This window comes from Balearica regulorum, chromosome 2 (genome assembly GCF_011004875.1).
Source record: "Balearica regulorum gibbericeps isolate bBalReg1 chromosome 2, bBalReg1.pri, whole genome shotgun sequence".
Lineage (NCBI taxonomy): Eukaryota > Metazoa > Chordata > Aves > Gruiformes > Gruidae > Balearica > Balearica regulorum.
The window spans coordinates 160,774,657-161,351,372 of NC_046185.1; the positions used below are offsets into that span (position 1 = coordinate 160,774,657).

Consider the following 576,716-nt stretch of genomic DNA (forward strand, 5'->3'; position numbering starts at 1 on the left):
TGATGCTAAGGGGATGCTACAGTCCTTTCAGCCATTTAACTTTCCACCAGTTATACTGCTTAAATAAACACCTGATGATCTTTGTCTCTAAATTATGGCTCAAGCACATGCCCCCTTCTAAGGTTTGCTGTTAGTCTGTAGGTGGGGAGCTCTCAGGGCTAGCATCAGGACATTTTAAGACTTTAATATTACACTTTACATGCTATTTTGCAAGATTTTTACCAAGAAGCTGCCTTTCTTTCAGTCTGGTTGGCAGCTATCTGTCACATATTCCAGCTGGGAGAGCTTTCTGCATTGATTCTTGGCCAGTTTTCTCCCTAGCACCCATCCCTGTTGCTGGTCCTTGGAAGTGTGACTTCCTTAGTCTGTAGAAGTGGATACGACCTTGACATCTGTTTTTTCCAAGCAGATCTTTTGTATCCCATCCCTTCATGATTCCTGCAGGCAATTGCATTGTATCGATACTTCTATTTTCTTCCACGCTTTCCCAGCACTTTGTGTGAGCTTCTGACCGCATCCTCGTTCACTAAACCAAGAGATACTCCTGCTGGTGCTTCTGTTTGTTTGACTCTGTAAGCCAATTGCCGAACAAGGAGTAAACAGCACAGGTGGGGAAGTAAGTTTAACTTAAAATAACATAAATTCCAGACTGTTGTTCTCTGTGCTCTCCCTGCAGCGCTGAGCACGCAGGAAGCAGGGAAGACTGACTTTATGTTGAAAGCTGGCCCAAAATGGGGGCCTATTAGTTACCAATTACAAAGGTAAGAACCATTATTTTTTTTCATGTTGGTTTTCTTTTCATTTTATGGGGGACATTCATTAGAAAATACTCTGATTACATAGCCAGTATACCTCTGAAGATTCGTGTTAACTCTACCTTCTGCCTTTCATATGTTATTTCATGCCCTACCTAGGAACATTATAACTAGAACCTCTTCATCAGTGACATAAAACAATCAGTTAATGATTTTTTGATTTATTTTGTTTTCTATCTTCAACACCCAGAATTTCTCCATGAGCCATTCCTTTTCTTTAACTTGCTTTTTATCCTACATTTATCTACTGAGCCTATACACGTTAGCTTTTCATTTTTCATTTAAGACTCTGAAGTCCAGGTACTTTGCGAAATAAGACACAATCAAAATTTTAATTGAGGAAAAAATTAATAATCTCAATGAAGCTAAACTGAATCACACTAACTAGCATCTGTTGTGAACTCTTTGGATCCAGGGTGGGGAGCACCTTTATGTTCCACAGTCATCTCTAGACATTTGTTGCTTCTAAAACTTTTCTGATAAGATTTTAGACCATCATCTTAAAAATATCTTTTGAGATATTTCAAAACAAAAGTTCTTCCTGACATGAAATTATATTACCATAAATCTTCCTTTACTGTCATTTTCACCATTTTCTAACACTGTTGGAGAGATTTAAAGCTATTCTCCTGGCTTTAGAATCTCAGACTGAGTTGAAAAATGAAATGTGTTAAGTTTGCACTTGCTACATTATAAATACATACTTCTTTTGGAATTCCGTCGTTGCTATGGTAATGTGCAATCTGCAGTCTTTAACTGGATATATCCATCGCCTTCATGTGTCAGAATGATTTGCTAATAATTATGACCCTTGCTACCTTCCGCATTATACACCTCAGCGCCATGTGAAGAGCATTCCTCCTTGTATCGATTATTTTCTGCTGAAAACAATAGTAGTGTTTGTGTTTGTCTCTTCCTATGGAAGTGGTCTGCTGACAGGCCTTGAAAAGTCTGAGGAGCAACTTCAGTTTTGTTTGCAGAGAGCCCAGGCATGTGACAAAGCCAGGATCTAACATTTCCACCCTCCTGGCACAGGTCCAGGATGCAGACCTCAGATGGCTTTCTTGCCCTGAGGTCAACTGGTACAGCAAGGCCTGTAGTAAAACTCTTATCACTGAGACAGAGCAGCCATGTCCAGTCTTTCTACTGGGAATGATCTCTGAGCGGTGTTAATTCCTGAACCATGCCTTGGCAGTGTCTTGGAGAGTTGTAGTTGGCCTGAGCCAAAACTCTGCAGAGACTCTGTGAACGATTTAACAATATAGACAGTCATGGGACGGCGCTCAGGCCTGTGCCCAGATGCTGCTTGATTTGCTAGTGTAGATGAAAGTCCTGGTTCTGCGCAATGTTTCCAACATGTCACTTTTTGTGCTGGGGAGATGGCATCTTGGATCTGCATCAACGCACACCATGCTTGCCTGTGCTCATCATGCATGGAGAAGCACAAAAACAATTTCTGCAGCACTTCGATTATACAGAATAGCTAGCTGGGGATTAAATAATGTGTTGGCATTGTTGCAAGCAAGACTAGTTTGGTAAGACTGTGCTCTTAGTACAAGCGATAGACAATTTATTTATGAAAACAATGAGAAGTTGTGATTCACCTCTCATGCTTTTCTGATGTTTGAATCTTATTGCACGCATGTTGTGATATCCATAGGTCCAGCTGTGTAGGCAAGCAAAGCCTCAGTGCGTATTCTGATCCTCTGGAAGCCATCGTAGATGTTTCATATTGTGTTGGTTTTGCGTGGCAAGGTTTTGGTAGCGGGAGGGGGCTACAGGGGTGGCTTCTGTGGGAAGCTGCTAGAAGCTTCCCCTGTGTCTGATAAAGCCAATGCCAGCCGGCTCCAAGACGGACCCGCCGCTGGCCAAGGCCAAGCCAATCAGCGCCTCTGTGATAACATATTTAAGAAAGAGAAAAAACAGTTAGAGAGCGCTTTTGCAGGCAGAGAGAGGAATGAGAAGATGTAAGAAACTCTGCAGACACCAAGGTCAGTGCAGAAGGAGGGGCAGGAGGTGCTCTGCAGCCCGTGGTGAAGACCATGGTGAAGCAGGCTGTCCCCCTGCAGCCCACGGAAGAAGGATGAGGGGGTGCAGCGATTCCACCTGCAGCCCGTGGAAGACCCCACGCTGGAGCAGGTGGAGACACCTGAAGGAGGCTGTGGCCCCGTGGGAAGCCTGTGCTGGAGCAAGCTCCTGGCAGGACCTGTGGCCCCGTGGAGAGAGGAGCCCATGCTGGAGCAGGTTTGCTGGCAGGACTTGTGACCCCGTGGGGGACCCACGCTGGAGCAGTTTGCTCCTGAAGGTCTGCACCCCATGGAAGAGACCCATGCTGGAGCAGTTCATGAAGGACTGTAGCCCGTGGGAAGGACTCACGTTGGAGAAGGTTGTGAAGGACTGTCTCCTGTGAGAGGGACTCCATGTTGGAGCAGGGGAACGATGAGAGGAGTCCTCCCCCTGAGGATGAAGAAGCGGCAGAAACACCGTGTGATGAACTGACCGTAACCCCCATTCCCCATCCCCCTGTGCTGCTGGGGGGACAGAGGTTGAAGCCGGGAGTGAAGTTGAGCCCGGGAAGATGGGAGGGGTGGGGGGAGATGTTTTAACATTTGGTTTTATTTCTCATTCCTCTACTCTGTTTTGCTTAGTAATAAATTAGATGAATTTCCTCTCTAAGTTCAGTCTGTTTTGCTCGTGATGATAATTAGTGAATGATCTCTCCCTGTCCTTATCTCGACCCACAAGCTTTTCGTTATACCTTTTCTCCCCTGTCTAGAGAAGGAGGGAGTGATAGAGCGGCTCTGGTGGGCACCTGGCCCTCAGCCAGGCTCAACCCACCACACATATCATTCTGGAGTTTCTTCCTTTTTTATTCACTCCTTCTCATTGGTTCTCCACACATAATGTGATTGGTGCTCTGCTGTTATTAGTTAATACCATGTGAGAAAACATGTTTGAACTGGTTTGTGCAGGAAATACTCTTGGTCAGTGCAATTTTGCTTTCCCTAAACAGAACATAGCCACTGGCCTTGGGCAGAGGTCAAGTGGAGGAACATTGCTACAGGTATGCTCTGGGACACCTTGCCACTAATACTTTGCAGCATAACAAATTCAAAGCTAAATATGCAAAAATTATTTTCTTTGAGATCTTACAGACCATCCTGGAATTGACTGCTTATGATTGCTTTTGGAAACCTCATTTCTTTTTATATCTGCACCACCACGCAGTAACAGGGTGACGTTTTGGGGCAGTCTCACCCACTTTGCTCCAGAAGGAAAGCGTTGTTACTGCCTACTGTAGTGGCCAAGGCCCAACACACTCTATGCCAAGGAATAAATTCTGAGATTATTGCACAGAGAAGGCTCAGAGAAAGTGCATTTGTAATGCTTCAGCTCTCTGAATTCTTCCCAGTTCACTGGGAGAACATGGAAGTATTTTCAGATTTCTACTGCTGAACACACTTTTTGTTCTTATGCCCACACATATCTAGTAGAACTATGCCTCTGCGTCCTTTAAATGCTCTTTTAGCTAATGTAATGTAATGTACTGCATTACGCATACTGTTGGAAAAGGAAATGAAAAGCAGACTCCTCTTGAAGCCTATTTGTACTTCTCTGTTAATTTGCAGGACTGACAAAATCATGCTATATGGGAAACGAGTATCTTTGCGCTGGTTTTGCATATAATCTGCTATATGAAATTTTGATTGAGGTTATCTGTCTTGTAGGCCTATATATGCAAATCAAAAGCACTAAGTATTGTGTCTGGCTAACAGCCAGAAACTCTGAATCACAATCAGTAGAAAATACAAAAGAAATTTTCCTGTGTCAATAAGGAAGATGTTAGATGCTTTACAGGGCCTTGTCCATTTCTTCTGTCATTCTTCAGTACTAAGAAAACTTGAGGCTGAACAGCATCATTCTAGTTGATGGAATTTTTTTTATATAGAAACCAATATAAACAAAAAGATATTATTTCTCTCAGAAGGTACTTTGATCATTGGAAGGCTCTCTTGGCTCTCAGAACCAACAGAAGTTGTGTGAACCTTGAAAAATCAGCTTCAAGGTCTTTTGTCAAGCTGTCATAGTTCAAAAAAGAAAATGTGGTTTTCATGTTTGTACCTAATCAGGGCTCCCAGGCACTTACTTTCTATGCAGAGGTGACACTGAGAGTATTATTCTTATTTTGCTCTTGCACTGTAGCGATGCAAATGAGAATCTGAACTTACCTAGTCAGCACAGTACAGTGCTGGCACTAACATGACCCACACAACAGGGCTCAGGTCACATTATCATGCACCCATCTGATATACTGTGGTTGCATTTGTTCTTGTGGTGTCAGTACTATGGAGTATGTGGGCAACTGGGGGAGGACTATGGCTGTGGAGCTCTGAAGATGGGACACAGTGAGACCAGCATTGCAGCTGGCAAAATGGGGAGCCTTCTGCCAATCCTTATGCTAGTGCCCATGCCAAGCATGCTAGGGCGCTCTACATACCGAGTTAACCCATTGCATGGGCCTACTCATTTCAAATGAAGACTTCTGAAACTTTTTGATGCCCAGGATCAACTGTCAAGCTGCACAAGGTCTGCACCTGAGACACTTTTAGGAAAGAGGACTCAAAAAACTGCCTCTGCCTTTGGCTGTTAGGAGACAAACTAGCAGTCAGATTAAATTTGAGAAACAGCCTAGAAAGTTCCTATGAAACTGCTTCTCTCTCACTTCCTCTCCTCTGCATTACGGTCCGGATGAGAAGACATCTTGCTGACTCAGTGGGTGAATCAGTGCAGCGGCTCTGGAGTGACCAATACACCAGCAGAAATGGTGTGAGCAAGAGGGAGGGAGCTGTAGGGCAGAATGGCTCAACCAGAGCACGCAGCTTTAAAACAGCATTGTGATGCTACTGGGCTTCAGGTGACGAGAGAGAACTCATTTCAGTAACCACTCGTGTACCGGGCGGCATCTAACAGCGTGGAGAGGAAGCACAGCCACCTGACCACACAACCTCTCTCCTTCAGCATAAACATTTGTCAGTCTTTGCTGCTGTTACCTTCCTGGGGACCTTCTGGGGACCAGAAGTTCCTCTCTCATTAACCTTATCATCTCACCTTACTTCAGCCAGTTGGGCTTGCAATTTCCCCTGCAAATTTCCCCATGGAAGACCATTTTAATTGCAGTTTTGATGCAAACAATGCAATTTAACTGTCTACAGACATCTCCTCACGTTGACTATATTCTACTTAACTTGAAAACTGCTCCTTGCACTGTGCTGAGTGTTGGCGTGTAGCAGGCGAGAGTGTGAGTATGGGCAGACAGGTGTAGGGGAGGTTGTTCTCCCTGGCCTCTACAGAAAAGACTTGTGCAGGGGCTACTGCATTGTGTTAATTACATTGTACTGTTGATTAAGGAGCCCTATGCAGCAGGATCAAACTCAATCTAACAGACATGTTGAACAGAAACCGAACAATTGACTTTATGCATACTCAGGAAAGTGAGCGGCAAACTGGAAAACAGAAAGATGGAGAACAAAAATGGAAGGATGAGAACAAGAGGTAGAATATGAAGCAGAACAGAAGGGGACAGTCGGAAGAGGAACTGCAGAGACCAATGTGGAACAAAAGTTAGCATAAGAAGAAAAGAAAGAGAAAATTAGCTGTGATGAAGCATAGTAGGTGCTGGCATACTGGATACCAGTAACACCCAGACACATTCTTGAGCATCCAGATTTCAAGATATATTGACTTTCAAGGATTTGTCTTTAAATCCTGGAAACATTTTAAAAAAGGTTTGAAAGTCCCAAGTCAGAATATATGTATACACATACATTAGAAATAATGTGGTTGATCTGAGAAATTACAAATTTATCCTGGTATAAGATAAGCATTATTTATAGTGGGAAACTTAGTCCCCAAAAATGGGACTTCTGCAGGTTTTAGTCACTGCAAAATACTTATAGATTGCATGTGTGAAAAATCTACGTGAAATGCTCACAATAAGATCAATATATGTAGTCTGATGAGAAAGAACAATAGTTGTTTTCATAGATAGGTTTTTTTCTGTAATAAAATATACGAGTGCTTGGCAGTATTACTAACAACAAACTTTAAAGCATTAGCAAAAAATGCTGGTTTTAATAATGATTTAAAAACCACCGGCAACTCACATAATTCCCCCCGTGCACTACTTTTTTTAGACACGCTTTTTCACTTAAAGTCTTAAAAAAATCTCTATATATCACATGTGAAATTGCAGCACAAAAGTTAGCTGGTGACATATTATTTTACTTACGGCAACTACAATCGATACGACCAAGGCTGAAAGCAAAGTTTTATGGCTATTTTATAAACTGAGGAATGTACTCTGGGAATTTATCATGGAAAAATTGACTCAACCTGTATTTAAGGAATAACTGTAGCTGGTGTGTTTGAGATCCTCCTCTGCTGGCCCCCCAAGGGTGCATGAAACCTCAAAGTACTTGGGGTGATATTCTCAAAGGTATTTTGGTACCTATTTGTCTTTGAAATGAGTATTTTAGATGCTTACCTGCCTCTGAGAACACAGTTGTTAGTAGTCAAATTGACAGGATTTAAGGTAGAAAAAATAATTTTAACTCTCATTAAAAGTATTTACAATGTTGTCTGTTCATATGATGGCTGCATTTGTCCCCAAAAGATAAAAAAAAAAAAAAAAAAGGTTAAAACCATGATATTTTACTGTCTGAAATAATTGATGATTCCTTTATTTTATAGCAGGGTCTTATTAACACTTGATTTTATGGCAAGTCAAGCTCCTGAAGTCTGGCAGCTGTAGGAGGATTTTGGCTTTGGTTTGTTGTGTTGGTTTTTGTTTGGTTTTTTTTTTCAGTGTGTCTCTAATCCTCAGAGCTGCAATGAAAAGTTTAAAAATATAACTGGAGGATCAAAGGTGATATTTGGGATCTTAGAGGATCAACAAAGAGAAATAAGAATAACCCCACATTGTGATATTATTAAAGTTATAAATATGCTTAAGGTGATATCGTGATGGGGGTGGAGAGGCTGATTCATGGGGGTTTTGTAGGTTTGGGAGTTTGGCCATACTGCCTTTATGTTACTTCCTAAAACTTATTTTACATTATCCACCATTATTCATATAAATAATCTACCAGAAGAAAAGGAATGAATTTAAATTTAAAATACTAAATGTGGAAAATAAATGATAATATTGTAGGAAACGATTCTGCATAAATAAGGGAATTGATTATATATATGGTTGATTTTATTCCACCTCAGATGTTTGTTAATTTAATACAGAACAGCCAGGAGAGCTGCTTACTTACAATACCTAGTGCTAAAATCCTTCTAAAGAAATTATTCTTTTTTTTTTCCTTATTTTTTAACTTTGAAGACCATACTAGCAATGAAAAATGTCATGACAGTTTGTTTGATAGACATGTTTATTAGTAATTTGCTCACTTCCTGATTCCAGGGGTCAGTCATTCCCATATCCCCCGGCAGCAGCACTTCGTTGGCAGAAGCGTCTCTATAAATGTTGGGGGAAAGTGAGTGTTAGAGCCCCTCTCTTCTTTTTTTGGGGGGACTCCCAGGCTGCCCCAGGCACCGTTTACTGTCTGGGGGAATTCTGCTTCCTTGGTCTGTGTGCTTGTCCTTCCATGATGTCCTGTAGGAACCTACAGGACAGTTACATCTAACATTAAAGAAGAGAGCTCATATTTTTATTTGATTCTATATGGTTTTAGAGAAGTGGCTAGAGACTTTATACCTGACCTACCTTTGCCTCTGTTAAATCCTGAGACTTCCACAAGGAAGGAAATAAATCTGAATTCTTGCATTTCTTGAAGATAGCTACCACAATCGTATATTTTTTCCAAAGATAGTTTTGTGGAAAACAAAAATATCCCCTTCTCCCCTCAATGCTTATAAATCATTGTTTTATAGAATCCCATAAGATTTGTTAGAGGTAATCATGGTGTAGACTCTGTGAATGCATACATGGACAGCTTTGAACCCAGTGAAAATCCGTGTTTAAGTGATCAAAGGTCTGTGGCTGTAACAGGCTTAGTCTAATTGTCAGATTCAGACACTGTAAAATGGTGCAGAGATTGTCAAGGGAAGAAGAGTCACTTCTAAACCAAGAACTCATATTTTGATCCAGAATGTATGTTTGTTTCTGTGTGTATGAAAACCGCTCGCTGTGTTAAGGCAAAGACATCTCTCTCTCTTTGCTGTCCAGAAGTCTCAGCCCTGAAAGCCTGCCTGGCGGCAGGGCTGGCATTGGCGTGGTTTTGCTCTGTAGCTACGACCCAGAGCGCTCCCAAACGCCAGCAACCGGCGCAGCCACAGGTGAAGTGCGTGTGGAGAGCATTTCATTTTCGGATACTCTGCAACGCCAAAGCCGTTTACCCGCGGGTGTGAGCTGCCTCTTTGGCTCGGCTGAATTCGCATTCAGGCTTTTTGGAGGGACGGAGCGGAAAAACCCACGTCCAAGAGCGGACCGGGGTCCTCCTGGGGTTGGCACAAGTTCCCTGGCAGCAAGAGGCAGGGCAGCCCGGTGGTTTTGCCCAGCGGGAGTGAGTCTGGCAGGGGCTCCGGGCTGGTCCCCGTACCCAGCGCCATCCCTTGGGCCGCGGGGCCAGTGCAGCAGCCGGACGGGGCTCTGCAAAGCCGGGTTGCGTGAGGGTGCTGCTGGCCCGGGAGCGCTGCGGGGACGGAGGGCTGGGAAGGGGCTGCCTCCGGGGGGAAAGAACCCTCCTTTAGGGCACGACCGGGAGAAATCCTGGGGGCAGGGAGGTGAGGAATCAGCCTGTAAAGTCGGGAGGGAAAGGAACCATGCCGCCTTTGTGCGTTTTTGGCAAGGTGAAACCCAGCCTTTTCGCCCACCCCCGTGCGACTGGGGCGGGGGGGCAGCCCCAGCTCCTCTCCCCCTTCCCCACAAGGGGCCGGGCAGGGCGGCCCGGGGCGAGCGGGAGCCGGAGCAAGCGACCGGGCTGCGGAGTTCGCCGCGGGGAAGAGTTGCGTTGCGCTGGCTTTGCACTTCCTGGCGAGCCGGCCGGGGCTCTCGGCAGCGCTCGGACACCTCCTCCCTCCCCGGCCGGGCTCCGCCGGGCACCGCTCGCCCGCCGAGCTCCCCGCGGGGCGCGGAGCCGGCCCTCCGCGGGACATCCGCGCTCGGTCCGCGGCTCGGCCGGGTCCCCCGCGGCCGCCGGTCTGCCAGGAGCCTCGCCCGAGGGCCTTCCCCTTTTCGGGTTTTGTAGCCTTTGGGCGGTTTTTTTGGGTCGTGGTTTTTTTTTTTTTTTTCTTCTCTCTTTCGGGGAGAATACAGCCGGGCTGGGCGAGGGGAAGGAAACTTTCTCACCCCCCCAGGATGCTCCGGATATTTTTGAAAGGGCGGAAGAGTGAGAAAACGAGCAGCGTTTGTAAGGGCATCTCATGCTCTTGAGAAGGTTCCCCCTGACACCTCGCTACTGGGCTTAAAGAGCGGAGCTGGAGAAACTCCTCCCCTTCCCTCTGCTTCTCCTATCCTCCCCCCTCCCTCTGCTTCCCCCCCCCCCCCCATTTCCTAAGGCCATTAAAAAAAAAAAAGAAAATAAAAGGAAAAAAAAAGAAAAGAAAATAAGGAGCCTGGAGTAACTGCGGCCGGTGGGACGGTGGGGAGAGGTGGAAGAGGAGTCTCCCTCTCCAGAGCCATCGCCCAGCACCACGCCTGGGTGAAGGGATGGGAAGCACTGCCATGGACAAGAAGAAAGATGCCTCCAGCAGCAGCAGCAGCAGCAGCAGCAGCAGCAGAAGGAAAAGCTCCAGCCAGAAGAAACTCATGTTGCGAGTGCACATCCCCGTAAGTGGTGCCTTGCGCTTCCTCCCCTTCGGCAGCTGGCGTGACGGGTGCTGGGGCATGTTTTTCTCCGACATGTAGCGCAGCGAAAGGCGGAGAGGTGTTTCCTGCCGCTGAGGTCTGGAGTTTGGGGAATGTCGGGCTGGGGGGGGTGCAGCCCGTGCAACAGGCAAGTCCTCTACATCTGGGGTGGGTTGGAGCACGGGGGGCTCCCCGGGTCTTTGCCCCCCCCCCCCCCCCCCCCCCCGTGCAGCGCTGGGAGCTCAGGGTGCAGCGTCCGTGGCACGGAGGAGCGAGGATAACTCCGGCTGCAACACCGCTCCCCTGCCTGGGCTGTGGGTTTGTTCAGTATGTCTCATCCAGTTCATATGCAGACTCGCAGTACGGTTTAGCGAAAGGTCTGTTCACCCCGAAATGCTGGTTTCAACATCCCCAGGTTTGGCTCTGGGAACTGTCCGTGCCTTGTGGCTGAATCAGAGTGTTTAATCTGACTCTTCCCTCTCTCAGGACTAACCCGTATCTGAATTTCCCAGGGCTGGGGAACCCAGAGCTCGCTCAGATTTGGACACAAGCAGTCTGTTTATTGCCGAAAGAGCAGGGACAGTTGTATTGCCATGGTGGAGCAGACTAGTGAGCCCTGCAGTCTGCTCGCTGACTCTCTTTTGTTTTGTATATTCAAACTATAAAGAAACACACAAGAAATGATAGTATATAGATACAGAATAACCTCAGCCCAGAAGTTTCTCTCTGTTCCCAGTGAGTACTCAAAGGCTGGCTGGCTCTGTCTTCAGAGTTTATGTGCCTTTCAAAACTTTGATTATTGTTTTTCTTTACTATTAGGATGTTCTTGTTATCTATGTAATTATTTAGCTTTTTATTCTTAGGCATGATGTGCTTTTGATTTCAGTGCTTCTGGGAAGAAATGGCAGGGTCCTTGTATCTTTTTCTCTGCAATCTGTTTGTGTTTTTTTAAAAAATCTCATTATATAAAAGTGGGAAACAGTCCTACACGTGTCTCTGCCAGGCCACCAGGGAGCAAAGAGATATTTCTGGTTCTAAGTTTTTCCTTTGTTTTAAGGAAGAATAAGAAGTCAAAGCAAATTTATTAGGTGTCTTGAGTGTGTGGAATAAAATGGAGGAGAAATAAATGGCTCTTCTGCAGATTTCATTTTTTTCTGGGGAGGAATGCAAGCCCAGGAGCCTAAGCCAAACTTCTGGAGTTCTGAGTGCATTCAGTACTAGGAGAAAAGGGTCTGTTTCTGCTAACATGGGTGTTGCCTATGCATTTGTGACTGGAGTTTTTAGGCAATAGTCTTTGCCACGTTACCAGTAGTACTTCACAATAGGGTTGTAAAATACCAGGAAAATAAAATGTAACACACCAAAGCTCCACTCGCCCTGTACACCTTATTCCATTCCACCCTGCCTGCTGCATTGTCTCTGCCATCTCTTTCCATAGCCCCCGCCTCTGACTCAGTCTAGCCAGGAACTTCTGTGCAGCTGGGTCTCCACCTCTGCTCCAAGAAGCTGCATTTTCTGCCTGGTGAAGAGCCATAGGTAGTTTGGGAGATGCTGCGGTTGCTGCAGGATTTTACAGGATCCATCTGGTGCTTTTGAAATACCTTCCCACCACCAGATAACTCTGACCACACTAGTACTTACAGTAATTTTCTCCATTTTATGATTGTGAAGCTAAGGAAGAAAAAGTGCCTAAGTAACTTGTTTGCACTTAAGCATTATTGACAGAGGAAGGCTAATGCTTTTTCCTAATTGCCTCCCTAAGCCCGTAGACAACCCTTCTTCATGAATGTTGCCTTAGTTCTGTCTTGGATGGAACATCATTAGTAGTGGGCCATAATTTTTCATGTTCGTTAATCTCTTGGCTTCATTGCTATGCAGTTTGTCACCTAGGAAGTGGGAGTTATTCAGATATGAGCCTGAAAATGCTTGATATTGCACTGAAGTCAACACAAGTTTTATTGTTCACCCAGTTGGAAGCAATTCAGGATTTGGTCATGAGATAACACCTCCCATCCCTCCTCTCCATCCCCAAAATATGATCCTTCTGTTCCACTCTGCATCATTCTAGCGTTCCTGAAATGGCCTATTAGGCCCAAGATCTTTCAGGTTGTACTCACATTTTTGGTGGTTTTCTGGCAGAGTTTAAATATGACTGTGCTATAAGAAAGAACATTTTTCTCATTCTCCTCATTTGACAGTGGAATCTGCATTTGAAAAGATCCATTTAGACTGTTTTTTTTTCTCTTTCATAACGTTTTCTTGGCTGTTGTTTTGAAGCATCGTTCCTATTATTTCAGTGGCGCCTGTCAGTGTAGATGTAGTTGTCAAGGGAGCTTTCACCAGACAGTAATTTTTATTTTGTCCATCCTCTTCTTTGTTTTACTGTGAGATCATGTTTATTGCTGAGACATGTAATTCTTGCTCATTGAGATCTTCAAATTAGGAACAAGAGAAGGACTAACAAGGCCTGGGTAGGAGGGGAGAGAGGAGTCAATTCTGAAAGAGAAAGCAGCGGGACAGAAAGGTGCTGTTGTGATGCAGGCTATCCTAAAACATATTTATTGGTCACATAGAAATGAAAAAGTAATGACAAATATTGTGCAAAATAAGAGGCGAATAATGCAAAATACACTACAATTAGGTGAGAGGATTATGGAATAATAGACATGTCTGAAAATAAAGTTGTATGCTTTTCTCCCGCTCCCACATATTTTTATTTTTGGGGTTTGCCTGTGACAGCAGGAAAAAATGGATCAATTTAAGAAAGCTGGTTTTGTGTCTTGCAGCACTCCAGGGTATTTCTCAGGTACATCTTTCTCAAACAAGAACAGGACATGATACAGAAAGTCTGGAAACACTATTTTCACCTTCTTTCTGTGCTTAGTCTCCTTCAGCACAAGTGGGTGGTACCCAACCCTTGCTTCTGGGAATAGTGGTAGACCACTAAGTTCCTGCCAGTTGGGTTTCCTAGCTGCTCTCAACTTGTCGTTCAGTAGCCAAGAGTAAAGTGGAGGCCACTGTATTCTGTTAGCACGGCAGGGAAGTATTTCCTAAATTGTTGGACTAGTTGAACAACTTTTTGTTTTGTTTGTTTGTTGTTTTCTTTGCAGACAGACAACTGACTAACAAACTAATAATTTAGATGTACCATAATATAATTGCAGGAGCCTTGATATGACGGAGGTCATATCAACCTCCGTCTTTCCCAGCAGCACGTTCTGAAGTCCTGAAATTAGAGATGTCTAAATGGAAATTTCTGGTCCAAATATCTTTGAAAGCTGCTACAGATTTGAATAGAAACCTTTGCTCTTTAGATGCATCACATCTGTAATATGAAGACATTAGCGTTATAAAATTCCTTTTTAAGCCATCAGAAGTTAATGCTTGCGCATTGCTTTGAACATTTTAAAACCTCTATTCTAAGATGGGACGCAATTGTCTGCTGAGTAGGAGCTTACAGCAGTGAGATCAGTATGTTCTTTTGTCATCTTGCAAAATTGATCTGTTCTAATGTTAACATTACCATTTTAATCCGGTGTTACTGCAAAAGAAAATGAGAGATTCTGCTCTTGCGTACTTTGAATTTCATCTGGGATAGTTCAGTCAGTGCCAGCAAAGTTATGTTGTATTTACACTAGTGCAACCGAGGGCAGAACCTGTCTCAAGAGCGTCACCGTGGCAAGTGCCAAGCACCTGCTGCTCCCAGCAGGTGGAAATTGCAGAACCTTGGCACTTCCTCGGATTTTTCCCAAACGCATCACAAGGTGACTTTTTATTCAAAAGAACAAAGAGGGTGGTTTTTTTTTTCAGTAAGGACAAAAATAACATCTGCAAATGAATATAAAAACATCTTTCAGTTCAGTGAAGTGGCTGTTGTCTCTGGTACTTCAGCCCTGACAGCAGAGTTGATGCACTAGAAGGGTGCTCTTAGAGATCACGATCCTTTATTTTCAATGTCACACAAACAAACATCTCTGCACAATTTCTCCCACTTCTTTGTCAACCACTATGGTTTTGAACAGACTCCTCAATGTGCAAATTTATCACTGTTTCCAGGCCTGTTGTTATGTTGGGATGGCAGGCTGAAACATCAGATGGCTTAAATATTTCTAACCCGATAGATGACAATGATGTTCTGACAGCTAGTGTTGGCTTGGGCTCTGCCCCTCCATCTTGCTTTCCACACTTGTGAAGTCATTAATGGCTGCATGCCTAATAAATTACAGTGAAATGATTTTTTTCTGTCACAGTTTTTGCAGGGTAATTCTTGTCTCCCAGTAATTGCTGGGTGGGCTGATGAGAACAGCACTTCAGTCTAGAGATCATTTTAGGAAGCTGCAGATGAGGAATAAGCTGGTCAATTATTTCAAGGAGATGAGGCAATCAGCTTCCAACGTGATCTAGGAATGAAAAAAATGTTTGTTTTCTTGGGAAAAGGAGGTGGGGTGAGAGGGAGACAGAGGAGAGAGGAATGTTTCCCTAAAATTAACTGTACAACTGTCCTCCCCCTTGCTGTCACAGGGCAGACTCTGAGTTGTCCTGAGCCTGTGTGGGTTTGAAGTTTAAATTTGGATTCCTCCCTGAAGGGCTGATATATTAAGGATCTCAAAGGGCAAGAGGTATTTGCTCAGGAGTGTTGAGATTGCACTTTGAATCTATCTGAAAGAAAAAAGAAAGGATTCATATTTGCAGTCATAATAACTGCCACTGTAATTAAGGAAGCTCTTCGTCTTTTTGGTCTTAAAGCATAACACAAAGTGATCATCAGCATATTGAAAAAGTACTGCTTCTTTAAAACATCACTTTTTCTGGTAGGAGATTCTACTCCTAAGTGGTCTCATCCAACCTCCTTTATTTGTATCTGTGAGCCTGTGAGGGCTGTGGGCTCGGAGGAATGTGAATTTCCTTGGAGGAATAAGTCATAAATGTGGAAGAAACCTCACAGAAATGTGGATGGTGAGACTTTTGGCCTCAGGGAAGGTTACTCAAACAGTGCTTATTGGGAATTACTGAAGCAGAAGAAAATGCTTCTAGAGGGATCAGGAGTGAAGTGGAAAGTAGTGATCTCCACATGGGAGGCTCCAGTGCCTGTTCACAGACCTGCAAGGTTCAGCTTCTGCCCAATTTCACCTGGGCGCCACATTGCATTCAAGGGAGCTACTCAGATGTGTCTGAAAGCAGAATTTGACCCTGAAGACAGGATTCACCAATCATTTTGTTGATGATGTATGGACAGCCATGGAGGTAGGTTGGTGTGCCTGTGTGCTGGCTTGGCAAGGCTAATGGGAGTAGAAAGGAGCCGAAACTGTGTCAGCATGGCTGTTGGTAGAGCAAATTATGGACATATCCATTGAGTGAATTACCACATGTAATTCTCATCCCTTTGAAGAAGAGCTGAATTTATATCGAAAGGCATCCCATATATATGAATACATGGAATAATGAAAGAGCAGAGTTGGTTATGAGCGAAATGAAGCATGAAGGAAGACATCAGTAGGAGACAGGAGATGTCACAGAATATGTCTGTCTGGCATAGAAATAGCCCCTTTGTGGGGCCTTTGTGTTACCCTAGACCGATCATCAGGCTTTGACAATTAGCCTGCTTTCAGGGCCTGATCTGGTTGCAGAGGACTGCTGTCTCGATTTTCTAATATTGTTTGCCCTGTAGACATACTGGAGAAAGTGTTATGGCCTAACAAATAGGAAGAGTTATGCATGTCTTCAAAGACCAAAAAGCAGCTTGAATGTATCATCTTGAACGGAGTATGGTTTTTCTCCTGGAAAGGAGAACTTACGAATATAAGATGTCATCAATAAATATAAAATATTATTGGTGGTTTGGTGATATAGTGCTATGCTACTACTGAACTATTCCTAGTACTAGCAGTGAGTTGAAACAGTGATGTGTATGACAATTTCTGCCGCAGAATGATTTTTTGTGTTTGTTTTTAGGTAGTTGTAGAAATTGGAATATAATGCTTCAGTTTAGTGTTTGCTTCTGTAATACTGTCTCTGTTAAGTTGCTTGCACGTAACTACATATGAAATCTTTAAAGCATGAAAGCATTATTTACATGGTAGAGAACCAAACCATAACATGGTACTTCAGTTTTTGACATTGAGGATTCATAGAATGGTATGTAGTGTCCTTTCAATTTTCATATAATTTAGCATGACAGTAAATTACATTATGTAAGCATGACTTAGTGGGATGCATAGCAAATGCATTGCAGTATGTGTTTCATGGTTGTCATTTATATCACATACCGTGATTGTTCAGACCTTATGGTCATTATTGCAAAGGGTGCCTGTGACCTTCTGCTCCAAAACCAGAACCTATGTCACCAGCTGAAGACTTAATCTGTTTTTGCAATCAGGGTGATAGAGCTATATTCCTTTTTTAAGCCACATTCATAGATCTGGAGTTTCATTAGGAGGAAGCGTGTGCATTATAAGCATTATCTGCCATGTTATGAAGCCTTTTTCATAATTTATTCACAACAGGCATGCAATTTTCAGGCATCCTTTCATGTCAGTAATGCTGCTGGAACAATGAAAATAAGAAAGTATTCTGCTTCTGCAAGCTGAAGAAAGAAAAGCTATCTGAGTGGTTGGAGTGCTAACTTACAGCACTTCAGAACACAGGATTTTCCTGCTCGGTTGTAGGCTGACTAGTGGTCTTTTATGAATGACTGAAGTTCGGGTCTGGTTTGTGGAAGCTACGTGCCTATTGATTCCTTTAGAAAAATTTGGAAATGTTTTCCATGGAATTAGAGAAATCAGTACTTGGTGAGCTAGATTAGGGGTAAAATTTGAATTGCTCTAATTTTGCTGCCTAGCCATAATCTCTGACAAGTTTCCACGGATTCAGGACTGTTCTATGCCTTTAAATAGTTGTGCATTTAATATGTTTGCTAAGCCTGTGTTGTCTTGCTTTTGGTGGTCTTTAAAAGGTGTAACTGCTAACAAGTGTTTTTACAGAATCATGGAGTAGTTGAGGTTGGAAGAGACCTCTGCAGGTTGTCTAGTCCAATCCTCCCGCTGACTGCAGTCAGCTAGAGCAGGTTGCTCAGGACTATGTCCCATCAGATTTTGAGTATCTCCTGGGATGGACACAGCACAACTTCATTGCTCTGAAAGAATGCATTTGGGCAAGTGAAAGCTCCTTGAGACGAAATACTGTTCAGCCACTACACGGGCACATTGAATTTAACCCCACAGTTGTTTGGATCTTGTCCCAAAAGCATATTGTCCATCTGGGGAGTGAAATCGGATATGGCTGTGTAGTGTAGAGACTTCTGGGAAAACCATGTTCTGAGACGGGAGTTGAAACTGGAGGCACAATAGTCCCAACAAGGCTTGTGGAAGAAAGGGCCAGTAAGGAAGAGAGAAAAAAAGGTGCTTAGTCAGTGTTATCACAATATGTATGGGAGTTTGCCAGCTTCTCAGCAGAGCATTGCATCTTCTGGAACATGGTTTTCATCGTGCATTGTCATTCCTTTTGCATAAATTAATTAGAGCGGGATTTGCTGTTACTCAGTATTAATCATGGCTTCTGTGTTGGAAGTGTGATCTAAACCAAGAGGCATGAGGAAAGACAGTTAGGAATCAGAGCACTAAATCATCACCTAGCTGTCTGAATCTCTATCCACTGTATTGCCTGAGGTTGGGCAGAGGGGAGTCCTTGATGTAAGCTTTGCATTGCTGAATGGCTGAAGCTTGAGGTCCACAGAGAATAAACTTTTAAAGTATCAGTGTGCCACACCGAATCACCTTATGGGATGTTCTTTCCATCCATACTGAATACTGTTGAGCTAGATGTCTATGCATGCATAAGGCTACATATGTTAGTAAAGACAAACTTGCTGAAGAATTTAAAGCCTTGATAGATGTTCTAGAGTGGAGGCCAGTGAGAGGAAACGACGTTGCCCCTGCAGTACTGATATTCAAGTAGATGGCTGGAGTTTAAGCAACTTGCCCCATGTTGTACAGGAGTGTGACAGTTGGACTCATGAAGTCTTGAGACCTAGTTCACTTATCTTAACCATAAACCCAACCTTCTTCTTACGGTATTTGTCGCATAAGGATCCATGTACAAACTCGATCTAAGTCAGCAGTGATGGAAAGTATTTTTCCTTTTGCCTTTTGAAAATATGTGTGAAGTGAAAGGATTCCAGTCTAATGTCTACAGACAGTCGTGCTGTGTCCTAAAATAACAGTTAGGACTCTTTTGGCAGTCTGATCAGCAAGACCAAGGATTGAAGATATTAGATAAATTAAAGGAGACTATATTAACTTCCAGCATCAAAAGTGGTACTTCAGTGAGTATACCTAATTATCACACCCTCCACGTGGTTCATGTGGTTGCTGAAAGTTGTGAAACATTAGTCTTTTTTTTTTTTCTGAATAGCTGGTGGCACATCAGTTGTAGAGTTCTTGAAACAAGGCATCTGCAGGCATTTAGAATCATAGAATCATAGAATGGTTTGGGTTGGAAGGGACCTTAAAGATCAGCTAGTTCCAACCCCCCTGCTGCGGGCAGGGACACCCTCCACTAGACCACGTTGCTCAAAGCCCCATCCAACCTGGTCTTAAACACTTCCAGGGATGGGGCCTCCACAACCTCTCTGGGCAACTTGTTCCAGTGCCTCACCACTCTAACAGTAAAGAATTTCTTTCTAACATCTAATCTAAATCGACCCTCCTTCAGCTTAAACCCATTTAGCATGTAGTCATCTATAAACTCAAGCAGATGGGATTTGGGACATCCGAACCAGCACTTTACCAGCCATGTTCAACCTACAGCACCCTCCAAAAAGTTTGTAGGCATCCTGTCTCCATTCCTGCACTCCAGTGACTTGTCCTTCTAGTTGCTGGAGCTGGGCATTCCCCAATACTGATGCCAGCTAGCGCAGGAGACAGAATACCAGCATGGTCTCACCACTATTCTTCTGGGATAATCCTTCCACTAATGCTAGATCAACTCTACATTTTAATGGGAAAATGGAGAGCTTCTGCCATATGAGAAGTTGAGCCAACATTATTTATAAACATAAGATTTATAGCCTGAAATGAATAGGAGGTAGAAGATGTTATTCTGCTGTTCTCTTTGCCCTTTTATTTAGCTAGTTGCTGTTGAAGGTAAATACTAATTTAATAGACTTCTTTTAGTTGGGTGATGATTAATTATACATTTTTCTTATATTTTATATGTTGTTGAGAATGACTGTATGTGCTTTAAGCTATGCAGAGGCAGGAGAGTACATGCTAGCATTTTTCTTTATAAAGTAATACCAGTAATTCAAAAACTGCAATTACTTCAATTCTTTTTTCTGTATTGTGTACTTAGAGTTCTGGCTTCTTTCACTGTGGCAGACCTGTGCAGGCATCATCAGTTGGCATGCAAAAGTTGCTGTTAAATGAACTCTTCTGATTTTCAGCTGTAAAACACTGAAGCCGGTAAAAGAGGAAACATGCCTTACTTAACCATGTGCAGTAGTGGGCTAGTCTCCATTACTTAGTAAGACAAAAATGTTTTTCACCCAGTATTCATCAGCTCTCTGGGCGGACCTCAACCAATAGTTACCAAGGCAAAGCAAGCTGCTGTTCACCAGTTGGCTTTGTTAACAGACTATGTACATGCTCCTATCCCACCGCCATGCTGAATAAAACATGTTGCCTTACAATTCCTTCTTAGGTAGCCAACATGTTTTATTTTCATGGAGTACATTGTCAGATAAAACAAGTGAGTGGTAACTTGGAAAGCCTTGGTAACTTGTTGACTTTTGATATCCATCTGTCTATAATCCGAGATCCAAAAATCTGAGAACAACAGATGACTCAAGTTTACTTGAAATGCCATTCACAAGATTAATCCTTGAGGAAAAAAAAAAAAAAGGTGCTAAGAAGCCTAGTAATTCAGAGAGATGGGATTTTCAAAAGAATTTAGGCACACTAGGTCCCTTTGCAGCATTTGAAGATCCTACTAGTCCACTTGCATCAGGAAGTCCTCAAATGCATTTGAAAATCGAGCTTTATGTCTTCCAGGCTTTCAAGATGCCATTCTTCCCCCTCTGCTATTATTCCTGTATTACAAAACAGAAGCTGATTTTCCTACTTTTCCACTCCCAATAACATTCTCTTGCACCTGATAGCTACAATGGAAAAAAAAAACCAAAACCCCAAGTCAGAAGCTTGTTTTTCATGGAACAGAGATTGAAAGTAATACTAGGAAGTAATTTGGGAAGAGATAAATAGCAGCTGTTCTCTTGATGATAAAGACTGAAACTAATACTGATACTTAGTGCAGTGCAATCCGTTGTGACACATGATAAAGTCTATGTACGACTTTCTGTTTGGTCAAGAGTGACCATATCATAAACACTTCAGAAAGAAATTCCTTTTCTGTTCCCTTCAGTTTTTCAATGTAATTTAAGAAAAAGCTGCAATAATTTAAAATTTGAGAGAATTTTTTATTTGTATATTTTTTATCTGTGTAAACTTTTAAAGCTTTGTGAACTACAGTAGGCATTTAATGTGTTTAGACTCACTGTGGACAGTAATTTCAAATTTACTTTCAAATATAAATGTTTTAAAAGGAAAAATATATTTCACCGCCATCATCTGCATATACTTTTTGTCAGCATGTTTATGAAGCAGAGGTATATATGGGTTTAAAGGTATTTGGAGTTCTGCAAGTCAGTGTCAATATTGCTTTGTGGGCTGCTGCTTGTTGAGGTCACTGGAGAGAGATGGGAGGACAAGGGAGCTCCTCAGGTTGTGAGAAGCTGATGGGGTAACCAGCTTAGTCTTTGAAATTTCTCTATACATATCAGTTATAAAAAAAGCTTTTAGTCTGGACTGTATTTGGGTTGAAGTAACTGAGGAAGAGGCACACACGTAAAAGCAAAGGCTGCTGATACCAATGGCAGTGATCAGTATATGGACTTTCATGGATGAGAGTTGGAACACACAGGCTGAACATCTGGGGACATATGTTTGCGGATCACCTTCTCTTGGAGGAATGGTAAAATCTAATTTCTCTAGACTTTAGCAACAAAATGAGAGGAAATATTAAGTATACAGTCTAAGGAAACATCCATTTTCAGAGAAGATATTTCTAAGAGTTCATTTCCAGAGAGCAATAGGTACTTTTGATTATGTTTTATGGTCTTGAATGTTCTGTGCACTTGACTAGAGTAATTTAAAAAACATGTAAGGACACAAGTGCAGAGCCTGTGTGTGTGTGAAGGGAAGCTGCCCTCTGTGCAGCTGTTTGCTATAAACTGAATACAGTCAGTGTGTATGTACAAGCTGGCAAATTGCTCATGTTGCAGAGAAATGAGCTGTGATGGAAAAGGCAATAGATATTTAATTATTTCAGAAAAAACATTATGAATATGCTTCTGCCTGATGTTAAAACATCTGGATTTAGTTTCTAGTTGTACTAAGATTATTTTCAATTTCACATCCTGTGTTTTAATGTCACAAAACAAATAGAACAACGAGCTGACTTTGTATCTTGACCTTTAGGCTGTTTTTATTTCTGGTGGGCTTTGGGTTTTTTTGGTTTACAAGACTAGGTAATTTAAAGTCCAATCACCTGGGGTATTGTGCTAAGAGATTAAGGCATATTAATTTGAGTCCTACTGTCCCAGATAATTGTAAACCAGGACTAACTTTCTTCTCTCTTGTCTCTGTCTGCTTCCCTGCATACGGCTGTTCCTGTAGAAGGCCTCCAAGTCATGTCATGTCAAATAATGCATGGTCTTCAGAGCTCACTGGGGGAGAGAAAAGTCTGGGAACAATGTGAACAGGCACAGCCAGGCACTTCCACTAATTGTTGGTGTGGACGATGGAATACAAAAGCAGAAGGAGGGAGGGGGGAATGGAAATGTGTCTTGGTGTGGAAATGACGGTGTAAAAACAAATATGCCCAGGCTTGCTCGTGGGGAATGTACATGTTGCACAGGAGAACTCCCACAACAGGAATCCTCTGCTTTAGTCTGCCCCTGCCAGATAATTTAAGAAGGTTTCTTTTTTTATTAATTTACCTCTAGAGGCTTTCTTGGCTATTTAGGGATATGGACCTGAGCAACCATGAATTTTAACAGGTAGTGGGAATTTACTGCTGAGCTAGCTTGAAATTATATGTTAATTTTTGGTTCTAGTTATTTGGTATTGCCTAAATGTTGGGAATGGGAAATTTAAATGAATTAATGATTAATGTAACATGCTAGAGGCATTTCAAAATATATTCTGCTGAAGTGGAATTAAATATCTAAGGGATTCTTCCATAGTGGGTCCTGTAACCCAAAGCAGATCAATTATATAGAATAAATAAATTAGAATAAAATGACATATTTGAGTTTCTTTTATTCATAATATAAACCAGAATTTCCTCTCCAGAACTGCTGGACTGAAATATCTATACTGTATTTCTCTTAAACTCTTAAAAAAACCCAACAGGTAAAGACAGTGATGAAGGGATGACCATTTGGTAGCATGAGCCTGAAAATGGAACATTTATCCTATAGGATGGGAGCTATATGAAATTATGAGCAATTGAAAATGAAGTTAGTAAAGTTAGTGAGATTCATAAAGTAAAATGAGTAGATTTATACTTTATTACACAGTGGAAGTTCTGCTACACAGGGAAGCTACCAGCCCGTGCTGGGATTCATCATCCCCTGGAGATTAAAACACTCTTTACATCAAGGAAACAGAAAACACAAGTGATACACAGGGCACTTGCATGTTCATCTATGGCCAAAAGTTCATCATACTTACGCTGAAAAGGAAATATTTTTGCAGTGAAATGCAACAGCTGCAATTAGTAATCAGCACGATGCAACACAATTGGTAAAAATCCAAATGCTTACTTTATCCATTTACTAAATGAATCACAAACATCTAACTGAACCGAGAACTATTATGGAGGCAAGAAGAAAGGGAACAGCCAACAGAAACACCAATTTGTTGATTATATAATGGACCTATCATTAGTAACTTGATTATGCCAATGCAATTGCTTTTTCTCCAAGATAGATACTTGTTCCTACCAGGGCTGACTGATCTTGAAAAGCAGTCTGATTATGCCAGAGTGTGTTTTAAATGGAAAATAATAATAGAGTTAAGGAAAATGGAAAACTATTTACCGATAGAAATATGATTGCTGATAGCATTGCAGAAAAGTGAGAAAGCAGAAGAATAGGATGGTTTATCCAAGGAGTTAGATTTATCCCTTTTTAGTTAAAATTATGTAAATTCAGTGTTGTGAAAGTTATCAGGACAGCCCTGAAGACTGATTGTGGCTCAGAGCGCAAATCAAGTTCATAATACAAAATTCCCCACAGCGGTCCATTGTGGCGCTTCTATTTTGACAGGCAGGATTGGCCTTCCAGCAATTACTGCTGAAGATATTTATCACTGCAGTGTGGAAATCCGACTTCCTGGCACTGGGCTGGGAACTTCATTTCACAGCGATCTCCTAAACATCTTTGCTGACTAAGACTGATTTTGAGCGTGTTGCCAAAATATTGTAGTTTCTCAGTCTTCTTCCCAGTCTTTCATTATTTCACATCAGATTTCTCTTTATTACGTGTTCCTATTTTTGTAATCCTGTGATTTCTGAAAGCTGCTGTACCCTCCATGCAAGTAATATTCCCTTAGCAGTATCCCCCCAGCCAAAAGCACTAGCTGCTATCTCTAGATACAGTTTCTAAAACCCACCACAATCGCAAAATACAAACACCACAGAAATCAATCTCAGAGTTCCATGTTGGGTCTTTATGGAATGGATTTTCAGTTTTCTTTACATCCCTGAGACATGGGTAAACGTCAGGGATGATTATCAGGTTTTTCATAAATTTTGATGACTTTGGCTGCCCGAGGGTGGGATACTTAGTGCTAATGGGAACCACAAGGCTCCTGCTGTTTCATGGAGGATACCCACAACTAGCATTTTAGGGGATTTAAAGAATATTTTTTTGGCTTAAGTGACCTGTTCAGCACAGAACGGGGAGCGGCTGAACCTGCTGGAAGATTTCCAGTCGTATGAGCTGCTCACCACTAGATATGCTGGGTGTGATTCTGGTGTTACTTGCCTTAGCGGGAATATTTTCCCTGTCATCACTGAAACTGCTGTCATCAGTGGGGTTGGAGCTGGCGGCACTATTTCTGCACAAGATGAAAATGTTAAGATTTTGTTATGACTCTCTGCAGCTTAGAGCGATGGGAGAAGGAACCACCTAAAGTTTGTGAGTGTATAAAGTATAAATGAACAAAGTATGGTGTACTGGTAAATACTCCATCAATGGATACCAAAGTATTGGTTTGGTTTTTTTTCAATTTTGCAATCATTCAATTTGACAAACATCTAAGTTTCTTCTGGATGTTCTGCCGAGAGCTTTCTCTCCTTGCAGACAACTTTTACAGCGCTGCTTACCACAAATCTTACCACATTTAACAGGACTGTGCAAAAAGCCTGATATAAGAGATCTGTGATGGAGATGGGAGAGTGAAACCAGGGTAGGGAGGTATTATATGGCTAATGCTATGATTCACCCTCTCTGCTATTCTGATTGTGTTACAACTGTAATTCTGTAGCTGTGGTTTCTTCCAGTGGTCTAAATTGGGAGGCAGGTAAGAGGTTGAAGTCACTGTGAGCCAGAAAACCTAAAATATCTCTGTGAGTATTGGCAAGGTGCCCAGACCAGAATAAATATCAGCCTTTCTCTTTCACATCCCCCTTGTAGAGACAAAATACAAAAAAGGCCAAACAGAATTCTGACAGACCGTATTTTGTTTAAATAGAGGCCTGGTAACTATATGAGATCAAGAGACAGTTATAAGGCAAAGTCCTGTACTTTATATGGATTTATAACAGTCATTTAAATAAAATATGCCTTTGTGCACAGTCTAAGGATCTGTAAATTCAAACTGTTTTATGTATGTTTGCATAATATATGGGTTTTTATGTGTAGTACATATACTTGGCTAGATTTTTTTTGTTGGAATCATCATGGTGATTTAGTTAACGTTGTTTTTTTCTCTGAGCATCGTGTCAGAATTTATCACGATCTATTTAATAGGAAAAAAACCTTCTTTTATCTGTCCCAATTTGCACACAAGGTCAGTTCCGAGGAAGGCTTGACTTTTCTGAGAAGCTTCCAGAAGTTCCAAGAAAGGTTAATTTCCATCTGGTAATTAATTAAAAATAGGCCTTAAGAAGTTTGTATTTTCCTTTCTAGGATATTCTGTTACTCAGGCTTTTCGGCACTGCTGCCCATAAGTCTGTGTGTCATTTTACAGGACTTCTCAGAAAAGGATCCATGATACCAGTGGAAGGACAGGTCTCACCTCCAACGGCTGGAGCTAGAGTTCTTGGTCTGGCACATTGGTTGGGCTGCACAGAAGGTTTTAACTTTGGGAGGGAAATTTAATGATATGTTCTGACAAGCCTTAACATTTTCTTTCTCTTGACTTTTTATTGTTGGGAAATTACATGTAAAGCAACTGTGACTAGTGCAACATATTTTTCATTCTATGTATAACAACTTCAACGCTAAGTCTTTTCCAAGTATATGTATTCATTAAGCTGACCATAGAAATTCAGTCAAACATAAACTCAGGTATTGCTGGTAATTCATTAACAGATTAATCTAAAACTTTGTCCAAAGCTTTAGTTTCTGAATCAGGTCATGAATGTCTTATTTCCTCACCAGTCCAAAAATATGCAGTCGATTTGGTGGCTAAAGCCAAGTCTAGCCAGACTGTGAGCAACCTCCTAACCACAAGCTTGCTTTATCTTGGATCCAGCTGTACTACTTCTTCCACGTGTCAGGGCTGTAGAGGAAGAGGATATCCTTGAAGTGTGAAACATGACAGTCTTGACCCTACACCTGATGGTTTTGTTCTTGATCTTGAAGGGAGCATGTAGCCCAAACCAAACGCTCGCTCCACTGACCTTCTGGCAGTTAGTTACTTGGCTGGGTACAGAGTATGTGGCGTAATCTCTGGAACTGATACAAACCATCTCATATGAAAAGCTCTGAAGTGCTTTAGAAGTTATGTTTTGCCATATATGACTGACATATAGATAGATCTGGGACAGAGATCACTAGGTGTTTCACTGGTGCTTAGCAGTGCTAGGAAAATTTATGCAGGAATTCAAGAAAATTACTTCATCTGGAATATCTGATAGGGAGGACTTTGCCAAAAAACACAATGTGTTGAACAGAGTTTGGAGTCAAAATTAATTTTCTAAAGGAAAGCATTGTGAGATCTTGAACGGGCGCAAGCAGTTTACTTCTCTGTGTCTAGAGAAAAACATGTTTTTGTTCATTCCACGTAAACTCAAGTGCCTCTGTAACACTTTGCCTGCCTGCATTGGCCCTGGTTTGGAGGGGTTCATAGTGAACCAAGTAATATCAATGCCCTAATTACTCTGAAATGTAAAATATCATCGATCATCGGACTGTCGATTCTTGGGTACATGCAAGATCCGGATGTTCCCCAGTCTCATCTTGTTATCCATATGCTATTCCGTTTATCCTCTGTAGATCATAGCTCTTATCAGACAAGTGTACTCTCTAATATCAACCATCTGTGCACTCAAGTTTTCACTTACACCTTCAACATGGGGAGACCTGCTTTATTTGAACTTGCCAAAGAAGTGGACTCTTGGAGGATATCCAGGTTTTTATTGATGGGGTATTTGATCCAACAAATGTTTTAGAACTCTCCTCAAAAGAAAGCCTGGTGAGAGAGCCAACATAACATAATAACCCTGATGCACTGCCCTCCTCCATCTCCTTCCTTCTGCAAATTTCAAAATGTTCAGGAGAAATGGTTGAGTTAATAATACCCATGTTGCCCTGGAAGTATCATTATTTCTGATTTAAAGCTTGGAAAGCAAAAAATAGAACAAGTAATTCACCCAAGTCTATAGCAAGCCAGAAAGTGGAGCTCAATGGCTCCCTAGTCTTATACATAAGTTAAAAAAAACATAGTGCTTAAAGCCAGACTGTTCCAGGTAATTCAGCACTGGCAGATGTCTTGGCCAGCTCTACTGCTGATTCTGCACTGACTTGATATGGAGCTTGTCATATATAAGATCCACTGTAATGAGGCTCCCTTTGACCTCAGGAGTTTACCTGTGATGAGGTCTGTTGCCAGACTCCTGTGTCAGTAGATTTGCTGTCTTCGGTTGTGGATGAAGTCAATTTGACCCAGTTGAGGAAGAATCAGATAGCACCGTGAGCCTATGGCTCCCCATAAAACATCATTTCTCTGCCATTCATTGTTGTTAGGGCTGAATGGAAATAAGCCGGTGTTAAATACGGGGTGGGAAAGTATAGCCTTGCCTTAAACTGAGTACAGCTGCTCTTTTGTTACTCGAGCTGTAAGCCAGGGCAAGCAGTGTTTTGGCGTGCTCTTGGCTCCATAAAAGCACTGCTGAGGGAGCAACGGAAGTTACTCCCACTATTTTAAAAGACAGGTCACCAGACTCCCAAAGTTACAGCAGCTGATGCCTCTGGAGAGCCGGCTGTTCCCTAAGCCCTGGGGAGAGCTGAGGAAGAGCGTATGCTGTGAAGGACGCCCTCACCGTGGGAACTGTGGTTTGAACCTGGAAAGACGGTGACAAATCAGTTCAGCATTCTCCCAATGAGGGTCTGTTCTTTCTAGATGTGATAAAAGTAGTCTTCCAGGTGGCTGAGACAGGTGAAAGTAGGGACCATGGTGGTGGCTGGTCAAATGCTTGAAATACCAGTGCTGTATAATGCTGTGTTCCCTTTCCCATCCATTTTCAGGAAGTTGGGTTTTTTTCTTCTTTTCTTTCTCTGTCCTGTTTTACTTGTAATTTCACTTTTAAAGCTTTTCCTTCCTCTTTCTGAGCTTCTCTTTTAAATCTATTAAAAAGACATTTCTTTCAGATTCACAGAAATAGTGTTTGCTTGCTTATTTGCTTTTCCAGGCTGTTCAGTAGGTTATGGAGATAATTTCTGCTTGTTGGCTAGCTTGCATAGGTCGGATCATCTCGATTCCCCTTTGGAGTCATTATACAGCTCTTTGTTAAATCTTGGGGCATTTGAGACTCTTGTATAAGCTGATGATCCGTTTTTATGAGTAGCATCCCATGTTTGTCATGTATATATGTATATGGGTGTGCCTGCATACACCCATATTTCCATGCAGCACATTTGATGTGAGGTTTTCAAGAAGGACCAGAAGCATGGCACTAGGGAGCAAGGACTTCTTATGACAAGTTTTGTATGTTTTGATGCAGGTTTAGCAAAAGAATGTGGCTGGTATACTCTGAACACTGAAAGGGTCACTGTCTGACATGCAGCCACGTGTTGTGTACCAGTCTCTTTCCAAAGCTGGAAAACAGTTCAGAATTAACCTTTCTGAATAATCGTATACTTTTATGTTGACCCTCACACTATACATAGAATGACTCCTTTCCAGATGTCCATAGCCCTTCCTGATCTTCCAGTCATTAGACATCTGAACTGTTTCTGTTCTGCAGATCTGTCAGCTGTTGGGTCTCCACAACAGGAGCAGAACTTCTTGAGCCTAGAAAAAAAATGCTGGGAATGATTATTATTCCTTTCCCTTGTTGCTGCAGAAGATGCATAAAGCAAGGAGGAGCCTTCTTTAACCTGCCATTTATTTCCAGTTCCTGTTCCTGTAGGAAAATCCTGCAAGCACCCTCATTATATCTTCCTTGTAATAAACTTCACCAGTCTGAAAAGTAGTGATGTTTCTTGTTCTCATTAGACCTTTCCTCCAGAATTTCACTCTTTTCCCTTCCTAATTTCCAACCTAAATTTATTCACAATCAGTTTCCATTTTCTAATTGTACCCACAAAGCGTCCTTTATCTCTCTTCTCCCTCATTGGTGTTTATCCACCTTATGTAACTTTGGAGAAGGAGTGCAAACGCTCTCAGCTGTCAACTGCGAAACTAAGTGAGCCAAGCTCTTTTAGTCACGTCCCACAAGAGAGACTCTGTGTTCCTCTCATCGTCAAAACAGTCTTTTGGTGCACCTGTTCCCAGCTGAATTAACCTTTCTTGAGCAGATGACCAGAACTGTACACATTATTCCAGATGAGTTTTCACTGTGCTAATATATATATATGGTATTAAAGCTTTTTATCTGCTCTGGAGACTTCCTGGTGCATGCTCTAATCACACATGCTTTATCCATAGCGGCATTACAATGATAGCTCCTAGTTAACCTTTTGAGACAGGTACGCTTTGGTTTGTCTCTATCCAGCTATTGAATGCTCAAGTTTTAGACAAATTTATAGTCCATAAATATGTAATTTAGGGAATTAAACTAAATTCATTAAATTAAATTTATTAAATTAACCTGATTTCTGTTCTTCCACTCATTGATGTTATCCAGTCCTTCCTGTGAGATATTCTGGTGCTTCTGTTAGGGAGTGAGCCCAATAGCTTGGTATCATCACCAAGGTGTCTGGCTTAGCTTAAACATATTGAGGTTGTTTACCTGAATTTCAGTAAAGTGTTTCATGGAAAGATTATTGCTTCTCTTTGCACTAGAGACTTAAAATTCCTTGTTGTCCTCCATGCTGCCCAGGTTGTCCACAAGAGAAAGAACAAGAGACTCCTCCTTACTCTCAGCGTTGATAGCTGGCACTTGAGTGGCCCAATGTGGCAAAGAGAAACAGGAAGAGGATGTACAGGGGGTTTTAGAGAGTTTGCTATGTACAAACTAAATCTTGGAAGAATTTCCTAAGAAATTGAGATCTCTTGCACTGCTCTCTGGCTTATCACTAGGCCAGAGTTGAGCAGAGTCTCACAGAGATGGCACAAGACAGACCTGTGTTGCTCCATGAGACCCTACCAGATTTCATGGTCTTAGTGTCAGTGATAGGTCTTTTTGATTCAATATTGTATTTTTAAAAAAATTTGGCAAACCATTTATTTTTCTGACTTTGCCTTTTTTTATCCTGATTTTAGCTAAAACTTACTTGAAAAAAATGTACATCTGAGGGGAACATCTGTCAAAGTTTGTTGAATTATAGCCCACTAAAACAGCAGTTATGTTTGCTATGTATTTGTGTAGCATTTGCTATAGGTTGTATAGCCTATAGACCTCTTGTTGCAGAAGTATGAGTGAAAATAGATCCATTTCATGCAGGAAGACAACCTAATTACCTGACCAAATTGTAAAGACAGACTTAAAAGTGTTTAGTTAGGGCTACTTTTGTCATCCTTGCAGCAGTAGTAGCTGTCTAGAGCTTTAAATTTACAGTAGAGAGAGTGATTAGGGCAAGCTGATGGGGTAGATGTTTGGTGGTTTGGCTAAACCAACATGACCTTTGGAGCTAAGCCTGCTTCTACTTGGAGGCTGGGCTCCCTCTGTTTGGGGTGACCTGCTTTTCACACTTCTTTTCTTGATGGGTTTATAGTTCTTGAGAGAAGCTGAAGTAGGTTTGAAGTAGAAGTTACTCAGATTCTGCTTCAGGGTATTCTCCAGCTGGCTTGAGAGGCTGATAATGCTTGAAATAATTTTTAAAGCTTTGTTTCCTTTTTCTTTCTGCTACATTTTATAAACTTCTCTTATTCCCTCCTTCCCTTTTTAATGTCCTTTTTTCTTCTTTTTTTCTATCTGTTTTCTCTGGTCTCGTTGCAGGGCATGAGCAGTCCTTTTTCAGTGGTGACATTGAAGGGAAATAAAAGGTTAATACAAGATCTGGGCAAATAATGATTCCTTTCCAGCAGTGCTACCAGCCGAATTGGCTTTCAGCTGCATTGTGTGCTGAAAACTGATGACTTACAATTGGCTAAAGCTGACGGTGGGGCTGGAGCAGCTGTGGTACAGCAGGACGGCAGAAACTTGCAGAAACAACTGGTTTTGTTAAAGCTGAAAATGAATGTTGTTTTCCCCCCTTCTTGTGTAAGTAGGTGCTCTGAAGGTTTTCTTCTGCTGTTAGATACCTGCTGAGAAGCAGCAAGATTTCAAGAACAAAGCTGTTTGCATGTATGTAAACTAATGTAGTGAAATGTTTAAGTAATTTATCTGGTAATGCTTATGCTTTAGTAAGGATTTTTTTTTTTTTCTTTTTCTATAGATTTAGCACTTTTTGAAAAGTTGCTGGATTAACAGCCCTGTAGTAGTCCGTTTATCCAGAGAGCAGGTACTGCGCAGCCTTGGCCTGGCATTGCCTTTTGCTCACCTGCCAATCTAGACCCCCTTGAGAGGATGCTGGGTGTCCATTCCAGTGTCTGTTCACCCCACCACCATCCTGTGGAGGTCTGAGAAGTTATGCTTTGCTGAGAGCTGGGATAGTTTTATGTTGCAGACTGAGGACCGTTTGAAATTCAACCGAGTACAAATGAATCTCGTAGCAGTGAAGTTGATTTATGAGGGCACTCTCTGGGAGGGCTGCATGGCATTTGCCATGCCAAGGGAACTGTTTCTGGAGAGAAACCAGCCACTGCTCTCTCGGCCATTATTCCTACCGGCTCCTCTTTCTGCTGTGCTGCTATTAGGACAAATGTAGTTCTACCAGAGAGGGTTTTCTTCTGGGCAAATGTGGTTTTTATACTGTTACCTAGAGTCTTTTCATCTATGCTAGCAATGTTACTGCTGCTTCCCCTGGGGCTGCACTACGTACCCTGAAATGCGTCAGTGTGGTGCCATAAATGCTGAGCGCTTTGTTGTTTCCTTAATCCATGCTGACTCCATCGTTTCTGGATATTATCAGAAAAGTGCTCACCTCAGTAGCAATAGTGTATGGTCCACTAGGCTTCATGTTCTTGCCTGCGTCATCACATGAAGTGGCATTAGAACTGTCCAGATCTTTCCTCCAAAGAGAGGTGAAAAGAAAGGGGAAGGAAGAGCGTAAGTGGCTCTTCTTATCAGCAAAAAAGAGGATTTGTTTTCTCACAGACTAAGCTGCTAATGCTGAATGACATAAAGAAAGAGATAAGAGAGCTGCTAAGTCTCTGAGGAGGGTTGTGGGGACAAAGTGTGGTCTCCGAGGAGGATACAAAAGACAAAACAAAGGAAAACTGATGAAATTATGGAAAGAAAAAATAAGCCCCTCCAAGAGGAAGCTTAGCAAAGAAAATGGGCAGCAGGCAGCAAAGTTATGATGTCTATATCAAGGAACCCAGGGCCAACTGAGGCTGGTGAAGATCATCCTCCAAGTAACAGAGATAAGATTCATAACAGACAAGATTCATAAGCAACAGAAGAGAAATTTAAAAGGGTAAAAGGGGCCTAATTTTCCTTACCTTCCTCCAAAATAATTTACTATAGCTGCGCTGTTTGGAAGAGTTACTGCATCGGGATGGGTTGTTCCCATATAAACTCCCCTGGCTTCCATTGATTGTTAACAAATAAGCTTCCAAGGCCAAGGGTGAAAAATGTCTTCTACTGATGTTGTAGTTATTTCCCAAAAGAGAAAGAAGTGTATGAAATACCAGAGAAAGATAGCCAAGAAAGACTGCCTTTCTCAAGGAAAGGTACTGAAGGACCACAAATGGGTTTGAGTGTTTAGCTGGGAAGCCTAAATCATCTTCACAAGACATTGAAAGCAAGAAAAAACAATGATGAGATTAGGGGAACAGACTGAAATAGAGATGGCAGAAAATCTGACATTTGCTCTTGGTTACGTACCCAACAGATTACCTGTGGAAAGAGTAAGAGTTGTAATGAGATACGTTAGTGTTCCTGACAAATCTGAGAACTTCATAAGAGTCAAACAGGATGTTCTGGGTATTGTCCAGATCATTGATGTAGTAATGAGTGGGACATGGTGAAAGAAACTGGTGGAAGAAGCAAGACCAGCTTGCTTTCGGCATTCACCAGGCTTTCTGGAGTTGCTGATGTCTATTAATAAGCCATTTACCTGGATTCTTAACTTTTTACCTAGTAATAGTGGAAATAGAGATCTGAAACAGCACAGCCATACACAGGCTTGTGTATTTTGGTATTTCCCCCAAATTAAGCTTATTTTAGTGAACTGAAATGTTAACATTTTAGAGAAATAGAAGTGCCACTGATTCCTGGCATGATCCACCCCTTACTTCTTGCCACGAGTTTTGCTATATTTGCCATCTGAGCTTCTCGTGTGCTGGACAACACAAAGCAGGGTTGCTTCAAAACAGAACAGTTGACTTGTTATTAGTAGCCTGTTTGTTTGTCCTCAGGCCTATTTATAAAAACAGCCCCAGGCAGGGAATTCTGCCAGCAGCCCAACCGCTAAACAATTACAGATCTTTTCTTGGAGCAGTGTGTTCAAATCTATGCAATAATTCAGCAGCAGACCATAGCCCCTGCTCACATGTGTATGAAAGTAGCCATTTTTGTGTGAGGCACTTTTTTTTTTTTTTTTTAAATAAAACCACAGTCTCAAAAAGTATCCATGTTAATGCGTATAAAAATACAAAATTTAACTTACAGGGATCACTGCCAATTTAGTGAAACCAGGCCCAGTAAGATATGCAGGACTCAAAAGGAAGTCAAAATGGTCAAATAAATATTAATCAAAAACTACGTATAGGCTGCAAACTCAGACAAGGAGTTCAAGGGACTGGTACTCACAAGGGGCCAAGCTTTCCAGCTCCCTCTGGTTAGATTTAAGCAAAAAATAATAGAAACCCCCCCTCTGCGAGGGAGAAGATTTATCTTATTTTGGAAGGACATGGTAATACCTGGTTTTATTGGTGGTATGATACTTCACAGATTTCAAATCACGAGCGTGATAGATGGTTGATTGGCTTTGCACGGTTAGTGTTGCAATGCAGATGAGACGTACGCTTTAGTGGATGTAGAGCTATAGGGACTAAATGATAGTCCCTTGGTGGCAAAAATGTGCTAGAAGTAGGTGGAGGCTTAAATGTTTGGATCTGGCTTTTGGTTGTGTTCAGACTGCTGTAACAGCATAGCAAGAGGATTTTGTGAGAATAGCGTGTTAAACAACAGACAGTAAACAAGTCTCGTAAATCTTATGAAAGGTGGGAATGTTCAAGTGAGACTTTGGGGGGAAGTCCTCTCCAATGGAGATTGCAAAATTTGCACAAGGCTGGATCACTTCTCAGTACGAAGTACAGAAGTCATGAACCAGATGATCTCTGCTTGGAGAATGTGCGTTTGTTAACCAGATTGGTTGTATTTCAAGGATTTGAAATGTTCTTTCGGAACTTGAAATATATGTCTGTGTTTGCTAGATGTGACGCAAGATTTTGACAGTTTTGCATTTGATTTATAACTTAAGCCTTAAAGAAGACCTAGAATTTGGGATTTAACCCTAAATCACTATGGCACTTGTTAGACCTTTAGATATTGGGTTTTAAAAACTTGTTATTTTATAGTTATTTTACTGTATTCTTCCTTGGAGGGAAAACAAAGCAAACCTGCCTAGCTACTGCCATGGAGAGGTGTGGCAGGGACAATCTATCCCTCAGATAACTGAGACACGGATTATATAAATACACCCTTGAAACATTTAATCCTTCCATTGATGTCGGAAGATTGAGGCAAATCCTGAAGTAGCTTAAAAATCAACTGCTGTGCATAGGACAAGAGTTGGAAACTCAGAAATCCCTGACTCCTTTTGCTGTGTACACACATTTCTGGAAAACGTGCTCTATTAAAGGTATGACAGAGGCAGAGCCGCTGCATCTCCAGCAAATTGAAGGGATATGGCGCATGGATGGAGGAAGCCCACAGCATCGTCTGCTGCTTCTCCCACGCAGCAGCCTGGTAATGTGAACGAGAAAGATTGTATTTTAGGATGCATACTCTGTCCTTGTTCACTCTTCAGGTTAATGAAAAAAAGACTAAAGATGTTAAATTTTGGATGCCATAGTTCAAAAATGAAGTCATCGAGTATTAAAAGTGTATATACCTCTTGAACTAGGAGATGAGGGAATTGGAAGGAATCCTGTAGAATTCGTGTAAGTTTTTTTCTTATAATTTACTTTGTCATGTGCAAGGTAATATGCAATATTGGACAAAGGAGCAGATGCAGATTTTAACTATAAAGTGTTAAGTTCTGCAAAGTAAGTGACCTATTATTTCTTTTCTCTTTTTAATTTTACCTTTTTCTTTGTCTTCATTACAGTTTAAAAATGGGGAGCTCTCAGAAATGTAGCTCTCAGTTTCAGTTCCTCCTTTTTGCACAGAGCCCTTGTTGGATTGCCCTGATCTCCCTTCCCTACAGATTATTCAGCCACTGTTCTTTATAGAAAGGGTTAAGATCTGATGATGTTGAAACCAGTCTCCTGTTTACAATCATTGCAGAACTGTAGTATGGAAATTTCCATCTGCAGCAAGATTTAAAAAAAAAAAAAAAAATTCCCTGCTGATTTTGTGAACATTTAGATCCAAATAAAGAAATAGTGGCTGAATCAAGCATATTAATTCTGATTAGCACATACAGAGTGTTCAGCCAAAGAGGTCTAAGCTAACAGCCCCTCATCCTCTGAAGAAATTAGCTTGCTCTGCTATTACAGTCGGCAAAAGTGTTTCAGTATCAGCACAAGAACCACAGTTTCACTTGCAGAGGTACCTAAACTGCTCAACTCCGATCATCTTTGTATTGAGGTCTTCTAAAGTGCAGTGCTTCCTTCTTTAGGGAGATATGATCAAGGTAAAAAAATACTGACTTTGTAACTATTGCTAGCAGTGGGTTAATTTTTCTTGTTATGTAGCTCTTTCATCTGTTTGGGCAATGACAAGTACAAGGATGTCGATACTTTTGGAGGGTTCATAGTGCAAGATGTCTGTGGTAGATTTAAGTCTGTGATTTGATTATTTCGGAAAGGAAAAAAGATCTGTGGATCCTACAAGCCTTTTGAAGAAACTAGATAGTTGCTTAACTTCTCTGAAAGCAAGACCAGCGCTGTCTCTGTTTCACATGCTGTTTTATACATTTCCAGGATTACAAGGGGTGTAATTTCACATAGAAGTTGTGTTGAATTTTCCGTATCAGTTCTGAGCATGCACTAATAAAGCACCTATCTCCCTGCCGCCACAGCTGCCTCTCCTGCTCCTGCACAGCCCAGCAGTGTACAGTCATGCAGTGTTTGCGCTGGGCACAGGAGAATGCACTGCTTTTATTTAAAATATTGAACACTTTAAAATTTACATCGAAGACTGATATTTTCTGTTAACCCCAGAATTTAAATTATTGTTGCTATGTTAAGTTCCTGAGAGTAACAGATTACGAAAAGCAAACTTTATGACCAAATGTTCAGTTGTGGTTTTGGGAAGAGGTTCTTTCCCAAGCTGATGCTTTTTCAGTTGTGAACTGTTAAGGCTTGTCACTGGGCCAGCCTGAGAAGCAGCATTTGATATGTCTGTGAAACTATTGCTGGTTTGTGAGCCGCCGAGAGGAGGAATCAACTGATCCCTTTCTTGTGGGCTGTGTGCTTAGTTCTCACTTGAACACTCTTGTACACTGGCTAATGAGCTTGGCCATCTCAGCATCTTCAGGCTGCTCTAGGTGACTGTGTTTTTTCATGAAAGCAAAATTCAGGGTGTTCCACTTCCTCCTATTTTGCTTTTAGGACAAGTTATAATTAATCTTCTCTTGCCTTTGTAAACCCCAACCCAAAGTTCTGCATAAGCAGTAATAATCAAGGTTAGTAATTCAACACTATAGTGATTTATATTTTCAGAGGCTCTTACAAGCATTACATAGTTAATTGTCACAACACTTTTCCTGTAAATGGGTGTTACGCTCATTTTTTAGCTGGGCAAACATCTTGCTGAAGTGCAGAGCTGTGTTGAAAGCACGAATGAAACAAATGGTGGCATTGAGATGGATTTCAGCAATGCCTTTTGCCAGAATAAGGTGGGATGCCTTGGCTTTACCTGGCAGGGGAGGATATATGATGCTGCGTAACTGCTGTACTTGCTGGGAAGAGCAAGCATCCCCAGACAGCATCCGAGGGGGCTGTCCCGCGCGTGCTTTTAACTGTGCGCTGACAGCTGCGGATGATCTCCTGCTGGATAGCACGGAAGGTGGCTGGGTCTCTCTCTGTTGCTGTGTAGATCACGTGTAGAGATGTTGGCCTCGTGCTCCCTACCTTGCTGGTGCAGGGCACGTTGGAACAGTCAAGAGGGATTTGCCCGGGGGAATGAGGAAACAGTGTAAGAATCAGGATCAGATTTATTTTTTTTAATCTGACTGTCAGTCTCCACATGAAACATTATCTGTGGCACAAGGAATACCTCAGTGATTGCTTTTAGACTGTTTTTTTCAGTCATGGAGTTGTTCCCCTGGTAGCATCCTTGTGGTAAAGGCAGGTGGACGTTAAAAAGGAGAGTGTGGATGTGCAGATGAAATGCTGATGTGAACAGTATTCCCACCTCAGCGCTCACCTGGATCTTACAGGAACTGCCCTGGTCTCAGGGTGCTTTACTAAAGGATGCTCTGCAAGCTACTCTGTGTCAGGATAACACCCTTGTGGCATTACTGAAGATGGAGCATGGTCTCTCCAGCTTCACCAGTGGTGGGAAAGGCAGTGAAACAGGAGGAAGGCTTCTGTGCTCCTTGCCATTCCTAAAGCTGTGCTTAAAAGAACAGAAAAATCTGTTTCACAGCCTTTTTTCCAGACAGTTCCATTGTTTTTGTGTGCATACGCAGGCTTCCTAATTTGTATGGAAGGAAATATCTACAGTAGAAGAGAGAATATCTTAAAAATGAGACAAAACCCACAATCAGCTCTGGGGGAGATCACAAAAACTTTTCCAGGCTTTATTGTTGCGGAGAGATGCACTCCTAAGATACATCTGGGTCTTCATGCGTGGGTTTGCACAGTAAAGCTTGGACACCTCAGATTAGAGGTGAAATCCTGGCAGTGGTCAAGCCAGTGGGATTTTTGCCAGGGATTTTAATTAGAGCCAGAATTTCACCCTAGGTCTATAATCTTGAGTAATCTCCCTTTGAAATCACATGGATTTTTAACCAATGTCTTATATAACACCAAAACAATTCACTATCCACCCAATATTGTCTGTTTTCCTGTGTAACCAAAACTGAATGTTCCAAATGTGTCTTCCAAAACCTGAGATGATACTGAATTAAAAATGTGGAGGGTTTTGTCCTTTTTTTTTTTTTTTGAAATATGCGGTGTTTGCAGAGTCACTTTGATGATGTGGGTATATTTTTCTTTTAAACCTCTGGTCTGACCTCATACCTAACCATGCTTTAAGCTTGAGGTTGGGATAAAGATTTGTGTAGATCCCCTCCAACCTGAACTACCCTCTGATCTTATGGTCCTTTTCTGGATCTTAGAGAAATGCCTTTTAGACTCATACGCTGTTTAAGAAACTGATATGCTGCTGAAAATGCAGTTTGTCTCCTTAAAATTAATATAATTATCAACCACAGTTCCAAGTAAGAATTTCTGAGTTTAGGTCCGTATCGCTGCATATTTGGGGCGCTGTAGCCAGGGACTGGCTCTGCTGAAACCTGAGGAAATTCCATCTCCAGCTTAGATGGACCCAGAATTTCACTCTATCGTCAATGCGATGTCTGGGATTTTTAAGACTGTAGATGTGTTTTGAGCTTGCTGGGCTAAAAGAGAGAAGGTGAGATGGAAACACCTTCAGTACAATAGTAAAATCCTTCCATGTCAGAAAGAATTAGAGGAGTATTACACAAAAAAATTATTTTGAGGCCAGAACTCCTGTGTTGTTTTTAAAGGGCTTATTTCTTTCAGATCATCAAAGATTACGAATCTTTGGGGGTGTTCAAGACAAGACTGGTTAAAGCCCTGTGCAACCTGGTTGGAGTTCGCTGTTGACCCTGCTTTCAGCAGGAGGTGGGACTAGACACTTGGAAGTTCCTTCCACTTTGAATTGTTTTATGATCTTGAATCATGCATAAATCTCCTTATGATTCTATGATTCTAGGTAGATCCTTGTCAAACACAGCCTATAAGTTATCAGGTGATAGTACATCAGATAGTCTTTCTAGTGCAGATTGTTTTTAACTTCTCTACTCATGGAGGACTGAAAGCTGGATTTTTGCTTTACATTTAAATTCCTCATCACATGTTCTACCTGTAATTAATATATTTGAGGCTTCGGTGCCAGTTACTTTCAGAATTGCAGGTCACCGGCGGAAGGGGTACAACAGGTCAAACATTGAGTGCTTGGGATTAATGGAGAAATTACTGTATAACAGTCCTTGGCCTCTGCAGAAATCAAACTGTGTGGGAAGAACAGCCTTTGAGTGGTTTATGAATCTCTGTTGCTGCCTGCATTAAGGTAAAATATTGTTTCATCTTGATGCTAGGTCCTATATAGACATACAGCGAAAGAAAAATTTTGCTCTGAGGAGTTTATATTATTTATGGTCAAAACTGAGGAAGGGCTTCAACAGAAACAAACACAGGAGAAATGACATAGAAAGTATGTCAGTGACAGAGATGACTCTTAATTCAGTGTCCTGTTGACTTGATGATGCAATCTTGCAGGATTTAGGAATTGTAATCTACATCTGGGAAGATTTTATACTCCCCAACAACAGCATCTTAATTCAGCAGTAAAATTGCTGTGGACCTGGACAGGTTTATATAAACATTTTAGTTTAGAAACAGTTAAGGAAAATGTTCTGGCTATATTAATTCATCTATATTATCAGTTTAATTAGTTACCTTTTTCAACCTTATAGTTTTACCTTGGTATTTTGGGTTTTGTTAAAAATAATTGGCTGACAGTTCCTGTTTCTTTGTGCCTTCTTCATTTGCATGATTTTTATCTTAATCATTTTTTAACCTTTAATTTCCTTTCAATTCTTCCCATCTTAAAAGAAAAACCTCTGCCTTCACAGATCAGTCAGGTTTGAATGTATCAGATTCAAGCTAAATTTGCTGTAGAGAACATCTTTTTAAAGCTATGAGTTTTCTTTGTTGAGGGTTAACTTTATATTACTTTGAGTTGAATGTTCCAGCCTGGGAATTGTTTCAAGTGGTAGATTAAGAGGTTTATGAAGAGGTTTGTCTAAAGTACTTAGGAATGCAGGATTTGCACTAGCAGGTGAAATAATTTGTCAGTTAAGTGTGGTAACCTGCCTCCAGCAGTTGCCAGTCTCTAACGCCGTGGTGAAAATTTGCTGTCTTTTCTCAGCCTCCCTTGTACAATTGGGCTGGTTACTTGTATAATGTGATATAGGATAACTGTGGGAAAACATAGATTGTGTTTTAAAAGAATAATAAGTATAAGTTCCTTATACTGCAAGTTTGATCCATATTTTAAAAATTTTACTTTGGTACAGAAAGTTTCAGACTGTAAATCTGGGTTTTGTTATTAAAAAAAAATGGGGCAGACAACATTACCCGGGGCCTGTTCTCTAATTTCTCAGAAGTAACATGTATTTTTCTGTAGAGGTCAAGATAGTCAGAGCAAAGGAATGAATTAGCCTTGGTGATGTCCCCAAGGACTACTTTAAGACAACAATTGGTAGACAAGAGATGACCAGAATTAGAAATTAGTGGATCAAAATTTGTTTGGTGGAAATAAGGCCCCATTTCTAAGAAGATGACTCTGCTGCTTACTCCCTGGCATCTGTCATTCGTCAACAGTTAAAATCTACATCTGATATTTGGGGATTTGGAGGCCAAAGGAAGCGTGTCCTGCTTTCCTGTTTCTGCCAACCTGCTATCCACCACCTGCCCGACCTATCACCACACTGAGCCTTCCTTGTCAGCATCCCAAGGAATGTCTTCATCACTCTGGGACAGAAAGATGGACATATGTAACAGTATAATCTCTTTGTCCACCTCCCGAACTCTACCTAAACAGGAAGGTTTGAGGTTTTTTTCCCCCCATCCCTCTTTTATTTTGTGTTTTCAGAGACAGCGCAGCCTGTAATCAGTCACGTGGCTTGTTTTTTGCATCATGATTGTCAGCACTTGAAGGAAAACCTTAAATTGCTAAGCACTGCTGGCAATTGGACAGGTTGCTGCATGGCTGGTTGGGCATTGTACCGTGCCTGTGTTTCTCTGGCTAAAAGCAAAAGGAGTAAAGAACGGTGTTGAAATAGAAAGCTTTACATATTTGGCTGCTTTAAATTCTCTTTCCTCACTTCTGCACTTGTAATAAAACACTTTTAAAGATAGTGTTTACTGCTTTGACACAAATCAGGCCAATGTTTCTCTACCTTGAAATTCCAAAACTTGCTTAATTATTAAATGTCATACCGTGCCAGGGTCATATTTCACTGTTGCACTCTCAGCACCTATTTGTTATATAAATATTATGACAGCAAGCCCACTATGGTGGAGCAGAGCTTTCAGCAGTGTTTATGCTTTCATCAGCGTTACCCAGACAGCGTATGAAGAAAACTCCATAAAGCAGACAAGGACAGTGGTGTGATGTGGTGTTAAAGCACAGCGACAACCGGTTCACCTCTCGCAACTCCACTCTTCATCTTCTCATGGGTTATGGAGCCGTTTGGAGAAGGGTGTGTTGCCTGAGGAACGTTAATGAGTCAGGACACTTTTTTGCTCTTGAATCTGTGATTGACTTTATGGGCAGTCTTTGTACCGCGTTCTCACTATAAGCAAAATGGAAAGTGCTCATGTATTTTGCAAGAATGCTGAGATGTTCACCAAACACTTTAGCTACAGCTTGAGTAGGATTTTAGCCTGGTTGGAGCATTTTGCAATGTAAACATAGAATAAAAAAAAGACTGATCAGAAAATCTACTTGACCTGTTTGTGAGTTAAACTTTGTACTTTTTCTGGGGCTCCTTTTCCCAAAAGCGATCCCTGGGTTTTGCTGAAGGGAAGGTGAAGTTTCTGCCAAAATAATGCCACGTTTCTGGTACCAAAGAATAGGGGATTGTGCAGACAAGAGGACTTGAGAGACAAAAAGATTGGCACCTACAGGACCTTGCCCATTCACTGTAGGAGCAGAGGACTGGCTAAAACCCACTGTCTACCAATCTCAGTTAAAGTTCTGAGTGCACAGGGAAAATGGAGTTGATGTGGTTGAAGGAACAAACAAGAATGGATATCAGTATCTATGTGTTTGTTCATGTGTTTCCCGGGTTATTTTCTATGTTAATCATGTAATTTGTTGAAAACGATAGACTTTGCATAGAATCCTGTTTGTGGAAAGTTGTTCTCTAGCATAATTAATTTGAATACATTAGCACTGAATGAAAGGGAAAAAAATATTACAAATTTTGTGATTGTAAGAATATGTTGAAGACTATAGCATGTGAGAGAGCTATTAGAACCACGTTAGACCAGGACTATTCAAATATATATTTTTCTTTCCATTTTTGATGTGTGGTGAAAGGAGCCAGGTCTAATGTTACGAAAACTATATTTAATTCCTGCTGTGCATCATCAGACAGCTCATAATTATATTGTCTGTTCTGGGAGAAAACAACTGAAACTAGAGTGGATTCAGCCTTTATGAAATCAAAGCCAAGGTCTTAAGCCCCATCTCTCTGACACACCTTCTGGAAGCATTGGCTTCCCATTCTGGACCTTAGGAGATCACTCAGTCCAGGCTCTTGCACTAAAGCAGGATAGGTGTAGTTAGACTGGATTGAGGTCATGGATGGCCGATAGGTCACGCAGAGCAAGCAGGACCAGTGACAAGAGGGAACACCTGCTTACGCAGCACATGGTGTTCCCACAACCCACTCTCTCATCCTGGTCCTGCACACAGACAGATGGACGGGTTAAACAGCTGCCTCTGCTGAATCCACATGGGAGGAGAAGATGATGCTACGGCCTCCCTCATGCACGATCATCCTTTCCATGACAGTGGAGTGTGTGGGATATTACAAAACTCAGATCCAAACAGGATCAGGCCACCTCTAGCTAAGCTGTTTTTGATAGAAGTTCTTACTAGTAGGGTGTGCTGCCTTCCAAAGCAGCAGGTTCTGCAGCATCCCTTGGTAGTCTCTTACACGTTGTCATCATCTGGACAAGAAACTATCCCCCAACCTAAATCTTATTTCCTGCAAATTGTTTGGTTGTTTTTTTTTCTTGGCTCAGTGACCATGGAAACTATTTGACCATTGACATGCTATTTCTTGTTTTCTCTTTCCTAGTCTTGAAACCCCAGTTCTACCAACATATAGACCATATCTGATAATCCTCCTCTTGTTCTCTGGACTGTTCCATTTTGGGGCACTGTGTTTTGAAGAAGCTCTGGACAAAGAAGATGTAGCAGGGGACTCACAAAAGTCTTACAAAGCAGAAAAATGGCCTCTAATGCTGTCTGGTAGCTCTCTTAGCGTACCCATTGTGACATTTGTCCTTTTTTGCAGCAGTTTCGTGTCACTGATTCATCTTCGAGTAGTTATCCCTTTTAGCAGCCCAGCTAATAGCCAGCTGTTCCCTGCTTCATATTTAGGTATGTCCTTCCTCCTTTGTCTAGCACTTTGTAGTTTATCATGTTTCATTTCACGGATTAGGATCATTTCTCAATTTGCAAGATCGTACTGGTTACTCCTGCTGTCCCTAAGAAAGCTTTGAAACGTCATGCAGTCGAAATGAAATTATTTCATAATTACTATGAAATATCTTCTCTAACCTGTTATCCAGGTAATAAATAAAAGCACTGTCTACAACCAGGCCAACAGCAGCGCTATGCAGGAGTCTTCCAACCTTAGTGGCAAGCTATCGCTGGTTACTAGTTCTCCTTTTGAGGGCTTTTTTGACAGGGGGCATTCTCGCAATGATTTTTGTCTATACCTTATTATTTATCTAATTTGGTTATGAGAATGTCCTGTGTGGCAATGTAAGAAGCTTTACAGAATTCGAGGCATACTGTATCAGCTGTTTCTTCTTGACTCAGAGGCTGTTTACTACTTCAGATTAAGTTAGATTAGTTTGCGATTTATTCTTAACCTACCAATGTAAGATACTTATCTTATTTTCATCTGGGTAGCTGCAGTAATTCATTGATCTCTCAAAGGAATCTTAAATTATAGAATAGGGTTGTGCCTCCTGTTCTATAATTCCCTCATTTGGAGGATGAAAAGTACCAGTCAGAGAGAAAAAAACTCCAATGCAGTCATATTTATTTTATATATATTTTGAATACATATTTTTGGATGCTTTTGTTTACTACCTGTATACAAAATGAGAAAAAAAAGAGTTAAAGATTTCCTCTGCAGACCTTGGTGGTCACATAGGTGACAGTATGGCTATTATTTGAGTGAGTAGAAAGTGCTGCTCGTGCTGGTGGAGAGCAGACCATTATTTCCTTGGGCGACAGGAATGTTTGAGAAGCTTCAACACACAATTTTCCTTCTCCGTCTCTGCTTAAAAATGACCGAGCTTTGTATTATTGCCAATCTAAGACTGTTCTATCATGTAACACATCGTACATTTCTGGAAATATTCCCTAATTTATGTGTGCTCTGACATCTTACAGCATCCGTGTGTAAACCATGTTTTCTTACCTAGCTTTATTTTTTAATTCTTGTGCAATATGCACATGCCATTGATAAGCTTTTGCTGGGTCGTGGCAAACAGAGTAAGGGTCTCGAAAAGGCGGCTTTGTCTGTCGATTTGTGATCTGGAGGGTCTGGGATGTGGAAACGAACCTGAAGAGGGGCAGTGAGGAGGAGAACAGCCTTGTGTAAGCAGGTAGGCGAAGTGGGGGTTGTGGAGCCAAAATGCCACTGTGTAGTCCTTCCTTGGGTTGATTCTAGCTATTTTTGGTAAAAACCGAAACACAACCCTTGGCTGTTAGTTTGAACACTAGTTTAACTGTGTATGTTTGTGTGTGTGAGAGACGAACTGCTGAGCTGTCTTGCCTCTGAACATGGAGACCTGCTGCTTGGGAAGAAATTTGCCGTTTCCCAAAATCTCCTGGTGCATTTTTGCCAGGTTGAACAAAGAAATAAGGAGTATGTGTACATCTTCATCCCTCTGGGCAGTTCTCAGCCTTCACTGAATTACAAGCTTTTCTTATAGTTTTGTTTGAAGTCCTTAATTCTGTAACAGTCTCTAATCCTCACCTTCCCAATTATCCAGGTGTGACCATTTTTACTCATAGAGGCAGCCCTGTTAGCAAGGCCGAACACAGAATATTTGCATTTCTCTAAGAAAAAATCACTGCCAAAAAAAGAATGCAAGTACAAATAAACTTCCTTGGGAAAGCAGCATCAGCGTAGGCAGTAAAGAAGTTGTTGAAGTGGAACAATGAAGTAAACCTGACGTTGATTGGATTTAAGGCTCTAATCGCTTTCCCTTGCACATGAGTCTCATATCTGTTGTTAACTTTAATGAGAGTTATGTGCCAAGCTTGCAAGAAGAATCGGTCCTTAATTCATCTCGCTGCCTAACTGTTTCATTAGAAACTATTCCCATGTCTTTCTATTGAAATTTCAGTTGACAGTATTGACAGAAGAGCAGATCTTGCAATGAGGAATTCGCCTCCGATCTGGTAGCTGCGGTGAGAAACAGGGCCCAGGTAGATCCGAGACATGTGCCAACTAGTGCGTGACTGAAGATCAAAAGCTTGTTAGCTCCTGCTTGCTCCCGCAGTGACTCTGGGTGAATGACTTTCTCTGTTTCTCTTTCCTTAATTTCTAAAAAGGAGGATAATTTGCCCTTATCTCCTCAGTAGAGCTGTTGTGAAGATGAACTAGAACGTGTTTGTAGAACTCTCTAGGCGTGAGAAGTTTTATTTGCATGTTATTGTGAACTCTGCTCCTTATTAACCTGAACAGCATTTCTCTGAACTTTGATGTTAAACTTTGGCCTACAAATATCTTACGTGATTCCATAAAAACGAATACCAGGTGAGCAGCTTCAACAAATATTTGCAGTGGCTTACTGAGTATATTTATAGTAACAATCTTATAAACCCAGAATAATTGAAGAACAACCCACAAATCAGTCACAGCCTGGAAAATCCTAATTTGTGACCACTTTCTGCCTTCATCTTCATAACATTTTTAATTTGTTGCACTTCTTTTTCATGCTAATTTGTCCTGTATGTTGCAAAAGCTACTTCAGCCTGTTGGCAGCTCAGGAATGGGAGCAGACCTGTCGCTCCTTGGCAGCAGGTGAATGCCTTGTCCCTTGAAGAGCCGTCCAGATTTACGTTTCCCCGGCAGCCAGCAGTTCAGCCAGGCTTCTTTGCTGCAGAGCTTTTCTGGGGGAAATTCCTAACTTATTTTCACGTCTGATTAGCATTTTGGCTTCAGAATTTCTTTCTGCTCCCAGCAGTCCAGGAGTTTGCCTGCTGGGCTGCCTTGCCTCCAAAATTTAGACTTTTTTGGTTTGAAGGTGGCATTATTTACGAACTGCTCAAAAACCTTACAACCATGTAGGACAGGCAACAAAGAGAACCAAATTACCATTTTAAGGTGTTGAGGTACTTGAGGAAGGTAGGATGTTTTTTCCTGGAGTCATTCTTAGTTGCTATAATTGATGTAAATATTTCTTTAGTTTTATGTAATGTATACTTGTGGGTCAGAATTTTTCACGGCTATCAGTAGAGAAACATGACCTGTAGAGATTGCTGTTGTTGGCAATATATTGCAGGTTCTGGACCGCTATTAGTATTATTATATGATATATTTTAACAAACAGTACTTGAGAGTCATCAGTCATTGGGAAGTCTGCTGTGGGTTGTTCTGGGCTGGTTTGGCTCTTTCATTAGCAAAGCTTAAGATCCTTATCATTGAATATAACACTAAATTGTGTTCTCTAAACTAACCTTGCACTCTTTCAACTGAAACTGCAATTATTGTGAGTTGAGTTGGTGATAGCTCTTTGGCAAAAAAAAAATACTATATTTTTTACTAATTACAGTGCTCTGAGATCTCCAGTGAAACATACGGAATTATATACAGACTGTCAATCATGTTTTCCTTTTCCTGTTCACTTGCTACATTCCTACTTAGAAAAAGAAAGTAAATTATAGATTGTCACTTCCTTTAGTAGATCTTAAAAGAAATGTCTTCAGTCAACAGTACAAATCTCAGTTGCTCAACCTCTGGCTAGTAGTGATGCCTATAAAACATTACATGGGTTCCTGAAGTGTTTCTCTGAGCTTGGGTTGTTTTCGTGGATATGGATGATAAGATTGGGGGGGTTGCCTTGTTTTTCTCACATACAACTTTACTGGGGTGTTTGGCGTAAACAACCATCAAGAAGCAGGGAAATTCTGAGAGCATTTCTGTAATAGTTATTGGCAGGTACATATTGGAGCAAATGATAAATGTGCTCATTTCTGAATGGTTTTGCTCTGTTGGTTTACATCCGAGTAAATGGTGGATGGGGATATGTCTTTGTGAGGACCGATTCAACTGGTTGGGTTTGGTTTTCATCAGAATAAGGAAGGAACCCCTAGAATCACTGGGAAATACCCTAGAACTGTTCTAGCACTCCCTGGAGTCTCTGAGGACTCCAAAGGCAGGAGCACCTGGGATGCCATCAGCAAGGCCTGACACACAACTTGCATGGGAGTCATGTAGGGTTTTGTTGTGCTGTTGGCAGGCACTAACTGCAGGTGAGTTGAGCTTAAGTAGCTGATGACTCCCTGAGCTTTTTTTGGTCCAGTTGGATGTGCAGACTTCCAGTGTCCTTTCAGCTTTTCCATAGGTCAGTCTGAGAGATGGACTGGGACATGTGCTTCTTTGGGAGTGCCTCTGTGTGGGCTCCCACTGGTGTGTTGGGCCAGCTTGCCATTATCTTCAAAGCTTTTCTTTTCATAGACCTGTGTCTGGGTAGCAGCACGCTTCAGTTGATCGTGCTCTCCCCTCACAGTCCTCTAGAAGCAGATGTGTGAGCTTGAGCTTTTAGCAGAGGTGGTGATGAGAAAGACTGAGATTAAGCAGGATAATCCTACCTTTCAGCCCCTGAAGGACTTAACACAGAATTTACTTTATAGGCCTGACCTACACCGGAACAACACTGAGACCGAGAAAAGCTGTAATCGTGTTGGAATATGTGCATTGTATCCTATATGTGAAGCTAGAGTGTGATCCTAAGAGATGTGGAACTGGTATCTAAGGAGAATGAAAGTTAAAGACTTTGTATTTTATATGTATGTTAGTTGGCAGAACAAAATGATGAAAGGACAGAAGAAGGGAGAAAAAGAAGTGATAATGAGAAACGCAGGCCAATGTGTTATTGCCAAAACCAGCCAGCTGAATTGCTAGCAGTGTTTCAACAGATTAGCTAAATAAAATGAAGTACTCCCTAAAGTTACATGATTTAGTAAACTGCTGTGCATCAGAACCAGATGAAGCCAGTTTACGTACCTGCTATTGGTTACAGCAAGGATGGCATCACTGATATAATAACTTCCTTTCATATCCAAAAAAAAAATCCCGTATGATTTTCCTTGGAGACATCTGCTTTTCCACTGTGGGAAAAAAATACGTGCTTGCTAATGGAGTGACCTAGAAGAGAAAGCATGTTCCCAAAGTAACAATACAATTTCTTAAATAATTGAGAAATACTAAAAGACAAAAAAAAAGAAGTTCTGTAACACACCTTTTAAAAGTTTGTAAGAACCGTGAGAGATTTGTAAGGCAATTGAAATATGTGAGAAAAAAGAGAGAGAGAGAAGAGAAATCAGAAAGTTGATTCCTGATTTGGTCTTGGGGTCCCATGCTTTTCTCTGCTGTTGGCTGTTTTTCTGTCTCATCTTGTTCCTTCAGTGAAAGCAACAAATCAAAAAGTTTTGGTCAGAAGAAATGGCAACAGAATATCAAAATCAGTTGAAATATATGAGATGTTAGGACAGTTTTGGGATGATGCCCTGGCATTATCCTAAGGCTATTGAGCCAGGGCAGGTTCCACGGGCATCTGTGCATTCCCCCGTGGGGATCTGGCATGGAGCTGTGAACTTCTTATTGAAATGTTGTGCAGTTACAAAATTGGGCCTAAAAAGCCGAGGTTGCTGAGTTGGCTTTGATTTAACCTTTCTGTATGTATGATACATACAGCAGAAACCTGTAACTCTGTTACTTGTGAAACGACAGACCTGCTTTATTCTGACTCTTCTCTTGTTTTCCATTCCCTAGATCTTGTTTCATATTTTCTCTGCTCCTGTCCATTCCCATGGACATTCTCCTAGCTACCGTGCCATTTTTCTCTGTCTCTGTATTCTCCTGTTCTCTTGCTTCTGTTCATGTGCACTCTTTTTTTATGTCTCTCCACACTGTTCTGTTATTTGCTGATCTGCCCCCTTCCCTTGCCTTTAGTCTTTGACTCTTACACTATCTCTGTGCCTGTTTTCACTCCTATGCTTTCCAGCCAGGCTTCGTCTTCCTCCTCTCTGTCTGAGATCAGCAAGGGAAGCATGGAGAAAAGAGCTTTTTGACCTCAATTTCTGTGTCTGGGACTCCCCAGATCACAGGAGATGCGAAGAACAATTTAGAGGAAGTCCTGGCTGAGTTCTGTGTCCCCAGGTTGGGATATGCAGAGTAAACCAAATGTTATGACATTTTTCTCTTGCAGTTGTCTAATGAGTCTGTGTGAGCTATGGTTCTTTGTCATTGAAGATTTTTAGCTTCTCCTTTTCTGAAATGCATGATTTGTTCTAGCTTTGGATAGATCACCAATATTAAACATCTCAAGTATCTTCCATGGTTAAGGCCAGGGGTGGCAAAAATACAGTTGGATACTGTCTGGCAGAACATTTAATCTGCTGCTTAAGGACTTCTTCAGCCTAAATGTGTGGTGTGTCATATCACCTGAATGTGTAGAAGGCCATTTCAGTACCTGTTGTGTGAGCGTGATAAGTGTGAGCATGTGAAGAAGCGCACGGATACGTGCTGCTTAGTGTGATGGGGCTGCCTGTATGTTGGTCACCTGACAGGGGAGGAATTGGGATGGACTGCTCTTTAGTCATTCTGTGAAGGTCCACATGGCTCATCCCTACTGAAAAAGATAGTGTCCTCTTGAAGGGGAAAAATTCAAACTTCTGTTCCCTTTCATGATTAGTCTCATAGGCTCTTAGGTTTTATTTTTCCGAAGTAGCTGGTAAGCGATAAATCATCTGCATCTTTTTTTCTTTCTTTTTCTTTCAAGCTAGCTGACAGTTGATTTCCTTCCTCTTTCTCTTTGAAGATCTGAAGTCTTCTTTTGTAGTTGTTTGTTGAACTGTTGGCCCAAGGTCTACTGGAGTTCTCAAACCTTTGCAACTCTGTGGTTACAGAACATATTATAAGATCTCAGGAACTGTGAACTCACGCCAGAAAGTAAACAGCTATAACAGCAGTACAAAGAGAAGAGTTTTCTTTATTCTTTTGCACACAGATTGGTGATTGCCAAATATCCGCATCAGGTTTGGGGTCTGAATTGCTTGATCTTATGTTTGAGACTTCAAACAAAAATTGTGGTTAACATAGTGCGAAACATGTATGTGTTTCCAGTTGTTCTCTTCACTAGCCTGTTCGCAGTGCTTCAAGCTTCCTCTTTGGTCTTCATGAGTTACATAAAGAGTTTTCAGTGAGTTTGAATTCCTCAAGCACAGAGAAACAGGAGGCAGAGAAATCAAGCTAGACTGGCCTTGCTCTCAGTGGCAATCTTGCCTTGCTACTGGCTTTCCAAAACCATTTGACCGTATTTGTCTTTAGCAGTTGGGGAAACCAGCTCTGGGGTTGTTTTAGTTGGCAAAGGTACCTATCAGTAGAGAGCATGCTATGTATTATGTATGCATGGCGCTGTTTTATTGACTATTACAAATTAAAGAGGACTTGTATGAATTTCATGAGATGCTTCTGACTGTCTCAGTCCAAATACATAAGGACTTTATATAAGCATACACAAGAGGTGTTGATTCCTGCAATAGGATGCCAGGCCTCCTGTAGAGCATGTCGTGTAGATGCTGTGGCGAATGTCAGCCCTGTGTCTTCTCCTCTGTTAACTCAGATGTCAATAAAGATCTCTGCTTAGGCAACTGGTTGCCACCCTTCATATCCATTTACTATCCTATGACTTTAAACACTAGGTCATATGTTGACACCTGTGGTGAGACACCTGAGTTTAGGTGTCTTAATCTTAGCTGGCTGCTGCCCATAATGTCAGATGACCAATCCTGTATCTTTGCTTTCTTCAGGAGGAGCTGATTCTGTTTGATTTTTTGGAGGTGGGCAATAGTGAACAGAGTCTTCTGCCCATTCCCCACAAAGCTGCCTCACTCCCATCCTATGCCTTCAGCCACCCTGCACTGCCCCTACCTCATGACTGCGATCAAGAAATCTGGGATTAAGAAATCCCAGTTTCCATTCTGTGGATGTCTGAACTCAGCTTCAGTCCTCTTGCCCAACAAGTATTAGATTCTGTCCTCTACCTCTGCGTCCCTTGCTTCTTTTGAGATACTTCCTGACACCGTAGCTGCTTACTAGCTAGTCTGGCCAAATTCTCTCCCATCCTCCTTCTCCTCGTTTCTTATTTTGAGGATGTCAGTTGTTCAGTCTCACTGCTGCCAGTGCTTGTCCAGTGTGTCAAAGTCCCCATATAAAGTACCTGAATTTAGGTGCATTTTTGTAAGGAGAACAGAAATGTTTGCCTGATGCAGTCTGTCCTGCCAAATCAAAACTCTTTGACCCAAACCAAGGAGGACCTAGAAATCTCCCTCTAAAATTCACCACAAAATTGTTTCTTATATAGAAAGGACATATTTTCTGCAACATTTTTTAGAAATGGTTTAAATATTTTGGCTGAAGTTTTCCCAGCCAGTTCCTGTTTGGGGCAGGCGCGGCTTTGGAAAATTTCTGCCCTTTCTCATTGCAGTTTGGCAAGGCTTAAAGGCAACTTAAAACAGGTTGTTAAAATAGGAATTGCCAAATAGTGGATTCAGATGCAATCCCTGTTTCGAGCATGTGGCTATGGCTCAAGCCATGTATCAAGTTTATGACTTTACAACTAGTTTTGTAAGGTATTAGAGCTGCTGACATGCTGTGCAGCTTTCTGAGTTGCTGACACAGGATCTGCCTCTTAGTGATTTTTATAGACTGAAGAAATTTAGTAGTGGGGTAAGATCACTATGGACTGCTCTGTATTGTCCTGTTACCTCATTTCCTTGATGAAAAAAAGAGATTAATTTGGCCTGAGAGCTTAGTTTAAGCAGCTGAATGTTTGCGGTTACATCTGGAGGAACAAGCTGATCTGGTGGTTGCTTAGAACAACAAATTGAGTTTCTTAAAAAGATCTGTGTGCAATGGCACTTGTTGCCAGTGAGCATATTGCTGCGGGTGTGTATATGCGTGTGAGAGATGGAAACTTGAGGATACATCCCCAAAGTGCTGTGTTTGCTTTCTGTTCAGCAGGAATGACTCCAGCTCTTTCTAAGAGGTGCTCATTTGTCAGCATTGGTCCTGGCCGTCTCCAAAGGTTTCATGCTAGAAGGATCTACAGAACTTTTTATTAGACCCTGTACACAGAGACACACAACAGTCCATGGCATGTTTCACAGCTTCCTATAGCAAGGCTTAGACCTGTCATGAAAACCAAAAGCCACCGTCATAATGTGCTACAGAAAAAGGGCTGGAGTAATCAAGAGTGCTACCAGCTTTTTATTTTGATTTACTTTCCCAGCAGGAAGAATTTATTAGATAAATTTCCCAGGTGGCCCTGGAAAAGGGACCACACATAAAAAGATGAAAAACAACCAAACAAAGCACTTTCACATCGGCGCAGGAAGGAAGGAAGAAGAGGAAATCCCTCCTGTCCCAAACCCCTCCATTTGTTTTAACCTTGAGCGTGTGAATCACTACTTCTTCTCCCAGCGATCCAATTCAATTTGCAGCCCATGCAGGAATGTAACGTTTGTCCTTTCAGTACATGAACCTCAAACTGTAGCACTGAGTTAGATAAACCTATTTATTTTTGTAAAATTGAAGTGAGAAATGGATCCAGGAAGAAGATCGGCCATGTAATAAATCAATGGATGTTGCTGGCACTCAGTTTTCCCTGTATGGCTCTGAATCACTTGTCTGGGCAAGCTGTAGCTTGGAAGACCACAACTAAAGTTATCACAGACAGATAAGTAAAGGCTGGGAGATTTGGAGGATACTGGCTGGGCTGGCTTTCAGCTGGGATGTAGTCTAGAGTCTGACACAATACCTGAATCAGCATTGACTGGACTAGATGTTGGACTTGGCCTTGGGGGAGGAAATTCCACCTTGGAAACGCACTGCTAATATCTTGGTGGTGGTAGGAAAAAATAACAGACCTTGACATTCCTGTAGACAGCTATATAGCACTGTCCTGCGCTCCTGTCAATGTTAGAAGTTGCCGTGGATCGCTTTTTGTACGGGATGCCTGTTAGGAACAACTTTGTGCAGAAGAAAGGGGAATAGTTGTTATTCTTGCCTAAAAATAAGCACAGTATTAAGCTCCTTATTACATTTAAATATAGTCCCAGTTGGTGGTCACTTCCTTCTGTGACCTTGAAATCTAGCATTTGGAATGGTGTTTTCCAGGCAGTTATAGTGGTTTAATTTTCTTCTCCCAGTTCTTTTCTGCTTCCCTTCCTCCTGCCCTAGAGAAAATAAACCAAAATAGCTCTGTATGTACTGATGCTTGAGATGTTGTCGCTGTATTACACAGAAATCTCACTTCACAGTCTAGCTTCCAAAAGCAGTGAAAGATTATGTTGCAAAGTTCAAGTTAGAGATATTTCTCTTATTCCTTTCCCAGAAATAGCATCTGCCGATAAAATTTCAGTGGAAATCTGTACTGAGGGTCCTAAGAGACGTAATCAGGCTCTAACACCAAGGAGTGAATTCTGTAGAGAAAAACCTTTCCTAAAAGAGCTTCAGCTGAGGTGGAAGACAGTTTATTACATGTGCCTGTGTGCTGTCAGAGTTTCAGCAGGAGGTCCCCGAGGACCTCCTGCAACTTGTTAAACATGGGGATTTCAGGAGCATTAGAGGGACTGGGAAATTTGTTTTCAAAAGCTGCTTTGCAATCAAGAAGAGAGGCAGTGGTCCTGGAGAAACAAATATCTCAAGCTGTACGTGGATGGAAATGTTTATTCTGGTTTAGGACATTATAACTGGTGTGTTATGCCACACTCATAATGTTTTCCCTTCGAGTGCTAGGAGAGGGCAATCCAGGAGTATTTTGTAGCTGTGATTCCTCCTTTTTTTTTTTTCCTTCTTCCAAAATAGCTGACACCTTGTGCATTCTTGAAAAGAAGTGCTGCTAATAATGCATACATATAGTAATTAACATATCCTTAAGTAAATAAAATTCTGCCTTCAGAATGCGTTAATGAACCGTAGGGGAGAATTATCTTTGGCAGGAGCACTGCAGAGGTATCCAACAGCAAGGGCAAGGTCAAAAGACTTTCTGGAGTGGTTTGCATAGCCCTCAACCACTAGCTGTTTGTTGATCAAGATCCAAAGGGACTGTTTGTCACACTTACTCCTGGTGTCCTGGCCAAATGCTTTCTTAGCTTTTTTGATGCTGCCTATTTAATGCCATATTATTATCCTTATGTCATAATCACACTAAACGATACTTGTTACTGCATAACATTCTGTAAAAAGGCGGTATGTCTGAATAGCATATAGTCTAAAGAAGCAGCAAAGAACAACCAGGAGGGGAGAAATGAGAGAGGTGAGGAAAAAGATCCCATATACAGAAAAGCTGTGAGAACAACCATTAATGATTTTTCCTTTTTCATGATAAGTACAAATAAACAAGAGTTGGGGTCATGCTGCCGTGTTCTAAATTGATACTCCTGCATTTTGCAAAAGTGGCTGCACAGCCTGGTGTGGAAAAGTGATTTTTTATGCTGATAAATCAGTGGAAGCAAGTAAGACCTGCCAGACTGAAGCACATTTTTTCCTGTGGTCATGCAGGGAATCAGCTTAGAGATTGGGACCGGGACCCGTGTCTACCACTAGCTGCCTGCTGTGGTCGGAAAATGTGTATAGACTCGTAGCTACTAGAAAAGGAAGGAAAAGACATTTTATCAAACACATAAGAATGTGCTTTCAGTTACTGAATGTTGCCCAAGAAATAAAATTTCAGTCTCCAACCTACAAAACAGATGATCCTGCTGTTTAGGGGACTTGTTCCTGTTCAGAAGCTAACCTAGTGCTGACAGCTGGAGGGAAGCGGCTGGGCACTTGCAGGGCGATTTCTGTAAGCTCAGCAAGCTTGTAGATCTCTGTTACCCAACACAGCACTGTGATTAAACAGACGTGATATACCAAAGTGGCATTTTGAGGTATGGAAATGGTCTTGTCAGGAGGTTTTCAAGATGCAATTGGACAGGCTGCTAGGTAATCTCACCTAGGGTCCCCTTCCCACAAAAGGTTGGACCGGCTGATCTTTTGAGGTCCCTTCCAACTTGGGCTATTCTATGATTTGGGGAATGTGAGATCAAATTGGTTAATACTTTAAATTGGTATGGCATAATTAAGTATTCTGATTGCAGCCTTCAGTATTTTTGCAGCACATTTATAGGGGTTGTTTTTGTTAGAAGGGATGATAGATATGAAAGTGGGGCATCTCTGCTAACTTCTGGTTTTCTTCAGGGCTGGTTCTTCAGCTTAGTGCTTGATTTCACTGAAGTGAAGTGCAGCTGGAAATTCATCTCAGAAGTCTACAACCTAACAATGCCATTAAATCCCACCCAGAACATTTTCAGTATCGGCACACCTTGTAATCACAAATGCTATCCCGGGAGAATTAAAATAAGTGCCAGGAATCTTCAATCAAGTAGGTTGACTGGATTACGTCTGTAGATAATGAGAAGTAGCTGCTGAGTACTAAATTGAAAATGGCGAAGCCTGAAAGCCAGATGTCCTTGTGAGCAGAAAATGAAAGGGCCAGATGACTCCGTGATGTTAGTAGGTTGTTTGCCAGTTCATGTTAACTGGTAGAGATGTCCCAAATTTGGTGCGGTAAACAATAAATGACAGATAAATAATGAAAGGAAATTTCAAAGGGAAAAGTCTCAACTGGACAGCCAGGCTATGAAACCGGAGGATTGGAAATGCTGCTGGTACCCTGCCAGCCTCTGTGCCCTTGCTAATTTGAGAGGTTTTAACATTGTGTTTTCTTCTTCTTCACACGTAGGATCAGCTCCCCAAGAAAACACTGACAGTACAATTATTAATATCATGGTGTGTCCCTTCCTTAGGTAGGAGGATGGGGTTTCAACTGGGATAGGAATTTAGTATCGTTTGTTGAATTGAGCCATACCAGTGCAATAATGACGGGTTGGCCCAGTTTGCTGAACGCGGCAGGGTTGGAGCTTGCGGTTGCTGCCCCAGTTGAGACTGAGGTGTTTGGGGCATGTCATGGAAGCCTGGGTGTCTGTGGAACAGACTTCGGTGTGAGGAATCAAACCAGTGATGCTTCGTTTGTGGGTTGTAGCTGTTGCTGCTATTTTCTTTGTGGGTTTAGGCCAATATTATGTCAAATGTACACAGTTTAAAAAAAAATAATTCCGTTTTCTTCCAGTTTTATGAAAATGCTCAAAGTATGTTAAAAAAAATAACAACTGAACTCTTCTTAAACAAACCTAGCCAGGATTTGATTGAGAAGAGGGACCCATCAGCCGTTGGGGCTTGCCGGAGTTTATCCAAGCGGTGGCTGGGAACAGAACATGGATACCCTGCCAGCCTCAACCACAAAGCCATCTTTCATCACTTAAAATATAGAAGTACCAGGGACTGTGGACCACGGGAGGTGGGAAGACCTAAAAATATTCGTGTGCAACCCTAACTTTTATATATGTACCTGTGTCTATATATGTGTGTATATTTTCAGATAGGTATCTATATTCACACACATTATTATTCCTGTCGATCAGGATCAGGGTATGGGTAAGATGAATCCAGTGACAGTTTACACCCTTTTCTTTGTAGGGTGTAAAGACTACAGCCTTTACAAGATTTCCCCTTTAAAATTATTTCACTAACCTTTTAAGTGAAAAAAACCTTTTTTTCTATATGCCTTAGTGATTGCTTTGTGTGCAATGCTGTCTTTCCTTAAAAATAAAATTTAAAAAAAAATCAAATAACCAAACCAAAACCTGAATACTAAAGAAACAGACATAAGGTTTTCTTCTGCAACGGTTGTTTGTACTTGTATTTGATTTTTTAAAAATTTGTTGGTTGTTTATTTGTTGAGTTCTTTAAAATCAAATTGCATTCACTTTTCTTTAGGGAAATTTTGTTTCTAGCATGTATTTCAAGTGCTGTTGCCTGTGGTCAGAGACTTCAAGAGCACACTTTCCTTTCTGGTGCGGGTAGATTATTTTAAATTCTTATAGACGCGGCAAAAATTAGCAAGTAAAACCTAAACTCTGTGTGTGCTCTTATTTGGGTTTTTGTTGTTTCATTTTTTGTAAGTAAGTAAGTCCCTGTCGTGAAAATCAAACATTTAATCTTAAAATAACTACACTCTCACCGGGTGCATCCTATATCCAGAATTGCTATTTGCAAGCTGCTGCCCGTTAAATAAACACTGAACCTTTACCGTAAATGGCATCTACTTCAGCACTCATTACCGCATGGCTTCCACCGGGCTAGTGGATGCCACAGTAAAACAGCGGAGCTTTGCCTCCAAGCCTCTTGCATCCTTTTGGGGAGGGACCGTGGCTCTGATGAGAGGTCCCTGAGCTCCAGCAGCAGCGGAGGGGAGCCGCGCACCCTGAGGACATCCTCCCCCCCGCGAGCTGGGCAACGCGCAGGTGGTGCGGCAGCAGATGAGACGGCCTGGCTCTCAGGTAGATGGTCCGTCTGTATTCCAGAAATCCCTGCGATCATCTGTAGTTATAGTCTAAAAGTCTGACTGCTCTTTCTGATAGGAACTAGCGTAATATTGCGGATGTATCTATTCCTAAAGCGTTCGTGCCAGTCTGCAAATGTCCGTGCTGCTCGTACCCATTATGTTCAGCCCCCAACCGCAGCGTGTGTCTGTAAATGCAAATGAGTAGATAAACTGGTTTACTTTATTTTCATTAAGTTGACGAATACATTTACCACATTCTTTAATGGTGAAATTGTGACTCTGACAGGTTTCTGCATCACAATGTATTTATTTTAAAGTATTTCTTTTTTAGCAATGCTGATGTATTTTAAATGCTGCAGGGTGCTGTTACCTCCATTTTTTTTTCAGCAGCCAGTTGATACCAGCAGAGATCTTTGTACTTCAGCTTCTAAACCTTTGATGACATTTTAACTGCTCATTACTGTATGTAGTCAGTCACTTTATACTTTTGTAGGTGGGCTCTTGCTTCAATTCAGAGTTAATGGTTACTATTTATTGCATACTTTAAACCTGCGTGCAGCAAAGTTGCTACGTGCACGCAATACCTTAGAAAACCCAGAATCCCCAACGTGAAGAACATACTGTCCCTAGCCAGGCTGTGCAAAGGTGTGAGTACGTGGGTAATTTACCTGCGCCCTGGAGTCACGGGGACGCCTTAGATGAAATAACTCAATGTCCAGCATGACTGAGTCCTCAGATGGGTGACAAACAGTCATGAGGTTTAAAGAAAATAAAACGTGCTGTGCAACGTGCAAGAGCATCTTAATTCCTGGATAGTTGTGCTGTGATGTTATTGTAGTGGGGTGTTTTCTTTTGGGTAAATAATTAGCGCTCTCCAGAGAGCCGCAGATGTGCTGTAGCATTATATGTACTCAGCCACAAACTCGAAGCCAGGCTTAAGGTATTATAGACTGTTCAGGTGTGGCTGGTTTTATGTGGAGTTAATTACCATCACCTTTTTCTCTTTGCTGCCTTGTTGTTGAACCCCGTTCCCCTGGCTTTTTTGGCACCGACTCCCCCATCCCCGTTGCTGCCGCAGCCCCCAAGAGCAGTGTACATTGCCGAGGGAGGGAGCACGAGGCAGCCCGAAGGCAGAGGGATCAAGGAGGCAGCAGCAGAGCTGAGGCATCTCCGTTCATCCACGCTGCCGTTGCCGTGTCCTCATGGAAGTGCTGGTCTTTGGAGGTCCCACTCTGGGACCAGTGAAGCTGAAAAGTCGTATTGCAGAGTACATGTTTTCATAGATCTGATGAAGAGTCTGGAGTATGCACACAGCCATACAAGGATTTTATGCTGAAGCTCGTGGTTGGAGCTCTTACTGTTAACCCACCAGTTCCTACTCCCATGTGGTTTTCTCCCATTTCTAGATGCTGCTATCATCCTTCTGTTGTCTTGTGGGACTATTTCTGTCCCACAGAGGGTATTCCTCAGCCAAGACCTTAAGGGGTATGCTAGAAGCAGGGTGAGACCCGTCTCCTGTCTTGCAGGATTTTTAAAATTCAGTGCCTGTGTTGGAGAAGGAAAGCGCTGGGCTCTCTGAGCTGGCCCACAGGGTGTAATTCAGGTCATACTGAGTCACCGATCACTACCCTGGAGTTTCGCACAATTCTGATTCAAAACCTCCCAGAGCATCACTGATACCAGTGTCACAGCCCCTCTGAATGCCTCGGGCAAGGCTGAATGAGGAACCACCGTGTCACCACCGAGTCTCCAACGCTGACTGATTTGTCCTTGGGGATCAGGACATCTCTGAGAGACTTCACTCCCATCATGGAGGATTACAGTCCAAAGCGTCAGTCCTTCGCTCTGTGAGTTATCAAACACCGTGCTGTAGCCCAACCCTTGTAATTCTCCCCTGTCACTCAGAGACCTCCGCTGACCCCAGACCCAGCACAGCTCTGCGCTGGCACCTCTCCAGGAGCGTCTCCAGCCCCCTCCTCCCCACCGTGCTACAGGAAAGAGGCTGCATCCCTCCATCGGCGTAGCTCTGGGCAGGGGACGAGGTGGGAAAGGCGATGGGCAAGGTCAGTGCGGAGCAAGGCACAAGGCAGCTATTGTGCAGCCTGCAATACTGTCATTGTATGGCCACCTAATCATTTCAATATCGTTTGCATTTAGGAATATATGTAAATACAGAGGAAAAAACCCCTCTGTTTTAGTCCTGCTGAAGAACTAGGTGTATTAATTCGAGCATGCAGTTCTCCTGCTTTGGTACCCGAGCTGGCCGAGACATCTCTGGCGTGCAATCCACCTTCGTTGCAGAGAGTTGTGGGGTGCTCCCTCCCCCGGGAGGGGGGCACTTACTCACTGGTGTTTGGTGTTTCTCACATGGATGCTCTCCTTCTGGCTTGTCAGTGGTGAGTCAGGAATCCCAGCTATTCAGTTCGTTGCTTGGTAGATCATGCTGAAAAATTGCAAAGAAAAAACTGCGACTGTTTGAGATGAATAAAGGAATAAACTGTGGGGTTTGTTTTTCATGGGATATTTCTCTGTACTCCTCTCTCTTTTCATTTTGTTCTATCTCTGCCACTCTGATTTCCAATTTTGCCTGATTTGGGGAGATGGACTCCACAGTTCATCCCACTTCTTATTTTGGGGGCTTAAAGCTTTTTTTTTCTCTTGTACTCCTTTTTCCAACCCTTGCAGATCACAGCTGTCCTTTGCCAAACATCAACTCTTGAGAGACTACTTTGGATGTCCTGCTAAGAGCTGGTGTAGTTTATGGTGCAGTTCAGGAGTTTTCTCTCCCCGTTTCATCTTTCCGTTGGGCTCTGCTGGTCTTCCAGCCCCTGCTGTCACTTTTCCTGCCCTTCAGGGAGTTGCTTCTCTCACCTGAGCATCCCCCAAGCTTTGGCTTCTTGGCTGCAGGCTGCTGTGGTGCACATCTGTATTGTGCGTCGCTTTTGGTTGCTGGCCCCTGTGCTCAGTAGGAGCAGGGATAGGGCAACCATGAATATGATGATTGTGTTCCTTGTCAAAATACGACAAATCTTTCATAATTGCACCTTGAATAAATGCCGTGTCCTTCCACACAGAGCTCTGGCTCACTGTGTGCTTCCATAATCACTACACGCTGATGTGTTTCTAAGTGGTGTCTTCACAGACAGTAGCTCCATTGATTTCATGACACTGCTTGCTTAGTAAGAACAAGGAAACTATAATGCAAACAGACCCCATGAACTCATCTAATTGATGTAGTACTTACAAAACCACCAGATCTTTGTGGGAAATTATAGAATATAAATAACACCAAAAAATAGCTAGGCATTTTCAGACTCCTCTGGGAAACTGCAGAAGTTTGCTGTACTGCCAGTTTGAAATTTATGATACTTTAGGCTTGTACTTGGACCAAAAAGATGAAATAGCGTTGGTGTTTTGGAACAGCTCGAGGGAACTATGCAGGAATTGTGTGCAACCAAATCTGAAGCTGACTGAGGGTCTGGCTGTGAATTTTTGTAAGCCAGAATTGTTAAACTCTTCAAATGGAAAAACAAGATACAGCTGGTACAACACTGACTCTGTTTCAGTTGGACAAGTAATTCTGTAGCTTTATGCTGGTGAAATGTGATAGTCGTGAATCTGCTTTCCTCCTAGTTTGGTCTTTGGACCGTAAGTGAGTGTGTGATTCACTGCTAAAGGTACAAGTGGGTTTTGGTGATTTTTTTTTTTTCCCTCCAGTGTTACTGCCTGGTGAAGCGTGAAAATCATACGATCAGTCCAAATATGTGAGTGATCGAGAAGTGCTCCAAAATGAAATCTTTTCTAAAGACCTGTATTTATAAAAATGAATAATGACTGCTGAGCTTGAAATGCAAGGACTTAAGAATTTGAAAAAAAAAAAAAATTAAAAAAAATCGACAAATCTATTGGCATGGAAAGTTGATTATATAAAGCATTTTCTGGAGGCTTCTAAATTGTCCTTAATATATAAGGAAACAGCTGGAATTTTGGATCTCTGTTCATACAGACTCCTAGAACTTGTCAATAAGTTACAGTTGAAAACATAATTTAATAACTTTATTGGGGTGATTTCACATGTTGCACCATCTTGTGCAAGATGTTGTATACTAACTCACTGCTGCTTTTTGTCACCGAGGCTGCTGGATTTCAGTCCGGAGCCTCAGCATCTCCAACAGAGCATGTGCACTTGAAATCCCAATTTGAAACAAGGAATTTATTCAGAAATCAGTTTGGTTTTCCTCAGATCTTTGCCTAGTAAGCCACATATGAGCACAGGTATTTGATCTGGGAATATTTCAGTCATAAGAGAGATTTTAATTAATTAATAAAGAATACATAAATATTTACATAAATGTGATTTGGACACCTCGGGCCTGTAGATTCAAGAACAGCTTGGGCAGGACATATCAACATAAATGTGAGTAGTCATTAAATAATGGTAAGAAATGATAACAATAAAACCTCCCTGCCTGTTTTTCATCCCAGAAGGGTGAAAGAAAATGGCAAATTATTCAATGTTTTTCATGAATGTCAGAAACTGGACAGAATCCAAAAACTAGTTCAGCAAATATTTATGAAACGGTATCTAAACCATTAACTGTTCTGCTTATCTGAGATGAAGTTGTGCAATCTGTTTCTCCTGCTTTGTACTCCTTATCCAAAGGTGGGGGAGGAAAAGGCATGTTTTTGAGGTAGAATTTGTGCCAAATCAGACTTTGAGACCAGAACCAGTTTTGAAGATGAATTTTAAAAATCCACCTTAATAGGTCTGGGTGATTCTTTAAATTGGCTACATCAAACTGAGCCCTGTGAGTGATTTCGAAGGCTTGATTTAGGGATAGGAGTCATTTCTCTGGCTGTTAATATGCCTTTTATTTGATATGATCTCTAATCAGAATAATCCTTTTAAGTTAGCTATACAGGGAAGCATTTGAGCTGAACCTTGCTTTGCAGTCTGGCTTGTAGGAGGACCTCTTTTATTCCAAGGCGAATCCAGTCTTCCCTTTGCCCTCTCGAGGTCAGCCACAGACCCTGCCTTTCTCCTACAGCTAAAGCAGGAGAGATGCAAATGTGTTTTGCTTGTTCCAGCTGGGTGGCTGGTTTCCCTAGTACCCCTGAAACAGAATTTAAGAGGAAGCTTGTTTATTTTCCTAAACTATTTGTATATTCTGCATGCAGAAGATATCAATTTAGCTGGGGAAAAACCTTCTAAACGCTAAATATTTGTTCATTTCTGTGTTAAAAGGGCTGCCACTGAGTTTGTCTTGAAAGGGTTCAAGTACCAGCTGCCCTTTGTGAGTGAACGATATGCACCATTTTTGGCTTTTTTGCTCCGAAGGGACGTGTTTTATCGGATGCATTTAGCACGCCGAGGGAAGGGAGAGCAGCGGCAATTTCCTAGGACGTGCTCTCTGGTTGGCACATGAGGGGCATCAGCTGGACCTCACCTCTGTTGCTGCTGAAGAAAATGTAGTGCCCAACTTCAGTGGTATTTATCACTTGATTTAGACAGAATTAATGGCAGTGTTGGTTGCAGCCGGTTGCAAAGGGTGCAGGGTCCTGCAGTGAATAGGATAAATAGACTGAGAGTGATGCGTAAGTCAAGCCCACGTCACTGTAATGATTTAGTGACCTGTAGCCATTAATTAAAGCAAACCCTCCATGTTAGAGAGTATTTCAATACATCATCACAAATGTTATTTTGAAATGGCCAAGAAAGGGCTGGCAATGCTTCATGGCTCAGGATCTGGCCACCTGTTTCTCCAGAGAGGTGTCAGTTCGTTGTACGAGTATTTTGATGCCTTTTGTTAAAATACTGGAAGCTGCGGAGATGATCTTTCTGCCTTCATGTTAGCTTTGTTCTACCAGAGGTGACCTCATCAGTGGCAGTCTTCGATAGCATCTTGGCCAAGGATATGGCCTCACGGTCTGGGGGGTGATTTCTTTGCCAGTAAAGGACACTGCGAGATTGGTTGGTGGAGTAATCAGAGCTGAACGTGATTATAAAGAGGGATTTTTCGAATAATTCTTGATGAAGAAGAAAACTCAAATCCTCACCAGCCCTCAACTCCTATGGGGAGAGTTTGTGTTGCTCTGCTAGCATAAACTCTTGTGCACGTGATACCCTTTCAAAATCTGTGCTATTATCTTTATTTCTAATGGTAATGTTATACTTTGTACTCAAGACACTGTGATCCCAGTGAGATCTTTATAATAAATTACAAAGTCAATTAAGTCTTCCCCTGTTCATGCTGCAGATGGGGAAATTTAAGCCCAGAGAAATAATGTGACTTTTGTACAGCTACAAAGTGGACTTGTGGTTTAGTGGGGAATAGGGCTGTCGCGGTGCAGCAGACACTCCAGCACTTGAAAATGCATCTGCTGCTCTGTGCTGCCTTCCCCCAAGTATTCGATACTGATGCAGACGCAGCCTCAGTTATCTGAAACTTCAGCTATTGAAAACAGGATCTTTTTTTTCTTCTGATCACATTAAAAACGTCTGCGGTCATTTGAACTCTCCGACTTCCCTGGCGTACCCGCAACATGTAGCTAATGCACCCAACACGGCGCTTAATTACCTGCTGGTACCGTCCGTGCGTGTCGCTGGCCCCCGTCAGAGTTAATGTGGCAGGTTGCTGCAGTCGCGTAATCGAATCTTGCGATGCCTAAAGCGGTTTTGGCAGGGAGCCTGCAGCGAGGGAGAAAACCATCGCCTGCCTTCTCCTGCGATACCTACCGCTCCTGCCCTCCTCTCGCCGCGCCGCGATGGGAAGGGGGAACACACCCAGCCCTGGTCCCCATCTGTTGCAGCATCGGCTTCACTAGCAGAGCCTGAGATGTTTCAATGCGCTTGCCTTTAGGGAAAAGCTTTGAATGCAGTTCTTCAATGGACGTTTCCAGCCAGACTGCAGGATTTTTCAGAGCTGTAAGTCAGAACGGGGCTTGATTATCAGTGGGTTTCTTTGGATTTGGTTTTTGGTTTCTTCTTCTTTTTTTTTTTTTTTTTTAATTTATTTATCTTAGCAGGGGGAATAGGTTTTGCATTCATTTAGGTGGATGCCCGAGAGCACTGCAGGACTCTGCCGAGAGGCAGGCATTCTCCAGGCTGTGTAAGAAATGCATGGTTCTTGGGTATTTTGTTTTTTTTCATCGTGTTTTGTCTCTTTTGTATGCATAGCTGGCACAGGGCTGTTGTCCTGTTTTTAGAGCATTTAATTACAATAGATACTCCAAGGCTGAACAAAATGTTCTTTTATCTAGTTAAAGAATGTAGCTTGGAGGGTTTTTTTTCTCTTGCATAACTTTTCCTTAGTGTTTTGGAAAGAGAGATTATCTTTTGGGGGGTGTTTATTTAATTTCAGCCTAAAACCATCTGGTCTCTGCATCCTGCAATGCCCGGTTTCTCATACTGCTCATCTCAGAGCAGCCCAAACTGCTGGGCAACTAATTGCCATGGCTAGTCATTGCAACCCCCAAATGGCGGGTTTTCGGGCACTCCTCTTTTTCTTTTTGATTTTAATTTGATATTTGATGAGATTTGTCAGGATAAAGAGGCATATTATAGGCTTCACGCATTCTTCTTGCATTTTTCCCCTTTCTGCTACCGGACTTAATGCTGAGCACACGCATCTTGCACTGCAATTAATGGACCTGTGAGATAATGAATGTCTGATAACGACGAGGCTGACTCTTTCCTGGGATGAGACCCGAAGCCTGAAGGGTTTAAAGGTGCTCCTTTACTGGGGTGATGGGAGGGGGTTGGTGAATAGCAACTGCAATTTATTCTAGTATAAGATACAGGGGAATTTGCCAGCATTTTGTGTGTTTTGCTTGTTGGTCACCGTGTTTTAGCTGCTGTTATAGGCCACAGGAGAGCTCAGGGCTTCTGCCTTTGGGGAAGAGATGTCACCCCCAGCCATACCCCCCGTATGGGCTGAGCAGTCCTGGAGAGGCTGGAAAGCAGGGGCTGCGCTGACTTTGAGCAGCCCTGGGAGGTGAGGGAAACCTGAAGTTGCTGAAATTGGGAGTCTTGGGGGGGGCAGAAGGATCTGTCAGAAGAGGGAACGACGGGCTGGAGAATGTAATGGATCCTGCTGATGTGGGGCCAACCCTTGATCCAAAGGGAGACAGTGGGAAACCCAGCAAAAGAAGACACTGTTGTGCTTCGGTTTAGTCCATTTTTGTTACTGGGAGTGAAAGAAAAATATATTTATGTTGAAAAAATGCTGCAGTTTAAAATAAATGCCAAAAAACAACCCCCCAAACCCCAACCCTTCAATCTGTACTAGGATGTCTTACAGTCATGAAGAAAAAATTAGGAGAATTAAAAGCAGGGTTGTACCTTTAAAGGCAAACCACAGAGTTGGTGGAAATCACCTGTAGGCAGAGTTTGCTTCAGGCAGCAACCAGCCGCTGGTTTTCCATCGGGAGAAGAAAATCTCTGTGTCATTTCAGCATGTTTGACCACCCAAGTAGGTCCAGTGACGAGCTGATTCGGAGCCAAGAAACATGTAATCATCTTAAATTTAAAAGAAATGACAGTTAAAAATTATGAGAGCTTGTTACCATGTCTGCATACACACAGTATATGATTATATACATTTAGCATACATATTGTCCTATATGAGAGCATGTTTTATATGTGCGTAAAAAAAAAAAATTATGCCCATGAGATGAGCTCTAGCATGTCTACATCTGGGAGGACAGTCACCACTGACAGTCTGTTTCTCACTGTAGGTGCTAATGCTTTTGCTTTTAGAACTTATAGATGCTGTGATGAACTTACCCCCTTGCTCTGATGTAAAAGACACTTTTCTAATAGGTATGTAACGACTTCTAGTGCCTGATTGCAGTTCTAAGTCCAATATCCATTTCCAATAGAGCTCAAAATAAATGTGAAAAAAACCGTTGATTTAAATGCATGCTAATAGTCGTACAGCTATTTAGTACATGTAGGTAGAAATTAACATTCATGATGGGAAAAAAATAGCCAATATTTTTTAGGGCCGTATAACTTGCATGAACATGATTTTTGGTAGTGAGGAAAAATCAGTGTTCTTCTATGAAAACAAAAAGAGAAAGCAAAGCAACAACTAAAAAAATATTATTCTGAATCAAGAATTCCTGCTTGTGGATTTCATTTACCTCGAGATAAAGAATACTGGTTTGGTTGTCTTTTGCTTAGTTTTGTTTCCTGCTTGGGTGCTAGTTTGCTTTGTGGGAGGTTTTCGGTGATGCTCCTTGGCAGGGCGGGTGTCCGTACCGGGGTGAGCCGCAGGCAGAGGCTCTCCCTACGCCTTGTTTTGGTGATTCCAGTGTCAGCTTTTTATTTATTTTTTTTTGGTGACAAATGGGTTTGCACTGTCTGCCACATGGCTTGGAGCAACAGCCAGTTATAAAATGGCCTCTCCCATGCCAGGCTCGTACTCTGCCCATCTGTCGCCGTGTCCTGGGTGTCCTGCTAATTTGGAAATGTTTCTCACACTCTCCAAGCAGGATCAAATTCTTCTCGACATATTTTGATGCACAAAGTGCCGGCCAAATCAAATGTGGATTTGCCTATTTTGGCTCACCAGTGTCTGCTGGGTTTCAGAACCATTGCATAGGGCAGAGATGACTTTTGGCAACATGTATACGTAGATGTCAAGCTGAAGTTTTCACTTGGTTTTATCTGAATGTAAGCGTGTTTGCTTGTCTATTCTCCCCAGTCTGTTCAGATAGGTCCATTGTAATCATGATGCTTATATGGGCACATGAAGAATAAGATGGTTAAAATCAGAAGACTCTTACTAAAAGAACCAGAAGTGAATACAGCTCATTCGTAAGGGGTTTTTTCCTGCACTGGATCGAAACTAGGAACAATTTCTTGGAAAAAAAAGAAAAAAAAAAAAAAAGTAGATACCAATGAAAGGCATAGCCCTTGAAAGAAGCCTGCAGTTTATTTGGGGAACTATCTGCCTTAAAATTTTAGTGTTGCATGTACAGTAATTAGAAAAAAACACAGTGTGTGTTATTTCTGTCCTTCCCTTTTATTTGAGGATTATTTCCTAAGTGGACCCACTGCGAAAACTTATTTTCAGTGATGGCTATTTCAAGTGAGAGTGAGTAATCCCTTTGTTGTGTTCTTCCATTTGTATCATTGTTCACAAGATTTTCCAGATGGGTAAATATTTTATCCATCTCTTTTCCAGAGATGGTCATTGCTGTCTTCTAACACCTTTTTCGGAGCAGAGCCGTAATGCTTTTTGAAGTACATCCCTTGAAAAAGCCTTAATGATTGGCCAGGGCTCGGTCTGAGGAGGCCTGGAAGTGCGAGATACACCATCCCTTGGACTTTTCCTTAGATTGTGCCAATTCTCTTAACAAACGTGCTTTTCTCAAGGATTGTATAGCTGGCCTGTTTTCTTACAATTTAAATTCAGGTGTTTCAACTGGACACAGTGGCTCCTTCGTTTTCACTCCAAAGGGCACTCACCCTGTCAAAGAGTTAACCTCGTTTTCTACACAGCAGCCAAAGCCATGTAAAGAAAACGTACATTTTACTAACACTTAGAAATGCCACCAGAGATTAGGACCTCGTTGTGCTGCCCTTTGTATGGATGCTTATAGTGTGTCTAGACTGCAAGCAAAGACGTGATTGAAGCCGGGCTTAAATTAGCCCAGCTGAGTCCTGACAGCCGTACAACGGCGGGAGCGAGGATGTCGAAGTGAGCTAAATTGCCAGAGTATTTACTCAGCCTCCCGCGGGGATTTTGCAGCCTACGCTAACCCGTGTGTTGTCATGGCTACACTTTTATCGGTGCTGTGTGGAGCTGGGTGAAAGCAAGCTGGTGTAAACCACACTTGCGATTGCCGTGTAGACATCCCCATAGTAAGATGCAATCCGTTGTCTGGACAGCTTACTTTCTAAATAGAGAGGGAAAAAAGGAAAATAAGTGATTTTATTCCCACTTTATAGGCAGTAAACAGGGAGAGGTAAGAGGCAGGGTTCATTTATCCTATCTTGGATCATGCAAAGTTTAAGCAAGTTGTCTAGCCTCTCCCATACCAAGGGAACGGGAGCGCATTGCCCATTGGAGATGCTGGCTTTTCCCTGCTCTCTAGGCTGGACAAAAAGCACGGGGTAGTGTTTTGGATGGCTGAAGTTAGGTGACAGATAGCCCATCCTTGATGCCTTCCCAGAGGTAAACCAGAAAGTCAGAGCAGGCAATGAAAGTCTCATCACTTAAGTCCATCCGTGAAGCTATTCTGGACTGGGTATGCAGTTTGGAAAGCGGTTTGGATTCCCACAGGAGGAAAGATGTAATGTAATTTATTAGTATTGCAGGGCACCGCTAACTGGAAAGAATAATGGTACCAAATCTCAGCATCTGTCAGCTTAAAGCCAAGGGTGGAACCTGAAGGACATACAAACTGGATTTAGGGCAGAGTACTGTACTATGACCGTGATAATGTTTTCTAGATCATCTCTCAGAATTTGAGCTTTCTTCTGTCCTTGAGGGCTTTTTATGTTGCCAGCTTCAGCAAAATGCTCCTTGAAATTAGGAGTTCAGAGGATGAAGAATGAAGACGTCCATTCTTTTGGGGGAAAAAAAAAAAAAAGTTTAGCCTATGAAATAAAGCATGTTGTATATATTGGTGTCTTTTTACATGTGGTGCTAAAACTGTAAGGAACGCTGTAGCAAAGTGACTGTAAACTTTGTAGACATGAAATTGTAGACATGCAGTTCTCTGCAGCTCAGAGTTACATAGGAAAGCAGGAAGGCATCAAGAGGGGAGTCTTACCTCGTCGTGGGCTCCATGACCTCCCGTTCGGGTCTTCAGTACAACAAGCACAGAGCCATCCTGTTCTTCCTTTCCTTGTCTAATTTCCTCTTTGCTTCTACTTTTTTTCTTTCTTTCTTTTTTAATTGAGGGACTACATGATCAGAGCAGGGCCCTCGCTTGCCTGGCTTTCCAGCTATAAGCTTCCCTCTAATTGTTGAGATTATTCACGGTTATTTAACTGACCAGAATGTAAAGAGGAGGCAACAGGCAGCTGCCTTCCTAAATGCAGTGAACTGGAAAAAATAGTTGCAGTTCAAGTATTTATGGCAGAGATTTTCTGCCTGGTGTGAATGTCACCTTTTTTAGTCATATATATGCGAGGGAGAACCCTTCAAGTCCTTCTCAGATAAGGCCATCAGCTGGAGGTTTTCACTTCTGGTTTTGTTTTGTTTTATTCTTCCTTGAGGAACTGGTTTTCAAAAAGTTTTGGCCAATAGAGAATGGGAAAAAAAAATAAAAAATGCCAAAGACAATGACTTTTAGAGTAGCTGAAGTGTAGAGATGATTTAGAAAGCCTTATGATGATCCTTGCTTTGAATCCCCTTCCGACTGCCCCCATGCTGCAGCGTCTCGAGTGTTTTCATTACATTATGGCAAAATCATCTTTTGTTTCCTGCGGTTCTGCTATTTCACTGTGGCTGAAGTTATGTTTTATAGCAAATGCGTGCTTTTCTCTGCAAATACATTGGGATCCTGTGTCTCATTTATGTAAGACAACCGTGTAACTATTGGAAAGCAATTCTGTTGGCACTGAGTACGTGCCATCTGAAGGGTAACATTTCCAGTCTCCCGCAGTCCTTCCCTACAGTCATGTCTCTTTGTTGTTTCTTAATTCCTTCATCACTCATCTGACCACATTTTCCAGGTCTGAGGTATGTTATCTTCTCCTTTCACCTTGTGTCTCTTAACTTTAGGTGCTTCTTGGAGGAAACGTCTCACCAGAGAAAGGTTGCCTTTGGCTGAGCACCCAGGAATAGCATTTAATAATGAGTTTATGTGCGGATTGTGGTGTCACAGAGAATATTGAGAATTTTGTTTTCCTCCCTGACTTGCTTCTGTTCTCTCACTTTCTCTCTCTCTCTTTTTTTTTTTTTTTGACATTTTGTTATTTACACATTTGCTAAGTTGTCCATCTGCTGTTGTCACAAACATGCTGCCAGTCACTGCGCTGTGTGGTTCGTGGTGCGAAGGAGCTGACAAACCAGGCTGTCGTGTGCCTGGCAATCATATTCAGGCTTTGTCAGAGAGCCCATAATTATGGTCTGGGATTTACTGATGAGGCAGAGAGCAGTACCCTTCATCACGGTGTTTCATACAGCCCTGAGCTCTCTGGGCAGTACAAACATTACGGGGCTCCAGGCAGAACCGATTGCATCCCACCCCAGGCTATCTGTGCTCAGCTCATCCGCAAAGGCTGAGGCACCAAGAAGATATGGTGGTCTTTCCTGACAGGAGAGCACGAGGCTTGAAAGAACATTTCTTTTTTTTTTTTGGTGAACAGTGTAGGAATGTGTTCTAGTGATTTAAGTCTGAGTTTGAGAGCAAAACACAAAACAATCCAGAGTCTCTTGGCAGTTTTTGTTGATGAACAGCCTCAGAAGGAAAAAGGTGAATTTGCTGTAGACTGCTGGAGATTAATGCCTGTCAGGATCAGTCAAGAAGTTTAGAAATTAAGAAGGGTGTGCTGGAGGCTGCTGGTATCCCATGATCAGGATAACTCAGGAAGAACAACTTGAAGACAGCTGTTTTCAGGGAAATTTCAAGGACTTATTTGTTTTATGGATCTCTCTATCCCCTTCCCCTTGAAATTTTTAGTTTTAGCAACTCTCTCCGACCAAGTGGTGGCAATCCAAGCCGGGTGACCCATGGGTGAGAACAGGGCAGAAGTGGCTTCAGTAGCTCTTCAGTACTTTGCCTGTTTCTTGTTGCAGCTGAAGGAAACACCTTTAAATTACGTGTAGGATGATTTTCTTAGGTGAACTTTTGTATGTGAGTTTTTTTGATATAGGACATTGAATAACCACCTGATGGATGGGGATTTTCACATACCCAGATCTGGGTTACATTTCAGCCAGCCATTACTCTCTAACTTTTTAGATTATACCTCTTTGGGACTGAATATTTCCCATTTCTTCCAGGCATGTCATTTAGGGTCATTTACCCTCTGTTATTTCAAATCTGATGCTGTATCCACCTTGACATCAAAGTGCGCACAGCTGGTCCTGCGTGGTCACCCGGGTAACTCCTGGACCATGCTGCCTCTGGCATTTTCATGCTGCAGACAAAATCAAGTCTCTGTATCTCATTTCTACCATCTCAAACTCTCCAGACCCACTCAATTGTTCTTTTTTAATATGAATAGTCTTAAAAGTAATAGCAAACAAATAAATTGGAATAGCCTTGTGAAGTACAAAGCTGGCTTGCACAAATCTAACCAGCTTTGTACATCTGTTACTGCCCACTCCCATTGAGTCATACCGAGACTTAGTCACCAGCATCCTCAGTCTCACAGTACGACTTATATATCTGTCTCCAAAACACATGCTGCAGTCTAGATGGCATGGGGGAGGGAGAAAAGCAAAGCAATGAGCAACCTGCTCCTAAAGGAATAAAGCGATGTAGCAAGTGTTATTCTACTATACTCTGACTAGTACATCAAAACAACAAAAAACAAAAGGACAGAAATTCCTGTGTATGTCAGTTTTGAATCTTTCCTTGTGCAGTAATTGAGTGATTTGATATAAATCCCCAAAGGCTTCTAGGATTGTTCTCAAAAAAAGAAATTTTTTCTATTCAATCAGAGCTACCAAGTTATGCCCTCTATTCCACAGGGTTCAAACTTTGGATTCTGCTCACAGGCTATTAGCATACATAGTGTATTTGCTATTCAGAGTTTTACATAGACTTGTAATAGCTACAAATCCAAGGCTGATCTAAAAAAAAATTTGCTGGTGTGCAGACTGAGCTGAAAGAAACTGTTCACAGCTAATGTTAATAAAAATCCGGACTTTCTTTGTCCTTGGTAGGATAGTTGAAGTGCTCATAGCTCAGTAATGTTAGCGGAGGGGGAGACCCTGAGAGCCCTGTGAGGGTGCGATGCTGAGGAGTGCAGCTTTTAGCAATTTTTTGTGAGATCAGGGCTCTTGTCAGCACAGCGTAATTTCTCGGCATCTTGTTTTCTTTGTTTATTTTATTAAAGGAGCTGTCTCCCCATATTGAAAAGCTGTCTTAGTAAAGTGTCACCTCCTGCTTGAGTTATGTTGTAAAAAGAAACTGTAATGTCTGGCAGGCATCTCACATCCTTAAATTTGGTGCAATCCTAGCGCAAATATAGAACTTAGCGAAGCAGAAAAATAATGTCTCATAGATGACACCATCAGCAGTCAGGACTGCGTGATGCTACCTACGCTAGGACTCTGAATTTGCTTATAGCTGAGAAACCCAGCCTCTCAGCAGAGATGGGCCGTGGGGCTGCTGTGATGCCATTCTGACCTGAGTCACCTCTGAAACATTGCCAAAGAGTTGACCATGTTTGCAGGTCATGGACCCACCACCATGGGCACAGGACTTCACCCGACCGTGTTGTTCATGGCCATGTCTTGCGTTTGAAAGGACAGTTGCGAAGGATGGCAGCAGGGAGCTGTTTGTGAAATATTCTTTTGATACGCAGCCCTGAAATTTTGGACCACTGTTGAGCGGGGCCATAAAGAGGTCCTACTTCTACCCAAAATACCCTGGAAACTGGTCTCTGACCTGTCAATCACAGCATGCCCCAGAGTGCCTTGCTGGCTGCATGGCTTCAGCCGTTGCAGAGAAGCTTTATCAGTCTGGCTGCCAAAGTAGCCTTGAAACAAAACAATAATAAAAAAGGAATCCTGTTTATTCTGTGTTATTTACTGGATTCAAGGATTTAGCAGTCTGTTATTTAAGCTTGCAGCCTCCACACCAGAATTGCTGGAAGCCTTCTTCTGACACCAAGGTCTCCAACTGCAGCAGCGTCCAGACCAGCGTGTCTGGGCAAGACTTTTTGGCAGAAATCCTCCCCAGTAAGGAAAGGAACAGTGAAACTGGCTGGAAAAGGTGAAAAATGGCTTGGCTAACCAGATCTTGCTCCTGTTGCTATTTGGCTATGTTGTGCCAGCCAATAGATTTGCTTTCTGTATCCTAAAATGTAGTTTTCCTTCCTAGTCTCCAAAACAGTTCTGAGAAAAGGTTCTTTGTTTTCCCAAGATATCAAAGAACAAAAATTTTATTCTTCCTTCTTTTCACATAATCCCAAGTGTTCTGATATAAGGGCTGTCAAAGGAAAAAGAGCTGGAATTACGAAGGATCACCCTCTAGATGCAGGGGTAACCCAGACAAGAATCACCGTAGAGTTAGTCTCACCTTTGGAGGAGAAATTAGTGTGAGGAATCATTAACCTTCCAGATACCTGTTTTCCTCCCAGAGGAAATAGGGAAAGAAGTGGTAGGAGAAGGTAAGCATGCCTGCAGGCAGAATTATCCTGACTTACACCCTACAAAAACTAAAGCAGGAGACAAGCCTGTTAAAAACAATAAAGTCAATTTAATTGCTTTTTTAGATCTGTTAACCTCCTGTGCTATCAATAAGAAAAGGCCTGGAAAATCACCTGTTGAGTAGGTGATGTGGGAGATTGGTCTCCCCAGGAGGGAGCCTGGCTGGCAGCAGGAGCACTGAGCTGCGGCTCTTGTGTCACAGCTCTGCTGTCCTCCAGAGAAAGCTTTGGTATCCCTGGGGCCATGCTCTTCAGCAAATATAACAGGAGCTGCCATGACAACCTCTTGTAAATAAAAGTGGATTGAAAACAAAATAAATCTGAAACGGATTTGTGGCTGTAAAGTAAATCTAAACTGCTCAAGAGGTCATTTTTTCTGATCAGGGATGGCAGGAGTGATGTCAGGCTGTCTGACAGTACCGAGCGATGTGAAGGACTGACTGAGGAAAGCTAATGAAATTTTACAAACCAGACTTTGCATACTCTTAATTCCAGGTTAGCAGCACTAGGAGCTGCAATCTCTGGTGGCCTTTGTTCCTTACAGCGATGGTCATAGACTGTGGTCTCTGCAGAAGCTGTCTGTCCGAGGATATAGCACAGGACTGATGGACACAGCGAGTGATGCCATTCGTTCTTCAGCCAGGGCTCTGCAGTCTCAAATGAGAAGGACTCTTGCTCGTACCAAGAAGTCACTGTACACCTTTGGCAGAAGTTTTTTAATGTCTCTCCAGAACCATATGGTTTTCCAGGGCACTGATTCCAAGCGCAGTAAAGCAGAGCTGGAGAGCAAGAAAACTCTCGAAGAACAGTTTCAATCCCAGGTTAATGGCAGAGCAAGCCTTCAATGTGTATCTGTTGGCAGGAGATCAGAGCAGTCAGATATGTGGTAAGGCCTAGGGCTGCACCATTGACCTGTCAAGAGTACTGTGGTGTTTTGCAACACTTTTGGAGTGGTTTTATTTATTTTTTTTTAAGAGTTACTGTATCTTCCACTGCGTCCTCACTTGTGCTTCTGGATGAAGAGGAACACAAAGAAATAGGTATCTAGTCTGTATTCTGCAGAGATACATGCAAAGAGAAAATAAACATCTAGTATTTCCTTGCTTAACCCACAGGTTGGAATTAAGAGAGCAGTATTTGCAACCTGGCATTTGATATATGTATTTTCTCCTTCGCTAAATGGATGTCTTCACATACAGAATCCCACGGAGAAGTGAAAGATGAAAAAATTGTTAGGTAGCAGCTACAATTACAGACTTTATCACAGGACTGAGAGTACAATTATTATCCTGTTTGAAATGTTCTCCTGCTCTGTATTAACAAAGAAAGGTCTCATGCTGTCCAGAGAGGTATAGCTCCAGTTATTTCTGCTTACAAGTAAGAGATCTCCTGTTCTGCATGAAAAGACAGATGAAGTAAGCATACCTCCGTGGTAGCTGAGAGTTACAAATTAGAACATCAGCTGGGTTTCATGATAATTTAATATATACATGGTTTTAAGCTTGGAATTGTAACTGAGAACTGAAATTTAGCTCCTAGAAAAATAGTTGTACCTACCTGCCTACCACCTCATGGTTTTGAAGGTTTCTGCTCAAAAAAAGAAGTTATGGTTTCATTCCCAGCTGTTCCAGATTTTCTGAACAGCTTTTTCAACCTTGATTACTAGATATATGTCCCCTTAAACCCAGTTTCTTCCATCAAGTCTCCAGCCTTCCTAAACAGCAGGTTTTCTCCCTATAGATTACAAGTAGTAGTATTATAGGGATGCTAATATGTGGAGCACAGAAGAGGTTATTTCCTTGATTTATTCCATGGAAAATTACTTAGCACACATCAGATTCCAGCTTCTGCACTACCAAAGCAGGGTAGAGGAAAATGTTGGTAAATCCTTTGGCTAAGTTAAAGTAAACACGAGGGGATATGTTTTTGTGTAACTTTCCATTAGGCTCTTAAACTTCTTCACAGAGATTGCTCATTTAAATCCTGCAGTAGGATATGAAGTAGGAATAACAATAACAACAACAACAATAATGATAATCCATTTATTCACAGTGTTTATAAATGCCATTTATAAATGGTGAATAATTTTTAATTTTTATATGGAGTATGTAAGTCATTTTGATCTTAACTAATTATAAGAATAAGCAAATTAATACAGACGCTTTTCTTTAAAGTCTTGCGGTGCCTGGTTCAGCCTCCATCAAATCTTGATAGCAATGAAAATCTAAACCAAGCAAATTGCTGCTTCTTTTGTTTTTGAGATGTTTGCTTACAGTTTCATTTACAAACGAAGGTGATGTGAAACACAGACGTCAAAGCACGGCGACATGCCGTTATATAGTTGGGTTGGTGCTTTGTAGTTTGGGCCTTTGTAGATAGTTGCCATTGCATGTGCATAGACAGAGCCGGGAGCACACTAATTTGTCGTGAATACTTTGGGTTGTGGCCTAATGATTTGGGGCCAGCTTGGCCAAGCCTGGCTGTGGCTGCTTCTTCTTCTTTTTTCTTTTTTTTTTTTTTTCCCCTTTCAAACTTGGCATGAATTACTCCCATGTGCTTCAGTTCCAGTAATTCAATATTTTGTTCCTTATTTTTGTTGTTTGTTATGTAACCAGAATATTTTCAAACACTTGTAAGGATTATGCCTGTTATACACATTTTTGAGCATATTTTGGATTTAGTATGATTACGCAATGTGATGTGATTAGACCTGTGGCTGCTCTGAATTCTGAAGGCAAGCAAGCCTTGCAGACTTCCCGGCCGGTGCTAATTTTTAATTAAGCTCTATTTAATCTCAAATTAGGTTTACGTGAAATTGCTATTTATTTATGTTTTGAACTGTTTTAAATGGGATGCAGATGTGGTGGTAGAGAAGCACTGAATCATTACATGGAAAGTGTGATGCCTTGCATCTGGGAGGTTCTGCGTTGGGGAGGTATTCCTGACATTTAGATCAAGGGTTGGGATCCAAGCCTCAGTTCTTCAGCATTAGTCAGCTCCACACTTCTGGTCATAGAGTTTCTCATTATCTACTTTTCTGATCAAACAGATGCTAAACTTGACACTAACATAATTTCTTTATGCATGTAGAAGGGAGCTCTAAAACCTCCGTGGCTGGAACACAAGGTAGCATAAACAGAACAGACGGCAGGAGGTAGACTATAATTGCAGTTTGGTTTTGTTAGTTAAAGATGAGCATGTGTGCTTTTCTTATGGCTTTGTTGTCTTTAGTCACACAGAATTGGGTGCTCCTCTCCAATCTGTGCAAGTGAATTGGTTATTTCCTCCTCGAGCACCACGTCACAGTTTTCTCCCTCTTTGTCATATATGTTACATATTTTTCAGAGCATCAACATATTCTCATTCAGGTTTTGCTTACTGCAATCTTTAGACTAAAATTATACACCCCACTAAAGACAAGATAGGCCATTTGCTGAGCAAGTGGCTATATTTAAACTGTAATTTCCTATGAATTTTTCTGTGGGATTTGACTACCTCCCCTTGGAAGTTTTAGCACAGGACTTTTGATTTTGGCTGTGCAGGTGCTTTTTCATGGTGATGCAGTGCAAGTGCTGGTAAGGGCTCCTTGTTCACTTGTTACTTAGATCTGCCATTGGTTTCACTGCCAAGGAGAATGATCAGAGTCCGTGTTATTGCTTACCAACAATTGCTATGGGTAAAGCAGTGGGCACTCTGATAATAAAATCATGGGCTACAATGGTGGGATGCTCTGATGGAAGGAAGAAGACATTAATATAGGATATCAATTTTTCTTCTCTGTCCTGGCAGGATCTCAGCTCATTTGCCATGCCATTCTTGGACGGTGATGTGGAGAGCACAGACAAAAATGCTTCTCGCAAGGTAGGATATTTCCAAAGCTTCACCTTCGCTGCAGTGGTTGAGTTCCTTGGTGGTAGACACAATTTATTAGGCTTGAAAAACCTGGGATTTTAATCTTCCCTGCCATACCATTTACCTGTTGAGACTGATACACTAGGGGAAATACAGTGAGTTTGGCAGACCTTACCATGACACTGCTTATGCAGTATCACTTGTAAACAATGCTAATCTCTGGTGATATTGCTTTAAATACCACAGACATTGTTTCTAATACCGTTGTAATTCAATGAAGTGATATTGCATAACTGTATTCTCAGGAATATAGCTAGCTAACAAAATTTGTGGTGTTGCTACAGAAATACAGTGCCCAAATAGGTGTCTGTGGCTGTCAGTATGTTTTCCTGGAATTACCTCCTGATGGTTGCTCTCTGGCTACAGAGGTTTTAATTGTTCACTGTCATTGATCCATCTGTCCCTGGCACTGGCAAAATGAGCTGCCTTCATTTGCTGAAGCCATAGCGGTAGGATCTTCCTGTAAACAAGGTGGAAAGGTTCCTCTCTGATATAGGATTAACTCAAGGTTATCCATCTGGAGGCATCGCTGTGATTTGTTTTTCTGATGGCCTGCTATTAAATTAAACTAATACGTTCACAAAGTTTGCTTGCTTTAAAATGGATGACATACGGGATGGTTGTACAGTGCCTACACAGTCTTCAGAGCAATAAAAATTGTGGGTTGGATCTGTCATCTTCAGGTCCTGGCCACCTTATTTTCACAGAGCGTTGAAATATAAGCTGGTCTGCTAAATGTAAGCCTCCTACCAGCCAAGTTACGGGCTTGGTGAAGAGAGATACGCCTCTGAAAGGTAGACAACCCCAAAAGCTGATCTATAGCTACACAACGGACCAGTTTGACTTGTGACAATATTTACAAGGATGTGGACCTCTGTGAAGATTAAACCTGCTACAGACCGTTTGTCAAAGAGTCTGCAATTATAGTTCAAGGCAGGTGAAGCAATAAATATCTCCTTAGTGAAGCTAATCTGCATCTAGAACAATAATAACTTAGGTCTGTTGACAGCACGAGTCTTTACTCTTTTGCACCTCACAAGAAAGGACAGTTGTTTAAAAAAAATCTGCAATTCATCAGTAGCTGAATATGTTTATAACATTGGCCTTGTTCTTTTCTGTGTTGGACCTTTTAAGACTGACGTAGGAGTCGCTGACGCAGAGGAACTCTTGTAGATGCCAGGGAAGCTAAAATATACAGTGTTGCCAAAAGGCGCTTGTTTGGTGGGTTTGAATAAAGTGAACAATGTGATGTTTTTGGAAAGGGTTGTCATGCTGGAAGAAGACAGGGGTTTCTAGCTAAAACTTGATTTTCCCATTTGTCACCTCCTTCTCCCAAAGAAAGGTGAGAAAGCTGCATGAATCTCAGTCCTGAAGAAAAAAATATACCAAAGCTAATCTCGCTCATGTGTAATATTACGTGACATCATTTAATGACTTCCACTTACCATTTATGAAGCCCTTGTTTTTGCCCTTATTGGTCATGGGACTCTCTTTTGATGAGTGCTTCTCTTGGGGACAACGGGAAGAACATTTCAGTATTTCCCCCTTTTTGCAGATTCAGTAAATGCCAGGTTTTTTCCCCAGACTTGAGTCAAGTTCTGCTTATGGAAGTGCAATTAACTTCGGAATAACCATGCAACTGGGGCTTAACATCTGAAATTGCTCTTCAAACAGACCTTTTTGATTGAGTGTATAAGACCCAGGGTTTTTTCTAACATCATACTTGAAGCTCTGTTCAACACATGCAACAAAGTCGTAAGAAACCAACTGGCAGTGCCCAAATTCTCGTAAAAAAGAGATCAACTAGCAAAATCCATTGCCACACATCTCATCCTAAAAATCATTTTCCTCAATGTGAAGAACGGGATCTTTGCTGTTAGCGAATGATAGCTAGCATCAGACCGCAGTATTTCACTTAATTCTGAATAAACGTTTGCCAGTATGTTCCCAAGCTGCTGTTCACTTTCAAGTTTAAACTAAAAGAGGGTTGGTTTAGATTAGATGTTAGAAAGAAATTCTTTACTGTGAGGGTGTTGAGGCCCTGGCACAGGTTGCCCAGAGAAGCTGTGGATGCCCCATCCCTGGAAGTGTTCAAGGCCAGGTTGGATGGGGCTTTGGGCAACCTGGTCTAGTGGAGGGTGTCCCTGCCCATGGCAGGGGGTTGGAACTAGGTGATCTTTGAGTTGGAACTAGGTGATCTTCTAACCCAAACCATTCTATGATTCTATGAGTGAGATGGTTTTCCTTTGTTCAAGTTTGAACTCACAGCGTGATGTGTAATTTTTGTATATTAAAAGTCAGTATTTCATCAGTAGGATGGCTTTTCCATTCACCCGTCACATTGGAGACTGGCAATTCATCAGGGATGTCTCTCTTCCTGCATTTAACTCTTCTGTTGCCTGGGCTATAAATCAAGATAGAGAAGAGTAGTTCACAACCCAGCTTTCCAATCTGCCATTAATTTAATTCCTCTGTTCTTTGTGAAAGGCTTTTAGAAACGGAATTAACATTTTTCACAGAGATCCTCAGCACCTTACCATGTAAGTGTCTCTCAATCATTATCCTGTGACAACAATCCTCATTACGCAGCTGGGAAACTCAAGTGCAGAATTATTTGTTCAGGTTCACACAGGAATTTTTTGGCAGCTGTGGGAATGTGACATACATTTCCTGAAGTTTAGGCTTAATCGCTTCTCATTGACATGGCTACTATTATAAATGATTTATTCTTCTTTCCTTTATGACTGATGGCAGGAAGGGGATAGGGATAGTTTTCACCTTCCTCTGTTGAAGGTGGAGAATATAATGCTGTGAAGACTCTTGTGTAGCAGTTTTTGGCATGATGTGAAGGCGAAAGGGAGCTCTTGTGCCTCCAGAAATGGCTTCAATCCTTCTTGCAGAGAGACCTTAGATGATCATTAAATACAGCAGTATAGACAAGGATAACCAGGAGCTGAGAAGCTATTGGATACACTAGATTTCCCCAGTCTGGGAAAAGAAAGTGCAAAAGGGGCGGTTCACATGCCTGGAAAATCAGGAATGATGATGTGGAGCATCATTCAGAAAATAATTCTGGTACATTGTGGCAGGGCAGCAGTCAGGGATGAGTGCTCCTCTGCGCCCAAATGGCTCTATCAGTTTTAGAGGTCTTAACACCTTGAATGCTTATAGATCCTTCATCTAAAATATAGGTTAAAGGATAAGCTGTGGAAATTATAGGAAACCGATAGCCATTGCTTTCAGGTGAAAGCCCAGGATTGTGAATGATTAGAGAGAAGAAAATGACACCAGAAGACAATTGGCCATGGGGAGGCAGCTAGCAAATTACAGATAGAGGAGGAAAGAGGAGGAAGAAGAGAAGTTTGAAGAATAATATTGATCCATTCCTTTATGGAAATAATAGAATTTTCATAAAAATGTAGAAGATAGCTTGGAAAAGAGTGCGCATTACAAGTTCTTTTCTCTGCATGAGGAAAAAGCTGGTGAGATATTTATCCTAGATGATAATGGTGACTGTTGTATTAACGACTGAAGTGTATTTAAAGCAGACGATGCTAAAGCTAGACATTTTAAAATTAAATCCAAACAACTCTGATAAAACACCCTTGAATGAACTGGCATAGCTTTCTCTGACTAGTGCTGATTTTGAATAAATCTTGGAGCAGAAATGAAGTTCCAAAAGACTGCAAAAAAAGCAATTACCGTGTTAATATTTAAAATGTTTGCAATTAGGATAATTTACAGGTTTGTCAGTCAAACATTAGTCCTAGGCAAAACAATGAAATATCTAATATTGGATAGTTAATGATGCTATTATAATAGACTTATTTGGATTGGAAATAATGGTAAACAGTTCTTATTGAACAAATGTGGGATTTTAAATGAATTATAAATTTGGTTGGAAAATGTCATAGCATCGATGTCTTGTATATAAAAAAGTAGCACAAGACATTTTGATTTAAGAAACTGGAAAGATACTGAATAAACATGGAGCCTATTAAATGAATAAAAACCTGGCTGATAAAATAAATTGAGGCTCATCCGTGGAAAATTTTGTTTCTAGGCAGACAAAACATTCTGTTGCTATACTATATCATACTTTATCAGTGACTTGAAAGAAATACAGACTCATTACTGATACAATTTGTAATTTGTACAAAAGTAGGGGAAGAGAGCAGTAAATTCTGAGGAGGAATCTCTCCAGTGCAGAAGGACCTGAATCACTTAAAGCTCGTTTTGCAAACAAAAAGCCCGTCTCAATTTGGCCAAATTGTGATCGATTACACCTAGGAGCAAATAATGCAGACTTTATTTTTGGGAAATCTTTCACAAAGCTCTGATTAGATTTTGAGGCTAGCTGTAGATAATCAGCTGTACATGGATTGTGGATCTGACACGGTGGTTTGTGGATTAGTTTGGGTTGTGGATGTACAAACAAAGGAGTAGGGTGAAAAGTGAAGGGTTCGTTACAACTTCATTTGGCACTGACTTGCAGTTCTGCTATCAGTAATGCAGGAAAGCGTTGATGAACCAGGATGAGAAAACATCCGAGGAGTGACTCCAATATTGAAGGACTCTGAGGAGCGCTTTGTGCTACTTCTGGTCCCAGCATTGTTTTTGTTTTGTCCAGTGACTCATGGGAACTGCACAAGCAACCCCTGGAACAACGAAATGAAGTGAAAATATGCCATTTTTAAACCCCTCCTTCACTGGACAATAAATCTCATTTTGATTATTTTTTTCCCAGTCTTTCAATTATCCATTTATTTATGAGCAGTGAACTGACCTCAGCTAGCAGGACGGGGAGCGTGTCCTGGATGGTGCCGCAGCCTCGGCACCGGGAACCTGCAGTAGATGCAGTGAGCCTCAGGGCAAGGGCCCGTGTGCCCACCACTGCGCCGCTGCGTGCGTGGCTCCTTCCCATGTGCTCCTTTGACATAAATGCAGTTAGGAAGTGGACCAAGAGTAAGCCTTGCTTTCACCTTTCCTCAGGCTTGCTTCTGCCTTTGCGCAGCCCTGCTCGCCGCTGGAAACCGAACCCTGACCGTCTGTACGGCAATGCAGGACTGTCAGAGCCTGCCAGAGCAGCCAGCCGCATCCCATTGTATTTTAATTTGGGGAAGTGTCATTGTACTTTGGTTTTGGAAGGTGACATCTCTGATCCCGTAAAATATGTTGTCATCTCAATTGTTACTGCTTATGCAGAACCAAGGGAACTAATGGTGGTGAATGTGACCACATGGTGGCTGGGAGAGTAAGTCCTTCATTACCTTTCAGTCTAATGAAGTCAGCTCTTGTGTTTCTGTGAGCCCTTTGATTCCAGCAGAATGAGAGAATCATCCAATTAACTTTATCAAAGGGCTTTTTTTATTGAGATTCAGTGGAAGGGCAGGAAACAAGTGCAGACGTCTATCTGGTGTACCATCTCTAATTGTGTTTACTGTCCCTGTCAAGGATGGTGGGAGGCGATTCTTTTTCTGTTATTCGCCTTTCAAATATTCTTTTTTAAGTGAAGAGGCAAAATAAAGGTCAAATAACTCACTGTTGTAAAAGCAAACAGAACTCAAATGCTCCATAAATGTCCTAACTATTCGGAGTTGGAGAAAAAAGGAATGGAGCTCAGGAGCCTTTAATAGCTTTCGCTTAAATTCAGAAGCATTTTGAAAGGCTCTTTAGCTTGAGCCCATTTGTATTCCAGACAGATTATTTTTTCAGACTGCTCTGAAAAATGAATCTAAATTCACCAGAAACTGAACCAGAGCCAGAGATTTTTCAGGGAGGGCGTCCTCTGGGGAAAGCTATGGGCCATAGAAAGGACCCGTTGCTGGAGCACCCTGGCAGGGGAGCAGAGGAGATGGCTGTGAAGAGGTGCTGTGGCATGGACACGGGCAGTGCCTCGGTTTCCCCAGTTCCGACACAGCGTCTGCCTGTTCGTGGTCAGGGTCTTCTCAGCAGAGCTCGTTCACTTTTCTGGGCACGTCACTTTGGCAGGACACTTCTCTTCCCTGCAGTTAAGTCATCCTTAAATTCTAGGTTGGGAGCAGAAATGGCTTCTTAGAAGGACTTTATCTGGTAAAACAGAGGGGTCATATTTTCAATACAAAGCATGGGAAAGAAAATGACAAGAATAGGAAAATTCCTGCCTGTGAGTGAGAAGAGGCAGAACTGAGATGGATGGCGTGTGGACGACGAGAGACTACTTTGTGGTGAAGTATGAATAGTTTGGTCTCTTAGCACATTGCATTGGGGATTATCATACGGTAATGATTAAATTTACTACACTTTAATCTTTCATGTAAAATAAGAGGAAGAATTGTGAGTCAGGTAAGAAAATAGTTGAAGGGAAAGATGGCAGGCTGGTATTAAAAGAACAACTGTTAGGTGGGGGACAGAAGTGGTGGGATTTCCCCAAGCTCAGTCCTCAAACTGATCTTTGCTGGTACGACTGAGATGAAAAGTAGAAGCATACTAACCCAATTTGTTGATGATGCAGAGAGAGGTGGTTTTTTCATCACAGGGATGAATCACAGACCTGAATGACCTTCAGGATGGATAATTCTTAACAGCACAAGATACAAAGTTGTTTGCTTGTGATATGTCAACAGGAGCAATGAATAAAAGAGGTCAAGGACCGTTCTCTTGGCTCGGAGATGAAGGGCTTGAGCACAGTCCTGTTGCAGAGCCAAACTCTTTCACACACTAGAGCAGCGTGGCCACATACAACCTGGGACTGTCCCTGGCTTGTGCTGTCCCTGAGCCCAGGCGGCTCCTGGGGAGTGCTCACGGCACAGCCTAAATCCCCATCAGATGGCGAGTGAGCAGGGAAGCCGTACGGACCGCTGCTCCATGGTTTGAGCCTGTGTCCAGCTGTTTCATTCACTGGCATGGATAGAGTGGTAGTGGTTTATGTTGGGATTTTTGTCATCTAGGAGTTTATCTGTTGAAAATGAAGTTGTGGGTCTGTTGGTCCATCACAGGATGGCTCTGAGCCATTAATGTGTGTAGCTGGGAGAAAGGAAGAAGAGATTAAGAGGAAAGATCCCCATGTCCAGGTGAAATGACAAGGGGAGCTTTGAGGATGCTATTTCTTCATTTGAAATCTTCTACAGCTGCCCAGCTCAGGGCAAGTGCCAAGATATAACTTTACATTTCATTCCAAAAATTCAAAGTAAATCTGCTAGATGCCAAGCACTGTCAGACATGTCTGATTTTGTTGCTTTATTTTCAACAGCGGCCAGTTCTGGATGTGTTTTAGGAGCCTGCCTAAGATCATTTGGTGTATACAACACAGCAAAGTCTCTCCCTGGTCCCCAGCTGAGGATCCTTTTGTGCTCTGAAGCATGAAAACTGATAGCGTCTTAGAGCATTTTAGGATATATTTACTCAGTGCTATGTAAGGTAACTGGTTTAGCCTTGAACAAGTGAAGTCAGTTGCTAGAAACAGCACATCTGATGTAGCACAGGGCTCTGCTCGGTTGCTTAACCTCACTGAGAGCACATTGCCATAGGCTGAGGGTAGGGTTGCACTGGCACTGTTAGTGAGCTGCTAGTTTAGTCCTGTTCCTCTGCAGACATACGGTCAGGAGCTGAGCTTTCTCTCCAACATAACCAGTTTTAAGGCTTAGGGAGTCCAAGCTTTGGCATAGAGCTCAAAGATCTCAGATATGCTCTGCACAAAGCCAACCCAGAGAATGTTTTGCTGTTGGTTGGTGGTGATGTTTAGTTTTTTAATTAGGTGAACAGTCTTCATACTTAGAGGAAATTTTTAATTTGTTTGATTAGACTTTGTTTCTGCATTGATTTGTATTGTACTTTCATTGTGTGTTTGGACTTCTTATCTCCAAAAGGCCAATTATCCGGTCAGGGTCAAATGAACCATATCACCATCTGCATTTCTTAGGTGTGTTTCCTATTTCTGCCCATTCTTACTTCACTGCTTTTCCTTGACTAACACAAACTGATGTACAAGGGTTCTTAATGTGAAAAACCAGTGTGCAATGCCTTTTTTTTGCTGCTACAGCTCAGCTGGAGGAGTAGTTATCTTTCCAATGTGGGAGTTTTGTGCCCACCTGCCTGTCATAGCTTCAGGAAATGAGTCCAAAAAGCCTGAAGAACAGGCTGATGATCCCTCTAGCTGTGTAACCTGCCTCTAGCACCACTGCAGGAGTCATCACACCAAGTCTGCATAGGGTGGTTGGGTTTATTGCACAGCAGAGATTCTTCCACGCAATTAACATTGCCTTGTGACTTGTATATATGCTCTGAAAACATTTGTTGCTGCTGATTTTACTCATAGAAGCACCTAATCATCTTTTAAAGCTCGCAATCCATTAGGATCAAATAATATTCTAAGAAAGCAATCCTGTTGCAATTCCCAAAGCGAAATCACAGGTATTTATTCGCTTTGATGGTGGGTGTAGCCTGTGTATAATTAACATCTGTAGTGGCTAGGGAAGAATTTGATGTAGTAATTTCCTTTAATTTAGTAGCATGTACATGTGTATTTAGCAGTGTGCCCCTGGTACTCCAACAATTAGCTAATTCACCTGCCTGGCACGAAGGAAAGAAAGCAACTGGTTGTGACTGCAATAAATAAAAACATCCCGCTGCTTCTGCTCAAAATTTGAGAACAATTTGCTTTCATGTCTGACTTGTGCGTACAAGGGAATACTGATGTTATATGCCAAACTGTTGCTTGACATCTTACATTTCTGGAATTGCTTTAGCACATGAGGATCCCATAGTCTTTTAAAAGTGTCTCCTGTTTGTATGTCATTATAACCAAACAACCATATGGAAAAGATAACAAGAGATATTAACGGTGGCACCAGAATGACGGCGTCCTCTTAGCTTTATAAATGTCATGGCTTGTCACTTTAGGAAAAATTATAGTGAAATTACCATCCTCAAACAGTCCTAAATTATAGTAGTAGTGGCAGATTTGTATTATGATTAAAATGAACTTGAAAATATTCTTACTCCCTACTTGCAGGCAGCAGGTTTGGCAACAGACCTCTTTAAATCACGATTCGAAAGGAGGTGCTGTTGTGCTACTTGGTTGTTTCCTGGACTATGTAGTTGTGAAGAGAACAACATATAAGTAGTCTCTGATGATTTACAGGTGATATTTTAGTAAAGTTAATGACCTTTTATGCAAAGCTAGCACTTTGGTACTATTTTACCCATGACAAATGTGCAATTTGTTTATTAATTTACTTACAGTGTGGTATTATTCCAGATCTCAGTGGAGGGATTGTGTCTTATTATTCTTGATAAATACTCACCAGCCGACGGTCCGCGTGCCAGCTAGGACTTAGAGTGGGAATAAAGGAGATATGGTCCTCATGGCAGAACAGATGTGTAAAATCAAGTGAGTTCTCAAGGTTGCATACAGAATCTGTGACGGAGCTGGGAGGTAAAAGCCTGAGGCTCAGGCCACTGCATTAAGCATGAAACACTACTTTTTTTCTTAGCTTATGGGTACTGCCAAGAATCTGTTGTTGCGTTTGGTACCCATTGCTTCAGTTAGAATTCATAGAATCATAGAATGGTTTGGGTTGGAAGGGACCTTAAAGATCATCTAGTTCCAGCCCCCTGCCATGGGCAGGGACACCCTCCACTAGACCAGGTTGCCCAAAGCCTCATCCAACCTGGCCTTGAACACTTCCAGGGATGGGGCCTCCACAACCTCTCTGGGCGACCTGTTCCAGTGCCTCACCACCCTCACAGTGAAGAATTTCTTCCTAATATCTAATCTAAATCTCCCCTCCTTCCGCTTAAACCCATTCCCCCTTGTTCTGTCACTCCATACCCTTGTAAACAGTCCCTCTCCAGCTTTCCCGTAGGCCCCCTTAGGTACTGGAAGGCTGCTCTAAGGTCTCCCCGGAGCCTTCTCTTCTCCAGGCTGAACAATCCCAACTCTCTCAGCCTGTCCTCATAGCAGAGGTGCTGCAGCCCTTTGATCAGCTTCGTGGCCTCCTCTGGACTCTCTCCAACAGCTCCATGTCTGTCCTGTACTGGGGCCCCCAAATTGATTTATCTTTTCCAAAAAGTCCCCTTGAGGGCAACTGCTCCACTAATTCATCTGCAAAAGGATGTGTATACTTTTGAGATATTTTGTCCATGCTGTCAAAACTAAGTGTGCAGGTATAAAAAGCTGTTGTGTCTCTTGCCAGACATCTCCATGCTGCACAGACGAACACAGAGCAGAACTCATCAGCTGTCCAGGGCTCTGCCGGCGCATCTCTGTGCCCCTCCTAGTGACCAAGCTATTTGTGTCCGTCTACCAGACCAACAGCCACTTGCCTTTTGGGTTAGACACCTTCTGAAACGAGGGACCACACTCTCTGCAGGCCCTTCTGCAATTCCCACAGAGCAGGACGAATTCCGGCTCTGTCCCGTCCCGAGTGGAAAGAGGAGCTAGTCTGAAGTGCGTGTGCAGGAGACAGAAAGGGTTATGAGAAGTGGGATCCTGTGTTACACAGGGAGCAACTATTTGGCCGTTGTGCTGTTCATGTGTATTTCTACAAGTGTTTTGGAGCTGTAGCTAAATATTATTTCACAAAGGGCGTTAATTGCATGTATGTTTTAAACTCAGCTGACAATTTTTAGCTGGATTCATATACACAAGCTTTACTGACCTGAAAGAGGTTGTATGTACCTACAAGGCTTTGTTTTATCTCTTCTTTCATGTAAGTCATTCCAGTAAAAGATACTCTTTTTCTCTGTAATGACTTCCATGACAACAAAACCCGTACCTAACTAGAATGACACATCAGGTGTACCTGGCATCTTCGCAGGTAGAAGTTGCTGTCTGCTCCATACCTCCCCGTCTGTTTTGTGTAATTGGGAAGAGAGGAGGAGGCATGCCAAGGGCTTGAAGCTCAGGAGCACACCATGCCCGTGGGCACATACGCCGTGCCCTTTGCTTATGTGTTCCCTAGAGACCTGAAAACCACCACTGCCTTTTGCCAGGAACAGAGCCCTTCATTCATAAGAAATGCCCCCAGCTAAAATAGAAGCCTCATGCCCACAGAAGTACCTTGTGCATCCAAAAGAAAATAAACTCTATGTATAGCCCTGGCAGAGGCTTTGGGACAGCTTCTGTTAATTGTGTGTGAGGAGAATTTAATCTTTGCTCCTTTTTTTTGTTTGTTTATCTGGATTTTTATCCCTCCTTGCTGGGCGAGCCATCGACGTGCAGTGCTGTGTTGTGCACAGATATCACGCTAGCTGGAAAGCCAGCACAGGTCCCAAAAGAGATGCAGGTGTCAGAAAGGTTGTACCCAAGCTTGAAGCCAGAGCAATGAGCAGAAACGTCGCCGCTCTTAGCTGATCCCTTTATTTTGGGACTGGAGTTGCAATCCCACAGCTGTATCTGTGTCTGGCATTGTAGAGGCTTCTCAGGCACTTGGGAACTTGTGCACTGTCCTGTGTTGCATCGTGCAATGGAGATATAAGTACCGTAGATGCTTAAATTTGGGAGGAAGACTTTGGCGTGCTAAATTCATTCATTGCCCTAAATAAATTAATTGCCAGTCACCTTTCAATTGTCCGGAGAAGGAAGAGGGATGTGTGGCAAATAAAACCAGGAAAGAAAATCCTGTATTATATGTGTAATAATAAAATGTATGCACATAGGTTGAAATTTTTGTGAAATTCATGGTGTCTTTAGAAGCAAGGGGCAGCACGGAGCGCAGAGAGATGGCACATGCATCTGCCTGTCAGTGCGGGCAGCGCTGGGGAAGGTGAGCTCTTGCTAATCCACCACCCAAATAAACAGGAGCTGGCTGTGTTGCGACAAGTTCAGAGATCCTGATGGCCCAAGCTGAACTGAATTAATGGTGATTTTTCTTTTTTCTTCCTTTTTCTCTCCTTCTCAGGTAGAAGAAAGCTACTCTGGTGGCAGCCCTTCAAAAGGCCTTTTCTCAAAAGGACTCCAGAACCGACCTTCCAGTCCCGTTTCTGCCCCTGTGAGATCCAAACATAGCCCTGGCTCACCCAAAACAGTGTTCCCCTTCCCCTACCAGGAGTCTCCCCCACGCTCCCCACGCCGAATGAGCTTCAGTGGGATCTTCAGGTCCTCCTCCAAAGAGTCCTCCCCCAATTCTAACCCGTCTACCTCTCCTGGGGGCATCAAGTTTTTCTCCAGATCAAGAAAAAGTAAGAAATTGCTCATGTTATTTCAGGAAGATACACGGTACCTCTGGGCTTGGCCCATTCTTTACCTGCGGTAGTGAAGTAAGTGCAGATGAGGCATGTGCTAATTGTTCGTTATCTCTTTCACTGACCATGTGTTTTGGGTTTCTGACATGCTGGCCATTAGGGTGTGACCTCTGCAGGGCCACGGACACCTATACAGGGCTGAGGAGGGAAATCACGCTCCAAAGCTTTGCTTAGAAATCCCGTGTCCACGTCAGTGGGAGCTTTCCGGGTGGTTTCACCAAGGTTGGTTGGACGTCGCGGGGTTTGTGGTGGAGGTGGGCACAGAAAGGATGTCATCTCAGGAGCTGAGGGAGACTCGCTTTTGTAGACTCCGTAGAGCATTTCAGCTGGCTTTTTTAATTGATGTTTCTTTGCCCTGTTGTAGGAAGGGAAAGAGACCTTTACTGGATAGAAGTAAATGATATGTGTTCCCAATCAAATGACCATTAAGGGACTGTTTGTGCTCCTCCAAGAGAATATGAAAGGCATCGTAGACCTGAGAGCACTTTTCTGCTTTATGTCTGGCACAAATTTTATCTCTTCAGCAGCCCATGGGCTAACACACAATTAAGACTCAGAAATGAGCAGGATTGAGAAAAGGATTTAGTTTTAAAACTTTCTTGCTGAACAAAGGCTCCCAGTGCTGGTCTACAAACCAAACTTGGGCTACCCAAGGGGTTGGTGGCTATAGGAAGGGGACGGTTACAGGGGAAATGTACAGAGGAATAATATCTTGGAGGTGCTGGATTGTCAGACCACAGCATGTTTTCCTTCTCTGAACAGAAGAACTGACTCAATGATAAATTGTTGTTAAATCTTCTGTGACAATGTAGGTACGGAATTAGTGATGCATATACCTACATTTGCCTATATGTTTCCTGCAATGTATTGATAGCTTTCAATGACTTTTAAATAGCATAGAGGGATCTTCTTGTTTTTTTCTTCTTCAGAATTTCCCTTAAAAAAGTTGATTTTAATCAGAACAAGTAATTTCATAGTGACTTTTGTGCACAAGAACGCAGCTATACAAATCCCTATAGGATTTTTCTTTATCAGAAGTTTTGCTGCAGCTTAATTGAAATGGCATCTTTTCCAGTCCTTGCTTCTCTCTAAAACATCTTCAAGAGACTGAAGGTAGGAGAGTCACTGTTTCTGAAGGACTCCAAGTAGACTCCAAGCATCATTTGTATTCAAGGACATTTCTTCTTCTCTGCTTAAAGTTCAAGTATGCTTTTTATGCTCCCCTCTTTTTCAAGCCTCACAATAAAGTCCATTTAGGTCCACAGGTTTAAATATTGCATAGGCAATACGCAGCTGATTGAGTACGCAGAGAAGGGCTTGCTGCTGCATGAATAACAGCAATATACACTGCATAGCAAAGCCATCTCGTGACTTTTTAAGCAAGTTATCCAAGCAAATAGCACTGTTTAAGTCCTAGGTAGGTACAACAGAATATTAAATAAAGGAATCTTCTAGCAGTCAGCAAAATCCTTTTGATAAGGTCACATCACTGTCGCAGGAACAGGTTTGGAACGGGGCCACGCTATTTTTGAGCTAACAGAAGATACCCATGACCCTGCTGCTCCAGAGGGGGTTGCGGGAATTGTGCTGGGCTTGGGTGTCCGTGGTCAGGTTTTTTTTTCAGGCAGGAGAGACAGCCTCTTGGAAAGGGCATGATGGTTAAAATTAGTGTTTAAATTCATAACTCTTCCCATTCTGCAGCTTTTTGCAAAACAGAACATTTCTTACCAGGTGCTTTCACCTTGTTTAGCTCTCTTACAGAGAAACTAATGCAGATACAAACCCTTCGCTACCATGTTAAAGTAGATTTTATTGAGAATGTGCTAAACAGGGATTGGTAATGAATTACACTCTTAGAGTTTACTATATTTAATTAAATTTTATTGAATTTTATTTAACAACACTTTTTCAGGACTTCAGGAAATGTATGGGTTAGCATTTCTGTTGGCTTACGTAATTTTTCACATGCAAAACTTTTGCATTCTCCTACTTTGCAAATAAAAAATAACCCTATGTATTACCAAACACTAAGTTAATTTGTTACATCCCACTCAAAACAAAGTCTCTGTGGCTTGAACAGCATTTCCTGAGTGACAAGACTTCTCAGAGACTCCTCAGACCAGCCATCTCAGACCTTTGCACAGATGCTGTGCTGAAAAGCTCTGAGAAAAGCTAAACCAGCACGTTTCTGAAGGTACATAAATGCTTCACTGCTCAAAATTGTCACAGGCTACATGATTAAAATGCCATTTTCTCAAGCAGCTTGGGATACCTCCGTTAAAAGTGAATGCGACTTAGGTTGCTTTATGAGTTCTGAAACTGTGAGTGCATTGAAGTCAGATGGACTTGCTGTGCTTGCTTGCCTCTACAGCTGGCACTGGGTTCATACTATTCAAATGAAAATTAACTGTGCTGGGCAGAACTAGGAGGAGCATCACCAGCAGGTCAAGGGAAGTCTTCCTCTCCCTCTGCTCAGCGTTGGTGAGACACATCTGCAGTGCTGGGTCTGGTTCTGGGCTCCCCAGTACAAGAGAGATAGGGACATACTGGTCCAGCGAAGGGCTGCTGTGTCAGGGTCTGGGACATGCGGTGTGGGGGAAGAAGAAGGAGGAGAAGCCCTTTTTGCTCTCTCCAGTTACCTGACGGGGTTATGGAGAAGGCAGTGCTGGGCATCTCAGGGATGCCCAGCAATAGGGCAGGAGGCAGCGAGGGCAACTCCAGGCAGGTGTAAGAAAAACGTTCTTGATGGAGGTGACATAGCATCGGAGCGGGGACCCAGAGGGGCTGTGAAACTGCTGCCCTTGCAGATTTTAATAAGGTGGCTGGGCAAGGCTCTGAGCACCCCAATTTAAAGTTGAAGCCCTACTTTGAGGAGAGGTAGGACCACAGACCTCCAGAGGTCCCCCCAGCCTTGGCTTTTCTGGGAAACTCTGCAGTGGAGCCTTCCCTTTGGGTTTATAGCAAATCTGTATTTTATCCAGGCAATCTGCCATTAAGAAAAAGCACCAGGTAAAAGTTCACAGGGTTTGGGTTTGGTTTTTTTTGTGCCCCAGTTTACCTGAAATGTGTCTGTGCTGCGCTCCTTTCCCTATCAACACAGAGCAGTATGTGGGGGAAGTATATGCAGTCTTTGTTTTAAATAACATACCCCGTCTTCCCTCCACTTCCTCCTCCCACGCGTTGTTCAAAACACAGACGAACCTGTTACTCCGCATATTCCTTGTTTTTCTTGGAAGCAACTTCTTCCTAGCTTGTTTTCATTTTAAAGGCTACGTGTGGTATTTGCAGTGCTTTCTTTCCCATGTAGTTCTCTTTTCCCAGCTAAGTTGTTTTCCCTTTTGAATATATGCAGTTTAGGAAGGGCATTAATGGTTAGGGTAAGACGATATTAAAACAGAAAGTGATTTGCAGACATGAGGCTTAAAACATTTTCCACTTAAGGCTGGGAGTTTGAAGCTCTTGGTCATCTTTAATACTGTATCACTTGTTTTGGCAATAGCCAAAAGCTCATCTTTGTGTCTTTTCCCTTTGGTTACCCCAGTTCAGCATCCGGTCATAACCCCACGTCTCTGATCTGACAAAAGATTTGCCTTGAAAGGAAAAACACCTTCCCACAACGTGTACTTGGCTGCCAGCCACGTCAGGTATTGTGTCAGTACAGCTTTGAAACAGTAAACTGCTAGCTGGGGCTTCATGTCCAGCGTCCCACCTTTGAAAAGGCAACAAATCCACCTTGGACCCCTCCTGGCAGAGGCTCTACAGGGACTTTTTTGGGGTAAGGCGTGTGCTTGGCCACCAGCGCAGCCCCTTTGGTTCAGGAAGTTCACCACAGAAAAGTCCAAGACAACTCTTTGTGTGTTGGGTTTCTGTGCAAGTGCTTTGAAATTTAATTCTCATCTTTTAAATTTCTTTTTGTCTGAAAAATTGAAATTGAAAAGTGAATATAGATTTGGGGTAAATTAAGCTTGGCTTTGAGGTAGTGCAGATGACTTGTTAATGCACATTATGAAGCTTGGTAGAAGCAGTCCCACCCAGCGCTGCCCACCTTACACCTCCTAAAGCCAGGCGCCTTCTGCAAGCGGAGACTTGGCTCTATGAGATGTGGAGCTCAGTACGTGGTTTTACCCATCAGCATGGGCACGTGAACAGCCGTGGAACATTGAGCAATTGCGTTTTAATTATTTGTAGATGATTGGGTATGAAAACCTGAGTAAATTGGAGTGATCTGTAGCTAGCAGGAAGCTTCTGCAGATTCTGATTCCCTAGAAGTTTTTCAGGGACAACAGGAGCAAATGATGAATGAAGAGGTGCAAGTTGAAGTTTGAAGTGCTGTGAAAAGTGACTTCAAAATTGGCAATGTGGAACTGCTTCCTAGTTTGTCTTAGGTTTGCTCTCATGAACTGCTCTCATGAGGAACAACTTGGGACGTGACGCTCTAAGACGTTATTGAGTCTTGGCTGCGATGGGAGTGCATTTCTCTTGCATGCCAGTTTGCGTGAGCAGGTATAATGCTACGAGAAAGAAGTGGCACAAATTTGCTCTCAGTAAAGCAAACTTAGGTGATCCAAAGTAAATGTGGGAGGATGACCTATGCTGAGGGAAAACACAATTCAGATTACACTTTACCATGGTCTTGCATGAGCTCTCCTTTCAGGGCCAATACATACACAAAGAAATGAGGAGAGCTGTATTTTACTGAGTGGAAATTCGGGAGCTACCCCTGCAGACAGGCTAAAATCAATTGCCCTGAATATTTTATTAAAAGTAGATGGTTGTATGAAATTTAAGTCAGTAAAATACATTTTTTTCCATGGAGCTGACTGCCCCATTTGAAGGACAGCAGGGCATGTTCCAGTCCTGCTTCCCCTTCTAAAACCATCAGTTCAAGTAACAGCAATGCTCATGACACAGTGATGGTGCTGCCAGTTTTAACAGCAAAGGAAATCAATTTAAAAGTCTTCATTGACCTAAAGCTTAGAGTTGTGGTGGATGGGATCAAAAGGTAAATTTAGCTCAGAATTAAAGATTGTTTACAGAACTTTGAATCAAAAATTAGGCAGCTTTAAAACACCTTGAAGCTGGTGGTCAGATTTGAATCACAGTGTATTTGCTCTATATTTGAGGAAGGAAATATTTTTCAATGTAAAGTTTTAATTTTCTGCCTTCTCTTAGTAATTTTTCTCCTTCTGAAATTCAATACTATTAACTGTGGTGCCTAAAATAGTCCCTAAGGAGGACTCCTGGTGCTCCAGATAGTATTTTTTCAGAAGAATGTGAGATGCAATACAGAAAGGTTGATATATATATTATTCATTCTAATATTTTATTTTCTTGGAGAACATTTGGTGGTTAGACTATGCTTTCTGTAAGAAGAGCTTATGACTGTACCAGTTTTTACCCATAGATGGAGCAAGTAGCTCTCCTTTCCAATACCTCAGGGAAGAGATGGGGAACCTTGCAGGGTTTCGTGTTGCCATGTTCAGCCCTGCTCCCTTGAAGGCCTCCTCACTGTGGCTGATCAGTGCTAAGGCTTTTCTTCAAGCTTTAAACTGAAATTTATTTCCCCTCAGATTTTAATATGCATTCATGACGTTTAGGTAACAACTTGCAGTGAAGTGGGGTTTAGTCCGAGACAAGCTGCGGTGGAGGGTCGGCAGCCGGTTGCAGGCATTTCCCGTACTGTTGGCTCAAGCTATTTCCTACTGTTACTCTTTAGGAATACCTTCCCGTGACACTCGGCACCATGCAATGGGCTGTCCTCCTTCATGCCAGCTGCTGGAGTCTATATTTGGATTTTTCTTTGCTAAATCAATAAATTTGTCCCATGGTCTTGGACTCTCCCAGCCTTTGGACAACAACTGTAGAGAACCATCAATTATAACCAGCATCAGGATACTGGATAGCTGAGGCCACTTTCATCTGCACTTTTCATCCATGCTCACAGTTCCTCTGCCTTCTGAACGGGCAAGTGAGTAGGATGCTGAAAGGAAAGGCTGTGGGGCACCTTTGATTTGTGGCTGTGACTTACCCTTGCCATGCAGGACAAGGGGAGCAGGTTGTGGAAGGACAGGGCTGCTTGATCCAGTGGCACCTTGGGAGGGTGGTGTAGGTTCTTCCACCGTCATCTCATAAAACCGAGGAAAGGAGCAGAGCCATTTGTCTTGCTTTTTTTTTTCCAGTCCTGCTGCGCAAAACCATCTAATCATAATTTTTCAAGCTTGCTTTGCATGGAGAGGCAGACAGGGGGACTGGCACTGCTCATTTTGGTCTTGTCTACACTAGAAAAATGACTTTTTGCAGAGCATGTGTCAGCGCGGCTGCATCCGACCTGGTGCCGCACACAGCTTTGCATGGTCAAAGACCAGCACCATTTCTTCTGCCAGTTACTGACATCTGCTATCAGCAGCAGATGATTTTTCTGGTTAAAATGTGCCCGTGGTGATTGATCTTAGTTTATTTGGAGATATCTCTCAATGTGCTTCCCATTTCACCTTAGTTTCCCATGGTCAGTGTTATCTGCATAGGTGGAGTACATCCAGTGTGCTTTTATATTCTGTACCACACTTTCTAGCCAAAAAAGATTTTTCAGACTGTCTTCAAATAAATTGCTAATGATTTAGATGCCACGTTGAAAAAAAAAAAAAAGAAAGGAAGTTTTTCAGTCTCTAACTTTCATCTGTAGGGTATGGGACAGACCTGTGACCAGATTCATTCCCATTTTCCATCTCTTTCCTGAGGTTTAAACTATGGAAGGTGCTATAAATGATCAGACTTTTAAATAACAACCGAGTTATTATTTCTTGTGATGTGTAGTCAAGACTTTAGTTTTGTATTTGCTCTTTTAGAAACTGCTGCTGGCATGCAGGGGACATAGAAACTACAGTTTGAACATCTCCAAAGATAGATGAACCCTGGTGGCCTTTCACTGCTCGTCTTCTTTGTGTCCTTTGATAAGAGAGGTCTGCAGGGCAGTGTTCATATGTGCGGGTGACTTTGTTCCCCCACAGGTAGTAATGTAAGCAACAGTGAAGCTACAGAGGGAGTTTTGAAGTCTCAGGCTGTCTAATCACAGGAAATCATTTGGAAATAAGTTGTGGGGGATTTTTATGTGGTTGTGGGTTGGGGTGGGTTTTTTTAACTATCTGTAATTTAAGAATCCAGGAATACATGTAGGAGCATATTTTCAAAGATATTTATGTATCTATCTTCCATTTAGATCAATCATTTCAGAATTTGGTCCCTAAGCAAGTATTTGGTTATAAGTGTTGGAGAAATCCTGTTTATTTTAGTTAGTTTGTTCACACGTTGAATGCTAAGTACATTGCTTTATCTGAATCTTAGTGAATGCTTGTCATGATCCCATTGAAAATGCGTTGTGTGTCCAAGCTCTTTTGATATGTGGTTAGAGTATGAAGTATTATTAATCACTTAAGGTATCAGATCCAAGCTTTACAGATACCATGGGTTCTTGGCCTCTTAGATAAAATTCATGAAAAATGTCTCAAAAATGAGCTGAATAAAAGTGGTAAATGTTGAACCAATCAGTTTTCTGATCTGGAAAAATATGGAATGAAAGAACCTGATCACAAGGCAGAAAAATGCACAGTTTGGGGAATACAGTATGTGTAGTAGAATAAGTAAAGAACAGTTAAATCCCGGGTTTGGTCCAGCAGTCAAGTAGCTCTTATGTAGCCCTGGTTGGGTCAGTGTAGTTTTGACTGAGCTCGGACTGAATGAAAACACTGTTTTTAAAAAGAAAATGAAAACCATTATAATGATGGTAAAGTACTGGGCATTGTGCGAGTCAATAGGGCGAGGTGTTGATCACCCTTGTGTCTCAGTTTATGGGCTTTGTGGAAATGAGCCTTTGCTTTATGCAACCTTTGGGGCAGTGAAAGCATCTTGAAGGAGAGCCCTGGTGAAAACCAGTGATTAGACTGAGAGGGTTTTAAAGACTTCACACGGATTGTGCTACTTGCCTGCATGGATTACTAGATTTGTTCCCTGGTTTCACTTGTGTATTTTGTTTTCCCGTTGACCGTGAAGCCAACTGAAGATAACATTCCCATTTGTATGGGAAGTAAGCACAGGCAGACGCCGCAGTCTCACAGCTGAGCTGGTATGAACCATCACATGAGCTTCCAGCATCTACTTTAGCACCACGTCACTTCCAGCAGTCACTGGCAGAGTCGTCGATTGGGCAAGGAGAGCCTGTAGCATCCATTTGGATTCGGTCGGGGGTTGGAGCACCTTACAGGAACTTGTGTAGTGGTCATCCAACTGTGGAGTCGTTGGCCCATTTGAACTACACAGCAAATTTAAATGCAGGTTGGTTGTTACTGGGACAAGGAGATGTGGAAAAGCAAAGAAAATATCTTCTAGTATAAAGCTCTGCATGATGCCAGGTTTAGGATTTTTTTTCCACATTGCCACACTAAGTCAAATAAATCTCAGTCTGAATTAGGAGATCTAGCAAGAAGCTTTTTTTGTACTTGCAGTTTGACAGAGGTGAAAGGGCTGTGGAAATGACATAATACCAGTGTTATGTTAACGTCACTGATCTGACTAATTCCTATACTTCTGTGTCCGGGTAGTGGAGCTAAGTCTTTCCATGCTGCTCTCTATTTGACTAACATAAGCTCAACGTTTCCTTTGTCAAAGCAAAGCAAAGGAGAACAAAGTTGCCACTTTTTAAAATCAATTGGGTTAGGATTTTCTAGCCTACTGAGTTAATTGATTTGCGTTTTATTGTGCTTAACATAGCGAACACGTCAACTGAGGAGGCTAGAAGTCATGTTCTTAGTTTAAAACAAAAAGAGGACAGGCAATGGCTTCTACTCATGTCCGAAAATGGGTCTTGGGTCTAATTTTTGGAGACTGACCTATGAATGGTTCCCATCTATCAGAATCTTTAAAGAAGTTTGTTTGATTATGTGTATCGAGAGCCACTAACTGGTATTGCAGGTGCTCTGATAATCCAGCAAAACTTCTGACAAGCTTCCCTGGCACAGCATGGGACATACTGAATGAAGGACGACGCCATGCAAAGGACCCAGTTCAGGTTCACAAAAGCATTTTATTGCTCACAGGCACACACAGGCGTGTTAGCTAGAGCTCTCTGCTCCCCAAAGTTTGCACCGGTTTTGGATTTGCAGGATGGGAGTTGTAAAATGCTGGGAAGCCCGGTCTGTGCTGGGCCAGCTGGTGTATGAAATGGTTTGTGCTGGTAAGTGGGCACGTGTGGATGCTCTGCAAAGGAGAGTGCAAAGGATGGGGAGGCAAGGTGAGGGTTCATGGTAGGTACATTATGAAGCTGTGGTAAGCAAAAATGTTGTAGTAAGTGTAATTTTGAGAGTAATGATGTCCTGAATAGAGACCTTTCTGAAGAGAAGATTTCAGTCTGTAGAGTCATCTGTACACTACTAGCAATGACCTGTAACTGATATTCTCCCCAGATTGCTTTCTCTTTGCTCCACTTTCTGGACGTTAGAATTTGTTATCCAGCTAAACAGCTACACCAGCGTATCTACAGAGCATTGCTGGAAAGGTCCAAGTGCCAGGAACTAACTGATTTATGAGAATCCTAAAACCAGCGGTGTTGGTTGGCAAATGACAAACCCGAAGCCAGCAGTGAGCTTACAAAGGTTGCTGGGCCTGGGATCTCAAGGATGGATCAATACACTTAACCGCCCTTCCCACCACACATGGCTGGTTCTAGCACGGAGCACTAAGTGTTTAAGGAAATCTAAATTTTCTTCTTTCAGCTTTAAAACAAAACAATGTGTTGTGGATTGTTTGGGGGTTTGTTTATGGTTTTTTTGTAAAGAAATTGTTTTATTTCTCTATAGGCTTTCTGCTATTCCCTTTTCTATCACAGTTCACCCAGTATTTCAAGACTTTTCTATTTTTAAAAAATTCTTGTGTTAGATTATAGAAAGTATTAATCTGTGTGTACTTTATATGCGAAACAAGTACTCGGAGTCTTTGATGATCAACCATCAAAACACCTCATTTTCTCAGTTAAATGATTTGGAAGCTTGCCTCGGGGTTCCTATAAGCACACTTTATTGGGAGGCAACTGCGGCGGTTTGCAACGAGGTTTTATTGTAGTTTGCTTCTTGCACCATCTCCTGCTGCTTATGGCTCTCAGAGCCCAAAATGTAAGTGCAGCTTTGAAAGCCACACGTAGGTGTGTGACACAGGACTGCGGTGACAAGAGCATGCGGGTAGCTACGCCAGACAGTGCTGCACTGTGCGAGCCCAAACGGCATCTCCCTGCGAGCTCCTGTACGATTGTGAAACATAGGTGCCCTCCTGTGGGCATCCCGCTGCTCCTCCTTGCTGTATGGAGAGGCTGGGATTGCCTTGCCTGCCTGATGGTGCATTGGTTTAGGTTTTGAGCACGACGCTAAAGACCATTTATTATCTTTTCTCTTATTTATTTATTTATTTATTTATTCTTCTAAACCCATTCAAACAGGGGGAGCTAAAAGCATCCCTTGCTCCAACATGTGTTAACAGCAATAATTTCAGCAGTTGTTCAGGAAACTAACTTCTCCTCATCCAGGAGGATTTGCCATTGCCCTCAGGTCAGGATATGGCCCTAAATATTCTGATAGACTTTTAATTGCATTGACAAATATGTGGACCCTCACACAATTAATTTCTGCTGGGGAAGGCACGTGAAAGTAAGCCGTTAATCTTATGTTCTTCAACAAACACCGTTATTTGGGAATCCTGAGCAGTTTGTTTCAGGATCACTGTGAATGTATCTGCTTCATCGCCTGCCTGAACTGGGCAGAAGGTTTGGTGTCAGATTTGTTTGCTTAACCTCAGTATAAGGTTTCCATAGCTCTCCATGTTCACGATCTTTCTTAGAGCTGTTTAATGGTGAGTGAACCGCACTTGGCAACCGGAGCTGTAACTCCAACAGGATGATGCTGTTTGCAGTTATGCGGTAGCTCCAATTCCTCTCGCATGCCGACGTGCCCCCCGTAGCGCTGAGCAGCCAGAGGCCAAAACTGGCTTTAATCCATGCAAAATAAAAATCCACATCTAAATGCTACAAAGGTCAAAACTTTCTGGAGAAGGGGTGAAAGAATTGCACATGAACCAATGTTTAATGCTGAAATGAGAGTAGCTACAGGTGGCAAATAGTGCTCGTGTTGTTTACTCTGTGTTTAGCATCTACGTTAAGTGCCTGCCTCTGTGTTTCATGGAATTATAGAATCATGTAATAGTTTGGGTTGGAAGGCACCTTTAAAGGTCATCTAGTCCAACCCCCCTGCAATGAGCAGAGACATCTTCAACTAGGTCCGGTTGCTCAAAGCCCCGTCCAACCTGACCTTGAATGTTTCCATCTACAACCTCTCTGGGCGACCTGTAAAAAGTAGTTTGCTACAGAAGTGATGAGCTTGACTGTGTTAGGTGCACCTCAAAGGATTTCTGAAAGACAGGAAGCGCGAACAGCAGCTGAAACACAGAGCCAGGTAATAAAAATGGGGTTTTGGCACAGGAGTCCGCAGCAGCAGCAGCAGCAGCACTTGGTTGCAATGCAGCACTGGCCTAAACTCGTTCAGGAGAGCGAACCTCAAAAACAAATCGATGTGAACATTCAGATGAGCGGTTAGCTGAATTTTTTCATCTTTTAGAAGAAAGTATGCCTCCTTCCAGCGAAGATAATTAAAATGTGCCTTCTACCCATGTGAAGATCAAATTCTGCTCTATCATGTGTATTTAAACACATCTGATTTACTACATCTGACTTTCTCAGAGTGACACGGGAAGATTTGACCATTGGGCTCTGAACACAGTGGAATAATTTCCAAACTTCGGTGCCTGAAGTTAATAGAACAAATCCTTGTTGAGACATCTAAGCAAGATTGACTCGGGTAAAAAAGGGACCTTCTTAACTAAAAAAAAAAAAAAAAAGGCAGAAGAAAAAAGGAAATATTTTGGCTAATTTCAGTAATATGTGCTAGTCACCCCTATGAAGGTGGTGAGCAATTAGGAATAGTTTCCTACGTGGGGATCTAAGTTTTACTGTGTTGGGTTTTGTCCTTCAAAGCCAGAGGAAAACCTCTACTTCTGATGCAGTCAAAGGCACTCTCATTGACAAAAGCCCAATTATGACCCTTCCCTCCTTAAAAATGTAAATAGTAAGTAATAAGGATTACAGCTGATCTGACATCTTGTATGTTCGCTGGCATTCGCAGAAAGCATTCAAGCTAATGGTGGGGATTAGCGCAAACCAGTTTGTACAGCTGTCTAGATTTTGTTGAATCAGAAGCCCAGTGTGCAGAAAAATATGTGGATTATCAGCAAATTCTTACTAGTAGTAAGGGAAGACGGGCAGGGATAGATGTTCTGGATTTAGAGAAATGGACAAAGCCATGGCTATGGGGCAACAGATACAGGCTTCATTGCAGTAGTTAGGAACATTTTTATTTTTTCCTGGATTTCTTTGTTGTAGAAACAAAGACTAAGAAAGAAACTGTGATTTAGCATTTTTCTTAATTACATTAGTGTATTTAATTAATAGCCATCGCTTTGGTATTCCTTTGTGAGGGACTATAGTTCCTTCAAATTTGCTTAACAGAAGTGGATTTATGCACTCACATTATCGAGACCATTGGGGTGAAGACTGTGTAAATGAAAATGCAAAAAAAATTTTGCCATTTCTTATTTCTGCGTGTTATATGGAGCATCTCCATATAACATAGTAGCACATATCCATGCAGCCAGACAAACTCTGAAAGAAAAGATCGCCTCAGATTTGGCGTGGTGGTGGTGGGGTGAGGTGGAGCTTCTGTGCAGGGGAGATGTCATCAGGGTGGTTTCTGTCCCTGGGCCCATGGTGGTGGTTTGCTTTTTCCTTTAATCACAGGGTTTAGGGGTGATGAAGGGAGATGAAATCTCAGACAGTAAGCCCTAGTGAGGACTCAAGGATGGTGGCTACTCTGGGATTGTCCCCAGCCTTGGAGTATGGTGCTGGAGGAGCAGGTGGCCATCACAGACAGAGTAAGGCGCCTTGTTACATGTGGCTGTGGCTGGGGGTGGAGGAGATCTGTGTGACTGCAGCCACCTCAGTGACCCAGGAGAGCTTTTGCAGCACTGGGGACACACACGTTAGAGAATGGGGGGAGTGAAAACCCTTGGGAAACTGACCTTACGTCAGCTCTTGCTCCAACTGCAGTTTCTTGGCATGGGTTTTCTTATTAAAGACATGTCACCACAATTAAATCACATTGAAGTCAAACCAGCTGATGATGAGCACTGGTCAGAAGTCACACTGCTGTTAAACTGACCCATCATTTTGGGATGAGCTTTGAGGCAGAGTGTCTGGAGCTTGGTTTGGAGCAGCTGGAAGCCACCGTGGCAATCACAGGAAGCCCCCGCAGCCTCTCTGTTTAGAAAGCTGGGATATGGGTAGAGTGAACGTTGTTGGTGGAGGAGCTCACAAAGCAGACAGCTGTGCTGCAGACTGGGAATCTTAAATCCACTGCATGCAGCTGCTTCCCTGGAGAGCCCAGCTACAAACCAAGAGTTGGAACGGACCTGCACCAGCTGCGCCGCACCTTTAGCCATAGTTTGGCTCTAGTTTAGCTGAGAGAGCCAGGAGAGGGTCCAGCTGTCCTGGGCTGGGGGTCTCGCCTGTGCTTGGAAAAGAGACTTGGAGAGCGTGATCCTCAGGATTCACACCACCATTTTCACTCTTTTATTGCATTTTGTATTTAAGAAGAAGAGGCGTGGAGTTGGAAGGAGGTGAGTTTTCCTCATGCGCTTATGCGTGTTCAGTGTGAGCATCCTGGCACTGCTTCCATGCACCGGCTTTTGCATCTTGAAACCTTCCAAGTGCTCTTACGGTTCCCAGCCGCAAGAGCCTTGGGGAAGGCGACAGAAAAAGGCATCGCCACAAAGGAGCCTGTTTCTGCTGCAAGCTCTGTCTTTTAACAGTGTCCATTGTTTTTCCATGTAAATTTTTTACCAGTGGTTAAATTGCAGGATCGGGAGTGCTATGACAGAAAGGTGTCTTCTCCTCCCCACAGAGCTGTTGAAGCTGGCACAGTGTCCAAAATCTCACGCCTCTACTGCTGTGATGAGAGGGGAAACAGAATGACACTGCGTAGATGAGCCTCCCATGCTTCCTGCTTTGTGGTTGGCGTTGGTCGGGGGGAGTTACGAGGTCATGGTGTACACTCTTGTTGTGTTCAAGCTTTATTTACTTTCTTGAGGTGATGCTGACATGATGTTTAGTGTTACAATATGTGGATTTTTTTGAAGGATTGATTGCAAAGAGCAGGAGAATATGCCTTTTGCTTAAGCGTGGCTAAACCGAGTCATTCCCCAGTGCAAGGGCTCTGAGGGCTCTGAGGGCTCCTCAAGGGCTCTGAGGGAATGAGGCACCGATGTTTGGGATGGGATTGTTGAAAGAGAGAGTAGGCTGCTTGCATATTCAAAGCCTGTGACATTATTAAGTAAATAAAACAAGTGGCACTAAAGAAAGAATTTGAACAGCACATCATTTCCTTTGGAAAATAACCCAACGGGGTGATGAAATCTGCTGCTGCAGCGCACCGGGATAACCGTGCATCATTCCTCGCTTAGGAACCATGTCAGGGACCAGACTGGAAAAATGATATGCAGTGGATTTTTTTTTTACTTCTCTGTCATGTAGCTGCCAGGAAGAGTAGTTTTGTGCTGTATTTTGTATATGCACTTCGGTCTTGTTTCTGTTCTGCCTGAAACTCTCTCTCAAGTCCTTCCAAATTCTTTACCATAAAAGATAATAAAACACTGCAGCACTTCACTAAATGGCATCCAGAACTGTTTCTTCAAACACTAAAGCACAAGTCAGATTGGGAGCAGGATAGCAGTAAGGGGAAAGACTGGGGAAAATCCTCTTCCATTCAGAGTAGCTGGATTTTTGCCATCAGTGAAACCTGGAATCCACCCACTGTAACAAAAAATTAGCAGGTACTTAATAATGCTCTTTTTTTCCCAAGACTCCATGGATACCCACCAGTAATGATTTACTGTAAGCAGTCTATGAAAAGCAATGTTAACTCTTGCTGCCTTCTGCTTTGGAGGTCACAGGGAGACGGCTGAGCGAACCTCGGCAGTGGCACATGGAAAGCATAAAATACTGTCGTTGGGCCACGGTAAAGAAAGAGCCAAGTCTTAATCGCGTAAACAGATTCTCATATACTGTCCCCATGTTATTTTATAAAGTGCTTATATAACTGAAAAGATTAACCTTGGAAAAAGAAGGCTAGAAAAATATTTTTACAGCTTCTTATTTATGGTTTTACTACGGTCGAGGAATTAGTTTGCATTTTACAAAGCCAAAAAGTGGGGGAGGAGAGAGGAAGGGGGATCTCAATAAGGAGAGATATTTGCACGGCTCTCAGAATATTAAAGAAAAACTAAAATCCCAAGGAGTTACCGCTGTCAAATGCAGACACGCAGGCAAATCCTAGACTGGAGCGGGACTCAGTATCCAGGCAACGTCAACATTTTTTGTTAAGCTACTGCCAGCACTGCTGACAGCTTTTGCCACTTTATGGTCACATTAAAAAAAGAAAATGCCTTACATCACTGAAGTTCTTAGAAATTAATTTCTCATCCGTCCAGCAGATGCGAGGCTCAGCAACGCGCAGCACATGCACATCTTGCAAAAATTCAGAGGCAAAAAACCTTTAATGGGAAGGTGTGTGCTTCCTTTTTTCTCTCTAAACCCGGCACTTCGTTCCCCCCAAAGTTTCGTATCCTCTCCCTCGTACACAGATACTTGCTGTGCATTAGGGAATGGATTGCATTTGATTAAGCTGTTCATAAGCAACTTCTGCTGCTGCAGGATAGGTTGCAGGATTAGAGGAGACCTTTGCCGTGCTAAGAAAGCCTCCACCTCTTCTTTCCTAGTTCTTTTTGCGTGGTGCAAAAGCCAAGTGGCTCAATGAAGTTAGAAGCTTCATTAATATGTTAATAATGTTTATATGTAGGGAAAAAGCCTTTGCATTTGCAGTCTTACAGGGGTAAGGCGGGACAGATGGGTGCAGAATACGTACAGCCCAGTGGGCTCAGCACTGCGAGGCTGAAGGGACCGTGCTGCAGGGTAGGTAAAGAAGGGACACCAGTTTGCTGTGTCCACTTACTGAAATGCAAGTATTTTTGCTCTGGAAGTGTTAAGGCAGTGAAGCTGAACCTTTTCTTGGAGGTAAAAAGTTAAAACTGTGTTGTTCTTTGCCGTGGACCACCAGGCACGGCTGCACATTTTGTGCTCTTAGAGCAAGAGCAAAACCGTCTTTCACCTTGGGAAGTGCCCTGTGACAGCGACCAAGGAAAGGTTGGTAAGACATGCGGAGCTTCTTGCTCATTAAGGTCAAGTAACGCAAAAAGCCAGTAAAACTGTAGATGTTTAGCTTGCTGCTCGCTAAGTAGCTAAGCACATTAGGAGGAGATGCAGGGGAGCTGCTAAGCTGCAGAAAGTCCTTTGGACTCTGCTGGTGCCCAACATCTTCCCTCCCACGCCCGATTTGTGTAGGCTGTGATGCAGGTTTCTGCGGGCAAGGAGGGAAGAGCCTGGGGCAGGAGCATCCCTCTCCGCTCCCGGCTCCCCCAGAGCTTCATGCGTGACCCTGGGCAGATCTTCTCCAGGTTTTGGTGAAGTTTCATTCATTACTATAGTTTAAGAGTGTGAATTTTGTGGTTGGTGACTGTACACAGGGAGGGCTGAAGGGTGCAGGGGTGATTTGAAGGGACTGATTGAGGCTGGTGATGCTGACTCAAAGACCAGCAGGACCCTCCTTGTCAGTGCTGGGCTCGATGCAGGAGTTCCTGTTATAACTGTTAATATGTGGTGCAGGGAAAAAAAAAAAAAAGGAAATTAACATAAAGACCTCTTGAGAAGCTCAATTTTGCTGACAATGAGAATGATTTTTGCTACTGAGACTGGCAGGACTTTGATCTTTCGGGCTGGGGGTTGATGGTCTCCACCTTGCCCTTGCATTGCCCCACTCCAGCCAGTTCCTGAAGACACGGGGATTTTGCTGTTTGCCTTTGAACACATAGGCTTGTAATGGATGTAGGCAGCAAATAAACGGGAATGAAAGCCAGAAGCCTGTAGTCATGGTAAATATCTACTTAATCTGCTGTAGGTCTTTGTTTTCTTTAAGATTTTTAATTATCTTTCTGGTTAATAGGGGTAGAAAGGGGGTAGGAGACTCTTGCAGTGCAGTAACACGCACAATCTGAAGATGACTTTTCATCTGAAGCTCTCACAGAGACGATGAGTTATCCCTGGTTGTGCAGTGGCCCAGTAGCAGAACTGAGAATAAAACCAAAGTCTCTAAACTCCTTGTTCAGCCCCATTTCAGTGTTCATTCCTCCCCTCCTCTGCCCTATTGGTATTTTATTATCATTGGAAACAACCTACCTGATTTACAGGAGTATGTAGCTTGGAGCAGTAATTTCTGGTCATGTCTATTAGCACAGAGGTTTAAATATTTTTTGCTCCAGTGACACGCTTGCAAATAAGATGACTGTCAGACTTGCCAGGCCTTATTGCTAGCTGCCAAGGTGATGACAGAGTATTTTTTCCCCACAAATATGTATTAAGTAATAATAACAAAAACATTCCGTCTGTAGTAATAATAACAAATCATTCGGTCTGTAATACTAATAGGTTTTTACAGGCTGTTTTAAGCAACCTCGACTCCACGAGCCAGAATTTCACCAGGCTGCATTTGGGAAAGCTCACAGGACTCTGTTAGAAACGTGCCCCTGAAAACAGGGACACCCGAGTGAAGGACTAAGGGTGCAGGATGCTTTTGGGGCAGAGCAAGAAATTCAAGAGTTGGACTTTGTGCTACTGGATATATCCAGAGCTCTGTAACCATAACACTGAGTTTCTGCTTTGATTCTTGACGTGGAATTTAAACTGATTAATGATGTTAGAGCTACTTGGTAGAATGCTTTCTACTTTAAGCACTGAAGCCACTGCAAGATGCTGACCTTTGATAAGATTTGGGAATCTGATGGCACTGTACAACAAGTTCTAGTCATCTGTGATACTAATTTAGATCATTTTTAAATGACTTTACAAGCTACAAATAGTAGTGTGATTGGCCCAATGCGTTGCTAAGCCAAGTCACCACTAAAAGAGATTTCATGGTTCCAGAAGTCTCTCCTCAATTTGAGGCTTGATGTGTTTTGAGGAAGTGAACAGGGAAAGATGCTGGCTGCAAATTAAGTGTTGGCCTGAGAGCTGTGTCGAGCTGGCATGTGCCTGAGCACTGGTACGTGCCCTCTGATTCACAAGGGCATCCTAAAACCTAAATAACCAAGGAAGTGTTGCGCAAGGAGTTACCGTGATGTTGTCTCTTCCTCACTCTGTCTCTGGCTTTCAGGCAGTCCCCCCAGGGACACAGTTGAGCCTTTTCAGTCTCCTCCTTTATCATTAGCTGTTGTGAAAAGGTTTCAGACTATTTTTTTCTCCTGCCAGGTATTGTGTGTGCAGACTGGCAGGGCTGGCTCTTCCAGGAATATTCTCCTACTGCATTGTAGCTCCCAGGTTTCCAGCCCTTCTGTCTTCTAGGCATAAAGACTTCAAAAGCTTTCTCTAGTTCATGTCTGTGTTGATCCTAGCCAACCCACTGAGATTTTTCACACAATCCTAAATATAACAACTCTGAACTTTACAGTGCTTGGTGTTTTCACTTGCACAGTGAATGAACTGGGAACTTTTTACCACCCAAGCCATCCCACATGGTCCCTTGATTCACTCCCATCATAGGCTTGTGGCTCCTGCAGTTGCAGCAGCTTCCCAGCTGGATGCTGTGGAAGTGTCAGATATTTTTTTCCAAGTTACCTGTCTGCCGGTTACATGAATTGGTAGAATCATCAAGAAATGGGAAATGTTGGGGCTTGGATGATTTCTAGCTCATTGTAGACATTAAAACAATGCCAGTTTTCCCTTACGTGTCCACTGTCTTGGTCTTTGTCCCTTCTGTACCCTGCCAGATTGCTAAGGTACCTCTGTTACCATCTCAGTAAGCTGCAGGGTCTGTCTGTCTTACTGCTCTTTCATCTCACTTAAAAAGTCAGTAAAGTTTCTTTTGCTAGCAGAATTGCTATGTTTCATCCGGGTGCAAAAAATCTCAAAAAAACCACCCCAACCCAAAAAACAACCTGGAAAGTGAAACCAGAAAGATTTTAAGTAATTTCTTTTCCAGACCTCATGTACGTGATAACGAATGTTTCCTCCTCTATACTCCCATCTGCTCTGGCAGATCTTCCGTAATCTGGGCGACTAATTCTAGTAATCTCTTTGGAGCTGGGGCATGTGAGACAGCCACCTCATGCCCACAGTGGCTTAATGCGGTGTGAACAATATGTCATGTTCTTGCAAAGGAAGGAGCAGAGCCGTCAAGTCCAACAGACCTCCGTCTTGTTCTATTCCTCGCTGGCCTCGTGCCAGCCTGCTGCACGGGGATTTGTGGAAAGTCACTTTTTCCTGTGCAAAGAAGCTACAAACCATGGTACTTACCTCCCTTCTGCTGAAGATGAGAAGGTGCTATATGAGATCTAGCTGGTGGTGGTTCCTGAGATGTTTATCTTGAGAAGTTAACAGAGCTGATTTGCTGGTTGTTCAATTATGACATTAAAGTATGCAATGTACTTGGGTTTATTCCTTTGCTTTCAACCACTGATGCCTCAGAATCATTAATTCATAGGAAAAGTAAGGGTAGAAAATGAAACTAGATTCGGGGGGGGGGGGGTGTTTGGGGTTTTTTTAAATCCCTTGTATTGTTTCTTAGCTACCAGATGATGGTCTACTGTGTTTGTTTGGGGTGACTTGACCAAATAGACTGAGGGAGCTGGCTGCAATGCAACAAAGCTGTGCAGGGAGTTGGATTTCAGTGCAGTCCCTGTCGGCGCACGGTGGATTCCTCCCTTTCTATCATAATCCTCTTGCTGGAGCAATCCCACTTGTAATGACAAAGCAGTGTTGGGTGATCCTTTAGGAATTTCCCCTTTTGGCATTGCGCCTGTGTTTAGTTCATCGGATTGAGATCCAGTCCTGTGCGATGTCCTTAGTCATTCATGTAAACATACAGTCAGTGGCTATCTAATTAGTAGTTAAAGCACTTCCTATAGATACCTCGGTTAGTCATCAGGATTTTCTGAAGCTTTAAGTTTGAGTTCAATGAACAATTCAACTCACCACTGGTCTAATTCTACAAGACCCTGCTTGCACTGTCAACAAAACAACGTTTGCAATAGTTCACAGAAAATGCCCGTTCTGTGTAAACACCTGCATTATATACCCCTATAGGTAACCTGAACATAGGCCTCAGGCTCTCCTGCACCATCAGAGCAGCCAAGAGCAGGAGAAGCACATGTATGCAAAGTCCTTTGTCCCTGAGCTTTGGTAGACTCGAGGTTAGGATTTCATGGGGAATGGTTTGTTCCCCTGGAAGTAGCTGCTGTCTTGCGGCTGAACCAAATGAGGTCCCTCTTTCATCACTGAAGAACTTCATCAGTGAAGTTGCTGGAGCCGGGAATGAAAAAGGCTTCTCAAGCATTAGCTAAGCATTTAGCTTTTCAAGGTGTAATTCAATTTTCTCTTCAGTCAGCATTTCTGCATTGTCTCACATGTCTAATAGGATTCTGCTGACCACTGTCTCTAATTTTCTGTGTATAATATACATAGCACATATGGCTTTATTATATCCACTGTGGCATAGGAACGGGTCATGTGTGGGATGACTGCCAACCCCAAAGTTGCACTGTCAGCGTTTTTTTATTGTTAGGGAACACTTAAGATTATAGCAGATAATAATAATACGGAGTAGGATGACGGGTCTCTTTGTCATCTTATTTTGTGCGTAAACAAATTTCTTGGCTTTAGCTGTCTGATGCAAGCGCTCATTGTGGGGAGCAGAGGGATACAGAACTTGAAATTACTTTCTTTCATCATCCCATCTAGATTTCAGGACGAGGGTGTTGCTTCCAACGTGCATGTTGGTCACTAAAGTTGTATTTTGTGATAAGTGTACCAGTGTGAATGTTAAAACTGCAGTAAATGTGTGTGAAACTGGTTTACTGCTAATGCTCTTACTAGCTTCTGAATTGCAAACGTGGTGGCTATGGCTGTGCAACGAAGGGATGCTGGCTGGGTTTGCGTAGGGTTGACATCCAAGGACAGCTGAGGATTGGTGCAAACCATTGCTAATTTAGTGAGTTTTCGTCATCTCTCCAAATAAATCTCCTAAGACAGAATCCATGGCGGACTGTATTTCTGTGGAGTTGTGCTGCTCTGATTCTTAGTCTCTTGTATTTTGGGGTGTTCACAATGCAACAGTGATACGAATTTCACTCTTCAGGTACTGGCCATCTCTAACATATCACTTTATTGGAGTAATTTCTGGCTTTATTCATTTGCCGTCATTCAATTTGCAACCAGTTCAGTGCTGATTGAAAGACTTTTTCTTTAATTTAAACTGAAGGGGATATTTTGTTCAGCCCTACAATGCCCATTACAACTTCAGCATCATTGAATCTGTTCCAATCCTGCATGAGAAATGTGGAAATGGGAAAGAAAGAAGAACAAGAAGAGGACAAAAAAGACATTTGTGATGTTCCAGTGAATCCTACCTCCTTCTCAAGGTTTTGTGGATGGATATAGTTGAGAGACTTGATAGAAGCAAGATGAAAGAGAAGCAAGTAGAGATGAGAAAAGCATAAGTGGAAAAATACTTATAAGGAACTTTATTGCCTCTGCTGTTTGTTGGGTTTTTTTTTAAAAGTTACTGCTGAGATGTTTTCCTTTAGCTGAGAACTTATTAAATTTTAGGAGTTCTGTTGTCACACCAGACATCCTGTACTTGCTGGATCAAATACTGTTTTGCTGTTTTGAGCACAGCCAGATTGCGGCGTATATAAGAACAGCTCCATTTTTCACGTTACAAACTGAAATTGCTAGAGAAGTGAGTGCTGGAAACATATGCGCCACAGTTTATTAGTAGGGATGTGGGGAAATGATAAAATTATCATTTGGATAGGATCATAGTCATCAGTCCCAACTTACCAGTCTTTTGGGGTAGGTGATTTGAGCCTGAAATACAGTGTTTTTCTTACTAGAAATTACTAATATGCCAACACTACCATTGCCATTACTCCTATTCCTGCTGGTTCATATTATAAGCTCTGGAAAGGTAGGATAGAAAAACATCACAAAGACGCCAGGATGTAATTTAGAAGTAATTTACCAAGAGTTCTGGGGAATCTAGTGTGCACCTTTGGGACCGCTAAAAAGAAGTAAAATTAAACTTTCAGATTTTTCAAAACCAATTTAGTGCCAGCCTGACAGCTTCAGATATTTAAATCTTTCTTAATGCACAGTGAAAGCAGCATGAAGTAGTATAAAAAAAGGGGATAAAGACAAAAACTCATTACAGTGAAACACTTGGTTATGATTATGGGAAGTAATTGAGCCCAGCTTGGAGTCATAAACTTGCAATTCTTTTATGGGGTGTGAGCTGGACTTGGACCAGATGGAGAAAGTGGTAGTTTGTATTTCCCTTTGAAAACATGGGCTGCATGCTCTGTTCAACCAGCCTGCAAATGGTGTTCAGGCAAAACGGGCTTTTTGTTATTGTGCATTGCATCACTTGTAGTCTTGAGTGGGTTTGGTGGGGTTTTTTTTTAGAGCAAAGATCTCTTTTACATATTTATTTGTGTGTTATTTTGAAGTATTTTCCAAGTTTGCTATTTATATGAAATATGGTTGCAGTTAAAACCAGTCTAGGTTGTAAGGCTTGTAAGCATGTCCTAGCACCACTGACAATGATAGAAAATGTTTCATTTTGCCAACAGTAGTCTGTAGAATTAAGAAAAGAAATTTAGAAAAATTCCCATTTAGGGAAATTTTTAAGGAGGACAAGGCAGAGAAACGTGATCCATGTAGAAATGGAAACGTGATTCATGCTTTGGCCTTCTAAGGGTGGATCTGAACTTTACTTCTTTGAGTAATGGCAAAACAGGGGGAATTTTGAACAAGGAAATTCTCAGCAACAAGGAAAGGGAAGTACTTGGTTTTGCCGATTTGCAGTCTGAAGCCAGTTGAAGCGTTAATTGTCACTGGGGGGGACACATATTCTTTTTAGCCTTCCTGTTTTATGCTAAATAAGCTCTTAAATTTGAAGGAGGAAAGTATTGTTTTTTCCATTTTCACACTAGAATAAAACCTGATAGGACTAACTGGTCCCTGTTGCCTGCCCCACACTCTGCTGCTGCATTTGTACATCAGGTTAAATCCCCTATGAAAAAGGCAAGTGAGGAAACGGTTCGAAATGGCAGCATTTAAAGTATTTTCACCACGGCACAGAATTTACACTTCCACGAGATGGATGAATCAGTTTGTATTTCAAAACTCTTACAGCTGGATCAAACATCCTGCGATGGTGGCACTCGTTTGATGTGATGGCATTTTCCGTATTTCCTATCTGGAGATCAAATCTGAACACTCAACCACCAATTCTACCTTGTAGAACAAAAGTTCACATTGCATCCAGAGAAAGGAAGATTTTTGTTATGTTTCTGCCTGAAGAATCACGTTAAATCACTGGGGGGAGGTACAAAAGGTGCTTTTATCCTGAGAGATGGAGAACTGTAAAGCAAGTAGCACCGAGAAGAGAGGGAGCCCAGCCATGGATGGGCCTTTTTTGGGTTGGATTGCAGATGACTCTTGCTGTGAGACTTATGTGGCTCTGTGAATTAGTGAGAAAAACAGCAGAAGGAGGTTTATCTTTTCTACTTTGTGTGCTCCAGCTTCACTTTTTAACAAAAGAATGTGTGGTCTCAGGGATGGAGGGCTGGGATGAGCAGGGAAGGACATTGCTGAGTGGGCTGGTCACACAGACAGCTGATGGGATGAAGGTGGGAATTGGTGTAAGGGAGATCTCCAGGAGATGAGGGTCTTTTTTAGCTCTAGAGCCTTTTTTGAGGCTCTGTTTTGGACTAGATATTAGGTCATTGAAGTAAAACTGTCAGAGAAACAGATGATTTGGGGCAAAGATGGTGGGGCTGGAGGCAAGTTCGTGAGCTGTCAGCATAGAGATTGCTCTAAGGCCATGAAATTGCTTGGGTCTGGCCAGCTTAGCAGATACGGCGGGACTGGGGAAACATTTCACACATGCATGAGTGTTTGTTTGTTCCTTCGCCCCCAAATAATCTTATTAAACTGTCCAGTTCTTGGTACCTCTCACAGCAAGCCTGCCTATGGTATTTGGAAGGGGATGGTGTTATCTGGATGCAGCTCAAGAAACATAATATGCTATAACTAATTCGGGAGACTTTAAAGTAGCTTGACAAGAGTCCATTTCATGGTTGTTTGGAAGGGATTTGTGTTTTCAATCTCCAGAACATAGATGGCCCCAAAGGAGCTCTTTGAAGCCCAGCTTTTTATTATTAGTTTTATAAGATCCTTCCACTGGAATCATTAAGAAGATGTAGTATCTAGTGTAAATGCGCTAGTATCTGTTAGACCATTAGCTGTGGGAGACAAAATGATCATACTCAAAGCACTTAGTACTTTTTTTTAACAAATTACTGTGAAAGTCAGTTGTTAAACAGCCTTGTTTCATTTTCTGGTAGCTCTGTGCAGAAACATTAGGGTCTTGCTGTTTTCCTTAATAAGAGGAAATGAGCCCTCCTGGTGCAATGGCCCTGCTTGGAAAGGTCATCAGCTACTATTTATCCTTGGCCTCTGTCAAAAGGGGGCTGTTTCTGTGCTGAAGCAATACCAATTCTTATCTCATTAAAAAGGGATTTAAATTTTTTGCTTTCTGATGACATTAAGTCATTCTCAGCAGTCCTTTAGCCACTGAAGAATGAGGAATGCTTTTCTAAGGAGGGGAAACAATTGGTGTTGTAGGCAGCATTTCTTGTGTCTTTGGCCAAATAAAGATTGGAAAGGGAACTGGATAACTGTCTTCAAATACGTTGAGGGCTGCTCCGGAGCAGAAGGGAACAATCTGTTCTCCACGTGCATGGTGAATAAGACAAGAAGCAGAAGGCTTAAACTGCAGCAAGGAAGATTCAGTTTTGCTTTGGGAAGCTGGTTTTCAAATAGAAAGGACTGTGAAGGTCATTGCTGTCATGGAAGTATGAGAAATAGTGTGGCCAGCAGGACTAGGGCAGTCATTGTCCCCCTGTACTTGGCAGTGGTGAGGCCGCACCTCGAGTGCTGTGTTCAGTTTTGGGCCTCTCACTAGAAGAAAGACATTGAGGTGCTGGAGCGTGTCCGGAGAAGGGCAACGAAGCTGGTGAAGGGAGTGGAGCACAAGTCTGATGAGGAGCGGCTGAAGGAACTGGGGTTGTTTAGCCTGGAGAAGAGGAGGCTGAGGGGAGACCTTATTGCTCTCTACAGCTACCTGAAAGGAGGTTGTAGTGAGGGGGGTGTTGGTCTCTTCTCCCAAGTAACAAGTGATAGGATGAGAGGAAATGGTCTCAAGTTGTGCCAGGGGAGGTTTAGATTGGATATTAGGAAAAATTTCTTCACCAAAAGGGTTATCAATCACTGGAACAGGCTGCCCAGGGAAGTGGTTGAGTCACCGTCCCTGGAGGTATTTAAAAGATGTGTAGATGTGGTGCTTAGGGACATGGTTTAGTGGTGGACTTGGCAGTGCTAGGGTAATGGTTGAACTTGATGATCTTAAAGGTCTTTTCCAACCTAAATGATTCTATGAGTCTATGATTAAATGAAGTAGGTTGAGAGCTGGCCCATGAAACGTGCTTATGGGGACAGCCAGAGCTTGTCCCACTACTGCTACTGTCTCAGTCCTGGTGGCATGAGCATTGCAGAATGAAGCTGAGGATGGCAGAGGAACCCACTGTCATCTCTGCACTCTCTTGGGGTCCCTGAAGTCCTGGGACATCTTTGCATTGATGCCTTGGAGACAGCCATCTTTCTGAAAGACCAGAGCTTGTAAGGAATCTGTGTTGATAAAGGTCTTTTCTGCAGTATTCATGGCTGTTTCTTCTTTTCCTTTTTGATGCTATTAAGTCCCAGGAGCAGTCATGGACACACAGAAGAAGGCATGTTTCTTTGTAGAGGAAAAAGGTGCCATGACCTTTAATTCCTCCTAGGCATTAAAAAGATAAGACTCTCATTACTCATATAGGGTTTGATTTTTGAAAGATCTGAGCCTCAAGTTCCAATAATGTCCAGAGGAAAGGCTGGTACTTTGTGACTTTAAAAAAAAAAGCTTTTGATTTAACAGAATATTTACTGTAATCTTAGGAAGATTGGCTATGATAGTTTGACCATGCCTTGGTTCGTGCTTGCGCCCCTTTCCAGCTGCTCAAGATCTATCCCACGCTGATCAACCCTTTCCTAAAATAAACAGCTCTAAATGTACCGACTCAGAGCCTAACATAATACACCCTGGCTGGCTGGGATGAGCAACAGCCCCGTGAATGTTTGTCTCATTGAAAAGACCACGAGGTGGATTTCAATTGTGCTACAAACAGCTGCCCCGAGTGCCTTTTGCTTTGCAGACAGCAAATTTGAATGGAGCGATCAATGCAGAGCATATAGATATGCATAGCACAGGGAGGGCACGTCGCTAGAGAAAGTCCAGCCCATCGTTCTGGCTTCAGTTTCCAGAAGGTATCAGCCTTCATTTTATGAATTGGCAGAAGCTCGTTCCCATTAATCCATTAGTCATTAGTCACGGAGGGCCGGGCGTTTCGGAGCTCATCGACAGGCAGCTGGACTATGCTGTCGCTGCGAAGACCCAGCGCACATGAATCAAAATAGTTGGGTGATGTCATGTCACGGTGCGAGTATGCCCGGGACGCTCGCTGCCAGGAATTGTCTGTCCAGGGGTGGTTTCCTTTTACAGCCTTTTTAAAGAGTCATCATGCTGAGCTGCACATGACAATTCCCTTCAAGAGGGCTTGTGGCTCCTTTGCATAGTTAGTATTTTTTAAACGAGGGAGCTTATCAGGTGGTTCCTGACCTTTTCTGCATGAGCTGATCCGCTGGGAAATGTTCCTTTGGTCTCCGAGGCTTCTGACGGCTGACGGATAAGAGCTCAGTGGCTGCAAGCTGGGCAGACTTTGAACTTCTCCCCATGTCCACAGATACTTGCAGGCGAGTTACTGTATGCTGGAATTAAGACTGGAAGCGCCTGGTGTGCGAGGTTTGGCAGCCTGCTGCAGAGCGGCTCTCCACGAAGACCGCAACCAAGCACCTCAGAGCTGAACCGCTGGCGAGCTGGACTTTTTTTTTGGAGCCATACGGTCTTTCTGGAGCTTTGTTTTCTCGCACCTGGGCGTTTGGTGTAAGCGACACCTTGCCTTGCCCCTTCTGCTACTTTATTTTTCTTCAGTCCTGGGCATGACCGACAGCTGCTGCCGCACGAGTGCATGTTGCAGCTCATGAAGCGTTTTGGTAGCTTTAGAGGGAGCAAGAAGAGAAAGGAGCAGTGCAAAAGCTCGGAGAGACGCCAGTCCGATCCTCGTTGCCTGTTCGGTAGGGAACCCATCCAAAAAGGAGGGATATTGGTCTTTGGGAGAGGGCAGCAAGTCGGGGATAGCAAATAATTGAGCAACAGTTTTGTGCTTCTCAATTTCATTTACTGAATCTTGCAGTTGTTGCGTGGAGGTTATTTCTATGCTGGTTTGCACCAGAGATGAACATCTGAGCTAAACACCTGTAGCACGCAGGAGATATAACCTTTAGGAAAAGAGTGATGTTATGGGAAGGTTTCCAGTAAACCCTATGAAATACATTCAAAAGGGGCTGTTGACTAATGTTACTTTAATTGAAGAATGGTAACTAAATGCTAAGTTAGGGCTAACACTGTATATTGAAAGATGAATTTTAAGTAGAGAAAAATTGCATGTCAATCAGCTAAGTAATACATTCAAAAACATATCTTTATGGTACTGCAGTTACCGTTATAATTGTGTTTGAGTTGCAATTAAGGACCTTTGTCTGTTACTCAAAAGCTTTTCCTGGTCCCTGAGTGTTAACTCTAGTACCGGTGCTGAGCTGTGTGTGGCTGTGAGTCTCTGTGTATCACGTAAGGATCAGCTGGCCAGCAGACAGGGGGTATTCCACAGGATCTGCCTGTTTTTCTTAAGAATAGTGGAGAAATAGAATGTTCAATGCATTTCCTATATGGACCAATGGTAGCTGTTTTACAACTCGGTGGTTTCCCAAAGACCATGAGTGCTGCTGAGAGATTCTGTACTGTGACTAAGAGGTTTAAAACTGATGTCACACTGAATCAGCCAGATAAGGCACAGTTTAGAGAGGCTGACTCGTACAACAGGTAGGCAAGGCTCTTTTTTACTCTCTATCAGTCAGGAGTCACTGCATTAAATCCAGCAGAAAATTTGCAATTTATTTAGTCGTCGGTTGTGTTGTTTTTAAGGTGTTCTTCTTGCAAATGCTCCTCCTTTTGTTCCTGTTTTGTACAATTAAATGTTTTTAAATCTAAGGTACTATGCATTGTTCTGCATTCCCCTAAACCCATCTGAGGGTTTCTGCTGGAGTGGTGGTAAGGTCAAGGTGATGTGAATGAGATATGACCCAGGTCTTTGGAGTTTCACAGTGTCAGCAAGATGCACAAAGACAGGTAGAAAAGTTTATGCAGAAAGGGGGAAATGTAGACTACAGATTGCCCAGATGTAAAATTTATTCCCAACTTTCTAATTTTTAATTCCCAACCCCTAAATTCTCACTTAGGCAGGAACACGTGCGATTTGTTGATTGAGTGATTAATGGCACTTTGAGCCACTAATTCACCTTCTTCTTGTGTTTTCATCAATGAGATGGGGACAGCCAACATCTACAAAAGGATTTGCTGCTGGAAGCACCATAGTGTTGCAAGTCTTCCTTGGAGTCTAACTCTAAACCCCATCCTTGTCTTCCTCCACAGAGAAAATAATTTGTTCTGCACCATGAGTACTGGCTATATGAACTGTAACGTTTGTGACAGAGTTATAAAAAACAGTTGAAAGTGTAATGCCAGAAATGCCAAAAATGTGCTCCTCATCATCCTCATTCCCAGTAATCCAGCTATATAGCCCACTCTGGTGGTACACAGGGAGCATTAGGCAGAGTTTTCTGCACAGTATTTCCTCTACAGACTTTGTATCCATCATTCTTGTAGAGCATGACCAGGTTGGCTCCCTGGATCACATTTACATCATGAACAGATTGCTACCGAGTCACAAGAGTGGGAAAAAGCAACCAGGATGTGGTTGGGTTACTGCCTTCCTCGGATGCCCTGCCGTGGGGATTGCCTCTGCCATCCCAGCGGAGTCTGGATTCCTTTTGGGAAGCAGATTAACACTTGCAAATCCTTTTTTTTCTTTTCCCGAATGGCCTTAATTATTTGCAGGGAAATATCAGAACAAAAGCTTTGCATTATTTGCTAGATTTAATCTGTATCTTGTAGCTATTATGTCTTACTAAACGCTTCCTGAGCAGTTCTCAAGGGAACTGCTGGTGCTCAGCAGGTTTTATGATCAGTATTAGTGGCGTGCAGGAGTGTTGGTAGCAACCAGACTTGGTGGCTCATCAGGTTTGGTCACGCACTGGTGCATGCCCTTTAGTCACAATCTATCATCAGGGATGAGAAATAAATGACAGCAATCCAACATGAGCGTTCTCACCCCACTCTCCTGGGGGGCCGTGCTGCCACAGCAGCCTCCCTGGTGCCGGATGAGCTTGGATTGTGTTCAGAAAAGGGGTGGAAAAGGAAAGAAGAGGAAAAAATCCGCTGGTGCCCCAGAAAGGAGTGCTCTGTCACCTGGACTAGTCGAATCTGGAATTTCTGATTTTTTCTTGGCCATCTCTGTGAGTGTTCTAAGGAAGAGTCCTCCAGTTGTTGTAGATAGGATTGGCCCATTCTCATCTTCCTAGAGATAGATAACATCAGTCCACTGCAACTAAAGTTATCAAGTAGTACTTTCTTCTGTGTATCAATTGAGCTAAACCCCATTCTGCACTGATGAAGAGGTTCTTATCCTGGTAGAGAAGTAGAAGGTGGCGTTGCCAAGGACGGGCATACCCATAGCTCCCTGTTTTCGGAGCCTTACAGTCCTTTTATGCCAAGTGAACAGCAAGAGGAGATCTTAGTATGGCCAAACAGAAGCAGAGAGGAGGAGGAAAGCGTGGATGAGCACCAGGAGCAAACGAGAGCAGGGAGAGCTGTGGCGCAAAGACAGAGAGCCCACAGCTTTGCTCTGGGAGAGGAGCAGCCAACAGAGAGATCTCAAAGCTCAAGCTAGCCACCAAACAGCAGGGAACCTGATTTATGCAATATGATTTTGGCAGGGCTGAGTACCGGGATTACCCCAAAATTTCTCCTACCTCTGGATCACCACCGCAGAGCTTCCTCCTTCCTACTGCAGTTGCTGCTTGCCTGTGCAGGGTTGAGAGCAGCTCCTCTGCCGGCTGGGTCTTGCTGTGGCCCGGTGTGTTGTAAACAGATAGGCTCTGTGGCATTTCTGAAGGGGACAACTTTTTGGCCCCAGCGAGGCTAATTGCTCTGCCCTTTAAAGGACACCATCTATTCCGTGAAGGATTGAATGACACATGCAAAAGGTATAATGTTAAAAGTGTTTCTTCCCTACCGGAGCCTTGAGTGCCCAGTGAAGGAACCGCTCTGTAGCACGTGTGGCTGCCATGACCCACGGCGCTGCCTTGTGCCCAGGCATTTAGCTTCAAACCGTTCATTTTGGGGGCTTTTAGCTGCATGGAAATGTCCAGGAGCTTCTTTTGCCCCTGCTGTTCTTCTTGGGATTTATTGTTGTGGATTTTAATCAGCAGGGGCCAAAGCTGAGCCCTGACAAGCCGGGTTCGAGGGGCTCCAAGACCTGTCCCACCTCAATAACGCTCTCAAGGACAATTTCCCTGCCAGCTGTTATAATTAGGTGCAAATTGGGATTAAATTAGGAGTGAGCCTGCTGAATGACTCAGACCCCAATACATACACGTGCAAACATGCTTTGGCCCCCTGACGTACATGAATCGGGCAGTCCCAGTGTGAAGGGCAGGGCCTTGTCCCGAGTCACTCCGTAACTTGCTGTAGCCATGCCGGTGGCACTCAGTGCACATGTTTCATCTCGTGTCCCTGCTAACTGCCGTGGGATGGAGGGCTGCTGAGGCTCTAGAGCGGATCTGGGAGGTGCCATATTTTAGAATATCTTTAAATACTGAACCCAAGGGGAAATGTCTTCCCCTCTCAGTCAAAAACTCAAGAGACTCCTTCCATCACTTGCCATGGTCCTTCCCAGACCTGGAGTTGGGGGCAAGTGTGGATCGTGTGTCAAGCGGAGAAATCACACTCTTCCTTCCCAGCAGCGGAGATGTGGTGACTGCATCAGTGATGACCATGTGGAGTTAACGTGCCATAGGATGCGACCAGCTCAGACACCAGTCCATGGGCAAGTTACACCAAACCAAAGAGCAGGCGGTTCACAACCTCTCCAAGTGCAAATGGAAACCCAGGGGATGCTTCAGCCTGGCTCACATCATTGTTCATTGGCACAAGCCAGGTTGTGGATAGTTGCCCTGAGAACAGGGACAGAAAACACATGGGAGAAGGATGGAGAAGCGATTGCAAAAGGAGACAGGACTTGATCTCCTGCTCCTCCAGCCTGGGGAGCTGCAGCTCATCCGGCGCTTTGCCCCAAAGCAGGTAATGCTGCTTGTGGGAGGACCAGAGCCAAGATGTTTATTTTTTTCATTCTGGTGGGATGTTTCTTTTAGGAGGCAGTGGGAGAGAAACTATGGTGAAAAAAGTTCTGGAGAAAAGAATGAGAGTGAGTGTGTCGCTGCATGTTCCAGCATAAACCAACTGAAAGAGCAAAATCCTGTTGCTTCTTTAAAGTGGCTTAAAATCGCCAGCATCGGAGACTGGGCATGAGAAACTGAGACTGCTTTGGTTTGTTAATGATTTTCTCTACTGGTTTTCATGCTCTGTTGAGCTGACAGTGATTTTAGCAAATGTGCAGCCCTGGCTGATCAGTACCGATTAATCTTGTACTACAGAGAGCCCCGAGCCCTGGAAGCTGTGAAATTTCTATGGTTGGTTGTGTGGAAGAAGAAAACCAGTGACGAGTCTGATGAAATGTTTGAGATGTTCTATTTTGCCATTTTCTGCTTCCTTAGAATCACTGTGCTGCTGCTTTCTGGCACATCCCAGCATTGTACACAGCTTTGAAGCATTGTGAATGGGGGGAAAAGAACTGTGACCATCAAGCAATAAAATCAGCAAGGTATTTTCAAGCAGGTACTGGTAAATTCAGCTAGTAATAAACCCCAGAAATCCTCCAGTAATGTGATGGAAGTGGAGATATATTGAGCAGAGTGCTTTGCCTCAGACTCTTCCCTCGCTCCCTCCCTGGTGCAGAGCCCAGCAGCATCCTTCCTCTGCAGCCCTTTGGGGGCTTAAAGAAGATGTAGACTCTTTGTCCTCATGATGACTTGTCCAAGAATGCAATTTCTCCAAGTAATTTATTTTCAAAGAAAGTTATTTTTGTCTGAAGGGCAGGTTATACACGTGAAATACAGTATGTTCTCTTGAGGCACAAATTTACAGTGCTGCAAATGCATCTGCCCACCGACACTTCTTCCCAGTCCTGCTCCAGGCAGCTCTGTGCATCTCATCGCAAAGTTTGATCAAAAATACCTCTAGTACTATAAATGACTGAATTACTCAGCATTGACGTGCTGTTGTCAACATCGTGGTGGGTGAGAGCAGCAGGGCCAGCCTCCCTTTTGGCAGGCTATTTTACAAACTGTACAGGTTTGGGGCAGGTAGAGCTCCCATCTGGGAGGGGTCCATGTGGTTACGGTCCTTGTTGGTCCTTGTGGGTACAGATATTTGTCCCCCTAGACACAGTAGCAGTATAGAGACTTCAGGTTTTTACTGTCTTAAGGATACTGTTCTTTAATTCTGCTACTATTCAAATGGTATTATTTGGAACAGCAGGATGAATGTTATTCCTGAAAGACAGAGAGAAACTAAGAGCAAATCTCGGAATTGAATCTAGGCAAATGCAAGTATAAGGAGGGGTTCATTGAGGTGGAAAAGGAGAAACTGAGACAGAAGGAAGCCGGGCACTGACTGTGAGTGAAAGTGGATGCAGACACTGCCTGTTTCTGAAAGCAGACGATATTTATGTATTTATCAGGATTTCCTTTTTCCATCCTCCCTGTTGCCTTCAGGTACCAGGTCACTTCTGATATGTATATAAGGCTGGAACACTATCTCTGTTATCTTATGATACAATTAATTAATTATTATCTGATTTATTTTTGAGATGAAAAGAAAATAATGTAGAGAAGACTTGTTTATATGACACTTCAGTTTAATGAATGCAGCTTGGAGTGTCTTCATGCTGGATCACAATTTATATTCCAATAATCACTGGAATTACTGATTTCCATGCATGATCAAAATTGCACTCCCATCCTTATTGCACCATTTTTTTTCATTTTTTTCCTCTTTCTTCCTTCACTTGCACTTTTCAAGGGCTCTGACTTTCAGAAGAATATCTGTATGAGAAGCTGTTATCCTAGACTGACTTTCTACTTGATTCCAATATGCTAAGCTAGACCACAATTTATTTATACTTCCATGCATCTATATTACAAATGCTGTTGCCAGGCCTTAAAAGCAAATTTCAAGCCCAGATTTGTTTTCACAGCCTAAAATTCCACTCGACAGTAGCATTTAGGTAGGTGGCTACTTTTCTTTAATTAGAAATCAATGTTTTGGACTATTGACTCCTTGCTCAAAGTTTCAGTGAATCGCCCAAGAGTGCAATTTAAAAGATGTTGTTAAGGCAGTTTGTTTGTCAGGTTTATTGGATCAGCAAATCCCAGGAATTACTAGGATTCAGCTGTTTTCTACTTTCACCTTTATTCTTGTCCAACCTAAAAGCAGTTCAAGGACTCAAAAGGGCTCAGAGCAAGTTGGATTTAACACCTCGAAATTGTTTTAGCCATTTTATTGTCATTAGAGTCGTAGTGAAACGCGAAGGCTGAGGTCTCGAGAGATGAAAGTCTGCTCTGTGTGATTTCATTGTGCGGCTGGCAGGCTTGGCTTAGAGGCTTGAATTCTCCATGCCGGAAAGGTCACACAGCCTGACTTGATTTAAGGACGGAGCCCAGCGCTGCATCGCGCGCTTGCACTGAGGAGTTTCTCTCTCAGCCTGTCCTTTTTCCGCTCCTCCTTTGATAAAGTTAGGGCGATTTAGCTGGAGAAGGGATGATAGGATTAGCTGATATTAATTAAAACCATCCTGTTTTTAATTCAGATTTTTTTCCAGGCATCGGAAAACAGCTGCTTCCCAGTGCTGTATTCTCCATGGGGTAACAAGGACCCTTTTGACACGCTCAGAGCTACAGTCACCGGATTGTTTAACAGATCCTGCCCATCTGGCCCCGCGATTTTATTTCAGTCAGTGCAAGAATTACGATATCGTATGCAGGATTCTTGCAACAATCCTGCCTTTCCTGGCAGGAGATGCTCCTGGAGAGGAGCAGACAATTTGTGACATCTCCGCTGCTTGTATACAGTATAATTAGAGATAATAAACAAGAATAGGGCAAGAAACCAATTTAAGAAATATAGATGAGGGAGAAATGAGATGGAAAGTCAATTGGAGACATGAGGGAGACGAAACGTTCACAATGGAGTGGTTCTTGCTGCAATAGTGGCAAGAAAAGTCAGGTGGGTGTTCAGAGGTGAGGATTGTACCAGCCTCCTTGAGAGAAGGACTGAGTTGAAAGGATGAGAAGCTGGATTAGTGTTGACATTTCCCAAGGGACATACTTGAATTTAGAGATCGTCAACACCCAGGGATCAGTATGGGGACTGACAGTGTTCATGACCTGGATGGTGAGGTGAGCCTATGCAGCAGTACACACTGGGCACTGATGACTGACTCCTAGTGAGAAGGACTTGGGAGTTGTGGTGGATATAATCTAGAAAATGATCAAAAAACCTGCTGTCCATACCAACAGGGTGAACCACATACTGGGCTACGTTGGGAAGAATGGAGCAATCCAGTCAAGGGAGGTTATTATCCCCCTCCACCTGGGGCTGCACCTGGAATTGGGTGTCCTATTGCTGGTTCCCCCATCAGAAAAATGCTGGGAAACTGGAGAGGGTTCCTCTGGAGGGCTACCAAGATGTTTTGGGATCTAGAACAGATGGTTTGGGATCTGTGAGGAGAGGTTGAGGAAACTGGTCTTTTTTATCCAGCAGAGAGAAGGCTAAGGGGCAATCTAATAGCAGCCTGCATCTACCTGAAGGGGAGTTTCAAAGGTGATAAAGCCAAACTCTTCTTAGTAGTGGCAGATGGTAAAAGAAGGAATAAAAGATAAGAGTTTGTGGCAGAGGAGGGCCAGTCTGGATGTTAGCAAGGACTCCCTCAAGAGAAACAGGTAACCTAGAGAGATTGTGGACTCTCCAGTTTTGGAGGTTTTTCAACACTCAGGTAGCCAAAGCCGTGGCTGACCTGGTCTTGGTTGATACCAGGCCTGCTTTGAGTGGGAGATTGGAGAAGAGGCCTCCAGACATCCTTTCCAACCAACATTTCTGTGATACTCAGCTGTTCAGTTGCAAGGAAAGCTGAAGTTGCAAATATACTGATCGTGCATCTTTTCCAACCCAATTCTCAGCTCCGGCACACAACTGCTCTTCTTTTGTTAAATTTTCAAGAACAGAGTGACTTCTCAGGTAGCGGCAGCAAGGGCTGCTTGTACAGCCCGTTTGTATCAGCAGACCAGTAGAAGGAGACCATTGCAGAACCCAAGACCAAAGCATGTGTTGGGCCAACAAAGGCAGCGAGATGTGTGTTTAATACAAAAGGCACCCGGGCTGCCTGCTGGCTATTTCGTATACATTAAGCTTGACCTTGAGAATCCTGGGCAGTTATTAACGCAGCCCTGAGCTGAGCCGTGTCTGGACACTCCCAGCCGCTGCCCCTCTTTGGGTGGTGTTCATTCACCAGCCGGAGGAATTGCAGTGGGACTTGGTTTGTATCAGCTATCTGTCACTATAGCAACTCCTCACTTAACCAGTCCCCGCACTAAAAATAGATCACCTTGATCTCAAGGAAAGAAAACCAAAGGAAATCAAAAGGGGCAGTGATAGCGAGAGCTGTAGAGTCAGCTATTGGCTGAAGGCTGTAGCATTTGAAATCTCTTATAAATAATCTATCACGTAAAACAAATATTTGAGGGGAATCTATTTAATCCAGAAACCCCACTGTGTCAGTGAGTTTGAAGCTTTAGCAAAGGGCATGCCTTACTTTTTATCAGAGGCATGTGTTTGCAGTTAACACCCAGCACACAGGGGATGCTGAAAACCGTGTGGGATGTTGCTTACATTGGTTAAGACATGCAAGGGATCTTATCTTCCAAGTAAACAGATCTGCAGCTCTGTCATTAGACCTGATAGCCCTCTATGCTCTTCTATAGAAGTTCTCAAAATCCCTACTCATTAATTAAATTGTTACTAGTATTTGCAGAAGTCTGTGAGGGACCCAAACCTGAAAAAGGCTGAATGCTGTTATTGAAGTCGCCGCTATCTCACGTTGAAGTTAATGGGAGCTGAGTGTTTTGGCACCTGATAGGGACAGGGTCCTCTGTACTGTAAGGGAAGTGCAAATGATACTTGATATTATTTTTCCTCCAAACCCGGTTAGTATTTACTACATCTGAAGGGAATGGAATAAATCCTTGTGAAGATAGGGAAGAAGATGTGAAGGCAAAACAGCAACAAGATTAAAAGATTGTTAAAGAGCTGCAGTATTAACTGAAAATGCCTTTGATGGGAAAAGAACCGAAGCATGAAGATAGCGTAGAGATAGCTCATATATCACAGGCGGTATGGATGATGCGCAGGAAAGGGGTAAATTAGCTTCCAGAGATGGCTGGAATTAGCATCACATCTTCAGCATTATCAGTCAGCAAGAGTTTGCTCTTAATAAAAGGCCAGATTATTTTAATGACCTTTTTGGGCCGACAATTTGCAGACATAGCTGATATTGAAATGGTACTTAACTGCCCTTGTCCTGTATATTCTGATTCTTATTTTTATTTAGTGTTATGAACTGTATTTTTTATGTTTAGTGCATCTTCCTAGAACTAAGATAAGCAGGTTTTGATGGTGACATGCACCATCTCAGGAGAATACCTGTCCAGAGGGATAGCAGTGAGAGATAGCGCCGACCCCCAACTCCCACCATTCTTTTCAAGCTTAAAGCATATTATTACAAGGCAAAAAAGTAGAATTAGTTCTTATTACATTTTTTGACCTGAGATCCACTGCTTTTACAACATCTGCAGATCTGACTTCTTCACTAGGTGCTCTTTTTAATCGTCTTTGGAGCTATAAAGGAACTGCACTGCAAAGTAATTAGAAATCCTAAGTGCTTTCCCAAAGAGGAGGCATGGAGATATGAAAATAGAAATGTAGGGGTTTTAAACAGAAGAAAATCATTCACTGAAAAGGTCCAGTGATGCAAAGCTTGCCTCAGGCATGAATCTGCCGCACTATCACTGTTTGGGGAGGGAGATTTTCATCAACGTGCATGTTTGGATGAATGTCTCCACTAGAGAGCCGTTAATGAGAAGGAGATGAGAGCAAATGAACCTTGGTCACCGGACATGCTCATGCAAAGACTTGTGCATTCATAGTCATCTGAGTCTCCTGGAGATGTTAGTTGCCATTACTGGAGGTGATAGCATTATATATACCAAAAGGCAAAAATTTCCCCAAATTGCAGGAGTTATTGCCAGCAAATGCCCAAGTCTAGTGCTTTTACTTGCAGCTTCAGCTTGGCAGTAGCTTTGGCACAGATACAAAATTTGCTGTAGGAATGAGCAGAGTTCCTGGTACAGGTATCCTCCCCATACGATATTATCATGCCAGTAAACTGATTTTTACCTCACTTAGCTGGCAAGATGGTTAGAAGTGCTTCTTCTGCCTCTAGTGAGACTGCTGCTTCCACTAAGCTGCAATAAAAACCTCCTCCTTACCCAAGAGTAGGTGACAACTTTCTATTGCTGTCAGATTTTGGTTTATTTCCTTCCTTCCTGAAAGGATACCAGAGTTTTCCTTTCTATCAGCCAGGCCCTTCTTTAAAACTTCATGGAGATCCTTCCTGGCAGTGGTAGTAGGAAAACTAGAGACTATGTGAAGTCTATTTGAACTTAAAACTGCAGGGTTGTGAAACAAGGGTGTTATTGTAAATCATTACAAATTTTTCCCAAAATAAACACCAGTCTGATACAGAGCACAAAGCAAAGCACTAAATTCCGTACAAGAAATCTCAAGAGCGTAAACTAACCTTGAGGCGTAGGAGACTAATACAGAAAAACTGTAATACTGAAGACTGACAAAACTAATCTTAACCAAGGAGATTCGTAGAGAAATGATTATATTCTGGGAGTGAGCTGCCAGCTGAAATGAAAGCCTACTACAAAAACCGTGAGTGAGCAGCACTCTTTAAAATTTAATTACAAAACTGTCTGGAGATGGAGAGATGCTGCTTCTGTGTTGGAGGGAGCTGGTGACTGGTCAGGACCTGGAATGTTACACTTGGTGCTTGCTCTCAGCTGAAAATTAGAGCTATGAGGCTACGTATGTGGAGGGGAAAACCAGCTTAAACTAGAAAAGAAATAGACTGAAGAAATTATAATAGCAGATGGTTTCTTCTCTGTGCAGGGATGGGGAATAGCACACGTTTCATCGCGGCTGAACAGCTGCCCAGGTAGCTTCACGGCACCGTCTCAACCCTGAGTGTCCACATAGACACGAGTGTGCCTCTACTGCAGTTCCTACTGTGCAAAATAACTCTACAGAAGCCAACTTTAAATTAGCTAATAGCTAATTTAGCTAATTTAAAGGAGAATAGTAGCTTCCTAACTGCCCTGTAATGGAGTCTGTAACTTACCTTGCTTCCCAGGCAAGTTTTGCAGCTGTGCAGGCAGGGCTTATCCAAGTGTTGTGTTTAAAGGTGACTTGGATACATCTTCTCTGCATGGCAGGCAGCGCAAATCCAGCTTGCTTTTTCCTCCCCAACGTCTTTCCTGATAGGAGTCAGGAATCCACCAGGTTTGATCCTGTCAGTGGTGTTGCAACATCTTGTAACCATAAACGGGCCACGTAGGTTTGGACTTGACTCTTCATGCTTCTGAAAACAGCAGTCCATGCCCCCCTGTTCTAAATTCCAAAAAGGAGGATTTGACCTCAAAAGGCATTAAATACTCAGCAACAGTCAGTGCTTCTGAAAATCAAATTTAATGCCTGATGTCTTTTTACATCTTTTTTAAGGCCTTGTCACAGACCCTTGACTATTTGGACTTGAGCACCAGCACATATTGACACGTTTAGGTGGCTGAAAGGTTTTGGTTAATAACTTGGGTAACTCCTTGTCGTTGTATTATTTGCTCAGTTGTAGATCTTGGAGTATCTTTAAAAGATGGGCACCGTTAGTATGATTTTTACAAATGGTAAAGTTTAGGCTATAGAAAATTAAGTGTTTTATCATAATGTGGATGGCACTAGAATAAAGGCACCTTCTGCTTAGGTGTGAGGTTACATTACTATTTTTACTGCTTTGAAACTCATTTTCAGTTAGAACACAAGAACAAATGTACCAGGTCAGGCCAATTATCCATCCAGATCAGTCTCTTTTTGTGCCGATTGCCAGTAACATTGGTACAGGAAAGGAAATAAGAACAGGGTAAGAGCGTGAGGATGTTTCCCATTATACTTTCCCAGCCTCCAGTGCTTTGTGGATCACTTCCTGAGCTAAAGCTGGTGTTTGGTAGACCTTGATGAGTTTTTCTTCTGTTATTGTGTCCAATTGCATTTCAACATGAAACTTCTAGCACCTACAACGACACCTGTTCTGCTGTTTAAGAAGCTAATACATCAGAATTATTTCCTTGTATTTGTTTTGAGCCTTCCACCTGCTACTTTCATCTGATGCTCCCTCCCCTGTTTGCCATCTCCATCCCACACCTGATTTTACAGACCTCTGTCAAGTCCTTTCCCTGCAGTCATCTTTCCGGTGAGGTGCTCTGTACCTTCAATCAACCTTACCAGTCTTTTCACCATCTTTTCTAGTTTTACTGAGTCCTCTTTGAAGTCGGTCAGTAGAAACCCATGGTCATCTATTGCAGTGTATAGCCTGCACTCAGTCTGCACCTCAGTGTTATGAAGCTGCCTTTGAGAATAGCCCACAATTGACCAGTTAGACAAGACAGGGCCACCACTGATGCCACCCTGGGGCCTGACCAGTAGAGCTTGGCCCAAATGAAGGATATTTTTATTCTGCAGCCCATCCATTTACCTATGTAGACTATCTACTGTTAGCTAGACCCCTCTGGCATGCAACCAGAAGACATCTCTCGGCCACCCAAGTGCCTGCTTACCTGAAAAGAAGTGTGCTTGGCCTTTGCGATGTAGTTGTCCCCTATACTGATTGCAAGGAATGGGTACATTTGCAAGGTGGGACATAGACAAGGGGAAAAGCATTTCTTGGCCCACTGATAGGACTAGGAAGGTAGTTTTGCAAGAGCTGTAATAAGGATAGTCAAGAATAGTTCACTGTCTAACAGATGGGAGAGTGATAAACCTGAAAAATATTATGATGTGATTTATCTCTCTGGAAGATTTAACTCAATAGCTGGAATTTTTTTTTTTTTTTTTTTTTTGCGAAGAAAGGGCAGAGATCAAACTATGAAGACAAATTCAACTGTGCACACACGAGCCTACATTAAAATAATTCTCTGAAAAGTGGCATTGTGTATTTATTATTTCCTTGGCTGGTTCCTAACTATCTAATCAGTCTTTGTACATGTCAGCAGCACATCCATAATAAGAAAGTGCTGTGTGGATTGTGTGAACTGGAATTAGAGATGTGATAATCAGCCAAACCGTTGGAGACAATGTAAAGGCTGCATGGCATTTGCATTCCTCTAGCTGAGGAGAAAAACCTTATATGTGCAAATGAGTTGTTGGGGTTTGGGTTGTTTTTTTTCCCCTTCTTGATATGTTATAACCATGGGCAAATTGCTCTCAGAGCAGCACTTCCCCGACAGCATGCCAGTTCACACTGGAGTGCCTCCATGCCTAGTTGGACCTGTTCCGGTATGGTGGTGACAGCTATACTATGTTCAGTTAGTATGTGAGCTGATGTGACAGATAGAGGCATACAGATGTATATATGCTGTGGAAAAAAATTGCTGATGTCTAGATAGGCCCACAGTTTTATGATGAAGAGACCACAATTGGGTTTAGAAAACCTATTTTCCCATCTGTACAATTCTGATAATATTGATCCATCCCATCGAGATGTTGTGAAAGTAACTAATAACTACAAAGGGAGCCTCACTTTGTGATCCTCTTATTGCCTCAATGTCCTAAATTGTTATCAGTTCCTTAAGTGAACCATCTGCCTGTCACCGGGTTACTCTCCTGGCCAGCCTCAGGGTTTTCTGTCTAAATCCTCCTCGACTCTTATCTTCCCATATTCTGATTAGCATCGTGGTTATCAAGGTATAAGGAGAGACTGAAATCAAAAGGCTGATGTTGCAGAGGGAAGGTGTGAAGTGCTGAGCAGATAAAAGCAAGGTTAGAAGTGACGAGTAGGGCAAGTTCCTAATTTAATAGCAGGTCTGTATGGCTACCATGCCTTTCCCACCTGTAGGAGGAGAAAAGCATGGGTAAGCCACCGGCGTGTTGCAGTTCATTCCCCATGTTCAGCTCCTCCCATACCCAGTGTCTCTTCTTGCTGTGGCAAGAAAATGGGGCAGAAATAGGTGAGACACGAACTGTAGAGCTTGTTCACTTTAAAGGTTTTTGTGACAAGAGCTGTCACACGTACACCCTATGGCACACGTAGCTTATCAAAACTATTCTTTAATGTATATAGTTTTAAGCTGTTCCTGAAAAATAATTATCTATATTTGTAAAATGATATTGCTCTATACGTTAAGAGCATCTCTTCCCAAAAGCTGTTAATCAGCTAGATTGAGCTGGCAGAAGTTCTGCCTGCTTTAATGTTTCAGATATCTAAAAGTTAGATTAAGTGCCAGCTGACCTGCAACGGAGCAGATTCTGCCCCGTGTTGGGTTACGCAGCCCGACGCACAGACCCTCCTGCCGTGACGCACTGGATGTTCAAGTTCTCAGGACTACAACTTGAGAGACGGAGATGGAAAAAACCTCCTATATGCAGGTCTAAAGGCATATGGGACAGGTCTGTATCCCTGTTTCGGTTTCTGAAATTCAGGCTCATTATCCCAGACCAAACCTACTCAGTGCTTAGACCGTACTAAATGCTGTGTTTAAGTGGCAGGTGTCAGAGTTCACCAAGCTCAACTGGCATCTTGAAGAACAGGAAATGCGAAGGGAGCTTCAACGCCTGCCATTTAGGAGACAGTTTAAAGAGCACATAGTTAAGACACAAGAACGCGCTGTTCACTGATGGATTGGAAACAGGAACTTACATGGAAATCTTGGATTTATTCCATTATCTAGCGGCAAAAGGAACGTTTCAGGACAAGGAGACGCAGGGAAAGCTGGTTATGTTCTTTGCAATAATATTCTTCATCAAAGACACTGTGGAAATGCCTTCTTGTGAAACAGAAATATGACGTGACAAATACAGTAATACACTGAAAAAGGAACAAGTCCCAGCTCTGTGTTGCTTACTCGGGTGTTCTGAGGGATGTAAGAACAAAATAGCTGTATTCAAATGCAATATTTTGCAGGAAAATGATAAGATGATGCAGACCGATTCCCTCCTTGCCCGCAGCCTCCTAGACCTCTTTTGAACCTTGAGAAAAGACTTGACAAAAGAAATCTGACCGATGCCATTTTAAAACCCTTTATGAGAGGCTATTCAGGAAAATGAGTCCTTACAAGAAGAGGAATTACTGTAGCAGATGAAAATCGGAGTTGTCTTCACTGCACTGGTAGCTTGAATTTCACCCCAGCTGACTCCTACTCGCATGCAGGAGTTTCTGACTTAGATTAAGAGATGCTTTAAAGCCGAGCTGCTTTGCTCAGCGGGGAGTGGGTTGCTGCTGACATTCAAGCTGTAGCAGGGAGGGTGCAGTTAAATCACAGGGGTGCTGCTGCTGCTCAAGTCAGTAGGTCTTTTTGGTTTTTTGCTCTCATTCACAGGGAAGAAATCAAATATAGTAAATCCTGGCTAACAGTGGCAGCGAAGACAGTCTCTACGAGAGGACAAGGAGCGCTAATAGTCCTTTTTCAAGAGGGTAAGATGGTAATAAGGGGATGGCGTGAGGGACTGTAGCAGGACTGGTGTTACTAATAGGAGAGGCTGAAAAAAACTAATTGGAGCTACACGTAACATTTTTAGTGTTGCTTATCCAAAACAATTTTTGCCTAAATATTTCAATCGGGAGGTTTTATTGTAGCAGTTCTAAAGAGTCTTTATGATCCATTTTCTCTATCTGCTGTAACGTACCATGGTCTGGGGTAGCAATAGTGTGTTCAGTCTTCATTCTGCCTTTTTACAGAAGATGATGAGTCTGACCACAGAGAGATGAAGGAATTCAGCCGGGATGGATTCAGTATCGAAACCAGAGCTGAGGTTTTATTTCAAAGAGATCACCCTATGACCTGCTATTTCAAATTGCACTTCTCTGCTCAGATGAAGGGGACATATCTGCTGGCTGGCTCGCCTTGGACAGTGTAGTTTATGTGGAACAAATGCTCCCATTTAAGTTAGCGTTGCGGATCTTCCAAATATGATTCATTTGCCCTGCTTGTTGCTTGAGAAGACTTTTGAGGGTAGGCCGGACAAACCGTATCTCCAACTTGGGTTACAAAGCAAGTAACCCAGGGGCTGATTTGCTCTAGGATGCCTTCAGCTGTATCAGCGTCAGTTTTCTGTCTGCGTATCCAAAGACAGTGTTTTGTGCTCAGTTATCTTTATCCATGTAACTGTATCCAGATCTCCTCACGTGGGCAGGTGCATTTGGAGAGGTCTTTGCTCATTTTTTCCAATTTAAATAGTTTTGTGAAGGGTAGAGGGACTAACACTGACTTCAAACACCGCTAAACAGTGGTTTCATTATTAGTGGTAATATTTTGGTAATTGGAAGCACATTTTTAATTTGCTTAGGTGGTCCACTCGGAGGAAATCTGATGGACTGTGCGAGTGTGTCTGTCTCTGACACGGTGTGATTACATACAGCCGCCTTGCAGCTGTACAGAGTAGGCTTTAATTTAGTTAGACCAGGTAACCCTGTGGCAGGGAGCGTTCAGCCAGCCGCCTGCATAAATACCCCAAGGTGCTGGCAGGCTTGGTGGCTGTGTGGTTGCAGTTTCACATCTCTCGGTTGTGGTACGGACATGCTCTTTATTGCAGTCAGCATGTTGTTTGCCCAGATATTTTGTATTATGAGGTTTAAAAGGATGCTCAAGAAAGTATGCTACTGAATTCAGATGGCTAGGATTGCCATATCAGATTGGTTATGTGTATAATGCATAGAAGGGGGGAGAGAGAGAGGAAATGAAGATTTTAGATTTTGTTCCTTGATCAGAACTTGCTGAGTGATCTTGGGTAAATCAGATAACCACATTCCCATCCAGGTGCTGGCAGTTCACTTCCTAAAGCCCTGCGGAGATGTCAGAACAATTTTCAGTGGTGCAAGGTGTCCTCAGCGACCCGTGAATCCTGTGGGCACTCAGTGCCTTAGCTAAGGCACCGGGGCAATTCTTTAAATTAATTCTATGGATTTGAGTGTCAGGTCCAAGTTTAAAATTCTTCCCTTAACCTCTCTGCTTACCCAGCTGGCAAAACCCCTGGCAGTCAGAGCTCCCTACTGCGAGGCTGAGTTTGGTAAGAGCGCTGAATGTGGAGGGAGAATCTCATTCTGCAAGAATCTCACTATATTCACCATTACCACCAATCTTCCCTAATTTAATTTACCTAAGCTATCACCATCTGATGCACATCAGTATAGAATTATGACTTGGAGATTAATTGATCTGAAATGAATATGAAACGCTGGTTCATGCGTCGTAAGGCTTTTGGAAAAGCAGACGGTATTGGCTCTTCCATGTAAACCTTTGCTGCATGCCCACTGAATTTCGAATCATCCTGCAGTTCTGGGAATGAGTCAGAAAATGCAGTGTTGTCTGCTGTAGGTGTCACCTTAGGTGGGGGCAGCTGTGCTGGAGCTCATGGACGTTATTTTGCCAATGCAGTTACTGAGGGAGAGGCAGGACGCACAGCCCAGAGTCCAAAAGTCAAAGGCGTGCTCATGCTTCCAGAAAGGAGGTGCTGGTAGCACGAGTAGTAATGCAATGCGTCACCAAACAGCAACAATAAAAAAACAGAACAGGTTTTCTGTCCTAGAAAACAGGTTTCTGAGAGTTTTCTGAAAAGGAGGAGGAAATGCAAGGATCCTGGAACTGAAAGAAAGGACCAGAAATTTTGAAAGTTGTTGGTGGTTTGGGGTTTTTTTTTCTATTTCCCTGTATTTCATCCTAGTGATTCAATGGGCTGTGGAAGGTACATAGGTGAGTTCTCGCCATCTAATCCACCTATAAAAATCTTAACTGGTCCTGCCAGTTCTCATTAGCTGACATACAGCTTCCATAATTTCAGCCTTTCATCTCCTGATAGAAGAGGTTTCCAGGTGGGGCCTCTGGGTTGGTTTCCTCTCCTGCCTTCTTCAGCATGTGCTGAGCATGACTCTTCCTAAAGCAGACTCGATGTGGATCAAGCTCATGTGATGCTGGAGCACTGGTGGGAACCTGAAATACATGAGCTATGGATCACAAACTTGTAAGCTTCCAGGCTCCTATGGTTTTATTTTGTATATGGAATACATGTGATTAGGCTTTCCTGTTGTCATATGATTTAAACCCAAATAATATGCCAGATTAGGGACAATATCTTAGACATGTTCCAGGAGGTTCCTGGAACGGGTTGCTGATAACTTCCTTCTCCAAGTGATACAGGAGCCAAGGAGAGGTGCTATGCTGGACCTTGTTCTCACCAACAAGGAGGGGTTGGTAGGGAATGTGACGCTCAAGGGCAGCCTTGGCTGCAGTGACCATGAAATTGTGGAGTTCAAGATCCTTAGTGCAGCGAGGAGGGCGCACATCAAGCTCACTACCCTGGACTTCGGGAGAGCAGACTTTGCAGACTTTGGCCTCTTCAGGGATCTGCTTGGTAGAGTACCATGGGACGAAGCCCTGGAGGGAAGCTGGTTAGTATTCAAGGATCACCTCCTCCAAGCTCAGGAGCGATGCGTCCCAACAAAGAGGAAGTCAAGTAAAAACACCCAGAGGCCTGCATAGATGAACATGGAGCTTCTGGACAAACTCAAATGCAAAAAACAAGCCTACAGAGGTTGGAAGCAAGGGCAGGTAGCCTGACAGAGTACAGAGAAATAATCCCAGCAGCCAGGGATTAGGTTAGGAAAGCGAAAGCCCTGATAGAGTTAAATCTGGCCAGGGACCAGATTTTAACCAGATTTTTGCTCTGTCTAGAGCAACAAGAAAAGCTTCTATAGGTACATCAGTGATAAAAGAAAGACTAGGGAAAATGTGGGTCCTCTCCAGAAGGAAATGGGAGATCTGGTTACCCAGGATATGGAGAAGGCTGAGGTACTCAACGACTTCTTTTCCTGCAAGTGCTCCAGCCATACCACTCAAGTCACAAAGGACAAAGGCAGGGCCTGGGAGAATGAAGAACTGCCCACTGTAGGAGAAGATCAGATTCGAGACCATCTAAGGCACCTGAAGGTGCACAAGTCCATGGGACCTGATCAGATGCATCCATGGGTCCTGAGGGAACTGGTGGATGAAGTGGCTAAGCTACTCTCCATCATATTTGAGAAGTCGTGGCAGTCCAGTGAAGTTCCTACTGACTGTAAAAGGGGAAACATAACCCCCATTTTTAAAAAAGGAAAAAAGGAAGACCTGGGGAACTACAGGCCGGTCAGTCTCACCTCCATGCCTGGCAAGATCATGGAGCAGACCCTCCTGGATACTATGCTAAGGAACATGGAAAATAAGGAGGTCATCGGCAACAGCCAACATGGCTTCACTAAGGGGAAATCGTGCCTGACAAATTTGGTGGCCTTCTGTGATGGGGTTACAGCATTGGTGGACAAGGGAAGAGCAACAGACGTCATCTACCTGGACTCTTGCAAAGCGTTTGACACTGTCCCACACAACATCCTTGTCTCTAAACTGGGGAGATGTGGATTTGATGGATGGACCACTCGGTGGATAAGGAATTGGCTGGATGGTCGCACTCAAAGAGTCATGGTCAACGACTCAATGTCCAGGTGGAGACCAGTGATGAGTGCCGTTCCTCAGGGGTCAGTATTGGGACCGGCACTGTTTAACATCTTTGTCAGCGACATGGACAGCGGGATCGAGTGCACCCTCAGCAAGTTTGCTGATGACACCAAGCTGTGTGGTGTGGTTGACATGCTGGAGGGAAGGGATGCCATCCAGAGGGACCTTGACAGTCTGGAGAGGTGAGCCCATGTGAACCGCATGAAGTTCAACAAGGCCAAGTGCAAGGTCCTGCACGTGGGTCGGTGCAATCCCAAGCACAACTACAGGCTGGGTGGAGAATGCATTGAGAGCAGCCCTGAGGAGAAGGACTTGGGAGCGTTGGTGGACGAGAAGCTTAACATGACCCAGCAATGTGCGCTTGCAGCCCAGAAAGCCAACCGTGTCCTGGGCTGCATCAAAAGAAGTGTGACCAGCAGGTTGAGGGAGGTGATGCTGCCCCTCTACTCCGCTCTTGTGAGACCCCACCTGGAGTACTGCATGCAGCTCTGGGGTCCTCAGTATAAGAAGTACATGGAGCTGTTGGAGCAAGTCCAGAGGATGCCATGAAGATGATCCAAGGGCTGGAGCACCTCTGCTATGAGGACAGGCTGAGACAGTTGGGATTGTTCAGCCTGGAGAAGAGAAGGCTCTGGGGAGACCTTATAGCACCTTTCAGTACCTGAAGGGGCCTACAGGAAAGCTGGAGAGGGACTGTTTACAAGGGCATGGAGTGATAGGACAAGGGGTAACAGCTTTAAACTAAAAGAGGGTAGATTTAGACTAGATATAAGGAAGAAATTCTTCCCTGTGAGGGTGGTGAGGCACTGGCACAGGTTGCCCAGAGAGGTTGTGGCTGCCCCCTCCCTGGAAGTGTTCAAGGCCAGGCTGGATGGGGCTTTGGGCAACATGGTCTAGTGGAGGGTGTCCCTGCCCATGGCAGGGGGGTTGGAACTAGATGGTCTTTGAGGTCCCTTCCAACCCAAACCATTCTATGATTCTATGAAATGGTGCTTGACTTGTAACACACACTAATTAAAGCAATGTGGCTTAAGTAACTGGTGATAGAACAGGTCTACACCATCTAAAGACATGACCCATTGTGCTTTTCAATGAGTTATTCTATATCCGTGTGTTGCTAAAGCTGTAAGTAAATGTAGGGTTTCATTGTATTAAAAATCACAGCAGAATTTCTGGGCTTGGCTTTTCAAATGCTGTAAATGTTTCCTCATGTGGGTAACTCACTGAGGGACTATTCATAGCAGTAACTGCTTCTGTCAGCTCTAAGGATGTCTATTTTATTTTGCATAAACCTTGCCATACAGACAGGACAGGGAGCAGAGCATCTGTCCTACTAACATTACAGAATTCAACGTTTTATAGAGAATAATACTGAAATACAAGTGTGAGAGTGCACTAGTTGGAGGTGGCAATCAGCAGAGGGACTTCAGGGCACAAACATACGGCTGTTTCTTACTCCAGAATCACATTTGCTTGGGATTGCTGTTATATGTTTTTTCCCACAGAAGACGTAACGGGAGCTGAATTTACTTCCCTGCTTGCAAAGCATCAACCCATACTTTTCCTCCTACATTTCCACTGTTTAAAACCAGCAGAGTTACTTTACCCTTTTTTTTCAACCCTTGTTAAAAACACAGGGTTTGTCAGTCTAGCAGACTGGGTTTCAGCATTTTGCATGACTAAATGTTAAATTCTTGGTACTGTTTGGAGTATTCGAGCCTGGCAGTTATCTGTAGATGGCTGACAAACACTAACTTGTTTTCAGTTGGTCTCACAAGCAGCTTTGCTTGATTTCTATGAGGGGGTTTTTTGGCAACCACTTACTTAGATCTCAGAACTCATTATCAGTCTCTCTCCGGATCCCCATAAGTTGTAAAGCAGGCTATCCGGAGGGAGCAAAGGGGAGAATCTCCTCTGTGTGCTGTGGAGCAGCAGCAGCAGAGATGATCCGGGGCTGTGGCAAGCGTTTCGGTGCTGTGGTTGTCTTTGCCCCTTTGTGAGAGCACCTGTGGCTGCTCAGGTCACCTAGCCCACCGGCATGGACCCAGCGCATCCGTAAAGTTGATGGAAGGAAAACGAGATTTGCTGAGGCAAAGCTGCTCCTCTGTCCCAGGAGCACAAGCACCAGAGGCTCTGGCTGGGGAAGGGTTGAACTCATCCCTCTGGCCCTCAGCCATGCTTTGGCTGGTTTAGCCCATCTCTGCCACGTCCTCGCTGGGGTAGCGGGCACCGATGTCCCTTGCAGAGTCGCTCTGTGACCTACCCTCCCCAAACTGCTTTTGCCCGGTTTTATGGAGACCTTTTGCCTCCGGGTCTGGTGGATTTGGCCGTGGTAAGAAAGTGTGTGCCAAGTTCTCGGCACAGAAAAAGAAATGTAAAATCAGAGGCTTAACCTCAGGCTGCTTCACCCTTAGAGCCCAGGTACCTCTTTGCTATTGAATGGCATAATATTTATCCCGCTACAACAAGGCTGCCAAGCCATGTGGCTTGGCAATCGGGCATGCACACGGATTATTCTTTGACATATTGAAAGAGGCACACCTCCCAGCCATCGCGTTTCCCCACATTTGAAATAATCTTGATTTAAACAAGAGCAATTACAACATCCGGTTTTATGTCTCAGGCTGCAGGAGTGATTTCAATTCATTAAATGGCATCGGGACAAGTTTGGGAATTGTGTGAGCATGTAAAATCAAATGTAAAGGAATCATGGAAAGGCATCGCAATGCGGCTGTGAAACGAGTGAGGCGCCTTCGCAGCCCCGTTCTGTTGTGCATTTGGTGGTAAGGATTTAGAGCAGTGCCATTATAGGTAGTGGCAATCAACTAGATCAATATTGTATGAATTTAAAAGTATATTTCCACTATTTATAGGATTCCTTTTGCTGGCTTCTTACGGAGCTGAATTCCGTAGTCCTTCCACTAATGCGCACAAATACTCTTTGTACTGCGTGATGGGACTGTAATTGTGTCTTCTCATTTTCCACTTTATTGATGTATAAATGCTTCTATTTCCACTGGTGATGTTTGGGTTTTTTTAAATATCATCGGCATTAGAATCTGCCTTTCTACTTCAGTTTCTCTAATACCCCTTACTGGACATTGGAGAGAATGATTTTGTTTTCTTTTTTTTCCTTGGACTTTATGTTAGAGTCCCCAAAATTAACTCTTCTAAGACGCAGTATAGTTTTACTCCCAGGACATCTGAAAGGTGTCCAGCCTGGCTTGTTACATGCAAGGGTTGCAAATCTGAGCTCTAAAAAAACTAATTTATGATGGGTTTTTTTCCCCTAATTTGCTTATATCTGTGTGTACGCATGGACAAATACACACAGGTACAGGCAGCTGGAAGTTGGCCTGTAAGTCTGGTAATTAATCAAATGGCACAGCCAGATGAAAATACTATCCCTGGCCATAACCTAGGTAACAACACACATATTGCCACAGAAACCTAATGCATGCATGGAAAAGACCAACTATACTGAAGGAGGGGCAACCCCGCCCCCCCCCCCCCCCCCCCCCCCAATCCTGAATACAGTAGTTCAAGTTCTTTTGAATTTGAAAATATTGGGGAGTAAAAGTGGCAAAGACTGTGCAGGTCAGACATGAAGAACTTTCTTTAGAAGTTGCTCTGAGGCAGGAACTGCATGAGCAGATGCACAGAATAAGTGGCTAACTTGTTTGGAGTCTGGGTAAGGTTCACTGGAAGTCTCTGCAGTGATTTTTCTTGGGAATTAGGTCAAGGCCTTTGCTTCTGGGTGAAATGAGAGAAGGAATCAATCACAAACCATTTCCCCTCTGCCGAAGTACAGCTTCACTTACGAACAACAATGATTAAACATATTAGCTTATTGCCACTTGTTCCATCAATTTTGAAGACGTGGAGTACATATTTCAGTGTTGCTAAGATGATGTAATAGTCTATTTTACAGTTCCCCAATATTTTTTGTGTAAAATTCAAGAGGCTTCATATACATTCATAGCGTCACATAGCAAGTCATAAATCACCGCTGTGTTGTAGGTAAGAAATGTCCCTGGCATCCACTGAAAGGGAAGTGGAATCAGAGCAATCAGCTCATTTGCTTGAGGAACTCATATCCTCTTTAATTTCACTCCTTTTTATCACCTATACCATTATTTCAATTAAACATTGTATAGGTATAGGCAATCAGTGATTTTTGTGCTCATACCTCATAAATACTTACTGGGTTTATGATCACGTTACATACAATGTAAGTCTGATTCTTGCTTTGTAAATAGGTACAAATCAGCAGTAAGTTGAGATATTTCTTTTTCATATGCATGTATAAATGAGAAAATAAATCAAAAGCAATTTATGAACCAGAATTGCCAAGTCTAACTTTATTGCAACTTAGTCTCTAATGTCCCTGGCTTCTGAAATCATGTTACTTTCATTTTCTTTTTTTTTAAAAAAAAAGGAAATGAAAAGCTTTTTTTTTTTTCCTTCCTTGGAATTTTGTAGCGCCTTCTGGGTGCAGAGAAATATTGGGAAGACTTAATGTCTCAAAAAGAAAATGCAGATAGGAACCCTGACATTTGTAGGTTTAAATACCATGACAATTTGAGGGTTTAGCTGGTGATTTTTTGTGGCATTTGAAACCAGTATTACTGATGAAGAGAATACGTACAGACAACTGTTGTGTTCGTTACAGTAGGACATTTGCATTAAAATAGCTATATAGTTACAATGTAATTTTGTTTCTTGGGCCATATTGATGGAAAATCAAGCATCTAAACCAGGAGTAGCTTCGTTATCAGAGCTGCATTACATTGACTTCACACGCATAGCTTTGGGCACGGTGCTTTGAAAATACTGGCTCTTGTTCTTGGTTGTGCAAGATTCAAGCAAGGTAACTGAACCTCGTGCGATGCCAAGAAATGAATGAGTTAAAATTGGATCGGCTTGTAAAACATCTGTGTCCAATCTAGTGTTTTGGTAGCTCTGCTGTGGCCATATCAAGGCCACTTATAATAACACAGCTATTGAAATGCTGGGTTATATTTACATTCTAGAGGGGGAATGGTTTGTTGGTGTTGCTACACCGTACTTGGAGTGCGAGACGCAGGGTTTGTGGCAGCGGATCTGAACATACCCTGAGCTAAACAAGGTATTTGGGAGGAAGTTCTCCTTGGCCACTCTACGGTGTTATGGCCAGCGGAAGCTACAGTACTCGGAAACGATGGTCTTCCCTTCTGCATGGAATAGATACACACAGCATAAGAATCAAAGCCCAGATTAGTTGCATTGGCTTATTAATACATAAATGACCCCCTGTGAATCGCAGAGGGAATTTTTTGGGGGAAGTGTTGAACAAGGGGAGCAGCTCAGTTTAGAAATCACAGAAAAACCCACCTTTAACTTCAGCAGAATGGCTGGGGAGATTTTCAGGCCTCCTCACAGAAGTGGAGATGGACCGCAGCATCCTCAGCCAGAAAGGATAAGGGCTACATTAGAGGCAAGGCATAAAAGTCCCCAGGGGGTAGAACTGGAATAGGAGGAAATGAAAATCGTGTACGTGCTTTATTTTTGAAATGTGTCTGTTTTACAGATGCTAATGTAAGGAAGAAGTTTTCATGACACTTCAATAAAATTCAGACCGTCTGTTTCTGTCCGCAGTGCCGACCTGTGCGCTGCAGCTTCGCGCTGGTGTGGGAGGACTGGGAAGCCAGGCTGCCACTTGGAGTAAGGGAGGGATCAATGAGAATCTGTTTCATTATCTATATAGGATGAAATTTATAGAAGATGGAAAGCAGATCGAATTTGAAAGCTCCCTAAAATGAGGAAGGTTGTCTTTAGGGAAAAACCCCAACAAATAAAGCCACGATTCGCCACATTACAGACTAGAAACATCCCGTGTGCTACCATCATGATAAGCATGTGCTTTTCCCATGAATTTCTGTGCTACATTCCATTTTACACGTTATCTGCAAGTTGGCCTCTCATGAAGCCAAATATTTGAGCGGGAGTCATCTCCATGGTGTTAGAGGGGTCCGATTAGCAACCAAAGTGCAGCCGGGGGCAGCTGAGTCAATGGCAGAGGTTGACCCCAGCAGCCTGCCAGGACGGGACAGCTTCGCATTCCAGCTCGGCGCGGTGGGAACTCGGCCAGCCCTGGCTGCCCAGGAAAAGTCATGAATTAATGCATGTCTCTGCCGAGGAACTGACGGCATTGATTGCTGGGGCCTCTCGGAAAAGGAAGGTAATTGTCTAGTTCGTGCTTCTGCCCACTATTTGAAGAGCAACTTTTAACCATTGGGAGCATATAAATCACGGTTTAATGAACCGAGATGTGTAGGTTGTTATTTTGGTCAACATCTGATTGTGGATAATGCTCTACATCTTTGATGTAAATCATACAATGGGTCTGACTCCAAAAGCGTGTGTGTAGCTGAAGGGATAAATTGCATAGGTGTTCTCAGGGGAATGAGAGATGCTGCCCTGATTAAGTCTAATGGAAGCTAATTTCTGCAGAGCCCCATGTACTCTACTGCTGATGTCTTGCCTTTGTTGGGTTTTGTTTTACATTATTAATTAACCATACTGCTGCTTCCAAGCATTTGAGACCCCTTTGAAGTTGCCATTTGATCAATTGATATGCAGTGTGCTACAGGTATAAACACCTTATTGCATTAAATCGGCACTTTAAGTAGTTCTGTGGCCAAAGAACTTACCTGGGAAGAACTTCTCAGTGCTGAATCATGACTCCACGTTGCTGTAGCAAAGCCTCCGCCATCAAGTGTTGGCTTTGGTCCTTAAAAATGCCTGTTGTTCTGAGCAAATGTATTATCACTTTTAAGAGATAAAATATTGTCACATATTTTAAGGCAGTTGTATTGGCAAATAACTTTCTCCCCACAGAAGAAGAAAACTGCATCCCAGAAGGGATCTATATAGTGATTAATAATCTGCTGCAGAAATGCTCTATCGTGAGGACTCTGGCTGTATTTTCTGCAAAGCGCTCAGTAGTTTGGGATGATATAGCTGGTCCCTGGTACTATTGCAGAGCTGGATGGACATATTTGTATTTGATGCTGATTCTCCTGGGATCTGCAGAAATCTGGCTTTCTGCATTGAGCCATCTGACCTTCCTGTGCTTTGGCAAGCGCCTGCTCACGTGTAGGTGATGCTACCGGTCACGGGGAAGGCGACGGTGAGAGCACGCTGTGCTCCTGCTCCTCTTCCCCAGCAAATCATGGGAGCAGAAGCACCTTGAGTGCGGGGATGCTCCCAGGAGAGGAGGGGAAGCAGGAGGTTTGTTAGCAGAGTCCAGTAATCCCCACGGGGTTATAGGAGGACATAGCAAAGTCAGCATTTTCAGCACAAATCAGCACTATAATCTTCACAAGGGAATGAGATCCGCCCCCCCCGAAGGACAGCACCTGGCTCCCAGCAAGGTCCCCGTCTCTGCTACCTGATGTCATCAAAGACACTTGTTCTCTGGCAGTGCAATTGCGTGGTTATTTCCCAACTGAGTCCTGAATTTGGGTCCTGTTCATCGGGTGTTGGAGGAAGGATTGGCAGACGAGGAGGAGGGATGGGGAAGAGAAGAGCTGGGCAGAGCGCTGCTCTGGGGAGAGTGGGAACAGTAAAGAAAAACCTGCAAGCAGCAGGAAAAGGGCCCGTCACCCCCCTCGGCATCAGTGCTCAGTAAAAAGGAAGGAAAGCCTTCTGTGGAGCCAGAGAAAACCCTTGGCTAAAGACTTTAGATCTGCCTGAAAGGTCTCCGGGAGAGCCCAGAGCTGAGTAAAGGAGGGATGAAGTGGCCATGGATGGCTGTAAATAACGAGGCATTTCCTGCGCCCTTCGCTTTGTATATATTGCCGGCAGATAGTTTCCTTGTGTTCAGCCCCCATTTCTCCTGTCTTGGTTTAATTTAATTTAGGTAAATCTCCTGTGTCAGTCAAACCAAATGGCTCCAAGTGCGAGGGAGGAAAGCCGACAGCTCCTTAGGGAAGGGGAGGAGGAGAGGAAGGAGATTGAGGGAAAGGACTGAGCCAGTTTTCTTTGATCACGTTGCGGCACGTGACCGGGAATCACAGGGTCCCCAGTTGCGTGTCCCCCCACCTACAGCAGCCGTCCACATGTCTGTCACACTCTGACACTGGATCTGCAGCAACTGTTGCTTCAGCTGGCTGCTGGCACGTATTTATCTTCAGTGGTGTTGAAAACGGAGCCAGAGCAAAATGTCATTAAAACTTCAGCTCTAGACATCAACAAGAGAAAAATGGAAAAGGATTTATCAATGTGAATGAAAACAATGTGATTGATATATATATGTTTAAGCACAGGTTTGGGATATTTTCTTTTGGATTTGGATTGATTTCAGGTGACAGATCAAAGGAATGTAACAAAATATAGTTAGTAACATGTACTGTTGTTCCTGCATGATTTCTTTCTACCCGTTCCTTGCACGTTGCTGTAGTACGTAGGCGTGCAGTGGCCAGGAACACCTTCAGCACTGGTAGGACACGGAGCACGGGGAAGCAAGGTCATCGATTAGTGCCGTCGTGCCTCAGTAATGACAAAGTTACGTAATTATGTCCGTCAGGAATCCTTTTCCTAATTGCATACTGCTGAGGTACTAGGACAGATTGTGCCTTATTTACCTTGGCCATTTTAGTGGCTAAGCCCGCTCTGGTTGATATCCTTTTTGTTTCCGTAGCACTGACCTCCTCCTGCGGCCAGCTGTGCCCAAGCCCCCTACCCAGGTCTGATTATTTTCCTTCACACTAAATAGTTTTGATTCGCTGTCAGAGCCCTTTAATTTCGTTGCGGCTTTGTTTGGCGACATGAAGCAATGCACTCAGAGCACAGAGTAACACAAATAATCGTAATTTTGGTGAAACTGTCCCCCGGCTCCTGAACTCTCAACCTTCCCGCTCTGCCCGAGCGACTCGGCGGCAGCAGTACCAGCACACCCACCGTCTCTTCTCGCTTTCAACCTACGACCACTCTTGCTGCTACCGCACTTAAACAGTGGTTGGTGCCTTCTCCAAAACCTGTGTGTGCTAGGCTTAACTCTGTGAAGTTTCAAGGCTGTGCTAGGAAGGTGCTTTCACCTCCAGGATTTTGTGGCGTGGCAGAACCTGGCACAATCTGTGCTTTGGAGCAGGGCTGAGCACTCCTTTTGCATCATCAGGATGGAGAGGGCTGTCAGAGATCCCACACTTGGCCCCACATAGTGTGAATACCTTGGACATAAGCTTTGCAAGGCTAGTGGCCAGCCACGTGATGGTCCGGAGGTCTCAGCTGGCCTGGGCTGGTGTTCAGCTTGTACTGACCGTGGTCCAACGCTGATACAACTGAGTTGTTCCAAGCTGGATCCCATTCAAGTTCCACAGAACTTCAGGGTGACGCTTCATGTTCAATTCTGCATGAAGAAAAAATTGTCTGCTAAATACCAGCTATCTTCCACAAAACAGGTGCAAGTGAACTGCTGAAGATCCCTGATGTCACAAGAGCCTGTAAGGATAAATCTTAGGGAAACATTTGGAGAGCCGTGAACGTTATTCAGTAATAAACTGTCCTCTCTTGAAAGGAGTACATTACAGAACTTCCTGATGTTCTTTGCAGTCAATCTGTAAGCTCTTGGTTGGTAGGAGCTAAGGATCATATGTTCATACTGTCTCTGCAGCGTCATCTTCTATTTTTCTGGAGGTGTCAGGAACATAATCAGCTGTCAGAAAAAATAGAGGCTCAGGAAAGCAAAAGATGTGATTTTCTTGGCAAGTAGATTCTCCTCATCTTATGTCCTCTGAATCTGGACTGGAAGGACTAGGCACCAGTCCTCTTTCTCAACTGGTTTTTGCAAGACCTGGCTCAGCTAATGAGCTATCAGCCACAAACCCTTGTCTAGATGGCTCTGTAAAACCAGCTGGTCTTTCACCACCTGACTGATTCTTTTGTGTTGAGCAGCAGCAGGTGACTCTCGGCATCAAATACAGTTTCGCCAACGTTCATTAAACTGCGGTAATATATAGCAATTTTCTACTTGCAGAAGTGCCTGAAAACTTGTCATGGTCTGGCTGTGGAGGCAGATTCAATCTAAATGGCTTTCTGAATGGCAGTCCTGGGTCTCTCGGGGATATGCAGGGCTTGGGGTGGTGATGCTCTTGTCCGAAGCTGCCTGTGCTTCGAAGAACAAGTTGCAGCACTGCCTTGCTTTAACAACTGAAAACAACCAGCTTTCCAGTGCAATAGTTACTTGTTACAGGGAGAAAACAGCTCACAATTTATTTTCAGAAATGAGGTCAAAATAGTGCAGCTGGGGAGGGAAGTGACTGGCGCAGCAGGTTGGTAATGAGATACAAAGCCTTTCCCTGTAGCTTAAATCCAGCTTCAGTCAGCAGTGGCTGAAATCTTTTATCATTTGACAGTTGTTCACCACGGCCTTTGCTGTGTTGGCTTTGCTCTGTGACATCTGAGTCAATACTTGCATAACCAGCACCCTGCTTGGCTGCTTGTGCATCATACGGACCTGCACGGGGGCCAGGGCAGGTTAGCAGCGAAGCTCCCACTCCTCTTGCCGAGATCACACTTGTCCTGTGAAGAGACCTCCTGCTCTTCAGAAGGTTTTAGGTTGTACGTACTTTCTTACTGGTTTGAAGCCCTGAGCCCTTGTCTGTGTTTCCAGCTGTGCTGGTGTACAGGGCAGTGGGGTGGAGATTGTAGTAATCATAGAATCACAGAATGGTTTGGGTTGGAAGGGACCTCAAAGATCATCTAGTTCCAACCCCCCTGCCATGGGCAGGGACACCCTCCACTAGATCACGTTGCCCAAAGCCTCATCCAACCTGGTCTTACACACTTCCAGGGATGGAGCCCTCCATCTGCTACAAGTCGAAGAGCAGCATTAGAGCGGCTCTGCCGGGGCTCTTGCAGCAGCCTCACCAATTGCTCAATCTGGTCCTGGCTGATGGAGTCATCCCTTCCCCAGGAGGTCTGGTCCTGCCCTCAGGTTCCCTCCTCACAGCCTCCTCTGAAGCCCCTCTCCACATCTGCCTCTGTGTGCACAGATTCCTGAGGAGTTACAGCCTTAAATCAAAGGGCATAGGTGTCTTCTGTACCTTTCCTTTCCTTGACCATTGTAGAGTTACAGAAAACAATGGGGCAGATGGCCAGATCACTGCCCACAGGTTGTTCTCTAGTGCAAGTCTTCTTCTAGTAATGGCTGTAGCTTCCTTACTGATCCATCTGGGAAGGAGATACTGAGATCAGGTATTTAAGACCTGTCCGTGCTTTTCTTCTCTGGCATGTTAGCCAGCCAGAGTTGTTTCTGCTTTTTCCCCTTGTGGTATATTAATGTTCATATCATGGACTTTGTCTACATCTCTTATGTCTGAGCTTTGAGATACTGCCATGTCCTAGTCAGAGAGGTAGCAAACTTGGAGGAAGGGCCTGTTCAAATGTAGCTGCTTGGAGATGCACTGAGGCTTTGCCGGATGCAATGGAAGCACCAAGCACTTTGTTCGCCTTATGTGATTTTGATGGCTGATGGATTTGCCTAGTTCTGCAGTTTAAAGTGTCCTCTGGGTTTGTCATTTAGCCGTCTTGCACGTGAACAGACATGGCTCAGCCTTCCTGAGTCTGTGGACTGAAGCGATGGCTGGGAAGGCCCTACCCCACTTCAGAATATTAACTTGCGTATGAAATAAGAATAGTTGAGGGTGTCGGTGTGAGCTGCCTGTCCACAGCTGATGGACCGAAGTCTCTGGGGACGTAGGGAGACACCCGCAAAAGGATGAGAACTGGTGTCATGGGAGGGGAAGGCAGAATGAAAGGGCAAAGGTAGATCTCCTTAAATAGATCAGATTTCCCCACTGAGGGTCGCCTGCTCCAGAGTCTGCTGTTTAGGTACTCGCTCTCAAGAGGCTGATTCCTTTTGGCTTCTACTGTTTTCATACACTTTATAGCAGGATGACAGCTCTGAGGAGTAAAACAAGCCAGGAATGCGACTGCTGTCATGTGCTGGAGACATGTTGTAATAGTGACCTGGGATGGGCCGCAGGGTGAAGCTGGGCTGGGATGACAAGGGAGGGGAAGGATTTCCTGGAGAGGAAAATTGCCTGGCCAGCCCTTTGGAAAATGTAAGCATGCTCTGCTGAAGGGTGCTTGTGGTCCCTCCTGGCAGAAGCTCGCAGCACCACAGAGCTGGGCGTTGAGAGGAGCTATCAGCTGCAACCTGTTGTGCAGCCAAAGCAAAGGAAGCCACCCTGTGGCCTGCTTTTGGGGGTTGGTCTTGCAGGTGCTCTGGTGAGTAGGCAAGGGGATGAGGAAGGTTTAAATCAGCCTGCAAACAGAAGGCAAAATAACAAGAAAAAAGGAAATGTGTGAGGAATTCTAACTTATTCTAATAGCATCACTCTCCAATGGACCTGAGGTGGAGTGTTAGACTTAACATTTTAGCAGGAAGCGTAGAGAGGAGAGGAGATGCTTGGTCTGCAGAAGAAGGAGGCAGATCAAGGGTCAAGAAAGCGCGTGTGGATGGGAAGGCACAGGCCAACCGTGCGTCATGTAGTTGACGCAGAAATATCAGAAATGTGTGTGGTTAATATAAACACTTGGCAATAGAGATAAAATCAGACCAGGTGTTGGTTGATCCGATGCAACAGACATCGCTGAAGTTTAGTCCCCTCTCATGAATTTGAATTTTACTCTTGAGCAGGTAAAAGAAGAACAAGGTGATGGAGTTTAAGGGGACCTCCAAAATGATAGGATCATTAAATATCCCAGGGTGAGTGTTCATTTCCTGTGACTGATATTTATCCAGGGATGTGTTTAAAGTTCCCTTTAGGCTTTTGTTAACAAAGTTGGGATTCATTTCTGGCTGAACTCTTTCTTTAAGTAGGATGGGCCCAAGTGCTCATGGCTTTGTTGAGCATGTAGCTTGCTTGCTAAGCTTGTGGTGGCAACACCAGCACAGTGGTGGCAACACCAACATCTAAAACTTTGTAGACATACCTTTTAGTATACCTCACACAGCCTCTTGGGGTACCTCCTGGCTCCATCCTGAAGCTTTGAGGTACAGATGTGATATCGCCGCTCTTCAGCCTCATTTCATTGCTGGGTATCATGATAGTACTTACTTTATTGGTAAGAATGTGGAGAATCACAGCAAGAGGATAGGGCTTCATTTGATTTTAAGCTTACCCAGCTTCTGTGCTGGGAGAAGAAAATAAGATGGGAACCGATTCATCATGTATGGGAAGCGTGGACTTGCCAGTGGTAGATACGTACATCGCAATTCAGGGCATATTTTAAGTCTTTCGATATAGTTGTGGTTTTGGTATGTGGCTGTGCAGCTGCTTTCTCCCCTTTTTTCTCCCTTGTGCCCTAGATTGTTCACAGCAATTGTTAGAAGAACTTGGGCTGTAGTTTTCTGTACACTTCAAGTGGTATAAACCAGCAATGCCACTGTACAACATGATTCTGCTTTCTTCCTGGCCCCCTTCCCGCTGCCCTCATACTTGTGCCAGGACGAGTGTCGGTACTGCATCGGGAAACCGGTCCAAATTAGAACTAACCAGGACAGAGATCTGAGCTTAGCTGTAACCTGCGTCATTTCGAGATCCAACTGGGAGAGGCAGAAGAAAGCCGGTGGTGTGTGGATCACTTCATGGGAAGGAGAGGGTTAGTCTCCAAGCAGGGTAATGGCTGGAGAAAGCAACCCTTTACTGCACTAATGTTCAGCTAAAAGCATGATCCAGCACCAGCGAAGGAAATGGAAATTACACTCCCGAGTGGCGTAAGGAGCAAGCCCAGGCCCACAGCAATTTATTTTCAATCAAACAAGAGCCATGAAGTCATTAGTTGTTTCTTCAGAAGGCTTTGGTAGGTGTGCTAGAGAGCACCGTGCCGTCTTTGCTGTGCCATATGTGCACGAAAAGATTAATTCCCAGGTTAGCAAGATGGGAATTACGATGAGGCAGAAGTCTGAGTCAGACGCAGTGGGGAGAAGCAAATGCCACAGGCTGAAGCAGTGCTTGGACTCCTGTGGAATTTTGAAAAGAACCAGAACGAGGGAGATGTTTTGTTCTTTTAATAAGAGAAGAACAGAGGGGTTGACAAACATGATTTTAAGCAGCAAATAAATTGTAAATTGCGGCTTCGTTCTCTAGCTACAGCTTTCCTGAGGATCTGGAGTACTTTGCATATATTAATTACTCTCACCTCGGTGCCCTTGTAAGCATTGCGGAAAATAAATGAAAGTAAACTGTGCTGAGAGACTTGCAATCCAGCCATACCTCCGATGCCTTTACTAGCTCCTCTAGAGCTATTTTCTTCATTGTAAAGGTAGGAAAGTGAGGCTAATATAAACTGATGAATTAAACAGAGAGCAGGTCCCAGCACCGGCGTCCTGAAGACTCTGCTCCGACAGCCTCAAAAGCTGCTGTTCCGCACCTCAGGAAGTGGCACAGCCGTCTTGCTGCGCGGCCGCGGCTGCGTGGAGCATTACAGCGCCCGTTCCCCTGGCGCCAGCCCCGGAGCTTTCACGCGTACGCTGTAACTGGGTATCTTAGTGGTCTTTAGGGGCATTAATATTCTGTCTCTCGGTTACACAGAGAGTAGACGTACTATGGAGATGAAATCGCCCACAGTGATTTCAGTGGGGTTCTGCAGGCTCGGATCTAGACTGTTCTTTGCATTAACTTGGACCTCTAATGACATATTTGTAAAATGTTTGGGTTTTTTTTTCAGTTTCCCCAGGGTGTTTCTCTGCTTTAGGGTGTTACAGAAATAAGGTACATGGTTAAGGCACTGATTTAGAGCAAGCAAGCTTAGAAATCTTTGCCTCAATTCCCTCATTTTTTAAATTTACATTGGATGGGCATGTCATAAATAGAGAAGCAACAATTTACCCTGTTCTGCAACTCCCCCAAGCAGCTGCTTTTAAAAAGCTGACATTTAATGCAGTGATTAAGTATGAAATCCATAAGTGTGAAGTTAAGCATCAGATTAATTACTCCCAAACTTGTCTTTATGTGTTGTGCATACAACATTCCCCCTCCCACCCTTCTCCCCTCACTTTTCCTCCTCTTTTCCTTTGCCTGTCAAAATGTAAACGCTTCAGCTCGGGGCCTCTGTTATCTTTCATGTTGGTGAAGCACGTGGCACGCAGCGCGTGCTACCAGAAGCGAAACGCGAACGATGATGATGGTAGCTGCGGTTCGGAAGCTTTGCTGTGCAAAAGCACGGAGAGGGTGCCGGGGCAGAAAGCAGTTATAGCAGCCTCTAGCAGAAGACAAGGTGATGGAAAGACAGACAGTGCTGGCCACTGAAGTGTCACCAAAGACAGGCGGTTTGCAGCCTTCTGTAATGGCAGGGGAGCAGTTAGCTCAGCTTGGCTCAAAACAGCAAAGAAAACCTAGATAGGACAACTGAGGTTAATGTGGAGAGAGCCGTTAAATGTTAGCTTTAGCAGCCAGACGTCTTTGCTAAAATAGAAAACAAAAGTTATTTCATTAAAGCCTCTGAACACAAAGTACTCTGTGAAAGTTTAAATGCCAGGTGGTGTATTAAGTAAATAAAGTAGTCCTGCTGTAGGCATTGTTTCTCACAGCAGCCGGCTGTAACCAGCGCATAGTACAAGTGACCATGTGAATCTCTGCCATGTGATGTAGTGCTGTGCCTGGCTAACGTGCTGATACGGGGCTGGGAAGTCAGAGGAGACTTTTCTTTCAGCAGTTATCAGTACGTTGATAAGGGCCAGCTGTTGCACGTGGCTTATTTGCATGGATCGGCTTACGCTCATTAGTCATCTGGTTTGGAACAGAAAAAGAAACTTGCAGTTTGCACAGATGTCACGTGTCTGTCCAGCGCAGTTTGAATGAAGAGGAGTGATTGATTTTCATCTTAGTGACTTTTTAGATTGGGATCGTAGTACTGCGCAGTTAGCTTTTGTTGTAACCCAGCAGTTACCCCCAGGCAGCGGTTGCAGAATGTCATATCCCGTTACCGGCAGTCCTGGGTTTGTGTACGGCAGGAACCGTTTGGAAGGTGGCACTCTTAAACTCCTCCAGCTCTGCTGTCCGTGGCAGGATTGGAAAGTTAGCCAGGTGATTCAGAAAGCGAAAAGCTGGTATTTGGAAGCTTCTTGGCCCCATGCTCCGTGGGCGATGGATGCGCAGGAGGATAAAGCATTCTTCGCTCACGTGTGCTTCTCATAGAGACACATGCCTGAACCTCCTCCTTCTGCTTCTTGTGGTCCTGCAGGATGTTTCCCATCGTGCTGTTGCCTGCTGAGGATCACTGTTAGGACTTTACTCCTATCATTGGTGCTAGTGCTGGCAAGGTACATGTTGCCTGTGCTTCTGCCAGTCCCTACTGGCCACAGCCATACGGTGTCTGGTAAAGTCTTGGTGCTGAGTCTCTCAATGTAATTACCATGCTGAGCTAATTGCTAGTGCCTGGCACAAGCACTTACTCAGTGGCTACCTCAGCCGTTACCAGGACCTCTTCATTTATCACCTGTCAGGCTGTCAAACAGCAGTGGAATGTGCTCTTGGCTGTCTCAAAAAAACAAAACCAAAAAAAGCCATTCTTTTTGCCATCAAGCTTGTGGCTGATCTTCGTTTCTTTGCTATGAATTATTTGCCCATGGTATTCTCTCCAGTATTTGCAAGACAAAGGAGAAGGGTTGGCAGAAAATTGGGAGTTAGAAGCCAGGCTGGAACTTTCCTGCCAACGAGAACCAGAAAAATCCCATTGGGAGGGATGTGCTACACCAGGATTTCTGGGCTCTGCTTGCTGTATTTGGATCCCATGTATTTGTTGCTTTAAAAGCAACGAATTCATAATTGTGTACATCTCTCGATCCTATATACTGTTTCCTGCACCTTGCCTATAGCCCTAAGAGCCCAAGTTCCCAGCCCTTGACAGCCACCTCTTTCCTGGCGATCAAGCCCCCTGGTCAACTGGTGTACTCTGATAGAAATTTGCTGAATAAAGGAAAAATGCAAATCTATTGAAAACAGGCAATGCAAAACTGAAAGTGATGAAACTCATCTAGTGGTGAGAATAACAGTTAAGAACTAAGTGTGAAAACAGGCTCACTGTGGAGGTTTCAATCTCAAAAACGTGCTAAGCATGGGAGAAGGAGAGGGTAGAAACCAGCTGCAAGGGTGCTTAGGCAGTGGGACTGGGGGGCATCCCCCGTGGCTGGGAGCCTGTCTGACTGGTCCAGCCTGGTAGGGCAGAGGCGATGACCGCTTTGGTGAGGAACATCTCCAGAACCTCACGGTACACTCTGAAAAGGCAAAACAACACAAAGCCGACCTCGCCTCCCGCAAGGTCTGCAGAGCCCCCTTTATCCCAGATGGGAGGTGTAGCCTGCTCGCAGTTCCCAGCCGGTGCATATTTGGAAATACTGAAATAGTATTTCCTGCTCTAAGGAAAGGAAAAACTATTTCAGTTGTGGTCTGTAGCCCGTGCCGACATAACATGTCAAAATCTTTCCAGCTTTGCCAAGTACATGTAACGAATGTAAGATAACCAATGTGCAATTCTGGGCAAGGCGGAAGATCCTCTGTCTAATCATCGGTGCAGCAGAAATCTGCAGTAAACCCTTTAAAGGATACAGTGTTGGGGAAGTGTTTCAGCCTTTTCTCATAAAGGGGCCTCGAGATCTTCAAAAAGAAGAACAGTTCTCAAATTTTACTAATTAAACTCTTCACCTCCCTGATCTTCTCAGTTTTACAACGAACAAGTGTTACATTGCAGATTCCACAGCTACGGGTGTTGTTTAAGCACGTAAATAGACCACAAGCTGAGGAGAATGGGTTTTATAAAGGTTTTACAGAGTGAAATAGCTTCTAAAGCAAAAGTTGGTGCTTTCAGTTTCAGGTATTTCTGTGGCTGAGACCACTTAAGGAGTGGTTTCTTTTACTATGTTTGAACCAATATAAAGAAATTAGATTTTTATTGCAAAAATATAATCTCCCTGTGAAACTTTTCAGACAGCATATGCTATTTTAACGACTTAAAGGGTGTATTTTACTCTTCATTTGACTAATAAAAAAATCTGAAAGTCATTTTTGGACACAAGTAAGCTTCCCATTGAATGGTGTACCAGCTACATGAAAAGCCATGGAGTTGTTTCAGTAAGACTGAAGCAAATGTGCTTACTGATGCAGCTGGGGTCGATGCTGCTGAGCCGGAACCGGGGAGCTGAGATGAAGGCCTAGAAGGCCTGGCCGTCGTACGCGTGCTGCCCCGTTGATCACAGATAGAGCCTATATGGTTCAACAGCAGAAGCTGTTCTCGTAGGGCGGGAGGCATCCTGAATTGGTGTGGAAGTGAAAATGCTAGGTACGGCAGGAAATTTCCTGGGAAGTATCTAGCATAGTTTTTGGTACAAAGATTACTTTTCAGGCTTAATTTTATTTATTTATTTTTAAACTAACAGGTATTTCACAACGTTTAGTATCAATATCACCAGCGCTATTTGAATAGACACAGCCAGTAGCCATTTACCTGCTTATGGATTCGTAGTTTTACAGCCATTAAGTGGCATTAAACTTCATTTCACATAATTTGCATCGATTTGCTTATGTGTCAAAATGAACATAGTATTGTGTCTGAAGAGTGAATCAGCTTAATGAACAGCCGGCTCAACTCAGATTCACTTGTGCTGCTAACTACTTAAAATTCAGCCGCTGCAGCCTGCCGCCTTCTCTGTTTGACTGCCAGCTGAGGAATGGAAAGGAAAGGACAGCGCTGTCCTGGGAAGGAATCAGACAAAAAGTGTCACATGGAGCCACTGCAAATGGAAATTCCGTTTGGGGTTGGTGGTTTTTTTTTTTTTTTGTTCTGGGAAGTTTCGGTCTAAATGGTAAATGATCGCTATCTGTAAGTTTGGAAAGCAATTTTAGCAACAGGTATTACATGTTAGCAATGGCATTATCCACTTGATGATGCAGACAGGAGAATATTGAAGTGGGATTCCTCGGAAGAGGTAAACTGCAAAAGTGATTTAGTTTTCATGGCCGGTAACTCTCACCGGTTTTAACAACTTCATCTTCAGCGCACAAAACCAAAAGTCAAGTTTGAGAGCAGGCTGCTGGCTGTATCCTCTGGGCCCTATTCCGAACGACCCAAAGCCAGCCTGTTGTACTGGAGCACATCCCTGCGATCCCTAGCAGCGTCATTTGTGGGCAGGAGGCTCCCCAGTTTGTGGGGACAGGAGCTGTTTTTCTGTCTGGAAAAGGGTCGCTGTAAAAGGGAGGCTTTGGCAGGAATCACGGGGCTGTGAGCATCCTTCCTCCCAGAAACCTCCAGATGCATCCTGCCAGGTCAGGCGTGAAATGTAGGGGACAGGACTAATTGCGGGTGTCACCCGGGGAACGTAGGAAATTTAGGAGGGCGGCCACCCTTCTTCCCTGGGGAGGACGCGAGTGACAACGTAGCACTTTATCCTTCCTGCGATGTATCCGTGGAAGGCTGGTTTGGATCAGAAAGCCCGAGTGGGTGGAGAACCTAACGCCGTGCAAAATAAGGGCTTTATTTAAAAGAAATAGTTGCAAATACCTAGAGAAACAAGTGAAGGCAGCAACATTAATTTGGTATGTTTGGGACCAAAGAAATGCCCAGTAGCGTTCCATGCTAACTTGGGCCGGAGTTGTGGGCTCTGCCGTTACAGCAGTGAATTCTCGGGGCTCTGGCATCCAACCCGCGATGTGCGGCCACCTCCCAGCTGAGGTGGCTCAAACACAGGCGCAGAACCGAATGCTGGGCCATCACTGCGTGCCATCGGGGACAACGCTGCCACAGGGAGAAGGCCACTGGAGATGGCCCCGTTTTGCTCAGAATTAAGAGTAGTGCTGTTTAGTTCTGTTAGGATCTCACATACTGAGTCAAGAAACACTCTCATACGAAAGTTGCTTCTTTAATGTGATTTTGCACCATGTGTTCATATATTCTTATGAGTATTCTTATTCATATGCATATTCAATTATGCAAATGTTAGGAGTTACGATTCATCAATATGGAGACCACAAAGTTAACCTCTTTTTTCGCTCATTTTGCCCCCAGAAAGGAAACATCAGGATGAACCAGAACGAAACAAAACTCTCGGACTGTTTTAAAACTGGACAGGGACGATCAATAGAAAACACAGGACAAAACCTTGTGTTAGCCACTGACACAGTAACTGAATTTTTTTCTCTCTTTTTTTTTTTTTTTCTCTAAAATTCTTGTTTTACATTATGGAAAAAGGAAGAGCTATTTAGTTTCTTAACAAGAAAACATCACATTTCATTATGCATTTCATTGTCTGATGAAAGAAACACTAGCATAAGAGATAATTACTTGCCATATCAGTTCATCTTGTTATCAGAACCAGTAGAGTTTGCAGCCAATCTCATTGTTTCTTCTCCAAAATCCTGCATACACACTGAATTTTTTTTCAGCTTAATTACAGAAGACTCTAGAATTGTTGGCTAGTTTTCACTGCTTAATTGTTTTATGCATACTTTCTCCAAAATGAACTGTTTTCAGCCATATCTTGTCTCTTCGATGGACTTCTTTTGTAGTAGAACAGGCTAGCTACTGTGCATGTATATATATATATATATATATATATATTTATACCAATGCTGCCTGGTTAGGTGGCAGTCCAATAGGATTAAAGTTAATACAAAGTTCTGTTACTCCTGAACTTCTTTTGGTTTGAGGATATATTACAGATTTTCATTCTTTTATATGGCTGACTTATAAAATCCTTTGTAGCATTTAGGATGTCGAGCTGTATCACAGCAGCCAAAAGTCTTTTGTTTTAATAATCCTAAAAATATTTAACATTTCCTATGGGATTATTCCTTCAACCTCAGTATTGTACAAATGTAAATAACATAGATACCACAATAATGCTATGAGGTAGGCTTTTAAATACCAAAGATTGAAAACCTAATTACATAATTTAATCAAATTCCCTGCAAAATAATTATAATTTTCCCTCCACCTCTGTGCAGAAACTGAGTCACAGAAAAATTGAATCTCAAATGTATTAGGGTGTGCCTGACATTGAGGCCTTTATGTTTTAAGTGCCTGAAACAGACAGTTCTAAGGCTGAGATTGCTCCCAGTAAAGTCGCTGGAGTCAGAGATGCTCCTCATCCATAAAAACTCCTGCCAAGTGTCCAAGGCTGGCATCCCAAAGGAGACCACCAGTGAATGTTCTTGTAAAGCGGAAGCCACGCTCTCCGTCCTGGCTGTGCCGTCCCACAGCTATACTGAGGTGGCAGTAGCTTTCATTGGGGTGTAAGAGGTGTTGCTTCCTTGGTCTCCTTTCATCCACATCTTCCTGTGTCCTTAGATGTCCTCTACACTTGGTAGGCCAGCCTGGTTAGGACCACTTGATACGTGGTTTCCTTACGTCTGGTAATAGCTCTTTTGGCAGAGCTTGCTCATACTGGAAATGGGTTTTGTAGACTTGCCGAACACATTAGCGCACAATGAACACATCCCAGCAGGAAGACTTTTAAGCTCTAATGGTGTTTTTCTCCCTCTTAGTGGTTTTACATTTGCATCAATTACAGCTACCATCCACCTCAACCCCCAGTCTGAGTGCTCAGGAAACATTTGGACAGCCATAAAAACACAGAAGATAAGAGCATCTTCCCCAGAACTATTTGTCTAAATTTGTCTGTAAGCAAAGACTGAACAGGCAAGTTAGGTGTCCTTTTAATCCTTCGGGACGTGGAACGCTCTCCAGTCCCACCGAAACCAGCTGAACTTGGGTTTTGATTCCAGCTGAATTCTTCAGTGAGAGCTAGGATTTTCTTTGAAAGAAAGAAATACATTACACTGCACCACTAAAACCTCTCCAAATAAACCACATCAGAGCCTAATTATTTTGCCGGTTTCTTGATGACTGATTCTATTCTCTTAAAGTTAAGTCTTTTCATATGTGAAAGCCATCAAGAAAGGCTGTTTCAGTGAAGAATGATAGCTAAAGAACAGTTACCTAAATTCCTCGTTAACTCCTTTAATCATAAGATCTGGTAACTCTTCCCAGATATGTCAGTAATAGTTTTTTCAAGTAATAGATCCCTCCCTGAGCTGCTGGATTTCTAGTCTTTTGAGTCTAGCATCGTAGTTATTACTGAGTTTTATTCTTACTTTCCGTCAATACTAAGTTTTCTTTGAAAACGTTGTCTGTGAGGTAAGATGTGATGCTGAGAGGTAACATGTACGAGTTGTACTAATGTGCTTTACCCTGGGCTGAAAGGAAGGAGCAGCGGAGGCTGCGTGTACACCAATGCAAAGCTTTTGGATGGGAAAAAAAATCTCTGGTGCATAAATCTGTTGTGGAGCCTTGCAAGCTCACACCGAGAAGATGAGCTAGACTTACCATGAAGATGGATTATCGTGTTCTCAGACACTTGTTTGAATGGCTTGGGATTGCATGCTTATTAAACGCTAGCTGTCTGCTCCCTTTTGACGGACTTGAGTCCCCCTCTGGACTAACTGATCATCTGCGCAAATCTCTAGAAGTACAAGAAGTGAATCAAATTCAGAGATCATATAGCCCACTTCAAAATATGTACCTCTCTTCAGCCTCACAGGTTTTACGCATTTAAGTCTGTCCTGATAAGACATAAGAAAATAATCCTTTGTTTCACTGACGTACATATATAACAAGAAACACAGATGTTGTAACTGGAATTTTCTAATTGGATGTGGATGTCTGCTGGTTCTTAAATGGATAATAAATATAGCTTGAATGATCTGTTTGATCACAATTCAGAACTGCCCTAAGAACATAACCTAAAGTACAGCTGGGGTAGATACACGTGTCAAATAAAACCAGGGTGCTCACAAGAGAAATGACCTGCTGCTGCTATTTGCAGTAAAAGATAGGAATAAACTTTCTTCTCAAAGGCTGCTGAAAAGTATTCTAGTTTGTATAAAGGCATTGCCAAGAGCCTTACAGAAAGCAGACTGAGGCTCCTGGGAAATATGCCCTGTTGCTTTTCGCCTCTTCTCCTAATTTCACTCTAGCTGTTGGCTGAGATATTGTTAAAATAATGAAAAAGAAGAAAAAGCAGCAATTAAAGCTCTTGAGCCATCTGCCATGAGATAGAAGTAATCCAGAGACTCACAGGAGTATTAAAATTATAACAATAAAGTAATACCAGTGCCGAGGATCATTTTAGAAATAAGAATCAGACAGGAGGTTAATGCAACACGAACCTCCAGCACTCTCGTCTTGCCACTGTGCCTCCCTGTAAATGGATCACAGTTCAAGCAGTCGAATGATTAAAAGAGTTTTAAGGGCCAAGTGGAGCAATTCCCTTTCATAAATGAGGAGGTGAGATATATCCTTCTGGTCTGGGGAAATGTGATGAAAAACTACAGGTTCACTGTAAAGCTGAGAGTTCTGTCTGCTTTTCTTCTGAACTGATCTTGGGTAATTATTCTTGTTTACAGCCTCTGGCCTCTCCTCTTCTCCATCTACCCCAACACAAGTGACCAAGCAGCCCACGTTTCCTCTTGAATCCTATAAGCATGAGCCTGAGAGACTAGAAACACGGATTCACTGTTCTTCACCTCCGGACACCGGGCAGAGATTTTCTTTGCCTCCATCTCAAAGTGCAGCCAAGCCTCCTATCATGACACCAGCTCCCTGTGCTACCTCAAAACCAGTAAGTAAAGCATGTCTCCAGTTTTCCACTGGGAAATGTACGGCGTTGTGTGTAACTGCTCCTTGTATTATGACCGACGGGCTGGAGCGTGTGTGTCCATACTGTGGAACAGAACAAGAACAATTTCATGTGCCTTTTAGTTCAGATATTGTCTCAGCGTCTCCCAGTATTCAGCTGACAAGGCACGAGGAGCCCAAAGGTGGCAGCTCCCCTTCTGGGTTACCCAAATAGCAGCTAATTTTTGCACTAGTCTCAAGCGAGTTTTGCAGTGGCTACAGATCCCAGCATACACTGCTGAGATGTCACTTTAGAGAAGGCTAAAATTTTATTTAGGATTGTCTTTTATGTCCCTTAGGAAGAGCTGATGAGAGAGCTAACAGCCAAGGAGAGCGTATCAAAAAGAAATTCACAGTATGAGCTGCAGGGGTTTGAGTTCCCGCTGCCTCTGGAGTCTGAGATGACTGGGACAGCTGGGGACTGGTGGCACTGGGTGCTGTCAGCCTCCTGCCCCAGCTCAGCGAGTAAAGGAAGACGGGCAGCACTGCCAGGGTGTTTATCCAGCCCCCCACGCAGTGGAGGTGACTTCATAAGAGTGGGTTCTGCAGCTCCTGGGAATGCGTGAATTCAGCGGTCCCTGGGAATTCCCGAATTCCAGCCTCTGATACTCTCCACCACAACAGCCACACTGCATGCCGTTGTGCCTCCTGCCCTCTCCTCGGCCAGCCTGAGCCTCAGAGGCATCACTGCTCTTCTCTTTTCGTCCTCCTCTGCCTTTTGCTCCTTCTCTCTTTTTCATGTTAATTCCTTTGCTATAACTTTATCTTTCCGTTCACCATTCCCCTGCCTCGTGGAACTAGCAGACTGTGCTCTGTCACCAGAGCTAACTACCCTGCATCTGTCTTTCCCAGCTTTTCTTTTTTTTTCCGCTCAGAATAGAAAATCTTAGATATTTTCTGTATCTAGAAACCTAGAAATGTAAAGGACAGAAAGGTTCATGAGGTCTGTTTCCCTGTTGAACGACTACAAATTCGGTTTCATTCCAGTTCTTAGTGATTTATTGAAAAGCAGGAAGTTTCCTCCCACTCACCCATGGGAAAACTGTTCCAGAACCTGAATAGGCTGACACGGCAATCCCCAAAGTTTTGGCGTTTGCGTTAGGTACCGCCACAGCAGCAGCAGCCGTTGTTAAGCAGAAGGTGTTTCGGTACTGGATCAGTGTTCATGTACTGCTTTCGAGTCCTTCACACAGTAAAACACATGCCCTATTTTGGGGACCCCTTCTCTGACAGTTAGGAAGTCTCTGCTTTTCAACCTGATTTTTTTTTTTCACGGACAGGTTACGACCATTTGCTCTTACAATTAATAGCCATTTTCATTCATTGTTTGTTACATCCTGTAGCCAACCTTTGTTTTTGTAGATTGAGTAAGCCAAACTCTCCTGCAAAATACAGACTTTTTGTGCTGCTGCTATGCAAAAGTAAATAATTAAAGTATTACATAAAATAAATCCTACATTTATAGTTAGGGAACTCCAGCATAACTTTTCTCCAGGCAACTCACTGCCTTTCCACGTAAACAGTAGTCTTGGGATACATAAATTATGAAACTCAAAGGTTTGTAGGACACAAAAATATTTTTGGTAGGTTTCAGTCAATCGGTCATATTATTTGCAGATGAACGTGTTTATCTGTGTTGTGCAGCTACAGAGGAGTCTTTTGTACCTGTTAGAATAGAAACGGGGAAACAACAGCATCTTAGCACATTCCACTGACCAAAATACTGAAAAGTTTGTTTTGTTTTGAATTATTTACTGATTCGGACAACATGAAGTCGAGTAGATGCCAGAATAAAGAAACAGAATTCTCTGCAAATATTTATCAACTGTTGTGCTTGTATGTATGCACAAGAGGGTCTGGATGGAAACTCAGTATGTTGGACACAATTATCTCCCATTCAGAAGATACAGAAATATATGTATATTAAAAATATATAGGCTGTATAGCACCTGAGTACCCTCTGTACTCACTTAGATCTGAGCACACCGAGTGTGCAGGGCTGCCAGCGAATCATTAGGGTTTTGTTTTACTTGGGAACAAGTGGCAGCAGCTACAGATGGGTGAGGAACAAAGCCCTGGGTGTTTCATTTTCAGCAGAGACCAGCGAGAGAGATGTGCCATGCTCTCTGGTAGGAGAAGCCGTTAGAGAAGAGAAAGGCTAAGTTTCTGCAGAAAGGCGTGGATCTGAAGCTGACTCACTCAGGACAGTCATGTCTTTTGATCCCTGGTAGTGATCTACCTAGCATTCCTTCACAAATATGACAGCAGTAGACCAACATTCTTGATTTGAGTACTGTATTTCAAACATTTCATTTATTCTGAGCTGTGTGTTAAGAAATAGGTGTTTTCACAATGCACATGCTAGAAACAAATCTGTAAAAGGCAAACTCAGTTTCTTGTTTACCTAGATCACCACTTCTTGGCATAACAATTCCAATTATCTTAAAAACACACTATAAATTGTATGATAAATGGTTTCATAGCAGCCGTGCTGTAGATGATCAGTTTAGTGATAGGGAAGCTTCTATGTTGACATCTGAAATGAGACGTTGACTCTTATCTACGGGGCTCTGTCAACTTAAATCTCGTTTACTTATTTCATTGTTTAACTAGTGATGATAATGTGTGAGATCCCAGAACTACTATAAATGATTCGTGATTCCTATATATATTGCAGTAGCAAAGAGGAACCCTTGGACCCAGACCCAGAATTATTATTAAAAAACCCACAGAACAGCAGGCAACTGTAGGAAGGTGCAGTATCAGGACTTGGAAGTAATCTTAGCCGTTTTTATAATTAACTGCGTTTAAAGCAAGCCGATTGTGTACTTGGTTTTTTTATGTCTGAGACCGTGGCGCAGAATGGTTAAATCTGTTCAGTAAGAGGGAAGGCATGGAGGAAAGAATAAAAACCTTTATTTCCCAGCAGATGTAATCAAAACCTTTCATGTTTTAGAAGCACTTAAGTGTATATTTTGATGTGATTTTTAAGCCTTAGATTCTGGCGAGGGGAAGAAGAAGTGGGAGACAGTTCCTGACAGAGGAAGATCCTCCTTCAGCGAGTGTCATCTCAACTCAGTATACAAACCTAAGCAATTAACCTCACGCTAAATGGATGTCTGTGATAATCACTAGGGTCTGGATTTATCCCACCTAACTTTAGAAACCTATCGGAGCGGCTTAACTTGGGAGTGTAGTAGCTCTAGTTCTCTCTATATCCCGCGGAGAGGCGTTTGCAGGGGATGAGTCAGATCTTCGGTGGGCTGCACAGCCTTTTGCGCTGATTGTAAAGGAGGTGACTCCGGGCGTTGCGTTTCTAAGCGAGGCACTTCTGTTAGGTGCCCAAAGCTAGATGTGATGAGGCGGTGACACACCTTTGCAAGCAGCTCTTGCAGGCTTTCCTCTGGGTGTGGAGCTGTTCTCAGTGGTTGAGTTAGAAGGTTATAATGAGAAATTCAGCTGATAAGAGATCAAAGCTATACCAAAAGATTACTGCACGCTACGTTAAGTGGGGAAGGAGCAATTTGATTTTTCACAGTACAGTTCATGACTCTGTACTTTGGCCTTGTGTTGTTTGGACTGTGTAACCTTCAGGCAATAAGTGGTAAATGATAACTCTTCGCTAATGTGACATTACTAACCATGAAAGGAATGTAGAGAGGTTGCAAATTCAATAACGAACATGTTTGCTGTGTTTCCGCTTTGCCCATATTTTAAAGTGGAATGTAGTGTGTTGAGCTTATTGTGGTTGTAGCCTTTTCATGGCATCCTTTCTTCTTCCGCTGATGCGTAAGATACTGTGAACATAGCAGCACTCCCTGTCTCCTGCAAACACAAACGTTTCTGTGGTACATCATTATCTGGCTTTTCTGGGTTTCCCCTTTCTGGGCATGAGAAGAGTCCAGGCCAGAGAAAGAAGATGCTAGTTCCAAATTGACAGGGTGCCTTTGAGTTCTCTTTTGGTGAAAAACAGAGCTGGGGCTTCCTCTGCTCAGAAGGAGTGACAAAGGCAGAACATGCTTACAAATGGCCCTTTCCGTACGATGGTGTAGTTAACCACTGTACTCCAAATAACTTCTGAGCCAAGTCATTTCCCAGAACGTTGGTAAAAAGAGGGCATCTCAGCCAGAACGGAGTCGGAGACTTTAAGCTCATGTGCAAGTCCTGTTAAACCTGCAGGTATAGCACGCAGGAAGAACTGACAGAGTCCAGCCTGCATCCATCGTACACATCCCTGTTGCTCCAGCGTATGGAAGGGGCGAGACGTGAAGTCTGGGACTCTCTTTTCCAATCTTAGATGCAGAGAGGGAAACAAGATTGTTGCTGCAGCTACCTGCTTGTTAAACAGTAGCACTTCCCTGCAAGGCTATTCATGCTGTTTCTTAGCCAAAATGTAGTAAACTCAAAAACAGGGCTGTTAACTTGTTCAGCATGAAAGACTATTACATCACACCCTGCCGCTGGCAAGGAGCCTGGGAACCAGGATGTGTGCAGCAGGTCCTTCAGTTTGGCTCTCTCCAAAAAGCCATGCCACCTATCACAGCTCCATAATCTAGCTGGCTGATTGAAGAGATTTAAATCTGATCAAGAGAACAGAAATGTGTTCTTTGATTCCGATGATGTCTTTAAAAAAAAAAAACAAACAAACAAAAACAAAACACCAACAGGCTGGGAAAAAAAGGAATGCAGTCTGCAAATGTACAAGAACTCCCTGTTTCAGCGTTCATGTGGTATAAGGCAGTATGTTAGAGTGCCAAGGCATTACTGTGATTCAGCTTTGAGTTACACCACAGTAAACTGATGACAGAGAGTAGAGCCAGAAAGGCTGTCATTGACCAGTGAAGAAAGCTCTTGCAGTGGTCTTGCGTCCAGGCCAGTTTTAAGTGCCTTCATACCAGCACTCCTTTTGGGAGACGATTCTGTTCTCTGACAGATCCTATGGGCTGTAACAAGCCATCACGGTTTGAACATTTCTCCCTACTGGAACTGTTGCTGTCCACGTGAAAGTGTGTTTAATTTAAAAATGGTATATATTTGTCCAACAGTTGACATGTAACTAACTAGTTGCAAACCTAGGAAAGTAGTAGCTTTTTGAAGAACTACGTAAGAATGACATACAATATTAATGGGAAATGTTTTGAGCCCACCTGATTTGAACTCAGTTTCCTTTGACAGAGCATCACAGTAGCTCCATGGAATTCAATATAGGCATACAGGAGAATTATTTCATATGGTTGGAAAGTCCATAGTGAGATTCAGTGGGACATAAAGAATAAATGAACCAGTAAACTCACTTGGAACTGAACATTACAAAAATAGAAAGCTTCAGCTCTACCACACCACTTCATTTTAATTACAGCTCCCGTTTTATTAATATTCTGTTCTCCCACTTGTATTTTGTATCACGTTTGTTATTTTCCTCCCCTTTTAGTATTTAAAATATGCAACAAACATCTTACTAGCCATTTTCTATTGGTTAATTTGCTTTTTTTTAAAGCTACTTCTTTGGTTTAGAAGAAAAAATGTCCAGTCACAACCTCCTCAAACACTGGTTTCCATTTGTATTCTGGCTGCAGTGTTCAGATTCATGGCAACCAATCTTAGGATGCAGAGAAATTGTACTGCATAACAATGATTTTTTTTCTGCCCTGAGGAAATGTGTGTGTCAGCTTGTGGGTTTTTTTCTGCAGCCACAGAGATAATTTAATTGACTATCTATGGATTCGCTCAGTGCAGAATTTATTTTAATGGCATAAAGTCCTACAATTCCTGTTCCTCCTAGTCCTAGATCAAAAGGAGAAAGGCTAGGTGGAACTCAGAATGCTGAGTCCAATCAATTCCCAGCTGCTTTGGCAGCTCTCATAAGGCTATAAGTAGCTAAGGCAGTTAAAACTAGAGCATCTATGAGTCTTTTTTAAGGCACACATTGGTACCAAAATCATGACCCCAGCATCTTGAAGACAGAGTTATTGGCTTAAAGCTAAGTTACTTTTATCACCCCAAGTCCTGCACTGTGTATGGTATAAAAAGGCTAAACCTCGGGATCTGGCCTCATGTGTCTATATAAATAGGTATCTTTTGAATAAGTAACATGACATGAGAGGGTGCTTTAAGATTGACAGCCTGGTTTTACCCATTGAACTGATTTCTCACGGCACAGTATGTTTCTGAATTTTAGACTTGTTAATTTATTGTGTCCTGTTATTTTGCTAGAAGATCAGAACTTCTCGTAAGAGTAAGCTCCATTAACGATTAGAAGCCCGATACATACTCTCCGATTTAATGTAAAGCTGCAGCTTAATGTGGGATTGCTGACAGTTTCTTACCAGCTATACCTGGGCAATTTTGGAACACAAAAGTTATTTACCATCCAGGCTATTTATTCACAAAGCAGTAGGGATTATAGACCAAAGTCTTTCCATGAGAATGGAGGAGAGATGCACAGTTTTGAACCTGTTCTGTTGCACCGTGCCTGCTTATGTATTGGACTAAAGTGAAAATACATCCAAGAATAAGCAAAAAATGCTTATGGGAGCCTTGCTGCCTTCATCTCTTTTAGCCTGCTTTTCTCTATATTGTATTTTTAGATCAACGGCCAACAGAGCTTTAAAGAATGTAAAACGCTGGTTGATAGCAAAAAGACACGGACTACGTAAAGCAGTGATGCTCCCTTCTCACTTCTTCACAACATTCGCCAGTCCCTTCCGCTGACAGGATGAAATAAACTGTTGAAGTTGGGACAAATAAGGGGGACATCACAAGCACCACTCACTTCTGTATGGCTCCTTTCCCCCAGTTTTTGTATTTTATAGTGGCACTATCTGCTTCAGCACGAGGAGAGCAATACAGCTCTTTAAAAATACAGCTTGTGCCTGTGGTTTTTTTACTTTTAAGATTACAATCAAGCATGTTTGGCCATTTGAAAGTCAGCTGCATGGGCTGCTGACTCAGAAGAGGACTAGATACCATCTTGGCAGCAGCTTGGAAAAATGTTTCCATTGTGCTGGTGAAATGAATACAAAATATTGATTCTTTGAGCTTGTTCACAACAGCATTCTCAGCTGGTACTGAGGGTGGGGCCATGTGGAAGACATTTGTAGGAAGACAATAATGATTTGTACAGTGACCAAGGTATGCATAATCTTATTTTATGATTAACAAAGGACAAGGCTCCTACCATATGGGGCTTATAAGCTGAAGTGTAAACCGGTGAAGTAATCAACAGAGAGTAAAAGAGAAAAGGTAATGGAGGCAGAAGGTCAGCAAAAGAAGGGGAGAGGCAGAATTCAAGAGAGGAGGTTTTAGTTTAGTCCTTTTGCATGTTTAGGGTTACAGTAAATTGCCAGTGATAAGGTTAATACCTTAGACTTTTGAAATTTTTACCTATCATACTTTTTCACTTAAAACTGCACAAGCCAGGGCATCTGCAGCATGTAGAAATGTACCTCAGAACAGAAAGTTACTAATTGCTATTTTGTGGTATATGAGCACATACGATCCGAGCAGAAAAATAAACATGATTTTTGCCCTGAGGACCTTATTGTCCAAGAGCCCGATCTAGCAAAACAGGCCAGGCAAATTCTAAAAACTGTAAGAAAGCATTGGCCTAAACAGGATTGTTCCAAGCGCTTCCTCCAGTATGTGCTTGCTGAATAGATTCGAAGCATAGCCATAACCTAGCTAGCAATGACAGAAGGCGTTGAAGAAAGGTAACCTGAAGGTTACAGCACCAAGTTTGGCTGAGGTTGCTATGTATTTATGTTGCTGAATCTCAGGTGCTGTTTTGTTTTGGTTAATGTCAGTGTGATGATGGCCTCGATCCAGGAAAGCACTTAAATATGTGGTTAACTTTAGGTACGGCAGTACTCCTGTTGGAGTCAACAGTACTACAGCATTTAAAGCTACGTGCATGCCTTGTCACTTTGCTGGATCAGGGTCTTTGTACAATTTTTATTTCTACTAAACCACAAATGACTAGCACTAGTACTGAAGATGAGAAAGGAAGCTGATGGACAGACAGTGGATGGAGGAGTTGAGGAAAACATTAAAGGTTCAGAAAAGACTAAGTGAGGAAAAGAGCTTGGGAATCAGAAACGAAGAGAGCTCCTGGTGACAATGGAAAATAGCTGATCACTGAGTGGCAGGGAGAGCAGCAGCTGCAAGATTGCTATCTGCCTGCTGTTGTGTGTTTGGCCTTTCAGGCTTCGGGTATTGGGATTGTATTTACTGGGAAACATTCGTGGTGTGTACTACCTCAGGCTCCAGCTCCTTACATAAATGGAAACAGCTACTGACAAAGAAAAGGCTTATGAAAGAAGATGAGAGATTCCTCTCCAGTCGCCCTGCCTTGAGCACGCTGATACCAACCACACGCAGTACATCCCAACAGACCTGCTGCACACAGGGACAGGATGCTGCCAAAGCTGATTTCTTAGGGAGCACTGTGAGGAAGTTTCCACGGAGAGCGCACAGCTTTCTTTCCTGGAATATGTCTTCAGAAAGAGACAGCAGGATGCCACTGAACACCACTTTGGTACAAAAGGTCATGAAACAAACTGGTCACCAAGTAGTTTCTTCCATCATCCAAGATTTTACAGGTACAGAGGTTGCATGCTGGAGAAAAGGATGCCCTCCTCAACCTTCCTGCTTTTCCCCGTGGCTGCAAGCATTTGGCTGTTGTTGTTTTAGAGAAGAAATCTTGGAATTCAAAGAGCATTTCAGTTGCAGAGTTTTTAAGGAAAACAAGAATTTAGAAAGGAGAAACATATAGTGCCAGTAGCTTGAGAGATCAGAGCGAGCTGGCTGCAACCATCTGCTCTTGCAGAGATCACGTGTGCGACTCTTAAATCACCTGGTCTCCCAGTGCCTCCATTTCCCATTTATTTAAAAAAATGGGGTAATACTTCTTTAAGTCAAAGAGATGTTATGATGACAAATACACAAAAAAGTTCTACAGAACTCAGATATTTCTAGAACAGGAGCTGCAAGTGGCTTAAGATAAGTTAATCATAGATAGCATGTGTTGGATTTAAAGTTTGTAGCAACAGGCTTTTACACTGCAGGCAGTAATTGTGTATAGGAAGCTATCATGTTTTCAGAGCACATCAAGATGTACACAAAAGATCACTGTAAAGTAGGCTGCTCTTCTGAGTTCTATGTTTATTTTAGAGCTTCCTTTAAAACAGTTCAGGCATTCTCAAGAACAGATAACTTTCAAAGAATTATCATAAGACATTCTGTCCTGTACATTATATAAGGATTAGTATATATATATACACATGTCCAAAACTTGATGTTATGCACTGTAGCATAGACTTGCTCATTTTTACTTGCTTTTTACCACAACTAGCCATGAAGTTACTTTAAAACCATGAATCACTGTAATGTCTACCTAAGCCTATTAACGACCTTAAATAAATACTTACTGTTTTTCTAGAGATCCATAGCCAAGCATCTATTCTGAACTCGGTGTGCCTTTCCCAAGAGCTTAAAATGTCATCAAAACAAACTAAAAATGAATATAACAACCCCTGAAATGTCAAAGCTCCCCTTCTTGCAGTAATGTCCCATACTGTCCCTCACAAGGCCTTACTTGGGCATCTCCTGCAAACAACCCAGCTGAAACTCCAATGCTTAACCCACACGGCCAAGGTTAGAGAGTGCTCTTGGGATTGCCTGGCCAGCAGCAGTTTCCCTCCTGCGCTACCATTACTCCTCCACCGGTACTTTCACTGGCTCCCTCTCTGGCAGACAGGACAGGACACATGTACTGTCCCTGATACAAAGGTCCAAAGCTCCAAGAACTCCTCATCTCAAAAGATGATTAACTTTGATATATGACCATTTTGGCAGAAACAACCACTTTAATCTCAAACTGCATTATTTGATTTCATATTCAGCTGCTTTTTTTTTTTTTTTTCCACTTAAGTTAAACTGACGCTGAATTTCCAGTCTGCTACTTAAGTGTGCTTCAGAAGCAAAGAGGCATCTCCATAGGGCTTATACCCAATTTAATGTACAGTAAAGAGAATTTAATCCTGACTCTACTGAAATCAGTGCCATTTTTTTCTATTTACTTCAGAAAGGCTAGATTTTCTTATGACTCAACTATAACCTTACCTAGTAATGACAATTTAAACAGTCCATTTTCATACCACTGTTAACTGGGAGGTACCACTCCATGTTAATACAGAAGTCTACTCAAACAGGCTGTTGAATATTGAATGTAATGCTATTTTGAGAGCCTGTGATAAGCTACAACAAAAAGCCCTAGGGAAGCGTGTCAAGAAATAATTTCAGCTCTTTGTGGATATTTAACTATGGACTGACTCTGTATATAAGCTTATGTGCTTGTGAACTCAGTGTTTGCCGTATCCACACTAGAAGTATCCACTGCCCATGAATACACTTTTGTGTCCGCATCTCCACAGCTTTGCAGTAACACGAGCACGGTGGCAGGTTGCTGGAGGTATATCCCTGGTCCTTAGCGTGGAACTAATTTGAATTTTTTTTCAGTTCTGGGTCCTGGAATACAGGGAAAAGCCTTAGCAGTATTTCCATGTCTCTTTAGGATATTGTTTGTAGTCATAAAACATTTAGCTCAGACACTTGATATGCTTCTTGCTTAGCACAGTCCTTGTTTCAGTCCTTCTAGATGGTGTCAAACCACATAACCAGCACAAAGGACGATCTGGTTTCACCTGTAGTCTACCTGAAATGATGGAAGGATATAGTTAAGAGGCTGTCAGAAGGGAAAGCATGCATGACAGAAGGAAGATATCCATTGCATGTTGCTGTCATTGCACATTTCTTTTGTGCATAACAATAAAAAAGCAGCAGTGCAGAAAAAGTAGACAAAGTAATTCAGGAAGAGGGTTAGGTTCCTCAAGCCATGCAGATTCAGTGCCATCTGAAAACCAGCTTTTTGTCAAAAATGAATTTATTTGGAAATTACAGGTCAACCATAGGCTCTGTGTTGAAGGAAGTTTATTAATATATTGGTTTGTCTATGCATAATAGTAGCTACTCTAAGATAATTGACTTCATAAGCTTTAGTGGGGCCACTGATGACACTCATGCCTAGAGTTTGTCAGCTGTGGGCTGGGCCTGAAATCTAACGCTAACACATAGCCCGAGTGCTACCAGGTAGTCCTTCTTAGGTGTTTAATGTCCTCTTAGAACTGCACTGAAAAATACTTTATCCTTGCCTGCCTCTTTGAGACAGCTTTCAGATACTCGTTCTGGAGCCCTGCTGAGTATTGAGAAGCTCAGTCACGATAAGCTCTGCAGAAAGTGGCCACCTGTAGCACAGCTCATTTGCTCCACGGTTAGCCTGCAGTTACCTGCTGCTTAGTGCAGCTTGTGCCACAGAATGAATTATTTCTTCAGTCCAGGTTTATGGAAATTTCTTGAGGAAGTTTTGTTGAGAGTGTGAGTGATGCAGCTCTGAGCTGAAGGTTGTCTCTATTTTTCAGTAAATCACCCTCGTAACTCTGACCTGCATCATCCTCCTGACATCTAGGCTCGATAGATCTGCTTCCAGCCTTTCATAACTGCTGATAATCATGAAAATTCCATTGTAACAGTAGGCTACAAATAGGTTACTAGAATTTTGCAGAGTTTACTGAGGCCTGAAGTGTGGCATCAGTTAACTTCAGGCTTTGTTAGGGAAAAGGTGTTTCATTTTACATTTAAAAAATATCATCATTGAAAGGTGGTGTAATGTTTGCACAGTGAAATCACTATCCATGACCAAAGCTTTGAAATATAACACTAAGATGAAGAAAGTGAAATGGTGTATAGTAAATGTGTTTGTTTAAATCAGATTTGGCTCTGAGTATTTTTTTTAAAATTTGTTATTCTTAGTGGCCTCTGTTCTGCAGATTACTCATCGGTACTCTGGCCTCAATCCAGCTAAAGTACTTAAGTGCTTAACTTTAACTAACACAAATAATCCTGTATTCAATGCCAGTGAATGAAGATCCATCTAAACGTGGGCTCACACTTACTCTTCCTTTCCATTCACTTTAAATTAGTGGATGCTTACCTGTTTCTTACCATTAGTACTATCTTAATCTGTTCTTTGGGGGTTTAAGTGTATGTTTGTCACAACAAAATATCTACTGTAATCATGCTTATTACCTGATTACTAGAGTTCTCTCCAGCAATAATTTCCTCTTGCCCTCAACCATGCCCCTCAGTGTGATAAGAGGTAGGTCCTATTTCAAAGAGACTAAGGAACACTCAAGCATATGTGTGAAAAGAGCTAAAGTGTATCTTTTCGAGCATATATGATAACAAACATTTAAGACAAGAACACTTAAAAAATCCGGAATAGATTAAAACAGTAAGTGGCATCCCTGTGTTTGCAGAATCAAGTAGCACGCTTGCAACATCGGTATTCTTAACAGACTCAGATTAGTTCCTCACAAGTACTTAACTTTTTCGAACTTTGTGTTCAAAAGGACAGAACTTAAATTGTTAGGTTGTTTGATTAATAATGTGTCGTGCTGATAATATTGCTTTGGACTCCACCTATATTCGACATGAATAATCTGAGGAATGAATGTGGGCCACAAAGGCTTACGTAGAGAATGCTTCTGATATTCTTGACTCAAAACTCTGCCTTATCTGAGTTGCAGAGTGATACAGGATCAGACACACAACTAAAGATTAGAGGTTATGTAAACAAATCCTGCCTCTTCTCCACTTCTGCCTTGACTTCTCTATAAGAATATAGCTGGGGATCTAGACTATTCCTTGGTCTTTTACATCCTTTGAAGTTTATTTCTTTAGAAGTGCTTAACCGTTCTGTTATTGGGGGTTTTTTTGTTGTTGTTTTGTTTTGTTTTTCTCAAAGTCAGGTGCTGCAGGACACTGTTTGAGAATAAGATAGGTTCTTTGTTTCTGGTGTTAGATCAAAGGAAGTTTTGTAAATCTGTCCTGTTTCTCAATTAAGTCAGTGACAGAACTCACTGAGATTAAACAGCAAGTTCATTTCCATACAGAAATATTTAGGAAGGGCTGTCCACTAAAAATGTTAAATCACTCTGCACATTCAGTTCGCATGTCTTCAGGGTAAACAGATTTCAACACTCAGTACTATAATTGCAGTGAAGATTTAGTGGAAATGCAAAGTGTCCATTTCATCATCTTTCCTAGTGGTAAATGCGCTCTTTTTTTTTTTTTTTTTTTTGTTAGGATTTGGCTAAATTTGATTGTTGTTCCATTTGTGTTATACATTTAACCTACTAAAGATCCCCAACTGTGCCTGCTTATCACTAATAATTAACTCTGTAAAGTAATTTATATTATAGCTACTGTTATGTGGGAGGATACCTGTAGTGGGAGGGTAGTTACTAGTTCTAAAATGTAAAAGCAATGTATAGTTGATCTGTATTCCACGTCAAAAGACTCCTGCTTAGGACCACTAGGCAATTCATATTCTGATGATATTGGGATGAAGAAGAAAAATCCTTTCACGGTATATTTCTTATCCAATGGCAAACTCTGTTTGAGCTGCTTTAAAATGAAACCATTAGAGTCACTGTCAACCTCACCGTACAATATTAGAAAGATACATAGAATATACACACTTGCTCCATCACTTTCATGCCTGCTGCAGTACAGTTGTGCCTCTGATTCGTTGAGGGCCTTGCAGACTAGTGACAGAGCACTGAATGACACCAGTAAAGATCCAGTGGAGAACATACAATGCCGATACGGAGTGCATTCTCTATGCCAGGTTTTGTTATGGGATTTGGTTACTGTGTTCTAAACAAATCGTAATCTCTGAGTTGTCCCCACCTTCATTTATACAATGCTACACACTGACATGATTATAGCATCTGATATTTCAAAAGCCTTTTAAGACTAGAGCAAATTTTATTGCGTTCCTTCCAGGTACAGGAAGAAAAAACTTGAATCCAGTATTTTGTATGAGACATCCCCTTCCTTACTAGTTTGGTGCTGGAACAGAGATTCCTTAGAATAAATGGTAGAAACTACAATTCCTGCACAGCTGCTCTGTTCAGTCCGAGCTTTCTGAGGTAAGGAGGACTTTGTATCAGAACCAGGCCCAGAGCTCTTCACTGGGACTGACCATGTTCTCTAACCACCTAACAGACCCTTGGACTGCCATCCCACAGTCAGGCTTTTCAACATGCAGTTAGCATTTTTAAATACAAAAGGGATCCAAGATGAGATCCTAATCTGAGCCTCATTGATTCTAGTGCTCTCAACTGTCGCAAACCACTGGTATCAGTTATCATACTCCAGCAGAAAACAAGTAGGAGTTTAATTTACAGTTTAACCAGCAGATGAAACCTTTTTTCCCTGATAACTTCTGTCTTTTTCCACTTCATGAAGCAGACTAAATGAAACAACAAAAAAAAAGCAGCGAGTGTTTTAAATTAATTTTGCACAAACAGATTGCAACAGAGTAAGCATATCTATGACATACATTTGGAAAAATTCTAAGTTGTTCATTGACAGCTCATCAGGAGAAGAGCTGTTAACTACTTGAGTTGTATAGAACTGTAATTGTAGTAAGGAGCACTAACAAATGGTGGGAAAATTACCATTTGTAGTTTACTCTTGCATTCAAAATGGTTTGCCTTGATTTGCATTTAGATGGGAATTCCTTCTTGTTGCTCTTCAATCCATTAGGTTTTATAAGGTAAGTAGCTTTTTTTTTTTTTTCTTTTGAAGCACTTCGAAGGGCATTCAGTTTTACTGCCCAACTATAAGCTGTGCAGGTGGCACCCCTAGCATATTGGTATTAAGCCTTCATTGATCAGAATGAAAGGAGGAGTAGAAAAGTAAGGGAAAGCTTTGAAAAAGGCAGCCTTGAATTTACCAAGAAATGCCTATTTCTAAATAAAGCACAGGTAACATTTTTGTTTTGATGCTTGAATAAGTCTGTTCCACGCAGACTTGTGACTTGCAGCAGCATTTCTTTTTTTTAGGTTGTTCTTTCTATTCAAAGTCATCAAAGACTAATATGTAATCTTTATTATTACTCAAACAATATTTGCTTTAGAATTTTTCTAATTCAGAATTAAGGCTACTTGGTTGGGGGGGCAGAGCAAAGCAAATTTACATTTGTATTAGATTGTGAGTAAACTGGCTTTTGTACAAAACATACACATAGACTTCTCATTGAATTATCATACTAAGACTAAATGTATTTTTCTAAAGACTGGACAAAAATAGAAACAAAAGAAAATAAGTATGGAAAGGACATTAAAAATTCATTTTCCTCCACAGCAAAATCAACTATATATAAATGATTACCAACATTTTTTTTTTCAACCTGTTGCTAAAAGCCTTCCTTGACAGAGATTTTACAGGTGTTTTTCAGCAAAGCATGCCGGTGCTTCGCTGTTGTTACATTCACAAAGTTCTCCCAAAGTCCAACCTAAGACTTCCTTGCTAAAGGCTAAGTAGATAATTTCTTATCCCATAACCAGTGGACCCGGAACATAGTTTATCACTTTCCTTCTTGCAAAACACATTATATTTGGAGACTGTTAATATATTTTCCTTCAGTGCTCTTTTTTTTTTTTCCTAGACTAAGAAACCGGGAGGTTTTCAAGTCCTTCTTTACAGGTCATGTTTTCTGAACTCCTAGGTCTTTGTTGTTGCTTTTCTTTGGACTGTCTTCATTCATTCTTGAGTTCAATGCCCAAAACTGAATGCAGTATCCCAGCTGGCATCTAACCAGGGAGTATGTAGAACAGATACTCCATGTCTTACCTATAACACATTTGTAGATAGAGTGATTTTTTTTTCCAAGAATCTGACATTGTTGTCTGACATTTAGTTTCATTCTCAGGTCTCTTCCTTGCATAACTGCTGCAAGCCAATCCTTTCCCATTTTATTTTTGCATTTGATTATTGTGTAACATGCTCTACTTACTTACCCATATCAAAGTGCATCCTGTTTTTTCAAAGCATTGCAGCAATTCTCAAGATTATTTTAAGTTCTAAGGCTATCCCTAAACCAGCAGCGTCTCTTACCATTGAGTCATTTGAAATGCAATCAGGTTATTCATTATTCCTTCATCAAGTCATAGTGAAAACACTGAATGATATTAGAACACAGACCTCTGTGGAACCCTCTCTTAAACCTTTCCAGTTAGACAAATGAATTTTAGTACCTTCCTTGTGAATATTGTTGTGACCTTTAGCAGTCGTTTCATCTAGACTATCTGGCTTACTTGCCTGAGTGTCATGCAAGATAGTGTCAAAAGTCCTGTTAACTCGTGCTGCAACTGCTTACCACAAGACGTCTAGCCTGTTATTAAAGTGAGAGAGATTGGCTTGGCATTGTTTATACATGTTGGCTGTTGCTGATGATCTTTCTTTCCTCTAACTACTTAAAATGGGTGTATTTTTTCTCTTATCCATCTTGGAATCAAAGTTACACTGAGTAGTATAGTTTCTTGGCTCCCTCCTCCACCTTCCCTTACAGATAGCTATGCTAAGCAGAATGAACCTGACCAAGTGGCGATGTGGAGATCTAGTCAGTACAGTGACTGCAAATCATTTTTTCCTAAGTAGTTGTCTAAAATAGGCCACGTGAATGATGTCCTAGAAATGTTTGTTTCTCCACTGGTTGCAGAAGCAGCAGCCTAGGGTAGGTTGTTCGATAGGAAAACTACACAGTAGGTGTCATTCAAAGCATTTTGATATAGCTGGTCTGACGACTGCCACTGATAGATCCCTATCCCACTGGATGCATTCCTGCTAATTCAGGGAGGCAAGATGGCAGGAAACTACATCAAAAATAATCTTCTGCTGATGTTAATTGCTGTTCACATCCCTGAACCATCCCTACAATTTAAATAGTTAGCGTGTTCTTATGAAAATAATGAGATTCCTTCAACAGGGCATAGAACTAAAAGGACTCCTAGATTATCAGATAGGTTTTAACATATTCATTATAAGTGTATATATAATTTACAGGACTGATTTTACTTCTACAGAGTGTTAGTCAGTCCCTTTACCCTAGAAAGCTAAAGAAAACAGGCAGAGACAAAGTAAGCAGTTACCTATTAAAATTTACACTTTAGCCTTCCCAGAAGTCCTAAAACCTCTTTTGTTTACATCCACCTTTTTATGACTTTTGCTGTTGTATCAACCTTGAGTTGTTTTACTTTGCCTCTACAAAGATTGCTGGCGCTTTTGTATTAGGGTTATGTTGTAGGTCCATGGTTTTTGGCATAAGTAATGCCCCTGTAAAAACCTAATTGAAACCTGCACAGAAGAAATGTCTTCAGGCAGTTTTGGTTTTGCATATATTTCTTTTCTAAACTTTTATATATAAAAAAATTATTTTGCTTAGCAGTATTCAGTATACGAAGTATATACTGTCTTGTCCCATTGGGTGTCTCAAACAGTTAAAATGGGTTACCTGACGCATTCTGATAGCAAACATTTAAACCATAAGCTAGACAAATCCCTTGGTTATATTTAATAGAAACCTCCTGTGGCGTACAACAAATAGTCACAATAAACAGATATTGAAATGTTACAATGTATAATATGATCTTGGTGAGAATTATAGGTCCTTTGAAAGACAGATCTTTTCCCCTACCTTTAACCAGTAATCCTTTTGTAAAATGGCAGAGTTTGTAGAGAGAAGAAATACCTAAGACTGTTAACAATATCTGCACATTTGTCTAATGCTGTAGTAGTTCACAATGAACAAGACAGTGTTTTCACCATTGATTTAAGCTGACTTAAGTAAGAGTGGGTTTTTTCTAGGTGTGGTCCCACTGTCACTCCTGCCCTTGGCACTCCTTGTGCCAGTGCTAACTGATACAACTGCACAGTGAGTTGGATCAGGAACTGATCTGGATAAAACCCAATCTTTTCTTTTGATCTGTTTGATTTTCAGCTGCATCAGTTTCCTGTTCTGACTCACTGCGTTGCCTACTAGCCAAAAGAAGCCAGAATGCAAAGCAAGGAGCAAAATGAACGCCACAATCAGCAGCTTGTTCCAAAATTGGTTTAAACAAATTGTGAGACTGCAGGCAGAGTAAGGGATGGAGTTTCAGTCTTTAGGTCTCTATTTCCATTGGGGTTTTTTGCGCAGTATGGATGTTACAACATAGCTATAATGTTTCCATTACAAATCTCTGTTAAATATATTAACTTACTGCCTTTATATTATCTTGAGTTTCTCATAATACTCTTGGTCTGGATGTAGATTCTGTCACTGTAAAACCCTGACCTTGTGTTAAGCTCTGAGCACAGTGTAGCTCATTGCATGAAATAGGCTTAACTGACTTATAAACATATCTGTGTTTTGTTGCAATGCAACTTTGAAGATTCAGTGTCACTTCCATCTTCAAGCAACCTCAGAGTTGTATGTCCTCATGGCTGGTGTTTACTAGATAATTATGGAAAGTAAATCTTGTTGGTTTAAAAAAAGAAACAAAATCATGACAGTTCTTTCCAATCAGATACATCATCTTATTATTCTCTTATTTAGATTAGCAAAAGAGGTTAAAAACTCTTATCAATATCAAGGTACATGATAAAGAAGATAAAATATTTAGAGCTTTTAAGGATAGCTCCCAGAGATAATTAAAAGCTTCCAAAGCATTTTAATTAGTAGGCTGAAAATATTCTAAATTAATATGAACTGCTTTTGTATCTTCTGTGGCTGGTCAGTGAGAGTATTTATTGAAATCCTAGAAGACTTTTAAAAATACAGCTAGGAATGAAATATTTTAGGATTTTTCTTTCCAAAGGATATGTACAGTAAAGAAGAACTGGATACTGTTAACTTCCTATCCTTAAAAGTGTCCCTAGAAAGAAGCAGCTTGGGAAAAAGAAGCTGTCACTAGCAGTTAGCTTCCTTGCTTGAAACTTCTTGGATTTGAGAAATGACAAACAGAAAGCTTTCTGTTTTCCCATAATTTTTGGTTCTCTCCTCCCATCATAGCTTTAATTCTAACTATCTTTCATACTTTCCTATGCACATTACTGTACTTTTGAAGCTTGGGCCTCTCCTTAGGGACCAATAGATTTTAAATGTTCTCTAATGGCTCCTGTGACTCCTTTGGAGCACCATCCATGTGTGTCTGCCCACACGATCTGTTGCCATAGCCAAAGAAGTAATCAGTTTATCCACTTCCACAGCATCCGTGTCTGAACTAGTCCTGCTGGGCTTCCGAAACAGTCAGTGGGGACCTATTCATTATAGTTAAGGAAGGCTAGCTATAGCTTAATCTCACTGTCTAAATAAATCTAAATGATGAATGCATTTCAAATACTTCCTTATTTCCATTCATTCTGCTGTGGCCTGGCTTACAAGCTCAGATGTAGACTTGTAAAGCTGGGTGCAATAAATCCCATTCTTGGGAAGCAGAAGCTTCCCATGGTGTAAACTCCATCCCTCAGACATTGGTAACAGCAAGTGGTTCGGGCTGCCAGCATGTGCTGAGGTGCTTGAGGGCAAGCTCAGGGTGTTACACCACCTCACACCCAGCACAGTTGAGAACAGCTCTAAAATACCAGCCTGTGGTGACAGCAATGGTGGGGCAGTCGATTATATTTTTTTGGTTCTTCAAGGGTGATTTTTAAAGTAGGATCATCTAGTCTGATCTGCTGCACAATGTAGACTAGAATGTCAGTCACTAATCCCTGGGTCAAGTCTCTCCCTGACTTCTGGTTATGAGGAGGGCGCTCAGCCGCCAAGGCCGCCTCCCTCCTCCTCCTTAGCGGACTGCCCCGAGGGTTAGCGACCAGCTTTGATAGAAACTTCCATGGAAGATGCCGGCATTCGGGCTAATCTTGAATTGTAACTTCTCGAACGTTTTAAATGGAAACGAGCGCGTCTGGTCCCAGAGCGGGTACCCCGGGATGGCGGCTTGGTCCAGTGCGGGAGCTCCCTGTCACACACGGGGGAAACCCCCTCAACACCCGCCTCCCTCCCTCCCCCCCCCCCCCCCCCCCGGAGGGCAATGGAACTGTCGGCTTCCCCGCCGCTGCCTTGCAGGTGAACGTGCGGGACCATACCAACCCCGTCTCCCGGGGGGAGCGGAGGGTTCGCCTTTCCTCCCCTCCGCCTCCTCATGCATCGCTCTAGTCCAAAGCAGCCAGGCGAACAGCCGAGCCTGCCGAGGGGCTGCGAAAGGCGGTTGGCTTAGCAGAGCTCTTGGGGCAGTAAAACGCTCCCTCCTCCCTCTCCCTTTTGCGCGCGGAAGTGGTAGTTACCTTCCCCTCCCGCTGCCGACCAACGGGCTTGACTGCAGCAAAACGGAACGTACCAATCCCTCCACCGGAGGGGGGGTGCGGGGGAGAGGCGGCGGCGAGGTGTGGCGGGAAGCGCTGTCCTGCGAAAGGGCGTCCGGCCTCCCCGTGCGCCTAACGGCCGGCAACGGCCGCTCCCTCCGTGCAGGGGAGAGGCGGCGCCTCCCGGGCGCTCGGCCGCGGGGAGCCCGGGGGCCGCAGGGTTAATGGGCTGGGCGCAGCCGCCGCGAGGGAGGGAGGAAGGGCGAGTCCCGGTTCCTCCCCCCTCAGTGTGTGCGGGGTGTGTGTGAGAGGCAGCGCACACCGAGCCGTGCGTCTGTGGGAGGCCGAGGGGCAGCCGCCGCCGTCGCCCGGCCTCAGCGCCGTCCCGCCTTCCCTCCCATCAGCGCTCGGCGGGAACCGCGCCAGCCGCCCCTTCAGCACCGCCACTCCCCTCCGCCGCTGCCGGGCTGTTCCGATGCCGCCGCGGGGCCGGTGAGTCCGCGCCTGGATGCTCATCTCCTTCTCCTCTCTTCCCTCCCGCAGGCGGCGGCGGCGGCAGCGGCTCCGGCTCCCTCTCAGCTCCCGGCCGCCTCCGAAGGGATGCTGGAGAAACTAGAGCTCGAAGATGAAGGTAAAAATTCAAGGAAAGGGAGGCGGGGGCGGGTCGGTGGACACCCACACGCCCAGCGGGGTCTGGGCAGAGGGAAGGGAGCGCGGTATCACCGCCGAGGAGCCCGGGCCGGCCGCGGTGCCGCCGCCTGCGCTGGCCGTGTCCTTGCAGGGCGGGTTGCAACCTTCCCCCCCCCCCCCCCCTCCAGCCCGGCCCGATCCTTCTGCGGTGCTTTTGGCCCGGTGACCGCAGCCCGGGCTGTGGCTGCAGCCCGACTCGCACGCCGCCTCGTAGCTGATGGCAGCACATGCCTGCGCCTCCCGGGCCGCGGCCGCTTCCCCGGTGCGTGCTTTTCATCTGCAGTTCCAGTCGGCCAGGGTCCCCGGCACTGAGGGGAAGGCAACCTTCGTGGCACCCCCTCCTCCTCCCTTTAAAACACTCATTCTCCTCGAATACGTCTGCGATACCAAATATAGACTTTGAGAGTGAGGTGTGAGCAATGATGGAAAGCTTTTTTTCCACTCCTTATGGATATGCATACATCTGCTTAAAGCGGACAGCTGTAAACTAAATTTTCCTTTTGTGGCTGCTCTTTTACGTTGTTCTTCACTGTCCTTTTAAGAGCTGCAGAGTGTGCTGTTCTTGATAGGGGAACTCCTGGCAAGTTTTTCTATTTTGCAAGCACGGAACTGTGCAGTGGAGAAGCACGAATGTTGTGGGGGTTTTTTTCTTGAGCTTGTACAAAGCATTCCCTTACCTCTGAAAGATCTGTATTGAGTATCTTGAGCTTTCAGTTTCAGAAAGGATTAGATTAGTGGATGCAAATGCAGACGCATAGCTAATCTCTATGCTCAGTATTCTAAATTGGCTAAGACCCCATGGCATGTGGGGTTTTTTTGTAGTTGGTAACTGCTATTGTAAAATGTAGGACAAATATTTAAGGAAAACTTTGAAAATAGTAAGCTGAGTCATTCTGTGAAAAATATCTAAGCCGGTATGCTAATAAACCAGCTTCTTGGTTACTAGCATGCTTTCTACAGTTGTGGGACTGGTCTGAAAAAGTAACACTTTTTATTTTAAGCTTCTGTGTGTGAGAAAAGGAAGCTCATAACAGTTGGATTCTTTAAGCTTTTCTTTAGGAGTCTGGACAGAGTTTGAATTACAATGAAATACTTGTGCCTTTTGTGAATCCTGGACATGATTAAATATGAATATTTGGTGCAAGGGATTTGTTGCTAACTTGTAGCTTTTTTTTTTTTTGCTCACACTGTTTAACTGTTTTTAGTTAGGCCTTCATTTTATGTTTATAGAGTTAGAAAGTTACCGACTTAAGTATTTCTTTTTACATAAAGCTTGTAAATGCTAGATAGGAGATCCTAAAACCTGCTGAATCACTAATAGTTAAGCCATTTTAAAAGCTACTTTAAACATCTTATAAATTTAGATACTTGAAAAAGCTGTCTAGGTTAAAAAAAAAAAAAAACAAACACCAAAACACCCTCAGTTTGGAGAGCCTTTGCAATTGCAACAGTGTAACATAGTATTATTTGGAGTCACTTGATTAGACTGAATATCTGTATATGTCTTCTAAAACACTGCAATAAGATAACCAGAGTTCTTCAGAAAGTTCAGTAACTTTTAAAATTTTGTTTCCTGGTTTTCAAGCTTTTGTTTTGCTTTGTGTCTCAATTCATTTAGCTTTAAAACTAAGGCTTTGTCTGTGGGAACTCAAGCTGGGTGGGTGAGAGCAGTTCAGGGATCTGTCAAAATATAATGCCTAATAGCAAACCTCTGACCAGTTTAAAGTAATGCCGGAATTTAGAAAGGAAGCAGTCCCCTTACTAGCATTTCAAACTTGATGAAAACCTAGTTTTATGCCTAATTTAAAAGCCAAGTAGAAAGGATGTAGAGTGCTGTATTCAGAAGGTAAGATGTAAGTAAAATTAAGAATGTGACTGTCAGATCAAAACTTACTGTCCAGAATGCTTCTATATGAAGAGCCTGACAGAAGGAGAATCCTAGAAAATTGAGATGCAGATGGAAATGCAGCAGCTTAGTTGCCATACACGTTTTATGACCTAAATTTTTGCACTAGTTGCTGTAGTTGTATTTGTGCTAGTATTGGGGGTGGGGGAGTAAAATGACATCTAATGGTGTTCACTTTTTTGTTGGATGGCAAGTAGTAAGTGTTCAGAAGTTGAGAAACTTCTTTGAAATCTTGGAAAGATTTCATTAAGCGACTGTAGCCACACAGTAACTGATGATCTTTTGTCAAACTTAAAAGTCTCTCCACTGACAGCTAAAACTGTGAGTTAAATGAGAAATTTGAAACTTGTTTTGAAACCACTTTTCTGACTGCCTCTACTTTTGAGTATTTTCTCTTGCTAGCATTCTAGTTTCTGTGTCCATCAACAGTTGCTATCTTGCGTATCGAATTGTGCTGCAGTTCTGTTGAAACAGAGAGCTTAATAAAAAGAGCTGAAAAAGAAGGCTCAATGTGTGCACTGAATGCCATCCAGTATGATGAAATGAATTTTTGTTTGTTGTTCTTCTCAAAGGTTACACAAATGAGAATTTGAAAGCACAGAAGGCATTCATTTAATTTGGATTCTAATGAAGAGGGCTAAATTGAAAAAATGGTACTAAAAAGATTTATAGTCTAAGTAATACTGTAATGAAATAGGCAGAGTCTAGCCTGATGCTGTGATTTCTAAATAAAATAGTATTGTCAACTGCAAGGCAGTTTTTTCCATTATGTACAAAGAATGTATATAAACTATTTTGTACATAATTAGTATGGACGGTATTAGACATGATGTTATTGTCGCAGAGGTTCTGGTCATCTTTTTAGTTTAAAATGCCTTTACTTCAAATATCTGGCTGCATTTTCTAGGATCAGTGCAACTTCTTATTGGTTGATCACTAGTTCTGTCTAGCATTGGCTTAATAATACTACTCTTGTGATGTGTAAGAGAAAATCTTAGTGAGGTGCTGTTAAACAGCATCAGCTGCACTACGGCTGAAATAGGATGGGCTGTAGGCTGATTATGTGCACAGAGGAGAAAGACTGGATAGGCCAGTGGGTGTTTATTTAGGACTCTCTAAAGGACTTTTTTCCTGACAGCGATCACAGCAGGAAAGTAAAAACTCTCACATAAGAAGTCCAGAGTCTCAGTCCTTTTTAACTGAAGGATGCTCTAGAGTAAAATATTCTAAACTCATCCTACTCAGTCAGTATTCCTTGGATGGGAATGACCTACCTACGTCTCCTGAAAAAGTATGAAAGCTACTTGTTGATGGGTGTGGAGTTTCTCATTGTAGCCTGAAATAGATGAGTATGAAAAGATCTCTCATGAATGTGTATAAATGATCAAAACCTGGTTGCTTTTAGACGTATTGTTGGTTTGCTTGTTCAGGTCTAGTGTTTGTGCAATCATGTTTCTATATTAAGGTTGTTCTTACTTCTGATCAATATCAAGAGGAGTTCTGAGTTTTATTTTATGGATGATATGATGAGCTTGGAAAAGAGCAAGGAGAAAGTATTCTGAAGATCTAATATGAAAAAGGGCTTTAGTTAACGATTTACACTTACTGGCTTTAATTTGTTAGGCTGGAATTCCAGACGTGGTTGTGTTCCAACAGCTACCTGTGTTGTGAGAAGAGAAACTGGATTAGAGTAGCAAATAAGCATCATATGCATGCCTGTCAATTGTATTGATTTAACTGATGTAGTTTTAGCATGTTGTTTTGGAAACTAGTTTTGTTGCAATGTTGGCTCTCATCCACGCTAATCTCTTCCATTTGCTCAGCTTTGGTAATAAAGTAGTAGCTACTGAAAGCTGAATGAACTACTTTTCTGTAGCATCTGCTAACTTGTGGAGTCTTCCCGAAGTATTTTCTGCAGACAGAATTAAGTTAGTTGCAGGGTTCTCCTGTATCTATACTCAGTTCCTAGTCTGGAAAAAAGAATTCCGCAAAGCGCGTGCAGCAATTGTAACATCGGCGTCATGGGACTGATGTTCTCGCTCTTGAATGCTCTACTTCTCTGGATTGTTGCACAAAGCAGCATTTAGACAGTTATTTGATAAATAGTTTGCATTAGAGTGGAATCTCTCCTAGTAATGCTCTGGTCTTCATCTCGCTCTTCCTGTATCATCCATCTCTTCTGTCATGTGCTCGTTTCTGGCTGTCTCCTGTAATAGACTTTCACCTTGCATCTCCTCTTAACTAATTGTTGTGTCTGGGGTCATTCCTCCCTTCTCTACAGATTTTCTTATTGTTTCTTACTAAAAGTAGTTTCTTACTGAGCTCTTCCTCTCTGCCAGTCTCCTGCTGTCAACTTAATATCTGAATCAAGGTATGAAAACAGATGTCACTTTGGGGCAAAAAATAGTTAAAAGAAGTTGTAATAAAATGCATGTTAATGGGCTTACTAGATTTTGTTTGATCCTTAAGACTGAAGGATCAAGTGCTCAGGTTAGGAGATAGTAAAGTTAAGGCATTCTTTTGCAACTGTAATTCATTTCTAATAAACATTCATTATGTGATTGTTAAAGCTGATGCTGTCTGGAGTACAGAAACAGCATTCTACCCACAAGATGTGATTTGAGATTTTAGGATACATGGTAATAGTGATAGGGGATGTTTTACATGAACTTTTCCACAGCAGATTAAAGTCCTAAGTGGACATAGCAAGAAATTACTGAGCAGAGATGGTAATTGGTATTAATAGACTTCATATAGTCTTAGCATTTAGGATTATTTTCTCTTCCTGCCATAGGGTCACTTTGTGGTGTACTATAAAAGGCACAATAGCAGATTCTAAAAAAATCTTACTCTTAGCACTTTTTGTCCTGGCTATCTGATCTGACGTGATACTGAACACTTGCATCTGAAACTATAGACAACCACTTACTCCACTGAATTTACTCAGTTTATATTTTCTGTCATTTTACAAGAATGAATATCAAGGGACAATGGGCTTTCCTATGATGTACTGTCCAGAGTTGTTAAAGAATAACATATCCGGAATATTCAAATGTTCAGCTTTATTAGTTTATGCAAGAAATTAGGATCAAGTGCCCTGCTGTCCTAGGCAACTTTATGTCCTTTGTCTGCCAGTTTGCTATATAGTAACATGGATTTTTATTTCTTTTTCCTTCCTGGAAATTTCCATCTTTAAAGTTGAAAGATGAAAATTATATATAAAATTATAGGTAATTGAAAGTATAGAACTTTAATTGAATAGTGCAAAAGAAGCTATTGTGAGTTTTGTTCTCTTAAAGACTGTTCCTGCAATGCACGCGCATCTTTACCATGTGCAAGTATTGCATGTGGTGGTTCTTGTCAGCCCAGTGCTCACTGTCTCCAAGCAGTCCTAACTATTGTCCTGGCCCTACATAGGACACAACTCTCATATTCTTAATGTGATATTTAGTCTTACCATGAGAAAAGCTCTACTCTGTCCTGACTAGGAAATAACAAGTTCATAGCAGCTATCGCGTGCAGCCTTTCTCAGGAGATAAAACTTTTTAAGCCTTAGCAATCTGGGAAGTGATGTTTTAGTACAGCAAAAGATACAGGCCATGCTCTAAAACTCTCTGCTTTGGGTCTTGGGGGATGCAGGACCTTCTCAATGGAAAAACTTTAATAAAATTTTAATGTGGTCAAAACATTTATTTTCCCTAACTTGTTCTTGGAAACAGTAAAATCATTCTGGCTATGGAACATTATGGGAAAATGCTTACCATGGCAATGAGTCCATGTAATTGCTTTGGCAAAGCTGTAAGCAACTGAAAAAAAATTTGCAAAAAGTGTTGGGACTGATTGTGTCAAGGTAGTGCTGCACCAGCATGATTTGCAAACATTATCTTCCAAGTGAAAGCCATTATTGACCAACAGCTATCTGTGAGGAATATTAAGACAACCAGGAATTCTCCTACACTTGAAAGATGTCACTGTTAGTATCTGATAGCCAGTGTGAAGTACTGTTTTACAATAACCTTTACTAGCCACTCTTGCTAGTGCTCTCGCTTTCATCTGCGTCAGATGAGGGACAATGTCAACTCTGCTAATAACTTCCACGCAGAACTTCCTTGATCCAGAAGCTATTAATAATAGTGGCCTATTATGGTTGGTAAACAACTGCGTGATAAAATGTCTAAGGCTTTGGACAATATCATCTCAACTTACAAATGTCCTGAAAACCCCTTGATTTAGAGCTACTGAGTTTACAGCATTGCGTGCTTGAGTAACGATAGACGTGGAAGATGTGACAGTATCGGTGTTGCCTGGTAGATGACTACAAGGTGCTTTTACTTGCCTGTGACTGCTCTGCTGAGCATTACCAGGATTGAGTAGGGTGACTAAAGACTCCTTTCCACAAGAAGCTTCCTAGGTGGTGGTCTGCAGTGTTCTATCTGATAGAACTCTCCAATGCGCTGCATATGCAGTGTGGACAATATAGATAAAACAATACTATTGTCTTTGTAGTTTGATAACGTCGACTGTTAAATTTGACTGTCATGGTCAAGTCAGTGCTCTTGGAAAACTTAACGCCTTGCGGCATGACTGAGTACTAAATGGAGGTGACTTGGTTTAAACTGAAGTAATGCCAATGTGACAAGAATGATAGCGGAGTATTTGCATAAGTTGGCTCAATCTAGCTGTTGCTAAACAATCATAAGACATGTTTCTGCTTACTAATCATCTGCAACAGATGTGACTGTTAAAAAGATAGGACTTTTTGTAGTGTGTACTGTGTTTTTGATAACTTGAGGGTGGATGATCACAGGGCTTTGTCTGTGGAGCCATGCAAGTCAGGTCGCTTACATCAGCACTGCTTTTTTGTTAGGAACTTGCTCTTTGGGTAGGTAGCACTTAAGCTGTCTGCAGTTACTTTATTGATTTGAATATTTTGACTTCCAGAACTTTACAACTATACTAGCATTGCATGGCTTTGGGGGGAAGTAGATAAGTCCAAAATATCTTAAGGAACGTAACGTTTCCAACATAAGTGCAGGAGTTGATGGTACTGTTTTTCATAACAGTTCCTGCATCTTGAAACAAAATGTACCTCTCCATACTGAGACTGTTTGCCTTTGGATGCATGATGTGGTAGGCTTTACTGTGGCACTTCTTTGAGTAGAGAAGGCTGACAGAAGGAAAATCTGAGAGTTTAGGGGAAAATCCTTCTGTGGAAGGGTTGCACCAATGGCTAGGACTAGCCAAAGCAGTTTAACACAAATAGAAGCGTAACTATGTTAGAGTGGAGTTGAATTTGACTATTAGGTGTCCAGCTTGGCATCTAGATGGAGCTTTGGAAAGCTAAAATAACCCTATCACCCTATGAGTGAACTGCATCTAAGAGTTTTTGAATGCAATGTGGATATCTTCAAGGTAGCTTTCAAATACTATTTGAATAAATCCAACTTGGTTTCAGATTCTTTCTTCCTCTACTGAATTTTTACTGTGGCAAAAGTTAAATTGCACTCGTAAATTTTGTCTAAAAGCACTTCTATGCTGTAGAACAATGCTTTTATTTGTGATGTGAATTTTTTTTGCCTCTTTTTAGGGTGTTTTTTCCAAGGTTTGGGGGGGTTTTGTTTTGTTTTTTACAATCTTATTTTATTTTTTTCTGTGTATTATGACTGAGTGTTTAGTTATGACACCGGGCATTTTAAGAAACAGAATCAAACTTTTTTTTTCCCCCCCTATCATTCCCTTACACTGTGGTATTTTTTTCGGCTGCTTAGTTTGTTTCATGAATTTCTACTGACACAAAGACACAGAAGAAGATATCAGGTGCTGGAGAAGGGAGTAAACTCGGATAGGCATAGAAGAGGGCCAGTCAAGAGATCAGGAATATTGAACTTGCATTAAAGGAGGAAACTGAAAGGCTTTGCTCATTTAGCTTGTAAAAGGAAAGCCAAGAAGGGATGTGATAACACTGTATGAAAACGTCCTGTTACGCGTGGGAAGGGGGTAGACACCAAGGAGGAAAATTAACTGAAGACCAACATTGGCAGAAGAACAAATGGATATAAACTCTTCCTGTATAAGCTTTGAAATAGTAACTATGCTGGAAGTTAGAATACTACAGGAGTAAGTTTGTAGGGTAGACTTCTAATGCTTTGGATCACTTCAGGATATAGCGGGATCACTCAGTTAAAGGGATTGTGTGGTTGTCTTTAATGGAAGACTCTGAATGCCATAGTGTAGAACGTGACTGCTTTGGTCTACACAAGCAGTTGCATGTATCTCTCCTGTCATAGTCTTGCTTGTACTCCCTAGTGTTTGAGTTAGTTACTTTTAAAAAATAAAACACAAAAAACCCCAACAGTGCTCTATATGGTCATCGTATGAGTTCAGAGGAAGATTAGCTTTGGATGAAGTTGCAGGTTATCTGTGGTATAGAGAATGGATCAACAGAACTTCTAAATTAGGCTCCAGAAAACCATTTCTGAATATACAATATTGATGTGTGTTGGATCTCACTTACTTTAGTTAGGAAACTGCTAATTCTTTCTGTATAGCTTCAAGCTACACCTGCCATTAGGTGAATCTCTTAAGTGGTATATTGAAACAGAACACTTCATAATCTGTGAACCTGTGCATACAGATTCATAAATTGTAATAAGAAATAGCATTAATAAATATTTAGAAAATGTTGGTGTGCATAAGGAGGGAAGGAGAAGAAATGTATAAGGGGAGACTAGAGAGAAATGTAAATACTGAATTATTAAAAGCGTCAAGTTAAAATATTGTAAGTAGTCATTCAGGATTTGAGACCAACAGTTTATTAGACAAAACTGTTTCTCCAGCAAATATAGTCCAAAGTCCTTAAGACTTAAGCCTAAATGTTTATTTCTTCCTTAAAGCATTATGTAAACGATACTTTGAGTTTAGATTGTTAGCCTTCAGTGGAAGATCTCCTAAAGATTAGATACTTGCTCTGTTCAGTAAGGATACGACTGTGGCTTGTGAAGATATTCTGTAGTCATTTTGAAAATGCTTGTCTTGCGAATAATACTTCGGTTAAGCTGCTTGTTTAGGTTTGATCTTAAACTAATTCCTAAAACACTTAAATGGCTATCTTTTTTCTGAAGTCTGTGCAAACTGTGTATGTAGGAGGACTTATGCTTGCTTTAAAGAAATAGCAAAAGTTCAAATTGTTTACCAATATTCCAGTATAGATACTCAGGATACAGGCTGGTTTATTCTTTTATTAATCACGTAAATTAAACCTTCCTTGAATTCAGCTCTCCAGTGTATGGTTCCTGATATTAATATTCAGAGACTTAATACCATTTTTAGTTTCTTGTGTTTTGTGGCCTGTGTCTCGCAATCTTGAAGAGCATGTCTGCATTCCAGACAGGCGACATCTTAAATTAGATCTTTGCTTGGGGATGCTTAGGGAGAAATCATAGTGCTTGTTGTCAAGGGAAGATCTTGAACATGTTTTAGAAAATTCTTCAGGTCAACTTATGCTTTATTGTGGTGAAAATCTTAGAAGCATTATTGGGTTGCAGGCTGAAGTTGCTACCTTTATTCACAAAACCGCGGTGACGTAGCTTTCCTCAAAGTAAAAATCTTTTAACTTTGATGAAAGTTGATTTAAGTGATATTGGGCTGTTTCACAAGTATTCAGTTGGATTTCTGATACTGATTACCAGTTAGTCCCTAAACAAGGCAGCTCTTGTAAACAAATAAGTTTATCTGCCTGCCTGGACAAGAAACTTCAGAGTTACTATGATTAGTTCTGGAATGTGAAGTCTCTTAAGCTGCTCATCACTTTTTTGTCTGCCTCAGATCTCACGTGATCATTTGCCTATCCGCACTGCCAGTGGAGAGCTACAGTAAAACAGGCATGTTAACTTCTCAGCCCATTTACCAGGACTTACCCAAAAAATGAGAAACAAAATTCAGTGCAGGATTTTGAAGTGTGCTATAAATACAAGGAAGATTGAAAACACAATCTGAATCTTTCATTGTTTCAGGTAGCTATTTGTATTAGTTTTCTTTTACAAGCCTTAGTTACTACTGAAGTTTGAAGAAGTGGAGATATTTAAGCCTCAAAGCCAGAAAAGTGGATCTTTTGAAGTGTTCTCAGGAACTAATAGCCTTTTTTGTTCTTTGCTAAAGCAGGATGTGCTTATGCATTCTCATTCCATGTTAAGGACCTTTAAGGAAGGAGACTGCACAGTGTCATAACATTGCTTTGTTCTGTCTAACCAGCTTTGGGAATGTTTTAATAACTCTGTAACAGCTGGGGTCAGTTTTTGTTTGATTGTTATTTTGTTTAAGCAAGCTATGTCTTTTCTTCCCTACTTCTACTATAGCAAATCAAATGAATAACAGGGTAGTTCTTTCTCAGTGATAGTGTTATTTACTCACTCCCGTTGCATACACTCATCCATTTGAGTGTTCCTTTCCGATTCTGGTATTCTCTGAAAGATCACATTGACTTCAAACCACTTATGAATTCAGTTTGAAGATATGGTGAGGTTTAAAGTCTTGCAACCATTTCTGACTCTTACTGCAAACTCTTTGAAACATGTTCTATATCTGGTTTGAAGATCACCAAGGAGAATGTTGAATAAAATGAAGCCCCGATCCTCTGAGACTCTCTTGCAATGTTTCCCTGTGAAATATCAAGCTACTGGTAAAAACTCTTCCAGAGTAACTTGTAGAAAACTAAAGACATGTGGTCAGGATGTCTTTTGTCACTGAAACCTCTTTTCCTTTCCATGTTCCTTCAGTAGTTCTTGGACATGGTGATCAGTTTCAGCTTAACTTCTCAGAAATGAAGGTTTCAAACCAAACCTTGGTTCCTCACTTCTATGGAAGTGGGAAGAGAGTGTCGTCCTTAAAAGCTCACCTGTACAGAAAAACTGCAGCATGAACTTGCATACCATTCTGCACTGGCTGATTCACCTAAGATGGACCTTGCAAATGTTCCAACTTTGGCAAGAGTTTAAACTGGAGCTCCTATCTTCTTAAAAACACAGTCGTCATCCCATTTTGTAAACCCACTGGAAAAAAAAAGACATCTTACTAGTTTTGCTGCAACTGGGGTTGCTTCATACGCAGTTACTTTGTGATTCTACTGTATCTTTTCCACATGTCGTAGTATCCAAGCTTGCTTTGAAATCAGTGTCTCAAGCGTACTGCGATTTTTAATTTTTTTTTTTAATTTTATTTTGTGTCCACCCTCTTTTCATCCCGTTGATCATTTTATCCTGAGTAAAAACTGATTAGACTGAACTGTTCTTGACACAACCATACTGGCTTTCTGCTTTGCTTTTGATGAGCTTCTTTTGTAGGTGCTTACAAATACACTAGTTTTAATAGCTTGCTTCAATACATACCTAAGAGTTCTGACTGGTTTTGGATTTGTTTGACTCGCTTTTTGACTGAGATTGTATCTTCATGAACTTGCGGAGTTCAGGAGTGGTTGTTTTTAACTACAGTGACTCCTGTTTACACATGTCATAACCTCCTGTCTCTGTATCAAGCAACTCCTTGTGACAAGGGGAGAAAACATCTCCATTAACTTCATGATATAAAGTGACTGAACAGTTGCACATACTCTAGAATTCAAGAGACGTACTAAGACGTGTGCAAAAAAGATGTAGATGCAAGCAAACCTGAATGTTATGTTCAAAAGTATGTTAAGTGATTACAAATATAATTTGTAAACTTAAATGTTTTAAGAAGTGTTATGGTTTCTTTTAGCTTGTCACTATTATTAGAAATTATTAAGCTTTTTCCAAAGACTGAGGCAACACGACAATGTGCACTTACTTCTCTATTCACTTTTATTTACCCGTTAACATACCTATTCTTCCCTCTTATCTTGTGTACCTCTAGACCCTCTTCCTATTTGTAGGATGAATTACAGTTAGCAGGGTAGAGCTTACTTACTCTAATGTTGTCCCAGTGCGCTCACGCTTCTTAAAATTCTGTTCTTCCTTTCACATCATGTATTCATGCTGTAATATGTAATTGAATTAATCTTGGATCACTGAAGAAGCTTCTGATACTGATCTCTAGATACACTTCCTATCACTTCTTTGTATCAGAGTATCTTACATCCGTAAACTTACTAGGATCTTTCTTTAGCTGCCAGCTCATGCATTCCTTTAGATGGGGTGGGAAATGTTCAGTCTGCAACATCCATATCTATAGCCTGTGGCTGAATGAATAATGCTGCTGTGTAACTTTAATGTGTGGTCTGCCAAGATATTTTAAAGCTCTTTGCAGCTTTCAGAAATAGAAAAAAATCTTGTCTCTGTCACTACATCCTCTTTTTTTGGGTTCCTTGCATTTGAAATCCTTGTGGCTTGTGATGGAACAGGCAACTCCTGTCACTGTTGTCATCTTAATTCCTATGCATTAGACTTCAAACCTGTTTGGTTTTTTTTTTTTTTTTTCTTTCCCCCTCTAAATTTAGAAGTAGTCCTTTGCTTGTCTGGGTTGCCATCTTTGCAATAAAGTTGTGCAGAGCACATTCTAAAAACTTAATGATGATTTATCTCCTGCCACTTAGAGTACGCATCCTTGTAACCGTCTCTTCCCACCTTTTCCATCTTTTTTTACCACTCAGTCTTATCCTGTGACTAATTACATGGGTGGTTATTTTGGTGGGGTGTTTCTTTTGCTGAGAAAAGCTTCCTCTTGCATAAACAGGAGCCAAATGATACAGTACATCACTTCTTTTTTTCCTGTTTGCCTTCTTAAGCTACGTTAGTATTCTTCTCCTACCAAGGAGAAGAATACCTTACATTGATTCAGCTTCTGGTGTCTTATTTCTGGTCCACTGGTGTCTTGTTTCTGGTCCACTGTTTTCAGTGTTCTTGGCTCTTCAGCAGACAGCTCAGTAGACTGAAAAATCATGCCCTCTTAACTGCATTATTCTGTGACAAAATTGCAGTTTCTGGTTCTTTTCTTCCAGTCCCTCAGTTTTCATGCTTTTTACAGGATATACCGTGTACATTTTAATTTGCCTGTGTGTCATTCAAACCTATCTAAAAATCTAACAAATTAGTCATACTTCTCTTATAGAAGGTAGGTTGAAATAAAGCTGTTGCTCATGATCACATCAACACACTGTACACAGCGTAGTGCTGGATTTCTTTTCAGAATTTGTTCCTGGCTGTCCCTTAGCTAAGGAATGCTGATAAAGACCTACCTGAACATTTGATTCCTGGAATGTTGTTCTCGAAACCTGACTTTTTCATTCAGATGCCTCCATGTCCCTTAAAAATCATGTTTTGGGGGCTGTTGGTGAGCTTGTAGAGGTCTGTGGTTCTCACTATAAAGTGTCACTGTTGTTTTTGAAGTGGATTAGCTATATCTGTGCTGGGTGGGAGTTTTTTAGACCTATTAGAGGTGTTGTATTAATGATTTACACTAGAAGTACTACCATCTGCTTTGTGAAAGTTGTGGGAAAGGTTATTAAGAAACTCATTCAGTAAGTTCAGACTGGGGGCGGACAGAAACTTTATAGCCAGTTTTGGTGACAACTTTCGGATAAAAATGCAGGCAGAAGAACAATTTACAGGGTTAATGGCGTCTCTTACCTATTGTATACTCTGCCAAGGGTTATCTGTAACAGTAGGGAGAGAAGGTAACTTGCACTGGCTTATTTAAGTAATTAGTCACCCTTGTGTCTTCTGGCACCATTTGGCGTAGCTAAGCTGATCTAATGGCTAGCTGCCACAGCAAGGATAATGTCCTTGTACTGTATAGCTTCTAGTGTAAGGGAAGGGCAGGAATAATCTGCTCGCCACATGGCTAGATATGGGAGCTGAATAGACCTAAAACTGGTACTATCAGGAAGCAGATAACTTGTGACAAATTCAGCTTTTCCAGCCAACTTGTGCAACAGTTCTGTATAAATCCAGATGTAGTGAGAGGGAGGGAATGGAACCACACAGCCAGCAAAGGGATCAGTGGTTGCTGCTACTATGCAGTGCTGCTGCTTATGCTGCTGTGGAGCCACAGCTTTAGACCTGGCCTTTGGAAAGGTAGAGTTATTCTGTATTTGCTGACAAAGGAGTGTTGGCTAGGGATGTGAAAAATTTCTCTTTTAAACTGCAGCTTAAGCCAGATGTATGTGAACAACTTTCCAATTCCTGTTTTCACTGTGATCCTGTGTATTTGTCTAAGTTGTGGGGGGCTTTTTATTTCTGTGTTAACAAAAGACTTAATTATTTTACTTGATTAAGTGAAATGAGAGAATAGTATAGACTGCCTTTGTTGGTATAACACCTCTTTTAGTAAAGCTTGTCAGTATAATTATAGCAATAAACTTCACCTAATGTATTGCTGTTGGATCAGTTCTGTAGCAAACATTGGGATGAAAACCATCTTTTTTAATTTTAACATTTTAATTCTCTAGCATCTGAAATGTGATATTCAGCATATTACTTGACTTTAAAATAGGAGCATGACTTGGAGTAACCTAAAGTACAGATATGTATGTGTGCAGTAACTGAAAAGAAAATGTTTTTTCCAGTAACTAGGTTATTTAGTACACATGCGAATATCACAAAAATACATTTGTATTCCCTTCTCCAATTCCTTTTATCCACCATCTGAGCTGGCTGAGGGGAGATAGTTATGCTAATAGTATCCAAGCTGAAGAATCTAGTGTTGGGTGCTGGGAGTGCAGGGAGCTCCGACTGCTGTAAGAAAACTCCAAGTTTTTAAAATTACAGTTTCCCAGACTAATTCCGATTAAAAATAGGGAGGGTGGGGCATGGAATTATTGTGTGTGTATGTGGTTTCTGTATTCCTCTAAGTTGTTCACCTAGCTAGGCAGTTAGCTGAGTGTATTTTTTACATGCTGTTATCAGCTATTTTCCCCCCTGCTTTTTAAAGGGCTTTTAAAATTTGGCAGTTACTTTCATGGCAAACTTAGCAATATGTCAGCTATACAAACAGTTGTTTGGGCCCATAAGAGGGGTTCTTTGTATTCCTCAAGTGTTTGAGCATTGCTAGAGCCCTCAGCTCGCAATCTAACCATAAGGAGCAAGGGTGCTATAGAGAGCTGCAGCAGCGTGATTGTGGTCTATGGTGGAATTAACTCTTCAAAACAGGTGAGAGAAAACAGTCTCTGTGGAACTCTGCCTTCCTTTCAAACACTCCTGGAACCACCTACAAAACTTGAAATGTGACTGAATACTAGTGCGGAAGTACAAGGAGCATAATACAGCTATAATATGAAATATAATAGGAAAGATTATGATTTTGTATTGTTGAAATTAGGAAGCATGTATGGTCTTGTTGTTGAGCCAGCCCAGTATGAGTATAGCACAGAAATAAAGCCTGTGGTTTGCATTAAATACTTCTGAGGAACTTTCTGTAGGCTTTTACGTCGCAGTATTTGGAAGCTTTTCAATATGTGTAGACCGTATGTGTCACTGCATGTTCCTGTTCTCCATCTGCAGGCACTTCTTTCCTTCCTCCCCCCTCTCCACCTCCCCTTCTTTTTCTTCTTTTGGAGGCCTTGAAATTCTGAAGGGAAAGCTACAGTGGAAAAGCACCCTGTGTGGTGGCAAAGGTGGAACTGAAGGTACCTGTTCAGTAGATCTCTGAAGAATGGCTTCAGTAGTGCACTGGAAGTTTCCCCTTCACTTATGAAGAGCATTCAGATGATAGTTCTACCTTAGAGCTCTCTGAATAGACAATTACACTTAGCGCCAAGTCCCACTGCAATCTCTGAGTCAGTATCGCTGAATAGTTAATCTGTTAAAAAAAAAAAGTTATGATGTTTTTGTAAATGTTTACTGCCTGAAATAAAAAGTTAAAGCATGTATAATGTTACAGTGGAGGGTGAAAGGAAAGGAATAAAAATCATTTGGTCTTAAATGCATAAGATTGAGAGTGGAGTGGCAGAAATACAAATCTTCATGATCTTCCACTCTAAAGGATCTCTATCTGTAGGAATACAGAAAGTGCTGATGCAGAGAGAGACTTTACTCTGTAAAAGACTGTATGACAATGCTCTCAACTTCAGGTGTTAAATTGTCAAAAAATATTTTAATCTTTTAGGTGACTTTTGTTTGTGCTCCATTAAAAATGCAGAAAACAGTACTGGGGATTTGGATTTTTTTGCCTTCACCTATGACTTGGGGAGAAGAGGTGCACGTGGAGAATGTCCACTTGCAAAATAACTGTCAGATGAATCTTCAAGAAATAAACTTTCATAAGTGAACACCCATATGGAAAGACACATTCAACTACTTATTAGTGGACACTTCTCCTCCTCTGATCCTGCTGTAGATTAAGGTGCCTCCTGCTGAGAATCTGCTCTGTTTGTGAGCCAACTATCTTCCAGATCATGAGCTGTAGAAACCTGAGGTTTGGCTGGAGGCACTATCCTAAGTCTTGGTCTAGACCTAAGATAAGGTCCAGCAAATGTATTCCACAAGGCTTATCTGCAACTGCCTTTGCCATGCCAGGACAATCGTAATTGTCTAGTGCCATTCTATCTTCCCACTCCTTGCAAGAGTTGTTGCAGAAGCACTGTGGGAAAGGCACACATCAGGCATCTGACCAAGGGAGAAGGAATACAATTGACAGGAATGTCAAGGACAGGCAGCATTTAGTTCTGTCGTGACTACAGTTCAGTTTCTGAGGAGGAGGAGAACTCACTTAGGAAGTCCCTGATCTAAGGACTTGGGCTGTAACATGTAGTCCTTCTCCCCTGTGGCCCATCAGTGTGACACAGTTTAGGACATCTTAAGCATTAAACTGGTGTAACTAGGGCTTCTGCAAATAAGACCTCTTATGCAAATCTCATTTTGGATACCTCAGTCACTTCCTCAAGCAGGAGCAGAGATGTTAAGTCACCTCTTGTTGATGTAGTATACCATTGTGATATCAACATCTGAGTGTGTTACTGACTTTATGGTGAAAGAATGGCTAGTGTATTCATAGCTCCTGCATGTTGGGTGGATAACCTCCTATGGAGGTCAGAGATGACGTGCAGAGACTGAGGGAGGTTTTAAGTCAGAGGCATCTGTTCTTGTCCATCTGAAGGGAGCACTGCTTTGCAGGTACTGAATAAGACTTCAGAAGCTTATAGTAGCCAGAAAGGATGAGCATGTATTGGAAAAACAAATAAAACTGGAACTAGAAAATAAATAGGTAATAAAGTAGAAATATCCTCATGGAGATTAGGATGTTTATATTTGATTATTTGTATTTGCAGCACAGTGGTGGCTGGATGCAACCAAAAGCAGTAAGTTTGTCCTCTGGAAGGTGAGGGGAACTGTAAAGAAGACAGCCCTGTCCACTTGAGCTGTGCAGGAGAGATGGGTGTGAGTGCACCCCTGACATGTGCTAAGGCCTCAACATGAGAGACCTTTTGTCCCTTGAGCAGCTGTATATGTGTAATGCACATACAATACCTGTACAAAGAATTAGGCTATGGCATCTGTTTAGTAATCCTAAGTAGTTGAAGGTGTTAGAAGATCTTAAATACCCTTTCCAACACACACATAAAGTCACATAGGACCTAAATTAGATCAGTGCTGCTTGTGTTTTGCATGTTTAGTTGGTAATTCATAAAGCAGGACTTTGATACTGCATGGAGGGACTCCATTTATGGTTGTAGAAGCAACCATGACTTCCTAAAGACCAGAGTTCTTGGTATGTCATCTAAATGTTCTTATAATATTGTTGTTAATGCTTAGTGTCTCGTTCCCTCTGTGCTTCTAGCTTGTGTATTTAAAAAGCAAAGTAAAACAAAACCAAAAAAACCAACAAAAGAACGCCAACAACTCATTCTATCACAGGGTTATTGAATTAATTTCATACAGATAGTAGCTGTTTATGATATTGCAGAAGTTAGAGGGTGATAAGATGTTAGTATATTAGGGAGTTATATAAAGGTTTCTCTGTCCCAAACTACCCTTTTTAACCTCTTCTATACATGCCCTTGATGAGTCAGTACCAGTTCCTCTTTGGCATCATCTCATAAAGGTTGCTTCCCACCAGCATTGTCCAAGCCTGTCTGCCTAGTCCTTTCCCTGTCAGTTTGCTCACATGGTTTCCTAATCTCTTACTGGTTTTTTCCTAGCTCCTGTTATCCTGACCTTCATATGAACATAAATCCAACAACTTTTTTTTTTTTTTTTCATCTTCTTCCTCCCAGTTGGACTCTCTCTTCTGTATTCCTATGGAACTTCTATTTCACGTTGCTTGTGTTTCAGTGGGGAAAAGGTGGTTGTTTTTTTTTTAAAGAGTAATGAGAGTTGGAGATGTAGGACTTGCTTAATGCCTAGAAGAGGCTGCCAGTATCCTAGAGTAGCCACTTGCAGGGAAAGTCCAGCTTTGATTCTGTAGAGTTGGACTAAAGAAGCTGTGCTGAGCCACTCTATGGAAGTAACAAATAATTTGTCCAGTACTAGATGACTGATTTTGAGCAAATCTGGCAAACAAGGATTTTGAGGGTTTTTTGCTTCCTCATTTGAATTTCTTCATTGATCAGTCAGTTTTTCAAGGTTTATTTGTTTGTTTTCTTTTTTCTCCACTCTTCAAAAATTTAACGTATCAAGTTTCTGTGCATTATTACAGGGTCTAAAGGGTGCATTTCTGATGGAGGGGTTAACCTTGACCAAGTTCTAGGTACCCGCCGTAAAGAATGGAGGGCCAAACTGCTTTAAAAAAAACCCCAAAACCCGTACTTGAGCAGATCTGAAGATTGTATGCATATGCATCTAAACTCTGATAAATGCAAAGTAAATTTAATTTAATATGGACCGGATTGCATGTCCTTGCTACAGACGTGCCACGCAAAAACTATTCCAGCCAAGTGGATCCTGTTTTTTATAAATAAAGTGTTGGATTTGGATGCTGTATGTGAAGTAACCTGAAGAGCATGGAACTGATTACGTAACTTGCCTGCTGCCTATTTAGAAAATACAAAATTACTGTGTGTGAAAAGTGGACTGGACAGAGATGAAATTGGAGAAATATTAATTTAAGGAGCTTGAGTTAGTCAACCCTGACACTACTTAAGTTTCAAACTGGCTTCCTCTGTACATAACTAGAATTCAGATGCATATTCCAATAGTTTGCTGTTAGAAAAACAAGATTTCTTTAAATATAACTCTTCAGTGTGGAAGTCCTTTCTCATCAAGGAAGAACAATGCATTTTGTCTTTGTTCTGGTTAATTTGAAAGGAAAGATGAGTCTGAAATGCAGAGTGCAAAACTATGACTCTCTGTCTAGATCTGAAAGTGTGAATTTGAGTTTTGCTTTAGGGTTGGCCTGTAATGGTGTTCAGTTGATTTGACATGTTCTTTACTTTTTTTTAATGTTACTTAAATAAAACAACATAATGTTTTTACTTACAGCACTTGAAGAATCGGAAAGTGACATTTATGTGCGATTCATGAGGTCACACAAGTGTTATGACATTGTTCCAACAAGCTCTAAGCTTGTTGTTTTCGACACTACGCTACAAGTGAGTATTCTCCTTTCAATCTGTCTTTGCTTGCAGTTCATTTTTTTTTTTGAATGAGTGTTTCCTGAGTGTTAAATGAATTTTGATCTCTTGAAGAGAGGTTCTCCCTCAAACTTGTATTGTTTCAACTGTATTTTTCATGTTATAGTAGAGAAGGAGCTAGAGGAAGACATCCTAGCAGAACTGAAAAAGAGGATATAATTTGTTTTGCAGTTGGAATCACTATCTAAAAACTTTCAGACGAGCCCAAATTTATATTGGCTTCTTCATGGTTATCGGAATTTACATAAAGACATTTTATGTAAAGATCCCTGTGCAATAGTTAGAGTATCCAGGTGTTTTGAGCCTGTTCCTGCTATATTGGTAACACAATTTAGGACTAAAATGGATGGCTTAATTATGCAAATTATTACATTCTGCAGAAAATTTTTGTTTTCAGTTTCTCATTTTACTTTTAATCAGTAAATCATGTGCTAGACTCTTGGCTCTGTCTGAAGAGTTTGTTTGCCAAAAGACAGCATTAGCTGCCTGCTATAGAAAGAGTAATCTGTTCTGCAGTGTGGTAGAAAGCTGTGGCTTTCTTTTGTTTCCTGGATTTTGCAATTGATGGGTTTTAGCTTGCTTTGGTTTTTGTTTGTTTCAGTGTGTTTTTTTTCTTTTAAAGATGCTCCATTTCTGGCTTAACTAAGCCCATTAAGTAGTTTTGATCTGGAATGTGCTGCTCAGTTAAATTTCAGCTTTCCACAGAGGCAGCCATGTGGTAGATACTTAGTCCCAAAATGTTCACACTTGCATATCAGATAATCATATATATTGCAAGTTTGAGTGCTATAGTCTGAAAGATGGAAAGCTTACATTGCACAGCAGGCAAGGTGTCAGGGTGGATCAAGAGCATTACACACATATTAGTCTATTTGTACATTACTGACAGCGTCCTTCTTGAGTTCTGCAGCACGGCTAAAAGCACTGGAGCTTCAGTTACTGGTCAGTACAAAAAAAAGCTGCTTTGTAACTTCAGCACTGAACTCTTTTGATTATCCAGGCATCTCGCTAGTGAGGGAGTTTCCTTCATCTCTTGACTCTATTTAGACTCTGAGCACACTGAGATGTGTTGCTTCAATGTGTTGCATCTGATACCTTGGCTGAGTCCTCAAAGGTAAGTATCCTACCCAGTACTAGTATTATGTTAAAGCTTGAGGAGGGCTGTGGTTAAGACTCTGCCCATGTGCCAAAGAACCTCCTGCTGCTAATTGGTCTGGTAGCTGAGAAGGCAACGCTGAACCTAACAGTCACCAGTGTCTCATGTCAGATTATTTCCTCCTTTACCCGTACCCAGAAAGCCAGACTTTTCATCCTTAAGCACCTTGGTGTCAATGGAGCAATCACTTTTATTTTCCACATGCTTTACTGGACGTTGGATTTTGTAGTGAAAAGACACCTGAGTTGTGATTAGAGATGGAAAAAGGTAGCCTCGAGTCTTAGAGGAAGAGCTTTCAAGCACACAGACATCAGCCCTACAGAGTTTAAGTGTTCACGTTGTTGATTTTCTTTGTATATTCCACTTGACTGTTTTGATATAGTCTTTCAACTGCATCTGCTCTTACATTTCACCAGTCACACGGACTCTGATTATGCAAGCACTGTAAGCTCTAATGAAGAGTATCTGTTACATTTAGATATAATACTAATGAATACTCCACCTTACTCTGTTTTGCCACATTCCTTTTCAGAAATTTCTTTCTCTGTCTCCAAAGCTTGTTTCTTTGGGAGGTTGATTGTTGTGACTTTTTCACTGTCTCAGAGGGAAAAGTTCTGCAGCTTTTCCTTTCTGCCCAAGAGAGAGAATGACTGTCAACTCTGGACTAAGAATTCAGACTCCTTTGACCTGAAAGGTTAAATTTGGGATGGTAGTATTAACGGACATTTTCAGCTCTTCTCAAAGACTATTAGCTTTCTTTTGATTCCAGAGGGTATTTATTCTCGCACTAGGAGATAATCTGTTGGGAGTTGGTACCTGCAGCTTGTTGGCACAACCCTGTTGAGTTCAAAGCTGTCAGTGGTCACCTGGGTCAAAGGCTTGAGCTTGTGTCACTGTTGCAGTCAGAAAGATGAATTTTCTTTATTCCATGAGCCAGTTAATCTTGGGACCATTGAGGCCGATCACCTCTTGGATTCCTCAGATTTCTTGATGAGTTACATAAAATCATGCCAGCTACCAGCTTTCATAGCATTCTCAACACAGCTCTAGCCATTAACGTAAAGAAGTTAGTTTCACCTCCAGTTGGTGAGCCAGTGTGAGGTAGTACTTGGAGAAGCAGAGTGTGAGTGAATGAACCTTGTGGATTTGCACCATAAAGGAAAACAGGTAACTTGTTGGTAATGGAAAAACTTTCACCAATGCATCACTAAAATCCCGTCTCATTTGGGATCCCTAATGATGGTCATGGACTACAACTGGAGAAGAGCAAGGCATGCCTTGGTCTGCGATCACAAAGTCACATTCTCAGTCTGCTTCTCCAGGTATTTGAAAGCAGTGGTGGTAGAAGGGCAGTCTGTAGTTATTCATTCAGACTCTAGCATATGACAAGGACTCACTTTTTGCCTCTGTTAGTGTAAACTAGTAACACTCAATGGAAGAGGAAGAAAAAATGGAGCTCTGTTATGTTCTAATCTAATGGCATCCTTTGAAAGACTGTCAGATTTTTATTTGACTGCAGTATTCCATCTCCCTCTACTGGTCAGCCATCACAGCACACAGCACGTGTTGCTACCCTGGAAAATTATTCATGAGACACTGCGGAAAGTATTTAAAACTGTTCTTAGCTGTGGGAAAACTGGAGATGTTAACTGTTACAATGTGGCACAATTCACACCGCTGAAGCAACATCTATTCATAAAAGTAAACGTTTAGTCTCAATGTATTTGAGGGATCTAGTGTAAAGCTTTGTAAGGAATCTTGTTTTAACCCTGAACAAGACAGGAGATGGTAAGGTGTCATTACACTGGAAACAGAAAGAAAGCCTTAAATAGCAGCAACAGGAACTAGTAAAGAGCAGGAATGGGCCGACACGCTCTTCAGTCCTGCTTATTTGTCAGTCATAAGGCATGGGGCCTCTCAGTTCCAGCAGCTACCAAATGTCTTGCTGCTTCTAGTGCTAGTACTCTAGTCTGGTCTTGTGTATCGAGAATACACCTGTGCAACTGGCATCTACGTTGGGCTATTGTGAAAGCAGTGGGGTATCTCATGCGCTTCCATTAGGCATCGGATCATAGGGTAAGGGAGAACTGTGCTGTGCCTCAGCTGGAGAATGTGTCACTTGGCACAGACTTGAGCAACATCTATACTAAATAAATAAAATGTTTGGAGCCAAGGTCTGTTTACCTGCCTGAGGCCAACTGGCACAGCTCAGTTTGCCTTAGTATAGCTTAGCTTATATTTCCCCCAGACCAGAGTATCTGCATGTAATCTGCCTACCTGACATGGCCCCTAGCCTGTACTGAACCCTGAGAAGTGGTAGATACTGTCTGGGAGAGTGCTGGCTGGCACAGGTCTCTTGGTTTAGACTGACAGGGGAGTGTTTGTTCACCCTTTTAGTTTACTAATACAGATGTAGCCTATAAGTATTTGCGCCTCATAAATATTAATAAAATCATATTAAGCTCCGCTTCAGTTCTGTGCCTTTCCCCTGCCTGTGACCCACGAATACTCCTTGTTCATGACGAGCTCCAGCCTTTGGCTTTTCCCAGAGAAGATACTGTCTTTGCTTGATGAGCATTAAAGAAACTTTTAAAAGTCTGATCTGACCAGGAAGGGAGTAAAGAAACAATTAGATGTTATAAGCTGTCCTGGGAAGTTTGGAAATTTGCCTCTGTAGATGGTGGGGAAACTAGGCAAGTTGCAACAGTGTGCAGCTCACAATGGATAAACTGTCTTTCTAATCTCTTGCACATCTCTCAAAATGCAAACAATAGGAGAACAAACACTTCACAGCCCCTTTGAGGGGGTTAGAAGGGTTGTCCCCTGAAGGGCTACTCTGTGAATGAGCATTCGCTTGCTGTTCTTCATTCTAATTATTCAGTAAATGGATCTGGATTATCTTTATATTAGACTCCAGGAAAACACTGAGCTAAATGCAGATTTACTGGTTACCAGCTTGTGTCTTCAGCACAGTATTGGAGTAGTCTACAAGTGTTAATGCATTTAACGTGGCAATGATCTGGGGCAATAAGGCTGCCTTTACTTTCTGTTGGTTTTAACTTTTTATCAGGTACATAGACACAGCAATCTGATCTTTTCCTTTGAAACTGGTATTAATGCTTTGAAGAAAAATAGGGATTTTCGTAATTCCTGTATTAAATAAAAATGTCAACAAAATATAGCACTTTTTTGACATTCTATCAGTTGGATTACTTTTCTTAGTAGTACTAACATCGTCTACTAATGTGATTTCACTTTTTTCCTTTTTACTGCATACATTTGACTTTGATGTTTTCTTTAGAGACCAATGCATTTCCTCATCCTGAACTCTATTTGAATTTTTGAAGGATATGGCTCTTACCTAGCTTACAGCAGTCTCTGAAGCTTAACTCTATAACCTTCTTAAGGCCAGATTTTTGTCTGGCCTTTAAACAAATTTATTAATTTGTTTTGACTTTGCCCGGCCTACGTAAAGATGAGAAGGATTAGCTTATTTTGTGGCACAGAGCAATTAACTCTCCAAGAGGAATTTTAAAGGTAAGTGTAAGTCAGAGACTTCCCTGCTCCATATCAAGCAGTAATCTGCAGTCGCAAGAATGGTGTGTTAGCAAATATAGTGGCCGTGTCTTGTGAAGTTTGTATAAGCTCTTGTGGGGTGAAAAGCTCTATCCTACCTTTGACTAAATGATATTCTTACCTGTTAAAAATAAATTTATGTTTTAATACTAAAACATATGTAGCTTTTCCTCATCGTGACCTTGAAGCTGTTTTTGAAGTATTTGTCCAGCACTTCATAAACTAATAAAGATCATGTTTATGTGGAAACAGTCATCAAAATAAGCTTTCAGAATCCTAAAGATTTTTCTATCATGAAGAAATCTTGGGAGAATTGTGTGACTTGAAGGTTAGATTATTTAACCTTTCTGGTTAATGAAGTTATCTAAGTTGGTAATGGACCAGATGTTGTTATCACTAATGTAGGCTTTTGTGAGTAACTGTCAAACACTAGCAAGAGCTCAAATACTTATTTTTCTACCACATAGCTCGAAAAATATCTGGAACAATCTTCTGGAAACTTCTTTAGTGGTTTAACAAGCTGGAAGTAAATATAACTTCTGCAGAGCATGCAATGGATTCCACATAAGAAGAGTGGAAGAGGGCTTGTATTTCTCTTCCTTGTGCTGTCTCTATTCAGTAAATGGATTTATTATTCTTGTTCCCTCCAGGTCATTCTTGACTGGGGTGTTGCCTCTCTCCAAGGTAATGAGAAAGACCAGGCTTCCAAGAAGAATGCTCTAGAATCTTTTGCTTCCAGAAACACACAGCAGACTCTGCTGTTGCAACAGAGTTCTCACAGCTTTACAAAAGAATTGGCTGTCTACTCCTTAATTGGCATTGAGGCTTTTCCCCTTCAAAGTTGCTAAATTTAAACTAATATACTGTCTGCATTTTTGAGGAGTGTGAACACTCCTCCTTGTTTACCCGTCCCACAGAACTGTAAGAGAATAATGTAATTTAGCTTCTAACTGTCATGTGGGCTGAGGCAGTTGAGCAGGCCACATAAAAGCTCCCTTCATTGAGATCAGGCTGGAATCAGTAGCTTAATATGGGAAGACTCCTGCGGTGTTTTTTTCAGAGCCACTCCTGTTGCATGTACACAACAAGCATTGGAGCTTAATTCCTGCAGCTCTCAAAACCAATAGGAAGCATTAATTCCTGGATGTTGGAGGAAGATAATATGAGTTCATTGTACCAATTAAGCAGAAATTTTTTGGCCTACACAGGGTGTAGGTAAGGTGTTTGTGCTTGGCTGGGTGGAAGTCATGCATCGTTTTTCTTGCCTTCCCTGCCCCACCACAACTTTTTCTTAATCTGTGAAAGAATTACTGTACCCGTCCCAATACAGACGGTCCCAGTGGCTCTGCCTGTGAGGCTTACTTACCTAATGTCTTACTCTTAGCTCATTATGGCATAAAATCTAGCAGCAGAAATTCTGGTGTGAAGTGATTTCTTCGTTGGTTTTTTTTTTTGTATTTTATTTTTTTTTCCCAGAAAACAAAGTTGTGCTATTTTTTTGACTAGAATGCTTAGGCTCACCTCAAACAGCAGATGAAAGCAAGTGTTATTGAGATGGAATGACAGAGTTGACTGTAATCATGGACCAACGGCTGTCTAGAAGAGGTCCTGATTAAATCAGCACATATGTGGTGTTAGAGGGAGAAGGAGAGCCCTTAATTGTCGGCTCTAATATGGGCATATTGACATTGAGTATTAGTTAAGGTCTTGGCTTGTTGTCTTCAGTTGGATTGGGACCTTTTCATGTGGATGTGGTGTGGGGAGGATTTCTGCATGTGGACCCGGTACCTGCTCTCTGGGGAGAAATCTAGAGCACATGCCTGCATACTTTAACTTGAGGATAAGACACTATCTATTATTTCTGGGGTTTGGCTTGGGTATCAGCTCTTAAATTTTACTAAGCACTCTATGGCCATTAGTAGTACATCATCTACCAGGAGTGTAGGAGTGTTCCCTTTCCATCTCCTGTGAATGAAGAAGATGGTTGAATTTTTTGATCTGGTTCCATGTAAGCCTTCCAAAATTCAACATGAGCTAGATGAGCTACTTGTGGATGTTTGTTGGTTGGACTTTTTCAGATGTTAAAGCAAATGTAGCCTCTCAGTTAATAACAGGTTTGTCCAATTTTTCTCTACTTTACTTGAGGGTGTAATAAGGTAAAAGAGGAAATTCTTCTCTTCAAGACCTGCTTGGCCCTTGCCCTAGGCAAAAGTCTTTATTGTTAAGTCTTTAAGTAGCCTCTTTTTTTTAAAGGCATAGTCCTTAAGGAGGAAATGCTTCTACAAAATTCATAGACCAAAGAAGAAAATAATGGAAAAATAAATTTGAATGCAACAGTCATCAGGCTGAGATGATTGGTTGCAATCCTGTGTACGGATTTAGTCCCTCCAGACAAGCCAATTTATAAAAACACTGAACTATATATACATACTATAAAAGAGACTTTTAACTTTTCAAAATAGCTCCTTTACAGGACTGTGGCTTTCTGTAACTTAAAAAGATGTCTTGATTGGACATTACAGTTTTATTTGAAGAAAAAAAAAAAAAGAAATTGCAAGTTAATGTTGAATATCCTTCCCAATATTTTGTTGGCCACTTTATGGGAAACAAAGACAAAGCAATTAAGAGAGTAATTCCTGTGAGAAGTTTAACTGTTTTCTGATAGTAGGTGTCATCCCTAGATTACAAGTTAGGAGAAGGATTTTTCAGTTTCCTTTTGACCCCTTGGAAAGCTGATGTGGAGATTATTTGTAAAATTGGTCCACCTCCCTGAAATTTCTTTGCTTCAGATCTTGCATTTGGGAAGAATAACCTTCTCCTCAGCTGAAGGTGTTTAAATATCACTGCTATCTGGGTGTGAATTGCTTCAAAGCAAAAGTGTGGTTTTGGAAAATATTTAGCTTGTACTGCTTTTGTATTATCAAAATGATGATCACAGCATCTGGGGATGAATGCTGGAGTCTTTGATTCCAATTTAGTTCACCAAAATTTTCAGCCATAGAAATAAATCTTTTGGCGATGGTGCTGACTGTGTGGAAGAGGAGGGTTGCCCTAAGAGCTTTCAATGGCAGTTATATTTTCAACTTAGTATTGTGTTCTTTCTGTTTTCCTAAATACTGTATCACAAGTCACTGTTCAAATGAAGATTGAAAATTGGGTGGTTAGCCTTCTCCAGTGGACCATATTGCATTGCCTGGGGTCCAAAGACTTTCAGTAGAAGCTGAGAGTGAATAAGGAGAAAAAGACAGTGTGAGCACTTCCAGTCATTGTTGAAGAGTATTTTTCAGATAAAAAAAAAAATTATGATTTGCTGGACCTGAGAATGGGCTTGCACCCTATTTGACACTGTGTTGTTATGACTCAAGTAGTTAGTACCTTGTTTTGCCTCTTTGCTGGTTGCATTGTCAAACAAGTGCACAAAAGCACTGGTGAACTCCTTGTATGAGACCTGCCTTACAGGCTGTGATACGGTACCAGCACTATCTGAAATCCTAGTGATGGGAGGGAGTAGCAGAGGAGACATGCTATAAACCTGTCTTATTGCAGCTCGATCATCAGGCTTGTTGGGACTTTTTTTTTCCTCTGTCAGATCTGCCGAGATTTGGGCAGCCAGAGAACTTGCCATGCTACTTAAAGAAATATAGTCCTGTTTATGTTGGGCTAAAAACTGATGCCCAATTCCTCACATTTTCACATCAAAAGCATTTGAGAGTCAGTCAGCTCATAAACAGATTTAAACCAGGAGAGAGAAGTGTAGGTTGCCCAGTTTTTATGCAGTACAAAGGTCACAGCAGAGGCCTGATGGTTTTCCTGTTACAACAAAGCCTGGTTGTGCTACTCTTGGTCTTCTTACTTGGTAAGAACTATTGAAATGTAAGTGTTTAGCCTCTAAGAGAGAAGTCTCGAGGTAGCTTTTTCTTGTGCCTTCTTACTCTTAACAGTGAGAACAAAGACTGTATTCTAGAGTGACTTTGTAAGATTTGCTCGTATTATGAAGATATATATGCTCTTTATCCCTTGAAAATAGAAAACTTTTTCCCCTCTACCAGGGACCCATTGAGAAGGCAACACCATGCCTTGCTGTTTCATAGTTAGGGCTTTGTGAGCATATGGGTATATGAGTTTAACCTATAGTGCTACTTCAGCTGCTCTTATCCAGTTTACTAAGACTGAATGCCTTCCTCTTGCAAATTTCTTTCAACTACATATCAAACTTTGTATTTTGTTATGCTAGGAAGGGTTATGGTTTCTCAGTGATTGCCTGACAGATTTGGTTTTGATACTGTGGTGCACGTGTGAATTTTCTGAGGCATGTGTTCCCTGTAAGTTTTGTAGCCCTTAAAAATCGTCATGACACAAGACTAGGAATTATCTGGAGAAATCCAACTTACCCAGAGAAAATGATGATAAATGTTCTAGCTCACCTTTAAGCATCCATCCATCAGGAACGAGGGATGATAAAAGTGTCAAGGATCAACTGGGTCTGATACTGATTTTCTGGGAACTTCTTTCTTTCTATTCTGATCTGATAAAATAAACATTTCTTGGGGTTACATTAGGAGCTTTTCAGGCAAGTAAAACTAATGCCCTGGTGTTGGTTTATACAGTGAAAGATGAGGCAAGAGAGGTACACATTTATGGTCTTGCCCTTGGATAGTGGCCATGCCATAGAAGTTCTGGCAAATCTTTTAACACTGTCCATACTGCTAGTCTTCCACATCATCCTCTTGCTATTACTGGCAGATCTGGAGGTGTTCTGTAACTATATTTCTTACTTCTGTTACCTTCCAGCTTTTCCAGGTTAACTTCGCCATTGAGACAATGGTGCTGAGTTGTGCGTCTTTGAGCACAGTAGCGTTCTCTGCTCCACACTGACCCTTTAGCATGAGGAACTGTGACAGCTCTTCTCTCTCAACGTCTTGTCAAGGACAAGAACCTGTTTGCAAGGCAAATGAAACAAGTGATTGCAACAGCAGCAGTAACTCTCCTTACCTTATGGGACAGTCCTGGAAGACAAGTTTGAAATCCACCAGTCACTCATGCATGTAGTTACAGTTTTCATAACATAGTGTTAGGTAAAACAAGATAAAACTGTGTGTGTATGTGTACGCGCACTAAATTTTTGGAAATGAGCTTGTCCTCAGTTTTCCTTTCAGATGCTTCCCTCATTCACAGATGTTTACTTGAGAGAGTGTTTCCACAAGGGCTCATGAGATTCCTGGTCTGGTGTATCATCTTGAGGAGGGTCTCTTTCAGTATTTCCTGTCAGTGAGGAAGAACTTTTTCTGTAGTCTGGTGAAATTTTCTGTCTGCTACCACTATTTCTGGTGTCACTGCCTGGTAATCGAGACATTTTGGAGCTTACTAACTATAAGGGACAAGGTTTTCCAAGTACTCTACTACCTGAAAAACAGGACTTCCTATGTATGGGTGTAACTCACTCTTTCTTGGTAATGGCTGTTATATTGGAAGAGGCTATGTCCTCCTTAAGACTTAGAGTGGAAATATTTGGATGGTCTGCAGAAGCGATGACCTCTAGAAATCCTGTCGAACTTAAATTAGTCTGTTCTTTTATTCAGCATATTCACAGTCAGTGTAATGAGCTCCTGTAGTAAGAAAGCTTCCTGTTCTGCTCACTGTAATGTAATAGCACCTATTGTTGAGGTGATCTATGATACATGTTGGATTTCACTCGCTGTGTTCCTTTGCTATAATATGACTCTTCTACTTAAGGAGCAGAATGTTGGAAAAGACAAGTAGTCATGTAAAGTGGGATTCCTCATCTAACTGTAAATGTCTAGACATCTTATAGTCAGTGAGGGGAGAAAATGGCATCTGTGGGATACAACTTAATCTGTAAGTCTGGCAAATCACGCCGCAGAAATGACTGTTTCCCAGGGTTGCCTATGAAGAGATGTGATGAATATGCAAGGTCAGCGTATATGTCAGAACAACCTCTAAATTTGGGCAGCTAAATCCCATTCTTGATGGTTCATTGTGTTTGTTAGGTGGTTAATAAGAACAAGGGAGCTTTGTTAAAGAATGTTTGTACATGGTGTCGAACAGCAACAATCTATGGGATCTGGCTGAAGAACAATGGTTTTGTGAAGGTCAGGCCAGTCCAACACTGAAGATCAGAGAAAGAGCAATGCTGGTGGGGTTGAGAATTGAAAACGCTGTTGGAGGTCCAAAGATGGGACATGGTAGAAATCTTCAAAGGCTACAAACTATATACAATTTGAAAGGAAGGTCCTCGTGGGTATTTTCTGCATGAACATCACTGAAACATCTAAATGTGCTGGATGGAAGCCCAGCTCCACACCCCAGTGCATTTGGCTGGCCACCAAGCAGTACTTTGGGCAACTGAAATTGGTAAACCACAGAAGCTAAAGGAAAGTGTGAGTTGATGAGTGTATGCTTGTGCTTGCAAGCAGTTCTAGCAAATAAGAATGAAGTTGGTTTTTTGCTTTGTAATTACCTTACTTAGTTAAGAGACAAGTATTAAGAACTGATGGCATTGTTATTTTATTTAAAAGGCAACTGTCTAACACTTTCCTATTGTTTTCTTCAGTTTTATAGTAGAATGTCACTTAAGCTGTGGTCTAGGAGGACAGTCCAGAGGGATGAGTTTAAGTATTTCTTTACTAAATGTTGGTGATTTATGATGTCAATGTTTAATATCCTAATACCCAAGCTGAACTTGTTGTCTTTTGTGAAAGACTTAAGTCTGGGCTATCTCAGTAGCTGTATCTGTTCAGCAGCTCTCAGTTTTTCCAAAATCTGTCTTTTAAAGATAGGCAAGATGGCATCTAACAGAAGATTCTAGAGATTCTTGGAGACAGATAACTTACAAATAAGTCAAACAGAATCAGGGCAAGAACTGATCCTTTAAGGAAACTTCCTTTTCCTTCTGGATTGTCTACAAGCTCAGTTTCTTGCCTAGTGTATCTCTGGAATTGTCTCTTTTGAAGTATCATTTCTGAATCTAAAATAATACCTCAATTTTACCATCTCACCTATCTTACCGTTGTGCTAGGTGGTGTTCTTTGCTGCTGCTGTGTCTGAGAAAGCAGTAGCAAGAATTTGGAAGTTGACTGAAGCCTTATAATTGGCTCTCCACATCTTTTCTGCTGTGGGCATGCTTTTTTTCCAGGTTATCAATTACAGAGTTTGTAAACTTGCTTGAGAAGTTTTGTTGCGTGATTACCATCTGGAAGAAAGCTGTTTTCCCCCTGGTTTTATAGATTAGCTGTTACCTTATTGCTCTGATACAGCTTGAACATCTTACTATTGTGGAAGACTTGGAACATAAGTTGACAGTGACAGTTAACTCATGCGATAGCTGTTCTTATGGAAAGAGATCAAAGCTGAAGGCTCTCAGTTTGAGGCAGTTTGAGTGTACTTTCCTCATGTTTTGATGAAGAATGGTTAGAACTTACTTTGCCCAAGGTGGAGTTAGCTTGTGTGAACTCACTTCTTCCTCATATCTGTTCCCCAAATAGCTCGCTGCTGTTAGCTTTCGCTTCGTTAACTGTAAGCGTGATGCTGTTATGTCAGAACACTTCACCTTTCTGCCTGGAGGGTTTCTTTGTGGTTTCAGTCTTCCTTATGAGTTAGTATGGATTTGGTAATGTTTGTTTTACCTGACTCCTCCTTGTGTCAGTAAGCTGGTTGAATACTTCTGGGGTCTTTCTATTTAACCATTTTCTAGGTAAATGCTACATGGTGTGTATCTTACGGTCTTATTTGTCATCCTGGGTACTTTTTTCCCCATATGGCTGCTTCAATTTTAATGCAATTTAGGGGTGGTTGTTGTTAAGCAGATCAGTGTTCCTGCTCATTGATGATATGACAGAAGCACCTGTGAAGTCAGGAGGCAGCTTTGAGAACTGTCATCTGCTGAGGTCAGGAAGGTAGATTTGCTTCTCATGGTCAGAGAGAAAGCAGTTGGGCTGTATAGAGGTAGCAAGAAATACGGATTGCTTTCAGAAGTCTAATCATAAAGATTGAGTTCATGTACTGTTGTATAACACCAGGTATTTGAAACAATCACTGCAAATCACTGAAGTGTAGACACGGGTGATGTGTTCTGGTGCAGAGTAGAAGTCTTACTAACTTTTAGAAATTTAAACTGCTACATTATAACACTAAGTAGAATCTAAATGGCGGTTCTGTCAAATATCGCATGGATGGCTTTGCAAACTTTTCCAAGAAAGTTGTAGCTAGCAATGGCAGACTTTTTTTTTCTGTACCTACTTTTTTGGATGCTGATTCCATTGATTGTGAAGTCCTTTATTCCTGACTCCGTTGTGGGGAGGAGCCCCTTGGCACTTAATTTAAAATAGACAGTTAAGATACCACTGTATGATCGTGGCCTGTTCAGATTGCAGTCATTAAGCAATTGCTACTTCTGTGTTATTTGGGCTGAGGAGCAATTTCATGGATGTAGGGATGTCCTAGTTTTGTGCCAAGACAAGACCTGGACAAGAACCATCACTTCTGTATCATGTTTTCCATGTGAAGACTATTTAGGAGTGTGGGCAGGACAGGAATGATAACATGCTCAAGCATGTCATCAAGAGATCAGGACTTTGAGGTGCACTACAGCCTGACTGCTTCGTGCTTCAGAGATCAATGCTCACAGGGAAGTTTTTTTTTGTTTTGAGAATGACACTATAACCATATAACCTCTGATTCACATATTGGGGAGAGTTAATTCATTAAAAAATGAAAGGATTTGGTTATATTTCTTTAACAGCTAAACAGGCTAGCTAGTCCTTTTAACTTGCAGTCTTACTTAAAATAATCAAATGATCCCTTTTAATTTGTATAAATGGTGATATTTTATTTTTTTATATATACAGCTGTTGCTATAGTGAACATTAACCAGAATATAGCACAGTCTTCAAATGTTAAACTATATCCATAAACTGGACACTTGTTATAATTATGTTCATAAATAATTGATTCACTGTCATGATTTGAGGAGGAGGGGTATAATTTTTATGGATATTATCAAACAGGAATAAATTTAAGGTTAGTAAGCATATCTTTTCAGCTGTATCAGCTTACTTCCTCATCAGAGGCTTTCACATAGAACATTCATGTAACAAAACAAAACCACATCTGATGTTGCTGAGCTTTTTTCCTAAGCTTTTTAACTGTTTTAGAAGTAAAAGGCTTGGAGTTTTTTGTTTGGCGTGTGTGGGTTTTGTTCTGTTTTGAATACCAGCTACCTGTTTATACTGCATTTTTTCCTGGTAACTGGGGAAACCCTTCTGTTGGTGTCTGGTATGCTAAATTCAGAGCAATGATTTGTTGAGTTGTTGTTCATTCTTTTTGCAGGTGAAGAAAGCCTTTTTTGCCTTGGTGGCAAATGGTGTGAGAGCAGCTCCACTGTGGGAGAGTAAAAAACAGAGTTTTGTAGGTAAGAAGTTCTAACGTTGTTCAGGATTACTTGAATTTGCAGGGTGCTTTACTGTTTTAGAAGGTGGTCTGGGCCTAGCCATGGTCTAACATCCTAGAGGTATACGGGCAAAGAGGGTTTCTTTTTCCTCCTTGTGAGGAGGCAGATGTTGCCAACTTTCATAGTGTTGCCGTGTTTTGAGAATCATGATTGTTCTTTTAGGTCCTGACCTTCTGAAGCTTGGTCTCTAATATGTGCATTTCACTGTGTATTTAAAAAAGAAAGATAACAGTCACAAAAAATTTTGAAAATAGGAACTATAAAAAAAAAATAATATTACAGTATCCTAATATCCATGCAATATGCCCATGTCTTTTTCTGTACATTCTCAGTAAGGTGCACTTGAGAAATCCTTAAATACCAGAACTGATGTTGAGTGCTACAGATATGTCCCATATTGAGAGAAAAACATTAGATCTATGTACTGCTTTTTTAAAAAGTCATGTCAATAATTGCCATGGCGTAATGTCAATAATCTTCCAAAATTAAATCTCTGTTGCAGTTAGAAAACAGGGTCATAGTGGCAGTTACAAATATTATATGTCCTTCTTGTGACCTGGAATGTAGATTGAGGATTCTTGGAAACGAATGGTAGATACTTTTTATAAAGCATTTGTTAAAATATTTTAAATTCAAGGGGGGAGGAACAGTAGTTTCATGCAGTACATCATAGGAATGCTGTGTGTCTTTTAATTTCATTTTCTGTCTGTAACTAAGCTCTAGTGATTTAAAGCTGACTTCCAGATTAATTTTTTTCCTTCCCCATTTCTTAGTTTCTTCAGTTTAGATGTAAGAGTAGTAAACAGTGGAGCAATTACATCTCAAATTTAGAACTTGAAAGCTCAAAAAAGATTAATGTTTTCAGGTAACTAAACTAATCATCAATATTATATTACATAGTTTGGTGTTAGTCGTTGAAATGTATATACTATGGATGTACTATCTCTTTTTTTAAAAAAAAAAGCCACATTTCAATACAGACATTGAGGATTACTATGGAGATGATTGAATTAAGTTCTTTAAGCAATATTCAAGAAAATGGTTTATTCTGTTCCTTCATTTAAGTTTGAGAGTCTGCCTGACTTGGCAAGTACATAATGAGTATGTGTCTTATTTGAAAACAAAATGAAAGGCAAGGATAGATCTCCAGCCTTTAAAGATGTTCCAACCCCTCTCTTTCCTTTCCATGCTTTTCGGGGTGGATGCAGTCTGGATTCAAGGTTTTCTTTGAGTCAGACTGAAAGAAGAGGAGAAGCACATAGTTTATAATTCTGAATATTAATTCAGATGTGTGGTTTTATTCTGAAGTATCAATGTGAAAATGAATGTACATAGTTTTGGAATTCCGCTGTTGATTAGTCCAATACAAATAGTAACTTACATGGATTTAATGTTTATTAAATCACGTATTGTGAATATAAATGGAGAAAATAGCTGGAAGTCCTATATGTTAAGTATATATCTGAAAAACTTTTTTTTACATATCCCTCGTTACAGGAATGTTAACAATTACAGATTTCATTAACATACTGCATAGATACTATAAATCTCCAATGGTAAGTATGATGTTAAGCTATATTTTTATAATTTGCCATACAGTACAGAAACTGAAATATCAAACTGAAAGATTGATGATGACGATGAGTATTATTTATGTCTTTGGAAGCTTAGATATGTTATGGGTATACTCACTGTGGGGTTGGTTTATTTTGAAAGAGAAGATGGTTTTGTGAGCAAGGTAATAGAATGGTATCTGGGTACCTGGGTTCAGTTCCCAGCTCTAGCCATGAAGGTCCTGTGAGCTTGGGCAAATAACGTGATCTGTCTGCTTCAGTTATACATGTATAAACATGAGGAATTTCCTTAATGAGTACTACCATTTATTATGTTTTGTGTGGTGCTTACCATAATGAGAGCCTTCGGTTTGGATATGAGGCTCCACTTAATGTTGCAACTGATGACTAATGTGTTTGGGATGAAAGACCTGGCTTAAAGTACTTCCTAAAAACTAGATGTGATATAAAGAGGATGAAGGAAAAGACTTGCTTATTGATCACTCTATTTATTTGTGTTCAGGTTGTTTCAAAGCACCTATTTCAATAGTAATCAGAGCTCTATATAAATGGTAAATATCAACTAAGAAGCATTTGGGGGGAGGGGTATTAAAGTTACATGAAAAAGTTCACTGTATTTAAAAATCAAGTATGTAGCTATGTGTGGTTCACATGTATATAATCATCTTTGTCTCATAACTATGATAGAGCTATTCTGAAAGGAGTATGCGGAATTAAACAGAATGCTAGCTTACAAAGGCTCGAATGCATTAAAAAGTTACTCTGTTCTTGGAGTGATGGTGTAGAATAAACAAGTTAAACTAGTTAAATATATGCAAATATTTTAGTTACATGGCTGAGTTGCACAATCAGTTGGACTGTTTGACTTCAATTAACTGTAATTTAAAATTCCCATTGGCAGTCAGTTGATTAAATTCTCTTGCTTGCATGTTCATACACACATTTACATCCCTTTCTTGTTCCTGTCAAATCACAATTCCCCCTCTACCAATTAAAACATACTATGTTTTATTAGCTAAAAAATCAAGAACAGTTGGATGAAGCAGACATCTGATGTATTAGGTTTCTCAAAGCTCATGTTAATTTTTTAAAATTCATAGTGAAACTCTTATCAGATGCCAATAGTATGGTGCACTGTCCTTTCTTCTTGTTAAAGATTCTTATTTCACAAGGGGCGGAGGGAGAATTTTTCCATGTAACTTCACCTAAGGTCTATCTGTTGTCGCTCCTGTTTACATTGTCAAACATCTGATTCCATAGGTTGTGCTTAAAATGGCAGCAGTAAGGAGGAATAGCTGAGAAGTGGCAACATACAACTTAGGTGATTGATGCAGTCTTCTATTAAAAAATATTTTAAATAATGTTCCATCAGGGAATGTTCTAGTCTTAATAGGTAAAATTATGCTGAAAATATAACCCTTGCTTAGTCACTCTTTCTAAATGCGTCACATCACATAAAGTGTGAAGCACGTTGCTGTTCATGTACTCGGTAATATCTTTAAATGATTGATGAGGAACATTCAGGTAGTTTCTCCCTATAGTATGGTCAAAGAACTAGGTTTAGCCTCATCCTGTCAGCATCTAAAGTGATCTCCTATTCTTTTGATCACTTGAGTAGATCTTCTGAACTGCACGCCACTGCCTTAACTGCCTTTTTTTTGTCAAGTGTCCTAAAATAAGATTTATCTCTTATGTCATCAAAAAAAAAGGTGTATTTGAGTAGTCCAATTACAGTATATCGATTTAACATTCCCTTACACTTTTCAAAGGATGCTAATTCCAGAGAGTAACCAAAGTGTAGTCTCCTGTAGCTCAAAGATAAATGTAGTAGGCTTTGTGGAGACTTCTACCCTTCACCTAGAAACTCTTCAGCTTCAGCAGTGTTTGCAGAGGTACCTGACAGAGAAGAGCTGTGTTAGGGACGACAGGCACCTTTGGCCTAGGCTATAGCGAGTGCAATTACTATTACAAGTGTCTGGCTTGTAGCTGGATATCTTTAGAGAAAGGTAGCTTCACATCTGAAACGTTTTTAGAAAACCATCAGCAAGATGGAAGGAGCTACTGTAGGGAGGTTATCTGATCTTTTGGCAAAGAACTTTGAAATAGCTGCTGAACAGCAGGAAGTTGGTGATGTGACTGTGTCTTTTGTTGTTGGTTTTGGGTTTGTTTTGTTCTAAACTTCAAAGACTGGACTTTAGAGGGTAGTTTGATGTTATTGCTGATCTGATTTGATAAGCTGCTATCAAAAGGTGCAGACTTGCTGCATCCTTTGCCGAGTATCATTTGCCTGTCCTTTTTGTGAGCCAGTTAAGGAAGCTAAACCAGCAGAAAACTAACAATGTTTTTGTAACTTTTTTTTGCCTGTTTTGTTCCCGGGACCAGCTGAACACAGGTCAGATGAGCAATACTGCTGGCACAGGAGAAATGCTGAGAGCATGCAGTGTCTGAAAACATTTGAAGAATGTAACATCAGTAAAAGATTAAAACTTGAAGGGGGGATGAATACAATGTTGGCTTTTCTGATTGAACTGAGCACTAAACCTGGCGCTCTTGCTTGTTTGTAATCAAGTAACAGTAAAATTAATCTGTGTTATCATTAAGCCAAGTGGTCAGGGAAAGCTTTTTACTGGTTTGGGTTTGTGAGGAATCATCAGATGGTTTACTCTGACATTGTTTTAAGGTAAGATAAATTACTGAGGAGATGCCTTTGTGTCTGGAAGAGATCTAGACTACAAACCTAGGCAGGTAAAAGATCTTTCCTGTCCCCTGAAATGATAGGTACTCTGCACTGAGCAGGATCACACCCTTCCGTCTTGTTAATGCCAAGAAATGTTATTCTGGACTGTTTTTACTCAGTTAGATTGCCTGCAATGACATGTAAAGAAATTAGTCAGATATTTATAAGATTGTTAATGATTTTTGGTTTAAAATTAATACTTAAGCAAACTTTCCATCTACCCATTCTAGGTTCAGATTTATGAATTGGAGGAGCACAAGATAGAAACCTGGAGGGGTAAGAATATTTACTAATTGGTTAATAATTTAAAATGTTCTAATGTTTTTCAGCATAGTGGATTTTTAATTAAATCATAGACTTAGCTTGTCTCTCTCCACATACTTTTTTAATGAAAGTGGGAATAATAAAAGCTTACCTATTTGCTCCTGCTGCTTATTTTTCTACTTGAAAACAGTATGTGGACTAGAGTGATCTGGGCTATATACTACTTTGCCACTTGTTCATGATTCATACCATCTTACTCTTTAAGAAAGAAGAAAAGAAACTGAGTAAAGTGGCATGTATGGCTATCGAGTTGATGAGTGTATGTGGAATGGAAACGCGTCTGAGCCAGGATGCAGAATGACTAGATGGCCCTACATATTGAGTGAACTGATGGCTGAGCAACAAGCTATGCCCGAGTGAATTGTGTGATGTGACCAGAAATTCACAGAACGTGCTGGGTGTGAACAGAAGGGCTGAATGCAGGGAGGAATCTTCATGTTTAAAAAAAAAACAACAAACAAACAAACCTATATGCCATGAAATAATACCTAGAAGTACTCTGCAGCAGCAGACCCTCTCAGAAAAGGAAGTGGTAAAGCATTATTTGCTGTTGTTGCAGTGACCCCTGGTGGTAATGAGTTTAGTCCTGTTTTTAAACTTTTGTCTTTACTGTCAGTGTAGAGGAATGTGCATAAGTGGTAGAATATCTAAAGTAACTGTATATATTGATCTCTCTCTTCCACTTAATTTTGTATGAATGAATTCATAAAATACTTTCATAAAAAAGGTAATGTTTTCATATAAATTGGTAATGGTCTATTAATTTTCTATACACAGAGCTTTATTTACAAGAGACATTTAAACCTTTAGTGAACATCTCCCCAGATGCAAGGTAGGATTTTGCTTTTCAGTCTGCTTAACTTGAAATAAACTAACTACATCTCAACACCGAATTTAAGACTTCTTCATATAAGAAACAGTTTATATTGTAAACCGAAGTACAATAATGAAGGACTGTCTTCTAATGTAATCAGGAAGGTGTGGGAGCTTTTTATTGCAAGTGAGGACTTTTTTTAATTATCCAAAGAAGAGAATTTCTAGTTTAACTTTTGTCTTTTATCAATATAGTTGTTCTGGTAAATGAACTAGACGTGGATCAAAATTAATTGCCAAAAAATATGCAAAAAAGACAACATGATGACCCTTCAAGCTAGTCTGCAAGTCATGTTTGTTTCATGAAAATCAAAAACTGTACAGAGCCTTTCAGCTGTTGTGTTCTCAGCAATCACAGTAATTGAAAACTTACAGTACTTCTCAACGCAAGTAACTTTACTTAAATAAAGGGAAGACGATATCTGTGTGTGTTGTTCTGCTCTACTGCTAGGTTGTGTTCCTTAAAATATAAATGACTGCCCTTTTGTTCTTGATAGAATTTGAAAGAAATAGTTTTTGAACTGCCATTATACCTTATTTACCAAGGTAACTTGAGAGAGAGCTTTAGCTGATCACTTGAGTACTACGTAATTGCCGAACTGGAGAATGAAGTTCTGATTCTTGCTTTCAGTTTGTGGAATAGGATTGTTTACGTCCAATTGAAGGAAACTGGTGAAGGGAACTCTAGTGATTACCTCAAAATAATGATATGCTGTATCCTCAAATGAATTGCCACTGAGTCATGAATAAGTCATTCAATTAAGCCATAAGGAATGTATTTTGAATGGTAGCTGGTTGCAAAGAATATTGTTAAGGCAACAAAATACTACAATTGCTTTCAGTCAAAGGTGCAGCAAGAGAAGTATTGCAATAAAGAAGATGCAGTAGGACTTATATAAAAGGATACAGCAAGTCACCTTAAGACCTGATCTGGAAATGGATTTGGGTTCTGCGACAGACTGCAGCACTTAGGAGCAGTTAAATGCTACTCCAGGGGTGGAATCTACCGTGCAACGGTGGGAATCTTGGCACCATGTGTATCAAATGGGGATAGTTCATTACTGCAATGGACTCGGAACATATTGTGTGTGAGCTCAGAATGTGAAATGTTATAGAAGTTTGGGACTGAGATGCATTAAAGGCAAGAACACTGTTTTTCGCTGTTTGTCAGTTTCTGAACAGAAATATCCATTCTGAATGCAGGGATACTGTGAGTGCAGCGCTCACTGGAAAAACAATTTACACTTGTGCAGAAATATTTCTGCTATTCTTTCTACCACAAAAAGCCGCTTTCCATCACATTTTCTTACTGATTTTAGACATTCATGAGCATATCGTTGTTTATCTGTTTCACCAGATGCAAAAGTTATTTTGAAATTCCTTAACTTCTGGTTTCTGTAACATTAAAGATAATACAAGTAATTACTCATGATATGTACTTCATGGAAGTTTGTAAATATGTGTATATATCACTTGATGTTACTCATTGACAGCTAGAATTCATTTTAAAAAAATTAATATTTTTCTCCTCAGCCTTTTTGATGCTGTATATTCATTGATCAAAAACAAAATCCACAGATTGCCAGTTATAGATCCTGTCAGTGGAAATGCACTTTATATACTTACCCATAAAAGAATCCTCAAGTTCCTCCAGCTTTTTGTAAGTATTTGACGTGGTTTAGCTTTAAGCTTAAAGTTGTGCTTTGCTTAACTGGTTTTTTTTTCCCTCAGTAGAAATCTTTAAGTAATTTAAGGCTTTGTACAGAAACTTTTTGATAAACTTCCATATTCATTGTGTCTGTGCGTGTCTTCTTTTGATGACAGAGAAATTAAAGCTTGATGTAGGGCCTGTACATTACCTTTACATTGTTTTAGTCATTTAAAGAAATCTAAATACCAAGGTCTTGTCTTGGCTATTTGTTTGCTGTCCTTTCTGGAAGATCTACACAGCAACAAGAGTTCAAAATAAGCGTATAGTATGTTTTGCTGTCTTATCTCCCCAGTTTTAGTGGGAATGACAGCGTAGGATCAAAAGCTTTTAGTGATGGGTTACTACAAAAATAAATAAATGAGCAAAAAAACTTAATTACATAGTCTTAATTTAGAGCTTCTTTCAACAGAATTAATGCTTCTAGATCTCGGCTTGTTTTGGCTTTAACTTAATGTAGTAGCAGATTACTGTAACAAATCTGTAACTATCATTTGGAGTCTGTAGATGGATGCGTGAATACAGATTTCCTAATGTACATACCAATCATACGGAAAGATACATGGTAGGTGCAGAAAACTGCCCTGTAAATACATTCATTCTGACTTCCCTAGATGTCAGAGATGCCAAAGCCTGCCTTTATGAAGAAGAATCTGGATGAACTTGGAATAGGAACTTACCACAACATTGCCTTCATACATCCAGACACTCCTATCATTAAAGCCTTGAATATATTTGTAGAGAGAAGGATATCGGCATTACCTGTTGTGGATGAGTCAGGTGCGTGTTGAGTCTTCTGTATACAAAAGTGTGGGAAGATGAATGGTGCTGGACCCTGGACTGATTGGGGGTGGGGAGAGGAGAAAGAATTTTAAAAAAAAAAAAGCAAGGGCAAAAGGGCATATAAAAAACCTCTTTATGCAAGATGTAGGTTTATAGGCTTGGAAGAACTTCATGGTTTGGTAGGTTGTTTGGGTTTTTCCCCCATCTTTCTTTCTTGACCTGTCTGTTTTCTTTCTGTATGATTATAAGATAACAAACAAAAGCAGGAAGCAAGAGAACTAATTTTGTATTTTAAGTGCTTTATTAACTTTTGGTTTTCTTTTTAGGAAAAGTTGTAGATATTTATTCCAAATTTGATGTAATAGTAAGTATATTTCTTAAATTCTATTAAATATTTTATGTGCAGTAAGCATTTGCAAATTAACTTGTTAATATATGAATTTTGGCTATTTTGTTCCTTAGGCTTTAGTTAACAAACTGAATAAACCAGATTCAATTCACCCTGCACAGCGTTTTTTTAAATTATTGTTTATTTAAGCTATCCTTAGTAATACTGCTTGCACACAGGCATCTACTGCTCTGGATGTTACCCAAAATTAGATCTGGCTGTACTCTTACAAAAAGAGGGCATAGGCTTTTTACGTTTGTTTCTATTTTTGAGACAGGATTTTCTTTTCCCAGCCGCTGCCATTCCACGGTCTATTTTCAAAGAGAATGCAAATTTCTCCATGCAGTCTGCGTACTTTGTACGACTTGACCTTCTCAGTGAATTAAAACTACTTGGCCCATTCTTTTGTGTGAGTCTCTGACTCCGGAGTATTACGTCTGTATTCCTTCTGGTTTAGATCGAATTCAGCATGTTGTTTCTGGTTTTCCCTTAGGCGTGCAACAACATAGTGAGATTCATGCCATGATTTGCCATCCTTGGAGAGCAAGGGCTCTTCTAGTCTTGAGGCTTCTGAAACTTGAAAAATATATTTAGGGTTTTGTGTGGGTTTTTTTATCCCTGTCCCCTCCCAGCTGTATGCATCTTCCTTCTAATTGGAACTTCTGATAGCTACATGATTTTTTAGAGATTTAAGTGCCTAAGTTGCTTATTCCACCAGCCTACTAGTGCTAATGAAGAATCCAGATGTCTGAAACACTGTGTAGAATGCTTTCAGAAACATGGAGAATAGTCCCAAACAGAAATACTTTAAGCTTATAAATATCTCTGGCTGCAAACAGTGCTCTTCATACTGAAAATTTCACGATGTCACTGTTCTTGCCTGTCTTTTCTAGGCCTTTGTCTTTTTGTTCTTTGGGATTCTCTACTGTGTAAGATCCTGTTCTGCCATAAAGGCTGGTCAGGGAATAGGTAGTAGCTGTAACGAGAGTGATCTAACATACCAAAGGCAGTGAAATTTCACAGTTGGTGGGTTTGGCATCTCAATTTACTTTGTAACTGTGTTAGACTTTGAGGCAGGGCATGTTTCGTTTATTACCCATTGTTTTTCAGAAAGACACCAAAAGGAAGAGGGTTCCTTATGTTTTTCACTTGTTTTCTCATTTAAGTGATGGGGCAACAAAAAACATAGGATTTCTAGAGATGCTGGATCATTTATTTGGAAAAATTATGTTTTGAGATCAGAAAAAATAAAATAACCCACCACAAAGGCTTTAGGATATAATTGTTTGTTCCAAGCTAGTAACATGGGAAAGAGTTAGGGCATCTATTGATTAGTTGAGATTTTCCTCAGAAATATTAATTTGCTTATTAAATGGGGGGAAAAAGATACTTTGTTCTTGGTGGTGTGGCATCCTTGAACATCTTCTGGCTTTGGATGTGTATGTACTCTAATAACTTTACAGTGAAGCAGTTTGAAGATATGTAATACTTCGTTTGCTTTGCCTATCTTCTATTCTTAAAAATTAATCACCGCCAAGGCTTCCAGTTTTTCATCAGTCTGCTTCAACCTGATCTTCAAGCTTTAAAATAAGAAAAAAAGTCTGAAATGTATAATCTGATCTTCCAATAAACACAAAATTTGCAAGATGCAACTGATGATTTTTACCTATGAACCACATGGCTAATATGTTTAGCTAAATCAGCAGTTTAAGCTATGCCTGTATATACTGCTGGCTAAGTTGATAGATTTCTTTCATTTTAATAAAGTTCTGCATTAATTTTCAGGGTCTTGATGGGAGAAACCTGGGAATGGTGTGATGGTATAGAAAGAGTTTTATATTACACTAGTTATTGTGGGTAGTGTGACCTCAGTTTGCAGAGGCTTTTTGTGTTCTCCTAATGTCCTTCATTAGGAATTAGCTAAATGAGCTAACTAAAACTGCTCGTATCTTCGTGATCATCTCAAACCTATCTTGTCATGTTCAGTGTAATTTAATCCAAAAACTTGACCAGTCAGAGTATATTCTAGCCAAAAATTATCTCATTTTATTGCTTGGTGCAGTGTTTTCATTGTAAATGTCTTTGTTCTTCCTTCGGTGCTCAGTACACAAAATCAATAGGCCAGGATGTGCCAACACTATCAAAATATGGCTGTGGTCTCACCTACAAAGAAAGCTTTTGCTGGTCTGGACAAAGTCCTCTTGCTACAAGCATGGCCCTGTTGTCAAAATGAAAGTTGAGAATGTCAGCTTTCAATCTCTTTTTAAAAATCTTCTTATTTTTAGTGGTAGTGATGGGGTTTCATTTATATTATTTTTGCAGTACTTATTAAAATATATATACACATTGTTGTCAAATGGCAGTGCCAGCATAGTCCAGGAGAGGGAGTTTGAGCCCACAAATAAGAAAGGCGAAGAAAATCTTTAATTGTTCTCTCCTTAGCTCTCCACTAAGATCTACTTCATGGGTGATGTTCAGAGCAGTTGGTGTCCTCCCGTATCCTCTGAAAAACAAACAACAAAAAATTGTGTATTCTTAAATTATATTCTGTATATTCTAAAATCTGTAGAACTTCATCTTTACATTTTCTACTCACGGCAAAAGCAGGATGAATGACATCAAGCCAAATATCAGATAGCAAAGTAAGGAGATTTTCATTGGCGTAATGCATATCACAAAACAGTTTTACCAATTAACCCAGTCTGTCACGTGGCGTTTAACATAATTGCATGCTCGACTGTTCCCAAAAACTGAAGCTGAAGAGCATCTGCTTTGTTTAATACGTGACTTGGAATAGACTCAATTTACACCAGAACTGTCTATCTACTTGATGCCAAAATATTTACTTTATTGAGTATTTTATTACTAAGTACTGAAATGTGTTACGTGCCTTTTTTTTTTTTTCTTTCAGAATCTTGCTGCTGAAAAAACATATAATAACCTAGATATCACGGTGACGCAAGCCCTACAGCACCGTTCTCAGTATTTTGAAGGTGTTGTAAAGTGTAGTATGCTGGAAACACTGGAGACCATTGTGGATAGAATAGTGAAGGCTGAGGTGAGTTCGCTTTTTATTTTTCTCTTTACTGTAAGTTAAAAGTTGTATTACCAAACTAATAAATAGCAGAAATTTGTCCTTTCTAAGTTATTTTGGTTACTTGGTGAAAGTATTTTTTCATAACACATGTGTTGGGTATCAGTTTCCTTTATAGACTTAGATTATAGATGTTTATAGGGCTGTGCAAGATATGTACAGTACATCTGGAATAATACTTGGTTATTTGCGTCTCTGTTTTATGACATTAACTGAACTGAATGCAGAGCTTTTTATGAAAGAATTGGGTTTCTTCCAAGCCTGCCATAAGTTCTGCAGACAAATAATTCTTAAAACTCCAGCTCATAGCTAGGTTGATTGGCCTATTGTTCAGGAAATTTAATGGGTACAATTAGTTAATGCATGCAGAGTCCTGCACTGCTCTCATACAAATACTGTGAAACAGGGCCAGAAAATCAATTCTTGTGAATAAACCTTCACTCACCCCTGTTGTAAATGATGTATCTGTGTGATTTGTGTTCTTTTGGTGCTGTTTATCTTGTTTGTTGGTACTAGGAACTTTCTTATACACAGAGGCAAATGTGTATGTAGGTCTTCCTACCCTGTTACACCTCTCTGCAGAAGAAAATCCGTTCTTAACCATTTCAGTTGTCTCCAAGGTGTGATCCACTCCATGTAGATGCTTTAACTTCTTCAATTACAAGATTTTTTTTTTTTTTTCATCTTCAGGGCTGTAACTATACATATACTTGATATGAGTAAAACTTCCACTTTGTTAATATCTCCTTAGAACTTCCATTAAGCAATTTTTACTTGTAACTTTCTGCATCTGCTTGAGCTTCTTCCTGAAATTAAATAATTCTAACTGCTGATACACAAATTTTGAATTTGTATAATTTTATTACTATCATCTTGAGAAGCTTTTAGACATTTGGGTTTTAAGAACAACTCCTACCCTTTGGTTCAGTCTAAACATAGTGAGATTATATGTAAAAATGAGTCAGTCAAAACTACATGCTATTTTTAGCTGCCAGACGAGTGCTGGATCTTACTGGAAATGAAACAATTACATTGTCCATTTTTTTTTAATTCATTACACTGAGAGAAGAATAAAATTATTAAATATGTGCATATACAAAAACTAATAACCCCATCTAAAATATCACCAACATAGTTTCATCAAAAAGAAAATGCAACAATCTTTTTCTCTCCCACCCTCTTTTTCTTTCTTCCCCATGTCAGGTGGGTATGACTGTTCAAATAATTCAGAGCTCCTCTTTTCTTGTATGTGACTAGCAACAAAGTGGTTGACCTCAATCATAAATTAACATATCTATTAAATCAAGACTGTCACCTCCGTGAGAAGATGAGAAAAATTCTCTTCACTTTCTTTACCGTTACATCTGATTATTTGATCTTAAAATAGTGGAGAGAGAGAGAATTCACTTGGGTTAAAAGTAAACACGTAGTAGGCTCTCAACTTTTGACAAACACCCTATTTAGTATTGCTTACTTATGAGCTGGTTCAGCTGTGCTGTTTAGGTTATACAACTCTAGCTGCGGTGGATTCTGGTGCCAGAACTGACATTCAGGCAATCCAGGTTCTACAGTCATCTTTCACTGCTGTAGCCTGCTCTGCCCAATGAGCCTCAGGATATTGGAGTATCCACCTGCTTTCCCATAGTTAAGACAAAAGTTTTGCAGTATAGAACATTTCCTAGAATAGATTTGTAATGATAAAATCATTATTTAAAAATATAGTCTTACTGTTGATGTCTTTCTTCCATGTTGTGTCCTTGTGTTTATTAACTCTAGAGTGAGTTTGCACAGATAAGCTGAATCTTTTTTTTTTTCTGTCTTCATGCAAAATGAGGATTTTAAAACCAATCCAGTACTGAGTTTCAATTTTGTAGCCCTGTGAGAAAAATTAGGTTAAAACCAACTTGGACATGTCAAGATGCAAGAAGTTTTAGTGCTGTGCCTCTCTCTGTGCAAGTATTTTTCAGAAGGAAGCCTCATTTTATTACTGTATCTTATTTTTTGAGATCGCAGGCTGAGTTGGGCAGAGCCTGTAAGATGGGGAAAAATGTTTGATGTGAGTGCCACTTCTTGGGAGCAGAATTAATTTAAAGACCTAGATCTTGGCTTAGCTGTCACTTCAAGTCTGATTTTGTTGCCATGACAGATAGCCGTGTGCTTTTTAAGCATGCGCTAGTTTTCATTTATGTAGGGTAAGCATGTTTGTACTGCTGTATGAGACTGGTGTTGCTAACACTTTGAACCATTCTTTTTTTTTTTTTTCTACTTGTGTTCATACTCCATTACTTTAAGATTTTTTTTTTGTTTTTCTTTGCTTTAGCTATTATTTTAAATCAGGCAAATATCTCAAAATAGTTTCCCTGCTTGCAGGTTCATCGTTTGGTGGTAGTGAATGAAGCAGATAGCATTGTGGGTATCATCTCCCTTTCTGACATTCTACAAGCTTTGGTACTCACACCAGCAGGTATGGATGTTGCCATGAGTCATTTGGTACTGTGTACACCCTGCTGGTTTTAATTTATTTGACAATGACAAACTCTTGATTTTCAACTTTTGTAACTGTTTGATCATAGTTCTTAAATACACTTTTCATTTGTCTTCAGGAAAAAGCTGACAATATTAACTGTCAGTCTTTTGTTCTCTGAGGAATGCATGCAGAAGCTTCATGAACGTCATTGCTGTCTTTATATCTTCTTTTTAGGAAAAAAAGGTCTTGATTAATGTTTTAACAGGAGAACCAGGATAAAGTTGAACGTTGCCTGTATAGACAACATCTACAACAGGGCACCTTCCTGAATTTCTGTTCTCTGGCCAAGTGTTCCCAGTGTGGATGCAGCTGTGCTTTCTTTCCACTAGCTCTGCAAAACCACCTCCTCGGAGCCCTGTGGTTGTCCAGCTATGCCGTGGGGTTTGGTTGGCACAACTATGTCAGAGACGTCACCCCAGACCACCAGAACTATTCCAGTAGAAAGCTCTAGCGTATTACTAAACATGATTGGGTTCCTTTTAACAAGAGCATCCAACAATAGGTTTATTTCTGCTACTTTTATGTTGGTTGGTTGGGGGAGGAGAGGTGGTTTGGTGGAGCTTTTTTAACTTTTGCCCAAGTTACTAACCTGCTTTACGTTCTTAGTTGTAACTTCACTTTGATCACATAAGTGACATCAGTGTCACAACTACTAAAGCAAAGCCCTCTTTTTGGCTGTGTGAGAAAGACAAAAAATGTCTTCAGGATTAGAATTTTGCCTCAAAAAAAAAAATCAGACTAAGCAAATGGAGCTTGATATGTCCTTCAAAAAAGAAAGTCTAAACGTGAGCTTAACTGGGATCTCTTACTTGCACTGATAGGTAACATGGTAACATAAAAGCCTTTCTCCTCTGTAGGTTTAAAGAAACTTAACGTAGCTTTTTAAAATAGTAAGATTTCTCCTCTGAAAAGAAGTAACCAGTGGGACTGCTGGAGGTATTATGTCAGTGCATCTAGTGCCTTTTAATGACCTGGAAGAGCAAGTAACTCAGCTTTCTGTGAAAGGTACGGATGAGTATGAGAAATCAGCCCAAAGGCCTGGGCCAGATGGGCTCATTGCCTAGAAAGGAGGGACATATACCCCTTAATTCTCAAAGAGGGAGATGTAAAGACAGGCAGATGGTGCCTCTCCAGGCAGAGGAGGTAGTTTCCCTCGTGACTGGAGGGTAGAAGGATGAGGAAAATAGAACTTACTGTTAATGGTGTTAAGTTGAGACAGAAAAGGTGAATCTGGATACTGGCAAAGAGCTTTGTTACACTGGAATTACATGGACCCTTAAGTTGCAGCTCTGTGAGCTCATATAACAGTGTTCTGTCATTAAAAGGGCAGTTCCTGCTCCCACACTCTGGGCTGTGTTCTTCTGGCATTCAGCGTGTGGCGGCACCTGCACTCACGAGATCCCTCCGTGAGCTACTTTAACTTCTTGTTCTAACAGGAAACCGGGCCAGCAAAAAGGCTGCTGAGTTCTGTCAGTTTGGCACACTAAACTGGCTCCCAGGAGAGTCTGGTACTGAGTACAGGCATTAGAGCCACAGATGGGGCAGGGCTGTGCCACTGGAAGAGATGAGGTGAGGGATGGCATTTTTAGGAGCAGTTAGGCATGAGATGATTGCAGTTCTACAGGCAACTGCCCAATTTTAGATTGGGATTTGTCTCGTGAAGTGAGGATGTCTGCAATGTAGATGTAGTCTGTAGAGTCCAGAGTGTGATTTACCTCTTAAAGTGGATGCCTAAGAACAACCAGATGAATCGTGCTCTAAAAGTGACCATTTCTCTCCACTGACTAGAAAGGAAAGCGTATTGACTGGCAGGAATTAAGAGCAGCCTATGTTAGGGGGAAAAAGTATCAGCTGCAATGTGAAAACTGGATGTATTTTATGACTCTTTCAGTGTTTGATTATACATTACAAGTAGTAACTCCAGGTTGCTGGCAAGAGGTTGTTGCTTTCTAGAGCTGGACGCTGAAGCCAAACCAGCCACATGCTGGGCAACGACTGAACCCATGGCTAGTTTGAGTACTTGGAGAAAAGGCAAGATGCTACACAGTCCTGCTGAGCGGATCTCTCAGATCCCTCCTGTGAGCAAGTCTGCCTCTGAGCCAGGACAAATGGGTCCATCAACACAGCGCAGTTAAACTGAATTCTTATGTAGTTTGTTCTCAAGCAGGACTTCATTTGTGGACGCTGCTATGATGATTAAGCCTGGCTTCTAAGCTGATGGGCAGGTTTGGGGTGTGGCTTTTTTGTTGGTTTGGGGTTTTTTGGTTTGGTTTTTTTTTTTTAAATTTCTGTGCTGGGGAGAATCTTCAGAGCCACTTTTAGTAACTTCCCATAAGAGTTCCTTAGACTGCCTTGCCAATGGAGTTAGAAGCAATAATGCTCTCAAGGCCTTCCTCACTCTGTTCGCGTTAGCATTCCACAGCCCTGCTGTGTGTTCTTTATAAACGGTACCCAGTACTAAGATTCTGATAACGTGGTCAGACAGAGTTGCAGCAGAGTGAGCTGAGCTTTTCCAGAAGCCAAGCGCTATCTGCATAAGGAAATCATGCATCCTTTCCTCTTCTGTCAACAGGTGCCAAACAAAAGGAGACTGAAAGTGAATGACTGCTGTGAATGTATACACGTTGGTAGGAGAACTTGAACAAAGTTTCTGGGTCAAGTTTGTCTCAAGAACAGTGACTGCAATAGAACAGAGCAGGATGGTTGAGAATGTGTATTGGGACTTAGTGGTGGCTGATGAGTCTATTCCCCTCAGTGATGTCGCAAAAAAAAAAGCAGCATGACAAAAGCTTATGTTAAAATGTAGGCTTGTATTTCAAAATGTCTTCAAAACATTTGCTGGAAGACTTCACATGATGTCCTTCATTAAAATGCACTGTATTCTGAAACTTTTTCATTTTGTATTTGACAGAAGTCACTGGTCAGCAATGGATATATGTGACATAAGGCAAGTGTATGGCATATTCATATCATAGTGCCTTATGTCAAAATACAGCAATATGTCATCACTGTTGCCCATCACTGTCAAAGGAAGTATTGTGCTAAACAAGACACTGTATTTGAATGTGAAAGTCTTTAAACCTAAAACCAAATCAGTTTCAGTTCTCATTAGATTTGTCATAAAAGCTGTAATTTGAATATCAGTAGACTTCTTTAAAACTTCAATGACAGTTTTGTGTTAAATGTTGCATTCTGAACTGAGATGTAAAACGAGACTGATTTTAAAAACAGCTTTATTTATTTTTACTTTCATGACAATTTTTTACACATCTTTGGTGGATAGCTAAAATTTCACCATATCCATTAATAAACTGTTGATTGTTATACAAACAAGTGGTAGATTTTCTCATTATTTCAAACTTTGGAGTTGCAGAAGCTGTGACCTGTTGATCAGTCCCTATTGCTGGAGCTGAAGATTCATGGATCAAAACTGTAATACACGGGCACCAGGGAGGAAATGAGGTGCCAGAGAACAGTATTTTCATCTGTATTAAAGTGTAAAACGATGTTTGTACAAAAACCCCAAACCTGTGGGATGTTTGCTAATGTAAATGTACTGTAAAGTTTGAAGATGAGACTTTTATAATTGTAGATTCTTGTAGACGGAAGAAATTAAACCCTACAACATCAGTTTGGTTTTAGCAGTTCTTGCCAAGTTCTTTGGCATGTATAAACGTATGTGCATTTTGATGAGTGTAAGCTAGGTGTAGAAGCATTCTTATTTTCCTTTGACTTTAAAGGTGGTTTATGCTCATGGAATAATGCAGGCAGTACTTCTTACTGTGCTTCCAGCCTGAATACTGGACTGGAATGATGGCAGCAAATCAATCCGTTATTTTTCCATTTATAAACATGGAGGTAAAAGGTTAACAGATTTCAGTTTGCTTATAAAATATGAGCAATGAAAAGTCCTTTCTTCAGAACTTTGCCACTTTCTACAAAAATTGAAATTGTGTTTTAAAAAAAAAAAATTCTTACAGGCATCTTTCATGTATAAAAATATTCCTGTAGTTCATACTGGAAACTGTTCTCTCGGACTTTATCTCACTTTCTTACTCTGTGAAAAACATCATCAGGTCTTGTCCAGCACCTTTTCTGATGAGGTAAATACTGACGCTGTTCCCTGCAATTCCGGATGCATTGAATGGAAATAGCCGGTTTGGCCCAACAGCCAGTGACCTTAGGGTCTGGTGCTGATTGTTGACATCAGCGCAGCTCTGATTATCTTTGTTGGGGAGAGGGAGCGATAGAAACTAAAAAGAGTGGCTCTGTTGAAGGGTAGGCGGCCAGCAGCAGTGCCTGCAAACGCCACCCCGCCTCCATACGTGCAACTTGGTGAAAGCCGAGGTGCGCTTGGGCTGCAGCCTCCTGCGGGAGGTGGGATGCCAGGGACCTGCCTAAATCCATCAGGAGATTGCTCTACCTATCCTAGTCTGCATGAGCTTATTCTTCTGCCCTATATTCTACGTATTTCTGAAGATAATACTTTTTTATATACTTTATTTTTTTTGCACAAAGTCTCTTGGCCTTGTGCCATGCAGACAGCTTTGAGTTTGTCTGCATAAATTAGTATGCAGAAAGCCAGAATGAATTTGCAGTTTGCGAACAAGCATGTCCAGACTTCCTATTTTAACATTATTGCAAGTGCCGTTCACACGTCTGGACGCAGGACTAGCAAAATTATGGAAAGCAGCCTCCTCAGTGATACAAAACTGTATTTAGAGAATTTCCACCCTTACTGGAATTCAGTTCTGAACTTTGAATTTGTGGGAAGTAGAATCACAGTGGAACTCCACAAGCATGAATAAACAGCAGTGCTATCAAAGGCACTCTGCTTGTACTGGCACAAGTACCAGTGCTGATGCAGTAAACAAAACTGAAGTAATCATGTCATTTTTAAATACAGCTCAGTTTACTACAGAGCTAGAAAAATGCTCATTCCAGCATAAGGGAGGGACAGGAATAAGTAAAGGAGAGGTGACGCAGCAGCAGTGCCGCAGGTACCAGATTAAAGTGAAAGCACAACTAAAGCTTTGATCAAGGGGACTCTTCACATGGCTCGTGAGAGGCCTCAGCCGTGGAAGAGAATGAACAAAATGTCATTAAACTCAAGTTCCTGCAATTTTTTCCCTCTGGACAGGCAGCAAGCTGTATCTATAGATCTGAGCCCGCAGCAATGGCTTCACAGAGGGGGCCGTGTTGCAAAGGGAGGTGGCAGGAACCTTCTGGTGTCTGCCAAAAGCCCGTTCAATAGCGTAGGTATCTTCTGTCCTGAGGATGTGGGACGCTGTAGACACGGAGTCTGCTTCAGCTGGCAGGACTGTGAAACACGTGGTTGATTCCTGTGCTTCCCTGTCCGTTCCCTTGCCCAGCCAGGGGTGTCTGTGAAAGATAATTATTCTAAAAGGGTTCTCCTGGTCTTGGAAGGGAGCAGATTAAGTTTGGGTTTTACCTACTCTGGATATTTTTAGCAGTTTAGGTATAACAGAATGTTTCTTAGTAGACTTCAGCCCTCAGTATTTTTCAGTATCTAGAGATGCTGTGAACCAACTTTGGAAAAACACCCTTTGCTGGCATCGATCACTTGACTGACGAGAACATATTCCTGTTTTACTGCTGGAATCCTTTTAGTTAAAAGATCAGAGATCTTGGAGGCCCCCCCCACCCCGACAGTATTTGCTGTTTCCTAGGAACTGAACCACAATCGTTGCCTATCTGAGGCCTATTCATCTTCTTTTACTCAGGAATATGCTTCTGCTGGGAACATTTGGGTAACGCAGAAAGAACCAGCCTCGCGTCCTGAGGTTTGAGCTCTCGTCCTCACAGCAGACAAGGAATCGGAGTGAAGCGGTTCCCAGGTTGCGCGTTGCTTTGAGAACGCTCCTTGCCAGCTAAGGTCGAGTCTTTCGGTTCTGGTCCAACCACACATGCTTAATCCTGTCGCACAGCAGACTCTTAACTGTTTGTGCTGAGCTCTCCAGCCACTTTCAGAAGCCAGCTTCAGAAGTTTCTATGAGCTTTCACCCTTATGCACCCACATTTAATGCTTACTAGAGGTAATTTCCAGAGGAAAATGTCATTCCGAATAATTTAATACCACCCTTGTACCCACATAGGGCATTTATGCAAAAAAAAAAAAAAAAAAAAAAAAATGTTCTGCAGCCACCGCTCTTTAAGTTCAGGTCTAAATTTAAATGTGGTTTTGAAAGTCACTTTCTTAGTCCCCATTTGCCTTCTGATGATTACAGTCAGACCTGCTCCCGCTGAAGCAAATGGGCACAGGAGCTGACCTGTGCTTGTACATCAAACTCATTCCTTTAGGACAAAGCAATAAAAGTGGCCCTGCTAGCTGCTTACCAGGGCCTGTATGGCATTAGCCCGTGCTAATAGCCCTTGTGAACTGAATTAGTTCCTTCATTTGCTTCTACAACCGTTTTGCCAGTGTTTCTGTCTGAATATTGGAAAATACGATCGTTGTGAAACTGCAGGAGGGAGTAGGAACGAGCGTAAGCTGGAACCGAGTGTACTCTGTAACCTCTGTGCGCAGCAAGGCCTGCGCTGTACACGTGGAAGCGTGCCCAACGCAAATGCTGGGCACGCTGCGAGAAACTCCTGGGGAAGGCGCTGGCTTGCCAAGGGACAGAGCAGGTAATTCTGCTGGAAACTGCTTTTACAGGTGGTGAATGTACGCGTCAGAGCTGTTCTGCGTTTGGAATCTGAGTGGCAGCGTGTTGTGTGTTGGTATGTACTGTATTGTCATAAAAATACTTGACTGTTATGTTTACTACATTAAATTCATCGTGGTTTTTTCTTTATCCCGGTTTTTCTTCCATCACAGCAAAACAAATACAGGCAACAAGAGAAAGAGGTTCCATTTCTGCAGCCTCCCTCACCGTCTGTTCCTGCTCTCGCTGCGCACACGTACTCTCCTGGTGCTCACAGTTCTCCTTTTGATATTTTTCTCTTTCAGGGCCTAGGCCGCACCTGACGTGTTGCATTCATTAGCCGTGTCTGTTGTTAACTCACTTTTACAATAAAATGAATGTAATTTATCATCTGAACTGATACCAAGGCTACATTTGATTTGAAGGAGTATCTGGTGAAGCAAGATAAAAGCAGCCTGGGCTACAGCCCATGCATAGGTGTACATCCACTTGTCCCAAAGTTCTCTGAACTCCTTTGTAGTTCCCAGCACAACTTGCAAACACTGTAGAGATGAAGCAGCTGGAGAAGGACCAGGGAACGCACAGGCAAAGCCCTAATCCCTAATGCTGCCACTGCTATGGAACGCTGCACTCTGAAATCACCACCTCTACATCACGCTTAGAGCGTTAGAGGGAGGAGAAATTCAGCCAAGGGCCACTCGGTGAGTGTGTGAAGCTGTCCAGCCCTAAACACCTGCACCTGAGTTCAGATAAGACACGCTGCCCCGATCAGACGCTCACAGCCAAAGGCGTGCTCTCCCTCTGCACCACAGGAAGGGTTTAACATTAACCTGGGCAGGAGCAGCACAGTGACAGTGTTATCGCCACCCAGATCATCTCATCTCTGCTTAAGCTGCTACCGCTTGAGTAGCGGTATCCCAGAGTGCTCTCAAAGGCCACTCCGCAGTATCAGCAAGTCCCAGGGCACGGAGAAATTACAAAGTTCCCTAAAGCTCCATATCTGCTTGTATTTCAAGTGTCCTAGTCAAGACAGAACAAAGTAGTTAACACGATCCTGATGGGATAAGTATTATTAACCAGAACTTCTCACAAATGAAAAAATACTGATGCTTCCCACTCTGAGCGTGTGAAAAGGTGTGAATGTATTTTCTGAAAATGCAGGTGAGGTTTGAGCAGGGTGAAAAGCACAGCGCCTAAATACAACAGGCAAGTAGTAAGAAATGTAAGGATATGGAAGACGAAAGCGTAACTACCACAAACTTAACCTGTGTTTCCAAATCTTTGTTATTGGAAGGTAACTCTTATCTCAGTTCCTTCAGTCCTCTGGCTCAGTAAATTGCCCAAATTTTGGACCACACCATGGGTCCAGAGGGAGCAGGTGCAAAAATGGCACACAGCTGCAGAGCTACTCAAGGGATGGTCCTGCAGGATCATGGCCACTGCAATCCTCATGTCTTTTAAAACACCAGACTCTTAAAGACAAGACTCTTGTTTAAAGTCTTTTAAAACATGCAAGGCAAAAAGGAACGCAGTCATCCACACCAGGCAGGACTGTCCCTCCACACCTCACAGGGAGCTGTGAACAAGACCACACTGGTAACGAAGGCAGGGTTTCTAAATGCTACTCTTTCCTCAGCCCCCCCAAATCCACCCATGTGGTAGGATCTCACCAATCCCTACATCGTGGTACCCAGAGCTGCGACAAAGCAGGAATCTGTACTGTAGTGACTGGAAAAGAGAGAGGCTGGACATGGAGAACAAGCACGAAGAATGGTATCAAGTGCAGCCATCACTGACAAAACACATAACCCACCCCACCCTGTTTTTTCATGAAATAACTCTCCACAGTTACCAGTACTCAGCCTTCAAGATCCTATAATCCAGAAGGGTACAATCAGATGGCAAACAATGCAGCTACCTCCTTAAAGGTTGTCTGCTTCTTCAGAAGCAAATATATATTGTGTATAAAAAGCTTTCTTTTCCTTCAGTTCCCCATGGTCTTACCCTATGAGAATGGTAGTACATGGGAATGAATGGCTGAGATCAGGGAGAAAACCCATCCCTCGTAACAGCATCAAGCTGTTGGGTTGGTTTAGTTCTATCAATTCATTGTACCCTAGCATAAGTCACATTAGATATGTGAGTGTACCCCCCAAAAAAGATGCACACAGGAAACATGATTTTTACCTCTAAATAACGTTCATTTTTCAATAAAACGTAGAATAGGTATTACCAAAAGTGTTTGCAAAATAAATAGCAGTAAACATGGAAAAAGACGACTTTCCTGTTCTTCATGCCCTTCTCCCTTGAACTGCATCCATTAAGTGCTGTAGTCAGCATGAGCACACGCAGCACTGAGTCTGAAACTCCCCACCGCACGGGTGCCACGGTCGTTTCAGCCCTCCCCCGTCCCTTAACGTGCATTTGCAGCACTTCGCCGGTGTCCAGAGCCAACGTTTCCTCAGCACAACCACGTTTATCTGCGTGCAAAGGGAACGCTCTGAAGATCCACCGAGATGATTTAAAATAAACGTCACAGCTCAGCGGAGTGACTCCTTTCCGGACAGGCGGCCCAGAGACGGAGCCCTTCGAGGCTCCGGGGCTGCGAGCACGGCCCGGGACCCGCCGGTTCCTCGCCGTCCTGACAGGAAAGCCGGCCGCCACCAACTGCCTGCACCGCTCCGGGCCATGAAGCGACGCCGCCCTCCTACAGGAGCCGGATCCGATTGACCGGCTGCGTCGTACCGCCGCCGTGGCGGTGAGGAGCCCCGGGGATGGGGGGGTGTGGGGGGGGTATGGGCGGTGGTGGTAGCGCCCGGTGGCTCCGCTCCGGGCGCGTGGCGGCCGTTAAAGCCCGCGGCGCGGAAGGCACCAACCGCCCCTGAGACGGCCGCGCGCCAGCGGCACTGCGCAGGCGCGAGCTCTCAGACTCCCCTCACGCCCAATCCGCGTCCCCGCTCGCCCTTGCTACTCAACCCCGCCCCTTTCTTTGAACGCCGTCTGTTACCGCAGCCGCCTCTCTCGGCCAATCACCGCCCGCATTGCAGCGGCGCCGCCCAATCGGAGGGCGGCGGGGTGGGGCGGCGAAGGGAAGGCATGACGCAGCGAGTTTTTCCCCTCGCGGCGCCTGGCGCCGGCTCTCGGCGGCGGCGAGGTCGCCGCTCCGGCCTGTGACGCGTGACGCACAGGTACGTGAGGGGCTGGTGAGCCCGGCGGTCACGTGGGGCGGGTGCCGCCGCTGCTGCCAGGCGCCGCTGGTCCCGTGCGGTCGGCCCGCCGCTCCGCTGCCCCTCCCCCTGCTGCCCCCGCCGCATGTCGCTGGCGGCGCGCCCCGCTCCCCGTCAGCCGACCGCCGACCGCCGCCGCCGCCGCCTCCTCCTCCTCCTCCTCCACCGCCGCGACCGCAGCTGCTGCCGCCGCCCTTGATGTGGTTCGGGGCCGGGCGGGGAGAAGATGCCGCCGTCCAAGTCCCGCAAGATCGCGATCCTGGGCTACCGGAGCGTGGGTGAGCGCGGGGCGCCGCCGTGAGGTGGGGGGGGAGGGGGGTGGCGGGCCGTTGGGGCGGAGGTGCGGCGCCTTCCCCCGGCGCGGGCGGGCCGGCTCGGGCTCCGCAGCGCCCCCCTGTCCGCGGGGGAGTGCGGCCCCTGTGCCCGGCGGCTCCCGCCGCATCGCCCTCCCCCGCGGCAGCAGGTGCAGCGGCGGGGAGGGGAGGGCCGCCCCGCTTCCCGCCGCCGGGAGCGCGCAGCCGCGGCGGGCGGACGGGCGGGCCCCGCCATGGCGGCGCCGCAGAGCGCTGCGGGCCTGGGGCTGCGGGCGCGGGGCCGCCGTGCCCTTAATAGGAAGTTTCGCCACCCCCCACCCCCCCCCCCCCCCCCCCCGCGCTGCCGCCGCCGCGCTCCCGGCCGGGCTTTCCCTCACGGTCCCGCGGCGCGGACCCTGGAAAACCGGGGCGGGGCGGGGGGTGGTGAGGAGGTCCCTGCCCCGGCGGGGGCTGCCGGTGTGCAGGCAGCTCACCCCTGGGTGCCAGCCTACCAGCCTCCCCGCCTGCTGCCGCTCCCGGGGAAGGGAGGGTCACGCCAGGCGCTCCCGGGGCGGGTGGTTGCCAGCCCGTGGGACCGGTAAGGGATGCGGTGCGGACCGGGAGCGCTCCGGTCCCGCAGGCTCAGGGAAGCTCTGATCTAACTCCCTCCAAACACACCCCTGCGTAGGATTTACCACCCGGTTTTGACATGCCGAGGGGAAACCGGGTTGATCCGTTGCCCATTTCTAGCTTTTCTTTTTTCCCCCCTCCGTAGAGGTGCTCCATCAGCAGTGTGGCCAAGCCGGCTGTGGAGCCGGTTGTACTCATGCAGGCCGTGGGGTTGTATTGACTCTGTGGTGTACCCAGCACGGGATCGTGCTGCTCTTGCACGGTGCTGCTGGTACAATCCAGCACGGGCTGATAATCGATGTGGAGGAACTTCCTGGAAGCGTCCAGCACAAGTTCATGGTAGCTGATAGTGTTTTGTTCTATAACTGCCCACACCTGTAATCATTTCTTTTCCTGCATTCACCATCTTTGATGGAAAACAGTTTCAGACGTTTCAATGTTTGGATTCTTAAAGCAGAGGGGAATAAGTCATAGCACGGCTATCCGAATCGATCAAACTTAAAAGCGTAGATCAGTGTTGAAGATAATGTGTGGTTGGAAGAAAAAAGGATGCTACAGAGAGATACTATGCTGCTATAAAAGGGGGTTTTACATTAAAGTAAAATGTGGCTAAATCAGTTAATTTATCTTTTGTTATGCACTCAGCAGGAAGAACCCTTGAAAAAAAGCTGCTTTTAAAGATTAAAAAAAAAAGTCTAAATAAGCAGAGCTGTTTCTTTGATTTTGTATGTAACTGCAGCCTGACTTTGAGACAAGGTGGTGTAAAAAGGATGAATTTGTCTAGTCCTCAAAAGGAGCAGCAAGTAGTAGATTGATCAGTTTGCATAGTGTATTTGACATCACTTGTTGCAGTCTGTTTAATTGTCTTGTGTGTTATCTTTTCTCTTTTTTCTTTCTTTAAGCTCTGGCAAAACAAGCAATGGCAGTGTAAGTGGGAAGGAAGAATGCTTGAAATTCTGTCCTTTAGAAGTCTGTGATGGGGACTGAGTGTACTGTTGAGCTTTGGTCTTTCATCTGTTGACAATGACAAGCAGCAGTCAAAAAACATCTGATGATGGTGGGGTATATACTCAGTTGAAGAAAAAATAGAAGAAATAGTACAGTATTGTTAATATGGTTGGTCATGTTTTGAGCAATAGTAACTCATATAGAAAGAGATGGGCAGAAAGTTACCTAATGTCTATTAAAGCCTACTGCTGAACTTTTTCAACTGAAGTCTTTGGAGACTAGTGCGGTATTAGGCTTGTGGGACAAGATCAGTTTTATTAGGACAACTACAAGTTGTAGGAATATAGAATTAAGGGGGGGGAAATGTGGTCTACTGTATTTTACCTTTCATTGTCCTTGACAATTCTGTGTTATCTCTTAAGTATAAATGTTACTGGTTTTGAAAATGTTAAGACTGCAAAGTTACTCTTCTTAAATATAGAAGCATTAAATTTTTAGGCAAATATTTATGTAAAAGTTCAAGCAGTAGGAACAGGTCATTGGGGTCTTACTTCCATCTTGTAAGCTGGTAGGTAAACAAGAAAGTTAAACTGTGAGATTTAGGTTGGGTCCTCTGCTTATCCAAGTATGCCGCTTAAAGTCTGGGAGGATAGGGACTTAGTTTGGCTTCAGAGAAGCTTTTAAGTCAGTCTTGCTTTGTATCACGATGGTAAGAATGTTACTTGAACTCTGGGTAAGAAAGGGTCTAATCTCTTCTTAGGACAAACTTTTGGGTGGTAGAAAATGAAGAGCATTGCTTCTGGGGAAAATGCAACATTTGAATAGAACTAATGTTTGTTAAGGTGGGGAATAATTCCAAAATCTGAAGGACTGGAAGGAAATATTTTCTAAATTTCCTTTTATAATTAGGGAGCTACATTCCTTTGCCATTAACATTAATCTTAACCCTGGAATAAGGGAGGCTAACTCTTAGGAGTTGTAAAATGTTTACAGTTTTATAGGTTAGCATGAATGCTTAGGTGACTCGCTCTGTGAAGTTCTGTGCTCTCCTTGTAATTTATATGGTGGTTGAGATGAGGCTAATCAGAAAATGGTGAGCTTTTTTCCTGTGTCTCTTTCAGTTACGTGTTGAACTAACCGGGTTTTGATGACTATTTCGAGGAGTGAGCTGTTCCCTACAGTTGATGATTCAACAGTTTTGTGGCTCTTTCAGGTTACGAGCGTGTATAGTGATGGACCAGCACGTCCTCCACGGGGATTTCTGAAACTTGTCTGAATCTTGTAGTGGCTTTGTGCTAAGCCCTTGTTTCTTTTACTTAGATTAAATTTTATTCTTATCCCAGTGCTGTTGTCAGATAGACTAGAGATTGGGAGTGGTATTCTGATATAATAGTTCTCAGAGTAGAAAATTCAGGAGTCTGCTTGTTGGAATACACTCCCTCTATCTTTCAACACCACCATCAACCCTTTCATATGTGAAACTAGTATGCTTTGCTGATGGGAGAGATCGTGGCAGAAGCCTCGCGAATTCCCAGGCAGACATACTTTCTGAGGTGCAGACAGAGTATTTGCCAGGAACTTCGGGACTTGTTTTTTGGTGAGGAAGGCCAATTATGTGTGGGTATAGCATACAGGTTGTGGCATGACACTAGACAAAAATCGCACAAGAATGTCTCCTTTGGGTTTTGCTCAAGCTTGAATCAGTCTAAGAAAGTTAAATTCTTATATATGAGTGCTTGTCTCAGTGAGGTTTTGAGTAGAAATCAGATGGATTTAATCCCAAAGTCATCTTTCACAATGAGAGGAACTTGACTTTGGTTACTGTTGTTTCAGAAGTGACCAGAGTGAACTAGCTACTTGAGATTCGATTCTGGAAAAAATCTGCCTTGTGCGTGATGAAGCATAAGACTTAAAGCTATTGCCTTTACTAAAAGGAATCTTCATACTTGTATTTTGGTCATAATTTACTATATCCCAAATATAGTTGGAAATAATGGATTTGCATGGAAATAAATCAAACAAGACTAAGATTTTTCTGAATCTTTTCAGATTCAGAGTAACAGCCACTCTGAAAAGCAGCGTATAGTTGTCCAAAATGCTTTGTGCTCAGTTTGGTTCTTTTTTGTTTGTAGAAGAAACACATATGTTCAGACCACAAGTACCTGTATGAAAGAAGAGGTTTCTCAGATCATCTTGTAAAGTAGCTTAATACTGGGATTCTCGGTATTATATTGGACTGATAGATTTAAGATAAGCAGGGAGGTGTTACTTGGATCAGCTGCTTCAGTTGTAGGTCACTATCTCAGCTTGATTTGGTTTTTGCTGTTCATGTAACTCATGCTGCTGGTATTACAGATACACTTGCAGAAACTGGAATTCTGTGTCTGAATTTTACACATTTGGACTGGTGATCTGAAAATGCTTTCCTGGTCATTTTAGAGCTCTGAGGGGGAAATCCAGTTAAGTTAGTGATGACTTACCTATTTTCTTTCCCAGCTAAATAAATCAACTTTTTTGTGTAGATGGAGAACAGTCCGTACTGCAGGCAGATGCTGTCATGGTCTGTGACTGCGGCATGCAGGTAGCAAAGAAACTATGGTGGAACAAAATTATCTGGAAAAGCCTTCCAAGTGGTTGTATTAAGCTAAAACAACTCTTCCCCCCACCCCTCTTACCTGAAAGCAAGAAAGGCAGAAAAAGCGGTACCTTTAATACCTACCTGTAAATAGCGAGAATAATCGTTAGGACAAAACGTAGTTACTGGTTTTGAAAATGTGAGTTATTTGAGTATTAGGAGGTTTGTGTTGTAAAATGGAGTTGAGGTTTTGCTTTTTGCTTCTGAAAGATGGCATCTGTTCGCACAGTAGTATACCGCCCTGAGGAGGTATCCCTTTGATATTGGACGGAGGGAAGTGGTAATTTTAGCAGGCAACAAATTGCCCGGGTAAATGTCAAGAGAGAAGGAATGGAGAAATTACTGCTGTTGTGTGCTGTAATTTGGTTTACAGAATTGGTTGTGTCCGCAACATTGGAAAGTCTGGGATTTAACAGGAAAATCGAGCAGTTCAGGATCCAGCTGATAACCTAATGTTAAAATTTTGCCGAGTACCAAGGTTATTTTCGTAGCGCTTCCCTCGTTAGGACTGCATTCGCTCTGCCGGTATGCAGCAACGCTGCTAAAAGGAAAGGTTGCAGCTACCAGGGGACTGAAATGAGGTTGAAAATGCCAGCTTTAATTGCATTTCGGTGTGTCTGACTGCGCTGTTCTACAGTGAAAGTTGCTACAGCACATTTGATAGCAGTAGCTGGAAGCACTAGAGGCAGCATGTTCAGCTGTAATATCAAGCCAGGGTAGGGTTATTTGAGGACACCGTTTGAGGATTAACTCTTAAATTGCCTACTGGGATCTCTTTCAATGGTAATGCTTACAGGTTTTGCTTGTGTATTTGAGTGTTTTGGTATTTGATTACTCAACTTAGAGTTAACATCAGCGGGAGGAACCAAATGAAATGTAGATCCTGTAATTTATAAGCTATATAAAGTTGAAGCTCTTCATTTAGATATACTACACTGCCTTAAGTGTAGGTTCTGGGTAAACCAGCCACCTCTGTGGTACACACTGCTGTGGAAACTTAGCATAACCACGCGTTTGGGATTATAAGAACAGGCTAAAACATGACGAACTACCGATTATGATTAACTTCCTGTAGCTCTCCTGAAGGTGACATTCAAGGGCGTATTTTAAAAACTGCTCGACTTAATTGTGTATTCAATCCAAAATTGAAACAGCTTTCTCTGTGGGATGTTCATAATGCACTCAAGCTCTGCGAGTCCTGCATGAGTCAAAATTGCTTGATGTCAACTCAAATTATCCTAAATCGGAAGCTGCAGACATGGAGCACGATATTGAAAAACACGAAGCTGCCCTTGTCGGTCACAGATCTGTCTCCCTAAGGACTCGATAGGTCTCCTTTTGTTTTCCAAGGCCTGTATTTGAAGTGGATGGCAAATTTGTTGTGAATTTAATAATGTGAGAAACTAAAATGTGCTTCCTGAGACTGGGGGGAGTGGTGGTGGTGTTGCTTAAAATTCCTCTCTTCCGATCCTCGTCAGGACATTTGCTTTCCTGTATGGTTCTTGCACACTGATGGCAGCTATCCTGCAAATGAGGGTATATAGGATGGGGGGAAAAAGGGAAGAATGTGGAGAAAATCCATGTGTTATGTTGCCCAGCAGACCTCTTAATGAGGTTAAAGATTATTAATTTTAACAAAAACATATGAATGTGGGGATTTCCTTCTTGAGAAATAGGAAGTACAGTGGATGCTGAATTGGTTTTGGAGGAAAAGCTGCTTGTATGGAATTTGTAACAAGGAAGTAAACTGAGGCAGGTTTTGAACGGAGCGCTGAAACAGGCTTTTAAGTGCAGCTTTTCCCGAGAGACATCCTTGCCACTTTCATTTTTTAATTGCCATGTAGTGAAGGCAGATGGAAATGAACTATGTGGGGTGGGGCTTCCCTTGGCACAAACGGAGCTAATCCTGCACTGTGGCTGGAGGTGGCACCTTCCTGCTCCCAGTCAGCTGCTGGCACTGGCATACTGGAAGCCCGGACACCACCTCGGGGAATTATTTTATTTCCAAAGTAAAGCAACCAGAAGGAAAAGTTTTCATATCGCTCGGTTGGTTGGTTCTGCAAGTACAACCCTGTCAGAGGGAGTGGGGTGAGGAGCATGGGCTGTTTGAGGGAGGGTGGAGTAAGCTTTTTGTGGCTGTGCAGACTTTGGTTCAGTCACACCTCTTGAAACCACATCTGTAAGTATTTTCTTCCGCCACTCCAGATAAGCGTGAATGCTTTTTTCGTAAACTTTCGACAGCGGGCCTTTTGAACCCGAGTAGTTCTCTTGACGGAAAAAGATAGCCTTGTAAAGGTGGTGGACTGTGCATTAGGCAACTGTGAAGAAATCAAGTTTTTCAGGATTCTTGTTTAAATAACCTTCCATAGTCAAATCTAATCTTTTCATGCAGAATCAAGGAAAAGTAAGATGTTTGACTTCGGGTAAATCTAAACCTTGTTCTGAAGTCTTCAAATTCAGATGATGTTTCAAGTGATCTGATCTGCTGGAATTTTCTGGAAATGCTTAGTAGTAAAGATGCAGCAACAGAGCAAAGCCAAAGGTCCAGATTACAATGTGCAAGGCATTCAGAACCACTGATTGCCTCCCTACTTTAAAAACCAATGGAAACAAATCTAAAGGCTCTGTTGCTTTTCAGAGTAATCTTCAGTGTTAGCTAAGATATCCTACAAAATACTTGCTGACTCCTCCTTTAGTTGTATTTGTCAACACTGTTGCAGCATAGAGATGATTCACAACTACTTAATCTGTTTATATGCACTGGTTCTTCCTCAGTTTACCATATGCACTTTGATCGTTGTACATGCAAATTTTAAGTATAGTTGTATGAAGGATCCAGGATGAGACAATGGTGAGAAAGGTAGTGGTGTAAACAGATGATACCAGCTCTCAAAGTGCAGATTTTGGATTATCAAGCGTGATGTACCAGTCAAGATGTAGATAAGCAAAGAATGGCTTTTGAGCCTTGGGGACTCCTGCAAGAGGGAAGACTACTTGGAATTTCTTGTGGGACTTCTTACATGAATTGGAGAATTTATGACTAGAACATGAGGAGGAATTTTATAGCCATTTAATTTGGATGAAGTCCTTAAGAGTTTGTGGATAATGGCCAAAGATTAATCTTTTGAGGCATAAGACTCGGTGAATGATTTCTGAAGGCCTTTTAAGGAACAAAAGACCCTAATGTGTGACACTCAGAAGACTTGTTCAGAAAAGTTGTGATGTTTCTATATTAAATAGATACAAACTGAAGAATTTGCAATTCTCTGTTAGATTATGCTTTAAACAGTGACGTTTCCTTTCAGCTCTCTTTTTTTAATGTAATACTGAAGTCTTAAAGAGCAAGGGGTTAGTACTTCTGGAATGGTTATCAGTATTCTTAGGTATTTTAGATTACAGGAACCAGAACAGTATGCATGACAAATCTTCACTAGTTATTTGTATTCTGTGGAGTATTGAGTTAAATGAATTTTAATTTGGAAAAAGAGGGAATACATAAGTGGTCTTCAGTGTGTGGGTGTGAACATGTGCGAGTGTAACATGAAATTGTGATTTGAAAGTGTCTCTTGACAACATTGTCTCCTGAGTTAGTGGGATACATCTGTCTAGCTTCAACAGCTTGTCAGATTGTATTGCCAAAACTTCATTCAATATATACGACCTCCTTTAAAGGTACTCTAGCTATATGCAAAAGAGCTGGGATGCATAATATGTAGGAAAACTCTATTAAATCTGTCCTACAAACTGTCAAAACAATCAAGCCCTTGACATTAATGCAGTAAAGTGTATTTTGCTTTAAGGTTTGTGCCTCCATTAATAACAAATTCTGATGTTCTAAAATGTTTCAGAATTACCATTTTGAATCAGAACTGGAAGTTTCTGCTTTGAAATGTGCATGTAAACAAGCCCTGTTTCTTTGTTTGCCTCAGTACTTTCTGCATTGGTTTCTTGGAAATGTATGTTTCTAATAGATGTTTTGCTTCATCTGCATGGTTTGACAGGGGTGAATAAATTCTAAAGAAAGGTGTTAGTTGTGCTAGTTTAATTTTTTTCATGTTTGGAGAAAAAGGTTGTCAAAATTCTTGATAAACCTGTTGTTGGTTGCTAAATTTAAATCTAAAAAATGTTTAAATGCAAAATAAACCAAGTTTTTTGGAAGCAGTAAAGCTACAGAGAATAAGAAATTGTCTGAATGTTTCAAAGTCATGTTCTTTATACAGAGCCTATCTAGGAGTCTTAAGACACATAAACTATTTGTCTGCCTATCCTTCCTCAACTGCAGAGTGTCTTTTATCCCTAAGTGTGGTGGTAGGACAGAGGAGGAGTTAAAGTGAAGCTGTCAGAACTGTTTCAATGAATAGCTTGTTGAAATTTATGCTAGATCAGTGTCTCGGATGGTGTTCCTAAGCCTGGCATTGGGTTTTGCTTTTGTCACAACCAACCACTGTGAACAATAGAATAATGGTAGCACAGAAAAATAAGATGATGCCTTCTGTCTTTGCATTTCCAGGCAAAAAGACTGTGTTCTTAAAAAGCCATTATCTCGTATATCGTTTATAGCTAATGATGAGACTGTAGGATATATGGTGGGTTTTTTTCCTGAAGACAGTCATGTGAACATCCTGTTATTTTGGCATCTACCTGCTTATGTGGGCATAGGCTGTATGTCTCAAAGGTTCAAAGGGTTTAAAGGTGGAGGTTGGAGTGTATGGACCCAAGTTTTAAGGGCAGCTTATTGTGGGAAGAATTGGGCCATGCCTCTCCAGTTCTTATAGTGGAAGTGTGGAAACCAAAAATGAACGTACGGGTTATTTCCCAAATAGCCAGGCTAAGGAAGTAAGCAACTTCTGAAAGGCTTTGCTGTACCAATGTAAGTCTTGTCCCTTGACCTATTTGCATGTTAACATTTTGCCTGTTTCTGCCAAGTAGATGTGATGTACTTAATTTCTTAGATACTGTTTAAAATAGATTGGAATTTATGATTAGCTGGATTAATTTAGGGTTTAACTGGATAATAGCAGAGTAATAATAGCTATTGTACTTTCAGAACTTTGTGTTGATATGCAGAGACTTGTACAGCAGACAAATACAACGTGGTGCTCTGTCTCTTGAAGGTCAGCTTGAAGTTAGGTTGCCTTAATCTGTAGCTTGATACTCAACTCCTTGTCCAAGTTGCGTGGTTGTGGTAGCAGACTGCTGGGAAGTGAAGAATCCAGCTTCTGCTGGCAAGTGCTTTCTCAGGTGCTGGAGCTGGACCGGCTGGAAGACACTTCCCTTATGAAAGACAGTCTAAATGAAAAAATAGTTTAGTGTCAGGTTGCAAATGTCATCCTCTGTTATCTCCCTGGGCTATTTTCAGGTGGTTAGGGGAGGGTGGGAGTGGGGTGGGCTAGGGTGTTTTGTGTGTGGTTTGTTTTTTTTTTTTTTAGTTTGTTCTGTGTTCTTGTTGTTCTTCACTACAAAGATCAGAGTTCTGTATTGTGACCTTTCTGTACTAGATAATGTAAAAACTGAGAATAGAAAAGTATGGTTCCTACCCGAAAACTTAATTTGAAGTACTTTGTGAGCTAACAGATGGATACACACTGGTTAGGAAGGTAAGAAAGTCAGCTGGTTGTCAGGACAGGCAGGAACTTTATAGTATGCTATAGCAAATAAGGGTTACCTATTCTGTCTTCTCTGCCCTGTGGCAAAACTATGTCATGTCATATCTGATGGATCTTTGGCTTATTCCCTTTAAATTTCTCAAGGCTGGGGACTCTAAATGATTCTTCTGGTACTCTACATGGTGTTATTCTTAGACCAGAGACTTTTTTCCTGATGTCTTACACATGTCCGCCACTCTGTGATTTTGGTATATTATTACTTTGAACCTTCCTTACTGTTAACAGATTGTCCTGTGTATTCAGAGGGTACTCTGTTATGTTGATCGCGTAAGTGTGTAAATGAAGAAGGCTTGCAGTCAGAGTTGGTGGGAAAGGGTTAATGACTAACCCCAGCTGTATAAAGTGCTATGGTATGAAGATGGCATTTAACAGATTGTGGCTTTCTTCAACCCTGATTAACAGAGGGGAGGAACTTCACATGTCAAGCAGAAGGAACATGGAAGATGCCTATAAAGTTAATTCAAAGAAGATGTAGAATTGAATGGGAGGTGAGACAAGAATAGCTTATCAAAAGTTGATCTGAATTTGATGGGGGGAGTTTTTGTAGATGAAGGTACAGTTCAGGCATACTCTTTTTTATGTTGGTAGGGTATAGATCCACAGGAGCCATGCGCTAGCACAGGAGAACTAAAGTGGGCAAGGCTCAACTGTATGATGATTAATCAAGATGGTCTCAGTGTCTACTTATGCGTCTGTTGAGAGAGGTGTGATGGAGTTGACCATGTCCTGCTCCGCTGGTGGGAGAGAGAGTCGGTATCCCTTAAGGCCACCGTCTCTGTTTTATGCTAAGAGATGTTTGTGTTTTCAGGGTTGGTACTGCAGTTCCTGATGCTTCATGCAGCTTTGGGAACTTCCAGCAGCGCAGGTTGTGGCAGGTGAAGAGTGCTGCGTGCTGATGTTACTGTCAGTGGTAGCACTCTTTCCATGAAAGTCAGGTTTCGGCTGCCATGTGCAATGCTGGCATTTGTTGACATTGGGTTCATTGGACTTTGGACCATCAGTGGAGACACAAAGAGCCCATTACATTGACTGGCTACTTCATAGTCACGCATACTGCTGCAGTCTGAAGCTGCCTTTTGTTCCTAAGACCTTCTTGTGATTTTTATGCGGTTAGATTTATATATATGTTTAATATGTTATAAAAGTAGCCTGCCTTTGTTGGGATAAATCAGTAATAATCAGGTTTTGCTACAGGTTGGTGAAGAATTCTGTGGGCCTCCCCTCAGAGTAAGGCTGCAATTTCATAGTTAGAGTTGCTGGAGATACATATATATATATGTCCCATTCTTTGTTGGAGTGATGTTACCAAGAGAGGGGATGTTACCATTACTATCTTGTCAGATACTTGCCTTCTGTCATGCTACAACAAGGAAGAGAGAAATACATCTGTTACTGTTGTCCTTGCAATTCCTAGAAGATTCCTGAGGCCCTGTATCATATGCATTTCAGCGGTACTGCCAGAGGGTCCATTCCTCACCATTTCAGCTGCAATTCTGGCAGTTTACTTGATATTACGATACGCTCAGGGTCAAGCTCCTAGACTTGCCTTTTTAAAATGACGCCAGAGACTTAGCCCTCTGCTTGGTGGTGGTTGTAAGAAACAATGAGATATGGTGGCCACAGAGTTGGCAACAGTGAATGCTGTAAGGATCTTTGAGAACTGGAGCCATAAAGGAAGATCCTTGGGGAAGACCTGGATTTCAGTGAAACAGTCTTGATCTGTTGAAAAACTGAAGTATTTAATCTTCGTAAGGATTCTGTACTATTAAAGCTTTCTCTGGTTATTGGTGTAGATCAGGTGGTCTAAAAACATAAGTGAGATTTGCAGTGAAAGGTAGAGGAGAGAAGAGTTTATCGTATTTTCTAATAGAAATGTTAAGTTTAAAATCCTAATTTGTACCTGTCAAGGACACACTGCTTTACCAGGTGGTCAGTAGTATCGCGTAACTTAATGTGGCTGGTGTTAACTTCAGCCAGTTGTACAGAAATCAGAAAAAGGAAAATGATTGCTGCAAAGCCCCAGTACACCAAACCAGCTGCTTTATCCCGTGCAGCGTGCGTGCAGTGGAGTTCATTGGCGTCTGCTGTTAAACTCCACTGTGCTGCAAGTGCAATTAGGGCGGTGTCTGTGCAAGCGGATGGAGAACTGGTGCTGGTGACTGCGGTTGGAAAGATCCGCTTCTTGAAGTGCTTAAAACCTGCTAGTTCTGATATTTCTGGCTTGCAGAAAGGTAATTTAAGTTGTACACCCCGATGATCTTTAGTGTCAAGAAAGAACCAACTGGAAGTTGGGAGTTAGTTCCCTTGTGTTGAAACGAAAACCTTGAGGATGGAAAAGGGGAATGCATGGAATGCATTAAAGCAAGAGATCAGCATTTCTATTTCTAATGACATAGCATTTAAAAACTGATTTAATGATGAAACAATGACAGTTACTAGAAGTATCTTGCAAAGACATTTCCTGTTGTACATAGCCGATGATCCAAGGAAAGGTCAAGTTTATTCAGATACCTAATTAGCCACTTGAAGAGTGCACGCAGGGAGCGAGGACTTGGCTTTTACCCAGCAGTACGACTTGTATTTTACCTCTTCAGGAGGAAATCAGTACAAAGTTCAGGCTTTTTCGCTCTAAGTGTGTCATAAACTGAAACATTAGGGTCTGAATCTTTAAGCTTAATAAGCTTCCCTTTAGAAGTCCAGTATATCAAGTAGAACTGTCTAACTTTTAGTTTAGAAAAGCATTTGCTAATTATGCTAGCAGACGTGCCTGATACGTGAAGTTGGCTCTGAATTTCTGCAGCCACCTGACATACTGTAGGCATGGTGCTGTGGAGAGGGAGGTGGGAAGGTGCTGCAGGGATGCACAGTTTCTGCAGGAAGTCTGATGGGAATACAGAGGATGGTATGTCTCTGAGCAAATATTGGTTGACTGTCTCGGATGTGAAAATCTGAATTTTCTTCGTAGTTAGGAGAGCCCAGCATGTAGCTTCCCTGACCTGTTTAAAACATCTTGGATGTAGCCATTTATGCATGTATACCATGGCCGGGTTAGGTCAATGCCACAGAAGTTTTCTGGATTTCTTTAAGCCTTGTAACAGCTTTCCCATCTTTGACAACTGCTAGTAAACACATGAAATTAAAATTGGTTTACCTCATCAAAAGGGAATTATCAGGCAAACTGTGGCATACGCTTTTCTGCCAGCAAGGGCGTCAAGCAGAGGCAACTGGACTGTGCACTAAAATAACTAAAACATTTCTGCACTAAAATAACTAAAACATTTCTTCTGACAATCCTTTGGTGAGGTTACTGACTTAAATGGAGACAAAATGGACACCTGGAAGTGGCAACTAAGCCCCTGCAGCAAAACAATGGAATTTTTCTGTATATACTTGCCTGGACTTCCAATACATTGCAACAAAGTGCAAGTGAACATTGAGGCGTGAGCACTGCAGTAGGATGGAGTGAGTTTGCTGTTAGACATTAGGGAATAAAGCACATGCTCTCTTCTTGCTTTCCTTACAGAAAATAGGATCTAGAAAGCATCATTAGGACTTAACTGGTTTGTGTTTTTGATGGCTCATTGCTGCCAACTTTGCAAGGGCCTGTAAATATGCTTGTGAGTTTGACTGACTGCTTTGAAATCTGAGGAAAATAGAGGAAGCCATCTGACTTCCTTTCTAAATGGCTGCCTCTCAGATTTCTACTGGCTTGCAGAGGAATACCTTTGATAAACCTCAAGAAGATTGTGCAATGCAGAAGGAAGAGAAACAAGCATATGTTCTTTTCTCCCTGCAGGCTTGTGTTCTTGGAGTTACAGGCTGTCAGGTGAACCTTGTCTTGTACAACAGGAGTGATTCTTGCTACAATACCTTGCCTTAGATTGTCAAATATTTTTCCTTATATCCTAATACAAAAATAGATCAGGAGAAAGCAGGGAACAGTTATATCAATGGGGTAGAGTGCCACAGAAGTTGAAAAAGACCTTGTGTTGTCCTGAAATGCTGATCTGCTGTTTGGTTTGTCATGGCGGTCTCTTCTGTTCTTGAGGGCCCTCACTACTTTACCGTTGAGGTTCTCAGACTTTTACAGGATTATAAGGGCAGATCAGAGAATCATAGAATGGTTTGCATTGGAATGGACCTTAAAGATCATCTAGTTCCAACACCCCTGCCATGGGCAGGAACACCTTCCACTAGACCACATTGCCCAAAGCCCCATCCAACCTGGCCTTGAACACTGCCAGGGAGGGCACAGCCACAACTGCTGTGGGCAAGAAGTGGCTTTACCACCTTCATAGTGAAGAATTTCTTCCTAATATCTAATCTAAATGTACCCTCTTTTAGCTTAAGGCCATTACCACCTTGTTCTGTCACTCCCTGCCCTTGTAAACAGTCCCTCTCCAGCTTTCCTGTAGGCCCCTTTAGGTACTGGAAGGTGCTATAAGGTCTCCCTGGAGCCTACGCTTCTCCAGGCTGAACAGTCCCAACTCTCTCAGCCTGTCCTCATAGCAGAGGTGCTCCAGCCCTCGGATCAGCTTTGTGGCCTCCTCTGGACTCGCTCCAACAGGTCCATCCTTCAGTCTGTCCTTCAGAAGACAGCACTTTGGGAGAGGAGGAGTGCCACCATTCTTTGTGTTGCAAATCGAGCATGGGTATCATGAGCAAGTGCACCAATTGAGCTCTGTGTGTCAGCATCAGAAATTTTTTTAATCTTGGTATCATAATGCTGATGTCACAAGGAAATCACTACAAAATGGATAAAACTACAGCTCAAAGTAGATGTTTATAAGTGATAATTCCTCATGATTAAAAGTCTAATAGAATTAAGTTGCATCTGAGTAAAGCACAAACTACTCATTGTGTCATTGTCTGCAGAGGTTTAAAACCAGAATTCGTTATTGACCCAGATGTATCGGTTTTATAGTCATTAGAATGATTCACTGAACTACGTAGCAATGGTCAGCAAAATAGCAACTATGTAGCTGTAATTAGTACCTGGGGGAAAAAAAATCTTAATGATACAAAATTACTAATGATGAAGCCTGAAGTGAATGATGAGCTAGTGATGGGTTCTGAGATCATCTACTATCTTGTGAAAAGGTTTTTGACAGAGTGATGCTGTAATTCCCTTTGCTGCCCAGTTAAACCTCCATCTGCTCCAAGAAGTCATTCTCTCCCTTTGTGCTCTGAGGATGAATAGATAACCTGCACTGTGCAAATGCTGGTGTCTCCATTTTCTGCATCTTGGTATTCTGAATTAAAGAAGATAAAGATCCCAATGTTCAAGTTAAATTGAGTGTAACATACTTCGAGTATGACAGCTTCATTTCTGTGAAGAATAGTAAGTTGAGCATAGCTATGTGTGAGGTACTGAAAGTTGAGGACCCAGTAAGTCTTACCTAGTTTATTATGACTGAGATCATTTCATTATGAAATTTCTTGAACCCTTCTGTGACAAAACCTAGACTAGTTTGTTCTGTAGGTAAGACTGAGGAGATCCATGTAGAGACTAACTTAGGTAAGATGCTAGGCTTGTAGGAGTGGATTAGATGGTGGTGTCTGTTAAGTGTTTAATAGTTAAGCAAAGTACATAAGCAGAAGTTTTAATGGGAAAAGATGGCTTAAAGAAACCATGCATCTGAAATTCTAACAGAACAGAGAATTGCAGCTCTTCAGTAGTAGTTGTTCTTGACCCTGTCAAAGTGTTTACTGATCGCTTGTGCAGATGATGTTGAGTATTGAGAAATTCTTCCTGTTGAAATAAACTGCAGTGTGCTGCCAGTGGCTGTCATCGTGGAGATGCCACGTTAGAGGGCAGCTGCGGAATCGAGCTTGCACAATGCCTTGCTTGTGGAGCTGTTGTTTGACTTGCTTGCTGGCCAGTTGCATCATTTCTGTCTCTTGAGTCTGGGGGGGAAGTTGGCTGCAGATGAGAATTTCATCTGGGCTCTCCCTCTGCCTATTGCAAGGAGAACAGGATGCGGGATGGGGATGGCAGGCATGTGGCGGTGCGCCGAAGAGAGGGCATGGCCTCTTTGGGGAGGCCAGTTCTTCATCAGCCCACCCATGCTCTGTTACTCATCTTCTTGGTAAACTGCCTAGTGTTGTAAAGCTTGAATTTTAAGGCTAGATTAAAGGCTACAGCTCTTGTCCAAGAAGTAAAAGGGTGAGTAAAAACTCAGTTTGGTAATTGTTTTGTCTTGACAATTGTAATGGCATTTGAAACTGATGTGCTATGACTGCGCTAGTCAGAGTGCTTATGGGACGTTCCGCTTTATGTACCGAGTGGTCTATTGTATGAACAGAAATACAGCTTTATTTTTTGAAATGGCTTTCTGTCTGAAAACCTGTTCCTTTTCTGTTTTGACAGCAGAAAACATTTATTTACCACTCACTTCATATTGTAAAGAATCAACGGTGTATGCAAACACCCTCTGGGTAGATCTGGACAACTTGAGTTTTCGGCTACCTGGGACTTGTATTCTAAACACTTGTAAAACCCATTCCTCCCAGCCCTTACCTTCTGTCCTGTTCCTCCAGGGACAGTCGGTAAACTTGGAGGATTTTGCTTACAGCTCCTCTGCCATAGAGTATCTGGTGCTTTGAGTTACTGTAGCAACTACAGCTGGAGGGAGTCATGCTGTTGTCCTGCCCCAGTGTTGCACTTGTTTGGTTCATTTATTTCTTCATAGTCATTTTAAGCTCTCTGATTCTGACCAGAGTCAAAAGGTTAAAGCATAGTCTTCTCCAGTAAGACTTTGCAAATGCTTTTTCATCGTAAAATCATAGGTCTCCATCAATTTAGTGAACCATTTCCAGTAGGCTTTGTCTTGCTTCTGCTCATGATGCTTCTGCTTTTGGTCTCAACAGATGTTTATTTTCCTCAAACTTGAGGACAGTGGATATACTAAAAGTACCAGTGTGGAGGATGCTACAAGGAAAAGCTTAGCAAACTAAACCGCATTTGGCATTTGTTCCAAATGAGGGCATATTAGAGCTGAGCCTTTTTTTGAGATATGCACCCTTGAGTAATCAATTAATCAAGTCTTTGCTGTTGGTGTCAGGCTCTCACATCCTTTTAGGCTGAAGTGTGCTAGTGGTGTATGCACATCTAGACTGCATCCTCCTCCCTGCAGTGCTCGGAGATGGAGTTAGCACATCAGTAAACGTGGATGCGTGCAGTTCCTTGGCTCATGCCTCACGGACATGATGTTTATGTTGTAATTCTCTCTGAAAATGTTGCTCGATCTTTCTGGGGAAAGAGGAGATAGGAGGTAAACTGTCAACTTAATTTTCCTTTCTGTCCATGAGCATAGGTCAAAGGCCTGGAATAAAACCTGTGGGACAAAGTTCAAGCGAAGCTGTTGTTTACATGGTCCTGCCTGCTCTTGGACATGGGCTGAGACAAGGCAGCGGGGTGTTAATGACTTAGGTTTTAAATTTCTTGTGTCCCCTTTGGAAGCCTTGGTTTAGTGGGATACTGTTACATGCACTTATCCCGAGGTGGCACACGGCTGAATCCAAGACTGCAGAGCTTCCCTGTGGCTCATCTAGGAAAGCAGGCATCCTCTTGTGATCACAAACACATCGTTACTGGAAGGCTTGTTACAAAGCTTGGAGGAATTTAGGAGGAGAGTGTTGGAACATTGGTTTTGTCTGGTGGTGTTTCCTCCTCTTTCACTTGCAGGAGGAAAGCAGTAATTAATACAGCTGGATATTAAATGCAGCATTTTCTGTTGGCTCAGACTTTGGTTTCCAGACTTAGCACAGACAGGCAGTAGCAGTCAAGTCTTTTGGTTAGTTTAGGATCCTCCTTCTCAGGAGGAAAAATACTCAGTGATGATCTGTGCTTAACTTAGCTCTTCTTATCTTGAAGTTATAACAAACTAATATAGGAATAGTTAACTTCATTTTAACGTGGACTGCTTAATGTGCTGGTATTGGCAAAGATCTGGAAGCATGAACTCTTGTGTAGCAACTTCATAAGCTTATAGCTGAAGAAGAAATAGCTTGAAAGTTCATTCACTCTCTAAGTGATGTCCAAAATACACCATTTTGGAAGGTTGCTGGGATGCGTAGTCATAGTTCTAAGTGTGTCCTTATCAGGATGATTTCGGATGTGCACGGTTGCTTTTTACCCCCCATCTCCTTGCTGGACCAACAATTTAAAGTGTGATGTTCTCTAAACTCATGCACAGTGAGTATGACACCTTTAGTTGTGCTGTTAGATGTACCAGGAAAAGATATTTAAGAACTTGATTTGGGAAAAAGCAACTCTTAAAAGCTTGTGTGCTGTTTGGTCTTTTGGGGGTTTTTTTGGGGTTCTTAGCATTGTATTTTGAATAAACTGGCATGATTGATAGGAGACAGCAGAGGGATAAGCGTGGCAGAGCTGGACAGTGATGTTAAAATAAACCAGGCACTGAGTTGATGAAGGCTATGGCTGTTGGAAAATCCTCAGTGTGTGACATTTTCTTCCTTCCTCCTGGAGAACTAAACCATGGAAGAGTTGCAGTTAATGAAGGAATGGGCTGCACATGTAATTATAAATATCAAGCCAAACTTCCCTTGCATCGCTTTCATCCTTGTACTTTGGCTTGCAGTTTTTTAGAATGTCTTTAACAAAACGACTTGCTAAGTACGCTGATAAGCATAAAAAATCAAATGTGAACAAGTCAAGAGCCTTGTATGGTGAAGCAAGAATGGGGGGGTTGGAAGTGGAAGCTTTTTTTTTTTACTGTCTCCTGAAGGAATGTTTGGGAAATAACTTTTTCTACAGCAAAATATAAACATAACATGGTCTAAGCACTGCAAGTGGGCAATCTTTATCCAAAACAATTAATTCTTGAAGATAGTTTTACTGTAAACTAGTTTATCTATAACATTGGTTACTTATGATGTCATTGAACAGCTTCCACTGAGTAGGATGGTCTTGAGTCTAAATTGTAATTTGAGGTTGTATTTTGTTTGTGCTTCTTGCTGAGGAGAAGAGTGTAAAGGCGAATGAAGAATATGCTCATGTCCAAAAGCAGCTAACACACTTGGCAATCTTTGTAAGAGTGTACTTGTCCAGTAAACATAATGTAATAGGATCTAGTAGATTCCCAAATGCAGAAGATGTGCTGTAATGGAAATTGTGTTAAGACTTCACTAATGCTTTGAAAAGTCTTCACTTGCAGAACTTTAAAGGTACTTTTTATGGTCAATGTATGTGATTCATTTTTACCATCTTGAAAAATCTTTCAAGACTAAATTAGTTTTCATTTTTTCAGTCTGCTACTATGTGCAGCATTTTGCATTACTCTTTATTCGGGGATATATGATCAGATCAGCATAATAGGGAACGTTATCTGCAAAAGTAGCAGTTAAATTGCTTTCAAAATAAAAAAATCCAATGATGCCCCCTCAATCATTGTACGTAAAATACAGAATTCACCAGTCTGTTGTAGCGTGGCATTAAGAGGGTTAATAGAAGAGTATATTGATCTCAAGAATTCTGAGATCATCCTTTTGTCATGGGGAAGATGTCCAATCTCCTAGTCAAACCAAATTTGGCTAATTCCATCCAAGTTTCTAGTTTTCTGTACAACGACTGAAAATAATTTCTAGTTTTCCTTGCTTCTCAACAGAAAAGCATTCCAAGTATAACAGTTTGTTAAATTTAGTTTTATGAGGATTGGACACTGCTACTTTTAGATGTGTTTTAAACTGGAGGAGGCATTTAAATTATGCTATGTTAAAACAAAAGCGGAGCACATGCCAAGTAGCTCTTGCACTACTTTTTATATGTTCGGGAGACCCAGTTACTAGGAATAGCCAGTTCATTTAAAAATAGGTCAGTTGTCATGTATAGAGTTTAAATGAACCATACAAAGCTTGTATTGGCTCTTATAAAAATATTAGTGTATCTAAGTAACTATAAAGTGATAACAGCCCGAAGACTTGTTTCAATACAAATTATGTTTTCCTTGCTTTTTACAGGAAAATCTTCGCTGACGATTCAGTTTGTGGAAGGACAGTTTGTTGATTCATATGATCCAACCATAGAGAACAGTAAGTAAATAACTGACAAGCTGTTCTTACCTAACTTTTATCAGAAGCCACTGTGGTTATACATATTACTTATGTGGGCATTTATGTATTAACATTAAAGCTCATTAATTAATTGTTAAGTTTTATTAATCTTTTAAACCAATGCTTACCAAGCTTACAGTATTGCACTGTGGAAATCACTGTGTGCATATTTCTCCAAACAGCTGAACTGTCTTTTAACATTAAATGAAGGAACACCCAATCAACCTAAAATGCATCTCCTTTCTTGTATTGTATGTACATTGTTGGACATCTGCTACCCCCCGATATAGTCAGGGCTTCAAATTATCTAGTTCATACCTATATGAAAATGTGCCATTATATACAATTGTTCCAAAACCTCAAATGTTTCATTTGATCAGTATATCCAGATGCACGCAAAGCCAGCAACACCAGTCAGGAGCAAGTGACTACCTTGGAAGGCAGACATGCTGTGGCCCTGGTAACACGATAGTCTTTTAAATTACTCATTTCCAACTGCTTGATAACAAGCCTGGTGCACAATTAGCTCGCTACAGATACTGGGTAACTGACTTCTCAAGTGTCTTTTTTCCTCTTAGCAGTTTTTTTTCAATATTAGTGCCTTTGTGAATAGCTAGCATAGCGGGTGAGTAAAGGTACTGATACAAAAAATGCTGCCAAGAGCAACAAGTCACTTCAGAGGCAAGTTACGTGGTATTCATTACAGTCCAACCACCTCTTTCTGAGCTAGCAGTAGTCACAAAATACTCGAGCAACTGTGGTGCTAGGCTGAGTAACTTGATCACATTGGCTCGCTTTAATCATGGGAAATAAAACTTTGATATCATGATCGTAACCCTGAAGTTCTTGTATTTTAATGGCTTCTGAAATGCAGTGGTAGCACACATTTTTACTGTTTTGAACTCGTGCAGTAGGATGTTAAGCCTATGTGATACTACAGAAGTTTGAATGAAATAATCAGCAGAACAAGGTTTCTCTTGGATATATATGGTGATAACTACAAATCAGGAGCTGTCAGGATATTTTACTCAGAATTATTTTATTGCTTAGAACTAAAATTCAAATGCTACTTTTGAGAAGCTCTAAATTTGCTTTAGTGAGTCAGGGTGAATAATTTACCCCTTGACCTGAATGATCTGTTAGTCCTTATACAGATGTCATTAGTATTAACACTTTCCATCATCCCTTTTTACTTTGTTAGAACTATAAATTAAGGTTTTCTTTGAATTAAAGCTGCTAACAAAATATTGGGGACTAAGTTTCTGTATTTTAAATCTTAATATCAGTTGGGACAAGTTATTTTTCACTGTGCTATATAAATACAAATTATTGAAAGTAATCTTTTGGTTTTGTGCAGGTGTATGGGAATGAATAAAGCTTGAGAGACATGGGGTCAAAATCTTTCCAAAATACTGAATCTATATCTTGTTTTAGGATTTTGACACCTTGGTACAAGGTTGGCTTGTTTCATCCTTTACAAGCTCTTGTTGTCCACAGATACCTATTGCTGTAACTGCTGTTAGTAACCCTGTAGTCATATGTCTCACACTGGTAGCATTTCTTAACTTACAGGAAAATACACTCTGGATGAATTCTGCTCTTATTTGACTCCTGTAGTCTGTACTGCTTGCTTGATCTGAATTCTAAACATTGAGCATGTCATGGCTGCAAAAGCTTTGTTGGGCGGCAGCATCTGAAAAGGCTTAACTTTTCACTTGATTTCATACTTGTTTGGAAAACAAACAGTATTATTCATTTGGTGAAAGTCTTGTGATTTGTGACATGGTTGGAGGAATTTGCTTTCTGAAAGGTAGAGAATTGAAGGGCCCTTCTGCTGGGAAGTAGGGATTGAAAACATAAAAGATGTGCCCTGAGGTTCAAAACAGTGTATGTCTGTCCCATCCTTAAGCCCTGTAAGGCCTGATAGAGAGAATGTTTTAAAAATGCTTCTGTGAAGAATGGAAGAGATATAACACTTTCAAATTTAATCACTAAAATTTAAAATATATTGAAGATATCTTTTGTTGAAAAAGACATGTGAAACTAGTATTGATGGGATTAGTACAAAATCATTATTTTTACTCAAGTACTTAAATTTTTAAAATGCTTTTTCTAAATATAAGTCTCTGATCAATCTTCTGACACTCCCAGCTGTGTTTATGATTCTGTGCAGGGTCATGAGACAGAAAGTATGTAATCAACAACTTTATTGTTTTCCATTACAGCTTGTAATGTCAAATCTGGTTGACCATGCTGGCAAAGGGGTTGAGAAGTCCAGATTCCTATACAAGGGGTGGTATTGAGGAATGTTGCATTTTCCCAGTGCTTTATGGCAGGTTATAAAGCCTTTTCAGTTTCATCTAGTGACTGGGTCTACTTTAATGTCACAAAACTTGGAAATGAAAAAAATACATGCTAAAAAATAGTCTGGCCTATGTGATTTCCATTTTGCCTCCAGAAAATTGTTACTGATCATTTATTATGGTATTCTACCAGCACTGATGAAAGGGTAGAAAGCTGCAGGACTGCTGATAGCTTAATCTTTATAATCTTTGTCTTCAAATAATAAAACTTATACAAAAAATTGAGTGTAAAGCTAAATTGTATAGAAGGCAAGCTATAGTTAAGCTCTTCCAGGAACGAGTTGTATAGCATATAAGCCTTGACCAATAGGAATAAGATTTAATATTCTAGTAGTTTCATTTTTTCGGGTGTAAAAATCACTACCTTCTTTGGAAGTGGTAAAGGGGAAATAAGCTGTATCAGGCTTCACTTAGTGTTTGTCAACAAAGTCATCACCACTTCGCTGCTGCTTTTCACCCTTTCCTTTTCTTAGATTACATTTCAGCCAGAAAAGTTGGTTTATTTAAGTTAATGAGCATGTTGAATTTAGTTGCTTCTATTAAACGTGTGTTTCTGGAAGAGTAACTTGTAGCATTTTGTGGCAGCAGCGGAGGTGAGAGTTAATTGCTTAGCCAAGTAGAATTTCCCTTTCTGAATGTCCCTGTGGGAGTGACACCACAAAGGGTGGCTGTTCTTGAGACAGACTGGTTAAGAAACTATAGGGGGGCGATTACTTGCAGGAGTGTTGGAAAAAGAAGGAAGATCCTTGCAGAGCAGGAGTGCATAGAGAGAGTTGATGTGAACACTGAGCTGGATAGGGTTCTGAAAGCAGATTAGCTCAGATGAGCTAAGACCAGAACAATTTAAAACTAAAAAATTTGACTGGAATAAAAAGTAGAATCTTTATTTGGAACTCAAAGCAAATAGGTCAGAAGGAATAGATAATGAAGATGTGCACGTAACTCCTCCCATCCCCATCTTTGCAGGGATGTCTTTAGTTGTCATTAATTTGGTTATTTTGTGTTGCAGAAAAGTTGACTTGACTGCCCGAGTCTCAAAAATGTTTCCTCCAGCTCCTCTGAAGCCTGCCTGGCTGCTTTCTACTTTTCCTTGCAGTTTCGGAGAGGCTTCTAGCACTGTGCCATGGTCTGTCTTTCTTTCTCCCCTAAACAGGCTCAGTAGCTCCCTAAGGGAAGGAGCAGTCTTTCCCCAAGGACTTCCTACCTCCCTCCCTTATTTTTTAATACAATTGTGAGAAGAAACATATTAGAAAGGGGGAGGGGGCTGGAGGCACCCTAGTAGTTGTGAAGTGGATACCTGTAGGTGGTCTGGTAGAAGCATCCTTAAAGCTGAACTTCTTCCATGCATGTCATGGCAGCTGCACTGGAAGGGTGCAGAATGCATCTGCCCAGGAGTGGCTAATGAGCAGCCTTCTCAAGGGCTGGGAATGAGCCTTCTGAGAAAAATCAAAAATAGTTCCCTTGCGTTACACATCTCAGTGTTGTAAAAGATGCCCTGGCAGATTAGGGATAGGCATTGACTTTGGAATGAAGACAAGTAGGAAAGGGCTGCAGAAAGTAGTAACTGAGGAGCCCTTACGAGGTGGCTGTACTCAGCTACCAGCAAGTAGCTCTGTGGGAATAATGTCACACTACTCTCATACCTTTACTCAGTGGCACTATTGATGTGAAAGTCTGCTTTCACATACCTGGTCCTGATTTCTTATCATAATGTCTTGTTTTCACAGCAGCTGTCTTTTGAGTTGCATATGGAAATTATTTCATTCATGTTGGTCTAATCAATATACTTGATCTTAGGGTAAGGATGATCAGCAGCTGATGCAGTAGCGGCATAAGTTACACTTCTGCTGAACTGTAGCAGCATTCAGGACTGCGCTCTGCATGTAATTTTACCAGGAGTTTCTTGGACAGCAAAATGGCTTTAGTTCTTTTTGCAGATGTTATGATGAGGGCTGCAGAGATTGTTCAGGTCTGCTGAGATCTGTCCTTGGCATACTAGGAAGAGCCATACTGTGCCGTGATTGTATTATCGGTTGTTTGTCTTGCTCGTGGGCACAGCAGAAGGCAATGTGTCCCAGGATGGTAGGTGATGGAATTAGAAGTGAAGACTTCCTCTGGATCAAGGGGATCTGTGGATCACTAAACACGTTTAATACAGCTGCAGTTTTTTCCCCTAAGATGAAATTCTTACCAGGACTATTTTTAAAAAGCTTCAGCAAAGAAATGGGAGTCATTAATTATGACTGCATCAAAGCAGATTTGTGTTCATGCAGTGGGCTGTTCCTAGTGCTACAAGCCTCTGCACTGAATTAACAGTTCTCCTCATCCAGTCTGTGGTGACTCCTCCACTGCTTCCCTTCCCCTGGCTCTATCACACTCTGCTTCCAGTACTGATGATGATGATGTCTGTGCTGGGTCTATTCTAGGCTTCTAGAATAGTCTGAAAAAGCTGCCATCTGTCTCTGTCCCTTTTTAAATATTAACTTCATGAGGCTTTTGAAGCTACTTTGATTGCAGAGTGCTTTGATGTGCATGCAAAGTGTCAAGAGACTAGAGAGAGACTGTTACTTTTAATATACCTGTTAATGCAGCATGTCTCCAAATGAATCTGTTTTCCCTCTGTCTTGAAGCAGTGATACCGTATATAGCAATGCTACGTGTTAACATCTGTTCAAACAAACCGTTGCTTCAGTCCCCCACCACAGTATTTGTCCAAGGCGAAGAGCTGTTGTGGATTCTTGCTTCATAACCCTAAAATTTTTGCGCAGCAATGCCAGCAGCGGCCAGGCGGTGACCTGAGAGCAGGTCACATTTGTGTGTGCTGCAGCAGCTTTCTTAGGGGACAGGCAGGGTAAGGTAGGAGCTCTCTCTTTGAGGCTCCATTTCACGTTGCGCGTGTCGGTGTTGTAACGGAAACTGTAGGTACGTGTTACGCTGTTTGTTTAGGTGCTCTGTGTTAGTTTGGCTTTGCTGTTCGAATTGTTCCTTTTTTTTTTTTTTTTTTTTAAAAGGGTGCTTTGATTTACTAGGTGGGTTGAAACCTCCAGTTTCAGATATTTCAGCCCACTTACTCGGGATAATGCGCACATTGTGGAGACTTGACAGGACAAGGAACATTGGCAGGGAGGAGGAAAGTTGGCAAACTTCAGCTTCTACAAGACCCTGTACAAAACCCAGAAGGCGTAGGCAGGACACTGCCCAGCAGGATCAAGAACATTCAGCTTTGCAGCTTCAGGAAGCTGTTGGACAACTTGGAGTATGATGAGCAGGTCACTGCAGTGTTACCTATTTCCCTGCTCATCACTGCAGTGAAAGATGAAGCTTCTTAGGACTATTAGTATTTGGGAAAACCACCTCAACAAGAAGACAACACAAACTTTACTCAGTGTGTTAGTACTGTCCAGTAAGTGAAGCTCTGCAGTCAGGTTTCTGTGCTCTGGTTGGTACACGTAGTGCTCGGTAGTACGTTATCCCTGCAAGAGCCATGACACTGTTTGCTTTTGCAGTTGCATAATACAAACACTGAGTAAGATTCCTCAGCTCACAGCGCATTGGCATTTCATGAATCCAAGGAAGAGAAGCAATTCTCGCTGCTTTTAGGGACTGAACGTACTTCGTGACTGAGGACTAGCTAGGCTGGAAAATATGGCAAATGTGAAAGCAGCATGGTGAACTTCTAGCTAATTTCTCATTATTTAGGTTTAATGTATTCATAAGTTAAGCTCTGTGTGTTTTAGCCCTCAAATCTTTTTTTTTCTTTAATCCAGATCATTTACCTCATGGTATTTAGATTTAAGAAATTGATTGTGCTAAACTGCATGGAAACCAGGGAAAATACCTTAGAATAAATTCACACTTAGCTTTGATCCTAATTGTAAGTGTCTTGTGTTACCACAAATTTGTGTTACCACAAATAGTTGCCTGGAAATCTCTTAGAAATGCATGTAAAAAACCTTTTTTACTGTTTGCTTTTGAGTAAGTAAAGGAGAAACTGCTGCCTCCAGCGTAAGAATCTTCTGAAATTTGAAATGTTAAAGTAAATTTCTGAGTTTTGTTATCTGCAGTGTGCTAGTTAAAAGTACAGTCGCCTGATCTAGCTTTTTACTGCTACTTTAAAGCCTGTAACTAAAGTTCTTTTTCTTAGTGCCTCGGCTGATGATGGCATAGATGAGTGACTTCTGATCGCTTCCTGGTGTATAATTCTGACATGTTTATGTATTTCTTGTTTATTCTAGCTTTTACAAAACTGATCACAGTAAATGGCCAAGAATATCATCTTCAGCTGGTTGACACTGCTGGCCAAGTAAGTCATCTTTCTTTCTTTGAATTTTTCTTCAGAGTTAAGACAACAGGTATTCATACTCCTGTACAGCGAAGCTGGTAGCGACCATATGTTCAAAAGTGAAGGTTATCTTAAATCAGTGACTAAACGACAAGGCAGAATGAAGTGACTGAAGTCACAGTGTTTCTGTAGTGTTTATTTAAAGGCTTTGCTTTGGGTTTTGTTTGTTTTAGTTTTTTCTTGTCTATTGAACTTCTGTCTAAAAAAAAAAAGTGTAGAAGGAACTGCCTTAACTCTGATGAACCAAAAGTTCCTAAGTAGTTTGCTTGATATGTATGGACTAAACCAGCAGTCTTGCTTTAGATGAAAAAATGTCACTTCAGTAAACCATGGAGAAGTTTTTCATAACTTTCCTATTTGTGTGCTCCAGCTACGCCACTGTGACTCGTATCCGTGAAATAGTCATGGGGAGTAGACAGAAACGCGTACAGGTAGTACTTACCGGGCTCCCAGTAAACTACTGCAGTTTGTTTACATTTTTAAGTAAGTGTTGATTCATGTGTGCTGCTGAGCCTTCACGTAATGACAGGGAGTGCAGGAGGAGACAGTGAACGTGTGTCCTGTAGCGTGGTCAGTAGCTTCGTGAAGTTAGAGGTGTTCATTATATAGTGCTGCTTGGTTGAACTTGCACTGCACGCTCCGCGCACAGGAGTCTCCTGTCTTTTGAGAGACTCTATTAGGGGAAAAAAAACAACAGAACAGGGACTGTTAAACACCTGTATTTTTATCCTAAACTTTTTATTGCTTATATGTTCTTACCTTCCATGATTTCCGATACTATGCCTTTGGGTTTTTCCAAACTATGAGTAAGTAGTGTTAAACAATGTTAGTGTTGTAAAATATGCTGCTAGCACTTAAGACTTTAAAGCTGCAGGGCACTTGCTCATAGCTGGGACACGATTCAGAAGGGTTGTAACCTTCTAGGTATGTTTGATCACTTTCTTTGAAGAGAACCACGTGACTTAAGAATAACCGTGCTGCGTTTATGTGGTGTCAGCTCGTGGTGCTGATCAGCAACGCTATACCCACTTACAGTCTGTCGGAGGTGTCTGAAGTGATTAGAAACACAGTACTGGCCACGCATTCTGGGGCAAGATTGTTTGATGGGGAATGTTCTGCAGAGGAGAGCGAGGTTGAGAGATGGGCAGGCTGAGAGGTGTGAGCAGCAGAGCAGGCTCCATAGACTTCACTTTGTGCCAATGTAAGTGTGTTTGTCTTGCATCTCCGATTGTAGCATAGTGATAAAAGTAAAATTTCTCTTTGAGGAAGAAAGGGCCTTCTGGGAAGGCAGTGTAACTTCATTGGAAACGTACCTCTATTGCTGTCTATGTCTACTGTAATGTCATACAGTATTGTAAAACCAAAATAACTTCTTTCCCAGCCTGTGGTTGTTTTCAGATTTGATTCTTCCTAACAGTGACTTGAACTTTGAGTTCTGGCTCACACAGTTAGAGAGAATGGATAGAAAGTGTGGCTTGGACAGATTTCTTTCTCAAGTCTGTCTTGCTTAGTGATCTGTAGGGTGCCTTCATGTGTATACAGCATAGCAAGGATTATATTGTAGATTTGATGTAGTTGAAAACTTGGCTATGACTTGAAAAGTTATAGGTATGTTGTTTTATCTCTTGGCAAAGTTCTTAATTTGACCCACAAGTTCCAGGAAGCATAGAAGCTTTCCCTCCTTCTCCTAACAAGCTAAAAATTAAGTAATGAATTAGAAACAGTTGAGGTTATGGCACTTACTTTTCTTGTTGCTCATCTTCTGTCTCGTGCCCTTTTATCTTTCACGGTTATCTGTTCAGATTTGCGTAGTTCAGTTAAACAGGAGTCTTGGTACAGGATCACAGAAGAGGGGCACAAAAGGAAATCTTACCTAACACCAAATTCTATGTGGGGCAATCCTGAGAAATTCCGGGTAAAGTCAAACAACTACAGAGTTGCACTTTCACCTGTTTTACACGCAGAGTAGCTCAGATCCCTTCTGTATTGACTTTGGGATTACACGGCCAACTGAAGTGGCAGTTTGGCATTTCAGTGAAGCTGGGGGAGGGCTGCCCTCAGTGTGTAGCAATAAAGGCAAATAAGGGCATCTTTTGTCACGGTATTCTTTCAAACTTTTTTGGCTGAATCTGTGAAGTTGATTTAGAAAGGGTTTTTCCTCATTTGCCGGTTAAGGAAGTTTGATTCCTTTTGGCTGTCTAGATTTAAGCTGCGTGATTGCATTGCTCCATCTGTTCAGTCATGACAATATACAGAGAGGTTATGCGATCTTAAGCTAAAATTAACATCTTGAGAAGCATAGGTTTAAAAATTTGAGAACTCGTACATTAAGAATTATGGCTCTTGTCAAAATGGAAGTGCTCCTGGGAATATCTATTAGAACAATTTGATTTTTAACATGGGATTCGTAGTATTTGTGTTGCATTTTCTGCCATATGTCAGTCTGGTACATTTACCTATTTGGTCAGTTCCTTTTGTACAGGGGTAGTAAATTCAGTGATTAAGTTTTCTGGGGTTTTGTTTTTAATTAAATGCTTGCCATATAATGTAAGTTTCTAGTTGTTGTAAAGCAACTAATAACCTTATTTCTGTTGATAAGCATTAGTTAGTTGGTGAGTCACAGTTATTTGCTTCTTAACAGACCCCTTGGGTAATTCAGATGTGATCAGTGCCACTTGAAATGATGAACTGCTAGATCCTGTTGTCAGCTGTTGAAATTAGGAATGTGAAATGTATCACTAGCAAGATAAGAGATGTAATTGCTAATTAGTGGTAGGACAGAGTGGATGTTTTGTACTGATATAAACTGATAATTAAGCAGGGTAAGAGGATTGGGGATAGCTTTGGCTGATCCATAGTCTTAGAGGGAATAAACCAAAAAAGCTGTAGATTAAATTTTAGAGTATAGAGACTGACTTAGCTTTCTCTTAATTTGGTAAAGATTCCACATCTGGTGTTGTGATGAAAAAAACTTAATTCTGAAAGTGCTACCTATACAAAATGGTCCTGCACCTCATGTCTTACAAATAGACAAACTTAACTGCTGGTGATCTGCTAGCATCAAGTTATGAGCTGTGGCAACAAGTAATTTTAAATGCATTACTCCTTCTACAGGATGAATACTCCATATTTCCTCAGACGTACTCCATAGACATCAATGGCTACATTCTTGTTTATTCAGTCACGTCAATAAAAAGGTAATAAAATCTGTTGTGTTTGTCTGGATCAGTTACTAACCAGATATATTGAGTTCAGCTCCTGCCTCTGCTCTATTTTCTTGACATGTGTCTAATTCATTGAATATCTCTCTCCCTTAGAAGTATAATGGAAATAAAAATTAATGGGTTTTCAGAAATTTCCCCTCAGATCCAAGTGTCACAGGCACTTTACAGACTAATATGCAAGGTACTGCGTAAGAAACAAGACAGTGCTGAACTACATTGGTTTGAGGTGTAAGTAAAAGTACATAGAATGATTTCGGGAATAAGTATAGAGTTCATTGCTCTAGCATCAGATATAAAGGTGGACTTGAGTGTGAACTGAAAGGGCACTGTTCTTTCATGTGAAGTACCGGATGAATCCCTAGATCGGTCCCGCAGCCTTGTAGCTCGTTAGAGTACTGAGATTTCTTTGACTTCTTAGCTTGGATTGTTCTGGTTAACCATCAGAAACTTTCATATAAGTAGCAAATATATCAATATATGACTCTTGGCCTATAGACTCACTCTTGCCATGCTGCAGTAAATATGATACTTGAAAAATTTCCCAGAGATCTGTTTTGTCCTCGTTGTTGGCTGCAGTCCATTCTGATGTGAGGCCAGAGTCCATCGTAGCTGGAGTCATTTACTTGCAAGAAACATCTCAGCCTTCGTAAGGTTTTATCATCTTCCATTATTTTGTCCCTTTCCTGTGGTTGTATTGCTTTGTGTAAATGCTGGTCATTCTTGAATAGATCTTAATTTTTTAGTGTTTTCTAGTATGGTATCTTTGTTACGGCAGCCAAAATAATCCTATGTTTTTAAAATTTTTGTTTGAGTAAAATGATTAAGACCGTAGTCCTTTCACTCTCTTCAACTTAGAGGTTCATGCTTCCCTTCCACATGCACGAAAGCTGATCAGCTTTTTATGAGTGCTGAAGCATTCCATGTCTTTTCTCTGAAGCAGACAAAACTGGTCATCTCAAATGCTCTCTAGCAGACAGTCATAAAATGCAAGTAAAACAACGTGCCTGTTGGTTCTTCTGTGCTTCTCAAAGAAAGGATACGGTCTGGTTATAAACTTCTGTTGCTTGCAAGGTCTTTAATGTTGAACAGGTTTTGGCAGTCCTTCATTCCTGGTTTTCATCTTCAGTTCCAAAGTAGTGAAGGGCAGGCAGATGTGGTCTGGAGGAGATACAACAGATGTTAGGCTTTTGTGTATGCCTAGGGATATTAAACTACCTAACTCCTTTTTTTAAATCAGAGCTTCATTGTTGGTGGTGAATAACTTCTGTGAAATAGGAGTTTGTATTCGCAGCCTTAAGTAGACAATCCTCCGCTCCTGAAGTGAAGAGAAAAATGTTCATTGATAAGTGGTACTGTGAGGACAAAAATGTCTTTCACTAAAATCAGCATAGATCCTTGGAGGCTTCTGCAGCTTGTGCTTTCCCTAGCTGGCAGCTGAAGGACATGCTCTTTTTCAGCTACTCCAGTTGTTGCCTCATGATGTCTTGAGCTTAGCAGCCCAGATAAAGAAATGAAAGTCTGTTTTCTGTGGTAGCATTCAGTCAGTTAAAGAAACTAAATTATGGTGAAAATACTAACAGAACAAGGTATCTTAAGACTGCAGGTAGATAGTATTTTCATCAGTATTTTAGTCTTGATCTGTTTATTTCCTTTTTTTTTTCCTTCCTTCAGATTTCAAAGTTTCAGTGATCTGATCTTGTTCAATTCCTTATGTTCTGTATCAAGACTGTGTTAGGCAATAGGAAAGATCTGCCACAGTACTCTGGTAGCTTAGATGACCTGCCCAGGCAATCCAATTACAGTCACTGTCTGTCTTGACTTCAAAGTGTGTATATTGATCTGAGTATTGATCCAGCAGGGGTGAGAGCTTTGACAGCAAGCTCAATAGAAATGCCCTTTTAAATTTATCATCTTCCCTGCTAACCTCCCGTGGGAAGTTTAAATGGGACTTGAGTAGAAGCTAACGCCCTACATTTTTCGTATTCCCAGGCTCTCCCCAGCAAGGTTACTGGAAGGCTTTTGCTCTACTTCAGCTTAATTAAATTCCAATTTTGTATCTTGCTAGGTTCCATGATTTTGTGTAACACGTTTATCTGACAGCTAGTAATATTTTTTGTTATATTTCACACATTGAGCTATTTGCTGTAACCTTATTTGCTTGACAGAACTGGAAAGGACGTCTTATGTTCTCCACATATCTCATTGTTTCACAACTTGATGTGATGATGCTCTTTGGATTGGTCAATACCTGTCTTAAAGTGTGTCCCTGCTCCTTCTAGCCTTATTAATCTGAAAAGCTTTCGAGAACGTTAAGTTGATTTGGTCAAGCCAATTTAATTCTTGACAATTCTTAGCAACTTGTTTCTGTGTCAGAATTGCGTTTGACTTTACATAGCAGTTCTCTTTTGGTTTCCGCCTTGATCTGTCAACAAAGATCAGTTGTTTATTTGTCGTATTTTTACTAAATCCGGAGCTCATGAGCTATCCTGCGCAAGCAGAGGTACACAGACTTGGGAAATAGAGAGCCCAAGTTGAACAAGAACACTTAGCAGCATTGTGGACTGGAACCTCAGGTGAGGACTCGCCAGGGTGCTGTTCTGTGGCATGGTGTTTTTCTGGCTATGCTGGAAACACACCTAATAGTGGAAGGGAAACAGGGATTGTACTGTGGTAGTGATTCAGTTACCCTGTGGCTAGTACGCTAGATCTTTCCTGTTGCTTCAGACTGAGAAACAGTTCTGTGGTCTGTAGCAGTATTTTTTTTGGTAGTATTTTTATTCTTTCAGTTTGCAGGATCACCTAGTTCTGCGTGTAGCAATGCCTCTCAACTTTGTCACAACCAAGCGCCATTTAACTCTTTATTTTTGAAATAATTATAAGAATGAAAGTGCAAGACAAGTTCTCAGGACCAGAATTTTGCTAATACTTTTTCAGCATAAGCTCTTTGTAACCTTAAAGTCCTTTCATTGATTCCACATTTTTATGTAATCTGTAGTATTGCACTTGAGTTACTAATAGTAAGCTGTGCCAGACTAAATCAGGCTTCTGTTTACAAGGAAGTAGTTTTCTTGGTAGGATATACTAAAACTATTAGCTTAATACGGAGAAGTATTGTGTTCTACTCAGTCTGGAAAATTATTGCTGAAGTCGGAGAAATTGACCTACGTGACAGAAAATCCTTCTTAAATATGGAAGCGTTTATTGTTCCAAAAGTGAGAAGTTTTAATGATTCAAATAGTTTGAATAGTGTTTTTAGGCACCAGTTCTTTGAGAGTTCTGAGTTGGAAGTGCATTTGAGTGCTGCTCTATTTTTAAGAGTTTCAATTCTAATTGAAATGCAGTGCAAGTCAAAACACTGCCTGTAACTAACAACCTTGGAAGTTGGAAAAGTTTCGATCACTTTTTTGTTGTCTAATTGTGCGTCTCGTCTGTGAGCCTGTGCCCCTCTCAAATCTGAATTGTGCACTTCATGTACCAACATTTTTCCATAATGTAATTAGAGGAGCATATCTGCTCTTCAACCCCATTTAAAGCTTGTTCTCAAAAGTGCTAAATGTCAAATGCAGAGGATTTCATTAGTGAGGTTTTTGGCTTCTTGATATTTCTCAGTACTTCTTCTTACCTCCCTTCATCCAAACCTCATGGACGTGGTAGGTGAACAGACAACAAGTATTTGAATAACCACTGTTTCGATACCGTCTTGCAGTTCAGTTTACTCACTTTCCATAGAAAACCAGAATTTTGGGTCTTTTTGCCTTTCACATAAATAAAACTAAAGAATTCTATATGAACTAAGCGTTCTTAAAAAATAGTGTGTTCTTTCAAGATGGAGTGTGCTTAACTAAATACTTTCTCTTTGAACCTGCTTTAATTTGACATGCTCATCCAGGATTGTCGGACTCTAGCAGTTAAATTTCTTACAGCAGATACAAACCAGATGAGAGGTGGGAGGGGCTTTCAGTGATTCTGTGTTAGATGCGTCGATCCTGGGTAATGTTATTTATTTCTGCAAGTATCATAACCGGGGAGGCTATAATGGTAGGCATAGGCTGGTCTTTGCTGCTTCTGGGACCATTTTGTCTGTTGTACACAAAGCGGTAAGACTTTCAGCATGTTTGTAGTTCTGCCACTATACATAGAGTAAGTTTTAAACACAGCAACCTACATATGCATTTAATTGCTTGTGTATTGGGTATTAAGGATAAACATTGGAGTGCATGTGTGACTTCATCCCTTTATTTTGCAGTTTTGAAGTGATAAAAGTTATCCATGGCAAGTTATTGGATATGGTGGGAAAAGTCCAGTAAGTAGTGACACTTTCATCTCATTTCATTGCAGGCATGTTACTAGTACTTTGTTCAGTATACTATAACTGTTCTGAAGTTCTGAACTTTCTTTCACAGAATACCCATTATGCTGGTTGGAAATAAAAAAGACCTGCATATGGAACGGTATGTGAACTCCAGTATGTGTGAAATGCAAGACAGCAGCCGGCATTCCTGTGGCTGCAATGCGCTAGTTTTGTTCTTGGCTTTCCATAACTAAAATCAAATTGTAGGTTAAAATAAGGCACTGGCAAAGGAATTGTGTCCAGAATGTGAACTAGGAGCCATGAACTTTTGTTGTAATGTTGACTTTTGCTATAAAGTTCCAGGGAAGGCCATTTAATGCTTCTGTCTTTTTCAAAACAAGTAACAGAAGTGTATTTCTTCCCCAACTGTAAAATACCAGATGACATTACAGGTTATGAAAGCAAAGCAGTACTTTGGGACAACTGCTCTTCTGGGTCACATAGCAGTTTTACCTGGCCCGGTAGTGTATTTGACAGCAGCCAAAAGCAAATGCTCCGGATCAGACTTCACAAAACATTCCTATTATATGCTTTTATGTACTTCAGTACTCTGAGAACTTTCCTGAAGTATCAAATTCCAATTCTTTTGCAAGTTATAAAGAAACATACTTTTTCTCTTTGGTCAGGGTGATCAGCTATGAAGAAGGGAAAGCTTTAGCAGAGTCCTGGAATGCAGCTTTCTTGGAATCTTCTGCTAAAGAAAATCAGGTAACGGATTTAAGATTCACTTTATTGGAATAGCAAAGTAATAGAATGACTCATAGTTTCACTTAATAAAGGAAGATAGAATATTTGCATGTACTCCCCAGATATTTTGTGTAGATGGTTGGAAACAAAATGGCTGTCTGCATTCAGGTTTATGTATACAAGTTTGTCCATGCAACTGTAAATGGAAGGTGGAAGTGAAGAACTGAAAGTTAAGCTTCACTGAACACAGCAGAACGCTTGGTGACAACCCAAAACTCGAATCCACACGGTGGGTGGACCAGGGTCTGTGATCCGTTGCAGTTACCTTAAATAAGAGGTCACTGCGGTGCAGAGGAGTGAGTTGGTATAAGGCGACAGACCTTGCGTTTTAAGGTGCTAGGCAAGGCTCGGTCTCTCTCTGGGGGGAATAATCATTTTGTGGGTTTGGGGGTAAGGGAGGCAAACAGAAAAATGTTAGAATGCAGCAGAGGCTGTCAGACAGTACTGTGATACAGCTGTTGGGAAGTTGCACAATCTGATGCAATATGACCTGCTCACATTTACACTTCTTGGTTTCCTATCACAGAAAGAAAGTGTTTAATTAAGTGTTAAATATCATCTTATTCCTGGTTGCTCTAACTTTCTTTAAGATGCCTCCTAAATATGTTCTGGTATTTGAATTTGTTCCTGTGGCTGTTAATAATACTTTCATTGATTTGACACTGTATGCATCCAAGCTACAAGAGCCTCCTAGTTTGGGCTTGAACTAACGGATAACTGCTGCAAATTGGGGGGAAGTGATTTTTTTTCCCTGTCCTCCCCACCCCCACAGGTCTCAACAGCATCAAAGCTTTTGCATTTTGAAAATACAGACATATGATAAGATCAAAAGGACATTGTCAGGCTACTTTTATACAAATGAGTCCTTATGCAGAAGAAACGCTTGTATTGTCTGATATTTAACCTAGCATATCGCATCCTTGGCCTTCCTGATAACATCAGCACAACCAAAAGGTCAATCCTATAGCTAGGACGGAGCCTGTTTAAGCAGCCTTTTTTTCCCCTCTCCCCTGTCCCCAAAAGCAAAACAAATAGCCTTTGTCTGATGTCTGTTGTCAACAGTTCTACAGGTTGCTTGAGTAAAGTTGGATTTTCCCTGGAAGAAAAACTTGGATTTTTTTTTTTCCCCCCCCTCCTGATATGGAACACTTGGAGTTAGTTTATCAGTACTTCTGTTTCTGGCTGGAACTTGAATTAACCTTGTCAAAATTGGGCATGATGAATGCATGAAATTTCTCAATATCTTCTCTGTACTGCTGGAGAGTTTCAAATGCATACCCAAGGAAACTAAATTGACAGTATAAAGAATAAACCAGTTAAAAGCATCTGATTTCCGCCCCCTCCTCCCCCCCCCCCCCCCCATTTTAAATGACTTAATATTTCTGGATTAGGCAAAGCTATTGCCTGTACTCTTTTTCTTTTGGCGTATGTTCACAATGTGTAACAGCGTAGCAATTCATATCTAGCAGAATATCCTACTGATAACTTTTCTGAAGTTTGTATTGTTCTTGCTTCAAGAAAACAAAAAGTTGGGTACGGTTATGCAGAAAAGCTACAAGCTTTATATAATGCCTGGCGTGTCTTGCATGTTAAATTGCTGCACTAACAAAGTCCCGTTGACTGCCATGTATTTGTGTCTGTTCCTTAGTCTCAGACTGTCTGTATTAAGTTATGTTGCCAGCTGAAATGTATATAGCAAACTTTGTAGCCTTCAGGGAAATCGGAATGGCGATTGTATGTCAGATATTCAAAATTCTGTACAGTCATGTACAAATCCTACAAAAGTTGTGTTCATTCTTGCTGTCAAAAGTGTTCTTACCAGGTCTTCGTTTTAGCAGGATCCTTCAGAACAGCAATTGCAGATCACTGTAAACTCTATCCCTCTGGATTTAGGTGCACGGTTGTTAGGAACAAGTGCTTCAACACAATTCCTCCATCATGCCTCTTACGGAATACACTTAGTAAATTTGGCTGCAGAAGTTTGGGAGATCATACGTCTTTTTGAGATGGGGCGCCCACAGCACATGACCACCTTTCAGGCTCTCTGTCATGCTTCCTTTGGAGGCTTGGGACCTCTAGAAGAAGGTGCGAAGGAGACCAAAACTGGGGCAGCTGCCTTAGTCTCCTCACAAATGGTTGTGGAGGAATGCTCACCTCTGAAGAGGTGGAAGATTGAGCTTTGAGAGCAAAGTGTGGAGTCTCCAGCTGTGAGGCACCAGGGTGAACAGGAGACACCAGGCATTGTAGCATCTCTTCCTGTGAGCTAGGCCAGGAGCACTTCTGAACTCATGCAGTTTTTTCCTTCCAAATCCTAATTTGACAGGATCAAAAGGGGAAGGGTTTATTTTGAACTTAGTAACAGGGCATGTTGTCATTTTCCTGGTGCTGGATGCTCACCTTGAGTAAGTCAACATTACTGGAAAAAGAAGTCTGGTACTTTTTGCTTGGACGTTCATCCAAATCATCACCTGTACTAGCTTGGTACAGCAAATGTAACTTGCCTATCAAGATCAAGCCTAAACTCCCTCCAAAACTGCTTCAGATTCTGTTTACTTTACAGAAAGCTAATTTGATGCTTAAAGGAAGGAGCTGGACTGAATTGGGAATTTAGAGCTGAAGAACTCGGCAGAGAGCTCAGACCTTCCTGACTGGGGGGCAGTCTGTTAATTCTTTCTCTCTCAAACCTACCCATCTGTATTTGGTGAACGTGCAACAAAAGTGTGACAGTTTCTAGTGTGCTGATCTGATCCGTGATGTTCTTCGTAGCAGCGAGGAGAGTAGGTCTCCTTGCAACAGGGGTTAGACAGAACTCAATCAGCTATGTGGTCTATCCTTTATAACAGCTCTCTTAGCAAGAAACTGCTGAAACCGGAGCAGATGTTCCCTCTAACAGGTTCTGATAGGAAAGACTCCTCTTCCCCCTACAAGGGGGTGAGAGAGCACTGACTCTTCTCCCTTCCTGCTTTGGCCAAAAAAATATCCTTTTTGGCACATCAGTGAGAGTCCTAGGAGTGTAGCCTTACTATGTTGGGCAACTAAAATAGTTTTATAAATTAACTTCAGCAAACTAGACCTATTCTGCCAGGAGTTATCAAAAGATACCTCATTCCAGAAATGGCATGACTGAATAGATGGAAAGTGAGAGAGGCAAAGATCAAAGCTGTGGTGACGATAAATGCTAGCAGCTGGCAAGAGTTCTCAAGGTCAGATATATTTGAGGCTATGTACGAGCTCCTCCAGACAAGGGTGAGCTGGTAAGACTTTTGGAGGAGCCTGCATATCAGCAATGTATCAGTCATCTAGGGAAATCCCTGGGCTTTGAGAAGGCAATTCCGAGACTTGCTGGAAAAGGCCTCTTTTAAATCACTGCTGGGCTATTATTGTCATATCTTCTCAAGCTGCTTAATTATTACCAGGTACATCGAAGTGCTTTGACTAACTTCAGGAACTTCAAGCCTTTCTTGTGGAATTCCCTACTTTGTTTCACCTAAGCCATATATAGTGCTTCATCTTAATCCCAGTACAACAAAGGGGTAACTGTTTGAAATACAACCAGAATCCAAATTGGTCTTAAACCCAGTTGAAGCTGGGAGCCAACTTTTACTGGAAGAATTGAGGGAGTAACCAGCAACCAAATTGCATTCATCAGATAAACTTGCTTTCGAAGGGGCAAGAAGTAGCAAAAAATCTGCTTCTCACTAAAACAGAGCTTCCTTAAAAAGCAATTGCTTGGGCATTGCTTCTTTTTCAAGAGTAACTTCATCTTCAAGCTCAGAAGATGCAGTGCTCAGTAAATGTTTCAGAGTGGTTTGGGATCTTACGCCCTTTCCAGGGGTCTGACGTGTTTGCTTGAGGAGAGTGTGTTTGGAGTGGCAACAGATGGAGGGAAAACCTCTCTTCCTTCACCTGACTATTGTTCAAGTTCCTCTGCCCGGTTCTGTGCCAAGATAAACCAGTAGCTTGAGCAGTTGAGAGTTTCTTCTGTGAAATAATAAACCAGTTGCATAGTTGGAAAATAGAGCATAGCAAAGGATGACTCCAGCTGCCGGCTGGATTTTGGGTGTTTGCACCTCCCGAGCTGTCTGTCCTGCTTACACCATGGGACACATCTGCAGAAGCAGTTGAGCCTCTGGTGTCTCTTGCACGGTGCTAAGCACGTGTTGCCCAGGCTGACATCGATTTTGTTTCCTCAGGGGAGAAAGGTAGAAGAAAGCCAGATGGCTTTCTGTAGGCTAGGTGTGACCCACATTCTGTAATTGGACCATATGGAGACAGATGCATAGAAAGTCTGGCTGCGTTCTTTATTCCTTGTCACAAAACACAGCTTCCTACGTTGTTTAAAAGCTCATTCTAAAACACTTCAGTGTATTTGGGCTGAATAACAAATTCCTAAGGGTTAAGTGTAGGACAGTGATTAAACCTTCTCAGTGAATACATATTTTCTGTGAAATGAATTAACAAACACTGTGAACTCCTACATCTTAGTGTTTGAAACAGCACGTCTTTAACAGAGAATGTACAGCTTCTTGCTTGACAGAATAAGTTGTGGAGGTTTTTTAATGGGTGCTTTGAAGCAGGGATATAAAGAACTTGTGCATTAAAATGAAACCATTGAAAATTTCAACTCTAAGGAAGCATTGGTGCAGTATACTTGTAAGTCAGTATATCACCAGGTTTGGATGAAGGGAAACTCTTCATTAGCGGCACCAGTTTGATAGCAACTGGAGCCCTGACCATGGTTCTCCTTGAGTCTGATTTGCCCAGGAAATGTGTTATGTCATTACTGGACTAATGAGCCACTTCTGTCAGAGGCAGTTGGGATTGCAGGGAAACTTCATTATATGGAGGAATAATCTATTTCCAGCTGATGAAGTATTTTAAATAGTTCCAGAGAGAGTACTGTGCACAAATGGTATAAATATGGGAAACTTTAAAATTCAGTCTTATCTCGTTAAGTTTGCTTTAAGATTGTTGTGGGGCTACTTCAGTCAATGGGATTAATTTGGAAGGGATCCAATTAAGAATTATACCTTGTGGAGGCAGAAAAACATCTGTCAGGTCAGAACACATAGTCATAAATCACAGGGTGCTCTTCAGCCTGCTGATTAAAAGCAACAAAAACCCCCTTTTTATTCTCTTTCATAACATGACTGCTTTTATATAATGAATATACTTTCCTTTTTAAGGAACATATGTATGCTTGGAATTCATGAAGCGGACGGCTAAAGGTTGGATAAACTTAAAATGGCATGTCTGAGATAATCAGGGGACCGTTTCCAAGTTGAAGATTCACATGCCGAAGTACTGATGATACGGTGAATCTTCAGCTTGAAAATCCTGTCGAGAAGAAAAGCACTTCAGAATTGTCCTTGCCTGTAGTATCGATTTATTCTTCCTAAATTACTTCTAGGCAATCTCAAATGCTGCATGTTGTAGTGTCTGCGTGTTCTGATGGAGGCTAGTGTGCAATTTTAAAACCCTTGACACTGAGTGAACCCTGAAAATACCAGATTAACAGTGTAAGGTATTTACTACAAGTAGCATTCATGATGTTGTCCCAGACACCTTACTCTCCCTGTCTTTCAGTATCCTTAAAAACAAGCGAACAAAACCCCACCAGAAACCTAACTACACCTAATCAAATCCTTCTGTAACATCTCCTGAATCACTCAAGTGGTCAGACATCCTTTCTTAGTGTTTCTGTTTCAGTTAAGCTTACTTTCTTGGGAAATTGTCTTTCCATCCCAAGATTTTTAACTTGTACTCACTAGCATGTGTGTGTCTGGGGCAATACCGCCCTTCTGAGCCCAGGCTTGCCGTTTCAGCGCCTGGAGCTTCGGTGGGGGAGAGCCTTTTTCACCAGACTGCTTTATGCTCAGCGTAGAGGGAGGAGAATCGGCGTAGACCAAGCGGAGTAGATAGCAGAACAAGCAGCTCCTACGCTGAGAGTACTTGCTGCCTTCCCACTGAAGGAGCGCAGGGATCCATAGCACCTATGTGGCTCGCAGTTCTGCAGAGGGACTCTCTAATCCTGTATGTTCCATACAGTAAGCTAGGATGTTTGTGTGAGCCTGACCACCGTGTTAGCAATGGCTATCCCATGGTTCAGGCTGTTTAAAATGTAAACCCCCTTTCTCTCAGAAGGACTTTATCAAAGGATATTGCTTGATATTAGACAGTGGCTACTTTGGCTCGTGTTTTCCTCTCGTGTTCTTGCACCATGGCTAATACTGGTCTTACCTGTAAGATGAGAAAATCAAGAATATTAAAGTAACCCTCGTAGCGGGCTGTGCAAAGTCAGTGTTTAGAGCCGAAAAATCTGCTGCCTTCTGTAATTACTTGGAATCTGAGAGATTACTTAGAGGAAATGAATCGGTTTATTCTCTGGAGCAGCACAGCACCAAAATCTTCAATGCTGTCAGTCACTCAGTGCAAGCTTGCTATTTAAAATAAAGCCAAATTACAGTTATTAGCTCTGTTGTGACTATGGCTCAGGTTAAACTTGCCCTCCCTGCAGTGACAGAAAATACTTGAGGATTGCTGTGGAGTAGGGGTTGCACTTTTCTTCCAAAAGGTTGTGTTCAAAACTGAAATTACCATATTTTCCCTCTTCGATTTTGGCGTAAGTGTTGGATATGCATTTATCTGCTGGTGTAGCCAGTAAAACCGGTAACTTTTTCAATTGTGGGGTGGGTTTGTTGGTTTGTTTTTTCAGTAGGCTGGCAGTTTCTCCTTCCCTACTAATGTTGTACTCTCTCTTTGCAGACTGCCGTTGATGTTTTTAAGAGGATAATTTTGGAGGCAGAAAAAATCGATGGGGCAGCTTCACAAGGGAAGTCTTCGTGCTCAGTAATGTAATTCCACGGCAAAACCTGAAAACACTGGGAATACATTCTACCTGAAGAAGCAAAACTGCCCATTATCTTCAAGGATAAACTATGCTTCTTTTTTTATTATTTTTTTTTCTTCTGTTAACCTGAAAGATAAAGAGTTGGTTTGGAGCCTTTCCCTTCAGATTATGTTAAACTCTGACTCCTGTGCAAATGGCTTCACTTCCATTTTCAAATTTTAAGCAATCATATTTTCAATTTATATATTGTATTTCTTAATATTATGACCAAGAATTTTACTGGCATTAATTTTTCAGTGTAGTTTGTTGGTTAGAATAATCATCAAAATGAGGCATATTGTTACACTACTATTAACTAGGCTTGGATATCAGTGTTTCTTTGTGTTAAATGTATACTTGTAAATAAAATAGCTGCAAACCTTAAATGCTCTGTTTAAAATTTTTTGGTTGATTAATCCATATCACTTTTTTGTGAAAAATGTTCACCTGCTGACCTTAAGAGGAGGCATGAGACCCTTGGAGCCTGTGGATTGTTTGGCCCTTGCTTGGGAAACTGTTGGCGAGCGATCCCAAGTTTTTTTTTTTGTTTGGGGTTTGTTTTTTGTGTGTGGTTTTTTGTTTTGTTTTTTTTTGCCACTAGAACTCCAGGCTGGCCAAGCAGCTCGGCTGTGCTTTGTGCCCGTTCACGGGAAGGAGACACAAGTGACACCTCTGATTTGGAAGGGAAATCTTGGGTTTTCAGTCAGACAACCTGTATTTTTCCTCCGTAACTGCTAAGATTCGTGGAATAAAGGGTGCGCAGATCTCTCCCAAGGAAGGGGCCAGCATACGCCTGCGCTACAGACTGTTCACGTGGACTTGTAACTAGGAACGCTGTCAGGATGGAGTGGATTTATCCAGGTCACAAGCATTGACTTGCTAAAAAAAAAAAAAAAAAAGTCATGTAAAATAAATTACATGTCCTAGACAAATCGATATGGGTTGTTTATCCTGAATTTCTGTACTTTCGCATGTGAATAGCACTGGTAGAGGTGAGTTGTGTCCTGGCACCTGGCTGTTCACAGCGTCAGGGTCCCGGCGCAGCGCTGGGCAGCTTCCCCCAGCCAGTGGTAAGCTTGTGCGTGGCTTTTGGACTAGAGGCTTAACAAGTGTTAATCTCTTCAGTCTGGAAACAAATGACTTCAATTATATATATTTTAAAAAATGTGCAGTCAACCTACTTTGTGTCTAAAAACAAACCCTAAAACCAAACGAGGCTGATTTGGGGAACAGTTAATGAAGTGTTTCTCATGCATTTTTGTGTTCATTTGAAAACTTAATTTCCAGCAGGAGTAAAATGGAAGGCAAACTTTCAATTTTGTTGCAACCAGAACTAGCGTTTGCATTTTGGTCAGTGCTAATAATACAAATTCAGCATGTCTCATCTCTTCATTTCTTGTGCAGTGGTTCCCTCGTGTAGAAAATGGTGTAAACCCCTGAATTAACAGTGTATGTGGAAAAACTTACTGTTTTCTTTGGTCACAGTGAGATTAACTGGCTTCCTGGCAAAAAAAAAAGTTGCCTTTTTTTCTTCCATTTGGGAAATATCCCAAAGTTTCTGAAAACTAATTTTTGTTACCTGAATTTTCATACCCTGTGTTGAATGCAGGTTCTGTAGCTGGACGATTGCTGTACGTGATAGATTGCTGAAGTTCAGCAGAGCCGGAGTGCTCCTTCAGGGAAACCGGTACGTGCTTTGATTTCAGAACCAGACTGACCTGGGGCCATGCAGCAGGTTTTCTTCACAAGAAACGGAACGAGGGTAGTTCGGCTGGTAATGAAGTTGCTGAGAATTTGGAAAATGATCTGTGGAACAGGGGAACAACACGCATCTGTGTGGTGGAAGCCTTCATTGCCTCATCATGAGGTGACAGGTGACTTGTTGCATGACCAGAGTCTGGCACTGCATCACAGACACAATGTCATGTGGTCTACATCATGTGGTAGAAGTTCTGGACTACCAGAAACCTCAATGACCACATTTATTTACCTTTTTTTTTTTTTTTTTTTTTTTGTAAAATAGTGACCACATGTGTACTGGTGATGATCTAAAGCCTGAAATAGCTGCTGTGTTGGAGCTTGAGGTGTGCCAGCTGCTAAGGCTCTAAAGGGGATGGATGAGGAAATGTGCGACTTGGTAGTCCTGGGATCCTCAAGGCCCTTCCTTCCTGGGGTGAGGCTTTTTGGGAGGACTTAAAGGCAAGGGCAGGTTCTCTGGATGATTTGCAATGGGAACTTCCAAGCTGTGATGTACCTAGCACTGTGGAGCATGTACTGCTCTGGCATTTTCTGTAATAGCTGAAGGATTGAGTTCATCAGTATCTGTTTCCTTTCTCCTGTTGTTGGCTCATCCATAAGAAATGTAAATTATTCCACTTGTCGGAGCCTTTCTCTGCTAATAAGATCTAAAGACCAGCCGTGTGCAATAACCTTGCGGTTCTAATGGAATGTGTAGTCAAGCGTGGTCAGTGAACTGCTTGTCCTTTGCTGTACGGAGATTTCGGGATGGCACCTTCCAGCACTTCGAGTCTAACAGTGGCTGGGGCAGCCTTGTGCTTCCTTGTATGGATGGGTTAGGTTCATCACCGAGAGCCCGGAAATGGGGTGGGGAGCAATCCTGGAATACCTTATGTATAGGAGCAAGAAATCAGTACCTAGGAAACTGCTGCTTGCCTGGAATTGATAAATTTGTATAGCCTTGTCTGGCAGCTGCCCTGATCCTTCGGAGGTTTCTGGAGGATTGTGATAAATGGTGCATGGATTAAAAGGTATGTCATGAAGGAAATATTTTTTCTAGCCTGGGCCAGAGGACTTGTGATAGACACTTAATAGAGCCCAGCCTTAAGAGGTGATCATTGGCAAAGGTGAATGTGCAAAGATCCTTTTCCTGGTGAGGAAACGAGCAAAATTTAACAACCATGTTAAGTCATGTTAAATTCCCATTGACTTGGGTGGATTTAAAACGTGCTGTTCTGGAAATGACTTCTGGGCTGAAGTTGGGCTTTGCTGAGGAAGTTTGTGCAGCATAGAAGGCAATGGTGAAGTCTGCAGGCTTTCCATTTCCTGGTTTCTTTGAACAGAGAAGTTTCTATGCCCAAACTTGCACTCTGGAAGCGATCGAGGACAACTTTTGCAGTTACCCTTGTTTCTGGCACGGGTGAGTGTAAAACACCCAGCCGGGTCTATCCCAGCTTCCTTTGAAGTGCAAGAGGGGCGGCAGCCTGAAATGAGCCGGGTAGCCTACGTCATGGTGCCTATTTTGTTTTCACCTTGTCTAAAAGAAACATGCAATCTTACACTTTTATTGCTAAAGAATTTGTGCTGCTGCTCCGTGCAGGTGTCGCAGGCTGCTGTGCAGTGCCATACAAGCGTCGTGCAGGCGGTGACGATGCTCCTGGGCTTGCTGGGCTTACCCTGCTCGTGAGCACTCCTGTGCTGTAGCCTTTCCTCTAGGTGGTGGGTCGATGGTTGGACTTGATGATCTTAGAGGTCTTTTCCAACCTTAAAGATTCTATGATTCTCTTAAGAAGGAGAAGTCAAAGGGTTCTAATTAGTCCTTATGTAATCAGCACTGCTTATCTTCAGAGCATTTAGCTAATACTGACTAATCTTCACAACCTCATCTAATAAGGTCAAAATTCCTCCCCTTTGACAGCTGGGGAGGGGGAGTGGGAACCTTTGCACAGATGCCTTCAACTCGTTACAGAAACATGGCTGAACTCGGTCTGGGTGATGGGTGTCCTCAGCATCCAGCTTTTTCTTAGGTGTCCTATTTTGCTACTGGAACCTTTCCTTTTTGAAATAAAACCTGAAAGGATTTCCCCAAAAACCCCAGGCTTTCTGATGTTTCCCAAAATGAAATGCAAGTCCCAACTCAGATGCGTACTGAGATGTGTAATGTGCTGCACTAATACTGATCCCTAGACAGAATATTACTGAAAACAAGCTTTTGCAGATTTTTTTTTTAATATCTATCTCCATAATGCTGCTAATAAATATTTGGCTAAACCTGACCAGCATGTCCCAGCTCCAAAGTGAGGAGGTATTTTTCCTAGCAGGAACCCGGCCAGATCTGAACAATCATTCTGTGACGGGGCTTGCTCAGGCATGAGGAGCTTTTTTAGGGTCTGTACTCCACATGGGATGATGCGAGGTGTTGTGCGGGCAGGATAGAGAGATTCTTCATGGAGATACTGCAGAGACTCTATGTCTTGGTGCATCCACGATGAAGACCATGTGTCGAACCCAAAACCATCGCCTGGCAGCTGATTCCCATTTCCAGGAACAGTTGACGTATTCCGCCGGTGAGAGCGTGGGTTGGAAGATCCTTTCTCTGCTTGAGTGGTTTGCAGAGATGCTCTGCAGTTAGTGTAACCAGCCTCCCCAGCAGCTCTGGGAAGCAGCACACAGGAAGCTCCGGCACTGGGAACGCGTTCATCACCAGCGGAAATTAACGCTTTGGCAACTGGGGTGAGATGGGCTAGGTCCTAATCGAGCAACGTGGATTTAATATAGGAACTCTCCCTTGAGTCATAAAGATGGTTTCTCTGAGGTCTGTTGCTGCTCTGAAGTGGCCCATGAGATGTGCTCCTCCTTTCCAGCAGTGTGCCAAAAGAGTTTCCATGGGAAGGAGCTTAGACCCAGAAGTTATTCCACATCTAATGAGCTAGAATTATCTCGTACTAGGGTACATGAAGAAATCTGTGAGCTTTTTTAAAGCAAGATGGCCTTTTGAACGCCCTGAGATACAAGTATTTCCTGTGCCAGGTCTTAACACTGCTTTGCAAACTCTAAAAGCTCCTCCAGAAGCTGGAGCATGGCCATTTCAGAGGATGCAGTGCAACTTCTTGGCTGTTGCTCATGTAATTATTAGTTCCATGGGGTTGTACTGGCCGTAGTAGGTACCTCTGAGCAGAATCCAAATCCTGCTCAGCCTCTGCTAATAAATATTCTTGTTGGCATTAGCGAGGTCACTCCCAAAGGTTCACCTCCAGGAATCGCCCCCTGCTCTCTTGAAACCTCTGTGTCAGAGGAGGAGCAAGTTTGGTGTTTTCCTACCTTAACTAGGGTAGTTCAGCACCATCCTTCTGGCAGCACCACCTAACACAGCAGGTTATTGCGAGGCATAGTGCTGGGTTGGACGCGTGCCATGGCCAATGTCTGCTGAGCTGCACAGAAAAATCACCCTTGTAAATTCTCTGTAACACCCCATGGAAAGAGGTGGTGGCATCTCACAGCTACGTTTTGAAGACCACCCAGCCTGGGTTTATTTATGCCAACATAACCTTGCTCGTAACCCCTTGGAATGTAATGGAAATCACTTTGTAGGATGACAAGACCTGTGCCCGGATCCTGTGTGTAGGTGGGATATGGGGAGGAGAGCGGGGTGGTGACCAGGAGCCACCACGTTATCCAGCCAGAGTGGTTTTGTCCTGGGTGGTTGAGTTGTGGTTTCTGGCATGGCTGGGTCAATCTCTGTGACTGGTATTGGCATCGACAGTGTCCCTTCACATTGACGGTGTCCCATGGCATCGAGTCCTTCTCGCTCCAGTTTTGTTGGGGACATAACTGCAGGGTTACACTGGACTTGAAATCAACCTTGGCCATCTTGCGTGGTTAAGGTGTTCGGTTTTCTCACCTCCCTGGTTCTGGCCTGGACTCGGAGCAAATCATCTCTGACCGCCTCACTCCTCGGCCTCGTGGCAGCAAGGGCAGGCAGGGATAGCGCAGCCCGGAGCCGCCCCTGCGGACGTCAAGTCCGATTTCTCACTTCCTCTAAATCAAGACACACAAAAGAATCTCAGGCATTTGGGCTTTGTCTGTTAAAGCCAAACGCTCAAACTTGTAAGTTCATGTTTCCAACGCTTCATCCTTTAAACAGCCACGGTGGAGGAAGGCTGCTCGTGATCCTGTTAGTCTGGGGCACCATGGTCGGATGTGATCAAGCACGAGCAGGAGGCAAGGTCTGCTCCAGCATCGCGTGCCTGAATGGCTGCTGGTGGCCACAGGCTCCTCAGGCGGCTCTTTTCTCTCTTCCGTTGGCAGCCTTTTCATCCTTTGCAAGGAATTAAAGGGGTTTGTCCAGGAATTATGATTTGCTATTCTTCAATATTCTTTTTTCCCCATCGTTTTCCTTTTGTCCAAAGATGGGTCATTTGTTGTTTCATATCTTTAATGTGGTTTGTCAAAGAAATGAGAATAAAGTTGTCGCACCTTCTTTCCGTCTCTCTTAAAATAGCTTGTGAACCTGTTGGGCATCTACTAACATCTCACAGCCGGGCACAGGTCTCAAATACATCAAGTTCCTGCACATTTAGTTAAAGCTTACACCTTAGGAGAAACAGGAAAATCCCATCATGAGACAGAGCCGGAGGAAACCAGGCTGTTGTGATTCCATAAAAACCTCCTCCTGTGGTACTATTTGCTTTACAGGGTACTTTAGGGCCAGTTTGTCATGGATGTTGTGGGTCTTCCTCTCCAGGCACCACACAGCTCATGGCCAACGCAAAGAGCACATAGGCCGTTACCACCCCCACGAACGGGAGAGTTGGGTCCCAAGGCCAACGATGGTGCCACCTCGTCACCCTGGTGCTCCCAGCCATGACTCAGAAGAGGGACACGTCTCCTCCTTCCCTCCCAGGACACCAAGTGCGAAGCCATGGGGAAGGGCTGGTTTTGGCGACGCCACTAATGCCCCCCGCCCTGGCTGCCGCTCTTCCAAGTGGGACTCTCCATGTGCTGTTACTTTTCTCACACCATCTGGTGACTAATTTAGCACCTAGAAAATAACACCAGCATTTCAATGAGGGTTTGGGTAGGGTTGGGTTTTAATTAGATGAGGCTTTTCTTCATTATTTCCTGTCTCCTATCAGAGCATGTAAATGTAAACAGCGTTTCTGCGATCCTGGGGTGGGTTTACCTGCGTCAGCTGAAGGATGCGTTTCTTCTCCAAATGCAATGCGCCACCTCCTTCTTCCTCCTCCAGTGCATCCCAGCCAACATGACGTCTTCCAGCTCAGCCTACGTGTGCGGGCACACGCTCTTATTAACTTTTACATCTTAATTGAAAGGGTGGCGTATGTTTAAGCCTTAATAATGACATCCTTGCTTCCCGCATGGTCTTTAATCTTGAAACGAAGCGGTGAACAAAAGCAGCAGAGCGGGGTTGCCGTGCGAGGCTGCTGGCACGCGTGCGGACAGGAGCGACCTGCCAAGAAATGAGTTTCTAGGATTCAGATTAAAAGTGTGTGCCTGACGGTCTGGGGAGTGGAGCGTCATCGGCAGGGGGGAGGCGATGAGGGCCCCATGGGTGACGAAGAGGAGAGTTTGATGAGTAGGAGCTGGGTGTGAGGTTTCTTCCAGAGCTATTAAATAGCATAAAAGAGAAACTTCCTTTTAACATGGTGCTCTGGTACGTCTCCGTGTGCTGGTCCGTGGGCCACCCCTGTGCATTTGCCTTTACCTCTTCCTAGCCTGGCTCGTTAATGTAAACTGACGGGGTTTATGGACTGGGGCTGTCCCGTGCTGTTTGTCCTGAGAATAAGGCAGTTAAAGTCTCTGGATGCTCTTACAACGCAAAAGAGGGGAATACGAAGCAGCTTTTCCTTGTGCTGGTGTTTGAGATGCCAGGTTCTGAAGCTGTAATCACGGCTGTATAGGAAAATGTTACTTTATGGTCGATGGTATGGCTTAAAAATCCCTCTAATCCTGACTTAGATCTGTGTCTCGGTGCTTCAGTGCTGAAAGATCAAAACATTCATAAAAAAAAGATGCTTGCAAATAACATTGGTGGGTTTGCGAGCCCAACCTTTGTTTTCTGGAGGAGATCGGGTCCTTGGCTTTCAGAGATGCCATTTAAAGAGGTTCGAAGGTTGAACGAGAAACCATTGCTTTGACAGATGGAGTGCAACGTGTTATTGGTGAGGAGTCTTCCAAGGATGCTCGCTTTTGGCTGCCATACTGCAATAGGCGAGAAGCTGGGAAAAAACAGTAAAAAGAAGTGAACGCAACACAGAGAAACTACGTGCCGTGCTTAGACATGCTGCTGTTTCCTTATTTACTTCTTGTCTGTTCTAAAATAAGAGGATACAAAAGGAGAAAAGAAGCACAAAAAAAAAAAAAGAAAAGAAGAAAAAGGAGGGGGGGGAGGAAAATAAGGGAAGAATGGGGGGGGGGGAAAGGGGGAAAAAGAAAAAAAAAGGGAAAAAAAGATGTCCTTCAAAAAGGAGCAATCAATGTGCACCGCTAATTGACCAAAGCCCTGCCAAGCAAATCTTTTGTCAGATCGTCTGCCCAAAAATCAAAACCCCGGACTCAGCAGGCCCCGTTACCGGCGGTTCTGCCTACGAAGCAGGAAAGCGTAAAGCCCCCGGTTCCCGCTGCTTTGTTGAAAAGCCCTCGCGACACCAGCCCCGTCTCGCCCCCCCCCGCCGGTTGCTATATAGTGGGGTGTCCACCGTTTCTGTCCATCGCGGCTTTGGTTTGGCTCCCGCTTTTGGTCTTGGATAGCAGCCAGCAGAAAATGTCTCAATACTCAGGAAAAGTAAGTAACGACCCAACCGCTTCCCTTTCAGCCCGGGGCTGGAGAGCCCGAGCATCCTCTGGGTTGAAGGAGAAAGTTAGGATAATATCCCGGAGGATGAGACCTGAATAATGATACTGGGAGCAAATTTGGTAGTAGGGACGGGGAGGGTGCGGCAGAAGGAGCTGCGTTTCAGGAGCAGAGTTTCCTGTTTAAACATTCCTGCTGGAAATATGTGTGAGCAAGCACGAGGCGGCAAGAAGTGTCGTAAATGCGGGATGCGCTGCGTTCCCAGAAAAACAAATACGGTTCTTAGGAAAAAATGCCAGTGATGCTGTGCTCCTCTTGCTGGAAAGCAGCTAAAAGAAACCCAAACCACCCTAAAATGATGTATCTGCAAGTGGTTCCCATCTGCTTGAAATGGGGGTCCGGCCGTGCCCCTGCTCCTCACCGCGGGGCCGTTCTCCTCCCACCCCCCCAGATCACTTTTTACGAAGGCAAATGCTTCACGGGCAGAAAGCTGGAGGTCTGTGGCAGCTGCAGCAGCTTCCAGGACCGAGGTTTCCTCAACCGGGTCAACTCCATCTGCGTCCAGAGCGGGGCTTGGGTCTGCTTTGATCACCCCGACTTCCGAGGGCAGCAGTACATCCTGGAGCACGGCGAGTACCCCGACTTCTATCGCTGGAACAGCCGCAGCGACCACCTGGGCTCCTGCCGGCCCGTCGGGATGGTGAGTGGATGTTGCTGGTGCTTCGCTCTCCCGCATCAGTGGGACAGAGCTGCCATTGGGGTTTACTTTTCATGAGCCCCGTAAATAAGCGCGATAAAAATCTGCGTTCTTTAGAAAGAATGCATCCCGTTGAGAAGGAAATAGTCTCCTGGGTAGCATTTGCTCTCCCTTGGAGTGGTCTGCACAGGCTACAAAGCCGAGCTGCGGTTTCCCGTGCCTCCCGGCTGGGAGAAGACACGTCGCCTTCCTCCCACGGCACGAAACGCGGTGGCTTTAACGGGATGAGATTTCCCTGTGGTTTTTCAGATGAGGTGGCAAGGTCCTGCCAGCGTCACATGCTTTTCTTTTTTTTAACATGAGTCGTTATGAAATATTCAGGGAGGAATTCAGGAGCATCGTTGCCCAAAGCAAGTTTGAGCCACAGCAGCCTGGTCTCCCCATGTGCCCGGAGAGGGACCCGGCAGCCCCAGGAATTTTGGAACCAGACCCATGGGGCAGCTGTGCTGCTCCTAGCAAATTTTACCTGAATACTCTGCTGTTGCAGAAAACCCCTCAGTAGTCCTAAACTAAACCAAATTTTTTTCCCATACTAGGTAGCCCTCCCCTTACGAAGCTTTTAAAAGCATCACCTGGAGGAAGGCTTAATCAGGAAGATTAAAAACTAGCAAATTAAAATGAATCCGGGTTAGGGCTGTCCATTCAACTCTCCCGTCACTCATGACCCCCGGGGCAATGACGAACCCACTCGGAGCCGGTGGGGTTTCTCGCTGGCCCTGAAGCTGCTTTTTTGGCACGGCAATGGGTTTGTTTCAGGTCCATAATGTCCTTCCCAAAGCACCCCACTGTGGGACTCGCAGCAGTTCCTCTCCACGGTCTGTACGCGGAGAGATGCTCTGCCCCGGGCCCTGGAGCCCGGCCGGCACGAGGACGCGCTCCTCCTTCCCTGGCCTGCGATTTTCCCTGCGAGATGCCAGCGAGTGCTTCGAGGCATTTCTGCAGCGCAGATTCCCGGAGGAATGTTTGCTCAGGCACGGTATCCGCTCGGATGCTGCCGGCAGCCGCCTGCTGTGGGGTTTGGCATCGCAGCCCGGCCTTCTTGTGCGCCGCAGGGGAGCGAGGCGGCTGCAGAGGCTCCCCCCAGCCAGGGAAAAGCCTGTCGATGCCGGGGAGACTTGGAGAAAGCCTAAAAATGTGAGTTAAGCCTGTTTGAAAAATGCATCTAGGTATTCTTTGAATTTGGCTTAAAATTATCTTCTCAGCTCGCTCTGTCCCACATACCTGTGCCACAAGCTGCAGAAATCTGCCCAGAGAAATTCACACCGTGTCACCCGCAGGGGCTCGCGCAGCAACAACGATGCTGGGAAGATGCTTTTCTCCCCCCCCCCCCCCTTTTTTTTTTTTTTCCCTTAAAGAAAGGCACAACATCTCCTGTCAGGAACAGCAGTTACATGTGGAACTGGAGGCAATATAAATTAGTTTAGGGGAACAGTTTAACATCTTTGTACCTTCTGGATATATGTCTTTTTTTGATGTGTGAGTGCATGGAGAGCTGGGACTGTCGCTGATGGTTGATTTGACTCAAATCCCTTTGTCCCCAGCACGGCGAGCATTACAGGATCGAAATATTCGAGGGGAGCCATTTTAGCGGTCCCAGCCTGGAGCTGATGGAGGATTGCTCCTTCCTGCAGGGACAAGGCTGGGACAAGACCTGCATCAACGCCCTCAAAGTGTACGGCGACGGCGCGTAAGTAACCGCACGTGTTCTGGCACAGAGCCACTGCGGTGCTCCCTGCTCCCAGGGCTGCAGGGGAGCGAGGTGGCTGCAGACACTTCCCCTGTCGTGGAAAAGCCTGGTGATGCCGGGGGAGATTTGGAGAAAGCCTAGAAATGTGAGTTGAGCCTATGGTTTAAAGATGAATTTTGGTGCCTGCATGTTGAGAGCTGCTTCAAAGGAGCATGATTTTTGGAGGGTGGCAGCTAAGCACAAGCTACAAGAGCTCTGAGACACCTCTTTAAAGTGTATGAAACAAGAAGCCTAAAACCAGCTTTTTATTTTCTTTTTTTCTTTTTTCTTTTTTTTTTTTAGCATTTCTGTGCATGTTTCCAAACACCTCTTTAAAATCCATGCAGAGGCTTTTGGGGAGGGCGGATGGATGGCTCCGGGTGATGCAGGTCAGGGCTTTTGCTCTGCAAGTGGCTTCACTGAGGCTTGCTGCAACACCTGAAACCTCCTCCTTGGACAGCAAAAATTAGGCAGTGGCATCTCACCTTAAAATTAATCCTGCGTGAAAGACAGGGGCAACTGGCGGTGATGCACAGCCACCCTGATGGGGGTTTTTCATCACCCTCGGTGCCTGAAGAAGCCGCTTTGCAGGTGCGTTGCTGATACTCAGCCCCATCCTCCTGCCCCTGCAGATGTTCCCAAAAGCTTCGGCTTTGCCTTTTTCTGGCTGTTGGATGGCAATTTGCATTTTCTCAATGGTGTTGGTCCCTTTTATGTTATTTTATCTCTTGTTGTGAGACGGGTTGTTATCCGACCATCTCCCCTTTCCCCTGTTCGACAATTGCATCCTCACTGCAAGTGTGCTTGGAGCAGGGGAATGCCATAAAATCCTCCTGAAGCCGGGCAGAGGATGGCTGGAGCAAGGCACGGGGCAGTGGGAAGGCCCTGCAGAGGAAGGAGCACAGAAACGGTCTTCTCCATCTGTCCTGGACAGGGTATTGCGCATCTCACCTGTGCCCAGCACGGGATGTTGGACCCTTTTTGTCCACAGCAAGTTTTACCTAGAATAGGAAAAAGATTGTTGCTATCCAAGCTCATGACATCCGGACTGCAAGTGTCCTGCAGGACCCTTTCTGATTCAACCGAGACTGTTCCTCTTCCAAAAAAACAGGCTTATGATCAGGCAGTGGCGTTTTTGTTAAAACTAAGGAGCCGAGCTACCAGCTCCTGATGGGAAGAAACGGCTGGAGCCCACCGGGGACTCCGTTACTGCTGAGCATTTGAAGCAAAAGGCATTTGAGTACCAACACTATAAAGCCAAGAGAGAGCCTGTGAGTACTCTGGCAAGAGATTTAGAGCCAATTATTGACCACACATGTCCCTGTAGCAGACCCTGGCGCTTGAGAAATTGGGATGCTGCCCAGAAACTTTCAAGCACTTGAATTTTTCAGATTGATTCTCCTCCCTGCAAAATATATAAGGAGTACAAAACTCGCTTTCCCTCACATGGGAGCCTAAATGTTTAACATTACGTGACTTCTCAAAGGCTTTGAGTGGTGATAAAAAAATAGAAAAGAAAAATACTGAGAGGAGCATGGGGAGGAAACTCACTGAGTTTTGTAGACTTACATCCAAACCCCAGGGAGATGGTCATTGAAAGCGTGGAGAAGGGTCTGTAAAGGCCATTGAAAGGCAGGATGGTGCAGAGGGACCTGCTGGCCCCGGGCTGCAGGAGGAAGGAGGGAAGAAGGAGATACCACAGCAGAGAGGTGAGATCAGGGAGGGGAAAGGGACCCTACAGTGCTGCTGTTCTCTTTTGGATGGACCGTATAAGCCCAGGTGACCCCAGGTGCTGCAGCCGGAGCTGGGCTCAGCCTGGCAAAGTCCTCCCAGGACACGTCCTCAGCCTTTTGGGGAGCGGAGAAGATGGGGTCACTGGAGATGAGGGGAGTTTCAGCCACCAGCACATCCCCAGGATCAAAGCGGGTCTGTTTTCCCCCATGCATGCCCTGTGCCCCCCCGAGCTCCCTGCCTGCTGAAGTCTCACTCTGCGATTTCCCCCCTTAATTCCTGCACAAGACATCCGTTAGATACAGAAATATTTGCTTCCCCTTCAAAATCCATGGATGGTGTCATGTGCTGTTAAAAAGCTGCTGCCTACACTTGTAGGGGTGGCCGTGCCTGCGGGAAGTGATGATGGATCAGCTGGAAATGGGAATGGACAGAAATGTCTGCCTTTGGCACGGTGCGTGGTGGGGCTGAGGCTGTCCGGCACCTTCCCCGCTGCCCTTTTGAGGCTGGTGACTGCTACCCCACACAGCCAGAAAGGCTGGTGATAAAACTGTTAAAACCACGCTGGAAAGGCAATTGCTATTTTGGAGCAGTTTTGAGATGTTACCGCCTCCTCGGAAGCTGTTGCGGCTTGAGTGGCGAGAGGCTTTGGCCGTCCCACGGGCAGAGCCAGCTCCGGTATCACATATGGTATCAGCTGGTGTCAGATGAAGACATGCGCTTCTTGTCCTCCTTTGTGCCTCAGCCGCTCCACAGAGAATTGTGTAGAAATAACAACTTTAAAAAGCTGAATTTGTTTTACAGTCTGGGAGAGAATACCCAAAAAAAGGCTTTTCTACGCTACAGTGACATAACTTGAAGGAACCAGACCAACCATTTATTCTGCTGAAGCATTTATGAATGTTTGGTAGATGTTCTGCAGGCAGGCTGTGAAATATCAACCAGACCAGGTACCCAAACGTTGCTGCTCACTACGTATCTCTCAGCAGAGGCAATAGCTGGTCATGGTGCTGCTCGTGTCCTGCGTGGAGAATGAGTGACCTCGAGCCCTACTGAAAGCATCCTGCTTGGTTCAGGCTGAAGCTGCAGCACTCCCCTGCTTGTTTTTACAGCGAGAGCAGCCAGTTTTGGCTTATAGGGCTCGCGCTGGTTCCATGTGAGTTTTATTCCTGTGTCCTCCGGGTTTATGTGCTAATGAAACACAGCACTGAGATGTTTGAGGGCTGCGTGCTATGTGCCTGGATCAGCTCTCCCATGCTGGGCTTGAGGACAGGATTGTCTTTTTTTTCTGGGCTCCTGACTGACTTGATTTCCTCTCTCGCTGATGGTCTCAGAGAATGTAAATTTTAGGCAATAAAGGAGCAGCTAAGTAAGCCATACAAGCCTTCACTCATCACCTTGCACTGCCAATACACTTCGCTCCCATCTTTCTGCTATTCTTTTTATTCCTCTTTTTTGCAGCCTTTCCCTATGCAGAAGGGGAAGAAGCCAGTGGGTTCTTATGACCACACCAGGTCAAGTAGTCTGCTTCCATCTACCCCAAAGCCTGTCCCATTCCCTCCATGCAACTGTCCAGACACATCAACTGTGTGTCTGCAGACAAACACAGAGGTCTTCGGAAAGACAGTGACTATGAAGGGCTGCTCTACCCCCTGCTTTGTTCTCCAGGGTCCAGCAGTTGTTAAAAGATGCCCTAGAGCAGAGCAAAGCTAGAAGAACCACCATGTCCTGGTGGGCCAACAACAGCCCTGTGAATATTCCTGTCCTACCAGCACGCAGTATTTTCAATAACATTAGGTATTCTCAGCAGGAGGGAGTGATTGGAAGGTGCAGAAAATAGGATCAGGAGCTCTTTTCAGGAGTGCTTGAGGAAGGGATGGTGAGCTGATGGAGAAAGAGGCCCATGATCATCCAAAAATATGGAGAGGTGCATGAAGGGATGGGGTAGAAAAGGAAGAAAGCCACACGTGCCTTATGAACAAGGCTGGGGAGTATATAGAGGAGGATAATTTCATAAATAGTTCTTAATTAAGCTGAAGAGCTGAGCATGCTCTCTGACAGTGCACATCAGGATATGTGATAGGGGGGACATGGCTTCAGGGCAACCTGCCATTACTCTCACATGAGCAGCGGGCAGCCTTCTCCACACACTGCAAGGTGAACTTCAAAGGAAAAGTCTGAGGCTGACTTTCTAATTCTCGTTCGGATATAAACTGGCTGCAAAAAATGCCAAAGAATGGACTGGTTTGTTTGTAGGAAACGCTCGGGACCCAAATGTCTTGGCTGAGCACATTGCAGCAATGCTGGAGAAAAGGGTTGTGCAAGCACGGGCAGCAGGGTGGAGAGGGCACCAGGCAGGCGTGCGCTCAGCGCGTCAGTCGTATCAGAGCACAGGCAGATGGGAGAAAGGACCCACCGCAGTCCCACCTGGTAGCCTCTCAGAAACACAAAATAAATCCAAATATGTCAAGGAATCTGTAAGGTGGATTGACTAAAGACCCTAACTATTTGCTTTTTTTTATTATTATTTAAATAATGCCTGTGGGTGGCTGGGTTTATAAACAACTTTTTTCCTAGGACTCCAGCTTTTTGCTCTGAGTCAGACTGATTTGAGTTCACCAGCTGTTGTCTGACCCTGTAGGCCCAGCAGGCTTTGACCTATCCAGTACTTAAAGGAGTTTCTCCCTGGAAATCCTACATACAGTAGGTCCCAACCCAGATGTCACTGCTGAATTCCGGGCAAGAGATGGACCACAGAAACCAAATGATTTGGAAGATTGCATTTGTGCTCTGTTGCCACTGCTAAGCCAATAGGTGGGACAAGCAGTTGAGATCCTTATAATATCCTTTAAAAAGTTGGGAAGAGAAGAGCAAGGTAGAGACGAGCAGTTCAGCAACGATGGGGTGGAAATCTGACTATAAAACTATCAAAGCAATGGAAAAACTTGGTTAAAAAAGCATGGGAGATTTAAATAGAGAAAAGAGGTGACACACGTGGCCAGATTAAGATCATGGCACAGGGTGTACTAAAGGGATGAAGGGACAGAAGAGCAGCAAATTTTGTCCCTCTTGACAATCAGAATTGTGCCGGACTTGAAGATCTTCAAATGGAGAAAAATGTACTAAAGAAACATGGTCAAGTGAGGTGAAGAAGTCATGCCAAAGTCACTAAGGTTGTTGAGCGTTCTATCTGTTTGACTGTATTTCAAGGGAAAGTTGTAGTTTACTCTGGACGTAGAGATAAAGTGAAGATAACTGAGCCAACTCCTGTTCTCTGTTGGAAAGCATCGCAGAGAGGCCATTGAGAATTACTAGCAAAGAAAGAAATTACTGAATATGGTCCCCATCATAGAATCAGTTCAAAGAGGTAAAACATCCTTCGAGCATTGCACATTTCTCTCTGCAGTTCAAAATGGGTTTATCCAGGGGCTGAAGGGACTCATGTCCTTCTTTAGCACTATCAAGTGCTATTAAATAGTTTCTGCTGCACATGGTGAATCATAGACTCATAGAATCGTTTTGGTTGGAAAAGACCTTTAAGATCATCGAGTCCAACTGTTAACCTAGCACTGCCAAGTCCACCACTAAACCATGTGGACTAAGCGCACTAAGCACCACAGCAGTGTGTGTTTTAAATACCCCCAGGGATGGTGACTCAACCTCTTCCCTGGGCAGCCTGTTCCAATGATTGAAATTTTTCCTAATATCCAATCTAAACCTCCCCTGGCACAACTTGAGGCGGTTTCCTTTTGTCCTGTCGCTTGTTACTTTGGAGAAGAGACCAACACCCGCCTGGCTACAACCTCGTTTCAGGTAGCTGTAGAGAGCAATAAGGTCTCCCCTCAGCCTCCTTTTCTCCAGACTAAACAATCCCAGTTCCCTCAGCCGCTCCTCATCAGACTTGTACTCCAGACCCTTCACCAGCTTCATTGCCCTTCTTTGGACACACTCCAGCACGGAAACTCAGAGAGATCCACTCCCACAGCACTGTGAAGCAGGGAGCCCCTGGTCCCGGGCTTCATTGCTGGTGCAACCCAGAACAACTTCTTCTAAAGGCAGGGTTCAATCTGGCTGTGGATAATTGCCAGGCTATGCTGGAAACTGGGGAAAGTGCCAGCAGTTGACTCCACTGGGGGCATTTCTGTGCGTAGGATGGGACTGGGGGTGCAGAGGGATCGTTGAGTCCCGGTAGTTTGCAGGACTGATGTCCCTAAACACAGAACCTCAATGTGGGCACGAGGTCACCTCACATGACTATATTGTTTGGACCCAAGTAACCCTTCCTTTCTGCTCAGGTGGGTGCTGTATGAGGAGCCCAACTATCGAGGCCGTATGTATGTGGTGGAGCGGGGCGAGTTCAGCAGCTTCAATGCATGGCAGGCGCGCAGTGCAACCGTCCAGTCCATCAGAAGAGTCATAAACTACTTCTAGCTGAGCATTCATCCTATCAGTGATGGCCTGCTGAGACGGGGCATCATCTTCCTTCCCATTCACTGATCTGTGGAATAAATTGTTAAGCACCAGCTTCTGGCTCTAAGTACTTTTTTTTCCATTGTTTGTATGAGTTCAAGAGGGAACGGACTTGTAACCTTTCTAAGCTTGATTTACATGCCATGAGTTTGCTTTTTCATTTTGCAATGATTTATAAGGAGGACACAGAAGTGATGGGCCAGAACTGGAGGTGACCAGCAGATTCAGGAACATGCTCCTCAGTGCGGTTGTGGTCTGACAGGTGTTCCCTCTGCCCCGTCCAGGGCCACCACGCGATGGACCCAGCTGACTCCCGATGCCCGGTGGGGGGGGGGTCACATTGCTGCACATGTGTGTTGTGAGTGCAGGCACACAGCTGTCAGAGAGGGTCTGCTCGTGCCATGTGAGGACACGCGTGAGGACCATGTCAGGATCTGACCGACTCACGGGGTCTTGCCTGAGCACAATGTGCTGGTCCTGATGCGAAGGGGATAGAAATCATTCATCCTGAGTTACTTTGACCTTAGATTAGCACACCTTAAAAAATATATTAAAAAAAAAAATTCCCTGATGGCACAAAACCTGAGCAATCTTCTCTTTGCTCCCTGATTCATAAGCCCTTGAGCTGACGACGACATTTTGAGGGTGCGGCAGCAAAGAAAACAGCCACAGCACTGTCACTTTCTGGACAACTCTCTCCCCATCCTTCTGCCTCTTTGGTGCTCCCAGTCCATCCCAGTTGTTTCAGCATCCCCAAACCCCATTCGGTGCTTGGCAGCCGGGCTGGGAACAGCTCTGCCCGTTCAGCTGTGGGCCATCCACTCCAGCCTGGGTGATTCCCTTGGCATTCAGCACCCCAAAGTCCAGTAGCCTCCTTCCCATGAAATCACGAGCCACGTTCAGTGTTAGCTAAGAGTGTTTCTGGCTATTTCACGCAGGGGTAATGTTATTCTTTTCACTCCGTTATTCTATTAGCTGTTAAGGCTTGGCTGTCTGATGGATCCTGACAGGCACGGGCATGGTGCCAGCAGAGCTGCAAGGCTCCATGTTAATCCAGCGGGAAGGCTGCTGATCTAACCACTGTCCCCAGCCCTTCAAAGGGACGTGAGCGAGGCTGACAGGTCCCCAGCACACTGGAGCACGAGGCGCGTGGACCTTCAGGGCCGCTCTTCTTCGCGGGTCTGCAATGGGATCCTGCCCTTTGCAGAGTGATTGGGAGGAGCGGGGGTCCGTGCAGGGGGCTGGTTGGTCCCGTGCTGCATCCTGGTCTGACACCGGATCCGGCTGCCATTCGATCAGTTCACACTCCTCTGCCTGGTTGTTCATCTTTCTAGTTAGAGCTTCCGGGCTCCCTGTGGCTCTCTACCACTAACACGACCGGGGCAACTGGTAACAACTGTGCCTGTGTGAGGACACGTGCTGTTCCCGTGATGAAGTGGTACCGTTGGTAAGATTGCATCAATTGAGATTTGTCCTGGACACAGATATGCCATGAATGTGTTATGGAAGGTATGGAAAGACAAAAAACCCTCTACCTTGTGAATTTAACAACAGTTTGGGTGATGTTTGCCTTAGCAGTGATACAAGCAATTACGTCCTCTTGTAGGCAGCCTGGATGTCGTCCTCTACCCAGAGCATTGCAGAAGCACTATAGTTACACCAGAACAGCTCTGGCCTGCAATGGCCATGTCCTGGGTGGCTTGTGGTGACACGTGGTCCATTGGAGCTGTAAAAATATTTAAGCATCTTTAATGGATTGCAAGGTATTTCTGTGTCAGAGAAGAAGGCTGGGAAATGATTCATTCATTGAGTGGGATGCACAAATGTACAACTCGTGCATCAACTCTTGCATATTTCATTTTCTTTTAATTAAATGCAGCTTACGAAAGATTTTAGGAGTCCTTCCAGGATTAGCATTGCTCTTGCTTCACAAAGGCTCTAATCGGCTCCTGAGCTCAATGCACTCTGTTAAAGTTAATATTCAGTTATATGCAATGCTCTCTGTTGTGACCTTCTGGCCATTAATCTGTTCAAAAACCCAAATGTGGTCCCAAAGACAGACAGGCATTGAATTGTGACTAGTTTTAAGGAGGCTTTTCATTCATTTGAAGCACATTCAATGTCACGGTGCAGCATGAAGGATAAAGAAACAAAGGCTTTAAAATACACACAAACTGGAATCCCAGATACTCCAAGTAGCTGGAGGACAAAAGAAAAGAAAATAAAGAACAACCATCCACCCACATTCCCCTGAGAACAACAGCATAAGCCCAGAAATCCCCACACCTGGGTTTCTCGATGCTTAGTGCACACAGCCTGGGGAGGTGACTGTCCCGCTATTTCGGGGTCAGACTTGTGATCTCGCAGATATTCTGCTGTATGAACCAGTGTTCAGTGGTTCAAGTTCCCGCTGCGCAGACCAGCCCTTGGAGGGAACTACCAACATCCCTCCCCATCCCTAATGGGATACGTGGGACTGTGCACGTACACACAGATGTACAGGCTCCAACATACAGCTACTGTGTGCAAGTTCACCTCATCTATACGCTTCAAACTCATTGTTTGTTTATATGTTCTTGTAGATTAATATTTGTTATTTAAATTGTGGAAGTACTTAGGAGCCCCAGTCCTGGACTGAATCCTGCTGCTAGGAGTTAAAAGCACACAGAAAGGCAGTCGTCTGGTTAATCCGTGCTGTTGCATGGAACACTGTTTGGAACCAGCTAGTAGTTAGCCACCCATAGCATGTTTTATGCATGTCTGTAATATGCATACAGACCAAATATTCATAATTTATTAACATCTGATATCCCATTGATGAACACACCCTCAATGCACACAGCTAGCCTCATGCAAACACTATTTTTAAAAAATCCTCTGCATGCAGAAGTCTAATATCACTAAAAACTGGCAGCGGGGAATTGAATTCCATCTATTTTTTTTCTTGATTTGAAACCTAAGTAGGGTGTCCATGGGCCTAATCCAAACACTGATGCTGCAGGAACATGTATTGCGTTGGCAGCGGGGGGATGTGGCTCTCCTTCTCTTCCTTTTCCCTCCCCCTCCTTGCTAAATCTGCACTTGTTTAAAGGACAGAACGTACAGATCCCATATGTTTGCTGGTGGTTAGGATTTTGGCTTTTTTTTTTAAAGATTATTGACATTGCTGTAGTATAAAATAGTATGATTTGTGACTTTATAGCATATAAAATATAAATGACAAAAATGCCAGCTTGATGTGAAGTGGATGTGAGATTGTGCAGCGGAGATTTGAGCTGTACGTCATTCAACTGTATGGCTGAATGAGTTCTGCTACGTGCACTGAGGAGGCAAGCAATGGATTAAGTAAATTGGAAACTACTCTACAAAATGCTAGAGATAAAACAAAGATTCAAAAATGAACGAAAGGGACAAGTTACTAATTACAAGAGAGAGAACTAAATGAAATCGGCTCCATCTGGAAAACCAGGAAAGTCCTAACAATCAGCATTACTGGGCTTGGCCAGGCTGCTGCAGTGTAATATTCAGAGTAACTTTGAATTACATCTGGCCCCAAAGCAAATAGCTCCTGCCAGAATGCCTGCATACATGAATGTCCTCTCTCTGTAGCTGGATAATGTGGGAATTTGATGGAATATCTTTCAAATGAATCCTTGGAAGATATCTGAGCAACTGCAGTACTTTGGCATTGCTATATTACTCAGTACATGTATATATAGTGAAGGTAAGGAGGAAACTGCCTACTGATCCACTGTTGGCATGTTTGATGTTGTCATAGCTCAAACGAATCTCTACCAACTGCTTACACAGGTGGAAGGGCTGCCAGCCACCTCCCTTCCCCGGGGAATTCAAGAGGTGTTATCCTGCTGTTGAGGCCACCCAACACTCACACCTTCCTGTGCTTTCTTCTCTCCTCCTCCAGAGACACCTCTCTGGACCTGGTAAAAATTAATTTACTCCTTGAAGTCTGCTAGAGCTGGTTTATTAGTCCTTTAAGTAGAAAGTCTTGCTCAACAGTGACCTCTTTGACTGATAGCAGAAAGGAAATGAACAGCTTCAAAGGACATCTCCAACCTCTGGCACCAGGAGGAGAACCACGGTCACTGTTAAAGCCCAAGCAACGACAGGGTGAAAACGTAGAGGGAACACGTCTTAGTACTTGTGGGAGCACTGACAGATATCCTGGCTCCCATGCTTCATCTGGTTTGGTTTTAGCTTTCTTTTCCCTGTTATATTGAAGTCAAGGGAAAATTAACTTGGGTGAAAACATGTTTGGCTTTGAAATTTTTACTATCCATGGGCTCGCACTCTTGTCCAGGAGTAAATCTGTTAGCTATAGCTAACAAGTCTTTGAATCAGATGATATCTGCCTGATGTGGTCAGCATCTTTAGCATTGCAAACGATGATTTGTTTTGGTTTTTAATTTTAAATCATCTGGTTTATTGGAGAGGTTAAATTCAGTTAAATCAACCTCCAGTGGTTGGGACTCATGTAGCTTGATGTCCTCTTGTTCCAAGAGTAACCGTTCGATCAGCAGAAGAGGTGCAATAACATCTCACACAATTTGAGCTGTTCCCGTGTTTATTGGTGGCTATGACAGAAACCAAACACACATGGAAAAAAGCAGAAAAGGACAGAAGTAAAATGTGTATTAATTTTCCATGGAGCAACAGAAATTCTGAAGAAAGAGCAAATGGGTGCACCGTGTTTTCCTCGGACAGCCGATCGTCTTTATGTGGTTAGGCATAAGTCCGTTTGTAATCGAGTCAAGCTGTCCCGGTTTAAGCATGCTAACACATGGAGGAACGTACCAGTGTATTCAGTCAAATTGTGCATGAAGCAAACATGAAATCATATTGAAATTGTTAATGTAAATTCCTTCTTTAAGTATGAGGATCTCTAGTGGATTGTGGTAAATCCGCACTTTGTGTCGGCATTCACACCTGCACTCACACAGGTGAGTTCCTCTCAGTCAGGACGGTTTCATGTGCTCCTGCTAGGATACTCCAACATCTGGGGTGGTGAAGGATCAGTCCCTGATATTCCATGGAAAAAATGCATTTTTAAAAAATTTTGGTTAGCTCATTGCAGCAGTTTTGGGATGCCGCCACTCAGTTTGTTTAGCCTGATATAAACTAAGATAGCTGTTTTCTCATGTGAGTAGTTCTTCGTGGCCACCAGCATTGCTCATCATCTGTGATGGGGTAAGAGAGCAGTGCAGGTCTTTCCCTTCGAGACACCGCACCAGGCAAGACAACCCGCTCACGGTCAGCACAGGTTTATTCATGTTTTGGGAGAGGTGCTTTTCAGCTTTGACGTTGCTGCCCCATGATCATGGTGGTGGGAAGGTGGGTGAATGATCCTGACTCATAGACGGGCAAGACTCTGTGGTTTCAGCTGACTTTCCCCTGGCATTTTTTGTGCTGTTGGAAACCAACAGCTTAGAGAGACAAATAGCAAAAGATGTCCGGACCTCTTCATATCTTACTGAAGGTAGCCACCACCAAAACAAGTCTCTTACCTGTACATGAACCAGTGCTTTATACTGTATATGCCATATACCACATATAACTCAGCCCCTTCTGACATGGTAACAGGCCTAATACTATAAGGTCAGTTTAGTTCTGCAGGGTAGGCTGTACGTGAATCCTGCTCTTAAATCAAGCTAAAGTTTTCAAGAAGACAAAGCACAGTGGGGGCCAGTCCACACGCAGAGCTGACCTGCTAAACTATGTGAGTACAACAGCTGCTCCAGTAATGTAAGTGGGAATCAAAACTGCTGAGATTTGCAGAGTTTTATGTGGTTGTCATTGGTTTTCTTGGCTGGTAACGCAAGAAGAAAATAATAACATTTGAGTCATCTGAACCTACAATAATAATAATAATAATAACAGGATTCCAGAGGTTTTATTTTGTGTGTATCCTGCTATTATTGACTTGCCCTTTGAAATTATTTTTCTGAAAATAATAGAGCTTCTTTTTTCACTGGGGGTTGGGGCCAGATTCATTTGTCATCTACCTCTTAAGAAAAGAGAGAGGAGAAAAAGCAGGCAAACACCATTTTGACTTCTGGAAGTTATCATTTTAGTTCAGGTCTAACTACAGAGCTGACAATCTCCATTTCAAAGGTTTCAGACTTCTCTTCTTACAGTTTATTAATAAATGATATTTAACAGTCAGGTCCCTTGACAATTAAGGATCACACATTCTATCAGAAATAGGGACTTCCATGATACTGGAAAACCTTCTGATTACACTGACTGATTCTTCTTTTCAGCTGCATTCAGACAATACAGGTTTGGAGACACACACAAAAAAATTCTGGTAGGAATCCAAAACCTCTGTAACAACCCCCCAGGCCTGGGATTTGTCTAATAGTTTGCTATTAAAGAGTTCTTTGGCTGGAAAGAAGTACTAGACAGAGTTTCCCTTGTTCCACATCTTGGGGTATTTTTTTTCACTTTTTCTTTTAAATTGGCATTTGACTCTAGCACAAACTTGCTGTCAAGATGACGGAAGCTCCAGGGGAGGGCATACGTTACCCCAGGTTCTCATAACTTGCCCTGATTTCTTGCAGAAGGCATTCCTTCCCCAGCACCTCCCTAGCAGGACAGAATAACAATAGCAAGAATAATAATAAAAACATTCAAATCAGTGATTTTTCCATTTGAGTCCAAATCGCCCCTTGAAAGAAGCAGCAGAGCACTTTAGCTTGTATGGAAAAGACCCAAAACTGTGTCAGGAGATGTCAGTCTCAGACCTTTGCTGTTCTCGACTTCTGCTGGGTGCAGCGATGACGGGGAAGCGCTGATTTCCCAGCTGCAAGGTGTGATTACCCAGCGTCGAAGGCAGGCAGTGCCAATTAGTGTGAATTAGGACAGGCCCGGAGCTGTGCGTTGGCTACTGCAGCCTGTCCCAGAGGGACACAGGCTGGCTGAGGAGCCTGGGGCAGAACTAGCTCATCCAGCAAGCCAGGGAGTTCAGTCAAGTTTGTTTAGCCTGATTGCACCGATTTACTGCAGCCAAATAGCTGGCCCACAACATGTATATGGTCCTATATGGTTAAAAGTCATTCTTTGCATTTCTGTTCCTGTTGAAGAGTTCCAAGAGTGCAGATTTCAGTAGCGCCTCTGAAAAGTAGCTATTGTTTTTATCATTTCAGTGGGTTAGTTGTGAAATTCATGTTTGAGGAGGAGGGGAGAAAAGTCCCAAAGCAGCCAACCAAGGTAAACAGCATCTCCTCTGTCCTGATTCTTTCCTCCCGTCACTTCTGTGCCATTGGAATTCCCTGGAAATCCATCTCCGTGCCTTAAACACCAGCTATTCACTAACACCCTTGTAGAGCGCTGGTTAGATGAAAATGTGATATCAGATTTAAGGCTGGGAGTGAATCAAAGCCATTGGTTTGATCAGCTTCTCCTTTTCTTCACCAACACAGAAATCAGGAGAACAAGCACCTTTCTCGTTAGCAAGTGGTAATGGAGACCATAGCCAAATTCAGAGAGGAGAGAGGAAAAGTATATTCCCTCAGGTTGACAACCTTAGCTAATGTAACTGATTGGGCTTTATCAAAGGCAGCTGTAGGTAAAACTGGGCTCTGAATCTTTTGCTTCCTCGTTGCATGGCTAGGCCTAATGGGAATCTGAAGGGTTAACAGCACAACTGCTAGTTATCTGTATGACCATAAGTAATGCATATTTTGAGCAATTGCATCCAAAATGAACAGATCTGTGAGAGGAGATGGATCACTTACAGAGCAGAACAGGAAGAGCCTGCAGCTGTCTTCCAAAAGCATGGGGTGGTTATTTTCTAGGTCCTAGTGCCGTTCCCAGCGTACCCTGAGGCTCGAACACTTAATCAGCATGATTATCATCACACAAATGCTGCCAGAGAGTTTGATTTGCACACTTACTTTTTTACTAAATGAATAACCTTTCCAAAACCCCGTGATGTTTGAGCCTCTGTCATAATTCTTCTGCATTTTGGATGGCTTTCCTGCCTGCTTGGGGTTTGGCGCTTGTGTAAAGAGGTGTAATAAGAAAAGTTATTCACGGGAGAGTGTAAGATAAAGCAGGCAGCTCAGCCTGAGCTAAGGCCTCATCCTCCTGGGGCTGAAGCCTGGCCATGGTGTGAGCAGATGCAGCAGCTCCTATTGCCATTTCATGGGGAAGTGTGTCTGCTTAGAAGAGGGGAGGGATTTTATTCCAGGACAGCAGATGTTTTGTCAAAGTGGCGTAAGCTGCAAAGAGCTGTTCCTGGTCTGTATATTTTCCTTGTCCTTGGATCTCAGTGGGTGCATCACTGCTGCCTTGCGACAGCTTTCCTTGTTGGCATGCTTAAGGCCAGATTCTCTGGGAGCCCGCCCTGCCTTGGCCCCAGAAGGTCCCTGCTGGTGTGACAACAGCCCAGGCTGAGATTTATGGGGGTATCTCAGAAGCACCCTCCTTTCATCAGTCTCAAAGCACTTCTTTGGGCACAGGGAGCAACTAAAAACCAGTGAGTGACACGGCTGAACCTCCTGGTCTTGGTTTGGTAGCACAGGCTCTCTTTGCTCCTCTTTGGAAGTGGGATGGGGAAGACCAGCTGCCCTACACCTCCAGAAACATTGCTGAGCCCCAGGTCCTGCCGGTGCTTTATGCTCACCCCTTCCTAGAGCTCCACCTCTGTCGTCAGGGCTCCACAAGGCATGTGTAAGCGCCTCTGCCTTTTTTCTTTGCCTCAGCTTTCAATTTATGCTCGAATGCCACCAGAATATAGTGCCGAGCCTTCTAAGGAGCCCAGGGTCCTCTCCCTCCCTTTACAGCCTTGGTTCTTGGCTTCTCCTCTGAATCACAAAATGTCCCTTTCCCTGCAGCCAACTCACTGCTCTTTCTCCCGTTTCTTCTCCATTTCTCTCCCTCTTTCTCTTAAATAGTTGGCAGGAGGCCCTTTCTTTCATAACTTCCAGTCATTTTTGCCAGGTGACCCTGTGAGTAATCTCCCCCCCAACAAATAAGCAAAGGCTTGGTTAAAAGACCACTTCTGGCAGAAAGAATATTCTTCTTTTGAACCCCCTCATTATTCTCTCCAGTGGGTCTCTCAGGCAAACAACACAAAATCCAGATCACCCGCGTACCCAGACCAGACACAGCTCTGTGGCACACGCACACGGTTCTTATTTCCCACCCCAGTGGACGGCTCTGGGAAGAAGTTAACCTCTTGAGTCCAGGAAAAAGGCAGCAGAAGACTTAATAGCTTCAGTGATTCACACATGATATTCCATAAAGTGGCACGGCAATTGCCTTTATTCCCCAGAGCTGCACACACCAATTATTTATTTTTTTTTGGTCAAGTTTCACCCAACAGGCATTTTAAATGTCACGGTTTATATCCTAGATGAATTTCACTTGCGAGTGTTGTTGCTAAGACAGACCATATTGTGGCATCAATTTTTAATCAGGCTGTTCCCTCAAACTCAACAGGGAGTTCTGCCTGAGATCTGCTGGCGGTATAAATCAAGAAGTTGTGCTGTTAGCATTTTTTATTACTCACTTTATGCCTCTCCATGAAAAAGAAGGAAGATAAAAGAAGCGAGAGAGAGTTTAACAGAATAATTAACAAAATATTGCACCCTTTCTGATGAAATCTGTCTACTTTACCCCTGTGAAAGCGCAGCATCAGCCCCCCTCGGAATTCAGTTTGTTTTTCCTCCTGGCACTTAGATACTTGAGTTTGGTACTCCTGACATTTGCTCGGCAAGGAGCTGGATGCTCGACCCCGACGTCTGGTGTGTGGACCATGTGTGGGCTGGGGAACCAGCACACTGCTCCTCCGCCATCGTCTTTCTGATCATGTCGCGCCGGTATCTGCTCCATTTTCCAGGACACAGAACACTCCCCAGATCTCCCGGCCCCACCTAACCCTTTGCTCTGGACGTGGTTCAAGTCCACACAGAGTGTATCAGTGCATTGTTTTCGTGGGCAGCTGGAAAACCTCAGGAATGAACGGAAACAGACGGTTACAGACCAGCTAAATTGCACTCTCTCCTCCCAACAAAAAGGACTCCAGTTGGGGTGCCTTCCTAAAACAAGAATGAGATGAACACTACTGCAAACTCGGTGGGGGAGGGAAAAAGGAGAACAGAGATGAGGAAAGATTAATTCACCAAACAAGGCGTGGGGTATGCTCGGGAAGTGAAAGCAGACTGACATCCCGTTACCTTATTTGTCATGCTGGTACCAGTGCACGGCATCAGGCTTCCTCGCACTATTCCACAGCTGCCATTTTGTGCCTCCCCACCAGAACATCAGTCACCATCAAGACTTTTGTACTTTCGTTGCAACACCAATTTCAGTAGGATTTTGCTTGGCAATGGCACTGTGGGCTGCTGCTGCAGCACGTTCCAGCCCTATTCAGCCCAACAGCAACACATAAGAGAGACAAACCGTGCCCATTGGTGGGCCTAAACTCATGAAAATAGTGGTGGAGGTTGTTACAGCACACAGTTTCCCTGAGCAAACCTACATTAGTTCAGGTAGAAGTAAAATCTAGTCCTAAGGGTGAGAGTATTTGAGAAGGTAAAGCTACATATCTTGTGAGGTGTGCAAGAAATGCACCTTTCAAATAACAATAAGTACCAAAAAGAAGAAAAGAACAGGCGCATCATGTGAATATTTTCTCTATGATTCCAACCTGGGATGCTGCATTTGATCAGCTCAAGACTCAGAGGTGCATAGCTCACTCAGGGGTGAGAGAGCCTACTCATGGTAGGCTGAATGTTTACCCTGGTGTCCCTCTCTTTGCCAATGATTGCTGGGGTATCTGGTGGAGAAAGTGGTAAAGAACAGCATTGGCTCTAAACAAGCTCTGCCAGAGGCACAGAAGAGGGCAGAAGCTTTGAGATCCCTTGGGATGGTACTTTTTGCTCCCACCACCAGCAATACCCGTCTAAGCCCTTCCCTGCCCTTCCTGGACCTCCTGGAAGAGCTTTGCAGTTCCTGTGGTACCTGTGGCAGGAGCAGGGGCAGTCTGGCCCTGAAAGCCTGGTACAAAGCTCAAAGTTGTAGAAGATTCTTCTGTTTCAGTCAGCAGGTTTTTTATCAGTTGTTCATACAACTCTTAGCAGCGAGGAGCTATAAGAGATCGTGAACGTGTGTCCCCCCCCCCCCCCTTACCCAAGGTAGCATCGCAATTTGGCTCTGCTAACAACAAGGCAGACAAACAACTGAGAAACATTCCAGAGGCCAGATGTGAATGCAATTGTTAAAATACTGCCTAGGTCACTGGTTGCAACTTCAGCATTTTTGGAAATTTCTTTTTGTACCAATGTCAAAGGCACTGGGGCTCTCTGCTTGCATCAGTACAAATCTGGATTAATGCAGTTAAAGCCAGCAGAGTTGTATCAGGGCAAAATCAGTTAAAACGGGCTCAGAATCAGACTCAGAAAGTTACCCTTGTGTCACTTAGTAAGACATATTTCTTTTGGCCTCCATTTAGATTTGGTCCTTAAGGAGCCTGTCATAAGAGATATATGGTCTGGGCAAGAGGCCAACTTACCGTCTGGAAAAAACAGCAGGACTCCCATCGAAGTAGGGAACAGGGTAAAATGAGCTTTTGACTATTATTTTGTAATTTTGTAAATATTTATAATTTTGAATTACACAGTAAAGTTCCCATTATATGGTGACATGATGGAAGGGACCTGCCATCTACAAACTATTCGAGGGGGAAGCTGTTTACAGTAATCTTTGAAACAGCTGCCGTGAGATCTTACACTTCCTGGCATGCAGCATCTTAAAAATTTCTAGGAAATTGCATCTGCTTTCTTAGCCAGAGAGATAAGATGCCTTCACAGCAGTGGGTTTTAAGCCATTGGTTCATCACAGTAAAAAGTTAATGCAATCCCCCTCCCACCCCTTCTGAGTTCATTGCCACCAGGGACTACCACTGGGGTTAGGTACTAAGACCCCATTTGTATCAACCAGCAATATTACCATCACCTAAGCATTCATTAGGTCATTGAATGCCACTTGATTTTTCCAGATCCCAAGCTTTCAGACTCCTGACATTGATTAGGAGTAGCTAGGTAAAGCAGGAGTGGACAGCAGAGATGCACATGGGTTTTGCAGACAGGTATGCTTGTTACAGCAGTATCGGAAATCTAGAAAACCAAAAATTTTCAGAAAGAACTGGTTTGGAAACACTGCTTCAGATCTGATTAAAAACGAAAAGAACTTTGTAGATGTTTACAGGAAATCCTAGAGTACGTGACAGTTTCCAACCAATGCTAAGTGCTTATGCCCAAGCTATACTTCTGAGCACTTCAGGACATTTTAAACTGCAAAGGATCCATGAGGAAAGAAAGAACCGTGTTGCCTGTAAAAGAGGCCAGTTGCAGATGGGTCAGAAGGAACTGCAGTGCTGGCTTAAGTTGTGAAGCTTGGGTCTGAAGTCTGAAAGGACAACTTCAGATGGTGTGCAGAACTGCACATACAGGCACGCTGCCCAGAGCCTCTGAAGGCTTTTGGATGACCCTGGGAGAATGCATGAAATTCCAGAGTAGGCAGATGGGGAGGGTCTATATGCCTTCCAAAACAGTTTTTGGTGTTTCCTAATACAATTCCAATACTACAGTTGTCCGTTCACCTCCACATGTGTTTCTCCAGTCCCATTCCCAGTGGTGCCTCACACACTGGTGCTCTGTGGGTTAGGGTTGTGTGAAGCCTGGTTCTGCACTGCAGCTGTGAACTTACACTGTATTAGGCATCATGGTGAGCAGCACAGGCACACACCACCCTCCTCCACTGCCTATGTGGGAAGAGAGCCTCAGCTTGCAGGCTGGAAAGGAACCATGTTGTACTCAAACAGGTCTTCTACTCTGGGTGGCAAGAGAACTGCTCTAAAGAGCACATGGTCCCATGTGTAGACACTGCTATGACAAGGAGATTGCAGCTGGTCTGTGGATCAAACCAACCCTTGCTTTCAAAGAGGCCCCAAGCAGTATTACACACAGTCTAGGCATAATGCATGGTCACAGCCTTCCCCGGCACTGTGACCCGACGTGGATCTAGAGCTACATGGTGGTCTACAATAAATTTTGAGGGCTGGCAAGGTCCCACTGGTATGAATTGTTAGGGAATTTCTTTGTTAAACGCTTGGCTGCAACAGCATCCTGTGGCAATGAGTTCCACAGGCTGATTACACGTTGCCTAGAAGGTATTTCCGTTCAGAATTGTGAATTATCTGGCTTCCATTGACTTGCCCTCATACTTGTGGCATCGGGCTGGGAAATCAAGACATTTTATCCTACAAAGCTATGCTGTGGCATTTTAACACAAAGATCTGTGCCCGTCTTTTAGCCAAAGTATGGCTCTGCCAGGAAGTTGAATGTTTGTGTTACTGGAGTTACTGAAGGATGGAGGGAAGAGAAGGAGAAGGCAGCTTCTCCCCTCCTTTGGAGCATTAGCACTTGCTGGGTCTATGGAACAGGGCCTGGTCACATACTCTTCAAGAAACTGTGCTGAGTTCTGCTCCCCCATCCTTACTTCAGAGTAACGCTACATCTGCTTGAGTTTTGATAATGAAATCCATATAAAATCAATCTGCCTTCACCAATGCCAACTCAATGCAAGTGAAGCTACTTAGATGTTGATAATGTTTTGAATTAAATCAAACCAGTAGAAGCTACATTTAAATCTAAGGTTAAATTCTATTTACATTGCACCAGTGTAATTGGATCAATTTTAAAATAAAATTTAACCCTACCAAGGCAATTTTCTTAGCATAGACTAGCATTGGCTCGGTGAGGAACCTTGCCTCTGGAGACATCACGTAACATGCTTTTGAGGCTAACAGGTCTCATTGACTATAACAATGTGGTTGATTCAAAGAAAAACAAGGCTGGATGTCAGTGCAGGGTATGCCACTATCCATCTTCCAGGGTCCCGACAGTAGTTTTAAGGCAGTTAGTTGGCTTTTGCAATGTTCTGAGGTGAAGAAAGAGGAGGCAATACTTAATTATCAGCAATTCTGACAGTGATTGGGGTTGACAACCTGAAGCAGAACAATAGGATGAAGGTGAAAAGATGCTGGCAGCCAGAAAGGTCCTTCTGTAGGAATGTGGAGGGGCTGGGATGATGGAAGGAGTTAATTCTCTAAGAAAGGTAATTTGCATTGCTGCACACTTTAGTCTTTTGTTTTTGGTCGTGTGAGTGGAGCTCTCAGTGCTGACTTCTTTGGGGCGTTATTGGCTCTGCTTCTTTGACAGAACAAAAGAGCCTCTGTTGTCTATCAAAGACCATTGCAATCCATCCAGCTATCCAAGGCCCCAGAAGGGGGAGGTGAACGTGGAGGAGCTGCCTGTGTACCTTCCCCCACAAACAGCATCAATAAAATGATTGAAATAATTTGCATCATGATTGACATCTTATCAAGGGAAATATTCTTCACCATTTACATCTGTGCAGCTACTGATGTAAATGCTGACTTAAATAAGACTTACGGCAGGGCTGGGAGTCTACGCCATATGTCTGAAGGTCTGTCAGGTAAGTCTAAACACAGTTTGGGGTGAAGTTGCTCATAGAGGCTTTTGCACCTGACCATTACTGTCTTGGGGGGGATTTAAGGAGTCTCCCTGCACTGCGTTGTCTCTGGATCAGACATGTGAGAATGGGCTGAACCTCTGCTGGAATTAAGGTTTGTTTTAAGACAAAGGTCTCAATTCATTCTGCTTAATGGAAGAGAATTAGGAACCTGCTGATGTTAGACCCCAGGCATAGTCCTTGGTGAAGGATAGAGCCACCCCTCTCCCCTTCCACAAAGACAGTGTAGCTGATCTAAACTCCACATCCTTCGTTTACTCCTGGTGACTGCCAAAAGAGTTTAAACTTGGCTCCAAACTTAGTAATAGCCACTGGATCTCACAAATCACGTACTATGAATCTAGCTATAAACATCTCGATGCCTTCTCAAGGGTTTGTATTTATCCGAATGTTATAGGAGCAGCTCGTACATCTGTGTATGTACATATCTGTATTCATGTACATGGCTAATAGAAAAAGTGAAATGTATACCAGCAATCCCGAGTTTCGTAGTTGCGCATCCTCGGGTGTCATTTGAAGGAGGATTCATTGCAGGATTTGGGCCCTGAGGAGCAAAATCAAACAGCAGATAACTTTCTTTTGCTTGCCTTATTGTACTATAATTAAAAAAAGGAATGCAAATGTAATACAGAAAAATTATCTAAAAATCAGGCAGATAAAACCAATATAAAAAGAATATTTAAAAAAAACAACTCAGGGAAATGAATAAATATTCATGAAAATATTCCAAAAGGTCAGATGCTTTCATCAGTCACCACAGGAGAGAAATATTAATTTGAAACAATAAATAAAAAAACCTTGAAAAAGCTTTAAAAAAGGGGGGAAGGAACAGCACACCCTCTGCTCCCACGGGCTCCCGCAGCCGATGTATGGCTGAGCTGTGGCCAAAGGCTTCCCCTCTAGGTCAGCCTCCCCTGGAGATTTAAACTGCATGTGTTTAAAATGCGCATACCTACCTCAAACCTAACAAAATACCCCTTCCGTCTGAATTTTCCCTTGTGTTCACATCACAGCAGTGTAGGAAAATAAATAGGAGTGCTAATCTATCCTACGGTTTCCCGAACAAGGGCTCCGGGCAGGGGTTTGTGAGTGGATTTGACAGATGTACGAGCAGATGGTGAGGGACACTCCCTGAGAGCAGCCGATTCCCAGGCCTCCATGTCCAAAAAAATATCTTTCCACGGATAATGTGATTTTCAGAGGGAAGAAATCCAGTGCTCACGTCTCACACCAAAACTTCTCGGTCATTTCTTGAACGCGCAGGGGTTGTGTGAAAACGCCTGTCTTCAGAAAAGTGCTGGTGGTGACGATACACCACGGGGCTCAACCTGACCCTTGCAAAACCCGAATTTGCAGCCTGACAGCTCCGTCTCCCAAACTCCTCCACCGCTGCATGGCTACAACGGGCAGCCGAATCAGGATCACCTCGTGTTTGCGTTGGGTGTGACATACGATTCTGTGATTCTATATTAGGCCTCTTTTGCCTCTGCCAGAATGTGCTGTGCAAAATAACATATCCTGCGAAGTATCCGTTTAACGCATGCATTTCTGTACAGCCCACGCATTGAAATACATCATGCCAGAGCAGGGCTGATGCCTTGCTAAATGTCTGCGAGCGCCTGGTGAACCCATATACTGAACACGGTGGTATGAAACGGAGCCGACAGACCTGTTTTGAGGCTAGTGATTTGGTGCAAAAAGGTGCTTTTCTGATCAAATGGGGTGGGAGCTGGGAGAAGTGGGTTTTGTGATTTATCCTACCACTGCCAGCATGTTTTTAGCAGCAAATTAGCCTCAGCTGCCCAGTTTTTATGGGGGAAATCCATGTCAGACCCTGCTGCTGTCTTGCTGGGATCTCTCAGTCTCCCCATACTGCCTTTCTCTGCCTGGTGAATTTATCTTTTGTACGTTTAATCACGCCATGGTGGGACAGGACCCTTTCGGCCCATGTTCCGCACAGCTCCAGAGGCAGTGGAGCTCCCCTTCACCCCATCAGCCCACCATGTTGGAACCCTTGGCCAGGTGTTTTGGGGCAGCATGAAGCCAGGGGTCCTGCTGCCAGCCCAGCCTCTGGGGTACCAGGAGCGGACAGGACACGGGGCTGCGTTAACAAGAAATAGCCCAAAAAGTTTTAGGAAAGCTCAGAGCAAGAAAGGGGGTTTGGGGCTCCCATGGGGGGGGGCTCCCGAGGAGAAGTTTGGTGGGAGCTGGCCCAGGGAAGGGGGTGAGAGGAGGAACAAAAGGAGATGGCTTCCCTCAAAGCCAGCCCCCAGCTCGGCAGCAAAAGCATCTGTGTCCCACCGGGAGGCACCGGCCCGAGAAGCCGGGGAGGAAATGCGGCTGTCCGCCGGGGAGCTCGCCGCGGGACCGGTGCCCCTGGGGGGTGCTCTGAGGCGGCGGGGCTGGCGCAGTCGCGCCGCGGGGCCGGCAGGCAGCCTGAGGGGGCGAAACGTGCCGCAGGAAGCGCTGCCTCCCCCCGAGGACAAGTCTGGGGACTCCGCTGGGGGTGCGGAGTTGTTGTCGGGTTGTTTTGGTTGTAGTGCGGTTTTTAAAGGGTCCCCAGCCGGGGAAGACCCTCCCGCCCCTCAACTCTTCCCCCCTCACCGCCGGGTGACTGAAATGAGGTAAGGGGCGGCTTCAGCACTGGGGAGGCGGGCGGCGAAAGGGGTGGGGGATGCATCTTTCCCCCGAAAAGGGGGGTTAATGCGGGGGGGGGGGGAGAGGCCGTCCTGGAGGGGCAGAGCTGCCGGGCACCTCCCGGGAGGACGAGGCGGGGAGCGGTAGCACCGAGGAAGCAGAGCGGGCGGGGGGAGGCCGCAACCTCCCGCCCCGGGAGAGGGGGGCTGCCGCGGTTCGAAGCGGCTCTAACATGGATGGGGGAGGTAATAGAGGGAGGGCCGGCGCTGGGGGTGGGGAACCGCCCCGAGGTGGCCTGAGGGAGGCACGGCGACGGCGGGGCGCTCGCCTCGGCCCGGCGGCGGGGGTGGAGGGGAGCCCTTCCCTCCTCCCCGCAGGGCGGAGGCGGCGGCGGCGGCGGCGGCGGGGGGGATCCCGCGCTCGGCGCTGGCTCCGACCCCCTCCCCGGCGGGAGGAGGTGTCCCCTCCCCAGAGGGTGAGTGCGGGATCGTCCCGCTACAAACGAGCCCCGCGCCTCTACCCGGGGCCGTGCCCGGGCCGGTGAGTGAGTGCCGAGGGCGGAGATGCCGGGGGCCGAGGGAAGGCGGCAGCCCGGGGCGGGGAGGGCTGGGGGCCGCAGAGGTGAACTCGCGGCGGCCGGGGGAGGGGGCAGGCGGCCCCTCGGGGCGTTGGGGGCCGCCTGAGGCTGGGCTTCCCTCTCTAGGAGGCGTCGTCTCTTCTGCGTGCCCCAAGTTAACCTTGAAATTGCTTAAAAAGAAGCAGCGTGCCGGCAGCCTCAGAGCAGGGCATCAGGTCACGGTGCCACCGTCGACCAGGCTGGGTCCTGTTTAAGGGGCTGGACGTACCTCTGTCCATGGAGAAGGCGCACCGGTGAGCGGGTGGTTGAAGGGCTATCTTCCACTGTAGGGCTTCGGTTTCTGTGGAGAAAGGGGCACTCGATGGCTTCAGCACACCCTGACTGAGAAAGGGATGTATCCATGGGGGAGATGAAATGATTTAACGTGGCCTCCTCTTCCTCCTTTGTGTCCCTGTGCAGCAGTCTGCACTACCCTGATGATTTTTCGGAGTTGAGGTAATGGCTGAAGTTGGTCAGTGGGAGACGTCTGGAGGCCCAGAACACGGTCTGGGGGTTGCACAGTGCCTATGATCTGACCCGCAGCCTCTGTCTTGGCTGAGACCGACAGGATGGGGAACAGTGGCTCAGCCGTGAAGGTCTGCACTGATCACCAAGGAGGCATCAACTGGCTGAGCCTAAGCCCAGATGGGCAGCGCCTGCTAACCGGTAGCGAGGATGGCACTGCACGGCTCTGGAGCACTGCCGACAGCCAGTGCCATGGCCACTTCCAAGGTACAATAGCTTATTTTCGCCTAGTTTTTGAGTCTAAAGCATGGTACAGGCCATACAGCATGTTCTGGTCTCTCTCAGTCCCTGCAGCCTGCTGGGCAGCCAAAATCATGCTTGTTTTGTTTTGTGGGGCTTTTTTTGAACATTGATTACAGGCATGTTAAGCCGAAGCTGTTTCAACTCAAAAAAGGTTACCAGCGCTACTGAATGCATGGATCCTTTTATCTCAGGGTGTGGAACGTAGCAGTCATTTAACTTAGTTTCTTTCTTGAAGCCCTCAGTTTTATACCCTGATGAAATATTGACTTTTTGTTATTGTCTCGCTTTTTTTTTTTTGTCCTTTTAATTATCTCATTTTCCAGACAATCTTTATTTAGAACCTTTTGACCCAGAAGTATGGAAAGTAACCCTACTAAATAGGCTATTTTTCCCCACATTTGACACACAGAAATGTTAATTGCTGGGCTTTTTGAATTGATTTTGCATTTTAAACAAAATTTAATATCCTTAGACTAGCATCTCAATAATTAAAAAGGAAAAACTCTATAGAAAGTACAGTCGTGCAGGAGTCAGATGTGGACTAAAGATTTTCATATTCTCGCTCACTCATGTTCTTTTAACACAGAAAAAAAAAAGCTTTTAAATTTGGAAATTCCAATCCTTTTTTCTTCCAAAGAAGAAATCACATTGCTGTGATATTTTGTTGCTGTTTGTTTGCTTGCTTGTTTTTAAGTATGAAGTATTGTCTTTTTTTCCCACATCCTGCCATGGTTTTAGGTCCTGGAAAATTCACTGCATTTGTTTTAGGCTTAGAAATCCCTTTAAACCACTAATTAACTTTTAACTAGAAAGAGAAATATACTGGATAATATTCAGAATCTGGCCTATGTACTGCTCATGGTTGGGGTAAACTCTAAATAAAGTTGTCTAGATGGTTTGGGAACTGTCAGTCGAATCAGATAAGTGTGTGTATTTTATGTTTATGCATGCACACAATTCCTGTGTATATTTGTATCGTACAAGCTATAATTACTGATAAACCTGTATCTATAGCACAGTTTCAAGCTTCCTCCACAGCATAACTAACTGACTTCTGTGGTGGCTGCTTTTGACCAGACCATCACCAGACCTTGTCTGCCACAGGGGGTTTTGGCATCCTTTGTATGGCTCAAGTATTACTGATAGTTAAAATCTGACTGACAGTGCCGTAACCAAGATGCTTTTTTGATCTTCTCAGAGCAGGATTACATGATGCTGCGAGAAGAATGCTGGTAGTTGAAACCTGTCCCATTTAAGCTGCTTTGCAAAAAGTTTTTACAAAAATGTGAGGATGGGTATAGTTTTTCTTGTAGCCCTGGTGATCTGTTTAATTTTTGACATCTGGTGAATTTGCTTAAGAGGAAACAAGATGTGTGTTTGTAAGGTGGGTTCTGGTTCACTTTTGAACTACAGGAGTTGTAATAAAATCTGTTTTTTTTGCTGTCAGTGAAATGAAGTGTTTTACTGGGCAGTGTGCTTTTCCTCAGTTTTTTTACCACCTCTTTATTCTACAACATGATTCTGTTTTTCTAATATCTTTGTCCATCTGTCTCTCTTCTAGTCACATTTGTCCTTCTTATATTTTTTCTATTCTCCTCAAAGAATAGTGGTATTTAAATCATGGTATGGCCCACCAGCTTCAACCAAAGTCTGGGGTGCTCTCGTGATAGTTACTTCAGAGGAAACAGTTCTAATCTTGAAAGCTTATAGTCTAAATAATTAAAACAGGAGAGTGCGAGACTATACCATCCCAACAATGAGATCCTAGACAAAGCTGGGACTTGAATTCTAAGGTGATTTTTAAATGCGGTGCATTTAATGATAGAATAGAAAAATGATACATCTTGCTAAGCAACAACAAAAGCTTAAGGTTGTAATATTATTTTTTGCTAGCATTGCCCTGGTTTTCAGCACAAAATCTTTAGAGTAGCAGTTGTGCCTATTTTTATTATAATTGTAGAATCCCAACATACGCTGAATGCTGTATAAATAACTATACTCTTATTCTTTCTTTCTGTGTCATTTTCCGTAAAGGTATACTGATATTTTGATAATTGTGAGTTTTATTAATGTTATTAGTCATAATTGGGAAAGTATTGGCTGACTTTTTACCAGATATGTTTTTTGTTTGTGTTTCATTCTGCTTGGACAATGAAACTAAACTTACTGGTAAGTCTCATGTCGCTTCCTTTTTTTTCATAATTTCATGCTTTAATTTAGGGCTGTTTGTATCCTGACAATCAATGGGCTGGGTCGAAATGCAGCCTTTTTTTCCTGACTTCAGAAGAAGGAAGCAGAGGCATTTCTTTATTAAAAAAATAAGCCAATTTTTTACTGGCGTTAAACTTCAATAGTCTGAGTTTTATAATACAGGTGTTAATTTAGCTCGTTATGTTTTTATACTGTTCAATCTACCTGATGAGTGGAACCGTACCGTTTTGCTCTTTCACTTAATCCCTATATCAATGAAGCAGAGTTTTCTGCTGTTAATTAAAAATGTTGTATTTTATACAGGTCCTTAAATGTGAAGAACATGCTGGTGCACTTAAAATTAGAGTTTTGTCTGTTTGTTGTATTTTTCTTTTAGCTAAGGTGCAGAGCTGGACTAGTCTGTCCTGCTTGCATTTAATGCTAGCTTGCATTAAATCCTGATTGAATTTATTTCCTTTGTTATTCCTAGGACATGAAAGTTACATCACCTTTTGCCACTTAGAAAATGAGGCTGCCTTCACGTGTAGTGCAGATCATACCATTCGAAAGTGGGATGTGGTGACAGGTCAGTGCCTGGCCATTTACCGAGGACACACATCAATTGTTAACAGGTTGGTTCCGTGGAGTTCTTCCCTTGTGTTCCTGTAATCAATTACTGCATATATTGTCATTTTACTGCAATTCTCCATTACTACACTAATAAAATGGGTTGTGTAAACCTTTGAGTTCATGCTACACGTGTTCTGTGCTGTAATGATTAGTTTTCCTAGCAACAGTGCTGACACATCCATAGACAGCAGATAGGAGAGAAATGAAAGGCACACAGCAGGGGAATTGAATCCAGGGCTAGGAATGAAATTCCAGAAGAAATTATTCAATTGATAACAGATGCTTCTGATAAATAGGTTTAAAAACATCACGTCAAGCCTTCGTGTCAGTAAGAGGGATAAAGTCAGGGCTTTTTCTGGAATTACTATTCCTGTTTATGCAAATGAAGTTTGATATTAAAGTGATGGTGTGTGACTGATTGGCCTGTCAATTTAAAGTGCCTCTTAATAGTTGAACTGGATTTAATTAATGACAAATAGAGCAAAGATTGGTGGTGTTTTTTTTTTTTTACATTTCTTTTTTGGTGGATGGGTGGGTTTTTTTTTTGTTCCTTACTAAACTCAAAACACATACGATGTGTAGCTAGATTCTGTAAATAGTTAGGAAGGCTGGCTCTGTCTGTATTTTGGCACTGGCTTGATTTTTGCTTGAATCAGCAAATGGGAAATGTGTTCTCTATTCATATGACTTTGTTGCCGGTTTGAAAGGTTCCAGAGGACCAAACTCAGCTGACAAAGATGACAGGTTATGATAGTCTCTGTCTCTGGTTTGGAAATACGAACTGTAGAGATTTTTCTGTTATATGTTTGTGCAGCTACAACTCATTATTTTGGAGGCCCAGTAAGTTGAATTCTTGAGCTGTAATCTCTGATTTGCTCTTCAGTTATGTAATAAGTTGGGTGCTCTTACTCTACCTTTTTTGAGCTCCTGGGCTAAGTGTAATTAGGTGTATATTTTTTCCTGCACTCACTCTGTTTGATGATGGAAAGATGAATATCTTTGCACACTGTCGGTTACAGTTCAGGTTCCTGGAATGTAATTTTTTTATTTTTATTTTAATTCCTAGCTATTTGAATAGGTCAGTTTATAAATATTTATTTTTAAAGAAATACTGATAAATAATTATCAAGAATGAGTTCTTGTTTTTTTATTAAAAAACCACAACAAACTCTTAGCTAGTATATGTAACTTATGTACATAATAGTGCTGCTGGAAATGATTTTTAGAAAAACACAAATGCCCAAAGTTACAATGCTATAGCGTAAAAATGTCTGCATCAATGTACCTAAATAAGGGGTCTCAATTTGAAAAGTGGAAACAGGGAAGTGTTTGGTTTTTTTTAAAAAAAAAAAAAACAAACCAAAAAAGTTTATAAATAATGTGTATTAAACAGTGACACTGAATTGGGGTTATATATGTTATGTTCATGCTACTGTTTCTAACTTCTGGGTGCTTGGCATTGACATTGTGACCAAAAATGGTTATGTAAAAAGCATGATACTGTTCATACACACACTTTATTTTTTGCAGGATCCTGGTTGCCAAAGACTATCTCTTCAGTGGCTCCTATGACAGGACAGCCCGCTGTTGGAGTGTGGACAAGGAGAAACAAATCCAGGAATTCCGGGGCCATCGGAACTGTGTCCTGACTCTAGCTCACTATTCCTCCAGGGATGTTCTTGAAGAAGAGGAGGAGGAAGAGGAGGAGGAGGAGAAAGTGAGCAGAGACCTCCTGGTGACAGGTAGCACAGACTGCACTGTTAAGGTCTGGTGGGTGTCCAGTGGGCGCTGTTACCAGACTCTGCTGGGACACACTGGGGCTGTCTTATGCCTTATACTTGACGCACCAAACAGGGAGCTGTTTTCTGGCAGCACGGATTATACCATTCGAACATGGAATATTGTCACTGGTGAGCAGTTGAAAGTGTTCAAAGAGCATCAAGGATCAGTAATTTGCTTAGAGGTAAGAACAGAAACTTCTTCAAGATCTGTTCGAAGGGCGTATCCGTATCCTAACTCACGGGGTCTCAGTTGTCTTGTCATTCATAAAGAAGTTCTTCCAAGACAGGTTATAAATGGTAAGCTTAAACATTCATGTAATAACAAAATGATAGTGCTCTGTGATCTTGAGACAAATCCTCTTTCCCGAAAACACTTTCTGATGTCCTTTGGCTTCTAGAAGCTATCGTGGTTTAACTTCTAGCTCAGTATCTATTTAAAACCTCCTAGGTCTTGAAACTCATGAGTAGGTTTGCTGGGAGGACTGTTCATCTGAGTAGGATTGCGTACACAGCATCACCAGACTTTGAAGAAAAATAACCTGAGCAAGTAAACAGACAAATGGTCAAATAACTTGAAAAGGGGAGGGGAAAACAAATTCAGAGTAAAGCAGATAACCCCAAAACAAACAAAAGCCAACCCAAAATTGTGGGCAAAATAGAAAAGTATAAAGTTGAAAGAAATCCTGCTTTAAAAACCACACAGACATAATTTGAGAAAAGAAAGGGAGAAAGAGATGGCCAAGACAAGAAAATGGGCAAGGAAAATGGAAAAGAGAAGTAGAGCATGGGGGAGAGAAATCAGGAAATGATGGAGAGAGGGGGAAAAAATTTAATGTGACCTGAAAAACTATACCCTGTTTTTCTGTTTGCGGTATTTTTCTGATGAATGCTGCCAGGTTTGTTCATGTTGCAGAGGAGAGATGAGGTTAGACAGATGAAGGAAAAGGGGAACTATCGCACAAGCACTTGCCCTGTATGCTCCATTATCCACCAGAAAATGCTAGTGGTATATTTAAAGAAGGTATATGATGGTCTGTAACTTAGTTTCAGGTCAGCAAACCTTCAGTGTTTATAAACATATGTGTCTGGCTGAAATTAATGGCAATAGTTTTTTCTCACTATTCTCCTTGTTTGTGTTTGTTGCTCTAAGTGCTTTTCCTATACAGAGGCTACAGTATATATTTTCAATAGCTGTTTAATAAATGTTGCCTTTGTTTCTAAAGAAGGTGGTCACAGCTGACACTAGCAGACTGGAAACCTGATGGTACTGAAGGAATTCTGTTTTCCTTCGGTTTTAGAAAGGAGAAAATACCACACAAAGTCATGTTGCCCTGGAGTAATGTTTGTCTTGCTTGGGTAAATTCTCGGTGTTAAAGCTTGTTTTTATGATATTGTGGTAATGTATTTTGAGGATGCTCAAGTAAATCTGTTGCTCTTCTTAGTGTCACGCTATGTTTTGTTGTTTAATTGTAACCCTTCTCCAAGGCACAGATTGGCAACGAGAGCTTGCTTTAATTTAATTGGGTTCTTGCTAAAATTGTTACACAAAACTGGCTTGACTCTCTCCTAGAAGCCTGGGAAATTCAATTAGACTCTTTGAATGCTCAAGAAAGAGCAACGCTTCTCCGTTTGTGAGCACAGTGTTAAAACAATGGTTTTAAACAAACAGAACTTCTTGTAGGGGAGAAAAGCAAAACCAATACATCTATTTGGAAAACCTGAACAATTCAAAGTACACAAGACTTCTGCTGCCAAGACTGTGTTGGCAACAGTCCTGGCCAAATCTTCTTCTAGCTGTGAGTAACTGGTAGCCCCTCATTTCTCTCATCACCAGTTGATATTTGAGGCTAGAAGAGTCCAGCTGAGGTACATACTGCCCCCACAGAGAGCATTTAGTTTCTAGGCCTCTAAAACTTATCCCAGCTTAAGCAGTCACTGTACTGCTGTTGAATAGCTTTAGGCTGTCGATCTTTCCTAATTCCTCCCTCTTCCTTAGTGGGTTCAACACTAGCCCTTCTGTTCCACTTGGCTGCCTCTCAGCACAGCCCACATGGTATTTTCATTCTTTTAGAAAGGGGTCAATCACCAGAATCCATACAAAGATGTTACAACATAAGGGAAACTTCCTGAATAGAGGTGTTTATTTTTTTAATTTTTGTTTTCTTCTGAAAAAGCTCTTGGAGCCTTTTTTGCCTAGGGCTTCTTAGTGACAGTGTTGCAATCTGTGGCAGTGAGTTGGGATAGTATTTTTCAAACTGTGGGTCAGGAAGGATTGGGAGGTAGTTGTGAGTTGTTGCTCACAGCAGCCAGCAGACAGTTTTAATTGTTGACAATAGTTCATTTTCTTCAAGGCAGAAGTGAGCTGCTAATGACACCAGATTTTCACTCACCTGTCCTGGAGGACCTGAGCTGGTACCAGCAATTATAGGTAGTTACCTGTTCTCTGGGTGGTATAACGCTTGTGTGGAGAGAATAAAGGGGAAAAAAGACTTATTTTCATTTTATTTATTCAAATAAAGATCCCTAAGGGAGGGTGACCTTTCAAAAAGTTTGAGAAATGCTCAGTGTGATCTCTTATCCTGGACACAGATCAGGAAAAATTTGGATATTGAGACCGTATTTTCCCCAGCTTTAAAAAGTATTGTTATTAACGGGAATGCCCCAGGATGTTCTGAATTGCTGCAAATTAGGTCTGGGCTGTTCTAGTTGTCTCCCATTACTTTCCAGTAAATACCAATAGTGTTGTAGCAGTGAATGGAAATTCCTGGAGCTTCTTGAAGGAGCCTTTCTGGATAGATGTCCATAAAGCACACCCATGTTTTCCACCTTGCTTCCTGCAGTGCTGGCATATGAAAAGCAGCGGGGTGATGCCACAGGCATGTTTGGATTTTGAATGTCCTCAGTTGCTCTGAGATCGTTTAGGTGGTGTTGCCAGCTAGCATTAGTTAAAGGAGCTGAAAACAGCTCTAATCTAGCATGGCAGAATGGAAGGCGATGGTGAGCTTTTAGCTTTCCCTTTTCCCCTGTCCTTGGTGGTCCTGGACAGCGGAGTGAAGAGGGTGAGCTGCTCAGACATTCCCCAGGGCTTGCCCTGCTGTCTTGGGCTCAGTCTGTTGAAGGTGATTTTCCAGCTGAACTGACTGCATGTGGTCTGCTGCCAAAGTAGTTCTGCTGCAGGTACCAGCTTATGCTAATGGTGCTCTTCTCTTCCTTCCGCTACCTAAAGTAAACTGACAAAAGTTTTGCCAGACAACTATCCGCAGTGGGAGTCGTGTGGGTGCTGGGTGCTTTGGCGGCCTTGGCTACTTCATTTTCATAGTCAGGCAAGGTAACTAGCAGTGGAGCAGCCAGAACTCCTCACTCTGTTTCTCCTGCAGTGCGTTGATAGCTTGGCAGGCAAGGGACGACAGCTGTTTTGAGTGCTCTTTCTTCATATAAGAGCCAATGATGAGATTTTATAGGGAGCGATGGGAAAAAGTAAGGGTGGGCTGAATGTAGTCGCACAGCTCATGCTAGTTCTTCCACTGAAAAATGTCAAGCCTGGCTAAAGATCAGTATTTGCAATTAATAATCAAATATGCATTTTCACTAACGTGACTGCCTGCAATAGGCTGAATAACCCTGACTTAAATATTTACTTGTGTATGTTTCTCTAAATGTCCCAAAGTAGCTTTGCAAAGTGTTCACAAGGATTGCTTTGTCCTTTGCTGATTGTTCTGCCTCTGAGTATTTATCAAAATTGTGCTGCCAAAAGCTGGCAGAGAGAAATGATCCAGCTTGGAATTTAGCTTGGATCCTATAGCAAACATTCTTGCAAGAAAACTTTCTTGCAAAAGGAGTTTGAAATGAACATGAGTGGGCAAGGACTTGCTTCTAGTTTTCCTGCAAAAGATCCTTTGTTTGGACCATTCCGTTTCCTTCTAAAGGTGACTAGAAGAAAAGAATGCTTTGAACAAAGCCATCGCCTGAACTCCATTTATATGCTTAACTATTGTGATCACAGGGACGTATTTTTTCCTTGTCACATCAATTAAGTGCATGTATTTTTTGTAATTTGTGTTTGTATTTGTTGTATAATTATCAGGTGATGAAGATGTGAATTAGAGGAATATGAATGTGCACAACACCTGTTGAAAAGAAACATGTTTCTAGGACCATTACTTTGCACTGCAGTGAAGAAGTTGAAAAAGGTTCTCTAACAGCCAGACCAGAGAGCTCATTCTAGATGGATTCTCAGGGAAAAAAACATTTTCTTGCCCACAGGGAGTTCGCTAGCTCATTAAAATGAATGTGGTTTGAATGGGATCCTGAAAGCCTAACTCGGCTGAAGGCTTACATAGTTGTAACTTGAGATTGGTTCAAAATGGTGACTTTTAACCAGCTGGCAGATTGTAGGAATACTGACCCCCACGTGAGGAATAAGTTGGCAATGGGAAATGTGGTTGCTGATGTGAACTCGTCAGGAAGTTCCTGGGAGCTGGTCCGAGTGCACTGACCTTCAGAAAGAGCATGCGTCCGAATCTGATTGGAGAGCCAGTTGCCTCTCCTTGGGTGAGGGTTAAATTGTGTCTTACAGCAAAAGGTAATTGGGAGAACAAAGTCCGTTCCTATAAGGTTGAAATACCTGCTAAACAGCTCTTTTGCAGATATTTTTGGCATTCATACAGGTGGAAATTATCTTAAGCTGCTGCATATATTCAGTTCAGCCAAGCTTGTGGAGCAATAGGGTTGTCTTGAGAGACCAACCCTAGATGTGATCATTTGGTTGTTTGGGGTTTTTTTTTGTGTTTTTTTTTTTTTTTTTTAATTCAAACTGTATTGTGTGTAGGGGCTACAGCCAAGGTCAGGGTTGTATAAAACTGGCAATTTTTAATAGTGAAACCTGTAATTACTTCAGCATTTACAACCTGTATTTTGCCACTGTTGTTACATTGCTACTCAAAGCAAGTCTGACTGAGCTTTTTCGTGGAATAGTACATCTACAGTACTTTGGCCGGAGGATTAAGACAAATATGCTTCGTTCATGTGTCTTGGTGTTTCGTCTGGTTCAAAGCAGTCAGAGTAATGAGAAAAGTTATCAATCCAGAATTACAGATATCAATGCAGTGATTTTTCTTCTGTCTGGCTGAGGCTTTAGAACCGGGCATCTGACTATCATCAGGTTTTAGTTCTTTTGAAGCTACTTGGGTTTGAAAAGTCCACTCAGCTCGTTAGTATCTGAGTTGCAAATGTGTTCTATGTTGGCTGCCCTGCTACAGGTGTCCTTGCCTTGCCATGCTTTTCCTTGTCAGGAGCTTTGTTGGGCAGTTAGCCAAAGTGAACAAAGCGCTCAAAAGCCAGCCAAGGAAAATACAGCTCTGAAAATATCACTGCTTTTCCAGGCACTTTCAGATTAGAATATGTAACTGTTTCTACTGATCCTTTTTAAACCAAGAGTTGACAGACTTGGGTATATCTGGAAAAATCTATTGAGTGAAATTTTACATCTTTCCCTTCTAAATCATGAGAAAATGAAATTCCCTAATAAGAACAGGACTGATGCCTAGGGAATTGGGTATGGGTTTGAAGACTTTAGGCTAGAAAAGCCCAGTAGTTGTAGACCTGGGGACCTAGCCCACAAGTATTTGCTGAAAATGACTGCCTCTGGATGCCCATACACAAAAATGGGTGCCAGTCTTGGCAGTGGGGAGGCTTAGCTCCCACCAAAGCTGCAGCATGATCTTGCATTTCAGTGAAGAAGTCAGTATACTTTGTCCATCTAGCTCCTGAGAGGGGACTGATCTGCTGAGAATCACATGTCAGTGGGGATATTTAACCAAAGGAACAGCAACTGTGGACACTTTCATTCGGGAATATGACAAGAAGGAGGGGAAGATACTGTTTTGCGCATTAGTCTAACAGAACTGGTGGGTCTGGATTCAATGGCTTCTGCAGGCTGAGGAGATTTGAACCCATTTGGAGAGTACCTTAACCACTGGATAGGAGAAGCCAAGCTGGTGTAAGGAGGTTAGCAAGACTCCTAAGAGAGCCAGCAGAAGGTGATCTAACTGGAAATCAGTGCTTTGGGCACCTGTCTGGAAGTGGGCAGGGGAACTGTGTTACAGTTCTTCTTTTTGGGGCTTTTTAGGTAGTCTTCAGTACAGTCATAACTTACGAAAAATGATACCAGGAGCCAAGGACCTGTGCTGCTGGCCAACCCTAGGACTTCCACTGCTTCCACAGCAAAGCTGACTTGTGCCCAGCCAGCACGAGGGCATTTGGACAGTGTGTCCAACCTCAGTGAGTTAGAGCCAAGGCTGCTGTGTGAGTTGTTGGGGCATAGCCACAGCCTTTGGATGCAAATGCTGAAAGAAGGCTCTGGAGTAAAAATACCGATCTGACGTGGGTCAGATTGGATTGGTGCCTCTGTCTTCCTCTCCTCAGACAGAATCCCATCTGGTTTTCATATATTCTCTTGACCAGTTTCAGGGATACTGTGCACTGTTGCTTGTCACAACTGCCCTGAAGCACATAGTGTTTCTTGTGTGATATACAAAGGGACAGTCGCAGCCTGGATCAGAATCAGGGCTGCACTCTGGGATTTGGGCAGTCAAAAGTTAGGATGCTATAAATTTCAAGTCCTTTTTTGGATGGACTTCAGTTGCATTATATCATGGTTCCCTATCTATAAAGTAGGGAAGGTATTTATTGTATATTACACAGTGTGTGGGGCCTGCTTCTAAGGTGCTTTGGCTCAGAGGAACAGTGTGTGATGATTATTGTTATTTTGATTAAATATAGATATCTTAAGTATTGTAGCTTAGGCTGGAATTGTAAACTAGACCTATCTTTAGTCAAGTGAAGGAGTCATCTCACCTAAATTGATGTAGATGGCTACAGCTGAGAAGGTTGTCCTTGTCAGGAAATAGCGAGTTTTAAGGCATGATCTGTTTTAGACATCTGCTTCAGGATGAGATGGATTGTGCCCTAGGCTGCAGTGACTATAAGGGGACTATCTTAGCTGTAGATATCTGCATCAATTTAGATAAGGTGAGGCTTGCATCATATCACTAAAGGCAGATCTGATTTGCAACTTCAACCTGAGCTGATAGCTCTTGATGGCTTTCTCCACTAATAGCTATTTCGTGCTCTGTGTTTTAAAAATACCATGGAAATGAGAGGCTGTGTGACAGTCAGAGCCTGTACTGCGTTTTGCTGTTGGCTGTGCTGCAGGCTTAGTCTGTGGCATCCAGTACATTGTTTAACCTGTTAGTATTTGTTTCCATGCAAGGCTGAGAATCCTTTGCTACTGTGCTCACCTGCTTAAACTGGTGAGGGGTGGGAAGGTGCATAAAAGTATGTCATGGGGCAGCCTGGGTGGCACAGAGGCTTTGAATTTAATGCAGATGGTTGGTGCTGGCCATCTCACCAGGTCTCTGACTGGGCATTGGAAGCTTCTATGGCTCTTACGATCCTGGTGCTATAAATTACCTGAGTAAGCCCACGTCATTTAACACATTTTTGTATCTAGCGAATTAGCAAATCTAGACAAGTTGCAGCTTTTCTGTTTCACTTCAGCATTTATACACCCACTTAAGTGTAGAAATGAAGCGGAGTGTTAATGTACCGTTAATGCAGAGTGCCATTTACCTACAGGAAGTTATAACATAGCATTTTCCCTTGTTCAGTGGGTGGGTTGATGCTGCTAGCAAGATATCTGAAAAATGAATGCAATGACTTGGCCAAGAACAATGCAGCAGGATCTCAACTCAAAGCATCCTCTGCCATTTAGCAGGTGCAACATGTCAATGCTCTTCATGCCCATTCAGGCCTGGAAATTAAAAGGCAGGTTACCTTCTTCAGGCTAACTGTATAGCTCTCAGTTTTTGTTAGTGCTGCTGGTCATTCCTTCTCTTTCCTCACTGAGATGTAGTGTTAATGCCATTGCTAAAACAGCTTAAAAGTAATAGGACGTGACATTTCAAAGTACTGCTGGCTTTAACAGTGGTATGTGTTTTACAAGCTCCTGATGTTTAGCTATGAAAACTGTCTCATGGGCCAAGTTCTGCTGGTAGGAAGTGTGGCATGCACTGTTCCAACTGGGCTGGTGGGAGCTGCGGCCAGTGATCATCTTGGTCTGCCTGCATACATTTCTTACATGGGTTAGCACAGTCCCATCACTGCGGTGCTTTGTACCTTAAAATACCTTTTGTTTCATGGTGCTGTAACACAGAGCAAATGGGGTTTTTTGCACAAAGCTCACTTATGTTGCCTTTTGGAAATGGGATGATTCGGTTTTGGAATCGGAGTGGAGATGGGGGAGCGTGAAAAACGTTCCAATCTTACAGATACAAAGAGTAGGGACCAAAGGGTTTAGGTGGTGGAAGAACCAGACCCTTAAAAGCGACCCAAGAGCAAGACCCATGTCGAGTTGATTTGTCATTTGTTCTGCAGTTTGTTTCCTGGAGATATCTGAGAAGCGTCAGGGGTTAGTGCTTTGCTGTCATTTGAACCTTCTAATCTCTGTATTTGGAGGGCAAACAAGGTGTCATTACTCCTTAAGCAAATTCTGTTTCTGTGCGGGGGGTCAGGGTTCTCCCTCCCGTTTCTCCATCCTTTTGATACAGAGATTGCTCCAAGTCCATGACACTGCTCTCAGGCTACAGCCTATGGATTGCTGTGAGAGCATCCGATGACTGACTGCCTTCACTACACTTGGCAGGTGTCGGGCCACTTCTCTGCTTGGGGGAGTATGCAGTCAGAGCTGACGTAAGGATGGCTGTTAAAACCTTTAGGTTTTTTTCACTAGACAGATACAGAATGCAAGATTTTTCTTTGCATGGTGGAGGGTTTTCCCTGCTGAGCTGCCAGGCTTTGGATAGTTTGTTACTGTGCACTGGCTAGTTTTATAGTCTTGCCGGGTCGGTTACTTTCTGTCTCAGTTTCCCAACTGTGCCATTCTGTTGTGTCTGTGTGGAATAAAACCCAACCTCCACCACTAGTGAGTTTACACAGCCGTGCAGGATGACTAGTGTAATGAGGCACTGTTCTTCTTTGGGATTTATAGGCACAGTTGCTCTAAGGACACAGCAGAAGACAACCTGATTAAAGATGTTGAAAAACCTGTGTGAGGATAGTTAATTATTTAATCATTTGATAACACAGTGTAAAAAGACTTGTGGAAATGCAGATACAAAACAGTTTCAAGGAAGAGGTAGTGTTTCCAAATATTGACCTTGTGCAGAGTAACCATGTTAAACCCTGGTTTATGTTGGTGGGATTTTATTTTTAATTTACTTTTTTTTGTTACTCAAAATTGTTCTGAAATTTTTGTTGTAATTAAAACTTACAATCTGGTAAGAGTTCTTGTCAAATATGCTTTGCAGAAACTGCACTGCAGGGTTTTTTTTTGAGGCTATATTAATGTAATTAATTATGGAAGTAGGGTTAGCATTGTTAAGCTCACTGAAATCCTGCCTGCTTGCACCAGCAGATGGGCTAAGTTTTTCATCTTCTGAAACACAGGAGCTGTTTTTAAGGCCCAGAAGTCAATGTGAGATGCGATCGCGAAGAATGCAAGGTTGGTTTTGCTCACCATCCCTCTGTTTCAATGTGTAGTTGTTGCTCTTTGTAACAGGCTGTTGAGTTGGAAACCGTGACTTCGTATGAGTCACTTCAGTGCAGTTCTCTCACTAATGTGCCTGGGAGACTATTGCTGATGTTTCTTTCTCTTCCCTTCAGCTAGTGAATCGGCACTTGTATTCAGGAAGCGCGGACAGGACAGTGAAGTGCTGGTTAGTAGACACTGGGGAGCGAATCCAAACGTACAAGGCTCACAAACACAGCGTTAGCACTTTGAAATACCACGCTGGGATCTGTAAGTTGCCTTTCCTATGTTCAGCAATCCCGTCTCCTTTTCGATGTTTGTCTTTGATCAAAGATTGTTAATAGAGAATGCTGTAATTTTGAAGGCTTGTGAAATTGTCACATTTTTTCAACTCCAGCATGTTTATGTTCACTATCAAACTCTGCTGTACTACTCCATGTGGGAAGCTTAGATCTTCCCTCCATTTTCCACCTCCCTTTTCTGGCAAATGAAGAGGCAGTTGCTTTATTTCTGTTAGCAAGGGAAGTGGCTTAAATCCTGAGCTGTCTGTGGGTTGTTTGTGTAGCCGTGGTTTAACCTCGCTAGTCTGATGTCTGTCAATCTGCTTCTGCTGCACACTCGGGGACAGCAAGTGCTGCTGCTGGGTATGGAGCCCGGTGCCTGCCTTTGCTACCTGGTAGGCACTGTGTAATGGACTGTCCTAAACCAGAATCGTATCTCAGATGCTCACTGCTTCTTTCTAAAAGTTAGGCTTCCTGTTCAGACTCCGACCATCTCCTAGACTCATTTTCCACAAGTTCTACCCCTTTATCTGTCCTCTTTCATGTATTTGTTCCCCAAAGCACCTTGCTGCAGTAGCCAAGTATCACTTGCCTTACGAATGCTTGGGACTCGGTTTCCCTACTTTCAGTACTCCTGTTAATAGCGGTGTCTTTACAGAACTGTCCGTTGTTGACATAACAGTATATGCTGACCATGAAGCCTTCCTCCCTAAATCCCCCCCTTTCCTTGTGCACATCATCTGTGCATTTCTGGGTTTGGGTAGCAAGACTGTGCCTCTGTTTTTTATCAGCCTGAACTTCTCTATGTGTCATCCTCGTCTTATTCTCTCGCTGATGTTAGACCTGACGTGCCTTCATTTGCTTCCCAAACAAGTACTTCTCTCCTTCAGGATAACCAGGATGGCAATGCCTGTCTTAAGCAAATCTAGAAATTTGCAAAGCTTTTCTGATTTGATTTCTGTACTTTAGCTATGAAACCAATGTGTAACACCAAATGAATGGCTGCTATTTGGGCCTTGACGTCTCTTCTGGCAGATCATCAGTGTGGTGGTGATGAGTGGCTGACAAATGCGAGATGGTACGCATTAGAAGAGAGTTGTACCTGCACAGGCAGATTACAGTTTAATGGCAGTTCTCTAGCGCCATGCTTGGCATGGCTGACTGACCACATTTATAACCCAGGAACTGAATTGATTTCTTAATTATGTTTGGAAACTTAACATGTAACCGAGCCCATACATAGGTTTTGATTTTAATCAGGAAACCTTTTTTTTTTGGTTTTCCTTTCAGCATTAGGCCCACAGCATTACTTTTCTTCATTAAAATAGTTAACCATAATTTACAGTTAATTTCATCTCTCCTCACTTATATCGCAGAACTACCCCGCTCTCCCCTACCTGCGGGTTATGATTTCTGCTGATTTCAGCTTTTGCAGTTGGGTAGAAGGCTGAAATGGAAGGGGAAAGGGTCTGAGCTTACACTGCACCCTGAAGTTATTACTGCTCAAAAATTTTAATCCAGGATGAACACTGGCAAACAAAATACTGATTGGTTTGTGTGTGTGTGTGTGTGTGTGTTTTTCCCCTTTTAATTAAAAAGAGACAAACCAAAACATTGAATTCATCAAGACTACCCAAAGGCGAGGTAACTGTGCTAAGCTGATATTGTCCTGATTCCGTGAGGAATCTTCATGTCTGAGTGGGAGATGGAGAGACCGTCTCCTTCATTAATGAGACCTCCAGAGCTGCATTTTTTTCAGTGTTGATCCTGCTTTTCGTGCAACCAGTGTAGACTTGACCAGACTCTCTAAAACCATTATAAACACAGTTAAGGCTCAAACAGAAGTTTCATTATCTGATGCCACCCCCATCAACTCTGCAGCTTTGTCTCTCTTCCCCCTCTACCACCCTGTCCCTGCCATACACATACATTATTTTTCCACAACAGTCTTTTTTTTCTTAAAATGCAGGCAATATTGGTGCATTTAGTCAGACCTGTGAAGAACATTCTGATAAGTGTGATACAAGTGTTCACAGAGTTATTTAAGATCTCATTTTAAATCGAATGCAAAAATACTAAAAGTGTCAAACAGGGAGAATTGAATTGGTCCACTTGAAGGGTAGAAAAATGTCATGGAAAAATATTAGGGACTTGTTTGAATCTAATTTAGACACATTCTAGTTCCTGAAAGAGAAAATTTCCTTTTAAAAATGAATTTATGTACTATGATTGTTTGCATTATAGTAATACATTGCAATTCAAACTGAAACAAAACTATTAGATAAGTAAGTAATCAAAGACATTTTCACTGGATACCAAATGTCGGAGCTAGTGTAGCTTAAAATTCTAGCTGTTCACCTGGGACAGATCAGTGTCATGTGTCCATTTTCTGTCTTTCAAAAATGTAGAGAAAATACTTCAATACAAGTGATGTTTGTTATGGTTTATGTCGCACTTGCACTAGCGCAAGAACATGGAAAGAATCTCGGCTGAGAAGTGGTAACTTTCTGTTCGAAGATGGTAATTCTGTTGCTTGCTGTCTGGTCAGTACCCAAAGGCTTGTTGCCCCAAAAAGTTTACGGTCTAAATAAGAATATATAGTAGAAGAATGAGTGGAAAAATATATGCATGTTTCCAAAATGGATTTATAGTGTACAGGGAGTCCAGGCTGATCTGAGAACTAAGCTTTAAATCATCAGAATGTGTTCCTAGTGGCTTTCCTCAGTCTGCTTGTGTAATTAATAGCATGGGGAATATTAAAGCTGGTTCTCAATCTAATTTTCTTAATGATATTATGTTGGCTATTTCTCTCCTACAGTATGTGCACAGTCATTTAAAATTTAATGTGGTTTGTATTTTTTCATGTTGCAGAACCTCCAAGGGAATGTTTAAAACCTGTTCTCCCTCCCAAGGGTCTATGAAATTTAAGTAAAAGACAAAAATGAATTGTTGATTTTTGTTGTTTGTTTCACAGGTGGTGTATATATAAGCATATATTTAAATACTAAATCTGGGTTAGATCAACAGTTCTGCTTTGAAACTCAGAGGTGCAAAGAGACTTCCTAAATCTAGAGTGACAGTTCAAAAGACATAAAAGATGACTGTCAAAAGCAAAATCCTGATAGCGATAGCTAAAGTAAACTGACAGCTGCATAGTGAAAACTGCTCTTAATTGGTTCCCACTCTCTACATGTGTGTAACAGTATTAAGTGATTTTCATTCACTGAAAAAAAAAAAAAATCTCTACCTCGTTCTGTTGTTACTCATTTGCAAAATGGGATGCAATGCTTTTTCAGGATTGTGTTGGCAATTGAATTTAATATAAATGACATATAAAGTGACATTGATTTTTCCACATCCAGATGTTTCTTGAAGGTGTACCCAGGAAGTACCCAACCTCCTGCTGTTTAATTTGAAATTGAAAAGCTGATGGCAGTAGGTAGCCTGTTCTCTCATCTCTTCTTGTAGTCCTGAATTTACTGCTGTGCTAATTTCTTCACCTCTCTTTAGGAATCCAGTGCCTGACTTCGCCCGAAAGATGGGTATCTGTTGTCTTCAGGCACTGCAGTTTTTGTAAAAATCCTCCCACGGTAGTGGCTTTTGCAAAGACCCGAAATACAGGGAGCAGTGAATATATTGCTTTTTGCAGTTCTGAAATATTTATCTCTAGATAAACTTGAGGAGTTTGGGTTAAGTGAAGGAAAGAGAGTGTTTATGAAGGCAGTTTGTAACCCTTAAAGCACACAAATGTGCTCCTTTTTGGGTATATTGCTAAGTATAAAAATCCAAATATTCACCACTGCCTTACAGTTTCTGGATGCAGCAATTCTGGGGATCTGATGTGAAGATCCTGAAGTGTTGTGAAATAGTTCTTCAAACATATTAAAGACACCTTAAGGAAACCTGATGAACAGTCAAAATCCCTGGTCATGCTTAATTTACTTAAAAAAAGACAAACCCCCAAACCCAAACACGCCCCCAACGCCACTCTTGTAGCACATGTACCCTATAGCACACAGAATACAAGAGTTATAGCCAAAACCCTCAGATAGCTCAGTGCCGTACTGAAATAGAGATTATGGCCTGGGCCTTGGATCACTTAAAGGCTCTACTGCTTGCAACGATCCTAAGCTACAGGATTTAGCTGAAGAAATCTACCACACTGAAAGAATTTAGAAAGCTTCTTTGTAAAGCTGCCTACACATGCCACTCACCCCTGAGGACAGAAGATTTAACTGTGGTATTTCGGCAATGACAGCTCTACCTACCAATAGTAAGCTTTTGTTGAAAACGGGGGGAAAATGGGTATGTTTTAATGAAGCTAAGGCCAAATTCCTATCTGCTGTTTGATGCTGCAGCAGAAGTGATGGAGATAGTGTAGTGAATGGAAATAGCTATGGTAAAACAAATGGAAGGCTTAGTGGAAATCCTTAAAACCAGACGTGAGATAAATTGCCTACTTAGAATTATTGAGGCATGTTTAGGCAGGGAAATACATGTGGAAGAGTAGAGAAGAAATAGGTATTTGAAGTGTGTGTGGAGTGAAATGCAGATGTAAGTAGGAACTTCAGGCTTAAGGCAGTTCAGTGTTTTGAAAAATATGCATGAAAACAAGCATGCTGGGATCAGCAAAATGAAAATGATCTGAACTTGCTATAACTGAGAAGAAAATCAAGCCTTGTTAAAAACAATACGTCATGCTCCTCTGCGAACTAGTTTTAGGTACATTTTTGAACTCGCGTGAACTGACCTTACATGGCTGCTCACGTCTGGCTGTGTGCTGTGTTGTGTGTTGCTTTGCAGTGTTCACGGGAAGCGGGGATGCCTGTGCAAGAGCTTTCAATTCCAAGAGCGGTGTCCTGCAGAAGATCTTTCGAGGACACAAGTTCATCATCAACTGCATCCAGGTCAGGGAGGAGTTTCTTTGCTGGGATTTCCTCACTTCCGATTGCTCCCTCGTTTGTTTTGTGGGAATTGGTGTGGCTGGCTGTTCTGTGTGTCTTGGATCAGATGTTGTTCTGGGATAAGACAAAATGTGGCAGACTTGAATATTCCTTATATAATTTTAGACAAACTCGATAATAATAAGGATAAGTGAAACCGCAGAACGAGACCCCAGAGACAGTCCGATGGCTGTGATGGGAGGTTTTTCAGGTCAAGCAACTGTAAGAAATGAGCTGGATATAACTGATCCTGTGTAGGGGCAGGAAATGGACTCGGGCCTTGTGAGACCCCTGCCATTACAAGATGCTGATGATAAGTGTTTGCAGTGCTCTAGTTCCTTTCTGCCTTATCCAAGCAGAATAATGTATAGCGTTATTCCCCAGTCTCCCCTGGGCATGGTATCCCTCAACAGTCTAGCAACTGCTTACCATCCTTCCTGACCTTAGGGAAGAGCTAGTGGTGATTTCCATGGGCTACCCTGTATATAAATGTTTATATAAAATATTGCAATCACAATCTATTCTTCTGAAGGTAGCAAGATGAAAAAGAAGCTCTGTATTGATGTCTGACCCACATCCTACCAGACAAAAGGAAGAGTCCCTGCTACTGGCTTAAAAAATTCCGAAGAGTTAATTAAGTCCCTGAAAAGTTGCTTGTGTTGTCTAGGCTCACGTGATACTGGTGTTTAAAAGGGGAGGAATTAGCAACGCTTGGTGGCAATGCAAAGATCGGTGTCGGGCAAGGAATCCTGGGGGGAAAGTTTGAATCCTTGGATGCTTTGTGCATTTAAGAATCCACATCTCCCTGCATCAGGATCTCAGTAAAAGCTGTATGCAGGATGAGGATTTTGATGAAGAATGTGAGACACTGTAAGTATTTCTAGCTGCCTGACAGTTTAAGGAAAAAATGAGATAAAATTCCTTTTGGAGTTGATCTCAAACATACAGAGTTGTAAATATGGTTGCCTTTTATATATTCTTCTGAATTAGCAAGTGGTTGGTTGGTTTTAAACTGCAAACTCTTGGGTATTGAGCGGTTGGTTGTGTAGCAGACAGTCACCCGGATGTCTTTGGGTGATAACTGATATAATCTCTCTGGGCAGCCCCAAGTATTGACAAGACTAAAGCTTGGCTTTATATTGTTTATTGTAATTTCATTTCCAAGCGTACAGGGCAAAAAATCCTGGGAAAAGAGAGGGCTGAAGAAGTGGCGACCTTAATTTGATCTTAAATGTGTTACTGAGGGATGGATGAGGGGCGAGGGGGCTGTGGTTGTGCAGTGCTTGAGCGATGCTTCATGCGGATGTAAGCCAGACTGCGGGTGGGATGCTCACTGTTGCGGCCGCCTCTGGAGGCTGCGAGCGCCTGTGGTGGGCAGAGTGACGCAGGAAGGGGAAGATGATGAAGACCGAAGGCTGGCTTCTAGGGCGGGGTGAGAACAAATGGCAACATTGCCAACAGCAGCAAATGTTTCAGTAGGGAAATGAAACTACAGGGGGGAATGAAGGGTAAACTACTGCAGGTTTGGAAGAACAACAAATTTTGAAGGAGGAATTGTAGCTATAACTTAATGTGAAGGAAGAAGGAAAGTGAAAAGGAAAGCATTCCTGAGCCCCCCACTACCCACTGATGCTGTTTTTGGTGCCTCTTTAAGCTTCACCTCCAAAACCAGCACAGAAATTCCCAGCTACAGTCTACTCTGACACCGAGTTTTGTTCCCCATTGCTTTTCTAGTGGGTTTAGGTTATAAATAACTCTAGCTGTTTATATTTTATGGCTCTGTGAAGTGGCTGAGAAATGAGTCCTGACTTGGTAATGTCTTGTCCCACTTCAGCAGCTTTTGTGATAATTTATACCGGCTCTTGCAATGAGCTATCAGGCCTTAAGTGTTAGGATCAAGCTGTGTTGGCTCTGATTTTTGACAGTTTGTGCCGATTCCAAGCTGTACGGTTTGGTATTAAATGTGACTCTGTTGTTGCAGATCCACAACGAATTGCTCTACACAGCTTCCCATGATGGCACACTAAGGATTTGGGACATCCGGGGAATATGCAAGAGAAACAAGCGGCGCTTGAAGAAGGAGAGGTCTGCCCAGGGCAGGAGCTCTCAGAAGGGAAGTCTGTCTCGTCTCTTCAACAATAAAGTCGGCTGTATGGTACAGCAAGAAAATGGGGAACACGAAGCCGTTGAACTAATGTGACTGTCTAGAACAGACTTTCCATCAGTGACCAAAGCTGAACCTTTTGTTTTCTGCACCACTGTGTCCATGTCAACCAGAACTTGGAAAGAGATGGGAAAGGGCTTCGTTCGGACCTCTTTTGCAGGAGCTGGGAATCTCTGTGCCTGGCAGGTGGAGTCAGGTCAGGTATTGTCACTGCGGATGATTCAGCTGAGCAGTACTGGGGTCAGAGGGACTGCAGCATGGTTCAGGTGATGTACCTCTGTGTGGGTAATTTAGAACTTTACTTACGACTGCTTGTTTTCAATTCCCTCTGGCACAGAGGCATTGCACGCTTCTGCCTGTCTGGTATCCAATGAGAAGTGTTTTCTCCTGTTGCTGTGGCCTGCTCCCATGCCCTCTCTTCAGCTGAATGCAGAGAGGAAAGGTGCCCTGCAGTTTGACTACAAATTACATTTTTACAGCTGACTGTTGGGTTGTTTTTTTCCTGATAAGACCAACTGATGCAGGATGCTACGGCTCAGCAGGAGGAGTTTAAAGCAGACTGGACACCTCTTGGGGAAGGTGGGAGGAGTAGGACAGAAATTACTTTTTTTTTTTTTTTTAGAAAAAAATCTAAACCTTTTGTACCAAGGTCAGCTGTTTGCCAAGGCACAGCAGTTCTCCTCCCAGCAACCTAGCAGGTCCTTTTTTTACCGTTTACGGTCTCACACTTCAGCCAAGGCAGCATGGGTGGCTTCACAAGTGTCCTGTGAGTGCTCCCAGCGCCCACTTCCCCCCAGACACGGCTCCCTGGATGGGGAGCTCCTGGTGGGTTCCTCTGTAGGCTTCATCTCCGTATGGCAGGGAGTGGAATCTGCGGTGGTGGCTGCACCACCTCTGGGCAGCCTGGCCGCTGCCTGACTGTCCTCATGGGGGAAAGGTTTTCCTTATATCTACTGGGAATGTCCAACTGGGATTTTTTTCAGGGGTGAGGAGAGTGAAACGGGAAGATTTGTTACCTTTCCTCCTTAGGGGGCTGTGTCTGGCCTTGGTTTGCTCGGTTGTTAGTAGCATCGGATAAGCAGTCACACCCAAGAGAATTTCTCCCCATCTTTTTCCAGGTTCATCCCTCTGATAACCACTGAGCCATGAACAAACAAAGGTTCTTGTATTTTTCTAGTTGCAGATATAACTCTTTGTAGAACCAGTACAAAAATATATAACCACATGTTTTTATTTTTATGGCTTTATTTATTCTGTACTACAGCAAGATAAAAATGCTGTAATCCTTTTTTAGAATGGACTAATAAACATGTGGCATCTACAGACAACTAACTGTCTATTTTTTATTTTCTTCTCATTTAGAGGGGATTTAGCTGCCTGTAGATGCAGTTGGGAAGGAATGGAATATGGAAAAAAAATGTGCTTTTGGAAAATGTGTACATATATTAAAAAATCCTAGCATATACTTTTGGAAACATTATTTTGGAAACATTTCCTGCCTTTCTGGCCCTGCTGGGTGCCATGGAGCTGTCCTGCCCCCCACCAGGCACAGGCCTGCCAGAGCTCAGTTTCCCTTCTCAGGGAAGGAGTGACCACCACAAACCAAAGCCCAGTCTTACGGGGAAGCGCTGGCTCAGTGCTCGCCATGGTGGCACTGAAGACCCTGTAACGCTGCGTCTGTCATTGCTGCTGTGTACCCTGCTTGCCTCTGCTGGGGAGCAGCTTTGTTAGCTCTTACGGGGCAGGTTCCTGCATCTGATTGATAGGAAACAGCATTTTAATTAGGTTAAATGCTTAGCAAGAGAAACTAATTTGGGAGCTCATCTGCATAGCATAGACTTAATTCCACTGTAAACCTCTCGGTCCTGTCGTCAGAGAAACATTTATGAGCTGGTGGCTCTTGGTTGCTGGGGCAATGGCTTGCTATGCAGCTCATTTTATTTGCATTTTGCTTATGAGGTCAACGCTAAGTAAGAGGCCTTCAGCAGAGATGGATGGAGTTGCACAGATGGTCTGGGCTGCACTTTCTGTTTAAAAACTTTGCCCACAGTGTTAGACATGAGAGCTTAGCAGCTGCACACAGAATTAGCAAATGGATTTAATAGACATAGATCTCGTAAAGAGTGGAACTGATGAGTCACTACCACTTCTGCATGCTGCTAAACATATCACAGTGTCTTCAAATACATGGTCAAAATTAACTTAAAACTTTTAGCCAATGCCTCCTGCCCTGCTGATCACTTAAGACTGCACACACAGTTACTCAGGGTAGCGCTGGCAGAATTACATCACTGAGGAATGGCTTCTCTGACTTCTCTGACAAGCACTGCATGTTATGATGCTAATTTTAAATTCCCCAAGGACAAACGTTCACTTCTTCAGTTTGTCACTGCCACTTTGCTATGCAAGCCACTTCAAAGAAGAGAAATACCACCTGTACAGCCCAGCACTGCCTTCAGGCTGGCATCCCATAATGCCAGCAGGCTTGGGAACCCCTCTAAGCTGAAGGAAGGACTAAATCTGTGCTTTCCCACCTACATCTTGTTAAAACTACATGCACCTCTTTGTATGTTTTTCTTATTTTCCATGCTTTTGTATGTTCTAGCTTTGCTTTGCATTAGTCGAGTGGTTCCTCAGTGCTCCCCTCCGGAGAAATGGGATGTTATGGTCGCTGGGGCTGGTTTTCCCCTCAGAAGCTTGTGTTACTGGCTTTAGAAACGCTTCAGCCTTCTGGGAGGTGATACAAAACCACTCAAATTTTTATAGCACTTGTCCTGATGGAGAAGTATGAAATACAAATAATTTCTTAACAACGTAATGACTCCCTGCTTTTTGCTGTCCTTGGCTAAGGGATCCAAGGAAAAAACCCCCCACTGCTGCAGCCTGTGAAGTCCAGGGACAGGACCTCACCCTAGCAAGTTCAGGCCCTCATTTCCTCACCGATAAATGCTGGGTAAGAATAAACTGTCACCACACGGAAGGTTCATTCTCCAGCAGAGATCACTCCAGTTCCCTGTTCCCACCAGCTCTGGCACTGCGCCTGGAGCAGACAGGGCACGAGCTCCCTCTTCTGTGAGAATGAAGCTGTGGAAAGCAAATAAACCATTTTTAAGAAAAGCTGACAAGCAGGGGGACTTCTGTTCCCAGCAGAGAGGAGTGCTTACAGAGCAAAAAAAAGGGATGTTATAAAACACACTGAAAAACCTCCAACTATTTCTCCAGAATGCTGAAGCCGGGTACAAGTACTGAGACAGTGCCCGAGCCAAGTTCTGTTCCACAGCTGATTAAAGAAAATCTTGTAGCCCCCATGAAATCCATCAAGAGGAGCTGCTCAGGGAACGGGTTATTTAGTTCCAGAAGGAAATACCACTACACAGGACACAGCCCAGCCAGGTAGTTCCTACTGGTTTTTAAAACCAAAGCAGAGAAGGCTCTTACTAAAAGCAGCAGCAGCAGCACATAGTTACCTTTATTGCCTGTGTAACACCCGCGTGGAGTGACAAGCAGAACACAGTATAAACCCATGCACAACAGATACATAAATGACTTCGAAATCTTTCAGAAGAAAAGAAGAACACTCTGTAAGTTAATACCTCTATAACATCATGAGCTGGGTTTCTGATTTACAAACTCACTTTTTTTTTAAAGCTGGTATTTTAAAATGGTATAGAAATGCTTCTTTACTTGAATACTAAGTGAATTAACTTATTTCACAATAAAAATATAGTTTAGTTCTATTAATCTTTCTTCTGAAAATAAATGTTTCTATTTTTCTGCTATGACAATAAATTATAATGTATCACAAATGTAGGCTTTTAGCAGATTTATAAATAAGCAGGAATTAAGTGTTCCGCCTATAGTTTAACTGAATGCAAGGCGTTTAGTAAGAGATAAGCTGAAGGTGCGCTTATAATCCAGACTCAATTTGTGAAGGTAAATACATATAACTGAAGTGCATGTAATGGGATTTAATGCTGCGGTACTTGTATATAGGATAAGTATTCATGAATGATCTGTTCCTCTTCCTCCAGTGTTAAATCCAGATAATCCTCTTCATGTTCAGGAATATCCTCTAGGATTTCGTTGACTGCATCAGTCTCCATGTCTTCATCTGTTGGTGAACTTGAAGAACCTTCCAACAAAGAAAAGCAGCAGTGAATTCATGAATTCAGAGAAGTTGGTACTTTCCCTCTGTCACCAGCATGACCGCTCCGCAAGTCTGTTACTGTAAAACTACCTCAGTTAAGACAGCTCTGCAATTTTTTCCTATTATTTAAAGCTGTAGGAAAACCCTTAGTTGTACAACAGGGATCGTTACAGCTCTGAGAAATACTGGAAGAGAGAGAATATGCAAGTTTCCCCTTTGCTAAACAGCAAGTATTAGTTACAGTTGTACCGCATAGGGGACAAGAGGAAGGAGTATGTGGTCGAATCAGCTGACTGCACAGCACAGATTTGGAAGAGACTTCCTAGCAGTCAGAATCCAGATAGTAGCAAGCCAAAAAAATCATCATCACCAGTGGCAGGTCCAGGGAAGATGCTCCAGCTACTTAGTACTTGCTCTCAGTACAGGCAGGGAGAGGTTGGTTTGTTTTTAAGGAGAACTGGTGTGAGCAAGTACAATTCAGTGGGAGAAGCTGGAATCACTTGTGGGGCAGTGAAGCTATGTGTTCTTTACTAGGGGAGCGAGGACACGGACACCTGTGGCCTCCAGCCTTGGTGCCAGAGCCACAGCCCGCTCGACAGCCGGTTCCCCTAGCCCTGCCCAGGAGGCCTCTGAAGGTTACCCTTTTCCTCCAGGCTGCGTTCGTCTCGCACGCTGCCTGCAGCCCATACGTATCCCTTATGGCTCCTATAATGGCTGGCACTGAGTGCAGGGGCTACAGCTTATCTAGGGTAATGGCTGCCGTGCCTGGAACTATGTTACTCGTAAAAGTAGTCTGGGGCATTACTCAAGGCCCTCTACCAGTATTTAAGGAGAAATCATTTAATGGTTTTATACAAAAGCCAGAACAGCCTTCCCCTTCCCTCTCCTCTGCCTGCTGCACGCAGCACTGCGTACCTGCAGACTCTGTAGGCGAGTCTTTTGATGAAGTTGATTCTTCTGATGGACTGGACCCTTCTGGAGACAGCTGCAGCGACGCAGGAAGAACTCCTCCATAATGAGCAAGGGTTTGGGAAGCTAAGTGGATGTTGCCTTTAAACACCTTTAAGGCTTGCTCTGCTGACTCACGGCTGAAACCCATGTACATCAGCTACAGGAGAAAATGGGGAAAAAAAAGAAGTAAAAAAATCTGGAGAAGTCCAAGCTCATCCAGGACCAGGGTCTGACACGAATCTGACTCTGCAGCTGACAGTCATTCAGAAAGCGCTGCATGCCAGGAATTCCGGGACACTGACTCTGGTTTACTGGAACAGTTAACAACAGGGCAATGACCTATTAAAGGAATGGGGATGTTGAGCTGAATCAAGAGCCTCTTGTTTAATATCAGACCAATTCTTCTTCTGTTTTTCAAAAGGAAACTTCAAAGCACTCCAGCGTATCGGGAGGGTGCATATGCTATTTACTTTTTTTTTAGGCAATACAGTTTTCTGGCCTATCTGACATAGATTACATAGCCACACTAACTACTGAAGAGCTTTTCAGATGGCCTATGATGAGAAAGACACATTCCAACTCTTTCCTTGGGCACCGTGATGTTTAGAGACTTGGATGAATTTCTCGTTTGCTGTCCTTTTTGGGATGGAGCAGCAGAGTGCACAGACTTTGCTCCGCATCCGTGTGTGACAGGTTGGTGTAACGGGCAGGAAGTACACGTAGATTACAGTTTAGCCTGAGCATGACTTCACCTTGAGGAATGGATGCCAGGCAGTGGAAGTGTGACAGCTGGAGTGACATGGGTCAAAGAAACTTTGTATAGCTTTGTTTAAGGAAGATCTGGTGTGTTTCAAGGCATAGTTAGAAACAAGACAACCAACTCCTAGGAAAGCAAAAGGTCTAACTTACTTGATCAATACTTTCCTGGGAAACTTGAAACTGGTCCACGGCCACTTCATCATCATCTTCCAACAATAACTCTGGATTGTCAAGAATAAACTACAATAAACCAGAGAGGGATCAGAATACAGCAATAGAAATATAATAGTCCTTGGTATGGACATGTGTGTAGCCCAACAGTTGATATAAGCAAACCTCAGCCAACTGAAATGCTATCTGATGCATTGGGTCAGGAAGTGGAAGTTCAGCCATTATCATCCAGAAAAGGTAGCTATGAACTAATGAATACAGACTACAGAAAATAAGAATTTGCTACACAATAAAAAAAAAAAAGCAAACACGTTTTTTCTACAAAAGAACTACTTCTGAAAGTCACTTACCTTAAAGGCTTGGTCCAGGTTTCCTTGTGTATTATGAAGAGCCACTTGAGCAGCTCTCTGAGAATAGCCCATACTTTTCAAGGTGTTTATGGCTTCCAGTCGCTGCCTTCTTTTAGCTCTCTCCTCCCTCCTTATCTGTGCCTTTTCCTGCAAGAACACGGCCGTTACAAAGCTCACTGTGCATGGGAATGCTTCAACCTTCCCCTGTCCATATAGGGTTTCTTGGATTTAATTCTTCAAGTTTGAATCTCTGGAGGAAAAGGGATTTTTTATTTTTATGTTTTTAAATACAGACTGTGCTGCCAGACACTCGTTACTAAATAAAGTTGCATTTCCAGGAGCTAGGGCTGTTGCCATACTTCCGCTCTGCAGATCGGATCTTACGCCGTCGCAGCTATTATAGGCCCTGTGTGGTACATGATAAACCCGTTTGGCAGATGGGGCTGTAGACAAGACTTGCCAAGGACAGTCAGAACTGGGCACGTAGCCAAGGAGTTCTGGTCAGCCCTTCTCTCAGCCGTTTGACTTTTCCATCCACACTTCACTGCCTGAAGTCTAGAAATGCCACCTCACCTTACCAAGTGTAACTTCAGGCACTTCAGATCTGGACAACACTGTCTTCGCTTTAGCTTCTTTCACTTCAGCACACACACACACAAAAAAAAAAAAAAAAAGGTCTTTCTCCCCTCCTGGATCTTCCAAGTCCAAAGCCATAATAGGGCATAGCTTTGTTACCCTCATAGCACTTTATTGCGCAGCCTCTTGTCTTTCAGACCAGCCAAGCCCAGGAGCGACAGCCTGGTGATGGTGGTTTTGTTCCCGTACGGAGCACTGCTGAGCAGCAAACACTGCTGCAAAGTCCTCCTGTGCGCCTCTGTGGTACAACCACTGGTCTTTGGTGCTCTCATCCCATCTGTTGTGGGACAGAGCTTCCCTTGTTGCAGTAAGTTTTGGTTTCAGATTTGTGGCAACAGATGTCAAACTGTCAGTTACACTAACAGTGCCAAAGCAGGATAATCAAAGTCCTTCATTTCGCACCATGTTGCTCTAACTCACACAAAATGTGATCTTCTGGACACCCCAACTAACACGACCCTCGATTTAACCATTTTGCTGCACCATACCTCTCTCCTGTTGGTGATAAGATTGGCAGCATGCTCCACATTCCCATGGCATGCTCGCAGGGCGAGGCGAGCTTCCTGTTCGGAGAATCCCAGGAGTGACAGGCGATCGACTTTATCAGGATCTATGGACAGCTCTTCATATAAATTAGATGCCTGTATATAGAAAGAACAAAGTGATACTACTTACACTGCTGCTAACGTACAAACAAACAAAACATCTCCCCATTTTTCTGAGTCAGGAGAGAACAGGTGCAAGGCAGAGCCTAAACACAGGAGTGAGCATGAATGATTCAAAAGTTCTACCTAATGATGTCTTACCTTCTGAATATACTCAGCAGCCTCCTTTTCTCTGCCACTGTGATAGTGTCCTATCCCTTGAAGGAGGTAAAGCCGTAGAAATAAAACCTTCTCACGACCATAGCTTCCCTAAAGAATTGGTTAAACAAGGGGAGGGGGGCACATGGGTAGAAGCATATGGTAGAACATCAATTCATTATCTACAGAATACTTTTGAAAGACAATGCAGTCACTAACGTGCAATACCTAGTGCGCAGATAAAGTATCACATCTAGAACGCTGATGATGTCTGTGCATATAAATGCGCGTTTTCCATGACCTGTGTGGCAGGTCTGATGCTTTCACTATGCTGACAATTACACAACTAGATTACAGACTAAGGAGACATGAGAAAAAAAACCAAAAAACTTTTAAGAGTCAGTCCTGTAAGACTTGAACAATAACTGAATGCGTGTAGGAAAAATGCCACCCTAATTAAATCAAACCCAGCATACTTTGATATCAATAAGTCTTTCGTGGTTCTCCCCATAGCACCTCTGGAAGCATCTGTGTGCTGTGGACAGCTTTTTCTCTGCATCATCCAGGCAGTCCAGCTGCTCCAGGCGGAAGTAGCACCACACTATATCCAGCTGCAGCACTGCGTAATTATCAACAGTATTCAGCAGTTCTGTACTACACTCGCTGGAAAATAAAACAGTTACTGTGGGTTTTTTGGAAGAGGTTGTTTATTTTTTCCACACTTTTTAACACTAATGAGACAACATGCTGCACGTATGCATACTCACACATTTAAGAAAGCACATGCTTCATATTTGAGGTACCAAACTGAGGTCAGTGGAACTTCTATTAAAACACTGATCTCCCATCGCATTCACCAATACATGGGGCATCAACGATAACACCACATCTCAAAGAATTACAGCAGTCACGACTCCTTTTGTTATCATTTAAGACAGCATCCCTTTAAAAGGGGAATGGAATTGAACCCTGTGTAATCTTTGAGGGGACAGAGAAACTGTCTTCCTTTGCGCACGTGAACGTGCTGAGTGCTGTGCCAGTCTCCTTGCATATGCACAGGGGTGAGAAACAGATGGGCACAGGATTACTTTGGAGGACCTCAAAAAGAGCAATTTAGGGCTCTGACTGCTGACAGGAAACTAGTTTACCTGCAGAAGCCCCAGTATGGTTACTGACCTCAGCTATCTGCCCCACCTTTTACAAGAAATTATTACTTCACAGGAGCAATTGCAAACGAGTATCCCTACTGTCTCTCAAGCTAATGCAATTTATAGCCCAGTACATGACTATTGACAGTTTCTGTTGATATGAAAGATTAAATTGCCCAGTGGCAGTATCTGTTTCAGCTGGTTTACATGAAGCCACCTGTCACCCCAAGTCAGAGCCTTTGTCTGCTGTTTCCCATTTGCAGAGGGGGTGTGAAGTAATCCCCTGGCAAAACTGGTCCTAATTTACACGCACAGGTAATGTTAAGGCTGTTCCTGTATCTGGCTGACAGTAAAGGAAAAAGATACAAGGACTCAGAAAGGTTCTTACCAGAAATGTTTATCAGCATCCAACAAATACGGCAGTGCTATTTCATATTCTTTCTTCTTCATTAGTGCTCTGCCCTTCTCATGATAACCCATTGCCAGCACAAGTGCCTAGAAAAACAGATCGAGACTTTTTTTGCACCTCCCCAACTCACTTTTATAACTAAAAAGAAATATCTAGATAATCCATTGAGAGACCTGTTTTTCCTAGAAAAATATCATTCTATCAGTTCTGTAAGAGCAGCTATTTCACATAGCTTCATATTTTTCCTCTCATTTACTAACATTAAAACACTAATTAAAAGCAATGAACGTTATTGACACAGGAACTGTTGCACCAAGTTTATTTTAAGAATGCCACCCTAGATAGATTTTTCAATGATGAGTGATAAAGAGCTAAGCATTTTTCTGGGTGCTACACTTTCTAAGAGCATCATATTTGTCTTGCTTTGCTATTACAGCTATCTTGTAAAATCTAACGATTTTGATTGCAGCCAGAAAACGCTCTAGTTCCTGCAGTATGACAAATGGAAACGTAAGTAATCTTTCTGGATAGAAACAACGTGAGGTATTTCCTCTCACCCACATCTGATACTGATGAAATCCTGTGCACTTGAACATCTGATGCTTTAACTTTTCAGGTTAGAATTACTACTTTCAGCACTTCATCAGAACAGCATGCACTGTGAGAATGGAGAGCTGGCATTCCAATCATCCAGAAACTCTAGATGATGCAGAAAACACAGTACACCTCAGAAGAGGCTAGGGCAGCAGTTAGCACACGTTGCGGCCTGCTCATTTCTTCCTGAGGTATTTTTTTCTGTTACTGGGTATAATTCCGAGTATTTGTAAAGATTTTTATTTATCTTCAGAAAATCCAGCAATCTTAAAAGATAGCATTTATCACTATTCTGCTTCAGCAGCCAACATCAGGTACATCACTCCTACTAATTCAACCCATGCACCTAACCAAAGATATTTTCAGTTGAGAATGTGGAACTTTCTTAAGTGGCGAACAAATTTAAGTTTGAGAGGGGTCACAGTGCAAAAGATCTCAAAACTATTTTAAAAGAGTCCGATTTTGAGAGACTCATCAAGTTTCCAATTGAAACTGTGGCCTAATGAACAAGTTATTTCCAGGCTGTTCCAGGGCACCCAAAATTTAAGATGGGAGCTAGGATATAACGAAGTTAAAGCTCATCTTAAAACACAAAAAAAATACGGACCACACAAGGGTCAGTGCAAGATTAGACCTGCAATCAGCAGGTCTGTCTCCAGACAACTGAAGTTGTACGCCCAAGCATAGAGTTCTACTTCAATTTTATTTCAAAATTATTTCTAGTAAGCAAACATCTACTGGACCCAGGATTACATCCAAAAAAAGTCTGACTGTCTGACTGTATTTCAATCCCATATTTGAAATGCTTTACGAATCAAGCTTTAAAAAGCCGTCTTAGTAGCTTTGTGAGATACTTTTACCTACTTTTTTAGCTTGAGGAGGAATCTTGATTGACCTTCCAGTCTGGTTAGCTATATCTAGGTATGGAACAGAATCTGTATCGAAGTACTCCTCTGAAAGATAAGGAAAGTAGTTCAAATTTTAAGTACTACCTTCAACAGAGTGACTCTGCTGTTGTAAGACTATGTCAGTAAGCACATGGTTAAACAAAAAACCAACAAAAAAATCAGAATTACATATAAAGGCTGCATCTGTGTTTTAGACAGACCTATGATCAGACAAACGTGAGGAACTTTTAGAAAGGTCACTAAGGAAAAGGCCCTGTTCATTCAGAAAGTTACACAAAACAAAGTTACATGAACTGTAAAGAATTTTTTCATAGAATCACAGACTGGTTTGGAAGGGACCTTAAATACCATCTAGTTCCAATCCCCCTGCCATGGGCAGGGACACCCTCCACTAGATCAGGTAGCTCAAAGCCCCATCCAACCTGGCCTTGAACACTTCCAGGGAGGGGGCAGCCACAGCTTCTCTGGGCAACCTGTGCCAGTGCCTCACCACTCTAACAGTAAAGAATTTCTTCCTAATATCAAACCTAAATCTACCCTTTTTCAGAAGACAAAACACCTACATTTTATATGATGTAACATTTGAAATGCTTTATCGAATAAAGCATAGAATATAAAGAAAACCACAACTGAGCACAGTTGATGAAAGTGAAAAGAAAATACAGCTTAGTATTTTCCTTTCCCCACATCTTTAATGCTTATAACCAAGCTATCAATTTTGTTTTCACTTCCATCTCATTTAAAATGAAAAGATGCTTTTCTTATAAACAAAAGACAGTTAAGCGGGAGTTTGCCGAGACTACAAACTTCCGCCCCGCAATTTTTCTCAGATGAGACAAAAGGGCTGTTAAATCCTTTCTACACTTCGCACAGAACGTTCAGCCTGTGGGCCCATTGTTGACTCCACTCTATACTCTGGCATTGTGCTATAACTGACAGCTAGTGGTAAATACCTTAAAGAGGCCCTATACAGGATTCAAGGGCTGGGGTCGAAATTACCCCTTAAATCCTTAGAAGGAATCACTTCTTTCATTTGTTCAAAATCTGGTATTACAGTAAGAAACAGGCTGTCACTGACCGTTAAAAGCAGCTTTGTTCAGATATTTTTACATTTGGCAAGAATTCATTACATACTCAGTTTGTTTGTGGATTTTTGAAACAATACAATAGAGAAGTGATTTAAACTCACCGTCTAGCAATGCAATTCACAAACACAATCTCATTTTGAAAAAATTATTACTGTTAAATTGACTATATCCCTTTAACTTAATCCACAGTTGCCAGCAATCAACATAAAATGCAATGAGAAGAGGACAGCCACGATACAGATGGGAGTGACAAGTGAGCTGTTCTGCACAATGAAACCACAGTTATGCACAGCTGTATCTGAGGTAAACTACAAAGAAAAGTGTTTAATGATTTATAATCCATTATTCCACTGTGCTTATGTCTACAGCAGATTTAAAGAGTCATCAGTCCCTCAACTGTCAAGTGCCAGTTAAATGATAATTGATTCGTATTATATTCTTCTCAAAGTGCCAAATGTTTTCTAGCATTCTAGTTGTGTAAGAAGAGTTGGGAGTAGAAGAGGAAGTTTTAGTCAACTTAAAATCCAATTTTCAAGCAGGCAGAAACCTAGAAAAGTATATACTGAAATGCAGCCATGGTACAGGCACTCTTCTATATTGAAAGTCCACTGAGAAGATAATTTTTGATGCGCAAGAACTAATGAACATCCATCTGCCCCCACCCCACAAAAATCCTCCAACCCTCCCCTTACCTCTCTCTGCTAGAATTTCCAAACCCTTCTTAGTTCTTTGCATCTTGTCATTTATTTCTTTTTCTTTCTTGCACTGAAGCTCTTCTTCCTGAACTTTTCTTTTAGTTTCCTCATCACTCTGTTCCAGTTGAAGTACCATCACTTTTGCATTGTGTGTTACACCCTGGTCTTCAAGGGTTTTGCCTGCGAAATAGAGAACGATGAATACAATCCAAATACTATTTTAGTGAAGGGACACCACTTTATGTTATTCTGACATTGCGGGGGGGAGAGACACGGACACAGGACACCCGACACCCACAAACAAAACAGCCTGAACAGCCCCTTGCCTTACTCATACTGTACTGAAGAACTACAGTAATTGCTACACTCAAGAATTCAATCAAAAGCCCTGCCAATTACTGACATATTCAGCAGAAACTCAGAAATTACAATCAGACTGGCATCTTAAAAGTGCATTTTACACAACTGGTATGTTTCTTTGCTTGCTTTTTTCAAAACATTCAAAAAATAGGAGTTTTGGTTAATTGATCTTCAGGCAGAAACTGGAATAACAACATGTCCAGGATCATACACCACAACAGTAACAGTACAGAGGAACTAGGAATTGAACCCGAGTTCCTATTATCAAGTCCATGGCTCTAATTCTGACATATTCTAAGGGAAATAAGTGTGTCAGATACTTAGGCCATCAATAAAGAGAAAGCTGTTGTCATCACTTCCCACAACATGTCTGACAAGTTGAACATGTCTAAAACATTACAAAAAGTTTTGGAATGTGTTGTTATACAATATGGTTTTTGAGGAAATTTAGGGTTTCTCTTAAACATGCATTTTCAGTGTTTCAACACTTGAAAATGGATTTTCAACATTTATTACAGGAATCCTATAATTGCTCTAATTCTAGCTAAGAATTTTGATCATTATAATTTATTACATTTCCTGTAGAGCAGAACTTGACAAATATAACTGCTATTCCTTGGGAATTTCTGAAGTAAACAGAGTTGCGAGAAATTTTTCTTCTCAGAATCAGTAAACTAGAAAATTATCATAAGAGTATACTCAACTAGAGATACATACCCAGGTCAAGCTGCTTCTTATTTATGATTATTTTGATAGCGTTTTCTTTTAATGCATGTTCCTGTGCTATCCTGTGAAAGAAATAAATTTCATCCATGAATATAAATTTGTAAGGCTCTACAATATTTTTGTTAGAATAGCAATAATACTTAAAAATATGAGTGTGTTCATAACTGGGTTAAAACTTTTGCTATAAAAGGCTGCTAGAAGTAAAACAACATCATCAGAAAGCTTTGTTTACTATATGGGGAAAATCTGGGATACAGAACAGGAAAAAGCAAAATAGGCAGAAAAGAATCTGATTTTATTAGGCTTAAAAACAGAAAAAGAAGGGAAGTTGATGTTCACTGTTCAGAAGACCTGCCTGGTTACAGATTTGAAATACTGATCGCTAGTGCCTTCTCAGGTACTTGCTGGGGATTTAGAGAGATCTATCTTCTTCCACAGTTGCAACTTTCCTGTTTTCTGTCTGTTAAACCACAGCTTCTTACGTGAAGAACTGCCCTACAGGGACACTGGACATCCTATTTGGACATACTGAACAAACATACATGCTAAGAAAAAGCTTAACCAAACAAAATAGCATACTGTCATACAGTACAAAAGAAAACACAAGACAAACAGAGCACTATCTCATTAGATAAGAGCCAAGGGTGATTACACTTACTGTGATCTGAGCTCCTTGCCTGTGATGAACAGGTTAGTTTCCAGTGGGATTTTTCTGCTCTGTAGTAATTATATTGGGTGGGGGGAAAAGGAGAAGGGAAGGAAAAAAGCGTGATAGCAAGATACTTTGGACATTTTCTTAATTAATTGTTTTACAACAACTACAATTTCTTTTTCAAATAATAATCATGTTAACAGGGTTATGGTTGGGCATACATATTAGTAATTTCCAGGCAGGGAGTCTTGTACTTGCTATACAGTGCTAAAAATAAGCATTATAACAGCAGAAGATTCAGAATTAGATAAATCTAAATTCAGAACCAAACTATTTAAACTAATTTAATTATGCACTTCCAATCTTAACTCTGCTTTGTAATTATGCCACTCACCTGTGACTGGCTAAGTTATGATTAATACCTATTAGTGTCTCTGGTCCCAGATTAAACTGGAATTTTTAATTAATTAATTCCCCTATGCTCAGTAGCATTGTAAAGAGGAATTATGAAATTATTTGTTTGTTTTAACTGCATGGCAATCACTTAACACCCTCTATCCTCTAGCCCATCACATTCCCTGGTAATTATTTTTCACTCCAGGAGAGAAAACAACTATGAGTTTGTGTTGTGTTTTAGCAAGTATTCATTAAAAAACCAAAAACAAAACCACAAACCAACCTTCTGAAGCATAGGTTACCATCTAAGATCTTCTTCAGAAAAAAAACCCAAAACATTGCCATTTTCCAGAGTGAACATTCAGTTCTGTTCCTGATAAGATGACTGCAACCTTTAAGTGCACCTCAATAAAGTAGTTCTCTTTCACTGTTATCAGAGTGAAGACATACAGCATTGGGGAAAGTGTTGCTCCTGTACATGATCAAAAACAGGAAGCAACTGGAGATAGCTGTTGTGCTTGAGACTGTTTTTAAGAGGGAAATATTCCCAGTTAAGAGGCTTTGTACTAGTAAGAACCTAACCAAGGTCCTGCCCTGTGCTGTGTAGATTGGTCACAAGCATGCAACAACCCGCACAGCACACTTTACAGCCCCATGATTGTATCCTCTCAGCCTCCAAAGCAGAGCAGCTGTATCCACAGTGCCATCTGAGATTGGTCCCTGGCCCGTGTCAGCCTCACACTGTGCCTGGACATTGCTTGGCCACGTACCAAGTGGCCTGGGCTAAACGGCGTCAGAGCCAACACAAAGAGCTTGACAGTATGGATGTCCACCACACGGCGGCCAACCTGTCCCCTGCCTGTGTTTAACTGACCAGCGTAGATGTAGCTGCAGAATTTGGTAAGGTGACCAACCTGACACTGATTTAATTAGATTCATATCATTATTCTGGCATATTTTATGAGTGAAACTAGAGGCTGAAGCCTGGCTTTAAAATGGCAAGACTTAATTCCGTTCTATCTTTGTGAAGTTTTTAGGAGCCTGACTTAGAAGAGAACAGATGAGTACCATCACAACAGAAAATCCTGCTTCTCATTTCCAAGTTCAAGCACTGGACATACCTATTTTAAAGTAAGTTTAGTTAGCTGCCTGGGCTGGAATAGTCACATGAGGATAATGCCATCACTGTAAGAATATTGCCACGTGCCACGGTTAAAGGCTAAAGGAATTCTTTTCAATGTCATCAGTCATACATGGCCTAAGATGACACCAAGTTCAAGTTGCTTATTGCACTTAAAGAGAATTTTTTTAAAATTAAAGCTGTCATTTAAACAAAAGCTGTGGTAATACAGTGATACTCATATGCTAACTCAACTTTAGGTATTCTACAGCTGAAAAAATACATCTGCTCTTTACTACTAATATGAACAGTTAGAAGGAATCAAACTGAAACGTCAGAAGGAATCAAACTGAAGTAGATGACAGTTAAATCTAATTTACTTTTCTTAATTGAATGAGAATTTCTCATTAAATCCTAAAGAGAAGACAATTACTGTTCTCCCAATATTATATTCCTTTGCCATGATATTTCCACATCCTGGGAAACTGAAATATAGCTACATAACTCCCCCTCCCTCATATTTCATATACCTAACATAGATCTCTCATACAAAACACCTGAAAAAAGTGAAAATATTTGCATCAGATCCATATCTAGAACTCAAAAGGCCATCAAAGTAAAGCTACTTATCCTGACTTTTCTGCAATGTCACTTACTTTTCTACGAGGCAGATATATATCAAGTCTCGCAATCCCAGTCACTTTAAAATTTTCATTTCCTGTTCCACGCTCAATTGCTTTACATCGTATTTCTTCAAGCATATTCTCTGCATCATTCTCATTGATATTCAGCTTGGATGAATATTTTTGTACAAGCTCCTACGAAAACAGCAAGAAAAACTGGGAAAATACACCAGCAGTATGACATGGAAGACACATGACCAACTCAGAGAGAATATTTACCTTCATCTCTTTACCAGCTTCTTTTTTTTCATTTGTATACGGTGGTTTCCATAGCTGAATTTTGTCCTCTCTTAAGCAACTTGTCAGTTTTGCTATTAAATACTTCTTTTGTGCCATTCTTTTAAAACAAAAGCAAAATTGGATGGAAAAATAAAGAAATATAATCAATCTTTTAATATAGCTTTCCTGTACAAAGATAATGTACTTTTTCAAGAAGTCTAAGCAACATTTTGCAAAAAAAGTTGAGTATGAAATGCATTCCATGCATTTTGGAGGGGAGAGGAATCTAAGTCTAAACTATCATAAATAACTGGAAGAAGGGTAAAGGCTGGATTGGACTAGGGATAATTCAGAAGCTCCCTGCATTGGGCCTTGCCAATTCAGACAAATTAAACCTCTTCCTGACCCCTCACGGGAGCTGGAATTGCAGAAGCTGCCAGTTCATCAAAATCCACGATTCAATTATTTTGCCCTGCCCTGGAGAGGGCTGCTCCATACACACACACCCCCCAAAAAAGTCTTCTCACTGTACCTCTGTCTTCCTGCTTCTCCCACTTCCCTTTTCTACACCAGTGGTTGAACGTGAATTATTGCTTCCTTTGGGAGGACAGAAGTGTCAAGAGTGAACATCTCAGAACCACAAGCTCCACCATCAGAAGACTGTAAAGTAAAGCTCCCAGCCCTTCAGCAAAGTGAGATCAGCTAAAGTGCTAAGAGCTAAGAGCAGACAGTGATCTAGGCCTCCCCTCCCCAATCTCAACCATTTGTCAAGCAAACAAGTTTAAGAGTACTATAAAATGGTATTGTAAAATTCTGGTTTCACAAAAATAGAATAGCAGGGTGCCACTTTTCGTAGTCCAAGAGATGCTCTTCCCACTGCAAAGCTAGAACAGGCACACTGGGCACAAGCAACATGAAGTGCAGCAGCTGAGATCAGAGATGGCACGTACTGTAAATCTGCACCAGGCATTACAGTACCCATTGTCGGGGAGATGACAGTGAGCTGAACAGAGCAGCTCCCCAGCTCACAGGTAAGTGTTTAGGCAGAATGCACCATCACAGGTTATTCTCATCCAGCTCAGAGAAAGCAGTAACCTCTGAGTAAATCAGCATGTCCCTGGGAAAAAAAAACCAAACCCACCCAAGAAACAGGGAAGACAGAGAGGGAAAGATGGGTGCAGTGACCTCAACAGAAAAAACCCAAACACCAAAGAAAAAAATCTATGTGCATGTTAAAGCATGGGAGACTTTTGGCTCTTGGACACTAGGAATCATATGGAAGATGTCCTTTAATTTATACAGAAAAGCATTTAAAATGTTGGCATATATGCACCAAGATTGGCATTGAAATTTGATTAATCAGTATCACTTTCTTTCAAAGTGGTTTCCTTTTCTCATTCTTGTTTATTAGCACAGGAGAAACGGGACAGAAAAGAAAAATCAAACATTTATATCCATTTTTCCAGTTTCAAAGACTGTTCCTTGCTGAGAAAAACACTATTTGAGAGCAAAAAAAAATAGGCAAACATCTGATGTGTGGTGAGTTTACTGGTTAACCTCACCTCAACCCCAGCTTTAGGCAGCTACAAAGAATCTTTGAATACTGCAAAGACAGAAGTCTCTTCTAAAGAGGAGTCAGAAGGATTAACTGAGCAAGTGGATGGTTTAACAATCCTTCCTGACTGATTGTTATAATTTGCATAGTCTGTCCAAACCAGGAGAGACAATCATGCCTTTTCTTGCTGGGATGATGTCGTTGGTAATATTATTTTAGGGTCAAGGCAAAACAGGGCATTTACAAAGCAGAAAGCAACAAATATGCCCAGTTTTCAAAAGATTGCATTGAAGTTATTAATGCAGCTTTCGCCCTTTTCCAAAACATGCCAGGCAATTCTGATGAACAGACCGTAACCATCACTTTCTCACTTTTAGGTTATGCTGCAGAACCATTTTATAGCTATAATTCTACTTAACTTAGAAACAAAAAAGGTATCCATGGCTTTGGGGCACCCAGATAAAATTTAAAATTGAAACTTATGCTTTAGGCTATGAATTGTAAATATGAGTAGCATTTATAAACTGGTCATTCATCTTTTTATCAATACTATTTTACAGTTTTATAAGTTTGTGATTTCTTACTAAGCTATTAAAACAGAAAACACCACTAGAGTCTCCAATAAACTTAATTCTTTCCAACCCTCTATTAAAAAAAAGAAATTTTGCTTCCACAAATACAAAAGCTATCATTTTATACAGAACACTTCTAACATTTATCATGAATTCCTGTTTCACTGTTACTAAATTGCCAGAGAGTCCTTTGCAAAAACATTTATGACTTACTTTTCTGTCAGCCAGCACCACAAGTGCTCCTTTCACTTTTGGTAAGATTAAAGGGACTTTCCCAAAACTAATTTTAGTGAGCAATCGGGGTATTTCCCAAGGGCCATTTTGAATGCAAAACTGAGTTTTTGTAACTAAAATGTCATCCTCTAAAGCCAGTTAGTCTTATAAAAGAAAACAATCACAGAAATAAGGTTAAAACGCCAAAGTTTTGAGGGAAGGAACAGAGGATTCTGAGAGTGGTTTACTAATAAAGCAGTACACAGTATTTTTTCCTAAAAACAAGGAAGAAAGCTACCTGGCACAAGTATGAAACATAACGCAAGGATGGGGACCCAAAGACTGCCAGTGCCGGCCCGGGGTCCTGCGGCGTCCTCAGGCCTCCCCACGCACACACCCAGCCTCTCCCCTGCCGTGACAGCACCGAGACCACAAGTTCCCGGGATTTTCAACAGGGCCACGAAATCGCCGCCCTTTCTAGGCGCCTCCAAAACACGGCGGCCGGGGAGCACTCAGGCAACCACACGGGAGCCTCCCATGGCGGCAGCGGAGCTGGTGCAACCAGCCCCCCGCTTCTGAGGCGGCCAGGCCGAGCCGGCACCGCGGGGAGGGCTCGGGCGGAGGGGCGCTCCCCGGTACACCGCCGGGACGGGACTCCCGCCGCCTCGGCCCTCGGACACCCACCTGCGCCCCACGGCGGAGGCCGGGCCTCGGGGCCCAGGCGGTCTCTGAGGGGAGCTCGGGCCCTCACGCAGCTGCTCCACCCCTGCCCCGAGCTCCTTCACGGGCCCGGCGCCGGAGCCGGCGGGGGCTGCCGTCCCTGAGGCGAAGGAGCCGGGAGCTGCCGGGGCGGCACCTCAGCCCCGAGCAACGGCCGGGGGCGGCGGCGGGGGGGCGGGGTGAGGTGCAAGCCCCGCCCCCCCCCCCCGCGGCGCTATCGCGCGCTTACCTGCGCACCCACCGACCGCCGCTCGCCTTCCGGGAGTGGGATGGGCGCGAGGGGCAGGGACTACGTGTACGTCACACCAACCGTTCATTGGCAGGGAGAGACAAGATCCTACGGAAGCTTGGAAGGCCCAGGAAAATGGGAGCGAGGTGGGTGCTCGTCACGTGCTCGTCACGTGGTTGAAGCCACGCTCCGCCCGCCATGTTAACGTCCCGCCCTCACTCGGGGCGGGGTGTTTGTTGGTCTCCTGTCGCTCGGTGGCGGGTGTTGCTGTGCCGGTGCTGGCTTATAGCCCGGCTCGGTCTGTTGTCCCCTGGGAGGTGCTCCTGGTCCCTAGCGCACTTGGCTACCTGAGCAAGTCTCCCTTCTAGGTGGTGTTGGGGCCTGGAGGAGGCTGAGCTGCAGCCTCTCCGTTTGTGAGGCAGAAGGGGCTGAAATTCCTGTCAGTGCTGAGGGGGGGGGGTGTTTCCCAGCAGGCCAAGGTGCTGTGAAAGGTGCTGGGGAGGATCAATGGGGGATTTTTTTTTTTGCTGTACTCTGAGGGCAGTGTTCAGGGTGAACTCTTGTGTGTGGGCGTATGTTTCCCTTCAGGGGTGGCAGGCAGATTCTTGCCTAGTTGTGAGGCTGTTCAAACTTAACCTGGGTTCAGAGACTAGCCTGGGAGAATACATGGGGCCTGTGGGAAGTCTGGTACTAAACACCACCTCAAGTTGCGGTGGTGCTGGAGTGTCACTTCTGGTCCTCATAGTGACCTAGAGTGGGAGTAGGGTACGTGGTGACACAGATGTTTGATGTAGGCTGCTTAGTGTTGTATTTGTATGTGAGGATTGGAGCTTGTTCTTGGAATTTCTTTGGTGCCTGTAAAACATGTAAGTGTTTTTTTAATGGCCTACACTGAAAACAATTAACTCATGTGACTTAATTCTTTCATGTGACTAGCTATCCAGCAGCAAAGGGATTTTATTCTAAGTGCTCTGCTCTGTGGCTGAAATCGTTGTACTGGAGTATTATTTATTCATTCCAGAATGGATGGGCCTACAGGACTGTCCTTATGTAAAATGTTTTCCTTAAGTAGTCATGCAGACTGAGTAGGTGTGCTGCATACCACAGCTTTGGAAATGGGAACTTCACAGGTCTTGTGAGCTTGTGAACAAGACACTGAACTAGAATTTCAGGATTCTAGGCTCCCCTATGTGCATAAATCAGTCAGGTTTGCCTACTAATAAAATAAGAGTAAACTTGCTTTTATGGCAGTCTTGAGTTCAATACTTGAAACTTAGCTAAAGTTATGGTAACAGAGTGATGAAAGTTACTGTCCCATCATTTCCAAACATGAAGAAACTAACAGTAAAGATTTTGAATATCAGGTGCCCTTGAGAATTGGGACTTTAATATTTGAAGTTTTCAAATTTTTCTCATGTTGTCCTGTTTCATTTTTACTACAGCTGCTTTAGGGAAAAAATAATTTTCTCATTAGACAATGTGCCTGTGTAATATTTCAGTCTCTTGAAATGTAAGTATAGCAACTTTTCTCATAACTAAAACGACTCCACTAATAAATCAAAATTTATTGAAATTGTTGTTCCATAATGCCCTTGGGAATTAAATTCAAAGACTTTTCTGAAGGCAAAATGCCTTTTCAAAGTAAGTTCCACTCAGTACAAAGCACAGTAATATGCTGAGAAGCCTTAGGAATGGACAAAGTGTTTGTATGAAAGCTCTTACAAAGGAGGTAGTTACTTAATCCATGCGTAAACCTGCACGGAGTTTTAAATCAAGGTATTCAAGGTCTGTGTTTAATTAAGATAACTAATTCAAAGCACTTTAAAATCAATTTAAAAGTGTTTGCAGAAAATAATATCACTAATTTAGTTCAAATGAGTTTATAGAGCAGGTAAGTGACTAGATAAGGTTATAAACTTTCTGTGATACTGATTTAAAAGATTTAAAAGTTGAAGATGCATTCACTGAAATGTTCCCAAGTGTGTCATGGCAAGTATATAGGCAAAATGATTGGGAAGTATTTTTTTCATAGTTTGAATAGCGGCCTCTTGCTAACATGGGATTTTTTTTAAATTTTTTTTTCCAGTTATTCCTTTAGCTTTATTTGGTTCCCCTGTAGTCTACAGACTTGGAGATATAACAAAAATAACACTCCAGTATAATGACAGGCAGGAATACAAATCAGCCAGACAAGTAAATAGAAAGCTAATGCATACTACAGATCAAAGGACAGGTAGTTTCTTGTTTCATATGGGCCAGTTGTTATCTAGTATTTTCTCCCTATTATACCTATTATGTGTATCTGTGTTTTATCTCTTTTTTTTTCTTCCTCTTTCTAATCTTTCTTTAAAAACTGTAACCACTGTGAAGAAAAAAAAAATGTAGCTATGATTCTTTATTAATGTCTCATGCCTACCCAGAAACAGAAATCAGCATCTGAGCTGGAAACTAATTTGGGCAGGCCAGTTAATTGAAAACACTAGACAACCTGAAAACTCACAATGAACACCTCTTCCCAAACCTATGTCAGCATTCTCCTGGAGAAATTGGCCGCTCGTGGCTTAGACGGGCGTACGCTTTGCTGGGTAAAAAATCTGGCTGGATGGCCAGACCCCAACAGTTGTGGTGAATGGAGTTAGATCCAGTTGGGAGCCGGTCACAAGTGGGGTTCCCCAGGGCTCAGAACTGGGGCCAGTTCTTTTTAATATCTTTATCGATGATCTGACGATGGGATTGAGTGCACCCTCAGTAAGATTGCAGACCATGCCAAGTGTTGATCTGCCTGAGGGTAGGAAAGCTCTGCAGAGGGATCTGGACAGGCAGGATCGATGGGCCGAGGCCAACTGTAAGAGGTTTGACAAGGTTCATTGCTGGGTCCTGCACTTGGGTTACAACAACCCCAGGCAACGCTACAGGCTTGGGGAAGAGTGGCTGGAAATCTGCCTGGTGGAAAAAGACCTGGAGGTGTTGATTGACAGCTGGCTGAGCATGAGCCAACAGTGTGCCCAGGTAGCCAAGAAGGCCAACAGCATCCTGGCTTGTATGAGAAATAGTGTGACCAGCAGGACTAGGGCAGTGATTGTCCCCCTGTACTTGGCACTGGTGAGGCCGCACCTCGAGCACTGCGTTCAGTTTTGGGCCCCTCAATACAAGAAAGACATTGAGGTGCTGGAGTGTGTCCGGAGAAGGGCAACGAAGCTGGTGAAGGGAGTGGAGCACAAGTCTGATGAGGAGTGGCTGAGGGAACTGGGATTGTTTAGCCTGGAGAAGGGGAGGCTGAAGGCAGACCTTATTGCTCTCTACACCTACCTGAAAAGAGGCTGTAGCCAGGTGGGTGTTGGTCTCCTCTCCCAAGTCACAACCAATAGGACAAGAGGAAATGGCCTCAAGTTGTGCCAGGGGAGGTTCAGATTGGGTATTAGGAAAAATTTCTTCACCAAAAGGGCTGTCAGGCATTGGAACAGGCTGCCCAGGGAAGTGGTGGAGTCACCATCCCTGGAGGTATTTAAAAGCTGCATAGATGTGGTGTGCTGACATGGTTTAGTGGTGGACTTGGCAGTGCTAGGGTAATGGTTGAACTTGATGATCTTAAAGGTCTTTTTCCAACCTAAATGATTCTGTGATTCTGCTCTTTTTACTGAGGATGAGTGGAAGGTTCTTCAGGAGTTACTGTGGTGTACTCATAGCTATTGGTAATAGCTTGTGCTTTTCAACACTATCTTAAGGACTGTCACTTCCAGGAGACAAGGTGCCTGCCTCCCTGCTGGTGGTGGCTGGATTGGTGTGGGGTGCTACAGAGTTTGGGTCTGAAACTGTTGAGTGGCACAGAGGAAATGACATTTGGCCAGAGGGAGTAAAATAGCATTATATTCCATGGTATTTTGTCTGTTTTTGTGGACCTAACAAAGTACTGTGGTACACTTGCAGCTGTGAATCTCCCGCAACAGAAGAGTAGACTCTGACAGATCTGTGCAAACATCTCCAGATGTAATATCCTCCATCAAGCACAACAAAAGTCAGTGGAATTGTATGAAGGATTATTGGTTTGAAATTGTGTTGGATGCAAAGAAAATGGTAGTTTCTCTTAGAAATGGATAACACTGCTATCTCTTTGACAATAGGATTTTATTTGCATGTTGGTATTAACTCTGTTTTCAAGTTATCTTATGAGGGGATGATTTATCTTTCTTGCTGAGAAGAGTTTGTGTCTAGAAGGATGTAAACCACAGCTGAGCATCTTTGGTGTTTTTTTCTCACTTTTTGTTGTGTGTGTAGATGGTGTGATTTTGAGACAGCGGTGGTAACTGGGGATGTGTGCTTGCAGAGCGTTTTCAGGGATCATGAGGAGCTGTGTAGGCACCTGATCCTCATTGTGCTGTCCTTTCAGAGCTCGGGTAGATATGGAATGGTTCAGAAGAGCCAGTGGCTGCCAGGTGTATAGCTCGAAATTGATGTCATCAAGTCTTCAATTTTTCTGTCATCTGCATTTGAGAAAGAGAACTGTCTGAATACTTGCAGCCAGAAGTGGGTGAGATGTACCTCATATTTTTGTCATTGAAAAGCACCCACAAAAGAGTGTCTTCTTCCTCTAAAGATCTTGCAGGAGGGGAGACCAGCAGTAACTACTCACTTTTTGAAACTTGCACAGGTTTGTGGTGCAGTTGTGCCACAAGAGAAAATGTTACACCCTTCCATATAAAAACCAATTGTACTATTACAGTTGTATTTGTGTAGGTGAAGTGGATGTATCCCCTTTGTGTGCCTGCAGTTGTAACAGCAGAAAGATTCATTATACTTCTTCTGGTAAGGAAGGTATGTTGATATATAGTATCGAGGAGCTAAGGAATTATTTCAGACTTTTGTTTTCTAATTAAATACTGGGGATAGATGGGAACCAACAATATGTTGTTACAGAATTTATATATTAGAAAAAGGTGACATTTCCTAAGTCCCATTAAAACAGCAATAGAAATGAGCAGAGGTTTTATTAATTGATTTTAAAAATACATACATCAGAAAGTATCTTGAATCTTTTTTCAAGAAAAGTGAATGATGACATCATATGTTAAGTGTACCAATCACCTTCAATACCATTTCATTTGTTGCTCGTTTATTGTCTAATTAAATAGTAGCATACCGAAATTTAGCCTAGTTGCTCCATCAGTAGTTCTACCAGTCTTTGCTATAGCTCTTTCAGAGATTTCAAATATTGCTGTGACAAAATCTTAGTTTCTAAAATCAGTAATGTGAAAATATGGAAGAAAAAAAAAATTGTTCTCAATTATATGTTATATCTCAAATAACAGAAGTGAGCATCTGTCATTGCAGCCCAGCATCTTCATGAGAACATCTCATTTTACACTACTGTAAAACAACAGATTATATAGTAAAGATCTTCCTTGGCTAATAAAAAGAGTAGACGCTCAGCAGGTCGATCAGTGTAAGCAGGAAGGCTATTTTGCTATTTTAAGTTTTAGTCAAGTTTTTGACTAAGTTTTATCTATTACCGAATGTCTTCATTGTGAGACATATAATCCAAGCCTCCTTGCTGCTTCAGAAATTCTGGGCCCTTTTTTATTAGGGAAAGGGTAAAAGTTCAGTTTATTGCAGGCTGGCATGCGTTTTGTAGAAGAAATATGTTGATGTGTCCAAACTGCTGAAGTGGCTGATATCGGAGACGGCTTTTGGCAGGTGCTTGAAATGTTGCTGCCATTCTCTTTAGTGAAACTGTTCAACATGCTTGAGCTTCCCGGTTGACTGAGTGTGGATAGTTCACTTGCTCCTTCTAATTCCTTGGTTTGCAGTGTGCCATTTTCCTTTGAAATCAGTCTCTGATTATCAAAACTGCATGGTCCGTTCTTGCGGTGGGAAAGATCCCAGGTAACTCCTTGACAAGGGGTTTGCACCAGGCGGTGAATTCCCAGGTGGGTATGCCATGGTGAGTTGTCTTGTACGTTGCCACTGCTGGTCATCTCCAGTCTGACCTTTCTGACAGGAACACGTTCTGTAAATGACTTTGATCTTCTAACTTTTTTATTAATTAAAACAGCATTGACCATTGATTCTGGGAGAACCGATTCATGTTCACCTACAAGAGAAATGCACATATGCACATTACTATGATGGCAAAAAATAAGAGTATAGTTTCTGTGGCATGAACTCAACTGAAGAGCTTTAACAGATGAGTTTATCTGTACTCTTTCCGTCTGTGGCTGGGAGTAGTGCAAGTTCTTTTGATACCAGGTTATGGAGTAGAAATATTTCATGCTCGGCTCTGCAGTTCTGAGGACACAAATGGTACCCTAGGGTTAGTCAAATGAAAATGGAGATTTATCAAGTCAATATTGATCTAACTGGTACTCTAAGACTCATTAACAACACAGATTGAGAATTGACTTTCAGTAATTATTTGCTTGTAAGCAAAAATTCTTAAGGTGAACAGGGACTTGCTCTGTGTTTTGAAAATCACAGGTGCTGTGATTTGAAAAACAAAAATGTTCTGTTTGATACTGTTTGAAGTTTGTATTCACAACCTAAAAATGCTGTGGCCGCTTCTAGATGAAACAAGTTATGAATTTCTTTCTTCTCTTTCTTAATTAGGGATCATTAACATATAGGCTTGTATTTTAATATTTTACTGTAATTTTCCTATTGTTGTCAGTACAAATGGTGTAAAGAGCTTATCATGCTAGTGTTGCCTGAATGATTGCTTAGAGGACAAATCTGCTTGCTCCATGAATGGTATAGAGTAGCTGTAACAGTGGGAGAGAATCTGATCAGTATGAAAGTTACTGTTAGAAATATATAAGATATTAGGGATAGAAATGTTAATGCTACTTTAATTACACGTAGCAGCCATCAGATTACTGAACATGACTGGCTTTCTGTGCCTTGAAAATGAATAGAAACCGAACCACTACACTAAAGATACACAGTGCTGTTGACATTGCAAGTACTACTGAAATATATGTCAGTTAGTATAAATAATAGTTTAAAGTTGGAGTTGTGCAGAATGCTGACCTTATTTACAGGGTTGAGTTACAGGAACTGTGTCTGTTGCAGTGTGAGTTATGAACCATATTAAAGTGAAAAAAGTAGACGTGGAACAGTGCTGATTATATTCTGAAACAGAGTATCTGATTAGCCATTTTAAAAGAATTGTAACCCTGAATTTGAAATGAAGCTAGTTCGACCAGGATGCTGCCTTTAAACAAAGGTGTCTTTCATATATCTTTACAAGGAAATATTTGAAGATGTCAGACCCAGCTGATTTCCTGGCGGTAAATAAACCCGTACAACACAGCTTCGGCTAAGGAGGGACTTTCACTACTGTCTGGCTCCTACGGCTGAAGAAACCCCACCTACACCGAGATGTTTTTTTCTGCTCCCTGGGTTGGCCGTGTAGGGTTGATCTGATAAGAGCTGCTTTGCTGCATGGCTCTGGGAGTGAGAAACGTGTCAGCTCACATCTTCCACTCTTCTGCAGTGTTACCAGGAGAAAGGAGCCTAAAACACAGGCGGACCTTAGAGATACAAGTGTGTTTATGCATATGTCTGTACAGTGAAGTATGCTAACAGAATTTCCTAAGATGAAGCCATTCATAGAGATAAGAACACAGAGTTCTCTGCCATGGAACAGTGAGAATCAAAGTTAAGACTGGACTTTATCCAGGAAATAAAGCTGAGCTTGGGTGGCTGCAGAAAGCCCACTTGTAAAATAGATCCCTCTGCACAGTATTGCACCAAGGTACAAAAATTAGGGCTTGTTCTGCATGTGAGAGAAAAAGCAAGAGAGAACGAACTGAGCAACTCTGAGGTGATGCAGCTTTGCATGTTCTTATGGATGTAATTGCACTCTTGGCTGAAGATGCGCTGATAGGCAACATCAGGTTTTATCTTGAACCTTATGAACTGGTCATCAGAAGAATTACGATCTGGCTTCAGTTGATCAGAGAGTTCAAAGTAATGCATCAAGTCCAATTTTAATAGTCTGGACTGGTTTTGAGAGTTCAGGTTTGATTTGATTCCTTGGCTACAGGTGTGGCACACAAAATTGACCAATGACCTCTGATAGAAATGTGAGAGTCCTGAACCACTGTGTGTTGAATTAACACACATTCAGCACTCTGCACTTCTAAACAAAGCTTTAATTAGGCAGATCTTTGGTCTGGTTTGTTTTGTTTTTCTTTTAAATTGTGCATAATAGCCTTGTTGCAGGGTTGTCTACCATTTGGCCTTTTTCATATGCTGTCATCATGGGTAGACACTTTTAAAGTTCTGGAGTGACAGAAGTTAATCTTCTTTCAAGTTAGCTTGGGAAATTCTTGGAAGAGATTTCTGCCCTAGTGTTTATTCTGTTGTGACTGTGTGTGCTGAATGCTCCCATTTAATTCCTAAAGCAAATACTGGTTTTCAGCTTCTTAGCCAATAAATAATGAATACACTACCGTATTATCCCCTAGCTGGTGACTTTCAAATCTTGTCATGCTCTTTGTTCTCAAATAATCAGGAACAGGCAGAAGCACGAATGTGGCTGTGTGTATTGGGGAAGGAACAGAAGAAAGTTGTTTCCAGGTGACTTCTCAGTTACTAACCCACCAGTCAAAAACCTAGAGGAGCTAGAGAATCTTAAGTTCTGTTTGAAGGTCCACAATGTCATGACTGGCAAACAGGTAGTGACATACAAAGCTAAAAGTCCTCAAGGAAACTTGGAATTGTTGTTCCAGCTGTGGTGCAATAAAGCTGAAATGCTCAAAATCCCTGTGGTATCATGGAAGGACAGCTGGTCTGTCTGGCAGAAACAATTTAGGGTTTTACTAGTTAGAATAAAGACCTTTGGCAGGGAATTTTAAGACCGTGAGGGACTGATGGTGCTATCCTTCCATGATGTTTGAATCTCATGAGGTTTTTGTGTCTGGCCTCTGAAGTTTGTGTGTATGTGTGGGGTTGTGGTGGTGCTGTCATCATCCCCTTCCCAGCCCAGCCATAATCTCACCCTCTAGGTAGGGAAACAATTTGCTGCCAGGACAAAATACAGATACATACATGGACTGTCTTTTGGTACTAGCTGGAATTCCTGGGTAGTTTAAGCTTGTAACTCAAGGAGTGTAGGGCAGTAGGCTATCTGGATACGGCAGTGTTCATTTCTGCATGACATGCTCTTGGAAACTGATGCATATAACAGGTTCAAAGTGCTGAGCTATGTAATAGGTTTTCCCAGCTTCCAAACCATAGGAATGTATAAGATCAACTTTCAGGACATTGAGAGCTCAGCATAATAAACCCTCCCCCCCCCCCCCCCCCCCCCAACTTCAACTGCTTATAACAGTAACATTAATCCTTTCCACACAGATTGTTTAAAGAGAAAAGTTCAGTGCAGTAGGTTATGTGGTTTTGTGAATGTTTTGGGTTATGTGTATGTATATGAAAATATTTGTATGTGAACTTCCAGTCCTACTAAATTTTAAACTTCCCAGAAACTGTGCAGTCCTACTCTCTTATGTCTTTAATCTTCAAATGATGTCCTTTCAAAAAATCTACTCTGATTACAGTCATTATATCTGAAGCTTCATTTGAATTTAATCTGAATACAGGCTTCTGCTTCCTTTCTTTAACTAACTTACATTTTCACTATAGCTGATTAGATGGGCTGTTTTGTGTTTGAGTTAGTTGCCTTTTCATACCTGATAAAATAAGCTTGTGTGTGTGTATGTATATCTATCTGTCTTCCTCACAGAGATTTAAATTCTTTCAACATAAGACTTTCTAGACATTTGGATGAAAGAATATTGAAGAAGTGAATCTGTTGTATAGTTCATAATTATGTGGGTTTTTCAATTGTTTTGATGATATAGTCTGACACAGCCAAAACCTAGAACTGCTGAAAAATGTAGAGGAAAACGTGAAGAATGAAATAACCCAAGTTCTGCATTTGTAGAGCTAAATACTGATAGGAGAAATGAATGAAGCATGCTTTCATATTGCAATTAAATTCAGAAGACAACTTCGTTAATTGACTTAGTATTCTCAGTATCACTTTAACTTGGAAAGTAAATGAAAATGTATCAGTGTAATATTGTAAGCAGTAGTCTAACTAAAAACTTTAAAATCTTTGGAAGTTTGACATGTAAAATCTGATGTAGCAGGTAGGTGAATGATACCTATTGATATTTTTCTATTTAGCTACTTTCCAAGCAATATGCAGTGAAAACACTTTCAAAATGGGATCTCTCGTTCAAAGCTTGTATGTTAGTTACCCACTATGACTGTTAGTATGTTATTTTTTAACAAAAACCCAACTTGTGCTAGTCACTTGATATTTGCTATTGCTTCCTAAGTCTTGTAGGACACACTTATTTACACAGATAAAGAAGGGAAAAAGAGACAAAAGACCCAGAATTGCTTATTCTGGAAGCATTCAAGAGAACAGAAATGTTACAAATGTTACAAAATGTTGCACAAATACACTGATGATAGCCATGAAATACCTGGTTCCTGTAAGAGTTACCATTCATGTTTAGAATTTTACTTTACTGACATAAAACCTGTAAAACTTTATCTCAAATACATTCATCTGTTTCAAATTCACGTTAGTGTTTCACTGCCGTGAAGCTAATTGAAATAAACATCAGACCACCTTTCAGTGAAACAAAAGCTGAGCATAAAAAACCCCCAAACTAGCAGTTATTCAAGATTGAAAGCAATAGTCTTTACATCTACATTTGCATTGTTTCCTATAAATTTAAGCGTACCTGTTTTAAATACAATAATATGTGACTGCAGTTTTTGCTTCTGTTTTATATGGTCATACTGCTCCTCGAGTAAGCTTACATCCATCTCGGTTGGCTGCTTATCATGATCTGAAGCCTGTTGCTCTGAGGTATGAGTCACTGAAAAAATACCAGTCATGTATTTGTAAGCCTTCACCATCTGTTCCAACAAGGAAGAAAAAGTCGTGCAGAAGCAGGACATTTCCTTCATTGTGTTGGCAAAAAAACAAATCAAGTACGAAGCATCTGAAATCTTCCTAAATGAAGGAGTAACTTTCTTCTAAGTATGGTGATTTCAGAAGTTTTGTAGTCTACTGTGAAGTTGTGGATTTCAGTCAGCTTGTTTTCATGCGGTGCATCTGGAGCTACTGCATACAGAGTTCATGATTGTAACTGGATAGTTGGATTTAATGTTGACTTAAGGTTGTGAGCATAGGAAGCTTTGCCAAAAAACACAATGAAATACAAAACCTCATTGAACACAGTCAGGTGCACAAAGGTAATGCTGGTTCATGTAGCAATGTTAGTTCTTAAAGAGATGCTGTCATGGTGACTTCCCCAAGACAGTAGTTCCACCATGGAAATCTTTCTTCAGGTTTCTTTCCATTTATTTTGTGTCTTTCCCCCTCTACTCTCCCTTAACTTTCATCCAGTTTCATTCTTTCTGCCGCTTCTTGGGGCAGTGGGATGGGAGGGTAGGATATGTTACACCCGAATAATTTTGTGCTTACTGCTTCCCTTTAAGAATGTGTTAAAAGTATTCAGGCCTGGGTGCAGAGTCAAAACAGTATGTGCCAATGGCACTTGGAATTGGGAGGCTGAGGATAGGAATGCCTTAATCTGACTCATTCAGTTTTTCTGCCTTCCTGTAAAATGAAAGAAACTATAGAAATAATCATTTCCTTACTAAGAATTGAACAAACTCTTAAAATGCATGGTATGCCACGGTTTAAAACTTAACTTACGTGTTACAGTATTATCTAATAATGAGGGAAAAATTTTAAAAATACATGGCTTTTGAGCATGTCAAATAAAGTACAAGACTATGCCCAGACTATGAACTGCAACTCCCCCTGAAATAGGTCCGTCTGATACTTTTGCAAGGGCCCAAGAGAGTAGTATATGAAAAAAATAATGCGGTTAAACAGTTTTAATAGAATTGTGCATCTGCTAGGTTCCTTGCAGTGAAAAATGTTGCATAAAAAACATTGTGAAAGGGCAGTGTGTGGAAAGAATGCCAGTATGCTGTATTTTTCCAGTTACTGGCAGAAATTATGTGATGATTTGCATCATAAATGATATACTGAATCAGGCTCAAATCCTGCAGATCTTGGGAATCCCTTTGGAAGCTGTGTGTACACAGGTGACAAGACTCTAGTTATGCAGTGCATAGAGTTCTGGCAAGGGTCAGCAGGCTCACATGTGTAAGTCTGCTGTAATTCACTTAATAATAGTTTTTGCCTTCCCAATATGCCCGTGTCTTGCAAATCATGTTGCCTACTTCAACTGCAGTCTTTGCCTGTCTTAGCCAGAGAAAGAACAGTAAACACAATACTTTGTCAGACACTGTAGTCTGCAAGTTAGCTTCTCTCTTGACCCTGGAAACAGCACGTATCATGTTAGAGTTGATCTGATGCTTTGGTAGATCTATTTTGATATTCAGCCTTCAGTAGTGACAAACACCTGGTGCTCTGTAGAAAGGAGTACCTCAGTTGCCTTGTTTGCTCGGTGTTCTGAGCTGTTGGCACACGGAGTCCTCCTTTGGACCTTCAGGCAGTCGGTTTATACATTGGGGCAGGAGATTTAATTAACCTCATTACAGTTTGAGCTGGCATTCAATACAAACATTATTAATGGTCATAAAAGTTACCCAAGCTTTTTAAAATTCCAGTCACACTATTTGACTCATTGACCTCCTGTGAAAGTGACTTCTGCATCCTGAGTATGTGCTGCAGAAAGAATTACCAGGATAGCATCCTTGAAAATAAAATGTAGGCTCTGTCTCAAAAAGATGTACACTTAACTTCTCATTAGAATGGCATTTAAAGTATAATGAGTTTGTATCTGATCAGAATTTATTATTATTAATTATTTATACTGTACCATTCCCTCAGGATCATGGAAGAGCCATCACAGTTACGCAAATGGATTATCCAAGACAGTCTCTTCCCAAACAGTTGCACAGATAAGCAGCAAAACTAGAAACCGGGAATAGAAACCAGATGCCCAATGAAATGAAGTGAATGAGTTCAGGTGGGACAGCCGATCGCTGGAATCAGGAACAGGGTTAGCTTTTGTTTTGCTGAGCCAATCCCACGTATGTTGCAGTTTGCTTCCTTTACAGGGAAAGCTTGTGAACAGGGCATCTCGATTCAGTCTCGAGATGTATATATATATGTGTTTGTGTGTGTATTCTCTGCTGTCAAAGTGTGCATGTGCGTGTGTAATGCACACGTCTGCGTGTGTTTTGTGAATAATTTGCAACCAGGATATGATTCATAAAATGAGTTCCAGATCTATCACAAAGTACATAGGGTTAATTGTGCATTTGCTGTATAGCGAGCTGATGTAACTAATCCCTGTTATGCCACTGACATAAAGCTGGGAATGGATTACCTTTGGGTTCTGTTCTTATACCATAGTGGAACAACTTCCTTTGTACCCCTAGCTGGTTTAGGAATTACTAATTACAAATAAATATTAAATTTTCGTATTGGCATACATACAAAAAATATGACTTGTGTTTAAGTCATTCAATCGTTTGGTCTCCTTTAAATTGAGTTACCTGGATCTGCAGATCACTGTATACTTTTTAAAATACGCAGCAGGTGGCACTGTTGGAGTGGTATGGCTATCTTTGCCTTAGTCCTAAAACGTTAGAGGCCCTCATTTGGCTTGTAGGTTGCCGAGGAATATAAACAGTCAAGTAATTTCCTAACACTGGCACATGTATTTCCTAACGGTACTATAAGTTCTGAAAATTTATTGTTATGAGTAGGTTTGCGTAAAGACCAGTCTTTCTTTAATTGAACAAACTCCTGTCAAAAACGTCGTCTGTGAATGATTTCCGTTTGATTAGCCACTGAAGTCTGAAGTGCCATATTTCCCTTAACACTGTTCTTTCATCACACAATGGAAGCAATTCTTCATTTCCTTTAGGAAAAAAAAAAAAAAAACAACTTCATAAACCAAAAGCAATGGCTTTTAGAACTTGAAGTAGATGTTTACTGCCCTTGACCTTGGTTGCAAAATCTCATTTAAAAAGATGCAACTAATTTTATCTCATACTAATTAATTTGTGAGTAGTAAATTAGTTTTTTATTAAGAAATTGTTTGGAGGACCTTATAGGAATAATTGTTAATTTAAAGATAATTTAAAATGCTCATAATTGTTAACTGACTGAATGCACTTCCTGCAGCACTGGATTTTACTGCACACCTGAGACCAGAGGTATATATGATTATTCAAGTTGTTCATGCGCGGAATTATAGACCTGTTCATGCAGGTTACAAAGGTAGAATACAAATATCTGTAGATTTTAACTGGCACTGAGAAGAAAACCCAAAGTTACTGTGATAATCCCCTTTCCCTAGCTTTCTGTAGTGTGTGTGGCGTTTATTTATTTATTTAAATGCAGTCTTGAAGTGCTGGAAAGTGACTATTTTATTGTTAGAAAAGGTAATTTAAAAAAAAAAAAAAAGTAGAAACAGGATGGCTGCTATTATTTGGGTTCCAGACAATATTAGTAGAATCAATAGTAATTGTTTACTTTTTAATGAGATTTTTGATAAGAGCACATATATTTCTGTTGTTTGAAAGCACAACCTTAAAGCATGCCACAGTTGGGGATTGGTTACATAGTTAGAGCACAGGACTTTCTGATAATGCAAGATATTTTTTTTGGTGCTCTGCATGTCCATGCTAATGGGACAAAGGAGCCTACGATGCAATTTTTCAGTACGATCTCAAGATGTTTCTTCTGATCTGACCTTTCACGTGCTTTCAGACGTGAAAGGGTTCAGGTCTGTGAAAGAGAGGGTGGCCCAGCTGTCCTTCAAGGCCCTCTGAAGGGTTGGTGAAGTCCACCTTTGCATTTCCTTGACAGGATTCTGTTTTCCCCTTTTATCCCTTGAGGTCTTTATATAAATATAAGTAGGTAGTGTGTGTCTACGTAGGTATATATCAATATATCTATATATCAAAAATAAATCAGGAATGTTACTTTGTTACCTGGTTTGAGAAGGTTGCCTGGTTAGTACAGGCTGTGCAATGGCTTGCCAAATTTCTATTCCTTAGATCCCTAAGGTTCCCAAGTGACTGAATCCTGTACCACTGATCCAGCCCTAGTGATCCGGAGGGGTTTTGCAAATCACTGGTGTCCCTAGACTGAGGTAGAAACTGTAGAAACCTCCAGATTTCTCCAAGTCCAGTGGTGAGCTCCAGCATCTCTGATCCTGCCCTCTGCCTGGGTGTCTGTAAAGGCTTAAATCCAGCACAACAAGTTAGCACAGAGGATTTCATACCACTCGCCCTGTGCTTTACCTTTAATACTCACCTATCTGGCTTTGCATGTGTTGGGAACTTGGTGCCATCCAGTTCCCTTTGCAGAACCACATTTTTTTTTTCTTTTTGTGCATGGTAAATGTGGTCACGCTGAAGTCACTGGATTCATCTAGGTCAAATTGAATTGTGCTGGTTGTGAGGAGTTGAATGCAGCAGATGTTCTGTGTGTGATTTTTGTGCTTGGCATAAGCAGCATTTAAACCCCTCTGTTTTTCTGTCCTGACTCTGTTGGTGCTGAGGATTAAATAATTTTCCTTTGGAGTGTTGCTTGCTGTGGAAAGTAAACTAAAATGCTGAAATTTGCTCTGTTAGAGGTCTGCTGACTGTTGGTCGTCTGCAGTGTTAGGACTGGAATCTCTGCCCCTGTGCAAACAATCAGCATCCAAAATTTAGGGTCAGGAGTTGTTAATTTTGTAGTTCTGCTGTCCTTGTCCCCTGGGAACTCCTGAGATTCCCTTTTCGAAATGATAATGTGCAGAGTTGAGTCTAAGAAGAAACTAAAGGTATTTACCAGTAAGAGATTTTAAACAAATGAACCCTGACATCTTCCCTTACAGTTTCCCTGGCTTCCTTCTTAGTTCTTGGGTTTCTTAAACCAGTGTGACAAACGAGATGGTTAGGTTTACTCCATTTGGACCTCATCAAACTGTCCATGAGAACAGGGTGAGAGGGAACTGAATGGCCTTCAGTAGTCCTCTTCAGAGGATTCTGGAAATTCATTGAAGCTTCCTCGATCCTACAGATGCCTTAAATTTCAGTTACTGATAAGCAGAGTTCACATTTCTGGTACTGCTACCACTTTTCTATACCAGCTACTTCTCCGACTGTTTCCTACCTGAAAAGTTAGATGGCTACAGCTCTGGGAGGTGGCAGCAGCCTGTGTTTATTCGTTCTCCCAAAAGACGTAATACGCGTATAGGAACTCTGGGAGAATTTCAAGCAGGGTCTAAACCAAATTGGATAAGTTATATAAATTTTCTGCCTTGATTTTTTTTCTACCTGTAAATGACATGATTTTGATTCATTCTTGATTGCGAAATGATTTTTGATCCTTGCAGGATGGTGCTGAAAAGTGCAAGGCTTGGCCCTTGCTAATTTCCACTTCAGGCATTGTTTGAGTAGGAACAAGTTTATCTTTGATTGTTTTTAATCAATAAAATGTACTTATCTGTAAGCGGAGTTTGATAAGAATCAAGTACAGCATGAAAGAACTGGTTAATCTGTTGTTAATGAAAAGTTTTATCTGGATGACAACATCTTGCTTCTGAGATATTTGCTTTTGAGCATTAGGAAACAAACCACTTCAGTATTCATTTTCAAGGAAATCTGCTGGGTGTATAAGTTAACTTTAATAAGCCTTGCAAATGACTCTAGTTAAGATAGTCCTCCAAAGAGGATGGTTAAGTACTATTACTATTGTCAGAATGAATACGGACTTGAAATCAGTGCAGGGGAGGAAAGTATCCTAAAAATAATTTGCTATTCAGAAACATCCTTCACTTCCATGCAGAGATCTCATGAGGAATTTGTACTGCACTTCATAATCACTAGTAGCCTAATTGAGTCAGTGAAATTACATCTGTAAAACTAGAGTATGTAAAACCAGATACAATTCCACAGTGCCTGATTCAGTACCCACTGAAGTCAACACATGTTCTGTTGAATTCGATAGACGTGAAATTGGAGAATTTTATGTACATGATTAAATAAAAGCTGCAAATTGACCAATGCCTATGAAACTGACAGTATAATTGAGATTGTGTGGTTGAGCCATCATTTAAATTCTTTTCTTGTACCCATTGTTCATGTGCACTTACTTGCTTTTGTATGGAATCGTGCGCCAATTCTTCATGAGGTCTCTGTAAAGGGCCTTCATTGGTTAATGCAGTACCACACCTGGGATTCTGAATGCACACATGTCAAAATACAATCAACCAATAGGTTTGTGGAATAATTACTATACCTAAATAAGCTATGTCTTCAGTTTCTATGTAACAACTGTCTTGTGGAACTCGTGCATAGGGCTTTTGCTGGATCTTTATACATACTGTCCGGTCACAGTACAGCCAGTAAAATTACAGTGGGTAACAGCCACCTCAGTCCATTGCTTTTAAACATCAAGTACTTCTTACAGAGTGAATAACGACACTCTCCACAGCATTTGGAGGTATGAACAAATACAATGGTTACCGCAATTTCACGTGCAAAAGTCACTTCAACAGGTGAGCGTGTTATTTAGGGAGAGGAAAACATTTTTGGTGTTACAATGCCATCTCAATAAAAAGAACAGCAACATCACCTTTTAATATACGGTACTGTGGTATTTTATATTATCTTGGTTTAACTTGGTTAACCATTGCTGGAGATTTTGTGATAAGAGTACCTGCAATGCTAAGTAGAAAGGGAACGACCTTTAGAGCATTGCCATTGTTCAGATATCTTTCCAGTAGGCAGATCTAGTGCTCAAGCTGAGATTTTTTTTTTTTTAAGGTGATGTGTTAATGTGTTATTGTTGTGTTACTTGGCGCCTAACGTCGTAAACATCTCCCACCTAATTAGCAGCATTGCACGTGACTGTCAGGTTACTCAGCAAACAGGCTGGCATTTATCTGACCCAGCTTAGTATGTTTTAACATTTCTGAGGCTAATTAAAGACTTCTTATTGGGAAAAGGATAATTGTGCCAGCAGCTCTAACAGTGCTAGGTCCAACGTGGGCTGCTGCAGTTGGACTGCATGTGCATAACTGATGTCTGTATGTGCAGTGACTCTTACCTGTCCCGTTGTTTCTGCTATGCCAACCTATGCTCATGTACCAATGTGAAATACCTGTTTGGGGCTTAGAAATATTTGGCTGCCCTGCTACTTAAAATAAGTAGTTAGATGCCCAAAATCTACTGCTGGGAGTAAAAGGATTGGTAGCTTTGTAGTTGCCCATGGACTTCTGTTACTTCCTGTGAAGGTGTGAGTATTTTCACATCCCCTTAAATTATGTAGCCAGTATAAAACAGGATAGCTGGACTGCTGTCAATAAAGTAATCCTAATTTATATCAAAGGTCTGGGCTATGTGTTCTCTAGCTCGATGGCACGTCTCAGATGATGCGATGATAATGAAGCATGGTAGTTAGGCTGTCACTGGTTTCGAAGGAGTTCACCTGTGTACAGCTGAAGAATGCAGTTAAATCTGATTTTATGTCAGGGTGTAGCTGAGGTCAGAAGCAGATTTTGATACTCAAAGTGAGGCTAAAAAGTGAAAAATCTCAGTATGTAGGAATATGGATCACAGTTAAACTAATTTCTGTTTTGCAATGAATTGAAATGAATGTGCAGTTGAAGTTAACTTGACAGTGGGGGGAAGAGAAAAAAAGCATTAATTGACATACTGGTTATAACTTATCAAAACAGCCAAGGGCCTAGGAGAGCATGGAAGTATTGCTTCTCCATCAGGTCAGAAACTAGTTAATAGGACAAGGGGAATAAACTTGCTTTTCCCTTTACCCTGCTCTCTGTGTCTTCAGTGATTAATCCGTGCTCTGCCTCAAGCTGTTAATCTGCAGTGGTGACACTTCAATTATAAACGGCATTTTGTCCATCCCCTCTGGAAATTCTGGATTTGTCAGTGCTAAAGCATCACTAGTACATGACTGCAGCTTCCCTGATAACTGCACAGCTAAACCTTGTTTGCTTTCAAGAAACAATTTTGGAGGTTACGGTAGTATCTGCCAAGCATAAACTTTAATGCAGAAAGCACAGCAGCAACGCACGTTTTCCCTACGCAAACAGCTACATTTGAGAGAACGCTGCCTTGATGGAAGGATGGGCATCAGAGTGACTGGGTTAGAAAATTGAGAGTGACTAGGTTTTCTCTAGAAAAACATGAAGAGCGAAAGTGGCAACATTAACATTCCCGCTCTGTCCTTGAGTGGATGCTCCTACCCCATTGTCTTGTACCCTTGTTCCTAATTTAAGGAGATCTGATAACAGAAGGGTGGTTATTCCAGCCCCAATTTTTCTGTGCTATTTACAGCAAAGTATTTCTTCCTATTCAGGACTATTCTTGCAATCTGATTGCTGAAGAATATAATTGATTCTTAGCAGAGGATCAAATAACACGTAGAGACTACTTTTCCTCTAAGGAAACAGTTCTTGGTAACATTTAAAAAAACTTTATTTCCTTTTTTCTTGGTTAAGTGAGACCTTTACTCAGGACAGGTCCATCCAGCACGAGCTCCTTAGGGGCAGGGAAATTGCTCTGCTACCTGGTGGCCACCTGATTTAAAGAAGAAACTACAAACTGGGTGACAATTCTACGTACGTTTATGTTTAAAGGGACTGGTGCTTCCACTTATTTCACTGGGATGTTTCCTGATTGCAAACTATTCAGATAAATTTGCAGGATTAGACACTAAAAGGCAGGCCAACAACACTATGCATTTGAAGGGATTCCCACATCTTAAGTATTTTTCAGACAACTTTAATTTAAACTCTGTCATTTAAAGATTTTGTGATCACATTTCTAATAAAGGTACTCTCAATATGGAATATTCAGAGGTGATATGATAGAGTCAGATTGGTTTAAAAGTCAGTATATTAGAATGTTTGTTTGCATTGTAGGTTGGGAGTCTTCAGGATGAATCTTTTAAAGGTTCTTTGCAATAATAACTAGAAATCTTAAAAGCATAAACCTACAGGAGTTAGGGCTTTGGGAAATCACTGGGAATATTTAAACTACATTTAAAATGTTCAGCATATGACAAAATTTAGTCATATTTTATCATTTAAAGGGCATTTGAAATGAAGTATTTGTACTGTTAAAACAGTTTAAGATCCTGGGCATGCAAAACCTATTTGACTTCATTAAGGCTTTGCTGAGATATCGCCTTGATTGCAGAATGAAAGTGTATTTTAGATGAGCCTTCTTTTGATTAAGCAATTCCACTTTGCTTGTCACGTGCTATGGCAGGTAATGCAAAACCCTAAAACCTCCCCAAAGCCTCCCAACTTGAAAAGCGAACCAGAAGACAAAACGTCAGCCAAAGTAACAGTTCTGGGTTTTTTTTTATGGAATACTGTTTGTGCAAACCAGACTGCGATACTGCAGCAGGACTGGTACATATTAATGGCATATTAAAATTTTGTGAATTCCTTTGGCCTGTGGGTTGAATTTGACTTTGTTTGTTTTTTTGTTTAGTTTCCGTGTGCCGGGCGGTCACTGTACAACTGCTTTAGTGCTTCCTCACCGACGTGGGCACCGGGGGGCCGGGGGTCCCTGCAGTAGCCGCAGTTACCGTCCCGGCAGCGAGCAAGCGCCACCCTCAGAGCCTCTCCCTGCTCCGCAGCTCTCGCCCGAACCCCTCCGTGTGAGGGAGGGATGAGGGGTTAGTCCCGCTCGCCCGGCCCCGTGTGCGCTGAGCACTCATTAACCCCGGTACTCCCGCTCCGCAGGGCCGGCCTGGCGGCTCCTGACCGGGGAGGCCGGGCCTGCAAAGCCACCCCCGGCCGCGGGACAAGGGTGAGGGCCGGGCGGATGCCGCCGCGCCATGGCCGCTCCCTGCTACCTGGGCTGGGATTTCAGCACGCAGCAGGTACCGGGGCCGCCTCCCCCCGCTCCTCCTCTCCCCTCCCTCGGCCTGCAGGGCGCAGGACAGCGGGGCGGGGGACCCGGGCCCGGCGGGGCAGCCCTGGGGCCTGAGCGGCGCTTGGCTCGTCCGGCGCCGCCGCAAGCAGCCGCCTCCGGGGGTCTGAAGCGCGGGGGGTGCGGGCGGCTGCAGCCAGCCGGGCCTCGGGGAGCTGCAAGGGGGCGAGGGCCGGGCTGGCCCGCCCGCCATCGCGGCCTGCTGACCTGCCGCTGTGCTGCCTCGCAGCGCGGAAGGCGATCAGGCCTTCCTCCTCCTCCTCTCCAGCGGCTTTCATCGCCTCTTTTCCTCCACCCAGCGACGGGTTTGGTTTCCAGGTTTCCTCAATCACAGCAGGGCCAGCCCGGGCCGTGCCTGATGCTGTGCTCGGTGCCGAGGGTTCACCCACGCCAGCTCCCCACCACAGCAGATGCAAAGTACTTCCCACCGCCTCATGTGGTTTAAGGCTTCCGTGGGCCGCAGGCATTGCATGTGCCCAGCTGTGCGCGTCTCCTTCCCCTTTGTCCCTTTCTCTTGGTCCCATCTCTTGCTTGAAGCTGCATGTCCTAACACGTCCTGCTTCCCCATCCTGCTAGGGATGCGCTTAATCCTGGAAAGGAGTGCTCTGGCCCTTCTCTGCATGGAGACCCCTCTGCCTGCAGCATCAGGCAGGCTGGGAGCTGGGATTCGCACCTGAATCCAGCCCTTCCGCTGTCCTCGTGTGAATCCAGATTAGCAGGATTGTGAACCTGGATGTTCAGGTTGCTTCTTGAAATTTTGATTTGTCGGCACAATCGGGTATTGCTGCGCTGTGAATAGAAACTGCCCAAGTTGTGCGTGGGCCTGAATAAAATAGGCGTATGAGCATAAATCACTTCATTACGCCTGTGCTGAAGTTTGGGAGCTTGAAAAGACACATCCAGGTTAGGTTGATGGAGTGTTTTTTAAGGGGGCATGCTGCAAGCAGAAAGCCAATTAAGCTGCAGTGGGTCAGAGCCATTTTTAAGCTAGCGCAGGGTATCAGGTTGGTAATGAGTTGTGCCAGTCCATAAATCATGGCCCTACATTAGTATGGTAAAAATGGGGATGGCCTTGTTATTTGAATACAACTCTTTGAGATAGTCTTTGCAGGGTTTTGTTTTGTTTGTTTGTTTGTTTTTCTTTCTGTTCCTTTAGCAACAGTTTGCACTCCCTCCCTTGTTGAAACGTGCAGAATGTGAGCTACCTTCTCACTTCTAGGCTGTTCGTGTTTTTCTTCTGTACTAGGTGAACTTGAGTGAAGAGAGAGGAGGAAGAGTTGTGGTACTCTTCTAGTTTGTGCTTACAGGAAAGCTCAGCTATATGGAGTTACCTGTTTGGGAGGTTGCTTTCCAAATGTTGCAGAAGCTCAGAATACACTTGTGTAATGTCCTGTGAGCTTTGCCAGAGTGGTAGTTTTATTTACTCACCATTTAGGGAGCAGGGAAGGTCCTCAAGGTATCCTAAGGGTTGTTAGGTTCCCTGGTAAGATGAGGAAAAAAAAAAAAAAAGCAGAGGGGAAAAAAACCCCAAGAAAATAATATGGCATCTTTAACCTAAGATACTGTAGTCTTTGGAAAAATTGGAAAAATTGGTTACCATGATGCCAGCTATGAACCTGGTAATTTGTTTGCTGTTCTTTAGCATATGCCTGCGTCTCGATCTTGTGTGGTTAAGGAGAGAGAAAAAGGGTGGGGGAAATGCAAGCAAACAAGTATACATGTTGCTGAATAGGTGGCATGCTGGAAATTCACCTAATAACTTGTTTAGTGTAACATTGTGCCTATACTTTCAGCGAGTTGTATGGATTGGGGTGATCTTCTTTCCCATTTTTTCTGTGGGAGTTGAATTATTATGAATGAGTTATCAGTGCTATTTAATTACTGTTAATTTTTGTTAACATCCTGTTTTATATCTTCTAGCTGAAAGTCATTGCTATTGATGAACAGCTGAGAGTCATTTATGAGGATAATGTTCATTTTGATAAAGACCTTCCAGAATTTAAGTAAGGCTTTTCATATTTTACTTGGATAATATAATTTAGAACTTTGGAGATCGGGGGGCTGTTGCCCTATTTGGTCTCACTGATATGTGTGGAGGCATGGAAAATATTCATGCCATGTTCATGTTTCTTACTTGGCAAGGGTAGTATATGCTCTTGCCTTCCTTGGTATGTAAATATGGCAAGAACACCCAACAGGAAATAAATTTTAAAAGTCTACACCAAAGTATTATGTATAAATAAACCAATACTTTTTTCTTTTGGGACTTCAGACTTGTGGACATGCCTGTTTCTTTTTGGGACACAGAAGTAAGCACCACCTTTATGTCAGGGTGGAATGCTGTGATAACAGCAAGTAAATTGCAGGAGGGGGACTTCTAAAAGGCATTTGGAGACAAATTCAGTGATCCAAATCTCACAATAAGTTGTAGGATGACAGTATTTGTTTACTTCAGTTAATAGACTAGAATTTACAAATGTCACCCTCTGTGTTCACAAGTTTCAATGAAGTACATTTATTTACTTGGTGGTTTAACAGCAAAAATTGAATTTCATCTTCTAAGTTCAAGCCACTAATGGTGACAGTTAGGAAACTTAGAAATAACTATGAATTGCATGGAGCCAATGAGCAGTGTCAGCAGTAGAGTCTGTCACAGATCCTACTTCAGGATCAGAGCCTTTCCTCGCAACTTAGTTACTTTGCAATTGGGTCAAACATCTCTTATGTCACCTCCTAGGAGCTGGCTTTTACTTTTTCAGGTTTCAAACACTGATCGTATCCTCGCTTTTAACATAAAAGCATTGCAAACTCTCTTTGGTTATTAATAAACTTGAAGAACTTTACTTGTCGGGGAAAAAATTGCTGAATTTACCAAGAGGAAATACTGTTTTTCTGTAGGACTCAAGGTGGAGTCTATATTCACAGTGACAGACTGACAGTCACTTCTCCTGTGCTAATGTGGGTAAAGGTATGAACAAGCTTTATATAGTTCTACTTCCTTGCTGTTACTGAAATGGAAATGTATTCCAAGCAATAATGAAACTCATCATTCGAATCAACGTAGTCCTTTTGCTTGTATTCTGCTTCTTTTAAGTGTTATTCTGTGTCTTTGGTATGCAAATATTAATGTTATCAACAAACAGAGTGGAAATTGCTAACATTTTGAGGGGTTTTTTTGTTTGTTTCTTCACTCTTTACTATTATAGCATTGTATGTGTGACAAATCCTTTCCTGACTTTCCCTCATTTGAAAAAGATTATTATTTTTTCCCTCGTCTTTTTGTTTCATACGCAAAAGGGGCAGCTGTCACTTTGCCTTGTTTAAATCTATGTTTTTGTGGCATCCAGATTACTTGCACTATTTTTTAGAGTAAGCTTTGCTAACTGATTGATGTCTCAACTGGTAAGTGGTTAAAGAGCAATTTATTCAGTGATTCCTGGTCACTTTGACTGGTCTTTATTTTGAAATACAGCATGCTTTTCTATTTTAAAAGAAGGCCTTCCTTGCTTCTGTGCAGATTCTGCAACACTTGCTCTCACATGGTACTATTTAAATTTGTCTTACTAGTGTGATTTGAATAATTAAGATATTTGAAAGGTCACAGAACTCCCAGCTGGTGATCTGCAGTTGTTGACAAAGGTTTGGTAAATTTGCTTGCCGTTGGTCTTTTGAACCATAATGAACAGGAACAGTTGTAATTATTAAATTAATAATGCAATGATATAGGTATATGATGTTTCCTGGAAAACTGTGAAGTCTTGCAGTGGTCCATTTGTCAAGATAGTCTGGGAAGTGCTGATCTGAATGAGATTATGTAAAGACAGATTAATTTTTGGGTTTAAACTTCAGTAAAATGTGGCAAGAAAAAAAATAACCTAGGTGCTTAAAGTGCTAAAATTGACTTGAATTAGCCTTATATTAAAGAGACCCTGAGTTTTCAGCTGATACTGGGGGCAGTGGTTTTGAGGATATCTAATATCTTGTTGGATGGGGTGCAGGGTGCACCCCATTAAGATATACATTTCCAAAAGTGAGAACAGGAAAAGGTAATGCTGCTTTGTGTCTGGCACTCTTAAAAGTAGCTTTTTAATGAATTGGAATTCTTTAACTCCTGCCTCTTATTTAGGTTTCAAAGAATGGATCGTTGTGATTCAGCTTGTTTAAAAATCTTTTTTCCCCCTGTGTGATTCAACTTTTCTTTTATGGACTCTTAGTAAATTAATTTATGCAGCTTCTTGAGAAGTCCGTAGTCATTAGCTAATTTTTCATTATCTGCCAATGAACTCTTATCAGTGATGACATGAATTTACTGTTTAATTCCAGAGATTGTGAGTATGCATAATTTGATAGCTCGTTACAGTCATTCTTGATTCTGTTTGTTCTTGTAGGCTCTGGATATGATTTTGGAAAAGATGAAGTCTTCAGGCTTTAACTTCTCTCAAGTCAGAGCTTTGTCTGGTGCAGGCCAGGTTAGTTTATAAAGAAAAAAAATCAGTCTTATTGTATTTTTTCAATAGAGTATAAGGTATAATGATAAATTTCATTTAAAAATTGTATTGCAGAATGCCATACTGACATCAGGTAAGACCAAAGCTTCTGTATGTGTCCATTAAAAGACACATTCCTCAGGGGATCTTAAAACCTGAAGCGCACAAAGCAGTCACTAGAATGTCGTGGGAGTGGAGGATGAGGTTACAGTACAGTTGTTTAGATCGGTATAGTGCATAGTTGGTTTCCTGTTGTTTAAATTCTTTGTATATACAGATTCTGAAATGTCTGGGGTCATTCTGAATTTCAGCATATCCAGGTGCTTGTGGAACTGGGGTAGGAAAAATAGCAAGGAGTGCAGTTTGCTAAAGGCATAGTAACATCCTGTTGAGCACAGTTTTTGTTGGCTAGGATAGAGATCTGCCTATGAATGACAAAAGCCAAATGATGATAGTCTTTGATGCAGAAATGACAAAGATGCTGCCATGATTTAGCCTATAGTGCATAATGCCTTTCTTCTGAGATTTATAAAACCCATCCTGACATTTAGTGAGTTAGCCAGTCTCCTAGTGCTCTGGTGAAACAAGGAAGTCTTTTATAACTTCCACAGATGATATTCAGGGTGAGGACAGCACCAAAGTGATAGCTAATTCTGACACATAATGTTTAGGTTATTCATCTTGATATATCTGGGACTAATTAATCAAAACTCTTGCTTTGATCTCCATGTTTCATTGATTTCAGTTGAAAGTCTGAGCAAAGTGTCTGAAAATCATAGCCAGTATCAAGGCTCTGTTTTGAATTCTTCAGTGGAACAGAAGTTGGGGACTGCCAAATAACCCCAGCTTACTTGAGTGAAAAAAGAGAGTGCATTTCCAGATTGCCTGTATTCCCTTTATTTCACTCATCCTCCAACAAGTTGGGGATATCAACTTGGTGGTATATTCAGATTCTCTCAGATCAAACAGAGTTCATTTAGTTGCCTCCTTCCAACCCACATTGTCTCTCTCCCTTTTCTCTTTGAAGTACCTTGTCTTTATGCTGCAGATCACTGCGGAGGTGCACTGATGTGCCAGTGTTTGTCCCACAGAAGGCACAAACTTGGTCTCAATTGTCTGCAGAAATGGCAGGTAGATGTGAAATACAGTCTGGATGACACTGTGGTCAAGTACTCTGTGCCCAGGGGGTTCTACGTGCACTTGGTGTCATCAAAACTATTGGTGGGTCATAGAATCACAGAATGGTTTGGGTTGGAAGGGACCTCAAAGATCATCTAGTTCCATCCCCCTGCCATGGGCAGGGACACCCTCCACTAGACCAGGTTGCCCAAAGCCCCATCCAGCCTGGCCTTGGACACTTCCAGGGATGGGGCAACCACAACTTCTCTGGGCAACCTGTTCCAGTGCCTCACCACCCTCACAGGGAAGAATTTCTTCCTTATAGCTAATCTAAATCCACCCTCCTTCAGTTTAAAGTCACTACCCCTTGTCCTATCGCTCCATGCCCTTGTAAACAGTCCCTCTCCAGCTTTCCTGTAGGCCCCTTCAGGTACTGGAAGGTGCTATAAGGTCTCCTTCAAGCCCTCTCTTCTCCAAGCTGAACAACCCCCAACTCTTTCAGCCTGTCTTCATAGGAGCGGTACTCCAGCCCTCTGATCAGCTTTGTGGCCTCCTCTGGACTCTCTCCAACAGCTCCATGCCTCTCTTGTAGTGGGGTCCCCAGACCTGGACGCAGTACTGCAGGTGGGGTCTCACCAGAGCGGAGGGGCAGAATCCCCTCCCTCGACCTGCTGGTCATGCTGTTTTTGATGCTCCCAGGTCACTGGATGGTGCTTTGCAGTTTGCCGAGGGTGTCCTGCAGATGCATAACTAGAGATACCTGGCCTGAGGAAATCACCTGAGAGATGGAGCTTAAATAACCTTCTCAACATTTTTCAGTCTGTTAGCGGTGACTGGGGCAGGCACGTAACTGAAGAATCTGGGAGCTGTGCTGAAGCAGCATAGAACTAACAGTCTTGACTGTGGAGCCCTGGCTGCAGCTCAAAGAGCCCTCGAAGAAGTGTCTAATGCCATTAGCAGTATAATAATAGTTCCCACTAGAAGTTGCCATAGTTCAAAATCATCGTTGTCTCTTGACTCCTACATTTTCTGGTTTAATATATGCTTTGCTCAGACTTAAAGAGTCTTTTAATGCAGCACTTGATTTGAAAAAGTGCATTTTTTTGCTTCTAGTTTGGAGAGAGTTCTCTGTCCCTTAGAGTTTGAAATTCAGATCAGGATATGAACTTTGTGGCTTGGGAGGGCATCTCTGTCTTCTCTTTCTGCACTTTCTACAGCAACATGGGAGTGTGTACTGGAAAAAAGGAAGCATCCAAATTTTGAAGAGTGCATCATCCGAGCTGCCTTTACATCAGTCACTAAAGGTAATGTGTGTAAAAGAGCTCTGAAGGGAGAGCTGCACTGTCCTTTTTCTGATCCTTACAGATTGCTTTTCTCCTTGCAAACCTTTCCTCTTGTTTGGCTGAGTTGCCCACCCCTGCGGCATAAAGTGAAATGTATTGGTTATTCCATCAGCTCCAGGGCTTTTGACATTTCCTTTCCTCCTGACTGACAATAGATACTGCTTTAAAAGCTTACAGGTGCCGGTGGGCTTCCTGGAGTCTTTCTGTGCCAGAGTAACAGCCTGTTTGTTCTTTTAGGAAACATAATGTTTTTGTAAACAACCTGTAAATATTTTGCATTTTTGAATATATTTGTATTAACAAAAATTGTGGTGAAAAATACTATTGTACCTGAGTTTCCTTGCATTGCCTGTGATTTCATTAGAAAATACTGAAAAAAAAAAAAGACCAGTTTACACTTATCTCTGAAAGGGTGGAAGTGTAATGCTGTGTGGACACGAACTCCTAGCAACCACATTGTTGAACCTCAACATTGTGTGTGTGTCTGGTTGGTAAGTTTTGAACATAGACTTGACAAACTTTTATTTAAAAAGAAAAGTAGGGAGGAATTAACTTTTCTTTTGTAGACCCTTACATTCTTTACTTCAAGATCAGAAAGGACAGTTGTTTGTTGAAAGGGAGACATTTACGTAACTGATCTGTTAAATGATTAATTTTGGAAATACCTCATCTGTGCAAAGCTCATGGAAATGGAATTAAAATGCTCTCCGGTGATGTACTAAGCCTCAGTTGCATTTCCAAATGGTTATGCCAGTCATTAAAGAAAAATCTGTTGGTAGAGCTGTGGAAAGATAACCTGATTGTTTAGAGAGGAGTTCTAAAAAGTGAGGCTGAACTTGCGTAAAAGGCCTCGGGGCTTTGTCTACCAAAGGAACGTATTGAGGCATCGTGCTGCAGGGTGTGTGAAGTACACATCATGCTGCAGGTTATGTCAAGTAACAGCAGAAAAAGCCTGTTGCTTCCCTCTGGTGTGGAGTTTGGGTTAAACTTACCCCACTGACCAACATGCTGCCCAATATCCGCTTTCCTGTAATTATCAGGAGGGGACCAGAAGGTACGCCAGAGAACTGAACTGTGAGCTGATATGTAGGTCCGCTGTATTGCTATTACTCTAGCAGGGACTTCTTGGAGATCAGACTTACTAATAAAGGGCATTGTTCATTGCAGGCTTGTTTTTCTGTTGGCAACAGCCCCATCTGGATGGATTCTAGCACAGCTTCCCAGTGCAGCGCTCTGGAGAAAGCCGTGGGGGGAGCACAGCACCTAGCGAGGATCACTGGTTCTCGAGCCTATGAGGTAAGGAGCAGATGGGCAGAAAGTCCTCAGCGGAGTCTTGTGATAGAAACAATTCTGCCATTAGTGTTACTGCAGCAGATAATGATCAGCTTTTAACCATGAAAGAGAGTTTTTCAAGAAACTCCAACAATACTGTGCTTTGCAGTAGTCTCACAAAGGAAGATGTGGAAATTTTAAAGGGAAATTAGGCAAACACTGGAAATTTTGCTGCAGGAAGCAGATGGGGTGGTGTCTTGCATTTGGCCAGGGGTTTCCAAAATACAGTGTTTGGTGGCCACGTGTACAGTCTCAGGGCTGTTCTCCCCTGGCAGCACCTGTGCGGCCACATTCGCATGGGGATGGCCATCCAGTTTGTGTTACAAATGGCAATTGAGTTTGTGATACAGGTTTACTTGGGGTTATGACACCCCTGTTTGTGGATTGCTGCTCTAAGTTGTTTCTGCAATTAAAAGGTTGTCCTTTTAATGTTTCCTGAAGGCTAACAAGCAGCTGTTGACCTAAGAGAAGTGCTTCAGAAGTTTGGGATGCTATCAGAGAGTACTCTGTCACTTGTCTCGTGCTCCTGACACTTTGCTCTCCTGTACCTGTAACAATGAGTTATGGCGTGGGAGCAGGGCTGCCCTGCAGGCATCTCAGCACCTGGCTACTCTTCCTGTTGGTTCAACAGAATAAGGCTCTAACCTCCCTAATTGCTGATTCTGTTTTTGAATCATCGTGCGAGGTTTGTGGCCGGTGTTGAAATCAAACTTTGCATACCAACAGTTTATTTTTAACTCGCTAAAGGTTAAGATTTCAGTGTTAGAAGTTTTTTGTTATTTGATGTAATACATGGATGAAAAATAATTGTTCTTACAACTATTATTAGCCTGTGCTGGATTTGCTTCTTTGAGTAGGAGATGTCCTGCTTTCTCCCAGTTCCCCTGCCTCACGGAGAGGTACATAGGTTGGGTAGCTTAAACCTTTTCAAGGATTTGAAGGCAGCATTTGAATTGTGCTGGTTCCTGTGCACAGAATAAGTGTGATTCATTCCCTTGAACTGTCATTTCTGAAATGTAAATTATGGATAGTAATGGTTTTTCACATGCTTTTTTTTTTTTTTTCCAAAAGGTGAGCAAAATTCTCATAATGAGACTATGCGTTATAGCCTGTTTAGTGCAGATTGCCTGCTGTGCACTGACTTTCATCATGCATCAGGCAAATTAAATATCCAAAGTGCAATGTACTGAACTCATTACACAGAGTTAATGATTATTGACTCCATTTAGGGTTTGTGTTTCTAAGCATTTGCATTTCTTTCTCAGCGTTTTACAGGAAACCAGATAGCAAAGATTTACAGCCAGAATCCTGAGGTCTACATGCAAACTGAGGTTGGCTCAACTTCAATACACTTATTGGAAAACACAGTTGAAAATCTTTTAAAATTAATTTTGTGGGGATGTCAGACTTTTTTGCTAAAGAATATTTTGATTCTTGTGTTTGGTTTTAAGATTAAAATTTAAAATTCTATTATTTTATTTTATTTTTGGTTTTGTTAATTTATTAGTCATTGGGCAGATAAAAATTGGGCATGGGTTCTATCTTGAATGTTACATTTAACACAGCAGGCTTCGTTGGATCTCACCTCTGTGGAAGAAGTTTAAAAAAACACTTGCCTTTGGTTGGTAATAAATTGTATGTATAGCAGTTCGAATGCAAATGGGTAATTAAGCACACAGTTGAAGTTTTCACACTTAGAACTGGCCATTTGCATGCAGAAATGTGATTGCTGTGCCATACAAAGCTGGCATCCATGTGGATGTGGTAGGAAAAAGCCTGCAATTGATTCTAGACTTTTTTCGTAGTTTTCCCCTTGAGGAGCTAGTTTGATTGTATTATTACAAATGAATTACATTGTGTAGTTGGTTTCCTTCTGCTTTTTAATTTTCAGAAATCAGCTTGAAATTCCATTATTGTTCAGTTTGTTGAGTCTGCATCTAGCTGTGACTAAATCACTATGATTTGAAGCAAGGTGAAAACTGTGCAGATACGATTTAAATGAGGGAAGGGCTCCTGTCCTGTGATTAGAATATGCCAAACATCCAGACCAGGGAAGTCAGGCTACTCATGTTTTTGTATTGCTGCAGTTCTTGATAGTACTGATCATAATTTTTTTGTGGCTTTTAAAATCAGACCCCTTGGGGACTTCATGGGGAAGTGAGTTGCAAAGTTGACTGTATTTTGTGGGACAATGCTTCTTTTGTCCCCCATTTTTTTTCTTTCTAAGTACACGTTCTGTAACCTTTATGCTAGTAAGCGATGGGGTGAAACAGAACACTAATACATCTGATCATAAGTTTAAGACTAAATTCGGAGAAAGATGCATTAGTGGAGGGGAAGTGGGTCTGTGGAACTGAGAACTACTCAGACCAAGCTCGGACTTTGAGGGCTGATTGCATTTATGGCACCTTTTAGCAATAAAGCATATGCAAGATACGTTCAAGCAAAAAATACTTCTATGTCAGAGTTGCTCTTGGGAACCCTCAGGAAGTACTTAGCAGCTCGGCAGTCTCCACGATGTCGAAGGTGGATGTTTTTCCTTCTCTAGGTCAGCTTGCTAAACTGGCTAATTCACAGTTTAACTTCATCCTTTTCCTTCCATTTCAGGCAGCTAGTGCCCGTTGGGGCACCACAGAAGGTAGGCCTTTGTTATCTAAGCACAATGTGAGATATTCTTGGGGAGAGATGCATGAAGAGCAAGCGCATCATTAAGATTCCTGGCCATTATAACCACCTCTTAGAGCTGTGGCTATAGTCCGTCTTTGAATGCTGTGTGAAGTGGTGGTTTTGTGATCATTAATAAAAAACCTGTCACTGCTGGCTCACTCCACCAGTAGAGATTTGATTCTGATTAGTTATTGGGTCACAGTCATATTTCTTCTGAATTAGTCAGAGCACACAATAAGGAATTTGTCAGCTTTTATGCCAGCTTCTTGGGAACAGATAATACTTAATCCTGCAGAAAGCGTGGTGGTAGCCGGTTAACTTGTATAGCAGATTTGAAGTGGAAGCGAGTTCATGTTGGATCAGTGCGTTGTCTCATGTGGCCGGGGCATTTTTGGGCCAGTATTAGAAGCCCTACAGCCAGATTTAATGCATTGTTGGAACATACCCCGAGGCAGAGCTGCAGGTAGTGGTTCAGTTCAAAACTGATTATTACCAGCTCCTGGGAGTAACTCCTTGGAGGTCTGGGATCTCAGCTGGGAGGAAGACCAAGAGGTGCTAGCAGAGCCTTGCCAGAGCTGGTACAGGGCTTGCAGACCTGTGCTCTGGGTTGCCCAGTGCATGGTTTCTGGGCATTTCCCTGTTGTCAACATACAGGTGTTTTGTTTTGTTTTGTTTTTTTTCTTAGTGTTTTTCTTTAAAATGAGGTTCGGTGTTACACCAAAGTTGTGAATTAATTCGTGGTAACATAGAGTATGCTAATATACTAGGTGTATTTTGCATGTTTCAGAATGCAAAGCTATTAATAGCTCTTATAATGGGGTTACTTTTAGATTGATATCTGCTGTATTACTTAGGCAGCAAGTTAGAACTGAATAATCCTTCTAGGTGTATTTTTGTGTGCTTTCTGTGCCTAACATTAAGCATCTATTAACATTTGCTGCTTCCAATTACTTAATTATTTACCTTCTTTGAAGTGAATACTGATGGGACTCACTATCTCACACTTTTTCTTGCAGAGAATCTCTTTGGTTAGTAGTTTTGCAGCTTCCCTTTTCCTAGGAGCTTATGCACCCATCGATTACAGTGATGGTAAGTGTGTGGGCTTTTCCCATAGTAACAATTCAACAAGGAAATTCTCCTTTCCATCGCCACCTTACATAAAAGGGTGACAAGGTCTCTGCTATTTATTTTCAGTCTTTAAACTTTCACGACAAGTATATTAGATTTTAAGTTAAGTTACTCCTTTCAATTTGTTGCTACTCTTGATACTGCTGTCAGCTGTGCTTATTTATCCCCATCATACTATGATTCCCATTTCTACAAAATGAATCCACAGAAAATATACTTAAATGAAATTGTACCTTTTTTTCATTACTTCATGATGTATAAAGGAATGTTGAAATATCTATTTAAAAGCACAAAAAAGTTGTGGATTTTTTAGCTAGGCTTCATGGTTCTGATATTTCTTCTTCGGTTTTGATGGTTTAGCTCTGAGCTGCACAGGATGTGAGCAAGATGTATATTGTGATTATTTTCCCCCACCTAACTGGAGTATGGATCTGCAACAGAAATAGCTTTTCAAAATGAACCGAAGAAAAAGCATAAACCAAGCAAAAAAATCCCGAACTCAGTTAAAAAAAAAATAAATAACCTTCCGTATCTCTCTGTTTATCATAACAAAGACAAAAAAGTGACAAGGCTAGTGTCTTTCCATTCTGTTGTGTGTTATCTCAGTTATCCAGCTTTTAAATGGCAATTTTAAATGGCAATTACAAAGGAAACCATTTTCTTGGGAGCTGTGCTGTTATTTCTAAATAGCATTTTTGATTCCTGCTCCGAAACTAAGAGAAGATATATTTCAGAGCTGAAAGGTTAGATAACAAGGCTCTCTAAGGAAATTTTGCATTACAGAGCCATAGTTGACACCCATGTGTTAAGACCAACTCATTTTTTCTCCTTCGTTGTTCCATCAAAGCTCATCGGAAAAGGCGACACCTCAATTTTAGCTAATGGGCAACTTATTCAATATCAGATCTCCCAGTTATACTTGAGGCCTTAAAAATTGCAAGGCAATCCATGCTTATTTTGCAGCAGTTGTGAGATTATTACATCTATCTTCTAGTCCTGTCCTGTAAGCTGTATATTTTCACAGCTAAATTTTATTTTTTCTGTATTATTGGCAACAATAACTCTTTGGAGATTTGCGCTTTGCTCCTCAGTAGACTAAAATACTGAGGCCTTCAGCCACTCACCAACCTACAGAGCTAGCACAATGTGCTGCATTTCTAAGAGAGATGGTGAGGTCTTCAAGGTACTTTTTCTGATAAAGAAATAAGGTATTTTTTTATTTTTCAATGAGAGTGAATTGCTAATTTCGAGTCAAATATTTTAAAATATAAGCATTAAAAAAACATTGGTTTGGGGACTGGGTTTTCTTTTTTTTTTTTTGGGGGGGTAATGGTACCTCTGCCTTTTCCACTTGGCATTTCGAAACATGAAATTTTCTGTGTCTGGTTGAAAACCAGAACATTTTAAACTGAGGAAAATGAAAATTTGCTTCATTGGAAAATTTTCATAGCAAATGTATTGCATTTTTCAGACAGCTCTAGGAGAGCCTGTTCTGTTACACCTCTGGATATTTATGGAACTTGAATAAATGTTATCTACTGTTCAGAGCATGTAAGATTATTAAATCTTTGTGTGAAAAAAGATAAGAGAACTAAGCAGGATGTTATAGTTCTTTTTACAAGACAAAAGATTTTTCAGCATTGTAAGCTATATTTTGTCTTGTTCATTCCTTTCTTCTGTTAACATAATGAGAGAGAATTCTAATTCCAGTAATAAAATATAATTATAATGTATGCAGTAGTTATTTGGATCCAGCTGAAAAACTTGTTTTCTTGTCATTTACGATTTCTTGCAATTCACTTGATCTTTTACATTGCACCTGTAAATTGTAGTTTAAAATGCATCTCTCAAAATAATGTTCAGATAATAGACCTATTCTTCATTTCTGTAGATTTAACTTCAGGTCATATCGTCTTTAAAAGACCCTGTCAAATTGTTTAGCTCTGCACAATAACTTATCTCTTAAAATTTGCAGGTTATTGTAGGAAATGTGCTATTCAGTTTCAGGATTATTATTTTTTTTTTTTTTTCTTTTTAAAGGTCCAATCTCGTAAGGTTCAAATCACTCCTCGTGAATGGCTGGGCACCCTGGGTGATTGATTTAAAAAAAATCAAATTACATTTTGGTGGAATGAAGAATGATTTTCATTTATATTGTGCAGATGTTAAAAGTAAGATACATTTGGGACCTAAACAACTTGAACACTTGAGGCATTGTTTCTTTTAGAAGACACCTTAAAGAACAGCTATTCAGCTCTTGACCTAGAGAAGCTTTATCTTTTGAAGTGCTTTTCTAAGAGCCTTAGGCAAATCATAGCTTAGCATACTTGTTTTTGTTGTTCTATCAAACCAGGACGCTTTGAACTGAAGCCTTTTCAAAAGGAAGGCAGTGGGCTGCATTTACTCCTAATGTTGCTTGTGTGGTGTCAGCAGTTACACCGCTTATGGTTTTAGCTCGCTGAAAAGGCAATGCAGAGTGCTGTAATACAGATGCATTTAACTGTTTTTAAATGTATGCAAATATCGATCTTTAGTTTGTTGATTAATAAAACCAATTAGTCTGCATTGTTTAGTCTTTGTATTGAAATTGGGGTTTTTTGATTTGTCCTCCCCTGCAGTGCTGAAGCACTTATACTTTTGTCTATGTAGTAAATATCAGCAAGTTCTGATTGTGCTTACAGTGAAGTACTGAATCCTGTTCATCCACATATTGACCCTTTCCTCAGTCCATACTAGACCATGGCCTTGGCTGTTGACCTTCACTGCTGATGGGGTATCCATTTGGAGTGACAAGTCAAAGGGCTGCCTTCGATTTCCCCCCCCCCCCTTAGTTCTCAGCTTATTATTTATTTTGTATGTTAAACTTGGAATGGCGTGTTTAAGCTGTTTTTACTAACTTTTATTTCTAGAAGCAGCTTAGATCATGACCAGAGGTGCTTGAGTTAGGAACTCACTGTGCATCCCTCCCTATATAATCAAAGGAGAAAGAGAAGCTGTTTCAGGGAGCATTCAGCTCTGGTTCTTATTTTCCACTCACTAGAGATTCTCATCCCAGTGTCCACAGTTGGATAGGATGAATCCAGGCTGACAGATTAATAGTTCTTGTAAAACAGTTGTTTCACATCTTTTAAATGAGTTTCTGAGGGTGGAGTAAATTAACTCATCTTTTCTCAGGGCATATTAAAGTCTTTGTGCAACTATATCTACCAGTCAATAAACTAAAGTGTTGTTTCTGTGTAATATAAACTTAGACATTTTCAGTTATAAAGTTTAGTATTTTTCCTGTTTTAGGCAGGAAAGATTGGAGGCTGTCCTTATGCCTTGCAAAATTGCATTGGAAGATACTGGTTAAATGTTTCCTGTGGGCTTGCGGGCCAGGGGGGGAAGAATTTTTTTCAAAAAAACACAGACAACAGCAACTAACCTTTCTCTAGTAAAATTCCTCTTTATTTAAAGATTCTGTTGCTCAATGATCAATTTAATTTAGCTAAGGGGTTCTTGGCCTTTTAAATTATGGACTTTTCCAGGAAAATGTATAGATTTACATATTTTCTTTTAGAAAGCCGTGTTATGCCTGAGAGTTTAGGATGAGGCTGCTCACACTCTCTGTCTCCGGAAAGTGCAGACAGAATCATAGAACCATAGAATCTTTAAGGTTGGAAAAGATCTCTAAGATCTTTAAGTCCAACCGTTAACCCAACACCACCATGCCTACTAAACCATGTCCCAAAGTGCCCTGTCTACATGTTTTTTGAACACCTCCAGGGATGGTGACTCCACCACCTCTCTGGGCAGCCTGTTCCAATGCCTGGCCACTCTTTTGGTGAAGAAATTTTTCCTAATATCCAATCTAAACATCCCCTGACGCAACTTGAGGCCATTTCCTCTTGTCCTTTTGCTAGTTAACTTTGGAGAAGACACCAACACCCCCCTCACTACAACCTCCTTTCAGGTAGGTGTGGAGAGCGGTAAGGTCTCCCCTCCGCCTCCTCTTCTCCAGCCTAAACAACCGCAGGTCCCTCAGCCGCTCCTCATCAGACTTGTGCTCCAGTCCAATAGATAGTGATGCTGGACTGAGCTTACACTGGAAGGAGGGGACGGCTAGATTTAAGAGTTGTCTCACCTCGAGAACTGAGAGAAGCTGGAGTAAATCTTGCCGTCTTCCCTTTGCAGGGGGTAGGAGCGATTTTGACAGCAGAAAAGGGAAACGCACCTTTTGCCTGCGAGAGGCGTTTTGCCCTTTCTGCTCTGTCAAATTCCTGCTGTTGCATCATAGGCCAAATAAACCAGTACATAATTTGTTAAATGTGTTTAATTTGCCTGAAATAGGATTGATTAAATTTAATATATTTAATTCTATTTTATATGTTATTAAGTATAATCCAAACATCCTATTGTTTGGCTTGGGTTATTGCAGCGTCTCAGCTGGAGTGTGCAGCACTTTCTGTTTACAACATCGTGTGAAGCGCTAGGTCCAGACCTCCTTGATGGTCCTTAGAAAAGGACTGGGCGAATAGTGAGTTTATTTATAAACGTTTTTCAACTACTTATTAAGCCTATGTGAAAAAGGCTGCTGGGAATCAGCAGAGCGGGCTCATTTGTGCATGGGGAAGCAGCAGTAGTGTGTGCGTGCGGAGCGCGTTGCAGGCGTGTGCTCTTCTTCAGAATAAGAGCACTGCTAGATCCTTGTGGTGTGCTGGCTGAGATTGGGGTTGCATCCCTTGTCTTCCTCTGTGTCCCAAGCAGTCTTATTCCACTGCGTGTGGGGTCAGCTTCACCATCTTTGTAGTTTAAAAAGTTTAAAGATGTACTGAATCGAAGTAAATTCAGGTTTTCCACTGTGCTCAGCTGAGAACGTGGCTGTTTCTGCAACACATAAGTTGTGGGCTAAATGGTCTTTGAAATGAAAATGTTGTTAATCTAGAATAAGACTAATATGTCCCTGAACAGTACTAACCAGAAACACATACAGATTTTCAAGTCTAATGAAATGTGCAATTAAAGGCATCTTAGAAACACAAGCAAGGGATGTGGAGTGCTCAGTGTGTTACATAGATTCGGCCACTAACCAACTTCAATTAACTTTATAAGCCAGAGCAATGCAAATGTAATAGTGAAGAAAGAGCAATGAGAAACCAAACCAAAAATGCGCAGCTGATGTAGTGATAGTTCTGGTGTGGAAATAGGTGGCCAAATCAGTTATCTAGGTTTTTGGCATCCATAGTTCACTTCATGGGATTGACTTCAGAGGTGTTGCACGCTTGCAGGTGTTGCAGATTTCAGTCGGGCTGTTCAGCATTTCTGAAAGTCATGACTTTGGTATTCAAAGCTGGACTCTCCAAACTAGCCTCAAAATTAGGGGCTACATTTGAAAATTTGACCTCTTGATGGTTTTTTTTTGTTTTGTTTTTTTTTTTTACTTCTAAGCCTTTATTTTGTCATGTCTGAAGAAGAAAACATTGACATGGAGGAAGATTAATCAGCATGGACTTCGATGCTGATTTGGTACTCAAAGGTAGGAGTAGTGTAGAGCCATACCACCCACGGTGGAATTTCTTCATTGTAAGTCTCCAGGGAGCGCAACATAACTTCAAGTGACATTGCTGCATCAGGGAGGTCTTCATCTAAGGTGGAAAGAGTTGATGGGGAGGCATCCACTTTCTTATTTTTGCTCTTAATTTGGGAATAACTGAATTGTCTAGTGCATTGTGCATCAAAGAAGCCTTTTCTGCTACCTTTACAGGTGAACGCTATTTAGCGGCCAAATCATCAGTGTCTATGCTTAAAAGAGCTGAAACCTTTCTCTTTTAATGTAAAATATGCATCTGTAAATTTTCTGTTGCCTGTAGCGAGGTGGAATTTTCTGATACAGTATTGTCTTGTGTTTAATGATATATGCTTCTCTTTTTGATCTGTCCTGTAGGTTCTGGTATGAACTTGCTGCAGATTTGGGAAAAGGTATGGTCTGCATCCTGCCTTGATGCTTGTGCACCTGGATTAGAGGAGAAACTAGGATGCCCTGTACCATCCCATTCAGTGCTGGTATGTGCCTGTTGAGAAGAGTTGTAAGCAATGAATAGAGCTTTGTGCTGAGAGTTCTGTTAATAGTACTTTCTTGAAGTATATACAGAACCCAACATTTGCATTTCTTGACAGGGACCTTGTTTTAAACTGTTTGTAGAGTTAATGAGGTAATCTTTGTGAATAATTTGGGTTATTTAAAGCTCCTCAGTTCATGTAGCGTAATGGTGAAATCACATCAAGCTGCGCATCTCTCAGAGTAAATGAATTTAGCCTTACTACCCAGCACAAAAAGAGCTCTTGCTTTAGCTGGTGCACACATAAGAGATTGTAGATACCCATCACCTGATCCTTCTGAATTAAGTGCTGATCTTCTGTAATGGAGAGAAATATTTAAAAAATCCTTATAGATGTCCTTGTATTGTTTAAGGATAGTTTTCTTCTTCTGTTTTTTTCTCTATAACTATCAAATGTGGCTTAAAAGAATACAGTTCTTGACCCCTAAAATAATAGGGGTCATGTTCCAGCATTTGATGTTGTGATGTATATTAATGTTGTGTTTCCTCTTATGTTTGCATTGAATTTCTAATTTCTATGTATTAATATTCATGTATGTGTGCAAAATAGATGGATATGTTTATGTTACTTGATGTGAATAACTGGAGAGACACCCAAAGCTAAAATGCTTCTATTTACTTAACCTATTTCAAAATCTAATCTGAGGGTATTTCTGTGAGGTTCTCAACAAGAAAATATTGGGTTCAAAATCTTTAAAATATTCATTCATACCTTAAATACACAGAAATTATTATTACAGCTGCTTTTGGGTTTTTCAGTTCTATTACAACACATTGTGTCCTACGTTGCAAGATTACGTTCCATTTTTTGAGCTTTTTTCCTTCTCTCTTTCTTTCTTTTGTTCCTTAGGGGTCCATTTCTCCATATTATAGTCAACGTTACGGGTTTAGCCCAGACTGTAAAATAGTAGCATTTACAGGAGACAATCCAGGTGAGATGATTAAATGTGTAAGATTCAGTGAATATGATTATGTATGTACGAAACTTCTAAATCAATCTCATTGATTCTCAGATGAAAGAATATTGTGTTTATCAGCATTAATACTTTTTTCCAGTAGCCTTCCATCTCTGGTTCTTCTGAGGTATAGAAATCTTGGATAAGCTGACTATGACAAATGAATTATCTTTTGCCTAGTAATTAGAGGTAACTTCATTTGCCTCCTGGTAACTTCAGTTTTGGTTTGCCTGCCCCTGGGAAACTATTCTTACAAACTGCTAACATTTTAACTTAGAAAATATGAATTAAAAAATTGCTGTTGTATCTTTTCAAGCAAAAAGGTGGAGAAGGACCTCATAGGCTTTCTCTAAGAATTAGAGCTGTCCTTTTGTCAGTATAAGGGAAGGTGTTAATTTAGGGTCAGTTTTTTTAATCCTGGAGACTCTTTCAGTGTAGAGCAAAGTTGTCTGTGTCTCAAGACTGTGAAAATAAAATGCCTATCTGTATTACAGTAGCATATGCAGGTTTGAATCAAGATGGAGGCCTCATCAGGGTATATTTTACATTCATCTTCTGGGAGATGGTTAAACTCTGCATTTCCCCAAAGTCCAATTTTTCTTCAAGACATTCAAATCCAGCTTAGTCCAATAAATATGTGAGTGGTCTGATATAAGTGGGAGTATTTCTCCTTTAAAGTGTGTTGTTAAGTAAGGGTCCACTGTATTTAAAACCTGAGTATATAAACATTAGAGAATCATGCAGTTCCGTAGTCTTTTGTCTTGACCATTTTGATTTTGTTAAAAATCACTCCCTCACCCAAATGCTTCACCCATCTTTCACAGCGTATAGGCCAAGGCCATCATGAGCATATTTGCCATTTACATTGTACTTTGAGATGGTGAATGCCATGTATTATGATGCAACATGCTATGTAGTTGAGTCAAACGAGTAACTGTTTATCTGGTATTCTGACTGTTTGCTTTCAGCATCGTTGGCAGGGATGAGACTTCAAGAAGGAGATATTGCAGTAAGTCAAAACATACTCCTGTCCATATCCCTGAATAAATTGAATACATGAGATGTAAAATAGCTGTAGGTTATCAGTTAAATTTATCTGCTAGTGTTGGTTTTCTGTATATTGGATTCATGGTTGTTTTATTTCTATCAATCTGTAAGCCGCCTGAAAGATTTTAAGTAAACTCTTGTGACTATTTTTAACTAATGCTCCAGACATTAAAACCTAAGTCTCCATCTAGTATGTATTTCACTGGCTTGACAGCCTAAGTCAGAGCTAGCTTTAACACGAATCCAATTGACTTAATGTGTAATTTAAAAACAATTAGTGGTAATAACAAATGGTTTTAATTTAATTTCTGTATTGCTTTCCATGCACATTGTGATAACGCTTCAATTATTTTTTTTTTCCCCCTCCAGATTAGCCTTGGCACAAGTGACACATTGTTTCTGTGGATCCAAGAACCAACTCCTGCCTTAGAAGGTCATATCCTCTGCAATCCTGTTGATTCTCAAACATATATGGCACTTTTATGGTAATATAATTTATTTTTTGTACATCTGGGATCAATAACATATATTTCTTTCTCTGCATTACTGTTTTTTATTTCTTTTGCAAAATGATAATGAATAGAGCATTCAGCATTCTGTATGGTATGTGGCAATCTATCGCTGAAACATTTGCATCAACATTATAGCATTCCTATTGTTTAATTTGAGTAACTGAAACTGCAGACTTGTGGAGGATAAATTCTCTTGGCAATAAAAAGCTGAAATTATTTTTATGTAGACATAGAACCAGTTCACTATGAATCTAAGGTAAGACATTTAATGTACAGGAATAACAATCTTCTGCGATATAATACTGTGAAATGTCAGAAGCTTGACCAGGCTGGATAACTTCTGCGCTCTTCTAGTGCTCCAGAGGGGATATAATGGGGCAGGTGAAGATTCCCTTTTCATAGAGGACGATAATCAGTGCTGTTCAGGGACGTATTGTGCTGTGCATGTGGAAAATCCTGAGATCTCAAGAAGCCTAGCTGAGAGAATGATCCTCATGGTACCTTTTGCCTGGTGTGGCAATTCCCTGATTTGGGAATTGTTTGGCCCCTCACTGACCAAGTAGGTGGGAAGGTGGCCTGAAGCTATGTTTTCCCTCATGGAGTAACTATACTCAGGGGAAAAATTTCCAAACGACTCATAGTATAGGCAAATATTTACAGGTAATATGTGGATAAATTTTGTGTCTAAGTCCAATGGATTGTAGGTGCTTGTAACTCAAAACTTCAGCAAAGCTCAAATCTGCTCTTTAACTGTGATGTTGAGTCTTACGCATACAGTAATAGGATGCTGTAGATGATGTAGATGATGTCAGAGGGAACAGTGTGAAGTTGAGTTCAAGTCATGATGTCAATTGCAAGTTACTGAATTTCATAGTATGATTTCCCAGCATTTTTTTTTTCAAGTTTTGCATTCAGGTTTCTCATTTTCCCCAACACTTTTCCCCACTGTTGCTGTGTGAGAGCACTATATAAACAAACTGTTTGTAACAGGAAAGGAGATGCTGAGGCATTTTTCTGAATAACTGTTATACTGCCATTCTTTTACTGCAGCTTAACACGTGCAGAAAGCCTAACCTGCCTTTCAGAACACAAGATATTTCTGATATTTCTGTAGCCATGCAGATATAAAAAGATCCCCCTACCTAGCCGTTTCTGCCCTGAAATTGCCCTTTTTGCACCAATGCCCCTTTTTTTAATCAAATAATGGAGTTAACAGGGGACTTACCTGGGTTAGTAGGAAAAGAGTGCCTGAGCTACCAGGCAGAATACTTGTACACAAAACTCAAATAACTTCAGCTGCTGCTACTGAGTGAGCTCAATAATTTCCTTGCCCTCTTTCTGGATATTTCTGTGCCTTTCCCGCTGCTGAGTTGCTCTGATAACTCTATGCTGGAGAGTATTCAAACTGCTTTTCTTTAGGTTCAAGTCCAATGCTGCAGTGTTTTGCAGGAGTGCTATATTCACAGAGGATGTGAATGCATAAAGGGTGCAAAGACCATTAACACTGAACAGATGTGTATTTTACAGCATGGTTTACTGGTTCAACTGTGCAGATGCAGCTGTGGTACTTTCCTTTGCCAGATCCTTGCATGGAGCTAGAACTCATAAGTCTTACTGGACCCAAGCTGTCTCCATACTGGTGTCATGCTCCTGAAATCATAAAAGCAGTGTGGAGACACTCTTGCTCCTCCTTGCAGAGTCTTCTCAGAATGAGCTTCTTAGTGCTGTGTCAGAGTACTTCTGACAACATGTAGTAGACCTACCTCTGCACCCGTAGCACAGAACGTTTCTCTCTAAAGTAGTTACTAGGTTCATCTGCAGATAGTCCAAAAGTAGATACTCATCTTGGCTCCTGGGTCCAGGCTTGCTGGCATGGCGCAGAAGTGCAGCTCCACAGGACCTACCCTGGGGCCAGCATAATCGGAACTCCTGCCACTGCATCAGTGTGTACATGTGTTCTACAGTGCTTTGAGCTCCAGGAGACCATAGTAGGTCAGGCAGTGGGCTGCAACTCCTGTGCATGGCGTTCTGAGGAGATGTTTTAGCTGTTCAGGGGTAGCCTGGGTTTAGCATGACTGGTCCTGCCAGACTAGGTCTAAGCTGACTCTGGGTAGATGTATCCCAGCATCTCTGCGCTGCATTTCTCAACACGTCCTGTAATATTTGTTTTCTCTTACCTAGTTTTCTCCCTCTCCACTATTTCCATAATGAGGAAATGATTGTATCTTTTAGCTTGCCCAGCTGTATTCAGCTGATACAATAAAGTCCAGTATTGAATAAAACAACAAATTGCTTTAAAAATCTAGAGCCAAATGTTTTGGGTAATGCATATGGTATGTTTCTGTGTTTCAGTTTTAAGAATGGCTCTCTGATGAGAGAGAGGATCAGAGATCACTGTGCTTCAGGCTCCTGGGACAAGTTCTCCAAAGCCTTATCATCTACTGTTGCTGGAAACAATGGAAACTTGGGTATGAGCCTTAGCAGGGCTGGGAGTTCCAGGGTTTGCTTAGATACATCATTTTGTGGGAGCTGTACCTGCTTTTTACTTGGGTCGTGATAAAGGCCAAGAATGAAGTTAACTGGAGCAAGGGAAATTCGTAATGTATACTTAGAAATGCTCTGTTGGCAGGCTAAATGTCACGATAGTATTTTTCTTCAGTATTCACTAAATAAGGAAATTGTATTTATGGAGCTCTTTTGATCATTGAAAGGGTGTTAGTAGCATCTTAACATACGATGTTTCTGATGTAATTTCTGAAGGAGGCTTTCACTAAAGTTTGTTTCTTTTTGCTGAAGACTCAAACGAAGTGGATTAAGAAGCTCCGTACTATCTCTTTCTCAGTCTTCTGTGGTTTTGGTCTCTAAACACTATTCTAGAATCTTGTCCAGTGCATGCAAACAAAGGAGTAACATCAAATGGTGCCTAGATTTCCTGCATTTTCGCCAATGTATGCCACACAGTCATTTCATCCCTGGTTTTCCCCACGTTATGCTAAGTGAATGACATCAAACAAAATTAACCCGAATTGATACGAGTAAAATTAATGTAAAAAACTGTAAGTAGGAAAAGTTTTTTTAAATGTAGACATTTAAGCTATAGAAGAATTCACTCCTTAGGAAAGTGAATTTAAGATACAGTTTCTTGAGACTGGGAGGTCAGCGCTGATTTCATTTTTAGAAGCTCTGTTATGTTGTCTGTCAAATCCAGTCTCTGTAGAGTATTAAAATGACCAGGAATCTCTTTTCACTAGAACACAAATCAATTCAGGTGTTTCAGAAAATGGGAAGAAGTTATTCCAAAACCCACAAGTCACCTGCTTTAGACAGTATTAAAAAAGTTGGAAGTGATGAAAATATTGTTGCTGATTTCAGGGATACCAGGACACTACCTTAAAGTTTTACGATTTGGATTATAGTATATTCGCTTGAATCTCTCAGTCCCCTATGAAATGGGTATTTTGTGAAAGTCATCCTCAGAAACCTGTATGCTTGGATAACCTCTGGGTATACATGTGAAAATACAATGATTTCTGTAATCTGAGTTCCTGAGGGAAGCGGAACAAAGGAGTAACTGGTTAGGCACCCTCCCTTTTCTCACTTGTTCCCCGCTCTCCCTATTGTGTGACATGTTGCCCCTGTGGAGGTTTGGGGAGAGACGGGGAGAGGCAGCTGCTAGGGTGAGGTTGGGATCATCAGAGTAACAGGTAGCAAAGAGGGAAGGAGAAGTGGTGAACAGATGAAGGTCCTGTTTCATCTGGGACCTACTTGAGAAGGCTGGTAAACCCAGCGAGTTTACTTGAAGACCTCATCTGCCGGATTCAAGGTGGCAGCAGGGTCGGAAAGTGAATTTTGGGATATATATCCCCTGGCAGGACCTGCAAGGGCTCTAACCCACAGTGTTGCTTACTGGCACCTTTCCAGAATGTTTAACCGAAAACGAGATGTGTGCTAAAGCACAGTACTATTTTGTGGGGGTGTGTGTTTTTTGATAATAATCATAGGGCTGCTAGGGCAGCATATTCTTGTTGCAAGGTGTGAACCTTAGAAACTCTCCTTAGCTTCTGAGCTATTCTGTTCAGTTTTTCTGTCCTCGTTTCCTTTTTTCATCTCCTTTCTTGGCTATCTTTTCTGACCAACCCTTCTTGCCATCAATGCAAAAGAAATCTTTTTCACACTTTTTGTCTAGCGGTCTACAAAGCATTGCTGCATTTCTTCAGATCTCATCAAAACTATTCAGAGCCCAGCTCTGCTTCATGACTTAAAATATCTAATGTTCTCTAATAAGCTCATGAAATCTAATCCAGTGCATGAAGTCTTCCAGTATTCATGTACTCTTCTTACTAACTTACCATTTTTTCTGTTTGTTTTTTTTTTTCTTTCACCCTTGCACATGTCCTACTGAAACAGTCTCCAGGATGTGTTATTTATTATAATGTTCTGGTGGATGTGTGCTCTTTTGTAGGCTGTGTGTTTATTGTATTATGTGGATGCCTAGGGCCAGACATGCTTAAGATTCACATTTTTGTAATCTGAAAGTAGTTAAATTTGATAAATGTGTGGACTGAAATTAGTTAAGAAGCAGGCTGTGTGGTGACTCAAATGTCTTTCCAAATACATGATAAACATTTATTATCATTTTAGCTGTGTGTTGAAATAAGATTCCAGCTTTGGGCTAGGAGCAAACATGACACACTTTGATGTTCCTTGGTGCAGGTTTCTACTTTGATGTGATGGAAATTACTCCTGAAGCAGTTGGAATTCACAGATTCAACAGAGACAACCAAAAGGTAGTAATAATCTAGTTAACGTCTCAAACCTTGAAGGAGTACTGTCAAGGCTTGAAATCTTTGCCATTATCTTTTTTTTTTTTTTTTTTTTTTTGAGATACTTGCTTTCAAGTTTCATTTATTGATGCAAGTCTCTGGGATGATTTTCATGAAGAAGTATTTGGTCTGTAGCTTGATAGTATCTACAGCACAAAGTCTGAACTAGAACTTATATGGTATTTTTCTGAGGAAATATTTCCTTTACTGGAAAATGTGGATTTACTGAAACCAACACTGGTTTTGAAACAGGATTAACTTTAAGCTTATTGAGAGCTTAGTACACTTGCATGACTTAGTCCACATCTTCTACGTTTCAGACACACAGATAAGCATGTGTTGAAACTTTGGGCTATAATATTTTGTGTTTTATCTTGCTCTAAATGTGTATGTAAAGACCTCATTTTGCTGTCCTGCATGTCTTGGAGTAACCTACAAGCTGCATAGTGGTATGTAAGTAAACACAGGCTCAAGTCCAATTGGAATTGAAATAGAAATTATGTTATGGAAAGGAAAGGTCTTTGTATGTTTTCTTCTTTTCTTTTGAGGAATAGATGTTTAAATGGCTGGCTTTCTGGGTGGTACTGAAACTCAAGAGATGTCTTTGATCAATCATGACTCCCAGTCGATTAGCCCTCACCTAGGTGAACAGAGATTGATACTATCTTGTGTTTGCAGTGTAGCACTAGTCTCTTAAATGTTTGCTGTTTAAATGAATGCTTAATCACTTCTGTTACACAAGCTGTTACACAAGTTGTAGGCACTTATTGTAGTGTGTGGAAAACCTCAGCTTTTTCTGAAAGATTCTTTGTATTTGTTTGTAGTTCAATATTTTCCTGCTTCTGTTGCCTTTCTCATATTCTGGTTGACGAAAGGACAGAAAAATGCTGTATATAGAAACAAAATAAATTAATGAAAAGATAACATGGTTTCACTTTTGTGCAGCCAGAAATAGATGTAAACTTTTGTGACATTGCTTAATGCATCTGAATTTTATCTACTTGCTTTAATTTTATATTTTTGAGATATTGATTCTTAAGCAGCCTGGAAATGCATAGAAAAGAGTTTACAACTTGCAGTAGAACCTCTTCCCATCATGCATTGATTTCAAGTTTGATGGATTTGCCAACAGCACCGAGGTTATGGGTTGTGTTCTCTTCCATGAATCTTTAGGTCCATCTGGTGTGTGTGAGTGAAGAACTGGGCCTAGCTGAAAGCAAATTCAGGGTGAAAACAGCGATAATCAACTACAAATGTCTTTTTAACCAGTCTCCAGCTTGGGATTGTATATTTTGTGAGGTGCTTGTTAACTTAATGCATTCACTCTTTGATACAGGTTTCAGACTTTCCAAAGGAGGTGGAAATACGAGCGTTGATTGAAGGGCAGTTCATGGCCAAGAGGATTCATGCTGAAAAGCTGGGATATAAAGTCAGTAAGTATGACAAAAAAAGCTGCGGAACTAATGGCACTAGAGATCAAGCAGAGAGATGGGAGTCCCGACAGTAATGTCAGTATTGTGATTCTTGTCCTGCCTGATGGATACAGAAACTGGTATGAATTCTAAATTAGCTTCCTGGAAAAATTTTTGATGCTGTGTTGGGGCAAGTTTTTGCAGATATTAACTTTAGAAGGACCGATGATTTAACTTTAAGATGACTTCCTTTTCAAGTATTCTTGCTATTTCATTGTACTGAGCTGCATTGTCAATTTCCAAATAAGACTTTTGGCTTCAATAGCTTGTTAAGTGAAAAGACAACCAGCTTTCTGCCTAAAGCACAGAAAATCTGAAATCTATGTTCAGTTCCTGGATCTGCCATGAGCTGGTCACTTACCTCGTTACCTCAGCTTTCTGTTAATAAAGATGAAGCCCTTTCCCTGTCTTGTGATTTAGAAAGCAAAAGATCCTGCTCCCTAGAATTTATAATATGAATAGTTTTTAGCACATTGGAACAACAAAATCAGCTGGTATTTTACCTATAGAAGTGGGATCAGATCATTACTAGCTGTGCAATTCTATGAAGAGAACACAGGCAAGTTGGTAAAATGTTTTATTGGCGTTTTCTGTCAGTCTGTCAGCCAGTGGCATCTTAAAAACTACTGCATTAACTCATCTTGAGGGTTTTTAACCAATGTTTTATGTTTTACAATCATATTATATTTATCTACATCCTGACCTCCTTCTTTCCAAGCCAATGTTGACCTCCTCCTTTCCAAGCCATTGCTTGACTCCTACCTCCAGGCTTTTATCCATAATCACGAAGGACAGTATTTATTTATTTATTTTAAAGAGAGAATTCCAGAAGCTAAAAGTTGAGAAAATAATAGAGATTCTGGAACAAATCACAAGGCTTGGTTACACCACCTCATAAATTTACCTTGTAGAGGTTTTCCTGTTATATATTTTTCTTATATACTTGAAACTGTAATTATTTGGGGAGTTTATTTATGGAGACAGGCAGAGATCCACATAGATTGTGTTTAAAATACCTGCTTATCCTTCATTCTTAGATTCTGCTGCACCAAAAGCTTCGCTTAAATAGCCTAGAGAGCTCATGGCTGAAGAGGATACTTTTGCACTCTGTAAATGTCAGGGGTTAGACAAACACCAGAGTGCGAGAACTATTTAAGATATCAGACAACTCTGACACAGAAACAAACAGATAGAAATTTTCTGTAAATACATTTAGGCTAAGTAGCACAGCCAGAAACCTAACTAGTTTTAGGATGTGGCTTAATCAGTTTTAAAAACTCTTACTTTGTGTAGATATCTACAGTAAAAAGGAGATGGGTGTGATTGCATTGTGTTCCTGTAGATTCCTTGGAACCTTGTGTGCTTTTGTTTTGTTGCATCCCAAGGGTCTTTTAGTTATTTGGTAACTAACGGATGAGTTCTTTAAAAAAGAACCGCTGTACGTAGTGTGGGCTGTATGCATCTCCCACTTTTCCTTAGTGGTATTATTTAAATGTCATATTCTGTTATTTGTGTAGTGATGGCAGGCTTACATCTGCATTTGTTGTGTGACAGCTCTGAAAACAGGGTGTGTTCTAAATGCGTTTCACGGTATGGATGAGCATTGTGGGAATTACTCTGGTATTGCCAGACTTTCTCTTGTTTAATAGCTGCTGTTTTTCAGGCTGCTTTTTTGTTTTTAATGTGATTTAAAAGCTTATTTATCTTTCGGATGAAACATACGGTTGGGACCCTTGTATTTATTCAATTCCTTTTTGGGCCTTGTCGACATGGGGAATTTACTTTGATTTTTCCAGGAATCAAGCTGACTTACATTCAGAAATACAGTCACAGCAGTGTGAATCTTGCCTTCTTTTTGTTGTTGTTGTTTACACCAATGGGAAAATACAGTAATAACTGCTCACAAGATCTGGAACGTTATATGATGACATCTATTAAATTGATCTGTAACAGAAATTGAAGTGACATGGTCAGTCACAACAAATGCTTTGCTCTGGTGTCCTGAGGTTTGTCTGGTGCCATCTCAGTGGTGCAAATGAGTCAGAAACTTGGCTAAGAATTTCCTTAGCTCTGGCACCAAGGTGCTGGAAAATCGTTTTGGCAGAGTCGTGACCCTGCCTCTCTGTTCTTGGGCCAAATGCAGTCTGGCTGACCGAAATCTGAAAAGCAACAGCGTACGTGGGTGAGAATTTTGTAAAAATAAATAAATAAAAATTTGTCATGTAGAGTTCTTGGTTATGCATTGTGAACATGACAAACGTTAGATAATCCCTTAGAATTTACTTTCAGTTAATGAATATATTATCTTGCTAGGAGCAGTGTTTTGAATCCTCGGTCTGGCTGGTCCGCAGGCAGAAGTGCAATGATGCTGAAAGAGCGTTTCATGTGCGGGGTTTTGTTCCCAGTTTGATGCGTCTGGTACCTTATAGATCTTATATAAATTACAAATAGTAGTTTAAAAAAACCCTTAAAACAGCTCTTTAGGTGCTGTTTGTGCTTGCCTGGGGGCATGTGCACAGGTTTCAGTGCGGCTCGTGTGCCGGTAGAGGGCAGGGGATTCTGTCTCATGATTTTTTCCTTTGAGGCTGGGATGTGTGTGTCAGCCTTGTTTTGAAAATGGCACAGAGTCACCAGATGATCCTTAGGAGAAAAGTTAAAGCTTACATTAATCATGATTTAAGGGTTTTAAAAGTGTGTGTCACTTTGTTCTAATTGCTCTAATCTTTCTCAATCAGATTTCAGGGGAAATCATTCACTAACACCCTGTATCCTGTTTTGCTTATGTGCTTAAGGGGTGGATAGACCGTTGTGATCTAGAAACAAACAAGTGGAGTTTGGTCTGTCCCTGTTGTTTACATCCTCCGATTCAGAGATTCATGTAGATAAGGCGAAGGTTTGCTGTTCTGCCTTTATTTTCCTCGATTTTGATTATATCATAAACACCTTCTGTTTTGTCACTTCCTTTTTCTGCTTGCAGCCATCCCCTTTTGAAAGCTAAACTCACAACCGGAGTTCAGAGGCTAGTCATACAGACATGCTTCTGCGTGGTTTGAGGACTCTCTGAAGTCAAACCCATGGCAACTTCAGAGAGAAATGACAGTGTCTGCAGCTCAGTGACACAGGTGATCACAGCAGCTATAAAGCTGTCAGTGGTTCAGACTGATCTGCCAGTATATACTTTAATAATCTTGATGATCACTTCAGAGTTGCTTCTATTCTTGACCACGTAATCCTAAAACTCATATTGACGCTGACTGGAGAATGTTGCAATGGTCCTTGCTTGGACCTAGTGAAGCTGTCCTGGTGAAGATCCACAAAACTGATTATTCTCGGGAGCAAAAGCTACGCCCCTGCTCACTGATGGCTGATTGCCATGATGTATGTTATGTATGCTAAAGGAAAACAGCACACAGGACGGGGTTCTGATGTTGATCGCACATGTAGTCAATAAATATTTAGATGATGTGCTGGTCTGTAATGTAGAAACCTTCATGTCAATGGTAATCTGAGCACTAAATCTATACATACTGGGTCAGGTGTGTGCTAGAGTTGTGTTAGATAAGCTTTTGTGGGACTGCAGCAGCGATTTATAAATCCTGCCTTGTAGGTAGGCTGATTCTCTGGGCTTGTGTTGAAGCCGTTAGCTTTGGACAGGGCTCTCTGCCTTTGCATTGTTGTGCCTGTCAGTGGGTTCATAGTGCTGCAGTTGCCCGATGTGCTGTTCGTGTCACATTTATACCTTTAGGAATCTGATTCTGCCACCTAACTGTCATCATCAGCAGGGGGAGATGGATAGAAGGTGCCACGTTTTACAAGCACAAGCTTTGTCCATAAAATCCTGTGTCTGTGTTTATTATATAATTTACAGTTCCATACGTACATAAATCTATCACTTGCAAATAACGCTGGTGCCCTGAATTCCACTGTATTCAGTGCTTAGGTACTGGCTGGGGTGACACAGACATGCCCGTGACTTTGCACTGGTGTAAGAATGAGCCAGTTTTTTTCCTTAAGTGCTACTGGTGTTCCAAATGTGTGAGAGTACATCTTTCTGGTTGGATATACAACGGGATGCGTTCTTAAACAAAAGAGCAGTCCTGCAGCGCTAGGGAAAAAAGGGAAATCGAGCATGCTGGGCCTGACTTCTCGGTGGTTAAGGGAGAACTCGCATTTTCTGAAGAACTCACTCTGAGATGAGCTTGCCCTCTGAGATGAGGGCAAACTGCAAGGTGCCAAATTTCCTTTTTTTTCAGGTGGTGTTTACATCCAATGCTCTTTTCAGCAGGTTGAATGTGGTAATAACATGTGGCTCTTTTTCGCAGGGAAGGCAGTCTGATGGGGTGAGGGGAGCTCAGAAAACACCAATCAGTGTAACATGGAGCGGTTGTGTGTCATCGTTCGTGTTGTCATTCGGAGACACAGAAACCCTGGGGCTGTCACTTCACAGCAAGGTGTTGGTCTGTTGGAGGATGGAGTGGGTCTCCAGTTTGGCAAGGCTAGATGGCACTGGTCCTCGGGATGCTCTGGGGATGGCTTTGTGTCAGGCGATGAGACAGGTTTTTCTGCTGGTGGTTGTCTTTGACTGGCTTCTGTGATTGTAGTCTCCAAAACTCTAACAAATTATCACGAATGTTGGGGTACTTGTTCTGTCAATCACCTTTGCCTTCACCACCAAGCGTGTTTCTACTCCAGTTGTAGCTGTGTTTTGGCTGAAATGAAAAACACTGTGACTGAGGCCATTTTGTAGTTGCATACAGATTAAATTGATGTTTATGCCCTGCGGGATTTGAATTTCTTAGAGAAATCAATACTAAAATGTTGTGTTGGCTTCGTGCTTGTCTCTTGCTGTTTGCTGCTAAGAGTGCTGACGGTGTTTCAGCAGCACGAGGGTGATGGCCTTGTTAGAGGCCTTGTGCTTCAGCAAGTGAGTGAAAACAGCTTAAAAATAATTAGAAGACAGCACTCTTGATGGGAAGTTGAAGTCCTCTCTTCGAAATAATAGTGAATAGCGCTAAGATTAGATTGGAATATACATGAATAGGGATGGGGCAGGGCATACCACTTGGTACTCGGTACAAACACCATAAATACCACCCTTACCATTAGATCTTAGCTTATATTTTTGAAGGAGTAGTGTTGGCTCAAGAAGTACTTTCAAATTCATCAAAGGCAGGATCTTCCTCCCAGATAAGCCAGTGATTCTGCTGCAGAGGATATTTGTATTTTCTGATGAAACTTCTGGCTGATAAGAGTGCCAGTGTGAGACGGGCAATACCTTGCCAAGTACTTGACTGTATCCCCTCTTATTTCCCACAGAGCATCCGACTTTTATCACGTAGCAGAGCCTTCTAGGCACGATCAAGCAAGGCTTGGTTTTAAGCCAGTGATCTGGAGTGAAAGGTTGGTTAGCTCATTACCAATTCCCTGACCAAGTATTTTACAAAAAAGGGCTTTTTGTTATTACTTGGCTCGGGAGAGTACAGTATTAGTTTAACTAATTTTTAAAAGGGTTAGATAAAATGTCTCTGAAGGAAATGACCTAATGTGCTATAAGGAAGCTGCTTACGTGTTCTAGAATTTTTCATGTAGCGGCTATTGTCTTGCTTTTATTTTGTTTTATTGTTGTTAAACATATACAGGAAACACAATGAAGACAGAAAATCTGAAGAGTTAATAAAAAGATTGGAAGAGGTACTATCTGTCTTTCTTTCCTGACACAATGATAAAATGTTGTCATTGTTTGAACAATCACTTTTAATGTTTGGTCAGCAAAAGACCAAGTATGTAAATGGTTCAATTCCTGTGCCCTGGTGTTAGGAGAGATTGTTTATGACTCTTTCAGTGAATGTACTGTTCAAGCAGTATTCAGAAAAATAGTCAAGCCATCAGCTGCCAGTTTTTTTTAGAGCTTCGTGGATCTCTGGAAGCTGGGGACGTGGAGATCAGTTGGGTTATCTGATAAATCTCCTTTTATCGCTTGTTTTTTGAGACCGATCTATAGTTTTAAATCCATTTAGATTTGCAAGGAAATGACATGTTACAGTCTATAAGTACTTTCTTGGGGAACTTGATAGTGTAGGACTCTTGAGCCTTACAGGCAGAAACATTACAGTTCAATAGCTGGAAGGTGAAGGTAGGCAAACCTCAAATGACAAGCAAGGTGCAGATTTTTAACAGAAACCAAAATCAAACACTGCAGCAATTGAAGTAGTGAATTCTTTAGCACTGGCAGTTTTAAGAACAAGGTGATTTTTTTTTTTTCCTAAAAACAGGTGATCGGGCCCAAAGAGATCATTTATATTGTAGAAGGGTGAGTTCAAGGATCAGCGTGGCTCATTCTGTTTCAGGCACATGGGAATCTGTAAGCAATGCCATTGCTAGGGAGCTCATCTGATTCACAGCTATTTATACATTGCTTTGTATTAATCATTTATACCGATAGCAGCTGCTGGTATCACTGTAAATAATGCCCTATTTGATGATCACTCTGCTTGTGAAATACTCCATTTACATTAGTTGACACTTAGTCAAATGTTACATATTTATTATTTTAAATCTTTCTTCCTGTGACTTTCTGTATTTTCATTTTTGTTGCTCAAATGTGACAGGCCTGTTAGTGAACTCTAATCAGCTCTCCCAAGATTCCCTAGTCCCTCCAGCTGTCTTTCCTTTTCTCTGGTTTAAGGTGATTCAGCTTCTCTTACACATCTCACCTTACGCATCAGTTCTGAGCACTAAGTATCTCAGTGCTTTCAGCTGCATCAACCCACACTTGAGGTTTTTCAGTGTTAACGGGGTTCTACTAGATGAGTCATTCTTTGCTGACCTACTCTATTTGCCTGCACATACAGTGATTTTTAGCTGTGATTGTGTTTGTTGTGTGAGATTAGACAAGATAGATTTGCCTTAGTTTAAAAGAATATTGCTTAAGTTTTAAAAACAATTTGAAGTAGCTAAAGCTTCAGTTCCATCCAGGCTTTGATTTCCAGAGGACAACTACTCAGTGGTTATTCAGGTGATCTCAAAAAAACCCAAACACCCTCCACATTTCTTGTTTAAATAAAAAACAAGTAAAAGTTCACACATCTGTGGACAAGTGGAATTTTGCAGTCTGCTCGTATAACTTTAATTCTCTTCAGACAGAAAGAATTAATTTGGGCAGCTTTTTTTCTTATTTCTGGCCCGTGGTTTTCAAGAATGCACAGGAAGAGTATTCTTTTTCCGCCTTTAAACTGTAATGTTATTTAGCCTGTATGTGCTGTGTCTAATTTATGCACTAGCAAAGGTATGCATGCTGCACGTAAAATGACAGGTTGCAGCCCCAAGGCTTTCACAATGTCAGCTTAATCCAAGTGTAAAGGGTGACAAAGGATGGGAAGTTCATGAAAAATAAGCTTCAAATGCAGTACGAACTTCTAAAGTTCTCTCTTTGGTTTGAACTTGGAGGCTGAAATTTGGGATCAGTGACAGGACTGACCCGAAGCTGAAAAATTGTACATGTGGAAGAGTGAGATTAGAGCGTCCACAGAATTAAGTCCCTTAATGATATGGTAGGTGACATGAAATTCCTGATCCCAGCTTCTGGACAGTGATATCATTTCTCTCTTTGATGTTCAAAGGCTGGACTTGACAGTCCCTTACCGTGGCCTTCAGCTCATCAGCGTTATACTTTTCCTAGTTGGAAAATCTATAGGATGGATGAAAGAACACAAAGAAAAAGTTTCCTTGAATCTGAAATTGTCTTTTTCCAACTGCACTTACAGTGATTGTACAGCATCAGTCAGACTTAAAGTAAAACTAAACTCAGGAGTATCTGCTGAGCATTGTACATCAATTACTACTCAAGTAGAGAGTGAGTTTAAAAATGGCCACTTCTCTCCCACTTCTGTTGGTTTTAAAGTAAGTTTTCCATTTGACAATATTTGAAGCTTAATAAGAAATTTCAAGAAATTTCTGAAGACTGGAAATTTGAAATTAAAAATTGAAGTGTGTGTATATACAAACAAGCAAAGGGTGGGTTTGTGATGGTTTGTGATGTGTCTTAAAGTGAAATAGTTCTCTAGAGCATACGTCTACTGCAGATAAATGCACTTGTCAATCTTTATCTGAAATGTTACTGAAGTGCGGCTTAATGTTTCACCTCTGGGTGAATTCTATCCATCTTGGTTGATTCTTCTGAAATGCATAATTATTAGAAGTTTTAAGAAGTTCTGGTGGATGAAAGTTCAGTTAGCCCTAGCGTGTAGAAATTGGCTAGCATCTTTCTAAAATACAGATCTGTGTGCTTCTGTATTTCCACTTTTGCAGTAATACCAAAGTGAAAGGAACGACTGCGTAGGAATTTGAACGAGCTGAATGCTCTGTCTGAAAAACTCCACTAGAAGGTGTTTGATGTGCGCAAACACATAATATTGAATTCTTTCTTTTTGCAAAGCATCAATATGAACAAAGGTGACAATACTAAACAATCTGTATTCATTATAGAAGTAGCATCAAATGCCAGTATTATTTTGGACAACAAATGAACTGACTTGGACATACGTTTGATTTCCTTAGCCTGATGTTGGTAGCCAAAGTTTCGGTGTACTTGCCTATCTAGTCAATGTTCTCCCTCATTGATAGCAGCTTTCTTCAGGGTGTTCTCATGTCTTGTTTTCAGCAGATTAAGATAATTTCTGTTGCATTTCAGATATGGGCTTTGTTGGTAGGTGGCTTTGGATCCTAGAGGTATCCATGTGCTGAAGGAAGGCTTTGAGGGGGGGGCTCTGTTCCAGCACATCCTTGGCTACCGATTCTGTGTTTCCAGGATTGGGTCACTCAGTTCCTTCCCTCTCCACTGCTGACATCTATATATCATGTCAATATTTATCTGTACATAGCAATTTCCATGTATGCATCTCAAGAAGTAATTATGGAAAGCTGGAGGGCACTCAGCGTTGTTACAAGTCAGCAAAGTATTTCAGTCCTTTCTGTGGCCATGTTAAAATGTACAAAACAGCAGAAAAGAATGTCATATATTAGGCTGGGTAGCAGCAGCCCTGTGAGTAGCATTGGAATGAAGGTGGTCACTGGTCACAGAGCTGGAGGGATTTTAAAGGATATTTTCAAAGCATTCACCTTCTTCACTCAAGGTGCTCTTGATCTTTTTCCTCTGTGTTTATTCTGGTCAAAAACGAACTTTTTATTGTTTTGAAGTAGTTCTAATTATAATGGTAATACAAATGTACAAGTAGAGAGCTGTTGGAGTAATCTCTTCAAATTAAGTGCACTTCTAGTTAAATGACTTAAGTTTACCTGCAAGTGAACACTTGTGCTGCAAAAAAAGAGATAGAAAGCTTTCGTATTTCATACCTAATTTTGTCTGTGCACATAAAAGCCTGGTACCCACCAAAATGCAGGTGAACAGCTGAAGCCATTGTTTTTAAGTATGACACATTAGAATAAAACATTTCTGGAATATCTGTTTGAAAAGGCAGAATTGTATTTTAAGTAAATTGCAAGTACTCAGGACCTAGTGGCTTCTTGTTTATTTTTGTGTTTTAAATTCCCTTTTTGCTATTCATTACTTAAAGGTATTAATAAAGTCTTTCACCTGCAGTAGCTGCTATGAGCTGTGCTACAGGTCAATGCAAATTTTAAATGTTATCTGGACTGTTACTTGCAAGCGTAATCACTGCAAGGGCATTCCTGTTGATTTCAGTGTTGCCGTTTGCATGAATAAGGGTTAATCATGAGAACCAGGAGAGTGCAGGACTATAACCCTAATTTCCAACCCTTGTTATATGAGCTAGATAGCTCCTCAGAGACCTGACCATTTAACCATTTTTCACTTTAACCAAGGGACTAAACTGATAGAGTGAGCAGTTCCAGTTTAGAGAGGCCTCAGTTTGATGTCTTGTATCTACCTCCTCCATACATCCTTTCTGGCTATATATATATAGTAATGCCCATATCATACAAATAACTTTTCTGTGTCATTTAGAGGATGGGAGGCAAGATCGGAGACTTACAGAAACCTTTTAGTTATAATAACTGCAGTATTTCTGAAATGAAATCTTTTGTCTGAGTAGTCACTCATGTGCAAGTGACTGCTACATGTGGAGATGCAGAAAAATGTCTTGTAAAACTGTTGTGGCTTGGGTAACTCAAGCGCATCTGATGCTTAGGAGCGATACCACAAATGTATGGGCAATGTGATCTAATGGGTAGTGTATACCTAAGAATGCTCAAAGAACAGTTATCTAAGTTGAATGCAGTGTTTTAAAAACAGCTTCATCCATTTTCCTGCCAGTTTTTGTGGTTTTCCTCTAAATAACTCTAATGTATATTAATTAATTGCTTGAAATAATACCGATAAATCTAACAAGGTTTGTCTAAAGCTTGACTGCACAGAGGAAACTTCATGTTTGTTTCAGTGGTGAGAGACAAAATCATTTACTGAAAATATTAAGAAAGCTAATATTAATTTAGATGAAACTTAATGAAATCTTTAATGGCTTTTTAAAATTGTTTAATTTTCCTTAGATTTTAATTTGAATTAAATCATTACTATTGTTAAATTAGTTAAACACTAAATTAAGAAATGCAAATGAAGTGAGCCCAAAATCCAATGTGGTTATTGTTTTTATTGATATATGTAGGCTAGTGATGTGGAACAAATTCCAATTATATCTGATCTGTTATTTGCAGTACAAGTTCCTGACTCTTCATTAAGCGAAATACATTAGATTAAATGCTTTGCTCGATAAGAGCTTGGAAAATACCAGTATTACAATAAACCTCTTGCTGCTTTTGCTTCTTTGTTTGGGCTGTTAGCACTGCGTGTAATGCAGGCTGCAAAGCTTTCTGGTTGAAAGTTGTAAAATCCTGCCCAGCTGAGATCATCAGAGAAAGGTAAATGTAAACTTTAGGTAGCGTAGTCACAGGAGGCCCGGGAGCGAGGGAGAGTTGCTAAAGGCAACTCCATTACATACATGAGTTCACCTGAATAAATGTTCAGTGGCTTTTGCCATTCTAACTTTAAATACTAGTAGCTAGCGAGGAAAAAAGCTAGTTTCACATGATGTATCTCCTTATATGATTAAAACATCCAAAATAAGTGAAGCGTGTCTTCAAGTATCAGAAGTAGATTATTCCAAGTCGCATCCTTTGGTTTATATTTTTATAAAATGCTGTATCCCGAACTGTCCGAAGTCAGTAGAACTCTAGGTAGGAAAGAGGGAAGATATATGTGCCATTTTGGGCTTGTCTGCTTTGTGCGCAGTCAAGGTACTCATCTGTGTAAAAGCTCCTTTTTCATTTTTAAGCTATTGTTTTCCTTGGAAGCTGTTCAAGAAGGCGAAATCAAGCAAACTAGCCGCCAAAGCTGCCTGTCGCTACCCCGTGACGGTGCCAAGCTGAGAGAGGACACCGTAACTGAGGGTGCGCCTTGCTGCAGGGCTGGGCAAGCCAGGCACACATGGTGGTACCACGTTCTCGAGCGGTGGCTGGTTTGTGCCTGTGCACTGCATCCGTCCTGGTGCTGCACGGCTCTGGATAGGATGGGAGGGGTTCTGCAGTGTTCTCCAGAGCTCCTGTTGGAGCTTCTAGAGGAGCTGAATCTTTGTATACTTGCCTGTCCTGTTGAGCCCCCATGCAGAAGTGTTCTTAGCTTGCCAGTACAGTAGTATAAAATACTTTCAGCTCAGCATGCTCCTCACTTCAATCTATTCTAGTGGTGTCAAGGCATGTGTCCAGCACAAGTGGATGAGCTGCCTCTGCTCTGGCTGCACTGCATTTACAGCAGGGTGTAGAGAAAAAACATGAGACCTCATCAGTCTTTTACAACCTTCTGGAAGGCACTGTTGGGCTTTGGTGAGGAGTCCATGCAAGTGAGATGCTGACAGAGCAGCAGCAACAGCTGATGTTCACAGCAGTTGCTCTGGTTTCACTGTATATACATACATTTTATTTCTCCCAGTGTATGAGGTAAGCAGCGTTAGTAGCTTCATAATCATTGATGGGAGTAAAACTGATTTGGCTTTAGTCAATGTTTAACCTGTTCCTGGCAGGATAGCTGTTGGAGTTGACGTGATGAAGGTTTGTGAGGTTGTTACTGTTCTGTTTTACGCTAACATGGTGGGCATAGCTAGTGTATCCAAAGTGCTAGTTGGCTCTGGGAGATGGGATTCCAGTGCTGGGGTTAAGGTGTTTGCAGTTTCTGTTTCTACGGGGCAAGCATGTGGCAGAGGTAGGACAAGACATTGAGCACTGAGCATGGGTGTCAGCCTTCTCACCCTGTGCCCGGAGAAACTTCTGCCCATTCTACTCCAAATATTGGAAACCCATTCTTTCCCCCTACTTTCTGTCTCTGTCCTTGTCCTCTCTCAGTTTCTCTGAGTTCTGGATCAACCTGCATCCAGAGTCACGCAAAATGGTTCTGTGAAGGCACTGAAAGAGACCGTAATGTTTTGTTACTGGAATGAATGGAAGAACCCTCTTTTCTGCATCATGATGAGGACCTCATGGTATTTGCCTCATTGCTTTGTTTCATGCATTTCACTGCTCAGTCGCTGCTACCATAAAGTTAGCAAAATGATTCTTCCCTTTCTTGATGCTTTCCTCCCACGTCCCTCATTGCACAAATCTTTGGAATGTCCCCCTGAAACACTTTTGTCTGTCTGTGTAGTCTATTTGTGCTACTCCATTCCCATGGTCATCAGAATTCCTATTCTGTGCCTGGACTAAAAGTGAGACCATTCTAGCTCAAAAACCTCCTGTATGTTGTGCTGGGTTTGTTGGGGAGGTTGATGCCAGCAATCAGGTGCCTCCTTGCAGTGGTGGTGTGTAGATGAGGAGTTTCTGGGTTGTAAACAGAGATGTTTACCTTGCCGGAGCCGTCTTGTGGTTTTGAGGCTGCCATTGCTTGGGCTTCTCTCCTGAAGGTTTTTGAAAATGCTCTTATATCGATGTTTTCAGGTGCTTCTTCCAAACTTATGAATCTTTTTGCCACACTGTGATCAGAAGATAACTAGACTTTCAGAATGATCCTCTGGCCATCTAGCACCATGTTGCAATGACATAATCTTGTACTTGCTTAACTGAATTGAGTGGTGTGACACTGCACAATCTGCAAAGAACGAGGATCTCCACATCCAGGAAGAGCAAACAGTGGGTTGTTTTCAATGCATACTAGTTAAATGGGAATCAATTATGGAGAGCTCCTGGAAGCACTGGCCTGGAGAAAAGGTGGATTGGTATTGAACTTTAAGGTTTGACCATGCTGCACAATAGGAGCTCGTATTGCTTCCTCCTGCAAAACAGACTGGTTTCAGGTGGCTCAAGTGGTTTTTGGGCCATGACCCAGCCCAGGCAATCAAGCCCAGAATCAATGAAAGTACAGGTGTTACGGATAGTGAGGATAAGTAGTGCTGGATTAGAATATAAATCTTAATCAGGATTAAGCCACAGCAATTATGTACCTATGGAGCAGAACATGCTGTATGAATAGGAAACAAGCTAGATGATAAACAGATTCCATAATTTCAGAGACAGCTCTACTTCAGTCTGTAAGTGATTGTGCTCTTCTACACTCCAAGGAGAATTCTTATTGCACTGAGGATGAAGCTTTTCTTTGAAATCAGATTTGCTTGTTGGTCCATGACTGAGAAAAACTTGCTGCACGATTTGTGCAGGATTCACTCACCCCATCTGAAATTCTCTCATGGCTGAAATGAAATGTGAGCAAGAGGAAGAACCATGTAATGGTACAGGCTCATTTGTTTTCACATGAATACATTAGAGCAAAATCTTACTTTCATGAATTGGCATTTCCTTTGTCAATAGCTTTCAATATTAAACAGTAAGGTGACACCAGGATTACATAGGAGGAAAAGTAAATTAATCAGCAACAAAAGATTCTAGAGGGTAAATTGACACCTCGGGTCTCGATTTGTGGTTCAGCTACGGAGCAGGATGGGAATAACTGTTTCCTTCCCACCATGTTTAAAATTGTTTTGTAACTGAGAGATAAAAGGGACATTTCTAGATCCTTAGTGGTTACCAGAGTATCCAACCCTGTGCTGTATTGAGAGATGATTCCCTTATTCCCTTCTATGTTTTCTGAAAATTGTAATGCTCAATCAGTTTGCCAAGTTATAGAACACAGTGTAGTGCACTTCCCTTGTTGCCTAGAAAGAAAATAGCTGATGTTTTAGTATCCTCATGTGCTGAAATGTCATATTCTTAGCTGCTGAAGTGCAGTGTTCCCTCTTCTTCCTTCTTGCCAAATCCATTTTGTGTTTCCACACATTAACCTTTTCCTGACCTAGTGCTACTCATGCATAAAAAGCCCAAGTGCTTCTAGGTTGCAAGCAAAGCAGTTGTCTAATATGTTAGTCCTGACAAAGATTCAAAGGGAAATACATAAGTTCATGACTGTTACTAGTAATTTTAAGAAAAAACCCTGAGGAAGTTATTTTGGAACGCTTTCTTTAGTGAAAAGACTGACTTTAAAGCTCCTGAAATTGATGTTTAAATTACCTAAGTGTCTTGTCATTCTGATCTTAGTGGCAGAAATTATTTTACCTTGAGACACGCTTGGTTCATAGCTGTAAGTATCCATGGGTTTACATAAATACAAATACATGCACTTCCTTGACTTGTCAGTTTAGTGGCACCTCCTCCCTCATGCTTATCTGTGTGTTCTAGATTCTTTAAAAGTTTCTGTTATTCGTTCACTTGGTATTACCAGTTCAGCCAGCCAGCCCGGAAATTCTTCTGTCTGCTTTAAAAGTTCACAGAAAATTTAGAAGGCAAACAAAACCCAAGAGAAAACACATTTTCTGCAGGATCAATGGTGGTGGAAATTGCAATTGCTTCTTTAGTTGCAGAACAGGTTCTGCACAGACAGCGGCAGTGAAAGCATCCTTACCCTTCAATCCCAGCTTTGATTAAGGAAGCACCTTTAGAAGAAAATGTATGTATTTTTATAGAAATGGGCTTTATCTCTAGTCTGACCAAATTTTTTCTGAGTAGATTTAATTACAGACATTGTCATCTCATTGGCTTGTTGATGCCAGTGATGCTACTTGTGTTTAAGCATGCTCTGAAGCGGTTTCCTAAGTTCCTATATTTCACAAGCCAGCAAGAAAACTGAGTCATGTCATTTGTGACCTAGTGTATGCTTAGCAATTCCTGGCAAAAACCCCTTAAAGAGAGACATGTGGCTTGGGCCAAGTTTCTCAGAACAGAGAACTATTAGCAGAGAGACCTTCAGCGTGTTAGTCGCTGTGAATATAAACATTGAGAAAGGTCTTATGATATAATGAGAAAAAGCCAAAGAGGTGAGCTGTGCATCACACTACTTCATCCAACGTACACCTAATCCTGTGTTACACATTCAGCTCTATTTCCAGGTTTATCCTCTGATGTGATGATGAGAAGCTCATGCTTGTGACTTGAATAAATCATGTAACTTGCACGTTCAACACAGGAACGGTCTGTTGGGAGCCTCATCAAATTCAACAAGGAAAAATGTCAAGTCTTGCACCTGGGGTACATGAGCTCCCTGCATTGATAAGAATCTGGGGAGAAGCTCTGCTGAGAAAGACATGGGAGGACTAGCTAAAAATGAGCCAGCAGTGTGTCCTTGTAGCAAAGAAGGCTGGCAGCATACCGGCTGTATCAACAGGAGCACAGCCAGGCAATTGAGGGAAGTGAATTACGGTCCTTTATTCAGCAGCCATTAGATCACATCTGGAGTACTGCGCCTGGTTCGGGGCCCCTTAATGTAAGAAATGCATTGATAAACTGGACCAAGAGCAGTGGAGGGCCACCACGATGCTTGGGGGCTGGAGGGGCAGAGCAGAGAGTTTGGGGGAGCTGGGCTTCTTCAACTTGGAGAAGAGAAGGCTTCAGGAGGACCTGATGGCAGTCTCCTGAGGTGCTCTTTGCTGAGGTGGACGGCAGAAGAATGTGAGACAATGTCCATAAATCAATAGATGAGAGTTTCTAATGGGATATATAAAAGAAAATTTTCACAGGGAGGAGTATAAATATAAACCATTTTATTAGTGGGCTCTTGGTGACTGAAGGTCTTGAAACCTTGTCGCAGAAATGTAACAAGACAAGGCTAATTTTCTGGTGTTCTCCTTCTGAATAAAGTTGGTATATTGACCTCGTTCTGTCACTCTGCAGCCACGAGCCAATTGGATCCCTCAGCTGCCACCCCATCTCATTTTGCCTTGTTTGGACAGATAGAACTAATTACAGTAGGTACTGTATCCAAATTTTTACAGATTAATTTACAGCATGATGAACAGAGTCAGTGATGGAGATGCAACCAAGGAAGTGAGGGATGCTCTGACCTTGTCACTCAGATGGATGTGGAGACATACTGCTCTTTTCCCAGATGGCTCTTGAGTTTTACAGAAAGTCAGTGACATGTTTAATTACTTCTGACAAATAGAAAATGCTTTCTCTTTTAGCTGTATTGTGTTATGCCCTTCACGACAGTGGAAAAAGGCAAAGCAGCATCTTGACCAGCCACCCTTTGCATAGGATATTATGGACTGAAAGTCTGGGGGTTGAAGGACAGGTTTTCAGCTCCCATTGACTCTCTATGCTGTCAGGATTAGAAATGCCTGATGCAAGAAAGTGCTTAGGTACCTGTGAGGTCAGTGAAACTTAAACACGTGCCTAAATAATGTTCTGTGAAGAGATGTTTTCTCAGCAATCAAGATGTAGTTTACATGCTACGTGGCATTTGATAACTCTTGTTAAATAGAGAAGATTAATTTGAAATTGCATTAGGATGTGGAAAAAAAGGTCAAGATTGTTGCAATCTCCAGAATTATGATAAATATAATTAAGGTTGTAAGACTTTTGTCTTCTCATAACTTTTAAAGCAAACACGTTCAGGGGGAAAATGGCTGTGCTTGGAAATTTAGGGCTGGTACAATCAAATATCTGTTTGCAAGATTTGAAGGTGCCTTGTTTGTTGGCTTGATGGTGAGTTTTTTAAACACTCACTGTAAAATACTTTCATGTATTTTGTGATAGGGAAAGGAAAAATGTGCAAGATGTGTCTTCCCCACTGAAAATTCTTTTGGACGACCTCTGATTTGACCTGATTTGCAGGCTTTCATTCAAAAGTGGCAGAGAATTAAGAGGAGACTCTTTCGGGAGTGGTCAAGGCTGGAATAGTTTTGTTGCTGTTGGTGAAGGTAAGAATGGCTCTTCTGAGTCAGGCCAAAAGGCCAGCTAGGCTGGAGCCTTCCTCTGACAGTGGTCAGTCTCTAATACACAAGCAAGGCTTGAACAGCTATTATCTCCTCCCAGCTTCCACCAGTCTGCAGTTTAGCAACTTCCTGAGCCTGAGGTTTTTTTATTTAACAGTTGTTGACAGACTTTTTCCCATGAACTTCTCTAATCCCGTTTTAAAAGCGTGTAGGTTTTTGGCACCCGTGGTATCCTGTAGCACTGAGTACTTCAGCCGAGCTGTGCATTGTGTGAGAAGTCCGTATTTTTTGTTTGCGTTGAGCATGTCACCTGATAATTCAATTTACTCCTGGGTAGGTTTTGTGCTACGAGAAACAGTGAATAGTTGTTCTGTATGTACCATCTCCTTGACTGCCTGTGCTCTGCTGGCCTCCCTCTGGTATCCCCTAGGCCATTTCTTTTCTTGGCTGAAGAGCTTACCAAGACTTACTCAAGTCTTATTGGAAGCTGCCCCACACCTTTGATCAGCCTTGCTGTCCCTCTCTATATTGCTTCCGCTTTCATTATGTTGTTTTTGAGAGGTAGTACCAGCACTGCACTGAGTATTCAAACAGAGACTAATCTTTTATTTAAAAGGTGGCCAAATACTGTTTCTGGTTTTATTCCTTTTATAAAAAAAATTAATGTATTTGCTTTTTCAATTTTTGAGTATTCATCTGATATTTTCATGAAATTATTAAAATTTGCTGTCTTTTACTCAAAAGTAATACTTCAGAGCCTGTTGAGTGTGCAAATTTAGGTCTGTTCTTTCCATGTACGTTACTTTGTACCAATCAGCATTAAATTTCATCTGCTGTTTTGTTTCTTATCCCGTCTCTATCATAAGAAAATTCTGTAACTCCTTGGGGTTGGCTTTGTTGTCGCATTCTTTCCCACATTACTTGTGATCGCCTTTCACTAGTGACTGAAAACCAATCACTCCGACTGTTTCATGTCTTTTTAAAAAATGGCCATTAGTTCATAAGACCGTTTCCATTCTTGTCCTGCAGCAGCCTTCTTTCTACAAGAAACTTTGTTGAAGGACCTTGTCAAAAAACCTGGTGGAAATCCGTGTTTGTGCTTGTGTAAAGCAATAGAGTCAGGGACTCCTTTTGAGATCTGCTTGGCAGGACTTTCCCTTACAAAAGGCACCGAGTCTTCCCCATTAAATCACGTTTGTCGAAGTATCTGATGAATCTGGTTTTGCAGTGCTTCCTACCAGTTAGCTGAGAGTGGATCTTGGTTATTAAAAGCTCCCCAATGTCCAGCCTGGAGCCCATTTTGATAACTGGCATGACATTTGTCACCAGCATGCCTCTGATACTCAGGCAGTTTTAAGCGAGAGGTTATATTTTCCACTTTTTAACAATTTGGCACTTGATTCATACACAACTTTTGCATGGATAACATATGATTTGTTCTTAAACATCCCTTGTTGACATCTTGGTCTGAGACAGGTCCTGCAATACAGCCCAAATTAGGAGCTCCTTCATACATTGTGCTTGGAACAGTCTCGGTGTTAGTTAAGAGCATGTTAGGCTTCTGGCTGCTGCGTTTAATTTCTTTTCAATATACTTTCTCCTTTTTACGTTATTCCACTTTGTTGAATAATATATTTCGCCTGTGGATCATTTATTTATTTATTTATCTTGATGGGCTCTTCATAGACCAAGGTATGTAAATACTTCATAGTAACTTCATAGTAACTATTACAACGTGTTTCTTCAGCAGTAACTTTCTGAACCCACGTGGTTTTTAGCTTAAGATAAGACAGGTCAGGAGTTGCTTCTTTTCTTCTAGGATTCTTGAGTAGTTGTATCATAAAGCATATGCAAGTGTGATGTTTACCCTAACACATATAGGGATAACTGTAGTATCTCATTGTTACTGTCCAGATAGTCTCTCCAATCTCTTAGTATTTGTTTTAGTCATTGTTGTCATTCTGGGCTAGTGGTCTGTTGTATGGTCCCAATATTGATGTGGTAATCAAACCATATGGATTACATTACAAGTTGGTACAATTAATTTGTTTGTCTGCCCTGACTTCAGGTTTTCATTAATGTATAGCAACACTCACTGCTGTGGTTTTCCTGTATCTTTGCAATATAAATTGTTCTTTTCTTTTACAGCATGTAATGGTTGTCTGCCTTTCACCCGTGTGCTGCTTCTGTCAATATCCTCATTGAAAACTAGGCATTTTAAGGTTTTCTGTCTTATTTTTTAGTCTTTCAGTTTAGCAGCACTTCCACACTTGACTCAGTAGCTTATTTTTTGTGCTATGATTAAAATAGAATTATTTCTTCTTTGTGGTTTCTTGTTGAGATTTATTAATGTCTGCCCTATCTTTTATTTATAGATACAAAGTTTTAATAATTTCAGCCCTAGAAAATGTGTCAAGTCCATTTGTGCCAGCCTTAATGCACTTCTTAGTTTAAAGATTCTCCTGTAACATTATTAATTGTAAATGCCAGTAGTCTGGTACCAGCTTGATTTACATGAAAACCATCTTTCCTGTATAAGTGGCCCTTCTTCCAAAAGCTTCTGCAGTTCCTACTGAATCAAAATTTAATAGTAAAAGCTCACCTTTGTGAAAACAGTTAGTAGAATTTTTTTGAAAACCAGAGCCAAAATATTTAATAGACTTTATTGATGGAAAGAGATTTGTTAGAATACATAAAATGTTTGATTTACAGTAAATCTGTGGAAACTGAAAATGCAGAGTAGTCGTTGCCAAAGCAGTAGGCGTTCAGGTATTGGCTGTGACTTTGGAAGGACTAAGCTATAAAAGATCATTTTGTTCTACTGTTGACTTGGCTCAAGACATTCAGAATCCTCAGCAGAGGGGAGAATCGGGCTAATAAAGGTGGATGCATGGCGTACGGGTAGGATTTGGTTGTAGGAATTTGAAAGTTGAAGACAGTAAGCTAAGCAGCTTAACATCTTCAGAATAAGAGGGAGTGAAGCTTGTAAGTGCGTCAAGCTGTTTGCTTAGATCTAGACTAAGGAGCTTAAGTAGCTTATAACACCACAAGCTCGCTAGCTCCCGAGGAAGGGACTTACAAGCTGTGTAACAGCTACACTTCAAAGGCCTTACAAGTACCGCTGATGAAGCGTGCAGGGCTTCTGGAGAGCATGTCAAGTAAATCTGTCCGTCTGTCTGTTTCTCTGCAATATCCGAGTGCTCCTTACAAAGTTATGGGCAACTCTCCTCCCTGCGGTTATCACAATGTTAAATACCAGGCGCTTTAAAATCAGGAAGTTCTTGAAATTAATTTAGTCATGTCTTTTATTCTGTCTTCCTTTTCCTCACTGAAAAAACATACTATTGTGCATATTAGGATGTACCATTTTTTTCTGATAAATGTTGTATAAGGAACTTGAAAAAGATGAAGAGTCCCCTGTCTTTATACCAGGGGTAGAAAGTTATCTTAATTGTATAGCTGTAAATTAGCTATCTTTGGGGTCTTCACCTTTAAATACATTTGTTTCTCATTGAAGTCTTTGGGACTACGTCATCACAAGTTGCAAAGTTGCACTGTAGTGCTATGGTCCCATCCAATTCCCTTTGACATCAGTTGACTTACTTGGGGTCAAAGGCTCCTGCAAAGCGGAGGTGGCTACATTCACAAACTTTTGCTCTGCAAAATAACTGTCACGTCCTCAGGAGTTTCATTAATTACTAGTCAAAAAATTACTTTCGTAATGGTGCTTTCTTGAGTAATTTTGTCATCTTGAGCTTTTTCTGTTCTGACTTCATTAAGTCTACTAAGACATACTTTAAATTACAGGCATATGCCCAGTTTGCTGTTTTGCTCTTACTCCTTGCTCCCTAAGTATTTAGTTTCTATATTTCAAAGTAGATTCTTACATGCGGTTAAGACTGGAATGATGATGATAAAAAATGGATCTTTATCATCTTTTATGATGATAAAAAATGGATCTTTGTAAATTAATATAGCACATATTAATATCTCACACAAAATCAAGCTGATTTTGCAAAGTAGACTTTCAGGGTTTTTTACACTGTAACATCCTAAGCACAACTACAGGCTGGGCAGAGAATGGATTGAGAGCAGCCCTGAGGAGAAGGACTTGGGGCTGTTGGCTGCTGAAGAGCTCAACATGAGCCGGCAGTGTGCACTTGCAGCCCAGAAAGCCAACCGTGTCCTGGGCTGCATCAAAAGCAGCGTGACCGGCAGGTCGAGGGAGGGGATTCTGCCCCTCTACTCTGCTCTTGTGAGACCCCACCTCCAGTACTGCATCCAGCTCTGGGGGCCCCAGTACAGGAGAGACATTGAGCTGTTGGAGACAGTCCAGAGGAGGCCATGAAGCTGATCCGAGGGCTGGAGCACCTCTGCTATGAGGACAGGCTGAGAGAGTTGGGGTTGTTCAGCCTGGAGAAGAGAAGGCTCCGGTGAGACCTTATAGTACCTTCCAGTACCTGAAGGGGCCTACAGGAAAGCTGGAGAGGGGCTGTTTACAAGGGCATGGAGTGACAGGACAAGGGGGAATGGGTTTAAGCTGAAGGAGGGTCGATTTAGATTAGATGTTAGAAAGAAATTCTCGCCTGTGAGGATGGTGAGGCACTGGCAGAGGTTGCCCAGAGAAGCTGTGGATGCCCCATCCCTGGCAGTGTTCAAGGCCAGGCTGGATGGGGCTTTGGGCAATGTGGTCTATTGGAGGGCGTCCCTGCCCGTGGCAGGGGGTTGGAACTAGATGATCTTTAAGGTTCCTTCCAACCAATACCATTCTATGATTCTATGATACAGTTACATGTAGTAAGTTATACTAAGAGTAGTTAAAATCATGGTATGGATCAGGATGGAAAGGACCTCTGAAGACTGTGTAGTCAGAGCAGGGTCAGCTGGAGGAGGTAGCCCAGGACTGTGTCCAGTTGGGTTTTTACTGTCTCCAAGGATGGAGGCTCCACAGCCTCTCTGGGAAACCTGCTGCAATGTTTGATCACCTGTACAGTTTAAAGGAAACAAGCAAACAAAAAAGTTCATGTTTAAAAGGAATTTTTCATATTTCAGTTTGTGCCCATTGCCACCTTTTCTGTCACTGGAGAGCACTGAGAAGAATCTGGCTTCGTTATCTTTATTGTCCCTCATCAAGTATTTATGCACAGCGCTAAGATCCCCCGTGAGCCTTCTCTTCCCCACGTTGAACAGTCCCAGCTCCCTCAGCCTTTCCTCATATGCCGGGTGTTCCAGTCCCTTCATCAACTTTATGGCCCTTCACTGGACGCACACCAGTATGTCGATGTCTCTCTTGTACTCTCTTGCCCAGAGCCGAACCCACCCCTCCACACGTGTCTCATCTGTGCTGAGATGCCTCTCGCCTCTCTGTGCTCGACCTGCTGCTATCGCTCTTTTTAATGCAACCCAGGATCCTGTTGGCCTTTTTTGCTGCAAGGACACATATCTAGATCATGTTTACCTTGCTGTACACCAGGATCCTCAGGTCTTTTTCTACTAAGCTGCTTTCCAGCTGATGGCCTCCAGCTAGTCGGACCTCAGCATGTACTGGTGCATGGGATGATTCCTCCCCAGGTGCAGGACTTTGCATGTCCAATTGTTGAACTTGATGAGGTTCCTGTTGGTACATTCCTGCAGCCTGTTGAGGGCCTGTTGATAGCAGCACAACCCTCTTGTGTAGCAGCACTCTTCTCAGTTTTGTATTGTCTGCAGACTTGCTGAGGATATGCTCTGTCTGTCATCTAGGTCATTAATGTTGAACGGTATCAGACCAGTATTGACCTTTGGGGTACATCACTAGTGAGTTGCCTCCAGCTGGACTTTGTACCACCGATCACAACCTTTGAATCCAGCAGTTCAGCCAATTTTCAGTCCAGCTGACTGTCTATGTATCTAACCTGTACTTCATCCGTTTGTCAGTGAGGATATTGTGGGAGACAGTGCCGAAAGCCTTGCTAAAATTGAGATAAACAACATCCATTGCTTTCTCCTCATCCACCAAAGCAGTCCATCTTAGAAGCCTGTGCTGACTAATGCTAATCTCCTTTCTATCCTTCGTGTGTTTGAAAATGGTCTCCAGGAGGTTTTGCTCTTTCTTCCCGAGGATCAGGTGAGCCTGACTGGCCTGTAGTTCCTCGTATCTTGCTCCTCGCCCTTGTGGAAGATAGGAGTGGCGTTTGCTTTCTTTCGGTCCTAGGGAGAATTGCCATGACCTTTCAAAGGTAATTGAAAGTGGTCTTATGATGGTATCAGCCAACTCCGTCAGCACTCATGGATGCATCCCGTGAGGTCTCACAGACTTCTGAACGTCCAATTTATATAAATATTCCTTAACCTGATCTGTTCCATTCAGGGTAAGTCTTCCCTTCATGGAACTTTCCCTCTGATCTCCAGGACTTGGCATTCATGAAAGCGAATCTTAGCAGTAAAGACTGAGTCAAAGACGGCATCGAGAACTTTGGTCCTTTATCACCATGTCTCCTTAGTTTGCAGTCATATGCTATAGACCTTGGTCTGTATGTGTGAGTAAGTGTGTTTACATGTGGGCTTATTTCCAAACAAACAAGCCTGAGGTTTGTGCTTATTTCCCAGACAATCTCTTCCTGTTCGTGGCTCAGGATGTCAGCCAGCTGCCCCAGCGAGCCAGCGATTCAATTGCAGGGGAAGTTCAGTTTGGGTGCAAACAAAGAGAGCAGCACACATTTTTCTTTTGGTTTTTAATTGCTTCCGTCTCTGCATCTGAAGCATTTTTCTTAAAAATACTTCACTTTGCAGGTGTAGACTCACAGACTTTCTCTCATCATAGCTTTTCTTATCAATTGTAGCCATTAGAGATTTCAAAATGCTTTTGGCAGCGGATTTAACACAGGTGCCCTGGAGCAACTCCCCTTGGGAGAATTGCATTCTTTCTACTTAAAGTCCCCTTTTTGTAGACCGTTATCTTAGGGTTAATTTCGTGTCATGAGTTGTTGTGTTGTGCTGTGCTGCCTGCCAGAGAGGGTTGTATTTCGCTGTGGACTTTTGTAGGGCTGAGACTTTTGTATGCAAAGTAATATTTTTTTTTTTGATACTGGAAGGACAATCCAATAAACCATTTTCTTTCTCATTGAAAATTGAAATAATGTTGCTTTTTTTGGATAGAAAGAAATGTACAGGCTGGATTTTGATTCTCATTGATTTTAAAGCAGAGCCTTGTCTGTAGTTCATGATGAAAAGGTGGTGTGATTTAGGTGCTGCTTTAACACCCAGGAGACTTGGCCTGCAGTCCTAGTTCACCTGGATGAGTATCTTCGTGGTATCTTTTTCTCACATCTCAAATCAAGACGATGATAATTCCCATCTGTTAAGGGTGTTCTAAGGACGAATTCACTGTTATTAGACTGGGATTATAAACTCATTCAGTCATTATATGGGAAATGAGATTCAGGCCCAGATACTTCTTTTTTGTGGTTAATTCTCAGATGAAAGATCTGCTAAGGACTCTCTACACCAACACATACAGGGGTCTAGACCAGAGTCACCAAAGTTTTCAGGTTCGCAGTGGTTTATTTGCACCTTGGGTGACATGCTTGTATACAAGTAGAGGAGAATAAACCAGTTTGACGCTCAGTTCTGGAGAGCAGCAATTGTTGCTTCTGCTGAAAACTTTTGTAGCATATGGTTTGGATTTCTGTGTGGTAGGAAAATGGAAGATATGGGGTAGGGCTCCCATTGTTTCTTCTGGGAATTCATGGAAGAAAATAGTAGCTGGTAGGCCATGTAGCCTTTGCATGGCGAGCGTGATGTCTCTGATGTGTCAGATCTCTGACACATGTAGTGCACAGGAGGCCAGGGCACATATGGTAAATCTTGACGCATTTTGTATTCCTCTCTTTTCAGCCAGTCAAAATTTGAGCTCAAAAAAGAAAACATGAAAGCAGAAAACTGAACATATGGCAACCCTAATTAAGGGGGTGATGGGGTTTTTTTCACCTTCAAAGTCATTGCAGTCGTACTGACCTTCGTGCTCTTTCCTTTCCTGTGGTGCATTCCCATGAAAAGTTTGCTTTCCTGAGCAGGGAGACCGAGTAAGCATATGCAATCAAATACCTGTATTTTTGTTTCATAAGAAATGATGTGCTTTCAAAATTTCTTTTCAAACTGTCTCATAATTAAAGTGACATTTCAGGGGACTTTTTTGAAGAAACACAAGGATGCATGTCCTTTTGAGATCCCTTTTCTGACTGATAACAGAAATGAGTCTTGAACCTAGATTTGACATAAATCAAGCCAGTGTCTTTGCTATTGGGTTTAGAGTCAGTCTGTCTTCTGCTTGGGGCTATTCTGCTTCTTATGAAATATTCACTGGTCCAGAGAGACAGTGTGACTTTGTATAACTTGACGGTGAAGGAAAATTTGTGGGATAAAGCAGACCCCCGGTTCAGGTTCTGTCCCTGCTCTAAATCAGGTGATTTACATCCTAAGTGAGTCCATAGGCAGCGAGGTGATAGTGTTTATCTGCTCTCTTTCTGATCTTTCTTCTGTTGCACATTTTCTGTTGTGGCCGTGAAAAACTCTTTGATTAGCTGTCGTGGTCCAACAAAAAATATCTTGCAGAAAAATTCTTGACCAGTTCTTTCAGAATTACTTAGTAAGTTATGAATTATAGAACAAGGGTGCCAATATGTTCTAGGTAATAGTACATAGAGTTTCCCATTTTATTTAATAAGTCTTTGCTAAAGTCAGCATCTCTATTTAGATCCTTGGCTTGTTTGCAGCTGCTATATTCCTACTTTGCATGTGACAATATAAGAGGTGGCTCTAACACTGTCTTTCTCATGACCAGAGCTTTGTTTTTCCCTTTTCGTGTGATTCTCCATAATTTAGATAGCTTGACAGTATGTCTTAGTGGATTTTTAATTTTGCAGAACTTGAGTCGATTTGCTTTTGAAAAATTAACCAGTCCATGCCCTTGAAAAGTCATTGCATCTGTTATTACCTCCACATGTGATAAGTTTAAGAAAATGATTAGCAAAGGTGTCACTCATTTCGGCATGCTGTAGATCAGATCGGACTTGCTGTGAAGTAGTGAACCATATTAAAGCTGTGAAATCAGCCCTGCTCTACAGGGACTACAACCAGCTGCACCAATTTGACTACTTTTTTCCCTTGCAGATTCAGGAATGATTGGAATGGAGTTTGACAGTTTATTTACAGATTTGCTGTGACTGACAGGATGCCAGAGGGGAAATGTTTGTACTCCCTGAAGATAGTTTTTGGTAACTAAGGCTAAATATCTGACAGGACTTCTGTTACAAAACAGAGCGTGATCAACAGTTGTGCTACTGCAGAATTCAGTGCATCTTTTCATTTAAAATACAGCTAAAAATACAGAACTAAACCCAGCATTTGCCTTGATGTAAAGTGTCCGTATGGAAGAGAAGATGTGCGGCACTGGTGAATTCAAGCCTTCCAGTCCAATTCTGATCTCTCATCCCTATAAGAAATTAGGGAAAGGAGGACGAATACTGCTCACATGCCACCTTCTTTCCTCTTGGTCACTGATTTTCAAATGTAAAATTTGTAGGTTCCATGAATTTTTCAGTATGGGACTGGACCTCTTACACGGTAAATTCAAGTCTCCTTGACAACCAACCCGCTTCTCTTACCTTATGGACTGCAACGACTTCATGGACCGTGGACTGAAAACTTATGTCCGTGGGTGTGATGTTAAGGTTCCTTGCAGCTTAACCTTGAAATGAATAAACCAAAATAAATACTGTTTTCCTCTTATATTCACCCTTGGCTTTGAAACTAGGGCAAATGGCCTTTTTCTTTTTCATGATCACGTCATTCTGTTTCTGATTGTCAGTGTCAGTCTGCAGTAACCTGACTAAATTATCCTCATGGTGTTAAAAATCAGTCTTATACAATGATAATTTGAAAACAGAAACCTTTTGGAGAAAGATACGTAAGCTGTATACTGTATTATATACAATATATGGGTAGTAATATTATACTCTGTATTCCCAGAAATAGTATTAAACATTTGATCAGGAAAGTATTTTTTGTTCATTAATAGCTCTTTGTTCATTTAAGAGGCACAGAAGCTTTTGTACATTGAAAAGGTTAATTATACTCAGAGTAAAGGTACTTGAATAAATTGTGTGTTTTATGGGTAGAAGAGGTTGAAGGTGGGCAGATTTGTCTAGCAGAGAGAAAAAAATATATTTTTATTGGATTGTTAGGTGTTAAGAAGTGCTGCCAACTACCCAAATGCAATCTGAGTATTCATGAGCAAGAAATGCTGATATATTGCAGGGGACAGAAAATATGCACCTGAGTGCCTGTGTCCTTACTTGCATTTAAGCCAGTCCTACTCATTATGTTCGTTATCGCAGATTTTAGTAGGGTTAATTTTTTTCTTAATTGTTTTGTTGTTGTTGTTCTGGATGGATTGATAGTCTACTGTTGACTGGATTCTTTGCTGTATATATTCGTTATAATAAGACTATGCATCAAGAAAGAGATGTAGAGCGCAATTAGTGAAGAATAAATGAGAAAAGGCAAAATGAGCCTTTCTCAGTCATGATCTTCTAGTGAAGTACGTCCCTTTTGAATACTGATATGCGAGGTATGACTTACAGAAAGACCTGAATACACTGAGTTGTACCACAACTCTAAGGAAGATTTCTCCAGCTCCCTGGTTATTAGATCATCAGGCCAAGCCCAGCTCCCCAGTGATGGGGTTCTTCCGACGCAATCTTTACTGTGGATACAGCAGGGTTGACAGGTGAATTCTTATTTGCATTTTTTAATTGTTGGGAATAAAAGACATACTTCTGGGAACAGAGAGTGGCATCCAGCTCTGCCCTTTCCCAAGTAAATTCGCTTGTCGTTAGACTGTATGGCCATGGTTATTCTGGACCTGTGGCTCTGGCAGTCCTGGCTGCACGGTAACTTTGCTGTAATAGAAGAGTGGTGGTTGTCTGTGCCCACGCTGTTATTATCTGTGCAGTCAAGCAGCTTCTCAGGGAATGGGAGTGGTGGCTAAACTATTCCTAAGTCTTGCTATCTTGACTATTAAAAAGCTTTTCTTGCAACATATCTAACTTTGGCATGTCACAGCTTAATACCGTCAGGCTTTGTTCTGTCTGTCCTGGCTATGGAGAAGAGGGTTTATTCCCTCTCTCCTTGCGGATGCTTTTTTATCATGTTTCCACTAGGTTTAATGTTAATACAGCCTGTTTATAAAAGTAGAAGCTCTACCCTTGAGGGTGAAGAAAGTTTGCCCAAGGTAATGCATGAAGTCATTGATGGTGTAAGACAGAAATACAATCCAACAGCCCCAAATCCTACTTTCCAGCGGTAGTTCTAATGCTTTTTAACAGGTAGAAGACAAAAGTAGGTATAATGTACTTTTGTTAGAGTTCAGACTATCCTGAATGTGGATGATAAAATCCTTAGCTTCCAGGTTCTCCCTGTTGCTGTAAGAAGTTGTTAGGTGTCCACCGAGCTGCCGTATTCCTAGCTGATGGCATCATTCCTGGTTCATTTAGTACATCACACTGCAGTTACTATGGCTCGTGCCTGCATGCCGGATGTGATTCTGTGAGCTTTCTATTAAAAGATAGTCTCATGCTTTTTAAGACCCAAGAAAAATGACCAAAATAGTTAAAGAATAGTCAGTGGCCAGGGCACCTAATATTATACTTGAAGTTCTTCAGTAGTTGGATAATGTCATTAAAAAACGATTAGATGATATAGCAGGAATAGAGTGCTTTGAGATCAGCAACAGAGTTGTGAACTGGAATCACAAGTATTACTGAGACTGTCATCCAGTGCCTAAAGACAAAAGCATAATTACAACGAGAAGGTCATTTTTCTAAGCAAAGGACAGTTGTGAACTGCCTTTACCAGGAAAAAATCAGTATTTGTTGCATTGCATCATTGAATTATTCATCAAGATCAGACACTTTCTTGTTCAATTTACTTTGTCATTTTCTTCTAGCTTATTCTCAGCAGTTTGGATGAAAATATAACACAGTAGCACCTGCTTACAAGAGACATTCAATTCACTAGATGTCTTGATTGGAAAGACATTTGCTTTGGTCCAAGCTAAAATTGGATGCTCTTTGTTTTAATAGGATATTCATGTTTTATGGGCAAATAACTAGAATTGGTGGTATGATATCTTTCTGTTAACCTGCTCTTATTATTTTAGTGAGTTATTTCAGACTCTTAATTTAGAATAAACAAGATTTACTCATGGATCAGATCCTGCATCTTTTCTTCTGTTCTGTATAGTCTCTGTTGAAACATGTAAGTGTTTTCCCAGCAGTAAGATTTGATTGTCTAGAAAGGTGTAAACATTCCTTTTTCTGAAATTGCTTCATGTATATAGGTGAAAATAACACTCTCTTAGGAAATTCTAGTCATGGTTAGATTATTTCAAGACCCTAGTCAGAGTACTGAAATGAGTAAATAATAATTTCTCTGTCACTTCACAACCTTTTCTTCTTATACACAAGTATATAGAGAAACTCAAGTACACAAGGAAATCAGAATCTGCCCCCATATGTTCCTCTCACCATGATCCCTTTTTTCTCTTTTGTTGCTTTCCCCCATAATTTACTTCGTTTGCATATTTTAGTGTTTCATACCATGGTGCCTGAGTCAATTTTCTTTTGAATAATTAAACAGGTACATGCCCTTGGAAAGTCATTGCACCCTTTATTGCCACTTAATGTGTTAACTGTGAGGAATTGGGAAAAGATGCTGTGCATTTTTGTTGACTGCTGTTTTATTCAAGGGTTGGATGTAATGTAGTGAATGGCACTCAGAGAATATGCTGTATTTTGGTGTATGTGGTGAATCACATCTCAGATACCCAGAGGATATACCCAGAATGGAAAACCTTGTTCTTTTGTCATCCAAAGGAGGACGTGAGCAGCGTCTTACTTAAAAAATAATAAAATAAAAAAATAATAATTGAATGATAGAGTCAGTGGCTATTTAGTGATGTCCCATACTTAGATGGGGCTGAGGTTTTGGTGGTAGAAGGTTTTGGTCTCTGCAGAAGAAAATTTAAAGAAAAGAATTGGTCACAAGTCCTCTGTGTTGTGGGTTTGGGAGAAGGGGAAGAGAGAGAGGACACAGGAGGAGTTTTGCATCTTTTTAATAAAGGTAGCTGAGACTTTTCTGGAGGGGAGGCAGGGTCAGATGGGGGATTGGGGTGGGTAACGTGCCCCGGGGTGCTCTGGGGATGGCTGGGTTAACAGGAGTTGCTGTAAGCAATGGAGAGCTCCAGGTTCTCATTAAAATCCCCAGCCAGGTGAGCTTGAGCATAGCTGTACTACAGATGCAGCTCTAGCGGTGATATTATAGGGCTTTCTTAAAATTGTGCTGGCTTGGATAACTGACTCCCTATTTCCATTGTAGGAACAAAAAGCGCACTCCAGGGTAGGCCGATGACAAAAGGTTCTTTGCTAAATTACATTTGATTTTACTATTGTCTGGTATTCATGCTTTACTTCCCTCCCTCCTTTTGCTGGTGAATACTCTTAATTGTAAACATATTTCAATGTCTTTGGTCACTCTAAATGACATTAAAATGTCGGTTTGCTTTCATTGCTCATTCAAGCCCTACTCTTTGCAATTAGGATGCTACTAGAAATTTATATTGATTTCTAGGTGGGTGTTTTCCTTAGGATAGGACATATCTCTGCTTAAATGTTAGAAAATAAACCAAGGCAGTTTGTGTTCTTTAATGCCAACAAATAGGTTGTTGGGATTGTTTGACTCGTTACTGAGCAGGCGGCGAGTGCCGGGGAGAGATCCCAGCTGATCCCTCTGGCCAAGGCAGATGCCTGAATCCAGCTCCATGGCAGGGAGGTGAAATCTCTACTCCAACTGTCGAAGGCAGAGAATTCCTTTAAAAAGCAAAACTTTTGCTCAGTCAAGCTTGAGGAGAAAGTGCAGACTGCAGCTTATGCTTTTGATGTTGGAGTTGATTAATAATTGTGGAAGTAGAGGAAAAAGGTTATGACAGGGTGATTTTGGATTCAGTGCAATTGATAGTGATTTATTCAGAGAAAAGGGACTCTACCCATCACCGTGGTTCTTTTCTCTTGGCCTTTGGAAGAGCTTACCATAGAATTGCCCAGCTGGGATTCAAATTTCCCTGTGCCAGGGTGGCTGATGCGTTCAGCCAAATGCTAAATGAAATGCGTCCAGTTTTGGGGTTCATCAGTGGGAGAAAACACAGGGAGTATGACAGCAGTTTATAAAAGAGCAGCCTCTAGAACTGAAGAGATTGACATCTCGGGGAAGGCTACAGGCGCAAAGCATACCTAAATAATGATCATTGGTTAAAAGGCATCAGTGCCTTGGAGATAAAGAACTGTTATAGATTGTAAAAGAGATTATCAAAATCCCTCAAACAAGACAGTGTTAATGATGCAGATCGTGAAATGTGTGGTGACTGAGATTTAAATGTGTGTTTTGATATGGATTGTATGATCGCTCATCAAAAGCTTCAGACCTGTTGTTTTTTTAAAGAGTGTTTTCTTTACTATCTGAATCAAATATGTCAGCTCTGCAATCTGTGGCAGGTTAATTGAAATGCAGTGAGAGTGTAAAATCTGAATCAAGCATGAGGTTGGCAAACTTTGTTCATCCTTTTATTTATGCAGATCTCTAAAAGTAACTGCTTAGCTTGAGAACTGTTGATGAAATTAGTGTGATTTTCCATCCTTCCTTAGATAGGAAGGGTTTGGGGTATATGGACTCTAAAGGAACAGTTTCAAAGATGTCATATTTGACCGGACTGAGTGAATGTATAGCAGGAGCTTGAGGAACGTCTTATTATAGTGGTATTGCAGTTACTTTTCAGTGTCCAGTGATGGACTTCATCTCACTTGAGTGGAATCCTGCAAGTGGCATGCCGAAAATACCCCAAGGTAATTTTTGCTGTCTCCCTTTTCCTCATAAACTGTTATTTTATGTGATTGAATTTGGTGACGTTTAGTGCCCATTAAAGGGAGGAATTTATAATGCTAGCTAAAGCAAAGGGTGTTTCAGGTTCATTCCTTGTGAGCTGTTCTTGCTGTTCTGCCAAATCCACGTGCACCTCTGCCTGTTAGAAACCTGTGCCACGCCATGCCAGAGCTTCTAATTGGGCTCCTGCCTTAAGATGAAATGATATCCTCAGAGACTGTCAGCAGGAGAAAATAACCCCACCAGCCATGAATTTGTAAAGGCCTTTGAACTAGAGTGTGAGGGGCTGAAGATGTTCTTTCCTTCTCCTTAGCTGGACCTTTGGTTCCATTGCAGTGGTCTCTTGGCGGCTTAAACTTGTATTGATTGTACAGGAACATAATGGCAACTAAGGATATTTCAGGTATGAGGGTGATACACCAGTCCATGTACCCACACTGCAGCTGGAGGGGATTGTGATAAGGGCAGGCACTAAAAAATACCCCTTTGCCATCAGAAAATCTCCCCACTTTCCAGTGGCGTGAAGTTATTGGGGTGTTTGGGAGTGGATGTTTGTACTAAGGGGTTGTATTGTTCAGTACCCAACAGTGTAGCCTTTCTAGGGCTAATATTTCATTTAAAAGCAATTTGCCTGAATAAAATAAAATATGCATGATGGGTGAACACAGATGAGCTCTGTTAATGTATTCTAATTAACTTGCTAAAAATATTTTAAAATCTTAATAAGCTTAAAGAGAATTTCTGATGATCAGATGCAATGTTAATGAGCATGGTATAAAAACATAAGAAGGTAAAGTAGATAGCTGATTGGCAGTTGCAGTGCTGTCTGTAGAGCTAACATTTTTCTTGTGCAAAAGAAAGCTCTTTGCCTTAAATTTTAGCTTTTGTCTTGGTAGCTAATTTCTCAAGATCTATTTCTAGAAAGGTTAATGAACAAAACATTAAAAAAAAAGAATTTACCTGTTTGATTTGGGGTGGAGTGGGGATTTTATTGCTTAATTATGCCTTAGAAAAACACGCTAAGGACATTTATAATAAAGTATCTGTGTTCTTTGTGTGTGGGAGAATGACTCTTTTCCTTTTATATATGCCATAAATCTCAGATTGTAGTTCTTTTTCTCTCCAGGCTATTAGGTTTCTGCAGACTGTATTTCATTCCTTAGCACCTATAGTTGCTTGGCAACAGCATCCGATTTACATGAACCCAGCCCCGTGAATGAATAGTTACCTGGAACCTTTCTGCACAGAAACCCTGAGAAACGTAGCGGTTCTCCCATTCAGTATGACAATTATTAGGAAATATTAATTGCTTCTCTCTATTCATCTTTCTGTAGCCTTTATTTTTCAGTTAACAGGGAAAAAACCTGTAGTCTCTGTTTAGTTCTAGCCTGCCAGAGGTCACAAAATTCATTTATAAATAATCCACTTGGAAAGCAGGAGGTTTATTAATAACAGAAGACTTTAGTAGAGCTGAGAGCATCAACTGGTACAAGCGGTCCCCAGTGCTGTATGCTGTATGTACAGACAGAAGGAGGTTCAGAGGAGTGAAGTAACCCACCACAGTCACATAGAGAAGGTCAGTGTGGGTTTTTTCTGCTAGTAACTTTGGTATAGTTTTTAGGGAGAAAATGGGAGCAGATGTTTCCTACTTGATGTATTTGCTTCCCTTCTTGGTATACGGAACTTCATTGAACAAACAAAATAAACAGATTTTCTGCTACCTCAGCCTAAGTTTTTGTGAGCAGGTACACCCTCCTGTCAATTCATTTTATTCTGGCAAAGCACTTACAACCTGTAGGTTATTTCTATTGAGAGGAGTAGGAGGTACTAAAAAAGAAAAATCAAGAAGAAAAATTCTTCACCAGCACCAAACACAGAACAGTCTTACAGGACTAGGACAAGAACAGCCGCAGGCAGTATTCGTGGATGCCAAAATGGTTGTAATCATTCTTTTGAAAAATCTTATAAAGAAAACACCCAAATTGCCTTGTTTTGTAAGTTCTTTTCTGTTTTTCAGCTGGCTTATCCTTTGCAAAAATAAAATGATACTTGGGCCTTGACTGGCTCCAGTTGCGTTTGTTCTAGAGCCTTTGTTGTTGTTGGTAAGATGCAGAGACTGGTGCTGAGGGAAGCAGAGTAGTCCTGAGATCTGGTCGAGATCTGGTTTGCACATCTAGATCCCAAACTGATGTTTCCCCAAGTTTGTGGTGGTTTGGGTTTCTCTCAGTTCAAAATACCTGGTAGGGTGTTCTTTCCTCTCTTCACTCAAGTGGCATTCAAGGTCAGGTCATCGCACCCTGTACCTTTTAATTATATCCTGTGGCTTTAGGTAATGCTGAATTGCAGCTGATTATTATTATATTTTCTCCCCTGGACATGTCTTGCTACTGATGCACAGACTCTGCAGATTAACTAATGCAGAATCGAATGCATTTGTGATCTAAGTAATGAAGAGGCCTTTGTTCTATTCTTGGTTGTTCTACTGATTTTGTGCGACCTTGGGCGGCTCATTTATCTCCTTCCTTGCTTTTCTCATTTTAACCTTCGATGGATGGTGTCATATGTTGATTTGCCAATGTAATTTTCTATTTCCCTTAGATTTGCAAGGCTGAATATTGCTATATATGAGGACAAATAGTTTTTAAAAATGAAACAATGATGGTTTTTGTGTTTCTAAATAACTCAGTAGCAAGCATTATTTACTGATGCGTGATCTGTAAAGCCACATGTGGTAATTACACACATCAGAGTTGTGATAGGCATGGGAGGATGTGTATTTTGCTGAGTTTCAGGTAGAAATTTCTCATGTGTCAGAATATTTTGAGCAAATACTGAGCTGTGCTGCAATGCTAGCAACAGAGCACGTTAAAAAAAATTGTCAGTTTTAATCAGTGGAAAATGCCTAAGGTAACAGTGACCTTTTTATTTATTTTTTTTTAAAAAGTAATTTCTGGGAGCATCTTGCACACTCCTGAATTTCGGTGGATATCTCACTTCCAGTCCTGGGAACTGAGCAGCAGGAACTGCAAGGTTGCGTTTCCAGGGTTCCCAGGGATGCCATCCAGAGGGACTTTGACAGTCTTGAGAGGTGGGCCCATGCGAACCGCATGAAGTTCAACAAGGCCAAGTGCAAGGTCCTGCACGTGGGTCGGCGCAATCCCAAGCACAACTACAGGCTGGGAGGAGAACGGATTGAGAGCAGCCCTGAGGAGAAGGACTTGGGGGTGTTGGCTGATGAAAAGCTCAACATGAGCCGGCAGTGTGTGCTTGCAGCCCAGAAAGCCAACCGTGTCCTGGGCTGCATCAAAAGAAGTGTGACCAGCAGGTCAAGGGAGGGGATTCTGCCCCTCTACTCGGCTCTTGTGAGACCCCCCCGCAGTACTGCGTCCAGCTCTGGGGGCCCCAGTACCAGAAGGACATGGAGCTGTTGGAGCGAGTCCAGAGGAGGCCATGAAGCTGATCCGAGGGCTGGAGCGCCTCTCCTATGAGGACAGGCTGAGAGAGTTGGGATTGTTCAGCCTGGAGAAGAGAAGGCTCTGGGGAGACCTTATAGCACCTTCCAGTACCTGAAGGGGCCTACAGGAAAGATGGTGAGGGACTGTTTATCAGGGGGTGTAGTGACAGGACAAGGGGGAATGGGTTTAAGCTGAAGGAGGGTTGATTCAGATTAGATGTTAAAAAGAAATTCTTTACTGTTAGAGTGGTGAGGCACTGGAACAGGTTGCCCAGAGAGGTTGTGGCTGCCCCATCCCTGGAAGTGTTCAAGGTCAGGCTGGATGGGGCTTTGGGCAATGTGGTCTAATGGAGGGTGTCCCTGCCCATGGCAGGGGAGTTTGAACTGGATGATTTTTGAGGTCCCTTCCAACCCAAACCATTCCATGATTCTGTGATTCCAGAGGCGCTGATGTGTAGCTCAGTGCAGAGCCCTCCTGAACTCTGGGGCTTCCTGCGACAGGGACCATAGGACACCTGACCCCCTACCGCAGGACTCAGCAAAGCATGTGTCTGTTGGAGCTACAGACCTTCAAAGCCAGAACACTCTTCCAAGAAGCCGGGCAGTTTTCTAGTGCAAGGTTCTCTGTGATTTATCAGGAGTTTTTATAAATTGGCACTTTCCTGTTAAATATGTGGATAAGCAAACTGACAACATGCAGTGTCAGATACTTCTAGGGTAGGCATTTTTAATGCTCATATGACTCTGCTTTTTTTTTGATAGTGGTTTCAGTGCTCAACACATTTCTGCTAGGCTCTGGTAGTATATCAGCAGCACTAAGCATCAGTGGTTTGTGGTCTTGAAATTATGCCTTTTAATGAGTACCAGAACTTAACATCCTTATCTTATCAAAAAGAAAGACAAGATGCAATTTAATTGCGGTCTGTAAGTGCCAACACGTGAAGAGGAAACCCAATTCTATAGTAATGTTTTAACTGGAAGGCTAAAGCCACAAAGATCAAATGACTAGATGTTTAAAGAATAGAAATCTGAATCATGGGAAAAGTGCAAATATTTAACTTTAAAGGTATTAAACATATAACCAGCTCATAGACACAGTAAATTCTCTGTCACTTTGAGTCCTTCAGCTGAGGTTCTGTGTCATCTTCAGATTACTGTAGTTTGGTGAATACTGGGCTGGATGGTGGGATCACGGTGTGAAAGTTGTGTGATCTCGTTTAAGCAAATGGTCCACTCTGACTTTTTACATTTTTGGAGCTCTCTGTAAGTAGGTTATTAAATAGCTGGATGTGATGGCTAGATTTCAAATGCCCAGTTTGCATCTTCTCTGGGTTTTGGTTTCAGACTAGTACCACCTGCTTCAGAATCTTTTTTGAGAATCAGTTAATTTGTCACATTGGTTCCAGGTTTCCCATTTATTTGCGGAATAACAGGAATTCTGAAGTGGAAGATGAAGAGAGAGGTGTTGCCCAGAGTCTATGAGTAATTGTGGAAGCATGGGGTAAATCAAAGCAGGTTGTGGTTTGTTATGTTAAGCCTTTAATTGGAACCCTGGCTACTTTCTGGATGTTTGGATGACTGCTGAATAGTTTTTGTGGTGAGTAGTATTTTAAGTTTCACAGTTCTTGCCATATCCAAACTTTGGGTAACAAAAGAGGAAAACTTTGAGTGGCCAAAAAATAAAAAAATGAAACCTGATGTGAGCCAGTTCCATTGTACATGAACCCATTTTACCTTACAAATTCATAAATATTTTACTTTTTTTTTAGTTTAAGGAATTAATTCAGAGTGAAGAATTAACACAAGTTAGACACAAGGGTTTATGAAATACTTCTAGTAATAATGCCTACAGGAGAGGACTTTTCCCAACATACGTTTTTCAGTCTTGACCAAACATATTTTAAGTGGTCCTTCTAATTTGTCCTCTATCTCTTCCCTTAAAAGCTTCCACAGAAATATTTTTTTTTTCAAAATATTCAGCTTATATCTACAAAAAAAGTTGGTCTGAATATGCTGCTTTTTCCTTCCCCCTTGCTGTAAACTCTACTGCTGAGTTGTGGATTTTTTATTTTTTTTTTAATACATTACCATAGGAATTTATCCTAGGCTTCATCAAAATATCCTGTTAAATAGAGATCTGCATCTCAAAAAAAAAAAAAAAAAAGAATCATAGCAAATTGATAAGCAATTGGAGCTCTGCAGTATTTCTACAAGAAGTGCAAATATTTCAGAGGTCTTGTTGCGAGCGTGTCAATGTATATGTTGTAACAGTTGTGACTATTGATCTGCTTGTTCCCAAATAAGTCTTTACCGTTCATGTACCAAAGTTTTCCTTGCTGTGTAACTCTGCTGAAGTCAATGAAGTTGAATTGTCAGTGGGGTTGTATCTTCAGTAGATTTTGTTTCCTATATCATGTTTTTGGCTGTGTGTACTTTTTGGGTGATCTGCAGTAATTTAAGGTGCTGTTAAGAGAGAAATTATGTACATGTTATTCTATGTTTATTTATTCTGAAATCCATCAAAAAGGGGAAGGTTTTAAGTCAACATTGAATTTTAAATTCTTGTCGGAAGTGAGCTAGACAAAGAGAATTTTCAGACTTAGGTTATTTAGTATTTTTAAGCTTCAGGTTGTGAAATACAAAGTTTTGTCTTTATTGAAGCAAGGTCTTAGGAAAGCTGAATTTGGCATCCTCATGAAGATTAATTTCTGCTATTAGAAGTTTCTTGAGAACAGAAGGTGACCTAGGCTATCAGTAGCTTATGATGGGTCTTGACTACGGATACCATTCCTACTCTGGTTGACTTAGGTCTGTGAGCATCTACTCATTTTAGTGGTATTATTCTTGCCTTACAGCAGCGTGAGCAAGAAGAATCATTCCTGTTCTCCCCTACATCATTGTAGAGACTTTATCTATGTAAGTAGCATAAATGTTGAGAATATTAGCCATATTTGTCATTACTGCTGAGAAAATCAAGGCTTTTTTCCCCTGTTGAATTACAGCTGGTACGATGGTAGCTGTAGCCTTAGAGGCTGATGATCAATTCTGTCCTTAAAAGTTGTTTTTCTTCCCCAGGCACTGCATTTAAAAAATAAGAATAAATTCTATGTCTGGAAAATTTCTGACATACATTTGAGCAATTGAAACCCTCAGTGAAATTAAAGCATGTTGCGAAATACGAAAACTTCTTTGCTTAGAAGTAAGAAAACAGCCAACCTGTGTGGCAAATATGTCTTGCTTTTTTCTGTAATAAATCAGCTGACATTTCAAAAGTGAAAGTCAGAAACACTTCTAAAAAATAGGTTTTTAATAGCTTTCATGAATTGTTTTCAGAATTGTACAGGTGACTGAATTTGTGTGAATATTTGGCTTCAAACTTTTAATTTATTCACTCAGACAGTTGTATTGGTCTAGATTTTTAAAAAAAAAAGGAAAAAAAAAAAGAGTATGTTCCAGTTTATATTACTTTTGTCTCAATCAGGTAGATATTGTCAAATATGCTGAAGGCTGGTTCATGGCCGTTTTTTTCTCTGTTATGAAATACTTGGAGATGTCAGAAGTGATGCAGCACAATGAGGTAGAGAAGCAAGTGCCTTTGGACCCAGTTCTTGAACTCACAGGGACATAAAGGGTGCTCAGTACCTTGCACATTTTCATATTTAAAAGGGTATAGACAAGAGAAACCTTTTACCATAGCAGGCATTTAATTTCACACTCTTGATATGAATAAGAAAGATTAGCATGAATTTTGGAAGAGTTAATATGCAAAGGAGGACGATTTTGGAACATTTGTTTTATAAATGGGACAAAATAATCACATATTTTTGTTTTGTTTTTCTTGAATGAAAAGCTAGAATTTCCTTTTTTTGAAATTATAGTGTTTGGAGTTAATCAGAGAAATAAAGGAGGGGCTGGTACTTTTCTTGTTGCTTGCAAATTGTAAATTGCAGTTATTCGCAATCATGCTTATAGCTGGCATGGGTTCATGTGCATAATCAGCTGCTTTTTGAATGCATGTTCTATTGTTCTGTTTTATTTATGGATTCAGTAGTGATGAGAAAGACGTTATGAAGTTGTTTGGATGAAGCCTTGGAAATGTCTTTTAGGAGTTTTGAAAGTCAGCAAGTGCCTGGAGTTTGGGGTACAAATCTGGGCTGCCTGTAGCATTGGATTAGCACTTCATCTAAATGAAAAAGTTGAAGGTTTTTCAGCCTCAAAATGGAAGGTCAAATTCTGCTTTCAAACTTTGCGGCACATGAGCCAGCAAAATTCTGGACTGACACAGGCACGTTGTTACTGTCCAGTTGAAATACAGCCAGATCCAAAAGCCCTGAGGTCAGGAGTCATCCCATCGATTCCAGCATCCAGACCCGTTAGCAGTCTGAGCTGACCCCACTCCTGGTGGAACAGGAGGGCGAATTTCTACCTCCGGTCTCCTTGCACGAACGGTGCGGCAGCAGGCTTTTGCTGCTAATTATTGGCACTAACCTTCTGATTGAGTTGGCTTATGTGATTATTTTTCTTAATAGCTACAGTTATGTGCCAAGACCATTAGAGGGGATGTCAGACTGCTCAGGAGAGACTCGCCCTGTGTTACTAGTTCCCCTGTATCACTTGATGAATCCACTTGGGCAATGCTCTTTGAGTTTGCACTTTCTAAAATCTTTGGTTTTCTTGGTTTTCTTTTTCCACTTTTTGTCATAATCTGCTTAAACTGCTTGCTTTTCTGGGAAGGCATGAGTTCTGTGTTTGTAAATACACAGTAATACAGGACTTCGGTCTTTTTAGAACCACTGACAACGGCTGAACACAAATAACAGTAATTTATCTCTCTTCTCAGTGACAGATTTTCTTTTTTCCGACGTGCCTTTCAATGACAGCAGTATTTTGGCTGAAAACAAGAGCGAGGAGATGAACTTTAACATCATTCAATTCTTGCTGGATCTGTGTGAAAGGCAGAATGGGGGTTGTTGTGTGAGTAGTAACATACAGAGAGTGGGCTGACTTCTCAGTCTTGTGTGGGAAAGTACCTTATGCTCAGTCTTCCTGCGTAAGTGAACTTCTTTACTTGGGTCTTCCCCTCTCCTCCTGTCCAGTGGGAATTGTTATTTTAACTGAATTTCGTTAGATCAGTCACCGTGTTCCACAGCAATAATAGATCTGTAGAAGATGTGCACATTGCAGGATGACACCACGTTTGCAGCTGCAAACGCTTTCTAAAGAGGGTTAAAATTCTGTATCAACTCTAAAAAATCATTAATTTTTAAATAGGAAGGAAATAAACTGGTTGGTTAGGTGCTATGCAGGGAGCTTTTAATTAAAAGATGGTTAAATCTGATTCTCTCAACTGTCAAAGAATTGAATTAATGAATTATGTTTGCTACAGTTCTTGGGTTTTTGTTGTTTGGTTTTTTTAGTAACACTGTATTTAAGTTTTTTTCTGTGCACTGCTGTAGGGGTTACATGGTACCTCCTGACAGATTCAAACACAGCTGGCTGAGAACACCGCTAGTGATGGATGAACGATGTCTTTGTTAATGCCCCTGTATACATAAATGATGGGCTTGCTTTATTTATTTATAAGATGTATCCAATTACACCTCTCAGAGCAAATGTCCACCGTTCAGTAAAGCACACAATATTGGCATTAAAAAGACAATCCCTGAAATCAGTGATCAATGCATTTTCCTCCCTCTCCAGAGAGAGATTGAAATAAGAGGTAAACCTAAAATGCAACAAATTCAAGTAAGTCCTTTTGGGACCTACTCCTCATCTGCAAGAAGTGACTGACACTGAAGCACGGAAGCTGTTGTCTCTGCTCTGGCCGTACACAGAGCTGCCTCTGGAAACACAGCGCGCTGGCTTCACCTAAGATCGCTCTTCCACGTGGTCTGGCTGGCCCAGTCCCACCAGTACAGCGGGTCAGATTCTGTTGTCAGACAGTGATGGCTAAGGTTCACTAGGCTGTTACCTACTGGGATACGTTTCGGTGAAGCGAGCCATCCTAATTATTTGAAGCGGAGGAGAACGAATGGGTTTGCCCTTCATGTAGCTTCAGCCTAGAGTTTTGGGTTTTTTACTGTGTATCTGTGCGTGTTCATACTCATGAGCTGATCAAATTTAGAACTTGAGATGTCCAACCAACATGAGAAACTTCACAATGTAAATTAAGTTACTTTCTTTTATCAAGTAGAGTAGCTATATACTGAAATAATTCTTAGTATTTTGCTACGAAAGAATTAGCCTGGATTAAGATGGGTGTGGAGATAATCAGGGTGTTCAACACTTTTAGACTTGAGATCTGTTTGCCCCCTTGGTAGATATCTAGCTCAACTAATAGTAGGGTAAATTCATGCTCAGGAGAGGTTTGTATCGAATAGCTAATGCACTGTAAATTCACCCCTACTTTTCTTATGGTAACTTATTTATATAGACGTATCCTGAATTACAGTTACTATTTAATTGATAAATTTAATTACAGGGGCATTGGAGTCAGCTAGAAGGCACAAATCAGCCCTACCTGGCCTATCACTTACTGTGCCAGTGAAAGCAGACAGCAATTTATGCTGACAGAGCTCCAAAATGTTTGGAAAGTTGTGGAGCAGAAGCCCTAAGACAGAGAGCTGGCACGCAGATGGAAGTGCAAGAAGCAGTTGAGCTAAGATACGTTTGCAGTTTTCACAGGGGTGGTTGCTGTTTGGCTTTACCACTTTTATAGTGTGCACCATTCTTTCCTGATGGCGATAGCCCAGCAGTTTATTAAGCCCCTTTCCAGAGGCAGTGGAGAGCAAGCATGCCTTATTCTCTGGTTTTAGCTGCTGTGAAGTGAAGCAAATGTATTTGTTTCTTGTTCTGTCTTGCTGACTGCCTCTGAAATGTCGTGTTTTCACATTGGAGATGGTAGTTCTGCAAGAATTTATATTCGCAACAAGGTTTAGCAAGACAGAATTGCAACTACTAGGCAAATCATTTAGAGTTTGGTTTGGTTTCTAGGAACAGAGGCTTGCTAGTTATTTTTCACTGGTTTCTGTGCTATTATGTTGTTGTGATAATCTTGGCAGGGATCTGTCACTCTGTGTTGGTATAATTGAAACTTGTTTTCCCTGAGGAATCACTCTGCTGTTTGTTTTATTTGTTTACTGACATTGACAGAGATCCTAATGGCTTTTAAAACCCAATTTGTGCATCCCTGAATATCCTCCAAAGAGGAAAATAAAATTAAATTTATCAGTAAAATAGGGTCCCCCATGCAATGCTTTGTCTGGGTCTTATACTCCACCTGAGCACCCAGCTGTGGGTCTAGAAATGGCATGGTGAGCTGCATCTTATCATCATCTCATTTCTAATTCTATCTTCATGGCTTTTGTCAGTAAGATACTTGAAAGGATAACTGACAATAAGTTATTCAGGGCATCAATAGAAGTTGGCCAACTTGGCCTTGCGAGAAATAAATTACCTTTAGCTTGTATTGAAAAGGAGGTTAAGATAACAAAACAATAACCACAGTAAAATTCCTCTTTTGGGAAAGCATACATGATGGTGTCACTTATTATTACCCTAAATCAGGGTAATTAAGTGTTTAGATTTTTTAAATATAGGATATCAAAGTATTTATGCATTTATTTTGTTTTAAGCCTTTGAAGAATTTCAGTGACATCTTTTGGACTACTCGCGTTCGTACTGCCTTGCTGAATGGTGGTTATGGATAGATGTTGAATGGTGGTTCTGGATAGATGTATGGCTTCTTGCATGCCGTGCTCCAGAGAAGCATGCACACAAATAAATGATGAGGCACAGGACAGACATTCAGGAATGTGAGAAGGAAGAGTGTGTTTCTTTAAGGACTAACGAATGCAGGATACTTTTTTTTAACGCCCCCAAAGCTGTGGGTTTGCGTTGGATGAAGATTCAGATATTTTTTATTTTACTGAAGTGACTTAGACCATCTCTAATTACCTTTTGACACACTTCCTTGTCATTCAGCCATACAGGGATTGCCCAGGTTTCAGTGAACTCTGACTGTGAATGTTACAAGGAGATAAGTTTGGAAAATACTGCTGATTTTAAAGGTTATCTGTCAGTTTGTATATATACAGCTATGAGCCAGACCAATCTGACCTCAAACCAGAGCTGTAGTATAATAACACTCTGCCTTACTTATTGTATATCTCTTTTGCAAATCTCCCTGACTTTGATAGCACTATAATAACAATAGATCTGCAATATTTATGTTGCCTCTTCTAAGGAAGTGTTCTAATGTGCCTTGGAAAGGTGGGTAATTAGTCTTATCTCCTTTTTTACAGCAGGTAAATTAGAGAGAGAGCCCAGACCATCTGACTCCCACCTCCTTGTTCTCATTGCTTGGTTCAGTAGTGCAAATCTCAACAATATGCACTTTAAATCTGATCTATATGTTGTATTGCATTGCAGTGCCCAGAACAAGGATTTTGGCTACTGGTGGTGCATCCCACAATAAAAAGATCTTACAGGTAAGTAGAAAATGAAATCCTTTGAACTGAACTTTTAGTTACGTCTGCATTTTTATTTTGATGTACTGAATCCAAATCACTGCAGCGGCACAGGAAGGTGTGGATATGGGATTGTGAATCTGCTGCAGGTCTTTGGGGCTTTTCTTCAGGTTTAGTGTGGAAACTGTTAGCCCAATGCTAATTTTGTATTGAACTTTAAAGGTTTTTTTACACTTGACTCATTTTATGAATGTGGATCTGAAGCACTGGTGATTTCCAGGTCTCATCACTTAAATCAAATCAATCAGCAAAGAAATCAAGAGGAGACTTGATACAATACCTGAGATTTTTGCAGGTTTTGTCATTCAGATCAAAGTTGGACCATGGATTTAAACTAGAGGGGGATTCTGCTAGTGCTGAGCACTCAAACACACCCACCCCACACAAACAAAAACCCCCCAAACCAACCCCCAAACCCTGCCCTTGTTGTTCTGAGTTACTTATTAGCGTTGTGTCACATATTGAGGGGAAGATGCTTCTGTATAGTCTGTCCTCCCTCTTCCCACCTTCCTCTTCTGCTGCTGTTCTGCACATCCAGCCCTGGTTAAGATCCTTCCTCTGCTTCCTTGAGAACGGAGTTCTCTGTTTCTGCCTGCTGAGATATGGCAAAGCCTTGCTTACCCACATGGCGAGAGGCCTCTCGCCTGGCTTTTGCTGTCACAGAACTAAACATCTGGGTTGGGATTCATCTTGCCTGAATCCAGTCATCTGCGATGTGATGTCTGTATACCATCTGTCAATCCTGCAATAGTCAGGGGACATCCAGTCAGTTACAGCGCAAAGGAAACCGGATGGTGTTTTAACTTATCAGACGTGGATGTCTCCCTCCGGGTGAGCCAAAGAGCTTTCTGTTCTCCACCGACTGCCTTGACAAGCTCCCCTTTGACTAGAGGTGCAGACACTGAGCCTGGAGGTAGATGTTTACACCAAAAGGCATCTGTCTTCATCTTGGGCTAAGTCCTGGCACTGAAGTTAGTCAATACAGGGGGAATTGTTTTCTGGAAATACCAATCCCTTTCCATCAGCTAGAGAGAGTCTAGAGGCCAGCCTCAACTACGCACCGTACTCTTTGACAACTGCAATCGTATGAAAGGAAGCTCGTCTGCTCTGCAAAACCAGAGCTGGAACAAATGGAGGTTGAAGAGCAAAGAGCTCTCTCTCTCGTAAGGCATCTAAACCACATGTTTGTATAACCATTGGTTGTACGGCTGATTGGAACACAACAAATTTGGCATGTTTTGCCTGTAGATGTCACTTCTCTTCATCTGCTTTGGTTATTTTGCTTAGGAACTTGACGTTGGAAAATTAACTGATATGTTAATTGCTTAAAACATTGGTCCCTACTGGAGTAATTCTACTAAGAATATGTCAGGAAAGAGATTGGATTAATAGATGAGTTTGTTTTTAAAGCTGTATTTCTAATTTAGGTGCCAGGAGGATTTCCTTGCTGTGGAATGAAGACAGAGAACTGAATGTTCTTATAACATGTAATTCTGCAACATCCACAGCTGAAAAATTGTGGGGTTGGGAGAGCGGTGGCTGTGGTTCTTGCTCTTCATCTGTAACAATACAGCTGCTTTTAAAACTCATTAGAAGTGTCTTAAAATAATATGATCAATACAGTGTCATCCACTTAATTCAATCACTGGTTAATTGGATCCTCCTTTTTAATTTAATCAAAACCTCAGAAACCATATCAGTTGCATGAAGAATAACAGCTTCCACCCTTATCATGGTCAATTTTGGATAATTTGTTTCAGGGCTACAAAAGACTATCATTTAATTAATCAACATTCAGTAACTCCTATATTTTACACCGCAAAGGATGCAACTTAAGAAAATCTGGGTTTTTTTATATATATATATAGTGTATATATAGTAGGGCAGTTTTCTCCATGGTTCTGGGAAGCTTTTTATAACATATGTGGTGCTTGATTAATGACCACATGAAACACAGTGAAATATTTTTAACAGTAAAACCTCTAACTGTTTCTTTTACAATTATTCATGAGAGAGTCCACAGTTTCAAATGACTTACTAAATATATGAACTTTGAATAATTTTAATTTTATAATCAGGTGGCACAAAAGGTAGTTATTATTTGTTGTATTACAGCACTTATTAGCATTCAGTACAGAGTTGCATTGTATAAGGCTCTGCAGAGATTAAAAAAAAAAAAAAGACCTCCGTTGTCCGAAGGAATGTACAATTCAGGCTTAAGACAAGAAATACCTATTAGAGATGAGATGAAGAAACAGATGGGGAATGTGCCGAAACAATACAGTAGTATTGGCTGGCAGGATGGGCAGTGGAACCAGCACTCTGTGACCTTATCCTTTCCAGAGGGCTTTTTAATAGATACCATGATTAATTTTCCATTTGTCCTCTAGCATTGAAGCTCCTGTATTGCTCAGTGCTTGCTTGCAAGTGAACTTAGGCAATACTGACTTGTCTGTCTTACCAAAGAGAGTGTTTTAAGTGTATAAGCTCAGGCTGTCATTGGATTCTAGTTAGCAACCAGCCACTTTTGTTTAAAATTATTAAAATTGGTGATTTTCAAAGGTTTTGATTTGCGGATTCCCCACAAACTTTCAGAGAAAGAGGCAAAATCCTTTAGAAATGCCACATAATATTTTTTTCTATAGCATATATGGATTGAATTCTTAGTCGTCTTTTATGAAGCCCTGGGGCGTGTGATCAGTAGGGCTGTAAATTCCTGGATCGGGGTTGCAGATCACTAATCGAAATGGTTTGGATTCCTGGACACTCTGGCCTTACTTTAGACTCGATTGTATGGATGTAAATTGGATGATACACCATCCCCTTTGGCAAAAGTAATAAAACCAGCACAAGTTAAAGCTGAATTGTTACCTGCTTTGTGTGTTGCTCAGCCTGAGGGGCATCTGCAATCCTAGAGGTGGTGAAACCAAAATGGAAAGAGTTTGTTGACAATGTTTTTGGAAAAAAGTAATTGAACCTCCTGTGTCCCTATCCAAATATGTCTTCATTTTCCCCCTTCTGTATCTGTTTTCCTAAACCTACGCTGTGGGGAAGAGCACACGTACTCGGTGAATGCGAGATGCCTGGTGTTGATTTCAATGCAGAACGATGTGTGGTCGAATAACTTTAGTATGTGTTGGGTACCGTAACAAATTCTTTGCCTGTAAAATTTTCTTTCTATTGCTCAAGCCAATTTAGAAGTGTCTTGGTATATCTTCATAGCTAAGGATCCCTTGAATACAGGAAAATTCCTGATAAATGTAGAGACTGTGTAATCAGCTCCTGTGTCATTCTTCCTGCCAACTCTAATACGATGGGAATGATGAAGGTGAAGAAGACAGACTTAGCAGTCCTTCATACTGCTGGAGCTTTCTTTTTACCAAAGTTGAGAACTGAGGAGCTGTGCCTTGTTCCTCTCTCCTTCCTCCCCGCTTCTATCAGCCATAAACGCAATGGAAGAAAACAGGCACCGTTTGTGGGTTCCTGAGCAGATCTCCTTGCCCTGATGTAAGCCTTTGTTATGGACTAATTTTGTGGGCTTATGAGGGAGACGACGCTTGAATCCAGACTCCTCTGAAGTTGCAGTAGAGAGATCTGGAGAGAAATGGGACTTTGTTTCCTGGCTGCAGTTCCATCTCTAGTTCAGATTTACCAATACCCTGTTGTGTGACAAGTTCCGGACTCACTGTTGCCTGCGGTGCTTCTTTCCGTGGGTACCCAAATGCTTGGCTGGGTTGTACGGTAGTTATTTGTTTTCCTAAGGAGTGGTAGGGAATTGCTTATGCCTTGTCTTTCATGGACATGCGTAACTGATGCTCTGATACTTCTCAGGTCCTGTCTGACGTGTTCAATGCACCGGTGTACACTATCGATACTGCCAACTCTGCTTGTTTAGGAAGTGCTTACAGAGCAATTCACGGTAAGACTGTAAGGAGATACTTCTGAGCAGTCTGGGCATTTAATTTCAGTTGGTTAATACTTGGGATTATCATTGCTGAAAATGAGGGGAGAATAAAGCTGTGTGGATCTGACTGAAAGGTCACTCAGGTCAAAGATGGTTTTTTGCTCTTGGTACACTTGGATCAGGCCCAAGAATAACATTTACGTTATAATTCAAGTCTGGTGGCTGCTGCTCAACGAAGGGATAGGGCCTGGAAACTTGGTACTGGCAGGGGAAGGTCTAGGACCTAAATGTGTTGAGTTGCTACCTCCATGGCTGCTCTTGGCAGAATACAGCCGACTGAAGGTGCTGGTGTAGCCTGCTGCCCAGGGCTGGACCAGGCTGTAAACTGGATTGTAAAATGGTAAAACCAAAAGATGAATCCTAGCAAAGAAGATCAGAGAAGGCAGGGATGACAGGACCAGCAATGCTGCTGACCAAGTGATTGTTATTAAACCTGTATGCATCTTTCAGCTTTTAAACATCAAAACGAAGGATATGCAAGGTGTCCTGGGTTCCATGCTTGAGTATGTGCTTTCTCTTGCAAAAGCATAAATCTTGGGATACTCTTATGTTGACCAGTCATTTCGCTTGCTGTACTACATCACTCCCTGTAATGCAACAGTCCAAGTCCCAGATTTAAAGTGTTAATTAACTTATATCTATTAATGCATGCCAGGTGTGTGTTAAGGGTGGGCCATCAGCCTTTCGAGAGTTGCATCCCAGGCAAGAAATTTTATTCATGTATTTTAAAACTGTTTCTAATATCTTACAGCTAAACAAATCAAGGAATGTGTATTGAAGACCAGGTTGGATGGGGCTTTGGGCAACCTGGTCTAGTGAAGAGTGTTGCTGCCCGTGGCAGGGGGGTTGGAACTAGATGACCTTTGAGATCCCTTCCAACCCAAACCATTCTGTGATTCTATGATTCTATGAGCTCTGAAGTCCTTATTTAGGCCAACTTTTGTTAGCCTCAGTTTTTCTGATTAGAAGTTTCAGGATTTGGACCTTAAGACATGGATAGCTTCTGTAGAAGTTCATGTAAGATCATGGGATTGCAACAAGCATGGAAAAGGTAACATCAGCCATCAGAAGAAATCAGCCAAGTTTTAATTTTAGAAGCAAATTCTGCTGTCACATTAAAGCATCTGAAGACTACATGCTCTCTTGCATTTGAAAACAGCACAGAAAATTGCACAGCCAAAACCTGAGTCGATGTGTTTAATGCACACAGCATGTTCTCCTCTTTATTTCCAGAAAAGACACGAGGCTTCTGTCAGGCAAAGTACACTTTTGCAGGACAGTGCAAACAGTACTTTTAGATTATCAGTATGTATGAAGCCACAGTGGGACCCTTTTTCCACCTTGGGGGCCAAGTTTCCAAACTCTTTTCCTCTGTACTGAAACTTTGCCTACTGCTTCAGAAGCCACCAGAAGCTTCCCAGCACCTAACGCTGCAGGCAAATTCCTTGTCCATGAATGCACGTGAAACGTGGAGCTGTCATTAAAGTTTGTGCAGTTATTTCGTACGTATGGAAGATGTGTATTCCCTGTGCCAGTTTGGCATGTGAAATCTTGAGGCTTGGTTGACAGAGCATTTGAGTGAAGATTTCAGATGCCATGCTGATGGAAGGACTCCTTAGCTCAGGTACTCTGCCAGCCAAGCCCCAGGGGCTTGCTGTGTGTGTTTTCTAAATGGCATTTTTGATTGATGCCTTCAGCTGACTCACTCTTGGCCAGGCAAAGGAATTGAGTAAAAGTGAAGACTTGCTAATATAAATGAAATATTGATGGCAAGGGCTCCTTAATAATATTACGGTGTACATCTACAAGTAGGGTGTTCCGCAGTTAGCCTGGGGTTCTTAGCAGGTATAACAAGGAGCTCCTGAAATGCTGTGATTCACTTGCAAAGCAAAATGCTGTAGTAGCAGAACTCCCCTATTATTCTGCTTCCTTATATATAAATATATTTAATAATTTGTAGCATATTTTCTTCACGGTGTTTTCATTTCTCTTCCTTTTTAATTTAGTCACATTTTGTCCTTGAATCCCTTGCTTCCACATATTTTCATTGCTGTTTACTGTATTGTTGTAACCATAAATAATTACTGATATTGTTGAGTAGCATTTCTGCTGCTTACTATTCTCCAGGGTACGAACTGAGTGATTGGCAAAAACTCAATCACAGAGTCCTCACTTCCCGGGCTAGCGCGTAGGAATGTAAGATCTTCTGCCATTTATCCTTCAATCCTGAATGCTGACCTGACCAGGGAAGATCAATATAATGTATTAATTTGCCAGGGAGTCAAGGCACATCCCTCATCGTGCTTTTTTGCATTGATCAGGATTGTGATTCTTATTGCAGGCCTTGTAGCTGAGACGAATGTGTCCTTGGCTGATGTCGTGAAATTAGCACCGGAGCCTAAATTGGCTGTTACACCAACCGCTGGGGCTGAGGAGGTGAGCAAGCTTGGGAATACCATTTTCCTTTTCATTTCCTCTCTGCTTCAAAATGTAGTGGTTTATTAATTCTTCTAGTAAAATAGATTAATTTAAGAAACATTTGGTTACACAATTCTTGCTCCTTGTTGTAAAGGTAGATTTGATTTTGGGAGATCTTTGGTGTTGTAATGATGCAATAATCTGATTTACTCCAACCAGGTCTACGAGAGTGATTTTTCCGAACTGAGTGTGATCAGAGAGCAATGTCTTTTCCTTAAGGGACAGAAAAAGTTATAACATAGGTTGAATTTGGATTCAGGTTCTGTCAGGTTGTAGCTTATAATAATGACAAAATAGTCTTGACTTGTTTGAAGCAAGCAGCATGGAAAAAGGTGTGGTGGTGGTGCTTTCTGGCCTCTTGCAAAACATCCCCAAAAATCCTTCCTCTCTGATCTTAAACAGTGGTCAGCAGTTGTATATCTTTACTTGTAGCTCCCAGTTGGAAAGCGTGCCAACTGGGAGGATTCAGTAGGTGCAGGTCTTTGGTACTGTGCCCATCCTGGGAATTTTGGCACATCTGAAGGTGAAGCTTGTGCTTTATGGCGCCACGCAGATAAAGCAAAAGAAATTGTTGTTGTTGGTAACTATGTGGTGCCAGGCTCTGTAAAACCAAGGAAGGAATCGTTGTCTCAGGCTCTCCAGTGCAGCCCTGCAACTCTTGCTATCAGGTGCTAAAGGCCTTAGTTTACAACAGCTTCTGAAATATAATGTCCAGTAATAAAAACCAAATACAATATAGCAAAATTCCTAGAGAACACAAGTTTAAATAACCAAAGGTGAATCTAACTCTGTCTTCAGCTGTGCACAAACTTCTTTGACATCGACACAGCCTTACACTCTCCATTTATGAGATTTGGATGTGCCCTAACTACAGGCAACAAGGTTTTAAAGCTTTTATTTAAACTGGAAAATTAATGATCTGCCAAAACTACTAACTCCCAGCTACATGTGTAGTGGAGCACCAGATATCATCATGAGTAATAATAGAAATGATCACGCTGCATTGTGCCTGCCAGCGTATTATTTAATTATTAACTGAGATGGAGGAGCTCAGTAATCGAATAGAAGTCCCCTTCAGAAATATTAAGACATTGAATAATTTAAACTTGATTGATCTGACCTCATTTACTCAACCTTCCCCCCTCATTTTAAAAGATAAAATAATTAACAGCAATGCCCTGTATCGTGCGTGTTGCAGCCGAAGCCTTCTGCAGGGAATAGACTTCAGGAGCAGATCCCCCGTGTCTGATTCAACCTCACGTTGCTGCCCTGTTCCCCCCAAAAAATGCTGTCTGCTGAAAAGCTGCCAGGCTGGCTTGCGTGGAGGTGGCGAGTGCTCCGAGACCTGCTTTTGACCCCCGATGCTGCTTCAGCTATAAAACTCAAGGGCAGGGAATACAGCTGTCACTCACAGGGGCCTTGCAAGAGCAGCAAGCACCTTGTACCCCTGCGGGGGCCCAGCTAACCTAACTGGAAAGATCAGTGGGGAATTCATTTGCCTCTTTCTATTTTACTGTCTGCATAAAGTGGCCTGGAAGCTAAAAGAGTTAATTATCTCCCTCTCAATACTTTTCTTCTCCTTTTCCACTTGGTTAGACCTGGCTCTCATAGCACATCTTTTTATTGGTTTTAAATGATGTACAGCAGTGAATTATTGCCTCACTAGATAGGAGTGAATGATAGAGAAGCTAGTGGCCAAACAGCGTGTGAAGGAATAACCATTCCTGCGCTTTAGTTTAGCTTGCCAGCCTCATTCCATTAAAAGCAACTTCTTGCAATTACGTATTCCATACCATTTTTTTTTTTCCCCTGTCCTGTCTTATAATTTTGCAGTTGATGGTGGATTCTCTGGCTAGTTTCATGGCTGTGAAACTGCAGAAAGCCAGAGGGCCTGTCAGTAATACAGAGTGTTAGCATGAACAGTGCGCTAAAAATTCATAATGTGATGAGTCAGTTTGATTCTGTTTTTTACAGAGCTGCATCTCCCTGTCCATCCAATTTCATTCCGTTGAGGTTAGAGGCTTTCACTTAAATGACGGTTCTTTTTATAAACTTCAAAGTCATCCTGAGGTTAAGTTCTGTCTCACTGAGGAGCTCTTCTGAAAGAGTCTGGCTAACCAATGTGAAATTCCCCAGACCGCTTCCCTACATTTCTTGGATGGCTACAGCTAAATCTTGGCAGGGTGAGAAAAAAACAGGTCATAACACAGTAATCTGCTCTGCTTTCATCCTGTCTTCCTGGTATAGGTCGGAGGCAACATGTGTTAGATCGTTGGAGGGAGGAAAACCTCTTACAGACAGAGGTCAAACAACAGTTTGATGTGGCTTCGTTGCCAAGGCTTACGCACGCAGTAGGGCTTTCTAGGAACCAAAAATGCAAAAAGTGTTTCTTTGGTTCCTGAAGGATCATTTGTGATAATGAATGTGATTTCAAAAAGGAAAAGCTTTTCTGGTTCAGTTAAGCTGATGGGCAGGTAAAATGGAGTATGGTCACAAGATGGGAGAAGTAGAGCTTGTGATGGGCGATGAGTTAGTAGTTAGTGGAAACTGAGGTCCCACAAGTTCCGACTTGTCTGGCAAAAAAGTGATTTTATCCTGTAGCAGACCATCTTGATTTCACAGTATACTTATAGGGTGTGGAGGCTCACCCAACTTGAGCTTCCTTCTAATTCTGTCAATACCCAAACACGTCATAAGGTATTCTGGTAGTAAGCATCATGGTTATAGTCTCTGGTCACTTACTCTACCAGGCTAGCTGAAGTCAGTCATCTGTGGGTTGACCTAATGAATTCTTCTCCCCTGTTTTCGGAACAGCAAAAATTAGAGAGTCATCTCACCTTTTTGGAGCCTCCTTACACCCTCTCCCCCCCAAAGGAAAAAGATTAATCAGAACCACTAAGCATGACAGAAATAACCAGGAGATTCTAGACCAATAAATATATATTAACAGACAGAATCTATTATTCTGGCATTAGAATTCAGCTCTATTTTAGTAATCTATTAAAACAGAGATGGTTGGCTAGTTGGTTAATTAAGCAAAAAAGCATGAGAGGGAACATGATTATCTGGAGTTGATCACTTGTGTTTGTACGAGCTCTGTGCTTTTGACATAGTGTCAGATTTATTGTAATAGTGTCCTGTAGGGTTTTGTAGGGAGTAGGCGTAGTGCAGTTCACTGCCTCTGGATGTGTAATTTTTGATTGCATTATTGACTCTACTGAGATGTATTAATCCTGCAAAAATTCAAGAAGGAAAATGTAGACCTAACAGGTTTTCTTGACGTTGGTGAATTGCCTTGTAAGTAGGTGGATTTATAGAAGTGACCCTATTACCCAGAAGGTTATAACGACCTATTTATTGATTTAAAATAATAATATTTTTGTTGAGTTAGATTTTGGAGGAGAGAGGTTGTTTTCTAGAATTGGTTTAGGTTGGTAATTTCGTGCAAAGTAGGTAATAATAATACAACCACAAAAATATGATAATAGATATTGATGGGAGATTGATTAAGATGATTTGTGAAGCTGATATTTATTTTTTTTTTACCTATTAAACTGATTAAGATAGGCTTACAGAATGAATATCCGAAGTAAATAAAGTAACTGTTTGAGGTGGGTTCCTTGGGAGAGTCTTCAGAGTATTTCTGGACACTGTTATATTCTTTCTGCTTTAAGTGTATTCTTTCTGTTTCAAGAAAGGTGAACAACTGCTATGATGTAAAAAATAGATAAATTTTTCTTAAGTAAATCTCTTCACATAATTTGAGTTTGGTTTAAAAGAAAAAAGAAACCTATCAAAAGTAGCAAGTGTTTGCGAAGGACTGATTAATTTTAATCTATTCAGGGTAGATTAAACATCAGTATCATCTTTGTAATTTGTAAATTTTGAATTGCTCCAATCAGTTGGCTAACATGGCATTGCAGGGGCTAGCAGGATCCATGTTGTCACTTGTAGTAATAATTTGTAGCTGGTTTTGCCTTTAGAGAGTAGAAGGAACAATGTCCCTTTGTCCCAAATATCGTACAAAGAAACAGTGAAAGCCCTGTTGAGTTCATAGGCTGGTGCTATGGTGAGATATGGTACGAGGATGACATATTTGATTTGGACTAGAGAGCAAGGTAATGTTTATTTGAATCCATTTTCCAGGGAGGGCAGGTTAAGTTATTCTCTGTTATAATGCAATATTTGTCATTAGCATTTTCTTAGTTATTTGTGGGACTGTCGGAGTGTGGCCAAATTGTCCCAGGAGAGAACTGGAGGGTTTGTAAATGATGTCGTGGAGTAGGCTACAGAGATAAGCAGGAGAAAAGGCTGTAATATAGCAAGGACAATAATTAAATTATGGACAATAATAAGGTTCATGTTGTGATACATGTAATTATTTTTGTTAAATATCATGGTTTGATATATTAGGTTTGAGGCTATGACGGAGAGGAAAATTATGTTCTTGAGTTTTTATGCATCATTGAGAGTTCTTTATTCCCTTTGGACCTCAATTATAAAATTAAATCCATATAAGTGCCTCAGGAAAAAGGCTCCTGGAATCGCTTAGGATGAGTTGCCCGAGGTTGTGCAGAGGCAGTTCAGTCACGGCAGACGTGGAGAAACATCTTTCAGACACAACTGGGTGTGCTCAGGCCATGTTCTCGGTTGGTGCGGTTTGTCTTTTCTTTTCTGTACTTCATGGGACTTGCACTGCTTTGGTCCCAAACTTCAGCTGGTGTCAAGCTGGCCTGTAAAATACTGCTTGTGAAAAGCTTGTAGTACTGCTGCGCTTATCAGCCATGATGTACTGGTGGTATTACAGCCAAATTCCCTGAGGAAGAGGAATTTAAGACTTTGGCTTAGCCCTCTGAACTGTGCTGCTTTTTACCCCACGTGAACAAGAATAGAGTACAAGGAATATTCTTAATTTTTTGTTTGCATTTTTTTCAGATGGTCCATAATGCAACATTCGTTTACACTAATGGCTGGGAAGCTTATTGCAAATGCCTGAATTTTCTCAATTAGCAAGTTAAGTGCTTAAGTCAAATACACAGGAAAAGAAACTGTATCAGTAAATGTGGTTCATTTATTTTGACACATTTTAATTTAGAGTGATGTATGAACAATAATACTTCCCAGCCTTCTAGTAAATGCACTGTTGTGTATTTTGTAAAAATACTGCTGGGTAAGTAATATGGAACCTGCTTTCTCAGTGCCTGAGCTCGCTTACCAGTGCAGCTTTGTTGTGCTGAATCTTTGTTGAAGCGCCTAGGGTTTATCAAATTTACAGAATAGCGAAGTAAGAAATAGCGAGGCTTGATTATTGATGCTTCAGTGAATAAAGGAGCCGTTTTTGTTTGACATACTGACTCCCAGTATAGCCATAGTTGCGAGCTCAATATTTTGTTTATTCTGATGTGCATATTTAGTAGAAATGGGAGCAATAACATTCTTTGGGAACATGAAAAGAATGTATATATGCACTTCACTGAGCCCCCAAGGCCCTCATGTACTTAGTTAAAAACACCATGCTGAGTCATGTGCCATTTCATAATAGTGGTGCATTTTCTTTTCTAACCCCGTAAATCTGCATAAATCCCCATGGATCTCGGTCTCGCTGTCCTGTGGAGAAGAGGAGTTGGGGCACGTACATGTTAAATGACTTGCCTGGAGTCACTGAATGAGTCTGTTGCAGAAGTAGGAGTGCGTAGGTTTCTCTGTTTTAAAGAGTGTAAGTTTAAGACACAGTAAGGCTCAGTTAGTCACTGTGAGATGGGTTTTAAAGCTGTCCTCATCAGGCCTTGGCTAGTGAACGGTGTCTCTCTCCATTTGCTGTAGATGTTCCTTCTCTTCTTCCTCTTGATATACTTAATCTGCTGAAGAAATGTACTTCAACTTCTGTAACATCTGATTGGTGAGGGAGAAGTTGATGAAAACAGGCTGCTGTGGCAGAATTTGTCCATTAAGCCGCTCTCCCCTGCCATCGTGGAAGGTGGAAGTGGGAATGAAGAGATAAAAACTGTCGTTCAGGAAGAGGGAAACACAGAAACTGGATATTTTGCCATCAGCTGAAACACAAGAACAAAAGATGCTAATTCTTTATTTCCTAAATGAGAAAACTGTGTGATGGTTTTTTACTTTCATCTGAGAAAGCGTGACTGTTATAGACACTGAGGCTACTGCAGGACCGGGCATAAAACCGCGCAAGAACAACCCTGTCTCTTCCTATGGCCTCACAGTTTACACTTGAAACATCTTCCTCTTGAATTTTTCGTGCATATACAGTTGTCGGCTGTGGCTCTTATCTGGAAAAGGATAAAATGCATTTAAATGCTGGATCTCACTTATTCATGAGAGCAGTAATTCAGTTTACTGGGTATGATTCATTATGGCTCTATAACCTCTCTGAACCTGGAGCCAGGAGCGAGACTGCCCTGATTATGAATAACATCAGTGCAGAGGGCTCATAGACGAGACTGGCGGCCCCTGGAATTCATTGCGGCAGGGATGTGACCTTATGGCATCCTTCTAAGGACTGCTCGAGCCTGTACCAGACCCCGTACTGGCTCCTGGCAGTCCCTTCTTTGTGCTCAAGCCAGCAAATGAGTGAAGCTGTCCTGGTACGGCTTGTCAAACTGCTGATTTTATTAGATGGAGAGTTAAAACCAGAAAGAGGAGATAAGGAAGAAAGTGTATCTCCAAGATCTAGATGAAGTACAGTTTGGGGTTGGAGCCAGCAGTGGGGCTAGGCTCTATTAGAGTTTCTGCTATGTACCCTAGTCACATACAAGCAGCTCATCTTCTGTGATATGTCCTGTGATGACTTTGAAGTGGAAGGGGAAGGTAAAGAATGAAACAAATCCCAGCATGGATCTTGCCCATATCCAAAAGCATAGGGTGTGTTTGAATCTGGGGTTTTGCATATGTTTGAGTCTTGATTCTTCTTTTTATGGTTGTAACAATTGTGGATCTAAAAATTCGTGGAGAATTCTAGCTAGGGAAGTACAAAAAGCTACTCAGATACTCTGCGTAGTTGTGGAAAGAACTTGGATCTCCATTTGTCCCCTTGGGAGTGAGGAGCCTGGCCATGAAGTAGCTCATTGTTGGGAAGAGTCGTGGCTCTGAAAGATGTGAAGGAGAGAAGAAGCTCAAACAGATACGGGAGTATGAGGGGGGCGGGAGAGGGAGTGTGAAGTGTATTTTAGAAGGCCCTGATCATCATATTGGCCAAGGAGGACCTTTCTGACAGTGATGCTTGACTGTGCTAGGGGGTGGCAGTATGCTTATTAGCAAGGCAGAGGAGGAGGGAACAGAGGCAGTGATCCATCCTGAGGTAGCGGAGGGAGGCAAGGACAGGAGTTCTGCCTGGGTGATCAGGACAGCTATTACCGAGGGGGCATGTCGGACTGGGAGAGGTGACTTTAGCAGAGTTGCTTCCTCTGGCAGTAATGACTTCTGCTTATAGCGAGAATGCAGCCACAATAAGAACGACCTGTGCATGTCATAAAATTAAGCTGTAAAGGAGATGGTAAAAAGGACTGTGACATTTGAAAAAGGAAGACTCTGCAGCATTTTCTTGAGCAAATTGGGGGAAAAACCCCAAACCTTCAGGTACCTACAAAGATGCTGCATTTTTCAGCTTTGAAGATGGTTTTTAGCTGCAGCATGATTTAAAAATCTAATTTTTCAACCTAGACATATTTATTTCTTTTTTGTTTTTAGCTCTATCGTCCACTTCTGAAAAGATATGCTGAGCTTGAACAGAAGGTTATCTACAACCCGACCTCTTCTTGTCTTGCAAAATAGAAGCAAACAAAATTTATAAGTCAGCTGAAGAGTGGACTCCCAAGGAGAAGATCAGAAAAGATTTGCTCAGAATTTACTGGAGTTGTTTAAATCATTTTGTTCCTCTTTCTAGACAAATAATTTTAAATGTCTGTGTCTGAGTGTGTTGGGTTTAAAAATTACATTGTGATTGAAAAACTGATTAAAAAAAGCATCATGTTGCTCTGTGTGACTTCAGTTTTTCTTGGGTACTTTTCAGATCATGCTCTCTGTTTTGGAATAGCTGGATGACAAAGTCAAGTCCATTTTATATCTGAATCACTCTACCCATCTCCATGAGCTTTGATTCCATGTGTTTAGCATGCCAGCCTCTCCTCATACCTATCTAGCACAGTATCTTAATTCCACAACTTCTCCTGCTTTTGAAACTATCTTTCTGTACATCTGTAACTTGTCGATGTTTATATCTTTGCCTACATGAAACCAACAGAAAGCGTAAGCGCACTGACTTAATCCCATCTTTCTTTAATATGGGGAGATTTGTGGTGTGGAGGCTGATTGTCCTGGGCTGCATCAAAAGCAGCATGACCGGCAGGTCAAGGGAGGGGATTCTGCCCCTCTACTCTGCTCTTCTGAGACCCCACCTGTAGTACTGCGTCCAGCTCTGGGGGGCCCAGTACAGGAGAGACATAGAGCTGTTGGAGAGAGTCCAGAGGAGGCCACGAAGCTGATCAGAGGGCTGGAGCACCTCTGCTATGAGGACAGGCTGAGAGAGTTCAGATTGTTCAGCCTGGAGAAGAGAAGGCTCCAGGGAGATCTAATTGAGGCCTTCCAGTACCTGAAGGGGCCTACAGGAAAGATAGTGAGGGACTGTTTATCAGGGAGTGTAGTGACAGGACAAGGGGGAATGGGTTTAAGCTGAAGGAGGGGAGATTTAGATTAGATGTTAGAAAGAAATTCTTCCCTGTGAGGGTGGTGAGGCACTGGCAGAGGTTGCCCAGAGAGATTGTGGATGCCCCATCCCTGGAAGTGTTCAAGGCCAGGCTGGATGGGGCTTTGGGCAATGTGGTCTATTGGAGGGCATCCCTGCCCATGGCAGGGGGGTTGGAACTAGATGGTCTTTGAGGTCCCTTCCAACCCAAACCACTCTGTGATTCTACGATTAGAGTCTTCAAAGACTCCCTGGGATCCTCAGAGAAGGGGAATTCTTGTTACATGACACTATGGAAAGTCTGTTGTGTGATAGAACATGATGTGGTTGGATTTTATAAATTGTGGAAAGCACAAAGACCTTATGTGATACAGACGCCATTGCACGATGTTTTGCTTCACATCAGTTTTGTAAAAAAAAATAAATAATAAGGGAAGAAAAGCGGGAAGTCTTACACACTTCCTTTCTGTTTCAAAAAGCAGAGTCAGTTTATCTGCACGCTGTTTTGGGGTTATATTGTTTTCTTTCCCTCCTTCAGGTGTCATGGCTGTGAAATTCTTTGTGTCGTGCTGAGAGCGACTGCAGAAGTAGCGCTCTGCTCCCAGCAAGGCATGAAGGTCACTAGGGTTTTATACCACCAATATCCCATTTCTTTCTTGGAGATCTTGAGAAGAACTGATCTTGCTCTGTTGCTACTCTTGCACTTCAAATGTTTTAGTCCAGATTAAGTAGACTCTGGCTGAGAAAATCTTAGAGAAAAAACAAGCCAGGAGATCTTTCTACAGAGATGCGTGGAAGTTGCAGAATTTGAATGAACATCCTAAATCACCCTGTGCAAGTGGGAAAACTTTACTGCACCATTCTGCAGTGCCCGTATGTTTCCCTTAGGGTAAGATTTCTTTGGGGAATAAAGCAGACTTTCGTTTAATGAAAGTGACTGAAATGAAAGTTCTTCCCTTCTTGTAGAAGTTGTAATGCGCCTAGGGAGTAAGTCAGGGAATTGTAGGGAGTAGAGGATCTCTCTGCTGAGTATTTGAGAGCTGGATTATGTTCCTGCTGGAGGTGGGTGACTGAATTCGTATTCTTCACGTTACAGTGGTGTAGGAGCACTCCCCTGTCCCCGCTGCACATTGGCGGTGAGAGTGGGAACCCCTTGCCGTGACTCACCTCTAGAGTGGCAGGGGAGTAGGCACGTTCCTCTTTTGCTCTCCTTTTTATTTTTAAGTGCTTCATTTGCGAGTACGTACAGTGCCTTTTTTTTTTTTTTTTTGTTCACAACTGAATAATTATAACTTCTCTTGATATTAGCATGATTACTCAGGAAGGTCAAGAATTACATTTCTGAGTTTCTAAAGCAGGCTTCTTTTAAGCAATTGCTTTAAAAGGTGGCATTACAAATACACATCTATCTCTTTTATGTGCTTATTATTCAGAGTCCCAAGGTACAGTGCTAAAACGTATAATATTTCTCACAGGCCTCCACCGTCAGCAGTCATTGAGCAAGGCCGTAGAGAGGTACAGCAGGATTCATTAATGTTAAACGATGCCTACTAGTTTAAGCAGCATTACTCATCGTTAAGTCTTTAGTTCTGCCTGGTTACTGGTTTGTCATGAAGGTTACACTGCCCAGGGAAGACATGCAGAGAGGTGGTTTAGTTTTGTGCAGTTTTGGTGACAATCTCTTGAGTAGCTCAGTTGGGTTATCAGAGTGAGAAGATTGATGTCTCTTGCAGCTCTGTGGCTTTATTTGCCTGCGAAATGGGAGACTCAGGGTCAATTCCTTACTCAGCTGAAGAAGGTTAAAGCTCATGTTTCATGATGGAAGGTTTCTAGATAAGGTATTGGCTCCTAACAAAGTGCTATGTGGTGCTAGTAGTGTATCATCTGGATGTTTTAACTGCTTTCTGGGCCTCACCTCTTCTCTGGGTAGGGAGAAGGAAACCCTTCTCTGTTGGGGCTCTCCGATGTGTCCCATGTTAAAACAGTGATTCCTCAGGGTAGCTGACGCACTGTGTGCTTGCTTCAGGAGTCCCTGAGAAGACACTCAAATGCAAGGCTCCGAAGGGCCAGGAGTTGAGCACCACGGAATTATAGTATTGCTGTGGTGATGGGTTTATAAGGGCTGGCCTCTGAGGAATGGTGTCTGGAGTATAAGAATTTATATAAGAGACAAGCTCTTTTTTTTTTTTTTTTTTCCAGCTCACCAAAGTTGCACATGTTCACTGACTAATGTCAGATAGAATAAGACTCAATAAATCTCACCCTAGAAAGGTCCGTTGAAGAAATGCTGCTGTGAGACTTCCACCACTCTTTTCTTTTTGTCTTTCCAGGAATGCACATTAGCCTGCCAAGGAACCACAAGCTTCTTGCTCTCACATGCACAGGGAAGGATCTGGTGCCCTTCGGTTTCCAAAATCATGTGGTTTTTTGCCAGCTTGTCTACCTTATGTTATTGTGGTAGAGAGGTTACTAACTTAATTAACATCTTAGCTAACAGAAATCTAAAGGCAAGCCAATGTCTTCTACCTCAACATGTTCGATGGAGGTGGATTCCCTCCCCAAAAGTGACCTTACTGTCCTTCAAGGTGTGCAACATGGCATCACCATCTTGTCTAGATGAAAGGTTAACTTCTGTGTTTGAAGACCTGCTGAGCTATTCCCAGTCTAGACTAATTTTCTGGAAAATTGATCTCATCTCCTGGAAAAAAACCCCTTCATTGCCGCAAGGAGATTGTTCATCATTGTCTGACGTGCAGCTCCTGTCCTGCACAAGCAAAGCCATTCTAGGTTGGAGGCGGATCACGGAGTTACATGGGAAAATCCAAGCAGCTTCCTTAGCTCGATGGCCCTGTGCCCTCACCAGTCATTCAGACTGCACTGGATTCACCCACAAGCTCTTGGTGTACCGTGACCCAAAGACAAACAGTTTTCTTTGCAGCCTGAACTCTTTAAAGTCTTTTGTGATGCAGCTGGAAACAAACAGGGAAAGATGTTTGCTTTTTCTTAAGGGATCAGTCTGAGAGAGCTGGAGCTCTGATTGAATAAGTAATGTATTGAAAAAAAGTCTATGCTCTGTAGGTGCTTTAATAAGTAATTTGAGCTGAATACCGCCATGTGCGATCCCAGTGGGACCTTTTTTGTTTTTCAGCTTGCTTTTCCTTTGGAGTTGCAGGTACCACGACAGATCACAGAGCAGTGCAGTGAAGGAAGTGTATCTCAAGCCAAAGCAGAACTTTCAACAAATCATTTGTTTTATCCATATTTCTGTTACCTTGGTCCCCAGACTGCTGCGTGCAGGTTAGAGGGTAGCTGAAGAAAAGCTTAACATTTTAGAGAACTAAACTGCCTGCTGTTGGTGCTTGTCATGAATACGGATCCAAGTTATAACCCCTTCCCTAGAAGAAAGGTGCTAATTTGGATTTTTCTTCTCCCTAGCCACTGACTTTTCATGTAAGCTTTAGGATTTTGATTTTGGTGAGATCTCTACCCTCAGTTAAAATTGGGTTGATACTGGCAAACAAGTTAAAAATATGGCTAAGGAGGATAAGCAGGTGGATGGACGTTCACTCAGATATCAGGGATCACTATCCCATGAGGAGTGTTTCCTTAAGAAGCTTTTCTGAAGGTTACTGTAGTCCCAATTCCACGTGGCATGAAAATTTAGTACAGTGTTTTACGCTTTTGCAAATTGGGTAAAAAATCGTATCTGCACCGAAGGCTCTTACCTCGTTATCGCTCTACACTCATTTTGTGCAGGTCAAAATCACAATGTGATGTGCAAGGCAAAAGAACTCTGCATGATTTTTTTTTGGTAACCAGCTTTTTTCTGAGTATGTTTCCAAAGAGTGTGAGAAGGGTATCTTTGACTGGGATATTCAGGGTAGTTACAGCCCCTGTTCTCTGTTTTGATACAGCCTAGATCAAGCCTTCTTGGTTAGCCATTCCAAGTGGGTTAGTTTTCAGTCATCAAAGCTTATATTACCAGAATGCAGGATTTTTAGATTGATTTTTTTCTGCTAGAACCTTTTTTTCATCTCCTGCAGCAGATACAACCTTTTCTTGTACATGGTTTGCCTTGTTAGCTGTTTCCACTTCTCCAGGATGCTAAGAACTTCTCTTACATGACACTTCCTAAGTGAACTCGTCTCCTGCTGAGATCCAGCCCCAAGACTCATTTTGCTTTACTTGTTCTTCTGCTCTTGTGTTGCTTTTTAAAGTTGGCCTTGACAAACAGAATGATGTTTCTGTCATGATCCCAGGCTTATGGGAATGTCTCAACCATTGTGGGAACTCAATGATTTAGTTCAGTGTTCCTGAAGCACATATCCTGAAGGTAAGGGTGAAGGAGCAGCTTATGCAAACTGCTATGATCTTTGATTTCAGTCCTTCACTATGTTCCCTCATCCATTGATACACCAGCCCATTGGAACAACTAGGGATTTTATGAATTGCGCACAATGTTTCTTGCTCTAAGATCTTAAGATGACAGGTATTTGTGCTATGTCCTTTGTTAAGATACTGTGATTAGCTCTGGTTTTATTTGGTATATTGTACCTTAGTAGTCTGTGATGCATTCATCGGGTTGTCGTTTCTCTTTCAGCATCTCATCAGCCAAACAGAAGTCTTTGGTCACTCAGGTGTGGGATTCATCTGACCAGTGTAGACATCTCTGTCTGCTATCATATGGGCTCCTTTTATAGTCAAAGGAGAGGATCACAAGGGAGAGGAGATTCTGGCTGTTGTTCATCTTATCTGATGGCAGATGTCTACAACAGATCAGTCTCCTGAGTGAGCCATTTCTCCCTGCTGAGTAGAAAGGCAGTGGTGTGGAGAAGAGGACAGAAAAAGCGAAAACTCCTAAAGACGTGATTGAAAGCTGATCTCAACTTTGAAGACAAGATTTGTCCCAAGTTACCATTGTATAACTAGAAAGCTTTCTTGTTCCAGGACTGCTCTGTTTTTACTGTCAAATCCATGAGATTGACCTCCCCGGCTCCCTTCAGACAGTCTTCTCTGTACACCTGCGTGGAGATATCCAGCAGACATAGCTCGGGAGCTTGGTTACTTAGATTCTTGCTTTTTGTCCTTCTGTTGCCCTTGGTTGTGTTTATCCCTTCAAGCTGGACTCTTTCAGGCATTTGTGTTATGCCTGCAAGCTCAGTACCCCGGTTTGGTGAAAGATGGCTCCCTTAAGACTTAGACAAGCGTTGCCCAGGAAAACAAAGGTCTGTTCAACTTGCTGTTCGGAGACAATATTTACTCTCTGACTGACATGTATGCACTACCCTCCTGAAGTCTCAACTCTGTTCCAGATCTGATAAATACTGGTGTATTGGAAGATGGAATTCTTGAAAAATAGTCTAAGTCATGTTGTATGAGAGAAGGGCTGTAGACAGAGAAACAGAGCAGAAATGGAGCTGCTTTTTTGCTGCGGACTTTTATCTTAAAATAAAACATGTTGCAGAAAACAAGTCAGAAGTAAAGGTTTCTCACACAACTTTGATGTCACAGCTTAAGCCTCCTGAGAGAATCTCTTCACACTGCTGCCATAGCTTGTTAGGTTAGGATGGGATATTCCCCTGTCACTCCTGGTATCATTTCTTTGCTAGATTCCTGCCCTACTTGAGGACAGTTGCATATAGCAGAAATACCCCTTTGATCCAGAAAGATGTTGTTGAAAGGCGACAATACGTGTTCCCAATTTCCGTTTCTCAGCCTAATTATTCTGGTCCCTGCCATTGTTGTCCCTTAGAAGAAATGCCTACTCAAGCAGAGGGCAGAGAAGACAGTAAATGCAGCTAATCCAGTATGTGATTTAGTCAGACAGTTCAACTGAATGAACAAGCAAATAAGTTGCATTTAAAGACCTCCCTTGCTGTGAAAGTGGGTTTTTTTTTCCTCCAAGTGACTCAGAAGATATGGCTGCAGTGTTCCATTTGACTCCATCTCGCCATGTTTGCAGTACAGCAGACTCTCCTAAAAGCCTTTCAGCAGAGACTCATTTTGCTGTTTGCCCAGTGAATACAGATTTTTCATTTTGATCTGTGTTGCGTGTGGGTTTGGCATGCTTTGTAAATAGACCGGTTAAACAAGTGTTGCTAACAAGTGCCCCTGCCTGTTGGCAGTCAACCCTCATTGCTCATGGGCTTCTGTAGCAAAAGAGATGAGGCACCATGGGGCAACTGCCTCCTGTAAAGGTGAGAGTAAATGTCAAGAAACTCTTTCCCTTGTCTTTTGGCCTTGACCAGCAGGTCGAGGGAGGTGATTGTGCCCCTCTACTCTGCTCTCATGAGACCCCACCTGCAGTACTGCGTCCAGCTCTGGGGGCCCCAGTACAGGAGAGACATGGAGCTGTTGGAGAGAGTCCAGAGGAGGCCACAAAGCTGATCAGAGGGCTGGAGCACCTCTGCTATGAGGACAGGCTGAGAGAGTTGGGGTGGTTCAGCCTAGACAAGAGAAGGCTCCAGGGAGACCTTATAGCACCTTCCAGTACCTGAAGGGGCCTACAGGAAAGATGGTGAGGGACTGTTTATCAGGGAGTGTAGTGACAGGACAAGGGGGAATGGGTTTAAACTGAAAGAGGGTAGATTTAGATGAGATACTAGAAAGAAATTCTTCCCTGTGAGGGTGGTGAGGCACTGGCAGAGGTTGCCCAGAGAAGCTGTGGCTGCTCCATCCCTGGAAGTGTTCCAGGCCAGGCTGGATGGGGCCAGACTGTGTAGGTGAGAAATCACTGAGGTGAGACTAGACAGGTAATTTATATCAAGTTCTGCATTTTGTAATGTATACTCTGAATTTTTAAATGACAAAGTAAATTAACTTTCTCAGATGAGTGAGAATCATGTGTTTAGAGGGGGAGGGAGAACACATCTGGACTCAAGAATTGCTTGGTGAGGGGACCCAGGTACTCAGGCTGCCCTCCTTCTGGCCTGATGCATCTTGCTTTTTTCCTCTACAACAGCCCAGGATCATGGGAGCCACGGAAACTGCTCCCTCCCTGAGCTTGCTCCAGCCTACCGCCACTGGCCTGCAAACTGGGAAACGGGGGTCAAACCCGCCAGGCAGAGGGAGCACCCAGAGCTCCCTGCTCCCGATGATGTGCTCTTGTCCTGAGGCTGTTGGCCAAAAAGCTGGCTGCTTTGCGCCCATCACTTTTAGTTGAACATGAGGCTGTCTTTGGGGCTGAGTTGTGGTGCCTTTTGGACCTGGACTGGACTCAAAGCTCGACCTTCAGCAGGGGTAAAGGAAGGGAAAGATTTCAACAAACCAGTTTTTTACATGGTGACTAGAAACTGCGAGTATGACCTGGCCATGAAGAAGGTGAATGTTACCTTGAGCTTACCTGTGTGCCTTTCCAGGTGAGATGGAAGCGTTACCTCCTGCAAGGCTCTGGTGAGACCCGATCTGGGAGGGCATTTGAAAACCTGCTCTCTTGTGTTCAAGAAAGAAAACGAATGGATGGGGAAGAGGGCTGATATGTTGGTTGGGGGAAGGGAAAGGCTGTCCTAGGAGAGGAACTAAAAGCGTAGCTTGCTTCACCTAGCAAGTGGAAGCTGAGAGGCAATACTGACGTTCAGTATAAATCCTTCAGGTTGGGGGTAAAGAGCAGGGCAAAAGCATTCAAGCCAAAGAACAATGTTGGCACACGAACAAGTGGCACATACTGACTGGGAATAAATTTGAACTGGGAATTAGGAATGAGGTGGGGGCGAGGTGCTGAAGGACCTCTTGTACTCTGTGTGTGGTGCCAGGAATAGAGAGCCCCATACCTGCAGCGTGACATTTTGCAGGGCTACGACACAGTGTCAGAAATCCTGTGCTGAAAACTGCATTTGGTTTGGACTAGCAGTGACCTTTAGAGAAACTGTTGTTTGCCACGTGGACAGAGCGGGGTTTCACAATTGACCTCTTGAATTTCCTTCTTGACTGTGTTTGGTTTGTGGGGAGGAACTAGTATGGAAGGGACAAATAAATGGAAAGCTTCCAACTCTACTTCTTAAGCTTAGGACATGTAATAGCCAAGTTTGCTATTGGTTTGCTGGGCTAGTCCTCTACAAACAAGAGGAATTTACCCCACGGCAATCTTTCTTCACTAGAACCCTGCACATGGAAGTGAGCTTTAATTAGCATTTTAAAGTGGACAGCCTTGAAGTTAATGATATTCAATAAAGAAAAATTGTTTTAACCTTATTTGCACTTTTCAATTTACTTATTAGAGGCCATCTGTTATATTTTAAGCAAGAGCACTGGGAGCTAAACTCTCAGATTGTCAAATGAGGTTGTAACTGGCTAAGCAGAAGGGAAAGAACAGGCTGCCTTAAATGAGCAATTAGACTGTTTTTCTTCAATTTCTCACTTTTGTGTCAAAAAGCAAATGGTCACCATTTCAAGCAACAGTTGAGTTGCGACAATGACATCTGTTTTTACAGGTGCTGAAGAGTCATGGGAAATGTCACTTGTCCTCGGATCTTAGATATGGTCCAACATGGATGAAATTTAAAAAGCCAAAAGTGAGATGAAACTGGTGAAGGGGTGTGAATGGCAAGAATAAGGATTTCTGTAGGTAAATCACCAGAAAAAGGAAAACAGGGGAACGTATTGATTTGCTGCTGAATGATGAGTTGGCCAACCTAGTGACAAAGGGCATGGAAAAAGCTGAGGTCCTCTTTGCCTTTGTCATTCATTACTGGCATGGTCTGCTGTCGAGCTGCTTTACCTCTGTGCCTCGTGGCAGAATTTAGGCGAGATAGGTGCTATCTGTAGTAGGGGAGGATCAATTTAGGGACCGCTGAAGCAAAACAGGCGTACCTGGGTGTATGGGACAAGATGGGATGTGTTTGAGGGTGCTGAGGAAGCTGGTTGATGTCATTGTGAGTCTGCTCTCTATCACCTCTGAGAGGTGACGATGATCGTGGAAGGTCCTCTGTGTTTGGGAAGAGGCTAACGTTAGGTTCATCCTCAAAGAGAGTGAGGAGGATCCAAGAAAACTGCAAACTGGTCAGCTTCACCTCTGTTTCCAGGAAAGTTACAGAGCAAATCTTCCTGGGGGCCATTTCCAGGCACATGAAGGAAAAGAAGTCACCACTGAATGCAGGGACCAGGTCTCCATTGACTCTCATGGGAATTTGACTCCTAAACTTAGATGACTTAAGCTTGAGCAGATTCCCACCATACCTCTGAGAAGCTGGGTGTTTTTCTGTGTCCCTGGGAAAAGTGAGAGCCTTTGGCAGGACAAGAGCCAAACCTTGGTCTACCAGTTCTCATGAGAATAATTTAAATACTGGGCCACCCATAATTCCTCCTGCAAGGATGGGAAAGGAAAGAAAAAGGTCTTCTCGGAATCTACTTAAAAACATGTGGGAGCCAGCACGGCTGGTGCTGTGCATCTGGATTTGGGACTGTACATTCATGTACGGATGATAGCAATCCCTCTGGATTTAATAATAGATGTACTGCTGTTCAGCTGAGCAGAGGCTCTGAATCCAGGTCTCTGGGGGATTTGGCTGCGGTGGCTGTAAGGTAACCATGTCCAGAGCAGGGGTGGAATAATCCCTTTTGCAAACGAATGCAGAATGTGATCAATGGCACGGGCTGGTGCCCTGTTCCCCAGGAGCAGCAACTTAAATTGCCGCAGCCTGAATCCCTTCGACCTGGAAGTTTGAAGACTGATCCCACAATTGTTTGAAAATTTACATCTTAGCTTCACTCCCGTGGGTTGTCCCACTGAAGTTAGGCTGAAGTTGACTTCTGTATGGGAGGTCCCATGGCTATCCCAGATTTTCTAGCGGCTGAACCCACCAGCTCCTGTTGACGCCAGACTTGCTCTGCAGCCAGCTGCGTTTCTGTCCTGCATGGTGAGTTACGGTGACAGAAAGAAGGAGAAATGATCCAAACAAAAGAAACAGGGCAGAAACGTAAACTAGATCACGTTGATTCACAACAGCACTTCATCATTAGTAAGAAAACCCCTACTAAACCAAACGAACTATGAAGTATCTGTAGCAGTGAAATCCAGCTGCCAACAATGCTACTGTAAAAAATGGCCATGGGCACTGTTAGTTTGCTGTAAGCGCTAAAGCTGAATGTGTGTGCAGTAAAATAGCTTTTATAAACCTTGCTTTTGTGTCATTCCAAGCTTAAAATGCTATTTTGTGTTCAGATCTATACAGACACCCCCCCCCCCCCAACTTGAGGTGACTTTTGTTTTAAGACTGTTTTAAATTTATAACTGAGCTGGCTAAAATGCTTTTCATCAAAGTACAAAAGTTTCATGCTGTAATTAATGGCAAGTGATATCTAACGCAATAAAACACCATCATTTGAGTGTTCTTACAAGACTATTTATGACTGGATATTGAAACTGATAATGATTCTGCCATTTGTCCTCATAATTTATTATTCCAAGGAGAGGCAAGTGGTGTTAAGGGTTCACGATCCGTTTTATGGAAAGACTGCTGAATTCAGCTTTTTATGGGTGTAAATGACAATGTTTGGCGCTCTGTGGAAAATGCACATGGTGACAGCGAGTGCAGACGCTACTGAGGGGTCGACATGGGGGGTGTTTAATGCTCTCTCCTAGTGAGGGGAAGCCCCTGGCTGTGTGATCCAGTTCCAGGTAGCCTTACTGGGGCCAGTGCAATCACTCAGTCATGGTCGCAGCAGGATCCCGTGGAAGACCAGGGGTAGAAGTTTTCTGGAAACTTTCTACCTGGTTTCTGAGCGAGATAATCTCATGAAGTTACGCTTTGGGCAGCCAAAGCTGAGTTCACTGTAAGTAACCCAAGATAATGGAAAGAATTACTGGCTCTGGCAAGTCTTGTGTCAGGCCAAAACAAAAGCTCGATTTCGGAGGAGACTTCCCTTGGTCTTGCAAAGCGCCAGCCAGACTGCATCCCTCTGAGCACGGTCCTTTCATATTGCTCTGGGCCGAGGCTGATTTACTGAATGCTCAGGCTCCGATCTTCACCTTATTCAGGCTTATGGAAACCTGGAGGAATTTCTTTAAACTCAGTGTTGATGCAACTAATGGAAGATCTGAGTGAAGTCAGACCTTAGGGGTTTTTTTTGGCTGAGATCTGAAAACCAGAGATGATACTTCAGTCTGCCGGACTCCCGGACCCAAGACTACAGCTTTCTGGTTTTTTCCCAGCCTGCTGTTCATTTGCTGTGGAATAAGGTACTGTAGGTAAAGATTTGCATTTCCATCAATAGCCCTAGCAGCGGTCTAATGAGTTTCTTGCTGCTTTGCAAATAGCTTGGAGTGAATCTGATGCCACAGAAGCAGAGAGGAGGATGTGACCCGTTTTCTTTGCTTTTTCAAGAGCTATGGTCCCCTTTCTCTTCCCTTCCGCCTCCCCTCGTTTATTCTAATCAGCATGTCAAAAGGGAAGTCGCTCCTTTATTGGAGGTTATCCATGTCAAGGGAAGTTATGTTTCCATCACTACCTGGGGGCCCATCAGCAGATGAAGATGGAGAGCAGTGACTCAGAATGACTTTGAAGCACCACCCAGCAGCAACTGAAGACAAGAACATAACCTTAGCTGACATTTAAAATAACCCGATACGCAAATAAAACCATTCTGCTAAATTATGCATCTTTTTACTCTTGGCTGTTCTTAAAGGAAAGGAACTGGGTGAGTGTTTTCTGTGTGTGCTTCTTCCTTTTCCCATGCTGGGAGCTGAGTGACAGATGCACACTGATGGAGCATAGTGCATTGATTTTTGCGGCTGCAGTACTTTATGCTGAAAAGAAATACAGCTTTTAAAACGATGGAAGGCCCCTATTCAGAGGGGAAAAAAAAAAGTGAGGTGTATGGGTGAGTTTTGCTGAATGCGCCTTATTTATCTGCTTTGAGTTAAGCACATGCCTAAATGCTTTGTTGACCAGCATTGATGGGAGTACATTTAGCAGTAAGTTTGAGTTTAACTAAGTGATGACTAAAGAACAAGCAAGAAAAATAAGGTAATAGGGATACTGAGAAAAATCTATCTCTGTTTCACTAATCATTAGAAACCAAGAAATAATGTGTTAACTGTACAGCTTTTCCCCTAATGGCACAAACTGCTCCTGCACTCCTCTCTTGTCCCAGCTGAGAAGTAGGGACAGGGAGTTGATAGTTGGTTTCAGCTCCTCAGTTTTGCAACAGCTCAGGCTCTTTCTCTTGTTGTTACTGATTTCACTCTGCTCTCACCAGCACAGTCCCTGTTGAAACCTTCCCGAGACCCTGTGGCCAAGCCCTCAACAGATGCAACTTCACTGACCACGAGGGAGATGCATCGATTGACCTTGAGCAACGACCTGCCCTCCAGCTTTCATTTAATGGTTCTTATTCAAAACTTTTAGGGAGGGTAGGAGGAAGATGAAAGATGTCTCATTTGATTTGGGTATTATTGTATTAGTTTTCCTACTGCAGTAGCACTTAACGGCTATGGACGTGGACAAGCATGACGTTGCGCTGTTGTACAAATGTAGATCAAGTATCCTGCTTGGGCCCTTGTTTCTCTTCCTTTTGTGTCTTCTCTAAGTGCCTAACTAGGAAACGCAACCCAGTTTTATACACTCAGAGATGTTATTTTTTTCACTCTTCCCTAGGCACCTGCTGTGGCAGGCAGGATGCAGAGCAGCATCAGCCTGGTTTGCAACGGGGAGGGCAGTAGTTATCCTCATTGCATTTTTCCCAAGACCTGTTTTTAAAGTGATGTCCTATGAAGCACTGCTCCTGTAATGTTTTTATGGCAAGACTGTCTCTTTCTGTGGTTTTCCAAAAAGATTCAAGCATCGCACGTGTCAAGGAAGCTGCGGTTTGCAAGTGGAAAGGTCAGTGTAAGGGAGTTGCTTTAATGTATATCCTCCTGCTCTGCCTCAAAAAAAATTGCTGCTTCTGATGGGGCCTGGTGATCTGCTCATAACTCTAATGTCTTAAACATGGCTTGAGTCACCTCTCTGATAGCTTTAGCTTGCTGAATTCAGTATACCCAATTTTGGTGAGTCTATGGTTTGAAAATATAAGTTCAATTTAAGATGGAATCTTGCATCTTTAAGGGAGAAAAAAGTCACACTTTTTAGAATATGTATATGAATTGAGAGCAATCTGTCTCATGGATGGTCTGAGCTTAGTCTTTGAACATGTGTCCACATCACAAAAAGACCATGCAATTTAGCATGACAGGCAAGAAGCATTTTAAAGGTCATTAAGGGGATACACTGGCTGATCTGCCCACAAAAGCTTGTGTAGATCCTGGGTCAGCCTGTGTTTTTGTGTTTCCCCCTCTCTTTCTTACACTAACTAGCAATAAAAAATCTAAGTTGTGTAGCAAAAATCCTTTTGTTTCAGGGGCCAGGCAAACATCCCATGTTTTGTGTTTATTTATAGGAGATGAACTTGCTTGTGAGATGAGTTTTGTAAAATTGGATCCAGCTTTCAACCAGAGCTGAGCCAGATTCATGGCTTGTGTTACTGGCAGCTGGTTTTCATGGGAATTATCTGGCTGACACAGAGGAGCACAGGACCAGGAGGCGGGTGGTGGGTGATGTAAGAGGTGATGCAGGAGACATGTGGCCCCAGGTTGCCCCCTACCTGAGCAGGGTCCTTTGGTATTGGACTAACAGGACGAGGAAGAGCATGAGGGATGAGGATAGAGGTGATAAGCTTGCCCTAAACCAAGCACAAAACTCTGTGCAGATCATAGAAACATCCGACATGTAAAAATTCCAGCAATGATGTGATGAGAAGGAGTGACCTTCAGTGGCAAGAAGGTTGGTTAGATGCCAGCTTGCCAGGGTTGATGGGGATGCTCATGTTAATGTGTTTGCAGTACCAGTCGCAATATTTACCATGGGCATTTGGGGCTTGGCCCTGTCCTGTCTCTGATGGCTGGCAGAGGCAGCAGTTGCTGCTGGGACAGCCATCCCACCTCACTGTCCCAGGAGCTGAAGGTCAGGCCACCAACTGCTGTCCCACGGCTGCACGGTCTGACCCCAAAACCCTTTTGTTTGCAAAGCCCTGAGAAAGGAGGAGGTTTTGTTCAGTAGTGTTTGTGGAAGTGGTCCCAGTCCCTGGGAGGGGGTAGTGCTCTCTGGCTTGGGGGTATTTTATTTCCTCCTGCCTGTGCTCTGCATTGGCTTCTCGGGTTCAATGATAATGTGAACTGTCATCCTGAGAAATATACGGCCTCCTGTTTACCATTTGCAGAGCGGTGCTGCTCTGATGACACAGCATACATTACCCCAAAGTTCACTGGAGGACGGTGAAGGTGATTAGGAAGGGAAGAAAGTTGTTTTTCTTCCAATGGCTTGAGAGCCAAGTCTTAAAAGGCAGTGTTCTCGGGCAGCTGTAGCTGTGCCTGCTGTGCTGGGGACGGGCTGGGCTGGGAGACCCTGGCCAGTTCTTGGGGTTTTTTGTGTAATTCAGGTTCTCTTAATGCAAATGTCCCACTCCAGATGTCACGCAGTCACCCAAATCTGCTCTCTCCTGACTTAGTGCTGTCAGACAGCGACGTATCTCATTTCCCAGCACGTGCCCTGGGACATATCTTCATGCTCGATACCACACACATGGTGCTACATATGATGGTGGCCCCGGCGTCCTGGCATTGGCATTTCATCGGTCTCAGCCACACCATGTCCCTAAAACTTAGCAAATCTCTTTCAAAGCCTCACTGGGCAGCGCATCTCCTGCAGATCAGGCTTGTGCCTGCTGACAGTCTTGGGAGGCAAATGGCCCGACGGGCTCATCATGACGCGTTGGTGCTCACGCTAATGAGTTTTGTATCTTGCTACAGTGGATGGCAATTAAAGGGGGCTGACGAGACTGATGGCCTGTGCGGTTGCAAGGAAAGACGTGGCTGAGGTACGGCAAAGGGTGCGGGAGGGACAAGCTTTTCTCAGAGCATCACACTAGAGGGTGCCAGATTGCTTTCCTCTGTGCCGCTGCTTTCTCTTGCGCAGGTTTGGACAGATTTGGCTTTGTACATCTTGATGGCTCCTTCCACCCCTTTAAATGCTCATTGGACATGCACAGCCTTCTGCTAACTTGACAGCAGGGCACCAACCACCCCAAAAATCGTGCCATGGGTGTTTGGTGTCCTCCTTTGCACAGGCTGGCTTAGTCCCAAAGCTGGAGCTGCTTCTTGAAATTCAGCAGTGGCCAAACAGCAAATTGGGTTGATCATGGGATGTGCCTTGATCTGGTAGCAGGAAGTGTCCCTGGCCTTGGGTAGGGAGCCCAGAGGTTGGGATGAGGGCAGCTGCCCTCAGACCCCACAGTGGGAAAGTTGGGGAATATCCCCGCACTTGGTGTGGCAGGTTCATGTGCCTCCTATGTACCCCTTCCAGTCAGCACATCCCAGAAGGCAACTTTGATGGGGCATTGCTGTCATTACTGGCTTTTTGTGGCCCTTTTGCCTGCTCCCCAGACTATAAACCAGCATCTCTTGTCGTGCTTGTGCTCTGGAGATGTCCTTCCTGAGGGCAGGAGGCTGAACTTGCCTCTCTGGATTTCCTTCTTGCTGCTTCAGTCGCATTTCAGGTCATGGTCCATCTGAATTCTGCTCCTCTCCTCTTGAGCACTCATGCACCTTTTGGGCCTGGTCCCACCATGCATTTCACAAGCATGTTCTCTATCCTTCATCAAAGGCATCGATCAAGATCTTGGCCAGACCCAGATCTGAGGCAAGCCTCTGCAGGTTTGGGAGTGAGCCATCACTAACCACTTTGCATGCTGTCTTTCAGCCAATTGTGCCCTTTCCTCCTTAGCTTTTCCTACAGCCTGGGGTTATCAGCTGGGCTTTCTGGGCCCAAAGCACCCATAATGTGACTTCACCAAGATCCATGGACCTGCCCATGGACACTATTGTGCAGTCCCAGCCCTGTGAGGGCGTTCCCATCCCGGCAGGGGTCTAGACCAACCTTTCTGAAGTAATTATAATTCATTAGGACAAGAGCTTTTCCTTCCAGACTGGTTGATGGATGTATCCAGTGTACCAGACTCTCATCCACAGTAACTGAAAGCCCCTTGGAAGTATCTCTCCTCCCCAGAAAGGTGGGGCTGGCACCAGCGACCCCTGTAGGTTTCAAATTGTCTCCTAAGGTGAGACACGAAGAGTCTGTAAGAGAACGAGGAGTATACAAGACAGATGGGAGAAAATACTTATAAACTCCAAATCCCCCAAACTGTAATCCTGCCCATGCATAAACACACTCTCCCTCACATACCAAGCAGAGTTTTTACCCCTAAAATGCCTACAGGGACTCCCACTCCATAAAATCCGTAGTAATAGTAGAAATTGGATATTGCAGGGGTGGATAGCAAACTATCAGGTAGGTAAAACTGCATAATGGTAAATTAGAAACAACCTGATTCCTGAATACCAGCAGGGTAAATGTTTCTTCAGTGGGGGAACGCCTCCAGCACCACCCCTGGCCATCATGCACAGGTCCAGGGATGGGTTTCCTTCTTCCTCCCATTGCCATCACCCTTGGAGCCAGACCTCAATCTGTGTGTTACTTCTTTCTCGCCCCATGTGGGTAAATTAGAGCAGAAGTGATATGAGGCATAATCAAAACTATCAATTAGAATTACATTCAGTTAGACCTAATGAGCCAAATTAGCACCCAGCGTCGATCTGCTGTAACTCAATGAATTTGCACCATGGAAGGATTTGGCCCAGTGTTTTCATGCCATTTGCACGTGTATGTAAATGGCTACTATGGGACAACCTGGTGGCATCATAGGCCAATCCAGGAAGAGGAGATATGTCCTCTAATCCATCCTGGCTGCTTGGTTCTTCATCCAGCCTTTTGCATTCATAGTTGCCCACTTCTATTTTAGAGTCTGGATTTCATCAGGAATGACTGCCTCATCTAAACACCATCCCATTTCGTTTTCCGAGAGATGTTAGTAGTACTCTGTTTCATCACTCTCTGAGCTTTAGAGAGGCAAGAAAGAAGCAGGACTTTTCCCCCAGTTGCGCAAAAAGCCCGGCCCCATATTCATTGCTGCTTACAACAAGCCAAGCTCAGAGGGGTTTCACAACCAGCCATGGGTCCTACTCCTCACTGCTGCAAAGCACTGTATTGTGGCAATTCAGCCTTTCTGGAGGAGAATCTTTCAGACCGGTGCTCAGCATGAGCAGCACCTTTCTTCCCAGGTTGTCCTGGTGGTGTTAGTTGAGGTGTTTGATGAGTAAGTTGTGGTTTAGTTGGCAGCAACAGGACGTAGCCACTCATGACGTCCTGCACTCTGTTCTCTCCATCAGACTCAGCTTGGATCCTGACCCACCCCCCTTGTCCCTACACAGGTCAGGGTGGCAGCGTCCCATCCAAATGAGGGCAAAGCACCTGGGAAGAGACTTGGGGCCAGTGGCTGATGAGGGGCCTGAGTTTAGCTGCTGGGTACCACAGCCATGCTTTGCTCTCTAATTTAGCATAATTTCCATGATTTTCCTCATTATTGTACTAGGAGATTAAAATTCAAGGTGTTCTCCTCCTCCTTCGTGAACTGAGATCTCACTTTGAAAAAAACAGTGCCACTTCTCTTTTGCATCCTTGTCCTTCCCTCTAATCCTAACAAAGTTTGCAAGCTTTAAATGTTCACGCTTAATATGCAAATGAGGGCAAAAGGGGAGTGTGCCCTTATTTCGAGCACCGTTGCGTGCCAACCTTTCTGCTGTTAATGACCAGGGATGTTTTCTTAGGTTACAGTGGTAGAGCAAATAGATGTCCAATGCTCCACGCCTGACTCGACAGAGTGCAAACTGTTGTGCGGCCGAGGCTTTGAAATAAGTTATTCTTATTGTGATTCTTGTTTATAACACCAGATTCATTGTTTGCAATTTTGTTCAGTGGCATCCAATCAATAGCAGACAATAAAATATTATTTCGAGTGGTGTAGACATTCCACGAGACTGTGATTGATTGCTTTAATTTCTGCCTTCCTCAGTGTTTTTACTAAGCCCTGACTTGATTTCTTTCATTCTGCCTAGTTCTCTTCGGCATCAGTTGTTAAATAAAGTGACATATTTATTATATCAGCTTTATTTGACAGATTGCAGGGCGACATATTTTAGATTAATTTTTTCATTTATAGACATATGTATATGTGCGTGTGAAATTATACATATATATATACACACACACACACTGTATAAAATCAATGTGTGTATGAACATACTTAAGACCAAAATTTCCAAGCACAACTAGAGATTTTAGGTGCCTAACTTGACACCTCTTTAACTAGCCCAAACTCAATTGCCGATATATGTATGCTCATGCAACTTAAGTGACCAGGTTAGTGTGTGTTATATGAAGTTCCCACCGGTCAGATGAAGTTTATCATCTCTTCCCATGGCTCAATTACAGACCACACGAGCACTCTTGGGTTCCCATGTCTGACAGGTTAGCTTAACAGACCACCACCGAGAATAGTTGCATTAAAACAAGCCCTAGACGGAGGCTTTAATGTGTGCTTTACAGAAATATTTCAGAAATGTCTGGAAAAGGTCTTTTTGTTAAAAAAATAAGGGAATTGGTTGGACCTATTTCTGGTAACCTTCAATCCCTTATGGAGCACCTTTGTTCCCGTAAGTCTGGTGTGCACAGGGTGTGGAGGTTAAAATCAAGCTCTTTGGGTGGTGTATATTGACTTAATCCATTTATTCCCTGTAAGGATATGGGCCATGAGATTTAGTGCGCCTCCTAAATTATGGCCTAAATGAGCTCTTTCTCCCCATAAATATTGCATGACTTTAAGTTAGGTGCCCCAGGACCTTAACAGTCAATCCCAGAAATCCAATGTCCTGGGGAACATGGCAACTGCTTCCAGCTTTAGTTGGTCAAGATATTGAGCTGTAAATCCTAGTCTTGGTGGAGGACTGAGCATCGCTTCATAACATGCCCAGTGTGCTTTGGGTGAGAAGTTTCATAGCTGGAGAACAGCTGGGGGCTGTTAAACATCCATTCTTGATCCCTAGATGACTCCTTTTTTTGTGCTAATCTGAGTTTTTCATTTAAAATGGCAATTGTCTGAACTTGCTTAGCAATTTAGGATGTTCTCATAGCAGGGAAGCATTAAAGACTACACAGACTCTGAACTGCATATTGAAAATGGAGTACATTCATGTTTATTTTCTAATCCTTTCAAAATGTTGTTGGAGTAGGGTTTAAGCCCAGCCATCCCCCTTTTCATGAACATAGCTTGTTGTCTCTGAGCTGAAAAAAACCGCAAGCACCAAACAACCAACAAATAAATCCTATTACTCCGGAATATGATTAGTGTTCTGGTTTGAGTTATAAATCACCTTCATTTAAAATGCACTGTTGCTACAAGTTAGGATTTGAAAGTACAATCATGCAAATGCCATTTGCAATGTTTTCACTCTAGTAACCTTGGCAATACTGCAAACACCTCTCCTGTTTGATACACACAGTTTGGGAATCTCAATTGTAAAGCAGAGAGGGGGAAGCTTCCAATTTGTGCCAATCCTGCGGGGTGAAGAAATCGTTTCTGGGGTAAAATTTGGCCGCTGCAGGAGCTGTGCCTTTTTAGTTCACCTCTTTCTGGATACTAGTGCTTTGTTTTATGTTATTTTATGCTGGTTATATCCAGCTTTACAATATTTAAGCCCCTTGTATAAATCAAAATCACGGAGCATAAATATTTATCAGCAAAAGAAATACACTGCACAGGAGACAAGCTCGGGAACGGAATAAGCCAAGTATTGCTTATAAAGGCAAAACCAGCGAGTTATGTTTTTATCCTGTCCAGAGTCAGTATGTAAAGCAGTCACGGACCCAAGCACCTTAATTCCATCTCCGTTTGATAATAAACGTCCCAGACCAGCATGGATATTCACGCTGCGGTCACCTGTTCTTCAGGGCTGGTGGAGGAGAGCAGTGGTGGGGCTTCCCTTGGGCACGTCTCCTTCCTGAACAACAGACACCCCCCTCCTGCAGGCACAGAGCCCTGAAAATGGGCCCACACAAATCTGGCGCTGCTTGACCTGCCCATGATGGCCAGCGGTTGCTTTTCAGTGGACCTCGAGTAGTTGGTTGGACCTGACCACTGTTGTGTTGCTACCTGGTGGAGCGTGGAGGATGCGTTGCAAGACATTCTTGTCATGAATGTGGGAGAGCCAGAATTTCTGCTTGTGGGTGAAAAAAAGCCCCTATAAGATGTAGGAGGAAACTTGCCTTTGTCAGCCGTTGCCCTCTGACTGACGAGCTGGTCTGACGTTTTCCCACCCAGGAGGGTCCTTCACTGACGTTGATTTTCTGACAGCAGCCACTCTTGGAAATTCCTGGACCCACCTTCCTCAGGCCACAGCTTGCTGCTCCTGGATGTCAGCCCTGCTCGTCTTTGAGTCTGGGACACCGAAACCTGCTGTACTTTGGAGGGTGGGTGAGATGATAGCAGTGCATCAGCTCCTGCCCCTTTCCTGTTGGGTCCCCAAATGTTGGAAGTCACTTGCAGCTCTGCCTCTGCTGCTGGAGGTGCAGGGATCAGCCCCGTGAGATATTGCTCTTGAGGTCTCCCAAAGCCTTTCTGCAAGATGTTCTGGCAGTTCTGATCATAAAAAGCAAGCAGAAAAGAACTTTTAAAAAAGGTATGAATAAAGTTTTAAGGAAAAAAGTGTGTCAAATCTAATCTTAGAGATACTCATAGCTGCTTGAACCTCAGCTGATTTCCAGTGTTGAATTTATTAGCAAAAACATGTGAGTTAAAACTTAGTCTTCTCTAATCCAATTCACACGATAATCTCATTAGGTCTAGAAAACTCATCCAGTAGTGTAGAAGAATGTAAGTTGCCTAAGTTGAACGTACCTGCAGAAATGGAGAACTACAGTTAGCAATAGCTTGGCTGGGTTCAGGCTGTGGCTGCGTGGCCGGTTGCTTTGGTCCCCACGTGCTCCCCACCTCCACACGAGCAGGACCGGAGGGATCCCCCAGGCTGAGCCTGTTGGGGTTCGTGCATGGGTGAAGAGTGCCTTGAGGGCAGAAAGCAGGACCTGGGGAGTACTGCTGATTTGCAAGAGCAAATGGCTCTTGTCATTCCTGTAAAAGGGGAACACCATGGTGTGCCCTGACTTTCTGCAGCGCACGCTTGGTGCGGAAAGATTTTACTTTGAAACAAAACACCTTTCCTGTGCCTTTTCAGCATGGGTAGCTAGCGCGAGCATGAAAGCGCTCGGCAGCTGGGCAGGGGGTCTGTATGGGGGCCCTTCCCGCCTTGGCAAGGGCTCTTTGTGTGACCGCATTGTTTTGCATCGCCTTTCAGGCAGGCATTTTGCAGCCTTTAGCATTGTTCGGGTTCTGTAGCAGAAGTCAAATGTTAATCGGTTTGTTGTAGTAAAATGTTTTATGGGACAATTTAGCTGTAGTGTTACCCTCCCCTTTCTTCCCCTGCCTTGTTTTTCTTCAAAAAGGAAAAGGACCTGCATGGTGCTGTTTGCCAGGGCGTGAGAGGTCTCCTGACCACACTTGCTATCCTTTTCCACTCAAGCAGGGAGTGCACTTGGGTAATAAATTCGTGTACATTATGGTGTTTCTTCCATCCATGGTCTGCAGATGATCCTGTCTTTGTTGGCTTTGGGAGGGATTCATCCCACGCCACACAGATACCCAACTGATGCACACCCCCCAGGGATGTGGGCTGTGCTCAGGAAGCTTGTTGTCCACAGGAGGGCTCACGTTTGCCACCAGCCTCCTTCAGACAACCTATCCCATGTCAAGCCTTCCAGTCCTCCCATCACCACCCCTAGCACAGCTAGGCTCAAAGTGCGGGATGTGTTCCTCTGTGTTGGCAGCAGTCTTTGCAGGTTTGAGGGGCAATTCAGGAAATAATGTGTGTTTCTAATGCAAAACCATTATTTGCAAAATGATCATTTATCATTTCAGAAAACCATGTTTGGAGCAGGGGAGGGATAAGGCGCTGAACCAAGCTTATCATACGTCAGACTGCTTAATATCTGTTCTCCAGCAGCTTCCGCAGGATTAGAGTCCTCCTGGTAAGGTCTCAGCTGGAGGAGGCTGGTTCTGGGATGGAGATGCTTCAGGATCTGTGGCCATGTTTGTGCGTAGCTGGCTTCTGGTTAAAAAGCCACCTGGAAGCCAACACAAGTGCTTTATGGACACCCTGAAATCCTCACTTAAAACTTGTCAGATCAGTATTATTCAAGAGGAAAGGCTTTGGAGTAGGACATTTGGAAGCAGACATCTTCCAAGTGCTATAGCCCTAGAGGAGAAGCATGCAGCCAAGTGAGGAGCCAGGAGGCAGAAGAGGGAGAGCAAAAAGAATGTAACCAGACCTGTTGTTATCCGAGTGAGCACACACATGGGGAAAGCAAACGTCTGCATCACAAAGAAGAAACTGTCATGTCCATGGCTACTCTGGACAAGTGTGTTCAAACAAGACTGACTCAAGCCAGAGGCAAAGATGGTGCTGGCACTCAGCTGACCTCACCAGCCATCTGAAAGCCCCACCATAGGTGCAAAAAGACACACCTGGAAAACAAGACACTATTTGGATGCTCTCCTGTTAGGGAAATTCCATAAAATTCAATGGCAATAGGAGTAAGAGCATTTTATAAGCATCAACTATGACTCTATGGATTTTTTTCTGTATCCTGTAGAATTTAATACAGATCAAGATCACTTCTATGAGTGTCTTTAACAATTTATTTTCTATTCAGTTCTGTAGACAGAATCTGAAACAGAAAACACACAGTTGCTATTACAGCATGTAGAGCATCCTCCTAAGGATTTTTGCCTCCGAGATCCATAAAAGAAGTGTGTTCCCCATCAGTTAAGGCTATCCTTTTGTCAGCATTTCCATTCTCCCCTAATCCCTCTCACTGTCAGAGGTCTTCAGTCAGCTGCAAAGAAAATCCATAGGATCCAAAATTCACCTAGGATCCAAAATTCACCCTCTAAACAAAATTACCCAGACATGATTTAGTGTTTTGGAGGGTCATTGCAGTGTTGAAACAAGAATGTACAAATGCATCTTGTCTTGCGCAGGTATTGTGGAGGAATCCCTAATCATGAACTTCTGCAGTAAAAAGGGCTGGAGGGAAAATTTCCATGCATGCTGGCAAGGCAACAGGCATGCTAATTAGCTGGGCTGTTTGCTACTCTGGGTCTCAAAGGACCCAGGTCTGTTCAGGGATTTCTTAATTCTTTCCCTCATTTCCCACTTGTTTAGTTGTTTTGCTTTCTTCTTTTGGCCTTTACCTGTTTGATCTTGTGGGAACAGCTATTAAAGACTCTGAGGAGGCCTGTCAGTGAGTAATTGCGAGCACCCAGTAATTAGTTGAACTAATCAGAGGTGGTTAATTGTGATGGGATAATAAATGTTGCAGCCCACCACTGTGGTTTGCAGGGTGGAGATGAAGTTGGAGCTGTTGAGGTGATTGCCAATGCCTGTGAGTAAGCAGCAAATGAGAGGTACAGAGGCCTAGTAAGGGTCACCTAAACTTGGCTGGGTGTCCTCATGCAAGAAATTAGATGACTTTTGGTCTTGGTAGCCTGATGTCCAGGTACCTCCAGCCCCTGCATGACTTCCAGGTTTCATTATGTCAGCATGACTTGTCATGCCTTGTGCCAACTTGGAGTTTCAGTCCAGAGCGTTGCAATGCCCCTTGGATGGAAAAGCTCTGTTACTGTCTTTTATTGCCCCTTGTTTATAGGGCTAGCTCTGATCTGGAATGAGAGCTTTGAAATCACTACCCAGGATTTTGATGAGGATCTCTACAACCTGGGTCCTTCTCTTTCTGGAGAACTCTAAAACCTGAGTACTTTGCATTGCTATTTTCCTGCCCTCTGGCTTGCTCTGGTAAAGGTTTTGTGATCCTTATCTGTGTGAGATAGTAGGCTTTGGCACATTGTACTATCTGAGACACCAATCTATTGGATCAAAGCTCCTACATCAGGCAGTGACTGATGTTTCATACCTAAGAGGCAAGTGCAGACACTACACAGGGGCTGGCTGAGGTGGGCAGAACCCTTCAACAGAGAATGTCAAAATGTTGTACTGTTGTCTTTTTTCTTCCCTTGTATTTTAGACAGTCCTCCTATCATCCTGCTATTTCATGCCTCTCTGAACAAGCATGTCCTGGTCTTCACTTGGAGAGTCTCCCTAATTGTATTCTCCTTGGTTATGTGCCTCAACTAGAAGAAATAATTGTTTTTACCTCTCCTTACATTAATAAAACTCTAGACCATGGCTTGGATGGGCCCTTTGTGCCAGATTTTATCATCTGTTGGCAAGAGGCTTGGTTTGCTTTTCCTTTTTGTAAACAATGACTGAATGAAGTGCTGGATCTAAAGCAATGACATGGGAACCAAACCACACCCCCCCCCCCCATTCTGAGGATGGACCTCCTTTGAATGGGGGCTCCTGTTGCTGTCCTGTGTAGACCTTGTGTAGAAATTTCTGACAGGATGGTAGAAAGTAGTTCATGGAAGCTGAAACTTTATGTTGGAAGGGTAAAATTTCTGGCCAGAGAGAAATATCCTCATCTAAAGTACCTGAAGATGGGATGAGTTTGGTGGTCACCCTAGAAGGGCGAAACTGAAGTTTGTGTCACTACCATGGCTTGAAACTCACTCTGCTGTGTCCCATATGTATTGCCCTGCTCACAGTTTATTGGCTATTGCAGGTAGGTTGTTTTTCTGCTCTTGGACTTTTCCACTTCATATGGGTAGTTCAACATCTATTGGGGTGGGAGAAGGTAGGAAAGAGATTTCCTTCCTTTCATCCCTCCTTCCCTCTCCCCTTTGAATGTCTGCAAGACCGTAAGGTTGCTGCTTTGCAGAACCAGATTTAAAAATGCCCTGTAATGATCAACATTTCCTACCCAGACCTAGCCCTCCTGGGAGGTCTCGATGCTGCCGCCGGGGAGGTGAGGGGTGTCAGTACGTCTGTATGTCCAAATGCCTGTTTCCCACAAAGGAACACTTCAATCATTCTGACATTCTGGGGTTTTTTTTGGTCATAGTATTCATTTTTCATTTTTTAAAGACCATTGATACACTCTCTCCAAATATTAACTTGCCATTCCTCTCCTGTGATGTGTAGGAGACCCTTTGGGGGCAGCTATGAGCACCATAAATTATCTTTAGAGAAACTGGGTTTTTCCTGTTTTACCTGCTTTCATCACTCTTTCTTCAGCCTGGAAAAAAACCCAAACCAACCCCAGGAACCCAGACAGACTGGATTGTACCAACAGGATAAAACATGAACTGTACCTTACACCACCAAGCCCACAAAGCCCAAATCCATTCCAACTGTAACTGTTTTTAAACACCTAGATGGCCTGTTTGGCTTACAGAAAGTCTCGTTTGCCTTGTCTACACATCTCGTTTGTTGTTTCCCTTTCTCTTGCTGCATCCTCTTGTTTGTCTGTCTTTGGCAAGAGAGAAGCTGCCACTTCTTGGCCATTAGAGGAAACCTTCTCACGCTGTAGGCTTATAAATACTAATAGAAACCTGTAACTCTTCCTATGGTAAATGCAAGTTAAGCACCGTCTGTATCTGGAAGAAGTATTCATATTTTATGAGAAACTCCACAGCCAGCTAGGCACACACAATACTGAGGTGTCCTGAACAGGTGAAAAATAGCAATATCTAGGCTATAAACTGCATTTCCCCACCAGGAGTAGGGACCTGTTTGTTTTCCTGAATGGCTCCTGCTTTCTCACACGGAGTATGGCAGGGGGTTGAGAGAGGCGCGTGCACGAGCATGGGGTCATCTTACGTTCTTCTCACTGAATCTGAACATAGATATTTTCACCACAAACACTAGAAACAATCAACAGATGATAAAAGCATGTTGTATTAATGACCTATTTCATATTCAAGTTCAGTTCCAGAATTACCTTCTCAGCCACTAATTTGCATAACGTTTTATTCTTGCTCGTTAACCGTCAGGAGACTCTCTAACTCGGCAAAAGTGGATATTCATCACTTTCCCTTTGATAATGAATTGATATGGCACCGAAAACCATTGTAAGCCTTCCTGTACCTGCTGCGGTACCTGGAAAGAGTGCGCGTGTAGCCCAGTCGGTTCATATCTGACAAGGATGCCTTGGGGGAATTCTTGTGTTTGATTTCAGTGGAACAAATGAGCCCTGAAGAGAGGCAGTAAAAAATATGAGACCGTGAGTACATGCTAATGAACCCAGGTCTGCCTAACTGTGAAGATTTCCAAAACCTGCCGAAAATGCTGCCTGAAGTCCAGGAATCTCTTCCAGTTAGTTGCTGAAGCCTTCAAAACCTGCAGGAGTGTTACCATGAGGGAAAGAGAGGCAGAGGAGGAACCAGCATGACCAACAATCAAAAATTGATCCTAAATCTGATTGATCGACCAGCTTGCATCCCTCCTGCCACTGACCTAGACCGTGTCAAACTGCATCAGGTCTTCACATAAGAGCAGATGTCACCTATCACATGAATGGAAAGCAAATGACAGCCCAATGTACAAGTGTGGAGAAGACCAGAAAATTTTTAATCACCAAAGGCTGTTGAGTAGTCTGGATTCTTTCCCCCCACCCCCCTTCTTTTTAATCTGCTGGAAGACTTGGTGCTTGGGACACACTGAGTTTGTTTTCAGAGCTCAAGGGAGTTGTCTTGATGTCAATGAAATTTTAAATGGTAATGGCACAGAGGAACCCAGCAAAAATAAGTTTAGTGTGGCACATCATTAAGGGGGGGATACTCAAACGTGAAGATTAATTTGGAATTACTTGTTTCTACGTGGTCCAACTAGATATGGAGAAGCTTCAAATTCTGGTGTTTATTTTTTAAATATGCAAAATATGAAGTATGGATGTGCATGCCTTTGTGTATATGTACTCTGGGGACTGAATTAGAAGGCTTTCCAATATTTGGTCCAAATGCATCAGCAATGGACAGAAATATAGACCTTTTTTGGGGTGATTCATCTTATTCAACTTACCCATTTCTTTTTGAATAGGATGCCTTGTGCCCTCAGTTTCATGGCTGTTTGAATGGCTGAGCTGTAGAAGTCTTTGTTGCTGTTCGTGTTTATCCAGATGACAGCCTGGGCCATGCCAAGCACAACAAGCCTTGTTTGCCTTCAACTCTCCAGCAAGACAAAATTCTTCTGAGTAAGAAAGTCAAAACCCACCAGTGACCTGGGTGAACCTATAGCAGGTTTTGTCCCTGATCAGCGAACAAGGACCATACCCAGCCCAGCAGCTCTTTTTAGTAACTTTGCTAATAGAGGGGTAAAAAAAAATAAAAGAGGGCTAGAAAAAATTGTAAATGCCAATCAGAATTAGGACAGGGTGGATTTGTCTCTCCATGGAGGAAGAAGGTGTTGGGGAGGGGGCTTCTCAACCCTCTCTGCTCTGGATCCGGAGGGACTCTGCATCTTACAGCCTCAAGTTGTGATTTGAAGTAATTCTAAGACAAAGCCAAGGCTCAGTTAATAATGTAAGACAATTCTGGGAGTGGGGGTAGAGGATAGCCTGCTGTTCCTTGTATTGATCAGGAATTAATGTCTAACCTTTAAAAATGCAGTGGAGAAGCTCAGTGCGATTGTGAAACCCTACTTTGTGCTGTGATCAGTTACCTCTGGGGACCTGCGCAGCTCAGGCTGCTGATTACAGATGCATTTGAAAAAAACCTGAATTTTCAATTTTTCACACGAATCTCATAAAGCGAAACGGACTCCTGCTGGGATTTATGAAAACTGGTTTACTCTCCACTGCACTCAATACATCTACTCCTTAGCTAAGTTGGGAGAGTGCTCTGACTGGAGAGGCACTGCAAGAATTATTCCACCCTCAGCAAGTTAATTGCTGCATCGTCAAGTAGCATAGTTATCCATCCTGTCCCTTCTGCTTTCTTTCTCTTTTTCCCCCCCTCTTCCTCTCCAAGAGCTGACGTGTGATGTCTTTTATTTTTTTCTCCTCCTTGCCATCTGTTTCATGTTTGTAACTTGGGGAGGGTGGGTGTGTGGTAGTGGAGCTTGTGATGAAGTTTGCTGGTGGAGGCATTTCTTTCACTCTGTTAATTAGATTTGTGTTTTTGTTACTCCCAGTTCTAAGGGCCATGCAAATAAGATTAAATTATGCATTAGTGATATGCCCCAGTGTTTAAAACATACTTATTGTTGGGGGACACCGGCTCTATCCCGTATTCCTCCCTTTCATGGAATTCAATTATATTCAAACTATTAACAGGGAAAGTCTAAAAATTCTATTAAAATGTCAGTTTAATAAATCTTCCTAGGTTTAATCTTTCATTTCTAGACTGGGGGAAGGGGAGGATGAATTATGACAGTTTTAAGTTTTCCCAGAGCAGCCCCTGCGTGTTAAATTGTCTGTAACTCTCCAAGTGTTTCTGAACTTATCTCTATTTGTAAAACAATTTGAGGCAATAGGAGGGTGCCCGGGGTATTTACTGGAATCAGGCACTTCGGGTCCGGCTCTGAAACATGCCAGGGTTGGGGGAATTTGGACCCGGTCCTTTGGTTCAAACCGTTACAGAGAAATAAGGGATATGGCGTGCTTCATGCCTGGTCTCTCAAAGATGGGTTTGGGTTTATCTGGCTTTAGACCTCTGATTTGGACCCAGCGCTATTTAAAACCGATTAGATTGCTGTTGCTTTTCATTTCCCTCTTCCTCCCTGTGCCACTTCAAGAATATCAAGGGACCTGCCATCGTTCTGGTTGGTACCCTGTTGTGCTGAGCACCATGTGAACATCTCCCGTTAGTGATGCTCTCTTCTTCCCCTCTCTGCGCGCTGTACTTCGACCCTTAGTAAATGCCAAAATCGTGTCTCCTCTGTTTGCTTCAGCTAACTCCTGATTTGAAGCCGTTCCAGTGTCTAACGCACAGGGAGTTTTCTACTATCTCCTCTCAGCATTCCTGTGCTTGAAATCAGGGCTCACATATGACCATATAAAGAGATTGCAATATTTTAGCCCAAATAAAGAAAATCCAGCTCTTGGTCCTGCACATTTATGACTGTGACAGAGAGGATGCAGGTGAGGTGGTTGTTTTGCAACCTGGGACATGAACGGAGTATCCAGGAGTGCCTTGTGACAGGGCTGCTCCTACCAGGTGAAAATTCAAGAGCTAAACATCCCTTTGTGTGGGGTTTTGTGGGCACCATCTGAGAGGGTACAAAAGATCCAGGTGGTGATTTGACCCAAGTGAGTCTGTTTACACCTGAAGTCCTCCTGGGCCTGTGTGGAGACAATGATGAGGACGGTGTTGTGGGTGATGCTTTTATAGAGGAATTGGTAGTCCTGCTCTGCCTGTTCCATAAAAATGTGGAGCTTTGCTGGTCTTTAGACAGTGGTGGTTGCAGAGAGCTACAAGTGGCCGGTCTGACTTTGCTTGAAGGGGCTCAGCTGGGGTTCCTCTGGAGGTGCCTATGAACGGTGGTGGATCGTGATTTGTGCTGGCTTTGCAGGCATTGCTCATGTGTCAGGGCAGATGCAGGACTGGGAGCAAATCCAACAAGTGTGGGCTCTTCAGAGGACGGATGCAGAGAAGAAAAATCCAGCTGCCCTGCCATGGTGTGGACTGATGCTGGAGTCGATGCATATGAGGATCTATATTGAGATGGTAGATGGTTTCATTAGTTTCTTGGCTTTGCTGGGGAATCCGTGTGTGCTCTCAGCGAACTGTCTGCACAGCAGGAAAATGTGGTTGGCATGGGCTCTGCCATAAGTAATGAAGTCTCTCTGATAGGAGAAACTTCCATGTGGGAAATGCTGCTGTGGGTGTTGGTGACATGGCACTGAATGAGAAATGAATCCCCCAACAACCCTGCTGACCAGTGACCCATGCGATGATCTAGGGAGATCAGCATTTTGCAGGGTTCCTGGCATTGCTTCTCCAAAATGGAAATGGGTGCAGCCGGGCACAGCCCACCAAAAAAACCCCAAAAGTCAAACTCCTCTTCTTGACTCCCTCTTGCAACCACATTTTCGACTTCTCCCAAATGTTTAAGCTCAGTAGAGTTGAATTGCCCTTTTCAAGCCCTGGAAATGGAGAAAGCCAGTGACCAGCAAGAAGGGTCAAAACATTCTCAGTAGCTTCTGGGGAGAAAGAGGTGATAAATGATACTGAGCTTTGGTCAGCCAGGCTGCGGCAAGTAGCTAATGCCAGGCTGCAGGGAGAGCATGCGGGGTGCGGTGCTTTGTTTGGGTGAATAAACCATGCATGTTCATGGAATATTAATTAATAATAAATGAACATGCATGAATTATTCATGCTCATAAAACCAAATTTGCCCTGAAGGCATAACACAAGATAGGTTTTAAGAAGGGTTTTTTTTTTTTTAATAATTATTTTTTTTTTAACTACGGGATGGATTTGTATAGGGCATAACTGATTGGTGGTAATTTGAATCCAAACGTAGTGTGACTGCCACAGCCGCAATCGAGCCAGTGTATCTCAGCATACTGAACAGGCACTCCTGCTTCCACTAATGCTATTTTAGTCATTCATTTGTCTTCCAAGTTGCATATAGGGACCTACTTGCTCTGAATCCCATTTGACTCTAGCGGGCCAAAAACAGTCCCCTGGGTTAACACCATTGCTGTTGCAAGAGGGATGGATTTGTCCCTGCACATTCGTTCTGCTGACAGATTTGTTCCACCAGTGTGTAGCGCAGATGTCTCATACATGATGCAAGATGTCAGGTAAGATTTGAAGCAGTGAGCCGACGTAGGAAATACTGCCTCTATGTTTTAACTCTAGATTATGCTAAACAGGCCAGCAGAACCTTTTGCAGTGTTCTTCTAGTTCAGAAAATAAATCCCTGTAAGAAAAAAATCAAATAAAATAATGTCTTTGTGTCTTGGTGATGTGCCGCCATTCCACCAGAGGCTGCAAATTGTCCATAATTTAGGAGGTATCTTGACTTAGCTTTGGGTTGACTTTACCAAGGCAAAAATGGGTTGCTCCAAGAGCTACATCTAGGACAGGTGCCACTGCGGGACTGTCATGTTGTTCACTGTGCTCTGTAAATGTTGACCTTGTAGGGACCAGGGGCCTAATGTGTTGTAGCTATGCAAATTCTCCCTTCCAAGCCTCTTTCCACACTCCCAGCCATCTCGTTTTTGCACATCTGATCAAAAATTGCAGCTAGCTTCCAAGGTGGGCTGAGGAAACGTGTCCCTGCTCCACAAAGACACCACAGTTTGGCCAAAGTGTTGTCTCTGGGCAGGGAAATGTGGCTCATAAGAATAGCCGTGGTGTGTCATCTGCTGCTGTGGTGACCAGCTGTGGAGAGGACTGCCCACATCTCTGGAAAGTGGGTCAGGACCCATGAAAGTGGAGGACGGTTTGGGCATTTGCCGAGTGCTGCTGGAGGGATCTCCTGGGCTGTCGGGGTGGTGGATGCATGGCAAAGGATGTAGAGCGGCATGGGAGAAATGTGGTGCTCGTCAGCCTCCCAGACATCATTTCATGGGAAAACATCAAGGAACGTTAGAAATAGAGGTGAGATCCCCAGACACAACTCAGGTCTGCTATGAATCTGGCCTCAAACCTTTAAAATGATCTTAAACTCCTTTTTATTTCCTTTCCTATTTTTTTTTCCCCAGAAGCCTGCATTGACTTCCTCAGCTAATAAAGAGTGGGGCCATAAACTCTGCTGCCTTTCCCCAGCAAGGCCATTCCCTTTGGTAAGCTGCTTCCTCCTGTCTTCATCTTCCCGTTATTACATTTTTAGTTTCTGCTTTTCCAGCAATCCTTCACTGCTGAGCTGCTGCAGTTTGATCCCTTCTTTTTCTGATTCCATAACAAACATGTTTTAGAGCCTTTGCTGCTGGTCTGCAGACAGTTTTTCCAGGAAAAGTGCTTCATGTATTACAACTTAAAACATGGGTGGATTTATTAGGATTTAATGTATTGGGAGCTAAGCCTGTGGTCTCCTCTTTCATATGGCTGTGGAGGCAGACAGATGGGAGCGATTTGAGTAATTTATATGTTAAGAAGTAATAATCTTTGCAACCATTTTATCCATCCAAATGCTTTTAACTTTGATCTTTCTGTTTTCTAGCAACACCTAGTGTTTTTTTCAGACTTCTTTACCTTCCAGAGATAACCATCCCTGATGACTCCTTTGAGCACTTCCCCCGCGCCATCCAAATATCGCTACAATTAGCCGCAACAGTTTTTGGTGTTTGGGGTAGGGCAGCAGAGGGAAAATCCTCTCTAGATCTTGAAAGCTGCTTTGTCCTTGCACAACAGTCATCTGAAGCCCTCGGTCTTGCTGTGTTTAGAAGTCAGTATATTTACTAATTAACGTTCTTCACTCAATTAAAAAGCCCTTGATCTGAGCCTGTCAATAGATTTTCGGTATCTATAGAAATCTTCGCCTTGTGTTGAAAGATTTAGTGATTTCTTTCTTTCCTTTCAGGCTAAGGCTCGGTAGGGATGAGACACCCCTTGGCAAAACGGGCTTCATCGCTCTGCTGGGCTGCGTCACGGTGGTAGGAGCCCCGTCGGGAGGCTGTCCTCGGCTGCAGCTGGGCAGTGGGCTTAATTGCAGTAATTTACTGGGCTGGGTAATTATCGGATTAAGGGTCAGTGTTGCAGCACTGAGGGGCGGCATTGACAGAAGATAGGGTCTTGTCAGAAGAAACTTGTAGGGCTGGTGCAAAAGCAGCAAAGGCACCTGTGATACCTGTGTCTGAAAGGTCCCACAGCTTAGGGAACAAGGCAGCTACAGCTGAGATTTATTTTACGCTATTTAGGATATATCCAAGGAGGATAAGAAGAGGAATATTTTTATTTCACCTTGTAACAGGGTAGAAACAGTCAGTGCTACGTTGTCACTCTTTCACCTCTTGCTATAAATACCTGCTTGTGAGAAGGATCTTCTCAGCCCACTTGGTTTGCATTTTAATTATTTTCTCTGTCTGGCACTTTTAATCTGTTGAGTCGTCTATTGTTGTTGTTGTTTTGCAATGGTAAATTCAAGTTGAGCATCACCATGAACTGGGCATCCTGTTTAATGTGAGAAAATGCATATAAAGTTTTCTCCGTAAAAGAAAATGCTGAAGTGGAAGACCGGATGAAGACAGTTTTTCCAAAAACCATTAGCACAACATGATGAACTGATGTCTTGAATTGACACAAGGGTGGCACTTTACAGTATTCAGGCCTATTTCAATGACTTTCCTAAGAGGTTTAGGCATGTGTACCCTCCAGTTAAAATCTTTGTTCTCTTGCAAGATTCATTACTTTGCTGAAGTCATAAGCCTTAATAAAATCTCTGATCATGCTCCTTTTTTTAGAAACGCTTTCATCATCGGTTATCTCATTAGACCACCTTCCTCCTTTCTTTGCAGCATGGAACCCCCTTATTAGTCCCGTGTGTGCAGCGTGTCTAAGTTTTGGATGCATTGGGTGGTGGCGATAGTAAGGTATGTGTCATTGATAGGTGTCGTGAAGAAGCTGATTCCTAAAGCCTGTCCTCACTTGGCAGCGCCGTGTCAGAGCTCACCGGATAACCTGCTGTGTGCTTGCAACTGTCCTAGCTTGGGATGGCCAGGAGTTTGAGGTGAAGGACCAGACAGGGGCAGGGAACAAACCTCTATGTCTTGAAGGGAAGGCAAAGCTCATGATCTGTCATTTCTCAGCTCTCACATTGAAAGTGAAGGGGCAGGCGAGGTGCGAGAGGCACAAGTCTCTGCAACACGGTCCCCTTTCTGCTCTCTCCTCAGCTGAGCTCTAAAGCCAGAGAAGTCATCAGCCCTGGGAGGCTACATGGGTTTCACATCCAAAAATGCAGTTCAGATACAATTCCCTCTTTCCCTTGCCATGCGGTTGTCTGCTTTTCCTAAACCCTCAAGTCTCTCGGTCGGAGCGGATGGGACTCGTCTCATCAAATTGGCATCCGCAGTGTAGATGCTGACTTCAGCAGTACTCACCCGGGGCTCCCGAAGGGTCTGCGGAGATCGAGCCAAGGCAGTCGAAGGAGTCCAGGGCATGATTCATCTCTTCTTAAACTAGACGTCTAAAATAGGTCTGGAAAGTTGTGCTCGGAAAGTGCCGATTTCTCTCGGCTGGCTGTGAAAGGAGCTGACGGTGATTAGCTCAGCGTCCCTGTTGTGGATGTCTGCATCGAGTCGGATGAATCCTACCCAGATGGCTTTTGGCTGTGTTTGTATACAGAGCTCAGCACAGGGGGGGACATATCCTCAGTCGCTGTAGATGTTACCGTAATATAAATAATACCACTAGCATGACTGAGGACACGTACTGTACGTCCCTCGTTATTCCAGCTCCACAAACATACATCTTACCATTTGATATGTATTTGTTAATATAATAAGAAAGGGGGGCAGGCGTGGGTGGGTGAGCGAGTGTACGGTGTCCAGTATGAATAGGATGAGATAGGCTGATATCATCAGACAGCATTTCTGCATCCTGATTGATTGAGGTGCTCTGTTTCCACATTAACTTGCAATAAAGTGCTCTCTGATGCCGATACGCATTCATCATGTGCAATTGTGGAGACTGTTTATAACTTAATTTACTCCAAGGTAATGATGATTATATCTAAATATTTATGGAGAGGTCAGTGCAAGTAAATTTCTCCGTAATTTTGTTTTGCTTTTCTTTTCTTTCTCTTTTCTTCAGCCAGCCAAATTATCTCAATGCTCCCTACAGACCTTCTGCTAATTCCTTTGTTTGCAGTGACAGTTAGTGGAGAAAGAAGGCTGATTAACTGCAGGCTGCCTCTGCGTTGAGCCAGCCAACAGTCTAACCAGAGGTGCATGCCGCGTCTCTGCCTTTTATTTTAATTTTGACCTGCAGGAATGTCACGGGCTAGAGCTGTCTATTAGAATATATCTAAATTGTGCGTGTGTTTGTGTGAGTTAGCAACGCAAGCCTCCCACTAACGCTGTTAAAATTGATACTCTCTGCAGATGTGAAAGCGGGTGGCATCAGTGTGGCACTGGTCATTTCTTCACCTGACGATGATTTGTTTAGCGCAGTCTGTGGGTGATCATTTTTAGGGTGGGCTTGGTCAGGAAATTAAGTTATTTTTGGCACCTTGAGGTGCTTGTTAATTTTGGGGTCTGGGCATATTTCCACATTTCTTCTCTTTGCTCTTTGTGCTCTTTATCTCACATGACATGCTCCACTGAGGGCTTCCCATCTCTTCTAACGGGATTCAGCCCAGTGGAGCTGTGGTCTGTAGGCTCTTCCCAGCCTGTCTGCAAATATTTAGGACTGACTGGAGCTGGAATTTTTTTTATCCCTGAGGGAACAGGAATTTCATGATATTGATAGGAAACAGCTGAGAGGACGTTTCATTTTGATGTTTTTGGAAAAACATCTGTGGATCTCCCTGCTTCTTGGCTCTCCCTGCTCCATATGCAGAGCTTCAATACAGCACATTATTCTCTTCCTTCTTCTCCTGCATTAGCCATGATTTTGTACTCGTGTGACCCTGAGTGCTGTGCTTTCTGCAGGACTTGTTGCCTTTGCATGCATTAGGCAAGCACTGAACATGGAGTGTGTCCCTTGGGGGACTCGGGCAATCCTGGATGAGTGATGAACTTCGGATGGAGATGGATGCTTATATCCTCAATCCCATGAATGTGATGATGAGTAAGATGGGTCTGTAGGATCTGATTGTAGCTGGATGTCTCTTGCTCTCTTGGATATCAGCATCAACGCAGGACGATCCATTTCTGCTCAAGAGGTGCGACTGCAAGACACAAACCAACCACCTGGCAATGGCAGGTTGTTGTCGGCTTTGGGGGTTGGTAGTGGTTGTGAGATGTGGCAGCTTTGGACCTAAATGGTGTGCAGAAAGATGCCTGGTGCCTGCGGTCTTCCCTTGAGTTTGGCCCCCACCAGTACGCTTATTACTGCATTCTAGCACAGTGATCCATGTTGCCTTTAGAACTTATCCTCATCCTACTTTAAGTGCTGCTTTCCTTCCATCCCTGATGTTAACTCTTAAAGTATTTTCTGCTTTTCCCTTTCCCAGTTATATTTGCCCTGGAGGAGCAGTAGAAGCCCAGCAGCCACGTCTTCCTGTGCGTGGGCCACTGCCTTTCATCCTCACTCTGTGCTATGCCATGGCAGAGAGATGCCCAAACTCCGTGACTGGTGATAAGTGATTGCTCCATGTATCTATGTATCAGTGATTTGGTGGTGAGGATGTATTTTTAGATGTTTCTCAAAACATTTGAGTATCCAGCTGTGGCTCTTAGCTGCCTGGATCCAGCTAGAAAATGGACCAGTGCTTTCCTGCGGTTCAGTCTTTACGGCGTGGAGGAAGGCAATTGTATAAATCCACTGACAGCCTGAACCAAATGCTGGAAGAGAGAAAAGTTATTGAAGTATATTGAACCACAGAGGAAAAAAATTATAAGTGCAATCTGCTCCATTAAAAATTTCATAGGCCGTTACTTTTACAGTGCAATTAGCTTTGCGATTTCGATGCTATTGGAAGCCCAGTGCAGTGGATACTCAGAGGCAGAAATGCCTATGCAGGTACATTTGCAGAAAACCTTTAGGTTTTAGCTGCTTTTCACGTGTTCCCAAGCGCGCTCGTAAGTCAACGACTGTTGATCCCTTCCCTTCAGCTTCACTTTTCTCCTTTGCTTGTGTTTCCTTCCACAACTTCAACAAGCCCCAGCGCCTTGATGTCTTTGTTCATTGTGCAGCTGCTTTGGGAGGGAGGCACAATGGGACCTGTCAGCGGTGGGGAACGGGACGGTGGTGGGCGAGGGGCTGCCGGGGAGAGGCGGGGGGGGCTTTTGTCAGGAGGGAGTGTTTGCTACCTTTGATGCCAATCATCTTGGAAGAGTTAATGCTGACACAGAAAGCAGCGAGAGGGCTTTTCATGTGAATTCTGATGAAAAGAAAGGGATCCCAAGAGCGACATAAGCACGTTTCCATGGCTGAATGCTTCATACGAAGTTTGCGTTTTCTTTTTAATGCAAACTGATGGCCATTTTTTTACTGCAAGACATGGGGAAAACTGCCCATTTCTTTGATAAAGGGCCTGATTCCGGTCTTGCTTGCAAGAACTGGCATCAGGGGATAGGCTCTGCCTAACGCCAGAATTACAGCGGGGCTTTTCGTGGGCAGAGAAATGTTTTGGGTTTATTTTTCACATGACCTAATGCGTTCCATTGTGAGGACTCTCAGCCACGAGATTGCACCAAAGCAGTAAGAAGGTTTTTACTACTTAGTGTTCGAAACTGTTGAGCACCTTGGTTGGGTGCTCATGTCCAAAGGCTCAGCAGAAATTTGCAGTGGGCAGGGGGATAACCTCACTTATTGAAAGCTGCAGACAAATAGGAAGACAGACCCTGATTTTTCACATATGCTCTGTGTGTGCTTGCAGCTGGGTGGATGCTCTTGGCTCATGTAGCCACGCAGCATGGGAGGTGAACTCTGTGAGTGGACACGCATACATGGTGGGAGCACGAGTCAGGCGTGCATTTATATGCATGCCAATGACCAGCCATTTCATTGATTAATTTGACAGTGAGCCCCATGAAAGTCGCTGGGAGCTTTCTTCCCCCACCCCAAAGCCTGGAGTTTAGTGTCATGCAACTGCACAAGAGTCACTAACAAGGGCAAAAAAAAGGAGTTCTTATTCCTTCTGGCTGAAAAAGATAAATTTCCTTAAAAGCCCAGACCCTGACATTTCAGAGAACTGGAGCTGAATACAAAGAATGTGTATTGTTTCTAAACAGATGCAAAAATAATAATAAAAAAATAATCTTTTGCTTTTCAAGCCAATCTCATGATTTCCAAACCTGGCTTATGGTTTTTCTCATGCTTCATGGTGACAATGCCAAGCCTCTGTTGTCAAACTCCTAAAAAAGGTCATTCAGTTTCATCCAAATACCAAAAAAATGAGCAAAATCAGATTGGTCTCCGAAGTTTGAACAGAGGTTATGTCTCTTGTTACAATGCTGTGCCTTAGAAGAAGAAATAGGGGCTGGAGGCTGAGCTGCAACACCAAGAGGTCCTCCCACTGTCACTTCTGTGGCCGTGTACAGAGCTTGGTTATCTTTCCTCTCTCCTAAAGTATCTCCTCACAATCTACTGGTTACAAAAACCAATTCATAATTTAAGACAATTCATTTCTCAATGTGACGCTGCATTGCAAAATAGACTGCCATGATGTTATTTGTTCTGTACAACAGCCCTACCCTGTGGTTTTCCAATATGTCCTGTCGCTGCTGGGGTTTCTGTTCCCTGGACACTTCCTCAACATTTCAAAACTGAAGTTTCTCTCCTTTCCCCCAGGAAAGGAGGCTTCCAGCATCCAGGTTTGCTTCCAGCTCTTTTGTGTGAAAGATCTTGTTTGAAAGGTAAGTTTTGGACTTGTTTTTGGAAATGTGCCAGACTCCCCAGAATACGAGAGGTGTGTTTTCTTTCTAGGCTATTTCACCATCTCAGCTCACAAATCTTTAGCTGTTTGGGTGCCCTTTGCTGTGTGGGATCAGACAACCAGCCAGGGCTCCCAGAAACAGCCTGGACAGAGCCTGGGGTGAAAGTAGGATCTCAAATCCCATACTGGAAGGGAACCAGTAACCCTGCTAAGTTGTCAGCACTCAAAGGGCTGCAGAGGGAAGAAGGAAACCTAGGTCAGTGGTTTATTGCATCGCAGTCGGGGTACGAGTGGCTGTTACTGTATCAGCTATGGACTAATACTGGAAAATCTGGGCACATGCACCTGGTAGGTGGGAGCGGGCTAAACTCCTGCAGTCCCCTGCACCTTGAGGTCATGATGTGCACAAAAAACTCATTGTGGTGGTTATTTATTCCCCTACATACAGGAACTGTTGTGCTCCATGCACGCTGTTTGCAGAAGATTCTGGTAACCAGAGGTTTAGGATAAATCAGTTTTTTGTTGTTGTTGCTATCACCACGGGCAGCCTGGTACTGCTGAACTGTGGCCAGGGTCTCCAGTCCAGCACATGCATATTCTGCTGCCTTCTCCTGCTCTGCTGGAAGTCATCTCGCTAGCCTGTTGGGCCAGATGTTTAGCAACCAGCTTTTTCTAGTAGGAAATTAGTCCCCATCAGGTAGCAGGTGGTGTTTTCTTTCCTTGCTGTACAGTCAAAGGCTTTGGGGAGCGAATATCCTCAGCCTCTCCTGCCTGCAGCTATTTCCAATGGGCAGCAGTATGGAACCGGCACCGGCAAAGCCTATTACTTGGAAGAAGAGAGAGGAAATGAGGGTAAGAAAAATAAGTGTGTCTAATGGACCCAGACCAAGAGCAGAACATCCACGTAAGTGTAATTTACAGAGACTTTCACTGTCATAAATACACTCTCAAACAATGAGGGGTATCTTTTTTCTGTTGAAGGCGCCGGAGCATCTCTCTAATGTCAGCAAGAGCTGTGCACACCTGGAGAGAGGGATATAAGGGCAAACGTGTCAGACAGGCAATGCAGCTTCGCTTGCCCAGCTGCTGTTGCAGAGATGGCATGGGCAGGGGGTAACACGTTTTGCAAAGGGGTTTGGTCACGGCTCCAGCGAGCAGCGGTGTGCACATGTGAGATCTCGAGGCGCGATTCCCCACTGATGCGCACCTGGCATCTGCTCTACCTGTGCCAAACGCCGTGCTGCCGGAGCGAGCACTGCCCGCTCCCCCTGCCAGGGCTGGCTCGCCGCGCAGGAGAGGTGTCACTGAGCAGTGACTAAAGCTGCCGCATTCAGCGGATTTAGTGGGTGGTGTGAAGGAGAAGAAAAGATGCTTTGAAGACTCCCCAGGGAGCAGGCTTAGTAGCTGAGGTCTCTGGGGGATGCTGGATCCTGTATACCTATTTATCCATAGGAGTCTGTGTGCACAGGGGTTTACAGTTTTCCCTGGAGATTAGCGACTTGTGCTGGTTTCCCCAGCATATAATATTGGCTTGACAACTGTAGCTAAGTTCTGGTTCCACTGACTTTTCCTATTAGCCGGGAGTGTTGTGTGTGAAGAGGAGCAGATCGCATTTCCGCCTGCAGACCTGAGGGAGGACAAAGGCAAACCGGGAATGGCCCCAGTTTCCACTCAGTGCTGGGGGGTTTGGGAGAAAACTGTGTGAATAGCCCCCAGCTGGAGAGTGCTGTGGGGGTCCACGTATGCACGTGAAACACAGGCATACGTACATGTGTTCATACAGTTGCTGTGTTCGCATGGTGGGAGCGTGGATGCAGGTATGTGTTCGCATCTGCTTCTGGGCGCCCAGCACATTAACCTGTTAGCTCACTTACCAGTTGTACCTTTTGGTGGTAAATACTTCCCAAATTGGGTTAATCTCTGCAGAAGCGAGCACTGTCTTGACAGTTTTTGGAATAGACTACAGGGTTTGGATACTCTGGTAGCTGAGGCTGTGGCGGCCAGAGAGACAAGCCCAGAGCCCGGCCCCTCACCGTACCCAAAGGTCAGGCCCCTCGCAGGAGGTTGGGCTCTCCAGGCGCTGCTCCAGCTTTATGCCAGATGTCTCCTTTCTTCCCCGCAGGGTCAGGATGTCGCCAGTGACTCTGTGTGATCCTTGGCTCTGCTGCGGACAGTCCCTGCGGGTCGGTGGGTGACCTCTGAGGCTGCTGGCAGCACATTTTCCTGGGAGCACTGTGTGTCCAGTGATGCTGCAAACCATGGAGACACCTTGGCCCTCACTTGAACTGCAAAGGGTCTGGTTTACGGGAGGATGCAGAGAGATTTTCAGAAGGCATCAATCAGGATATCTCTGTTCTCACAGACTGTGATTCCATGGCTTGTGTCGGCTCTGGTCACAGCTCTCCTTAAGCCTCTTCTGGAGCCCTGGGACCAAATGTGGGTTCCCAGGTCCACTGGCTGCAACCAACGTGCAGCATTTTGGCAAGGCAATGACAGAGGCACAGTCAGGGTGACAGTGTGCGGGTGCAGACCTGGCCCCATGGCCGTGATCATGGTGTCCGATAGTCATGTTCTCGTGTTGGGCTCTTTGTGGGAGAAGGATGGGAAGCATGCCTGCTGATGGCTTGGGCCAGATGTGGGAACCAGAGGAGACTCACAGCACAAAATCAAGACCAGGAGAAACGGGGTCTGAAACCCTTTTGTCTTGCCCACGCCATGGGGCAGAGATGTCAGGACCTGAGAAGAGCTAAAGCCTTCTGCTTGCATGCTGTCTGCTCCAGGTAGAAAATACAAAACAAGACAAAAAGCCCAGCCAAGCACCTGGTGCCAGCAGCATCCTGATGTCAGCCGGGGCTCAGCCCCACGCCAGCGCCTGTCCTTGCAGGCTTTGCCTGCACGGGAGGAAAGCCGGCGGCTGTGGAGGGGGAGCGGCGTTGGGAGGCAGAGCCGTTCCGCTCTCTCCTTCCTCCCCATCCCTCCCAACCCCCTTCTTTAGGGGGTTAATTTTATTTTTTCCTCCAGGGGTTTACGAACAGCTAGCTGAAATGCGCAGGCCAGCTGCCTGCCGGTGGCAGCAGGAAAACAGGCAGACAAAGCAGATGGACCCAGCAGGGGTGAAGGAGCACTGTCTTCAGCGGGCCACAGGCACCACTAAAGAGTAAACAGCTCTCCAAAGGGAGCCGGGAGCTAACCCCAAACCCCGTCCTCTCCAAAGTACTCAATCACAGCACATTAACAAGAGCGCCTGGACTGCTGGGGGAGAGTAAACAATAAGAGGCTCTGCTGGCGGGAGAGTGGGAAAAGCAGTACCCCTCCAGCTAATATTTATTGTAAAAGGGTGTAAAATGTGGCTTGTGGCTCAGCATGTTGTCAGCGAGCTGCGGTCTGTGTCACTGCTCATCTCCCTTCGGGACAGCCGCCCTTTCCCCATCAGGGAGAGCGGCCGCCCGTGTGTGCACACGTGTTCGAGAGACCTGCTGCGAGGAAGGAACAAAGGAAATCCAGAAGCTGGAGGTGAAACCACTGCCCTCTCCTCTTGTACCAGCTGTGGCTTGGTGGATGCACCCTTGCTTCCCGAACCCGGGCAGGGACTGGCGACTGGGGGCTCGACTCTCCTCCTCCAACACCGGAGGCACTCGGCCGTGCTACCACCCAAGTGAGCTGCTCCTATGTGGGAGGGGGGAATTGTGTTTGGGGGCTCAGGGCTATTGTTTGGGAGCAGGAGGGGGTGATTCCCTTCCCGCTTGTGCCAGCGTGACTTCCTTGATTTCACTGGAGCGGCTCCTGATTTATGCCGAAGAACTGGATCCCGCTCGCCGGGTGTTGCTCTTTCATCTGCAACATTGCAGTGAAGTTTGTTTACAAAGGTTTTGGCAAGGCCACAGATTCCTTCTCCCCTTCCCCCCTTCCTCCTAATCAGCTGCAGTTCTCCCTCTCCTTTGGCTCCTGCTGCAAAACTGATTGACCTTTCTGAGCTGTGTCTGACACATGAACCATGCAAAATCCTTTCTACTCCCCCAGCCCCGTGCTTGTTTTGCTTGGGAACCTGGCCGCCTGGAGCAGCCCAAATGGGTGGCCTCCGGCAACAGGGTTTGCTGACTTTTGGGAGCTGCTTTGCTTTTAATATTGGCCATCCTTGACGTTGAGCGAATGCGTGTTTTGTGGCTGAGTCTCCCCAGTGCTCTTTTTGACCAATGATGCCATCACTAAAAATGTGCCTGTGACATACACTCGGTCCTAGGTTGCCTTTAAAATGGACCCATTTAAGCAAAACTGAATTTCAAGCCAGGATATGAAAACTTCTGGCTCAGCGGCCACCTCCATCCCAGTGGGGTGGTACCCACATAGGAAGGGCACAAAGGCAACTTATTCCTTCTTGGGACCAAACACTAAGCAGAGCCCTTGCATGAAAAAACTAGGCTTGTGGCATGCTAGGAGCTGGTCTCACCTGCAGTGGCTTTGTTTTAGCCAGCAGTAAGAGTTGCCTGTGCTTGGCCTGTTGGACTGCTAAAGATCTCATGAGCGCCATGAATTTGCCATAAATATGGTTAAACTGTTTTTTCTTTCTCTGTCTCTTGAGGGTAAAGAAGCACGGGGGAAGAGATGAATGGTCTGGTGGGCTGACTTAAATTATCTTTGCAGCCATTTCCATGGACTCATTATCAGTCCAGTGACATTGGAGCCAAAATACTCTTTTACCCCTTCTTGAGCACACATTGGACCTTGTCCTTTTTACCACATCTCGGTGCTGGTTCAGCTTTCTGTTGTGTTACTTGTCTGTGTTGCAAGAGCGAGATTCAGATCAGCTTTCTGCTGGCAGGAGGTGGAAATGGAGTTGTTTTCCTGTTCCAGGCAGGCCAGCAACTGCTAAAGGTTATCTTTTGCTGTCTGCCTTGTGTTTTAAAAGCTGGAGTTTGAGGCAGGTGAAAATATAGAGGTGTTTTCTTGCTCTTGTCTAAAGCAGTGTGTTTCTTGTGCTAACTACAGTAACTGTGTTATACACCTTGGTGAAACCTGAGTGTTACTCACCTCAACCATCACATATCAGAGGAAATATAAGCAGTAAATTGTAGCACAGGCAAGGACAGAGCGCTGAGAAAAAAGTGCCAAGGTGACCGGGGATGTGTCAAAGAGCGAAGGCTGCTCCAGCTCTGGGAGCAAGACAAGAAGGTGCCATTTCCACAGAAAGACAACAAATTGTCCAAAATAACTTCAAGGTAACTGTGCAGGCTGAGCCTCCTCAGACTCGAAATATAAAGCACAAGGGTCCCATGGGGCACCCAACCCTGTCTGGCATGTATCCATCAAGGGGAGCTCTCCTTGGCTGTGACATACCCCAAACGACCCATTCCCAAGGTCACGGATGTCGGCAGAAGGCTTTCACAGGACTCAAGGAGAGTATTGATGTAACTTAACAACGCAGTCTCCCTCCCTTTTCCAGGAAAAGATGTCTTCAAATCAAGTAAAAAAATAAAAGTATTTTCTTCACTTAGCCCTCCTACGTTCAAATTCCTCTGGTGCTGGTGGTGGGCTCTTATTTTCCCTGGCCAATACATCAATTTGATTTTCTCCCTCAAAGGATTAGTCACTGAACAACATCACCACCCTTTCCCCCCCCCAACTTTTTGGATGCCTCCAGGTGCTAGGGGAATACCAGTGAAAGGAGCTCTGACTTGCTTCAGCCCTGTGCATGCTCTTTTTATTTCTCATGCTTGCTTCCTCTCTGATCATTCTGGTTTTTTCTCCACAAAACATCCTCCTTCCCACCAAGAGTTGGTGCTGCTGAGGCTGTGCCTGCAGTGGCTGAGCGTGCCCCAGTGTCCATCCTGGGCAGCTGCCCATCCCTGCCCCTCCCCTGCCACGCTGATTCCTGCATCTTTGCATCATTTGCTGAATAAAATTGCCAACGGCAGCAACAGAGTCCAACCGTGTAGACCCTGCTGCAGGGCAGTTGCAGACCTATATGCTAGGTGTAAGTGTAGAATAATTGGACATCTACAACCGACCGTGGCAGAGCCCTCACACGGTATATAGGACCAGTTAGTGATGGGCAGCTTTTCTCAAAAGGCAATAAATATTCAGCAGCCCTGCATCTCCTCCGGACATGGCAACAATTCAGTCTAGAGGCTGACAACGGACGAGGTGGGCTCCAAAAGTGCCCTGATGCTTTCAGTACACTGTGCTGGTTTTCACATGGTGCCACTCCATCTCAGTCTTGCGTTTAACCGCTATGACATTGGTTTTCTTTTTCTCCATGGCCAAATAAAAGCTCCTGTTTTTTGGGAGGTTGCATGGGTTTATCAAGCAGAGTCATGTGAAATGTGTTGCTCCTTCCCTGCAGGTGGGCAGAAGAAGAGGGGATTCATTTTGAAGACACTTCAAGCTTGCTTTTCTTTTCCTCACGCCAATGTCACACGGCTTGAATAACTTGGCTGGAAAATTCAAGAGGAGCAAAGGTCTCAGCTTCTTGCAGCTCTGGTAGTGATCTGCACTCCCCTCCTAAAGCCGTGCTCTCAGGGAACAGATTCACCCCAACCCAAGGGCTGAAGGGTGAGTTTTGTATTGCTGATCCTGGGGCCTGTGGATGCCGATGCAGATCCCAGAAGTGAAGAGCCACCGGGGCTTGTAGAAGTGAATTGTGAGTTGGAGTGCTCTCCCCTCCAGGATGCTGCACCATGCTCCTGTGGAGGCTTTGGCTGGGGTTGCCCCAGGCTGGCACAGTGAGATCCACCCAGAGCAATGGGTATCGGGGGGGCTTTACATTTGGCCGTAGTGATTTAAGAATGCCTGTCCCTGTCTCCACGGCTCTTAATTTAATGAGATTGTGTGTTTTAGGCACCTTGAATGTTTTGAGTCCTCAGTTTCCTAAAGCAACTGAAAATGCTGCCTTCCCCCTGCCCTGCAGAGGGTCTGCCAGGAGGGCACCCAAGACAGCCCCTGCTTTGGGGAATGAGTCTGCTCATTTCCCAGGGACTCAGCCAGTGCTGGCTGCCATGGTGGCCTCCAACTCTGGGCTGGAAAATAGGGTCTGAGGAGCATGCTGTGCCCACACCTGCCCAGGAGTGATCTGTCAGCCCGATACAGGTATGACATCATTTTAAGGACAAGAGTTTTCTAGCCAGGATCGAGGGATGTTGCAGTTTCCTTAATTAAAGACCATGGAGTGCTTTGTGGTCCTTGGAAGAGGAACTCTGCAACATGTCCTGCACCCTAATGTTGTTCCCAAAAGTAGGTGAGTTGTCAGATGAAAAAATATTCTTCCCCACATTGCTCTGACCTCTGAGGTGGCTGGTTTATTTTTTAAAGACATTACTGCTCCCCTTGGGAATGGTGTCTTCCTCTGTTTTATGCTCTAAGGAGGTAGCTCTTTTCATGTTTATCTTTGATTCAAGCATTGTAAGGAGCAATCCCTCGCACTTACGCGCTTCATTGTATTCTGGCCATGAGAGATTCTCCCCTACTGTTTGTAGCTCTCTTTTCAGTGCAGCTAGTAAAATATTTGAACAGGAAAAAAAAAGGAAAAAAAAAGAAGACACTAAACAGCCTCCAGCATTTAGAGGATAAAATGAGATGTAAGCAGGACAGCTGTGGTTAATGCACAGGGCTGGGAGGCCTTAGATGGTCCATGGCTTCTCTTAGCTGCTCTTCTCCTGACTTCTTCTGTGACTTTGTCTAAGTTATTTGACCTCCTCCTGCTACAGCTCTGTGGTCTTTAACACACCCCATGTTTTCTGCCTGGAAAACCCATGCAAAAGCAAAGCCACAGTCAGAGCTGCAAAGTCTCGGGGGAAGATTTGATGCTGTTTATTAGTCTAATTCCTGGCAGATGAAGTCTTGGTGGAAGAGCTCAGACAGTGTTGTGCTGAGGTGCTGGAGTGTGTGAGGGGCTGTGCATAAGCAGCTGCAGCCTCCAAGGCCAAAAGATTCAGGAGTTTGCCCCCCTCCAGCTTTTTTCCCCCTTGCTGGCCACATGAAGTCTTGGGAAGCAGTTAGGCTGCAGGTAGCAAGACGTTTTGGAGCATGAGCTGTTGTCCTATGTCAGGATTCACACTTGCTGGACATATTTACTGGAGTTGTTTGCAGTGTGGTTGCATGTCCACATGTCAGCTGAAGCCCCAGCGAGGCTGAGCTCTCTTCCTCCACTGACTGTTTGGGGCAAAGACAGTTTTCAAGCCATCTCTCTGCCAGGTCTAACACTGCAGAGAAGATGTTTTGCACAAAGTGATTGCAAGCCAATGGCTCATCCACTGAAAAGTACATTAAATCCCAATGGGCTATGGCAGGCAAACTTGAGTCAAAGGGTCTTACGGCTGATTTCCTCCTTTGGAAACCTGCTGTGAATTCAGACCTGAGCCAGACTGGCATGGAAGGGCATCATAGGGTTAAATGTTTGGAAAAGTAGAAACTCATTGCGATGGTGATCATGGGGTGGTTGAGGGAGGCCTCCAGCAGGCAAGGATCTGGTGCAGTCCAGGTAATTCCCAAATAATACCCCACATTTCAGAGGGTTTTCTTAAACTTCTGGGGCATTATGGCATGTTTGGGGATGGAGCACGAAGTGACTGTTTGACATAAATAAACCAATGTTCCTCTGTGGGAGAGGGGCAGAGGGAGCCTGTGAATTAATGATCAGCTTTTAATTTGTCCTTTCATTGGAATCAATGAAAATGTCAGAATGATTGAGGTTTATGTGCTCATGGGAAAGATGTGAGCCCAAGAGAAAGAGATCAGACCTACTTTTTAATATATTTTTTTCACTGAAGAAGATGCTTCCCTTCATCTCTAACACCAGAAAAGGGATGAGAGAAAGCGGAAGGGCAGCCTGAGATTTACCCCTTTATGGGAGCTGGTCTGAAGGTTGTGATTCCTGAGAGTGATTTCAATCACCTAGAGTCAAGTTATCCATCCTGCCCTGCCCAATTTGAATGGGCAACATGAGTGAATTTCTCAAGAAGCCTAGACAATGCTCAGGCCCCATCAGGGTCCTCAAGCCCACCATGCTCGACATGGTGGCTGCCCTTGGCACAGGATTCAGCCTGGCTGGTGCTGGCAGATGCAATTTTGCTGGCTGCAGACGTGTGCTGTTTGCTCTCTCCAGTGTGGGAGGTGCTGGGTGCATTTCAGGACGGTGGGAAGACAATGAGAGACTCATGTTTCTGAAGATCCTGGATTGAAAAGGCTGGATGCTGCTGATGGATGTGAAAGGCTGGCATTAATGCCATGGAAGCAAAAACAGATTTGGATTCTGACTACTGGAAATATTAATGTTTGGTCCCCAGAGCCACATCTGGTTCTGCAGGACAATGCATTTGACTCTGCACAGGGTGCCACCTTCCCCACTGTGGGACCAGAAGGACTAATGACGTTTGCAGTGTAATGAAGCTTCCTGAGGGCCACCTTCAAGAGCAAGCAGTCTCCCAGACTTCAAGCTTATGGACATACATTCACAGAGACCTTTCACACCTAAAATGGGCACCTACATCCTTGTTTCAGCCAAAAAAAAAAAAAAGGTATTTATGAGTCTTGGCAATGCTCAGGCATAACGAAGCTCCTGTTTTGGCTACTCACTTGGTGCTTGTAGCATTTCTGACCATTAAGTCAAGTATTTAGGTGGGTGGTCAAGGGTTTGGCTGCCTGCAGGAGGAACCTAGGGTGGAAATAGTGGCCTGAGGTTGTAGACTCCTTTGCGCATCACCCCACCCTCAGTCTTGATGGAGGTTCTCAGGCAGCCCCATGGCAGGGGGAACGTGTCTGCAAACCGCCAGGCACGCTTTGGCCTAATTAAATATTAATTGTGACAAAATGCCACAAACACAGGGGAGTTTTCAGCGATTGCTTCACCCCAGAGAACAAACTGATGCCTGCTCGATCCGGCGAGGCTTCCACGATGCATTTCCTTCCTCCCTCCACACTCACCTGCTCACCTTGGTCAGCCTCTTGTTCCTCGTAACATACAGGGAGAGGGTGAGCTGGGCTTTTTTATCTCATGGCTGCTTCGTCTCAGTGCATCAATTCCCCCATATGCTTCTTTTTGTCACACAGGGGCATGATTATCGCATCCTACGCTCTGCCCTGTGGACTCTGGCATTGAGTCGAGGTCTTCTCCAGGTGGGTCAGCTGCCAGACTGGACCTATAGCCCCTCTCTTGCTTCTGCACCTTGACTCAGGCTGGGTTTTTGTTGCAGAAAATTTGTCATTCCCAACACTCCCAGACATGAGCAATGCAACTGTGCTGCTGCCAGCAAGCACAGCCCTCAACAGGAGCTTTTATGATAATATCAGCTCTGCTATTGCCACTTCTTTTCCAGCCCCGTGGCCGCCGTCTCAGGAACTGACCTCACCGTTTCCTGATTTTGAGCTCAAAACTTGGGTCATGGGGAATGTGCGTGCATGTTGTTGTAAAACCTTAGCAGCCTGGTGAGCACATCCTGGGTGAAACCTTCCACCAGCCTGTCCCTGTGTTCCCGAATCAAGCTGTTGGGGACCATGAGCTTCCCTGGTGGTCTCAGCAGACAGGGGTTTTAGCCAAAATAAGGGTCAACTCCAACACGTACCTAGAAATAGAAGTGGAAGGACTGAGAGGCAGGCTCCTGGCTTCCAGCTACATTTCTTTTCTCTTTTGAGATGAATATGCATTTCTTGTGGAAGGCCGCAAGCTGGATGTCCAATCTATCCTCCAGTCCAGCTTAATACCCATCCCACAGCCTGACCTGTCCTTTCTGATTCAGGGCAGATGCTAAAAACCCTGATGTTATGGAATATCTTACTTGGAGAGAAATTTTCTACAAAATCCTTGTTCTGCTTTCCTCTCCTTCCCCCATCCCTCCAAGCAAGGGGTTTTATATCCCTGCTGAAATGCCTTTTTTTTTTCCTTAGGGCTTTTTTAACTCCTTGCTTTTATTGCTTTTGCTGTTCTTATTATTGAAATGTCCAACCTTGCATTGAACATGTGGCTTGTAGAGATGTACCAGAGCAGCGAACTACGTGGATAAATTGTGCATTATGTCAAATCCAGGGCCTCAGACATCCTTCAGTGAGATGATTTTTAGTGGCTTTAGTTTCCCAGCTGATTATTTAGCCATCTTCACCAGAAAGTTGTCTCAGTGAAACGAGAACTCGCCCACATTAAGGATAAACTCACGGTTTGGTTTCTTTTTTTTAGGTTTGGAAAATGTCGAGTTGTCTCTGGTGGAGGATGTGTGTGTGTGTTTTATTTTGTGTGTGTGGCATCCCTGCATATGTCTTGGATTGGTTCAGAAGCTGAAATAGCAAAATAAGGTTTTCTTTATTCAAAAATGGAAATGAAATGATCAAACAGCTCAGACAAGAGCTACGTGTAATGCTGTATTTTTTACTGATTATTTAGTAGATATCAATAACAGTGATTATTGTCACTATGACTCTATGCTGTTGCTTTCCTCATCACTCCTGAGTCTTTCTATATTTGCGAAACATTTTGATAGCCCGTTCCTGTTTGTTTGCCACCCATTGAGGATGTTTTAAATTCTGCTGCAATCTTCCTAGAGGCTGTGGTAAGCCAAAGACAGTGGTTTGTGCAGTGCGCTGGCAGAGCAGGAATCCGGATCCGTGCACAGAGGCGGTACTGGGGATGCTGCGGCAGCAAGGCATTAAGTTTACTCTTACCCTGCCTCCGTAGAGGTGTGCATTTGACTCATACTCAGCTGCCAGGGAGCATCCTTATGTCCTTTAGGTAAACATCTCTGGTCACAGGGATGCTCTGATTTTTGGGCTAGGGATGCTGGGACTCCTGAATACAGCAGAGTGCGATGGACAGGCTCTAGGAGGGGGAATGTGAGACCTAAGGGATGGTCGTTGAGAACAGAGGGCAGCTTCAGAGGAAATCCTGCGGGAAAGAAGGTTGGGGGTAAGTAGAGGAGGGGACCTGCATAAATCCATGTCCTTTTGCAAATTTCAGCTATTAGAAGATGTGGAAATGCAGGGTGGAAATAATTTTAGGAAACTGGTTTTGTTGCAACCACACAGCTATGTGAGTTAAGAAACGAAAAAAAAAAGCCAAATCAAAAGTTTTCAGGCTCTGTATTTTTGGATGGGGCTTTGCTGAGCTTTTTTTTTTCTTTTCTGAATTTGGCACGGTTAGCACGACAGAAGCTAAGATGATACATATGTTTTATAACAGTAGCGCACATTGTGAGTTTAAAATCAGTTTATCAATGTCTCTTCCCCTTTCTCTTTTCTTGTTCTGTGTATTTTCTCTTGTTCTTCATGAAAGTTCTGCAGCCTCAGCTGAGGAACTAGATGTCATTACGTTGAGGGAACAGCAATGACATTTTGTTTGGATGGGACTGACATTCTTGCGTTTTGGATGTCCAGGAGAAAATAACAGCCAGATATGGTGTCTGTTTTTTGATTTTTTTTTTTTTGCTCATCATTTCTCAAATCCTGGCCGTGACCATAAGAGCATTCATTTAGAAGAAAATTCACTTTCAGAGAGGAATTACCACAGCTAAGTCTAATTAGGAGGAGCAGAATGCCTAGCGCGGCGCACAACACATTTGGATGTAATGGAGACTCTGTGAAGAACAATAGCTTCAGCTCCCCTGGAGGTGCTGGCCACTGCAGATGTGTTGACTGGATGTATCATGGGGCAGAATAGCTGTGTGCATTCAAATCTTCAAACATCCCATAGCTAAAAGGTTCACAGTATCCTGTATTTCTACACTGGACAAGGTCCATGCAGCCCACACCTACATGTGTGAGGGGAAGGTCTAACAGTGCCGATATGGGAAGGCTTTCCCATATGCAGGTCTTGCTTTAGCATCTTAAAACTGAGCATTATCCCAGTAAATCCAATGTCTGTACATGAGGCATGTGAACTACCCCAGCTTGGCATGTCGGCAAGCTCTGGGATGGGATTAAAAAGGAGGCAGCACTGGTTGAGGTTGTTGGCTGATGCTCGCTTGGTGTTGTTCTACTGCCTTCCATGAAGCTAAACTGAATTACATCTGCTGAAACCAAATCCATCTAATTTTTTCCCCTAGCTTCTTATGTTCGGGCTTGATGTATTATGTCTGGAAGCAAACAGTTAGAATAAGATGCATTTGTTAGATTGTATCTTTTCATTATCCAGACAGAAGGAAGAGGCAGTTGACAAAGTTTCAGCAGACGGTGCATAGTTGTTGTTTATGTTAAACAAAACGAGAATGTGCAGCATTCGGGTGTATAAACAGCATGACAGCAATAAGCATAAAACATAAGATTGGAAGCAGATTTCACTTTCAGGCCTTGGGGAGCAGATGGATCTGAGATCATTGTGCATTTGTGTACAACTCCAAGACCTATAGAAACTCATTTATTCCCCATGTCGATGTGTTTTACAGGACTCAAATGTAGCACGGCTGCAAATGGATGCAGCTCCATTGAACGTAATGGGCTGGACCCAAGCACCTAGATCTGTCTCTTAAACTGCTCCAGCAACACTAAAAGGATGGAGAGCCGCTTTAGTCTTGCAACCAGAGATTGCCTTGTCATCTTAATTTTCAGGTGGCATAAAAATGAGGCAGCCCCTATTTGCATCTCCTCTGTGTGCAGGCTGGAGGGAGCTGAATGCAAGAGGAGTCACAGCTGGAGGAGGTTACTCTTGCTGAACTTGCACAGGAGCTGGTTTCCTCCCCATATCTTATATATATATATAATGTATAGGTATGTAAGAAGGCTTAAACTTGTCTCTTGATTGCTCTTTTCTTGCTCCCTCAACCCCCATACTCCCATCCCAGGTCTTGGACCAGGGTGAGCACAGCTGGAAACGGAGATGTGGCTCAGTTGAAGGAGTTGCATCTCTTGGTACCTGTGTGGTTCAGGACTGACGCTGTAAGGCACAGGAGAAGTCAAGCCCACCCTCTACGCAATGGTGGAGACAAAGCCATCATTTCTCAGTTTCAGTGGGCCAACTGGATTGGTTCAAAGGCCGCACTGATTTGGTCCTTGTGGAGGCAGGACCACACGGGCTGCCTATTATTTATGGCCCTGATTCCCGGCAGATCTGTGTCATTGAAATGAAGGACATAATGAGGGATTTCAGTCCCAAGCAGAGACTATCCAAGCAGGTGGGAAAGTAACGGGCCAACATCCAGCCTTCAGAGCACAGACCAAAGCGAAACTGTTTTAAATAGCAACAATGGTACTAATCCCCCGGCAGGATGGAGAGATGCAGATTGGTAAAGGGAAGAAAGGGCAGAAAATAGTAACCAGAGAAAGTGTGTGTATATGAGAATCCCTTTCAGGATGCATTAATGGGATGCAGTGAATAGGAAGAAGAGACCCTGGAGTGTGTTTAAAACTGATTCCTGGTATAATATGAACCACTGTAAATGAAGCGCTGTACAAAAGAAATAATAAAAATACATCACTGTAGTCAGTATCACTGGCTGTGTCAGTGTTTAACTGCATCAGAGCTCATCATTAACTAAGAAGCAGAATAACGAGAGCAAACAAGACAGCAACTGGGAGGAAGAACATAAGGACCGCGACGGGGCCCCAGCGAGGTTCCTCCCGATGCCGCTCCAAGAAATGGGGGCCCAGGAGAGAGAGAAAGCCCACCAGCCGTGTACAGCTCAGCAGAGACACCTCCGACAACGGCGTGGGTATGTGCTCACCTCCTCCGTTGCCAGCTCTCCTGCAACAATTCGTCTGGAACAGCCACTCGCCTCCGAGTGAAGAGTTTTAATAAATGATCGTCATGCACAAGCCGTGCATGTATGTGAGAGAGGATGGGGACGTGTATTTTTAAACGCGAAAACTCCCACCAGCCGCAGTTTGAACACGGACTGTATGATCTTCAAGGGAAGGAAGAAAATGTGTTGGTTTCTTCTAGAACTGGATCATTTGCTGCAAATTGGGCAGTAAACCTGAGAAGAGTTATGGCAAAGGTAGTTGACAGTGTTTAGTAATTTCAGGGTGGTGTTTTAGGATGGCCTAAAACACCAGTTAGAGACTCTGTCCCAGGGAAGATGTTTTGCACTTTCTGGAGATCAAACCACCTCTGGATGCCTCAGGCTGGATTGCTCCGACTCCAGCACTTGAAAATGTAAATCTATATGATGCAGTTTCCAATGGCTGATTGTGGATAATCTGTGCGACCGTTAGGAGAAGAAGGGTGAAATCCCACCTCCACTAACATTAATGGCAGATGTGCCATTCAGCGGGGTAAGGACTTCCCTGGGCTGCCTGACTCTGTCCCCTCGTCTGACTGTGGTCTCCAGGTAGGATCTGAAGCCATGCCAAATCCGGAGCAGCATACCCAGTCTCTCAATGTAACGACACCGGCCAGCCAGATTTATCTGCCCTTTGTATCCTGGGTGTTTTACTTTTTGGTGTTTAATACCTTGCCTGATGTAAGCTTTTGTCATGCTGAAGAAAGCAGCTTTATTGAATTTGGCTTTATGTTAGCATTGACTGCACAGACTGTATCAATTCAGAATGGGCTATTACCATCCCTTTTGCTAGTTATCCGGAGCTCGAATATCCTAAATAACATGCTCTGATGATGTCAGTGTCTCAGTATCAGTAACCTGTCATCAATACATGTCCATGCTAAGATGTGCTGTCTCTTTCTCTTTTTTTAGCACAGGAGAATATGCATACATATATTTGTGCAACCTTTATGTTGAAGGCCGTGGTCTGCTTGCACAGAAGTCGGTGTGGGTGCACTACGGCAACCACGAGCTGGACCACTGGTCCCCAGGGCTGGGCTTTGGTTGCCCAACAGCTTCCACCATGAGGCTGCTGCCTTTGGCTTGGCAGTATCACTGCAAGAACAACTCAAGCTGCGTTTGGGGTTCTCGGTCTCTGACTCTTTGAGGCAGTTGGGAAAGTAGGAGGGGAGATGAAGAAATACATCCTACAGCCCCCTGAGCCTCTCTGGTGAGCCCAGTGGGATGGAGGATGGTGAGAGTGGGAGGAAGGTTACAGAAAGGAAAGGGGACACCATAAAGGAGAGAAGTACAGACTTTACGAAAACATGCTGTATAGGTTTAACCTAAATACCTGCCTGCTGCCCTGGCCTCTCATGGCCTCTGGGGACTTATTACTACAGCTAGAGGGTGGTTGTGCATGACAGGGGATTTTAAAAATGAGTGACGGAGAAAGCCTTCCCCGCGCCCTCAGCCTGACCTGCCATCCCCCAGCCCGCAGTGATACCCGACATTTCTGCACGTCCCACCAGAATACCTGCATACCTCCAGCTGTGGACAGAGCCCCGGGCTGGTGAGGCAGGTTTTAAGTCAGCTTCTCAAAGCTGTGTGTGTGTCAGAGCAGCATTTCATCCCAGCGTTCGAGGGAGCTCCCGGGTGACCAGCGTTTCCAGCTCTAAGCTTTCCCAAGTCCAGCCAAATAAAAAGGAAAGGTCAAAATTGGTTCTGCCTCATTTCTGCCGAGGAGGCACTTCATGACAAGTGCAAATACAGAAGTTCCTTTGACTCCTGGATGGATAAACTCTGGAATCTAAAGGATGTTTGAGGACGAATTTTCAGAGGTTGGCACGTACATACTGACTGTAAAATTACTTCATGGAGCCTGGCTGTGCATGTTAAATCCATATTTGCCTGTGCAAACAAGGTGCTTATGCATGCAGTTAGATGTTTTGCAGGCACAAAGGCGAAGACGAGTTCAACCCTGGCTTTCTCCATCTTTACGACTGTACTTAGCAGTACTCTCCCCTGGCCAGGAAAGCTTCCCTGGGACCGGCGTTTAGGAGGAGGAGCTCATGCCGTGGCCCCAGATGGAAAGGCTTTAAGCTCATAGCTTAGCTTCAGATAGACCATTTTAATTGGGATGGTTCCCAAAGCAAAGAATAATCAGCCTTGAGTTTTAAATTACCCTGGAGGAAAGTCTCTTAGGCACATAGGGGGAAGGTGCCTGCAGCATGAATTCTCACTCCTCATTTGAAGCTGCAGCTTTGGCTCCTGATGTCAGCTGGTAAAAGCTCAGGGTAGGTCTTAGAAAATGCTCAAAATTACCCTCACTTCTGCCCCAGGGCAAAGCTGAGGGCTGGCGTCTGTGTTGTAAGATGATGCTCAGACCCATGGTCAGCTTACGATACTCTTGACTCTTCTGACTTCAGACCATATCACCAGCAGTAGGTGGCTGAAGTTCAACACTTCCACGATGCTTAGGGAGAGCTGAGCTTGGGTTCCCTTTATCCAGCGGGCATGGATGGGGGTTTGGGTCTATGCTCTTCTCCTGCCAGAGCCCTGCGGAGCAGAGCTTAGGTCCAGGACTGCGTGCAAGCCAGACTGCTGCCGGGTGGACCTGGACTGGAGGGTGGGCTCTGAGGCGGAGGAGATGGACCAGCTGTGTGCATGGGGAGAACAGCGATATATCAGTGCTGGGTGCTGCAGAGTATCTTCCCCATTTCAGCACATGAAAACTGCCTGTGCTTTCTGCGTACGGGGAATTATGCTGCAAAAGCAGCTGGTCACACCTCGGTGTCTAAAGGTGGAGAGAAACCGTGCTGCTCTTGGGGAGATAATAAAGGCCTAAATGTCCACAGGCTTTGAAAATAATTCTCTGAGTAAAGCGTGCTCCTAATCCTGCCTCTCCCGTGACATTCCTGCCTCCCCAAAGATCTTTGTCTCCTGCTTGGCTATCCAATGCAGCTCAGCAAGAAAACTCGTGTTAGTTAATAATAGTGGCTTGGAGATAGAGATTACAACCAGTGCAGCGTAAATAAGACATTTATTTTCAACAAATGGGATAGGGTGTCTGATCTGCCACGTTTGCATTTGGCATCCGCTGAAATTTAAGGCCTGATATTTGGTGTCTGGCGCGTCCATAACAATGTGGGTTCATCACAGCCCTAATTATAGCTCTTGGGCAGCTCACATGGGGTAGCATGAGGCTTATTTATAGGTAATATTTATAAACAGACCCGCAATCTTCCCAGGAAAAGGGCTGTTAAAGCGAGACGTGTTATGCTGATTACTCTGAGAGGCATCACGGGGAACGTCACTGCATGAACCCTTTCCCCTTCCCATCGCTCCCCTGCAGCAGGTGAGTGCCAGTCTCCCCATCCCGCCCCTACCCCAGCATGCAATTCCTGCTTGGGTACCCAAACTTATTTGCTGCACTTTCTGGTTTCTTGTAAGGGAAAGGAGATGTCTTAAAATAGCGATTTCCCAACGCCACTGAGGGCATGTGACAAGCAGGCAGTTGTATCTCAATAGGCCACCGCAGTGTTCAGCTGCAATCATGTGGCTTAATCACCTGACTGTATAAATGAGTTTCCCTTGACAAGATTCGATCCCTTTGGGCCCCTTGACTAATTACCTGCTATTGTGAGAGGCCCTGCTCGTTGGGAAAAGCAACTCTTGTCCCCCAGCAATAGCAAAATAGAGAAATAAACACGAAAGTCTGGAGATCAGAGGGTGCTCATTTACTCTCCATATTTAGTGCCACATAAAGGGCCGTTAATTATGTTCCTCTTTCATGACAAAAGTAGCTTTTGCAAACAGTTTTCCTTGTTTGTTCTCTTTTTTTTAAACAAAGGTACCTGTATTTTTGTCTTCCTAATCATGCTGTAGCAAGCAGCAGCCTTGCAAGGAGAAACTGGCAAGAAACCATGTCACCCAGCCCTGTACGACTTGGGTTTCTCCGGTCCCTGCAAAACAGAGGGCAGAGCTGCCTGTCCCTCGTAGATGCCCTGGGTCAGAGCTGCAAATTGCTATGAACATAGAGGAGGTGCCTGGCATGTTTCTTGTGCCTACCGCTGCACGGAGGTAAGGGCTGGCTGGAGAGCGAAAGGCAGGTAGAAGTCAGGCCAAAGAAATGATGCAGTACCTGGAGGGAAAGGCTTTTAGTGTCCACTCTTAGCTGTGCATGCTCATAGGCATTATTTTCCATGCATATGGGTGGCAATGATGTACAAAAAAGCATTTGAGAAAGTAACTGAGTTGCCCAAGAAGAAAGTTGGCCTCTCTTCAGAAGAAGCCATCAAGTCTGTGGTAAATGTGGAGACTTTTAGTTTATTCTGCCAGGCTTGCCTCATTCATTTTGGCTATGTGAATCTGGAAATGGAAGGTGACAGAGCATAGGGCTCTGTGGTCCTGCTGAGTGGTGGAGAGGGCGTTGAGATGCCAGTGCTTTCCCTGCACTGCCCTTGGGTGCTGGGTGATTTATAGTCCCCTGCCAGAGCAGAGCTACCTATAAACTTTAACAGGCCATGATCATCTCCTCTTCTTTTTTATTTTTAATTTTTGTTTTTCTGAATATGCAGAAAACAGCCCCAAATTGTCCTAAATTAGCCTTGTTCTGACATGCTGTCTCACACCTCTTTGGTGTCAAGTTCTTTTTTAGGTAGTGCTAGAAAGCACAAAGATGAAAAGAGGGGAGTCGTCTGACCTGTGCCTTTTCTTAGAGCATCACACGATTGTGGCTCACAAGCTGGTATAAGCCAGCTCCACTGGTGCCAGTCACCCTGTACCAGCCTGCCCTGGGATGAGCAGAAGGTCTTCTCCTCCTGCCCTTCTTGGGGAGAGGAGGCCTTTTGGGTATTTCCTAGTAGGGATGGTCTATTTATAACTGATAATCCTCTGAGAAAACGATCAGGAGCAACCTGAGGTCATTTTCTATTCTTACATTTTTTGCTGCTTTAAGCTCCACCTAGGATAATGAAGCTGCTATAGGCTTATGCAGCAAAGCTGAAATCCAGCTGAAATGGGGCCTTAGTAACATGCAGCGGTGCATTGGGCCAAGGTTTCAGTCCTGGCTCACTTCGTGCAGCAAAAACCCAGGAGAAAGATGCATCTTCAGGGGTTCTCTTTGAAGGCACACAGTGGATCTCTGCTTTAAAAATGCAGTTTAATCTCCACTTCCATTACGATTTGATCTTAATAGGAATTTTCCAAAGAAATTACCACTCAGGAAATACCCATCTTTCAAAAGCAAGTTTTTTCCAGAAACAGATATACCTCAGTGAGACTTCTGAAGGGTGAGTTTCTCAAGGTAAGGAAGACAGAAAATAAGAAAGGGACATGTGATACTGACTCCTGCCAACTAAGAAATAATATGTGTACGACACTTGGCTTGGACCTGCAAGGATTACATTCAAGACCCTGCTCTGCGTTGTGAGATGTCACGAGCCCAGGGTCCTAACCTCTGGCTTTTTCAGTAGTTCGATGAAGAAGAGCAAGTCAGTCAACATTTCTTTGGTCTGTCTGACTTGTAAACAACTCCCTGCCCCATCATTCAATGTAGACAGTTCTTTCCCAAGTTAAATGTCTATATTTTCACCAGCCTGCTTCCCCTGAGTAGGGAGCTTTCACTGTGTCTGCTCATCAGTGAGTTGCACTTGATAAGACTCATATCTTGACCAACTTGCTGCAGATCTGCTTCCAAACAATCTTGGGTAGCCGCACTCTGGCAGAGAGAGATTTATCCTCCACAGATACTGCTGCATAACTTGGCAAGATCAGTTTGCAACCGGCCTTGACCCATGGTATCCAATGAAGCAATGCACACCTGTTCCAAACTATGGGGCAGGGTTGCCTTCCCCTGGTTCCTGATCTACAGGTTCATTTCCAAGCCCTGCAGCAATCTGCATGTCTGCAGGGTGAGAGCGGGTGTGCACCAGCAGCGAGGGCACACACCTCGTTATTCCACATAACGGAGACCTTCCCTGCCTTTGACTTCTCACACCCCTGCAACCAGGGTGAATGGTACCAGCATCTCTCTCGGAGGCTTTTTGACTGACTTCAAGGTCTCTTTCTGTGTATGTTTAATTTCTTGCTGCCCAACTTAATTTCCCCACTTGTAATTTTTTTCTACTGACTTTAATGAAGCTTTCCCAAGACTCCTAATCTTGATGACATTTCTAAGAAGAAATACAAGTCAGCTTGTTTCCCCAGGCAGTTTTTCCTAATTTCTTACAGCTCTGTTGACAACACATTCCCACCTCCTCCTAATTTCCTCTGGATATGATGACTCCTCTCCTAGCTCTAGAGATAGTAATCAATATCAGGAGGAAAACCAGCCATTTTGGCTGCTTGCTGGGGGAGAGCTTTGTCCTGTTTAAGGAAACACCAGAGAGGGTCTGTTAGACACAAACCAGAGTGAATTGTCACCTCTCATGAGCTGACAACTCATGTCTACTGTTTTCCTTATGCTGATGCTTTCAAAGTCTGTGTCAGCCCCTAGCATCCCCATTGGGGTTGCTTCTCACCTGACTGCTGATTCCTATTGAGGACTATCATATAACTTTTTTTTGTACTATGATGTAATTATATTTTTTGCAGCCAGAGAAAGTAGAAGGCATTTGGGGATGACCAACTGAGGCATCAGCTGAAGCTCAGGTCTTCAGAAGTACTCTCCTGTTGCAGTCAGTCTTAAAGAGCCAGCCTAAATGACTTGCTGAGGGTCACCCCGGACACCTGTGGCAGTGACAACTGAACTTTGGTCACCCGAGTCCCATGCTAGTGCCCACCAGAGGATTATTGGTAGTCTCTTCTGTAGTAACTGAAGAGAGGAGAGTTACGGATTTCCAAGAACAAAATCTCACTTCTTCAAACCTCTTTAAAGGCTGTGGATCTAAATCTTTCTTGTGCAATGGGACCAGTATAAGCAGGGCAAAAATAACAGTAACCTTCAACTCAAGTTGGTCTGCAATCAGAACAGCCTTTCTCTGCTCCCCCCTTTATTTTTCCGCTTCGATATTGAGGGCATTTAAAGAACAACAAAGACTCAAAGACTATACACAGGCTCTGTATTTCTGGCACCGCTTGAGCTACCGCAGAGTAGCAACACCTCTGTATTCAGATGACTCGCTGACTATGTCATAGGCCTGGTAAAACACTGTTAAAAATAGTTATTTCTAATGACATATTCCAATGCAATGGAGATTCCTGTGTGCACTAATTTGCTTTGAGGATTGCATCATCCCGAAGGAAGTGTAGCCAGAGAGATTTAGAACAAAAGTGGTCTGTCTCCAGGCTGAGCTGTGGTATTTGGCAGCGATACCACTCTCCACTGAGGCCAACGTGCTGTTTTAACATACTGCTCCCCTCCCTGTAATGTCACACTGGAAGGATGGCATTTCTTGTCTCCCGATCCGTAAAAGATACTGGATGAGCTATTCAAGCTACCAGTGTCCTTGAATGAGGTTATTAGTCCACGTGGGACCTTGTACTATGAGCATTACCAGGATTTCAGGGGGATTGTTCAGAAAGCAAAATGTTGAAATAGAACCTCTTGTTATTGAAGCAAAAGCCATTGAAAACTACTGATAAATTGGTTATAGGACTGACATTTATCCCTGTTACTGTCCCAGAATTGTATTAGCTAGGGTCATAAGTTAAGAGGTGAATCGAGATGGTTGGATGCCCAGGAGGGGGAAAGATTTCTTTGCCCACTTCCAGGATTCACACAATGGAGACAATCCTAAGGCACACAATTTCATCCCCAAAAGCTAACATATGTCCTTCACTACCTGGAGGAGACAACACTGGGTGTTGGCTTTGTGATGGGTAGAGCTGGTGAAAGGGCTGAAGTTATGTTCTAGATGACTGTGGAAGACAACACTGGTAAGTTCCTACCCATTGCTGAAGGTCTTGAGAGAGTTGTGCTAAAGGTTTGGAGTGCCGGTACTTCTTCTTCCTCTGTAAGGCCCCAAAATGCCAAGGGAGAAGCATCTAGCTCTTTCCTCCATCCATTTATAACAGCACCTTGATGGGTGCTTGTCTCTTAGGTAAAGGGTGAACATATCAGCTCTACTGTAGGAAACGTGAACTGTGGCTGCATGCACGTTGCAGCCAGACGAGGAGTTAGTTTTTCTTTTCTGCTGGTGTGAGCGAGTGACTGCTGTAGAAGAAAAAGTGATACCTTGGACTGAATGACAGTAAGGTTTTTTTTGTTTTGAGATCATGACTAATGAAAGCATTGCCTGTCAGAGTTCAAGGAGCATCTGGATGATGCTCTTAGTCATAAGGTTTAGTTGTAGGTAGTCCTGTGAGGGGCAGGGAGTTGGATTTGATGATCCTTATGTATCCCTTCCAGCTCAAGATATTCTATGATTGTCTTAAAAAAAAAAAAAAAAAAAGGCAAAACCAAAACCAAAACAAACAAAAACCCCAAACCCGAACCCAAAAGCAAAAACATTGCAGAAATCAAACATTGTTCCAAAATGAAAATAAAGGAAAAAAAAGTATCTTGGCTTTTATAATTTCATTTACTGACAGATCCACCATAAAATCACAGAAACCTAATAGAACCTGGATAAAGAAAGAAGAAACTCAGCTTGATAATATTACCTTGTTTTAGGACTGATACATGGTACATTCTTGATGTTAGTGGTTATGTGGTGGGAATATGGGAGTGGATATAGATGGGTAAAATGCTCCTAGGATTTGCATAGCACAAACCCTCTGGTTCTCTCCCTTGGAAGAAAGGGAATTCCTAGAAACCTGGCCAGAAAACAGAGGACAAGGTGTCCCGTAAAGGACTAGCCTCCTTGGGTTCCCTGGTACATCCACGCTTGCTGTCTTAGCATAGGGAAGATTGTCAAAAAGTGATTCCTAAGCAATCTTTACTGGAATGTAAGGCTATTGCAATTATGTTATGCCTTCCCTCCCACCCCACAAAGTGGTTACTAATTAAATTGCATAACAATTCTGCCTAGTATTTAAATGTTGTGCATGGATTAACTTCATAGTTCATTATCCATTCCTACAGAGATCAAAAAGTATAGCTCTAACTCTGAGGAATATCTCAGTTAAAAAATGTAATCTTTTTGTCGCGCTGATCTGCTAACTACCTGTAATTGGAGGTACATCTGCCCACTCCATCAGCTGGGGGCAGCTTCTGCCTCTGCAGCTCAGCCTTGTACGGGAGCTGCCTGATGAATTTATGCTCAGGTTCAAAGGACGTCAGTGGGATAACCGATCAATTAAAAGCAGGAGTCGTTTAATCTGCTTTAGATATGCTTTCGATGGCGAAGTTTAGAGGTGCTTAAGTTTAAAGTTGGCGATTGCAGGTTTCTTTTATGTTCACTGGAACAATCACTCCGGGATCCTTTTACATTTTCTCGGTGAAGAAAAATGTCCCTTTCTAGAGGGTGGTTCTTCTGACCTCTCTTAGATGCTTATTTTAGGATGAGATCACTTCCCATCTCGCCATCAGCTGTAAATGAGTCTGAGGGTGAATATATCTTAGTTAGATTTTTGGATACTTAAATGAGGGTAGATGGGCTGCACCCCGCCATGCCCCTCCGTGTGAGATGGGCCGGGGGACTCCCCTGTTCCCATCTGGGGAGCAAGCGGGCTTTTGGCCGGTGCCTGCCTCCTCGACGGGTTTCTTTGCTGACCTCAAGCTCTGAACACTTTCTTGTTCCTCGATATACGAGCCACTGGACATCCAAAACAGAGGGTGAGTTTTCAAGGCAGGTGAAAGGGAGACCCTTTTATTTGGGAATGGAGCACATTGGATATAACCTTGTTGGATGACAGTAAAACAGAGTTCATGGGGATACCTTTACAGAGTCAGCTTTCAGAGCAGCTCCCGCACCCCATGAGAGTCTGGCTGAGCTGAGAATACAGTCTGGGAGGCTTCAGGCTCTCTTCTGCTCTGTAATACACACTTCAAGCAAAAGGGATCGTGCTCTTCACCTGCAAGAGTGAGCGGAGCCGAGGGGAAGGCAGGAGCTCAGCATGCTAACAAGCCGCGTGCCTTTGTTACAGAAGGAATAAAATCTCTTTGCACCTATTATTCCTTTCTATACCCATTTATAAGTGTTTCCACAATGCAAGTAGTGTTGTTCAGAGTTCTCTGTGTCTGACTTGTTTTTTAAATCTCTGTTATACTATTATCTGGAGCATATTAACCCCTAGGTGCTTAGGTTTTTAAATGTATAAGAGATGCCAGAAGGGGGGGGGGGGGAATTTAATCCTGCTTAAAAAAGAGCCAGAAGGTGAAATAGCAGAATAATCACTCTTTAACACAATTTGCTGTCACCTTCACCACAAGGTCCCTTTGCTCTGATACCCAGAATTAAGAGACAAACTCGGCTAAGTTGCTGCAATTCAGAAAACATGCACATGCACACAAATAAATCTGCGCCCAGCAGTTCCCTATGGTACAATTGTTGGAAGCACAAACCATTTTTAAACTGATACCAGAAGTGAACTTTTATTTTCAATCATATTTACTGTAAATTAGAAATTGCTCAGTAAAATGCAATCTGTTAGGCAAAATGCATCCTGTCACTTTCAATTAACCAGCTAAAAGGTTGTTAATGAATAAATATTGACTTTTAGAGGAAATGCTTCTTAACCAGCTGCAGATCCATGTGTATGATATTTGACAAATGATCAATACGGAGCTGGTACACTCCTGCTAACCTGGAGGTAACTGCTCAAAATGCCTAGGCACAGCCTTAAATGACAAGTTGCACAGTGGCCCAGCAGTAGGGGTATAATAAAAAGATGCCGAGATGCTGCAAAGCTGCCTTCTGTTGATGCATCCAACTCTACTGCCACTTCTAAAACTAAGCAACCAAGAGTGTAAACTTGGAGACAGAAATCAGCCATTCAAGCACCCCTGCAAGTTTCACTTGATTTTTCAAAGCCTTGAACACTAATGAGAGCTGAGACAGCTCAGCCCCTTTCCAAGTCAGACCTTTTATTAGATACCAAAAATGCTCATGTAGGTGCTGTACAGATTGACTCTTCAGGCTCCTAAAAGTTTGTCTGATAACTGTCTGGAGAAATATCCCATGATGACACTCCAGATCTGCACTGTCTGGTGTGTATGGTGACTCACGCTGGGCTCTTTGCTAATCCAGAAAACTGAATCATAGAATCATAGAATGGTTTGGGTTGGAAGGGACCTCAAAGATCATCTAGTTCCAACCCCCCTGCCATGGGCAGGGACACCCTCCACTAGACCAGGTTGCCCAAAGCCCCATCCAACCTGGCCTTGAACACTTCCAGGGATGGGGCATCCACAATCTCTCTGGGCAACCTGTGCCAGTGCCTCACCACCCTCACAGGGAAGAATTTCTTTCTAACATCTAATCTAAATTGACCCTCCTTCAGCTTAAACCCATTACCCCTTGTCCTGTCACTACACTCCCTGATAAACAGTCCCTCACTATCTTTCCTGTAGGCCCCCTTCAGGTACTGGAAGGCCGCAATTAGATCTCCCCGGAGCCTTCTCTTCTCCAGGCTGAACAATCTGAACTCTCTCAGCCTGTCCTCATAGCAGAGGTGCTCCAGCCCTCTGATCAGCTTCGTGGCCTCCTCTGGACTGTCTCCAACAGCTCCATGTCTCTCCTGTACTGGGGCCCCCAGAGCTGGACGCAGTACTGCAGGTGGGGTCTCACCAGAGTGGAGTAGCGGGGCAGGATCACCTCCCTTGAGCTGCTGGTCACACTTCTCGTGATGCAGCCGAGGACACGGTTGGCTTTCTGGGCTGCAAGCGCACACTGCCGGCTCATGTTGAGCTCTTCAGCAGCCAACAGCCCCAAGTCCTTCTCCTCAGGGCTGCTCTCAATCCGTTCTCCTCCCAGCCTGTAGTTGTGCTTAGGATTGCACCAACCCACATGCAGGACCTTGCACTTGGCCTTGTTGAACTTCATGCGGTTTGCACAGGCCCACCTCTCTAGCCTGTCAACGTCCCTCTGGATGGCATCTCTTCCTTCCAGCATGTCAACCACACCACACAGCTTGGTGTTGCCGGCAAATGCTAAGGGTGCACTTGATCCTGCTGTCCATGTCGCTGACAAAGATGTTAAACAGCACCAGTCCCAGTACCAACCCCTGAGGAACTCCACTCATCACTGGTCTCCACTTGGACATTGAGCCGTTGACCACAACTCTTTGAGTGTGACCATCCAGCCAGTTCCTTATCCACTGAGTGGTCCATCCATCAAATCCACATCTCTCCAGTTTAGAGGCAAGGATGTTGTGCAGGACAATGTCAAATGCTTAGCACAAGTCCAGGTAGATGATGTCAGTTGCTTTTCCCTTGTCCACCAATGCTGTAACCCCATCATAGAAGGCCACCAAATTTGTCAGGCATGATTTCCCCTTAGTGAAGCCATGTTGGCTGTCACCAATCACCTCCTTATTTTCTGTGTGCCTGAGCATAGTTTCCAGGAGGGTCTGCTCCATGATCTTGCCAGGCATGGAGGTGAGACTGACCGGCCTGTAGTTCCCCAGGTCTTCCTTTTTTCCCTTCTTAAAAATGGGGGGTATGTTTCCCCTTTTCCAGTTGGTGGGTACTTCACCGGACTGCCAGGACTTCTCACATCCTTGAGACAGATGCAGCTGCGGGGACATCGTCTCTCAAAATCCAGCAGAACTAGTTGAGTTGTAGCATCTATGAGAAGGGGAGAGCCAGGCAGACCGGAGGATCCCATGGTGAAGGAGCATGACAGGGGTTCAAATCCTGGCCTCAGGCTGCGCTTTTAGGGCAGGCCATATAGTAGCTCTAGTTCTCATTTGTATGTGAAAGAGAGATATTAGTGGGACTGTTTAGCTGAGGGCTGTGGGTGGAAGGGTCCCTAGTAAGTCAGAAGCCTCTGGATCCCAAGTAGAGAGTTAGGCTTCCTGTAGGTTCAGTCACTTCATTATTAATGCCATGAGAAGCAGTCCACAGCATGAACTACAAAACACTGCTTTGTTTCACATGACTTCTATAATGACTAAAGCTGTACCTGCCCCAGCACACTGTTGGACACCTGGCTCAGGGAGAGATGGGGATGGGGGAAGGCTTCCATGCCATGGGAGGTTATTGGAGCTTCTTGGAATGACCAGGGCTGTCAAGTGCACCCGTTACAGCCTTTGTTTTTTCTTCCATGTCCTGTGTGCATGAAAATAAAGATTGCTTTGTTCAGTGCTTCAGCACTTCCAGTTGTTCCTACACTAAAAAAAGTACCTTTCAACCTATTGTTTCTAAAAACAGAGTGTTTTTTTGCCATGTCGGTGTTTCAAGTGTTTTTCTTGCTTGAGCGGAAACAATTGTCTCTGGCTCCCTGGGTTGAAGATGATCAAGATTATGAAGTTCATAGATGCTTTGCTACTTTGGCATCTAAATGGAAATGAGTCCATCAGCTGGGACTCCTCAGGAGACCATCAGCAACATTACTGTTTGAACTAAGCCAGTTGCTGTAGAGGTTAAAAGGGGCCTTGTGGAGAGGCATTAGCCCTGTCTTAGATGGGCAGGATAGTCTTTATTCCAAATATTCTGCTGATCACTCTGATGTGGTGGGTTTGATTGGTTTTGTTATATGAGGGCTCAAAATTTATTCCAGTTGCCTTTGTGGCACTTGTGACCCTGCAGTAGCAGAGGGCTGTGCCATCTTGCCATTTCAGATGTATTTGCTCCTTTCTTTCTGCCTGTCCTATTTACCTGGTTTACTTTACCTTTGACCAGAACAGCATGGCCTGATATGTGCAGGGAAATTCAATAACTGGACCACCTTTGTCATCCATCTGACATCCAAGGGCATGTTAGTGAGGTGTTGTGCCCAATCTAACAAGCCCCATTTCTCAGCAGGACTATTTTGGCACACTCATGATGGTCCAGCTATGGCTTCTGTCTCTGAGGTGGCTCATTCAGTGCTCACCAGAGGATTTTTGATTTATGTCCTTGTGCATGTTGAAGGCAGGACCTTAGAGACTATTTGCCTGAAAGGGGTGTTGGGATATAACTCTATGATTTTGATAGGCCAGGAATTCAGAGTACAAGTGAGTATTTGGAGGCTCCTTGTGAAAATTATAATAGAGTTTTTTTGTTTGCTAAAAGGAAAGCTCGTGTATATATTGGATTTATACCCAAAGTCAAATGCAAGGAACCCTGCCTTCCATGTGAGTGTATCACTAGATTTTTCTCCAGCTGTAATACACAGCAAGAACTTGTGTGTGGTGATGTTCCCTCTCTCCAATTGCTTTAATTTCTGTGCTTCAGATGCACCTAGATTCCTCTCACGTTCTCATTCGGGTGATAAGTAATGCAGCACAAATTATGGGAATGGGCATTGGGTGCATCAACAACAGTAAAAGCTAACAGCATTGCGCAGGGACCAATAAAGCTGAGATAAGAACTGCTGGGCTTTTCTCTTCTTCATTGGCAGTTAAATGTGATTTCTATTATCTCACTGTTTGCTTTAATGTTATATGGAACCTGTCAAAGCCCCATAGTCTTGCCGCTCACTGTTCCACTAGAAAGAAAAGACTCCGTAAATTACAGTACCTTTTGCTACTGAAAGGTGTATAAAACTATTCCATCTAATTCATGGTCCCCTTTATCATAAGTGATAGTGGAAATGCGGAAGATTAGCAAGGTCAGATGAGTTTGGGATATCGGGCCAAATCTGTAAATCTTCTGAGCTTACTGTATTCTCACCATTATCCCTAGACCTGTGGCAGCCTATATTCACCTCTGGTGTGCTCCACCTCCAGTTCATCTTCTCCCACAAAGTCCCCTGTTTTGGCAGCCTGCTGGCCAAAGCTACCAAAACTGCAATAATCCAGTGTATGCCAGAGAGGACATGATTTATGGAATGGTAAGCCTTGTGAACTTCCGCACTCAAACTATTTGCTGATGTATCTTTATAGACCACAATGGGAGACAGGTATCTTGAAGAATGTTTGAGAAGGTCATTACCTGTACAAAGTGTCTTAACTAAGTAATTCCAGTATAGCGTCATGCTGACCTCACTACACTGTTCCTCTTCAGGAGCTCTTTCTTGAACATTTGCATAAAACTGCCTTGCATGGTATGTAGGACCTGACATACACCTCAAGACACTTCAAGGTGGCAGAAATTTCTTTAGATGTCTTTGTTCTACCTGTAGAGAGAAGCTTTGTTACTAACTTTTGCACAGTAGCATCACTTACTAACTAGGCTGGACTATCATTCTCTTGTCTCTGCTGTTCTCAGCACAACTCATCTTCTGCCTAGTCAGGTTTTACTCAGCAGCGTTGACTTAGAGGATGGCTTTCATAACACAGTTGAGTCCTTGCTGGGGGCCTTAAGTTCCCTCTCTGGAGCTGTGTTAGTGGTGGCTGTAAAACAGCCAGAACAAGGCATGAGTGTATAAGGTATGTGTGATGTAGGAAAGAGACTCAGTCTCTCTGGTAAGGGTCCAGATCTTTAATATGATCAGATTTCTTCAGCTGGCCATTTGTAGAGTGATTGAAATATCAGGCATCTAATAAAAATCTCCTAGGACACACGACTCATCCTGTGCGAAATCCTCATCCCCCTGGTGTTGTTATCAACAAAAGGTCATAACATTACTACTTAATATTTATGTTGCAGAATAAATCAGGAGCAATTGGGCCATGTTGTGTTATATACTGCACAAATAAGTGAAGTTGTGTCTCCTGCCCCAGGGAGTTTGCAAGATGTGCAAGGCATGTAAGGCATGGCAAAGGTTGCTGGCTTGGAAGGGAGAACCTCCATGGTGAACCATGACATTTTCCCATCTCTGGGCTCTCTCCTGAGCTCCCTATACAAGCAGAACAGACTTCAGAAATGTTGGAGTAACTTTTATAGAATAAAAATTACTTTATGGGAATTGGTGTGGGCAACAGGAAGGAGCCAGTACGTCAGCTCTGGTTCTGGACCAAAACAGAAGGATCCTGGTGGATAAGATATATTAAAGACCATTGAAAGAAAATACCAAAGGGATGAGGGATAAAGTACCCTGTGATTACTCCAAAATGGTGTGTGCGTTTTCCTAGCCTACTCCTGCCTTGACTATTACTCTCCTACTATTGCAATCTCACCTGAGCCAAGAGCTGATCCCTTAGGTCTTTGCGTGAAGATCACCAATGTCCCACAAACTCTGGTGGTGCCCAAATCTACATGCAGCTGGGCTACTCAGGATCTAGTGACTCCTCCCACCTAGGAAGGAGGCAGTAATTTGTACCCTGGACCCAATGCTGGGAGGTGAAGACGAAAAGTGGAGGATACATGTTGATTCAGATCTTATTAGAACCAGGTTGAAGTCTGTACAGTCCTGTGCAGTTAACACCTTTTTGTGGGGGGAAAGGACATGCAGAGTGTCTGATTTCAGAGCTGGAAAAAAGGTAAGTTTTGAGCTGGCAAACATGTGCAAGCCAGAGCTTCACGTTCACAGTCGCCTGTGCACCTGGTGAAGAACACATTGCGGAGTAGCAGGACTGAGGATTAAAGGGAATCCATTCCCTGTGCTCACAGCAGGAAAGGATAGCAGCCTTGTCATCCTCTCAGGAGTTTCTTTTCAGACATGCTCTTAAATAAGAGAGGATAGTGATTAAATTCCTTCCCTGGGAGCTTTCCTTTCTGGGACAAATGAAAAAAGAAAAGGAAACATGTAAACAAATATTAGACAGACAGACCAGCCTCCCAGATTTTATCAGGCTCTGGGCTGTTGCTTGGCTTGCCTTTTGAAGGAGATATGCATGCCTGTGTTTCTGTGCTTGCTTCTGTTTGCATTGGCTTTTCTGCATCCTCCCTCCATCTTTATCTCTATACCCATCGCTGTTTCTCCTTGTGCCTGAGCCGTATAGTGAACTGAAAATTTTGAAGCCGGAGTGGGACTTTTGCTGCTAAGAGTTCCTCTCCAAACGGATTTGGAGATGATGTTTGATTATTCAGCTTTGAAGTCCATGCAGAAGTTGGGTAGTGAGGTCAGATTTTGCTCCTGCAAAGAACACAAGCAACATAGGTGCCAAGAGGCACTTCAGCACCCAAAGCCAGCCTACGGGTGCAGGCAATGCTGCGTCTTTTAAACATTTCAGACGCATCCTGCTACATTGAGCTGCACCTCACAAGTATGTTCTGTTGCATTATGTCAGGATCCGACATGACATGAGGTAATTGGATTTGATATGTCATAATCCACCCATAGCACAACATGTGATAGATGAAAGGACTTTCCCTGAGGCAAGCAGAAAACAGCTGGTACTGTACAACACCTGCAAAAAAGGGAGGTTTTTAATCATCTCCTCCTGCCTGGCTGGGGTGGCAAGTTGTTCAGTCTACGCACATCCCTAATTGAAAACTCAAAATGATTAATTGTTTTTTAAAATGCCACAGCACGTTTTATTGAGTTTGAAACAAATGAAAGTTTCCATATATTCCTATCAGCCATCCACACAAAAAAGAAAAAAGAAAAAACCAAGCTCAGGTGAATTTCTACAATATATGAGATACGATCAGTCTGCTTCAAGTTCTTCTGATCTACAGTACCTTCTGCTCATTCTTGATATGTGCACGTTTAACCTCCGTTTGGCTGCTAAGGGGAACACTGATGGGCTGATACCCATTTACATCTGCTCTTGAGCAGAGCTTCTTGTGGTGCTTCCTACTGTTCTGCCAACACCAGTGACCACATTCGATTGTCTTTTCCTTGGGGACATCACAGTCTGGGATGGAAAGGGAAAGCCATGAACAGAAGATTGTTCATGGTTTAGGAAAGTGTTTTGGTACCTTGATTTCTGAATGAAGACATCCTGTGAAAAGAGCTGGAGGGGCTGGAGGAAGACTTGCTTTAGATAAAGTGAAAAGGATCTAATCCTAAAGGGACCTGTCCCCCGTCTGTTTTGATTCAGGTTACTGTCATTCAGCTGTTTTACAGGCTTCCCTTTCAACATTACTTTCTGGTATGCTGTCACCTCTTCATTCACTACAAATGTTTCAGAAAGGTGTGAAAAAAGTAGTCGTAGGAAATCCTGACAAATATAGGGATGGGAAGGAAGAGGGCGTCATTTTCAATGTACGTGTCCTAATTCCTCTTGGCTTTGATGTATAGCTTGTGTCTTAAAGAGTTTAGCACAGACTGTCTTGAGCATGTGGCACTCACACTTTGATGACCACACTCCTAATTTTCTGAGGTGCAGCATGCGAAGGTTCATGTTACGTCACTTGGCTGTCAAAAAGATTTAATGCTCCTCTTTATCTCGTTTCAACCCCAACCCTACCCCCAGTATTTTTGTCCCGGGGAAAACCAAACAAAAATTGCAGATGATAAGACAACAGTGCTTTCTGGTGTCCAAGGCTCTGGTTCACTTAGGGAGAGCAGGACTTTCCCTCTATTGCCACAGCACCCTTACCATCTCACGGACTTTTCTACTCTCTTTGCTGGCCCTGCAGTAACCAGGCTGGGCTCTGCTGACCTTCTTGAGTTCTTTTGCAAGCAGAAGCAGCTTGACTACAAAAATGAGGCATGTGATGACTTATTATGATGATCTCCAAGTAAGAGGTGATTTTGTATTCCTGTCAAAAGCTCTGCTGCAGTTTCCTCTTGCTGGTGTTTCCAAGTGCTCCTGCCAAGTGTTGCCATCCCAGTGGATGCCCTAGTAAGCAAAGGCAAACTGCGTTTCAGTGCTGGCCTTGAACGTCCTTCGACTGGGGTTGAGAGATGCTGAATGTTGTTCTAAGCTGTTTCCTTTGTGATGCCTTTAGTATAAATCTCTGCCCCCTTTCTTAAAAGCCAGCTCAGCCACATGAACTAGGCTTTATTTTATGAGGCTCATTATTTTTATATTGATGTTCATTTTCTGAAAATAGTGTGAAAGCTAAATGCATACAGCCCCCTAGACATTTTAACAAAATCATATTTCAGTTGCAGTATTGATTGTCTATCTATAAAGCAATATATGGCCAGGAGTTAATGTTAACAGTGCACTATGTTAACTGAAGTAATGTAGTGAAAAACAAAAATGAGAGTTGGGCTTGCTTTACTTTTTGCTGCAGTGTGACACCTCCAGCTGAGCTTTATTGCTTCTCCTGAGTGTTAGGTAATCACAGAGATGACCTATAGCAGTTTCCCTTAATGGATGATAAGCAAAATCAGCCAGAGTTCATGGTTGCTAGTGTGGGGGTGGCACATAAACAATCCTCCTTTCATTGTGTTTACACACATTTTGTTTCTGTCCTTTGAGCAAGAAGCAATTGGGTGCAGGTTCACTGTTAAAGTGATGCCTACACTTGGTTACTTCTATACACTCCTGTGGTCTTGAAACTGTTCCTGCTTTGCTGCAAATGGGTGGAATTTTTATAGGAACTATGTTTGTTCTATCATTTTCTCCCAGGAAATGAGGCTTTAAGGCTAAAACCAGGCAATCGTTTAGGCTGCAAATCCTTTCTTTTATGGTTTGTGCAGTTATGCAAAATGAGATGGAGGACCCTGATCTACGTTGTCTCCATCTATAGTAGGGTGGATCAGCTCCTGTTTTCAGAATTCAGCACCATCCCAGCAGATCCATAGTCAGACAGATTTTCTAAGTGCATTATTTATTACTTCTTGTTTTTTTCCTGAAAAGGGTTGAGAGGTTTTTTTCTGTATATTTACATATGGGAACATTGATAAGTAGAGGAACGTAGTGATCTGGCCAAAACCATGTTCCACCAGAGAGGTCAGCAGACCTAAAAACTCTCTGGTGTAAAAAGACTGTGAGGGACCCCAACCAATGATCTAGTCTGTCCCTCAATCACTATGTCCCTTCAATTCAAACAAAAGCTTTTCCATCTTGTTTTTAAAATCCTCCAGTGATGATAATTTCAAAGATTACCTTGGCACCTGCTAAATAAGGAAGTTATCCTGTTGTCCAAACTCAAACCCCCTTAATTCAATCTGTCCTGTGCTTCCATCTCCTACCCACTGTGGTCATGGGGAAAAGTTTATCCCCTTTGTCTTTGCAGCTGCTTTTTATGTGTTTGAAACAACTGTGGTGCCACTCTTCCATATTGTCTTCTCTGGTCTTCCCTGTTCTTGTTTTATACAAATCATGTTTTCTGGCTTTCTGTTAATGGTCAGGATTCTGTCTTCTTTTCTTTTTTTTTTTTTTTCTCTCTCTTTTTTCTTTTTTTTTTTCCTCTCTCTTTTTTCTTTTTTTTTTTTTTAATTTAAATTTTATCTTCTCTCTTTCCTATTAATCTAACTTCTCCTGACATACAATGGCCAAAACATGAAAAAAGTTCTCCAGTAAAGCCTTTACCAACCGCAAACAGAGCAGAAGGCTTTATTCACACATCTCAAACATGATGGTGCTCTTTGCATGCCTCAGCATGGTGTTTGCTGTTTTCAGCATAACCTTGTTGATTCACATCTATCTGCTGATCCACTCTAACCCTTAAGTCCTTCTCCGCAGAGCTGCCACCCAGTCTGTTGTTCCTGGCTTGTAGTTGTGCAGTTGTTGTTCCTCTCTGATCTTGATATTTGTTAAGGACAAAAGCTCATTTGCATCCTATTTTTTCAGACCACTTCTATCGTTTGCCAGGATGATTTTGAACTCTAGCCCTGTGTTTTCTGGCATGCTGGTAGCCCCTCCCTCTGTGGTGGTGTGTGTGAATATGTAAACATAAAGGTTATGCTGTCATCCAAATTGTGAAGGAAAATATTTCATAGTGTGACATCCCAGTCAGAACCTTGAAGAATTTTTCTTGATATATACCTCCTTCTTGCAAGTGAGCTGCTGATTACTACTATACAAATGCATATTTTTTTCCCAGATAATTTTGCATACTCCAATAGCAGTTTCACCTAGACCGTATTTCTGTACCTTGTTATGAAGAGATATAAACTGCTGAAGTTGAGGTATGTTCTCTACTGCTGCTCTTCCATTCACCCTGCCAAAGTGCATCAGTTTGGTTTAGAAATTATTTGATCTAAAAAAAATTCAAACTTGAGTGTTGCTCAATGTTCCTGAGTTTCTCTTAGATATTTACAAACACCTTCATCCTTTGTGCTCATATTTTTACAGAAATTGAAGTTAAATTGCTTTTCCACTCTTTCTCTCCTTCTTTCTGCAATGGCTGTTTTCCATTTCCCTGTAATCACCACCATCCTTCAGCAGATCCAGATGAGTCCTGCCAAAGGCTCTGACATCTTTCAGCCCACTTTTGAAATGCCATGCTTTCTTAGCCATTTTGTCTCTTCTTGGTCCTCCAGTGCTGATCTGCTGGATCATCATCTCCTGCTGTGCAAATCCTTGGGAGATGCATAGAGCAGATATTCAGTATCCTAAACAGAGAGGTGAATGGTCTCACCTAATGGCTGGAGCACTTCTCAGCAGCCGGGAGAATTTGATCCATCAAGAGTTATCTCGCAGTCATGATGATGGTCAGGGAAAAGGTGCTGACCTCCTCTATTCCAGCTGCTGAAAGGCTCCCACTTTTCCTATTTAATCCAGAGACCCCCCAAGCCAAGGAGAAAGTGTTTGATTGTCACTCAGTGCCCTTTTCTGGGAGGAGGAGCTCTGGTTTCCAGTCCCTCCTGCTCCAGGGACTGTTTTTGTCATTTAATGTGTTATTTTATGCATTTTTTGATATGTAAAGTGGATAATTAAACCACATTAAATCTCTTCATAGACCCTCATTCAAGTTGAACATTAATTTGGCTGAGCTTAATTTACTTTGTAAACTGAATTAGTGACACTTTAATTCTGAATGAGTGTGCATAAAAGAGCCTAATGTGGATTAAATAATCCAAATTAACTTAAAGTGTGAACAGAAAATGTATTAATTTTCCTGAGTGTCCCAGTGTAGGCTCAATACATCAATCATCCTCTGCTGCGACTGCTCATCCCACGCAGGTGAGGATTCATCTCCAGCAGTTCTCTCCCTCTTTGCTACATGGACTTCTCATTTCTCTGTCTGGGTGATGACCAGGTCCTGCCAGAGCACTGATGGTGAGTTGGATTGGCAGCAAGGGAACGGGGTGTGTGTGTGTGTGTGTGTGTGAGAAATGAAAAAGGTGTGAGTGTGCAGAGCATGCAGGCAATGTGAGCAGCTTTCAACCAACAGTTAAATGCAGAAGAGAGTGAGAAACAGCATGTCCTGACCATAAAAAGAAAAAATGAAAAAAGCTCTTTCTCTGCTTTTAGCTTTGTTCCCCTTTGCTTTAGCTGCCAGTCCTGATTTACACTGAAAAGAAGGGCTGGGCTCATGACTCCTGAACGTAAAGTATTCCTATAGGACACCATCCATTACTTGTGCTGCGTAAGCACTAATAATCCCATTGAGCGCTCTTTCACTTGTGCCTTGATGCTAATGCCTTGTACACCAGCTTTCTCATGCATTCCCCCTTCATCAGGAGCTCTGGGGAGAAAACTAAAATCAACCACAGATTACTCAGACTTGCCGAGTGTGCTCTGCAGACCAGAGAGTACACCCTCAGCTCAATGCATGTGCATAACTCCCGTTCAGATTAATGGGAATTATGTGCTTACATCCACAGGAGGCTATTCCCCAATGACTGACATCTTGTTTTATCATTTATGGTACTGAAATGACCTGCAAATTGTAGGGGTCGGGAGCAAACGCCGATATACCAGAGTGGTGCCATGGTTACATGTAGACTGGAGATTCCTTCTCTCTTACACCATGATGATGCCTGGCCCAGGGCATCTTTGTTCTCTCTCTGTTAATAGGACAACTTCCATATAGTTTTACAGTGTTTTCCACATGGAATTGAAATAAGACAAAACTTAACCTCCCAAATGCTTTGACAACCCTATAGAACAGATTTATGCCAACCCTACGTGAAAGGGAATTAGCCCTATGGCAACAATCAGCAATTATATATACCAGGGAAAAAGAGCAGTTGCTGCAAAGGGGATTAATTAGGAGTAATGGGATAAATTTGAGGGGGTGGGGAGTTTAGTTTGAATATTAGGTCACACTTTATACTGTTACCTTTTTCAGTGCATGGAACAGTTTCTAAGAGAGGAAATCTTGTCACTTTGGGAACTCAAATGTGTACAGAACTGGAAGCCTCTGAAGGCACTTTACGTGGCTCAGCAGTAATGGAGTAGGATATGAAAAGGATGGGACCCTCCTCACGGTGCATCAGGGTGAACTGTCCGGCATCCCTGTGTCCCCTCCTCCTTGGCAAAGGGGACACGGGCTATGGATAACAGAGCAGGTATGAATATATCTATGCTATAAGCAAGAGAAATAAACATCAACTCCCCTCCCACTCACGGTGACATATCTGCAAGGACTGATAGCCTGCTCACCACTACCCCTTTAACCAGGTGAAGGTTTGCCTGAACCATGATGGTGCTTTCCCTTCAGCATTTATTTATAGTTTACGGCATTTTTGACCTTCCTCATCTCCTTACTGCTCTTTTAAGTCTGCTTTAATCTCATTACATAAGAAAGTAAAAGAGCCTTAGAGGGAGAATCTGTACCCAAGCAGGCCAGGTCAGATAAAGCTCTAAGCACTGTAGGGTGGAAAAACCCCAGTATCTGGTTACCGGCTACATGAGAATCAACAGGAGTGAATATGTAACCTGGCAGCCAAGTGACAAAAAGACTTAGAGGGAGGCTGATTCCTCCCTCTGCTTCCTTTTTGGTTTAACCAGACTTTTTCCAATTCATCTGGGTAAAGAAAAGTAATAGCAATCATCAGCCACCAACTCCTTGGCTTTTTCCTGAATGAGGTTTGAGAAGCAGATTCATCCTTGTCCTGGTGAAACACCAGAGAGCAGGTGACCTCCTGGTTTCTGTTTCTATAGGGGACTGCTGAAGGCTGGTTTGGCCCATGGCAAAATTTACAGCAGGTCTAACACTTGCTTTGTGTTCACAGGAGGAATGACAGGGCTGCTTTGGTCAGGCTCCTTCCCTCCTCCCAACCTGCCCTGAAACGGGAGACCATCCATCCCCACATAACCAGCAGAGGTGGGATGCACTGGGAATGCAGGGAGGAAATGTTTGTGCTGTGTGTAGTATAGAACTGGGCGCACTGAAAAGAGTTTGGGGTTATGTGCTCGCAGCTGAATGGGAAAATCCCTGTGGTTGGGGTTGTGGGAGTTTCTACTTGGGTGTAAGCAGCTGAAGGCAGAAGTCCCAGGACCTTTTTATTTGAGCTCTTCTTTCAGAGGCAGAGAAGAATCCACAGTCTCAGAGCATTGGGCATATTCCAAATGGGTGCAATAAATAACCCTCTCCTGCATGACTCCCCAAAGTCATGTTTCTCTTCTCCTCTACTCCTGCAGGCTTTCCTGGGGCAGTATCACCTCTGGTTTTAAATTTAGCCTCTCAGCGACACTAACTAAGAACAGAGGCATTTAATCTCCCATCCTGTGTCCAGGCTGATGCTCCACTTTTTATTGTCTACATATATCTGTAATTATTAACTTACAGCAACATTTCATTGGCCAATAAATGTTAGTTATGGTATATTTGGTAGCTTTATGAAATGTAATTAGTGCTGGAATAGTATGAGATACTCAGGAGCTCCGGCACTGGTAGATGAACCTTTTATCAGCTGTGGGCATTTAATTCACTTTAACAGAAAAGACATAAACAAATAACAATATTGCATCCTTGGACTGGCCTAGTTTCATCTTGTTTGCCTGCCTGGCTGCTGTGTTTCTACGGTTTCCTTATATGATTTTTAGCTCCCACAGGCTTGTAGTAAATTGATCATTGTTAGTTCTGAGATTCAAATTTCCCTTTATACTATCCACAGACAATTTATTCCTGCTTATCATATTTCACTGGAACCTAGGAACCTCCACCAGTTTTAGAGGTCCTTGCTTGAGACTCTAAGAAGTGCAGAACAGATAAAATTGGAAAAATGCTATTACCAAAGCTTTCAAAAGATGCTTTTTTTTTTTTTTTTTACCAGTTTGGCAATCAAAGTAAAATATATACCATTTAGATCAAACTAAATAATGTTTACCTTCAAGTTATCTGGCGAAAATAAATAACCCCAAATGCCATTTTATATGAATCAAAATGTTCCCTTCAACTTGGAGGAATGCATTTTGTTTGGTCATTTGTCCAGAAAGTAAAGGGCTGAAAGACCAGCAACTTTCTGAAGCAGTGGATATTTCAGAAAACTTGAAGATGATGTTGAAGACCCAAATTCAGCTGTTGTTTCAGGCTGAGAAAACCAGCATCTGCTCCTGCACCTCCCAGGTGAAGACTTTAGCCACGAAGAGAGAAGCTGTTCTTGCCTGAGATACACTCAGTATTTCTCTTTGGCTCGATTCCACTTTATGCAATCAAACACTCAAAGGAGCAGGGGTAGGTTTGGGTCTACAACCTTCTAAAGTGGGTGTCCTGGATGCTTACAAGAAGGTTCACCTGCTCAAAGTAGACCAACTCCAACAAGATAAGCTGAGAGATGCCCACCTGAACTGCAGAGACTTAAATATGCAAGTAACTCCAGGCTGGTCAAAATGGATTTTTGGCATATTTACTGGTTGTCAAAAGTGTTGTCCTGGAGCTCTGGTTATTATTTCTGCTTTTATGACAAGTTAATGTGACGCAAGTGAAGTTTAAAGTCCAGGCACACTGGAGAGGTGCAGAACATCCCCTTTAAAACTTGCCTGCTCTTCCTGACCTTTTAGATAGCACTTGTCATGTGGTATCTCTGCACATCTGAAAGCTAACAACACTGCAGGGATCTCTCCTTTCTTCTGTTACAAATGTCTCACCACAGTCTTTTCTGACATGTGAGATGGCTCTTGGCAGCCATAGGTGTGGGTCACCACACCAGACCCTGGCTGCAATGGGCACCATGCTTTGCTTCTTCATCCCACTGAGATACACGGGAAAGGCCATGGCCACTTGCAGGTGTGAAGTCTCCCTCACTATAAGGTCTCAGTGGTGAACATCTTCTACTTGCATGGATGAATCATTCAAGCATGTCCTGGGAGTCCTCCATAATAGGAATCCTATTCTTCAAGGATAGGTTTCATTTCCAAAAAGACACTAAGCTTGGTCCTGAATGTCGGTGTCTCCATTGAAGTCTTATTCATAGAATCATAGAATCATTTAGGTTGGAAAAGACCTTTAAGATCATTGAGTCCAACCGTAAACCTTACACTGCCAAGTCCACCACTAAACCATGCCCCTAAGTGTCACATCTATGCGTTTTTTCAATACCTTCAGGGATGGTGACTCAACCACTTCCCTGGGCAGCCTGTTCCAATGATTGATAACCTTTTAAGTGAAGAAATTTTTCCTAACATCCAATCTAAACCTCCCCAGCACAGTTAGTTGAGGCCATTTCCTCCTGTCCTATCGGTTGTGACTTGGGAGAAGAGACCAACACCCACCTCACTACAGCCTCCTTTCAGGTAGTTGTAGAGAGCAATAAGGTCTCCCCTCAGCCTCCTTTTCTCCAGACAAAACAACCCCAGTTCCCTCAGCTGCTCCTCATCAGACTCATGCTCTAGACCCTTCATCAGCTTCATTGCCCTTCTTTGGACACACTCCAGCACCTCAGTATCTTTCTTCTTGGTAAAGCTTTGCTTATCACACACAGCAATCTTCCCAGCAAGACCTTCTGTGTAGCTGGGGGAAGAGCCTTTCCCCTGCCCCCTCACTCTCAGGGGACTTATAGCATCGCTAGCTAAAATCCACAGACATGTGCTAATCTAGTGAAAAAGGGAAAATAAGATGCTTGTAATCTGACTTTATTTAGCTTGGAGCTAACACAGACAGCGCTTGGACGTGGTGCCGTTAAGAAGCCTTTTGGAGCTGCCAGCACCTGGTAGAGGGTTATCAGCACATTGCGGGACTGGTCTGGATGCAGGCTGACAAAGCTGGCAGGAGGGGGAATTCGCTTGTCATCCATTGGATTATACCTGATTTATGGTTTCGCTCATTGACTTCAGAAATCTCGCAGTGGCAAGCTGCATTGTCTTAACTTTGCATTTGTAGATTATCCACACTGCAGAGTTATAAATCCTTCTGAGCACAGCATGCTTCCAAGGCCTAATTATATTGTCAGTGATAGGGTCTGGAGCGGGAGTGTATGTGCTACAATGCTCTGCTGGCCCTGAGTTCAGGAGGCATTCATAGAGGCATTTTATCAGTCAATTTCATGAGACATTAATTAATGAGATACTTCAATTAGATCATTTCTGTCACTAGGAAGGAATTATTCTTCATGGTCAAGATTACATCATCTTAATTAGTCCCTCTCCAAGTAATTTGCTTCTTTTCAAGCCCTGAAGAAGGGTACATTCATTATAGATAATTAATATTCAAGTTAATTGACTGTACCCTACAATTCACGGAGCCCCTTTGAAACAGATTTTCTAGTTAGGCATCGGGAAGGGCTGTTAAAGTTGCACTGCGCAGTCCTATGTAAGGCTTCTCAATCATCCAGGGGACCAAATTATAATCATCAGCCCCAGGCCTGCCTTAGCCACTCCAGTTGATATTCACAATAGAGCACCCATTCTGAGCAACTACTGTATGGGCACAAAAGTTGAGACCAGAAGGTTAGGCTAAATCTCTTGTATTTATGTACACACTATGCAGGGAATCTATTTTTTTGTTAGCACACACATTCTTCACAGCAAAATTACTTTGATTTGACTATTTCAGTTTTAAAAGGGAATTTTTATACCAAGCCAATCAGGAATAACAGATACTTGAAGCTGAGACGCTCTGTTAGTTTATTCTCTTGTATGAAAGGTCATGCAATATTAATGTTGTGTCTTTTAATGTTGCCAATAATCCACAGAAACCAGTGCATCCCACTCAGAGTAGTAACTTTAAGGGAAATGTTCTGTATCATATACAACCATCGTTGCATAGTATTTGTGCTTTCCTTTCCCAGTATTTGTGCTTAATTTGTTACATTTGACTTAAGTCAAAACTTAATTTTTCTCTGTTCTGTTTCAGACTATAGCAGTGATCTTACATTTGAAAATGCTGCCTGCCTAAAATCTCAGAAGCTGGAAACTCAAATGCAAGTCAGTGTTTCCAAAAGTAACTATTTAAGAAAAAAAGTTGATAACACTTTCAGGTTAGCAAACTTAGAAGCATCTACAAGTCTGGAATAAACAGCTACAACTCCCGCTGAAGCCAGGGAATTGTGCTGGCTGGGCTTGCATCAGGGCTAAATCTGCCTAATTGCAAGTGCAATATTGCTGCTCTTCATTTTTATGCAGATTGCTGAACCCATCTGATCCGAGCAGAGCTTCTGAGGAAAGGAGATGCAGTTCATACATGTGCAAGTCTTTGTTTTTAAAAAACAAAACTTCCCCTTTGACTTGAACTTTAAATAGTAGAGCCAGGCACATAATGTGGATAACGTCACTGAATATGTGCTCAGATTTCAGCATTTTATAGCGCTTCCTGTCCTCATGCCACATATTAGTTTCCTCTGAATAGTCTTTCAAAGAAATTAAATGGCAGGAATGTTAGTGGAAGCAGTGAGATATAAACAAACACTGAATATTCAAAGCGACTATTTTTATTCCCAGCAGAAACCTAATTTTAAGATCAGACTTTCTCCAACCGCAGAGAAGAAATATTAGTACGAGTACAACAGTGTTTGTGTGCTGTACTATTACAGGAGCACTGCTAGAAGCTTGCCGGGAGCAGGATGCTGTTGAGTGAGCTCACACAAAGTGAGACTTGGGGCAGATCCTTATGGGAGAGGGTTTTTGGCTGGTGTGGTCAATCCAATTCCTGCATGGCATGGACTGTGTGGAGAAAGAAGCCTGCTCACACTATTCCCACCAGGGTCTGTTTGAACAGGTTAGAAGCAGGGATGAACGCACTCGAGGAGCTGGCTATTTGAATTTAGTAATATTGACGTGGAGCTGCTCTGCTTGCATTGCCCTTCCTGCAGACTTCCCAACCTCCTTCAGCCACCCTGTGAACCTCACTGCAGGAGGTGAGCACCAGCCCCACAGCAGCGGTGCAAGGCAGGGAATAGGGGTGCTTCGGGGGTGCTACCCTCTCTCCTGAGATAGCTGCCACCCCATGGGTTTTCTTTCCTCAGCAGCCATAGCTGTGTCGCTGGCTGGGGCTCTGGACTAAACAAAGCTCTTTGCTGAAATGTTACCTATCCTGAATATGCAACAGAAGAACTCCAGTGCAGAATCCCAAGTAATGAATAATTTTGGAGATGACCATATTACGCATTTGGTCAGGTGGCACAGAAAAGTTTAAGAAAAAAAAAGAGAAGTGCATAAACTTCAGCTAGGAAATACTTTGTTGAGAGTTAGTCACCCAGCTTGAATTAACATCCTGCCACTTGCTTAGTGCCTCTGCCTAATTCTGTTATCTGTGATTGATTATCCAAGAGCAATTCTCAGGAGCTTGCCCAATTTGCTTTTATTGCTATTTAAGCCAATGAAAAGCAATCATCTAAAACTTGTTGTTGTCTGTCCCCTCTCCCTTCTCCATCCACATCCTTTTTCTCTAGACGACTCACACAACTCCTAGCTCTGTCCCCTGCATCATTTCTGCATTTGACTTGCTGATATTTTTTTCCAGTTTCCATGCCACATGGAAGATACCAGAACCCTTTTGCTGTTGGTTTTAGAATCCATTAGAGTTGACATTTTATGGCCCAAATCAAATCTGTGTTCTTCTGTCACCTGCTTACAAGAGTACAGGCTTTGCCTCCACTGGCGCAGAGTGCAGTAAGTGCACAGAGACAGAGCAAAAGACTGTACTTCTTCAACTGTAATTTTGAAAGGGTTCCTTTATTGATTTTGGGATAAAACAATGCTAAAAAAGCATTTCTGATTGTGTTATGAACTTGCCCGCCAGGCTGCCTGACGCCATGGCTGTGGACACATTTGCTCTTTCAGGTCTGGAGCTGGCAGCGCTTTCTGCATAATAACTATAAAAGGTTTAGTTTGGGAGGATCACTGCAATATTTTTGCACCCCTGCAGCAGCCAATTTGAGAATCTCCAATTGCTCTGCAAACAAAGGTGCAAAATCTACCGAAGTAGGTCAGTAGCATTAACCCTATTTCAGCACTGACTAATTTAATGTCCAGAGAGACAGAAGGTCCACACTGGAGATGCTGAACACGTGCACTTTGAATTGAAGTCCGGAGGAGCTGTGGGTATTTGATGTCTGTGAAAAGCAAGGATCCCATCGGGGATTTGTTTAAAGGTAAATGGAAGAATAAATGGGAAGTCTTGACTCCCAGTCCTCTCCTCTGATCACTGAATTGCACTAAAGGGTAACTTGTTTAATCATCCTATGTCTGTATGATACCAGCCTGTAGCCCGTAAAAAGCTTCCTTAGTATTTCAACAGTTTTGTTTCTTATCCTGGGAAAAATACTTACTCTTTAAAACCACTCCCGATATCTGTGCGGTTCTAATGTTTAAACTGGGCTTTTCTGAGTGGCGGCTGACTTGGGCACATTTAGGTCACTCACTATTCCTGCGTGAACATCTGATGGAGATTTTTGCAACGTTACACCATCATTCTCAGCAGCCCAGAAGGTTTTCCTTGCACTCAATTTTCTTATACCTTGATTTCTGTCCCCAGACCTTTATTGATATCTTCAGGCCCTGACTGACTCCAAATTAGGAAGGAAATGCCCTGAGACAGAGAGCACTCATCAGTACACCCTGCATGCTGAATAATTATGGTGAAAACCTGCATCCATTGGCAGATGTGAGCAAAATCATGGAAAAAAGATAATGGAGTCCACTGGAGCAAAAAATCCATTTCAGCACAGATCTCTGAGAGCTGGGGGAGCTGTCTTTGGTGAGAAAATAACAAATTGCACATTTTAAACTACATGTTTCCTTGCAGAGATGTCCATGGACTGTGGGGAACCAGGTAGACGCTGGCTTTGGACAGCCTGGATCCAGGGTCCCACAGTCCTGCCAAGACGAACTGGAAATCTGAGAGCTGTTTGGGATGGGAGCATCTTCCTGACATGATGGTTTGCCAAGGGCAAGAGGCAGAAATCAGAATTTACTGAAGTGACCGATCGGCTCTGACAACATGAGGCAAGTTAATCGCAGATTATGCTGTAACCTTGCCATCAGGCAACATAACTGTTCTTCTGAATGTCTTAATGGTGTAGTACAGTACCCCCAGCATAGCAGTGTGGTGGGTTTTTCCCAGCTGAGCATTTCTTTTTTTTGATAATCTCCAGCCTTTCATGACAAAGTTTCTTTTAATTAGGGTTGTCGTATCTATTTGGATATTTGCCCATCATTCTAGCATCTGGTGTTTGCTTTGTAGGTAGGACCATTGCTGGCACTCGGAGAAAGAAGTTTTTTCCTGGTCTCTGATGAGGCTTAGAGAAGAGTGAGCGTGGCCCAAATTGTAGTCAGAGCATTTCCATGCGGTGCTTTGAGTCTGACAGGCTGCAAACAAAGGGAAAAAGGGAAGTGCTCCCCGAGCGCAGCCATGGGGACTGAGGTGACAACCTGATGGGACCTTTCCAATGAGCACTGAAAATACTCATCATCTTCATTCTGGAGAAATTATTTTCAAGCTTTTTTTCCCCGCTCTTCTCTTTTTACCTCTTCTCTCTTTCATCCTCTCCTTTTCATTTTCAATTTCAGCCACTTGATCTTCAGATATTTTTGAAATGGCTAGGAAAAAGGGAGACAAAAATGAAGCTGACATAAGGGAAATTGAAGTGTGTGGAAAAAACACAGCAGTTTATTCCAGACCTTGTTTAATGAAAAATAATTAGAAAATTTCAAAACACTCTGCAAACTGCAATCCCATTTTCTGTTTATTCATGATGGACAAAAACCTTGAAGCTCTGGTTTCCTATGATAAAAGCAAGCAACGTTTACTTTTTTTAATCACTTTTTTCCCCCACTTAATAACGTGAAGGGCTTTTCCATTGAAGAAGACACAATATTCAGAGCTCTGCATTCTTTCTAACTCTTCTTGTCCTGCTCCCCCAGCTTGGTTGACATTTACCTCCATGACTTCCATTGTCCCTGGGTAGGCCCAGAGCTAAAGCCATTGCTTGAAGCTACTGGTGGGGTGGTGCTGACTCATGCAAGAAGACAACTTGTGTTTGTGCCCTGTTCTCCAACAGAAGGAAGAGCTGGTGGGACTCATCAGGCTGGGTCTTTCCAATTTGGAAAGCAAATTACTGTGAGGGAACAAATTAGGAGGTACCAAAATCAGGGATGGAAAGGAGGAAGCAAAGAGGGAATAATTTTTCACCTCTTCTCAAAATGGAAGGCCTACCTTTATCCAATGCAATTACCAGTCACATACATAGAACAAACAAGATGGTATTTTCCACCTAAAAAATCTAAGGAACTTGTTGCCACTGTATACTGCAAAGACCAAATGCTTTAAGTGTACTTAAGAAGGACTGAACAGTTATGAGGGATAGCAGTACTGGTGGCTATTAGACATGATGGTTCTCACCCAACTTCCAGCTCAGATAGCGCTGAGCTGCCAATGGACAGAAGCTGAAGGGATGAACCAGGTTACAATGTATGTTTTACAGTCTTTCTCCTCCTCCTTCCACCTCTGCTTTCATTGATAGGACAGATCTTTCATGTGTTGGAGTTTGGTGGGTTTTCTGTACCAACATGCCATTCCCCTGCCCAGTTGCACTTGGATTCTGTTAACTAAAAACTGAGCATGAATTAGTTGAATCAGTAGGTAAATCTAAACCATTGAGTAAAGACCAAGATTTCCCTCCCAGATATCCACCCCAAGCTCTGTCAGTGCACCAAGTGCTGTGGCAAGAAAAGCAGTTTTATTCTTTACTTTTCTAAGATCTTGGTTAAAATATTTTCTTGTCTGATTATTTTCTCTTCTCACCTGTGTTGAGTCTGAACTTTTTGGAGCAGAACCTCTTCAAAAACCTAGGTGCCTTCCACTGTTAGTACAAAGCCTAGTATCATGGAACTTTAATCTTCTTGAGGTCTCGAAGTTCTTCTTTAATGCAAGTAAATAATTATAATTTCTATAAACTACAGCATATTCAATTAGGTCTTGATAAATATCTTCTGGTAAAACAGGGCTTGTAATAAAACTAGTCTTTGGTCTTACACTTACTGAGTGATGAGCAGAGCTCTCTTTGATGCTATATTTCCCTACTTTCTCCTTTGAATAAAGTGGAAAATATCTGAAGGATGTACAAGGGCTGCTTCCTGTGGTGTTTTGTTGTTTTGCAAGTGGTGGAGTATTTTTAAAAAGATCTAAGTTGAGAACCCCAGGAGTGCATTGATTAACCAGAACTAAATACATCAATATCCATGTCAAAGGAAAGGTGTTGTTTTGCTACTGGAGACCACAGACAGAAGGGGGAGTGTAAGTTTTCTACATGGAAAAGAGTAATAATGGCATTTGTTCATTCAGGTAAAAGTAGTTAAAAATTGCCCCTTAGAAAGTTGTTTTCCTAAGTATAAATAATCTCAAAGTGCTATCATGCTCATCTATATTTGCATATGGTTATTATTCAGCAGCACCAAGTTAGATTTGGTTGTACATTGCCATGTGGAAGCCATTTGAATGATCAGGATGTGCTATTTTGAGGGTTGGTGGGGCAGGAATGGGTGTGTGTGTGTGTTGATCTTCTGTAAATGTGAACAATGAAGGACTAACCCAGATTTTCTGTTCTGACAAGCATGTAACTCGCACAATATGAAGTTTTAAAAAAAATTGCCTGGTAGACAATTTGGATTCAAATAATGTTTTCTAGAAGGAGCTGCCTGCTTCTTCCTCTAGAAGAACATGTTGACAAGCCCAAAAGCAGAGTTAAGAGGACCTCTGAAGTTGACTGAAGTCAGTGTCAACAAAGCTGGGATTTCTTCCAACCAAAAGCTATGCAACCAGTGTGAAATGTTTGTCAGGCTGTAGAGAGGAAGAACTGGAGGAGCTACCAAAATATTTAACTGAGAGCCTCAGAGAGACATTGGGTTTCTACTAAAAGATACTGCGGTGGTGTCGAACACTAATGTTTTATCCAGAAACCTCCCTGAGTTTCCACTTTAGAAAGATATCATTGAGAGGTATGCGAACAGTTGCAAGGTATTTAATATTCAGGCAACAGGGGACCTGTGTTGCACTATCCAGAGGCTGGAGGCCACCTCTAGCTGGATTTGGGGCATTCAATTCCAGCCCTACAATTTGCAACCCAGCAAGCTTCTGCCAGGTCCTGGTGTGCCAAATTCCATGCCCACCTAGTTTCTGCCCTGAAAGTATTCCCTGTGAGCAAATAAACCCCCTACAGAGGGAGAATAACTCTACCTCCATGCTCTCCATTGACTGCCTAGGGAAGGATGAGTGACTGAAGACCTAAGGCTCCAGTTCAGTGGTGGCTCTGACGTGACAACAGCCTGTGCAAGAAAAGATCTTCAAAGGTACATGAGAGGTGGAAGGAATGAGCAGTTGGGTATAGTTTAATGCCTGATGTAAGGGGTTAAACTCCCACCAGGACCTGTCGTTCACAAAACACCTCAATTTTGACATTGTTGGGTGCTGTCTCACACTGATGCCTGAAGGAGTGCAGTTCCTTCGTCAAATCGCTATATTTTGGAAGCATCTGGTGCATGCTTATCAATTTAAGTCAGTAGGTTAAACATGTTACATGCACTCTTTTGGCTTCTTTTTGCTCTTTGACTTTTATAATCTGCTTCATTTTTCTTCATATTTCTGTGAGTTGCCCCAGCTGCTCTCAGAGTATTGTCACCTCTAGATCCCCAATGATCTAGTGTCCACCCTAGACCATGGCTGGCACTCTTTCCTGGAAGGTAGGAGATGTGGATCTGAATTCCTTGAGCCAAAGCAAGTTGTTAAACCTGGGTGTCCTCTGTCCTTCCCCAGGCTTCACATCACCAGTGATTGCCTAAAAGCAGGGCAATTCCAGTGCCACACTTTGTGTGGATGTCCAGCCCTCGCTCCAGGAATGAATCATGCAATTTCATCTGAGTATTTTTCATATCAAGTACAGACAGTCCTGAAAGCAGAGACCCCCAGAGAAAGATAAGAGGTCTGATGTCCATTCCCACCAGTCCCTGGGTGCTCCACAGGGTGGTTGTTATGGATCCTGCTCTGAATTGCTCATCTTCCCCCAGCTATTTTCCAGGTCTCAGAAGCCTCAGGCTTCAGGGACTGTATCCCTTTTTTAAAGGCAGCCCAAATCTAATAGAAAGTCAGAGCTGATCTGTGTTGATTGTGATTCCTGCCATTTTAGTGATGCTAAATTGCTTCCTGTGCCACTCACAGACAGATGCTACTACACTCACATACCACAGACATCACATTTTTCCTAACTCCCCTAGAACTCATGTTAGAGCTCTTGGTGTCAACTACTTGCCTAATAAATGGATTTTTCTCTAACTATCCTAATGTTTAGAATGACTCCCAAAATAAGACTATTGAACAAGAGTGACTAACTATGACTTTACTCCTCTGTGGTGGAACATAGCAGCTCTGGTGAACATACATACTGCAGCATGTATGTTGCATGTCCTTAAAGTAGGGATTTGACTAATGGCTTTGGAGCAGTAGAAATGAAGCTCCACCTGAAAATCCAAGAGGAACTCAACACAAGCAAATTGATGAGAACACTAAAGATAGCTCTCCTGCTCTTGAGAAAATGCCTATGTTCTGCTGTGCTCACAATTGCTTACAGTCTCAGCTTTATTTCTCATCCAAAGGGCAGCTGCTCGATGAGACCTTGGTTGGGAGCCAGTTTCTTGCTCAGTAAAGTTGTATTAAATACCCACTGAGGCCATCACAAGGAATCTTTGCAATGGCCTCAGTGGGTGTTTAATTGAGAGTAAGAGAAGACATGAATTTTAAAGAGGTAACATTCCCTAGAACAAGGGACTTACACGAAGCAATTTCTACTTGCTTCGCCACCTAACTAAAAGATGCATGGATCATTAGAGTGCATGCCTCCTCAGCATCTGGGATAGTGATCTACTGTGGCTTCAATGACGATTATCTACAGAGCTTAACCATGAAAGCCAGGATAGCTGATGAACTCATGGTACCAAAGATCAGTAGGATTCAAGGCTAGAAGAGACAATTAGATTATCTGTTCTGTTCTCATGAACATACAAAATAGAAAATGTCATCCAGTGATGCCTGCACTGAGCCCAAGGTCTTATGTTTGATTAGACCATCTGCATCAATTCGAAATCCCTATCACTCCTGTTTGCAGACTGTTTTGACCAGAAGTTACATCTTGTTTGAGCATTACAGGAGTGCAACGGGAACTGCTGACTATAAATAGACCAATGCACTATCAAATATTATTTGGTGATCATATTAATCGAGACCTTTGCCCCTTGCCATAGGAGGAAGAGGAAAGGCAGTGTTTACATTGACTGGAGGTAGCAATAAATGCTAGATTCTCACGGGCTAATTTATAGGACCCTGTGGAGTGCTGAGGAGTGGAGTGAACGTTTTGACCTGGCAGGGTTGAAGCCAGTTCTGTTCAATAGGCTACAATGAAAATATTTTTGAAGGATTGTCCTTGCTATTGTTTGGTGTTAAATGAAAGAAAAAAGGGAAAGAGACAGAGTAAAACCAAGAATAGAAAAAAAGATCAGAGAAAAACATTGGCATGGAACTCACCATTTTTTGGGGGAGGAGGGCAGAGGGGAAACAATCCCTTTCCTCAAAGATTTTGGGGAGAAAAAAACCCCTGCTGTGCTTGCTAAAATTCCCTTCCAGCTCCTATTGTCAGTGTTAATTGGTGATAGCCCCCATCACACAGAAGCACTGTGGAGGTAAAATGAAAGGAAATATGTAAGGGGGTGTGTGTGAGTAAGAGGCTGCTGTATCATGTGAATGAGGAGCACAACAATGGCCCAGAATAAGCTAATATATATAAATGAAAATATCAGCTTGATGCTTTGCTGGACTTTTTGATGCTTTGAAAGTTCATGTTAATTCCAGCTGCGTGGGTCCCTTTATTAATCAAATGGTCAAGGCAAGCTCCATGTGCAGTACCAGCTCCACTAGCAAACGATGAAAGCACCATGTTGACATCCTCATTCTAAGCTCCACAGTCACCTTCAGGGCCTGCATTCAGGGTGAATTACTTTGGCTTCAGTGAATTTAAAGAATCCCAGGCTTCTTTCAATAGATTTTAAATCCTTCAGCGCTGTTCACCTAAGAAATGAGAAGGTCTCTTGCTGACACCCTTCTTGATGTTCCTGATAGTAAAAAAACTTTGGAGCCAAGTAGGTAGATCTAATTATTTCAAAGGGTTCCCAGCTGCACTGCTTCTTAGCTTTCCCTTTCATCATCTATTTAATTAGAAAAGGGCTTTGTTTTATTTATTTTTACACAGTATGTGGTAGAATTTTATTTTAGACTCCTAATAGCTCATGGTTTGTCTGTGTGCTGGAGACTGCAGTGCATGCTCCTCTTGTGCTTGAGTTTGAGACCAGTTGAGACCAGCTGAGAGTTGACGCTTCTGTGGACAGCTGCACGGATGGCTTTGGTGACATAAGAGGATTTGCTTTGTGGCTGACCTGAGCGTCCACACAGAGCAGCTTTGTCCTCTCTGTGCACAGGTAAGACCTAAATATAAAAGCCGGGTGTCCTTTCAATTACACTCTCAGTCCAAAAGCCACCTCTGATGAATATGCAACCTTTGCTCTTTGTCACTTTAGTGCATGGTGTCTCTGGGTGACTCTGCAGAAACACACTGAGTGGATACCCCAGAGGTTTGCTGAGGAGGAGGAGGGATAGCTGTATGCTTGAGGAACAGACATGACCCAGGGTCCTGTGGCTCTGTTTCATGTAGATGACAGTGTGAGGATTGTAAGGATTGTTCTTCCTCACCCTTCCCCTCCTGGTTGGGTCTGGTGACTTTTCCTCATTGTCTTTTCTGCAGACCTGAAGTCCTGCAGGAGCCAATTCTCTCTGCAGGTAAAGTGATGCAGTGTTGAGGTGTTGGCCATCTTTGCAAATAACAAAGGATTTATCTGCCTTCATGAGGAACATTAGAAGTTCATGTCTAAGCTAATCTAAGCTTGTGAGCCTCCTCTGTGTTGAAGGAGGGACTTCCTAACAGATCCTCTTGACCCTCATGTAGATTTTGAACCCTTCTGGAAACCTTTTGCAACACCACCTAACTGAACATTAAATTAAGGCTGTGAAAATAAGGGCGATGGAAATGACAGCAACCTTCATGCATGAGGAAGAAACACACTTCCATCTCTGGGAGCTATGAGGAGAGCTTCCTTGGGGACAAACTTGCACGTAGCCAGGTCCTTCTGCCCTGGCAGTGCTCTGGCTGGCACATCCAGCCCTGACCTGCTGCAGCAGGTCCTCAGCAGGTGGACCAAGTTTGGGTGTTGTGTGTTGGGCTTCTTTAACACGTTATGACAGGTTTTGATCTTTAAGTCTCAGAAAAGAAAGTATGAGCTGATTTAGGGATGGATATTGTTATTCTATAATGATTAGACATTGCATGAGCTTTCCCCAGTTTAATTCACTGTTATTTTACTCTATCCTATCGCGGCTCATCATTTGAGGTTTGAATCAGTAATCTAATAACATGCTTCAACGACTGAGTCAATTCCTCCTCCTGGATTTTTTTTTTCCTTTCCCTTCTGATATTAATAGCAATAAGGGAGATGAAGGCACTGGATTAACAGTTGGGCCCGGTGGCTGTCCAAAGTGGTAATGGCTTTTTCCCAAGCCAGCACATGCCGCTTGCTGCATGGTTTAATGTGCCAGGTGTCCAGAGGGTAGAGCCAGCTCTTAAGCTGCTTGTCATCCCTGGGTGGCGTCATTAGTGCATCATATGTTTCAGAAAGAGAGAGCCCAGTGAGAGCCGTGCATTGCAGAGCAGTAGCTGAAATGCTGATGCTCTGCCCTTCTGTCGCCAGGAAAACATCGCGGCGAATGGTTGAGTAGGTTTGGATGCGTGGGAGCATCCCTCCCATGCTGTGCACACTGGTTGTCCAGAGCACCAGTCCCACTTCTCCCCCCTCAGCAGAGTATAGGACAGATCCCCCCCCTCCCCCTCCCAGGAAAAGGGCTTTGCTTTAATTTTCAGGGTCAGGTTTGTGTTGTTTTTCTGTTCTTTCTCCCTCTTTGTGCATGCGTGCACACACACACACATGCTCCCTGCTCTTTCTTGGGTGCATTTGTGCTTCACAGAGTGGTTATTTACCTTTTCCTGCAATAGTGGGGAAAGCCTGATAGCACCTCAGCCTGTTTCAGAGCATGGACGCAAGCTGCACCGCTTGTTTCTTGACTCTTTGATACCTTCCTCTGACCCTTCTGCATGGCTGGAGGACTGGGGGAGCTCTGCAAGAGCTCTCAGTGGGGTGAAAAATGTGGTCCCAGGGTGCCCACAGCCTCCCATGCCCCAGTGTTTTCCCAGGGTTGGTGACGCAGGGCTGGTCCACGCCAATGTGGACATCTGAGTGGCATCTCCTGCCTCACTCCGCAGTGATGATGTGCCCCTCAAAGTCAAGGCAGCTCAATTGGAAAAGTAATTGGCACTAATTAGGGAGCCTGTGAGCTGTTGTGTTCCTCACTGGCAGCCACGTGGCCTTCACAAATGCATAAAACTCTTCCTGGGTTTTGTAAATGTCAAAAGACATTTAGTACAGACCTGCAATGAACCCCCATGGTGGAAGAAGTCTTTGGGAAATTAATAGGGGATCCGTGTTGACCAAATATTATCGGGGTCAGGAAAAACAAACCACGCAGGAGTGTATATTTTGCATTCAGAGTTTTGAGAGGATCTGTGGTTATTTCGCTGGGAAGGGACCTGTTTCTCTAGTGACAAGGCCCACCTTCACCAGGGCTTGTAACAACACCTGCGTGTTTGCAATGGGCAAATCTTTAACACAGTCGCCTGCACCTACACTGGAAGTTTGCCAGCATGTAGTTGTGTGAGTGGAAGAGCTCAGTGCAGTCCCACCGGAGTGACCATTACTCCATCCTTTCCCACCTCTGTGCCTCAGTTTCCCCATATCTAAAATACCGGGACTTGTCAAGAACTACAGCAGAAAAATGCCGGATGGGAATCAAGCATTAACATGGGCGAGGCCACTGCCCTGGCTCGGGAGGTTCTTTCTTTCGCATGCCTTTTCTTTTTTTTTGTGAAGAAAGAGGGCTTTGTGCGTGCTTGAAAACAACCAGCTGAGAAACGCAAGTGCTTGCAAGAGGCAATATGCATGTGCGTTTCTGTGGGTACGTGCACTGCCCTGCCTGTAAGCGGCACGGGGAAGGCTGAGCCTGGACGATGCACGTGCAGAGGGAAATTGTGCAGGAGGAAAAGACGAGCAGCTCAGGGGATGGAGAGGATTGTCCAGAGCTGCAAGTGTGTGGCTGCATCCTGCTCCTTCACCCGGCTTGCTTGGTGGGGGGAAACATCACAGCGTGCCGAGTAACAGCATGTTTTGCTTATTCTCAGGGAAAACAGCTGAAATGAGATTTAGTTATAAATGTGCTCTGTGTTCTTTAGGAGGAAAAAGCATGCGGAAGGAAATATTTTAATGAGCAACATATAAAATTAGATGATTCCAAAATGTGCATATGTTATCTAATAGCTTTATGATGAAATGTACTATCATCAGGACTGTTTTCAGTGTCTGCAGAATTAAAGTAAGTGTCACCATGTTTTGTGTTTTTAATATTATTTCTGCTGCTCTTGGAGCGCAAGGTGGCCTCATCCTGGCGCAGGTCCCTTTGTGCTTGGCACTGCACAAACACCAACCTGAACAGCTGAAAGGAGGATGAAACCAGGAGGGTAAATGCTGACAAAACCTCTGGTTGATCCCTGTTTTGGCCAGCTCGGTTTTCCTGAGGGTCTGGGGTTTATACGCCCTTCTCACACAATGCACGTGAGTGGGATGTCATCACAGGTGACACATTTGCAGAGCTGACAATTCATTTGCAGAGGTGACAATTGTTATGTCCTGGTTGGAGTCACCTACTGCAGAAGATACACACCAGTAACTCTTTGGGGTTTCAGCCCCTCTGGTGCTGCGGGGTGAGGAGGGTGTGCAGTGTGTGTGCGCTGCACTGACACAAACCGTTCCTGTGTATGCAGCACCTGTTTGCTTTCCGCATTACAGCTTATTCCACCTCCCCGAAGGGACAGAGCACAGTTTTCCACTTTGTCACAAATAATAATCTCAACAATAGCCTGTGATGGGAGCTTGCCCTGAGGAGGATGCTCTGGCTGCAGGAGGCACAGCGAGATGCTCCAAATGATGCTCTGTGCTATTTTAGCTGTGCACTCCTTGCACAGAGGGAATCCACATATAGAAAGGAGAAAGAACCTCGTGCATTTACCCATCAGAAAATCTTTGGATATGTCTGCTTGCAGTAGTACAGGTGCTTGCAGCTTTCCCTTTGCCTTCTGGCCTTGCTCTCTGCACGTGCCCAGGTGGAGCAGCCTTCCAGTTTAAGCATTTTTCTGCTCTCAGGGAGCACAATAGCTTCTCCATATGTATTAGCCTCATACTCCGACCTGCTGCTTTGCGTTCTCTCCCAGTGAGTCCCTTACCATTAAAACAACCATTCATCATTCACCATGTACAATAAACCAGGAGATTGTATTTTATTCGGCTCCAGCCCCAGGCACCTCAAGCAGGTATGAATCTTTTAAGCCTAAGTTCATCTTTAACTTGTCCCAAACGTGCCATGAATTACTTACGTGGTTTATTAAATGTCCGTGAAACAATCCTGACATTGAAAATGATGACGTGGCCCAAGCAGAAATATGGTCTCTAATGTTTGTGGAGGGAAGTTTGCTTGGACTGTAGGTTGGACTGAACAGTGCTATACTTTCCTGTCCTGCCTTTCAGACAAGTTTCCAGAGAGCTTGGCAAAATGCTAATAATTATGGTTTGTGCCATCCCAACAAGATGTGACCAATGGGAATCCAACATACCCAGCTATTGGAGTGTGACCATTTATGGTAGAAAATGCTCAGACAGAAGATTAAGGAATTAGGAAAACTGCAATTTACTGTTTCTGTAGTGTTTAATGACCACAAGAGGTCAGGGCTCCTGTTTTCACATCTCATGTGAGAGAAAAGCCCTATCAGAGTGCAGCATCTTTAAAGGTACAGTTTCCTGAGCAGCTTAAGTTGAAAGAGCTACTAGCTGAAACAGGCATCTGCACCCTTTCGCCATCCCATGGCCATGTTTTCTTGCCTCCTCCTTTGCCCTGGCACTGGTAATTGCACTGCCATGTGAATGGTCAGCCTCACTTTCTGGTCTGGCTGAAAACGTACAGGTGAACTTATAGTTGCAATCAGTAGAGCGGAGGGAGCGGATGGCTGGGCAAGGAGGCAAGGGGACTGTGGGTGGTGTTGCTTTCGGTAGCAACACAGCCTTTTATGGGCTCATGCTGACTATGAAACCATTCCCTTGGATCTGCAATGTTCTCTGGCCCTTCGATAGCCCTTACTGTGTTCAAATAATGACCAAAACCAGTCTTGGGGAGCATGAGGAATCTGAATGTCAGTGATCCAAGCAGCCTGGGGTACTTGAGATGACCAACTTTGATGGGAACCCAAGAATAGGATGGTGAACCCAAACAGGCAGATTCTCATGGGCAGCTAAGGACATGTTTGGCTCATCAAATACGCACCAAGGAATGCAAATTCCTCCCAGGAATGGACCATACTTCATCTTGGAGGCATGCAGGTCATTTGCCCCTCCATTCCTACTGGAAGATGGTTCTGTCATCTCTCTCCTAATAGGTGTGGACACTGTCTTCTGATTTCTAGACTAGGTAATGCCTGTCATGTTTTTACCCATGGAGAAAGGAGGTAGATATAGCTGTTTACAGAAGTCTTTGTCCTGGTCACTTGAGGGTTGATGGGGACTATCCGTTGTCCTGAGTTTCACCTGAAGCTGCATTGAAAGAAAAATCCAAACTCAGCTGACCTTGTGAAGTAGTGAGGCTAACCTCAGAAAGGAAAAGTTACTCAAGGGAAGACTCTTGGGAGGAAAAGCACTTAGGGCACTTTATAATCTGGGAGAGAAGTGCACCCAGTATCTCAAACCAGTGAAGGTCTGAAGCAAAGCACAATGCACAAAGCAAGCAGCCCTTACAGCAGTCATTCCTCTCCTCTTGTGTCATCACACGGTTTATCCCACTAATTTCTATTTCGGAGTCTTTTGTATGTCACCAGTGTTGACATTAATGGTTTTGCTTTTCAAACCTACTCTAAAGCATACCTTCCCTACGAGGTAGCCTTCGTAGCAACTTGTACCAGCTCTGTCCTAACTTCAGCATATGGGGTCTTTAACCACCAATGAACTCACCAAGGTGGAATTTCTGAGCTTAAGACTGGAGAAATGTATACATTCTGCTATATAGTGGCAATAACATGCATGGACATGGCTGTGCTAGGAACTGTGTCATGAGCTTATTCATGTTATGCCAGAATAGTCATTTGCTACCAGTCTCCTGCTTCCAGAGCACTGCAACGTCACTCCTAGTGGGTTTCTGGTTTTGCTTTAAAGTGCGGGGCAAGCCCCAGGGACGCAATTGTTTTGTAAAGATGAAACTCGCTGCTTCCTCTCCTGAGATGGAGTCAGAAGTGTGAATTCTAAAGGACCCGATGAAGTCTTAAGTGGCTAAAACAGATAAAATACCAGCACTGGGCACTTCAGCATGCTAAACTAAGAGCAAACAGGAGCTTCAGAGGCAGAAGTGCCTCCTAAATACTTATGATAATGTCTAACAAGAATAGAAGATGTCAGACAAAATAGCAACTATGCATCTTAAGGAAAAGCCTTGATGTTTCCTTAGCTTGTTGGATATTTATCAAAGCATAACCTGTAGGCTAGCCTACAAAGCACCAGAAAACAAAGCCTCTGTGTTCAGATCTTTCAAGGGGGAAGGTTAAACAAAGGACATTGAAATATGCTATGTCAGAAGATCTTTGTTTCCAGACATCAGTGGAATAGAGGATTTGGAATAGCCTTTTCTCTTCCTTCATTGTCCTTGCCCATGGGTGTTTAAAAAAAAACAACCCAAAATCCAACAGATTAAGAAGTGGAAACAATTGATATCTGTTGCAGTTGTCTGAGTAGCCATATGTGAATCACCTGGAAAATGAATTATTCATATTCCAGAAAGTAAACTGTGACCCACTCCACTCAGACTTCAGAGTATTCTGCTGCCATGGATGTAGGATTTTCAAGATAAATTCGTTTGCTCAGGAAGTAATAGATACAAAAATGAGTAAAATTTATCTATGACCAAATTCCACAAGTGGGATGTATGTTATGTCTATTAGAAGGATTCATACTCTTAGGATGAGTAAACCAGTTATACTTCCAGTGGCACATTACGGCATTACTGAAATGATTTTGGGTGCCAGAAAACAAAACCACTGCAGGTAAATGGACTGAGGTAAAAGGATTATCATATATTTAGAAAGTCTTTGTTTCACAGGAGGACCATCATCCAGGGTTGACTCTTGTTCCTCTTCTGAGTCCTTCCCTGTGAAATTCAATGGCTAATATCCTCCTCTGAACTCATTAGTTCATTAGGGCAAATTAGCCTCATTAGGGCAAATAGCCCTTCCCAAATTCCTTCCAAGGCTCCTTTCTCCACACTATCAAGGGAAAATTTCTTTCCTTTCTTTATATTCCAGACTCTGGAGCACATGCACCACATTTCACATCAGCCTGAGATACGACTTTATCCCGTGGGTAGAGGCTGCTTCATGTAAAGGTTAAGAGACTCGTGTAGATGCCAGGTAATAGGTCTGCTCTGGCATCAGCCCATTCCTCTAGTTGATGCCAATGCCAGATGCTCTACGGGGTAATTTGTTGGCATGCAGTCACATCTCACCAGGCTCCGAATACTTCACCAGAACAAGCAACTCAAAGAACAAGAAAAAATGCTTTGAAAGCAGGAAAAACAGTGAAACCACAGAGAACCAAGGTCACCTTTAAATTCAGGTGAAATACCTGGTCTTAATGAAACTTAGTCAGGTTGCTTCTGGATGGGGTAATGTGTCCACATAGAGGGATTTACGTTGCTGGGATGCTGGTAATGCACAGCTTGTATATGTTGGAATTAGTCTTGTACGCGTGAGTTGGTTACTTCGTACTGATTGCTTTTCTCCAAAGCACCTGATGGCAGCTGCTGTGGGACACCGTATGCTAGACTAGATATTTCACTGGGATGCTTCAGTACTTGCTTCGTGTCTCTTCAATACCATACGGTTCATGTCCCACTGCTTTTCAGGCCAAGGATGTACTATTCCCTGATGTCAGTAAAATCTGCCTATTGATGCTACAGGTTTAAAAACCAGAGAAGTTAAAAATTGGCCTTTTTCAAATATGTAAGGTGCCTTTCTGTGTTGCCTGCAGGCTTCACATTTTAAGAAGCAACTTTCCTTCTCTAATGGCTAATTCTGATGAGGTGATCACACAATCTGGTGATGATAGCTATTGAAATGCCTGTAATGTAAAATTAAATGGGTCATTCTGTGTATTTCAGTGATAGACATAAAATATCATAAAAGTTGGGCAACTGCAGCTAGAAATTACTTTTTTTACCTTTTGCCACTGAAGTGAATATAATCAATGTACATCAGAGAATAAAAGGGTTTAGCATATACATTTGGATCATGGGGACAGCTGCGCTGTATGAAGTTAAGATGCTTAACTTTTAATGTTGATTGCTTGAAAAAGCCTCTCCAGAGTTTTCCATTCCCTAGAAACATGGCCAGGATAAATGCTCCATAAATAAAGGAGGGGACATTTAGTGGAACTTGAAGTGATCAGAAGAGACGTGAAGGATGGCTCTGGGTTTCAGGTACCACATTTTAACTCCAAATAGCTGGCTTCACTTGCAAGCTCCCACAGGCTTCCTGTGACCGACAGCAGTTACCTGGGGTTGCGCTTCCCATTTATAAACCAAAGGAACAAAGCAGTTTTAATGCGCTTTTACAAGCGTCTGTTTACTACAATCTCAGCAGCAAAAGACCATTTTTTTCTCTTGCTATCAGAGGAAGCCTGCTTGAAGAGTGACTTGCATATGGCAGCTGTATTTTATCTGATTTTTCTTAATGCATACTGTATTTAGCATGCAGATTTTTTAGCATTTTACTCATTTCTTTTAAAATTGTAATTTAAATATTGACTAAATGAGGCCATTTCTATCTCCACTGGTTCTTCATAGACACAATGGGAACCCAACAGCCAAAACCACACTACAGCTCAAAAACAGTGGACTGCTGTCACATCCAGTCACAGTGACGGGTCAGGGATGAACCTCATCTACATATTAATTTAAATCATATTAATGCAAGATTCAGCATGTGGAAAGACTTTTCTCTAAAGTTTGCAATTTCCAGGCAGGAAGGAGAGCTTTACCTTTAAAAAAGCAACCTTTGCTTTTTGATGAGTAGGATCAGCTCCTGTGGGCTTTGTTTGGGGTGAAGGGGACTTCGGTGGCTTGGGGCAGGGGGATGCAGCCCTGGTGTGATGTTGACTGAAAACAAGGAACACAATGTCCTTGGGATATCTGACCTTGAATAAACCCTAAATAAATCAGGATAGTGGCATCTCCATGGGGAATGCAACCTGTGACAGGGAATATGTGTTAGGGAAGTGTCTACATCCCATCAGCAGATCAGGGAGCAGGGAAGAGGCAGCCTTTTGGCTCTGGACTAGGGGTGTACTCACTTGGCAACAGCTCAAATCAGTGCAGTTTTGTTTACTTTCTATTACCTATGACTTTAGCAGCCTTTACAGGCAACATAAACTCTCCTGATGTAGCGCAGTTCCAGAGGAGCAGAGCTGTGAAAGAAGGCATTTGATGAAGAGGGCAAATAATCCTTACTATGGTTTTAGATTTTACTCCAGAATCACACCTAAATATCCATTAGTGGTAGGACTTTACTAGATGTACTCCCAAAGAGCATCTTCCAGGGCCCTCTGTCTGAGAAGGAATCTCCTTCCAGTGCTTTGTGTCTGGACCATGATGTCAAAGAAAGCATGGTAAGCAAGGACCATAAGAGGGTTCACTTTCAAAGTACATGTCTGCTCCAGACTAAAATGCTGATTTTGATGTGCTCCAGACTAAAATGCTGATTTTGATGTGCCCCAGGCACCTTGGTGGAGGATGCAGTGATCCTTAAACCTAGAGCACTGGGTCCTTCCCTTAGAGTGGAATTCAATTGCCTAAATGTAGCTACGATGCAGGACTTTGGGAAGACCTGCACCCACCTGGGGTAGGAGCAGGAGGCCAGACTACAGCTCCTAAAATGACATTAAGTGCCTGCCTTGAAGCAGCAGAACCTGATCCTCTGTAGCCAGTGTCTCAGCGCATCTCCAGGTCACCCAGAGAGCACCAGGCTGCATTTCTGCTTGTGCTATCACATCCCGTGGGAGTCGGATCAGGCTGCTGGTGGGGAGAGCCCCAACGCTTTGGAGGGGGCTTCTAACAGCGCGCTGTGGTGGTATCTAGTTCGAATGGAACGTTTCTTCATACGTCTGAGGCGGTGACTTGCAAAAGGTTTATTGCAGTGAAAACCCTGTTAAAGTGAACATTTATCCAAGTCCCTCGAGGGTTTGCTATATTGAGAAGTTAGATTACAAGTCTCCTTTTTCCTGTCATCTTATTTAGACTACACACAATCCGTAGAGCATGTATCATCAGCTTTTCCTCTGTGTTCAGAGCTGTGAGGCTCGGGTCGCTGCTGAGCCCCTAGCTATGATTGTGATTAAAGCAGTTTGGGGCAAAGGGTGGCTTGTGGTGTTAAGTCAGAGACCACAAATAATACGAACAAGATGCCAAGTGAGGTCTGGTTTGAATTCTTGGATAATGCTTCCTTGTGGCTAATTTAGAAGGGCTGAGGCTTAGAGTTTCTGTGGTCAGTTCTGCCACTGTGATCTGGTAACAAATCTGTCCTTGCAGAGGCAGGAAAAAAAAAAAAAGGCAAAAACCCCTCACAGCATCATGTCCTCTTTTGCAAGCCTGGGGTGCTTATTTAGAAAAGCCTCCCGTTGACTCCTGTAATATGAATACACAACATCCGCAGGAATGTAACCCAGAAATGTGACCCAATAAATGCTGCTTCTTCAGCCATCAATCTGTTTCGCATCATGTTGTTCTCTCAACTGTTAATCCAGATGTTATTTACATCGGTACAGTAACATTAAACGCTTGTACAAGCAGTATTAATAGCATCAATAACAATACTAAACATAAATAGCGGCAGCACTGATAGTAATACTTCCAAAGCAGCTTGTAATTGTAACAACCTGTCATTCCTTTGCTAACTCGTGCTGACTCAAGATTAAATTGCTCTATGTGTGGAAAGCAACATGCAAAAGAGCCCATCTGTGCCAAGACTGTTTTCCTCCCTTTGTATTTTTGTTTGTTTGCTTACACCGACTAGCTGAGAAAATGTCACCATGCTTTACCCTCTTTATTGTTACCATGTTTCTGACTGGCATCATTCACAGGCTGTTAGTCCTTGGAAATGGAGTATAGAAACGGAGGAACCACGAGTCCTCCTTACCGAGCGGAGTCTGAATGCTGGTGACACTGCACTGGCTTTGGTGGGTTGACTCCTGATTTATGGCGATGCAATCTGACCTCCCTGGTCAATTAATTAAAAAAAAAAAAAAAAAAAAGGTGTAAGAGCTGTCAAAATATCCTCTGGCTATGTTTCCTACTGTTATGGTTTTGAGCTGTTTCTGGCAACTTCAGAATATCCAAAGCAGCCAAATTTCCCTATAATGACTCTTGTCTAGAACAAACGTGACCCGTCCCTGCTCCTTGGTGTGAATGGAGTCTCACAAGAAAAGAATCGAGACTCCTGACATGCAACACATCAAAAGCGGCTGTGGGCTTTATGAATTCCTCAGCTTAGTAAAAGGATTGTCTCCAAAGAGAAGACAGGTAGGCTTTCAGCTCCCCAAATGATAATTTTTTTCCTTCAGTGCAGTATGGCAATGTTTCTCATTTTTATTTAAATGGATATGTTTTCACATTTTAAGAATATGCAGAAAGCAGACTTTTCCTGCATTCCTTGTAGAATTTTCTCCATAGCCCCATTTGTTACAACGCAAGCAAAGAATACTTCCTATAAGATAGGAATGTGATATACCTTTTGCTGGCTATATGGCTTATTACAGATTGGGGAATATATCTGAATGCCTTCATTGTACTATGGATCAAGCCTTAGGTCATTAAGTAGTTGAACAGTTCCCACTCGGAGGTGTAACTATGATAGTAGAAAGGACTGAAGTATAACATGTATTGAGGCAGATCTGAGAAAACTTCCGGAGTTTAATGCAGATAGAACCAAGGTGTTTTGTGGCTTGCTTTTTTAATCAATGATATTTCAATTATTGCCTTGGACTCTATCCTAAGTGAATTGCTCTGCTAGACTATATTCCTCACCTCCTGTAATCTGTGCTCCCATGGATTTCAAAGGGAGCTAAACACTTCAGGACCCACGGGACCACAGGACCACAGGAGCAGTTTTGGAGTAGGAGAGATCTTTTACATTTACAGTCGTGAGGTGATGAAAGGAACAAGGGGATGGTCACTACAGGAGTTGTGCGGTGTGGTCATCTGTCCTTCTACTCCCCTACAATGGAGACAGCACTGCTTAACTGCAGAAAAGGGATGTTGTGAAACACAGATCACTGACAGCTGGTCTCTGACAAACCCTGTTGCTGCACTTTCGGACGTCATCATGCTTGAGTGTCTCTCCTGTCCAGGGAAAGTGGATTTGTGCTAAGATGCCTGTGTGTGAACCAGAGCAGCAGAGGGAAGGACAGGCAGCATGTGGAGGCATCATCCTTAGCTGTGGAGCAGCAGGGATACCTGGGGAAGCGGATTTTTGAGTCACCACAGCAAAATTTAATGGGGAATATTGCCCATTGTCCTTTACTAAATAATATTAAGTGCCTAAAGCCTGTCTACAGAGCAGAACTAAATACAGAAAAAGTTACATTTACATGTCCCCTTCTTTGACAGCCTCACCTTGAAAACCATGGTTGAAGTCACCGTTAGCTGCTGTCTCTTGAGTTTTCCATTTGCTTGTGTCATATAAGTTATAAACAGAATTGTAAAACGAGCAGTAAAAAAGCCAGCCTGGGATACTATCTTTAAAGAATTTAAACTATTTCGGTTTCACAGGCCCTGGTGATGCTGAGTTTAAGTCGGTGGCTGGATTCTGGACAGCTTGCGCAGAGGTTGGCCTCTCCATCCTGTTGTTGCTCCCTACCCCCTGTCTTAGCATGTTTTCATGAAAACATCTCCATATGTCTCAGAACAAATGAAAAATTTTGTAAGTGGGTGTTGCTTTGAGGTGTTGGAGCGAAAGGTGTTCATCTGGCCTGGGTTATAGAAGAGGTCAAATGAGAGGATGATTGTAATGATGCCTTCTGGCATAAAGAACTGTTAGCATGTGGATTTTGGGGATCTTGGAAGATTTTGCATAATGTTTACTCATAATAAGAACTGTAGTAAAACTTCACTTTGAACTTTAAGAACCTTAAAAAAAAAAAAAAAGAAATGGAAAGTCAAAAATTTAAATGTAATCTTGGCATGAGTGGTTGTACCTTGTCACAGCTTTAGCTGTCTGTAAATATTTGTGTAAAGAAATGAATTACCTAGGCTTGGGAAGGCTCCTCAGAATATGAAATATAGTTTCAAAAGGCGGAGGGAGACCCTCCTTTGTATCATGAACTGTATTTTATCTGTGCTTGACAAGTACAGTTCAGATATGTAGCCAAAGATTCAAATGTTTACTCAAATTTTATCTGACCTACAGAAATCTCTAAGTATGCCAAATTAGGATGCAATTTTGTGATAACAGGATTCTTCAGGAAAATTACAGTATTTCTGATGGGTCTTAAAATAACGGCAGCGTAATCTGCTGCAACGTATTCAGCCCACTCTCTTCTGATGATGAAGGGACTGCGGAATAAAAGTATGGAAATAGAAAATGTTGATTTCTTTTTTTTTCTTTTTTTTTTTTCCTTAAAGAACATCTCCAGCTGTGGAAAATATTATATTTTCACTTCTCAGTTCCAGAAGGTTTCGTTTCCCTCCCGACAGTTGTGGCCAATTTCACCCCAGACAGAGGTGGTGGCAGACTCTTTGGCTAAGCACTCAGCCTGTCCGAATTGCCTTGTGTTTGCTGTGGGACAAAAGCAGAGGCACAAGTTCACACATCACCCACGATGTGTCTGCCTTTTCCTGTATCTGATCCCTACATCCCAGTTTAATCTGTGAGTTACCCTATTTTATATTACAAGGGGTGGAGTTTTAGGGGCATTTAGCAAACTCAACATGCAATTTGGCACCTGAAAGATTTCTGAAAGTATTTCTGAAATATTTGGTGCCTAACTGTCATTGAAACCTGAGCCCACTTACCTAAGCCCCTCTTCTAAAATGAGGTGCAGGTGGCCATAGCCTCTGAGACTCGCACCCCAAACCCCCATCCATGGGACTGCACCTTTCTCGTCTCCATCGAAGCAGTGCCTCTCGCCACTGAACACCACTTCGCTGACACAGTCCCCATCTGGGCAGTTGAATGCAAAATGCTTTTCCTCATCTGTCCACAGGAATGGGAGAGAAGTAAGATTTTGCTTTTGAAAAATCTCAGATGAGAGCAGGTCTGGTTTTTGGCCTTGCTTCAGGGTCGGGCACAGGAGTGCGGCAAGCTGACCTGCTCTCTGAGGGTCCTCGTGGGGATTTTCGTAAGCTTCTATGTGATTTGGGATATGTGGATAAATATCCTGAATCTGATGCCCCCTAGTCGCTAGGACACTTTCCAATGAGTGTGATACCCTGTGGCAACGGGTGATGCACTGGTTAGGGCACAGGACCAATTCTTAACACTTTTTTATTGCTGACGTTGCTTTTCAACATCAGGCAGCTCTGTGCATCTTGCTAGACGGAAGGTCTGTCCTGTGCAACAGGATTAACAATGAGCCATCCTCTCTCATCTTGCTGACCTCTGTAATTTCTTCGGACAACCCCTCTGCCCACCAGTCCCTCTCGTGCTCCTTTCTCCTGCTGCTTCTTGTCGGTCACGCTGAGGGATGCTCCAGGGGCAGAGATCACTTTGCTTTGCTGTTTCTGTACTTGCCTGTAGCACCCACAGAGTCCTTTGGTCTCCAAACCATGAAACCCACTGCTTTTCAGGTTACTTCATCCACCTGCATGGCTGTGGGGCTGAGTTAAGTGATTTTTGCATGCTCTTTTCTTGAGTCTCGAATGAGAAGCTACTCAAGCGCAGCAAGCCCTGAGAATGCATACATAGCCTGTGCGAGAGCACCACTGGAATTTCAAATGCTCTGATTAGGTTGGAGACCCAAACTTGTGTGAGTCACTCAGTGGGACTTGGGCGTCGCACTGCCATCGGTATCTTCTGAAAAATGCCCTTCTCTGGAAACAGTATCTCCATAGCGCTCCTCAAGTGCTCCAGTGGCTGGTGCTCATTTCATCCCTTATGTAAACAGCACAAACCCTGAGCTGAAATTTGAACGCTCACACTGCACAGAATTAAAAGAATTTTCTGCGTTACTGCTCAGCAACAAAATGTCGCTTTGTCTGGCCCCATGAGAAGAGGGTTTCGCTGTACATCCTCCTGGGAAATTCCTCTTGGCTGGCAGTCAGGAGAGCGGCAGCATTTTGAGCACCGCCGGCAAGATGCTGCAATTACTGTACTTGTGTTTCTTTGCATTTCAAGCTGCTGTCTTAGTGTCAGCCTGTGCACATTAAACATGACAGTGCTCTGTAGACGCCTCTGTGATACCAGTATATCTCTGACAAAAATGGATTGTAGGAACATGGCTAGAGAAGAGTTTTTTTGCTTCTTCTGCCCCTTTCCTTTTCGTTGGTGGGACTGCTGATGATTCAGGCGTGAATCTGGAGCCAGTTAAAAATGCACCAAAAAACCTGAGTGTAGCTATGCGAAACATTAAACAAAACCCAGGAACATTTCACAGGAAGGAATTGTGTGTGCTGCAGTTTTTTGATTAGATTAAAGAACTAGAATGAGGCAGTGTGATTCAAAGTGGTCACACAATAATAATAATAAATAATAAATAAAAGCTGCTCTGAAATCCTTTAATTGGAAATAAAAATCAGCTTTTGCTAAGCAACTTGGAGAGAGGGTACAAAGGGAGGGGAGGGAGTGTGGATTTGGAGCCCTTTTGAATGATCTATTATGCTGAAACTGCTTTTATCTTTTGTTTGGTGCAGTTGTTGAATGCAAAGTTGGCTTCATCTGTGTGACATGTGTGGCAGACGCCTCTTTGGTCTGTGCATCCTACAGGGTGCAAAAGACCAGCTGGCTCAGCAAATTCCTCCCGGCATTATTTGCTGCTTATGTTAATACCGTGTGCAGGGATCCTCTGACATCCTTGGGAAAGAGGGACTTGCAGAACAAGAGGGAGGCTGGGGAGGAGGAAGCAGAGGGAAGGGAGATGAGGTGCAAGAAGGCGGCTTGCCTCTTGGCACCCCAAGGAGCTTCTTACAGTTCCCACATCCCAACATGGGCCGTGGAGATGCTTTCCCTGCCTGTCCCCTGCCTTCAGTCTGGCAGCAGAATGTCCCATTCGATGAATGGACAAACCCAAAGCCCACCTGCATGCTAAGTACTTTGCTTAGGCAACTTTTCCAAAAGCCACCTCCTATGGGCTCTCCCCAGGCTGCTTAGCAGAAGCAGAGCCTTTTCTCCTGCTACAAGGTTTCCAAGAAGCTCCTTCCTATTTATTATCATTGTTTGGCCACTTCAGCAGAAGGCAGTGGGAGAGTTATTTACCCATCATATGATGGGTAACCAACCTCCTGGGAAATGTATGACCTAGTGGTTAATGCCAACTTGGACTATAGGTGATGGACATTTTTCTTCCCCACCTACAAGTTTTAACAAGGCTCCTGTCTGATGCAGGAAAATCTGATCTGAGTACTGTCCTGTAGATGGGGTTACCCCTATGCTGCAGAGCTATATAAAATATAAGTCTGTCCATCTATGGAGGTGGTAAATGTGAAGGTCATTCTAATCAAGCTGGTAAAAATACTTGGATTGAACTCCCCTGGAAAACTCTGAAAGTGATTCTGCTCCAGGAGGGGTCTGGCATGGGACATTCGCAGACGGCACATGGCGTATTTTTCATTTCCGATCTGCGCCTGTAATAACCTTTATGGCTGAAAGAAAAGTCGACAACTTACAATAAAGGTGCTATAGGCAGAAAAAAAAATATTCTAATTTATGGTGATTTAAACACACTGTACCTGCACTGCCATTTGAAAACCATGATTGTAAAAGAACCATAACATGAAAAACGTGAGGAGGAATTTATTAAAGGCCAGGCCACTTTAGCAAAGCCAGGATCTGAGCTGCCTGAAATGTAATGTGGTGCTTATAAACTAAAGGCATAAGTTATTAACTTAACTTAAATGATTTCAGATTTGCGTTCAATGGACTTGGTAATTATACCAAGGAATTTAAGCTGACCTCATCAAGCCTGCTTTCTCTTTTAAAATGTATTTCTGTGTCAATTAAAATGCCTGAGTATAAAAAGCAAAGTTTTTATAGGCCCAGCCATACAAATTCATTATCGCGCTATTATATACTTGGCAGTCTACAAATATGCCAGTGATTAACTTCGTGTGCATTAGCTGCCAGTGTTGCAGCATTTCAGATAAGTGTGGCTATTGTCTACACTCAGCTGACTGAAATTGCCATGGATATAAACCTTGGATATCCTGGAGAAAGTAAGACCTTTCTGACTGATAACGGCTGTCTGCTAGATGAAGCTTATATTGGATACAGAAGCATCACAGTCAATAGCCAGATAACTGTTCCTGGAAAACGGCTGCTGGAGAGGCAGGTTTTCTGCAGAGCGCTGGACAGGGATGGCAGATTCCCAGGCTGGGATCAGTTCTCGCCTCTGCCCATGCATGGCTGTGGTCAACAGCTTTCCTACTCCATGTGTTTCCATCATTATGTTTTTCCCATTTTGTTCTGTTTATATGTCTGCTTTACACTGTAAATTTAATGGGGCAGGGACTATTTTATGAGTGACTGTTATTGTATTATTGTAAAATATTATCAGCTAAGCTGAAATTTCTCTAACACTTGTTCCTGCTCCTCTGCCTTAGCACTATGACAGGAGTGGTGGTGGGGAGATGAAGCAGATCACCACTGGACACCAAGATCCAGAGGAAAATACTCTCTCCCTTTCCATCCCATCTTTAAAGTGGTGAATCAGGCCAAGAAAGGCTGAGCACCGTGCCCAGGGGACACCCAGGAAGGTAGAAGCAGAGCAGGGTATACCCCAACCCTCCAGCAATGCAGATGGTGCCGTAGCTGTGGATGTATCCTTTCCCTATCTTCAACATTGTTTAGTTAAAAAATACAATAATATCTAACCCTCCTGGTAAATATTTCAAAATACCTAATATAAAACTCAATAAAGTGATAATGTCAATAGGGAAGGAAACTATTTCCTCAGGTTAATGGGCTCTTTCTGTCAGATAAATGCTGGAGCAAAGCCTTGAGTTGTAATGGTAATAGACATCAGGGCAGACCCAGGGGAGATATGTTTGATGCTGTGACTGGGTTTTTTTCACTTGTCTTTTATGCGTTGGCATCTGGGAGCTTGTTTTCTGGAGGTGCTGAGTAGCCACGTTCCCTATGGGAGATGGTGGTTCTCAGCACTTCCAAAAATCAGCATTTGAAGATCTATCCTGCTAACATTGACTATATCTGAAGGTGAGTGACAGCTGCTCAGTGAGGCCATGTTTTGGAGCAAATCTCTGAAGGAGACAATATAGGACTTTTCCTCTGCTGTTTTTCACCCTTGGGAAGTGCTCTGTGTTTCTGGGTTCTAACTGGAGGAAGTCCTAGGAGGTGCAGTGGGAGAGGTGAACCTTAGCCTCAGTGTCTCAGGAGACCAACCTGTTCTTGCATAATTTCTGCCAGTAGTAAAGGACTCCCAAAATACAGACAGAGTAATCTGGGGAAGCATGAGGTTGGTGTTCCCAGGCTTGGTGTTCTCATTTCCTCCATTGGTGGCAGCTCTTGGCTCCACACATCCCCCTGAGATGAATGCATATCTCATCCTGCATGTACTGCAGTTGGGAAGCCTGTCCTAGAGAAGACATCTGGGCTTCACATTCATGTCCGGACTTCACGTCTCTTTCTAGGCTTCAAGATGTCATGCAGGTGAGATGAACCTGACTCTAACTTTAGTCTTATGAAATTTAGGGACCTAGCCTAGACAGCTAACCAGGTTCCTCTTCAGTCAAAAGTGAGTGCAGCTGTGATGACAAGACTCCCA

The 576,716-nt window shown here is 42.5% G+C and overlaps 7 protein-coding genes and 2 long non-coding RNA genes across 29 annotated transcripts; 5 read left to right on the top strand and 4 right to left on the bottom strand.

Annotated features, from left to right (window-relative positions):
• The first annotated feature begins 10,412 nt into the window (after nucleotides 1-10,412).
• On the top strand, nucleotides 10,413-234,183 carry PRKAG2 (protein kinase AMP-activated non-catalytic subunit gamma 2). 9 transcript variants are annotated; one of them, XM_075746691.1, is made up of 16 exons: nucleotides 10,417-10,650; nucleotides 78,496-78,567; nucleotides 90,501-90,780; nucleotides 161,698-161,912; nucleotides 182,759-182,846; nucleotides 202,196-202,305; nucleotides 216,425-216,506; nucleotides 218,043-218,101; nucleotides 221,087-221,132; nucleotides 221,958-222,012; nucleotides 223,587-223,713; nucleotides 224,376-224,541; nucleotides 224,871-224,908; nucleotides 227,844-227,990; nucleotides 230,397-230,490; nucleotides 233,126-234,183. In XM_075746691.1, exons 1-16 carry the CDS (start codon nucleotides 10,531-10,533, stop codon nucleotides 233,155-233,157), a joined length of 1,731 nt encoding a protein of 576 aa, XP_075602806.1. In that variant the 5' UTR covers nucleotides 10,417-10,530; the 3' UTR covers nucleotides 233,158-234,183. The 9 variants fall into 9 exon arrangements, with proteins under 9 accessions (XP_075602807.1, XP_075602806.1, XP_075602809.1 ...); XM_075746694.1 differs by lacking the exon at nucleotides 10,417-10,650 and adding an exon at nucleotides 31,484-31,599; XM_075746695.1 differs by lacking the exon at nucleotides 10,417-10,650 and adding an exon at nucleotides 36,281-36,304.
• On the bottom strand, nucleotides 31,544-33,003 carry LOC142600628 (uncharacterized). Of its 2 annotated transcripts, none has more exons than XR_012834217.1 (3): nucleotides 32,943-33,003; nucleotides 32,423-32,510; nucleotides 31,544-31,640 (listed from the first exon to the last, which is right to left on the bottom strand). It is a non-coding gene; the product is annotated as an uncharacterized LOC142600628 (long non-coding RNA). The 2 variants fall into 2 exon arrangements; XR_012834216.1 differs by having other exon boundaries at nucleotides 31,544-31,643.
• LOC142600627 (uncharacterized) lies at nucleotides 171,108-182,967 on the bottom strand. Its single transcript, XR_012834215.1, has 2 exons — nucleotides 182,198-182,967; nucleotides 171,108-172,679 (listed from the first exon to the last, which is right to left on the bottom strand). It is a non-coding gene; the product is annotated as an uncharacterized LOC142600627 (long non-coding RNA).
• A 6,108-nt stretch (nucleotides 234,184-240,291) lies between the features above and the next one.
• Nucleotides 240,292-282,993, top strand: RHEB (Ras homolog, mTORC1 binding). 2 transcript variants are annotated; one of them, XM_075746701.1, is made up of 8 exons: nucleotides 240,292-240,723; nucleotides 260,599-260,670; nucleotides 267,290-267,357; nucleotides 270,511-270,593; nucleotides 274,867-274,923; nucleotides 275,024-275,071; nucleotides 275,598-275,679; nucleotides 282,484-282,993. In XM_075746701.1, the coding sequence occupies exons 1-8, from the start codon at nucleotides 240,672-240,674 to the stop codon at nucleotides 282,574-282,576; spliced, it is 555 nt and encodes a 184-aa protein (XP_075602816.1). In that variant the 5' UTR covers nucleotides 240,292-240,671; the 3' UTR covers nucleotides 282,577-282,993. The 2 variants fall into 2 exon arrangements, with proteins under 2 accessions (XP_075602816.1, XP_075602817.1); XM_075746702.1 differs by lacking the exon at nucleotides 274,867-274,923 and having other exon boundaries at nucleotides 240,315-240,723.
• Nucleotides 282,994-291,067: 8,074 nt separating this feature from the next.
• On the top strand, nucleotides 291,068-299,853 carry CRYGN (crystallin gamma N). The gene is made up of 4 exons (XM_075747159.1): nucleotides 291,068-291,149; nucleotides 291,610-291,858; nucleotides 293,457-293,602; nucleotides 299,668-299,853. The coding sequence occupies exons 1-4, from the start codon at nucleotides 291,129-291,131 to the stop codon at nucleotides 299,801-299,803; spliced, it is 552 nt and encodes a 183-aa protein (XP_075603274.1). The 5' UTR covers nucleotides 291,068-291,128; the 3' UTR covers nucleotides 299,804-299,853.
• Nucleotides 299,854-316,700: 16,847 nt separating this feature from the next.
• On the top strand, nucleotides 316,701-341,346 carry WDR86 (WD repeat domain 86). Of its 5 annotated transcripts, none has more exons than XM_075746720.1 (7): nucleotides 316,701-317,046; nucleotides 318,096-318,407; nucleotides 321,124-321,265; nucleotides 322,794-323,226; nucleotides 332,765-332,900; nucleotides 337,715-337,818; nucleotides 339,836-341,346. In XM_075746720.1, the coding sequence occupies exons 2-7, from the start codon at nucleotides 318,245-318,247 to the stop codon at nucleotides 340,052-340,054; spliced, it is 1,197 nt and encodes a 398-aa protein (XP_075602835.1). In that variant the 5' UTR covers nucleotides 316,701-317,046; nucleotides 318,096-318,244; the 3' UTR covers nucleotides 340,055-341,346. The 5 variants fall into 5 exon arrangements, with proteins under 5 accessions (XP_075602835.1, XP_075602838.1, XP_075602839.1 ...); XM_075746723.1 differs by lacking the exon at nucleotides 316,701-317,046 and adding an exon at nucleotides 317,182-317,304; XM_075746724.1 differs by lacking the exon at nucleotides 316,701-317,046 and adding an exon at nucleotides 317,230-317,304 and having other exon boundaries at nucleotides 318,099-318,407.
• Nucleotides 341,347-343,450: 2,104 nt separating this feature from the next.
• Nucleotides 343,451-360,229, bottom strand: NUB1 (negative regulator of ubiquitin like proteins 1). 4 transcript variants are annotated; one of them, XM_075746704.1, is made up of 15 exons: nucleotides 360,123-360,229; nucleotides 356,834-356,951; nucleotides 356,588-356,749; nucleotides 354,422-354,480; nucleotides 353,755-353,825; nucleotides 352,675-352,857; nucleotides 350,851-350,939; nucleotides 349,372-349,478; nucleotides 348,312-348,498; nucleotides 347,839-347,946; nucleotides 347,521-347,673; nucleotides 346,397-346,543; nucleotides 346,026-346,115; nucleotides 345,081-345,273; nucleotides 343,451-344,150 (listed from the first exon to the last, which is right to left on the bottom strand). In XM_075746704.1, the coding sequence occupies exons 2-15, from the start codon at nucleotides 356,948-356,950 to the stop codon at nucleotides 343,987-343,989; spliced, it is 1,830 nt and encodes a 609-aa protein (XP_075602819.1). In that variant the 5' UTR covers nucleotide 356,951; nucleotides 360,123-360,229; the 3' UTR covers nucleotides 343,451-343,986. The 4 variants fall into 4 exon arrangements, with proteins under 4 accessions (XP_075602819.1, XP_075602818.1, XP_075602820.1 ...); XM_075746703.1 differs by having other exon boundaries at nucleotides 359,858-360,180; XM_075746705.1 differs by lacking the exon at nucleotides 360,123-360,229 and adding an exon at nucleotides 359,174-359,397.
• Nucleotides 360,230-364,048: 3,819 nt separating this feature from the next.
• On the bottom strand, nucleotides 364,049-371,248 carry C2H9orf152 (chromosome 2 C9orf152 homolog). The gene is given in 3 exon segments (XM_010312521.2): nucleotides 364,049-365,700; nucleotides 365,702-366,210; nucleotides 370,874-371,248. Coding segments are annotated over 3 exon segments (813 nt in total). The 5' UTR covers nucleotides 371,103-371,248; the 3' UTR covers nucleotides 364,049-365,625.
• Nucleotides 371,249-371,464: 216 nt separating this feature from the next.
• On the top strand, nucleotides 371,465-466,680 carry XYLB (xylulokinase). Of its 4 annotated transcripts, none has more exons than XM_075746717.1 (19): nucleotides 371,465-371,486; nucleotides 383,010-383,092; nucleotides 383,988-384,057; nucleotides 385,478-385,558; nucleotides 387,913-387,999; nucleotides 389,206-389,334; nucleotides 390,636-390,701; nucleotides 393,054-393,126; nucleotides 399,089-399,207; nucleotides 400,114-400,195; nucleotides 401,188-401,228; nucleotides 401,636-401,751; nucleotides 404,131-404,246; nucleotides 406,492-406,565; nucleotides 407,938-408,034; nucleotides 452,150-452,208; nucleotides 456,079-456,166; nucleotides 458,553-458,647; nucleotides 466,397-466,680. In XM_075746717.1, the coding sequence occupies exons 1-19, from the start codon at nucleotides 371,469-371,471 to the stop codon at nucleotides 466,478-466,480; spliced, it is 1,578 nt and encodes a 525-aa protein (XP_075602832.1). In that variant the 5' UTR covers nucleotides 371,465-371,468; the 3' UTR covers nucleotides 466,481-466,680. The 4 variants fall into 4 exon arrangements, 3 of the variants coding, with proteins under 3 accessions (XP_075602832.1, XP_075602831.1, XP_075602834.1); XM_075746716.1 differs by lacking the exon at nucleotides 371,465-371,486 and adding an exon at nucleotides 380,702-381,039; XM_075746719.1 differs by lacking the exon at nucleotides 371,465-371,486 and adding an exon at nucleotides 381,193-381,506.
• Nucleotides 466,681-576,716: the final 110,036 nt, after the last annotated feature.

Coding starts and splice junctions, on each gene's coding strand:
- PRKAG2 (XM_075746691.1), top strand. CDS start 10,531: ATGGGAAGCACTGCCATGGACAAGAAGAAAGATGCCTCCAGCAGCAGC. Junction 221,133..221,957: donor CAAGATAGAAACCTGGAGGG/GTAAGAATATTT, acceptor TTCTATACACAG/AGCTTTATTTACAAGAGACA. Junction 224,542..224,870: donor ACCTGTTGTGGATGAGTCAG/GTGCGTGTTGAG, acceptor TTTTCTTTTTAG/GAAAAGTTGTAGATATTTAT.
- RHEB (XM_075746701.1), top strand. CDS start 240,672: ATGCCGCCGTCCAAGTCCCGCAAGATCGCGATCCTGGGCTACCGGAGC. Junction 270,594..274,866: donor TCAGTCACGTCAATAAAAAG/GTAATAAAATCT, acceptor TTTATTTTGCAG/TTTTGAAGTGATAAAAGTTA. Junction 275,680..282,483: donor CTTCTGCTAAAGAAAATCAG/GTAACGGATTTA, acceptor CTCTCTTTGCAG/ACTGCCGTTGATGTTTTTAA.
- CRYGN (XM_075747159.1), top strand. CDS start 291,129: ATGTCTCAATACTCAGGAAAA. Junction 291,150..291,609: donor TGTCTCAATACTCAGGAAAA/GTAAGTAACGAC, acceptor CCACCCCCCCAG/ATCACTTTTTACGAAGGCAA. Junction 293,603..299,667: donor AAAGTGTACGGCGACGGCGC/GTAAGTAACCGC, acceptor CTTTCTGCTCAG/GTGGGTGCTGTATGAGGAGC.
- WDR86 (XM_075746720.1), top strand. CDS start 318,245: ATGGGGAACAGTGGCTCAGCCGTGAAGGTCTGCACTGATCACCAAGGA. Junction 332,901..337,714: donor GAAATACCACGCTGGGATCT/GTAAGTTGCCTT, acceptor GTTGCTTTGCAG/TGTTCACGGGAAGCGGGGAT. Junction 337,819..339,835: donor TCATCATCAACTGCATCCAG/GTCAGGGAGGAG, acceptor CTGTTGTTGCAG/ATCCACAACGAATTGCTCTA.
- NUB1 (XM_075746704.1), bottom strand. CDS start 356,950: ATGGCACAAAAGAAGTATTTAATAGCAAAACTGACAAGTTGCTTAAGA. Junction 348,499..349,371: donor GATGCTGATAAACATTTCTG/GTAAGAACCTTT, acceptor TTTATTTTCCAG/CGAGTGTAGTACAGAACTGC. Junction 345,274..346,025: donor CCCAGGAAAGTATTGATCAA/GTAAGTTAGACC, acceptor TTTCTCCTGTAG/CTGATGTACATGGGTTTCAG.
- XYLB (XM_075746716.1), top strand. CDS start 380,995: ATGGCCGCTCCCTGCTACCTGGGCTGGGATTTCAGCACGCAGCAG. Junction 400,196..401,187: donor ATTTACAGGAGACAATCCAG/GTGAGATGATTA, acceptor GTTTGCTTTCAG/CATCGTTGGCAGGGATGAGA. Junction 404,247..406,491: donor TGGAAACAATGGAAACTTGG/GTATGAGCCTTA, acceptor TCCTTGGTGCAG/GTTTCTACTTTGATGTGATG.